The sequence below is a fragment of the Elephas maximus genome, chromosome 2 (genome assembly GCF_024166365.1).
Source record: "Elephas maximus indicus isolate mEleMax1 chromosome 2, mEleMax1 primary haplotype, whole genome shotgun sequence".
In the NCBI taxonomy this organism is placed as follows: domain Eukaryota; kingdom Metazoa; phylum Chordata; class Mammalia; order Proboscidea; family Elephantidae; genus Elephas; species Elephas maximus.
This window is the reverse complement of record NC_064820.1, coordinates 120,527,728-121,104,443: the sequence shown is the minus strand read 5'-3', so window position 1 is coordinate 121,104,443 and position 576,716 is coordinate 120,527,728. Positions and strand designations below refer to the sequence as shown.

The following is a 576,716-nucleotide window of genomic DNA, read 5'->3' as shown; positions in this document are numbered from 1 at the left end:
TTTGGCCGAATAATTTTTTTCTTATGTGACTATGAAGTGTGCTAAGCCACTGCAGATGGTATGATGCTATATCATGCAAGTATCATCCTATAAGGAGTTATACCCCTACCTCACAGGTTAGCCCGTGCTCTGAAACATAAATCAGAAAACTAAAAGAAGGTGCATATTTCTATGGCCTGGCTCTCAAGCCAATGAGGTGCTTCTTGGTAGTAGGGCTTTGTTAGCTGAGCTTTACTGGGGTTTTGACACTGAACTTCTTGACCCATTTACAATCCATTGGTGATATACCAAGTCTGAAATCTCAGGAGGCTATTGTTTCTAAGGTGGAAGGGGAATCAGAATGGAGTAAACCAAAAGCTAAAGTTCTAGTCCTAGTACTCTTCATTGTTGAGCTTTAGTAAAGAAGGACAGTGAAAAGAAAAGCAGTATAAGTTTATTACCTTTCTAACTTCAAATATTTTGATGTACACACACACATACGGCCTATAACGCACACTTATCTTTTCAGTAATTCCTATTCATCCAACAAATGCTAAGCCGCTATGTGCGGGGCATTGTGCTAGATGAAGCAAGAAGGGTAGAGTGATGATCAAGGGTGTGGCCAACCCGAATACTGTGAGCCTATCTCTAAGGTGAACCAAGCTTATTGACTATCCAGAACATTTTTTTCTATACACTTCCTTTACATACCTTTACATACATATTATATGAACATTTTACCTCTCAGAATCTTCCATGAAGAGAGAAGATGAAGCAGAGAAAATTATTAACTGTTAACAATTCAACAAAAATAGTAGATGCCTACTATGTTCAAGGCACCAAGCTTAACACTATAGGAATATAAAGTTAAGTAAAACACTGTTCCTACCCTTGAATACTTTATTCTGTTTTGGGAGACAGGCTCAAGACAGTCCCTGGTAAACACTACAGTATGGATACACAAACGCACAAAGCTATTAGGTAATAGAAATGAAAAACATAAATTATCTATTAGGGGTTATGGTAGTCAAAATAATGAGACCATGAAAATACTCATGTCCTAATCCCTTGAGCCTGTGAATATGCTATCTTTTATGGCAAAAGGAGCTTTGGAGATGTGATTAAGTTAAGAATCTTGAGATGGGAAAATTTATTGGATTATCCAGGTGGAATCACTGTAACCACAAGAGTATTTATAAGAGGGAAGCAGGAATGTCAGATTTAGAGGGAGAGAGAGATTTAAAGATGCTATAGTATTGACTTTCAAGATGGAAGAAGGGAACACAAGGCAAGGAATACAGGTGACCATTAGAAGCTGAAAAAGGTAAGGAAATAGGTGGTCCCCTAGAGCCTCCAAAGGAATGCTGCTTTACCAATATCTTGATTTTAGCCTGTTGAAAACCGCTTTAGACCTCTAACCCCTAGAATCATAAGATAATAAATTTGTGTTTTTTTAAGCCACTAAGTTTGTAGCAATTTGTTAAAGCAGCAATAGGAACCTAACATAGGAGGTTAGAGAAAGTTTATGGAATGTTACTTTTCAGCTGAACCTTTATACGTAGGATTCTAATAGGCAGAGATGAGGACAAATGGAATTCGAAGCAAGAGAACATCAAGGGCAAAGTCACAGAGGTGACAGTACAAGGTCTGTTCAATAGATATTAAAAAGGATGGGTTGTTATTGTTAGCTGCTGTCAAGTCAGCCCACAACTCACAGTGACACCATGTGTTACAGAGTAGAATTGCATGATAGCCTTTAGACAAGGAAAAAAACCTAGAAAACAAGTTTGTCATATGGGAGTGGGCTTTGGCTACACTTGCCTTCAAAGAACTTATATTAGACAGGAAGGAGACAAAAAACAATCTTGTTCAGAGCTTGGAAGTCATCACTCCTGTCCTAACAACAAGAAGAAACTGACAAATCAATGGAACAGAACAGAGAGCACAGAAATAGACCCACACAAATGTACTCAACTGATGTTTGACAAAGTAGCAAAGGCAATTCAGTGAGGAAAAGATAGTCTTTTCAACAAATTGTGCTGGAAAACACATGGACATCTACATGCAAAAAAATTAATCTAGACAAAGATCTTATACCTCTCACAAAAATTAACTAAAAAAGATCATATGCCTAAATGTAAACCATAAGATTCTAGAAAATAACATAGAAGAAAATCTAGGTGACCTTGTGTTTGGTGATGAATTTTTAGATAATACACCAAATCCACAATTCATGAAAGGAAAAAATTGATAAACTGGGCTTCTCTGTGAAAGACACTGTTAAGAGAATGAAAAGTTAAGCCACAGACTGAGAGAAAAATCTTTCCAAAACATACATCTTATAAAAGAATTGGATCCAAAATATACAAAGAACTCTTAAAACTCAACAATAACTCATATATCTATGGTCAACTGATTTTTGACAAGGGTGTTAAGTCCATTCAATGGGGAAAGAATAGTCTCTTTAGTAAATTGTGCTGGGTCTGGGTTCTTAAAAGCCTGTGAGTGGCTGTCTCGGATACTCCACTGGTCTCACCCCTTTGGGAGCAAGGAATAATGAAGAAAACTAAAGATACAAGGGAAAGATTAGTCCAAAGGACTAATGGATCACATCTACCACGGCTTCCACCAGACTGAATCCAGTACAACTAGATGGTGCCTGGCTACTACCACTGACTGCTCTGACAGAGATCACAATAGAGGGTCCCGGAAAGAGCTGGAGAAAAATATAGAATAAAATTCTAACTCAAAAAGAAAGACCAAATTTGCTGACCTGACAGAGACTGGAGAAACCCTGAGAGTATGGCCCCCCAACGCCCTTTCAGCTCAGTAATGAGGTCACTCCTGAGGTTCACCCTTCAGCCAAAGATTGGATAGGCCCATAAAACAAAATGAGACTAAAGGGGCACACCATCCCAGGGGCAAGGACTAGAAGGCAGGAGGGAACAGAAAAGCTGGTAATAGGGAACCCAAGGTTGAGAAGGGAGAGTGTCGATGTGTCGTAGGGTTGTTAACCAATGTCGTAAAACAATATGTGTACTAACTGTTTAATGAGAAACTAGTTTGTTCTGTAAAACTTCATCTAAAGTACAATAAATAAATAAATATAAAAAAGAGAAAAATATGGTGCTGAAAAACTGAACTTCCACATGCAAAAGAATGAAGCTGCATCCATATCTCACACCATATACAAAATAAATTCAAAATGGATCAAGGATGTAAATGTGGGAATTAAACCATGCAAGTCTTAAAAGAAAACAGAGATGTTCTGGGACCTAGTTTTTAACAATGATTTCTTAGATATAATGCCAAAAGCATGCACAGCAAAATGCACAATAGGTAAATTGGACTTCATCAAAATGAAAAACATTTAGGCATCAAAGAACTTTATCAACACAGTGAATAGATACCCTGCAGTTTGGGAGAAAACTTTTGGGAACCACATATCTGATAAGAGTTTAATATTCCAAATATGTAAGAACTCCTGCAACTGAACAACAAAAAGACAGCCCAATCACAAAATAGGCAAAAGACTTGAATATACCTTTCACCTAAAAAGATACATAAATGGCTAACAAGCACATGAGAAGATGCTCAACATCATTAGCTGTTAACCAAACAGAAGACTAAACCCGTTGCCATCAAGTTGATTCTGCCTCGTAGTGACCCTGGAGGGCAGAGTAGATCTGCACCACAGAGTTTCCAAGGAGTTGCTGGTGGATTTCAACTGCCCTCCTTTTTGGTTCACAGCCAAGCTCTTAACCAGTGAGCCACCGTGGCTCCCATTAGCCATTAGGGACCCTATATAACAGAATAGAACTACCCCATAGATTTCCAAGGGTATAATCTTTATGGAAGCAGACTGCCCCATCTTTCTCAACTGGAGCCACTGGGTGGGTTCAAACCGATGACCTTTTGGTTAGCAGCTGAGCACTTAACCACTGCGCCGCCCGGGCTGCTTCATTAGCCATTCCAAAACAAAACAAAAAAAACAAACCTGTTGCCATTGAGCTAAGTCCAACTTATAGCAACTCTATAGGACAGAGTAGAGCTACCCCATAGGGTTTCCAAGGAGTAGCTAATGGATTCAAACTGCCAAGGTTTTGGTTAGCATCCAAGCTCTTAACCACTGTACCACCAGGGCTCCCAATTAAAAAAAAAAAGGGGGAGATACAAATCAAAGCCACAATAAAATACCATTTCATCTACACTAGGATGGGTATGATTTTTTTAAAAAAGGAAAATAACAGGCGTTCTTGAAGATGTGGAGAAATTGGAACCCTCCTCTATTGCTGGCGGGAATGCAAAATGGTACAGTTGCTGTGGAAAACAGTTTGGCTGTTCTCCAAAAATTTAAACATAGAACTACCACTATATGATCCAGCAATCTCAATCCTAGGTATATAGCCAAAAGAATTGAAAGCACAAACACAAACAAAACCCTGTACACCAGTGCTCATTGCAGCACTATTCACAATGGCCAAAAGCTGGAAACAACCTAAACGTCCAACAATAGATGAATGGATAAACAAAATGTGATATGTACATACAATGGAATATTACTCAGCCATAAAGAGAAATTAAGTCCTGATACATGCTGATATGGATAAACCTTAAAAACATTATGCTGAATAAAATAAGTCAGTCACAAAAGGAAAATTTTATATCATCCTGCTTACATGAAATAGGCAAATATATAGAGACTGCCATGGTGTCCACCAAAAATATGTATCAATTTGGGCTAGGCTATGATTTCCAGTATTGTGTGATTGTCCACCATTTTGTCATCTGATATGATTTTCTTATGTGTTATATATCCTACCTCTATGATGTTAATAAGGTGGGATTAGCAGCAGTTATGTTAATGAGGCAGGACTCACTCTACGAGATTAGATTGCATTTTAAGCCAATCTCTTTTAAGATATAAAAGAGAGAAGAAAGCCAAGAGACACGGGGACCCCATACCACCAAGAAAGCAGTGCCAGGAGCAGAGCCTGTCATTTGGACCCAGGGTTCCTGCACAGAGAAACTCCTAGACTAAGGGAAGATTGACGGCAAGGACTTTCCTCCATAGCCAACAGAGAGAGAAAGGCTTCCCTTGGAGGGGGTGCCATTAATTCGGACTTCTAACCTACTGGATTTTGAGATATTAACCTTTTCTTTGTTAAAGCCATCCACTTGTGGTATATCTGTTATAGCAGCACTACATATCTGAGATAGAAACCAACACTTATTAGTGGTTACCAGAGGTGGGAATGAGGGGGAAAGCAAAAATCGTTGCTTAGAGGGCACTGAGATTCTGTGAATGGAGATGGAATAATTTAGAAAAGCATAGTGGTGATGGTTGCACAACTTGATGAACACAACAATGTCACTGAATTGTACATGTAAAAATTGTGGAATTGGCAAAAGTTTTGCTACCTATATTTTTACTACAATAGAAAATTCATTTTTTTTAAAATAGGAGTTGCTAAGGGAAAAAAAACCTTCTATAATAAGAGAACCAAAAACCAAACCCACTGCTGTCGAGTTGATTCACAGCAACACTAGAAGACAGAGTAGAACTGCCCCATAGGGTTTTCAAGGCTGTGATATTTACAGAAGCAAACTGCCACATCTTTCCTCCATGGAGCAGATGGTGGGTTAGAACCATCGACGTTTTGGTTGCAATGGAGCTTTTAACCACTGTACCACAAGGGCTCAAATAAGAAAACAAAGAAACCAAATTTTAAAAATCCTCAAAAGATTTGAGCTGACAATTCACCAAAGAAGATATACAGAAAACAAATACCTACATGAAAAGAAGCTCAACATCATATGTCACTGTGAAATTGCAAATTAAAACAACAATGAGATACCACTACACACCTATTAAAAGACTAAAATACAAAACACTAACAACACCAAATGCTGATAGTATGTGGGGCAAAAAGAAAACCCTCGTTTATTGCTGCCGGGAATGCAAAATGGTACAACCGCTTTGGAAGAGAGTCTGGCAGTCTCTTATCAAGCTAAATATACCCTTACTATATGACCCAGCAGAGCCCTGGCGGCCTAGTGGTTAAGAGCTTGGCTGTTATCAAAATGTTGGCAGTTTGAATTCACTGGCTGCATCTTCGTAACCCTATGGGGTAGTTCTACTCTGTCCTAAAGCGTCGCTAGGAATTGAATCAACTTGATGGCAATGGGAAGGATTTTTATATGACCCAGCAATTACCTTTCTAGGCACTTACCTAAATGAATTGAAAACTTAGGTCCACACAAAACCCTGTACACAAACGTTAATAGCAGCTTTGTTCATAACTGCCAAAACTGGAAGCAACCAAGGTGTCAATAGGTGATATATGGTAATCCATACAGTGGAATATTATTCAGCAATAAATAGAAATAAACTGTCAAGCCATGAAGAGACTTGCAAGAACCTTAAATGAACATTGCTAAGTGAAAGAGAAGCCAGTCTGAGAAGTCTACATACTACATGTTTCCAATTATGTGACAGTCTGGAAAAGGCAAAACTATGGAGACAGTAAATCTATCAGTGATTGCCAGGGAATCAGAAGGAAGAGGCAGGGATGAATAGGTGGAGCAGAGGCATTTTCAGGGTAGTGAAACTATTCAGCATGACACTATAATGATGGCAGTCATCGTTATGCATTTCTCAAAATCCATAGATGGGTACAACAAAAAAGGTGAACCCTAATGTAAACTCTACAAGGATCTCTGGTGGTGCAACGGTTAGGCGCTCGACTGCTAACCCAAAGGTTGATGGTTCAAATCTACCCACCTGCTTTGCGTGAGAAAAGACCTGGCAATCTGTTCCTGTAAATATATACATCCTAGGAAACCCTATGGGGCAGTTCTATTCTGTCATATAAGGACTCTATGAGTCGGAATCAACTCGTCGGAACACAACAACAACACTGTAAACTATGGACTTCAGTTAACAATAATGTACTAACATTGTTTCATCAATTATAACAAGTGTACCACACTAATGCAAGATGTTAATAATAGAGGATACCGTGTGGCGTGGAGACAGGGTATTCTCTGCACTTTCTGGTCAGTTTTTCTATACACTTAAAACTGCTCTAAAAAATAAAGTTGATTGAACACACACAGTGCCTGGCCCTATAGATTCAGTGTTCAGGAAGTACTTGGATGAATTCAGAGCAGGAGAGGAGGGGATCACTCTAGAGATAGGCCAAGGAAAAAGAACTTTGGTCTTGGAGGTTCAATTAGAACTAGGTGAAAAGAGTATGGGGAAGGCACTGTGAGCAAGGACATGGTGAATGCCAGGGGGCAAGAGTACAGCGACAAGAAAGAGCAAGATAAGGAGGCGTGGAGGAGAAGATAGCAAAGGAGGCTAAGAAGTGACTCTGATATGGATCTGAGGAGTTTGACCCACCATGGGAAACACTGAAGGAACTTGAGGAGGCCAACAACATGATTTGTCATTTGTATTCCCTTGTTCTCTGTAGTACAAGCATGTAAAACTGCCATTGTGCCATTTAGCTGCTTCAGGGGCTGGCTGATAAAGGCCATGGACAATTCCTGAAGTGAAGAGAAGGGAGGACCCTTGACCTGTTTTGCTGCATGGCTCATGTGTACTTGGACTTGTTAGTTGGTTTGACATGCAGACAGCTGACTTTTGTGGTTTTGGAGCTAGTGTGGCATTGTGGGATGGATGAGACGGTGAAAAAGCACTCAAGAGCCACCAGTATTAAATAAATAAACACTGGGCTGGAAGTCAGGGACCTAAATTATAGACGCAACTTTGCCAGCAATTAGCTACACAATCTTGGGCAAATCACCTTCTGTCTCTGGAACTTGGATTTTTTTTTTTTTTAACCTATAAAATAAGGATTGGAGCTAGCCTATGTTTGGCAATGGCGAGGGATCCAGTTCAGCCATGGTGATGACTCCTGAAGCATCTCTATTTTGGCTGTATGCCTAGAAACACTGGGTTTCTGGGCTGATGAAGATGCTTTTAATATGCACTGTAGTACAGCCCAAGTCTCTCCTCAGCTACTAACTAGTTGCTGAGTGATCATGTGCCTTGGTTTCTTTGTTTGCAAACAGTAGGTCCCTGAGCAAATCTCACGTGGTATTTGGTCCAACAGCACAAACCTGAAACTCAGAGCCAAGACTGACTGATACCATTGCTAAGCTGCCAGATGGGAGGCAGAGGGCACTGTCGAGTGGATGGCATTCTTGAGAGCAGGGATTTTTGCTGAAGACTGAGTGAAAGAAACCAGATGGCAGACCACAGAAAGAGAGAAACGCAGCAAAGTATAGTCTATCATTCATGTAGAGGCACAGCAAAGTGATAAGCTTGTTGTTGCTGTTAGTTGCCATCAAGTCAACCCGCCAGGTTTCCAACATAAGAAAAACAACTGGGCTTCAAAAAAATTTAAAAAAGCAGAGGCTTCCCCATGGCAATTCACGTTTATGACCAGCATTAACCTCCAAATTTCCAGGGCCTGACTGTATGAGTCATCCATTAAGCAAGAATTTTTGAATCAGCCATAGGCTAAGTGCTGTTCTAGCTGTGGCCGTGACTAATACTGGAAATCCTGATCTGAAGGGTAATCCAGGGTCACTGCCCAGAGTTCAGTTTGTGTGTTTTCTTGGCAGATGGTTGAGTACCAGGCCTTTTCCTGGGACTGGATGTGGGGCAGGGGATTTGGTAAAATCTAGGGTTAATTCAAGTTCAGACACTGGCAGGGGAATGACTTTGACACAGGAATACCTTCATGGCAGCTAAATATGCAGGAAACGCTGCCTTCCTTCCCTGGAAAACTTCGGAGGATTAGCTTCTTTGAATCCTTCCTGGCAGATTTAAGTGAGCAATCTCTTGTGGTCCTGTCTAGCTTCATGATTTAATGAATCAAATAGGTCTACTTAGAATGTCAGCTTCAAACAAGGAAATAAAAAGAGAACCTGAGTCAATGCCAGATAACACTACATTGTAATAACAGGAGCTAAGGGAGATAATAGAAAAGTCCTCATTTTTCAACTTCGGTTATTATTGTCAGAGAATCGGTGAATCAGAGAAACAAACCTGGCTGACCAAGCTTATTACCACGTGGCCATTAGCTGTTACTTGTTGGTAGACAGATTGCTTCTGACCTGAAAATCCAGAGCTTGCTTATCATTTCCAGTAAGAATGACTGCATTGGTGTACTTGATGCTTATGCCAGTAGTATTTTTTTGTTCCACCAAGTAAAATTCTGAACACTCTGAGGAGAAATTGAAGTAAACTGTGGGGCAAGTACCATATCATCATCTGGATACTTTGTGTAAGTTTCTCTGTCACCATTAACAAGAAGAATAAAGCACTGGAAGCCTGCCAGAGAAATGTTCGGCAAGTGTTTGAGTGCTTTGCCTTGAGTACATTTGGATGAAGTATTGAATGCCCCAGAGGTAGCTGGGAAGTCAAGTACAGAAAGCAGCTTTGCCTGCAGCACAACTTGTCATCTCCTAGCCACGCTCTACATGCAGGGCTTAGACAGGAGGCTTCCTTCGTTTCATGTTTTAACCCTGCAGTCCTTTCCATCACACCACTGAGGTGATCTCTAACGGGGGCCTCTCTGTTAAAATCTTCTAGAAGGTTGGTGTCTGGGAGACAGCCAAAGGTTTCCAGAAAGGCAATCAGTTAAAAAACAATGCCATGCTTTGCAGAGGACAAGGAAGAGGATCAGAATAAAGACAGAAAAGTCTTTTACCCTGGCATTGATGTCACCTGCATCTTTGTTATAATTTTTTTCAACTTTAGGGCTTAAATGATATTGCATTGTGATGTCTGTATTAACTCAGATGTCTGAAAACCCTACAGTGTTTTGGAGCGTCACTCTTCTAATTCAAGCAACAACAACAAAAAATCAACCAAACAATAGTCTGGAATCTCATTTCATGCAATGCAGGAAATCTTGTCTTATCAAATTTCTTCTACCCTCCCCCCGCTTACAGTGGGTATTTGAGAATCTCCTTAGAAATGCTTTTATAGTCCACCAGATCTCTTGGTCATCCCTCAGCCAGCTATCTCGCTCATGACTGATATTCCTTTTCTACTAGTCAGTTATCTCTTGCCGTCTCTTAAGTTGCTTCTGCGCTAAGTGTGGACACTGAACCCTCTCTTAATTCCTCCAAGTACCAGCTGATACCACACAGCAATGTTTAACAAAAGGTTGTTGAAATCTTGGGTATAACAGGAAGTAACTATAGTGCAGAAAAGAAAATTAAAAACTAGATTCTAGGTAGAACAACAACGGCACTGGGTTTTTTTTTTTTTTTAGGTAGAACAATAGAACATCTCCTAAAGTCTTTCCTAGGGTTTTCTACAGAGTTCTTCCACACACTGTCTCATTCCTTAGTTCCCTACCTCAAGCCATGAAGGTACCATCTTACTTCTAAGCACAGGAGGATTTTAACCTTGCTCTCCTTTGGCCAGAATCCAGGCCTCCAACTTCCTCTTAGTCCCAGGAAAAGGAAAGAGTTCTCCTTTTTGAAGATATGACCAAGATGTAACTTATTTTCTGCCCTGGATGGATGGCTGCCAGAGGGAAATCCCCTGCCCTTCTGGGGACATCCACACATCCATTCTCAGGTATGGACTCACCTACAGCAAGGATATCCCAGGGTCTTGTAGTTCATTTCTGGCACATAGTTGTGTAACTAAATGGAGTAGTAACACAGGAAAACTCCCTCAGAAGAGCCTGCCCTTTTGACTTGCTGGCCTGACAGAGACTGGAGAAACCCTGAGAGTATGCCCTGGACACCCTTTCAGTGCAGTAATGAAGTCACTCTTGAGGTTCATCCTTCAGCCAAAGATTGGACAGGCCATAAAACAAAACTAGACTAAAGGGACACACCAGCTCCGAGACAAGGACTAGGAAGGCCAGAGGGAACAGAAAAGCTGGTAATAAGAAACCCAAGGTTGAGAAGGGAGACTGTTGAGATGTCGTGGAGTTGTTAACCAATGTTATGTGTACTAACTGTTTAATGAGAAACTGGCTTGTTCTGTAAAAACTTCATCTAAATTACAATTTAAAAATTTTTTAAAGAGTCTGAACTTTTTATAATATACATTATTATTATTATTATCTTTAATCACAAAATGCCTTCCTTTCTGCAAGAGACTCCATACTTTGCTTTAGTAGAGAGCAAAAGAATCATGACTCAGGCAACTGCTTTTCCAAAGATATTCTTAGTAGTGGTTAAAAAATGATAAATTAATAAGAAAAGATGGTTCCCTATGAAAAAAGAACTTTTAGAGATAAAGACGGAAGTTACCACAAGAGCACTAGCCTTTCTCATACTCTTCTTTCACAACTTAACTCTTCCAACAATGCTGGTATAGTGATGACTACCATAAAATAGATTTCCTGATCTAGAGTATACTCTACTACAAAATAACAATTGTTGTTATGCGCCCTAGAGTTGATTCCAACTAATAATGAACCTATGTAACAGAACAAAACACTGCCCAGTCCTGCGCCATCCTCCACAAATGTTGCTATGCTTAAGCCGGTCTTTGTAGCCACTGTGTCAGTCCATCTTGTTGAGGGTTTTCCTCTTTTTCTATGACCCTCTAGTTTACCAAGCATGGTGTCCATCTCCAGGGACTGATCCCTCCTGATAACATGTCCAAAGTACGTGAGAAGTAGTCTCGCCATCCTTGCTTCTAAGGAAAATTCTGGCTGTCCTTCTTCCAAGACAGGCTTGTTTGTTCTTCTAGCAGCCCATGGTATATTCAATATTCTTCATCGATACCATGATTCAAAGGCATCAATCCTTCTTTGATCTTCTTTATTCATTGTTCAGCTTTCACAAGCATATGAGGTTATTGAAAACACCATGGCTTGGGTCAGGCACACCTTAGTCCTTAAACTGACATCTTTGATTTTCAACACTTTAAAGAGGCCTTTTGGAGCAGATTTGCCGAGTGCAATGCGTCATTTGATTTCTGCATTCCTGCTTCCATGGGTGTTGACTGTGGATCCAAGTAAAATGAAATCCTTAACTTCACTCTTTTCTCTGTTTATCATGATGTTGCTTATTGGTCCAATTGTAAGGATTTTTGTTTTCTTTACTTTGAGGTGTAATCCATAATGAAGGTTGTAGTCTTTGATTTTCATCAGTAAGTGCTTCAAGTCCTCTTCACTTTCAGCAAACAACCTCATGTCACCTGCATATCTAAGGTTGTTAATGAATCTTTCTTCAATCCTGGTGCTGAGTTCTTCTTCATATAGTCTTGGATTATTTGCTCAGCATACAGACGGAATAAGCATAGTGAAAGGATACAACCCTGACACACACCTTTCCTGATTTTAAATCATACAGTGTCCCCTTATTCTGTTTGCATGACTGCCTCTTGGTCTATGTACAGGTTCCTCATGAGCACAATTAACTGTTCTGGAATTCCCATTCTTTGCAATGCTATCCATAATTTGTTTTGATCCACGTAGTTAAATGCCTTTGCGTAGTCAATAAAACACAGGTAAATATCTTTCTTGTATTCACTGCTTTCAGCCAGGATCCATCTGACATCAGCAACGATATCCCTTGTTCCATGTTCTCTTCCGTACCTGACTTGAATTTCTGCGAGTTCCCTGTCGATGTACTACTGCAACTGCTTTTGAATGATCTTTAGCAAAATTTTACTTGTGTGTGATATTAATGATATTGTTCAATAATTTCCTAATTCTGTTGGATCACCTTTCTTTGGAATGGGTACAAATATGGATCTCTTCAGTCTTTTGGCCAGGTAGCTGTCTTCTAAATTTCCTGGCATAGACGAGTGAGCACTTCCAGTGCTGCATTCTTTTGTTGAAACATCTTGATTGATATTCTGTCAATTCCTGGAGCCTTATTTTTCTCCAATGCTTTCCGTGCAGCCTTCACTTCTTCCTTTGGTACCATCGGTTCTCAGTCGTGTGCTGCCTCCTGAAATGGTTGAATGTTGACCAATTCTTTTTGGTACAGTGACTGTGTATATTCCTTCTGTCTTCTTTTGATGCTTCATGCTTCGTTTAGTATTTTCCTCATAGAATCCTTCAATGTTGCAACTTAAGTCTTGAATTTTTCTTCAGTTTTTTCTACTTGAGAAATGCAGGTTGTGTTCTCTTTTGGTTTTCTACCTCCAGATATTTGTACATTTCATTGTAATACTTTACTTTTTCTTCTCAAGCTGCCCTTTGAAATCTCCTGTTCAGCTCTTTTACTTCATTATTTCTTTTGCTTTAGCTACTTGATTTTTAAGAGCAACTTTCAGTCTCTTCTGACATCCATTTTTGTCTTTTCTTTCTTTCCTGTCTTTTTAATGGCCTCTTGCTTTCTTCATGTATGATGTCCTTGATGCCATTCCACAGTTTGTCTGGCATTTGGTCATTAGTGTTCAGTGGGTCAAATCTGTTCTTGAGGTGGTCTCTAAATCCAGGTGGGATATACTCAAGGTCATACTTTGGCTCTCATGAACTTGTTCTAATTTTCTTCAGCTTCAACTTAAACTTGCATATAAGCAATTGATAGTCTGTTTCTCAGTCGACCCTGGCCTTGTTCTGACTGATGATATTGAGCTGTTTTCCATCCTCTCTTTCCTCAGATGTGGTCAGTTTGATTCTTGTGTAATATATCTGGCAAGGTCCACGTATATAGTCACCATTTATGTTGTTGAGGAAAGGTATTTGTAATGAAGAAGTCGTCGGTCTTGCAGAATTCTATCATGTGATCTCCAGCGTTGTTTCAGTCACCAAGGCCATATTTTCCAACTACTATTCCTTATTCTCTGTTTCCAACTGTAACATTTCAGTCACCAGTAATTAATAATACATCTTTTTTTAAAATAATTTTTATTGTGCTTTAAGTGAAAGTTTACAAATCAAGTCAGTCTCTCACACAAAAACCCATACACACCTTGCTACACACCCCCAAATACTCTCTCTCCCTCCACTCTCTCTTTTTGTGTCCTTTTCACCAGCTTCTAACCCCCTCCACCCTCTCATCTCCCCTCCAGGCACGAGATGCCAACATAGTCTCAAGTGTCCACCTGATCCAAGAAGCTCACTCCTCACCAGCATCCCTCTCCAACCCATTGTCCAGTCCAATCCATGTCTGAAGAGTTGGTGTCGGGAATGGTTCCTGTCCTGGGGCAACAGAAGGTCTGGAGGCCATGACCACCGGGGTCCTTCCAGTCTCAGTCAGACCATTAAGTCTGGTCTTATGAGAATTTGGGGTTTGCATCCCACTGCTGTCCTGCTTCCTCAAGGGTTCTCTGTTGTGTTCCCTGTCAGGGCAGTCATCGGTTATAGCCAGGCATCATCTAGTTCTTCTGGTCTCAGGATGAAGTAGTCGCTGGTTCATGTGGCCCTTTCTGTCTCTTGGGCTCGTAATCGCTTTGTGTCCTTGGTGTACTTCATTCTCCTTTGATCCAGGTGGGTTAAGACCAACTGATGCATCTTAGATGGCTGCTTGCTAGCATTTAAGACCACAGACGCCACTCTTCAAAGCGGGATGCAGAATGTTTTGTTAATAGATTTTATTATGCCAATTGACTTAGATGTCCCCTGAAACCATGGTCCCCAGACCCCTGCCCCTGCTACACTAGCCTTCGAAGCATTCAGTTTATTCAGGAAACTTCTTTGCTTTTGGTTTAGTCCAATTGTGCCGACCTCCCCTGTATTGTGTACTGTCTTTCCCTTCACCTAAAGTAGTTCTTATCTACTAATTAGTGAATACCCCTCTCCCCCATCTCGTAACCACAAAAGAATGTTTTCTTCTCAGTTTAAACTATTTCTCAAGTTCTTATAATAGTGGTCTTAAACAATATTTGTCCTTTTGCAAATGACTAATTTCACTCAGCATAATGCCTTCCAGGTTCCTCCATTAATAAAACATCTTGATTGCATGCTCGATCAATTAAAAAAATAGCAATAGCAACAACAATAATAGTAGCAACAGTATAGAGACATTTATTCAGGCTTTAAAATGTGTGAGGCAGTGTGTTATTGCTTTACAAATATCATCTTTATTAATTTTCATCACAACCGACTCTGAAGTAGGTAATAACCAAAAAAACAAAAACAAACAAAAAAACCATTGCCGCTGAGTCGATTCATAACTACCCTATGGGACAGAGTAGAACTGTCCCATAGGGTTTCCAAGGAGCAGCTGGTGGATTCGAACGGCTGACATTTCAATTAGCAGCCAATCCCTTAACCACTGCACTAGAAATTGATAATATTAACCCTAATTTATAGATGAAGAAAGTAGATATGTAAAGGTGCAGCAACTTGCCCATTAATCTCACCTCTCAAAAAGCCTCCTTTTTTTAGTCTTTACCCCCTTTACTTTTCTCTCCCTAAGCTGATTGTAGGGATATTCTTTTGTCTAAGAGGAGAACATGATGCTCACTATATTTTATTGAATTGGGTACTGGTATCCATCTTAGCCAGGATCACAAATAATGACTGTTTTCCCCAGGAAAACCTAGTATCCTGAATTGGCTTTGGAACAATAAAATGGTTTTAAGGTCAGTTTCTCTTAGATTGACTTTTAAAACTATTTTATGTTCCCAAACCAGCTTCCCTTAAGTTGAAGAGCCCTGGTGGCACAGCGGTTAAGAGCTGGAGAAAGATGTGGCAGTCTGCCCTTATGGGGCAGTTCTGCTCTGTCCTATAGGGTCACCATGAGCTAGAATCAACTCTAAGGCAACTGATTTCGTTTTGGTTTCTCTTAGGTTGGTAATTTAATTCAATTGGACCACAATGCAATGAGAGGGTTGAAGGCTGCTGTGTACACTATGCCATGGGGATCCCAAGCTGAACAATAGGCTGCCTCTGTTTTGAGGAGTCTGCATTAGTATTGCTAACTAAAGCTTCACCTTTAGGGACAGGGCGCATGGAATATGCTTTCTATAAAATGTTTCAAGTAGGATGCTTTGAGATGCTAAGCTTATTTTTTGCTCTCAGAGAATAGAAATCAAATCCAATCATGCAGGGGCCTATCTGCAGAAAATAGTGCCATGGCAATTGCTGAATGATCTCTCACAGCTAATGGAAACTGCAATGGCCAATAGAACCTGCTCATTATTGCCCTCCTCAAGCGGTGCCCAGGGCACATGTCCTACCTGTCATACCTTAGTTACGCCTCTGCAACCATGTGTATCCTTTTGAAACATCATCTGGAAAGAATTAAGGACCAGCAGTGCTTCCAAATGGCACATAAGTGATGTCTTTGTCAGTTGGTGGCCAAAGCTTTGCAGAAAATAAACACCCACTCTTTTCTAACCACAAATGAAAATACGGTAATCACTAGCCTAATTTTATGGCTGTGGTTCTCAGAGAAGGGCCAAAGTGGCAGGTTGTTGAGGTAGTCAGGTAATTAAAAAGTAGATACCCTGTGCCAGGTCTAAGTAACAATGAGCTTACTGGCAAAGCATTGAGACAATGAATTAGAAGAATGGGCAATAATAAACCATGGGCAGACAAAGACTGATGCTACTAAGATTTCTTGAGTTGTACAATGAAATTTAACATTGCACAACAGGATTATATTTATTAAAAAAAAAAAACAAAACTCTGGTATACCATTCAGAAAAACTTTCTAATAAATACTATTGCATACTTCTACTAGGCAGGAACCATTTGGTGGGCACAATTTTATTATTTTTGTTATTTATTTTATTATTATTTTTTTCATGCTCACAACCTATGAGGTAGCAGAAGTGGTCCTGCTTTCACAGTGAGGGAACAGAGACACTAGAGTGCGAGAGGGGGCTCATTCCAGTCTGTGAGAGCTAGATGTTACATTTTCAGGAATTTTGAGAGCTGATTGTTAAACTTTTAGTAGTGTGAAATCACCCATAGTGGGAGTATTTATACTATGGAAAGAAGCAAATGCTGCAAGTCAAGCCTTTTTTTCTTTTCGAGACCTGTTTACCAGAGAGCTGTTCAGAGATTTTTAGCTATTTCTTCAAAGCCACTCCATTTTATATTTGCTCCAAAACCTGTGCTTCAATTTGCTACACTACATTGGTTTATTTCCATTGTAAGAGGAGAGCTATAGCTTTAGCTATTCAAATGCCTGCTAATAGAAATGAAGACCCTAAAAATACTTACACTCTATCACTAGAGGTCCACATGTATGGTCACTGCTATGTTGTTGAAAAAAGGTATTTACAATGAAGAAGTCTTGGTCTTGCAAAATTCTATCATTCGATCTCCAGCATTGTTTCTATCACCAAGGCCATATTTTCCAGCTACTCATCCTTCTTCTTTGTTTCCAACTTTCACATTTCAATCACCAGTAATTATCAATGCATCTTGATTGAATGTTTGCTCAATTTCAGAGTGCAGAAGTTGGTAAAAATCTTCAATTTCTTCATCTTTGACCTTAGTGATTGGTGCATAAATTTGAATGATCATCGTATTAACTGGTCTTCCTTGTAGGCATATGGATATTATCCTATCACTGACAGTGTTGTACTTCAGGATAGATCTTGAAATGTTCTGTTGGACGATGAATGCAATGTCGTTCCTCTTCAATTTTTCATTCCCGTCATAGTAGACCATATGATTGTCTGATTCAAAATGGCCAATGCCAGTCCATTTCAGCTCACTAATGCCTAGGATATCGATGTTTATGCGTTCTATTTCATTTTTGATGATTTCCGATTTTCCTGGATTCATACTTCACACATTATAGGTTCCGATTATTAATGGATGTTTGCAGCTGTTTCTTCTCATTTTGAATCATGCCACATCAGCAAATGAAGGTCCTGAAAGGATAGAAGGACTCCATCCACTTCATTAAGGTCGACTCTACTGTGAGGAGGCAGCTGTTAACCCATTTGTTTTTTGAGTGCCTGCCAATCTGAGGGGCTCATCTTCCCACACTATATCAGACAGTGTTCTGCTGCTATTCATAAGGTTTTTGCAGGCTAACTTTTTTCAGTAGTTGGCTGCCAGATCCTTCTTCCTAGTCTGTCTTAGTCTGGAAGCTCAGCTGAAACCTGTCCACCATGGGTGACCCTGCTAGTATTTGAATACCAGTGGCTTGGTTCTAGCATCACAGCAACACACAAGGCTCCACAGCATAAATGACAACAGTATACCTGAATCTCACCAGATGGAATATACAGGGAATAAATTGACTACATCTGTGGAAAGAGATAATGGAAAGGCTCAATATCATCACTCAGAACAAGGCTGTGGTGACTGAAGAACAGACCACAAATTGCTTACATGCAAGTTCAAGGTGAAGCTGAACAAAATTAGAACATGTTCACTAGATCAAAGTATGACCTTGAGTATATCCCAGCTGAATTTAGAGACCATCTGAAGAATAGATTTGATGCATTGAACGCTAATGACTGAAGACCAGAGAAGCTATGGAATGACATCAAGGACATCAAACATGAAGAAAGCGAGAGGTCTTTAAAAAGACAGAAAAGACAAAAATGGATGTCAGAAGAGAAACTCTGAAATTTCCTCTTGAATGTCGAGTAGCTAAAGTGAAAGGAAGAAACAATGAAGTAAAAGAGCTGAACAGAAGATTTCAAAAGGCAGCTCAAGAAGAGAAAGTATTATAATGACATGTGCAAAGACCTGGAGATAGAAAACCAAAAAGGAAGAACACACTCAGCATTTCTCAAGCTGAATGAACTGAAGAAAAAATTCAAGCAATATTGTAGAACTCTACAGGGAAAATATTAAACAACACAGGAAGCATCAAAAGAAGATGGAAGGAATACACAGAATCACTGTATCAAAAATAATTGGTTGACACACAACCATTTCAGGAGGCAGCATATGATCAAGAACCGATGGTACTGAAAGAAGAAGTCCAAGCTTCACTGAAGACATTGGCAAAAAACAAGGCTCCAGGAATTGATGGAATACCAATTGAGATGTTTCAACAAATGGATGCAGCATTGAAAGTGCTCACTAGTCTATGCCAAGAAATTTGGAAGACAGCTACCTGGCCAAAGAAATGGAATAAACCCATATTTGTACCCATTCCAAAGAAAGTTGATCTAACAGAATGAGGAAATTATTGAATACTATCATTAATATCATATACAAGAAAATTTTGCTGAAAACCATTCAAAAGCATTTGCAATAGTACATTGACAGGGAATTGCCAGAAATTTAAGCCAGATTCAGAAGAGGGCATGGAAAAAGAGGTATCTTGCTGATATCAGATGGATCATGGCTGAAAGCAGAGAATACCAGAAAGATGTTTATCTGTGTTTGACTATGCAAAGGCATTCGACTGTGTGACTCAAAATTATGGAATCCAGAACACTTAATTGTCCTCATGAGGATCCTGTACATAGATCTAGAGGCAGTCATTCAAACAGAGCAAAGGGATACTGCATGGCTTAAAGTCAGGAAAGGTGTATGTCAAGATTGTATCCTTTCACCATACCTATTCAATCTGTATGCTGAGGAAATAGTCAAAGAAGCTGAACTATATGAAGAAGAATGGGACATCAGGATTAGAGGAAGACTTATTAAGAAACTGCAATATACAGGTGACACAACCTTGCTTGCTGAAAGTGAAGAGGACTTGATGCACTTACTAATGAAGATCAAAGACTGTAGTCTTCATTATGGATTACACCTCAACATAAAGAAAACAAAAATCCTCACAACTGGACCAATAAGCAACATCATGATAAATGGAGAAAAGATTGAAGTTGTCAAGGATTTTATTTTACTTGTATCCACAATCAATACACTTGGAAGCAGCAGTCAAGAAATCAAATGCTGCATAGCTTTGGGAAAATCTGCTGCAAAAGGCCTTTTTAAAATGTTAAAAAGAAAAAATGTCACTTCAAGAACTAAGGTGGGCCTGACACAAGCCATGGCATTTTCAATAGTTTCATAGGCATGCAAAAGCTAGGCAATGAATAAGGAAGATAGGAGAAGAATTGATAACTTTGAACTATGGTGTTGGCAAAGAATATCGAATATACCATAGACTGCCAAAAGAAAGAAAAAATCTGTCTTGGAAGAAGCACAGCCAGAATGCTCCTTAGATGCGAGGATGGCAAGACTTCATCTCACGTACTTTGGACATGTTATCAGGAGGTACCGGTCCCTGGAGAAGAACATCATGGTCAGTGAAAACGAGAGAGACCCTCAATGAGATGGATTGACAAAGTGGCTGCAACAATGGGCTCAAGTGTAACAACTATCATGGGGATGGCACAGGACTGGGTTGTGTTTCATTTGGTTGTGCATAAAAAAAAAAATTTGTGCATGGGGTGGTTATAATTCAGAATCAACTCAACAGCACCCAATCACAGCAACAACATTAGAGGCACCAGGGATTTCCAGGATTTCACATTTTCCAACTTTGCCTTATTTCTCACATGCTTTCTCAGCTTCAAGTTCCAGGTCTTTATCTACCTCTTCTGCATAAATCATGTCTTTAACATGACACAGTAGTAAGGCACTTATGTATTTCTGCTAATGGATTTGAAACAGATTATTTTGGAGGTGTCTGTCTATGTAGTGTCACTAATAGTTGCCTTTCCTCCTGGCTTGCTGTCTTACCTATGACAATGTAGAAATAGGTTCCTGTTGTTTCCCAATGTTTGACCTTCTCAGACACGGTGACGGATTTAATTGTGTCCCCCCAAAATATGTGTCAGCTTGGTTGGGCCAGGATTCCCAGTATTGTATGGCTGTCCTCCGTTTTGTGATTGTAATTTTATGTTAAAGAGGTTTAGGGTGGGATTTTAACACCCTTACCCAGGTCACATCCCTGATACAATGTAAAGGAAGTTTCCCTGGGGTGTGGCCTGCACCACCTTTTATCTTACAAGAGATAAAAAGAAAGGAAAACAGCAGAGAGTGGGGGACCTCATAGCACCAAGAAAGCAGCACTGGAAGCACAACACATTCTTTGGACCCAGGGTCCCTGTGCCTGAGAAGCTCCTCAACCAGGGCCAGACTGATGACAAGGACCTTCCTCCAGAGCCGACACAGAAAGAAAGCCTTCTCCTGGAGCCAATGCCCGTAGCCTACTAGACTGTGAGAGAATAAATTTCTCTTTGTTAAAGCCATCCACTTGTGGGATTTCTGTTACAGCAGCAGTAGATGACTAAGACAGATATCATACTTCTGTATGCTTTTATGCACTACTGTGCCAGCCTTATTATCAAGGAAAGGGTGACTGAGTCCATTGGAGAACCTCCTATTCCAAGAGGAAGAACAGCTTGGATCTTAAATATGTGTCATATGGAAAATATCTGTATAAATCTTTGTATTTTTCTACCATAAAAGTTGGTGTGACAATGGCAGCTCTTCTTTTCCCCTTTTTTGCTAAAAAAAACTTCAAGTTCATCAGTACCTGCATCTAGTCAGTCATTTTAAAAATCGATAATTGTCTTCTTCTTCTTCTATTTCTTTATGCCTTTCTAGAGCTTTCTGGTCTTTTAATATCCTCCCTTTGGGATTTCAGCTCTCTCAAAATTATTAGGAAAACATGGGACCATAGTCACAACTACCCATTGTTGTCAAGTCAATTCCAACTCATAGCAACCATATAGGACAGAGTAGAACTGCTCCATAGGGTTTCCAAGGAGGAGTTGGTGGATCTGAGCTGCTAATCTTTTGGTTAGCAGCTGAGCTCTTAACCAGGGCTCCAGCTAGTTGGAATTAGTGGGGTCAAAACTTTTTTAGAAATCTCACTGAGTACAGGCTCTTTTACCCTGCTGCCATGTAGGTGAGTGTATCTATAACTTACAGTCATTTGAAGAGCAGCTGCCCTTTTAGGCTTCTCAGTGGCGTAACGACTATGTTTTGTCCTCTGGCTCTTTGCTTGTGTGACAGAGCTTCCTTCTTCACCAGTTAATAAGAAGTATAGTCAAATTCATTCAAATAGAATGAATACGAATCTCACATTAAAAAAAAAAGGAGTCTTTAAAAGGAAATGAATTCTCATGGTGTAAAGTGGAGCCCTGGAGGCACAGTGGTTAAGAGCTCAGCTGCTTAACCAAAAGGTCAGCAGTTCAAATCCACCAGAACACTCCTGGGAAACCCTATGGGGAGTTCTACTCTGTCTTGTAGGGTTGCTATGAATTGGAACTGATTTGACGGCACCTAACGACAACAGCAACAAAATGTGTATGGCTTGAAATGTTTTTAAAAAAATGGAGTCAGAACTCAGGGTAGAAATCTCTAATCATCACCCATCCCTCCCCGTAAGACCACAGATGACACCAAGCAAAGGCAGCAGACATGGAACCTGGAGCTCAGCATTCCTGTTAGCCAAATCAGGATTAGTGAGGTGCAGTGTGTTCCTGAGAGTGGAGGTGGTAAAGAACAGAAGGTGGAGAGGGAGATGTTAAAGAGAGAAAAGGTAAAAGGAAAAAATAGAGAGCCCAGAGAGCAGGAAAACTATGTAAACTATGTAAGCCACACCCAAAGACCTAGCAATGAGAACTCACTCCTTGATGACATATGAGCAGGAGAACAGGCACCCAAGCTTTGTGTATACCCAACCCTCCCACTCACACATTTTACTATGGACCATGGAGCAGTGTCAGTGGCCAAAACAGAGAGACTATAATGAGAGGCAAGGTTATGTGTTACAGATCAATGAGTAATTTTTTGTGTGTGTGATTCCAAAGAATATCAATTACGCACTAAGTTTCAGGGTGTTAAAGACATACATGTGGCATAAAGAGTAAAGAGAATAAAAAATAAGGCCTTTTATACATACAAAACTTCTGAGTAAGGGTCCCACACCACATGATTGTTTTATATTTACAGATATCCACGTTAAGGAACGAGATTCAATCACACCACTTTGAGGTAGAAAATGTTAATTGCTTATCCAGTAGCTATTCCCTCTTGATTTTTTAAAACCGCTTTAATGAGATATTATTGACATAAACTGAAGGTACATAAAGTGTACAATTTGGTGGTTGTTAGGTGCCGTCCAGTCTGTTCCGACTCATAGCAACCCTATGCACAACAGAACAAAACACTGCCCCACTGCCCGGTCCTGCGCCATCCTCATGATCATTGTTATGCTTGAGCTCATTGTTGCAGCCACTGCGTCAGTCCACCTCGTTGAGGGTCTTCCTCTTTTCCGCTGACCCTGTACTCTGCCAAGCATGATGTCCTTCTCCAGGGACTCATCCCTCCTGACAACATGTCCAAAGTATGTAAGATGGAGTCTCGCCATCCTTGCCTCTAAGGAGCATTCTGGCCACACTTCTTCCAAGACAGATTTGTTCGTTCTTTTGGCAGACCATGGTATATTCAATATTCTTCGCCAACACCACAATTCAAAGGCATCAACTGTTCTTCGGTCTTCCTTATTCGTTGTCCAGCTTTCGCATGCATATGATGTGATTGAAAATACCATGGCTTGGGTCAGACGCACCTTAGTCTTCAGCGTGACATCTTTGCTCTTCAACACTTTGAAGAGGTCCTTTGCAGCAGATTTGCCCACTGCAATGCGTCTTTTGATTTCTTGACCGCTGCTTCCATGGCTGTTGATTGTCGATCCAAGTAAAATGAAATCCCTGACAACTTCAGTCTTTTCTCTGCTTATCATGATATTGCTCATTGGTCCAGTTGTGAGGGTTTTTGTTTTATTTATGTTGAGGTGTAACCCATACTGAAGGCTGTGGTCTTTGATCTTCATTAGTAAGTGCTTCAAGTCCTCTTCACTTTCAGCAAGGAAGGTTGTGTCATCTGCATAACGAAGGTTGTTAATGAGCCTTCCTCCAATCCTGATGCCCTGTTCTTCATATAGTCCAGCTTCTCGGATTATTTGTTCAGCATACAGATTAAATAGGTATGGTGAAAGAATACAACCTGACGCACACCTTTCCTGACTTTAAACCACTCAGTATTCCCTTGTTCTGTCGGAACAACTGCATCTTGATCTATGTAAAGGTTTCTCATGAGCGCAATTAAATGTTCTGGAATTCCCATTCTTCGCAATGTTATCCATAATTTGTTATGATCCACACAGTCAAATGCCTTTGCACAGTCAATAAAACACAGGTAAACATCTTTCTGGTATTCTCTGCTTTCAGCCAGGATCCATCTGACATCAGCAATGATATCCCTGGTTCCATGTCCTCTTCTGAAACCAGCGTGAATTTCTGGCAGTTCCCCATCGATATACTGCTGCAGCCGTTTTTGAATGATCTTCAGCAAAATTTTGCTTGCTTGTGATATTAACGATATTGTTCTGTAATTTCCACATTCAGTTGGATCGCCTTTCTTGGGAATAGGCATAAATATGGATCTCTTCCAGTCAGTTGGCCAGGAAGCTGTCTTCCATATTTCTTGGCATAGACGAGTGAGCATGTTCAGCGCTGCATCTGTTTGTTGAAACATCTCAATTGCTGTGATGCTGGAAACTATGCCACCGGTATTCTGATACCAGCAGGGTCACCCATGGAGGACAGATTGCAGCTGAGTTTCCAGACTAAGACAGACTAGGAAGAAGGACCCGGCAGTCTACTTCTGAAAAGCATTAGCCAGTGAAAACCTTATGAATAGCAGCGGAACATTGTCTGATATAGTGCTGGAAGATGAGCCCCCCAGGCTGGAAGTCCCTCAAAAGATAACTGGCGAAGAGCTGCCTCCTCAAAGTACAATTTGGTAAGGATTGCCATATGTACGTACCTATAAAACCACTGCCACATCAAGATAGTGAACATATCCTCTATCCCCAAAATTTTCCTCCAGCCTTTCTGTAATCCTTCCTTCCCAGCCTGCCCCTTCCTCTGCAGGCAGCTTCTGATCTCTCACTGTAGATTACCGGTACTTTGCACTTTCTAGCGCTTTATATAAATGTAATCATAGAGAATGTACTCTTTTTTGTTTGCCTTCTTTCATTCAGCATAATTATTTTGAGATTTATCAATGGTTTTGTGTCTATCAATGATTTATTGCTTTTCACTACAGACTTAAATGTTGCATTTCAAGGATATTGCAGTGCAATTAATTACTTTTGTGTGTGGCATTTCTAGCCATGAGCTTGTAACTCCCACTCAGGCAATTGTGTGATAGGGTGATTGTGGCCTACCGATGGGATTGGTCCATTTTGCCTTAAAAAACAGGCAATTCCAGAGCAAAAAGGAGGAGCCCACCACCAAGTAAGGGGAGGAGAGACCAGCTGCCTGGACCAGCAACAAGAGATGGTCTGGTGGGCTTCCTGGCCTATGGAGAGAGAAGGCTGAGTGCCTTTGGGCAGGGCTTGTGAGCACAGCTGGGAAGAGGCTATCCTGATGGAAGAATTGTATCTTCAGTGTTCCTGAGCCTGAATTGTTTAACTGTTATTTCCCTTGTAATAAACCCCATCATTGTATGTCTTTGAGTTCTGTGTGGCAATTGCAATGAATTATCGAGCACAGCTGAGAAGTAGAGAGTGCTGTGTGAGGGACAGTTGGTGCCAGGATTAGTAAAGATGGCAGAGAGAGGAGGCATATCTGACCTCTAACTCATAGGAATCAGCCTTGAGCTGTTGATCATAGTCCTCCTTCCCCCTTGTGAGGTAGGGGGAGGTCAGACACTGCCCCAACACCATTTTTACAGATATGCCACATTTGTTTATCCACTCACCTGTAGGTGGACATTTGAATTGTTTTCAGTTTTGAGCTATTACAAATGAACTTGCTGTGAACGGTCTCCATTTTGACCAACAGAACCCTGACTTTTGTTCTAAATAATGAATATGCCTAAGCTGGGCTGCATTATAACTTTCATAGGCCTTAGGTACTTTTGTCTTTCTGGGATCATACTTCATCATGAAAACAAAAATTTAAATTTTTTACAACTATACTAGTCTAAAGACAAACACAATCCAGGCTAGATAAGTTACTATATGTTCATATTTATTATATATATATATATATTTTTTGGATTTTAAAATAAAATTAAAACATTTCTGTGAACCCCTAAAAGCATCATTGGCCCTAGGCATTGTGCCCCCTGTGTCAAATGAATAAGTTGGCCCTGTGCCCAACTAAAAACTTACTTTACCAGACTCTCATGCAGCTGAAGATAGCCTTGTGACATCAGCTCAGAGCTTCTTGGAAATTCTAGGAGTAATACTTTCTCCTTAGAAATTCTGGAAGGAGTGATACTTTCCTTTTATTTCTTCTGCCAAGGATTAAGGACATGAAAGCCACACATGTAGTAGCCATCTTGCAACCATGAGATGACAGGAATACAAGTAAATGCCTTTAAATTAAGAATGGCTGGGCAGAAAGAAAGAAGGAGCCTTGTTCCTAAGTATATTTTGAGCTGTAGTGTTAGACAAAAGTGTTAAATAACCTAGTGGGAATTTGATTTTCTGGTATTAGTTGCTGATTTCTTTCCTAACTGATAAATTGATGTAGGGCCTCAGCACTATTCTTTGGGTAAGGTGCAATGTCAACACCTCACACAAATTTGTTCTAAACACCAGGAAACAGCCTGAAGATCTAGAAGCTTATGTCGTCGTTACCAGCACAGTGGGTGACTGTTAAGGCAATAATTTTTAAGAATTTTTAAGAATAAATGCACTGTAAAGAACCTTGGCTCTATTTTCCAGGGGTAACTATGAAGGGATTGGACTTCAAGAAACCATTCTTGATGTCATGCACCCAGAGGAGTAGTCATTCCTTCCTGAGAACAGAACTCTGAGGGGAAAGCTTCAGCTGCCTCCCTGCTGCCACTTCAGCTGTGTTTGTAGCTGCTGGGAGGACTAGGATTGAAGACGTCATAGGAAAGAGAATTGACCCAATCTTTTCAGTGATATTTAGCCCCTGGATAGAACTCCTGGGTGATGGAGTGAAAGGTCACACCCTAATGTTGCAGGTGCCATGTGGAGGAAGGATGGAGTCCCCCTCTGGGAGGGTCAGCACACAAGCTCATTTGGCATCCCAGGTGGTGGCCGGCATATTTCTGGTCTAGATTCTTGGGAACTGCTAAGTTCTTTGGGGGAATGAACCTGAAGTGTCAAGTGAAAAACAAGTGCATAAAATTAAAGCTGTATCAGGAAAGTTTCTTTATGGAACTCATCCAGAAAAAGGTAGGGTTGGAAGGTTGGACACATCAAGAGCAGAATTGCCTGCAAGTCTATTCTGCTAGACAAAGCCAAACCAAAAAAGAACCAAACCCGTTGCCATCAAGTCGATTCTGACTCATAGCGACCCTATAGGACAGAAGAGCTGCCCCATAGGCTTTCCAAGGAGCGACTGGTGGATTCAAACTGCTGACCTTTTGATTAGCAGCCATAGCTCTTAACCACTGAAACCAGACAAATTAAAGGGCTTTTTGTAAGACCCCACTCTACTGCGGGCTTGAGGCTTGGGTAATATCTTTTACATACTAATTTTTATTTATTTTTTCATTTATTTATACAACAAACACATATTTCAGCACTAACCCTAATGTAACCCATTACCATCAAGTTGATTCCAACTCAGAGCAACACTATAGGACAGAGTAGAACGGCCTCATATGGTTTCCAAGGGATGGCTGATGGATTCGAAGGCTGCCGGCCTTTTGGTTAGCAGCCTGAATTCTAAACCACTGCACCACCAGGGCTCCTATTCAGCGCTAACCCAGCACCCAGTGTGTATAAAACACCATGAGGAAAACAGAGTTAATGAGCCAGATAAAACCAGTTGCTGTCAAGTGGACTCCGACTTAGGCAACCCCATGTGTGTCAGAGTAGAACTGCACTCGACAGGGTTTTCAGTGGCTGATTTTTCAGAAGTAGATCGCCACATCTTTCTTCAAGGTGCGTTTGGGTGAATTTGAACCTTTAACTTTCTGGTTAGCAGCTGAGTGCTTTATGTTTGTGCCACTCAGGGACTCCAGTAAGCTAGATCCTATAGGACAGAGTAGAAGTGCCCCGTGGGGTTTCCAAGGAGCAGTTGATGGATTTAAACTGCCAAATTTTGGTTATCAGCCGAGATCTTAACCACTGCCCCACCAGGGATCCAGAGATAAGTCACTATGTATGAGTTGGAATTGACTCGACGGCACCTGGTTTTTTGGTTATAAAGAAAATATAGGGAAGACGTTGGAGGTACCATGTGAGTTTAGAGCAGGTTATTCCTAAACTTGTCTGCATATTACAGTCACCTGATGGTCTTTAAAAATTCTAAAGCCCAGAACTAATGGACCACATCTACCACAGCCTCTACCAGACTGAGTCCAGAACACCGAGATGGTACCTAGCTACGACCACTGACCACTCTGACAGGGATTACAATAGAGGGTCCCAGTCAGAGCTGGAGAAAAATGTAGAACAAAATTCTAACTCAAAAAGAAAGACCAGACTTGCTGACCTGACAGGGACTGGAGAAACCCTCAGAATATCGCCCCCTGACACCCTTTCAGCTCAGTAACGAGGTCACTCCTGAGGTTCACTCTTCAGCCAAAGATTAAACAGACCCAGAGAAGAAAGCAAGACTGAAGGGGTGCACCAGCACGGGGGCAGGGAATGAAAGACAGGAGGGAACAGGAAAGCCGGTAATGGGGAACCCAGGATTGAGAGTGGAGAGTGTTGACATGTCTTAGGGTTGTTAACCAATGTTATAGAACAATGTGTGTACTGACTGTTTGATGAGAAACTAGTTTGTTCTGTAAACCTTCATCTAAAGTACAATTGAAAAAAAAAACTAAAGCTCAGGCCACACCTCAGACCTGTTAAATCATCATCTCTGGGGTTGGGGCACAAGTATCAGCATGTTTTGAACTCTCCAGGTGATACCAATGTGCAGACAAGTTCGGGAATCTTTGATTTAGAGGAGGGAGTGAGCCCCTCTCCCTCTAAAAAACCCGAGGCACTTTGAGCTGAGCCTTAAAATTATGCTATGCCAAGTGGGATCTCTAGGAACTTGTTAGAAATGCAGAACTTCAGCACTCCCCCACCTCAACCTACTGAATCAGGCTCTGCATTTTAGCAAGCTCTCCAGATGATCACATACATGGAAAAGCTTGAGAAGAGCTGCAAAGCAGCGGTTCTGTAAGTGTGGTCACCAGATCAGCATCATCTAGCAATATATCAAAAATGTAAATTCACAGCCCTTCTCCAGACCTGCCAAATCAAACTCTAGCAGTGGGGCCCAGCTGCCTGTGTTTGACAAATTCACCAGGTGATTCTGATACACCAATGTTTGAGAGCTTCTGGCTTAAAGTATGAGTATGTTTTCTGCAGTGAGGAGGAATGGCATGGCAAAAGCACGGACTCAGGAAGGCTCAGGCTGGCTGTGTTAGGGAACTGGAGATGACAAGGGTTTACAGTGGGGGGGGGGTGGGGAGAAGGAGGAGGAAAAATAGAAGAGGTACATCCTGATCGACCTATTGAAAGTCCTGGATATCCTTCCAAAAGGTACCTCTAATCGATATGTATATTATAATGATGCTGCTAGAGATGAAAAACCTTTGATCTCCTCTATACATATGGAGGTCCCTGGGTGGTGGGAGCAGTGGTTTGAATCCATTTAGTGGGACTGTAGAAGAATGGCCTGGTGATCTCCTGTAAAAGATTATAGCCAAGCAAACTCTATGGTGTTCAGTTCTATTCTGGAACGTATGGGGCGGCCATGAGTCAAAATCTGCTCGACGACAATGGGTTGTTTTTGTTTTTGAGTTTTTTAATACATATGCTTGACTTCAGAAGCAGAGTATTAACCACAAAAGAACCCCGAAAGGGTTGTCCATATTATCCAACATGGTCGCTGTCTTTCTTCTCTGGATATTTGACTATTTTCAGACATTCAAATTTACTCCTAAAGAATAATGATTTTTACTGCCACTAGAAATGCTCAGACAAATGTATTGAGGGCTCAGTAGACAATCTGGAAAATATATATATATATATATATATATATATATATATATATATATATATATATATATTCCCCATCCCCCAGCATTCTGAAATTTATAGCCTCTCTAGATAACTGCTATGAAGAGGAGAGCATTCATCTATATGAAAAGGCTCTGTATATTAAAAAAAAAAAAAGGTTATAAACAGAAGAAATTGTTCCTTAGACAAGAACAATTTTATTCTGTCACATCCTGATGAAAAGACGTATCGCAGTTCTGTACAGTTAATTGTTCTTAAAGGAAATCGTTTAAGAAGGGCTTCGGCCCGTGTGTGCTATGAAAAGATACAAGTGAGCATGCATGTGTTTGTCTATGTTTACATGTAGGTTAACAGTTGGGGAACATGAAAATGTTAACAGTGGCTATCTCTGGTTGGTAAAACTTTAGACTAGGGATAAGTTTTTAGTTTTCCTCTTATCAGGGCACATCCATGTTTCCTAAAAAAAAGCATTGTAACTTTTATAATAAAATATTTTGTCTTCTTATTTAAAGAAGATAAAAAAGTGGTAAAAAATGAATAGAATAAAATTCTGTTACACATGATGAAAAAGAAACCTCTGGAGGCCCTGAGCAATAATTCGCCAGCTCCGAGAAGGGCCTCCATTCAACCTCATCCTGCTCGGGGCTGCCAGTTTCACCAAAGTTGGTCCCTTTTTCTCCATTTTATTTACTGAAATTCTTTGTAAGCCTTAAAAAAAAAAAAAAAAAATAGAGTTGATAAAAATAATGTTGGGAAACCTCTGACCAGAGGAATGGATAGATGGCTTCCAGAACTACCTTTTTTGAACTGTCAGTTTTCTTAACTGCAGTGATGACAAGACCAGGGAGCCACTGTGGATAAGGTATGCTGTGCTTTTAATAGAGGTAAGAGCCCTTTGCTTTAGCTGTCAGATGCAGAGGTGGTGATGTGGACATCCTTTGAGGACAATTTAAGAAACTGACAGGATTTCTCATCTGGAGAGGCCAGACCACCTTTTACAGGCCCTGAGCCTTTCCTGACTTGCTTTTCGCCCCCAACAAACTTGCCAGGTGCTCCTGGTGGCACCTGTTAACAGGGTCTTAAGTGCTTGAGGCCAGCCTGTAGATACTTCATTGGGGTTCTGAGATGGGATCTGGGCAGTCATAAAGGTGCCTAGGAAGGTAGAATGTTCCTTTCTATCTGGTAGGACCTTGCTGTGATCCACTTCCACACCTGGCCTGCCGCTTTATACTACATGGTCCTGTACAGTGTAGAGGGAAAATGAAAGAGACGGGAAACAGGAGATTTAAACCCCAGTTCTGCTCCTTCTCGGCTTTGTTTCCTTAGACAAGTAACTTTCTTTGCCTCTTTTTCTTCATCTGTGAAACTGGAATACACACAGCCTTTGTACGATTTTGTGAGTCTTAAACTCATACAAACCATTAAGTACTATACAAATGACAATTACTAGTATTATTTTTAAGTGGTAAGAACTAAACGCAAATAGAACAATTTATCATTATTTTTACATTAATAATGACAGTTCGAGACTGAACTGCCAGAGGGCCGAATCATACCACATATTTGCATAGCACCTACACAGGCATCAAGCACAGATATGTGCCTAATGTAAGTTTAAAACCAAAACCAAATCCGTTGCCACTGAGTCGATTCTGACTCATAGCGATCTTATAGGACAGAACAGAACTGCCCCATAGCGTTTCCAAGGAGCAGCTGGTGGATTCAAACTGCCGACCTTTTGGTTAGCAGCCACCATCTTAACCACTGCCCCACCAGGGCTCCAAAATCACATTTAGTTAACATTTAATATGTTAGAAGTTTTAGCAGTGTTATTTCATATACCCATACCCATTGCTGTCGAGTGATTCTGACTCAGAGTAGAACTGCCCCGTAGGGTTTCCAAGGAGCGGCTGGTGGATTCAAACTGCTAGCCTTTTGGTTAGCAGCTGTAGCTCCTAACTACTATGCCAGCAGGGCTCCAAATATAAGTTTAGCTGGTGGTAAAGGAATAGTTTAGTAATCTTTTCCAATTAATTTAAAATTTCCTTATTTGCTACTTACTAAATATATCTTCCAGAAATAGGGTTGCCAGATAAACTACAGAATGCCCAGTTAAATTTGAATTTCAGATAAACAACGAATACTTTTTTTAGGAGTAGGTCCCATGCAAATTATTCGTTGTTTATCTGAAATTCAAATTTAACTGGGTGTTTCATATTTTTATTTCTTAAACCTGGCAGCTCTATTCAGAAAAAGAGTTGACAAAATTTTGTTAAAATTGAATATTACTGTTTTCTTAGGTGATGAAGATTTATAACATAGCATGTGAAAAATATTGTAATTAAGAGTTTCTAATTTTTGAATAGTTTCATATGACGGCTTGGCACTAAAAGATTATTTACTTCAGCTAATGGACCTAAATATGCATCTTAGCCTTCCTAGCTCTATCTGGGGAGCCCTGATAATGCAGTGGTTAAAGCGCTCAGCTGCTAACCTAAGGGCCGGTGGTTTGAACCCACCAGCCATTCTGCAGGAGAAAGACATGGCAGTCAGCTTCTGTAAAGATTACAGCCTTGGAAACTGTATGGGGGCAGTTCTTCTCTTTCCTAGGGTCACTATGAGTCAAAATCGACTCAATGGCAGTGGGTTTAGTTTCATGTGAAAATGAAGATAATAACATTTAATGTACAGGACTGTTGTGAGATAATGTATGAGAAAGTTCTTTGTAAACATACCAAAGAAGAGTCTCAGCGGAGCACAGTTTTGCTCTCTGACATATCTATATTTGAGTTGCAGTCTGCTAGCTGTGTGACCTTTGGAAAGCTACTTAACCTCTCTATGCCTCATTTTCTCATCTATTAATAGAAACCAAACCAAACCCATTGCCGTCGAGTCAATTCTGACTCATTGAAAATCAACTGTTACGGATTGAATTGTGTCCCCCAAAAGATATGTCAAAGTCCTAAACCCTGGTACTTGTGAACTTGATCTTGTTTGGGCCTTTGAAGATGTTATCAGCTAACATAAGGTAATACCAGAGCAGGGTGGATCCTAATCCCATCTGAATGGTGTTTTGTGAAAGAGGACATACACAGAGACGGACATAGAGAAAGAATGGCCATGTGACAGAGAAGGCAGACAAAGAAGGCAAACACAGCTATATGCTAAGGAACACCAAGGATTGCCTGGAGCCACCAGAAGCTGGGAGAGAGGCCTGGGATAGTTTTTCAACATAGCCAATACCTTCATTTGGACTTACAGCCTCCAGAGCTGTGAGACAATAAATTTCTATTCTTTAAGAGCCAACTTTTTTTTTTTTTAAAAGCTCACTTAGAGCCCACTTAGTGGTATTTTGTTACAGAAGCCTTAGGAAACATCAACCACATAGGATTTTTGTGAGGATTAAAGGAGAAAATGCATACATAGGGCCTAATGTATAATAAAGTGCTTAATAAATGCTAGATTTTATTAAATGCCAAGCAATGAAAATTGTTTTATTATATGATCTTTACTCTAAAAATATATAACCTAATGGTTCCATTTCTAGAAAATCAGTAATGTATGGAAATAGGAAACTGTGGGCCAAACTCCAAGTATAACTTCCTCCCCTGCTTGTCTTTATACTCCTAGCACCTAACACAGACCCTGAACTGTTAGGTGCTCAAGCAATATTCTTGAAAGAATGAACTAAAGTAGAAGTAAGGCTTATTATTGGGAATAGTATTCCTAAATAGCAAGAATGGTGACTCTCTTCATACCCTGAAAATGTCATTACAGGCTTTCATGCAAATGCAACAAGCCCCCAGATGTTTGGATCAGTTCAGATCATTCTTGTTTTAACTACATAAAGAACAATAATATCATTATCAGGAAAAATATATTGCAAGTTTTAAAATGGTTGTTTTAATCTTAGAACTCAGTCTATCAGGGACAATAATAGTAGCTATGTAGCCATGCTCCTTGTTAAGACAGCCTTCTGTGTGCTCCTTTTCCACAAAGAAACCTAAAGAAATCAATCAACACAAGAGGCCGAACTGTTATGTCAGGATCTCAGACCAAGAATTTGGGGACTGTAACAGACTTGTTCATCTTTTCAGGGGACTGAAAGGTCAGGCATTACAAAGGTGAAAGGCCACATATCTTTTTTTGTCGGTGAGTCATACCATTGTGATCTATAGGGTTTGCACTGGCTGATTTTCAGAAGTAGATCACCAGGCCTTTCTTCCTAGTCTCTCTTAGTCTGGAAGCACCACTGACATCTGTTCAGCAGTATAGCAACATACAAGCCTCCACCAACAGTTAAGTGGTGGCTGTGCATGAGGTGCCTTGGCTAGGATTCAAACCCAGATCTCCTGCATGGAAGGTGAGAATCCCACCACTAAACAACCCCTGCCTCTCAGCTGAAAGTAATGTTAAAGGCATGGGCAATGCATGTATGTTCTCCTATTTTCCACCTGGGATTATTTCAATCTTCTTGTGCTTCATGAAGAAAGACAAGGAATGATTAGATCACAGCTTACCTATTTTCCTTCCAAGGTTCAAATTTACCTGATTAACTAGGCCACTGGTTGGTATTTGTTCCAGTAATTATGTTGCCCCTTGTTAACCTCGTAATCTCAAATCTCACATTAAAAAGTAAATCTCACTACTCAGGCATAGAGGCATGTTTTACTGGATGACTTGCCAAGTTGTGTTTATGGAGCTTTTTTTTTTTTTTTTTTAAAAGATGAAATTCATAGAGTTAAGAGAGAAAAGGGAATTATACTCTCTAATTCCTTATTCATGGCTAGCTCTGCGACGATGGCATCTTGCCTCCTTCATCCCTGCCATCCCCACCCACTCACATTTCTCTGAACAGCTGTGCCAGGATTTCACAGGGAAGGCTTTATGCCACCAAACCCTTTCAGGCGTCGCACCTAACTCATCTTCATTAGCCTTGAAAACTTGGATCTCTAGTGGGGCCCAGGCATCGCAAACAGCGGAAGGCCTGTGTGAGAGCTTGGGGAACGAAGCCTCAGAGACAACGGCACCCTCTGGTTGGAACACTTTTTCAACAACTCGTGTGTGCCACTGACTTTCTGCTTCTCTACTCCTTTCGGTGAAGGGAAACTTAAAATACTTTGGGCCTATGAGAGTTACAATCCATGTTGAGCAGAGAAAATCATGAATCATTTAGAGACTTTTCCAATGCTTAAGAAGATATATGATGGCCGTGTTTTTTAATAAAAATATCAGAACCCTTGGCTGTATTTGTGGAAGTGAAGGGACAGAATATTTAAAACCAGAATTACCTCAATTATCTCAGAAAATTCTGGATATATGGTGAGCACACCTCTAGAGATACTGAATCAATGATTTCTTCCTTTTTTCTTTAATCAGGTAGGAAGCTAATTCTCTCCAGCCTTTTCCCCAGTATTCTCAGTTTTTATAGTCTCTTATCACTGTTTTTGTTGTTGTTGTTGTTTTTTGTTCATAAAGCTTCCTTTTTTCCTGAATTATTTGCCCACCACATAGGCCACAGGAGGAAACATCAAGATATCGACATTCCTCATGCTCCTGGGAACCTAGCTAGTTGAAAAGCTCAGGTGGTTCCTAAACATCGATGTGACTAATTTGGACAGCATCATAGTCTGTCAGAAGGAGCCCTGGTGGCGCAGTGGTTAAGTGCTCAGCTGCTAACCAAAAGGTCGGTGTTTCAAACTCACCAGCTACTCCATAGGAGAAAGATGTGACAATCTGCTCCGTAAAGATTCAACCTAGGAAACCGTACAGGGAAGTTCTACACTGTCCTTTAGGGTCTCTATGAGTTGGAATCAACTAAACGGCAATGAGTAATGGATATAGTTCATGAGAAGTGCCATCTAACTCCAGAATCAGGTGGCAGCTCCTCGCTCAATGCTGACTTTTTAGTTTTACCCTAAATGTGTTTCTTCTTTAGAACAATAATAATAATGAAAATGATAGTAACTGACATTAAGCTAAGGCCTCCTATGTGCCAAGAACTTACTAACTCATTTAAAAACCCACGTAGCTTCCTTCCAACCAATCCTTCCTGGGAGTTTTGAGAGCTTCCCTAAGGATAACATCTTTAAAAATAAAATCTTTTTATTATTGAAAGCAATGTTTAAGATTATTAGAGAAAAATACCTGAAAATATGGATAACCAAGACAGAAGACAATGTTAAAAGCAACCATAATTCCAAGGATCAAAAGCTGTACGATCTTGGTGTGTTCTCAGAATTTCTGAAATACAATGCTAATAACAGCATTATGATGTGGCATCTCGCTCTCCACTGTGTTCACCAGCAAAGATCCAAAGGGAAGCAGTGTTCCTCTAGCGCAGGAGTTATGAAGAGACATCTTGCATGAGGTATGATTTCAGAGGTACTGATCAAGTCTCTCATTTTCCAGCCTTGCTCACTGAAACCTAAAATCCTATCTCTTTGGTTTAATTCTCCATACTCTGCACTCACCCGCACCCCTGCAAATGCATAAAAAGCAGAGGAAGGGGGCAGGTTCCAAGATGCCTACATAGGAGGGATTTAGGTATGACCGACTGATTGAAATGGGGTTGTGTTGGGTTGCTGGGGGACTAATCTTAAAGCTATATTAGCATAAGCATAGAGACCCTGCTTAAGTAAATGTACATGAATAATGTTGGACACTGACAGAGGCTGCGATGGGGCGAAAATCCTTCTAAGCTAATCTTTGACATTGGCCTGTGGTTGACCCGATCAAAGAGAGGAACTTTCTTTGTAGCAGACTGTGCTCCCATAGAATGCCCCAAGCCCTGGGGTGCAATGATCCTGAGGCGAGAAAGAAAGGGCAGCCCTGTGGGCAGGAAAGGGTAGCAGGGGCAGAGAAAAAGGCCTAAGACAATGGCCCTTACGTCATGCTTTTGCCTGGAGCTTGTTCCCGCAGCTGCAAACTTCACTTGCTTTCTTTGTCCTTATTGAATTAGAAGGAAGCCAAAGGAAGCCTGCGTGATTGTAAGTCAGGGAAATGCAAGAGCGACTTTTAAAAACTTGCAACATCAAACTTTCCCATTGGAATTGAGCCAACTGAGGGCAGATGTGTCAAACGTCTGCTTTGGCTCCCTTGTTTGCCCACTCCAGGAAGGAGTGAAGAAGAATAAAAAGAGGAAAATATAGTTACTAACATTGCGTTCAGTTCTATGATGGGAGAAGTACAAATAAATGGAGGCCCACTTATTGCAGATAAACAGTCTGAGAAAACAAAAGCAAAAACAGAAACAAAATGTAACAGCTGTCTGTGCAGAGGAATGGGAGAAGAGGGAGGAGAACTTAGTGGAAAGTCATGGCTGCCTAGAGGCATAACAAATAACCACAGGCTGGAAAAGTGCAGCGTGAGGGGGAAAATGTGGGTTAGGCAGATTCTTCAGCAGGGCTTAGGGCTATTTTCTTTGGCATCATATCAATTATGCTACTATTGCCTCTTTGAATTTGATCATCTTCTGCTCTAAATAAATACACTGTCCATATTTTTACAATCCTGGGGTGGGGAGAACCTTCTAAACCTAACAGGAGGCTCAGAAACCAAAAAAGAAAAGGTTGACAGATTGGAATAATTTGACAGATTGTCATGGATTGAATTGTGTCCTCCCAAAATATGTTTCAACTTAGCTAGGTTATGATTCCCCATTGTGTGGTTGTCCTCCATTTTGTGATTTGTTGTGAATCCTAGCCTTTATACCTGCAGTTATGGTCCCATTTGGGAGTGAGCGGTCTGTTACATTAACGAGGCAGGATTAAAAACCAAACCAAACCCACTGCCGTCGAGTCTATTCTGACTCATAGCGACCCTATAGGACAGAGTAGAACTGCTCATAGAGTTTCCAAGGAGCACCTGGTGGATTTGAACTGCCGACCTCTTGGTTAGCAGCCATAAGACTATGCTTTTAGGTCATGTTAATGAGGATTAGTGTGAGATGCAATACCCTGATCCAAGTAAGGGGAGTTTCCCTGGAGTATAGCCTACATCACAATTTATCTTACAAGAGATAAAAGGAGAAAGAAGCCAACAGAAAGGGATCTCACTACCACCAAGGAAGAAGAGCCAGGAGCAGAGCATGTCCTTGGACTTGGGGTCCCTGCACTGAGAAACTCCTAGACTCAGAGGCAGATCAATGACAAGGACATTCCCCCAGAGCTGACAGAGAGAGAAATGCTTCCCCACAAGCTGGAATTCTGAATTTGGACTTCTAGCCTTCTAAACTTCCTGTTTGTTAAAGCCATTCTCTTGTGGTATTTCTCTTATAGCAGCACTAGATAACTAAGGCAGAAGTCAAAACTTCTACTTGGTAAAATCAGCTCACAGGAACAAATTTAAAAGTCAAATTAGGACTGTGGAGAAATATTTGCATACATATAAAAGACAAAGAGTTAATATACATAATAGCTAAAATGCCCCTACAAAAAATATAAAAATACAAATAAATAAAAATGGGTGAAAGATAAGAAGAGGCATTTAAGAAAAATTATAAAATGTCAATAAACATTTAAAAAAATGCTCAAACTCACTAACAATTATAGTATTTTAAGTAAAACAAAAAAGGTAATATTTTTAAGTTGACAAAAATTAGTAAGATTTTGATGACATGTAGTGTTTGTAACAGGATGAGAAGGTAAACTCCTTTATATTCTGTTAATGGGAATATAAATTGGTTTGACATTTTTGAAAGACAGTTTGGCAGAGTTTATCAAATTTAAAATAAACACACTCTACAACCTAGAAGTCTGACTTCTAGGATTTTATTTTAGGAAAGCAATGTGTCTAGTAGGAAAGATATGTGCGTATATACACACATAAATATTAATTGCAACATTGTAACGACAAAAAACTGGAGACAACCCAAATAGGGAAATGGACAAATAAATCATAGAACATCTATACAAGGAAATGTTATAGGGCCACCAAAAAGATGAGGTGGATCTAAATGCACTGACACGGTGTACAATAAAGAATTTTGCTGGCCTTTGTCCCCACTTCCTGGTAGATAACTTATAAACCTTTGGAATTTCCCAAATGATTGGAGTGTCTTTGTTATGAACGGTGGACACCTTGGAAAACACCAAATAGTTATGCTAATGAGGTGACTTGTGGTTGGCTCCTAGATAGCTTATAGTAATGACTCTGGATGGGGGCTGGCCTCCAGAAAAACTAACCATATGATTAGATGGTTGGGGCTTTGAGTCATATGATATCTGGAAGGGGGTGGCTGGGGATTGAGTTCAACCACATGGGTAGTGATTCAGTCAATCAAGTCTATGTAATGAAACCCCAGTAAAAACTCTGAACATCAGAACTCAGGTGAGCTTCCTGGGTTGGCAATACTCATACACCTATCATGACACATCAATGTTGAGAGGTTACCACATCCTTGAGGACATGTAAGCTTCATATTTAGAACCCTCCCAGTCCAGATTCTGCTTTATGTGTCTCTTCCTTTGGCTAGTTATAATTTGCATCCTTTTGCTATAATAAAACTGTAATTATAAATATAGCACTTATGAGTTCTTTGAGTTGTTCTACAGAAGCATCCAACCTTAGGGAGTCCATGCAGGCCCCTGAATTTGTAGCAAACTGGTCAGAATTGATGATGGCCCTGGAGACCTCCAAACTTGTGAATGCTACCTGATGTCTCGGGCAGACTTGTCAGTCCAGAGGACTGTGTTCTTAACCTAAAGTTTGGTTAACTCTGGATACATAATAACATGTTAAGATTACTGACTGGTAGTTGGGTAATTTTGGAGACAACTTTAGACTAAGAACAAAAGGAGCCTGACATCCTCTCCCCTCCCCTTCCCGCTCCTCCCTCCTTCAAGAGATTTGCTAAAACCAGGCATTTCACTGAAGTTCCTGGTGGTACAAACCGTTAAACTTACCAACTATTAGCTGAAGTGTTGGTGGTTCGAAGCCACCCAGAGGCACCTCGGAATACAGGCCCGGTGATCTGCTTCTGAAGGGTCACAGCCTTGAAAACCCTATGGAGCAGTTATACTCTGCACATATGGGATCGCCATGAGTCAGAATCGGCTTGATGGCAACTAACAACAACAACAGGCATTTCAGCAGAACCTATGAAGCGACATTCACCACATTCCTACCTCAGTGTCTGTGAAACAAATGAACAAGTCACCTTCTTTACACTACCTACCTCATTAGGGCCCTTGTGGGGGTCAAATGAATTAATATGTAGAGTGTTTGAAAAGTGCCTGGCACACAATAAGTGATATATAAATTTTATTATTATGGAAGCAGTAAGTATATATTTCTCTCTCACCTCCCAATGAGGAACGAGATATAATTCAATTCATTTCTTGACTTCCCAAAGGCAGAGATCTCCCAGGACTTCCTTAGTGAAGATAAGAAGGTGACACAAGGGGAATGCATGCATTTGGTTCCTCCTGGATGGGTGCAGGTGGGGCCTACAGAGCACAGGAAAGGATCTAAGGGAGAGGCAGAGAGGGGTAGTGAATGGCAAATGGACAAACTTAACTTACCTAGTGCTATAGATTGAATTGTGTCCCCCCAAAATATGTGTTGGAATTCTAACCCCTATACCTGTGGAGTGAATAAGTACTTACTTCTTAGAAGTACTCACGTACTTAGTCAATCTCTATGCTGAACAAATAATATGAGAAGCTGGACTATATGAAGAAAAATGCAGAATGTAGCTTCAGAATTGGAGGAAGACTCATTAACAGCCTGCATTATGCAGATGACACAACATTTCTTACTGAAAGTGAAGAGGACTTGAAGTACTTAGACTACAGCCTTCAGTCTGGATTACGCCTCAACATGAAGGACACAAAAACTTTCACAATTGGACCAATAACCAACATCGTGATAAATGGAGAAAAGATTGAAGTTGTCAAGGATTTCATTTTACTTGGATCTACAATCAACGCCCATGGAAGCAGCAGTCAAGAAATGAAAAGATGCATTGAGTTGGGCAAATCTACTGCAAAAGACCTCTTTAAAGTGTTAAAAAGCAAAGATCACTTTGAGGACTAAAGTGTGCCTGACCCAAGCCATGGTATTTTCAATTGCCTCATATGCATGTGAAAGCTGGACAATGAAAAAGGAACATCAAAGAAGAATTGATGCCTTTGAATTATGGTATTGGTGAAGAATATTGAATAACTTCCAAGAGCAAATCTGTCTTGGAAGAAGTACAGCCAGAATGCTCCTTAGAAGTGAGGATGGCGAGGCTTCGTCTCACATACTTTGGACATGTTATCAGGAGGGACCAGTCCCTGGAGAAGGATATCATGCTTGGTAAAGTAGAGGGTCAGCAAAAGAGAGGAAGACCTTCAATGACAGGCTCAAGCATGGCAATGATTGTGAGGATGGCACAGGACCAGGCAGAGTTTTGTTCTGTTGTGCATAGGATTGCTGTAAGTCAGAACTGACTGGATGGCACCTAATAACATACCAGTGGAAAAGATGCCTGGATGGTGCAAATGGTTAAGTTCTCTGATACTAACTGAAAGATTGGCTCAGATCTACTCAGTGGCACCATGGAAGAAAGGTGTATAGATCTGCTGTAAAGATTACAGCCAAGAAAACGCTGTGCAACTCGGTTCTACTCTGTAACACATGGGGTCACCATGAGTCAGAGTCAGCTGGAGGGCAATGAGACACCTGTGGATGTAGTCTTGTTTGGGGATAGGGTATTCTCTGTTGTGTTTATGAAGCCACATTTGTGTAGGGAGTGTCCTAAGCCTAATCACTTCTGAGTGATATAAAGAGCAACATAGGCACAGAGATAAGCAAGAATAAATGGAAAAACACAGATACGATGCAGAGATAGCCAAAGAACCAAGTTCCACTCCTTTTGTGTGTGAGTACAGTACCTAGTAAAGGACTCTGGGCTGGAGCCACAGGCTAAGTTTCTCTAAAGTTTTCCAGAGGATAATGGCTACAGACCACTGACACACCTTAGCAGAGACCAAGGATATTCAAGGATAAGGGCTATTAGGGTTGAGTTCTGTTAGTGGCAACAACAGACAAATCCCTAGTCTCAGGGCTAGAGAAGCTGAGACAAAGATTTTCCTCCAGAGCTGACAGAGAGAGAGATTTCCCCTAGAGTCAGTGCCCTGAACTAAAGCTTCAAGCCTTCTGAAGTGTGAGAAAATAAATTCCTGTTCTTTAAAATCACCCACTTGTGGTATTTCTGTTACAGCGTCAATAAGAAAACAGGGCACTTAGTTTTCCATGGCATCAAGTCTAGGAATGAGGAAAAGATACCTGTTGCAGGCAGATATTGCAGCGTGTATATGTGTGTGATAGGCAGAGGGTTTGAAGAAGAAGGTCAGGGTTTCAGGGCCAAGAAACGTGTATGTAGTTATAAGAATAAAGCAGACATTATGCTTGCACAAATTTCCCTTTTCCCCATCTGCCACACTCTTTCTTGCCCCTCTCTATTCCTGAGAAACATTTTCCCTATCCTTTCCATGGAATCGTAAAGATTGAAAGAGTCCAGAAGAAAGAAATCAGCTCACCTAGGAGGTAAAAAGAATTGGGAGGGTTTTGCTGTTGTTTGTTTATTTTTAAATAGTATAACCTTCTAAACAATGTACTGGAAAGAGCACTGAAAGTGGAATTCAGTGGATCTAAGAAACCTGGGACAAATAACCTCTTTCAAGCTCAGTTTCCTCATCTATAACATCTGGCATTTGGTAGCATTAGATGACCTCTAAGATTTCCTCCAGAGCTTGTATTATGATTTCTGCTCTAATTCATTTCATTGAAAAGGACTTTAACTGCCATTTAGTCAAAACTACCATCCAATATAGGAACATTTTATGTGAGAATCCAAGAGATGTTGAGTTTTATGAAAGAATGTTTGTATGCCTTGGTATAAATTGATAATTTCCTATAAATATGAATTATCTGGACCAAAACAATGGTTTTCCCCAATCATGTTACCTAAAATTCAGTTACATCCCTTTTTTGTGTGTGAGTACAGCATCTAGCAAAGGATTCTGGGCTGGAGTCACAGGCTAAGTTTCTCAAAAGTTTTCCAGAGAGGTGGATAATGGCTACAGACCACTAACACACCTTTGCAGAGACCAAGTACATTCAAGGATAAGTGCTATTAGGGTTATGTTAATGGCAACAACAGACAAACCCCTAATCTCAGGGGCTCAGTACTACAAACATTTATTTCTTGATAATGTGAAGTCATGTAGGTCAGCATGAGTCTCTGTCATCCAGTGTCTCAGGGGTTGAGGCTCTCTCCGTTTGTACTGCCAGCTTCTCAACATGTGACTCCAAGTTCATCCTGGCAGGGAGGGGGATGGATGAAAGAGGCACACCAACAGTCAAGGATAGGACCACAAGTGCCATATCATTTCTGCTCTCATTCCTGTTTGCCAGAACTGAATCACATGACCCCAACTCAACTACAAAAACCAGTTTTGCAGTTGGTAGGGGAGCACATAGACATTCAATGACCACTAATTGTCTCTGGATGAACTAGTAATGCAATCAGGGAAAGAAACTCACCTGTTTCTTTCTCTGCCTAGTGAGGGGCTATTCCCTGCCTAGTGTGTTTCGCAAGGGTGACCAAAGCTTTGGTTTTAAAACTGTGGCTTCCTTAATCTATTTTAGCTCTGGGAAACTGAGGAAAATCTGCTAGGAAGTAGGTCTTCTATTCTTCTTCCACCTTCCTTATTTATTGCCCAGCTTTCACAAGTATATGAGGCAATTGAAAATACCATAACTTGGTATTTTCATCAATTCAAAGAATTGATGCCTTTGAATTATGGTATTGGCAAAGAATATTGAATATATCATGAACTGCCAGAAGAACAAACAAATCTATCTTAGAAAAAAGTACAGCCAGAATGTTCCTTGGAAGCGAGGATGGCGAGACCATCTCACATAATTTGGACATGTTATCAGGAGAGACCAGTCCCTGGAGAGGGACATCATCTTCGGTAAATTAGAGGGTCTGTGAGAAAGAGGAAGACCCTCAATGAGATGGATTGACACAGTGGCTGCAATGATGGGTTCTATTGTACATAGGGTCACTATGAGTGGGAACCAACTCTAAGGCACCTAACAACAACAAGGTCTTCTAAACTCTACTTATCATATCCAGGGATTGGGCTGCCTTTAAGTGACTGAATCACATTGTTGGTTCATAATAAACTTTAAACTAACTGAAATTCTTGTAATTGTTCAGAGTAACTGCTGTGAAAGACCAAGCCTTCACATCCTGTCATTGTGCTGTTCATTTTGCTTTTAAACTAAATGCAAGACTTTATATTTATTCTGTTAAGTATCATCCTGTTATTTTCAACAACTGCTTCAGCCTTCTGAATTTTTAATTCTGTCATCTATTGTAATAGCTATATCTTCAGAGTTTGCATCATACACCAATTTGATTAGTATGTCTTCTGTGTTTACAGCCAAGTTCTTGAAAAAAAAAAAAAGGCCAAGGGCAGAGCCCTCCAGTAGAACATCAGGGACCTCCCTTGAGAGTCATCAGGATTCATTAATAAACACAGTGGGTTCATTTGTTCCACTAGCTTCGAATCTTCCTTACCTTAGTATCTACCAGTTCACATTCTTCCAATTTCTCAATGTGTTCTTAAGATTTCATAACATGCCTGGGTGAAAACTGAACTCATTATCTTCCTCCTTGAACCTACTCCTACTGTTGAGTTGTCTTTCCTAGTTGATGGACCCACCATCCAGCCCATTGTGCTAGAAAGCTGGAAGAAATTTCAGCTCCTCCGACTCATATATAAACTTGGATCCATTCTGCCCCTGCTAACGAGACTTGCTTTCTGATGCTGAAACCATCCCCTCTAATCTTCTCTACATCTCTCTGATCTTATCCCCTCCAATCCACCCTCCTCATCCTCACTGCATCTTTCAAAAAATGCAAGTCAGTGAGCCTTGGAAACATCATGCTGAGTGAAAAAAAGTCAGTGGCAGAAGGACAAGTACTGTATGATCTTGTTTATATGAAGTATATAGAAACCAAAGTGGTTACCAAGAACAGAAGGGAGGGGGAGAGGAGTTTTTGCACAGGGGGCATTGAGTTTGTGTTAATGGTGGTGGGATGATTTGGGAAAGGATAGTGAGAATGGGTGCACAACTTGAAGAATTTACTCAGGATCACTGAATTGTACAGGTAGAAATTGTTGAATTGGAGAATGTTTTGTTATGTATATTTTCACAAAAATTTTTAAAAAGCAAGTCAAATTATATTACTTCCCTGCCTAAAACCCATCAAAACCGCCCAACCTAAGGGTAATATTAAAAATATTTAACAACTAATTCAGCATGGGCATTGACCAAATAGAAAGCCAGAAGTGTTCCTTCAGATGGGAGTCAGCGTCTTCTGTTTCTAGAGGGTTCCAACCAAGAGGTTAGCAGTTCAAATCTGCCAGACGCTCCTTGGAAACTCTATGGCGCAGTTCTACTCTGTCCTATAGGGTCACTATGAGTCAGAATAGACTCAACGCAGTGGGTTTGGTTTTTTTTTTTGGGTTCCCCTTTTTTTTTTTCTCTGGAGCCCTCTCCACCCCCACATCCCGAGGTTGTAGCTTGGCAGTGAAGCTGGTGGCAGACCCCACATTTGCATCTCAACCCCCTAGCTCTACTTTCTCATTTCTTCCCAAGCTTCTTTCCCAGCTCAGAAAGCTTCCTGTCTCTTAGGAGGCAAGAAAGCTGCTTTTACAGCATGAATTCTGCCCCACTCTCTTGTAGAAACTGCGGTCAGTCTTTCAGGCTTTAGTCTATTGAGTCAGAGCCAAGGTTTTAGAATTCAAAAATAAATAAAAAGAAAGCTAACCCCCAATTTCCCACCCCCGCTCCCACCCCACCCCCCTCAAAAAAAAAAAAAAAAAAAACACCAGGCTCTTAGAAATGAAAGCTTTCAAGGCTTTCTTTTTATATTCTCAGCCAGAAATTTGACTGTTCTGGCTGGATTCTTTTGTGACTTTTCTTCTCTAAGGCAACCGGCCTGAGTCTCTTGGTCTGGCTTAATGTTGAAAGGATCACAAGATGAAAAAGAGAAAGAAACTTTTCGAGAAAGAAAAAGACCTCTGATAAAAAGCATATCAAAATATTATCCCAATTGTTGATATGTTCATTTACCCTATTAAATTCACCCTCATGAGGGCAAGGATCAATGTTTGATTTCTGTCTTTCCAGTACCTGGGGCATATTAGATGCTCATTAAATATTTTTTAAAATTAATTTTGTTGAGACTATATGTGTCAAACATATTCAAATTCAACCATTTCCACATGTACAATTCGGTGACATTGATTATATTCAAGTCGTGCAACCACTCTCTCCCTCCTTTTCTGAGTCATTCCTCCCCCTTTAATGCAAACTCACCACCCACTAAGTTTCCTAGCTAATCTTCAAGTTGCTGTTGTCAATTTGATCTCATGTAAATAGTTCTTAAAAGAGCATAATGCTCAAGGCAGGAATTTTTTACTAGTTAAGCTAATCTGTATTTTGGTTTTAAGAAGACTTCAGGGGATATTTTTGGTTTTAGTTTCAAAGACTTTCTCAGGGCAATAGTTTTCAGAGGTTTATCCAGCCTCTATGGCTCCAGAAAGCCTGGAGTCCATAAGAATTTGAAATTCTGTCCTACATTATCTTTGATCAGGATTCTTGTATAGAATCTTGAATCAAAATGTTAGTAATGATAGCCAGACACCATCCAGTTCTTCCGGTCTCATGGCCAAGGAGGTCCTTGTTCATGGAAGCAGTTAGCTACACATTGCATACCCACCTCCTATTCCTGACTTTCCATTATCTGCTGCTCCAGGCAAATAGAGGGCCAATTGCTATACCTTGAATTGCTGATTGCAAGCTTTTAAGACCCCAGGCACTACACAATGAACTAGGAGGTAGAAAAGAAGCACTATACACATTTTTTAGGCCAGTTAACTGGGATGTCCCATGAAAGCATGATGCTGAGCCTCCAAACCAACGAACCAAATCCCATACATAAGCAGCCTCAACAGCTACTCTCTCTCCCATTTTTTTTTTCACACTGTTGTGAATATATCACAAAACTTTTGCCAACTCAGCTTTTTTATAAGTGTACAACTTATTGACATCAATTACAATAATTGGCTGTGCAAACTTACCCTTAATCAATGCAATTTTTCTGTCACCATTAATCTTCCCTTCCCCCTCCCTCCTGCCCCTGGTAACCACTAATAAACTTTGGTCTCTATACATTTGCCTTTTCTTGTCCTTTACATAAGTAAGATCATATAATATTTGTCCTTTTGTGATTGGCTTATATCACTCAGGATAATGTCTTCAAGCTTCATTTATATTGTGACATGTATCAAGACTTTGTTTCTTCTACTGGCTGAATATTACTCCGTTATGTGTATGTGCCACATTTCGTTTATCCATTCATCTGTTGATGGACATTTAGGTTGTTTCCATCTTTTGGCTATTGTGCATAGCGCTGCAATGAACATTGGCATACAAGTCTCTGTCTGAGTCTCTGCTTTCAAGCCTTTTTGGTACATACCTAGGTGGGGAATTGCTGGATTATATGGTAGCTCTACTTTTAGTTTTTTGAGGAGCTGCCACACTGTTTGCCACAACAGCTGTACCATTATGCACCCCCACCAGCAATGGATAAGGGTTCCAATTTCTCCAAATCTTCACCAATGTTTGTTATTTTCTGGGCTTTTTGTTGTTGTTGTTATTTTTTGTTTGTTTTATCTCAGCCATCCTAGTGGGAGTGAAGTGGTACCTCATTGTTATTTTCATTTGCATCTCTCTGATGGCTAATGATGTTGAGCATATTTTCATGTGTTTGGTGGACTCATTAAATATTTATTTGCTGAATGATTAAATGAATGAACAAAGATAGACCATGTCAATAGCATTTTGATAATCTACTAGAATGCTAATTTTACCAAAAAGGAAATGGAATGATTGAGCTTAGTTCCTTTATTGCTACTTGGCTCAAACTGCAGGAATAAGAAAATTTCTTGCTTATTTTAAAACGGATTTCGGAAACCATAGGGATTTTAAGAGCACAGCTGTGGCAATCGGTGTTTGCAGGAAAAAAAATGTGCATAAAGAGAAATTTTAATAACACATATGCAGGAATAATCTGGGTATCCTAGAAATTAGTGGATAAATAATTCCCATGCACTGGGGGCGCATGATTCCTCAAATGGAAAAGATTCCTTTTTGTTTTGTTTTCTTACCTTTGTATCCTCCCGCTCTAATAGTAATCAATGCTGTTTTATAAGTTCAAGTCAGTAGTTTTGTCTGGATTCTTCTTTTCAAAGCCTGTCTAACTTACTGGACTCTGCCCCATTCCAGAAATGGGCCTTAATAATGAGCATATTAACATAATATGAATTAGAATCGTCTTTCCCAGGTACTAAATCTTAAAAAAATCTTAGATCCTCTTAATTATTTAGTTTCAAATAGATTTTTTCTCTTTTATATGATTTCCCCCCCTTGCTTGGTGTGACATTTCAAAATAAATTACCATTGACCTTGTGTGGTCATTAACAGATTTTAATGGCTTAATGCCATTAATCTGCACCTACAGCTGGTGACACCTCTGGAATGTAGCTGAAAGCAATCATTGCTGTGCTCGTGCTGTAGAAACAGTATTGCAGAGAGGAGGCAAAGAAGTGAGTTCTGGATCCAGCCTGGTCTGAATCATGGCTCTGCCACTCTGGACAAATTACTTATCACTCTGAGTATGTAAAGAGGACCTATCATTGTGTACAGTTTTGATGATTAAATAAATTACGTAAAGTGACTAGCGTATTGCTATAACAATGATGAACATTACACCAACCAAATCTATTGATCTATCAAGTGACTCACTACCTGGAATCCCTTTGATCTCACTGGAGACTCGGCTGGGTCAGAAAACGGATGTGAGAATAGCCGAGTCCCGTAGCTATCCAGATGGCTAGGGCTGACTCAACTAACCTGGCCTGTGGGGGCAGTGTCCTCCTCTGTCCCTCCCCTCTGTGTGCTTTCCTCAAGAAGGGGTAGCCTTTGCAGAGGAAAGCTATGCTGCCCCCACCTGGGTAGTTGTGGTTCCCAACAAGATGGGCCCAGAAGTTCTCAAGTTTCAATTATGGGTCAGGAAGCCTTTTGTTCCCCACAGCCTCCAAGTCTTAGATCATCACACAATCAGGCAAGTTATTAAAAGTACAGAAGGAGAAGATTTCCTTAATGCATCACATGGGTACTAAATTAGTTTTGTGCGTGTGTGTATTTGTGTGCTTGTGTGGGAAAAACTAAATATAGTGGGTTTTCTTTATCTCCTGGTTTCATTTTTATATTCAGTTCTTGAAAAGACATTTTACTCATTCTTAGTTCAGAAAAGAAAAAAAAAAAAAAAAAAGAGGCCCACTTTGTAGCTCAGCTGTTTTCAATTATGTTACTCCACCCACTCTCCATGTTTCTGGGCATTCATTTACCCACCGAAGGATTTCTAAGGCAGCCCTCTGCTCTTTCTCAGCCACTGTGGTCACAGTGCTTCCAAACACCTGATCTGTTCCCTAGGGAGCCTAATGGTTCTGAATCAGAGACTGTGCCAAGCAAAATGTGAGAGTTCCTCTTCCTCCCAGTGAATATCAATCTACAAATGATATTTTGGAAGAATCATTATGTTTCTTCATATTTTTAAATCAATTTAAATCTGCTTTGGGTCCCCCTCCCTCCAGTTTGGTGGAAAATGTAATTTCACTATTGCGACACCCCACCTTCAAGGACTGTGTATTGCTAGAATGGACACTCAGTTGATCCCTCTGGTTATGGGCTACGGTTCTCACTGGTTACTGCTGCGATACCTGTTACAGTCCTTTTGACACCATCAGCCCCAGTAGATATGCTATCTCCATGTCACCCTCTGGGCACCGGAATCTCAGGCAAGGCTGAGGCCCTTTGTGCCTAGGATCAGCTTCCCTAAATGCTCTCTGCAGCCGTCCTTGGGAACTCTTCACTCTCTCAGGGTTTTACCAAGGAACAGAGTATAAATCCTAAATATTAGCGGGATTTCTTACTTTCATCTCCTTTCATCATGTGGGGAGATGTCTTCCCTCCTTTTTCCCTGGACTTGAAAGTCACTTCTTTTTTCTCTTTCCTCTCTGGGACATCCAGCATAATTTTTTGAGAGGCTTTATATTTTGAGAAAAAGAAAAGGACTTTGACATCAAGCTTTTAGTCACACAAAATTTCTGAAGCAAGCAAAGTATTAAGATGCAGTAAAAACCAAAAATCTCATTGCCGTTGAGTTGATTCCGACTCATAGTGACCCCACAGGGCAGAGGAGAACTTCCCCACAGTGTTTCCAAGGCTGTAAATCTTTACAGAAGCAGACTGCCACATCTTTCTTCTGCAAAATCACTGGTGAGTTCAAACTGCCAACCTTTCAGTTAGTGCCAAGCACTTAACCACCGTGCCACCAGGGCTCTTTAAGATGTAGTAACCTGCTTGAAATGAGAGGAAGGAAAAAGACAGAATAAGTTACTTGCTCAAAGATTACCCTGTTCGATATACTGGAACCAAGATGGCAGAGTAAGAAGCTCTATCAGCCTGTCTTCTCACAGGAAAAAAAAAACAAACAGAAAATGACAGGATCAACCTTGTCAGAACTCTGGTGACCAGTGTGAGGATCATGGTGAAGGCTTGCAGAGTAGTAGGAAGACTTTGAGACTTTTTTTGATACTGCCTTGAACAACACCCCTGCTCCTCCTTGGCAGCTGGCTCAGTGAGTAACCATGTTTCCTGGTCTCTGGTTCTGGAGTAAGCAGAGTGCACTTCATTACAAAGTATGGTAGTTGAGTGACTATTGAAAGGACTAAAGCAAAATGCTTGCCTTTGTTTTGTCCACCTTGGAGGTCTCTCAGGGCAGAGCAACAGGCAGGCATAGCCTGAGGCTCGGTAAGGTGAACTGAGGAATCCATGACAAAAAAAAAAAAAAGGTGATTGAGACACCAGGGTCAAAATCCCGGGGAGAGAATTACCTTGGGAAATTGGGGCATTTAAAGGCATCTTAGTATGTATAATCTGGAGAACCACATGCATACTCCGGGTGTGATACATGCCCAGAAAGGTCTGAGGTAATCTTACACTTTCTTCACAGGCGCATCTCTGAACTCACTGTAAGTCTGGTTAAGGACTGCCCCAGCATAGAGCCGTTCTGAAAAGACGGCAACAGATTTCCCCTCCTGCAATGGTTTTTGTTCTGTTTGTTTCTGTAAAACTAAACTTAAAAAAAAATTTTTTTTTTCTAAAGTTACTAAGCTAATGGACTGAGGTTCCTGGGTAGCACAAACGGTTAAGTGCTCAACTACTAATCAAAAGGTTGGCAGTTTGAACCCACCCAGAGTTACTCTGGAAGATGGACCTGGCAATCTGCTTCTGAAAGGTCACCACCTTGAAAATGCTATACAGCAGTTCTACTCTGCACACATGGGGTCACCATGAGTTGGAATCGCCTCAGTGGCAACTAACAACAATAAGCTAGTGGACTACCACAGCCTTCAACATTAGGAAGAGAGGAAAGGAGAAAGAGAGAGAGAAATCTAGCAAATCTTGAGAGAGAGGAAGAACCTGAGCTCTAGAACTATCATATTATCTATTCAAATGTACCATTTACACAGTGGTGTCACTAAGGGGGTGCAGGGGGTATGGACTGCACAGGGTGACATAGTCAGAGGGGGCGAAACCAAAATGGCTGTCTAAAATTTTGTGCAGCTTTTCAGCAGAAATTCATTATTTTTTATAAAAATATTCCTGTAGTTAGTTATAACAACAAAAACATTTTTTGGAAAAGCCCCTCTTAAATGTATCAGTATCGACTCCACCGCAACGGGTTTGTTTTTTAATACCTACAAGGCTAAAACTCTATGCTAATTTACTTTTTAAACCTTCTAATAACCTCTGGTCGGAGCTGTCGTTATTACCCAATTACAATGATGCTTCAGATCATGTGGTTTCATTTGCACAAGCTACAAGCACACACTGTTTTAGTCACTGCTGGTGTTTTTAAAGTCACTGAGTTTGCCAAATTTTCTGATATCTTAGCTACAATATTGTGGTAATTAATATTTGTGAACCTATATCAATAACTTTTTTTTGAGAATGAGGTGATAATTAAAGGAAAAGAAAGAGTGATATACGGGAATAATGATTTACGAATAACAGTAAAAAAATATTACTGAGGATTCTGTACGGTCTGGTATGGGAGAAGGTCCATGGGGAGGGTGGCCCTGTGGGTTACTGCACTACGTGACACCAATCCTATTAACACCACTGCGTTTACAACACACAAAAATTACATGACATACAGAGAAAGAGGGAAGGATGATCTATTCAAGGGAACAAAGCAAGCCAACAAAAACCATCCTTGAGAAAGACCAGACGTTGGACCTACTAGGTACAGATTTAAAAAAAAAAAAACTGTTTTAAATATGCTTAGAAAACTAAAGTAATATGTGAACAAAGAAAGAAAATTGAAAAAATGATGTATAAACAGAATATTAACAAAGAAACAAATTAAAAAAGAGACCAAACAGAACATTTGGAGCTGAAAATTGCAATAACCGAAGTTAAAAATTCACTAGTGAGGCTAAGCAGCAGATTTGAGGTGGCAGAATCAAAAATCAGCAAATTTGAAGATAGGGCAATTAGGATGATCCTGTCAGAGGAAGAGAAAGAAAACACACTGGACTTCATCAAAATTAAAAACTTCTGTGCATCAAGGGACATTATCGAGAAAGTGAAAAGACAACCCATACAGTGAGAGGAAATATTTGGAAATCATACATCAAATAAGGATTTAATATCCAGAATTTATTTAAAAAAAAAACTCTTAAAACTCAACAGTAAAAAGGCCAACAATCCAATTACAAAATGGGCACAAGACTTGAGTAGATACTTCTCAAAAAAGATGCTCAATGTCATTAGTCATTAGGGAAATGCCAGTCAAAACCACAATGAGATATGAACTCACATACTAGGAAGGCTATTATAAAAACAAACAAACAAAACACATAAAATAAGTATTGGTTAACATGTGGAGAAATTGGGACACTGGTACATTGCTGGTGGGAACGTAAAATGGTACAGCCACTGTGGAAAACTGTTTGGTAGTTTCTAAAAAAAGTTAAATACAGAATTATCACATGACCCTGCAATTCCACTCCTAGCTATATACTCAAAGGAATTGAAAGCAGTGACTCAGGCGCTTGTATCCCAATGCTCATTTCAGCATTATTCACCATAGCCAAAAAGTGGAAACAACCCAAGTGTCCATCAACAGATGAATGGATAAAATGTGGTATATATGTACAATGAGATATTATTCAGCTATAAAGAGAGGTGAAATTCTGATATATGCCATCACATGGATAAACCTTGAATGCCTGCCAAGTGAAATAAGCCAGACACAAAAGGACAAATATTTTATGACTCACCTTATAGGAAATAACAAGAATAGGCTACTTTACTGAGACAAAACAGGACCTGGCCAACTGACTGGAGGAAATCAATATTTATGCCTATTCCAAAGAAAGGTGATCCAACTGAATGTGGAAATTATTGAACAATATCATTAATATCACATGCAAGCAAAATTTTGCTGATGATCATTCAAAAGCAGCTGCAGCAGTATATCAACAGGGAACTGCCAGGAATTCAAGCTGGATTCGGACGAGGACATAGAATCGGGGATATCATTGCTGATGTCACATGGATCCTGGCTGAAAACCAAAAATATCAGAAAGATGTTTACCTGTGCTTTATTGACTAAGCTAAGGCATTCGAGTGTGTGGATCATGACAAATTATGGATAACATTGCAGAGAATGGGAATTCCAGAACACCTAATTATGCTCATGAGGAATCTGTACACGTATCAAGAGGCAGTGTCGTTTGAACAGAACAAGGGCATATTTCATGGTTTAAAGTCAGGAAAGGCCTGCATCAGGGTTGTATCCTTTCACCATGTCTATTCAATCCGTATGCTGAGCAAATAATCGGAGAAGCTAGACTGTATGAAGAAGAATGAGACATCAGGATTGGAGGAAGACTTATTAACAACCTGCATTATGCAGATGACACAATCTTGCTTGCTGAAAGTGAACAGGGCTTGAAGCACTTATTGATGAAGATAGAAGACCACAGCCTTCAGTATGGATTTTACCTCAACCTAAAGAAAACAAAAATCCTCACAACTGGACCAATGAGCAACATCATGCTTAACAGAGGAAAGATTGAGATTGTCATGGATTTCATTTTACTTGGATCCAAAATCAACAACCAAGGAAGCAGCAGTCAAGAAATTAAAAGATGCCTTATATTGCGTAAATCTGCTGCAAGAGACCTCTTTAAAGTGTTGAAAAGTAAAGATGTCACCTAGAGGACTAAAGTGCCGCCTGATCCAATGTCCTCATATGCATGCGAAAGCTGGGCAATGAATAAGGAAGACCAAAGAAGACTTGACACCTTTAAATAGTGGTGTTGGTGAACAATATTGAATATACCATGGACCGCCAAAAGAAGGAACAAATCTGTTTTGGAAGAAGTACAACCAGAATGCTCCTTAGAAGCAAGGATGGCGAGACTACATCTCACATACTTTGGACACATTATCAGGAGGGATCAGTGCCTGGAGAAGGACATCATGCTTGGTAAAATAGAGGGTCATAGAAAAAGAGGAAGACCCTCAATGAGATGGATTGACACAGCGGCTGCAACAATGAGCTCAAGCATAGGAACAATTGTGAGGATGGTACAGGATTGGGCATTGTTTCATTCTGTTGTGCATAGGGTCGCTATGAGTTGGAACTGACTTGATGGCACTCAGCAACAACAACAGGAGTTGGGGAAAGGGGGGAAAGGGGAGTTTTTTTTTTTTTTTTAAATTATCCTGTGCACTTCTTTTTAACCTAGTAAACTCTGGTTAAAAGAACCATCTGGGAGAGCCCTAAAAGGGAGGAGAAGGCCATTGTGACACAAATGATCTGTGGCAAAGCACGGTGGGGGTGGTTGTAATGGCCCCAGTTGTCTCCAGACCTGTGGAGGATTGAGAGTCCTTGCTACCAGCATGAATGTGATTTCCCACAATTTTCCCAGAGAAATTGCCCCAATCAGGCATTTGGACTCTAACTTCAGTCTTGCTCCACCAACATTTCTTTTCCACCTTTCTATTTGTCAGGTCTCTTTGTACTTAATTGCATTTTTATCTTTTTTTTTTTTTTCTTTCTTCAAAATAATTTCAGGTTGTGTTCATGTAAGAGATGATTACCATAGATTTAGATATTCCTTGACTGTTAAGGTACCAACACACCGTGAAACCCTGTTTGCTGGGTGGTTGGTCACAGGGTCAAATTAATAAGGAAAATAGGCTAGGCCATCCAGTCATTGTAAGACTCAGATGACCAGATCAGATCAAGTGTGATTTGAAGGTTGAGCAATCACACTGCAGGTGACTGAACTGGTTTAATGTAAAACAGTGTCCTTAATTATGGAGTCAGAAGGAACATTAGCTTTTTGCTACAACCTGGGCTTCTAATTTTTTTTTTTTATTGTTCTTCTAATATTTTTGCATAATTATTATCTTCCTGCCTTCTCTCAACTTGTAGCAAATGTGAATTTGGGGGGCACTCTTTTCCATTTTACTTATTTTATGTATTCATGCTTGTGTTTATAAATATTTAAGCTTGTAAAAGCTGTTTATTCTTTTTCTATTATCCACCTTTGTTGCAGATCATCTGTTTTCTTTCATATGTTTGATATAAAAAAGTTTCTGAGCTAAACAAATAAGCCATAAGCTTGTACAGTTTGGTGGTGTTTCATTTGCTGTGCCTTTTTTCCATCAAAAATTGCACTTTGTTTCTTTTCTTCATTTATTTTTATTCTGTAAAACAGATATCAGCAAACTACTGCCTGTGGGGCAACCCTAAGCCCCTGCCTATTTTAGTAAATAACATTTTGTTGGAGCACAGCTATGCCCAGCCTATTAGGTATAGTCCGTGGCTGCTTTTGACAACATCAAAGTTTAGTAGCCATGACAGAACTGTATGACATAAAAAAAAATGCACACCCCAAAATAGTTAGTACCTGGACCTTTACAGAAACAGTTTCTCATCCCTATTATAGAACTATCCAGAAATCCTTTCCATCATAGAATCCTAGAACTTCATGGCTGGAAACAATGTTAGTTTAAGAACTCCATTTTGCAGAAAAGAGAACAGGCCCATACAAGAATCGGCTTTTCTGAATGCTTATTATGTGCCAGTAGGAGCCCTGGTTGTGCCATGGGTAAGTAACTTGGCTGCTAACCAAAGGGTCAGCGGTTCAAACCCACCAGTCACTCCATGGAAGAAAGATGTGGCATAAGGATGCTTCCATAAAGATTACAGCTTTGGAAACCCTATGGAGCAGTTCTACTGTGTACTCTAGGGTCACTATGAGTTGAAATCAAATAGATAACAAGGTTTTTTTTTATTATGTGACAAGTACTGGACCTTGTTCAGCTTCAACTTGAACATGCATATGAGCAATTGATGGTCTGTCTCTCAGTCAGCCCCTAGCCTTGTTCTAACTGATGATATTGAGCTTTTCCATCATCTCTTTCCACAGATGTAGTCAATTTGATTCTATCCAGCGAGGTCCACAAGAATAGTTACCATTTATGTTGTTGAAAAAAGGTATTTCCAATGAATGAATTGTTGGTCTTACAAAATTCTATCATAGGATCTTTGGAGTTGTTTCTATCACCAAGACCATATGTTCCAACTTTCTGATTCCAATCACCAGTAACTATCAATGGATCTTGACTGCAGGTTTGCTCAATTTTGGACTGCAGAAGTTGGTAAAATTCTTCAGTTTCTTTATCTTTTGCATTAGTGGTTTGTGCATAAATTTGAATAATAGTCCTATTAGCTGATTTTCTTAGTAGGTGTATGGATATTATCCTATAACTGATAACATTGTACTTCAGGATAGATCTTAAAATGTTCTTTTTTACAATACATGTGACACCGTTCCTCTTCAATTTGTCATTCCCAATATAGTAGGTCATATGATTATCTCACTTAAATGGCCAATACCAGTCCATTTCAGCTCACTAATGCCTAAGATATCTATCTTCAAGTATTTCATTTCATTTTTGATGACTTCCAATTTTCCTAGATTCATACTTCGTACATTCCATGTTCCAATTATTAATGGGTTTTTGTGCTATTTTTTCTCATTTTGAGTAGCGCCACATCAGCAAATGAAGGTCCTGGAAGCTTTACTGCATCCGCTTCATGAAGGTTGACTTTACTTCGAGGTGGCAGCTCTTCCCAAGTCATATTTTGAGTGCTTTCCAATCTAAGTGGCTAATCTTCCAGCACTATATCAGATAATGTTCCACTGCAATCTGTAAGGTTTTCACTGGCCAATTTTTTCAGAAGTAGATCACGAGGTCCTACTTACCAGTCTTAGTCTTCAAGCTCCACTGAGACCTTCCCACCATGGGTGAGCCTTCTGGTATTTGAAATACAGGTGACAGAGCTTCCAGCATCACAGAAACACGCAAGCCACCACATTATGGCAAACTGATGAGAGCCAAAGTATGACCTTGAGTATATCCCACCTGAATTTAGAGACATCCTTAAGAATAGATTTGATGCCTACAATAATAATGACCAAAGACCAGATGAGTTGTGGGATGACATCAGAACATCATACATTAAGAAAGCAAAAGATCATTAAAAAGACAGGAAAGAAAGAAAAGACCAAAATGGATGTCAGAAGAAACTCTTAAACTTGTTTTCCAAGGTGGAGTAGCTAAAGCAAGTGGAAGAAAAGATGAAGTAAAAGAGCTGAACAGAAGATTTCAAAGAGTGACACAAGAAGAAAAAGTATTGAAATGTGCAAAGACCTGGAGTAAGAAAACCAAAAGGGAAGAACTTATTCAGCAATTGTTGAGCTAAAGACCTGAAGAAATAATTCAAGCTTCAAGCTGCAATATCAAAGGATTCTATGGGCAAAAAATTGAATGACGCAGGAAGCATCAAAAGAAGATGGAAGGAATACATAGCCACTATACCAAAAAGAATTGGTCGACATTCAACTATTTCAGGAGGTAGCATAAGATCAAGAACCAATGGTACTGAAGCACGAAGTCCAAGCTACCCTGAAGGCATTGGTGAAAAACAAGGCTCCAGGAACTGATGGAATACCAACTGAGATGTTTCAATAAACAGATGCAACCCCGGAAGCACTCATTCATCTATTCCAAGAAATTTGGAAGGCAGTAACCTGGCCAGTCAACTGGAAGAGATTCATATTCGTGCTATTTCCAAAGAAAAGTGATCCAATGGAATGTGGAAATTATCGAACAACATCATTAATATCACACACAAGTAAAATTTTGCTGAAGATAATTAAAAAACTGTTGCAGCAGCACATTGACAGGGAAATGCCAGAAATTCAAGCCATGTTCTGAAGAGGATGTGGAATGAGGAGTATCGTTGCAGATGTCAGATGGATCTTGGCTGAAAGCAGAGAATACCAGAAAGATGTTTACCTGTGTTTTATTGACTATGCAAAGGCATTCAACTGTTTGGGACATAACAAATTATGGACAACATGGCAAAGACTGGGAATTCCAGAATGCTTAATTGTGCTCATGTGGAACTTGTACATAGACCAAAAGACAGTCATTCCAACAGAACAAGGGGATACTGCATGTTTTAAAATCAGGAAAGATGTGTGTCAGGGTTGTATCTGTTCACCAAATTTATTCAATCTGTATGCTGAGCAAATAATCTGAAAAACTGCACTATATGAATAAGAATGTGACATCAGGACTGGTAGAAGATGCATGAAAAACCTGTGATACACAGATGACACAATTTTACTTGCTGAAAGTGAAGAGGACTTGAAGCACTTACTGATGAAGATCAAAGACTACAGCCTTCACTGTGGATTACACATCAACATAAAGAAAACAAAAATTCTCATAACTGGACCAATAAGCAGCATCATGATAAAAAGTAAATATTGAAGTTTTCAAATATTTAATTTCGTTGGATCCACACTCAGTTTCCATCAAAGCAGCAATCAAGGAATCAAAGAATGTATTGCACTGGGCAAATCTATTGCAGAAGATCTCAATAAAGTGTTAAAAAGCAAAGATATCACTTTGAGGACTAAAGTGCACCTGACCCAAGACATGATAATTTCAATCACCTCATATGAATGAGAACGCTGGATGGTGAGTAAGGAAGCGAGCAGAAGGATTGATGCCTTTGAACTATGGTGTTAGAGAAGAATATTTAACCAACTACCAGAAGAACAAACAAGTCTGTCTTGGAAGAAGTAAAGCTAGAATACTCCTGGGAAGCGAGGATGACCTATGTAATCTGGACATGTTATCAGGAGGGACCAGTCCCTGGAGAGGGACATCATGCTTGGTAAAGTAGAGTGTCAGTGAGAATGAAGAAGACCATCAATAAGATGGATTGACACAGTGACTGCAACAATGGACTCAAACATAGCAATGATTTTGAGGATGGCATAGGACTGGACAGTGTTTCATTCTGTAGTACATAATGTTTGCTATGAGTTGGAACTGAGTTGAAGGCACCTAACAACAATAATTTTTTAAATTTTTATCTTTTTTCATCATAAAATTCCATTTCAAAATAAAGGATCTATTTTGAGCACTAAATATTGTATAAACTACAAAAACAACAACAAAAAATCCCAAACCAGTTGCCATCAAGACTATTCCAACTCAGGGCAACCCCGTGAGCTGCAGTGAAGCATTTAACGTATTTGGAATTGTGTTACGTTTCAGAGTTTTCTTACTCAAAACTGGTTATTTTAGTTACCTTCTCTAAAAAAAAAAAAAAAAAATTTTTTTTTTCTCTAAGGACGTTAGTTACTTAAGCACATTAATTACAAATTTTATTTAAACGTTTTTTAAATCTTTTTTTCTTGGATTTCACGTTGGCAAAAAGGTTCCTTGCTTTTTTGTAATTCTTGCTTTCTAGCATGATCTTCTAAGTCAAATAACATCTTTTGATAAATTTATTAGATAATAAGACTCTCTTCTGGAAAAAAGTGTTGCTCTCCGTGTCAGTTGGGTTGCAAAGGCAAAGTGTAAAGTGAAAATCATGTGTCCTCAAAATAATTCTTGAGAATCCCTTAAATTGGTCATAGGATATACATACACTTATCTTCCTCAGCAATATGTATGTATTCATGTGTAAAATAAATGGTAATGCAGAGGATATAATAAATAATACACATGTAAAATATAACTGCAGTGTTTTTAATTATGGATATCAAGATACAGAGAATGAAAGCATTAAAAATATAAAAGGAAAATGACAGTGCTGAATACTCATCATATATCCTGAATGTTTTTTCAGGTTCTGATGATAATATGGTGATTCACCATGATGACTGATGCTGACAATAGTGATTAGTTCACTGTTTATATGATGAGGGATGAGATAATGAAGATGGACATTGTACATACTCCAGGGATTAATTTTTCTCCTCCTTCACAACACTACTGTGGGTCATGTGAACAGTCAGGAGACTGGCAGGCAGTATTGCTCATAATATTTATATTGTTTTCTGCTCACACTCACTTTTATTCACACTCCCCCTTTGATGGCTCATATACAATTGATATCATGTAAGTCAAATGCACACGTGATGCTTCCACACTGTATTGGGTTTGAGGATTTCAGCTGATTGCATACAATTGTCAGCTGGCTGATTTCAATGTTAGTGGCATCTCTGGGGTTGTATTGTGCCACGTGACTGATAACATAGACTCACTTGAGACAGAGCAGAGTCAGAGATAAGCTTGCTTGTTTGTCGTTTACTTCATTTGGTTTGAGTTTCCATTCAGTAGGAGGTGGACCAAATTATACTTTATGGTTATATATGAAGATCTGAATGCACTGGTACTGCATTTCTATAATAACATAGTCCAGGGATGTTCTTTCAGCCCTTATGAATTGGCATGCCAGGCTAAGGCTCAGTAACCTGTCCTTTAAACCTGATCTGAAGATGGGAAAACTCTGCATGTTGCCTGAAATGTTGAGATACAGGGTGATGGAGAGAATTCCTGGAGCAACGGCCTTGCATAAGAGGAAGAGTTCCTTGTAATGCACAAGGAGTAAAGCAGGACAAAAGGGGGGATGAGAGTAGGTAGGTATAGAGACCTGGAGAACTCCCATTTGATGAGGTAGGTGAGAGAGTCAGAAGCTTGAGGACAATTTTAAGGGTCTGAAACAATTGGTGTGGAAGTGGGAGTCTGAATTGACCAGAGAAACATAAAAGATTGTCAGGCTATTCCATTTTAAGAGCTGAGCTAAAGATGATGACCATACTTTCATGTAGGCTACACTCTGCCCAGGTGTGGAACTTTCTGTAGCAGTGTTAGCAGCATGGCATAGGCACTGTTATGGATTAAATTGTGTCCCCCCAAAATATGTGTCAACTTGAATAGGCCATGATTCCCAGTATTGTGTGGTTGTCCTCCATTTTGTTATCTGATGCAACTATCCTCTGTGTTGTAAATCCTAACTTCTATGTTATTAATGGGAAACCCTGGTCACGTGGTGGTTAAGTGCTACAGCTGCTAACCGAGAGGTCGGCAGTTCAAATCCGCCAGACGCTCCTTGGAAACTCTATGGGGCAGTTCTACTCTGTCCTATAGGGTCACTATGAGTCAGAATGGACTCGACGGCAGTGGGTTTTATGTTGTTAATGAGGCAGGATTAGAGGCAGTTATGTTAATGAGGCAGAACACAATCTATAAGATAAGTTTGTGTATAAGTCAACCTCTTTTGAGATATAAAAGACAGAAGTGAGCAAAGAGGAGCCTCATTACCACCAAATAAGAAGAGCCAGGAGTGGAGCACATCCTTTGGACCCAGGGTCCCTGTGCTGAGAAGCTCCTAGAGCAGGGAAGATTGATGACAAGGGCCTTCCCCCAGAGCTGACAGAAAGAGCTGGTGCCCTGAATTTGGACTTCGAGTCTCCTAGATTGTGAGAGAATAAATTTCTGTTTGTTAAAGCCATTCACTTGAGGTATTTCTATTACAGCAGCACTAGATAAATAAGCAGGCACAGAGAAGGTTTTCACTATAGGAGAAAATTTTTAAGAAGCACAATATCAAAAACCTGAGGAAAACCTAAATTTTAAAAAAGGCGAGCTAAAACATGAAAGTAAGATTGACCACTAATTGTGAGATATGTATAAGATTCTAAGACAGCAGGGCTAGGCTATAAGTGCTGAGACCAAGGAGGATCCCGACCATGGTCATAAAGCTGCAGGCATTAACATGATCAATAAAAGTGGGATAGTGTAAAAAAGGCAATTTAATTTTGTAATGAGTCAGTAAGTCTTAAAGCATATAGCCCCAGCTTACTCCCATGGGAAATACTACTTATGAAATTTGTGACCCCGAATCATGGTGTCTACTGTACTCTTTGAACACAAAAAAAGAACACAGGGAAGGCTAAACCATAGCAGGTTGACTTGAGGAGAAAGAGTACCATTTCTTCACAGGAACAGAGTAACCTCTAATGGGTGGTCCACTTCCATTTTACATTGGCTTATAAGGGACTAAGTCTATCCTTAAGCAAGTTTCCAGGAAATAAAGTTATAGATATGTGACTCACCCAGGAAAGAACTGGTGCCAGACATGCTGGGACAGATGGCTCAACTCCCAGAGTGTATGGTCAGTCTATCTTTAGTCAAGACTCAGCAAAGGAAGGCCTCTTCTTCCCTTGGTCACAGAACATGGGGGTGAATAACAATATTTGACTTTTAATAAACGGCATAGGAGAACAAGAAACCAGACTCTAGTCTTGGTTCTGATACTTACTTGCAATGGTACTTGTAGAAAATTCTTTATTCTCTCTAAATTCTAAAATTCTAGACTCAGATTTCCTTAGAGGCTAAATGGTACAATGATTCTGTTCTTAGACTCTGGCATCCCTCTTCCTGAGTCAAATGAGTCCATCCTCAGTTATAATAATAGCTATGTGACCATGGGAGAGTTATTCAAGCTCTCGTGTCCTCATTTACTCATCTGTAAAATAGAAATAATATTGGTTGTGGGCACTAAATGAATGACACTTGCTAAGGCACAGTGTTGTTGATAGGTGCCATTGAGTCAGCTGACTTTCGCAACCCATTCTCTCTTCTAAGGAGCATCTTGGCTATACTTCTTCCAAGACAGATTAGTTCATTCTTGTGGCAGTCCATGGTACAGTCAGTATTCCTCAACAACATGATAGACCAAAGGCGTCAATTCTTCTTTGATCTTCCTTATTCATTGTCCAGCTTTCACATGCATTCACGTTTCATTATAATACTTTATATTCTGGAACCGCCCTTTGAAATCTTCTGTTCAGCTCTTTTACTTAATTTCTTCCATTCACTTTAGCTGTTCTACCTTGAAGAACAAGTTTCAGAGTCTCTTCTGACATCCATTTTGGTCTTTTCTTTTTTTCCTGTCTTTTTTATGATCTTTCTCTTTCTTAATGTATTATGTTCATGATTTCATTCCAGAACTTGTCAGTCTTCAGTCATTAATGTTCAGTGCTTCAAACCTATTCTTTAGATAGTCTCTGAATTCAGGTGGGATATACTCAGGGTCGTACTTTGGCTTTTGTGGACTTGTTTTGATTTTCTTCAGCTTCGACTTGAACTTGCATATGAGCAATTGATGGTCTATTCTGCAAGCGGTCTTTGGCCTTGTTCTGACTGGTGGTATTGAGATTTGCCATCATCTCTTTCCACAGATGTAGTCGATTTGACTCCTGTATATTCCATATAGTGAGTTCCATGTGTATAGTAATGGTTTATGTTGTTGAAAAAAAAGTATTGGCAATGAAGAAGTTGTCAGTCTTGCAAAATTCTACCATGCAATTTCCTGCATCGTTTCTATCACCAAAGCCATATTTTCCAACTACTAATCCTTCTTTGTTTCCAACTTTTGTATTCCAATCACCAGTAATTATCAATGCATCCAGATTGCATGTTCTATCAATTTCAGACTGCAGAAGCTGGTAAAAATTTTCAATTTCCTCATCTTTGGCATTAGTAGTTAGTGTGTAAATTTGAATAATATTCATATTAGCTGGTCTTCCTTGTAGGATTATGGATATTATCCTATCACTGACAGCATTGTATGTCAGGATCTTTAAATGTTCTTTTTAATGATGAATGCAATGCCATTCCTCTTCAATTTGTGATTCCCAGCCTAGTAGACCACATGATCATCCATTTCGAACTGGCCAATATCAGTTCATTTGGCTCACTAATGCCTATGATGTTGATCATTATGTGTTCCATTTCATTTTTTACGACTTTCCATTTTCCTAAATTCATACTTTGTACATTCCACATTCCAATTATTAATGGATGTTTGCAGCATTTTTTCTTATTTTGAATTATGTCACATCAGTGAATGAAAGTCTCAAAAGCTTGACTACATCCATGTCATTAAGGTTGACTTTACTTTGAGGAGGCAGCTCTTCCCCACTCGTATTTTGAGTATCTTCCAACCTGAAGGGCTCATCTTCCATTTCTATATCAGACAATGTTGTGCTGCTATTCATAAGGTTTTCACTGGAATTTTTTTTTTCAAAAGTAGATCACCAGGTCCTTCTCACTAATCTGTCTTAGTCTGGAAGCTCCACCGAAATCTGCCCACCATGGGTAACCCTGTTGGAATTTGAAATCCTGTTGGCATAGCTTCCAGCATCACAGCAACACACAAGCCACCACAGTACAACAAACTGACATATAGTTGTGGTTTTTTAAATTAAAGATCAGTATTTCTCATTAAATACATGCTAACCAAATATTTAAAGACTATAATCTTGGGAATTCAAATTATTAGACCATCTCAATTTGGCCCTGCCTCTTTCTTTCACGTATCTTCAGCCATTTATTCTGAGCTACCTATTTCCATCATACTCAATACTTTTCAGTGCTATAAAACAAACCTAAACTAAAAAATAAGCCAAAAAAAACCTCCTTTGAACCCATGTTTTCTCCAGCTAGCACCATAGCATGTTGCCTTCCAAGGCTGACCTCCTAAATTAGCTAAAATGAATTCCCTTGTTTGCATATATGAAACCTGACTTATTTAACCTTCTACATGGTCTCCTTGAATCAGTTCCTACTCCAATCCGTGTTCCATACAGTAAGTAGAATAACTTTTTTAAAATACAGATCTCATCATGGCACTGTCAATCTTAAAATCCTCCAATTGTGTGTCATTCCTCTTAGGGTAAAATCTGATTTCTGCAGCAGATTTTATGAGGTTGTCCACCATCTGGTGCCTATTTATCTCACTACTCTCAGTTCTTGCTGCTCTCTCTTGTTTACATCTTGTATTTTATAAGTGAAGAAAATGAAAATATTTGATGCACACATACAAGAAAGAAATACTTATAAAAATTACAGTCCTCAATTCTGCAACTGGTCACATGGTTATAACTGGTACTTTGAATTGCCTTCTACCACCCATTCTGTATTCCCTTTGCCCTTAGCAAGCACCTCAGCTAGTTGTGGCTCTTTGCCTGGTGAGGTGACCCAAACCTTCATTTCTGGAGAGTCTGGGCCATTAGCAGTCATGTCGGAATTGGTTGCTGTAGTTTTCCATTGACTGTAATCACAGGAGATAGTAGTACTAAACGACATCCTAAGGAGCCTCCTATATTCCAGACATACTCTTCCTTATGTCCATTATATAATACCAACCTGATTTCCCCCTGATAATCAGGGTCAATCACATCAGCTAATACAGTAACTCCCTTTATTGCCTGTTGATCCAGAGACATGAGGAGCTCAAAGTGGCTGGGTGGCATTCTTAACTTCCAGTTCAATAGAATCAGTGTTGTGTCTCCTGGTAAGAGCTTTGTTCCCTTTGAAACTAAGACCTATAGGCTGCAGAGCATAAGGTCGCTGGGACAGGAAGCAAAAAATTGTGAGTGAGTCACTAAGGTCAATAGCAAGTGATGCTACTTCCATGTCCACCCATTGATTCCCAGACTCAGGAATCCTAGCTATGGGAGAAACAGTGCCATATATTGAATGCTAGTTTAGGCCATAATTAGCCTCCTGGAGAACATTGCCCCAACCCTGCAAGGTATTGCTGCCTAGCTGCTGCCATAATTTTGTCTTTAGAAGGTCATTCCATTGTTCTAACAAGCCAGCTGCTTCAGGCTGATGGGGAACATGGTCAGACCAGTGAATCCCATGAGCATGAGCCCATTGCTGCTCTTCATTTGCTGTGAAGTGAGTCCCTTGATCTAGGGCAAGAGATTCTGTATGGGATACAATGATGTTGGAGAAGGCATTCTGTAAGTCCATGGATAGTAGTTTTGGCAGAAGCATTGCATTCAGGAAAGGCAAATCCATATCCAGAGTAAGTGTCTATTCCAGTAAGAACAAAACATTAACCTTTCCATTATGGAAGTGGTCCAATGTAATCAACCTGCCACCAAGTTCCGGATGATCACCTCAAGGAAGGGTGCCATATTAGGTGCTTACTGTTGGTCTTTGCTGCTGGAAGATTCAGTACTCAGCAGTGGCTGTAGCCAAGTCGGCCTTGGTGAATGGAAGCCCATGTTGCTGAGCCTATGCATATCCTCCATCCATGCCACCTCATGCCATGGTTTAACAGTTTAACAGTGGCCTCTTTGCTCCTGGACACAGAGTCATCAACATCTTTAAGACTAATAAGATATGAGGGCCAATTTAGAAAACTCATCCACACAATTTTGTGTCTCAGACCCTGTTCTTGATTCCCAATGTCTTAGGCTAGGTTCTCTAGAGAGGCAAAACAAGTGAAGCTGTGTGTATACACACACACACACACACACACACATAAAGAGAGAGAGAGAGATTTATGTTAAAGAAATGCCTCATGTGGATGCAGAGGCTGGAAAGTCCCAAGTCTGTGGGTCAGGCATCAGGTTGGAGGCTTCTCCTGACTCACATAGCTGCAGAGTCTGACAAACCCATGATCAGTAGGTCAGATAGCAGCTTACTGGCTTGTGGGCTGTGGAGGCTGACGAATCCAAGATTGGCAAGTAAGATGGCAGGCTACTGGCTCAACTTCCAAGAACCAGAGGTCAGATGATGACAAGCTGAATGCAAGATCTATAGCAGAGCAAAAGCCAGCAAGCTCTGCCAGAAAGTCCATATATTTTGGATGTAGGCCACACTCTGAAAGAAACTCCCTTTCAACTGGTAGGTTACTCATAGCAGATCTCATCTTGGAGGTGATTACATCATTATATAACTGCCAAACTACATGCTAACTGCCTAACCACTGAGAATCATGGCCTAGCCAAGCTGACATACAACCTTAACCATCACAAGGAGGTTGTTGAGACTTATGCTTCAGTGCTAGTTTACAAAGATTAACTGTGTTATGTCTTCTTTATCACAGCATGTCAGGTCAAATTCAACTTAAATATTGTTTACATTCTTTACATACTTCACATGCCTCTATGTTTTTAAGTCTCAGTTCAGAATTTTTCTAAATAACTTTCTCATGACCTAGAGGTTTCTAATAGCTTGTAGCTAATGTTAGAGAACCTCACAAAGGTAGACATATTTCTATTTCTAAATTCATATTATGAGAGATTATACAAACATATTTTGAAAGCATAGTACTGACTTATGTCTTATGAGATTTGAGAGCATTGTAAAAACATACCAAACACTCTGTCTAGACTTGCCTCTCTCCTCTTTTTCTTCATGGCTTACTATTCCCTCTCAGCTCTTTGGGGCTAGCCCTAACTCTCACCTCTTGGCTTAAATATTTCTTTCTCTGGAGGTCTTCTGCATCCTGTTCTTTGTTAGATTTCCCTGCCACATACTGTCATTCCATACCCTTCTCATAAAACCGAAAACACTTGCAATAATTGGTTTAGTGTCAGTCCATAAACTCCATGAGAGTGAAGACCATGTCTGCCTATCTCCTTTACCCCATTATCTCCAAGAGTTAGTACAGTGCCTGGCAGATGGAGTGCACTTGATAAATAGCTGTGAAATAAATGATAATTTCATCTAATAATATATGGGTTCCCTTTTGGAATATTATAGGTAAGTATTTCAAATCTTCATCACTCCTTTACTCCAAAATTATTTCAATTGTCTTGTTTGTCCAGAATAAAAAATATTTTCCTTGCCTAGAATGTGGACTGTTTAATAAGACCAGACTTTCCACCATAAAGCTATGTAATTCCCATTCTTCACAATGTTACCCATGATTTGTTATGATTCACATAGTCAAATGCCTTTGCATAGTCAATAAAACACGAGTAAACATCTTCCTGGTATTCTCTGCTTTCAGCCATGATCCATCTGATATCAGCAATGATGTCTCTTGTTCCACATCCTCTTCTGAACCTGGCTTGAGTTTCTTTCAGTTCCCCGTCATCAATGTACTACTGCATATGCTTTTGAATGATCTTCAGTAAAATTTTACTTGTGTGTGATATTAATAATATTGTTTGATAATTTCCACATTCTGTTGGATCACCTTTTTTTGGAATGGGTACAAACATGGATCTCTTCCAGTCGGTTGGCCAGGTAGCTGTCTTCCAAATTTCTTGGCATAGAAGTGTGAGCACTTAGTTCTGCATCTGATGTTGAAACATCTCTGTTGGTATTCTGTCAATTCCTGGAGCCTTGTTTTTCTCCAGTGCCTTCAGTGTAGCTTGGACTTCTTCCTTCAGTTCCATCAGTTCTTGATCATATGCTACCTCCTGAAATGATTAAACACCGACCAATTCTTTTTGGTACAGTGACTCTGTGTATTCCTTCCATCTGCTTTTGATGCTTCCCATGTCATTTAATATTTTCCCAATAGAATTCTTCAATATTGCAACTCAAGGCTTGAATTTTTTCTTTAGTTCTTTCAGCTTGAGAAATGCCTACTGTGTTCTTCCCTTTTGGCTTTCTATCTCCAGGTCTTTGTACATTTCATTATAAACTTTACTTTGTTTTCTTAAGCCACCCTTTGAAATCATCTGTTCAGCTCTTTTGCGTCATCATTTCTTCTTTTGCTTTAGCTACTCTGTGCTCAAGAGCAAGTTTTGGAGTCTCTCCTGATATCTATTTTGGTCTTTTCTTTCTTTCCTGTCTTTTTAATGACCTCCTGCTTTCTTCATGTACGATGTCCTTCCACAACTCATCTGGTCTTCAGTCATTAGTATTCAACACATCAAAACTATTCTTAAGATGGTCTCTAAATTCAGATGGGATATACTGAAGGTCCCACTTTGGCTTCCACGGACTTGTTCTAGTTTTCTTTACCTTCAACTTGAATTTGCATGTGAGCAATTAATGGTCTGTTCCACAATGGGCCCCTAGCCTTGTTCTGACTGATGATATTGAGCTTTTCTATCATCTTTTTCCATAGATGTAGTTGATTTGATTCCTGTGTATTCCATCTGGCATTGTCCATGTGTATAGTCACCGTTTATGTTATTAAAAAAGATATTTGCAATGAAGAAGTCGTTGTTCTTGCAAAATTCTATCATGTGATCTCCAGCATCATGTCTATCACCAAGGCCGTGTTTTCCAACTACCAATCCTTCCTCCTCATTTCCAATTTTCGTGTTCGATAGCCAGTAATTATCCTGGGATCTTGATTGCATGTTTGATCAATTTCAGACTGCAGAATTTGGTAGAAGTCTTCAATTTCTTCATCATTGGTCTGAGTGTTTGGTGCATGAATTTGAATAATATTTATATTAACTGGCCTTCCTTGTAGGTGTATGGATATTATCCTATCACTAATTTTTTTAATAGCATTGTACGTCAGGATAGATCTTGAAATGTTCTTTTTGACAATGAATGGGATGCCATTCCTCTTCAATTTGTCATTCCCAGCATAGTGGACCATATGATTATCTGATTCAAAATGACCAATACCACCAGTCCATTTCAGCTCGCTAATGCCTAGGATATCAATGTTTATTTGTTCCATTTCATTTTTCTTGATTTCCAGTTTTCCCAGATTCATACTTCATACATTCCATGTTCTAATTATTAATGGATGTTTGCAACTGTTTCATCTCATTTTGAGTCATGCCACTTCAGCAAATGAAGGTCCTGAAATCTTGATTCCATCTACATCATTAAGGTTGACTCTACTTTGAGGAGGCAGCTCTTCCCAGTTGTCTTTTGAGTGCCTTCCTACCTGAGGGGCTCATCTTCTGGCACTATATCAGACAATGTTCCACTGCTATTCATAAGGTTTTCACTGGCTAATTTTTTTTTCAGAAGTAGACTGCCAGGTCCGTCTTCCTACTTTGTCTTAGTCTGGAAGCTCAGCTGAAACCTGTCCACCATGAGTGACCCTGCTGGTATTTAAATACTGGTGGCATAGCTTCCAGCATCAAAGCAACACACCAGCCCTACTGTACAACACACTGAGAGATGTGTGGAGGACTGGACCTGTACTTAGACCAAGAGGTAATCATTCAAACAGAACAAGGGGATACTGCGTGTTTTAAAGTCAAGAAAGGTGTGCGTCAGGGTTGTACCATTTCACCATTCTTATTCAATGTGTATCCTGAGCAAACAATCCAAGAAGTTGGACTATAAGAAGAACACAGCATCAGGATTGGAGGAAGTCTTGTTAACAACCTGCAATATGCAGAAGGCACAACTTGCTTGCTGAAAGTGAAGAGGACTTGAAGTACTTACTGATAAAGATCAAAGACCACAGCCTTTGGTATGAACTACACCTCAACTTAAAGAAAACAAAAATCCTCACAACTGGACTAATAAGTAACATCATGATAAATGGAGAAAATATTGAAGTTAAAGGATTTCAGTTTACTTGGATCCACAATCAATGCCCATGGAAGCAGCAGTCAAGAAATCAAACCACATATTGCATTGGACAAATATGCTTCAAAAGATCTCTTTAAAGTGTTAAAAGGCAAAGATGTCATTTTAAGGACTGAGGTGTCCCTTACCAGAGCCATGGTGTTTTCAATCACCTCTTATGCATGTGAAAGCTGGACAAAGAATAGATGTCTTCGAATTATGTTGTTGGCGAATATTGAATATACCACGGACTTCCAGAAGAAAGAACACGTCTTTCTTGGAGGAAGTACAGCCAGAATGCTCCTTAGAAGTGAGGATGGTGAGACTTTGACTCCCATACTTTGGATGTGTTATCAGGAGGGATCAGTCACTGGAGAAGGACATCATGCTTGGTAAAGTACAGGGTCAATGAAAAAGAGGAAGACCCTCAAGGAGATGGATTGCTACGGTCACTGCAACGATGCTCTCAAGCATAATGATGGTTATCAGGATGGCGCAGGACCAGGCAGTGTTTTGCTCTGTTGTATTATGAGTTGGAACTGAATCGATGGTACCTAACAACTCCACCCTGAATGGAGAAGGTATTTCCAAGTTGTATTTAGTAGTCAATTAACAAGCACAGTTTTTGTTATTTTTAAAATAGAGATATAGGTAGAGAATATTTTGAGGTTCACTCTCATATTTTTTTTCCTGAATGAGGTATTGAATATTTAACTCAAAACATAAAATATTGAAACTATTAAACAAATATTTTAAGGGACTTTAGATACTACATAGGTGTTGGAGCTACCCTTACATACGAGGTTTCAAATCTAAAAGCCATGAAAGAAAAGAGATATATTTGATTCTATAAAAAATTTTTTAAAATTCTGAATGGAAAAAGGTGACATAAAGTCAATAAGTGATTGAAAAGCCACTAAAAATATTTATACTCCAGATAAATGCTTATCATATATAATTGTATTAATTATCTAATTCTGCAAAAGAAATTACCCCAAAATTTAGCAGCTGAAAACAACACACATTTGTTATATCACTGTTTCTGTGGGTTAGGAATCCAGGCACAACTTTACTGGGTGCTCAGCTTCAGGGACTTTCTCAAGCTGCAATCAAGATGCTAGTCAGGTCGCAGTCTCATCTGGAAGACCAAAGCCCAGCTGAGGAAGGACGTCTTCTGAGCTCACATGGATGTTGGCAGGATTCATTTCCTCAAGGACTGTTGGAATGAATGTCTCTAGTATCTTGTGGAAACCCTGGTGGTGTAGTCATTAAGTATTACAGCTGCTAACAAAAAGGTCAGCAGTTCAAATCCACAGACACTCCTTGGAAACTCTATCGGACAGTTCTATTCTGTCCTATAGGGTCATTATGAGTTGGAATCAAGTCAATGGCAATGGGCTTGATTTGGTTTTGGTTTCTTAGTATCCTGTGTGTTGTTGGCCAGAGGCCACCCTGAGTTCCTTGCCAGATATCCCTCTCCATTGGGGCAAACATGTGAGAAGAGCCACAGAGAGAACACTGGAAAGATGGAAGTCATAGTCTTTTGTAACCTAATCACAGAGATGAAATCCTACCACTTTTGCCATATTCTGTGGTTTAAAAGCAAGTCACTAGGACCAGCCCACACTCAAAGGGAGGGGAGTACACAAGAGCTATGAATACCAGGATGCAGATGTTGGGACCATTGAAAGCCATTTTAGAACGTTGCCTACCACAGGAATATATAAAGAACTTTTACAAATTGATTAGATAAATAAAGATAGTTCAAGATAAATATGAGCAAAGAATAGGTATAGGCAATTTACATTAGAAAAACCAAAACAGTTGCCATCAAGTCGATTCTAATTTATGGCGACCCCATGTATGTCAGAGTAGAACTGTGCTCCACAGGGTTTTCAATAGCTGATTTTTCAGAAGTAGATAGCCAGGCCTTTCTTCTGAGGCAGTTTGGGGTGCACTCCAACCTCCAACCTTTCAGTTAGCAGCCAAGCATATTAACCCTTTGCACTACTCAGACACAGCAATTCACACAAGAGCTAATCTAAGAAATTACATATAAAAAGGTTCTCGTCCTATCCAGTAGTCATGGAAATGCAAATGACAGTGGCAATGAGATCATTATATTATACTTATCAGATCAATTTAAAAGGTGAGGCAATCATACTCTCACATATGCATTGTTAATAGAAATCTGGATTCTATAGCCTTTTTGAAAAGCAATTTGTCAATATCAACATTAGAAATGTACATCCCCTTTAAGAAATCAAATTCATCACATTAAAATAAAACACACACACACACACACACACACACATGTTCTTACTACAGTACAATTTTCGTGCAAAAAAAAAATAATCTGGAAATAAAACAAATGACCATTAACAGGAAAATAGTAAAATAAACTGTAGAATTAAAGCAAGAGGATACCAGTCCCCTTTCCCCCCTTCCCACATAAAAAGGAATAAATAGAAAGTAAAGAGAGAAAAAGAAACACAAAACCAGATGGCAAAAAAGTATAACTGTGAACACAATTATGCTTTTATATAAAAGTATATTTATTTTTAGCTATGTGAAAAAAGAAAGTAGATAAAATTATTTTTAATGGGTTAGCTCTATATTAAGTGACTTGCAGGAATTTCTATCACATATATATATAAATGGGAGTCCCTGGGTGCTGCAAACAGTTAATGCACTTGGCTGCTAACCGAAAGATTGCAGATATAGTCACCCAGAGGCACCTTGGAAGAAAGGCCTGGCAATCTACGTGTCTGAAAAATCAGTCATTGAAAACTGCATGGAGCATAGTTCTCCGCTGACACACATGGGTCTCCACGAGTTGAAATCAACTCGACAGCAACTGGAAAATACACACATATAGTATGAGCCTCCTTTGAAAATCAATCAATAACAGTGTACACGTATTATTAGCAAAATCCACTGCCTTCGAGTGGACTCCAACTCATAGCGACCCTATAGGACAGAGTAGAACTGCCCCCTAGGATTTCCAAGGCTGTAAATCTCTACAGAAGCAGATTGCCACATCTTTCTCTCGAGGAGTGGCTGGTAGGTTGATCTTTTGGTTAGCAGCCAAGCTCTTTAACCACTGCACCACCAGGGCTCCTTACACATATTATTACAGGTGCATTAAGAATACAGCAAGCTTTAACATTGGTTGCCTGGGGTGAGTTAGAGGGAATGGTGGAAGGACAGAATGAGGAGGAAGTTATGTGATAAATAAAAGAACAACAAAAATTGTATTTCTGTATAAAACTGTTGATGATAAAAAGGCATGTATAATTTGATTGTGTTTATATAACCAGATAAATATATATGTGTTTTTATACATAAAGAAGTACAAAAAAAAGAGAGTCACCAAAATGATCTCAGTGGTTAGCTCAAGGTTGGGAGTCCAAGTAATTTTATTTTCTTCCTTACAGTTTTATATGTTAAGAAAATTCTTAAAAATTGCTTGAATTATTTATGTAATTATAATTAAATGCAAACATATATGTATGTATGTGTACATACATGTGTGTGCATTTGTGTGTGTATGTAATCTACCACAGGCTATGCATGCGGAATGAGCCTGAAATGGCAGACAAGATTTCTATAAGCAAGGAGGAGGAAGAGGGCGTTTCATGTACAAGGCACAGTATGAAAAAAGATGCAGACTCAGAAAAGCAACAAGTCACATGCAGGGAAAACAGGAGGTTTAACTGGACCATAGGGAATGGGGTAGGAGAGCAGTAGTAAGAAGTGGGAGTCTAAATGTAGCTTGGAGCCAGATTGTGAGGGGCTTTAAAGACAGTTCACACTTTATCTGGAAATAGTGGAGAGCCATATTTGAGTCTAAGATGATGTGATGAAAACCTGTTGGAAGATGTATCTGGTCCTGGTGTTCCGGATAGAATGGCCAAGAGAGGCCTGGAGACGGGAAGCATTCCTGTGGTTAATTATATGGAACAGGCATGAGGCTGTCATAGCCTGCAGTGGGTTCAGAGGAGAACAGAGGGACACACTAAGTACTGCAAAGTCTGGCTTAATTATGGGGTAACTGGCATGGAGATGTTGAGGAAAAAAACATTACAAGTACCAGTCATACTGAAACATTGTCCCTGTCTTTATGCTTGCATAATAGTAGTATGTGCTAACATTTGTGAAATAACTAAGAATAATACATGGTTTATACATAGCCCTGTATCATTACAAAAAGAGCCCTAGTGCCACAATGGTTAAGGCTTAGCTGCTAACTGAATGATTAGTAGTTCAAACCCTCTGGCAGCTCTGTGAGGGCAAAGACCTTGTGATCTGTTCCTGTAAAGATTCCCAAACCCATTGCCTTCGTGTCAATTCTGACTCATAGTGACCTTATAGGTCAGGGTAGAACTGCCCCCATAGAGTTTCCAAGGCTGTAAATCTTTACGGAAGCAGATGGCTACAGCTTTCTCCCTCAAGTATAAAGATAGGAAATCCTATGGGGCAGTTCTACTCTGTCCTATAGGGTTGCTATGATTTGAAGACTCCATGGTACATAGAAACAATATCATTATAAAGAAACTGTACATTTTTGTCTCACCCTTATCTTTACAACAATCTAGCAAAAAGTAGGATGAAGAAGTGTTATCCCCCTTCTCAGATGAAGAAGGTAAAGCTTAGAGAGGTTATGCAGAAAGCGCAACCTTAGTGACAGCCTAAGGATTTGACCAAAATCTGCCCTTTGACTTGGACTTCACCCTCAGTCTTTGGAAGGCTGAAGAGCCTTTGTGGTTTTTTGTATTTCTGACCATGTTTACGATCAATGAGCATAGGAACCATTAGCACACAATTAAATTTTATCAGTGCAATGGCAGTAAAATGAACAGAATACACATTTGCATTTATTATTAATAAATTCACTTTGAAATACAGGAAGCATTCCAAACATAAAGTGAAAATCTACTTATGTGCTTTATATGTTGAAATTCTAGAAGTCAGTAAAATTCTGCAATAACTCGTGATGACTGTGAAAACTGTTAATTTTATGTAGAATAATTTTAAGTTGGCTTCTAAAAATATTCGAGAAAGCATTTTCTTAAAGCAGTGCACAAAGCTTCAGTTTGTGGCATTTTTTCAATTAAATTATATCTTCTAGTAAGTGATGCAAGGAGATGATTCCTTATCTGAGTCAATTACTGCTAGAGAGAAAGGGACATTTGATACCTGGGTGTCAGCATCATTATCGGCAGTATCTGAGACTAGCAGAACTGGCCAAAAAGTCTGTTGTCCCTCAGCTAACCTGAATGAAAAATGAGTGACTATTTGGTATTGCAGATTTGAAGTATAATGACCATAGGTGCAAGCTAGTACCTGACAGTATCAAAACATTATTATTCCTGCAACTTAATGTCAAGTACATAAACCTCATCAATTAAAATTTTAATCACAAAATTGTCATTATAATTATTATTGGATTAGAAGTTTGTTTGATGATGAACTGATAATTAGATTGGCCTTAGGTTTGTTGGAATTTGATATGAGCCCTTGGCCATTTAACAATTTGTCCACCAGTAAACTATCTATTGTAATCTAGCTAGGAAATGTCAGAGCCCAGATTCAAACCTGGCCTCTGGCTCCAAGCCTGGTGCCCTTCCCATTCTAACAGTCTTGCCTCCCTCAGCTGGGAAAGGATTTAAAAAAAAACAAACAAACACTGTTTTCATGTCAATTCTGACTCATAGTAACCCTATAGGGCAGAGTAGAACTGCCTCATACAGTTTCCAAGGAACGCCTGGTGGATTTGAACTCCTGACATTTTGGTTTGTAGCCATAGCACCTAACTACTACACTACCAGGGTTTCTGGGAGAGGAATAGACACAGAGAAACTCCCAGCTTTCCAAATTATTTTGATAGTACAGTTTCTCTTACTTTCAGAGTCCCCTCAAGGCCTCAGAATTTAGAAGTGAGGTCATGGGTAATTTCAGTCACCCAGAAACACAGTTTGTGTTTCCTCCTAGAACCTCCAATTGCCTTCATGACCAGAGTAAAAAAAAAAAAAAAAGCCCATGTGTATGTCAGTATTAACTGGCTTTAGTCTGGAAAGGGATTTGATCCTGACTTAGATTCTTATGCAACAATAAACACAGTATTATCCAGAATAAACTCTGACTGACCTAAACTAATTTCTTGGAAAGTGTTCTAGGTATTTTCCAAAAAAGACTAGTGAAGTATAGGAAGTTAGCCAGCTTGGCATTGTTTATCTGAAAAACCTGCCAAAAGCCTGGCCCCATTTGCCAGTGTCAATACTCTAGAGTGCAGACATATTCTTGTGTAAGGGACATTACGTAAGCCAGAAATTAATCTTAATTAGTCACTCTTTGTCCATGGGTGGATGTTACAGAAGAAAGCCCAAGTACTTTCAGAATCAGTGTACTTCATGGTCTCTGGTGAAGCTAGGTTTAATTGCTTTTTTATGCAATAACGAAGTGACGCCCTTAGAGAGCCTGCTTGAAACAGGGCTTAGGACCAGTGGTATGGGGGACTGCTGGTGGAACCAAATGAGGTCCCTTGTCTTCTTTATCTCTTTGTCCAAAGCAATAGAACTAAAGATGTGATGATCAAAAACTTTTTGCTTTCAGCCGTGGTGGGTTTTATTTGTTTTCTCTCTGTTCACTTTTCAGCAACAATGACCAGAGGTCAACTGAAAAGGTCAGTTATATCCCAGACATATTAGGTAAAGCATTTCTTTATCTTTTGTTGTTGTTAGTTGCCATCGAGTTGGCTCTGGCTCATAGGATCCTTAGGAATACCAGAATGAAATGTTGCCTCATCCTGTGCTGTCTTCATGATCATTGGTATGTTTGAGTCCATCGTTGCAGCTATCGTATAGTCCCTTCCAACCTAGGGGGCTAATCTTCCACCACTATATTGGACAATATTCTGTTGTGATTCATAAAGTTTTCTTGGCTAATTTTCAGAAGTAGATTATCAGGCCTTTCTTCCTGGTCTGTCTTAGTCTGAAGGCTCTGCTAAAACCTGTCTATCATGAGTGAACCTGTTGGTATTTGAAATACTGGTGACATAGATTTCAGCATCATCGCGACACACAAGCTGCCACAGTATAACAAATTGACAGACAAGTGGTGGTTTTCATCTTTAGGATTTGAAGGGGTCTGTGGTTGGTATCAAGCAGTAATACGGATAGGAGGAGAATACTAATATTATCAAGTCATTTGAAGACTGACTATCTTAAAGTGCAGCAGAAGGTTTTAGGGATAATAATTCCTCAATGCTGTCAGTTACTAGATGGTAGAATTGAATCTTTCACTTCTCGTGGAATTTTGGGCAAGTCACACTGACTGCACCTCAGCTGACTTACCAAGTTCAAGGGATGGGGTGAGGCTGGTTGCAAACCCTAAAATTTTGTATGAATCACAAACAAGAATTTATCTAGCTTATCTTGCTGGAAAAGGTCCTTCCAGTTCTGGCCAATGCTGCATCTGCCCCTTCCTATCCATGCCTCTCCTTCAGGGATTAGAGTAAAAATAGTCCATCCATCTCTTTATAGCTCGCACTCAGAACTCAGAAAGCAGAGAAGAGAGATGAGGAGAAATGGAAAAAATATCTTCCTTTGGCTATTGCTTTATTTTTCTCTGGCTAAGCTACTTGTCTTTGAGCTCTGGGGGCACTTAAAGGGGCAAATGTTTGTATCTGTGATTGATTTAATAGGAATAAAAAAAAAAAAGGGTCAGATTCCTCTTGTCCGTCCAGAGATCAGTTGCCAACTCTGCTTTTCTACATTCTCCAATGTAATAGGCCTGCCGAAGAGAGAAAACAAAGAAGTTGCATGGGCAATCATGTTCTCTGTTAAGCCAAGGCCACCCAGTGGACTAATGGAATAACAGAGGCCAAACAGGGCTACAGCGTAAGTACTGAAAAGGATATCTACTCAGACACAAGAAATGCAGCTCCCAATACCTCCTCTCTAAATATTCTATCTCTTATATAACCAGAAACCCTTTTTTTCCCTTCTACTTCTGTAGCTACTTCCGAAACTGATCACTTTTTCTTTTCAAGTTTGTATCTTGTTCTGGATCATTTTTCTAACACTAACCCACTGCTGCTGAGTCGATTCTGCCAGAGAGTGATTCATAAATGTCATTAGTATTAAAAATTTAAAACCTCGTGGAATTTGGGCAAAACACAAAATTACCGTTTTCAGGATGCTTGAAATTCTACAAAAATGATGATAAGGACTTTAATTGATAGTATAGTAACTAAAAAAACTAGTCATAATAGTAGCTGTCATTTATTGAATACTTACTATACGCACTTTAAGGCACCAATGACCAAGTTTCACTAGAGCAGCATTTATTGAAAGAGAAAAAGTATTTTTCAAAGCAAAAGGCTGAGCCTTTTCAAGGGGGGATTCTGGAAGTGTAAAGGAAACTCAGAAGGATGTTTTCTTTGTGAGCTCTGACTCTGGCACTAGTGATAGAATCATGGGGCTTTGAGTCTTGACTGAATGACAGTGAACCATGGTAACCAATGGCAAATAGTGGTGTGGAGAGGCTGTCAGGAGAGAGAAGAGTTGGCCCAGTTCTGCCACCACGACCTTGTGGTTTTCATGACCCTAATTCCAAAATGGGAGGCTGGACTAGAGAGTTCAGGGTCAGCTAAGAAAGTCCTATTGGGTAATAACAGACTTGAGTTCCAAGGAGGACTGGCAAGGTGCCTTTTTAAGAGCTGCCAACAACTAAGCGTAATTGCCATTTTTTCCTCTATTCCACTTTTAGAGTAATTTTAATAATTATGTCTAACATTCATTCAGTGCTTGCTTTGTTCCAGACTCTGTTTTAAGTAATTTATATGCATTATTTCACCTATCCAAGTAACAGTTTATGAGATAGTTCATGTTATCTTTATAGATGAGAAAACAGATACTCAGAGAGGTTTAGTAACTTGCCCAAGGTTACTCAACTGGTAGTGAGTGGTGAATCCAAGATGTCTGACTCCCGACCACTATGTACAACCCCCTCTAAAGCAATTCCTATCTCGCTGTGCCATCTTCCATACCATTTTACTTTCCTAGGCTCATCCACTATTTACTGGAAGTTTTCTTCTCTTTCATAAATTATCAAGTAATATTACAATTTCTGGAGATTGTATCCTACTTGGGAAGATCAGACAGATAATGTGAATTTATTGTACTCTAAATGGAGATGCTCCCCTCCCCCATGGTGGGAGCACATAATCCACAATATTTGCAAGAGTTAAAAAAAATCCAAGTTACCCACCTAATTTGTGGTACTTCGTTATGGCAGCCCTAGGAAACTAATACAGTTCCTATTCATCCTTCAGATACCAACTTACACCTCATTACACAACCCAGGGAAACCTTTCCTGAGCTATAGGCTGGGTCAGTACCCTTGTGATAATACTCTATAAAACTTGGTACTTAACTAAATGATTAATTATGAGCTTTTTTGTTCAAAATTTGTTTTCCCCATGAAAATGTAAGATTCCTGATGGTAGGGGCTATATCTGCCTTGTTGATCACTGTATCCTCATTCCTAGTTTAGTGGCCTGGGTTAAGAAAGGCATTGATATATTTTTGCTAAATAAATAACTCACTGAATAAGTGATTATTCATAAACAGCTTGAAGAATCCCACCTGTCTACCTTTTCTGGACCTCTGTGTCTTTTTACTGCGAAGAGAGCTAGAAGAATACACTGCACAGGGCTTCACAGCTAAAAGCATCCCCAATCCCTGGTCTCTTACTGGGACTTGCTCATGGCTCCCACCTGCTCACCAGTGCTCCAAACACAGCACAGTGGGATCTCCAAGAAGAAACAAATGGGCAGGAGTTGTCCTTGGCCAGCCCCATGGAAGAGGCCTAAGAAGGGTGGTAGATCAAGTCTCTTTAATTGCACCTAAAAAAAAAAAAAAAAAAACCAAACCCGTTGCTATTGAGTCGATTCCAACTCATAGTGACCATATAGGACAGAGAAGAACTGCCCCATAGAGTTTCCAAGGAGAGCCTGGTGGATTTGAACTGCCATCCTTTTGGTTAGCAGCTGTAGCACTTAACCACTATGCCACCAGGGTTTCCTAATCCTGTTATGAAAAACCAGTTGACACTGAGTTCATTCTGACTCAAGGAGACCCTATGTGCGTCACAGGGTTTTCAATGAACTCCACAGGGTTTTCAATGGCTGGTTTTTGGGGGAGTAAACCATCAGGCCTTTCTTCCAATGTGCCTCTGGGTAGACTCGAACTTCTAACCTTTGGGCTAGTAGCAAAGTGTAAACCATGTGCACCACCGGGGACTTCAGACCTGTTTTTGGAGTAGGACAAAACCCAGGAACACAGAAACTATATCAGCGGGCTTTTAGAGCCTGGAGGTAGAAGTGAGGGTTCCACTTCCTATAGTAATATACCTGGTCTAATCCCCGAGTACGGTCTCTTTGTTCAACTGGGGATAAAGTGGCTCGGTAGGGCATCAGAGTAACTCAGGTCTGAGGTAAAGCATCACCCATTCGTTCTCACCTGGCTTTCATTCAACCATCTGAGGGGACTTTGGAATTGTAGGCAATGGAACTTTTCTGATTTTTTTCATGATTCCATTTCTTTCCTGAGTAGAAGGCCTACTGAGGACTTTCTCAGGACCACAGCTGCATGAGGTTGTCTCAGGTCAGTGAGAAAGACTGATGCATCCCTTGAAGGGAGACTAAATAAAACTGTAAAGTCAATAAGATTGCACTTTTCACAGGGTTCCTGGGAGGACGGCTGGTCATTCCGGGCCACCAGACAGCAGTTGGCTCCATGTGGTGTGGACCTAACCCGGGATTCCCTTACAGCTGGAGCAGAGAACAAAAGACCCCTAGGGAGGTGCCCTTTCTGTGATCTGCAAGTGGGTGTGTGTGTTTCTGCCCTGCGTTTCCGTTAAAAATCTTACTATTTGGCGTTTATGGGATAACAGATGTGACTCTGATCTTTGCTTTAACTATTTCTGGAGCAATGGGTGGATAAACTGCACATATTCTCTGCTAAACCCTGAGAGATGTTTGAAGCCAGCCCTGTGAGAAGAGAAAGAGTGAGCAGCCTCCCTCAACCAGTAGGAGTATTCCAAGTGGCTTCTTGATGCTATTACTCAACCAAGCCCTCAATACTCTTGCTCCACAGGCTTTTCCTCACTGGTTCTGCCTCTGTGTGCCTTTGCCCTGTGCCTCAGCACTTGTCAACTCAGTTTTCTTTATAGGATTCTGTACAATAGATTTTCACAGACATGTTATTCTAAGTATGTTTTATATGCTTTCTCTTCAGCCAGCTAGGAAATAGAATTTTTTTGGCAAATGAGCAATAGTTTTAGACCAATCTATTTGGTTGTGATAAGGTGGCTGGGTCTCCCCTATGCCCAGAATTACCTTCCCCTTGCATATGAACTTGTCTTTTGCTTGCAGAGGAATTAGGATTTGGTTGTATGTACTAATGTCCATAGTTTCGTGTCATATAAATTCCTCAGAATCATCAGATAGGTGATCTGGGGAGAATAGGAAGTCTAATACCCTGACTTAATTGTCATATATCCTTCACAAGGCCCGCATTATTAATACATGAATTTGACAATATAACCTGCTAACCTGCATGTATTATATTTATTACCCCTAGAAATAGAAAACCCAGAAAACACAAATAGAGCTTCCAGAAAACACAAGTAGGCATTGTTTCATATCTTTTCAATTTCTCTCTACCAGTGACCCCTAAACCTACTGCAATATTCAGCAGAAAATTTAATCTAAAAAGTTTCATTGGTCACTGAGAAAGAGACTTCTAGCTGATTTCGAATACTCACATTCCCCTTCTTGGCCACAGAAAACCAGATTTTTAGCTTGGTACCCATCGCTGCTAAAGACACATTTCTTAGCATTCCTTGTCACCAGGTCTGCCCAGGTTACTAAGTTTAAGCCAATGAGACATAAATGTAAGTGTAATGTGGGATTTTGCGGAGAATCCCTTAAGAGAGACTCTCCTCCATTCTGCTGGCTGGTCCATGGATGTGATTTGGAGGCTTCTTGGGGATTTAAGGACAAGGGGCAAAGCCTAGCAATGATGGAAGAAAGACCTGAAAGGATTCTGGGTTTCTGAAGACACTGTGGAGCCATCTTATCAGCTCTGGACTGCCTACCTTTGTACTGCTTTTGTGTGAGAGAGAAATAAGAGACATCTATCTTGTCAAAGCTACTGTCACTTTGAGTTTTCTGTTATATGCAGCTGATCCTAATCCTAACTCATACAACTACTCATACATACTACTGTGCATGTAATATCACTGATCCTGGGATCCACATATGAGCATGATAAGTATTTTCAACCTATGGCTTTACAGAAAAAGTGACAAAAGTGAATGTGATGACTCCAGCTTGAAGAGTTAAAGTAATTGCTAAAATTCAGGAAAAAAAATAGAGCTCAGCGTCATCGACCTTATTTTCTTTCTTGCCCTTTCTGTCATGTATAAGATTATTAAAGTCATCACCCCAGAAAAATTTCCACTGGTATCTAGAGTCTTTAGCTTCCCATCCCTCACGTCCACCTTTGTACCCTCCTGCCTCTCTTCACAACATACACAAATTGAAATTGTTTGCAAGCTGTCTCTTCTCAACATACACAAATTGAAATTGTTTGCAAGCTGTACTTAGTCAAGATTAGAACACTTTTGCAAACAAAGTTTGGTTCCTGGGCTTGTACTAAAAAATGTATTATGTCTTGTGTTCACTATCTCTGGGTTCTAGGAGGGAGTGTTTGTTGAAATAAGAAATTAAATTAGGAATCAAAATTCTAAAAATGACATTGATTATAGTCATGTCATCAGAACCCTTCATTGTTTTCCAACCAGACACAATAAATCATAAACTTTTCTCAGTGATGGTTGTTTGAATTATGGATACTGAAGTCATCAGGATATCAGAGTGGAAAAGGCAGAGGACAGAGCCTATTTTGCCTAGATGTGACCTTACTTCTTCAGAAAGAGGTGAACAAAGTAAAAGGCATATTTTTCTGTAAGTATGTCCTGCTACTTTTGTATGATTACCTCATTTCTCCTTTTCTTTTTATATGGAGTTCAAATGAGAAACACACCATGGATCAATAGAGCTACTAAAACTAAAAGTATAAAGAGAAGATAGCATATAAGGAATATCTGACTCCCTCTTTGTAACACTGACGGGCATAGAAATATGTTAATTTTCTTGAGTCTATTTGTCCTCAAATGGTGTTCTCTCATTCCAAGCAAATGCTGGTGCCATATAATTGGCAAAGAATATCTTGCTGGAGTTGAAAATCTATAAAGACTTAAGAAAGCATGGAAGGTGCTTGGAATATCCTATTTCTGGAGTAAACTGCACTAGCGAATTGTAATACCGGCCAGTTTAATGATCTTTTGCTTCTAATCCAATTCCCAATACCTCTGAAATAATTGGCATAACACATGTCACCTTTATGCCTCAGGCCACTGACTTGTTCATATCATTACCTAATTGTACTCAGCCAACTCTCCACTGACCTTTCCCATTATGGAGAGGAGGAGGAGGACAAAAATAATTCCCAACTGAAGTTAAAACCTTGGAGCAATCAACTATTGACTAGGTGAGATGATTTACCTGTGGTTAAGGAACAGTTGGACCTTTCTGCTCAACCTTTGATGTTTTCAGTCCAGCCAAAGTCAACAGTCATCATTATCAGCCAGTGCCCAAACATGACCCCTAATCAGGTGTTTGCTGAGGAGGTGAGGTCACACAGTTATTGGCAAAGCCAGACTCAACCTATGTCCCCTGGTTTTCTTTTGGTGATCTTCCCACTTTAATACATTACCTCTCTGGGTGAGTATACAGCCACAGAGAAACCCACTTTTGAAATCTGTTAAGGGATGTTTATGGTGGGATGAAGAATGAGAATATGAAAATCATGTGTTCTGGCTCAGGGATCTCATGTGCAACTTTGAGAAGCTAAGCCAGTCATTTACTGCCATCCTCCCACCTCAACCTGAGCGCACAGGTTATTCCACAAATATAATGTAACAACAGCAGCAATTACCATGGGCAACACTGAACGCTGCTCAGTAGCACTCAATAGGTGCTCATCTAAGCTGTGTGTGTATCAACTCATTTAATCTTTACAACACTGTCTGAGATTCAGTTATAATTCTGTTTTCGAGATAAATTAAGGAGGCAGATTAAATAACTTGCTCAGGGTCACTCAGCTACTAAATGATACATCACAGGTGGTCTGACTTTAGATCCCAGGATCCTAACCACTGTATGCACTAACTCTCCAGTAAAGGAAGTATAATTTAAAATACTAAAAAAGTAATTTTACAAAGCAAAAAGCAAGTTAGAGAACATCTGATAGAACTAAATCTCATCCTACGTGGAGCCTATCACTATCAACCTTCACAGGTGTTAGCATCTAATTAACAGTTGCCCCAGGTGATGGCTCTAAAAAGGATGAGAATAGCCCCTTCAGCCATATAGTCCAGTCACTAACTTTGCTTAACCTATGTCTCCTGGTTTTCTTTTGGTAATCTTCCCACTTCAATATGTTGTCTCTCTGGGCCACAGAGAAAGCTACTTTTGAAATCTGCAAGGGGTGAAAGAAATGTGAGTCATACACTTAGGATTATGTCATCCTTGGATGACTCTCTCTTCTCCTCTCCACCCCAAATTCAGCCTGTTGAAGGCATGTAATCATTTATCTTTCTTTGTAAATGCACCATTTCTCTTCAATATCATTGTGGGGGCATGCTAAACGCATTCACCTGCTCTTTATATGCATTCCTCACACACTGTACACTAATAACTTAAGAAAATATTCTGTCATCTTCCACAAAATGCGGTAAAAAGACTTTGCTTCTGGTGCTTTCAACCCTCTGCTCTTTCTTATTTTGATAGTCTTATAAATTATTAAAATTTGACTTGTCCTTAGTATAGGTAGGAGAAATAAATAAAATTTGGCTCATTTGTTTTTATGTGGGAATAACAATTAGTTAAGGCTAATAAATCACTTGTACAATGAATCGGGACCTGGATACCAGCCTGATTTGAGTGTCATACATTAAACAATCTCTAGGGGCCCCATCTGTGAAGAAGCAAAATGCTTTAGAAACATGTACCTGATTCTCTCCTTTGCATCATAGATTGTCAGAGACCTTCATAGAATCTATGTTAATCTTTTATTTATGAATGAAGAGAGTGATACCCAGGAAGTTCGAGTGACTTGTCTAAGGTCACAAGGTTATTAGCAAAGCCAGACTCAACCTATGTCCCCTGGTTTTCTGTTGATGATCTTCCCACTTCAACATACTGTCTCTCTGTGGAGTACAGGGACACAGAGAAGGCCTCTTTTGAAATCTGCCAGGAGTGTTTATGGTGGGATGAAGACTGAGAAAACATAAATCGTATGTTCTGGCTCAGGTATTTCACACCCAACTTTGAGGAGATAAGGTAGTCATTTACTACCATTCTCCCAAGAGCAGCTGTAGGTCCTAATACTTATATCTTTTCTAGAATCCCCAAGAGGAAGCAAAGCTACAGAGCTTGTTACTGTAGATCCTAATCATGATAGAGACATAATGAGATTTTTGGTTTCCAGCTTTTGGTTCAGCTCAGCTGAAGTTCTTCTCTAAGCACCCTAGCTCCTGACCCTTTAGAATTCTCCAAGTCCCTGGGCCCTTTCTACATCTTGCCCTTGTATATCCCAACCCCTGAGTTTCACCTCCATTCCCTGTCCTTATGAGTCCTCTCATATCAACTTCTGCTTCCAGTGTTTACAGCTACTCTATTCTTAACATCATCCTTCCCATACCAACTGCTAGCTCTCTGATCAAGCCCTAGGAAATCCCTCTCTCCTTCACACCTAACATCCTCCAACTGGCCTCTCAGAACCTTACTGAAATCTGTTTGTGGCTGAACCCCCAATCTCTATAAGAACAGAAAATTAAAAATTTATTTCCCTATAACTCTGTCTCAAACTACCTTTAGCATCTTTCTTTTATACCTCTCTCTCTTTCTTTGATACAGAGGAAAGAACACTGGAATTGGAACAAAAATAACTGCTGGTTTGTGGCACTGGGTTATTGTTCCAGTGCCACAAACCAGCAGCCTGAGTTCTAGGGAAAAGCATTTACTCTTTCTGAGTCCCAATTTTCTCATCTATAAAATGGGGATAGGTGACAACAGCTCTGGCTATTTCATGGGATAATTATAATGATAACTAGAAAGGTGGATTTCTTTGTTCATTCTCCCACAAATTCAACAAATATATCTGGCATTTATTGTCAGGCTACCGCCGTGGTTGTGTATAACCAATAATGATCAAATGGAGTCACTTGTCTTTTTAGGTGTGGTTATAGTTTATAAGCTGTAAAGCACCACACTGTTATTTTTCTATAAATTCTACCTCCTGGGGAAAATTTCTTAGAGGAATTTCCTTGCACCTTTAAGCTTGTTGATTAAAACCCCTGGTTCCAAGGCAGGCTTGACTTAAACACTCACTACACACCGCAGAGCCCCAGGACACCTTCAGGCAGAGGAATGAAGACTCAGGCAGACTGAAGGAGAGTGCTCACATGGATGGTGCCAACGCTCTGAGGAGCCAGAAGGAAACGTCTCAAAAGTCCTTGTGATGGCAATGGGATGGGGTGGGCTGAGATGAAGGAAGAAGCTGCCATCTGGCTTCATATCCCAACCAGCCTAGTCTTGGCTTCATCCTCTGTCCTTCAGATTCCACCTTGCGTAGTGTTTCAGCTAGCACAAATTTGGGGGTGGAGGAAGCAGCCTCAGCCATCCTAACCACCTCATTTTGTTTTCCAGACATGGCCTTTTCCTTTTATTGGTTTATCCTAGAATACATTGAAGAGTCTCTCTGAATTCCCAGTGCTCCCAGAAAGATGGTTATTCGGAAGTGGGAACATAAGAGCAGACCTCTCTGCTACCACATCCCAACTCAGCAAACAAGAAAGAGAAAAACATTTTAGCAGCTGTCTGTCTAGAACTTGAATTCTCCCAGATTTTCTAATCAATGCCAATTTCCTTGCTGCCAACACATTCTCTGTAAATTTAGACGCTATCTGTTAAAGATCACTTGCAAAATATCCCATTATAGATTTTCACTGATTTTCCTAAGTCCCATTTACAGTGAACTGATCTGTGCCAGCAATTTTTGGTACTCACAGCAAAAATTCAGACTTTGACAAACATCTTTTCATGGAACTGGTTATATGTAGGTCCAGAAAATATTAAATTGAGTATTCTTTTCTCATTCTCCCAGCTTTCACCAGTGCCAGGAGATTCTGAAATAAACACTTAGCTTGCAATTGATTTTGAAGAGGAGGCTTCAGCGTAATTCAAGGTTCTGCCATGAGGGAGTCTATATCTTCCCTTATTGTAAATAAATCCAATACTTACATAATCACCTGAGGTCATTCTTAGAGCCCATGTGGATAGTGATGACAAATGCTGATGAAAGAAAGTTATAGCAAAAAAACAAAACCAGTGAAAAGGTGAAAGATAAAGAAAGCATCCTCACATCATAGACTGGGAGTGAGCATTCTGGTGGTGCAAAAGATCAATAAATACAGGGCATTCCACCCATCTAATAAACTAGGACCTTTCAGAGTCTTGAAGAAGAGGGAATGATCACTGCATACCCAAGCAGTGGTCCCCATTGTCTACTACATTGCCTAGCAGAATGCACCAACTGTGCTCAGAGCTAACGTCATCTTGTTGTTGACAGGATGTCAGTAAACGTAATGATGTTTGGCTGGGGACCACCAGGCATGGCAAAGACTCTGGGATGAAACATGAACTATTCTTTCCAAAATGCTGCTGGTCTTTAGCCATGATATCTCGTTAGGAGCCCTAGGGCAAAAAAGTGTAAAACATTTAAAAAACAAAGCCGTATGTTGTCTCCATCCCTCGAGCAATCTCATGGGGACGATGTCATGTAGATAGGATAAGGTAGCAATACCTACACTCTGGCGTGTGTTTTTGCAGCAGGAAAGATTACCCGAATTCCTCATATTCACAGTCAGTAAGATATTTCAGAGCGCGGCCATGAACTCCCACATTGTTTATTGATGTTACTTAAGCATTTCATACCAGCGTGTCTGGCAGCTCTGGGAACTATTATGTAAGTGGGGTTACCCAGTAATGATTGCCAACATTCTGAGAATATTTCAGGATCCAGGATTTGGCAAATTCAGTGTGAATGGCAGTGCCCCTAACTCATTTGTTTTTCTTCGCCAGATTTCAGCTCTGAAACAGACCTTGTATAATTATCCCTTTTGAAAATGTAGCCCTGCTTGGCAATCCAAACAGCGCATGTCAATCTGAGGGCCATTTCTAATCCTCCAATCAGCTCTCCCATTTCCACAGGCTGCCATTTCTCACTGACATCCTTGAGAAGAGTAAATCTGGGTTGATGATGGAATATTCTTCGCATCCAAAGGAAAAATGGCACAATCAACTACCTGTGTGAATGCAGGAAGGCATCACAGATTGAAAATTAGGCTGAAGAATGAATATCATGTATCAAAACCTTTGGGAAAACCCAGACCTAGCCAAGATCCCTTGGCAAGAGCGCACGGCTGAGAGCCTGGGACTTGGCTGCCCAGGCGGCTGACTGATATTTGATTCTCTAAAGAGACAAAGAATTAGAATTCATTCAGCAGACTTGTCTCCAGACAGGTAGACATGGAGAGCAAGTTATGTGTCTAGAAGGGCTGGATGGGCCAGGAATTTTTACCTAAAATGTTGTGACCAAAAGGATCAGAGATGTAACTCAAAGAGTTATGGTGAGGACTAAATGAAGATTGTCAGTTAACCACAGGTAGGGCCTCAGACATGGCAAAGGGTCAAGAAAGTGGAGGCTTAAGTCAAGGAACTTTTAAAATGTCTTCTTAAAGCAGGAAAAATAAGTTCAAGTCCTAGAAACAGCTCCATACATGAACGGAGCAATGGAGATGGGCTTTTTAAATTATATGGGGACAATTGAGTATCCAGATGAGAAAAAAAAGTTGGATTCCTACCTTATCTCATACACAAAATATATTCAGAGTTGGTTAAAAACATAAATGTAAAAGACAAAAGTATAAATCTTTTAGAAAACTATGAGATAATATCTTCCTGAGCTCAAGGGAGGGAGTGTAATTGTAACAAGGGGTGTTGCGCAGGAAACTTCTGAGGTTCTATCAAGTTTTGATTTCTTGACTTAGGAGGTGGTTCCACTGTCTCCTTTATACTTTTTCTTTAAGCTGTGCTTATACGCCCTGTGCACTCTTCTGTGTGTACGATCTCTTGCCTTCCACATTCTTTGTGGTCACCATGCTTCCCATGTGCCTTTGCAGCACATCTCATGGGCAGGCCAGTTAGAGGACAAACACAATTTTTAATGGAAAAAAAGATATAATAAATATTTAATTATAATTAAACACAAATATTTTATTTATATGCTATCATAGGTAGACAAGTCATAAGTAGACAGTGACTTTGACACAGTTCACAGTTGGACATCACTCAGGCATACAATAAGATGTTAGCTTTCTCTCTCTCTCTCTCTTTAAAAAAAAAAAAAATTCATCAGCTACTTAAGCTTATGTTCTGCCTGGCTGATCTGTCAAGTTACAGTCCACCAGGCCTTTATGCTTGCATGGACAATTTCCCCTAAATCACTACTTTCCTCCTGCTTTATGCCTTTCTTAGCCAAGTTGCATCTTCTGGCTGGTGAGTAAATCTTAGCTACTCCTTCCTTTCTGATACAGTGTCTCAAAATGCTTCCTCCTCATTCTTCAAATGTGTCCCTCATTCCAGGTCACCAGTCAAAATATATTGACCCCGTGACTACATTCCCATCATGCGGCCTTACCTTGTCCTCATGTACCTATCAATTTTAAAGCAGCAGATCTAAAATCCGTATTATGTGTTTACGAGAGCACCTTTTGGATCTACATTAAAGGAAAGATTAAAACACAATTCACAGAAAACTTGGTAAAAGAATGGCTTTTTGTATAACCAAAGTTAAACAATTCATATGCTTAATAAACACTTAAAATGAAAAAAAAAATCAAGAAATTCAGGATTGAATGAAGCATATAAAGCAAGTTAATGTTCAGATAGAGAGAGAGAAACAACTTGGACCTAGAAGCACTAAATTGGGTCTGCCTAATACACTCATTGAGTCCCTAGGTGGTACAAGCCGTTAAAGCACTCAGCTACTAACTGAAAGGGTGGAGTATCAAGTCCACCCAGAGGTACCTCAGAGGAAAGGCCAGGTGATCTACTCTGGAAAAATCAGCCATTGAAAATCCTCTGGTGCACAGTTCTACTCTAATACACACAGGGTCACAATGAGTTGGAATCAATTCGATAGCAACTTTTCTTGTGTTTATTGTGGTAAATATACAGGTACCAAAAATATGCCATGCCTACAATCTTCACATGTACAGTTTAGTGGCATCAATTATGTTCATAATGTGGCAACTGGTTTTTAAGACACTTATTGGTAATTAGTGCTTTGTATAGATACCTTAATTTTTATAATTTATTTTCATTTTTCAATAGAATATATGTAAGTATTTGGATAGACATGCCTGTTCTCTTTGTTTAGAGAAGGCCTGATCAGGACTCTGTCCCCCACACCCTAACCATACCGACCACTATCCAGTTTGTAGACAAAATATCTAGAAGAAAACAAGCCATCTCTCAGTGCTGAGGAGGAAGCTAAGAGACAGCAGGTAAAATCTGGGCTCTTAGGATTTCTCCCCTGTGATGTCCAAAGCACACCTTTCTTGGCATTATGCCTCTTACATCGATGTCTGATCTTTTTCTTAATCCTGCCCCTAACCTCAATAAACTTATCTTGGCTACTCTGGGTCAATTTTTTTTAAATTACTCTAGTTCTTGGAAACTCTGGTGGCGTAGTGGATAAGTGATACAGCTGCTAGCCAAAGGGTTGGCAATTCGAATCTGCCACGTGCTCCTTGGAAACTCTATGGGGCGGTTCTACTCTGTCCTATAGGGCTGCCATGAGTTCAGAATCAACTAAATGGCAATGGGTTTTTTTTCAGTCCTTCACCCTTCTTCTGGGGATGTAGGTACTAGATTCATCCCTGAGGGTGGGCAAACACTGCCTCCAAGGTACTTCTGCTTCCTTGACCAACACTGGGCCAGAAAGCAGACCAGGGTGAAAATGTAAGAGACACAATCTACAGTGTCACTAGAAAGTTGAGACATATACAAGACAGCCAGGCAGAAGGAACAAGGTCAAGAATTCAATTACCTTGGAGAGCAACACTGATATTCACAGTTAGGGCAATATGACTTCTCTTGCTGACTTCTCTAATCCCTATAGTTTAGCTACCATGTGTCCTTTTAGAAAAAAGTATAGGGGTAAGACCACTCCACATAGGAGAATAGAGAGCAGATTCATTCATTCATTCAGCATCAACTTAGATTAGAGAGAGAAAAAACATAAATCATAGCCTAAAAAACAAAATGAGGCAGAGTGTCAATAATCTCTCTAGGTATTTAGAAGAGAAGGAAATATTACTTATCAGAGTGGCCCAAAAATGCCTTGTGCAGAAGGTGGTACCTAAATTGGAACTTGCAACCACGGATTATTAAGCAAGTTAGAGAGGAGAGGGCATGGCAGATAGAGGAAAAAGCACAAACAAAGCTGGAATGCAAGCATCTGCCCTGAATTTTTGGGACCAGCAAAGGGACCAAGAGAGTAAAAGATTGTAGAAGAAGAAACAGGAAACAAAGTTGGCTTTTAAGGTTGCCTGTCAAGCTGAGGCACTTGGGACTTTTTTTCTGTGGGTAATGTGGACTCTGGTAAGTTTAGATCTGACCATATAGGGCAGCAAGTTTAAAGAGGGTAGGCAGAGAGACCAGCAAGTCCAAGTCCAAGTGACAGGGGCTATGTGAGGATGAGAGGAAGGGAGGAGGCTTGAGAGGGCTGGAACAACCATTCCTTATCTATAGCATTTTTAAACTTGGCCAATTCAGAAAGAAAATAAGGTTTAAATGGACAATACGAAGGGAGTGCTGAAGAGAGAGGAGTAAACCGTCTCTCTTCAGATCATGCTTAGTGCCCATCTGTGGCATCACTCTCCTTTTGCCCACTGCTGGCTTCCCAGAGACACTGCTTTCCTCAGATGTAAGTTCTGAGATGGGTAACTGCTTCATCTGATATAAATCATGCATAATTTGGCACCACCCTTATCCTCAGAAATATAAGTAAACTTAGTTAAAGCACCCAATTTGCCAGTCTAAAAGAGATTGCTGTCTCCCTTATAATCTATATATTCTTGCACTTATTTCCTTAGGATCTGTCTCTACTCCTTTATGGACACAGGTCTCCTGGTTTGAAATCATGCTTTCATTTAATTGGCTTCCACAAGATATATAATTTTAAAATTTTCTTAAATGAAAATCCACAGACTACTGGGCGGGAGTCGTAGTATATTAGTAGACCATGTTGCTGGCTTATGACGCTCCTCACTGCTCCCAGATTTCTGTGGTGTAAAATCTGCTTCAATTGTTTCTGTCTGAAGAAGCAACCCTACAATGTTGATCTACTTTCTGCAGCATCCCTTAATTGTCACGTCCCTTAAATGCCACAAAATTTTGGTTTGCACTTGCCTTGTTGAGTATGCAGGGTATACCAATTACTTGTAAACTAATCCTCACAAAATGGATAAATGACTTGAAAGGATTCCTAAAAAAAAAAAAAGAAGTTCATATATTCATGATAATTCATTTAACAATAGGCAAAAAACGAATTACAAGAAAATGGCAGAGCTAGCACTCCTCTTTCTTCACCTATAAGGTCTCTCAGCTACATAATGATGTAAAATAGATGATGATCTGATCAGTTCAGTAAAAAAAAAAATCTCACGTTGTTGAGAGCACAACCTATATAATGGCTTCATATCTATTATCACTAATAAAAATTATAGAGAATGTATTTGTTTCCCCACCACTCATTTGTCAGTTTGTCATACCGTGGCAGCTTGTGTGATGTTGTGATGCTGGAAGCTATGTTACTGGTGTTTCAAATACCAGCAGGGTCACCCATGGTGAACAGGTTTCAGCAGAGCTTCCAGACTAAGACAGACTGAAAAAATTGGCCAGTGAAAACCTTATGAATAGCAGCAGAACATTGTCTGATATAGGGCCAGAAGATGAGCCCCTCAGGTTGGGGGGAACTCAAAATACATCTTGGGAAGAGCAGCCTCATCAAAGTAGAGTCGACTTTAATAACATGAATGGAGTAAACCTTTCAGGACATTCATTTGCTAATGTGACACAACTCAAATTGAGGAGAAACAGCTGCAAACATCCATTAATAACTGGAACATGGAATGTATGAAGTATGAAACTAAGAATATTGGTAGCTGTCAAAAATGAAATGTAAGGCTTGAAGATAGATATCCTAGGAATTAGTGAGCTGAAATGGACTGGTACTGACCATTTTGAATCAGAAAATCATATGGTCTATTAGGCCGGGAATGACAGACTGAAGAGGGATGGCATGTTTATTGCCAAAAAGAACATTTCAAGATCTATCCTGAAGTACAACACTGTCAGTGACAGGATAATATCCACAGGCCTACAAGGAAGACCAGTTAATACCATTATTATTCAAATTTACATACAAACCACTAATGCCAAAATGAAGAAATCGAAGATTTTTACCAACTTCTGCAGTCTGAAATTGATCAAACATTCAATTAAGATGCACTGATAATTACTGGTGACTGGAATTTGAAAACTGGAAACAAAGAAGAAGGATCAGGAGTTTCAAAACATGGCCTTGATGATAGAAAAGACGCTAGAGATCACATGATAGAATTTTGCAAAAAATAATGAATCTTTCATCACAAACACTTTTTTCAACAGCATAAAAAGCAACTATGTATATACGTGTTGATTTTGCCGTATGGAATATACGGGAATTGACCATATCCATGGAAAGAGACGATGGAGAAGCTCAATATCATTGGTCAGAATAGACCACCAATGCCATATGTGAGTTCATGTTAAAGCTGAAGAAAATTAGAACAAGTTGACGACAGCCAAAGTATGACCTTGAATATATCCCACCCGAATTTTAGAGACCATCTCAAGAATAAATTTGACATGTTGAACACTAATGACCAAAAACCAGACAAGTTGTGGAATAACAACAAGGACATCAAACATGAAGAAAGCATGAGGTCATTAAAAAGACAGGAAAGAAAGAAAAGACCTAAATGGATCAGATGAGACACTAAAAGTTGCTCTTGAATGTCAAGTAGCTAAAGCAAAAGAAGGAAGTGATGAAGTAAAAGAGCTGAACAGAAGATTTCAACGGGCAGCTCGAGAAGGCAAAGTATTATAATGACATGTCCAAAAGCTGAAGATAGAAAGCCAAAAGTGAGGAACATGCTATGCATTTCTCAAGCTGAAAGAACTGAAGAAAAAAATTAAGTCTCGAGTTGCAATATTTAAGAATCCTACAGGGAAAATATTAAATGATGCAGTAAGCACCAAAAGAAGATTGAAGAAATGCTCAGAGTAACTATACTAAAAATAATTGGTAAACGTTCATCCATTCCAGGAGGTAGCACATGGTCAGGAACCAATGAAGGAAGAAGTCCAAGTTGCACTGAAGGCACTGGTGAAAAACAAGTCTCCAGGAATTGACAGAATACCAACTGAGATGTTTCAACAAATGGATGCAGTACTGGAAGTGCTCACTTGTCTATGCCAAGAAATCTGGAAGACAGCTACCTGGCCAACTGACTGGAAGAGATCCATATTTATGCCTATTCCCAAGAAAGGTGATCCAACTGAATGCAGAAATTATTGAACAATATCATTAATATCACACACAAGTAAAATTTTGCTGAAGATCATTCAAAAGTGACTGCAGCAATATATTGACAGGGAACTGCCAGAAATTCAGAAAATGATGCAGAACAAGGGATATCATTGCTGATGTCAGAAGGATTTTGACTGAAAGCAGAGAACACCAGAAAGACGTTTAACTGTGTTTTATTGACTACGCAAAGGCATTTGACTGTGTGGCTCAAGACAAATTATGGATAACCTTGCGAAGAATGGGAATTCCAGAACACTTTATTGTGCTCATAAGAAACCTGTACATAGATCAAGAGGCAATCTTGTGAACAGAACAAGGGATACTGCATGGTTTAAAGTCAGGAAATGTGCGCATCAGGGTTGTATCCTTTCACCATACCTATTCAATCTGTATGCTGAAGAAATAATTTCAGAAGCTGGACTATATGAAGAAGAACAGGGCATCAGGATTGGAGGAAGACTCATTAACCACCTGCATTATATAGTGACATAATCTTGCTTGCTGAATGTGAAGAACACTTGAAGCAGTTACTGATGAAGATTGAAGATACTTCAACATAAAGAAAACAAAAATCCTCACAACTGGACCAATAAACGGCATCATAATAAATGGAGAAAAGACGGAAGTTGTCGAGGATTTAATTTTACTTTGATCCACAATCAATGCCCATGGAAGCAGCAATCAAGAAATCAAACAACATATTGCATTGGGCAAATATGCTGCAAAGGACCTCTTTAAAGTGTTGAAAAGCAAAGCTGTCACCTTGAAGACTAAGGTGTGCCTGACCGAAATCATGGTATTTTCAATCACCTAATATGCATGTGAAAGCTGGACGATGAATAGGAAGACCAAAGAAGAACTGACGCCTTTGAATTGTGGTTTTGGCAAAGAATATTGCCAAAAGAATGAAGAAATCTGTCTTGAAAGAAGTACAACCAGAATGTCCCCTAGAAGTAAGGATGGCAAGACTATGTCTCACATACTTCGGACATGTTATCAGGAGGGATCAGCCCCTGGAGAAGGACAACATGCTTGCTAAAGCAGAGGGTTAGTGAAAAAGAGGAAGGCCCTCGACAAGATGGATTGACACCTGACACTGTGGCTGCAAAGATGGGCTCAAGCATATCGATGATTGTGAAGTTTGGGCAGGACTGGGCAGTGTTTCGTTCTGTTCTGCATAGGATTGCTATGAGTCGGAATGGACTTGATGGCACCTAACAACAACAACATGCATAAACGTGCTATAAACATTCTCTTTTAAGTGCGTTCATAACTGCAAATTTTCATTTTTCTAAGGTAAATACTTAGGACTGAAATTGCTTACTCTATGGTAAAATGTGTATTTAACATTATAAGAAAATACTAAAGAGTTTTCCAAAGTGGTTGCACCATCTTATACTACTATCAGGGATATATGAAAGTTTTGGTTGCTGCACATCTTCATCAACATTTTGCATTGTCACAGATGTTTTTAATTTTAGCCATTTTAGTATGTATAGAGGTTGTCTCTAAGTCCTTTGATTCAGATCAGTACTCATTTCAGCCCTTCTATTTTTTCACCTTTTAAAAAATTTGGTCAAGGGACTTTCAAACTGCCCCATATTCTAGATTTGGCTGATTATTTTTCCATGGTGTAGTTTAACTTGTCCCTATATCGTTTTTAATTTCTGTAAATATTTCAGGTACTTTTTATTCCTTTGTGTAGGCCCAGGTTTTTATCTGGTAAAATTTTACTTCTGCATGAAAGCCTTATTTTAACATTTCTTACAGTGCAGTTCTACTGGTGATGAATTCTTTCAGCCCTTGTACATATGAAATAGTATTTTGTCTTTGCCTTTGAAGAATATTTTAGGTGGATTAGGAATTCTAAGTTAACTGTTTCTCCTTTCAGTACTTTAAAGATACTGTTCTACTGTCCTCTAGCCTGCTTGGTTTCCTACAAGAAATTGTCAGTTATTCTTATTATTTTTCCTAGGTATGTATGTACGTGCCTTTTTTTTTTTCCCCCCTCTGACAGCATTTAAGATTTTCTCTTTATCAAGTGATTTTAAAAAATTTGATTCTAATTTGCCATGGGGAAGCTTTCTTCGTGTTTCTTGTGCTTGAGTTTTGTTGAGCTTCTTGGATCTGTGGATTATAGGTTTTCATCAATTTGGAAACTTTCAGCCATTATTTCTTCAAATATTTTTTCTGCCTGCCTCCCCATTTTCTATTTCAGAGATTCAATTACACATATATTTTGACTGCTTAAGTTGTCTTCAGTTGTACTGAAGCTTTTTCATTTTTTTCTGTCCTTTTTGTTCTCATTTCCTTTTAGATAATTTCTATTGCTATGTCCTCAACCCCCATGGATCTGTCAGTTTGTCGTTTTGTGGGGGCTTGCATGTTGCTGTGATGCTGGTATCTATGCCAACAGTATTTAAATACCAGCAGGGTCACCCATGGCAGACAAACTTTGCTCAACTGATCAGGACAAATCAGTCCCTAGAGAAGGACATCATGCTTGGAAAAGTAGAGGACCAGCAAAAAAGAGCAAGACCCTCAATGAGATGGATTGACACAGTGGCTTCAGTAATGGGCTCAAGCATAACAATTGTGAGAAGGGTGCAAGACCAGGCAGTGTTCAGTTCTGTTGTGCATAGGGGCACTATGAGTTGGAACCAACTCAACGGCACCTAACAACAATATCTTCAAGTTCACTAATCTTTTCTTCTTCAATGTCTAATATCAATCCCATTCAGTATATTTCTACCTCAGGCATTGTAATTTTCATTTCTAGAATTTTTATTTTTATATCTGCCATGTCTCTACTCAGCATGTCCAGTCTTTAGCTTGTGGAACATATGGAATAGTGTTATAATAACTCTTTTAATGTCCATGATTACTAATTTCATCTTCCGTCTCATTTCTGTTACTTTCAATTCACTTATTTTTCCCTCGTTATAGGTTGTATTTTCCTGCCTTTCAGCATGCCTGGTAACTTTTGATTGGATGCCAGTCATAGTGAATTTTACCTTAGGTAAAGAGTATTTTTGTATTCCTAAAAATATGAGCTTTGTTCTGGGGCACAGTTACATCACTTGGACACAGTTTGACCCTTTCAGGACTAGCTTTTTAGATTTTTTAGGTGGGAGCAGAGCAGCATTCAGTCTAGAGCTGATTATGCCCCCTAATTAAGCAAAATTTTTTTTTTTAGTTCTCTAGCTTATGGCCCATGAATTTTTAGGTTTTCCATTCTGGCTGATGGGAGCTGGCACTATTCCCAGCCCTGTATGAGCTCCATACACTGTTCCTTCTAATCCTTCTGTTTTTTTTTTTTTTTTTTTTGGCCTCAGGTATTTTACTCACATGAAAGTGCAATCAGTACTCAACTTAATGCTAAGGGGAGGCCCTCTGAAGACCTTACAATTTATCTCTGTGAACATTTCTCTCCTTTGGTATTCTGCCCTTTGAATTCTAGCTTCCTTGGCATCCTCGAACACCCAGTTCCATCTCCTCAGCTCAGAACACTTCGAATTACTAATTCATTTAACCCTCATAATCCCACAAAGCAGACTTCACAATTATTATCCTAGTTTTACAGATAAGATAATTAAGGCATTGGAGATGTTCAGAAAATTGTCCAAGGTTGTACAGCTAATAAGTAGCACAATCAAGATTCAAATCCAGAGAGTCTGGACCTAGAGCCGTGGTGTTGTCCACTATCTTATAAGACCTTGTCTGTGCTTCTTTTGTTTCCTCTATTAAATTGTAATTTTTTTCTGCTTTTCTCTCAGGGTGATAGATCAGAGTGGATGTAATTTGGTTCTTACAGATTAATTATACACCATATAATAGCCATGGTAGCTACCATAATATGATGTCAGTAAAAGTCACACTGATTCACTTGGCTCCTCAAGGTCTGTAGATGAAAAATAGTCCCTGAACTCCAGGGAAGTTCCCAAGACATCTGAAGTCTTACACGGCTAAGCCTATATTGGGTCTGCAAGCTTCCAGTAGCTCTCAGAGTTGGCCCTTGGTCCCAGGTGAAAGATGCGTAGTTCATCTGTAACAACTCCCTGTTCAAACAAGTTAGTAGTCTTAGGTGGAAACCATGAGTATAAGTCACAATACTCGCCAGATTATCCTGTTTCTGCTCATTTTCAAAAGACCCAGGCTGTGAGCTACTTGAAGCAAGAGAATATAATACTCATCTTTATCTCTTTCAACCTACACTTTCCAGTGGGAAAAAATAACATAGTAAGTATTCAATAAATATTGATAGAATTAAAAAGAATCTCAATTTCCCTCAGTGATCACAGAAAGATGATTGCAGATGGCTGAAAGATCTAGCTAGAAGCAATGCGTGCAAGGTGACAGCTGAAAACTGGAAGGTTCTGATTCCCAGCATTGATGGATGTAACAACTGTCATCTCTAAGCAAACAAATGCAGACAAAGGGAGTTCTATCAGGAAACATGATTGCTCCCACTTGCAGTGTGTAACATTGTTTGACACCTTGTGAATCATAAATACTGGAGACTAAGGGCCAGATCTTCCCTTGCTTTACTTGGGAAATGATTAAATCTTTTGCTGCTACTTCTTACCAGGCTGTATGTTTATCAGTAAATTGGGGTGGGCGGGTGTGTGTGTGTGTGTGTTGGGAGGTAGGTGGTAGTGGAGAAGGGACCATGCTAGGGAAGGGTGAAAGGATGGAGATTTTTTTTTTTACAGATTTTGTGTTTCTAAGCAGTTTTTTTAATTTCTAAATTTGCTTCTGATTTATACACATTTTATTTTTATACCACCACAATGCTGCCCCTTTAATTTCTTTCCATTCTAGAGGATAAACCTTTTATTTCTTCAGTGTGTGTTTTGGCCTCTTTCTAGTTTTTGCTGTCTCTGTTAATCCTCCATGGCTTTCCCCGAGGTTTTAGAAGGGAAAGAAGTGGTGGTAGAGATAGAGGTTTGTTAGCATGAAGTAAGTGGCTCAATAGCATTAAGTCAACATAAGCAGTGTCTGGTCTGGGGGATGCAAGAAGGCCTACTGCATCCAGCATCTGAGCCAAACATAGACATCAAAAAAGAGCAATTTTTCTAGGCTGCAAAGCTAGAAGCCCTAGGGGGTGACTCTGAGCATGGGCTTCTAATAAGCACATTTTTAAAATTATTATTCCACACAGCAATGAAAAACCCACCTGGTTGTCCCGTCTAAAGGGAGCATAAGCTATCTTATAAAGGCCCAGGAGTACACAGATCATTCACGAGCCCAGCCTCCCTGTAATACATAAGGGTAATATTTGCATTGCTTTCAAAATGGAAAGTTGCTGTTAATCTTGAACTCTGAAGGAAAGGAGAAACAGGAAGCCACTGGGAACATAAAATAACATGCTGAACTTTGAAACTAAAACAGGAAAATTCACTGCCTGACTTGCCCTCTGAAAGTAGCTTCACAGCCCCTTGATGAAAACAAAAGGGATCTGTTTGTAAAAGATTCACCAAGCCATATAAGCTTGCTCACACTGTTTACTGTAACTTAGAAGCCTGACTCGGTAGAAACTCATTCAAGTAAGAGATTCAGATTTTAAAAAGAAGCTTCAAGTACTACTTCTTGCTTTTCCCTCTCTTCTGTGTTTTTTTTTGTGTCTTTTCATTACAAGATCTACAGCAATATCAACTAACATCTCAATATACAAAGTCGTTTTGAAATGGTCTGATCCACAGCTCAAGCTTGTTTATCCTTAAGTTGCATAACCTTCTAGAAGTAGAGTATAAATCACACAGGCAAGGTCTTAGTCTGTTTTGTTCACTACTGTGTCCCCAGCATCTAGAACGGTGCCTGGTGCTCAATAAATGTTTGTTGAGCAAACGGTAAATGAATGAACAAATAGAAAGTGTTGGTTTGTAAGGAGCTGTGTGTGATCCAAACAGAGCAATCGGGTTGAAAGTAGGAGCAGGGAGGATTCAACTTCTCTCATCTCTAAGGGAAGAGCCCAATGGGAGTGAAGAATTTAAGAGAAGTTTCAGTTCAGAGAAAGGGGCTCTTCTCCTAGCCTCAGAAAAATATGTACTGGTGCTATGGAGCCAAAATGGAGAAATTGAGTAAAAGCCTCATTAACAGGTCCAAGGTGGGCAAGAAAGACTCAATTTCAGGGGCCAAATGAACGCCAGACTTAAGCATTGGCTTGCAGGTGATACACATAGAAACAAAAAGACGTATATCCGCCAAGCTTCTGTTGAGGATGACGGAAAAATTTGGAAATGGATAATAGCGATGATTGAACAGCAAAATAAACATAATGTCACCAAACAGTACATGTGAAGAATGTTGAAATTGCAAATGTTTTGTTACATATATATTTACCACATTAAAAAAAAAAGACCTATATGGAAAACACCACAGATAGAAAAGATTAATCCAACTCACACAAATAAGGCAGAAAAACAGCCCGGGGGTTAAAGGGACTGTAGTGTAACTTAAAAACCAGTATGTACTGTTACTATGAATGCAATCGTTTTGTAATTGCTGGCAATGGTCAGATCCTTCTTAGGGTGGTGTACCTTGCTTTATGTCTATATTTTAAGTGAAGAAAGAACCTAAAAAGGAGTAGGATAAAAGGTAAGAAATTATTTAAATGAAATGTACTTTCTTTGGAGAAGGAAAAAAATAAAGGGATGAGGCTTTTAAGATTACAGATAGTGTTTTTTATTTGTTGTGAAGAAAAACTTCCTGGCCTGGGAGATAGCTTAATAAGAAATGAGCAACTAGGGAGCAGGGTGAAATCTTCTGCAGGGTGAATGTGGTATTTTCAAAAGTATACATTCATTTGGAGAACAGGTTGGCAGTTCCTCAAACTGGATGGTATATAGAGTTACCATATAAGCTAACAATTTAACTCCTCAGTATGTACACAAGGGAAGTAAAAAACATGTCCACACAAATACTTGTACAAAAATGTCCATAGCAGCATTATTCATAATAGACAAAATAGAAATAACACAACTGCCCATCAACTGATAAACAGAGAAACAAAATATGGTATATTGATACAATGGAATATTTTTCATTAATATAAAGAAATAAGGTGCTGATATATGCTACAACATGGATCAACCTTGAAAACATTATGCTGAGTGAAAGAAGTCACAAAACGCCATATATTTTATGATTTCATTTTTATACAACATACAGAATAAGCAAATTTGTAGAAACAGAAATTAGGCTACTCTGGAGACTAGGAAGAATTGGGTACAAGATTTCTTTTGGGGGTAATGAAAGTATTCTAAAATTATTTGTGATGATGGTTGCACAGTTCAGTGACTGTACTAAAAACCATTGACTTCCACACTTTAAAGAGTTTAATTTTATGGCATATAAATTATGTCTCAATGAAGCTGTTAAAATTTTTTTAAAGCAGACATTCAATTGGACTGAAAGTTCTCAGTGTAGGCAGGCTGCGACAAGGAACACCCTGTATGACCTCTTAGCAGCTCTCCCTGCTCCTAGTACTCTGACCCAAAAAGGTACCAGACTTAGTTTGACCCAAAGATTAATTAGATTGGGTGTTTAAAAAGGGTCACAAAGACTTCTGCACATAGATCACGAGGGAATATGTCTTACATTGAATGATTCATATAGGTACTACTGGAAACCAGTTAAGACTCATTAATGCCCATAAGTGAAAAGTTATTTTTGTAGAGTCCGAACCACACACTATCCTTCCTAAATAGTTATCCTAGATTCCAATCCAATCTTCCTAATTCTACTCTTGCAATCATCTTCATAGAGAAGAGTGACCTCCTCTGTATAAATCAGTTCACTCTTCTCTATGTAAATCAGAACATGTTACTCCTTTCTGCTTGTTCAAGCCTCAACTTCTCATTACAATGTCAATCCCACAAGAACATACTACTTTATTCCTGGTATCTATTATATAATAGACACTCAATAGTATTTGTCAAAAGAATAGATAACTAAGTTACCGATTTCTTATTCATTTTGAGGAACTATGATGCTTATCTCTTACAACAACCCTAGAGGGTAACCATGGCCTGCATGAAGTTACATAGCACATAGAGGGGGCTAGCAGTTCTCTGTGAGGATAATTTATTGGAAGAGTAATTTAGTGATTCTCCCTGTATTTTCCCCTCTCCCACTCTGCCAAGCACATAGTCAGGCTTGGCATTTCCCTTCTCAGGCATTGCTATGGGGTTGTTTGAGGACAGTGGCTCTTACTGTATTTGTGAAGCTGAAGTCAATTAAACAGTTGATGCTAGTGTACTGAAGAGGAAGGGAAGGAGGGGTATGCCTTTGAAAGGAACCAGTTTGAAAAGGAAAATTCCAGCAGGCTAACGATGAGACCTAGAGCCATGGAGAACAGTGGACAGTAACCCAGTAGAAAACAAGACTTCAAAGATGCTTAGTCCCAGGTATGACTCAGAAGGCCGTGGCTTTCCTGTCCCAGCAAAGCTTTACCTCCCCAGGTCACGGGGCTAGAAAGTTGGATATTAAAGGATTACTTAGGCTTAGGTCATGATGACATCAGTATGATCATGATGTATGGAAATATGAAAGCCATATCCTATAGCACTATGGTATGTCACCTCCCATTACCTAAAAAAAATTAAAAATTGCGATAAATATTTGACCAAGCTAATATGTCCACTTGGAATCTCTTCATACCACCCAGGGTAAAGCAAACACCTGCATCATGCCAAGACAGACAGACAGCTGGGGAGTGAGGTTCCTGCAGGAAAAATCAGAGCTAGTGCCCATCCCTTGGCGTATGTTGAGGGAAGACAGACAGGTGTGTATTTTTAAATGAGAGGGTAATTTGGCTTTCTTAGCTGTTGGTTTGCATGTGCTAGGCTAAAAGCAAACCATTGACATCTTCAAAGTATGCCTGAAGGAAATTGGCATGAGTCAGTCAACAACCTGCGAAGGGTCCATTCTTTGAGCAAAGTTCACCGGGTAATTGATGGGTCTCTGCCTCGATGATTTGTCCTTCCTTGGCAGGAAGTCAGCTTCTTCCACTCAGCCACCACAGCCCCCATAGCAGGGGCCTTGCTGTCCTCACCCAGGAATGTATATGTTTTCTACTCACACTAACAGCTGCATGGACGAGGCAATTAAACCCTTCATCGAGTGTTGGGAAAACAGGGCTCTGCTAATATTTAACTGGTGAAACTGCTTCAGAGAAATCTAACATTAGAGCATTAAGTGTTTAAGCAAGATTTATGAGGTAGAACATTCCTGAGCAGTCAGGGTTGCTAACACAGTTCAGTTAACAGTGGATTTAAAGCTACAGATTGCCTCAATCACTCAGCCCATGAAACAGGAATTTCAACAAAATGACATTGTCCTGTCTTCAGAAATCTAGGTAAATCTCAAACTTTCTCACCAAAAACAAAAAACAAAGTGATAAATATACACAAGCTAGCCCTTCCTTCCTTGGTTTATTCCCTAAACTAAACCCACCCGGGTCTTAGACTATGGTACATGGGAACACACAAGGCTCCTACTCACCCAACAAGCTCGAGTCCTCAGGGTTCTGCAAGGAGCCCTGCAAACAGGCAGATACTAGTCAGGGTCCTTTTAGCTGCAGGGAACAGAAAATACAGCCAAAAAAAAAAAAAAAAAGAAGAAGCTGTAAAACTGTTTCAATAAATTCAAAGTTCTGGGTTAGGTCTAGGAGCCCTGGTGGCATGCTTGGCTGCTGACCAAAAGGTCAGCAGTTCGAACCCACCAACAGCTCAACAGGAGAAAGATGTGGCAGTCTGTTTCTGTAAAGATTTACAGCTTTGGAAACCCTGTGGGGCAGTTCTACTCTGCCCTATAGGGTTGCTATGAGTCAGAACTGATTTGGTGGTAGTGCATTTGGTTTGGTTTGGTTCGGTTCGGTTCGGTTCGGTGTAGCCCTAGATCACTGGAAACCCTGGTAGCATAGTGGTTAAGAGCTACAGCTGCTAACCAATAGGTCTGCAGTTCAAATCCACCAGGTGCTCCTTGGAGATGATATGGGTCAGTTCTACTCTGTCCTATAGGGCCGTGATAAGTCGGAATCAACTCTGCAGCAACGGGTGACGGGTAGCTCAGACACAGTTGAAAATGATTCTCGTGTTGTCAAAAATCCATTTCTCCTCTGTGCTCTGCTCTCTGTTGGCTTCGTTTTCAGAAGAGCTGTTCTTACATGGTGGCAGAAGTTCCTGGATGGCATTTGGCTGCTGAAGAAAAGGTTAGTGGTTCAAGTCCACCCAGAGACATGTTGAAAGGTCTAGTGATCTACTTCTAAAAAATCAACTATTGAAAACCCTGTGGAGCACAGTTACACATGGGGTCACCAAGAGTTGGAATAGACTCATGGCAACTGTTTCTTGTTTTTCTATATGGTGGCAAGATGTCCACTGACAACTCCAGGCATATATTCCATAGGCTTAGCAACCCCAAGAAAAAGAGAGTGCCTTTTCCTCACCTGTAGTGGTTGGTACTCACTGGGTTTATTTGTCTCATCTGCTTGACTCTGAGCCAGTAACAATGCCCAAGGGAGTACATACTATGTTCTCATTGCCAGGCCAGGTCATGTGCCCATCCATGAAATCCAGGAGCAGGGTCAGCACCCAGCTATGTGGATTCAGAATGAAGGAGGGGTCCCTATAACAGCAAAGCAGAGGATAGTTGCTAGCTGCAAGATATCATGGAAATGAATAGACTTTAAAGTTAGACACATTTAGGTTTGAATAACATTTGTCATTTACTGACTGGGTGTCTACCAGCAAATTATATAACCTTTCTGAGCCTCAGTTTCCTCATAAGCAAACATGTGTAATAATGCCTGTTCCATTGAGCAGTTCTTAAACAACAGCATGTGTGAAAGGCTGCCTAGCATAGTGCCTGGTATGGGCAAGGAGCTCAGGAAATGTAGGTTCCCTTGGCTCTTCCCACCTAGTAAAGGCCATGAGTCCTGCAGCCTGGCATGGTCCCACAGAATACCTCCACCCTGACTTCCATTCCCTTGGTCTCCAGAAAATCTTACTTTTCTCCACTTTCTTGAGTCTACCACCTCCTCAGGGGAGTTCTTGGGCAACTTAGAATCCATCATGCTTCTCTAGCCAAAAGGGAATGCTTGGCTCCTCTTCAGTTATGTATTTAGAAACAGCAACTCCCTGTGCTCCCGTAAGAAGTGCCCTGGCTAGTGCCTCAGTCCGTAGTGGAAGGAGTGTGTATGAGAACACAGAGCACAGAGCTGCTTTCCACAACCTCAAGCTTCCTACTGCCCTGGAGGTGGCGGGGGGGGGGGGGGGGGTGCAACTTGTACTTTAAGGTGGTGAAGGAGAGCCAAGAGCACTTCCAGAATTTGTGAAATGCACAGCAAATCATTAGCAAGCTGGGAGTGGATGTTCAGAGCTAAATGGAACCAGACTCGAGTAGTTCTCCAAGTTAACAACAACAACAACAAAAACCTATCTGGCATGGTATGTAGCACTAGCCTGTTCTCTATCTCACCATCCAGTACTAAAACAGAATTGACAGAGCCCTGCACAGAATTCCAAACAACACCAGTTCATTTCTATTAGGACCCAATTCAGAGGTACTACCAGTACCAGTGGAGTCCTGGCGGCACAGTAGTTAAGAGTTCAGGCTGCTAACCAAAAGGTCGGCAGTTTGAATCCATCGGCTGCTCCTTGGAAATCCTGTGTGGAACTTCTACTCTGTCTTACAAGGTCACTATGAGTTGGAATTGACTCGACAGCAATGGGTTTTGTTTTTTTTTAAAAAAAACAGTACCAGTTGCCATAGAATCAATTCTGACTCACAGAAACCCCATGAGTGTTGGAGTAGAACTGTCCTCCATAGCATTTTCAATGGCTGATTTTTCAAAAGTATATGGCCAGACCTTTTTTCCAAGGCACTTCTGGTTGGACTCAAAACTCTGACCTTTCGGTTACCAGCTGTAGACATTAACTCTTTGTACCATCCCCAGTCTCCACAGAGGGACTAGAAAGGCTATGTAAAGTATCTCCAAGTTCTTTAAGACCCACCTTTAGTTCCTTATTTCCTCAGTTCTATTAGATCTGGCCTTACTTTTTATATTCCTGACAGGTAAGCATTTTAATGCCTTCTGAGTTTTGATGGAGTGAGTTTTCCTCATCACTCACATGCAGCAAGAAGATAGAAAAACTTCTAAAAATTCCATTCCACCAGAAACCAAGTGGAAAATCACATTGCAATCCTGTTTCCAAGCCAATAAAGATGAACAATCCAAAAATGGAGAGGAGAGGGGAAGGAGGGGGAGTTTGGGAGAGAATAGGAGGAGAGAAAAGAAAACCTTAAAGCTATCTTTAAATTTCAGGGAACAAAATAAAGTGAAGTTGTCCCGATGCTCACAATGGAAACATCATGTAGTCATTTGCCAAAATTTTTGTATGTAAATAACATCATTAATTCACCCTAAACCTTGTTCCAAATGAAAATGTCAAGTTACTTACCAACTAATAAAAAGATGTTAATAGGAAGATGCAGGTTACAAAATGGGAAGGCTTAGAGTCAATGGCATCCTCAGATCTGCAAAGCTTTAAGGCAAGACTTACAGGGACAGATAGTCTGTACACTGCACCAATCTTCATTTTCTGCATTCTCCTCCTGAGGTAGCAGAAGAATTTGTAATGTCTTATTTTACACACTTAGCTTCACAAGAAGGAAGGCAGTGTGGTATATCAATGGTAGTGGGAGGAGGTTATGATAGCAGTCTAAACATTTAAAACAAAAATCAAGTCAAAATATTGATGTGTTAGATTTATGTTTGGATTGATCAATGATTTGGAGGGAGGGTCACAGTCTGTTTTTCTTCTTTCTGAGCCAGGGAAAATTTAGGACAGCTTTTAACACTGCTGACCCTCCCTCACAGTGGTTAAAAAAAGTGCTTTGCTGTAACTGAAAGGTCAGCAGCTCGAACCCACCAGCTGCTGAACAGGAGAAAGATGGGGCTGCCTGTTTCCATAAAGATTACAGCCTTGGAAACCAAATAGGGCAGTTCTACTCTGTCCTATGGGGTTGCTATGAGTCGGAATAGACTCAGTGACAGTGGGTAGGTGGGTGGGTGACCCTGACCCTCCCTCTTCCTGGAATATTCTTTTCTCTGAGTTTTGTACATATCGCACTCTTATTTTGCCCCCTAAACCTCTCTGGGAATATCTTCTCAATTTTCTACGGTGGTTACTCTTCTTCCCTTCCCAGTGTTCCCCAGGGTTTGGTCTGGACTGTTCCTTTTATGGTGCTTACTCTTTTTGGGTGTTCCTATGACTTCACTTACCATCTATGAGCTCAGGGCTGTCTTCCCTTCTGAGCTCCAGCACTATATAACAACTGCTTTATTCAAAGTCTCCACTCCAGCTCTTCAGTGCAGTGTGTCCTTCAAATTCTTTTGGTTCCCTCCCAAAACTGCTTTGTACGCCTGCCTCAGTGAATGGCCCAACTGAGCTAATAGAAAACTGGGCAGTATCCTCAAAGTCTTCATCTTGCCCACCAGTTAATACTCAAGACTTGTCTATTCTACCTTCTAAATATTTCTCAAATCAATTCATCTCAGCCTACCCACTTGGCCACTGCCTTTGTCAAAACTCTGATATCAGGAGGCAATATAGAGGTTAAAAAAACTGTCCCAGGAGACAGCTCAAATTTCAACGCCATCTCACACTAACCTTGGGCAAGTCATTTAATCTATTGATTATCTCATTTGTAAACAGAGATAATGATGAAACAAACCTCATAGAATAGTCGTAAAAATTAACTGAAAATGCATGTAAAGAACTTAGGAGAGTTCCCAGCACGCAGTTAGGTTAAGAAAATGCTAGCTGTGCTATTATTATCATCGCTATTATAATGATTGCTATTACAACTCCTCTTGATAGTTGAGTATCTCATTTAACTTTCTCTCCTTACATTCACTCATGTTTCTTTGCAGTCTTTTCTGCACATTATAGCAAGAGTGTTGACTCCTAAAGGCAAATCCCATTATGATACAGCCTTGTTTAATCCCACTTTTATTGGGATAAAACACAAATTCTTTAACATAATTTAAGAGGCTCTCAGTACCTGGTTCCTCCCTGCTTTTTTCTGGCAATTAGACATTTCTGACATCTCCTGGCCTTTTCACACGCCTGAAACAGTTTTTGCATTTTTTACAAGATAACTCCTACTATCCCATCAGTGGTTTACTGGTGCCCATTACCTGCGCCAGGGTAGGTTGTAAGCATGCCATGTTTGCCCATGACAATGGTTTCTTCTCCTATATCACACTTGAAGCAACCATTCCATATTTCATTGGTTCAAAATTTAATGAGTGCCTACTATGTGCTGGGTACAGGCTAAACTTTGGTTAACAAAATCACATTGCCTTACCGTAGTGGAGCTTACACTTCGGTGAGGAAGATGGACAAATAAAAACAAAACAAAACCCATTGCCACTGAGTCAATTCCAACTTATAGTGACCCTACAGGACAGAGTAGAATTGCTCCATAGGGTTTCCAAGCTTTACATATTTACAGAGGCAGACTGAGTGGCTGGTAGTTTCAAACCATTGATTTTTTTGGTTAGCAACTAAGAGCATAACCACTGCACCACCAAGGCATCAAGGCTCATAAAAAATTTGTTGTTTTTCTTAGGTGCTGTTGAGTCGGTTCCAACTCATAGCAAGCGTATGTACAACAGAACGAAACACTGCCTGGTCCTGCGCGATCCTCACGATCGTTGCTATGTTTGAGCCCATTGTTGCAGCCATGGTGTCAATCCATCTCATTGAGGTTCTTCCTCTTTTTTTGCTGATCCTCTACTTTATCAAGCATGATGTCCTTCTCAAGGGAATGGTCCCTCCTGATAACACATCCGAGGTATGTGAGATGACATCTTGCCATTCTCCCTTCTAAGGAGCACTCTGACTATACTTCTTCAAAAACAGGCTTGCTTGTTCTTCCTGTAGTCCATGTTATATTCAATATTCTTAACCATCACCATAATGCAAAGACATCAATTCTTCTTCAGTCTTCCTTAGTCATTGTCCAGCTTTTGCATTCATATGAGACAATTAAAAATACCATGGATTGGGTGTGGAGCATGTTAGTCCTCAAAGTGACATCTTCGCTTTTTATCGCTTTCAAGGGGTCTTGTGCAGATTTGGCCAACACATTCTTTGATTTCTTAATTGCTGCTTCTATGTGTGTTGATTGTAGATCCAAGTAAAATGAAATCCTTGTCAAGTTATATGTTTTCTCCGTTTATCATGATGTTGTTTATTGGTCCAGTTGTGAGGATTTTTGTGTTCTTTGTGTTGAAGCGTAATCCATACTGAAGGCTGTGGTCTTTGATCTTCATCAGTATTTCAAGTTCTCTTCACTTTCAGCAAACAAGGTTGTATCATCTGCATATGAAAGGTTGTTAATGAGTCTTCCTCCAATCCTGACACTACATTCTTCTTCATATAGTCCAGGTTTTCAGGTAATTTGCTCAGCATACAGATTGAATAAGCATGGTGAAAGGATACAACTCTGATGCACACCATTCCTGGCTTTAAATTACGCAGGGTCCCCATGTTCTATTCAAACAACTGCCTCTTGGTCTATGTCCAGGTTCCACATGTGCACAATTAAGTGTTCTGGAATTCCCATTCTTTGTAATTTATACATTATTTGTTATGATCCGCACAGTTGAATGCCTTTGCATAGTCAATAAAACACAACTAAACATCTTTCTGGTATTCTCTGCTTTCAGCCAAGATCCATCTGACATCAGCAATAATATCCCTCTTCCACATCCTCTTCTGAGCCCGGCTTGAGTTCGTGGCGGTTCCCTGTTAATGTACTACTGCAACTATTTTTTAATTATCTTCAACAAAATTTTACTTGTGTGTGATATTAATGACGTTATTTGATAGTTTCCACACTCCACTCAATCACTTTTCCTTGGAATGGCCACAAATATGGATCTCTTCCAGTCTGTTGGCCAGTTAGCTGTCTTCCAGATTTTTAGGCATAGACGAGTGAGCACTTCCAGGGCTGCATCTGTTTGTTGAACCACCTCAGCTGGTGTTCTGTCAATTCTTGGAGACTTTTTTTCGCCAATGCCTTCGGTGCAGCTTGGACTTCTTCCTTCAATACCACTGGTTCTTGATCATATGCTGCCTCCCGAAATGGTTGAATGTCAACCAATTATTTTTGGTACAGTGACTCTGTGTATTCCATCTTTTTTTGTTTGTTTAATTTTTATTTTTATTAGGTGAAAGTGTACAGTTAAAATTAATTTCTCACTTAAAAATTTATACACATATTGTCTCGTGACATTAGTTGCAATCCCCACAGTGTGACAGCATACTCCCCCTTTCCACCCCAGGTTCCCTGTGTCTGTTTGACCTGTTTCTGTCCCTTTGTACCTTCTCATCCTGCTTTTGGACAGGAGCTGTACATTTGGTGTTCTGTATTTGAGATAAGAAGCACATTACTCACATGTATTATTTTTTTGTTTTATAGGTCTGCCTAATCTTTATCTTAAGAGTGGGATTTGGGAATGGTTTCAGCTCTGAGTTAACAAAGTGTCTAGGGGCCATGGTTTCGAGGATTCCTCCAGTCTCTGTCAGACCATTAATTCTGGTCTTTTTATATGAATATAAGTCCTGTTCTACATTTTTTTCCTGCTCTATCTGGGACTCTCTGTTGTGTTCCCTCTCAGAGCAGTCATTGGTGGTAGCCAGGCACCATCTAGTTCTTCTGGCTGCAGGCTGGTGGAGTCTCTGGTTCATGTGGTCCTTAGTCCTTTGGGCTAGTATTTTCCTTCTGTCTTTGGTTTTCTTCCTTATCCTTTGCTCTGAGTGAGATGGGACCAATAGACGTATCTTAGATGGCTGTTCTCAAGCTTCTAAGACTCCTGATGCTACTCACCAAAGTGGGATGTAGGAAAATTTTCTTTATAAACTATGTTATGCCAGTTGACCTAAATGTCTCTGGAATCTATGGTCCCCAGACCCCAGCCCCAGCTACTCTGTCCCTCAAAGTGTTTGGATATGTCTAGGAAACTTATTAGCTTTTGCTTTGGTCCAGTTGTGCTGACTTCCACTGTATTTTGTGTTGTTCTTCCCTTCACCAAAGTTGACCCTTGTCTACCATCTAGTTAGTGATTTCCCCTCTCCCCGTAACCCTTGTAACCATCAAATACTTTATTCTGTGTTTAAACCGTTTCTTGAGTTCTTATAATAGTGGTCTCATACGTTATTGGTCATTTTGTGACTGACCTGTTTTGTTGTTGTTGTTAGGTGCTCTCAAATTGGTTCTGTCTCATGCCAACCCCTCTGTGCAACAGAAGGAAACACTACCCAGTCCGGTACCATCCTCACAATTGTTGCTATGCCTAAGCCCACTGTTGCAGCCACTGTGTCAATCCATCTCATTGAGGGTCTTCTTGTTTTTCCCTGGCCCTGTATTTTACCAAGCAAGATGCCCTCCAAGCACTGATCCTTCCTGATAACATGTCTAAAGTATGTGAGAGGTAGTCTCGCCATCCTTGCTTCAAAGGAGCATTCTGGTTGTATTTCTTCCAAGACAGTTTAGTTTGTTCTTTTGGCAGTCCATGGTGTATTCAATATTCTTCCCCAACACCACAATTCAAAGACATCAATTCTTCTTTGGTCTTCCTTATTCATTGTCCAGCTTTCGCATGCATATGAGGCGATTGAAAATGCCATGGCTTGGGTCAGCTGCACCTTACTCCTCAGGATGACATCTTTGCTTTTCAACACTTTAAAGAGGTCTTTTGCAGCTGATTTACCCAATGCAATGCGTTTTTTGATTTCTTGACTGCTGCTTCCACCGGTATTGATTGTGGATCCAAGTAAAATGAAATCCTTGACAGCCTCAATCTTTTCTTCATTAATCATGATGTTGCTTATTGGTCCAGTTGTGGGGATTTTTGTTTTCTGTATGTTGAAGTGTAATCAATACTGAAGGCTGTGGTCTTCTTATATTTTTCTGGATTAGTGCCAGATGGTTGGGGTGAGATGGTATCTCATTGTAGTTTTGATTTGCATTTCTTTAATGGCTAATGATTGTGAGCCTTTCCTCATGTGTCTGTCAGCCATCCGAATGTCTTCTTTGGTGCATGTCCTTTGCCCATTTTTTAATTAGATTATTTCTCTTTTTGTTGTTGAGGTGTTGCAGTATCTTGTAGATTTTAGAGACTAGGCCTTTCTCGGATATGTCATAGCCAAATTATTTTTCCCATTCTGTAGGTTCTCTTTTTATTCTTTGTGGAATCTTTCAACGAGCATAAGTGTTTGATTTTTAGGAGCTCCTCTAGTTTCCCTTCTGGTGTTTGTGCATTGTTAATTATGGTTTGTATACTATTTATGCCACGTATTAGGGTTCCTAGCATTGTCTCTGTTTTTCTATTATCTTTATCGCTTTAGATTTTATGTTTAGGTTTTTGAAGCATTTTGAGGTAGTTTTTGTGCATGGTGTGAGGTATGGGTCCTGTTTCATTTTTTTACAGATGGATATCCACTTATGCCAGCACCATTTGTTAAAGAGACTGTCTTATTCCCTTTTAACAGACTTTGGGCCTTCTTCAAATATCAGTTGCTCATAGGTGGTTGGATTTACATCCGGGTTCTCAATTCTGTTCCATTGGTCTATGTGACATTGCTGTACCAGTACCAGGCTGTTTTGCTTCCTGTGGTGGTACTAAAAAAAAAAGTCCATTGCCATTGAGTCGACTCCAACTCATAGCAACCCTGAAGGACAGAGCAGAACTGTCCCATGTTTCCAAAGAGTGTCTGGTATATTCAAACTGCCAACTTCTTTATAGTTAGCAACCTTAGCTCTTAACCACTAAGCCAACAGGGTTTCCAAAGTAGGTTCTAAAATCAGGTAGTGTGAGGTCTCCTACTTTTTCTTCTTCGGTAATGCTTTACTTATCCGGGGCCTCTTCCCTTTCCATATAAAGTTGATGATTTGTTTCTCCGTCTCATTAAAAAATGCCATTGGAATTTCGATTGGGATTGGATTGCATTACATCTATATATTGCTTTGGGTAGAGAGAACTGACATTTTTGCAATGTTGAGTCTTCCTATCCATGAGCAATGTATGTTTTTCCCCTTATGTAGGCCTCTTTTGGTTTCTTGCAGTAGTGATTTGCAGTTTTCTTCGTATAGGTCTTTTACATCCCTGGTTAGATTTATTCCTAAGTACTTTATGTTCTTGGGGGTTATTTTGAACAGTATTGATTTGGTGATTTCCTTTTCAAAGTTCTCTTTCTGTGGAAGAATCCTATTGATTTTTGTATGTTTATCTTGTATCCTGCTAGTGTGCTGAAATCTTCTATTAGTTCCAGTAGCTTTCTCATGGATTCTTTGGGGTTTTCTGTGTATAAGATCATATCGTCTGTGAGTAGGGATACTTTTACTTCTTCCTTACTAATTTGGATGCCCTTTATTTCCTTTTCTTGCCTTATTGCTCTGGCTAGAACCTCCAACACAATGTTAAATAAGAGTGGTTTTAAAAGGCATCCTTGTCTGTTTCCCATTCTCAAGGGGAATGCTTTGAATCTCCCTTCATTGAGAATAATGTTGGCCATTGGTTTTGTATGAATGCCCTTTTACGTTGAGGAATTTCCTTTCTATTCCTATTTTGCTTAGAGTTTTTATCAGCAATGGGTTTCTTTTCTTTATCAATTGATAAGATCCTGTGGTTCTTTTCTTTGTTTTACTTATTTGTTAGATTACAGGATTGATTTTCTAGTGCTAAAACATCCCACTTGGTCATGATGAATTTTTTTTTTTTTTTTTTTGATATGCTGTTGAATTCTATTGGCTAGAATTTTGTTGAGGATTTTTGCATTTATGTTCATGAGGGATACTGGTCCATAATTTTCTTTTTTTGTGGTGTCTTTACCCGGTTTTTGTGTCAGGGTTTATGCTGGCTTCATAGAATGAGTTCGGGAGTGTCCCTTCCTTTTCTATATTCTGAAATACCTTTAGTAAAACAGTAGTACTGGTGTTAACTGTTCTCTGAAAGTTTGGTAAATTCTCCAGTGAAACTATCTGGGCCAGGCCTTTTTTTGTTGTTGTTGGGAGTTTTTTTTTTTTATTTATTACTTCTTAAGTTTCTTCTTTTGTTATGGGTTTATTTAGTTGTTCTATCTCAGTTTGTGTTAGTTTAGATAGGTAGTGTGTTTCTAGAAATTTGTCCATTTCCTCTAAGTTTTCAAATTTGTTGGAGTACAAGTCTTCATAGTATTCTGTTATGATCCTTTTTATTTCAGTTGGGTCTGTAGTGATATCACCCATCTTGTTTCTTATTTGGGTTATTTGCTTCCTCTCTTGTTTCTCTTTTGTCAGTTTGGTCAACGGTTTGTTGATTTTCTTGACCTTTTCAAAGAACCAACTTTTGGTCTTGCTGACTCAATTGTTTTTCTGTTCTCTGTTTCATTTATTTCTGCTCTAATCTTTATTGTTTCCTTTCTTCTGGTGCCTGAGGTCTTCTTTTGCTGCTCTCTTTCTATTTGTTCAAGTTGTAGGGCTAATGTTTTGATTTGGGCCATTTCTTATTTTTGGATGTGTGCATTTATTGCCATCAATTGACCTCTAAGCACTGCTTTTGCTGTGTCCCAAAGGTAAGATATGTTTTCATTCTCATTTGATTCTATGAATTTCTCTATTTTTCCTTAATTTATTTTATAACCCAGTAGTTTTTAAGCAAGGTGTTATGCAGTTTCCATGAATTTGATTGTTTTTCCTTGCTGCTTGTGATTGATTTCTACTTTTCTGGCCTTATGATCAGAAGTGTTGCTTTGTATTATTTTGATGTTTTGGATTCTGTTAAGGCTTGCTTTGTGGCCTAAAATGTGGTCTATTCTAGAGAATGTTCCATGTGCATTGGAAAACAGTACATACTTTCCTGCTGTTGGGTGGAGTGTTCTGTATATGTCCATAAGGTCAAATTGATTGATTGTGGCATTTAACTCTTCTGTATCTTTTCTGATTTTCTTTCTAGATGATCTGACCTTCACTGAAAGTGGTGTGTTGAAGTCTCTTATTATTGTAAAAAAAAGAGCTGTCTATTTCTCTTTTCAATGCTGTTAAGAATTTTTTTTTTTTTTTATGTGTTTTGGAGCCCTGCCATTGGGTGAAAATATATTTATGGTTATATCCTCCTGTTGTATTGACACTTTAGTCATTATATAGTGTCCTTATCCTTTATGGTGGATTTTGGTTTAAAGTCTATTTTTTTTTTTCAGAGATTAATGTTGCCACTCTTGCTTTTTTTTGGTTGTTGTTTGCTTGATATATTTTTTTCCATCCTTTGAGTTTTAGTTTGTTTATGTCTTTGTGTCTAAGGTTGTCTCCTGTAGACAGCATATAGATGGATTCTGCTTTTTCATCCATTCTGTCACTCTCTGTCTCTTTATTGGTGCATTTAGGCCATTTACGTTCAGTGTAATTATTGATACGTATTTTTTTTTATGAGTTTACTGCTGTCATTTTGATGTATTTTTTGTGTGTGTATGGTATTGACAGTTTCTTTGTTGTGCTTAATTTTCTGTGCTGATTCCTTTTTATTTATGTACTTCTTTTCATCTTTTTCATTATTGTTGATTTTGTGTTTGCTGAGTCTTTACGTTTTTCTTCTTTTTTATTTTGATGGGTAGGTGTGTGTCTTAATTATCTAGTGCCGCTTTAACAGAAATACCACAAGTGGATGGCTTTAACAAAGAGAAATTTATTTCCTTACAGTCTAGTAGGCTAGAAGTCCAAATTCAGGGCATCAGCTCCAGTGGAAGGCTTTCTCTGTCTGTTGGCTCTGAAGGAAAGTCCTTGTCATCAAACTTCCCCTGGCCTAGGAGCTTCTTTGCCCAGAAACCCAGAGTCCAAAGGGCATGCTCTGCTCCCAGCACTGCTTTCTTGGTGGTATGAGGTCCCCACTCTCTGCTTGCTTCTCTTTCCTTTCATCCCTTGTAAGATAAAAGGTGGTGCAGACCATACTCCAGGGAAACTCCCTTTGATCCCACCCTAATCCTCTTTAACATAAAATTACAATCACAAAATGGAGGACAACCACACAATACTGGGAATCATGGCCTAATCAAATTGACACATATTTTGGGGGAATACAATGTAATCCATGACAGTGTGTTAGCTTCCTTTGTGGTTACCTTGAAATTTACCTTTATTTTTCTAAGTTTAAACCATCCTTTTATTTTTTAATATTGGCTTAACTTCCTCTCCATATGTTCTTTGACTACACTGTTTATTCTCTCTTTTTTGTTTTGACTTTGTTGTTGTTTACAAATTGATGCCTCTGGTTCCCTGTTTTCAGTGTTTTAGCTTTGACTGGGGTTTTGTGAATTCTTTTTTCTGGGTTGATAATGGGATGATCTATCCTGTGTCCTAGTCTTGGATTGTTGTCTGATATTGTTGGTTCTCTAGCCAGAGGACTCCTTTTAATATTTCTTGTAATTTTTGTCTGATTTTTACAAATTTCCTTAACTTCTGTTTATCCAGAAATTACATAATTTTGCCATGACATTTGAGAAAAAAATTTGCTGGATATATAATTCTTGGCTGGCAATTTTTTCCTTCAAGTCTTCCCATTGCTTTCTTGTCTGCATGGTGTCGGCTGAGTAATCAGTTTAGTCTTGTTGGTTCTCCTTTGTAGGTGACTTTTCATTTATCCCTAGTAGCTCTCAAGTTTCTGTCTTTGTCTTCGGCAAGTTTGATTATGGCATGATTTGGTGACTTTTTGGGGGGTCTAACCTGTATGGGGTTCATTGAGCTTCTTGGATAGATATCTTCTCATCTTTCATGATATCAGGGATGCTTTCTGCTGACAAATTTTCAACAATTCTCTCTAGGAATTGTTATCCCTCCCTGTTCTGGTACTCTTATCACTAGTAGGTTTTTCCTCTTGATAGTATCCCACATAATTCTTAGACTTTCTTCATTTTTTTTTTTAATTCTTTTTTCTGATTTTTCCTCAGATAAATTGGTGTCAAGGGGCTTATCTTCAATCTCACTAATTCTGACTTCCATTGTCATAATTCTGCTCCTGTGACCTTCTAATGAGGTGTTTAATTCTGAAGTTTTATTGATTATCTTTTGGATTTCTAGTTGCGGTCTCTGTATGGTTTCTAGCAGCCTGTTTATTCTGTCATTTTGTTCTTGTATGCTTTTCCTAAATTCTTCTGTTGTTTTATCTGCATGTTCCTTGGCTTGGTCTGAGGTTTGCCTGGTCTTCTTCCTGATCTATTGGACAGGATCTCTTATATATTAGTCTTTTGAATTCTTTCACAGGTAGTTCCGTTACCTTATCTTCCTCCAGAAGGTTTCTTGGTTCTTTATTTTGGTTGCTTGCTGGAGCCATCTTGACCTGCTTTTTTATGTGATTTGACATTGACTCTTGTCTCTGAGGCATCAGTAAGTTATTATGTCTATTTATTGTATGTTTGTTTACTGTGTCCTGACTTTTTGTCTTGTTTGGATTTACCTAAGTAGGCTGGGCTTGTGAGCTCCTTCAGTTGTTGGCATCTTTGAAGCTCTCACATCCTGTCTCCAGGTGGTCAGAGCTGCTTCTAGGTGTGTGAGCCCAGGAATCTGTTCACTTTTCGTCTGGGAGTGCAGCACATGTGTCCAGGTTGTCTGCTATTGAGTGTGTGGTGCAGACTTTCACCTACAGTCCTAGGTGGGCAGGGCTTTGTGGGGGTGTTCAGAGTTGGCGCAGGTATCTGGCTGCAGTGGGGGCCTATGTGTGGTGCAAGGCAGGGGACTGATGGGTAGAGGGTGTGTCCCTGTCCTCTAAAGTGCATAGTGGGGGGCGGGTATTGCAACCAGCCCTTGGACACCTGATGCTGTTCACTGGAGGGACTGGGAAGCACCAGTAATTCTCAGACCCCAGTTGTGGGTGGCTAGACGGAGTGGGTGGTGCCGTCAGCCTTGAGGAACCCCAGTGTGGGTGAGCGAGAACCTTGCTTAGGCGGCAGGATGGTGTCGAATGTCACAAATCTGCAGCTCCCTCTTGGCTGCTGCAGATAAAAATGAGCTTTAGGTGTATGTCCTGCTGTTTTATGCTAATGAGGGTGTGCAGTGTTGAATCAGCCCATACAGGTCTGGGCAGGGGAGAAGAATGTTGCAAGTCTGTGGACCCCTTATGCCAGTAGTTGGGCAAAGGGGCAGGGCCTCCTGGCCAACATTCCCAGCTTAGGGGGCATGGCATTTTTTAATACTGCGGGACTGGTGTTAGAGTGGAGCAGCGTGGGGGGTGAGTGGGGGGTAGGAAGCACTCCTCCACTGTGAAACTCTACGGGGGAGTGATTATTTTGCCCCCATGCAGTAAGTTACAAGCTTGTGCTTAGCTTTCTCAGGTTTGGTGTCACTACTACTTGGTTCTGGAGGTGCATGTAGATTCTCTGCTGCTTGGCTGCATGTGATGTGGTGGGGTTCTTTGGATGGTGCTGATTGCCTCAGCCCATGTGTGCTGCGCAGACTCAACAAGCAGGGTGCTGGTGATCCCACGATCTGTACTTCTCTGTTGCTTTTGAATTGTCTCCCCTTCCACCTGCTGCTCAGTCTGATTCTTCAGCTTTGTTTTTGATGATTAGGGTGCCCAGATTGTCATATATAGCTGATTCGCTTGTTTTTAAAGGTCTTTGTTATAAAAAGGGACAACAGGAACCATCTGACTATTCTGCCATTTTGTCCCTGCCTCCCTTTCGTCTTCTTTCAATGCTCCCTGGTCATTCACAATTTTGCCCATAGAATCCTTCAAAATTGCAACTTGAAGCTTAAATTTCTTGTTCAGTTCTTTAAGCTTGAGAAATGCTGAGCATGTTCTTCGTTTTGGTTTTCTAACTCCAAAGCTTTGCACATTTCATTATAATACTTTACTTTGTCTTCTGTTCATCTCTTTTATTTCATCATTTCTCTCATTCCTTTTAGCTACTCTACATTCTAGAGCAAGTTTCAGAGTCTCTTGTGACATCCATTTTGGTCTTTTTTTCCTTTCCTGTCTTTTTAGTGACTTCTTGCTTTCTTCATATGTTACGTCCTTGATGTCATCCCACAACTCTTCTGGCCTTCGATCATTAGTGTTCAATGTGTCAAATCTCTTCTTGAGATGGTCTTCAAATTCAGGTGGAATATACTCAAGGTTGTGTTTTGATTCTCCTGGACTTGTTTTAATTTTCTTCAGCTTCAACTTAAACTTGCAAATGAGGGATTGATAGTCTGTTCTGCAATCAGTACCTGGCAGATGATGTTGAGTTTTCTATCATCTCTGTGATCGTTAAGGTTGTGTGTTAACTTGGCTGGACCATGATTCTCAGTGGATTGGTAGTTATGATGTACTTTGGCAGTCATATAATGACGTAGTTACCTCCATGATGAGACCTGATATAATGTGATCACCTCCATAATAGAATTTGCTCTGAGTATCCAATCATTTGAAAGGAAACTTTCTTGGGGGAAGGGGGGCAGAGGGTGTCCTGAACCCAATATAGGTGGACTTTCTGGCAAGGTTCAAGGACTTTTGCTTGTTTTGGATCCTGCAGCTGACTCCTGTTCATCTGACCTCTGGCTCTTGAGACTTGAGTTAGCAGCTTATCTGATGATCTTAGGATTCATCAGCCTCCACAGTCTCTGAGCCAGTAACCTGCCAGCTTACTTGCCAATCTTGGGTTCTCCAGCCCTGCAGCCACATGAGTCAGGAGAAGCCTCCAGCCTGACTCACAGACTTGGGACTTTCCAGCCTCTACAACCCTACAACCATGAACCATTTCCTTGATATAAATCTCTCTGTCTGTCTGTCTGTCTGTCTGTCTCTCTCTCTCTCTATATATATATAAACAGTTCACTTGTTATGCTTCTCTAGAGAATCCAGCCTAAGATAGTCTCTTCCCACAGATGTAGTCAATTTGATTCCTGTGTTTTTCATCCAGTGAGGTCCACGTGTACGGTCACTGTTTATGTTGTTGAAAAATGGTATTTGCAATGAATAAGTCATTGGTCTTGCAAAATTCTGTCGTGTGAAATGTATCATCCTTTCTATCAGCAAGATCCTATTTTCCTACCACTAATCCTTCTTCTTTGTTTCCAGCTTTCAGGTTCCAATCACCAGGAATTATCAATACTTCTTGATTGCATGTTTGATCAATTTCAGACTGCAGAAGTTGGTAAAAATCTTCAATTTCCTCATCTTTGGCATTAGTGATTGGTCCATAAATTTGAATAATAGTCATTGTGATGGTTAAGGTTGTGTGTCAATTTGGCTGTGCCATGATTCTCAGTGGTTTGGCAGTTATAATGTAGTTTGGCAGTCATACGATATTGTGACCCCCTCCATGATGAGATATGCTATAATACGTTCACCTCCATGATGGAATCTGCTGTGAGTAACCAATCAGCTGAAACAGAGTTTCCTTGGGCACATGGCCTACATCAAATATAAGTGGACATTCTGGCAAGGCTCACTCTGGATCCTGCAGCTGGCTCCTGTTCATCTGAACTCCAGTTCTTGGGATTTGAGCTAGAAGCTTATCTGTGGTCTTGCCTGCCAATCTTGGAATTCATTGATCTTCTCAGCATGTGAACAAGAGCCCTGATGTTTGACCTGCTGATGTTGGCTCTGCCAGCCCCTGTGGCTATGTGAATTGGGAAAAGCCTCTATCCTGACCCATGGACATGGGATGTTCCAGCCTTTACAACTGTGTGAGCTATTTCCTTGATCTAAATCTCTTTCTGTATATATTTATACACTTTACTGGCTTTGCTTCTCTAGAGAACCCAGCCTAAGACAATTATATTAGCTGTACTTCCTTGCAGGCATATGGATGCTATCCTATCACTGACAGCAATGTACTTCAGGATAGATTTTGAAATGTTCTTTTTGACAAAGAATGTGACACCCTTCTTCTTCAGTTTGTCATTCCCAGCATAGTAGGACATATGATTGATTCAAAATGACTAATACCAGTCCATTTCAGCTCACTAATGCCTAGGATATTGATCTTTATGCATTCTATTTTCTTTTTAATGACTTTCTAATTTTCCTAGATTCATACTTTGTACATTCCCAGTTCCTGGATGTTTGCAACTGTTTCTTCTCATTTTCAGTCATGCTAAGATAAGAAGTACTGTGGTGGCTTGTGTGTTGCTGTGATGCTGGAAGCTATGCCACTGGTGTTTCAAATCTCAGCAGGGTCATTCATGATAGACAGGTTTCAGAGGAGCTTCCAGACTAAGACAGACTAGGAAGAAGGACCTGGCAGTCTACTTCAGAAAAAACTGGCCAGTAACAACCTTATGAATAGCAACCAAACATTGTCTGATATAGTGCTGGAAGATGAACCCCTCAAGTTCCAAGGCACTCAAGATACAATTGGCAAAGAGCTGCCTCCTCAAAGTAAAATCGACCTTAATGATGTGAATGGAGTAAAGCTTTCAGGGACTTCATTTGCTGATGTAGCATAACTCAAAATAAACAAATAAATAACTATAATTTAAAATGTGATAAGTAGGAAATAAACAGGTTGCTTTCTGATAGAAGTATTTGTTCAAGAATGAGTTAATGATAGAATATATACATTTTCAGAACTATGTAACTTAGGGAGGAGACATTGCTTGGACAAATACCAGGGTAAAAAATAGCATTGGAATTTGTCTCTAGCCCCCATAGGGAGTGATTGTTTTCCACTCTAATGTGGACAGATGGAGTAAGAGTGTACAAATTGGTTAATGTTGCTATTGCTTACCACCTTCTTTGGAAGATATGAGGATAGTGTGAATAAACTACTGGTGAACCTGAAATATCATCAATGCTCGTGCAAGGTCAGGCAGTCAATTGGCATGGCTCTAAAACTTGTGCTCTTTCTATTCCGCAGGAGACTAATTAGGACAAACATTCAATTCTCTGGATGCTGGCTGGCTTGTAACTTTACACCAGACTACATATTTCATTTGAAGTCTTGGAAAAGGTGGAAATCGGAGATACCATAAGAGATAAAGAAAGGCTAATTCCAGTTGGCCTGCTTCCAAGGGCCCTGCCCATGTGAGCGACCGCCATGCCTGATTCTCTCTGCCCATCAGCCAACCAGAAATATATCCTGCTTTTCTTCAAAATAAATCCCATCATTCTATTCTATGCCCTAAAAAACTAAGGGTTTTTCTTTCCTTTTTTTTTTTTTTAACATGTGAACAGATCCAGCTAAGGAGGCTCCCTCCTTGAAACATGTAAGGGTGGCATAAACAACTCCTTTGAAGCTGATTTTCATGGTTTGGGGGAACATCTTTAGAGATAAATAGCCAGGGGTGCAATGCTCTGAAACTACAGTAGTGAATTCTAGTTCCCACTCGATGAGCTTGGAGGGATGAAGTCGGGGACAGGCGGTGGTTTAGTATACAACAGAATCTTCTAGGAAGCTGGGAATTTCTGACTCAGTAGATCTGGGATGGGGCCGGAAAATTCTCATTTCTAACAATTTCCCAAGTGATAGTGCTAGTCTGGGGACTGTAGTTTGAATACCACTGATTTGGGTCAAAGGTTCCCAATCTTGACAGCATATTAGCATAATCTGGAGTGCTTTTCAAAAAAATATTGACATTGGAGTCCAACACCAGACCAATAAAATCAGAATTCCTTGGAATGGGGCCCAGCCGTCTGTATTTTCAAAAGTGCCACAGAGAAACCAGGGTCAAGAATAGCTATTTTAGATAAAGCCCTGGTGAAAGAAAGCAAAGGAATGAAGGAAAGGTGGAAAGGGCTGTGTGTGAACATTAGTGAACAACCCCTCTAAAGACAACAGAGGAATGTGGGAAGGTGTAGCGTGGAGTCAGAGTATGGTAGATTATGACTGTGTGGTGCAAGTCTAGCATGTAAAAGATGCACTAGAGAGGGGAGTGACTTATCCAAGATTTCACAGCAGATTAATAACTGAATTAGATCTGACCCCAAATTCTCATAATTTCCAGTTCAGCAATTTTTTTCCCCACTAGTACACTTGGATTTCAGCTCTGACAGTCCTCACAACACTTATGAGTAATTCATCCTCAGAGAGACGGAAATGAGAGTACAAAGTAATAAATCCCATGCTATGGGAACAGAAATGCTAAGGAGGGTCATTTAGCTCAGTCCAGTAGGAAAGAGAAAGTCTTCAAAGAGACGACACTTGAACTGAGAGCTGAAGGACAAGTCAGCATTAACCAGTGGAGCAGGAAGGACAATTCAGGGAGTGAGGAAAATACAAGTCAAAACATGATGCTGGAATGGCATAGTTTGAGAGAGATCTTCAGAAGAGCTGCAGCAAGAAGCTAAAGGCAGGTAGGGCTCAGATTTTGAAGGACCCAGAGCTCTATAGATAATAGGGAGGCACTGGTGGATTTTAAATAGTGAAGTGTGGAATACCAGGGTTAAGATCTGCATTTTAGATAGGTCACTTTGTCAACGTTGAAAAAGTTTGATTTGAGGAGAGCAGAGAAACAGATGTTATTGAAAGAATTCGGAGGACATATGTTAAGGGTGTGAACTAAGGCAGAAGTATAGTAGTGGAGAAGAAGCAATGGATTTGAGAGGGTTTAGGAATTAAAAATCCAGGACATCATGATTGATTTGAGATAGGATATGAGATAAGGAGTCCCTGGGTGGTGTGAATGGTTAAGTGCTCAACTGCTAATCAAAAGGGTTGAGTTTGAACCCACCCAGAGGCACCTTAGGGGATAGACATGGTGACCTGCTTCTAAAAGGTCACAGCCTTGAAAACCCTCTAGAGCACGGTTCTACCCTGCAACACATGGGGTGGCCATGAGTCAAAATCAACTCGACAGCAATTGATTTGGATTTTTTTGTTTTTTACGAGAGAGGTAGGTTGATCAAGAATGATACCCAGCTTCCTAGACTGAGCAATGGGGAGCAATTGCATTGGGAGCATTGTAGAAAGGCATGCATGCGGTAGATACCGTGTGCCACTTGAAGATCACCGAGTAGTCCGTGGTCTGTCGGATGTCTGCCTGGAGGTGTCTAGCATATGGTGAACCTGAGACTCAGGTGAGAGAGCTGAGCCAGAGAAAAGCTTGTTCAAGAAAGGGAGTTAGAATCACAGGAGTAGCTGAGAAAACCTAGCAAGGGCAGGGCAACCATGGACTCTTTGGAGGATACTGACATTCCAGGGAATGAAGAGCGAATTAAGAGGAATGAGAATGTGATGGAATGAAAGTACTATGTGTGAGCCATAACCCTTCTACTTCCTTTTTCATCCTCTCCTCACCTGTCCTGTAAGAAGAAATCTGTATTTGGGCCCTCATTTTCTTGCTTTTCTCCCTTTCCAAAATAATAAGGAAAGTGGAAGGCAGCAAGAGTAAGTAGATCTATATAACAAGGGATGGATGGAAGAAGAGGGTGGAAGAAAGAAGAAAAAGAGTCTTATATCTGGAGCTGAGAGAGAGAATTTTAGAGATTGGTATATAAGAGGCTCCAGACCAACTTTGAAGTTAAGAAACCATGTGAGTAGTATAGGGGTACTTGATAAGTGTTAATGAGTAGATTTCCTTTAGTATTCTGGGGGAGATATAAGGCTAAATTGTTTCTGGTTGTTAATCTAGACATATTTGAAAAAGTGTCTAGGTAGAGGCTGAGCAACATGACCCTCCAGATGTACCAGAGTTAGAAGAAAGAATCATCAGAAAGGTAGGAAGCAACCCAGAAGAAAGTGATTCCACAGAAACGGATGAAATAAGGGAGAGGTTCACAGCATCAAATGCTGCTGAGAGGTCAAATAACCGAGGGGAAGAGTTGGGAGTTAGAAGCCAGTGGACAAAGGATGAATGGGAAGTAAAGAAGTGGGACAGTGAATACAGTCTGCTCTAATGGGAAGCTGGACTGATAAAGAGAGAATTAGAAGCTAATGAAAATTAAAAGGCTATTTTTAATGTGAGACATCAGTTTATGTGTGTACAAATTAATTGATCACTTTCAGTTCAAACACTTTGATTCTCTCTTGCTTGCTAGTTAAAGGCCAGCTCCTTTCCCCCTGAATACTTGACCTTCGAGCCACTTACCCCATTATTGTCAGTCAACTGTACGTTGCTCTCATGAAATATTGCTAATGATAAAATGGCAAACAAGAAAGAATTTGGCTCTCATCCAAGAATATTCGGTAGCAGCCTTCCCTTGCCTTCCTGTGTGCTTACTATCCTTGTTGTACTGTTTGTTTTCTTTTTTAATTTAGAAAGTTCCTGTACAAAAAATTTTATTCCAGAAAAAAAGTTAAAAATAAAATAACCTGACTTTAATTCTCTTTTAATTGAAAAAAAATCTTTTAAGTGTATGTTCATATATATTTCAACAATAAAAGTGGCACCTGTACACAACCCAGCCCCTGTGCACACTGGGAATGACATGTTTCTACATTACTCTGAACTAGGCAATAGATTCTTTAGAAAGGAAGATTTACTTAGGAATGCCCTGGAGGTTTTTTTAAACCCATTACCATTCTTACTTACAAATTCCAAACTCTTTTCTTTGATTATTTCTAGACAAAGTCAGCTTGCCTTAAAGCAGGCTTGGCAATAAATGTGCTAAGACAGTGACAAAACTGTTTCTTAAACTATTGTAATAGGTTGATACTCCATTCCTCAGGATTTGGTTTTGCCCTGTGGCAAAAAGCCAGACCATCACTACTCAAACGTGATCTGTAGACCAGCAGCAGAGGTAACGGGAAGCATGTTAAAAATGCTCATTTTTGAGCTGCACCCTAGGCCTACTGAGTCAGATCACCTAATGGTGAGATCTAAGAATATGTGTTTTAAGAAGCCCTGCTGGTGATTCTCGTGTGTGCTGAGGTGTGGGAAGCCCTGTTCTCAGTTCCTTGGAAGGAATCATGTCTTACTCATCTGTGTGCTAAATGTCTTCCTTTGCCCCTCCAGATCTACTTACCTCCACTCTTGCACTGCTACATCCTAAGAATCTATTAACAATATCAGCAGTATCCTGTGGGGTTTGGCTGACGAAAGTCACCAGAAGGAGATGGAAGAATACGAGAAGAATAAAGTTGAGATATTTATTTACTTCTCAATTCTTTTCTCGCAAGATTGTCAAGAGCTGGCAGCTTCTCTGACACAGCTTCCTGTCAGCTGGTCCTCTCCACATAGCTCTCTCTCACTCATTTTCCCTCTTCTCACACCTTCTTGTCTAGTGGTGGTAATGAATTCCCACCCTTGCTATTTACAGCGCCGGAAATTGCACTATCCCTTATTGTTTCACCGTAACTTAAAACTCCAACCTGCTTCACCAAAAACCAAACCAAACCCAGTGCTGTGGAGTTGATTCCGACTCATAGCGACCCTATAGGACAGATCTTGCATCTTTGTAAATAGTCACTTTGTGAAATTCTCCTCAAATCACCCAACTTGTATGTGCCATCTTTCTCCTTTCAGGACCCCGACTGACAAAATCCGTATCTTACCAATACCTAGTATAATACTTACTAAGTATTTATGGAAAGAATAAATGAAGGAAAAATATATATGGAAAGGGATAAACTTCTCCATGACTAACACTCATTAATAGCTTAATATAAGTGACTTTTTAAGGTTTTTCAAATACAAGTCAAAAGGCTAATTTGAAAATGAGATTTTGGAAATACGGGATGTGGATTTTTAACAGGTGTGGGGTCCAAGCACTGACTTTGGAAAGCACTGGCCCGAACACAAACCTAGCCCGTCAAATGGAAGGATGAATAATCCTGGTGATGAAGCTCATCTAATCCATCCTTTTCCCAAGGACCAACACAATTCATTGCTCTCGCTTTGTTTAGCTTCAAAAGGAAAACAGGTGATCATGGTCACCAAAGAAGGAAAGAGGTGGTGGACAATTCAAAAACAGTGAATAAAATTTTAAAAATTAGCAAGGCTAGGTGGCAGGAGAAGAGGACTTGCAGCAATAAGTTAAATCCTGGCTGTTATGGATGGTAAAAAGTTATCTAATTATCTAATTGGCTCATGCTTACAGTGTGGCAATACTAAGGACAAAGATCCAGTGCTTGGAGTGGGACCTCGTTTGTGTCATTACTCAGCAGACATCTTGAAGAATGATTATTTTCTTTTATCAAAGAAGAGGTCTACAAATATCAATGTTCCCTATCTTAATCGAATCTTTTCATCCTTCTAATTAACTGAATTGTGGTGCATTCCCTAACCTTTGCCAACACTGGAAACCACCAGTGCTTATGAATCAAGAGGACCTAGAAAACTAATATTTGGGGACCTGGTGTCAACCCCTTTCCACACACATCAGCTTATTTTATTTTCCCCAGTTCAAAGCTCCCAGGGCCATCTGTAAGCACTCGTTGCTATGTAAACAAACACAAATAAATGAACAATGGACACTGTTTGTTTAGAGTAATGATACCCTGGCTGTGTATCCTCTGTATTTTTTACATTCCTTTTTAAATGCTACTAAATTTTCCAATCACTTTATCAAAACAGGCAATCCTGGGAAGTTTTTTTGTTTTGTTTTGCTTTTAAGTTTCCATCTGCAGCATAATGTTGTACATCCAGAGCTGCTTTTTTCACCACTTCTTTCACCCAGAGTTCTCTCAACACATCTTGATTCAGCTCTTCAGATTTCTATTCTGGCTCACCACATGTCAAATCTTGCTAAGCAAATGGAGAAACAACACTCAACGTATCTCTTCCTGTCCACTGCAACATCTGTGTTTGAGTCATTAAAGACTAGAACCTGAATTTCATTCCACTGTTTACTCTGCTATCAAACTCTGCACGGAATGTATACAAGAACGTTCCCTCCGAATCAGTGGTCTCATGTTTAGCATATTGTGCTTTGGTTACTAATTAAAGCAACTAATCTCCAAATAATTCTCAAACACATGATCCATGTCTTCACTGAGAGAATGCAAATTTATCTGCTCTACCAGACACGGTATATCATCTATGAAGATAGAGGAAACTGTAGTCACCAGTACCAAATGCCATCTGGTTAAATCATTTGAACCTCAGAATAGTAGTTTTTGTTATCTGTGCCTAGTTTTTACACTTCAGTCCCTGTGAGGTTTATTTCTGCTTGAGGGCACTGAAAGCTAGTAGATTCTAAGCCCTCAAAGCATAAATAAATTAAAAAAAAAAAAAAAGCCAAACTATTCATTGTGCCTAAGAAATGACACCTAACCCAGGCAGAAATTAAAATGTTTGGGTAGCACATAATTTGCAATATTTTAAAACCCATCTGAGTAAATTGTAAATGAGGGAATCATCCTCTTCACCCAGGAAGTTTAGTGGAATACTTGCTTTATATGCCTTCGAAAGTAAGGAATCTGATTTTAAAAGTTCAGTAAGAAAAAAATATTGGCACTACTTTATTGTATATGCAGGTTGCACCTCTTCCTATCCACATTAGATCAAAAAACCAAAACCAAATTTAGTGCTGTCAAGTCGATTCCGACTCATAGCAACCCTATAGGACAGAGTAGAACTGCCCCATAGAGTTTCGGAGGAGCACCTGGAGGATTCGAACTGCTGAGCCTTTGGTTAGCAGCTGTAGCACTTAACCACTAAGCCACCAGGGTTTCCACATTAGATCAAGTGTCCATCATAGCAGATTATTCTTCATATGTTGTCACTCTTCTGTTGGAAGTCTCACGTTCACTCCAAACTCAGTAAGTAAAAAACTGATCGCTCTTCCCCCTCATTGGTCTCCTTGACTTTGTTATCTCAGTGAATGATCATCTGTTGACCCAGATGCCCAAAGCAAAATCCCCAGTGCCATTTCCATCTCCAACTAGGAACCAAATCCTTTCTTTTTAATTTATGTGATATTTCTCAAATCAACCCCTTTTTCTTCTTCCCAGCTGCCAATGTCTTCATTTTGTTCCTCAAAATTTCTCACCTGAATAAGTGAAACATTCCTGTCATGGGTTATGTCCCCCCAAAAAATGTGTGTATCAACTTGGTTAGGCAGTGATTCCCAGTATTCTGCAGTTGTCTTCCATTTTGTGATTGTAATTTTAAGCTGAGAGGATTAGAGTGAGATTGTAACACCATCCTTACTCAGGTCACCTCCCTGAACCAATGTAAAGGGAGTTTCCCTGGGGTGGGGCCTGTACCACCTTTTATCTCTCAGGAGATAAAAGGAAAGGGAAACAAACAGAGAGTTGGGGACCTCATGCCACGAAGAAAGCAGCACAAGGAGCAGAGCACATCCTTTGGACACGGGGTCCCTGAACCTGAGAAGCTCCTTGACCAGGGGAAGATTGAAGACAGGGACCTTCCTCCAGAGCCAACAGAGAGAGAAAGCCTTCCCCTGGAGCCAATGCCCTGAACTTGGACTTGTAACCTACCGTTGTTGTTGTTAGGTACCATCAAGTCGGTTCCGACTCATAGTGACCCTATGCTCAGCAGAACGAAACACTGCCCGGTCCTGCGCCATCCTAGACTGTGAGAAAATAAGCTTCTCTTTGTTAGAGCCATCCACTTGTGGTATTTCGGTTATAGCAGTACTAGATGACTAAGACAATTCCTCTAATTAGTCTCCCTGACTCCAGCCTGTTCATCTTTCAATTAATTCTCCAAATGTAGCCCAAATATGATCCTTGGCTTAAACATCCTTCAGTGACTACCCATATCTTAAATGATTTAAAAAAAAAAACCCAAATCCCTTATTATGAAACACAAATTGCTTCATAATCTGGCCCCAGCCTATATCTTCAGCCTTATTTCGTGCTACTTTCTATCTCTCATTCTATATTCAAACTGTCTTTCTGGCTTTCACACATTGACATGCATCCCAACGGGGCAATTATGCCCCTCAGGGCACATTTGGCAATCCGTGGTGACATTTTTGATTATCAGGACAAAGAAAGTTGCCCCTGACATGAAGTCCGTTTCAACAAAGAATTATCCAGCCCAAAATGTCAGTAGTGCTAAGGCTAAGAAACCTGGCCCTAATCCCTCTAGGGAACCCCAAGCACAGCAGGTGAATGAACTCTGGTCATGGGAAGTGAACAGAAGTCAATTTCTGTGTGACATACTGCAATGGATAAGGTTGTGTGTCAACTTGACTGGGCCATGATTCTCAATGGTTTGGCAGTTATGTAAAATGTAATTTCCTCCATGACGAGATCTGCTATGCACAGCCAATCAGTTGAAAGGAGTTTCCTTGGGGGTATGGCCTGCATTCAAATTATGTGGACTTTCTTGCTCTGGCACCTGCATTCTGCTCATCATCATCTGAACTCTGGTTCTTGGGACTTGAGCCAGCAGCCTGCTGTCTTACCTGCCGATGTTGGGTTCATCAGCCTCCTCAGCCTCTGAGCCAGCAGCCTGCTGTCTGACCTGCTAATCTTAGGTTGGTCAGCCCCTGAAGTTATATGAATCAGGAAAATCCTCCAGCCTGATGCCTGAACCACAAACTTGGGACTTTGCAGCCTGTACAACCACATGAGCCATTTCCTTGATATAAATCAACCTCTCTCTTTCATATACATATATATATATATATACATACACACACATATACATATACATGGTTCACTGGTTCTGCTTCTCTGGAGAATCCAGCCTAAGACACGTACTTTAAACAGGAAATAGTTTGGCTCTTCTTCCTTTTTTCCCTCTTCTTATATTTTGTGATGTGAATATGTTACTGACCAGACAACTTTAGTCAGATGGAAAAGAAACTTACACTAGAGCAGAGGTTGGCAAACTTTTTCTGTAAAAGGCTGGACAGCTAATTATTTTACTTTGCAGGCCATATGGTCTCTGTCACAACTATTCATCTCTGACATTATAACATTGAAGTGGCCATAGATAATACACAAATGTACATGAATGTACATGACTGTGCTGCAATAAAACTTCATTGACAAAAACAAGATGGGCCAGATTTTGTCTGTGGTCCATTATTTGCCAGTTTTGCCTTAGAGGACAGAGGTGTAGGAGACAATCTTCCATGGATCTCACTTTTCTGTTCATCTTGAAAGAAGAGACACTGACAAAACTTGTTCTAGACTATCTTTTCAAAGATACTGAGATAGTATCTTTTCCAGAGCAAAAGAAAAATTTGTTAACTATCTCTGTATAATAAAAATAATGTCTTTCTCTGGTTCAAATGTCAGACAGGTTCACCATCCATTAGAAAAGACTTGGTTTCCTAAGCTCGGGGTTCTTGTTTGTAATGTAACCCACTAAGAGTGCAGACATCTCCTGGCCCTGTTTGTGTTGCTCTGTAAGATTCGGAGGTCAGTTAACTGGCGCAAATGCTGGTACTCTAGCTACTGCTATTGCTGTGAGTAATACAGGCCCATGTCTTTGACTCAGGAGTCTTGTGTCTGTTTCCATCCATGAAACCAGGGAACACTAAATTGTTAGCTCACAATTAGGATAAAATCTCAGACCCTTCATGGTCCTTGACAGTAGGAACCTGGGTCCTTAAATTACCTAATTGTGTAGAACTTCCAACATCGTGGGAATACCTTCCTGTGTTGGAACTTTTAAATAAGAAAGAAATACCATTGTAACTTGTTTGGGCACTGGAAAGCAGCTTTGTTCATACCTTAACACTCCTTGACTAATTTTTAGTCGTCTGTCAATTCCCATCTTAGCAATCTTTGCATAGGAAGTCTCCTATGATGCCCTCCAAATACCCCTAAATACTATCCATACGCATGAACCCTGGAATAGACCCCTCCTCAGAGTTTCCATTGCACCCTGTGTATATCTCTATCAAAATAAATACTTTTCTGAATTTTTGTCAGTCCTCACCAATAATCTGTAAACTCTTGAGAGTAAGGACTGTTCATCCCCTATATCTTCAACACTTATCACAGTGCCTTGCATGTAGCAGGACTCAAAACCAATTTGTTAATCAAGTAAAATTCCCTTCTTATGCTCTTTACTACATATTACATGGTGTTCTTGGCAGGCAAATGAATAAAGGCAGCAACACTTGTTTAGTCAGAACCCTGTGCTATGGCATTGCCCCAACGTTTTCCCAGCTCTGAACTGCATTTCAAAATGAGACTGCTACCATGTCTTCTAGACCTTACGTAACACTTAATGCAATTAAACAGTATATACACTGAAAGAATATCTATATTTCACTTCTTGGAATCAGCATTTTATAATTTTACCCAGTGACTTTGTGTTTATTTATTACAGGAAAGTGCTTCATCCCCTGTGAAAAGAATAGTACCAGAAATGCCCCCCAATAATTCAGGTGTTGTTACTAGTTTCTAATTTTTCTAACATAGCCAAGGGACAAATGATACCAATAGAACATGTCTGGATTGTGAGGGACAAAGCTGCATACCTTTAGCCAGAATATCTGGCCGCTGTACATACTCCAATTCCTGATCTACTCTACTCAGTCACTGCTCTCTACAATGGAGTTCCAAACAATTTCCCATAAACTTTCCTCTGTTCTTTAGAAACAGTTCCAGTGGGCAAGTTGAAGCAATAGCTTCCTTATTTATGTAATCCTTCTTCCTTTTCCCCACAGCCATGCCTGGGTACTAGTCCTCTAGTGCAACTTATACAACTTAAAAGCTTAATCAAAATTGAGAACAATCAGGTACAGCACAGAACATGTTTGAAGAGTAGGCTGGCCAAGGGCAGAGGTTTAGGCACACTTTCTGCAGGCTGTTAACTTTGTGACTGAGTCATTCCCTGCAGTGCAGATTAAGCACATCATTGCCCACCTAAAGCATTTTCTAGTTCTTAATGGTCACATGGTGCCCATCATGGCTATCTTCCCTTGTGTCAGTCTTTTAATATTGAGGTGGCATGGACTCTTTGTCAGACCCCTTAGGGGATCAACAGCACCAGCCTATCTGGGGACTTGGTATTTCCTGAAGTTGCTGGGTATTCCTCCTCTGGATGTCAATTGTCTTTTTTGTTGTTAGGTGCCTTCGTGTCAGTTCCGACTCATAGCGACCCCATGTTCAACAGAACAAAACGCTGCCCAGTCCTGCTCCATCCTCATAATTGTAGCTATCTTTGAGCACATTGCTGCAGCCACTGTGGCAATCCATCTCATTGAGGGTCTTCCTCTTTTTTGCTGACCCTCTACTTTACCAAGCATTATGTCCCGGTCCCTCCTGTTAATATATCCAAAGTAAGCAAGACACAGTCTCACTATCCTTGTTTTTAAGGAATATTCTGGCTGTACTTCTTCCAAGACAGATTTGTCCATTCTTCTGGAGGTCCATGGTATATTCAATATTCTTCGCCTATACTACACCATAGTTCAAAGGCATCAATTCTTCTTAAACCAAAAACCAAACCCAGTGCCGTCAAGTCAATTCTGACTCACAGCAACCCTACAGGACAGAGTAGAACTGCCCCCATAGAGTTTCCAAGGAGCACCTGGTGGATTTGAACTGCCAACCCTTTGGTTTAACAGCTGTAGCACTTAACCACCACACCACCAGGGTTTCCTCAGTTCTTCTTTGGTCTTATTTACTGTCCAGCTTTCACATGTGTATGAGGCGATTGTCAGTTATTAGCTACTTATTGGCCTTTAATTTGAAATAGAAGAGATAATAGTGGGACACTAAGACCTTTTGAAAGGAGCTCTGGTGGAGCAATGGTTAAGCACTCAGCTGCTAACTGAAAGGTCAGCAGTTCAAACCCACTAGTGGCTCTGTGGGAAAAAAGACCTCACAACCTGCTCCTGTAAAGATTTCAGCTTAGGAAACACTATGAGGCAATTCAGTCCTGTAAGGTTGCTATGAGTCGGAATAGACTACACAGCACAACAACAGCAACAACAAGACCTTCTGAAACCCAAGATGAATGTAAATCAGATATCTGTATATTTATGAAATGGGTCTTACCTGATTAACCATTTACAAGGCAGATGGAGCAAATGTCAGTGGTATATCAGGGACGTGGCAAAGCCAGAGGTGGAAATGGATTTGATCACCAGTAAACAATATCCAGCACAATAACATAAAATTGTTGTTTGACAGAAAATAGTATGACTTTGAATGAGCATACAGCGCTTTAGCCAAAGCTCATGAGAATCAAGAATGTCATTCTGAGACCCAGAGGGCAGAGGTTAATAGAGACTTATAGATTATCTGAATTTGTATCAAACAGGAATCCAACTTTCTTATCTGGTACCATATAAAAAGTTAATACAAGCTGGTGAGGCAACAGAGTTTGAAACTTAATGATTCCCCCATATATTACACAAACTAAAAGCCAGTTTAAACTTGTCCAAGGTGGCCTCTGAGCTGCTGGAGGTGAAGAACCCATGTTTGGCAGCATTAAATCTTTGCTATTGTTGGGCTGATTGACACTTACTAGCTTAATGCTTTGGCCAAGCCAGTCGACTTTTTATTGGAAAATGGCTGAAATCCAAGAAATTTCTATGATTTGAAGAATATCGTCCCCACCTGATCTCAGCTGATAAGAAGAAATGGAGGATGGAACATGCCTGGGGTCCCTGGACTAATCTTGCCTCTGGGTAAGGTTTCTTGGTTATTTGCTTTGTTACAGTTCTTTCTTCAACTGGAATGCACATGATAAACTATCACCAATAGAACATGGTACCATAACATTAGAGCCATCTTGTTCCCAAAAAATCATTTATATGTCTTATTATGACATGGGTGGGGGAAGCGGAAGCATGAGATAGTCTCTAGTCTTTTTTTCTATATGAAGCTAATTTTACATACATGATACTTAAATAATATTGCTGTTAAAGAAGAGAAAACCCCAAATTTCAGAGCCCTAGAAGAGAAAGGAAAAGTTGTAATTAAGTGTCATCTCAATTAATTATTGTAGATCCGGAAGAGACAGGAAGACCATCTCATTCTCAGGAAAGCAGGGACCAGGCTGTAGACATAGATCTTGACCATAAAAACATCTTTTTATCCCTCTGTTTTGAAATTGTGATGGTAGGGGAGGAGTGCCTATATTGTTCTAACTTTTGAAACAATTTAAGAAAAAAACTTACCATCTGAATAATGGAAACCACTGAGGAGGAGATATCTAATAATTCACTTTATCCTGAGAAGAATATAAAAGGACTTTTGCGGAAATATTGTCAGAGTTTTGTACTTTTTTATTTACTATCTTATTTAAAAAAAAATAATTTAGGGCTTCACAAAAAGAAATAGTCCCCCCAGTCAGAGGCCAAAAATGACCCTTAAAACTATATGTACTCCTTTCATTAACATTTCCTAAACACCCACTATGTTCTAGGAATTGTTTTAGGTATTAGGTTCAGGATGGGGAATGTGAAATGACAAAGAAAATTAAGATGAATTTCCTTAGAAAATTTTAAAAATATACTATAATGAGGGTTATATTATAGTAGTTTTCAAATGCTATGGGAATAAATGAGGGAGAATTCATCTGTTCTGGAGCAATTAGAAAATACTTACTGCTGAGAGAGCAGCTGAACTCAGCCTTGAATGATGAGAATGAGTTAATAAGGGGTAATAAGTATAAGAGGGCCGGCACACAGCTCTGCAGATATAATCCGTGGTGCCTTTGAGAAGCGCAAGTTGTACTCTATGGCTGGAACAAAGGGTGAATACTAGGGAGCAGTAGGCAGGGTCAGATTGTGGACACTAGGTAAGGACTTTGGATCTCAAAGGCCAGGGATCACACATTCAAACGTTAAAGGGCAAAGGTCAGCAAACTAGGGCCTGTGAATCAAATCCAGTCCACTGCCCATTTTTTAAATAAAGTCTTACTTAATAAATAAAGTCTTACAGCCATACTCATTTGTTTAAGTATTATTTACAATACAACATAACAGTTGAGTACTTGTGACAGAGCCATAAGGCCTGCAAAACCTAAAATATTTATAACCTAGTTGTTTATTGGGAAAAAAGTTTGCCAATCCCTGCTTTAGGGCGTGTAACTTAAATGATCCGGCTTGGTGGAAATTGTACACCCTTTCTATGCCGTATATGATAATGGCAGGGAAATTTAGATCCACTCAGAGGAATCTGATCCATGGTCTCCCAAGATACCATCCTTGCTCCCAACCACCAAGGCTTGAAAACTGGGAGTCAACTTTGATTCCTTTCTCTCCTCCCCACATACCCAGTCCTGAAGTTTTTTCTTAGATGTCTCATGCGTGTGTCTCTTGCTTTCTGACCCTGGCCCTGTCATCCCTTCTGGACTCATTCTTGGCTGGTCTCCCACTGTCCTCACCTGGGTCCATCCTGCGGACAATTCCAGTTTCGTTTTCCTAAAACGATACATCGGAACTATCATTTTGCTTTTTCAATTTTCTCATGAAATCAGCTGTAAGCACTTTTGTTTGGTTTTCAAGACTTCCCAAGTCTAGGAAATCCTCATTTCCCCAATCTTATTCCTGAGTATACTGAGGAAAATAAACAAAATAAAATAATCCTACACTCGATTGCTGTCTTACGTTTCACTTAGCTCACTATTTCTATTTATCTGACTGAATTTGGATTATTATTTTTTTTTTGCCTAAAAGCCTTCACTATCCATCCACCGTTCAATTTCTACCCATCCTGCAAAAATAGCACAAATCTATTTCTACTAGGAAGCTTCTAAAACTACTATAACTACCATTACTCGCTTTAGATTCTACTTCTACAAAACTTGTCATCTGCCACACAAAATTTAGTGCCTTCCGTTATTTGATGTTCTTTTATATGTATTATTTTCGTCATGTCAACTTGACTACAAGCTTCTTGAGATCAAGGCTCTGCTTCTGTCTTTGCTAAACCGGTTAGATTATCATAGTTGTATTGTAGGTATTCAATAAGTGCTTGATAGGTGGGTTTTTAAACATTGTAAAAATGAAGGGAAACAGGAGTGATGTCATGCTAAATGGTGAAGTGTGAAGTTAGTTCTAGAGGTTTTTTTTTGGCAAAATCCAGCAAAACAGTCCTTCAGAAATCAGGACAAAATTAAGACATTCCCAGGTAAACAAAAGCTGAGAGAATTTGTTATGATCAGAACTGCCTTACAAAAAATGTTAAAGGATGTCCTTCAATTGAAAAGAAAAAGCACTAAACAGTGGCTTGAAATTATACAAAGAAAAAAATAAATAAACAAATGGTAAATATAATTTTATGGGCAAATTATGGTAAATGAAATGTCAGACTCCAAAGGACAAATACTGTATAATTCCACTTACATGATATATCCAGAACACCAAATCCATTTGGACAGAAGTTTATGAGCACTTACTAAGGGATGGGGGTCAGCGGGAGAGGGCGAAGGAGGGAATGGGGAGCTTTGAGGTGATAAAAATTTTTTTGGAAATGGATGGTGCTGAAGGTTGCACAGCAAGGTGAATATGATAAATGTTACTGAATTGTACATTTAACAGTGGTTCAAAGAAAATGTTTTGTGATTACATCTTACCTCAATAAAAAAAAAAATGAAAGAAAACAAAAATAATGAATGCCATGATACAATAGGCATGAACAACGTAGACACTGATTTGTGTGGTCGTTAAGGCCTCCTGAATTGTTTTAATGGTTTAACCACAAGGAGTCCCCAGGATGCCAAGCCTATAGGTGGAGCTCCCAGGGTGGAGCTACCTGGCTATTCCTTTTTCTGAGTTCTGAAGTCCAATATAAAGTTATATTCAAAGGCCTCCAAATTCACTGTCCAGAAAGAAAACCTAAGTTCTTGTTTGATAAATCACTTTAAAGAACAGGCCTCATGTTTCCACAGGTGTCTCAGGAGGCAAGCACAGGATGGAACAAACATTCCACAGAAGTTGTTAGATCCAGCACAAGACCATAGTGGGTGAGTCATGCGGGGCCTGAGAAAACCCAGATGCTTGAGAAAGAAGTATCAGAAGAATATGGAAATACTGTACTGTCTAGACTGCATTCTTCAGTGGTCCTGGGATAAACAAAGTAGGCCAAGGGTGAAACGTGTGAGCTCAGTTAGCTTTACGCAAGAGAGTCCCGGCTCCTATCTTCAGGAAACAGCTAAGGCTCGTTTATGCTACCACAGGCAAACTTGGCATGCTCTTTACTTGCTTTCTTTTAGCCTAATTGGTGTGCTTGATTTTATAGGACAGCACATTCACATCGCAGTATTTTCCCAGATTCCAGGGCTTGATCTTGGGACATATGGAGAGGAACTCTCTACAGGCATTTCCTTCTTGCAGAAGGTTCTAAGCGAGGTACCTTCCGTTGCTCAGGAAGAACAGGTATCTGGGAGCTCTTCTCCAGCTGTTTGCTCTCCTCAGATATAACCTGGGGCAGGTAAGCAATGCTGTTCAGCAGGTTCATCAGGACTAGATTTGGGATGGTTGAGGTAGGACTGGCTAGATCTAGGAGAGGCATGAGCCCAGTGCTTCGGGAGCTATATGAAGATGGTTTCAGAGAATTTATCATTCACACGTACAAGAGAGAGCATCAGTTCACAGCTCTCATCTGATAGACTGGGAAAACAAAGCTCTAAAGCTAATACTTGCAAAATTGTCACCCAATACCATTCCCTTCCTATCAAATTAGATTGATCCAGCTGGTCTCTGGTCCTGTCAAAACAAAGCTCCTGTCCAGCTGGGATCATAAAGCTGTGCATAAAATGATGCCAGAGCATTGTCTCAGCATTCCCAAGTCCATTCCTGAGTTGGCTATTGGCCAGTCATCCTGTTTCTGACCCTTGCTTTGATCCTCTGGCTGCTTTCCCACTCAGCTCCTTCAGCCTGAAGAACTTCTTGATTTATTATTATTTTGACCCTACTTAACTGGACTTTTAATTAACATTCTTCCTCCTGATAGTCCTGTGTAAGTTTCCCCTTGGCACCTTTCCAGGACCCTTCAAAGCCTGCAGACTCTTCTCTAGGACAGCCTGATCGGAGGTGAACCAGCTCCACACCCCACCCTCATCATGACTTTGCCCTGAAAGGTTGTAAGAAATGGCTTCTCAGAGACAGATTCATAATGAAGTTTTATTAGGAAGACAGATCCTTAATACATGAAAGACCAAAATTCTCTGAACTATTTTAACGATTAGTCTAACAGTTGACAAGTCAAATTAATGTTGAAACCATCAAGCCCTTTGAAAATCACAGGTGGCAAGTCTCAAAGAAGGCACCTGTAATTGACCTCGATGGACAAGCAAGCTGTTGATTCCTTGGGAGAAAAAAGAAAAAAAATCCATGTTTGAGATCCCAGGCTTACAAATGGAATTCAAAACTAAACTTGTGATCTATTAACACAGTGACAACATACAGAAGTATTTAGAAAAAGAAAGACAAACAATTAAGTTTAAGTGTACAAAGTCTTCTGAAGAACATCGGGCGAAAGTACATGCACATGAACGTGATTGAAGGAAGCGTGTGAGCACAAAAGCAACGCCCTTCAGATTGTCAGCTTTTCAGGCAATCTTATTCAAATACGTCAGTCTGTGTTCCCAAGATAAATTCAATTTTTCATGCCTCTCAGCCCTAATACGGAAAGTTAGGGACTGTAGGTATTAATTTTTTCCTTTGTTTTGTTTTGTGTTCATATTTATTTATTTATTTATATGGTCTAGGGTTGCCTCTATGATGTTTTAGCCTGCTCAGTGAAGAAGAAAGCATCTTATAATTTCCTGCCTTTGGACTTCTGGTTACACTGTGCCTTCTGTCCAAAAGAACTCCCCCTCTTTTCTCTGTTTTTCTAAATACAACTACCGTTTTTATTTGACTTTGAGAGATCAAGCCCTACGTCCTCCTTGAAGCCTTCTGTGACTGTAGCAGCCAACAATGTTTTATTTTGTCTTTTGAGCTCTTACATTACTCATTGCCCTTATCACTCTTCTGGTGTTACTTGATTATAATGAACCAAATACCCAGGTTTGAAAAAATTTACCTGGACATACAGATTAACGTATGACCTCATCTAGTATTGTTTTCTATCAAAATGCAGTTCCTTAGTTAGCGATGGATTTACTATTTTAATAATACCTTATTTCTAGAATTAAAAATGACTTCCTTTTAAAACGGATTACAAACTGGCAGCTCATGGGCTATATTCAACACTCTGAAGTGAGTTTTTTGTTGGGTTGCCTGATATTTTAAAAACAAATTATTAGATGCTTAATATTTTAAAACTAGGAGATTTCAACAGAACTATGTATATTTCTGACTTTTTTTGAGATATCTTAAGATCTAGCAGCACTAGACCCATCTGATCATAAGTCAGAGAGAGCACTCATTCTCTGGATTGCTGTGGTCCTTGTGTCACTCACGTATCTACAGCACTGACGCTGAGTGTCCATTGCCTTCCATCAACTTCATTATGCTCACTTCATTCTTCTTATCTGTCTTGTTCCCATAGCATCTGAGTTTGCAAGTCCCCTCTTCACCAAGTGGTTATTAACCACAGTTTAATCTCTTTTTTTCTTTATTCAGATATCAGTGGCAATTTTAAATATCCTCTTATCTTCACCACAGGGTCTCCAAGTGGTACAAGTGGTTAATGTGCTTGGCTGCTAACAAATGTTTGAAGGTTCAGATCCACCCAGAGGTGCCTCAGAAGAAAGGCCTAGTAATCTACTTCTGAAAAATCAACCATTGAGAACCCTATGGAGCAGTTCTACTTTAACACACATGGATCACCATGAGTTGGAGTCAACTCGATGACAACTGATTTTTGTTTTCAGTGTAGGAGTCAAAATTCTTCTGCCTCGCTCACTAGCTGCTGAGAGTCTTCAGGCCTTCAAAGCAACTTAATTTCGAAAGCTCTTAACTATTTGCTTGGAAATAATCTGGCTTCTTAACACTCTTAATTCTCAAAGCACTTCTAATTCACTATTCTTACTCTATTCCTTTTTTGAACTGAAACTGACTGCTGATCAGTATTGCCTGGTTTATTTGGTTTGGCTTAAGCTGGAAAGCGCGAGATGGTTAATGTTACTCCTGCCCAGGTCCCAGAGCATGGAAGAGCTGCTGACTTTTTAATTAAAAGTGAGGAAACTCTTCTACAAGTTTGAGGACCATGCTGGTGTTCTACATTATGGTAAATCAGCTCTGGGAAGCAAGGATTGATACAACATGGACCACATAATTGTCATCTCTTTTTTTTGAAGGGGACCCAAGGAGCCATCCTGGCACTCATGGAAGGCTAAGCCTGAGAGACTAGCTGTGCAGCTCAGCACATTCTCTCCCCGATCCAGACTGTAAATATGCAGTCAAATCTCGTGACACTCTGAGCTAATAGAGTTCAGCTACTAGAAGGTCTGTGGAGGGCAATCAGGTGCTATTAGAAATATGCTAATGGCAGCTTGTGATCTAGCAGCAGGACCCCAGGATTTGGGGTTGGCATGGCAACTGCCAGCAGATAGTTCACACGTAACAGGAACAATGGAAAGAATTAGAATGAGCTGCTTAAATGCAAGTGTTAATGAAAAATGTGGAACACAGTTGAGGATCAGAGAGAATTATGGTGCCCTTAGTGGCAAACACCCCTTCAACTCCGCCCCCCCCCCACACACGCACATATGCACAAAACCTAAAAGTGAAGTTAATTCTGCTATGACAATAGAAGGAAAGCCAGGCACTGGGAATAATTTCGTATTTACCCTGATGGTTATATATAGGACCTATGACTGTTGAAATCTGTGTGTTTCGTATGAGAATGACAGAAGTGTCATATGTGTATGTGTCACCTCGCCAAGGCAAAAAGGAGAGGTCTGACAGGGAACAGCTTTTAGCAATCTACTGTATCAATAGCAGTACAGATGGTTGTTTTTGCTTTTAGCTTAACTGAATGTCAGAAATTAAAAAAAAAAAAAAAAAAAACACTCTCACAAGCACATATCCAACATTTATAAAGAGGTTGAAACTAGGGCTTGCAGTTAGGTGTATATCAATTACTGGGTGAACAGAATGCATGTGGTGTATATCTGCCCACAGGTGCATTTTTGTGTTTTAGGCAGGCCTTGCACGCTTCACCCCCTCATGGGAACAGTCTCCGTGGCTATGGACTTGAGACCGTAAAGAACAAGATTCTTTCCTGTTTTCCAATTACAAAGAGTAAACACCATTGTAAATAATTTCTCATTGTAAGGATGGGCAAAAATCATGCTAAGTTCCCTGTATTCATTAGTCTTGCTTGTTGATGTGGCTGAGGGGAGCGACAGAGTAAAACAATGTAGAAAGGAGCTGTTTGAGACAGGCAGCAATGGGAACAACTCCAGGAAAACAGGGGTAATATATCTGCAGTCAGGACAGAGGCTGTCACGTGCCCAAGATGGAAATGAAGCCATTAAAGCAGAGTGGGAAGGCATATCTCTAGGGACTGCAGGGGAAAAGGAAACAGAGGGTCAGACAGACTATGAATTAAGTGAGTTTGGAAATGCAGAGAGGACACTGAGAAAATTCATGGAAGCTCAAGGAACAATCTGTACGCAGAAGAGTAGGAGCAGGATGAAGAAGGAATTCAACCCCTCAAAGATTTGTTTCAACCTACACTGTCCTTCGTCTAGCCTGAAACCCTTGTTTTGGGAAAACAGTTTTGTCATTTGAAAATACACTTTTAAAACGACTTAGGCATAACTTCCTTTTCTTAGTCATTTCCTTCCTTCTCTTTGATACAAAGTTCCCTTAATGAAAAACCAGGGGAGAAAAGCTAGTGGAAATACGTACAGTTTGAAACAATTGCTATTGTCCTAGACATATCCAGTCTAGCAGGAATTGACAGGTGTTCAGCTGCTGAAAGAATGGACCTATATATGGCTTCACGTAAATAACATGTGGGGGACTCAAGGTTTAATGGGGACAGCCTGAAGCTTATATAATTTGGGTAGCCATATATAAGGAGAATAATACGGGATTTTTTTTGTTAGCTGCCATAAAGTCGGTCCACAACTCATGATGACCTCATGCACAATGGAACAAAACACTGCCCAGTCCTGCGTCAGCCCCATGATTAGTTGTAGATCATACCATTGTGGTGCACAGGATTTTCACTGCCTGATTTTCAGAAGAAGATTGCCAGACCTTTCTTTCTAGTCCATCTCAGCCTAGATATCTGTTCAACGTCGTAGCTGACAGACAGTGGCTGCACAAGAGGTGCATCGGCTGGAAATCAAACCCATGGCTCCTGCATGGAAGGCAAGAATTCTACCCCTGACCCACCAATGCCCACTCATAAATACAGGATTGAAGATACAAAATTGCCTAGAGCCCTCACGTTGCTATTATTAGTTGCCCTGGAGTCGATTCCTACTCATGGCAACCCTGTATGTGCAAAGCAGAACTTCTCCATAGGGTTTTCAAGGCTGTGACCTTTTTGAAGCAGATCACCAAGCCTCTTTCTCAAGGCACCTCCGGATGGGTTCAAACCTCCAAGCTTTTGGCTAATAGTCAAGTGTTTAACCCTTTGCTCCACCCAAGGAACTTAGCCCTCTCCAAGCCCTCATAAACCAAAAAAAAAAAAAAAAAAACCCATTGCCTTCGATTTGATTTCAACTTATAGTGACCCTATAGGGCAGAGTAGAACTACCCCATAGGGTTCCCAAGGAGTGCCTGGTGGATTTGAGCTGCCAGCCTCTTGGTTAGCAGCCATACCTCTTAACCACCACACTACCAGGGTTTCCCAAGCCCTCACAGAGCCTTAAAAAGAGCATGGGCAAGTGAGAAGCCCTGAAGCTTATGGCTCTTTAGGTAACTTCATGTCAGATAATATTCATTATTTATTGTATATTACCATGTCAACAGCTCGTAGGTGATAAGGAGAAGGGAGCATCTTTCTAATAAGAGGTCCTTAAGCCACTCCTACAAAAAAAAAAAAAAAAACCTATTGCCATCAAGTTGATTCCGACTTATAGCAACCGTATAGGGTTTCTAAGGAGTAGCTGGTGCATTTGAACTGCTGACCTTTTTGGTTAGCAGCCGAGCTCTTAAGCACTATGCACCAGGGTCCTTCCAAAAAAATTTAAAAAAATAAACCCATTGCCATAGAGTCGATTCCGACTCACAGTGACCCTATAGACAGAATAGAACTGCCTCATAGGGTTTCCAAAGAGCTGTTGGTGGATTTGAGCTGCTGACCTTTTGCTTAGCAGTTGTAGCTCACTGTAGCTCTTAACCACTGCGCCACCAGGGCAGCAAGGGAAAATAAAGGTCTGTTTGTTCTTTTTTGGATCTTAACGGTCATCAAATATATAACGTGGGCCTAAAACACCCACAATTGTTGTCTGCTCATTAGACTAAATTCTATATCCTGCCCTGCTAATAGCCCGTCCTGAGGAAATGGCCTGTAATCCCAAGAAAATATTACCAAGAAACCAAGTGACTTTAAGGTGTCAGGCATATTTCTAGGGATGCCTAAATGACTATAGTGTTTTACCTAAAATAAGGTGCACTGCCTTGGCCTTGTAGCCAATCTGATGGTGATGGATGTGGTGTAAAATAAAAGAAGCCAAAAGGTTCACATCAAATCCCTTTAGAGGGCAAAAGACAGGCAGCTTGTTGATTATATAGATAAGTACAAATTTAATCAGAGCTGTTACAGTCTGAGACTCCTATAAAATGGTATGAGTTACAGGAAAATAAACCAAAAAACCAAACTCGTTGCCGTTGAGTTGATTCTGACTCATAGCGACCCTACAGGACAGAGTAGAACAGTCCCATAGGATTTCTAAGGAGCACCTGGTAGATTTGAACTGCTGACCTTTTGGTTAGCAGCCATAGCTCTTAACCACTAAGCCACCAGGGTTTCCTATAAGGGAGTAGAGAACTAACATTTTAATATGGGTCTTTTGTTTCGATTCACAAGAACATCCATGATTCCGCTCCCAAGGAATTTATGGAGGCTAGTGCCACTGCCATCATCACACTGCCATCATCTCAGGATGCTTTTGTGCTGGGACTTTCTGAGGGCTCTAATTTTCTCTGAGGGAGCTAGTGAATTAGGCACAAAGGATGTGAGTGATGAAGAGAGGACTTTCTTCTGCAAGGGGGCCCTCTTGTGGGAATCTCATTCATTATCTTGAAAGAGCAAAAAAAAAATAAGCACAATGCAATACTATGCAATGATGAAGGACAATGATGAAACATATCACAACATGGATGAATCTGGAAGGCATTATTCCGAGTGAAATAAGTCACAAAAGAACAAATATTGTATGAGACCACTATTACAAGAACTCAAGAAAAGGTTTACACACAGAAAAAACAAACAAACAAACATTCTTTGATGGTTTATGACAGGGAGGGTGGGGAGCAAGAGAGAGGGTAAATCACTAACTGGATAGTAAATAAATGTCAGCTTCTGTGAAGGGAAGGACAATACACAACATAGGGGAATTCAGCACAACTAAACCAAAGCAAAATCATAGAAGTTTTCCAGACACATCCAAACATATTGAGGGACAAAGTAGCTGGGGCTGGGGACTAGAGGCTGGGGACCATAGCCTCTGGGGACATCTAGGTCAACTGGCATAACTTAGTACATAAAGAAAATGTTCTACATCCTACTTTGGTGAGTAGCATCTGGGGTCTTAAAAGCTTGTGAACAGCCATCTAAGTTATATCTATTGGTCCCATCCATTATAGAGCAAAGGAGAATGAAAAAAACCAAAGACACAAGGAAAACATTAGCTCAAAGGACTAAAGGACCACATGAACCAGAGACTCCACCAGCTTGAGACCAGAAGAACTAGATGGTGCCCAGTTATCACCAAGGACCACTCTGACAGGGATCACAACAGAGAGTCCCAAAGTGGGAGAAAAATGTAGAACAGAATTCAAATTCATGAAAAAAGACCAGACTAATCTGACAGAGACTGGAGGAACCCTCGAGACTATGGCCCCAGACACCCTGCTAATCCAGAACTGAAACCATTCCCAATGCCCACTTTTCAGACAAAGATTAGACCATTCCCAAAGCCCACTTTTCAAAGATTAGACAAGCCTATAATAAAAAAAAAAAAAAAATGAGGAGCACATTTCTTAGTTCAATCAAATATTCAAGACCAAATGGGCAACTCCAGTCCAAGAACGAGATGAAACGGCAGGAAGGGACAGGAACTGGACGAATGGACACAGGGAACCTGGGGTGGAAAGGCAGAGCGTGCTGTCACAGTGTGGGGATTGCAACCAAAGTCACAAAATAATATGTGTATAAATTTTTGAATGAGAAATTAACTTGAGCTGTAAACTTTCACCTAAAGCACAATTAAAAAAAAAAACAAAAACATGTTTCTGCTGAGTCAATTCCGACTTATAATGACCCTATAAGGAAGGCACCATATACTCCGTTGCTTACAACGAGGCATAATTGTGAACATCCCAAAGTTTCCTATACGATCCTAATTATCAGGTTTATCCAGAAATCATCTCTTCTCTGTCATCTCACTGTGGTTGAACTGGTGTATTTATTGGTTCTATTACATCCTCCTGTAAGCAAACTGTTTGTACTTTACTTGCGTATCCTCCTGAATTCTCCTAAATTCACGAGACCCTGAATTAATCTGTTCCTTACTTGTCTCTCCTTCATCTCTTCCTTGCCATTGTCTTTTCTTCGTTCAAAATCTACCTTCCAGACGAACTGCTTTCAATTACCTCTAAGTTATTTTCTTCACCAGGACTATCCTTCCTCTTAATCTTCCCTGAATCTTTGTTATCTTTCAGGTTTCAGTTTAATTCCCTTTTTATTTATTAGCATCTCTCATTAGTGCAGGTTTCCCAAGGGCAGAAATTCTGTTTTCACCTGTTTTGTTCCTAGTTTTGACCATAGTACCCAGCATGGTGTCTGTCACATAAGTCTTCAATACATATTGGTTGATGACTGAATGAGTGGCGCACACCCAAACATCACGCTCTGTGTGGTACATGCTCCTCTTAACCACTGATGCGTATACAGTCAGTGCAATTCCTAGGCAGTATTTGATTACCACCAATTTATTTATAGAATAAACATTTCCTCAGCACAAACAGTTAAGCATTGGGCTATTAATCAAAAGGTTGGCAGTTCAAATCTACTTAGACATGCCTTGGGAGAGAGGCCAGGCCATCTACTTCTGAAAAATCAGCTATTGAAAACCCTGCAGAGCACAGTTCTACCCTGAAACACGTGAGGTCGCAATGTGTCAGAATCGACTTGGCAATAACTGGTTTGGTTTGTTTTTTTGGTTTAACTATGTGTCAGATCTACTCTGTCCTGTAGGGTCGCTATGAGTCGGAATCAACTAGACGGCACTGTGTTTTGTGTTTGTGTTTTTGTGATGTGTCAGACGCAGAATCAGCAAAGAAATTAAGAGAGATAAACAGGTAAGTATGGTGTATACAATGCCAGTGGAGGAGAAAGTTTCACACAGGAGATGAATGATCAGCTTTTCACATACTGAGAGAGCAAAATTCTCATCGGATTTACCACTTAGGTGTTTGTTGTTAGAAACATTATCACCTGCTATTTCAGTTGAGTGGTGAAAATGACTGGATCTATAGTCAAATGCATCAGCAATGCTACTTTTAATCACATTTTAAGGTTTCTATAAAGAGTAAGAGGAGCCCAAGTGGCGCAGGTGTAAAGCACTCAACCACGGGAAAGTCAGTGGTTCAAACCCAGCAGCTGCTCTTTGGGAGAAAGATTTGACTATTTGCTTCAGTAAAGATTACAGCCATGGAAAGCCTATGGGGCAGTCCTACTCTGTCCTACCAGGGTGCCGTGAGTCAGAATTGACTCAACTTTAGGTTTTTGTTTTTTTTTTTAATGAAGAGTAAGGAAGGAGTAAGCATTTTTATGTCTATTGCAAAAAGAGCTTAAGCAGGTATTAGTTTTATTAAATATCGGCCTTCCTGTGGCCCAAGTGAAAGGCTTTCATCTGGATGGCACTCAAGTCAGGACCGCAGTAGAGCTTTACATCCCCGGAATCACCCAGCCTCCTTTGATCATGTCTCATTTAGCCTTTTTGACTTTTCATCTGGCTCAAGAAACAATGAATGATTGTGAAAGTACACTTTGGAGAAAGGTAATTTGAAGTGAATGACTAAAGAAGGCCTCCCAGCACTAAAGTGTTACCGGTGAGCTCTAAAACCTGAAAATCATATGATAATTATTCCTGAAGTTCCTTGGCAGCCCTTAAGTATAATTATCATGTAATCTGCAAGGCATGTAATGTTTTCAAAACAAGCATGAACAGAAAAGAGAGCTAATGAGCCCCTCCCTTTTTTATTAGCATAGCCCTGCTCTGAGGTCAAAGGGAATTGAGGTACTGCATAGGTGTAGCAGAAACCCTGGTGGTGTAGTGGTTAAGTGCTATGGCTGCTAACCAAAAGGTCAGCAGTTCGAATCTGCCAGGCACTCCTTGGAAACTCCATGGGGCAGCTCTACTCTGTCCTATCTGTCCTATAGGATTGCTATGAGTTGGAATCAACTTGACAGCTGCGGGTTTGGTTTTGGTTTTTTATAGGTATAGCACCAGGTCATATCCAAAGAGTGCCTTCCTTCTGGTGGGAATGTTCCATCCCTAGTGACTTGCCCTTGTAATCCCATCATTACTGATGTCTTTGCCTATTGGCTCTGAAGAGTGATTCTGTATCTTTGTGCTTCATTTCCTCTCAGACACTGCAGGTGAACCCTGCATTTCCTAGGTGAAACATTCAAATGAGTTGAGGTTTTAAGATTAGCTCAGCACAAATTAAGTTTGTCAGACTTGGTGGATGCGAGGCTTTTTCAGTTTACTTAGACTGCCATATAGAAGGGGGAAATCTGAATACATAGGTCCATAAAGCCTGTCTGTTCTGCTCCTGATCCACCAGGAGGATTTCACCTGCTTTCCTGGAGAACACTATTGTGATTACCTATCTCCTTTGAAGCTACCACTGCCCTGGTGTCAAATGCAGCAGCAATGTTTAAGAAACAAAGCACCACATAATTTGACAACTCAGGTGGGAAGACAAGAAGGCAAATGATGTAGCTATTTTGGGAGATATTATATGAAAAGTAATTTTAAGAACTACAGCCCATCTCCAGCAGACTAAATCTCACTTAACTGCCGTGATGACAAGTGACTTGCCCATTTTGGATGGCAGATAGAATCAGTAGATATGAGGGCCTACAGGATAAAAACTCTACGTTAGTCCTCTTGGCATTACAGGACACAGGCTCTCATACAAGTAGCGTGTCCTTGATAGTGAATGAACGAATGTGATCTCTTCTCAATACAAAAATCTAGGCTGTTCCCAGAACTCCCGACTTCTAGCCTGTTGAGGCAGTGTAAGAAAGGGAGAATTTAGAGTTTATGATTGTGTAGACTACAACCACAGTCCCCATGTATTATCAAACGTGCCCCTGTCATACCCTCCCCACCCTAATTCTAGCCAAAGCAGGAAAACATTTCTCTCCAAACTTCTATCCTCCTGGCCAACTGGTCAAACCACCAGCACAAAGCAGGTAGATTCAGGATACTGTACAGACTAACGCTTGGTGTCACACTACAGACAGAATGTCAAGAGTGGTTTTTTCTTTTTTTGACAAAATTTTGTTTGTATTTTCATTTCTTTCATAAACAATATTTAAATAAAATTTGTGAAATATAGAAAAAAATAGAAATAATTGGAAAAGTTACTCAGAATCACTATAGCCCATCTTTGTTAACACTTTTTATCATATTTCCTTTCATCTATTTTTCTAAACGGAAACCCTGGTGGTGTAGTGGTTAAGTGCTATGGCTGCCCACCAAGAGGCTGGCAGTTCAAATCTACCCAGTGCTCCTTGGTAACCCTATGGGGCAATTCTGCTCTGTCCTATACGGTCATTATGAGTTGAAATTGACTTGACAGCAGTGGGTTTTTGGTTTTATTTTTCTAAGAAGTGTTGCTTTTTGTTTTTTCCCTGTAATTGTGGATGTAGGAAAAAAAAAAAATCCAAACCCACTGCCATCAAGTCGATTCTGACTCATAGCGACCCTATAGGACAGAGTAGAACTGCCCCACAGAGTTTCCAAGGAGCACCTGGTGGATTCAAACTGCCGACCTCTTGGTTAGCAGCCGTAGTACTTAACCACTATGCCACCAGGGTTTCCTGTGGACATAGAACACATATAATTTTTACCTTACTTTTTCATAATTAAGGTATTAACATTAAGTTATAATTGTTTCTCCATGATACTACTACTGTCTTCATAAAAAAAATTTTAATGGGCATAGGATGAAAGGGTCATATTTTATGTACACATTGCATTACAGTAGCAACATGAGATCATTTCCAATTTTTTTCACTATTCACCACTAGTGTCATGAGGAATGTTCTTATGCATATAGCATTTTATTTCTTTAAAGTTATTTTCTTAGAGAAAACTTTTATGATCTAGGGCTAATAAAAAATGTTCTTAGAAATGACACCCAAATCAGAATCTGTAAAGAAAAAAAATTGTAAATTGGACTTCATCAGATTAGAAGCTTTTGCTCTACCTAAAATACTTCCAAGGGAATGAAGAGACAAGCTACAGACTTGTGAAAATATTTGCAAATCATCTAACAAAAGATATGTATTCATAATATATCACCAAACCCTCAGAAGTCAACAACAAGAAAACAAAGAACTCAAAAAAAAAAAAAAAAAAAATAGGCAAAGGGCTTGGATAGACATTTTACCAAAGAGAACATAAGGAGGGCAAATAAGCATGGGAAAAGATGCTCAGCATCACTAGCCATTAGGCAAATGCAAAAAAAAAAAAATCATATGAGATCACTAAATACCTATCAGAATGATTAAAATAAAAAATACTGACAATACCAGGTGCTGGTGAGGAACTGGAGCCCTGGTGGCACAGTGGTTAAGAGCTACAACTGCTAACCAAAAGGTTGGCAGTTCAAATCTACCAGCCACTCCTTGGAAACTCTATGGAGCAGTTCTATCTGTCCTATAGGGTTGCTATAAGTCAGAATTGACTTGCAGCAAGGGGTTTGGTTTGCTTTTTTTTGGTGAGGAACTGGAACTCACATGCATTGCTGGTGGGAATGCAAAATGGTACAACCACTCTGGATAAGAGTTTAGTAGTTTCATATAAAGTTAAACATACCCTTATCATCTGATTGAGCAATCTCGTCCTGGGTATTTACTCTTGAGAAATGAAAACTTACATTCACCCAAAAGCCTGTACACACAATTTCATAGCGGCTTAATTTGTGATAGCCAAAAGCTGGAAATAATCCAATGTCCTTCAATGATTGAAAGAATAAGAAAATTGTAGTATATCCATACAATGAGTAACAGAAGGCAATCTCAAAGAGCTACATATTATGTGATTTTGTTTACTTAACATTCTCAAAAAGATAAAATTATAGTGATAGAAAACAGGTCAGTGGTTGCCAGGGGCCAGGATAGTACAAGGGAGAATTTTGGTGGATGGAGCAATTCTGTATCCTGATTGTGGTGGCGATTACATGAATTTATACATGTCTTAAACGTCATAGAACTGCATCTCCAAAAAAAAAGTCAAGTTTACTGTGTAATTTTTTTAATTAAGTTAAATTTTTAAAATAGTTATTTTTAGGGTAAATCACCAAAAATTGTGTAAGTAGAGAAAACAGACAGTCATAGAATGAAAAAGCCGTGAGGAGTTTCATTAACTATTTAGCTCAACCCTTTCAAGGGGAAACTAAAATGTGATGGGACTTGCCCAAGGTCATTAAGAAGCCTAGAATGAGAAGGAAAAGTTACAGTCTCCTGCTTCAGTGCTGTTTCCACTAAGAGGAAACAAAGTGCAAAATGAAGGACCAACTGAAAAATGTGGTATAGGGAGTTATAGAATGATTTCGATTTTATTCTCGTGAATCCAGGCTAGAGAGGGCATGGTGGGAATACAATAGCAGATGGAAGTTACGTCATCGTACTTTGGAAAATCAGTTTTATTTAGCATAAAATTTTGTTTTAATCAGTCTGTAACCATATGTTCTCCTGACTAGTGAGCAAACAGGTAAAACTATGCAGGGTTTCTGCTCTCAGTGCTATGCCAGAGAAAAAGAAATCCAAAAACTTGGTTCTTGGTTTGCTGATGAAACCTTCCAGATACAGACAAAAAAAGAATTGTAACGAAAGAGTAAAACCTGAAATCTTCATAGAATTTTAGGATCATTCCCAAAATGAAGAGAACAGAACCAATTCAGTCTTTCTTATCACTGAATTATTTATTGGCTATGTAAAAATTTATGCATTCAAAATATGAAGATTCTTAAGGGAAATTTTTTTTTTAACCACTGTTATGCTATTTCATGATGGTTAAATGTTCTATTCAAGGCTGAAAAGAATGTTTAATATATTTTTATGTGTATTTTTTAAGGTGACAATCATAAAAGATATGATAAAAAATAAAAGAATGTTTAATATATTTTTATGTGTATTTTTTAAGGTGACAAAGAATCATAAAAGATATGATAGAAAGTTTTAATTTAACTATTGTGTACATTCACAAACGTTTGTATCACTTTCCCATATTTTCTCTGGCTTTGCTTATAATCTCATAGTTACCGAAAACCACAGGGTAATAAAACAGCATAGATATGCTAATAAGTAAAACAATTGCAATTCTAAATAAATCAACCAAGAAATAAATTTGTAAATATATTACCAACTTCTTATATATTATAATAATGGATCATATACATTGTAAAAATTTGAAAATTTTTAAATTAATTTTTATTGTGCTTTAGGTGAAAGTTTACAAATCAAGTCAGTCTCATACAAAAATTTACGTACACCTTGCTATATACTCCTAATTGCTCTCCCCCTAATGAGACAGCACACTCCTTCCCTCCACTTTCTCTCCTCGTGTTCATTTGGGCAGCTTCTGGCCCCCCTCTGCCCTCTCATCTCCCCTCCAAACAGGAGATGCCAAAACAGTCTCATGTGTCTACTTGATCCAAGAAGACCGTTCTTCACCAGTATCATTTTCCATCCCATATTCCAGTCCAATCTCTGTCTGAAGACTTGGCCCCAGGAATGGTTCCTGTCTTGGGCTAACAGATGGTCTGGGGATCATGACCTCCAGGGTCCTTCTAGTCCCAGTCTGGTCCTTTTATGAGAATTTGGGGTCTGCATCCCACTGCTCTCCTGTTCCCTCAGGGGTTCTCTGTTGTATTCTCTGTCAGGGCAGTCATCAGTTGTAGCCAGGCACCATCTAGCTCTTCTGGTCTCAGGCTGATGTACTCTCTGGTTTATGTGGCCCTTTCTGTCTCTTGGGCTCATAATTACCTTGTGTCTTTGGTGTTCTTCATTCTTCCTTGCTACAGGTGGGTTGAGAACAATTGATGCACCTTAGATGGCTGCTTGCTAGCATTTAAGACCCCAGATGCCACTCTCCAAAGTGGGATGCAGAATGTTTTCTTAATAGATTTTATTATGCCAACTGACTTAGGTGTCCCCTGAAGTCATGGTCCCCAAACCCCCACCCCTGCTTCACTGGCCTTTGAAGTGTTCAGTTTATTCAGGAAACTTCTTTGCTTTTCGTTTAGTCCAGTTGTGTTGATCTCTCCTGTATTGTGTGTTGTCTTTCCCTTCACCTAAAATAAAACATCTATCTGATTAGTGAAAATCTCTCTCCCTCCCTCCCTCCCTCCCACCCTCGCAACCATCAAAGAATATTTTCTTCTCTCTTTTAACTATTTCTCCAGTTCTTATAATAGTGGTCTTATACAATATTTGTCCTTTTGCAAATGACTAATTTCGCTCAACATAATGCCTTCCAGATTTCTGCATGTTATGAAATGTTTCATGGATTCATCATTGTTCTTTATCAATGCGTAGTATTCCATTATGTGAATATACCATAATTTATTTATCCATTCATCTGTTGATGGGCACCTTGGTTGCTTCCATCTTTTTGCTATTGTAAACAGTGCTGCAATGAACATAGGTGTGCATGTATCTGTTCATGTAAAGGCTCTTATTTCTCTAGGATATATTCCAAGGAGTGGGATTGCTGGATCGTATGGTAGTTCTATTTCTAGTTTTTTAAGGAAGTGCAAAATCGATTTCCAAAGTGGTTGTACCATTTGACATTCCCACCAGCAGTGTGTAAGTGTTCCAGTCTCTCCACAACCTCTCCAACATTTATTATTTTGTGTTCTTTGGATTAATGCCAGCCTTGTTGGAGAGAAATGGAATCTCGTTGTAGTTTTGATTTGCACTTCTCTAATGGCTAATGATTGTGAGCATTTCCTCATATATTTGCTAGCAGCCTGAATGTCTTCTTTAGTGAAATGCCTGTTCATATCCTTTGCCTGTTTTTTAATTGGGGTATTTGTCTTTTTGTAGTTGAGTTTTTGGAGTATCATGTAGATTTTAGAGATCAGGCGCTGATCGGAAATGTCATAGCTAAAGACTTTTTCCCAGTCTGTAGGTAGTCTCTTTATTCTTTTGATGAAGTCTTTGGATGAGCATAGGTGTTTGATTTTTAGGAGCTCCCAGTTATCTGGTTTCTCTTCTGCATTTTCAGTAATGTTTTGTATACTGTTCATGCCATGTATTAGGGCTGCTAGCATTGTCCCTATTTTTATTTCCATGATCTTTATCATTTTAGAAAAAATTTGAAATCTTAATAAGAAAAATATGATATGTCTAGTTTGAACGGCAGCAGGAAATTTGTTTTAAGTCACTAATAACCTAAAAAAATCCTTAAAAAGTTTTGCCATATCTTGAAATACTGAAGATCCATTATTTATTTATTTATTTTAATATAAAAAACCCAGTGCCATTGACTCATAGCGACCCTATAGGACAGAGTAGAACTGCCCCGTAGAGTTTCCAAGGAGCGCCTGGTGGATTTGAACTGCCGACCCTTTGGTTAGCAGCCGTAGCACTTAACCACTATGCCACCAGGTTTTCCTTTTTCAATATAGTTGATTTTATTTAAATAGGAGATTTAAAATTATTAACATTTAAAATTGTAAGGCCCTTTAAAGATCACTTATTACACCCTTACAGATGAGAAAATTGAGGCAAAAGGGTCACACAGATAGTGTGTGGCAGCGCTGGTGTCTGCTGCCCCCCGTCACCAGAAGTAAATGCCTTCCTCCTCTTCTCTTTATTCGTGCATGGTTTCCCTCCTCGGTCCACTAAAACTACAGAATTTTTCCTGACTGGTCAGAAGATCTCCTGATTGGCCAGCTGGTCTAGTAATATTGCCTGTAAACAATCGAAATATTTGCTTCCTAAATTTTCAGAGCACTGCGTTTTGGTGATAGGGAAGAAGAAGAATTGTCAAGGTTGTAGAAATTTCTCTGATGTGCACAGCTATGTAAACTATGCCATTGTTTTATAAACCCCAAATATATTACAGCCTAACATGTTAATTCTCTATCCTGATACCATGAATTTCATTTGCATTTTTCAAGCAACATAGAAGTTAGTCATCTCTAAATGCAAAGGTATAAGAAAGATTTTAAGGTAATACAAAGGTATTCAGAAAGGTGTTATGGATTGAATCGTGTCCTCCCAAAATATGTGTCAACTCATTAGGCCATGATTCCCAGTATTGTGTGGTTGTCGTCCATTTTGTGATTGATGTAATTTTTCTATGTGTTGTAAACTCTAATCTCTGCCTGTGGTTAATGAAGAATATTGGATTATGTTAAAGAGGATTAGGGTGAGATATAACACCTTTACTCAGGTCATATCTCTGATCCAATAAAAAGTAGTTTCCCTGGGGTGTGGCCTGCATCACCTTTTATCTTACAAGAGATAAAAAGAAAGAGAAGTGAGCAGACAGGGGGTGGAGTTTGGGGGGACACCTCACACCACCAAGGAAGCAGTGCCGGGAGAAGAGCGCTTCCTTGGACCCAGGCTTCCTGCATGGAGCTCCTAGAACAGGAGAAAATTGATGGCAATGACCTTCCTCCAGAGCCAACAGAGAAAGAAAGTCTTCCCCTGCCATTGGCACCCTGAATTTGGACCTCTAGCCTACTAAACTGTGAGAGAATAAATTGCTCTTTGTTAAAGTCATTCACTTGTGGTATTTCTGTTATAGTAGCACTAGATAACTAAGACAAAAGATATAATTCATTAGACATAAAACTCCTGCAGCTTGTTTCAAAAATTTGCGTTCAGGTTTAAGCTGCAAAGTTAGGAGATGGGAAGAATCAAATGAGGGAGAAAGGAAGAGGTCTCACTGTTTGGACTATGAGCTTTTTGAGGAAAGGGGTAGAGAATGTGTTTTTAGATTCTAAGCTAAAACTCTGAGTGTTTCCTTAGAACTGATACTAGTTAAGGTAAGCTCAGTTCAGTTCAGGTTTGTCTAACTTCGTGTCAATTATTGGCTTAATAGCCCTGGCAGGGATGGCCTAGGAACCCCAATATCATATATGATTGATCTATAGTGAATATATTCTATGCCCAACTACTTACAAACAACCCAGCTATTCTTTAGCTGAAGACTGGCCTGCATTCAAAAGGCAAAATTTTTGTTTGTTTGTTGGGTTTGTTTGGAATGAGTAGCAACCCCTTGAATCACTTAATTTATTAGTCCTACTTACAGATTTCTACCACCTACCTGTCAGTTTGTCATATAGTGGTGGCTTGTGTGTTGCTGTGATGCTAGAAGCTACACCACTAAGTATTTAAAATACCAGCAGGATCACCCATGGTGGACAGGTTTCAGTGAAGCTTTCAGACTAAGACAGACTAGGAAGAAACGCCAGGCAATCTGTTTTCAAAAATTGGCTAATGAAAACCTTATGGATTACAACAAAACATTGTCCAACTTGCTTGCTTTAAACATGTCATCAAGAGGGATCAATCACTGGAGGACGACATCATGTTTGGTGCAGTAGAAGGCCAGCAAAGGTGAGGGAGATTCTCAGTGATAAGGATTGGCGCGATCACTGTAATGATAGACTTGAACATGCTGGCAATTATGAGGATGTTGCAAAACCCAGCAACATTTTCTTCTGTTATATGTAAAGTCACCATGAGTGGGAGTCAACTCCATTCAGATATCTATCCGTCCATCAGTCTGTCCGTCCATCTGTCTGTCTATCTATCTATCATCCATCCAACCACCCATCCAACCATCTACCTTCCCACCCATCCATCCATGCATCCATCCATCCATGCATCCATCCATCCATGCATCCATCCATCCATGCATCCATCCATCCATCCATCCATCCATCCATCCATCCATCCATCCATCCATCCATCCATCCATCCATCCATCCATCCATCCATCCATCCATCCATCCATCCATCCATCCATCCATCCATCCATCCATCCATCCATCCATCCATCCATCCATCTATCTATCATCTATCTCCCCTGTGTTCCTGCTCAAGAAGTACTGTAAGAAGCAAGATATAAGAGCATACCAGTGTTCTGTATCTGTCACTTCTGACTTCAGAGGTCCTGCCAGGTTTCAGGGAACAATTTCCCCCTGCCCTGGGAGCATGAGTTGTTTGGCCTTCCCCACTTTCAGTTTCATGGAGGGGCTGAAAACTAATTTATGTCAAAGGAATGGCATGAGGTTTAGAACCTTAAAAGAGAAAAAGATAATAGAGAGAGAAAGAGATAGACATAGAGGTAGGGATGGAGAAAGGGATGAAGGGAGGGGGGTGGGAATGAGACGTTTCTTTGGTTGATACAAGATATGATTTTGCAGAACTGTGCCAAACCCATCCTTCATTGCCCTCACCCACCTACTTTAAAAAGAGGTAAACTACCACAGTCTCATCCATTTTGCTCTTTATTGTGTTTATGTAGAGCCAGAGAAAGTTTCTAAAAGAAGGGATAAATTTTTGTTTGTTTGTTTTTTTGTTACCCTGCAGCTCTGCCAATACTCTCAATGTTTGGTTTGGGAAAATAACAGAAAAAAATTTGTTAACGACTCATTTCCAAAATCAGCTTTGCAACGTATTTCAGAAGAAACAATCAGATTAATTTTAAGGAAAGAGGTTTCCCTGTGAATTGGAGGTTTGGTATTGGAAGAAGAGAATGCAGTTGAGTTACACGTATCTCAAACTTGACTACAGCTTGGGTTGTGTGTGAGTTCTACCTGTGTGAATGCCAATTTATAACTGGCAACAAATGTTATGATAAATGAATGAATGAATGATGCTCTTGTCCCATAAAAGCCTTGTCTGTGTCTACAAACACTTAAAAGAGTGTTAAGATATTTCAGCTCAACATAGAGAATTTTCCCGAATTAATTCTGTTAAAAAATGGAAGGGAGAAATTATTTTTAAAAAATATGAAATGAGCTACACTGTGACAATATTTACTTTCCAGCTTTGTGTGCAAGGAGAGGCTGAGAAACTACTGATAAACAAGGGCAGATTATCCAGTAAGCAAGGTAAGCATGGGCTCATTTATGCTTACTTACTAATCTGTAGTGAGAAATTTCACATAGGTTTCACCACACCACACCAAAGTGAAACCCATGTGAAATTGCTTACTACAGGCTAGTAAGTAAGCTCAAACAAGCCCGTGTTTACCTTGCTTACTGATTCTGTAGCAAGATGCTGTGGGCTTGGGAGAGAAACAGACATCAGCCATACCTAGCAGCAGAATCTTTGATGTGGTGAAAAAATGTGATATTTTTCAGTGCAGATTAGTAAGTAAGCACAAGTAAGCCTGTGCTTACCTTGCTTTTTGAATAATCCACCTCTGCTAAGATTCTTCCCAGCTCTAAGATTCAATGATTCTGTGGTAAATACGGTGCCCCTTGGGTTTTGGGTTATTAAAGATTAACTACATTTTTTTTCTTTCATCCATATCATGGATAAAAATATTGATTAAAGTTGATGTAATTGTCTGGAGTCTTAAGTGCTAGCAAGCAGCCATCTAAGATGTATCAATTGGTCTCAACCCACCTGAACCAAAGGAGAATGAAGAACACCAAGGACACAAGGTAATTATGAGCCCAAGAGACAGAAAGGGCCACATGAACCAGCGACTACTTCATCCTGAGACCAGAAGAACTAGATGGTGCCTGGCTATAACCGATGACTGCCCTGACAGGGAACACAACACAGAATCCCTGAGGGAGCAGAAGAGCAGTGGAATGCAAACCCCAAATTCTCATAAAAAGACCAGACTTAATGGTCTGACTGAGACTGGATGGACCCCAGTGGTCATGGCCCCCAGACATTCTGTTGGCCCAGGACAGGAACCATTCCCCAAGCCTACTCTTCAGACATGGATTGGACTGGACAATGGGTTGGAGAGGGATGCTGGTGAGGAGTGAGCTTCTTGGATCAGGTGGACATTCGAGACTATGTCAGCATCTCCTGCCTGGAGGGGAGATGAGAGGGTAGAGGGGGTTAGAAGCTGGCACAATGGACATGAAAAGAGAGAGTGGAGGGAGAGAGCAGGCTGTCTTATTAGGGGAAGAGTAATTGGGAGTGTGTAGCAAGGTGTGTATGGGTTTTTGTGTGAGAGACTGACTTGATTTGTAAACTTTCACTTAAAGCACAATAAAAATTATAAAAAAAAACTTGATGCAATTGTTCTAAATATGTGAAATTTGTTTTTAGAAATTTCAAGTCCTCAGTTAAATAATCAACTTATTTGGGTATCAATTTATTTTATATGTAATAAATATGAAGGGTCAAGCAGTGACATCTGGGCATTAAGATCAGCAAAATTATCAACATGAATTTTTCTCTCCCATTTACTGCTGAGCAAGATTGATTATTTGGTGATTCCACCTACAACTCTGTAAACCACTGAATCTATAAACCATTGAATCTGATGCAAATAGACATCTATGAGCCTCAATTGCGAGCCCACATTTGCAAATTTTTTCCACATTAATCTTTTTCTCAAGAAAATAATGGTAATGTGATAAATATATAGATATTAAAGCCATTCCACATACTTATTTGGTGCTTTTTACACCTTTTTGTAGTCTCACAAAGGAGCCCAGGTGGCATAGTGGTTAAAGTACTCTGCTGCTAACCAAAAGGTCAGCAGATCAAACCCACCAGCCCTCCACAGGAGAAAGATGTGGCAATCTGCTTTCATAAAGATCACTGCCTTGGAAACCCTGTGGGGCAGTTCTACTCCATCCTATAGGGTCTCTATGAGTCAGAATCAACTCAATAGCAGTGAGTATAGTCTGACAACCATTCTACTGGTATTACCATTTTACAGATGAGAACACTTACAAGGATCAGAGAAGTTGCACAACTTGCTTAAAATTACTGAAATAGTAAGTGACTGAGCTGATATTGAAAACCGAATTTCTGATTCCCAATTTCACATTTCTTCCCTACTTCACTAGTAGTTGATAAATGTTCTCAGCAGCTTCTTCAAAGAGGTAATTTAGTTAATAATGAGGTCCTTAAATTTTTTTTTGATTGCTATTTGAATGCTCTTCCATATAAAACATAGGAATGTGATACATGTAAATACTATATCAATAGACCCTGTAGAAACAGATTATTTGCTTTAAGGGATTTTTTTTCAAAGTCCCTTATTGATATTATAAATATAACACTGACATATAATAACTTGATAAACATAATTATGAGGCATTTAAATGTTCACAAGATCCCGCTATTACATAATGCAACTGCAATCAAATAAACCTGTGGTACAATCTAAAATAGGAATACAGGCATGATTCTATATGACTCCAAAATAAGTTTTTTAAAAATTTGATATTGCAGAGTCTAATTATATAATTAATGGTGTTGTCAGCTGCCTCATATGCATGTGAAAGCTGGACAATGAATAAGGAAGACTGAAGAAGAATTGATGCCTTTGAATTGTGGTGTTGGCGAAGAATACTGAATATACCATGGACTGCCAAAAGAACAAACAAAGCTGTCTTGGAAGAAGTACAACCAGAATGCTCCTTAGAAGCAAGGATGGCGAGACTGTGTCTTACATACTTTGGACCTCTTATCAGGAGGAATCAGTCCCCGGAGAAGGACATCATGCTTGGTAAAGTACAGCGTCAGTGGAAAAGAGGAAGACCCTCAAGAAGATGGATTGACACAGTGGCTGTAACAATGAGCTTAAGGATAACGACGATTTTGAGTGGGTGCAATCGGGCAGTGTTTCCCTCTGTTGTACATAGGGTTACTATGAGTCAGAACCGACTCGATGGCACCTAACAACAACAAGAATTATTTAATTACCCTTACCATTCTTTGGACACATCTTTTACATAGCAAACATAAGATGTCTATCCAAAGCATAAATGTACAAACAAAAACAGAAGAATTTAGTTTAATATGTCTGAATTTTTCTTACTTGGAGGTCTTTTGGTAGTTATTTTTTATATTTGACCTCAGTGTCTATTCTTAGATCTTAAGCTTCTTGAGCACTAAAACCATATCTTTGTTGGTGTTATTGTTAGTTGCTGTAGAGTTGATTCCGACTCATGGAGATCCCATGTGTTGCAGAAGAGAACTGCTCCAAAGAATTTTCCAGGCTGCGATCTTTTGGAAGCAGATCACCAGGCCTATCTTCCAAGTCATCTCTGGGTGAGTTTGAACTGCCAACTCCTGGCTAGTCGTAGAGAACTTAACTGTTTGCACCACCCAGGGACTCTAAACCCATGTCTAGATTGTGTTTTTCTCCAATACCCTTAGGAACAGAGGAGTGGTGCAATGTGCATTGAATTGAATCAAACATCTAATAAATGTGCTTCTACAATATTCTATTCTATGATCTTTGGTAATTTTTTACATCTGTTTCAGCTTCTCAACAAAATAGAAACCATTATTTTCAATGTGGATGACCACTCTTTTCTTAAAATCACCTTATTCCTTGGATTTAGAACACCACTTTCTGATTTCCAGCTCTCCCTCTTGCTTTGCCTCTGCCTTTCCCTTTAATGTTGATGCTTCCCAGGATTCTCTTCTCTGCCTCCTTCTCTTCCCTTTCCACACTAACTCTAGATAGCTTTCGGATACTAATAATTCCCAAATCTATATCTCCAGCCCATAGCTTTCATTGAGCTCTAGGCCTAGATATCCAGCCTCCCACTGGATAGCTTCATTTGTATTTCATACACACACCTCAAACTGAACTTATTATCTTTCTCCAGAGCTGACTCTCCTGTTAATGTCCATTATTCACTTAGTCTTCTAAGCTAGAAATCCTAGAGTAATCTTTGACTTCCTCTGCCCCTCGTTCCCCACAATCTGTGAGCTGCCATGAGCTACTATGTCCTGGTGAATGTGCCTCCTTAACGTCTCCTCATATTGGTCTTTTTTCTCCATCTCCACTATCACAGCTTTTATAGAGGTTCTTATTATTTCTATTAAAGTATATGGGCTCCCAATCCATGCTCCATGATGCAGCCAGAGTCCTCATTATAAAAGAGAAATATGATCAGATCTCCCTTGGCTTAAGCTGCACTGGCCTACCCGTCCCCTCAAGATAAAATCCAACTTCTCAGCAGATCCTCAAAGACCTTCCATGAATTGACCCCTCCCCCGTCTTATCTTATCCTTATGCCCTAGTACCAGCCTTATTAACCTACTTTTATTTACCTATATATGCCACCCTCTGTTATGCTTATATACCATTGCAAGCATCCCATAAAAACCAAAAACGCCAAACCCACTGCCGTCGAGTCGATTCCGACTCAGAGCGACCCTACAGGACAGAACAGAACTGCCCCATAGAGTTTCCGAGGAGTGCCTGGCGGATTCAAACTGCCAACCTCTTGGTTAGCAGCCATGGCACTTAACCACTACCGCACAAGGGTTTCCAAGCGTCCCATAGTTAGGTTAAAAATGAAGGAAGGAAGTGGGGAGGTCACACCACACTCTAGAAAACTGGAAGAGACAAGACATCCAGGGACAATATGGGTAGTGGCATTTGTCAAGTGGAGATGAAAGTAGGCTAGGTCCCAGAGACTTGTGGCTAATATGAAAATAAGAGCAGGGACTGGAAGTTGGAACTCTCTTGTGGGTTTCTCCAAGAGGAACCTCTTGCCGTTGAGTGGATTCCCACCCATAACAACCATATAGGACAGAATAGAACCACCTCATATAGTTTCCAAGACTATAATCTTTACAGAAGCAGATTGCCACATCTTTGTCCTATGGAGTGGACCCATGGGTTCAAACTGCTGAACTTTTTGGTTACCATCTGAGCTCTTAACCACTGCACCACCAGAGTTTCTAAGAAAAGGAAAGACAAGGAAAATATCAGTAGAAAAAAGAGGAAATGTTGTAACTCACTGCCTTCTGGAGATCTAAAGGAACCGTGAATCCTTCCTTGATTTCCTGATTGCCTCGGTTCTCCAGTAGGTATTAGATAATGACATTTCTCCTATCTTCTTTCATCCTTTTATTCCCATAATTAATAAAAAAATTAATAATGGCTAATATTTAGAATTTACTAAAATTTAATATGCCCTAACCATTTTCCTTAAGTGTTTTATATAATGTCTCATTTAATTCTCATATCACCCTTGCAAGGCAGGTGGCTTTATTTCTGTTTTATAGATGAGGGCACTGATGAACATGGAGGTCAAAAGACAACTTGAGATAACTTTCCAAGATCACGCATCTAGAAAGAGGAGTAATTTGCTCATATATCTTCCTGGAATCAGAGTTATATAAAATTAACAGCTGTTAGCCAGCCTAGTTCTCTGATCTCTGGGTAAGGGCATTGTTTTCATGGAAGAATTTTTATTGTAGACAATTCTTTTATGGCTGGTATTAAATGTGCTATATTTTTGTGCCCTTTATTTAATGATTTTCATGTACATAGCATGAACTTTCTCCTTGAGAAAAACTGAAGCACGCTGCTTAGAATACCTTTGTTAGACTCTTCTGTTCTCCTTTACAGCAGACGTACAGATTGTGAAATGGTTAAGAGTAGCAGTTTGAACTATCTTAACTGAATTGAATTTATTGCAAAGGTAATTTAATCAATTTATTCAATGGCCTTGTAGAGATGTGATTTTTTTTTACAAGGGAAGTAGAGATACAATTTGTAAACGACATATTCCCAACCTCTATGTGTATAAACAAAAATCTTAAACTTGAAGGACACCCAAAGATTTGAGACAGCATGAACCAGATTTAGCAGAATATATTAATGGCAATGCTTTATTGGCATCAGAGTCCAATGTCACACCAAATTAATAAGATGCCAGATACAAAAGAACAGAGGGGTTTTTAACACCTAAATGTGTACCCTTCTTTCTTTCCCTAAAGCAAAAACACTTAGGAGGAAACATTTTTTTAAAAACAGTACAAATAATAAGCCTCTCATGAAGAAGTCTTCAATCAGAGACTCAGACTTAAAAATACTGAAAAAACATCTTCCATATTTTTCCCTTGAGAGTCCATCTTCTCATGTATTTTTCTCATGCAACTGATTTTCATTTTAGCATACCTAGTACATCAATCTCCATGTAAACAAATCAGATTATATTAAAATTGCACAGTAATTAAGAGAAATGAAGCAGAGGAGGAAACTCCATGGGATGCGGGGAAGAGATATTTGCAAAATAGTGGCCCATATTTTAAGCAATATGGTTTATTTCAAAAGACCCCACCTTCTTCATATTTATAAATAATTTTTTTATGTTCTAGCCAGGGCAAAATGAATTTGGATGTGTTGTGTCACTAGACATGTACATGATGTGAATTATTTCCTTGTCATCTGGTGATCTGGACATGATTGAATTTCTGAGAACTGGCAACTAAGAACTTTTAGAAATATACACCTCTTTCATGTGGATGGGAGCTTATATAGTAAGCTACTGATGCTGTGCACAAAACACTGCTCTAGTGACCAGCAGGGATAACTGTTGGTTCACAATTGCCTAAATTAGTCTTAGGAGTAGAATGAAGTACTTGGCTAATGTAAAAAAACAACCACATTGCACTCCACATTTTTTTTGTGAGTGAAATGAAATCCAAAGTAATAGCTAGGCTGTGTCTAGTCAACAACACAATAAGAAAAAGGATGCTGGCATGGTGTTTTCAGCCTTCTGGATGACCAAATAAGATTACTGCTAATAAGCTAACTAGAAATTGGCTGGTAGATTTAATCAAAACAGACACTAGTTCTGGATAATTCAAACTAAAAGATTGATGTTTCCTCCTGCTAGAGAGTCATTTTCAGGAGGCATTTGAAATCAGCACAAAGCATGTCCTCAAGGCTTCCCTTCACTGCATGAAGACAAAGGCTCTGCCAAGGTCACTAATGGAACTCTTTGAGGAGCAGTCAGTAGTTTCAGGTACTGGGAAATTGAGGGCATTTTGTTACTCAAATTTCTTTTCAGGAGTTACCATCGAAGCACCCGGGTAGATTCTTCTTCTTCGGTCTTGCATCCGTGAGAGTGGCTAATAGAGAAAGTTTAAAACTTACTGCCCAAACTGAGAATTTGACCAAAAATTACCTAATTTTTGAATTTGGGTCAAATTGGTAGCATGTCACATTAGAATTCTTGTCATTTGACCTAAGGAAACATGCAAACTATTCAAATGCACAGGTGATAACTAAGTGAAAACAAAACAAGGTGTGTAGGGTGGGTGGGTGGGGGAAAAGAAAGCACATTGGTTGATACAATTAGCCAGTTTGATGAAAAGGCCAAATCAGTGAGAATAGTCTGAAAAGCTTATCTAAGTTGGTAAGATTTAGTTCAATTTAACAAATATTTATTCGTCACTCCCAGTCACGTAATCATCATTGTACTAGGTGATGGAATAAGTCATTGCACGTGCCTTAAACGCAGGGACAAATTATCCAATAAGCAAGTTAAGCAAGTGCTTAGGGTATTAACAAAACAGGGGTACCAATTGTCCAAAATAAAGACCCATAGATGCCAAGCACACTAGACACAGGGAACAGTGAGCGCTGCAGTGGAAGGGAACTGATTCATTTTCTTTGTTGTAGGATATGCGGAATACTCTTTTTGTAGAAAATGTATGTAGTAAAAATCTTAGTTCCTTGCATCTACTAAAAATTTTATAATCCAGTTTATTTTATTCTACTAAAATGGCATATATCACTTCTGAATTCAATTGCTAATATTATAATTACATTTAAAAAGAAGTTTCATCATAGCTAAAACACACACATATACATACGTGTACATATAACTCACATATCCCATTTGAATGCATAAATAAGCAGAATGGGGCACCACAGATTATCGGTGTTTAGGCTCTCACCTGCCTTAATCCAGCCCTGCTCAAATGTCTCAAACATAAAAGTCAATACTTGCAACTCAGCTCCATCCATCAGAGATGGGTGTATAAACAAGAACCAGAATTTCTATAGATGCTGGAGTAAAAAATTGAGGATGAGGAAAATAAAAGAATCATAAAATGTGTTACAGAGGTGGAATTTAAAGATAAAAAGGAAGGGAATAAATAGACAAGCAGGGAGGACCATCACAGGCAGACAGCACAGCAGTGGCCAAGACCTGGAAGCACAACATTCTATGTATTGGAGAACATATGCCCCAAATTTGCTACATCTGTGAGACTGGTTCTCTCCACCACACCCCAGCTTGCTTGCATTTGTGTCTGAAAGACTTTCCACCTCCACCTCATTAGCAGTGCCAAGAGGCAGGTAGGTGCACTTTGTTTTCTTCTGTCTTTCTCTTACCCCAGGGAAATCTTAGCCAAGACCTATATTCCTAATCCCTGCCTATTGCTATTTACTTTTGTCCCCTCTTTGCAATCTCCTAAGTGAGTTGATTTGAATACAAATGACTCTGCCAGAGCTCCCCTCTCAGGAAAGGAGGTAGTGTTGGTGAACTGACTGAATAGGGCCTAAGGAAAGTGGAAAATATAGACAAAACACATAAGTTAATATTTTAACAAAATTTTACAGACTAAGTCCAACCTTCACTTTAAAGCACTTCTTGATGCCTCAAACTGATTCAGAGGCTTCACTTCTGTGATCTCAAAGCCCCACTCCACTCCACCCAGCGTAATGGAGCCTCTGACCTGGCACTCCCAGCACTGAATACAAAAGTGCAGAAAACCCTTCAGCCTGTTTCCTCTTTGGATCTATGGCTAGAACTACCCAGTGCTCATTCAGTTCTTCCCATCTTTTCAATGGAAAAGTCCTAAGAGGTCTTTTAGCATAGTTATTGCCATTTTATAGAAGGAAACTAAGGCCCTGAGAACTACAGGCACAAACCTAAAATACATGAAATTGGTCAATTAAAGTCTCCATTAGAATGGGCAACTCCTACTTCTCTGTTTTGTACTTTGCTCTCTAACTGCATCCTGAGTCTCCACGGACAACTTGCTTGGCCCTTCTGGGTTTCTCATTCCTTAACTGCAAGATGGGACAAGGGTAACTACTTCCTAGGGCTGTTGTGAAGAAAAATAATATAGATAAGCACTTTGTACACTCTGACAATATGTGTTCAATAAACGCTAGGTCTCTCTCCAGTTTTCTCCTTTATCAATGCATTCATCAAATTGAACTGAGATCATTTGCTTAGGTCTCTATCTCAATTAAATGCAAGCTCATTCAGGGAAAAAACCTACATTTATTCGATGGTCCATCCTTAACCTTTCACCCAGTGTAGTTGACTAGTCAGAAGAAATGGTTGCTGATCTATTTCTAAAAAAATCAGCCATTGAAGACCCTATAGAACACAGTTTTACTCTGACACCTTGAGGGTTGCCATTAGAACCTACACAAGGACAACCATTTACTAGTTAGTTCCTAAGTAGTTAGTTCTCTAACTGTTGCCATTGTTGTTCAATGCTGTCAAGTCGGTTCTGACTCGTAGAGAATCTATGTACAATAGAACAAAAAACTGCCGTGTACTGCACCAACCTCACAATCGTTGCTATGTTTGAGCGCATTGTTGCAGCCACTGTGCAATCCATCTTCCTCTTTTTCACTGACCCTCTGCTTTACCAAGCATGAACCAGGTCCTTCTCCAGGGCCTGGTTCCTTCTGATAACATGTCCAAAGTACATGAGACAAAGTCTCACCATTCTCATTTCTAAGGAGCACTCTATTCTAGCTGTATATCTTCCAAGACAGATTTGTTCGTTCTTTTGGCAATCCATGGTATTTTCAGTATTCTTCCTGAACACAATAATTCAAATGAACTAATTACTCTTTGGCCTTCCATATTCACTATCCAGGTTTCACATGCATATAAGGCAACTGAAAATATAATAGCTTGGATCAGGTGCATGTTGGTCCTCAAAGTGATATCTCTGCTTTTCAACACTTTAAAGAGGTCTTTGGCAGCAGATTTGAGGAATGCAATATGTCGTATGATTTCCTGACTGCTGCTCCTATGGGCACTGATTGTGGATCCAAGTAAAATGAAATCCATGATAGCTTCTGTATTTTCTCCATTTACCATGATGTTGCTTATTGGTCCAGCTGTGAGGATTTTTGTTTTCTTTGTGTTAAAGTGTAATCCATACTGAAGGCAGTGGACTTTGATCTTCATTAGTAAGTGCTTCAAGTCCTCTTCACTTTCAGCAAGCAAGCTTGTGTCATCTGCCTATCACAGGTTGTTAATGAGTCTTCCTCCAATCCTGACACCACATTCTTCTTCATATAGTCCGGCCTCTTAAACTACTTACCCAGCATACAGATTAAATAAATGTGGTGAAAGGATACAACGCTGATGCACATCATTCCTGTCCTTAAACCATGCGGGATTCCATTGTTCTGTTCGAACAACTGCCTCTTGGTCTGTGTACAGGTTCTGCAGGAGCACAATTAAGTGTTCTGGAATTCCCATTCTTCAAAATGTTATCTGCAGTTTTTTATGATTCACACAATCAAATGCCTTTGCATAGTCAATAAAACAGAGGTAATCATCTCTCTGGTATTCTCTGCTTTTAGCCAAGATCCATCCCCTGGTTCCAAGTTCTGTTCTGAAACTGGCTTGAATTTCTGGCAGTTCGCTGTCCATGTACTGCTGCAACCACTTTTGAATGATTGTCAGCAAAATATTACCTGCATGTGATATTAATGATATTGTTTGATAATTTCCGCATTCCGTTGAATCACCTTTCTTTAGAATCGGCACAAATATGGATCTCTTCCAGTCAGCTGACCAGGTAGCTGTCTTCCAAATTTCTTGGTATAGACGAATGAGCACCTCCAACACTGCATCTGTTTGTTGAAACATTTCAATCGGTATTCAGTCAATTCCTGGAGCCTTGTTTTTCACCAATGCGTTCAATGCAGCTTGAACTTCCTCCTTCAGTACTATTCATTCTTGATCATATGCTGCCTTCTGAAATGGCTGAATGTCAACCAATTCTTTTTGGTACAGTGACTCTGTATATTTCTTCTGTCTTCTTTTGATGCTTCCTGTGTCGTTTAATATTTTGTCCATGGAATCCTTCAATACTGCAACTCGAAACTTGAATTTTTTCCTCAATTCTTTTAGCTTGAGAAACGCCAAGCATATTCTTCCCTTTTGGTTTTCTAACTCCAGGTCTTTGCACATTTCATTATAATATTTTACTTTGTCTTCTCTAGCTGCCCTTTGAAATCTTACTTTCAGTTTTTTTCCTTCGTCTTTTCTTCCATTCGCTTTACTTACTCAATGTTCAAAAGCAAGTTTCAGAGTCTCTTGTGACATCCATTTTGGTCTTTTCTTTCTTTCCTGACTTTTTAATGACCTCTTGCTTTCTTCATGTATGATGTCCTTGATGTCCCCTCACAACTTGTCTGGTCTTCAGTCATTAGTGTTAAATGCGTCAAATCTATTATTGAGAACGTGTCCAAATTCAGGTGGGATACACTCAAGGTCATATTTTGGCTCTTGTGTACTTGTTTTAATTTTTTTCAGCTTCAACTTGAACTTGCATATGAGCAACTGATGATCTGTTCCACAGTCGGTCTCTGACATTGTTCTGACTGATGATAATGAGCTTCTCCATTGTCTCTTTCCACAGATGTAGTCAATTTGATTCCCGTGTATTCCTTCTGGTGAGTTCCACATGAATACCAAAACCAAACCAAACCCACTGCCATCAAGTCGATTCCAACTCATAGTGATCCTATAGGACAGAGTAGAACTGCCCTGTAGAGTTTCCAAGGAGCGCCTGGTGGATTTGAACTGCTGACCTTTTGGTTAGTAGCCGTAGTATTTAACCAGTACGCCACCAGGGTTTCCTCCACATGAATAGTTACCATTTATGTTGTTGAAAAAAGTTATTTGCAATGAAAAAGTCATTGGTCTAGCAAAATTCTATCATGCAATCTCCATCGTCGTTTCTATTACCAAGGCCATATTTTCAAACTCCTGATTCTCCTTGTTTCCAACTTCCGAACTCCAATCAATGCATCTTGATTGCACATTTGATCAATTTCAGAATGCATTAGTGGTTGGTGGGTACATTTCAATAATAGTCATATTAACTGGTCCTCCTTCTAGGAGTATGGATATTATCCTATCACTGACAGTGCTGTACGTCAGGAGAGATCTTGAAATGTTCTTTTTGACAGTGAATGTGGTGCTGGTCCTCTTCAATTTGTCGTTTCCAGCATAGTAGACCATATGATTGTTAGATTCATAATGGCTGAATACCAGTCCATTCAGCTCACTAATGCCTAGGATATTGATCTTTCTGTGTTCTGTTTCATTTTTGACAACTTCCAATTTTCCTAGATTCATACTTTGTATATTCCACATTCTGATTATTAATGGCTGTTTGCAGCTGTTTGTTCCCATTTTACGTCACGGCACCTTAGCAAATGAAGGTCCTGAAAGATTTAATCCGTCCACATCATTAAGGTTGACTCTATTATGAGGAGGCAGCTCTTCCCCTTGCATTTTGAATGCGTTCCTATCTGAGGGGCTCATCTTCCGCTCCTATATCAGACAATGTTCCACTGCAATTCATAAGATTTTCACTGGCCAGTTTTTTTTTCAGAAGTAGACCACCAGATCAGATCCTTCTTCCTCATCTGTCTTAGTCTGGAAACTCCACTGAAACCTGCCCACCATGGGTGACATATCTGAAATACTGGTGGCATAGCTTCCAGCATCACAGCAACATGCAAGCTACCACAGTACGACAAACTGACAGATGCATGGTGGGTTCCCTAAGCAGCGCTGGTTAAACAGATAGAATTTTAAAGTGCTTAAAAAGAAGTGTACACATAGCCACAGGTTTTGTGAGCACCAAAACTGTTTAAAAGTAGTCGCTTGAGAAGTTGCATCCATAGAGAACATGTTGTAGTGTTACAGGAAGAATAATGGAGTCCATGTTTAGACCAGCTGGAGGCTCGGCCTCAATCTGGAAGTTGCTTTTCCCTTTCCCCACTCCCTACCAAAAGAGGACATCCATGGCTGAGCTGTGGCAAGCAGAGGCAGCAGGAAGAGCCACAGAAACATTCTGTCTGTAGATACAAAGGAAAGCTATTTGTAGGGCAAGAAATAACTGGTGGAAGCTATCTTGGGAATAATTTATTAAAAAAAAAAAATTAGAGCACTTTAAATACAGTAGACAGCCCTGTGTTTCAAATCTGAATGTTCAGAGCCTGCAGAAACAGAGACTAAGAACATTTTGTATTTGCATACTTAAGCCTTCCCTTGAACTTATACAGGCTACTCAGATGAATTGCTGATAATCTGTCAGCATGGAACCACTTTTTAGCATCCACCTTCTTGCTGGCTGCCTGTGTCTGAGGTCACGATCATGTCAGACCGCAGTAAGCCCATCACCCACAGATTAAGTTAGGTGGCAACAAGGTGGAAAACCAAGATTCCCTGTGCTCCAAGGACACGGTCAGGCAAGCACAGCTTCTTGTAGAACATCGCTCTGGCCAAACTTCTCTTCTGGGCATCCAGTTAGGCTTACCAAAAAAAAAAAAAAAAAAAACCGAACAGGTTGCCATAGAGTCAATTCCGACTCATTGTGACCCTAGAAGACAGGGTAAATTGCCCTGTAGGGTTTCCAAGGTTGTAATCTTTAGGGTAGCAGACTGCCACATCTGGTGGGTTCAAGCCACTGACCTTATGGCTAGCAGCAAAGTGCTTTGCATCTGCACGGCCAGGACTCCTTCAGTCAGGCTTGAGGTTCCCAAAATGCTGGCTGCCTCATCTGATCAAGGTCCCTGGACTCTAAGAAGGAGAGTTCTGACTCTTGGTTTTCTCTCTCTCCCTCCACCCTATTAGAAGAGAGAGAAATTACGCAGGTAAATGTGAAACGTTGAACATTATTTTTAAAATGGATGGATTCGTAGGGGATCAAAAATTATAGCTAGTGTTTTATAGCCACCTTGTGGTCAAATCTAAGCTTTGCAACTTGAAGTTTAATTTTTCTCTCAAAGAATCTCCAAAACCAAAAACCTGCTGAGTTCATCCTGAGTCTTAGCGACCCTATAGGACAGAATAGAACTGCCCCACAGGGCTTCCAAGGAGTACCTGGTAGATTCGAATTGCCAACCTTTTGGTTAGCAGGCATAGCTCTTAACCATTATGCCACCAGGTTTTCCCTCAAATGACTTAAGGTATTTAAATGTCTCAAATTTCCCAAAAGCAACTACTTAAAACAAACATTACTTATAAATTCCAAGTGTTTTTGTTGTCTATATACTTCTTAGGAATAAAGTATGAGAAATCTTAGGTTAACTAACTCTCCCCTTCCAGTCCCCCCAAAAAACAAACCCTTTGCCATTCAGTCGATTGCGACTCATAACGACCCTCCAAGGAGTGGTTGATGGATTCAAACTGCTGACTTTTCAGTTAGCAGCTGTATCTCTTAACCACTGTGCCATCAGGGCTCCAGATTATCTAAAGAGACTGTCAAACTGTCAAACATAAGAGTCGTTTCAGAACGTTTCCTAAAAGCCCTTAACTTTTGTGTTTTCCAAAGGGACACATGTGACTAAAATTTGGTTCTGAGGAAGTAATAATGACAATAACAATCGTTATAGTCAGATATCTAACATTTACTGAATGCTATTCAATACTACTCATTTACTCCTTACAACAAATTTATGAGGTATGGATGCTTATCATACTCAATTTTTAAAAGAGAAAACTGAGATACAAAGAAGTGAATCATACAGTATGTGGCTTCTTTCCCTTAGTAATATGCATTTAAGATTCATCCATGTCCTTTTGTAGTTTAATAGCTCATTTCTTTTTATCACTGAATAATACTTCACTGTATAGATGTATGGAAACCCTGTGGTGTAGTGGTTAAGTACTACGGCTGCTAACCCAGAGGCCAGCAGTCCAAATCAGCCAGGCGCTCCTTGGAAACTCTATGGGGCAGTCCTACTCTGTCCTATAGGGTCACTGTGAGTCAGAGTTGACTGGAGAGCAGTGCATCTGGTTTTTGGTTTGATATGGATGTACCACAGTTCATTATCCACTCAGACATTAAAAGATATCTTGATTGTTTAAATGCTTGACTACTGAACCAAAGGTTGGTAGTTCAAACCCACCCAGAGGTGCCTCAGAAGCCAGGCCTGGCCGTCTGCTTCTGGAAGGTCACAGCCTTGAGAATCCTATGAAGCAGTTCTATTCATACACACGAGATCACTGTGAGTAGGAATCAACTCCGCAGCAACAAACAATAACAACAATTGGTTGTTTCTAATTTTTTGACAATTATAAATAAAGCTGCTATAAGCATTTATTGAAGTTTTTGTGTTTGAAATATTTGTGTTCTGATTTTTGTGTAGACATTTCAAGTCATTTGGGTAAATGTGTAGGAGTGTAATTGCTGGATCGTCTGGAAAGCCAGACTATCTTACAAAGTGACTGTACCTTTTTGCATTTCTACCAGCGATGAGGAAACCCTGGTGGCGTAGTGGTTAAGTGCTACGGCTGCTAACCAAAGGGTTGGCAGTTCGAATCTGCCAGGTGCTTCTTGGAAACTCTATGGGGCAGTTCTACTCTGTCCTGTAGGGTCACTATGAGTCAGAATCGACTCGAGGGCACTGGGTTACCACCAATGAATGAGAGTTTCTGTGGCTCCAGCATTTACTGTTGTCAGTGTTTTAGATTCTAGCCATTGTAACAGGTGTGTGCTAGTATCCCATTTTAATTTGCAATTTCCTAATAACGTGATTTGAGCAACTTTTCATATGCTTACTTGCCATCTGTATGTCTTCTTTGATGAGATGTCTGTTCAGATCTTTTGCCCTTTTTGTAACGGGGCTATTTGTTTTCTAATACAGTTTTGTGAGTTCTTTGTATATCCTGGATACAAGTATTTTACCATGTATGTGTTTTGCAAATGTTTTCTCAGAGCAGAAGTTTTCAATTTTAAAGAAGTCCAATTTACAATTTTTTCTTTTATGGATCCTGCTTTTGGTGTTGTACCTAAACCCATAAACCGAAACCCGTTGCCGTCAAATCAATTCCAACTCACGGCGACTCTATAGCACAGAATAGAACTGCTCCATAGGCTTTCCAAGGTTTTAATCTTTCTGAAAGCAGACTGCCACATATTTCTCCTGTGTACCTAAACACTCACTGCCAAAGCCAAAGTAACCTAGATTATCACCTGTGTTTTCTTCTAGAAGTTGCCTAGTTTTGCTTTTAACATTTATGTCTGTGGTCCATTTTGAGTTAATTTTTGTGAAAGGTGAAAGGTCTGTGTCCAGATTCATTTTTTGCATGTAGATGTCCAATTTTAGCACCATTTGTTAAAAAGGCTATAATTTCTCCTTTGAATTGCCCCTACTCCTTTGCAAAAAATCAGGTGACTATGTTTATGGGGTTCAATTTCCGTGCTCTTTAGTCTGTTTCATCAGTCTAGTTGCTAGTTTTTCACCAATGCCACACTGTCTTGATTGCCATAGCTTTGTACTAAGTCTTGAAGATGGGTAGTATCAGTCCTTAGACTTTGTTCTTCATCAGTATTGTGTTGATTATTATGTGACTTTTGCCTTGCCATGTCAACTTTCCTAAATTGACATACAGTATATCGATGGCACTGGGTGTTATATACTATATACTGATAGGAAACCCTGGTAGCATTGTGGTTAAGAGCCATGCTGCTAACCAAAATGTCGGCAACTCAAATCTACCAAGTACTCCTTGGAAGCCCTATGAGGCAGTTCTACTCTGTCCTTTAGGGTTGCTATGAGCCAGAATCAACTTGATGGCAACAGGTTTATATACTGACATTAAGGTTGCTATGAATTGGGATTGACTTGATAACAACAGGTTTGGCTTTTTGTTTTAACTGATATACCCACAAAAATAACTTGCTGGGATTTTGATTGAAATTGCTTTGAATCTATAGATAAAGTAGGGAACAGGTAACATCTTGATAATAGTAACTCTTCCTATCCATGGACAGGGAATATCTCTCCATTTACTTGTATTTCCTTTGATAGCTTTCATTTCTGGTATTAGTAATTTGTGTCTTCTCTCATTTTCTTGGTTAGCCTGGCTAAACCAACAACAAACTTACCGTCATTGAATCAATTCCAACTCTTAGCTACCCTGTAGGCTGGCTACAGGTTTGTTAATTCTGTTGATTTTTCTTTTTTTTCAAAGAAACAGTTTTTGGCTTTTTTCCCCCTCTATTGTTTCCTGCTTTCATTTTCATTGGTTCTGCTCTAAATTTTATTATTTCTTTTCTTTTACTTCCTTTTGACTTAATTTGCTCTTCTTTTTAGAGTTCCCTAAAGAGGAAGCTTAGATTATTGTGTTTAGATCTTCTTCTCTAATATATGCTCAATGCTATAAATTTTTCTCTAAGCACTGCTTTTGCTGTAACCTACAAACTTTGACAAGTTGTATTTTTATTTTCATCTAGTTCAAAATATTTTCTAAACTCTCTTGAGACTGCTTCTTTGACCCATGTATTGTTTAGTAGTATGTTGTTTAATATCCAAATATTTTGGAGTTTTCTAGGTATCTTTCTTAAGCTAGTCAAACCCCTTTTATGTCATATGTATATAATTGTATCTGTAATAGATCTTAATATACTATAAACTTCCCTGCTACTGTCTGAACACTCATTAGCTATGTCCCTGAAGCTAAAGCATTTATACAGTGTTTTGTAAATCTCTGCTTAATGTTGTGCTGGTTGCCAAAAACCCTCCTGGTGAATGTATAAGGGTTTTTTCAGGCAGAAAAAAATATCATTCTATTTTCAATCTTTTTATTAAACACTTACGGGCTTGGTGACCTTCGGAAAGTTGCTTACACTTTGTAAATAGTGGTGTGCTGGAACAAAAACCAACTTGCAAGAGCCGGTTGTTAAATATTCAGGAATTTTTCCTACCAGTTGTTAAACCTTTGGAGACTTGAAATTAACCACGGTGGGAGTATTTACCAAAGATGATGGCAAATGCTACAAATGAGAATTGGTTCCCTAGCACATTACAGTCTTTAAGCCTCAGTTTTCTCTTCCATAAAAAGAGAATAATAATTCCCACCTGTATTGGACACAATCAGTTTCAGGAAATAGAATCACTCTGGTTGTTTAAATAAAAAAGAAATTTGTTAGAGGGTCTTAATTTTTCTGTAGAATTGTAGGAAAGATTGATGAAATAGATTACCAGCTTGAGCTCTCAAGAATAAATCTGTGAATCATACCGTAAAACTGGGCTGCCAAGGTTCCTAGTACCTCTTCTGTGTTCACAAATCTGTCTCTGACTGCCCCTTGCCTTCCAAATCTTTCAGGAGAGAATCTGATTGACAGAACTGTAGCTGCACAGGAGAATCAGAAATGTAGTTTCTATTCTGAGTGGTCTGTGCCCAGATAAAAATCAGGGATTCTATTGCCATAGATTAGAAGAAAGGAGGAGAACAGCTATTGGAATACATCTAGCAGTTGCTGTCACTGTCCACTCATTACCATCACTGATCTCCATCACAGTTCTCTGTATATGCCCTTTTTCCCAAACAAAGAACAACACATACCTACCAAAGAGGTATGACCTTAAAATTCCATCCAGAGGCTGAATCCAGCTCAAAGTCTAGAAGCTCTGAGTGACACAAAGTCCTCTCTATCAGGTCCAGCCTTATGTGGTTACCTGTGGATAGGTGATCTATGAAGTGACAGGTACATTATCCCTCTACACCCAACACACACACACACACAAACATACAATATTCAATGGTGGAGAAGGAACAAGATGGTTCTTGCTATTACTGGAATAAAAAGTTGCCTTCAGAAAAAATATTCTGCTGATTAGAAGTTACAGAGCCCCCTGCCCTGGCAGTAAAGTACTGTGATTTCCTTGATTAGCCCATCGAACAGCCTCTGGTCTTCTCTCATATCCGTTGTCCTCCATAGCCACTGGTTTTGTCATCTTGGAGATCTTTCCTTGTCCATTATCTTCCTTGGCCATGTCTGAATTGAACACTGGAGAGTCTTTCTCAGTGCTACAAAATTTTCACACCCTGCCTCTTGCTGGTGCAGGTTGGAGTGCCTGAGTTTGCCTTATTCTATGACATAGTATTATAACGAAATGTACAAAGACTAGCAATTAGGAGTATATAATCTAGGAAGGTGTATATAAATTTTTGTGTGAGAGACAGACTTGATTTGTAAACTTTCACTTAAAGCACAATAAAAATTAAAAAAAGAAAAAATATGCGAAGACTGGAGTTAGAAAACTGAAAAAGAATAATACACTTGGCATTATCGAGCACACAATCCGGCTTTAGAATGTAGGGTCTGTGGTTTCTTTGGTAAGCAATTTCATCAAAAGCTTAGTAGGCTTTTAATCTACTTTTTTCTGGTCAGGTCCCATGTAAGACTGAGAATTATTCACAAGGAACTCATCTGTACATTATATATATATGTCTCTTTCACTCTATGTAACATGATATATGTATATATAAATATGCTTTTGAGGAGCATTCCATTTCATTTTTGATAGCATCCAATTTTTCCTGATTCATACTTTGTATAGTCCATGTTCTGATTATTAACGGTTGTTTGCAGCTGTTTCTTCTCATTTTAAATCATGCCACATTAGCAAATGAAGGTCATGAATGCATTCCATTTCATTTTTGATAGCATCCAATTTTTCCTGATTCATACTTTGTATAGTCCATGTTCTGATTATTAACGGTTGTTTGCAGCTGTTTCTTCTCATTTTAAATCATGCCACATTAGCAAATGAAGGTCATGAATGCTTTTCTCCATCTACATCATTAAGGTTGACTCTACTTTGAAGACCAACGACATATTCATTGGAAATACATTTTAATTTCAACAAAATAAATAGTGACTGTCCCAGTTATTTAGTGCTGCTGTAACAGAAATATCACAAGCAGATGGCTTTAATAAAGAGAAATTTATTCTCTCAGAGTCTAGGAGGCTAGAAGTCTGAATCCAGGGTGTCAGCTCCAGGGAAAGGCATTCTCTCTCTGCAGACTCTGGAGGAAGGTCCTTGTCATAAATCTTCCCCGGTTGAGGAGCTTCTCAGCTCAGGGACCCCAGGTCCAAAAGATGCACTACTCTCCTGACTCTTGTTTCCTGGTGGTATGATGACCCCCTGCTTCTTTCCTTGCTTCTCTCTTTTATGTCTCAAAAGGAGTTGACTTAAGACACAACCGAATCTTGTAGATTGAGTCCTGCCTCATTAACATAACTGCCTCCAATCCTGCCTCATTAGCATTGTAGAAGTAGAGGAAAATCACATCAGATGACAAAATGGTAGACAGTCACACAATACTGGGAATCATGGCCTAGCCAAGTTGACATACATTTTGGGAGGATACAATTTAATCCATAACAGTGATAAAATTTACAAAATACAATCTATAAGCAGGATACAGTTTAATATGTAACATGTAGACCTCGCTGGGTGGGATACAGAAGGATTACATTGACTACATCTGTGGAAAGAGATGATAAAGAAGCTCAATATCATCAGTCAGAAGAAGACTAGGAACCGACTGTGGAACAAAAAGTCAATTGCTCATGTACAAGTTCAAGTGGAAGGTGACAAAAATTAAAACAACTCCAAGAGAGCCAAAGTATGACCTTGAGCATACCCCACCTGAATTTAGAGACCATCTCAAAAATAGATTTTACACATTGAACACTAAAGAAAGAAGACCAGATGGGTTGTGGGATGATATCAAGGACATCATACATGAAGAAAGCAAAATGTCATTAAAAAGACAGGAAAGAAAGAAAACATCAAAACGGGTGTCAGAAGAGACTCTGAAATTGGACCTTAAATGTCGAGTAGCAAAAAGGAAGGGGAAAAATGATGAGGTAAAAGAGCTGAACAGAAAGTTTCAAAGGGCAGCTTGAGAAGACAAAGTAAAGTATTATAATGAAATGTGCAAAGACCTGGAGTTAGAAAACCAAAAGGGAAAAACACATTTGACATTTCTCAAACTGAAAGAACCAAAGAAAAAATTCAAGCCTCGAATTGCAATTTTGAAGGATTCTATGGGCAGAATATTGAAAGACATAGGAAACATCAAACAAAGATGGAAAGAATACAGAGTCACTGTACCAATAAGAATTGGTCGACATTCAACCGTTAATGGAGGTAGCATATGAACAAAAACTGATGGTACAGAAGAAATAAGTCCAAGCTGCACTGAAGGCGTTGGCAAACACAAGGCTCCAGGAATTGACAGAATACCAACTGAGATGTTTCAACATCTGGATGCAGCACTAGAAGCACTCACTCCTCCATGCCAAGAATTTTGGAAGACAGCTACATAACCAGCTGACTGGAAGACATCCATATACTGTCTGTCTTTTGCTCTCTAGAGGAGCAAAACCAGTAAAGTCTATATATACCCACCCAGTGCCGTAGATTTATTTCAAGGAACTGGCTCACACAGTTTCAGAGGCTGGCAGGTCCCAAATCTGTGGGTCAGGAGTCAGGCTGGAGGCTTCTCCTAACTCATGTGATTGCAGAGGTTGATGAACCCAAAATTGGCAGGTCAGGCAACAGGCTGCTAGCTCACGGGCTTTCAGGAGTTGGTGAGTCCCAAAATTTGCAGGTCAGGCAGTAGGCTGCAGGCTCAGGTCCCAAGAACCAGAGGTCAGAGGATAATAAGTTTGATGCAGTATCAAGAGCGAGGGCTTTGCCAGAAAATCCATGTGTATTGGATGCAGGTCACACTCCCCCCAAAAAATCTCCTTTCAACTGATTTGCTGCTGACATCAGATCACAAAATGGAGGATGTTTACATAATATCTGCCAAACCGCTGAGAATCATGGCCTAGCCAAGTTGACACAAAACCTCAACCATCACAGTCTACCCTTTGTCAACTTGGCAGCTGTACACATCCCCTTAAACCATACAAACCACTGCTGTTGAGATGGTTTTGAGTCATAGTAACCCCATAGGACAGAATAGGGTTTCTATGAGTTGAAATCAATTTGACTGCAATGGGTTTTATAGGGTTCCCATGGCTGTAAATGTTTACGGAAGAAGACTGTCACATCTTTCTCCTGCAGAGCACCTTGTGGGTTCCAACAGGAGACCTTTCAGTTAGCAGCTGAGCACTTAACCACTGCACCACCAGGGCTCCTCTCTTAAACCATATGACTTTATAATCTCTAAATGAAGATGATTATAAAGTCATACCTGCACCTAACCTAATACAGCTAACATGCATACAACCGAAAATACACTAGCCTCATTTACATGTTATATTTTATAATAAGTAATGGAACAAGGGATGGAAGAAAACAAGGATATCTTATATGTATACACACATATACATATATATACACGTATGTCGTGGATTGAATTTTGTCCCCCAATATCTGTATCAATTTGGCTAGGCCAAGATTCCCAGTATGGTGTGATGGTCACAATTTTGTCATCTGATATGATTTTCTTAAGTGGTGTAAATCCTATCTCTATGATGTTAATGAGGTGGGATAGGTGGCAGTATTGTTAACGAGGCAGGACTCAAACTATAAGATTGATTGTGTCTTGAGGCAATCTCTTTTGAGATATAAAAGACAGAAGCAAGCAGAGAGACAGGGGAACTTCATACCACCAAGAAAGCAGCACCAGGAGCAGAGCATGTCCTTTGGACCTGAGGTTCCTGTGCTGAGAAGCTCCTAGTCCAGGGGAAAATTGATGACAAGGACCTTCCTTCGGACCTGACAGAGACAGAAAGCCTTCCCCTGGAGCTAATGGTCTGAATTTGGACTTCTAGCCTACTAGGCTGTGAGATAATAAATTTCTGTTTGTTGAAGCCATTTGCTTGTGGTATTTCTGTTATAGCAGCCCTAGATAACTTAAGACAATGTATAATGAAACAAGGAAGAAATCCTCTTAATAATTACGGTCCTTGTTTCTGAAACTGGTCACTAACTGTGGTCGTAATTGGTATTTAGAATTACATTTTTCCACCACCCATTCCATATTCCCTTTATCCTTAGCAAGCACCTTAGCTAGTCGTGGTCCTTCCCTGCTGGGGTGACCTAGACCTTTATTCCTGGAGGGCCTGGGCCATTAGTAGTCATATCAGAATTCGGTTGCTGTAGTTTTCCATTGACTCTCATCACAGGGCATGGTAGTACTAAGAGATGTACTAAGGGATTTCCTGTATTCCAGGCATACTCTCCTTTACCTCCCTTATGTAATAACAGTGCAATTTCCCCCTTTCTAATCAGGATCAATCACACCAGCCAATACGGTAACTCCCTTCTTTGCTGTTGATCCAGAGGCATGAGGAGCCCAAGGTCGCTGGGTGGCATTCTTAACTTCCAGTTGGATGGAATCAGTGTTGTGTCTCCTAGTGAGAGCACTCTGCCCTTTGGAACTAAGACTTCTAGACCCATAGAGCATAGGGTCACAGGGACAGAAAGCAAAAGTTTTATGAGTGGGTTACTGTGGGTAATAGTGGTGTCACTCCCATTTCCATCCCTTGATGCCTAGACCCATGAATCCTTGCTATGGGAATAACAGCACCATATATTGAATGCTGGTTTACAGCATATACAGCCTCCTGGAGAACATTGTCCCAACCCTGCAAGTTATTGCCACCTAGCTGGTACTGTAATTATGTCTTTAAAAGGCCATTCCATCTTTCTATCAAGCAGCTGCTTCAGGATGATGGGGAACATGGTAAGATGAGTGAATTCCATGAGCATGGGCCCATTGCCACACTTCATTTACTGTGAAATGAGTTCCTTCATCCAATGCAATGCTGTGTGGGATATCATAACATTCAATAAAGCACTCTGTAAAATCCATGGATGATAGTTTTAGCAAAAGCACTGAGCACAGGGAAGGCAAATCTGTATCCAAAGTTAAGTGTTAATCCCAGTGAGAAAAAAATGCTGCTCTTTCCATAATGGAAGTGGTCTAATGTAATCAACCTGCTGCTAGGTTACTGACTGATCACAAAAGGAATCCTGCCGTATCGGAGACTCAGTGTTGGTCTCTGCTGCTGGCAGATTGTGCATTCAGCAGTGGTTGTAGCCAAGCAGACCTTACTGAGTACAAATCCTTGTTGCTAAGCCCGTGCATAACCTCCATCCCTGCCACCATGGCCACCTTGTTCATGAGCCCATTGGCCAATGAAAAGAGTGGCTGAGAATAGACCCTGACGGTTATCCACAGAACTCATCATCATATACAATCCTTTGTTAAAATCCTCCACTGCTGAGGCCACCCTTTGGTGGGTATTCACAGGAGACACAAATACCTTCACTTCTTTGGTCCATTCAGAGATGTCTATCCACATGCCTCTTCCCCACGCATTCTTGTCACCAATTTTCCAGTCATGCTCCTTCCAAGTCCCTGATAATCCAGCCAAACCATTGGCCACAGCCCATGAATCAGTATACGAACCCGCATCTGGCCATCTCTCCTTAAAAGCAAAATGAACAATCAGGTGTACTGCTCAAAGTTCTGTCCCCTGGAAAGAACTTCCCTTCACAACTGTCCTTTAGGTCCCAGAAAGGGGCTACGGTACTGCCGCTGTCCACTTTCCGAGTGGTGCCTGCATTATTATGCAGAGCCATCTGTAAAGCAGGCACAAGTTTTCTCTACCTCATTCAGCTGATCATAAGGAACTCCTCATATCACCATAAGTGCAGAATGGAAGAAGGAAGGTAATGTGACAGGAGTGGAGAACATGGGCATTTGGGCCAGTTCCTCGTGTAACTTACTTGCGCCTTCAGGTCCTGCTCAAGCCCAATCTTATATATACCACTTTCATTTAATGATGAAGTGCCGCTGTGCACATCCACCTTTATGATTCTGTGGGTCAGACAACACCTAGTTCATGATGGACAGCTCAGGTCATATGGTAACTTGGTGGCCCATGGTTAAGCATTCAGTCTCTACTAAGGCCCAGTAACAGCCCAAAAGCTGTTTCTCAAAAGAGCAGTTATCTGCAGAGGATGGCAGAGCTTTGCTCAAAAATCCTAAAAATCTGTGCTATGATTCACCAATAGTAGCCTGTCAAAGACTGCAAAGAGCATCTCTATCTGCCCCTGGCACTTCAAGTACCAGTGGATCAGCCAGATCATATGACCCAAGTGGCAAAGCAACTTGCACAGTAACCTGAACTTCTCTTGCAGAGTCTTCTCTTGTTCTGGGCTGCACGCAAAATCAGCAGCTTTTTGAGTCACTTGATTAATAGGAAAGAGCAGCACATCCAAGTGAGGGATGTGTTACCTCCAAAACCTAAGAGGCCCACCAGGCATTCTGTTGGTTTTTTACTTGTAGGAGGGGCCAGATGTAACAATTTATCAGGCATATCTTGTCAGGAATATCTTAACATGTCCCACACCACCGGACCCCTAGAAATTTCACTGAGGTGGAAAGCACCTGAATTTTTGTTGGATTAATTTTCCACCCTCCAGCATGCAAATGTCTTACCAATAAGTCTAGAGTCATTGATACTTCTTCCTTACTAGGTCCAATCAGCATAAAATCAATGAAATGGACCAGTGTAACATCTTGTAGAAGGGAAAGGAAATCAAGATCCCTGCAGATTAAATTATGACATAGTGCTGGATAATTGATGTACATCTGAGATAGGACAGTGAAGATATATTGCTGGCCTTGCCACCTGAAGGTAAACTTCTTGTGATCCTTTAAAATGGGAATCAAGAAAAAGTCATTGGCCAGCTCAGCAGTTGCATACGAAGTACCAGGAGATGTATTAATTTGCTCAACCAATGAAACCACATCTAGAACAGCAACTGCAATTGGAGTTATCATCTGGTTAAGTTTACAGTAATTCACTGTCATTCTCCAAGATTCATCTGTTTTATGCACAGGTCAAATAGATGAATTGAATGTGGTGAGAATCACTACCCCTGCATCCTTCATGTCCTTAATGGTGGCAGTGAACTTTGCAGTCATTCCATAAATGCAGTATTGCTTTTAGTTTACTGTTTTCCTAGGTACGGGCAGTTCTAAAGGCTTCCACTTAGATTTTTCTGCCATAATAGTCCTTTCTCCATTTGTCTGGCATCTAATTTGGGGGTTCTTCCAGTTTCTAAGTACATCTATTCCAATTATGCATTCTGGAACTGAGGAAATGACTACAGGATGGGCGTGGGGACCACTGGACCCACTGTGAGACGGACATGAGCTAAGACTCCATTAATAGCTTGACCTCCATATGCCCCTACTCTGACTGGTGGGCCACAGTGATGTCTTAGATCTCCTGAAATGTCAGTTCAGAGCCAGTGTCCAGTAATCCCCAAGTCTGATATAATTTCCTTCTCCCCAGTGAACATTCATGCTCATAAAATAATGAAGAATCCTTTGGGAAAGACTAGAAGAAAAATTAAAGGTATAAAAATTTGGCAGTGTAGTGGAGTCCTTCTTCAAGGGGACCCAGCCTCCTCTTCATTCAAGGGGTTATGAGTCTGTAAACTGGCTCAAGTCTTTAAGTTGATTGACTGGATTCGACGGTCTATTCTGGCAGTTCAAGTCAGACTGCCATTCGTTTGATACAGAATTCTGCCCAATGTACAGATCAAGTAACTACTTAGCAAATTTTTCATTTCACTCCTAAGGACACCAGGACTAAGTAGCAGATGCCATAGGTCCATCCAAGTCAGACTATTCTGATTACTGCTTTGACTCTACAGCCCATAGCAGTAACCACACCCACCTTGTCTTTGCTTATGAAGATCTGCAATGGGACCCTATCACCTCGGGGTCCAATCAGCCCCATCGTAGTTAGATGTCTTAATTCAATTTGGGCTGTTCCCACTGTCAAATCTGACTTACATAAAATAGCAATCATAGGGGTCTTCAGGGATACTGGGCCTCCCTTCACAAATTTGTTCCTGTTGTGGTAAAAGATGTATCCTCTGGGCACTCCATGGTTGGGTCTGTGGGCCCATCCTGATAAATCCACTCTAACATGCCAGTTTCCCTAAGCATTTGAATACCTTCTTCTACAGTATACTAAGGCAGGTCTGACATTTCAACTAGATTTAGTGTAGGCCATCACATAATCCATACTTCAGTGAACCAAGCAAATGAACTCTTAGATCCCTCTCTAACCTCTCAAGCTGAAACATTGAATTGACAGTCTGTGCTTAGTGGACCCATATTGATAAACTCAGTCTGATCCAACTTTATGTTCCTTGCACAATTATGTTGTTGTTGTTAGGTGCCATCGAGTCAGTTCTGACTCACAGCGACCCTATGCACAACAGAATGAAACACTGCCCAGTGCTGCGCCATCCTTACAATCGTTGTTATCCTTGAGTTCATTGTTGCAGCCACTGTGTCAATCCACCTCATTGAGGGTCTTCCTCTTTTCCTCTGACCCTGTACTCTGCCAAGCATGATGTCCTTCTCCAGTGACTGATCCCTCCTGACAACATGTCCAAAGTACGTAAGAAGCAGTCTCGCCATCCTTGCCTCTAAGGAGCATTCTGCCTGTACATCTTCTAAGACAGATTCGTTTATTCTTTTGGCACTCCATGGTATATTCAATATTCTTCAGCAACACCACAATTCAAAGGCTTCAATTCTTCTTCGGTCTTCCTTATTCACTGTCCAGCTTTCACATGCATATGATGCAATTGAAAATACCATGGCTTGGGTCAGGTGCACCTTAGCCTTCAGGGTGACATCTTTGCTTTTTAACACTTTGAAGAGGTCCTTTCTTTTTGTAGCAGATTTACCCAATGCAATGCGTCTTTTGATTTCTTGACTGCTGCTTCCATGGCTGTTGATTGTGGATCCAAGTAAAACGAAATCCTGGACAACTTCAGTCTTTTCTCCATTTATCATGATGTTGCTCATTGGTCCAGTTGTAAGGATTTTTGTTTTCTTTATGTTGAGGTGCAATCCATCCTGAAGGCTGTGGTCTTTGATCTTCATCAGTAAGTGCTTCAAGTCCTTTTCACTTTCAGCAAGCACGGTTGTGTCATCTGCATAACGCAGGTTGTTGATGAGTCTTCCTCCAATCCTGATGCCCCATTCTTCTTCATATAGTGCAGCTTCTCATATTATTTGCGCAGCATACAGATTGAATAGGTATGGTGAAAGAATACAACCTGATGCACACCTTTCCTGACTTTAAACCAATCAGTATCCCCTTGTTCTGTCCGAACAACTGCCTCTTGATCTACGTAAAGGTTCCTCATGAGCACAATTAAATGTTCTGGAATTCTCATTCTTCACAATGTTATCCATAGTTTGTTATGATCCACACAGTTGAATGCCTTTGCATAGTCAATAAAACACAGGTAAACATCCTTCTGGTATTCTCTGCTTTCAGCCAGGATCCATCTGACATCAGCAATGATATCCTTGGTTCCACATCCTCTTCTGAAACCGGCCTGAATTTCTGGCAGTTCCCTGTCAATATGCTGCTGAGGCCATTTTTGAATTATCCCACATGCTTTATAGCCATTCTCACATATATTCCCCAGGTTTTTGTTTGTATGTGTTAGAGAAAGCAAGCAGTTCTTTTGGAGTGTAGTATACCTCCTCCTGGGCCACACTTTGTACTTCTCCTCTTGGGGCTTTCTGGGACTTAAGCCTAGTTATAGGTCTAGAAGCAAAATGGGTGGTGGAGATGGGTTCTGAGGACATTCAGCAATCAATGTCTTGTAAGACATCCACCTCAAAGACTTTTCAGACACAGCTGAGTTATTCTCATCAGATGCAGGTGGAAGAGATAATGATATTACTGAGGAGGGTGGCTTAGCTGACGAAGATGGAGTAATCTCTTCAGATGGGAGTAAGAGGATTTGTTCTTTGGCATGAGCGATTCAATGGAATTTAGACCCTCAGTGTCCCCAGCTTCCTGATTATCTGCCCATATGTCCTCATTCCATGTTTTTCAGGATCCCATTTCTTCCCAATCAATGCCCTCCTTTTAACTTCAGACCCTATTCAAGGCTGGTAATTCAGTCACTCTTATGATAATACTCTGGGTTTGGTTTTTGGCAATATCAGCTCTGTTATTAAAGGTGTAAGGCTTTCTTGCAGGGCACAAGTGTATGTGGTGCTCGAGCTGTGGTTCTGAAGCCTTGAGTTCATCCATTTCTTTCGCCATTTTGTCTAGGGAGAGTAGGATCAATCAACCAGCTTCCTATTCTTCTCATTCTCACAAAATTATAGAAAAGTATCAAATATTTAATCACCTAGAGCCTTGTCTCTCACAAATATTTGATCCAGTGGTGGTGATATTTTGCGTATTTATATTGCCATCTTACCCCATAGATTAGCAGTGCCCTCTTTACTACTGGAGGCAGAGTCATCAGTGTCTTTAAGGCTAGTCAGACTTGAGAACCAATTCAGAAAACTCATCCTTACAATTTTGCTCCTCTAGAACCACTCTTGGTACCAAATGTCTTAGGCTGGGTTCTCTAGAGGACCAAAACCAGTGAAGCATATATATAAAAATATATATGTAAAGAAAGAGTTGTATCTGAAAAATAGCTCACACAGTTGTATATGCCTGAGGGTCCCAAATTCACGGGTCAGGCATCAAGCTTGAGGCTTCTCCTGACTCATGTGGTCACAGGGGCTGATGAACCCAAAATCTGCAGTTCATATGGCAGGCTGTTGGCTCATGGGACTGCAGGAGCTGGCAGATTACAAAATCTGCAGGTTAGGCAGCAGGCTGCAGGTTCAGTTCCCAAGTGCCAGAGGTCAGCAATGCCAAGTCAAATGCATGATTGAGAGAGACAGCTTTGGCAGACCCTCCAGATATAGTGGATGCAGTCCACACCCCCAAGGAAACGCCCCTTTCAACTGATTAACTGCTCACATCAGATTACAAAATGGAGGATGATTATATAATATCTGCCAAACCACTGAGAATCATGTTGCAGCCAAGTTGACACATAACCTTAACCATCACACGTGCCCATTTCAAAGAAAGATGATTCAATGGAATGTAGAAATTATCAAACACTGTCATTAACATCACACTCACGTAAGATTTTACTGAAGATAATTTAAAAATGGCTGCAGCAGCAAATCGACAGGAAACTGCCAGAAATTCAAGCTGGATTCAGAAGAGGATGTGGAACAAGGAATATCATTGCTGATGTCAGATGGATCCTGGCTGAAAGCAGAGAATACCAGAAAGATGTTTACCAGTGTTTTATTTACTATGTAAAACCATTCTACTGTGTGGATCCTAACAAATTATGAATAACACTGTGAAGAATGGGACTTTTGGAACACTTCATTGTGCTCATGAGGAGCCTGTACATAGACCAAGAGGCAGTCGTTCAATAGAACAAGGGAATGCTGTGAGGTTTAAAGTCAGGAAATATGTGCATCAGGGTTATGTCTGTATTCAATCTGTATGCTGAACAAATAATCCAAGAAGTTCGGCTATATGAAGAAGAACGTGGCGTCAGTATTGGAGGAGGACTTATTAACAACCTTCGATATGCAAGTGACACAACTTTGATTGCTGAAAGTGAAGAAGATCTGAAGCATCTACTGATGAAAATCAAAGACTTCAGTATGAATACACCTCAATATAAAGAAACCAATAATCCTCACAACTGGACCAATAAGCAACATCGTAATAAATGGAGAAAATTTTTCAAACTCTTCCCAGTGCAGATATACAGGTATTTACTGCCCCATAGAAAGGAATGAGATGCCAAAATCCTAACAATATAAAAAAAAATATGAGTAATGTTAAACACATATACAGTGAAAGGATGGATCTTAATTTCCTAAGTTCTTTAAGAGAAAATATTTCAATACTACCACTTCCCCTCAGAGAACTCTTTTTTTTTGGGGGGGGGGATGGGCAAATCTTTCTAAAAGTTACAAATAAGGAAGCTGAGAGATTCACTATTATTTCCATCTTAATTATTTATTTTAGAAGGAATCAATTCCTCATGTGTTATCAGATATTGTTTTGCTAAATGCCACAGCAAATGAAAAGAGTATTTTCTTGTGTATAATAACTATAAAGAAAATTTACTGTGATTGTTTAGAAAAACCTACTCAGAATCAAAATGTAAAGTTATTTCTGAAAAACTACTCAGACTTACAAGCAAAAAATTGCAAATTAAAACAATATTTGATATACAAAGTGGCAGAAGTTTTAAAATATACTCAATACCCTCTTATATTTATATGGTCAGTAACACCCACAGTGAGTTTTCACAGGTATTAGTCATTTAGATTACTGCAAACTCACACACATGGTACAGTGAGAAAAACAAAAGTCTGGGAGGCAGCAACACTAAGCTTTGAATCTTGGGCTTATTATACATATGACACTAGGCAAACTGCTTTTTCCATTGGTGAGGACCACACATGCGGATATTAGTGGTGAAAGTACAAATTAGTTTAGGCATTCTAGACAGTAAGTTGCCAGAGTTTATCAATTTTTGTACTCATTGATGTGAGAGTACGGTAATTTATTCAGTGTAAAAATATTTGTCTTTTGATTCACTAAATACATGTCTAGGAATCTATCCTAAGAATACAATCAGAAATGTGGACCAATCTGTATTACTTATTGGAGGCACTGCCAGTATCATCTCTACTTTCCTTCTTTTTTAACAGAATATGATTTTCTTCAAGGCTCCAGTGAGCTCTCTTTAAAACGCCCAATCCCCCAGTTTCCCTGGCTGCTAGATGTAAATGTGTTCTAGCTAAATAAATATAGTCTACTTGGGTGAATGCACTGCTTTCTAAATAAAGGATATATTCTTGCAAATAGGAGGCTTTTTTTTTTTTTTTTTTTTTTGGTCTTTCTGCTTGGAACCTGTCTTAGTTATTCAGTGCTGCTGTAACAGAAATACCATGGATGGGTCCTTTAACAAACAGAAATTTATTTTCTCACAGTTTAGGAGGCTAGAAATCTGAATTCAGGGAGCCAGCTCTAGAAGAAGACTTCCTCTCCCCTTGGGCTCTGGAGGAAGGTCCTTGTCTCTGAGCTTCCGCCCCTAAGAGATCTTCATGTGGCTTGGCATCTCTCTTCCCCCATCTCTTCATGCTAGCTTGCTTGTTTAATTTCTTTTATACTTCAAAAGAGATATACCCTACACTAATCCTGTCTCATTAACATAACAAAGACAACCCATTACCAAATGGGATTATAACCACAGGCATAGAGCCCAGAATTTACAGCACATATTTTAGGGGGACTCAATTCAATCCATAACGAAACCTAAGCATGAGATAGGAGGTAGCAGGCATCTTGTGCATGTGAGGTAACAATGAGGACAAAAGTCACATGTTTAGGGTAGCAGACCACAAGGATTGAATGAGCAGGTGCTGTGGCACCATGTATAGGGAATGTACTTCTGAGCTTCTTATGTGGGAAAAACAAATACCCTCTTATATTCATATGGGGCAGTAACACCCACAGTGAGTCTCCACAGGTATTAACCTACCATAGCTGAGTTTCTCCCACACACAACTTAAGAAAATTGCTTATTATTCATTTTCAAAATGGAATTTTGAGACGGGCAGCTGCTGGATGGTTGCCGGGCAGAGCTAAGCCACCATTTTCCCTCTGTCAGGGCCCCAGTGCGACTACGCCAACCTGATGACGTCGGCATCATTACTGGAGCTATCTACCAATCCTGATGGACCATGCCCCTGATCATGCCCTGTGCCTGCTGATTGAGAAGCCATCTTGGTAATGCAGGTCCCGGTGTGCTCCTTTGCTTGGCCAACCAAATAAATTTTTCTTCTTTCGCTTTCACCAGACTTGTATCTCAGTGTCATGCCAAACCAGATCTGGACAACTGGTGAAAATCTAAATATCTAATAAGTTAAGGTAAATCAGATGGAACAGATTAGTATGTGCACTGCGATGGACTTTGTGTGGTCTTACTCAACAAGGTCTTGTAACTCCCACCCAAGTAAGTGGGTGGGGCTGTGCAGATAGGGTAATTGTGACCCATCAAGGGGATTGGTCAGTTTTGCCTTAAAAGACAGCCAGTTCCAGAGCAGAGAGAGGATCCTACTACCACCAAGGAAGAACAGCCAGGAGCAGAGAGCACAGCCTTTGGACACAGGATTCCTGCACTTGAGAAGCTCCTGGGACCAGGGGACACACACAGAGAGAAAGGGAGCTGTAACCCTGAAGACGGCAAGAAGCAATGGCAGGAGAGATTGGCAGAAGACTGCACAATAGGCTCCCCAGCCCATGGAGCGAGAAAGCTGAGAGCCTGGGGTGCCTATGGGGGCTTATTGGCAGGGGCTAAAAGAGCTTTATAACTCTTTGTAAGTCCAATCTTTGTAACTCTGAGCAGGGTAGTGGCCTAGGGCCAGAAAGAGGTGTGCCTGTGAGCACAGCTGAAAAGAGCCTGCCTTGATAGAAGAACTGTATCCTGAGGGTTCCTGAGCCTGAATTGTCACCTATTAGTTCCCCAATAAACCCCATAATTGTGCATATTGTCTGTGAGTTCTGTGTAGTCATTGCAATGAATTATCGAACCCAGCAGATAAGTAGAGAATACCAGGAGAGGGAAGGAAGGTGTCGATATTGGCAAAAATCGCAGAGAAAGGAGACATGTCTGATCTCCACTTCATAGGAATCAGCCTTGGGCTGTTGATCTTCATTATCCTTCCACCTTGTGAAGTTAGAGGAGGTTAGACACTGCCCCCAAACCATTTTTACAGTATGCAACCATCAAAATTTATGCTTCTGAAGGAAATAGGGTTATATAAATATATATATATATAAACCATTTAAGAATGTCATTGAAAGGATGCAGAGCCAACACTGCACTAAAGACAGAAGAACTATGCAGTCCCTCCACAGCAAAGACCCAAAAACTAAGTAAAACAGAGACAAATGTCAATCTTGGAACCCTAAACATCAAATGAAGAGATAAAGAACTCAGTCAAGCACCAAATGAATAAGAAGCTGACAGAGAACAGAGAGTGAGGAGAGATATGGAGTAGAGGTTCCCTATCAGCTAACAGAGTACAGATTCACCATCTTGGACTCCTGCCAGACATCAGCAGAGAGTATGGGAAAGCAGCTCCTAGCAGGTGACAGAGTGCCCAGTAACAGCAATACACACTTTCCCACCCCACAGCCTTCTTCCCCCTGCTCAGTTTCTACTGCTTCCTGGCAAGCCGCTGTTGCTCAGCCAGGAGGTGCCAGCTCCCTGTTGCTTGGATTCACCCCACCCACACTGGCCAGCTCCTTCAGTACCATTTTTTGTTGCCGTTGTTTTTTTTTTGGCTTCTTTTGGTTTCTTCCCTTCCTTTCTCTTGAACACCTGGCTCCATGTGCCATCTCCATTTCTTCTTGACAGGCTGTGAAGCATTGCTCAGCTGGGGAACTGCTTCCCTGATCCACGCCACCATGTTTGTGGGATTTCTGGGACCACTTTTTTTTTTAATTTTTCCTTTTCTTCATTTCTCAGTTTCTTGTCTCTCTCTTCTTTCCTTCTTTTCTTATCTCCTGAATAACTGGCACTGTGTGCCATCTCCACCGCTTCTAGATGGGTTGTGCTCCATGGCCTGGGAGCCACTTCTCTGGTCACTGGTGGAATCCCTGGAGGCATTTCTTTTTTTTTTTTTCCTTTTTGTATTTCTTCATTTCTCAGTTTCTCTTCTCTCTCTCTTTCTTTTCTTGTCTCCTGAATACCTGCAGCTGTATGCCATCTCTGCCTCTTCTAGATGGGCTGTGCAGTGCCTACCAGCTTGGGAGCCACTTCCCTGGTCTGCAGGGCCAAACCAGTGGGCTCCCTTAGGGACTTTTTTTTCTTTTCTCTATTTCCTGTCTCTCTCTACCATCTTTCCCTTCTTTTCTTCTGAACATCTGGCAAAGTGTACCATCTCTGCTCCTTCTAGATGAGCCATGCAGTGCTCCACAGCTGGGGAGCCACTTCCCCAGTCTGTTACCACGTGAGTAGGTTCCCTTGGGGCATCCTTTTTTTTCTTTTTCTTTCTCTCTTCTTTTCTTTTCTTGATTTCTTGTCTCCCTCTACCTTCCTTCCTTACCCTTCTTCTGAACACCTGGTGCTGTGTGCCATCTCCACTCTTTCTTGAAGGACTGTACAGTGCCACTTGGCTGGGGACCCACTTCTGGTGGGCTCCCTTGGGGCATTTTTCTTTTCTGTCTTTCTTCTTTTTTTTTTTTCTTGGTTTCTAGTCTCTGTCTGCCTCCTTTCCTTACCCTTCTCCTTAACACCCAGCACTGTGTGCCATCTCTGCTCCTAGATGGGCTGTGCAGTGCTGCTCAGCTAGGGACCTGCTTCCAGTGGGCTCCCTTGGGGCATTTAGTTCTTTCTTTTTTTTCCTCTCTCCTCTTTTTTCTTTTCTTCTTGGTTTCTTATCTCTATTTCCCTTTCTTTCCTTCCTCCCAACCACCTGGCATCTCTCTCTCTCTCTCTCTCTCAGTTTCTTGTCTCTTTCTACATTCCTTCTGTTCCTTTCCCCCAACCACCTAGTTACATGTGCCTTTCTTGCTCTCCTTTTTTTTTTTTTTTTGATATGGTTTCCTCTCTCTCTCCCTTCCTTCCTTTCCTTTCTCCTGCTTACCTACCAGTGTATGCCATATCTGACCCTTCTTGATGTGCTGTGCCTCAGCACCTTGCTAGAAAGCCTCTGGCACACAACTTCCCTGGTCTGGGCTACTCCAAAGACAAGCTCCCTTAGCACTTCACTTTTTTTGGAGGGGCTCCTGCTTCTCTATCCTCTTTCTATTCTTTCCTATACCTACTTAACTCCACATTTGAAAACTTCCTCCCTACCTCCTGCCTATCCACACCATGCACTGAACATTGCACCACCAAGCAGCACAAGCGTGGTCTTTTGGAACCTGCCCTGAACTCAACACTGGCTCCACCCTGTTGGCCCCAGTATATGCCAAAAACAACCCATCCCAGCCCCTCCCCTACAGCTGGACCTGCCCTGTTGCATAATAGCTGAGTGACGGGTCCTGCCCATTGAACAAGGTGGTAAGAAATTTCAAGCCCACAAACAAGGAAACAGCAAAGAACACCCAGCTCGCTTGCTCAGACATAACCAAATTAAAAAAAAAAGCAAGACAAAACAAAAAAACTACAGTCAATAAACAAAGAAAATAACTACTGAATGTCCTGAAGACAGCAGACAATTCCAAGACATAAAAAACAAGACAGGATGGTTCCAGTAGAAGTCCAAAATAAAATACCAGATGATGTTCCAGTAGAAGAAAAGGCACTAGAACTACCTGATAAGGAATTCAAATCTCTAATATTCAGAGCTATCCAAGAGTTGAAGGAAAAAGCAGACAAAAATGAGGAAAAATGGACAAAATCACAGAAAAGGCAGAAAATCATTGAAAAGACAGACAAAAAATGGAAGAACTCAGGAAAACAATACAGGAACAAAATGTCAAAATAAACTCACAACTAGAAATCATACAGAAGCAGCAATTAGAAATTCAAAAGATAAACAACAAGATTTCAGAAATGGACAGTGTCATAGAAGCTCTGAGAAGCAGGTCTAAAACAATGGAAGACAGATCAGCAAAAGTGAAGACAGGTACTTGGATACCACTTTATTTTAGGAAAAATCAGAGAAAAGAACAAAGAAAAATAAACCCTGAGAATGATGTGGGATACAATAAAAAGTAAAAATTTACAAGTGATTGGCATTCCAGAACAAGGGGGGAAAATTGAAAAGGCAGAGAGGATCATTGAAGAATTGCTGACAGAAACTTCCCTAATATCATGAAAGATGAAAAGCTGACCACCCAGGAAGCTCAATGAACCCCATATAGGATAGACCCCAAAAGAAAATCAGCAAGGCATATCATAATCACACTTGCTAAAACCAAAGACAAAGAATCCTGAGAGTAGCTCAAGAAAAAAGAAAAGTCACATACAGAGAGGAAACAATATGACTAAGCTCTAATTACACAGTAGAAACCATGCCTCCAAGAAGGCAATGGAATGACATATATAAAACCTTGAGAGAAAAAAATTGCCAACAAAGAGTAATATATCCCGCAAAACTCTCGTTCAAATGTTGTTCTTGTTGTTAGGTGTACTCTGAGACCCTATGTACAACAAAACTAAACACTGCCTGGTCCCGCGTTATCCTCACAATCATTGTTATGGTTGAACCCATTGTGACAGCCACCATATCAATCCATCCCATTGAGGGTCTTCCTCTTTTTTGCTGACCCTCCACCAAGCATAATGTCCTTTTCCAGGGACTGATCCCTCCTGATAACACATCCCAAGTGTGTGAGACGTAGTTTTGCTATCCGTGCTTCCAAGGAGCGTCCTGGTTATACTTCTTCCAAAACAGATATTTGTTCATTCTTTTGGTAGTCCATGGTAAATTTAATATTCTTCACCAACACAACAATTCAAATGCATCAATTCTTCTTCGGCCATCCTTATTCATTGTCCAACTTTTGCATGCATATGAAGCAATTGAAAATACAGTGGCATGGATAAGCGCATCTTAGCCTTCAAGGTAACATCTTTGCTTTTCGACACTTTAAAGACGTCTTTTGCAGCAGATTTGCCCAATGCAATATGTCTTTTGATTTCTTGACTGTTGCTTCCATGGCTGTTGATTGTGGATCCAAGTAAAATGAAATCCTGGACAACTTCAATCTTTTCTCCGTTTATCATGATGTGGCTTATTGGTCCAGTTGTGAGGATTTTGTTTTCTTTATATTGAAGTATAATCCATACAGAAAGCTGTGGTCTTTGGTCTTCATCAGTAATTGCTTCAAGTCCTTTTCACTTTTAGCAAGCAAGATTGTGTCATCTGCATAACGCAGGTTATTAATGAGTCTTTGTCCAATCCTGAAGCCCCATTCTTCTTCACATAGTCCAGCTTCTTGGATTATTTTCTCGGCATACAGATTGAATAGGTATAGTGAAAGGACACAACCCTGATACACACCTTTCCTGATTTTAAATCACACAGTATCCCCTTGTTCAGTTGAAACAACTGCCTCTTGATCTACATACAGTTTCCTAATAAGCACAACTCAGTGTTCTGGAATTCCAATTCTTTGCAATGTTATCCATAATTTGTCATGATCCCCACAGTCGAATGCCTTTGCATAGTGAATAAAACACAGGTAAACGTCATTCTGGTATTCTCTGCTTTCAGCCAGGATCCACCTGGCATCAGAGATGATATCCCTGGTTCCACATTCTTTTCTGATCTGCCCGGAATTTCTGAAAGCTCCCTGTCAATATACTGCTGCAGCCATTTTTGAGTGATCTTCAGAAAAATTTTACTTCCATATGATATTAATGATATTGTTCAATAATTTTCACATTCAGTTGGATCAACTTTCTTGGGAATAGACACAAATATGGATCTCTTCCGGTTGGTTAGTCAGGTGACTGTCTTCCAAATATCATGGTGAAATTAGGACATTTCCAGATAAACAGAAATTAAGAGAATATATAAAAAACAAATCAAACTTCTAAGAGTTATTAAAAGCAATCCTTTGGTTTGAGAAGAAACAACATCAGACAACAGCCTGAATCTAGAACACAAGACCATGCCAGCCAGAAACCAATGTAGGAAATTAACTCTCAGAAATTAAACAAAATAAAAAGATATACAACAGAAAAGCAGAGAAGTTGATCTTTAAATGACAATGTCAGAACAATAAAAGAGGGAATAAACGGTATAGGTATAGAACTTTCTAATGGAGAAGAAGGCAAGGTGATACCAAGTAATAAAAGACTAGTTCAAACTTAGGAAGATAAAGATAAATTTCAAGGTAACCACAAAGAAAGTTAACAAACATACTTATCAAAATAAAGAAGAAAAACAAAGTCTCAGTAAACACAAAATCTACCCCCCCAAAATAAATAAATAAATAAAATCCACAGACAAAAGGAATTCAGTACAGGAGAGTAAGAGGAACAAAGAAAATGTAAGCACCACACACACAAAAAAAGAAAAGCTCCAAAAATGATAGCAATAAACTCACACCTATCACTAACCACACTGAATGTAAATGGCCTAAATGCACACATAAAAAGACAGACAGTAACAGAATGGATGAAAAAAAAAAAACAGGATCTATCAATATGCTGTCTACAAGACACACACATGAGAAACAAAGGCTTAAGTCCCTTAAAAATCAAAGGATGCAAAACATATATCAAGCAAACAGCTACCAAAAAAGAGCAGTAGTGGCAATACTAATCTCAGATAAAATAGACTTTAAAACAAAATTTACTATAAAGGACAATGAAGGGCATTATATAACTATTAAAGGGATGATCCACTATGAAGACTTAACTATAATAAACATCTATGCACCCAATAACATGGCTCCAAAATACATAAAACAAACTTTAATGGCACTGGAAAGAGAAACTGACAGTTCCACAATAACAGGAGACTTCAACACACCTCTTAACAAAGATATAGAAGATCTAAAGGCCACAATTGACCAACTTGACTTCATAGATATATATATTGAACACTCCACCCAACAGCTGCAAAGTACACATTCTTTTGCAAGGCACATGGAACATTCTCCAGAATAGACAATATCTTAGGCCACAGAGTAGCCATCAACAAAATCCAAAACATTGAGATAACACAAAGTATCTTCCCTGGTCACAACACCATCAAAGTAGAAATTAACAACAGGAAAAGTAAGGAAAAAAGTCAATTACATGGAAACTGAATAATACCCTGCTTAAAAACCCCTGAGTAATAGAAGAAATCAAAGATGGAATCAAAAAATTCCTAGAATCAAAGAGAATGAAAATACATCATACCAAAACCTTTGGAACAGAGCAAAGGCAGTGCTCAGAGGTCAATTCATAGTAATAGATGCACACATCAAAAAAGAAGGGACAAAGTCAAAACATTAGCTACACAACTCAAACAAATAGAGTGAATGCAAATAAAGCCCATGACCACCAGAAGAAAGGAAATAATAAAGATCAGAACAGATGAAATAGAGAATAGAAAGAATCAATAAAAACAAAAATTTGTTCTTTGAAAGGATCAACAAAATCAACAAACCATTGGCCAAGCTGACAAAAGTAAAACAGGAGAGGTTGCAAATAACCCAAATAAGAAATTAAATGGGGGACATTAAACAGGACATCATAACAGAGTAGTATGAAAAACTATATTCCAACAAATTTAAAAACGTAGAGGAAATGGACAAATTTCTAGAAACACACTATCTACCCAAACTAACATAAAATGATGTTAAAAATCTGAACAGACCCATAACAAGAGAAGAGATGGGAAAGGTTAAAAAAACAAAACAAAACAAAAAAACTCCCAACAGCAACAAAAAAACAAGCCCTGGCTGAGATGGCTTCACTGGAAAATTCTACCAAACATTCAGAGAAGAGCTTATACCAGTACCACTCAAACTATTTCAGAATATAGAAAAGGAAGGGATACTTCCAAATTCATTCTATGAAGCCTGCATAATCCTGACAGGATAATAAAAAAAAAAAAAAAAACAGGCAAAAACACCACAAAAAAGAAAATTCTAGCCAATAGAATTCAGCATCATATCAAAAAAATAGTACACCATGACCAAGTGGGATTCATACCAGGTGTGCAAGGATGGTTCAACATTAGCAAATCAATCAACATAATCCACCACATGAATAAAAGTCACATAGATCATCTTAATTGACACAGAAAAGGCTTTCATTCAACAAAGTCCAGTAGCCATTCCTGATAAAAGCTCTCAATAAAATAGTTATAGAAGGAAAATTCCTCAACATAATAAAGGGCATCTATAGAAAACTAACAGCCAACATCATTCTTAATGGAGAGAGGCTGAAAACATTCCCCTTGAGTATAGGAACAAGACAAGGATGCTCTTTATCACCACTGTTATTTAACATTGTGCCGCAAGTCCTAGCTAAAGCAATAAGGCAAGAAAAAGAAATAAAGGGTATCTAAATTGGTAATGAAGAAGCAAAACTGTCTCTATTTGCGAATGATACGATACTATACATAGAAAACCCAAGAGAATCCATGAGAAAACTACTGGAGGTAATAGAAAGACTCAGCAGAGTAGCAGTATACAAGATAAACATACAAAAATCAGTCGGATTCCTATACACCAATAAAGAGAATGACAAAAAGGAAATTAAGAAAACAATACCATTTAAAATAGCCCCTAAAAAAAATAAAATACTTGGGAATAAACCTAACCAGGAATGTAAAAGACCTATACAAAGAAAACTACAAAACACTACTGCAAGAAACCAAAAGAGATCTACATAAATGGAAAAATATGTCATGCTTATGGATAGGTAGACTCAACATTGTGACAATGACAATTCTACTCAAAATGATTTACAAATACAATGCAATCCCGATCCAATACCAATAGCATTCTTTAAAGAGATTGAAACACTAATCATTAAATTTATATTGAAATGGAAGAGGACCCAGAAAAGTAAAGCACTGTTGAAGAAGAAGAATAAAGTAGGAGGATTCAAACTATCTCAGAATCTGCTATACAGCTACGGTAGTCAAACAGCCTGGTACTAGTACAACGATAGATATATTGACCAATGACATAGAATTGAGAACCCATACCTCACCTGATCTTCAATAAGGGCCCAAAGTCCATCAAATGGGGAAAAATCAGTCTTTTTAACAAATGGTGCTGGCAAAATTGGATGTCCATCTTCAAAAAAAAATGAAACAGGACCCATACCTCATATTATATGCAAAAACTAATTCAAAATGGATCAAAGACCTATGTATAAAACTAAAGACTATAAAGGTTCATAAAAGAAAAAAGCAGGGTCAATGCTAGAGGCCCTAATACATGGCATTAACATGGTACAAACCATAACTAATAACACACAAACTCCAGAAGATAAGCCAGATAATTGGGATCTTCTAAAAATTAAGCAATTTTGCTCATCAAAAAAGACTTTGCCAAAAGAGTAAAAAGAAAATCTACAGACTGGGAAAAAAATCTTTGGCTATTACAAGCCTGACAAAGTTCTAATCTCTAAAACCTACAGGAAAATCTAATACCTCTCCAACAAAAAGACAAATGATCCAATTAAAAAATAGGGAAAGGGAAACGAACAGACTCTTCACCAAAGAAGACATTCAAGCAGCTAACAGACAGATGAGGAAATGCTCATGATCACTAGCCATTAGAGAAATGCAAATCAAAACCACAATGAGATATCCTCTCACCCTGGCATTACTGGCATGAATCAAAAAACAAACAAAACAAAACAGAAAATAACAAATGTTGGAGAAGCTGCAGGAAGATTGGAACTCTTATGCACTGCTGGTGGGAATGCAAAGTGGTACAACCATTTTGGAAAACAATATGGTGCTTCCTTTAGAAAGCTAGAAATAGAAATATCGTATGATCCAGGAATCCCACTCCTTGGAATATATCTTAGAGAAATAAGAGTCGTCACAAAAATAGACATGCACACTCTTGTTCTTTGCAGCATTGTTCACAATAGCAAAAAGATGGAAGAGACCACCTAGATGCCCATCAACAGATGAACAGATAAACAAACTATGGTACATACACACAATGGAGTACTACACAACAATGAAGAACAATGATGAATCTGCGAAGCATCTCACAACATAGACAAATCTCCAGGGCATTATGCTGAGGGAAATAAGTCAATCACAAAAGGACAAATAGTATATGAGATCACTATTATAAAAACTGATAAAAAGGTTTACGCCCAAAAAGAAACAATCTTTGATGGTTATGAGATTAGGGAGGAGAGGAATGGGGATGGAAAAACACTAAATAGTGTATATGTGGTAACTTTGGTGAAGGGTAAGACAGTACACAATACTGGGCAAGCTAGCACAAATTGTACAAGGCAAGGCAAGGTCATAGACACATCTAAACTCCCTGAGGGACTGAATTACTGGGCTGAGGGCTGTGGGAACTATGGTCTCAGGGAACATCTAGTTCAATTGGCATAATATAGTTTATAAAGAAAATGCTCTACATTCTACTTTGGTGAGTAGCATCTGGGGTCTTAAAATCTTGTGAGCAGCCATCTAAGATACTCCACTGGTCTCACCTTGTCGGGAGCAAAGGAGAATGAAGAAAACTAAAGAAACAAAGGAAAGATTAGTCCAAAGGACTAATGGACCACAACTATCACAGCCTCCACCAGCCTGATTCCCTACAATTAAATTGACTGCTCTGACAAGGATCACAATAGAGGGCCCTGGACAGAGCAGAGAAAAATGTAGAACAAAACTCTAAGTCACAAAAAAAGACCAGACTTATTGGCCTGACAGAGACTTGAAAAACCCTGAGAGTATGGCCCCTGGACACCCTTTTAGCTCAGTAATGAAATCTCTCCTGAGGTTCACCCTTCATCCAAAGATTAGACAGGCCCATAAAACAAAAGGGACTAACGGGACACACCAGCCCAGGGGCAAGGGCTAGAAGGCAGGAGGGGACAGGGACATTGGTAATAGGGAACCCAAGTTCTAGAACGGAGAGTGTTGACATGTGTCTTAGTCATCTAGTGCTGCTATAACAGAAATACCACAAGTGGATTGCTTTAACAAAGAGAAATTTATTCTCTCACAGTCTAGTAGGCTACAAGTCCAAACTCAGGACGCTGGCTACCTGGGAAGGCTTTCTCTCTGCTTTAGGAAATAATATTGGAATCTTTATTCCCTGTCCTTGAGCATGGAGAATGTGACCCAGCTGGAGCCAGGCTCACAAGGGCTCACAAAGACTCACAAGGACACATCAGCTAGGCCCTGAGGTATAAAGACAATAGCTAAAATAATCTTGGAAAATATCTTTTAGGGAACTTTTCACATAATGCCAATCAACAGAACACAAAAGACTTTCCACTCTTTTCTTTTTCTATTAACATTTAGTGAATAGAAATTTGTTGGACCAATGAAGAAGCTCCTGACTGTCCTTACTGAAACCTATACCAATGGTTGTTAAGAAAGACAATTCAAAATGTAGGATGACAGTTTCTAGCCAATCTGTGAAAAGGTGACGCTTTCAGTGGTTTTGCTCATTTGTAATGTTAATATATATTGATGACTCTGTAACCTTCCTTGGACTCAGGCAGACATGGCTGCGGCAGCATGCTTGTCCGTTTTCCCATTCTTGCTTACTCTGTAATATTTTCTTAGACTCAGGGAGACATAGCTCTGGCAACATGCTTGTCTGTGTCTCAACTTTTGACTTTTTGAATATATGCCAAATAAAACTTTCTTTTTGCTTTACTATGTTTCTTTCCCCCTACAACATCTCTCTGTTGGCCGTGGAGGAAGGTCCTTGTCATTAGTCTTCCACTGGTCTGGGAGCACCTCAGTGCAGGAACCTCAGGTCCAAAGGACTCACTCTGCCCCCAACACCGCTTTCTTGGTGGTATGAGGTCCCCAAATCTTTCTGCTCACTTCTTTCTTATGTATTTCGGAAGAGATTGGCTTAAGATATTATCTAATCTTTTAGTTCTCGTCAGTATAACTGCTGCTAATCCATTTTATTATATCATAGTGATAGGATTTACAACACAGAGCAATCACATCAGAAGATAAAATGGTAGACAATCATACAATACTGGGAATCATGACCTAGCCAAGTTGACAGATATTTTGGGGGGACACAATTCAATCCCTGACAACATGTCATGGGGTTGGTAACCAGTGTCAGAAAACGATAAATGTGCTAATTGTTTAATGAGAAGCTAGTTTGTTCTGTAAACCTTTATCTAAAGTACAATAATAAATTTTGAAAAAGTGGAAAAAAATTCAGTAAATTTATGATGAAATAAAAAAAGGCTGCCAAAAATCTGGAATCACTTTGCTGGCTGGAAGTTGTTCGTGAAGGTACAAAGGCGCAGACTTTTTCTTGAGGCGAGTTTATAATATCCTGGAAGCTGGCCTTTGCGTTGTTCCTGGCTGGCCCAAACAGTTTGCACTCCACCACTAACGGCTGGCCATTGAAACCCACCCAGTGGCACCAAAAAACAAAATCCTGGTGATCTGCTTCCATAAGATTATAGCCAAGAAAGTCCCATGGAGAAGTTCTACTCTGTGAGGCATGGGGATTGCCCTGAGTGGAATCCAGTAGAGTAATGGATTTGTTTTGGTTTATTTTCTTCCTTATGATGATTTCATCACTTAGGGTGGTGCAAGAGAGGTACCCAGAGCACAAAATTTAGGGAGGCAGAGTTTCAGGTTTCATACATATGTCATAGATTGAATTATGTTGCCCCCCAAAATGCACTGTAAATTCTAATCTCTACACTTGTGGTTATAATCTTATCTGGGAATGGGTTGTCTTTGTTTTGTTAATGAGTCAGAATTAGTGTAGGGTGTATATTGAGACAATCTCTTTTGAAATGTAAAAGAGATTAAAGAAGCAAGCAGAGCAGCCAAAACCAAACCCAATGCTGTCGAGTTGATTCTGACTCAGAGATGGGGTAAAATGGATGCCAAGACACATGGAGCTCTCCAAGGAACCAAGAAGTAGAAGCTGAAAAGACAAGGACCTGCCCCCAAAGCCACAGAAAGAAAGCCTTCCCCTACAGCCGGCGCTCTGAATTTGGACTTCTAGCTTCCTAAACTGTGAGAAAAAAAAAATTTCTGTTTGTTAAAGCCACTAACTTGTATTTCTGTTTTTGCAGCACTAGATAATTAAGACAACATACTAATGCCTCCTATAAATATCTGTTGAATCAATAAATAAATCTCATTTCACAAAGTAGAAAAAAAAGTCAGTGAATATTAACATATACATATAAAAACAGCATAAAATTAATGTTAACATTAAAATTAATAGAACTATATTTGTATGTGTACTTATACATGCATCCACATACACACACACAGACATTCATTTTATTTTTGCTTTAATACTTAGTTTTCTCTTAAGGAAAACGAAAAAGCAAGAAAAATGTATTTTATATTTATCCTACATATTTACTATTTATGATGTTCTTCATCCCTTTGTGCAGATCCTACTTTCTGCCTGGTATCGTTTTCCTTCAGCCTGAAGAACGTTCTTTAACATTTATCATAGTGCATGTCTACTGGTGATGAATTCTCATGTGTGAAAAGAGCTTGATTTCACTTTCAATTTTGAAGCATGTTTTCCCTGACTGCAGAATTCTAGGTTGACAGTTTTTTTGTTTCAGCATTTTCAGAGATGCCATTCCATTGTCTTAAGGTTTACATTGTTTCTAAAGAAAAATCTTCTCTTTCTCTGTACACGACTTGTCTTTTTTTCTCTGGATGCTTTTAAGATTTTCTCTTCATTAGTGATTTTCAGCAATTTAAGTATGAAACTCGATCTAGTTGGAAACCCTGGTGGTGTAGTAGTTAAGAGCTACGGCTGCTAAACAAAAGGTCAGCAGTTTGAATCCACCAGGCACTCCTTGGAAACCCTATGGGGCAGTTCTACTGTGTACTATAGGGTCGCTATGAGTTGGAATCGACTCAGCGGCAAAGGGTTTGGTTTGGTCTAGTTTTCCTTGCATTTATTATGCTTGAGATTTGTTGAAGTTACTGGATCTGTGAGTTTTAAGTTTTTATCAAGCTTAGACAGCTTTAGGCCATTGTTTCTTCAAATATTTTTCTGTTCCTTTTTTTCAAGGCTCCACTTACTCACATGTAGAACCATTTGGCACTGTTCTAAAAACTTTTTTTTTCTCTTTCATTTATATAGAAAATTTCTGCTTCAATTTAGATAATTCCTATTGCTATGCCTTCAGGTTCCCTGATCTTTTCTACTATCTAATCATATATTAAGGCCATCGGTAAATTTTTCATTTTGGATATTATATTTTTCAGCTCTAGAAGATTTAAATCTTTTTTGTATCTTCCATCTCTCTCATTATGCTCATGTTTTACTTTTAAGTTTTTGAATATATTTATGTATTAGTTTCCAGTTGCTGCTATAATAAATTAGCACAAATTTAGTGGCTTAAAACAATACAAGTTTATTCTCTTAAAGTTTTAGAGATTAGAAGCCCAAAATGGATCTTACGGGCTAAAATCAAGGTGTTGGCAGAGCTCTGTTTCTTCTGGAGGCTCTAGGGAAGAATCAATTTCCTTGCCTTTTCCAGCTTCTAGAAGCTACCGGCATTCCTTGGCTCACGACCCCTTCTTCTTACATAAAGCCCATCACTCCAACCTCTGCATCTGTCATCACATTTTCTGTGTTTTTTTTTAAACTCCAATCCTCCTGCCTCCCTCTTATATGGACCATTGTGATTACTCCGGGTCCAGCCAGTAATCCAGGATTATCTGCCTTTCACAAGATTCTTAATTTAGTTACACCTGCAAAATCCCTTTTATCATGTAAAATACATATTCACAGGTTCCAGGGATTAGTACGGGAAGCCTTGGGGGCAGGGGAGGGTGCATTATTCATCCTACCCCAATTTATAAATAGCTGTTTTAAAGCCCTCATCTGCTAATTCCATTATCTTCGTTATTTCTGGTTCTGTCTCTATTGACCGATTTTTATCTAGGTTATGAGTTATATTTTCCTGCTTTTTGGCATGACCAGCAATTTTTTATTGAATATGGTCATTATTGTGTTGTTGAGTGTCAGGATTTTGTTTGTTTGTTTTCTTTTCAAGAAGGCTGAGCTTTCCTCTGGCAGGCAGTTACTTGTGGATCACCTTGATTACTTTGAGGCTTGTTTTTAAGATTTGTTTTGGGATATCTAAAGTAGCCTTATGAGCCCTGGTGGTTTAGTGGTTCAGAGCTCAGCTGCTAACCAAAAGGTCAGTAGTTCAAGTCCACCAGCGGCTCCTTGGCAAGCCTATGGGGCAGTTCTACTGTGTCCTGTAGGGTCAGTATGAGTTGGAGTCGACTTGGCTGCAAAAACAAAAGTGGCCTTCACGCTAGAGCTGCTTTAGCTCCACAGTCAAAGCATAACTACTCAGAGCCTCTACTAAATGCTTTAAGACATTCAATGAGCTCTCTTTACTCTGGGTGACTGGAATGTTTCCTAGACCTGTATAAGCATTAGGAGTTGTTCCATTTACAGCTTCCTAGCAGTTGTTCTTTCCTTAGTAGTTGTGCTTTGGATAGCTTTGTGGTGTCCCATCTTATACATAAGCTGCTTAGTATTCAGCCAAAGACTCAAGGGGACCCATATGCAGCTTTCTGGAATCCTTCCTCTGTGTACAATGAAAGCAGTAGGTAGTAGTGCATACCTTAGAGTCTGTTATCAGAAATAATTGAGTAAACATGTATATAAAAGTTAGCATAGTGCCTGGACCATAGTAAGCCCTCAAAAATAGCTCCAGATGATATTTTCTTTTTTCTGAACCTGAATTTTTGCTTTTACAGGTTTTCCAATTTAATAAAGATGGGGTAGTTCTCAATTACCCCAACTTATTTTTAACCAAGAAAAATACAACAGATGAAGAATGACAGGCAAAGAAATAAAACCTCCCTGAGATGAAAGAAGATAAGAAGTCACATGAGGCATAAGTGTGATGTAACTGAGGCAGGCAGCCTCAGAGCCCAACCCTTCTAATAAACACCTGCTCTGGTTTATCCTCATACACTGAGCAGAATAAACTGCACATTCTTCTGATACTGTCCTTGACAAGATAACCACGGAACGGGCCATAGATGGCCTCAACTCACCTACAGGTGGAGACTTAACATCCTAATGAAAGAAAATCAACCTCTTCCTCCATCCTGGGGTATTGAACCCTTGTCTAAAGCAAATGCATAGTCATCTCCAAGCTCAGAGCACCTGCCTGAAGGTCATTTCTGAATATTCACGATGAATTTCCATTTCTTTGTCTGCTCTCTGTAAAAACCCACCTCCCCAAACTGCCTGCGAGCAGTCTTGGAAGCAATGGCCCTGAGTGCTCCTTTCCTTGTACAACAAGATAAAGGTGTCTTTCTGAACTGCCACCTCGCCCTCTTGTTTATTGGCTGTAAGGAGTCACGCCAAGCAAAACCTAAGGTTTTCATCTGGCAACATAATGACCTTATGCAACACCTTTCCCACAAATAAAGGTCAATGTAAATTTTTTAAAACATGTTTTATAGGATTCTTAGAGAATGTGCAGAGCTTGTGAGCAATGTACCCAAAGCTGAATCATAATGATGAGAAATAATTTCCTACATTTCTGAAATGATTGTGAAGACATGTTCCTCTTCAATGTTAAACTGAGAATCTTCAGGACAGGAATTGGGACTTTCATTCTTGGTCCCCACTGCTGTATGCAGGTGTCTAACAAAAAAGCTCAGTATGAGTTTTGAGGGGTTAGGAGCCCTAGCTTTGGAGTTTAGCAGACTTTGGCCAAAGTCCAGTTTGGCTGCTCAGTAATTAAGTAACCTACCCTGGTGGTGTAGTGGTTAAGTGCTACGGCTGCCAACCAAAAGGTTGGCAGTTCAAATCTACCAGGTGCTCCTTGGAAACTCTCTGGGGCAGTTCTACTCTGTTCTATAGGGTCGCTATGAATCGGAACTGACTCGACGGCAGTGGGTTTGGTTTTTTTTATTAAGATCTATGCCTCAGGCTTCTCGTGTACAACACAACCTATCTTAGAGGACTGTTAAGAGGATTCAAGGAGATGAAGTATGTAGAGCTTTATACAAATACTTTTCCACAGCCATCTCAAATTATTATCTTTTTGTATATAAGCAAACAAGCACCGCAATGATTAGCCAATAATAACTAGCAAGTGAATAGAGATTTACCATACACGAAGAACTTTTCCACTATAATCTCACATGTAATAAAACAAATTATTATTGCTTTTCTATATAAACAATGAATTAAGATAAATACTGGCGTTTGCTTGTTATTTTAGTGAGGCTAATTTAAAAAAATATGGAGTCTTATTTTATGGAGTATTATTTAAGTATTGAAAAAGATTAGTACGTTGTACGCATTCCTTCCTACTCTTGGTCCTCAATCTACATATCTTAGTAAATATGATTTGTAAACAGCCTGCTTTTTAGTATTGCCAGGGATCCCACCAAATGGGTAACTTCGCGGCCCTGGAAGGAATGTTAGAAAACCAGAACACTGCGAGAGGCTCCTAATGCCGCCTGCTACACGCCTCATCTTTCATACTTGTAAGATCTTCCTCTGAACTTTATCTGAAGACAAGAAAACGTTGAACTAAAGAGCAATTCACAATGATTTTGCGTGCGTGTGTTTTACTTCTCAACTCTAAGAAAGGTTAGGCGGGAAGCAGAAGGGCCCTTCCTCCTGGGCCTGGACGCCTTTTCTTATTTAGTTTTTGTCCTGTGAGGGTTAAGGTTACCCTTATTCCTCACTGATATAGGTCACTCAGCCTCTGTGTTTGTATTTCTCCCAACCTGATTTTCAACTGCCCTGAAAAATTCATTCGCAATTAATTGGCCTCAGGGCAACCCAACCAAACCAAACCCACAAGCAACCCCTACACCGCTGGAACGCCGGCTGGGCTCCTGCCAGCCCACAACCACGCAGAATCATTCCATTTCCCGGGGACCAATCACTGCTCTTCACGCTGCAGCGCCAGCCAATCCAAACAAAAACACGTTGCAGCCGCCAACATTTCCCGTAGTCCTGGAGCATCTGGGTGAGCACCCGGAGGGAGGGCGGGACTGGAGGCCCGGCCCGCCGTGCCTGGAAGAGCTTTCTGCTTTCCAATTGGCTGAGGCTGGCAGTGGCTTGGCTCCCATTGGCTACCGCGCCCGCGGCTTCGGCGGGCGGGGAAGCTGAGCCAAGTCCCCCGCAGCGGTGTTGCGCAAAGCGGTGAATGAGGTGTTCCCAAGGCGGTCCAGAGCTGACTCCAGGTACTAGCCTCACTTCAGGAATCCGCGGGTGGAGGCGCGAAGCTACGGCAGGAGTGGGCGGCCCGAGAGGAGGGCGACGGCCGCAACCGAAGCACCCTGTCTCAGTGCGTTTTCCTGGAGTTGGCCCTGGTCGTGAGCTGAGGGAGGCCACCTTGGGGTCGGAGGTGGTGGCCCTGGCGTCCGATCGGGTGTGGACCTCACAGGTGAGAGAGAAAACTGAGGCCCAGGGAGGGGAATGGACTAGCCAGAAGGATCCCAGAACTTGCACGGTTCACCACCTTAAGAACTTTGACGCCGAGTGGGCCTCAGTTTTCTCATCTGTTGAATGGGGGAGGAGAACAACTAAGAACAAGGGCGGTGGTGAAGAGTCACCGATGCCATGTCCTGTGAAGGGCACAGTGCTTTCTGGTTCTTAGTAGATATACAGACAACGCTGAAACCATCCCCTTACATTGAGATGATGTTGAGAAGAGCCAACATTTAAGAATGTATGTATCCTTCCAAATTCAGTACTAAACTGTTGACATGTATTAACTCATGTAATTCCTTAAGAAATTAGTATCACTATTACTACTCCTAATTTATAATCGGGAAAGATACCAGAGATTTTCGGGTTTAAGAACAGGACAAAATTTGGCGAATTGAATGTGGCGTCAGGTTTTATGCCTAAAGCCTCCTCCAGCCTGTGATCAGCGTCCAGCGTTTTACAAAACAGACCTTTTAGACTCTGGAGTCAGGCGCCTTGAATTGGAATTCTGGCTCCAGCACTTATTAGCTGTGTGATCTTCAACAAGTGTTGTAACCTCTTTATTGCTTATATTCCCTTTCTGTGAAATAGGGTTAATAATAGGATTGATTTTTAAGGTTGTTTATGAGGATTAAATTAAATAATACAAGTGGCCAGAAGGACCTAACACATAGTAAATGATCAGTGAACGTTATTTTTAATAAAGGATTAGAACATTAAGGGTTTGAACATTAATTTGGACTCAAAACTGTGATATATTATGGATTTAAATGTTACCTTAAGTGTTGTAATTGAAAAGTTGTGCCTTAAAATAAGCCAGAGGGAGCCCTTGAAACAGGGTGATTAGTCACATTGATGAAGTTGCATTCCTTTAAATACTGCGCTCCTCCTGCCATCATTCTCAAAAATAGGAAACTACTGTGCTTGGGAAACGCTGGTGGTGTAGTGGTTAAGTGCTACAGCTGTGAAGCAGGAAAGTTGGCAGTTTGAATCCACCAGGCTCTCCTTGGAAACTCTGTGGAGGCAGTTCTACTCTGTTCTATAGGTCGCTATGAGTTGGAATCGACTCGACGGCAATGGGTTTGGTTTTTGGTTTACTGTGCTGACTGAGGCAGGAAAGCTAAATTACCAATTCAAGATTGGAAATCAAGCATATGCTGACATTTTTATGTTAGGTAGGAAATATTATTTTCAAAGCCTTGGTATGTACAGCATTTGGAGAAAAATCTGTGGTATGTTGAATTGAAACTTTTCTCATAAATGAAAGCCATATCAGTTGGATAATAGAAGGTTAAGCAGTGCTGATACCTGGGCTTCTTCAACAAGTGAATTCTGACTTAGCTATACTACGCTAGTAATAACAGATTTTCGTGTCATTCACTATTTATTAGAGATTAAGTGTTTATTACAGTCCATATTTAAAGAACCTATGGCGCTCCTTTTCAATTACAAAACTTAAGGTGACATTTAAACTAATCATATCGTGGCTTTGAGTCCAAGTTAATGGCTGTAGGTTCTTTTTGAAATATGGAATGTAATAAACATTTTTAACAAAATAACTAACATTTATTGATTACTTGCTATGTATTAGGAAACCCTGGTGGTGTAGTGGTTAAGTTCTATGGCTGTTGAACCAAAAGGTTGACAATTCAAATCTACTAGGCGCTCCTTGGAAACTCTCTGGGGCAGTTCTACTCCATCCTTCATGGTCGCTATGAGTCAGAATCAGCTTGATGTCAACAGGTTGTTGTTGTTTGTTACTATGTGTTAGGTCTTTCTGGCCACTTGTATTTAATTTAATCCTCATGTATTTGAGAATAATTAGGATTGATTGGTCACGGGTATGTTGCTAATAGATTGCCTTAAGAAATTTTTTTTTAATTTGGGAAACTTGCCCCTTCTCTGATGGCAGCCACTGTCATCACCAGTGATCACTTCAAAAACATGGGCATAAAAAGCATGAACAAAAAGGTCAGAGTTAAAGTAAGGAAAAATGGAGGTAGACATTACAAAGCACTTGTTTATAGGACTGACAAGAGTATAAGGTTTTATATGCAATTGTTAAGATTCCGATAAGGTTAAATAGTGCCTGTTCTCTCTGACGCAGACTTTGGTAGAGTTGGAGAGTTTCCTGATATAAGGACAAAGGAATAAAAAAATTTATTAGTAAGAGGGAGTTCAAAATGGAATTTAAAACATCATCCTGACACTGTCCACGGATGTAAAATTGCAATAGGGCAACTTGTATGCTTTCCTTTAAATTGATGTGGGTGCCCTGCTTTATTAGGAGAGAGCTGAGATCTTGATAACCCTGTGCCCGCCTTGGATCTAGAGTGTAATTTGAGAGGTGTTCAGTCATGCCTGTCCATAACACAGATAGCACTTTGTTGTTGTTAGGTACTGTTGAGTCCATTCCAACTCCTAGTGACTCTATGTACAACAGAACGAAATACTGCTCAGTCCTGCACCAGCCTCACAATCATTGTTATGCTTGAGCCCATTGTTGCAGTCACTGTGTCAGTCCGTCTCATTGAGTGTCGTCCTCTTTTTTGCTGACCCTCTACTTTACGAAGCATGATATCCTTCTCCAGGGACTGATCCCTCCTGATAACGTGTAAAGTATATGAGACATAATCTCACCAACCTTGCTTCTAAGCAGCATTCTGGTTGTACTTCTTCTGAGATAGACTTGTTCATTCTCTTGGCAGTCCATGGCATATTCAATATTCTTCGCCAACACCACAACTCACAGGCATTAATTCTGCTTCAATCTTCCTTATTCATTGTCCCAGCTTTTGCATGCTTATGAGGTGATCGAAAACACCATGGGTTGGGTCAAGCGCACCTCAGTCTTCAAGGTGACATCTTTGCTTTTTAACACTTTAAAGAGGCCTTTCGCAGCAGATTTGCCCAATGCAATGTGTCTTTTGATTTCTTGACTGTTTATTCCTGTTTGGACCCAATCTTGATTTTAAAAATTCATATAAGAATTATCTGCCTAGTTAAATATTTTGTTGGAGTAAAAGTTTTAGATTTATACTTAGTTCTCTTCCTTTCCTACATCCCTTAAAGAGGCTTATTAATAGAGGTTTTTAATGTTTTAGTTGCTGTTCATAGTTTGTTTAAAGGGCGGAAAAGTCAACTTTGAGAGCAAAACTGGGCCACATCCATGTACTAGGTGTTTAGTAAATATTTAACAGTAGTCTTCCATGAGAACTTGTGTTTCATTATGTTATGCTTTCCTTATTATTCAAAAGCTTGAGGGTAATTATATTAATGGGCATGTCTTAGATATCTTGAGGACTTCCACAGTGAGAATAGTAGCTCCATGTCCACACATTTTTCCCTTTTTCATGCAGTGGCTCCTACTGAGTGCTAGACATAAGGAGTACAACATTGAACAAGCCACATTCTCAGCCCCAAAAGGTCTTACAGTTAAATGGGAGAAGATAATAAATAATTACAGTCCAGAGTTGCTATGAGAAAACTTTGGAGGGGGTGACCTGACCTAATCTTTAGGGGAGTCCAGAAGAGATTCCTGGAGGCAATGACATCTCAGTTAAGTGCAGTAGAAATTAGGCAGGGAAGATCTGCCAGATCATAAAAGGGCCCCTAAGTGATACTAAGATCTTTGGACTCGATACAAATCAGTAGGAGTGAGTGATCACTAAGGCCAGCGCCTTAAAGCTTAGGGTACTCATCTTTGTAGATAACTTTTATTGTTTACTTTTTGTGTGCTGAATTTGCATGAGGATTATGTTAACCTGCGATAAGTAGTAGCTTTCTGTTTCATCTTTGATTTTTATCTGAGTTTTAAAAATATGTTCGCAAGAACTTGGCAGCTGATCTCTGGGTTTATAGAACATTGTTTAACCCTAGTAATAGATAAATTAGATTTCCTTTGCAAGCCTTCTCTTAAGAATTTGTGCTTGTTTATAATATACCCTTGAGTAAAGTCATTGTACAGGCTATGAAGTTGGCAGTCTCTTCAGTGGAAATGGAGTATATTTCTGACTGGCAGACTTTTTGAATGAGCTCATCTACTTTCAGTCTGTTTATAATAAGTATAGATTTATACTTATTATACATTTTGTATCACACAGATCCTAAATTCTAGATAATTTAATTTTCTATATATACTTTTCCATATAATTTTAGTATCTATCAAATTTAATGGCTTGCATGCTCTTTTTTTGCACTAAATATTCATTAGAACCTTACTTTTGTCACCTTTAGTTTTTAGATCAATAGTTCTCAACCCTAGCTGGGCAACAGAATCATCAGTGAGGCTTTTTAAAGGACACTGATTCCTGGGGCATATCCCAGACCCACTGAATCAGAATATCTGGTGGTAGGCCCTGAAATCTAACATCTAAAAACAGCAACGACTACTACAAAATATAACCAAATGACTCTGACGTACGTACCCATAGTTGAGAATTGCAGTTTGAGATTTCGCTCAGATCTTTTCTTGATCTCCTTTTTAGTAATATTTTTTTTAAAACTCTTTTCCCCTTTAGACTTTTTTTTTTTTTTTTTTGACTGAAGAATGGGAGGAAAAAGAATAGGAAAAGTATGCTAAGACATTTGTGCCCTGGCATTGAGAGACAAAGCAAATAATTCTTATTTTGACGCAAACGCACTACAACAACTGTGGGGCAGACAGTGTTCTAGGTGATGGGTAGTGAATAAAGCAGACATGGGCCCCTGCTATATTAGCTGAAGGTAGTGTAACCGAATACCACTCGGGTTCTTGTCCTGTCTTATTAGCCGATTGAAATAAGACGGACACTCATTGCAACAGAAACAGAAAGTGGCAAGTTTATTGTCTGTGCATACAAGGAGCGTGGGGTCTAGTGACCTCAAGGCCACATGCTCACTGACTAAGGGGCTGGGGAGCTTTTTGTTTCCAGTGGTGTCAGGGGTTGGGTTTGGTACCTGGAATTTTCTGCCTTTAGCCTTGCCATGCCTATATTTGGGGGTTGGGGTGGGGTCAGTTGAAGGATGTGATTTCAATCTGTGCATGCTTCAAGGTGTAACTAGGGCTGGTCAGTGGACGGAACCACTACCTGCTACCCACTTCCTGCCGTGACTTCCTGCTCAAAACAAGCTTGTGGTTAGCAAGACGAAGGGGGGGAAGGGGTGTGGATTGGGGTTTTCAATATGGCTGAGCAGCCTGTTTCAGTAGGTTGGCCAAAGAGTAGATTAGTAAACCAATAAATAAGGTAATTTGAGATAATGATAAGCACTATGAAGAAGATAAAAAGAAGGACGTAATTGTGACTCGAGTAAGGTCCCCGGGTGACGCAAATGGTTTGCGATGAACCACTAACCTAAATGTTGGCAGTTAGAACCCAATGAGAGGCTCTGAAGGAGACCTGGCAATCTACTTCCGTAAAGATTACAGCCAAGAAAACCCTTTGGAGCAATTCTATTCTGTAACACATATGGTTGTCACGAGTCAATCAACTCAGTGGCAGTAAGTCTGGTTTTTGAGGAGAAGGACATGTTAAGGACAGGATGTTTGAGCTGAAATTGGCATTACAAGTTATTATTGGTCATACTCAGATTTGAGAGCTAGCAGCCCATGCAGAGGAATAACAAGTGCACAGCCCACATGTCAGGGATAATCTTGGCATGTTCGAGGAACAGAAAGAAAACCAGTAGGTAGTGTGATATGGCAGAGTGGGTGAAAGAAAGGAATCAAAGATAAGTTTTAGGCTTTTGGCTTGAGCAAGTAGGCTCAATTACCATCCTAATGGTAAACTGTTAAGATGTGGAAGACTGAGGCAAATTGGGGGCGGGGGGCAAGGGGAGACAGGAGTCCTGGTGGCACAGTGGTTAAGAGCTCGGCTGCTGGCCAAAAGGTCAGCAGTTCAAATTCACCAGCCACTCCTTGGAATCCCTATGGGGCAGTTCTGCTATGCCCTGAAGGGTCACTGTGAGTTGGAATCAACTCAGTGGCAACTGGCTTGGGTTTTTGGATTTTACAGGGAGAGAAGAGATGCCCCTAAGCATGAATCTCTAAGTAGGCTTTTGGATCTGGGACTTTGGAGCTCAGTGGAGAGATGAGGATTGGAGGTAAATATTTGAGAGTTGGCAGCATAGAGATAAGAAATAAGATTGCCTAAGGAAGAAGGCACGTAGTGTAGTGCCTGGGACTAAGCACTGGGGCCTGTCAACATTTAGATATTGAGCACAGGAGTGGGGGCACCAGTAAAAGAGGCTGAGCAGGAAAGGATTAGTAAGTAGGAAGAAAACCAGTTAAGTGGTGTTACAGATGCTAATGAAAGACCACACTTGAGTATTTGTCAACTGTGAAAACTGTTCAGAGGCCAAGTAAGATGAGGATGGAATGTGATCATGGGATTTAATAAAAACGGAGTTATTGATGACCTTCACAAGAACTGTTTGAATAGAGTGGTGGGCTCTAACAGTTTGATTAAAATATGTTACAGGTATTAATTTAACAATATTTGTATAAAGTAAGGCACTGTTTTGGCTTTAATTACTAATTCACCATGCTTTGACTAGGAAGCACCATTACAAAGGTTTTTGTTTTTTGTTGATTTTTAGATTTTAGTAAGTTACAAGCTAAACATACCATCTCAGAATAGTGGCTTAAAATAAGAACAGTCTTTTTTTTTTTTTTTAATGAATCTGAGCTAGACAGGCTTGTGTTTGCAGTCAGGGTAGTGGCTGGAGTTATCTCAAATACTTCTTACAAGGCTCACATTTCTAGCACCTGTAGCAGGAAAAACTAGGGACTGGAAATGGCTAGGGTTCTTCAGACCTTTCTGTTTCTCTCTGGACTCGAGACTTGGATCTTTCCACATGTCAGCCTCAAGTAGCCAGATTTCTTGCATGGTGATCAAAGGCTCCCGGAGAGATTATCCCAGGAGACACCAGCAGAAGTTGAGTGGACACTTGTCTTACCCAGCCTTGAAAGTTGTGCAGAATCACTTCTCACAGTCTGTTTGTTGAGGCAATCACAGTGGTCCACCCAGGTTCAAGTGGAGGGGATGTAGACTTTTTGATGGAAGGTGTGCCAAAGAATTTATAGAAATGTATTAAAATCACTACATTACAGAATCTCTTATTATATTAATTCAGTATCTTTCAAGTTCAGTAATCATTTCCCCTGAAAAATTTTATTGAACTGTAACATATCATTGGAATTATTAATGATGTAATATTTTATCATATTAAAATTATTTTCAAAAATTATAAATATTTATGTTGTACTGGTGGTTCTAAAAGTCTTCATATGACCCCTTACCTTGCACATTAAATTCTGTCACAGTACATAAAATGAAATAATAAACTGTTGAAAACAGTAGAGGTCTTCAAAATTTTGAAATTGTTTAGAGGTCTATACCCTTATACTTAAAGATATGTGGAAAGAGGTTTTCCAGTAGTGGTTATTGCTTGTTTGTTGAAATGACTCTTCAGTTTGTTGGATGATAAAATAAAAATTTTATGTGGCTGAGGTGCTTAGTACTTTTTCAAGAGTTTGTGCCTTGTGTGTTATTTTTGTATTCTGGAAACAACAGTATATATATATTATATATATATATGTATATATATATGTAAAAGATTATATGGATCTTTATAATATTTTCATTTATTGGAATCTGATAAGAAAGGAAACAATTGCATTTTGTTTTTTGTATGAGTGATTTTAATAAGTGCCAAAATGTATGATTCTCATCCCTGCCTCTCTATTTCTCATCTTGGGAGCTTTTAGGACCAAAAAAAAAAAAAAAAACCTATGCCTGAGTCGTACTCTCAGACATTCCAATTAGTTGATTTTTGATGGGGTCCAAGATAGGTAGCTTTTACAGCTCCCCAGGTGATTCTGATATGAGGCCAGTTTTGAGACCCATATAGGTCTACTGCATCAAGCTATGGTACTTACTGATGCTATTTTTGGTCTCTAAAACAGGGCAAAAAATGGAAGGCCTACCTGATGCTTCTGCTTTTTCCACTAAGCTTAAAAACACTCTCATCCAGTACCATAGCATTGAAGATGATAAGTGGAGAGTTGCTAAGAAAACAGTAAGTTAGTTAAATCACTAATGCTTGGGGTCGGTCATCTCTCCAGAGAATTGATTGATGACTAAAAAAATGGTAAGACAATATGGACAAGAGACCATACTTTGGATGGATGTACAGTTGATAGATAATTGTGCTGATAGACTGGGTGTTTTAAACCTCTCACAAAGGAAGAAACGTTGATAGTAACGTTACACTGCTTTCATTAGTTCCTTAAGATATTAGACATGAGAATAGACTCATGGCAATAAGAGTCTAAAGGATATGTTCTTAAGTCAACAAATAAAATGTATAGTTACACATTTAGAGCATGAAGTAATTTATAGTTTGGAGTAGTTCAGATATATCAACAAGCCTGTGAGGTAGCCCGTTAGTATTCTTTTTTACCAGTGTGAATTGTGTAGACTATCACATCGTTGCGGCAACCCTAGAACCCAGGACTCTTCTAATTAAGTGCTCTAGCTATTCTGATTCAAAATTATTTGGAAAATGATCAGGAAAAAAGTATTGGGACTAATTCAAGGTTGCATTGTTATAATAGATGTGAATTGTTTAATTTTAAAAAAGGTACAAGTAAGTTCAGAATGAAATTTTTAGTGTTGCTTAGATGCTAATCAAAAGGTCGGCAGTTTGAATCCACCAGGTTTTCCTTGGAAATTCTATGGGGCAGTTCTACTGTGTCCTGTAGGGTCACCATGAGTCAGAATCAGCTTGACGGCAATGGGTTTTTTTTATTTCATAGTGTGAATGTGTCCGTAATGCTAAATTGGTAAGATTGGAATGAGACAAATAATAGTGGCCAATAAGATAGTGCCATCACTGAGTCTACCAGTGTTTAGGCTTCTTAAATTATTGAAATCTTTTTTGAAAGTCTGTAATTTAGGTAAAATATGAAGAGCTTTGGGATGCAAAAGAATTCAGATATGAATCATTTGATGATATAAATGCCTTTTATGTATCTTTCTGAAAATTCACCTAAATTTTATTTTAATACAAAAACAGATTCTCTTGCCTTACAAAATTGTTAGTTTTATATTCAGGATCCTTCCTGTGTATCCTGCCTGTGTATTTATCATCATGTGCTATTTTTATTTTCCCAGAAAGATGTAACAGTTTGGAGAAAACCTTCAGAAGAATTTAGTGGATATCTGTAAGTTAATTCTTGTAGTTTTACGTAATTCTTAAGACATTACTAAACTTTGTATACATATGTGGTTACTAAATGGTCATTGGTAGTAAATTTTGGCTCTTGCTTTTAAGATTTTAAACTTTCTGAAAAGCAAATTGGCCTTTGAATCGGAGCCTTGAAAATGTCCATGTCCTGTGTGGATTGAGTTGGTGGTGAAGGGATCATAAATAATGATACCTGATATTTCTTAGCATGGTATACAAAACCCTTGTAATTCTACATTTTGTCAGTACCCTAGCATACTTTATTCTAAGAATTTATCTTAAATCACGAGACAGATAATAGTGATTTAAGTACTTGGCTATTCCATCACAGCGTTATTTATAATATTAAATGTTATCAACCATTAACAGTAGAGGTAGTCCTCAACTTACGAAATGGTGCCATTCCACTGACTCGGTGATAAGTCTGTTCTGATGGAAGTCAAATACCTCGTTTTTTTTTCTTTTTTAGTTCTCATTGTTTCTTTTTATTAGTATCTTTATAAATCCAATCTTTATTTGTCTTTGGAGATTGGAAACATTGCATATAAACTTATAGATATATTTTAATAATATGTACGTAAAACATACACAAATCATAAAAATTTACTCTGATGATGACGAAGAGTTGGGTAATGTTGGCATTTTGTCAATTGTTATAGTAACTCCACTTGCGGAAGGTTCTGGATTATCCTTGGGAATGGAGACCGTGTTTCTAGTCAGAAAATTGTGAGAGTTGTCTGTGTGGTCCTTTTCCTTTTTCTTCATATATTTTGCAGTAACATCTCACTGCTTCCAAAATCTGCCTTTATTTTTTAAAATGTTTTTATTTAACACCAAATGTTTACCTCGTATTATGGCTCATTTTTATTTTACTTTTTTGGTGTTTTCTTATGGTGACATGAATTATGCCTATAACCAGGAAAGAATTTTTTTTTTTTTTTAAGCCAGTGAAGACAATTGCCTTGTGTAATTGGAGTAGAGTGTTCACATCCCTGGGTCTAAGCCCTTTTTAATATGAAATCGCTAGCCCCACTTAGTGACTGATTACTCCTGACTGTGGAAAAGAAAGGGAGCTCTGGTGACGTGGTTAAGCACTTTGTTGTTAACCAAGAGGTCGGTGGTTGGAACCCACCAGCTGCTGTGCAGGAGAAAGATGTGACAGTCTGCTTCCATAAAGATTACAGCCTTGGAAACCCTATGGGGCAGCTCTGCTCTGTCCTATAAGGTCTCTATGGCTTGGAATCAACTTGACGGCAGTGGATTTGGTTTTTGGTTATGGGAAAGAACAAGGGTCAAAGTTGAACCTCACATTTCTAATTCATATGATTGGGACTCATTTGTGTTACCCCTCAAGTTAGAGAACACAGGAGGGAAGAGTAGATTTAGGGTGGGGCTAGAGATACTTATAAAATGATTAAACAGCTTCAGGTGCTTTTTTTAAAGAAAGATTATTCATTGATTCAAAACCAATCTAGCTCCCATCTCATTTTCCTTCTTCCTTTCTCAGAGTAACTACTATGTTAAAGTTGTATGTATTAATCCTGTTTCATACTTTGGCCACTTATTTATATATCCATAAATAATAAGCATTATTTTAATGTGTTTTTCATATTCACATGTATGTGTTATGTATACTTATATCTGTCAATCTATCCTTTAGTAATTTGCTTTTAATTTTTTCCACTCAATGTTATGTCTTTAAGATTCAGCCATATTCTTACACGCATATTTATTCTTTCACTTGTGTATGAATATAACAGGGTATTTATCTACATTTGCAAATTTGCCTATTGATAGATTTTTAGGTTGTATTCAGTTCTTCCCTGTAAAGTACAATGCTGTATAGTAAACCTCTTGCTTCCTGCCTCCCTGGGCACTTGTGTGTGATTTTTCTCAAGGCATATACCTGTAAGTCCTAGGTTGTAGAGATATACATCACCCAGCTTTATTAGACGTTGCCAGATTGCTCTCCAGAAGTGGTGGTGATAGTTTGAGAGTCCTTGTTTCCCTCCATTCAGTACTTGTAATTAGTAAGTTTTCAGTCTCGGGCAATCTGAGGTATGGGATCGTACTTTGTTAGTTAGTCACTTGATTGCTAGTGAAGTTGAGCAGCTCCTCTATGCTTACTGATTTTCAGTCTTCCCTTTGAGTGTCTTCACACATTCTTTGCCCATCTTTTCTTTGGATTGTTTGTCTTCTCATTGACTTATAGGAATTATATGTTCTCATAATACTTCCATTTATATGTGTTGTACATATCTTCTCCCAGGCTTTGGCTTGTTTTTAAAAAAGTTTCTTGTTTATGCCGTCATTTGTAGTAGGAAAAATGTTTTTCATTTTAATCAGTCTTTTGTATTATTTGTGTTTTTGTATGTTTTATATACTGAAAAATCCCCTGCACTCTGAGGTCACAAAGATGGTCTCTTGTATTTGGTCCTGAAAGTTTTACATTTTATGTGGAGGTCTTTAATCTATCTGGATTAGCTATTTTAAATGGTGTGAAGTAGGGATCCATTTTTTTTTTTTTTTTCCTGTAAGGATAACCATTGAATCCAAGCACCATTTGTGGAGTAGTACATCCTTTCCCCACTGATTTGTAATGCTACCTCTGAAATATGTTAGGTTCATAGATACCATATTTATGAGCCACTTCCTGGGTATTCTATTCCATTGTCCTATTTTTCTGTTCCTGATGAAAAGCTTTTAAAAGTCAGGGTAAAAATATGCTTATACTAAGAAATAGAATGTTAGAGGGTAACTGAGGAAAGAACACCATGCAAAATAAATGGAAGCGTTATAGTATTCTGTAGACTGCTTTCCACCACATCATATGTGAAAGGATGTCTGTATTCATAAGGACACATACAATGGCCTTCATTCCTCTCATTTGATAATCAGAAAAGAAAAATTGTTAGAACTTAATTAATCAGAAAAGTTTTTGGGATTTACTGCCTTTAAAAAACCTTATTAACTTTTGCTCCTTCTTTCTGAGTTAACTCTGAACTATGAGGGCATGCTGAACTTTTTCATTCTAATAGCACTTGACTTTAATTTTGTTTCTCCAGCTACAAAGCCCAAGGTGTCGTAGATGACACTGTCAATTGTGTAATAGACCACCTACGCCCAGGGCCCTGTCGCTTGTATTGGGACAGCTTAATGACTTCTTTGGATATTTTGGAGCACTTTGAAGAGGTATTTGTTCAGAAACATTGCTTCAGAATGTGTGTGTGTGAGAGAGAGAGCACATGCATGTGAGCATACCTGTATTCATTGCTTTGAGATAAGTAGTCATGGCAAAGTCTCTTGGGAAATTCCGTGCTGCCGCTCAAAATATGCTTGAGTTTCCTCATACTAATTAATGAATCAGAACTGAGTTTCTTTTCCACAGTAGCTCTACTCTTTTGCTTAAGAAAATCTTTAGTGTTTTTAATTATAAAACTTTAGTTGAGGTTCTGAAATACGGAATTCTGGAAATACCACCAGTGCTTCCGCGGATTTTATCTCAAACACTCTAAAACAGTCTACGCACCACCTACTTCCATGTGGGATGTCATGTAGGTTACAAGGCAGCTGTATTGAGTTAGAGATTTGAATACTAAGTAACTTGCCACTCTATTTTGATTATATATCCTCTGCATATCTATTCAGTAGCAGTGAGATTAGAGATCTACACGTGTCAGAATCACTATAAGAGTTGTTATTAATAACAATTATAAAACATTTAAAACGAATGTTAGTTTTTTACTAAAGATAAAGTTCATGTATATGTGTTTCCTGTAGTAACGACAGCCGCCTGACTTCTGTCTTTCAGAATTGTTGTGTGATGCGTTACACTACTGCTGGTCAGCTTTGGAATATAATTTCCCCAAGAGAGTTTGTTGATTTCTCCTACACCGTGGGCTACAAAGAAGGGCTTTTATCCTGTGGTAAAAATCTTAAAACCTTATACTTTCTTGCATTTTGGTTTAAATATTTGAATTTTCTAGGTTCAGTGTTTCTAGGTGAGATATATTTTCAACTCTCATGGTTACTACCTAATCACTACGATTTGTTTGCAAATGCTAAACCCGAGGGAGTAAAATAATAATATCAAGAAGGGTTTTGGTATTTTTCTGATAAGGTTTTGGTCCCAGTACGTGGTATCCTCCAAGTCACTGCTAACAAATTTGGGGTCACGTGACAGCTTCCAAGAAAGGGGTCTGGTAAATAGATTTTCTTCCAAGCCACTCTCAGAAAACAGTTTCTTGGTCATAGTAAAAATAGAGTTTCTGTGTATTAGAATATTTTTCTTGAGCTGTGTAGTATTTATACTGTCACTGGAAAGCTCCTGCTTTGTGAAATATACCTACGTGTAATTTTTTTTTTCTGGCATAGTATATACTTGAGTTGGCAGTTGTAGGTAAATATCTACTTGTTTATTCTTTACTTCTTTTTTTCTTAATTGTACTTTAGATGAAGGTTTACAGAGCAAGCTAACTTCTTAAACAATTAGTACTCATGTTATTTTGTAACATTGGTTACCAACCCCATGACATGTCAACTCTCTCCCCTTCTCAACCTTGGGTTCCCCATTAGCAGCTTTCCTGACCCCTCCTGCCTTCTCATCCTTGCCCCTGGGCTGGTGTGTTGCTTTAGTCTTGTTTTCTTTTATGGGCCTGACTAATCTCTGGCTGAAGGGTAAACCTCAGGAGTGACTTCATTATTGAGCTAAAAGGGTGCCTGGGGGCCACACTCTTGGGGTTTCTCCAGTCTCTTGTTTATTCTTAACCATTCAGTACCAAAGTTGAATATGGTGGTGCCTGCGGTACAACAGGTTCGATTATTGGCACATTGAAGCCTGGCTGCTATAGCCAAGAGTCATAGTTTCCAAAGAGTTACCAAGATGGCATGATGTCATCTACTCTGAAGGGATTAGAACTTTTCCCATTACTTGTCTACCAGCCCTCTGTCAGAATTCTACTTGGTAATTATCTTTTTCATTCTGCCGTAGTCACTCTTGGGGCTTAATTTTCCTCTACATGGATAAGAAGATAAATATTTAACCAACAAATCTAGTAATATTTTTTAATAAGTGCTTTAGACAAGTGTTAATCATTGCTATTAATAGTGTTATTTTTAAATTGCCTTGTAGGGATAAGCCTTGACTGGAGTGAAAAGAGATCAGAATTTGTTCGCGGATATAACCATCCCTGCGGTTGGTTTTGTGTTCCACTTAAAGACAGCCCAAACCAGAGTCTTTTGACAGGCTATATTCAGACAGATCTGCGAGGGATGATTCCTCAGTCTGCAGTAGACACAGCCATGGCAAGCACTTTAACAAACTTCTATGGCGATCTACGAAAAGCCTTACAAAAGGCGTAACACATGGAAACCTTTAGTGCCATGGTCCCCTGAATCAATTCTTCCTCCCAGCTGCATGGCCTGTAAAAATCATCTGCTCTTCTCTTCTGCATAGCCTGTAGACTATCTGGAGGGTTTTTGGTTTAGTAGTATGATATTGCATTTTATTCCTGAAGTAAATAGTATCTAAGAGAGAGCATTTCAGTGTTCTTAAACAGTTATTTGCACATTGGTTATGGCATTATGTTTAGGAGTGGAGTATAAGTACAGAAATCCACAAAGAAGTGGACCCAGATGCTTAGGAAATTGAGTAGTGTCTTAGTATGTGTATTTTGGTTGCTTGGAAATTAGAGAAAGCACAAGCTTCATGCTGTTAATTAAAATCATCTATTTTAGAGCTTTATGAACACTTTATAAAATTTTAACTCTTCTGAGATTAAATATAATGCTTTACTTTTGGTATGCCCTGTAAGTTTGGCAATAGCTTGGACAAAAGAAAAAAACCCTTCTCTGTTTTTTATAAAGATGAACTTCATTGTCAATTCACTGAGCTACTTTCAGCATTGAAAAGACCAGAAATAAGAATAGATGTAGTAACAAGTACAATTTAAGCACAAATTGGTTTTGATATCTAGGTGACATTCTCTTGTACACACCTTTAAAAACATATTTGTGTCTTTATGTGCATTTGTGAATCTTAAAAGCACTGATGCATAAATATGGCAGTACAAAAAACTGCCAAATATGTGCTTGGGGACATCATATTTAATTGGTCGGTAGTGAAAATCTGGGTTGTGTGAAATGGCTGGTAGTATCATATAATCACCAATAGAGAATAATCTCTCTAGAAAGTCAAAGTCAATGTTTTATGCATGTTTTAGTTTTAAAAATGTCACTCATAAAGCATTACAAAGTAGATCATAAATATTCACAGTTGTGATGTAACTTTGGTCTGGAATAATAACAAATACATCTTTAAACTTATCCCAATGTCTCAAGAAGTCATTTTATAATAACTTGAATAGACTTTATAGGTCTGGGATCTGTAGCTGCCTTAAATGAAGATTCCTAAGTGAATTTACCTAATTCTTTGGCTTTCGAACTGTCCACCTAGTTTACTTCTAAAATGAGAACTTGAGGCAACTCAGTGTGTATATGCAAACCTTCATATGTATATGTTTGTGTACATGCACACATCTTAAAGTCCATTTTGGTGTTCAGTGTTAGTTCTTTATGTGTTGTTGTCACTCTTTTCTTTTTGGTTAATATGGGGTAAAGTGAACCCTGAAAATACTTATGTGCTAGACAGGCCACAGAAAGCACAAATACATACTGAAGGCTTAATCTCTGTTAGTTTATTGTATTTCTCTGAGTATAAAGAAAAAATACGTATAGCTTTTCAGACTCGTTTTGACAAAATAGACAAGTTGGAGCTGCTCTTTGTTCTTGTTTTTATTTATTTTTTGCTATTGGAGATGATGAGGTTTAAAAAACAAGATGGCAGCACCGCAGAGTTCATAGTGAATAATCTCACAATTTTTAGGTTGAAAAATAATTTATTTCCGCATCTGACAGAAATGATGTACAAATGATCCTGTGTGCTGAACTTGAACCTTATTAATCCCTAATATCTTTTCTAAACTGACAATAGTTTGAGTTGCTGATAGTTTTTTTTGTTCGGCATTAGAGAAAGAAAACTCAGCAGTTTAGTTTTGTTTCCCCTGGAAATTGTTAAATAGTTGACTTCATCTATTTTCCTTCATTTGCTTTTATTAGTGTAGAGTAAGGAGATCTTATATTCTAGTATTCTGCCTAGGATGCTGAAATACCAGCAGGTGTTCACTTACATAGTGCTCAGCTTGGGTAAGGGGTTTGTGACAAGACTGTGCATCACTCTGAGGGCTATTACTGCCTGAGCTGGGCCCCTAAAGGCACATGAACTGCCTACTCTCAGCCATTCTAGTGTTCCTCTGTCCTTATCAACTCATACCTCCAATAAGTGATTACATAATCTACTGCTGACGGTGGACTCATTGCAGGTAAAATGACCCTCATGGGAACGATTACATTGCAGTATAGAACCATATGATAGAGTGAAAAATTAGAGTTGAGTTACCTGGCATTTACTGTGTAGCTTCTAGATGGCCCTTTAGATCTGCTGGATCTAGCTGTGCACTTTTTTAAAACATGGTTTTATTGAGGTATAATTTGCATACCATAAAATTTACCTGTGTTAAGTGTACAATTCAATGGTTTGCTTTTTAAAATTGTGCACCCATCACCACAATCCAGCTTTGGAACATGTCCGTCACCCCAAAAGATCCCTTTGCCTGTTTGCAGACTCATAGCTGACCGAAGCTTAGCCCAGGTGCTGGTAAAAAGAGGTATTAGACTATTATGATCACAAATATCATATGAATACATGGTTGGCTTTATTTTTAGGAATAGAAGTATTCTTTTTTCTAAGCTTAGGAACCTTGTGATACCATAGTATAAATAGGTTATCTCAAGTCTGTTGCTTCTACAGTAGTGCTAAAGGATAGAAAAATAATGTGAGCCATATATGTAATTTAAAATTTTCCAGCAGCCACATTATGAAAATAAAAAGAAACAGGTGAAGTTAATTTTAATATATTTTATTTAACTCAGTATAACCAAATTATTATTTCATAATGTAATCAATATAAAATCATATTGATTGAGATAGTTTACATTAGTTTCTGTACGAATTCTTTGAAATCTGGTGTATATTTTGCTGGTTGGGGCTAGCCACATTTTAGGTACTCAGCCACATGAGACCAGCAGCTACTATATAGAATAGCACAGTTCTGTAGTATATCTATTAATTTGTCTTGTTATAATATGAAGGAGAAAATTTCATGGAATTACTAGCTTAAATAAAAATCTTTCCTGGTCCCCGGAGTCTTTAAAAAAAATTCTTGCTAAATGGAACCCGTGAATGTTGGAAATAAATCAGTTAGTAGTTGTTAAAAAAAATCAAAATTATAGCCAAGAAATATTTTCCTTTAGAGATAGTTAACTTTTCTTAGGGCATTTGATAAAATGAAGAGAATATAATCTGCCTCGTTATATGGTTGATCATTTCTGAAGCTTATAGCTAACTCGTATTAGAAAATTTATGTAGGAAATAACTTGGTATATAGTACTATTTCCAGTACATTTTTTTTAAAAAGAAAATAGGCTTTATACAAGAAAAAAATTTATTATAAGTGACATTTTTGCATGAAATATTAGTTCTTATTGATTAACCTTTGATTAACTTTTGATTAACCCTTGAAGTTCAGCATAGTATTCAGCAAAAATAATGATGAGAATTTAGTGTTCTTCAGTTATTTATAATATAAACTGCTAGAGTATTAGATTATAATTGTTAAAAATCTCTTCATTTCATTGTTCATTGAGACTGGACATCTTTGAAATTGCAGATGTCTTATGTGTAAAGTTGTCTCCCTGTTAATAAAATTTTCTTTCTTTTTCTCCTTTCCCCTTCTCTGTTTTCTAACTGAAGAGCAGTTTATCAGCACTCAGGTTGAATTAAATTAGCATCACAAGCTAGAAACTCTGTAATTGAGGTTACCTCTGAAGTAGATAGGAAAACATTGCACAATTTAAGCCCCAGTTGTCTGTTCAGTTTTTACGTATGAGTAATTTTCTTTGATAAAAATTTTGCCTGTTTACTCAAGAGCATACTAACCTCCTGAGAATCAGTTCTTAAAATCCAGTTTCTTTCGATTAAATGGACACTGTAGCTGTCCCAGACCTACAGGTAAATTAACTGAATCCAGAGAAGTAAGTGACTTGACCAGGCTTCCGTTAGAATGTGTGTCGTGTGATTATGTGTCTGGTGTGTCTCTCATGCCTCTTACTCAGCTTCTAGAAGCGGGGGATGGTGGGACCTGAGCATAGAAGAACATTAATCCTAGAGCACAGGAAGTTGGAATTATAGTTTTTTAAATTCATTTTGTTGTTTCCAAAGATTTTACATGTATAGTTAAATAAAAATTTATCTCTTGGATTTCAGGAAAAGCTGTAATATAAACAGTTTATTTTAAAAGAAGTTTGTAATTGTTTTATGAGTCATATAAAACTAGAATATTTATTAAACTAATGTGTATTTATTTTGAATTGCTATCAAGTATATCACAATAAAATTTTCTAGACACTCATTGATTGTTGATGTTGTCTGTGTAAATTGCTTTAACCTTAAGTGCTGATTAATAATTAATTTCATATACCTGAATTTAAAGTATGTAATTTAACTTCCTGAACTCCTACAAAAGAAAAATATAAAATGGAAAATAAAGATTAACAAAGCACATGCGAATTTCCTACAAGTGTCTCATATGAGCCATAATTCTGCTATTATGTAGCCAAGACTACAATGACTGTATTGTGTTCTTATTACAGTAGCATACGGACAGAGTTTATTGTACATGTATTTAAATAACCGTGTTAATGTGGTTAGGAATTGTGGTCTTAGTTTAAAGTTGTAAAACGCTGGAAAAATTACTAGGAATCCTTTCATCTATGTTATAAGAAAGCAGTTAGGGAGCCCTGGTGGTGCAGTGATTAAACACTTGGCTGCTAACCTTAGGGTCAACCATTTGAACTCACCAGCCGCTCCGCAGGAGAAAGATGTGACAGTCTGCTTCCATAAAGATGACAGCCTTGGAAACCCTGTGGGATAGGTCTACTCTGTCCTATAGGATAGCTATGAGTCGGAATCAACTCAGTGGCAGCGGGTATAAGAAAGCAGTTAGGGGTGCTGTGGGCTATAATAGAAGATACAACTAATAAGAGGCTTAAACAAATACGGAGTTATTTTTCTCATTTAATGACTAGGTGGATATAGGTAATTGTTAGTGATTGTCAGCTGAGGATGTCAGGGCCAACATTTCCACAGCTCTCTTGATCTTGCCCCCATAGGGAAGAGTGACGGACTAATCCAGGGAATCACATAAGCATTCAAGTCAAGAAGTAGGGGAAGGTATGGCACCACTCATCTGTGTCTTTAATCAGGAAAGAAAAAACTCCCAGAAGCCCTTACTAGCCTTCACGATATTTTGAATCATGTGACTACCACTAGGTGTAAAACCTAAAAACCAAACCCATTGCTGTCAAGTCGATTCCAACTCAGTGACCCTATAGGACAGAGTAGAATTGCCCCATAGGATTTTCAAGGAGCGGCTGGTGGATTTGAACTGCCAACCTTTTGGTTAGCAGGCAAGCTCTTAACTACTGTACAACTAGGCCTCCCTAGATATGAAGGTGGCTGAGGAAGCAAGCCTGAGGATTTCTAGCCTCTTGGGGAAGGTTAGGAGTGACTCTGGATGACCAACCAGCAGCATCTCCCACTGGATCAGCTTTGGGAGGTGTGCTGTAACATCTTTATCCCTTGTGTTTTTGCTTTTGATTTTTTGGGTTTAATCCTACAGGTTTGTGTGTGTGTGTGTGTGTGTACATGTAAAAAGCCTAGGAAAGATAACCTGTTTGGTCAAATTGAAGTCCATCTCCTTTATTACCTAAATAAAATTCAGAAATTATTGGCCAGAAAATAAAGGCTCAGAGGAAGAGAAATGCATGGTTTTCCCAGATGCCAGTGAGACCTCTGATAGAGGCTCTTTCAGCTGTCATATAGTTAAGTGATGGCCTTCCAAAAAAATGAAAATAGCAAAGCAGTCGTTCGGTCTTGTCAAGAACATTTATTGGGCACTTTCTACATGGCAGATACTACATGGCTTACCTTAGTTGAGGTAATGAGATGATGGAGCCTTCCCTTGGGTGTTGTAAATTAATGGTTGGTGTCATGTGGCATCCAACATGAAAATGTATTGCCACTATCCTGTTCCTCTAGAACAAAGGGTCCACTATGGATGAGGGCTTCTGTAGCCAGGCCATGACAGAAAATTGCTGAAAAATGTGAATTGCAAATGTATTCCAGGAGATGAAGTATAAAGCGGGCCCATACTACTTTTATCAGCTGAATAGGTGATTAGTAGATTGCGGTATTCTGATAGAAATAATGGAGAAAGCAGAGTGTGTGAGTACCAAGATAGGCGTTTACTCATTCTTTCTCTATGGATGATGTTCTGTTTCATAAGCTTTAACCTTTCTGCTTAATGTTTTGCTTTGGTGACATCCTTTTAGTAAAGGCTGGGTGATTTTTATTTTAAAAAGTACTTCAGAGACTGTACAACCAGATTGAGATAATAAGACATGCTTTGTAAAGCCAGAAATTGACCTGGAGATGGGAAGCTTTGTTTTTCTCTAGATTTTTCTGTTTCTTCAATAGACAAGCCATTGTCTAGGATAAGCTTTTCTTCTCAACAAAGTGAGGGTTTTAACCTTAATGGCTGTTAACGGCAAGCTGCCTTTCTGATGATAAGCCCAGCGCTCAAATTATCTTCCCCTCAAATACTTCACAAAAATGTTTTCTAATTGATTGAGTGGCCAAGCTCAAGAAAGACTTTCAGATCTCTTTCCGAATCATATTGCCTGCCAACTATCAGCTGCTTCGTAGGAGTGAAAATGCAGAATTTTTCCTCCCAATCTCTTGGAGTGATGACTGAATATCATTTGGCTCAATGATTTCACATTAGAATTATTTCCTTCAGATTGATTTGCCGAAACACAGAGAAAAAAAAAAAAGATTATTACGTAGATACAATAAGTGCTTCTGAAAATTATGCAAACATGCTTGTGCTATAATGTATCATACAAAAAGGTTTCCAACATGATTGCAAATTGGTAAGAAAGAACCATTCTAGAAAAAAGGACTTTATATGTAAAAGGCGTTATGGTAATCTGCTTTTCTGTATTTTCAAATCTTTATAAAGAAAAGTCAGTTTTTATATGAATTATTGAGATTAAATTGTGTCCAGTGAATTGACTTTCCAGGGGTGAGAGCACTGGGCAAGGAGATGGGCAACAAGGGTCTGTTCCTTTCTCAGCCACTGCGACCTCAGGTAAGCTGTAACCTCTCTGGGTGTCAATTTTCTCATCAATAAAATGAGCTAGTTGGACTACAGGATTGCTAAAGCCCGCTTTTAACTAATAATTTTATAATTTTGCGCTATCAGAAATAAATATTTGGGTGCTTCCATATTAAAAAGCGCTGCAGAACACAAGCTATAATTTCATCTGAAAAAGGGAGAAAACCCTCAAGGAATGATCCTATTTCAGGTGTAAGGAAAATCTCCATTGTGTCTCTCTTCAATTATGGTAATATTTCAAGTCACAGAATGCAAAGCTTTGGTGGGCTCTTAGGTGATTTATTATCAAAGTGTATATGCAGATTGCAGATTTCTCAGCTGCAAGTTATAGGTTTCTGCTGACATTTTTTGACACGTCTGAGTGAACTTACTCAAAGTAACGTTTGCCCTCACTAAGGTAGATTTCAACAATTTGTCTACCAACATCCATTTTCCTTTATGTCACATATCCTAAATGTTCCTGGGAAACATCAAAAAATGAGCATCTTTAATCTTTTAGTCAGATTGTTCAACCTGAGTCTGAGGGGAAGCCACAGTGAGCTTTCACGGAGTTGGCGCAGGGCTTTGGACAGGTGATAGAGCCAATGACAGCTGTGCCCACCTCCAGGACATGGCAATGGAGTGGTCAGTCAACACATTGAAGAATATGGTATCTCAACCAAAAGCAAATGGGCATGATTTTGATGAATTCTCTACAAACATTTTCTGTATTTACATTAATGGCCAGGTCAGATTTATGTGTGTACCCCCCAAATACTGTAATATGTCTGTATTAAAAAGTCAATAGCACCATTCTGACAGCTTTTAAAAATGAAGGTTCACAGTTCCTTTTCAAATTGAGAAGTAGCCTCTAATCTTGGATGTGTAAATGAAAATATTTATACTTTTTCTTTGCCCTGCAAATCCTACATGCTCTTGATTTTTTGGCTAATGGTGTACAACCTAAACTACTGGAGATGTAGGTTTTCTGTATGTAATGGTATCATTCATCTAATTCTCCATGCTGCTGTTGAACTCTTCATGTACCTTTAGTCCAGAAAGCTTTAGAAAACCCAGGAATACAAATTTGCCCTCTAGGAAAGACTAGAAAAGAGATACCAGATAATGTCACATAAACCCAGAAAACCTTAGTAGGAAGTTTTCCTTTCTCAGTGCCTGCTAACCTGTATTTTCTGTACTTTCACAGTGTCTGCTTCTCTGCTGCTCTTTCATCACTCAGATGATGGTCAGTCTTTGTTCCATTCTCTCCTTCATCTCATTTACCCTGAGGAATAATGTAGCCATTCAGTTATCATAGATGTGGACTACAAGCAAAGTAGTTTGAAACTAAAATTCCATCTTCTGTAGTCTGATTCTAATTGGTAAATATTTCCAAAAAAATAAGTTTCTTGAAGATGGATGTAAAAATATTGCCTACAATGAGAAATATAAAAAGAATTTCTAAAAGGGTATGTAAAAGGGCAAAGGGGAGAGATGAAGAAGAAGGGACTTGACAGGACCAGTGTGATGCTTGGGGAAGGCAGTTCTGATCATTTGCAATTTCATTGTCTGAGACATAGCTTTGTACAGGTTATCTTTTGAAGCCTAAGCTTTCAGGTATAATTCTATCTCAAATTCTGTGGAGATTGCCCTTTTAGGGCAAATAACTCAAAAGGTTGAAACAGTTATGACAGCAGTAACCTTGACTTGGGCCTCCATTGGCAAAGATGGTTACTTAGGTGATTTTCTGTTGTCAGAGTTATTCAGAAATTGGAGTTTTGCAAAACTTACTCAGGAAAGCATTGTGATCATTTCCTCTGCTTTGTCAGTGGAGACTTGGCCATGCACTTTTTGCTTTTAGTGACAAGCATTGCTTCAACTAATGACTTCCAAAAATGTTTTGATGTGTTGGATGGTTTTCATTCTGCTTACGGATGCTCCAGGTTAGCCAAGTGTGTAGGAGATCACAGAGGGTTAGATGTCCTGAGAAGAAAGGCTGTCCATGTGTCTATCCAGAGCAAGGAGGTCTGTATAATTCAACTTTGCACAAAACCTTGGACTCCTTGCATTCTTGGCAACACTGCCCTGTGGATTTCAGACTTTCACATCTAGTAGTTTCTTCACCACTTTTTCTTGCTTTTCTCCGGTCTGTCTACACACAGGTCATTTCTCAGCCAGACGTGCCCCTCTCTCCTACCTAATTGCAACGATTCTCTCCACCTTTCCAGCCTAGCCTGTGTTTCCATGAAGCTTTCCTTGATCATGCCAGGCAGAAGGAACTTTTCTTTCTCTCTGTCCCTAGCACAGGCTGTGTTTGTGCACCTGCCTATGTTCTCCAATTACAGTGCTGACCCCTAGAAGGCAGCACTGGGTTTAATTCACCCCTGCCTCATCCACGACACATAATAGGTGAAGTTTGCTGAAAAAATGAGTCCACAGAATGGACTCGTCCTGGGAAACTTCAAAATTAGCAAATAATTTCCTTAAACTGTGCTTGCCATGTAGGTCTATTATCTATTACCTATTTAACTTATTGTTCAGGGAGGAAAGTTGATCTAATGACTTTGGTCTATTTATTTAGAATGGATTTCAGTCCACCAATGACTAACTTCAAATTCTGAGCAATCAAGAGAATGGGGCAGGCGGGACTATGGAATCCAAGTCGACATTTTGTCATCTTTTCCCCCTCCCATTCCGGTAGTCTCCCCACTGCACACACAAACCCTAAGGAGCTGACAGGCAGTTCATCTCTTTTTTGCCTGAGTTCTATAATGGATCCAGGTAGCTACATCATATTCACTAATTGCTGCAACAGTTTAAAGAAGACTGCATATTATCTAGAGTCATGATATAATTTTAGGCATTCCTAATAATAAGGTGACAATGGGTTTTCTACTGAATATTTCATTTGTAACCTTTTGGCTAAATGTTCAGAGTCCAACTGAAATACAACGGTCATGAATGTCTATGTTTCTCTCAATATCTGGGTCACCCGCTTCCCTTTAGGCAGATATTTTGGAATGAATATGACAGAAATAAACTAAGAGAAGGGCCGTTCTTGTATTTCTAAGTATGTAAAAAAAAAAAAAAGTACAGGAAAACATTTACTCAAGGCCCCCTCTTGAGTAAAGCATGTAGATTGGAAGGCTTTTTTACATAGAAGAGTTGGCTCTTTTGTTCCCTGAGCTGTTGGTGAGCAAGTCATTGTCACGGAATGCCACATAATAAAGCATGTTATTTTCTAAAAGTGATTAAATGAAAACCTAATTGATATCAATTACTTGAGAATATGCGGAAGGATTCAGAACCTCTGAGTTCTTATTTCTTAGCTTACTAAGTAACAGCTGCAGATAGGTTGACTTAAATGTGAGCAATGAATGACCAGTGTAAGATGTTATTCACATGATTTTAAATATAAGGATCAAATTACTAAAACATGCTCAACATGCTGCAAACCTTTTTAATTCCTCCTTCCTGACCAAGCCGATTCTTGCTCTAAATTTCTTTTTTCAGGAATGATGCAATGTTGAATGTTTAGTTCTGTAGGGAACTTTCAGGGGGCAGTGGTGGTTCAGTGGTAGAACTCTCGTCTCTCATGTGAGAGACCCAGTTTCCATTACTGGCCAATGTACCTCAAGTGCAGCCACCACCCTTTGTCAGTAGTGATTTACACGTTGCTGTGATGCTAAAGGAAACCCCGGTGGCATAGTGGTTAAGTGCTATGGCTGCTAACCAAAGGGACGGCAGTTCGAATCCTCCAGGTGCTCCTTGGAAACTCTAGGGGGCAGTTCTACTCTGTCTTATAGGGTCGCTATGAGTCTGAATCGACGGCACTGGGCTTGGGCTTGATGATACTGAACAGAGCCCTGGTCACAAGTAGTTAAGAGCTCAGGCTGCTAACTAAAAGGTCAGCAGTTCAAATCCACCATCCACTCCCTGGAAACCCTCCATGGCAGTGGGTTTGGTTTGGTTTTGCAAGATGCTAAACAGGTTTCAGCAGAGCTTCCAGACTAAGACAGACTAGGAAGAAAGGCGTGGTGAACTACTTCCAAAAAACCAGCCAGTGAAAACCCTGTCAATCACCATGGTTCAATCCTATTGTGCACGGGGCTTCTATGAGTCAGGGGTGACTATGGCAGCTAACAACAGAGAACTTTCTCTGTTACGTTATGCTTGTAGCACAAGTATCATTGTGAGAGCATGTGCAACATGAAACAAGACTTCCTAACTTCCTAAGAAGTGACTGGAAATAAGAGCCTTAAGATAAGGAGAAGAAACATGGAACATGAGAATCTGTATTCCTAGAGGTCACCAGAAAGGCATGGGGCACTATGTAAAACCAGGACCAAGTTTTTTCTGTAAAGGGCTTGATAAACATTTTGGGCTTTGCAGGCCACATGGTCTCTATAGCAACTATTCAATCTGCTCTGGTAGTGTGAAAGCAGCCACAGACAATATATAAACAAATGAGCGTGGCTGTGTTCCAATAAAACTTTATTTATAAAAACAGGCCTCTAGTTGGATTTGGTCTGTGACCCATAGTCTGCTGGACTCTTGAAAACAATTCTTTAGAGATTTAAATTTAGTTCCATGGGGAATTGTATGGCAAACACTTAAACAGACAAACAAAAAAAGCCAACATAAGTTTTATATGTGTATCTCAATTAAAGACCAGAGATAAAAGAATGATTAGCATTCGGATAAGAGTATAAACATTACCCTAACTCATTTACTAATTAATCCCTTTTGCTTGATAATGCTTAGTTCATTGGGCATAAAGAATTGCTTAAACCCATAAATCTCCTGTTCCAACTCAAAGCCCTCGGTTTTCAAAGAAATGAAACACGTAACACTCAGAAGATTGCCTTGACAATCAAAAAGTGTAAATAAAATCATAAATCATGAATGTGCTATTTGTACACTGTGCTACTGAACACTTGCTGTATTGTAGGCACTGAAAATAGGACAGGTTGAAAAGGGGCAGTTATGAGGTGACAGTTTTCAATTTATAGTCACAGTTGTATCCTTTACAAAAACAGATTAACTACTACACAAATACCAAAGAAAGGATAAAGGACGGACAAACCTAATACACTTTTATCAGCCACCACCGATTGTAAGAATTGTGAAAAACCTTAGGAAAAGCAACAGCTTTCAAAATTTCTAATGAGAAATCAACTGTATTTGAGTAGCCTGAAATAATCTTTCAAAAAATAAAGGTTATTGTTTAATCTGAAGATTAAATACCTGTCATTTTTAACACAATGAGTCACAGCAAAGATTACATGGATATTAGTACTCTATATGGGTTTTCCAGGTCAATCTTCAAAATGCACTGAAAATAACTAGTTAGAAGAATACTGTGATTTTGCAGTCTTAGCATGGCTGTTTAGAGTTTCAGACTGAATTTTCGGTTACTGAGGATCCCACATTTCTCCAGTCTGGGACTTTAGAGGATCTCATAGCCATAGATGGTGAGCAAGATGGCCGAAGGAACAAATAAACATTGATCTGGGACAAGTGGTAGCAAACCAAGAACAAAAGATTGGTGGAATCCCATTTTTGCCATTACCGAACAACAGCATTATGCCAATATTCAAGCAACATCACTTTCAATAAGAGCATGGGAAGAGTTTTTCTCCCATTTGAGCTCCACCAGGTCAACCAGTTCTTCTCTACAGTAGTATCTGATTCCTGGCAAGGAGTCAGATGTTCCCACTTTGATGCCAGGGCTTCCATCTTGCTCTAGGTGGACGTCTGCTCCAGATGACAGGGATATCAGGAAGCGGACTGAGTCTGGCAAGAGAGCTAGATCACGCAATTAAATCCTTCTAGAGTAAATCACAGAGTATTTATGAAAATTGGAATTTTAAACAACCAGACATAAAAAATTTAATCATTTGTTATTGCTCTCCACAAAGAGTATATAAATGGGTGAGGTGATAGCTGCAGGAGTAATAATGACAAAAACTGGTCCTGAACAGATCAAAACATAGAAAGTAGAAATACTGAACTAAGTTACCATGGATGGGTAACTAATATCTCCTAAGAAGTCTCTTGAATTACTTTTCCCTATTTGTCAAGGGGCCAGAATCTCACCTTGGGTTGTTTCAGGGCAATAAAAAGACTTTGGGGAAAAAAATGTTATAGGAAACTATTGGGTACATTTCTGCTTCTCATGTGGCTCTGAATATTATAATACTGATAGAATTTTAATTTTTAAACATTTGTTTAAAAAAAAACACCGAAGACACACATAACATCTAACCATTAAGCAATGTTTAACCAGCAAATGCTCAAAAGTTAGCAATGACCCTGATTAGGAACATTTCAGTGGTGATGTTTAAGGAAACTGGAATATGATCTAAGTAAGAGGCAGTAACTACAAGGATATTACAAATTTTATCATGTAGGTAAATGTCTGGAAACTTTGAACAGTTTAAGGAGGACCTAGACACCAGACTGAATAATTACTCTGAATGACATATAAATTACATACAGGCATTGTAATTATGTAACTGACTGTGCTTAGTACATTTATGTCAATTATCCATGGAGTCAACTTCATCAAGAAAAACCTAGTACTGATTCACTTTGTTGACTTTTATTTTTTCCATTCACTTTGCAAGAATAGTCCTAAAACAGAATAAATTGTTTCCTAATTTTATCCTTGCCTTTACTGGCATTTGCTTCTCATTTTCCAATCTGAAATACAACCAGCTGCTTCTGTTCAATAAAAACTTTGAATTGTGAAACAAAATGGTTCTCCAAATCTTCAACCTGTAGGCAATCCACCGTCAGTTACCTTGCATGTTAATCTGGAAATAGGGAAACATCCTAAATTACCAGATATGTTTAAAAGATTGTGTAATTGAGGTCACAATAAAAGGCAAACTGCTCCTTTCTTTTTAGATCCACCACTAAAAATAACTACAGAATCTTGAGTATTATTCTGAAATAGCAGTAGGTAAGAACATTTTTTTTTTTTTAAGAACATTCCAAAAGTCTGTGTGTAATGGCAGTGTCAATTAAACCCTTCTAAGGAAATGTAAAAAATACTAGCTGACTGTCCTAGTCCCATTTTTGGAGTAACTGGAATGACATCACCATCATCATATAGTCATCATCAGGTAAATTTGGCATGGTTCAGCAGATTTCTAGGACATGTCACCTTCTGACACGTGGGCGGGGTCCAGCTTAGTCCAGGCCTACAAATGCTATTAAGATTCTGTGTGCAGTCTGTCCTGAGGGAACACACAGTACATCCACAGTTGATTGTGATAAGCAACAAATGATTGGCTCCATGGTAGTACTCAGGAGACTCTAGCCTGTAGTCCAGAGTCCAGGGCCCAAAGTGGGATTAGGAGGGACTGTAGCCAATAGGCAATTTAGCAAAGTTCAGAAAATTGTTCTTCAAAAGCCATGCTGGGAAACACACCTCCTCTGAAGCACATGAATTAGCTGAAGTAGCAAATACACTTTTTTTTTTTCTTATTTTAATCTATGACATTTCTGAAACATTTTCTTTTTGGCTTCAACTGAATCATCAATTTGGAAAACTGAGGCAGCTTAAATAGAAGCATAGAAATTCCAGTGTCACATTGATTAAAATAAAAAGTACTCTAGACCAGTGCTGTTCAATACACTAGCCACATGTGGCTATTGAGCACTTGACATACTGAAGATGTAAAGTACACTCCAGATTTTGAAAAATTTGTATAAAAATAATGTAAAATATCATTGACTACGTGTTAATATAATAATTTAGCTATATTGGATTAAAAATATATTACTATAATTAATCTCACCTGTTTTCTACTTTTTCAAATGTAGCTAATAGAAAATTTAAAATTATGGGTGTGGCTTGAATTATATTAGACAGCACTCGTTCTAGACTATAAGTATTACAACCATATTATTCTGATCTACACTCTATTCATGTAGCTGTAGGACAAATGAACTCTTACGGTTTGAGAAAAACCATTGGAATTCCAAATTCAACTTTTTAAATGAAGGAAATTATTCAAGATTTTCCTTCTTCATGGTAAATGAGTCTAGTTTATGTTATGTACCTGACCTTACCTCAAAAGGAAAGCCAATAATGTAGTGTGGTAACTGTCAGCTCTAAAATGCTAACTGTTCTTTATTGTTCTTTGTTGAAACTTCTTTAATTATCTTGCTTTGTGATTATATTGTCACTTGGGGTAACGTTACAAAGCAGTTTGTCAAATTAAGACTTGACCTGCCACAGTAGGTATTGGCCTAAGTAATCTGTGATAGATAGCAGATCCCATTTCAGCAAGCAATAGAAATGTTGGCTGTGCTTTTAAAAATGTTGACATAATTTATCCTGATTTTTTTTTTTAGGTTGTATTTATATGAAATCTAAGGAAATCATTTTTTTGACTGAAATAACTAATTTTTGTGAATCAGTTTGGACTCCCCCCCCCCCAATGAATTGCCTAAGTTACTATTTAGGCATTATCAGGACTTCAAATATGATTTGAAATTCAAATCTCCAATTGATTTTTAGAGAATGCAATTTATGGGTTAAACAAGCCGGAGGGAATTACCCTCACACCCATGAATACTCATCAAAGAATGGGCATGTACAATCACTTAAATGGGTAAATTCTACAACACACCTTGGCTCTGATGTTTGCATTGCTGTTTTTATAATCCAACCAATGCAGTCTTGGAAAGAGATTAACAACCGCCCTTGGAACGAGATTAACAACCGCCCTTGGAACAATCTTGGGGTAGACTGGGAGAGATGATGTGTTCTCATCTTCCACCCAATTGACACTTAATAACAAGGTCCCTTTTGCTCTCTTCTTTCCTCCTTTGATATGGTTAAGAGCTACGCTGCTAACCAAAAGGTCAGCAGTTCAAATCCACCAGCCACTCCTTGGAAGCTGTATGGGGCAGTTCTACTCTGTCCTATAGGGTCACTATGAGTTGGAACCAACTCGATGGCAACGGGTTTTGTTTGGTTTGCACTGAGAGCCAGAATTCAGTGCAACTACCTTGTTTTTTGGGGTATCGCGAGTTACCCCCTTTGATACGGTGCAGTCTTACCATTTTTCTATTACTTTCTATTAAAACAAAAAACCCAGTGCTGTCAAGTCGATTACTCTCTATTAGTGGAAAATATTTGCATTTTCTTTATCTGACAGGTTTCCATCTTATACAGGTCCCAGCTTTCACAGGTTTTACTGTATCTATTAAGTCTCACTGGAAAAAGTACACCAGGAAATAGGTTTTTCAGAAGATACCTATTTTCCTTGATTTTTTAAAGGGGAAATATTAATGCTCAGTGATGAAGGCATTTTTAAAGGTTAAAAATAGCGAACGCTTTTTTAATAGTAAAATTGAGAATTCCTAGAGGGAATAATGAAGGAAAGTAGAAAGGAAGAGAGAAGAGGATAAGTACTCTCTACTAGTTAAGAAAAGATAAAACAAAACAAAAAATGATCCTGTTCTGAGCTTAGATGATGGGCCTCTTCAGGACCCTGACCCTCCATGTCTGTGACCTGGCAGGCCCCTAAAACATGGTAGATAAGTCCTACTGTGTTTTCTTCCCAAAAGGATAGCAGTAAAGGAAGATTTGTGCTTGTAAAGCAAAATGTCTAAAATGTGTACCGAGTTCTCATAGCCAGAAACCAGAGACTGAATTTCATTTCCCAATTTAATAGTTTTGAGGAACAGCCAAAAAATTTTAAGATGTCTTTTTGATGAGGATTTTTATGTGATGGTCATTTTCAATGTCTATCATTTTTTTTATCATTTTAGTCTTTAAAAGCAATCATTTTTTTTTTACATTAAGGAAATTTATAAAAAATGTGATACATAATAAATTTGATAAAATGTCCATTTCAACTCAAACTAGAAATAAATCTGGGACACTTGGGATTGGTGTGATTTTTGTAAGTGAAAAGGGTTGATATTTAAATCAAAGGAAAGTTAGATTTATTCTAAAAAATATTCTAAAAATATTAGGTCTGGTGTTCCAGCTTCTCAAGAGTCTGATTTGAAATCAGTGTTGTTGTTTTTTTACAATAAATAAGAAGTTGCATTGTTCTAAATTTCTTGACATGGAAATTTTAAAAACTATACTGTAAAATATGGGCACTTCTATTTCAAGTATGAATAAAAGATACACTAGCTTTTCAGAAATTATATGTAGTATATCTAGATAACCATCAATCAATATGATAGTTGTGACTATATGAAGAAGAACAGGGCATCAGGATTGGAGGAAGACTCGTTAACAATTTGTGTTATGCAGATGACACAACTATGGTTGCTGAAAGTGAAGAGGACTTGAAGCACTTACTACACCTCAATATAATGAAAAAAATTCTCACAACTGGACCAATAAGCAACATCATAATGAATGAAGGAAAGATTGAGGTTGTCAAGGATTTCATTTTACTTGGATCCACAATCAACACCCAAGAAAGCAGCAGTCAAGAAATCAAAAGACGCATTGCGTTGGCCAAATTGGCTGCGAGAGACCTCTTCAAAGTGTTAAAAAGCAAAGATGTCACCTTGAGGACTAAGGTGCACCTGACCCAACACATGATGTTTTCAGTCACCTCATATGGACATGAAAGCTGGACAATGAATAAGGAAGACCGAAGACAAATAATGCCTTTGAACTGTGGTGTCGGAGAATATTGAATATACCATGGACTGCCAAAAGAATGAACAAATCTGTTTTGAAAGAAGTACAACCAGATTTCTCCTTGGAAGCAAGGATGGCAAGACTGCGTCTCACATACTTTGCACATGTCAGGAGGGATCAATCCCTGGAGAAGGACATCACATTTGGTAGAGTTGAGGGTCAGCGAAAAAGAGGAAAACCCTCAATGAGATGGACTGACACAGTGGCTGCAACAATGGGGTCAAGCATAGCAACAAGTGTGAGGATGGCACAGACTGGGCAGTGTTTTGTTCTGTTGTGCATAGGGTTGCTATGCGTTGGAACTGACTCGATGGCACGTAACAACAACAGTCAAAGGAAGAAAAGGCTTTTGTAAGCAAAAACGTAGTTCTTACTCTAGCAAAGACAATAATTACTGTATAACGGAATGTTATTCCTACTCTATTCAAACATTTTGGCACCAGCCTATGGAACATATCTTTGTAAAATATTTGAAACTTGCTCATTATAGAATTTATCCATAAAAATGTTCCTATTTATAAAGTTGTACAAGCTCATGAATAAATATAAGTTTATCTCAAAAATGATAAGAAGTCAATCTTTCTTCCGTAGACTAAGTCCTAATCTTCTTTTTCTTCCCTCACTGTCTTTCCCCCCACCTAAGTTTTTTTTCATCAGATTAGAGAGAGGTAAAAGGAAGACTATGTTCCTCAACATGAGTTTGTAAATACTTTCTCCAACATTGTAAAATGGCAAAATTTTATGAAAGAACATTTTTGGTTATTATTAATATAAAAAAAAACCCAAACCTATTGCCGTCGAGTTGATTCCGACTCATAGCGACCCCACAGGACTGAGTAGAACTGCCCAATAGGGTTTCCAAGGAGCGGCTGGTGGATTTGGACTGCTGGCCCTTTGGTTAGCAACCGTAGCACTTAACCACTGAGCCAACAGGGCTCCATTTTTTAAACTAATAAGGCATTCTCCACACAAGCTTTAGGGGTATATAGTTTCACAGCCCTTAAAAACATGGTTCAATGTCTTACCTATGCGTGAGATGGTTTTTGCTGCATGGTACAACTATAACCTATAATCATCTCCTTGTAAACGGTTTGGATACAATAATGATGAAAAGGAAAATGTTGAGAATGTCACGGGAACACATCTTGTATGATGTAATACTACCTGGTATTAGCTAAGCAGTAGTCCAAAAGAATTACTGCCTTACTGCCTTGTGAAGAAATCCAGAGGATATAGGATGGCTAGGTTTTCAAAGCAAAAAAATTGGTTGTTATTTAGTTCAAATGTGTGCCACTGGTCTTTGAAAATGTCTCAGTGTTTAAAAGTGGTGATGTGTTTACTTGCAATTCCAAATTTAACTCATCAGTATTAGTTATCCATTACATGCCATAGAAGACACTATTATTTTCATAAAGCAGTCACATGCATTGAAGCTAGGATTACCAACTGATATATATGTATTTTTTTTTTTTTTTTTGCACCTCAAAAACAGAATCACTATAGTGAATATCATGCTTCCACATCTTCCTTGCTGAAGGACAAAGTGCATAAAATGCCAGGGTTTGGCTTACAGATCTGAAGGAAGCTGGATTAGTACTCTGGCAGGTTCACATCATACTGTTGAGCCCCAAGTCCCAGATCAGGGTTTTCTTGCCCTTCTTTAGGGTCTGCTGCTTCCTCCACAGTCTTCAGCTTTTCCTCTATTAGGCCCTCTTCTATTTCTGGCTCAGCCACCTCTATCCCATCATCCGGTGCTTCTGGCACCATCTTGGTGGCCTCGGCAGCATTTATATCTACATCCTTAACTTCCCCTAAGGCCTGCTCCCTCATCAGCTCAGCCTGTGCCCCCTCAAATGACACTTGGGCCCCATCTCCTGAAACTTTCTCTTCTTCTGGAATAGCTTTGATGTCCTGGTTGCCATCTTCGATGGGGGATGGGTCTCGGCTGGCCTTGTGGCCCTCCTGGATGTTGCCATGACTGCTGGCACTTCCCAGCCGGGAAGAGGCCACCACCGCCTTCACTGCTGCCTGATGGAAAAGAGAAAAGTGTCAGGGGTAGCCTCCACTTAAGATTCTCAAATCAGAGCTCAACCCCAACTTTGCTTTTAGGGAGTTTGTTTTAGAGGTCAGTGCGCAATCTTTCAAAATGTATTATTCCAATATTGTTTTTAGAACTAATAATTGTTTGGGGAATAAAAGGAATCCTCTCAAAAAATTAGAAATAGAACTACCCTGTGATCCAGCAATCCCTCCCCTAGAGACCTAAAAATAATGACATGAACAGACATATGCCCACCTATGTTCACTGCTGCCTTATTCACAATAGCAAATAAATGGAAACAACTGAAGTGCCTATCAGTGGATAAATGGATAAGCAAATTGTGGTACATACACGTAATGGAATACTATGCAATCATAACGAAAATCAATGAGTCCGTGAAACATATTACAACATGGATGGACCTGGAGGGCATAATGCTAAGTGAAATAAGTCAAGCATATAAGGATAAATATTGTATCAATCCCTTTTTATAGAAGACAAGAATAGGTAAATACAGAGAAATCAATGTTCATTGGTGGTGACAGAGAAGGAGGGGAACATACACTTTAGATAGTAGAAACTTATTATTATTTTGGTGATAGGAAAAATGGTACTGAATGTGGGTGTAGTGAGCACAGTACAACCAAAGTAAAGATGTGCCTTTGAGCACAGACATATTGGTATATGGGTGGGTACAGGTGTGTACTTAGGTGAGAACAGACTGAAGTATCGATAAACTGAAAACCAAACCTGTGCTGTTGAGTCAATTTTGACTCATAGCGACCCTATAGGGCAAAGTAGAACTGCCCTCATAGAGTTTCTGAGGAGCAGCTGATGGATTCGAACTGCTGACCTTTTGGTTAGCAGCCAAGCTCTTAACCACTGTGCTGCCAGGGGTCCAGAAGTATTTATAGGTATGTGTAAATACAAATATATGGGTCCAAGCACGTATATTTGTTGAAGGCAGAAATACAGAAACTCCACAGACATAATCAAGCACCTTCCAAGATTGGTTTTCTGGGTCTGAAAGCTTAGGGCCACAGTCTAATGGGACAGCTCAGTCAATTGGCATAACATAGTTCACAAAAATCATGATCTGGATCCTAGTTAAGTGAGCAGCATCTGGGGTCTTAAAAGCTTGTGAGTGGCCATCTAACACATAACTACGGGTATCTACTTGCCAGGAGCAAAACAGTAAGAAGATAATCAAAAGCTCAGAGAAGAAACAAGTCTACATGATCTCATCTACCCTGAGACCTGAAGAACTAGATGGTGCCTGGCTACAACCACTGACTGTTCTGAGTGGGGTCACAGTAGATCGTCCCGATAGAATAGGAGAAAAATGTGAAGCAGAACTCAAATTCTTTTTTTTTTTTTCAAAAAAAAAAAAAAAGTCAGACAAACTGGAGCAGTAGAGAACAGAGGATTTCCTGAAACTACTGTCCTGAGACATTCTTTAAACCCAGAACCATGCCTATGCCCTAAAATCACCTTTTATCGAAACAGCGACATACAAAATAAAGGATATTACCCATATGATCGGTGTTTTACCTCAAAACCATCAGTATAAGAACAAAAGATCAACAATTACTCAAAGGTAAAGATAAGAAAATAAGGGGGCAGGGAAACTAGAGTACTGGAAATGGAACAAACAGAACACAATTAAAGAGAATGTTGACACATTGTGATTAATGTAACTAACGTCACTGAACAATTTGTGTGGAATTATCAAATGAGAACCTAACTTGCTGTGCAAACTTTCACCAAAATCTCAATAAAATATTATTTAAAAAAAAAGGAAGAAAGGAGCCCTGGTGGCGCAGTGGTTAAATACTTGGCTGCTAACTGAAAGGTCGGCGGTTCAAACCCACCAGCCACTCTGCAGGAGAAAGGTGTGGCAGTCAACTTCCATAAAGATTTACAGCTTTGGAAACCCTATGGGGCAGTAAACTCTGTTCTATAGGGTGGCTATGAATCGAAACTGCCTTGATAGCAATGGGAATGGATTTTAGAAAATGAACAGAAAACCCTCTTTAAGCTCACATTAGTGTATTTAATTATCTGAACAATGAAGGTCTGAATAAACATGCTTTCCCGTGGATCACAAATTTTCAAAAATTTTAGACTGTATATCCCAGGGTATTAATTTCATGGATTAATTCTATGAATGGTAATAGATATTCTGGGCATATAAGAGTTTCAGGGTCAAATTCTTTTGAGAAATCCTGGGTTAAGTTTATTTAATCCAGGGTACTTGAAGTTAAATTGACCATAGAACCCTCTGAGTTTATTAGTCTGTATCAGTCTGTGAGCAACGGTTGAATAGAAGAACCCTATTTTTGACTCCCCGCTGTTCTCTGAGATCTTGCGCTTATATAGCCCATCCTAAACACTATTAGGTAATAAGCAAGTGCCTAATTTGTATTCCATATGCATTCTATAAAAATAGATACATTTTGGCGAGTAATTTTCTATATCATTTAAATCATTTTAATTTTTACCAAGTAGACTTATTATTTACCTCTGTTACTAAATATAATTTTAAAAATTGTTTTCCAATTTTCACATAATCAGAAAGGAGACAACTTTCTGAATAAATATCAGTTTCCTGAACGAGGCCGTTCAAGCAGGTCAGCCTTAGTTGGACGAGAAGCAGCAATAATCTGTTCATTTGGTCGTGAATAAATCTCAATATACAACATATTTCCCTTTGCTAATAATGGATTTCTTACGAGAGGATAGCAAAGCTGCTAAGTGGCTTTATACCAAGCATTGATAGGCTTTCAAAACAGGTTTTCCTTGGTGTGGTAGGAGATGAATAACCATACTAGATGGTTATTCATGGTGGGACTATTATTGATAGTTCAAGGTAAGAAAGAAAGGTCTTTCTCTCTCCCTTTAAAAACAAAAAATGAAACCTATGCCATCTTACCTTAAGCTTGCGGCGGGCATTGAATTCTTGGAGCTTCTTTTGCGCGGTATCCATGTGTACAAAATTGGCTGCTTTTCCTGTGACCCACGGGTGCTGGAGAGCTTGAAAGGTAGTCAGCCGTTTCTTAGGATCCAAAACAATTAATTTTCTGACCTGAAATAAAAAAGAACCGTAGACCTTTTAGGGAGCTTTTTATTGATTTTTATGGTGACCTGGGTTTCCTCTCAGCTATAAACTTCTAGGTCTCATTCTATTTACCTAGCAGTACCACAGAATGTAGATTTGAAGAAAATAAGTAAATAAATAAATAAATAATGTTTTAAGACCTCAGCAGCCACTGTGGATAGGAATGGCTTCAGGTAACAATAGCTGAGGCAGTCTAGGAAGACGGCGGTGTGCAACACTTGAGACCCCAAACTGGGAGATTGCTTCCCAGCAGAGGTCAAAGAAATCAGTCCTGCTTGCCTGTGGACTAGGAGTTCTTTGAAGGCAGACCCAGCATCTGAATAACTCTGGGCTGTGACTCACAAACACTTAGAATTCAGAACTCAAAATATGTCTCAATGATGATGGAATCATTCATGCACCAACCATTTTTTCTATGTGGATTAAATGGCAAACAAAGGTATAGTATCCAGCCCTTACGGAATACTATCCCATGATTCTTGGTATAATATACAGACTATTTAGACTCAGAGACATGCTTGAGCCTCGGTTATACCTCTTATTACTTTTATGACTCTAGATAAAGACATATAGGAATTGTCTATGATACTCCCCTGGGCTCTTGTATTATTTCCATTTCAATTCCTTTGTAAATGAGTCCTTATATGTATATATATATATATAAAATTAAAAACCTCATGTAATCCTTTCAATAACCTCATCAAAGTGGAATTATTAGCTCCCATTCACAAATGACGGATGAAAGGAAGCTTGGAAAGATCTAGCGGCTTGTCCAAGGTCAGACAACTTGTAATTGGTGAAGGGTGTATTCAAACTCATGTCTATTTTACCCCAAAGTTTATCCTGTGGCTACTAGATCATGGTGCCTCCCAACGTAGTCAAAGTCTTTGGGGTGTGGTCGCTCATGTGCAAAATGAGGGGCTTTGGATGCTTTATGGCCTAATGTCTCTTCTGACTCTAACAACCTAAAAAGAGCTGAAGTCAGGCTAACAAAATGAGGCAGCAAGTCAAAAGAGGAATAAATATCATCTGGTCTTTGTTTCACTTTCTTCCTGTAACAATGTCAAAGGAATGCATGTTTGGGTGGACACACTGGGTTTGTAGAGGACAGAGCTATAAGGCTGCTTAGGCTTAAAATCTGAAAGTAGGTGGAGAAAGGTAAGGATGATTAAGAGAAAGAATGCATGGCACTAAATAAAAATCTGATAATAGTCATAGCTATCATCTGTTCAACATGTGTACTAATAACTTTATATAAATAATACCTAATCCTTACAACATCCTTGTGATGGTTAAGATTGTCTGTCAACTTGGCTGGGCCATGATTCTTAGTGTTCTGGCAGTTGTATAATGTTGTGATCACTTCCCTGTTGAACTTTGATATGTGATCACCCCTATGATGGAATCTGCTGAGTGGTACTGGCAGGGCGGGGCCTTCATCTTTTGGATCTTTTGGTCCTCCACCACCTACTCCCTTCCTGCTCGCCTTGGCAAGGCTTTTGGCTTGTTCTGGATCCAGCAGCTGTCTCTTGTTGCCTGATCTCCAGTTCTTGGGACTTGAGCTAGCGGCTTAGCTGTTGATCTTGGGATTCATGGATCTTCACAGCCTGGGAGCAAGAGTCCTGCTCTCTGACCTGCCGATCTTGAGTTCACCAGCCCCTGCAGCTACCTGAATCAGGAGAAACCTTGTGGTCTTGCCGGCTGATCTTGGCATTCGTTGACCTTTACAGCCTGTGAGTGGGAGCCCTGCTCTCTGACCTGCCGATCTTGGGTCTGCCAGCTTCTGCGGCTGCATAAATTTGGAGACGCCTCTATCCTGATCCAGGGACTTGGGACGTTCCAGTCTCTACAATCGTGTGAGCTGTTTCCTTGATATAAATCTCTATATAAATTTACACGCTTTACTGGTTTTGCTTCTCTAGAGAACCCCGCCTAAGACAATCCATTGACAGTTAGGTATTTTCCTCCCATTTTCCAATCATGATTCTCCCCTTCCTCATCATTATCATCCTCCTTCTCATGAAAATATGAAGTATTTATTGAGAGTCAATATATGCCAAAAACTTACATATGTAATCTTTACATTTGAAGATTTGATGCATTAGATTGTTAAGAAACTTGCTGAAGGTGAGAAAGGTCCAGTGACATTGTTGGGATTCAAACCCAAAGACTTGCCATTATCCTACAGTACCTGACCCGCTCCCCCCCACCCCGCCCCATCAGCACGGTAGCTGCTGCTGAGGACAGATCAAATGCAAGCAAGCCTCCAAGCATTCCTCTAGCTCTGAAGTTTTATAAGTTTATTAACCAACAGGGACTCTAACTGAATGAAGGTACATCACAGTTAACCCTCTTATTTATATGATTTTTATCAGGGATGAAAAGACACAGAAGGACTAACTAAGGAATCTTACTGAGTTGGTTAGCACTAGTTACTTAAGTTGCATAATGTCACTTCATTTTCCCACACAACCTAGAGGCAAGTACTATTATCATTCCAGATGAGAAAATTAAACATTGAGAGTTTAGAAAACAAGCCCAAGGTCCCACTTCTAGGTGGAATAAAAGTGGGACTTGAATCCAGGTGTGTCAGACCCTAAAACTCCACAGCCTTATCACAGATTCATTGTTTCATTTAATAACTATTTATTGAGGCTATATGTCTGTATGGTACTAATTTCTGGGGCTACATGTCTTGTTCGCTCCCAGAGTTTTCAACTCATTAAGGAAGAAAATATTGAAACAAGTAATTATAAATAGCAACTATCATTAAAGGGAAGTCCAGGGAGCAAAGAAGAATGTGGCAGAAGGAACTAACAAACTGTCAAGGGAGGGATTGAGGAAAGCACAGGCTGAATGCCTCCCAGAGGTTGTCAAATGAGAGCTTGGGCTTGAAGACAGAGTTAACCCAGGCAAATAGGAGGCGGGGGAGAGAGAGAGAGAGAGTGTGTGTGTATGCGTGTGTATGTGTTGTAATGGTGGTGGGGAGGAGAGGAGAAAGGAAGGAAGGAAGGAGAACACAACATTACCAAGCAAAGGAATGAGCAATGGACAATATCTAGAGCTGTGCTGATGAGGAACTGAAAGTCTGGTGGGCTGGGCTGGAGTGAAGAGATTTCAAAGGAGAGCGATGCAAAATAAGTGATAGCCTTGGAGGGGCTGTGCTATGTAGATCTGGTTATGGATTTTATTCTAAGAGCCTTACAACAGGAGAGTGGCATGATTTGAGTTATTTATAGTAGCATCTTTCTGGATTCTATGTGGAGAGTGTATCTGAGAAGGGCAGGAAAAGGGGCAAGTAGATCAGACAGGAGGTTGTGGCAGTGGTTCAGGTGGGAACGGATGGTGGCTTGGATTTTGACAGTGGCGATGGAGGTGGAGAGAAGTGATTGAATTCAAGAGATGTTTAGGAGTGAGGGGTCTGACTTGAGGGAGGAGTTGGGATGACATAGCCCCACATCTCACACACTGCCAACTCCTCCCAATCACAGTGGGAGAGTGGGGGACCCTACCAGATATGGTCGACAAAAGAACACAGATGATCAGGAGGAAATGTTTGGAGGGAAAAGAGCAGTGGAAACCTGGATTGTCAGCGTTAACAAAGTTTCTCTGCTGGGAAGCTTAGTAACCTCAGACTGCCATTTCACCTCTCTGGGCTTTGTCGCACTCATCTTTTTAAAACAATGGAAAGACTATATGACTTCTAAAATCGCTTGGAGGTTTTTAAAAAGTCAGCTTCTGATTATTCCTGTGTGAAATGTCTCTAGATGATTAATGTCAAATGTTTCTATCCCATGCAACTGAAAAACCCCACTTGCCGTTGAGTCAATTCCGATTCATGGTGACCCCATTCCTGTCAGAGTAGAACTGTGCTCTGTGAGGTTTTTAATGGCTGTGATCTTTCAAAAGTAGACTGCCAGGCATTTCTTCTGAGGCACCAGTGGGTGGATTCAAACTGCCAACCTTTCAGTTAGTAGCCTAACACTTAACCATTTCTGCCACCCAGGACTCCTAATCCCATGCTAGCTACTAGCATCATCTATTTTATTTTAAAAGAGGTGAGCCACCTCCCACAGTGTATATTTTTCCTGAATGCAAACCAATGTCAACATTGGCTAAAGCAAAAAGCAATGTAATAATAATAAATACAGTATTAGTATCATGGGATTTGTTTATAATGGCAGTGATGCATGATGGGACATGTTATTCATAAGTTGCAGTGATATTTCAGGAAGCAATGCCATTTTGTTAAAAGTATACATGAATTTAACAAGCCATATTAAAATAGAATTCTGTGTAAATTATGTTTGAATTCACCCAGCACTGCTTTCTTCATAAGCAAGGTTCTATATTTACCAAGTAGTAAAAACTCATTAACTAATACCACAGTAATTTGTCATTTCTGATAATTCACTTAGTGCTAAATTAAAACATCTATTTTTCATTATCTATGAAGAAAATGCACTAGTATGTGTTATGAAATATACTTTAAAATTAAAAAGAAATAAGATATCAAGGCAAAAGAGGAAATTAAGAAAAATGGCATTGCCCACTGATTAGTTCAAAGGAATGTGAGGGATTTTATTTCATTTTGTCACACTTACCAAGTCCTTGGCATTTAGAGATACTTCATCCCACCAGGGGGAGATAAAGTAATATTCACAATTCAGAATTCTCCTGAACATGAACTGATCTCCTCTTTCATCATAAAATGGTTCAAATCCACAAAGTCTAGGGGGGCAAAAGACAGGGAATAAAATGTTTTTGAGAGCCTAAATATATTTTGTCAAATTTCTGCAGAAATTCAAGGTCATCCTTGTTCATATGGCAAGTATAATTACCTTGTTACATTTCATTTTTAATTATGTAAAAACACAATCACACCTTCAGGAAGTAAGAATAGATACAAAACCAACTAAGGATTTTTACAGCAAAAAATTGTAATAATTATGACACAAAAAACAATAATAATCACTAACATTATAATAGGCATGGTGCTAAGAACTTTACACGGTTTTTTTTTATGTGGAATTAAGAAGACACAGAAATATTCAATTTATTACAGTATAGAAGAGTTGGAATTTGAGAATGGAGAGATTAAAAAATGGAAAGAAAATCCTTTTCATTCATTTTTATTCAGCCCTGTTTACTGAATTCCTCTGTAGAAATGTGTCAAGTATCATAGTTATTTCCATCCCATTCCAATTTTGATTTCAGAGTGAACAAAGATAATAGCCAAAAACTACTGTCAGGGAATGGCTTCAAAAACGTCTTCAACAGTGAATAGATGCAGCCAGAGATGAGCAGCCTAGAATCACCTCAACTTTGAATGTGACCCTCACTTTGGTACACCGTAGAGGCATTCTACTATGTCCACCTTCTTCTTCTACTACAGGTCAACATAAAAAAGGTGGGCAAACGTGGGAGTAAAGAAACAGGGAACCATTCTTGGAATCCTAAAGAGAGAGAAAACTCGAGTTGCTGGTCTGGTACCACCACAGCTCGGCAGTTTGCAGATAGGTAGAAGACTAGAGACCGAAAAGAAAGTGTTAAAAGAAAAAAAAAAATCCCTTCCAGGGCATGTGCTGAGTGTGTTGCATTCGACAAGAACAGACAGAAAGAAAAAAGAAACAGAATAACCTAAAGGACATCTTCACTCAAACTCTCCCCTCAAGCCGTTCAGGTTCGTGCCCAGTAAGAAAAGCCCAAGTGTATCCCGACATGGCGGGCTTCTAGGAAGAAGTCATCTCTCATTTCCTTCTGCACAGAGACTGTTCCACCGGGAGAGCTCTTTCTCTTCCAAGTGCTCTACAGCCAGGCAGGCCTTGTCAGCAAGGCCTCGGGTGCAGACACTCGAGCCAAAGGGTCCTCCCTTTCCCTACTGTAGCAGTCTGCGCAGAGAACCCTGCTCCTGGCCTACCTGTGGACATGAAGCGTAAGAAGGGAAGTGGGGAGAGCATCTCCACACCTTGACAGGAAGGGGCATAGCCTTGCTTGGCCCTCTCCACCCTGTCCGTTACTAGAAAAGTATGGCCTGTGGTTGGGTGATCATAAAGAAATTAGCCAACTTTTCAAGTTTAGGCGTTTAAGGAGCTCCTCACGTTTCTCCTCCTGAAAATCTAGAGAGAAAGGGACAATTGAGAAAGCACAGAACTTGAATGCTTTCTCTTTGATTTCAGTCATGTCAGTGATTTTGTGCTTTGGTGACAGAGGTAAAAAGTTTATGTCATGTCAGCCAGAAATGCCAAAAATGGAAGAAACGTCACACAGAGCAGCAAACCCACATGCACACGCATGTGCACGCACGTACACACACGCACACACACATACACACACGGTGCAAGCACCCTTCAGAATTGTAATATTTTAATGCTAGCGAAGACAGTTTCGAATATATTGGGATTATACAGGCCTGAAGTGTAATGTATAATACAGGGTAGCTCCAAGCCTTTGGGTAGAACCACAGTGCTGAGAGCTGAAAAGAGAGAGTTTGAATCTCTGAGCCTTCCTGATCCTGATCTGCTTATCACAGTGGTCAGAAGTAACAGAATGAAGAAAGAACAATATTCTTTCCCCAGTGTAAAAGTAATCTCATATGTAAGCAGAAGGGATTCTATGATGTGGCCTTAGGGATTCATTTTAATGAATTAAGCACTTAGTGTGGCAAACAGAATTAATGATCTAACAGGCACAGCCCTGCAGCTTTTGGTGGTGGAGACATAGGATTTAGGATACTTAGAGGGACCAGAATTTCTGGCAGAAACAACAGAATGACCCTCATTCCCAGCCTAATGTCATCTTGAGAAACAACAAGACCATGGCACAAACTAACTTGGTGGTGACAAGCTAGATCTTTTACAAAGGAGAAAGTGAAATGCTAAAATGCCGCAGCAACCGCTGCAACAAGAGGGACAGAGTGAACAGCAGTCTCTACAATGACAGTGAGAATCCAGCTTTTATGGTTTTATTTAAGAGTAAGCTGTAGACTTTATGCACATCCAGACAAATGGACGTGAAACAGGTCCTTCAACATTTGGAGGATAAGAGAAAGGATTTGACTGAGGTTCATAATACAGCCTCAGTGTAACATTTACTTTCCCAGGCAGCATCAGTAAAAAACAGACCCTTGGTCCTAATGGTTCATTCTGTTACTTCTGTACTCTACTCCATTTGGCTCCAAGCCACCTCTAGGGCATAAGTCAGGTGCCTAGAAGTCATGGTCTCAGGTCACCAGTAGGCTACGGGGTACATATCAAAGCTAACCTGGCACAATGAAAAGACATGCAGGTCCACACGCCCCATCTACCCTGAGACGGGAAGAACTAGATGGTGCTCGGCTACCACTACCAACCATTCTAATCAGAGTCACAAGAGATGGGCCCTGATGAAATGGGAGAAAAATGTGGAACAGAATCTCAAATTTCTAAAAAAAAATAAAAATCAAAAAATAATTACAAAAACCAAAGCAGACCTACTGGACTGGTTGAGACTGAGGACTCCCTGAGGCTACTGCCCTGAGATAGTCTTCACACCTAGAACTGAATCTAACCCCTGAGGTCACCTTGTAGCTGAGTGACAAATTGGCTCACAAAATAATGAATATCACCCATAAGCACTGTGCTCTTTTAAAAATCACCTATATGAGATCAAACGGTCAACAATTACTTAAGAACAAAGATGAGAATGTAAGGGGACAGGGAAGCTAGATTAATGGAAATTGAACAACCAGAATGGAAATAAGGAGAACGTTCACTCATTGTGAAGAATGTAACCAATGTCAGCGAACAATGTGTGTAGAAATTGTTGAATGGGAACCTAAACTGCCATGTAAACCTTCCCCCAAAATAAAGTAAAATATGTTTAAAAAAAAAAAAAAAAAAGAGAGAGCTACAGGTCCAATGGCACAGTCCACTGAAGAAAATGTTGCAACAGACTTTTGCCAGGTAGACTTCATTGATTGTTCATTAACTATAGGTTAAATAAAAATTCTCCGGGCTTAGGCACTGACAGAAGTTAGTTTGGAATCAACGAATATTAGTTGTAAGCAACACTGTTATTTTCATTTTTGTGGCTGTTACCGCTAACTTTAAATCAACATCTATTAATTAATGGCCTTAAATGTATAAGGATATAATAAATACTTTGCATGATACGGTGATCAGCTAGGGGAAAGAGTCTTGACAGCTTTTTTTTTTTTTTTAACATTATCTTCAGGGCTATAATAAAATGTTTCTCAAATTATCACAGTTTTTCCTTCATTTTCCCATGCCGGTGATCATATCATAGTTTCATGTATTTCATTTCTAGTTTTTCAAGGTGAATGTAATTTAATTTCCTACCTCCACCTGCCCAGGTTCTTTTATACCTTAAATGCACATTTCAACATGAAATTGTAATGGGGCTCATTTACCTTGGGGACAAACCCGAGCCCTTATTTGTGTAGCTGTTTGTCACTGAATGGCACTAAATATGATGTCACCTACCTAATTTATGAGACAACATTCTTTCCCCGGTGTAAAACTGATCTCATGTACAAGTAGAAGGAATTCTACGATGTGGCCTTAGGGATTTGTTTTAATGAATTATGCACTTGGTGTGGTAAACAGAATTAATGATCTAACAGTTTGTATTTCATAAGAAAAAAAATTCTCTCTAAATTCTTCTTATGTTTAATACATTCTGGAAACATAAGAAATTGAATAGTGAAAATATCTTCTGATAGTTCATATTAGCAGATCGCTATTTTACGGGTTGCTTGTTAAACCTATTTGTCTTGGCTACTGACCAACGTGAGCTTAGAGTTTGCTAACTTGCTTGGAGATGCCGCTCTAATTATCCCATTCCTAGCTCATGCTACCTAGACACTATACTTTCCAAGATTATTACATTTTTTTAAGCTTTTTCTTTCTCACCTCCCAAAATTTCTTTACAAAATTGAATATTATGGGTTCCAACAACTAACTCCACAGTGCCTACTGTCAGCTGAAGGTCTAAAGCAGGATTATTGTCTAATTTGGTTCCTCACTTTCAGTTCTTGTCCTTTAGTGAGCACTTAGCACTGTATCCTCAAGGCTTTGTTCTGGGCCTTTACTCCGAGCCCTAGGCCCTCCATTCTCACAGATTAAAAAAATCATGTAGATAAATAGCAACCCAATCTGCTTGTTCTGAATTAAACTTTTGAACTCACTGATAGCCTGCTTTGTAGTTGTTCTGCAATAATCGCCCTTCCCAGATGCTCTTCTGTCATTTTTGCTTGTTCCTCTCCTTATCATCTGTAATTTCATCATATCTTTGGCAAATTTTCTGAAATGTTCTATTTATTATTAGACAGGAGTTCAGGAATGGAATTGGAGATACCAAGGGATGAAAGATTTAGATCATTTTTTCACAGGGAAATTTGTGTAGAGTATTAAACCCAAAAAAAAAACCCAAGGCCCTGAAAAATCTAACAGAGGTAGGAAACAAAATCATGGCCAAAATGCCTTTAAAATATTTTTAGTTAGAAATGTACCAGTATGGGACTGTTTCAGAAATTAAATAACCGTTTGCCCTTTAAAAGGACTAACACTTTAATTATTTTAGAGACAATGCAAAAGAGTAAAATAAGAGCAAGCTTATCAGGTGGTCTTGAGTTTCACATTCCTCACCATCTTCAAGCACTGAATTGTTCCCTAAATCTGCTGTACACTGTGTGGCAGAATGAGACTCAGAAAATCTCTGTACAGAAGTTCTGGCACCAAGAAAATTACAAATAAAAAACAATTGCTCATTTTCAGAAAATTCTATTACAAAGTACATTTAGTATGGAATGAATAAGTAATCCAATCAATGACAGACTGTCTAAAAGTAATCTTGCTTTTTTATGAAGACTATAGGTACCTAGAAAATGTTACAGGAAAGACAAGTAGTTTGCATGAAAACTTCACTTACAGGATGTAGGTGATTATTCCTACAGACCACATGTCTACCTCAGGTCCATAGGCACAGCCTCTGAGAATTTCGGGAGCTGCAAAAATAGTGAAAAGTGTGTTAAATTGGAGATTAAATTCAACATTCATATTTGAATAACAAGCAATGGGGAAAGAACTAATTCATTAACAAAAACTTCAGAACTGTTTTATAACTAATCATGTACAGGGTCAGCAGAAAAGAGGAAGGCCCTCAATGAGATGGACTGACACACTGGCTGCAACAATGGGGCTCAAGCATAACATCGATTGTGAGCATGGCACAGGACTGAGCAGTGTTTCATTCTGTTGTACACAAGGTTGCTATGAGTTGGAACTGACTCAATAGCTCCTAACAACAACAACAACAACAACATCTCCTAAACCCAAGTATGAGGTTGCAAATTCTTATGTCCGTTTACGTGTTTTGGGGGTACATAAGAATGAAGCTATTGACTTTATATTCTACATTGGAACATTGTGACACTGCTCAAACCAGATAGAGCTACATCTCTGCTAAAAAAGACTCCTTACTTCAAAGGGAGCTTAGTACACAGAAAACAGGAAGAAATGAAAGGAGAAAGTTTAGCACAGTGTCATGGATCAACTTGTGTCCTCGAAAAATGTGTCAACTTGGTTATGTCAATATTGTGTGGTTGTCTTCCATTCTGTGATTGTAATTTTATGTTGAAGAGGATTAGGGTGGAATTTTAACACCCTTACTAAGGTCACATTCCTGATCCAATGTAAAGGGAGTTTTCCAGGGGTGTGGCCTGTATCACCTTTTATCTTACAACAGATAAAAGGAAAAGGAAGTGAGCAGAGAGGGGGGGATCTCATACTACCAAGAAAAAAAGCACCAGGAGCAGAGCACGTCATTTGGACCCGGGGTTCCTGTGCAGAGGAGCTCCTAGTTCAGGGGAAGATTGATGACAAAGACCTTCCTCCAGAGCAGACAGAGAGAAATGCCTTCCCCTGGAGCTGACACCCTGAATTTGGACTTCTAGTGGTAGACTGTGAGAAAATAGATGATTAAGACACACAGTAAGGGACAAAAAGGCACCACGGCGCTCCACTGAGATCTAGAACTACTTGGAGCAGAGGGCATTGATGAGTGTGTATCTTACTCTGCAGGGCAGGGGCCAGGCAGGTGGTGGGAAGAGCTGGGAAATCTCTGGTGCTGGAAGGTTGGAGCAGGAGCTAGGAGGGGCCCTTGCACATTTCCCAGCATTGAGAGCTACATGTGGGTCCCAAAGATTAGCTGACCCTAGTCAGCCTGGGGGTTATGAACTGAGAGAAGGGGCCTTTCTCTGTGCACAATGAGGTAGTTCACATCAGTCCTGTCCTCTGTTGTGAAAAGGCAAGGTCTTCTCAGCCTTGAAATGGCCCTTTGGGAAATACTAACAAAATCTTTCATGTTTTTACTATGTGTCAAGGATTGGGAGTGTTGTTTGTTTGCCTAACAAAGAACGGAAGAAAAGTGCGGGCTCCATTACTGACTGAAAGATACGGCTCAGGGCTATAGCCAAGAGTGGCCTTTTTTATTTTGAACAAATGTGCTGTAGATGCTGGTATGGTCCCTCAAGAAGGAGCTGACTGATGAGGGACCATACCAAAAGGCTGAGGTTTCCCTGAGGGAGGCCTCGAGGACACCACATCCCTCCCATGCTGGGTGAAGAAGAACAAGTGGACTGGATCCCTGGTCCATGCAGGCTGGAAATGCCATATTCAGTGTGGGTTGTCAAAGTGAGCTCCAAAAGGGGACTCTGCAAGTCCAGAAGTCCCTCATGGGGCTCTGGATTTCACGTATGGGAAGGACTACAGTGGATTTTCCACCAAAAGCTTATCATACAATCCCCTACCCCATCCTTTTCCAATCAGGATTTTCTCTTCCCCATGAAAGTTGTGTTACATAAAATATAGATGACAAAGAGCCCGTAGGTGAAATGAGAGTGTGTGTTCTAGCACTCTAACCAGTAAATTTAGCAAGATCCAAGATGCAACCCTTTAAGACACTGATCTGCAGCCAAGAAGTTTTTGCTTACCTGCAGGAAAATTATTCTTAGAAAATCTTCCTTTTAAGATTTAATTAACATAATTAAGGAAAATGCATGTTCAATGCAAATACCGTTCACTTTTGTCAGGTTAACTTTCATTTCCCAGGGCATTCTATGCCCTCCAGAAGGTTCCTTTGAGCCCCAACACTGAACTCCGCTCCCAAATACTTTGCTCATGGTGCAAAGGGAACTCAGGTTAGGTTGCTGCTTTCCACGTGGGCTGTTACTGCCTGTCTTTGTCACTGGGAGCTGTTCCAGTCAGAGAGCTAAATGCATGCATATTTCCTTCCCACTCAGCATCAGTGATTCCTATCTGGTCTGAAGTGCTATCCAGTCCCACACTGACATTCAAAGATAAACACAGAAATATGTCGGGGAAAATCTTTTACCTTTTCTGGGTCTTGGTTTTCACTTCTAAAAAGTCAGTGAGTTGGACTAGCTGATTTCCAAGTTGACTTTATCTTAACCTGCTGCCCAACTGAGATATTAGTAAAGAGATCCACCATCACCACCACCAATTGCAATTGAGTCGATTTCTGGCTCATGACAGGTGATCCCATTTGTGTCAGAGTAGAACTGCACCCCACAGGGTTTGTAATGGATGGTTTTTTGGAAGTGGATCACCAGGCCTTTTTTCCAAAGTACCTTTTGGTTAGCAGCCGAGTGTAGTAATTGTTTGCACCACTCAGTGATGAGATAGTTACTGGTAATTAAAGAAAGAAGAAGAAAGGACAACCATTCTACCTGCAGAGCCTACTGCAATTTCTCATTCCTCCTGCTGAAGCTGTCTGCTGCCCTGCATGCACCTTCTCTGTTGGCTCCAGTGAAATGAACCTTTCTATCTCGTGCTGTCCAAAGACTCATCCCTGTAAAGGTCAGGTCACTTCCATAGCTCCCAGCCCAAGAACCCCACATGAAGTGAATGCCATGGAACCAGTGCTTTGAACTGGTTCATTCTGGTTTGAACCCCTGCTGAGAATTTGCATTTCTACCCTAGACATACTGAATCAGAATCTATATTTTAACAAGGATTCTGAATCAGTATATCTAGTGGGTGGAAATGCAAATTCTCAGCAGCGGTTCTAACCGGAAGGAACTGTTTCCAAGTCCTGCATGGAACACTATTCTTTTTGGATCCACTTTTGGGGCATCTGGGTTTCTTACCTGACATGGCAATATTTGACCAAAAAAAAAAAAATTTTTTTTTCACAGCAATGCATGGGCAGCATGATACCCCAGGGGCAATTTATTTCCTTGCAATGCATGATGTTGCAATGTGAGTAAACTTGTGGTGTGAAAAGCTCAACTTCCTACAATCAGGTCAACTAAGACAAAAGGAATATAGATGCTTTTGGCCTTCAAAATGAATTTCTCTTAAAATTAGATTAAAAAAAATTTACTAATTGTAGTATAAAATTTGGATGAAACAGTATAAAAACCTCAACTCAGTAGTATTAACGATTAGATACTATTCTCAATAACTTTTGTATATTTTTGATTACTAATTAATATAGCCTGGACCGTCTGCAGAAGAAGCAAGAACACACTCGTAACCTATCTCAGTGCTTCCCGATAGCCAAAAGCCTTTCTGGAATAAATCTCAGGCTCTGGCACTCCAAGCGCCTCAAAGTCTCCTAGGTATCAGATGTCCTTGCAGGTGATTCTACTAATTTGTGATCTCCTTTTTTTTTTTTTTTTAAAGTGAGCGATATTTGATTACTTCCAAGTTTGTTCAAGGAGAATAATCAGCTGGTCCACCTTTTAATGCTGTAAGCACTCCCTACAGTCCTTCATATCTTTTTTCATCTCATTACCAAAACAAACCAATAAAAATAAGAAGAGGAGAAAATTATTTCAAAGTGTAATACAGTTTTTTAAATGCAAGTAAAAAGACTGAGGATAGTCTTTGCTGACTATTCAATAATCATTTATTCATTTTCTTGGCTGTTGTCTAAGTGGATCCAAGTTTTCTGCCACATCCTAAAATTACCTTATAATTCATTCTGAATTATTACTGCTTGTTAAATACTAAATACCAAGGCACCTCATACTTCAGTCTTCAATACAGAATAATTTTGGTAAATAATCTTGGAATTGCAAAGAGACCAGACTTAACTTTTAAAAAAATGATTTTGACTGAATTAAAAAATTAAATAAAAAATTCAAACTGTAATGAAAATATTCACCAACGTAACACCTAGACCACAGAGTGCTGTTTTTTTTGATAAAATGATAGCATCATAGAAACATATAGCGATGAGGACGAATTTCACTTTCTCAAATAAAATCTTAATGTGTGGGTCTGGAAATGGTCCTACAATAAAAAGCATCAAGCTATCACCTTTTAGAAACAAGTCACCAGGCTCTTCTCCTGAGGTGTTTCTGGGTGGGTTTGGACCACCAATTTTTGGTTAGTAGTCAAGTGCTTAACCGTTTGCTGTCCAGGGACTCCACCCATGAATGAAATCAATGAGTTCTTTCACTCACTCATTAAATAAATCATCAAGTATTTCTTATGCACTTGCTGTATGATAGGCCACTGCTGGGTGGTGCTAGGGGAATGATAGTGGAAGAGTTAAGGAGAACAAGTCCTTGTCATCATGGAGCTTACAGTTTGGTGGAGGAGGAAGATGTTAAATGAAAAAATGCCAAGTGGTAACTGGATGTGATTGGAAAGAGAGTATCTCTAAGTGCCCTGACCCAGTCAGGGAGGTCAGAAAGGGTGATCCAGGGAAGCAAAGTTTGAGCTGAGATGTGAAGGAGCTGGAGGAGTTAACTAGGCAAAATAGGAAAGGGGGGCGGGTGAAGGAAGGGAGAGAAGTTCCAGGCAGAGAAAACACATATGCAAAGGGCCTGTGGCAGGAAGGAGCAAGAAGCACTCAAGGAACTCAAAGAAGTCAGTGTGTCTGGACCACAGAGTTATGTGCAGCACAGCTCAGGTGTGATGAGTCTATTGAAGCAGGTAGAAGCCAGGCTACAGATTTTGTAGACTGGGGCTTTGTTTGTTTGCTTTTTTTTTTTTTAAATTCTCTCCTATGCATTTGTTTTAGCAATTCAAAACATATGGGAGAAAGGATCCTTTTTTGTATTCTGAAGTCCGAATCTGACTAGGAAACTACCCTCCCTCCCATTGCTGAGGAGAAAACATTGTGGGATTTTTCACCTGTAGATTCTTGTCTTGAACTCAAAAGTTTTCCTTATGTCCTCAACATCCACTGCATCTTTAGCCCAGCATCTAGACATCTCTTCAAACTTTGTCTCTGGGGAGTGAGCAGTGTGGGAGCAGGAGGAAGAAGGTAGGTAGAAAAGTAGAAAAGCAGTGATTGGAACTTCTCTGTCTCTTCCCTGCCCCTAATTTGGCCTAGGGGATAGAGAAGGATGCACTAAGGGGGCAGGTCCTTACAGGTGGCAGCAGTGCACGGCTGGGCTGACTCCAAATTGGGTATGTTTTTCTCTGGGTGGTATGAATGGTTAACATGCTTGGCTGCTAACTGAAAGGTTGGAGGCTCAAGTCTACCCAGAGGCACCTCGGAAGAAAGACTTGGCAACCTACCTCTGAAAAATCAGTCATTGGAAACCCTGTGGAGTTCTACTCTGACACACATAGGGTCACCATGAGTTGGAGTCAACTCAACGGCAACTGGTCACTGGTACCTTGCTTGGTCCTTTGCTAAGATGTCACATCCATGTGTTAAGAATAGGGCAAAACCTCATATTTTGAGGCTCAGAGTGTGCTTTCATTTCAGATGCACAAGAAAAAGCTGACAGGCACAGCTTGTGGGTGGAAGCCCGCAGGATTAGGAGTTAGGAAACTGGACTTTTCTACCAGATCAGCCAGGAATCATCCCTGTGAAGGTGGGTAAATCACAACTCCTTCCAGGGTCTCTTTTTCCTTTTCAAAGATCTCTAGGTCTCTTCTGGCTGATTACATGAATTCAGACCATGGCCAGACCACTGAGTTTTGGTTTACTGTGATGTAAAAATCTCATTGATCAAGGGTAGGATTGCACAGCCAATTAATGTAATTATTGTCAGTAATTTGTACACCTGTGACAAGATGAAGTGGCAAAAGTTGTGTGATAGATATATTTACAAAAAAATGAAAAATAAAAGAGTAGCTGCTGAGTCTGCTTATGTACAACCAAACACTTCATGGAATTTGGTTCCTTGGTTTTGAGATTAAGGGTCATGATTTCATGGGACATCCCAGTTAATAGGCCTAAGAACATGTTTAGTGCTTCTGTTCTACCTCCTAGTTTGCTGTGTAGTGCCTGGGGTCTTAAAAGCTTGCATATGGCCATACAAGGTACAATCCACCAAAACCCACCGCCCTCAGGTTAATTCTGACTCACAGCCATCCTATACGCAGGGGCAGATTATCCGATGAGCAAGGTAAGTGCCTTGCTTACCAGGTATCTGTAGTGAACAATTTCTCAATTTTTTTTTTTTTTTACCACACAGAAGATTCTGCTTCTAAGTATGGCTGGCATCTGTGTCTCTCCCAACACCAAGTACCTTCCTACAGAATCAAAGCATCTTTTCAAATTTACAGTGCCTGACAGGGCCAGATGACCTAGTAAGCAAGGTAAACACGGGCTTACTTGTGCTTACTTACTAATCTCTAGTGCACAGTTTCAACATATCCACCCCTGCCTATAGGACAGGGTAGAACTGCCCCATAGGGCTTCCAAGGCTATAAATCTTTACAGAAGCACATAGTCACATCTTTCTCCCATGGAGTGGCTGGTGGGTTCAAACTGCTGAACTTTCAGTTAGTAACTGAGTGCTTAACCACTGTGCCACCAGGTCTCCTTCCAAGGTACAATTAGTATGTATTTGTCTGGCACAAGAGAAGAAGAAAGAGAGTCAGAAATAAGAGGAGGAAATGGAACGTGTGGCTAATTGCCTCCATGAACAGATGCCTCCTTTACCATGAGACCAGAACTGGATGGTGCCCACCTACCATTACTGAACATTTTGATTAAAAAAAAATTCTATAGAAGAATCCTAATCAAAATAGGGAAAATACAGAACAGAATTGCAAATTCTCATGGACTCCAGACTTTCTGGAGCCACTGAGGTTGGACGAACCTCCAAAACTATTGCCCTAAGATAATCTTTAAACCTTAAGCCAAAAATACCCCCTGAAGACCACGGTCAGACAGTTTAGAGGAGAAGACAAATTAGAAAGGCAATGCCTCCCATTCAGTATGCTAAGTGTTACGACAAAGGTGTGTGTGGGATGGTTTGAGAGTGTGGATCAGATTGGAAATACACTTGAAATGCTTCCAGAGAGAGTGATTCTTTTGATAAGTCTTGCAGGATAAGCAGGAGTTAGCCATGTGAATAAAAGATGGAAGAACATTCCAGGAAGAGGAAACAGCATGTGTGAAAGCAGGGACATGTGAAACAGTATGACCCATTTGGGAAGTGTTAAGTTCCAACTGGCTGGAGAGAAAGTAAGAGGAATGGAAGGAATGTGGAGCAAAGGCAACAGCAGGAGACAGGAGCCAGATCATGAAGGGCTCTGTATCCTAAGCCTGTGAATTTGACCTTTAACTTGAAAGGGGGGATGATATTATAAAAACTCTCCATGGATTCATCATTTGTGTATTGTAACATTACACAGATAAATTCCAAAGAAATAGTTTGCTTTGTGATCACATTTTAAAATTAGACTCATATCGTTCCAAAGAATCATACCCAGACCCAGTGCTGTCGAGTCAATTCCAACTCATAGCGACCCTATAGAAATCATGGGCACCCAGAAATACCTCATACACTCAATCTTCATCCGGCCTTACTGAGAAATGGCCAAAATTCCACACTGTTTGTGCCATGCGCCTGCAGACCAGGTATCCCAGTAGCCTCCAGGAGTCTCTGAAAGCAGGAGAAAGCTGCGCTGCCCTGCAGATTGGTGCTTCTCAGACTTGTTCAGGCAAGGCTGAGCATGAGAGAGACTCCTAGAAGATTTAAAGATTTAAAGACTCCTAGAAGATTAAAATATGCATTTTGCCAACAGTCAGCAATTGGCAGTGAGTGAAATAAGCTGCTGACTATCTTTGAAGATGTAAAAAAGATGGCAAGTGTCTTCTCAGGACACTTTAGAGATAGATGTGGGTAGATGGCCAGCTTGAGGGGAGGCTGTCTAGAAACCAGAGGGTGGGGGCAAAAAGCTGGATTGTTGGTTCCACTGAGTCAGAGCTTCCCAGTCCATGTGTCACCCCCTCATTGGGGTGCCAGAAAAGAGCTACAGGCCTCCTGACATACGAGTCCCCCTCAGTCCTGGGACAGCTGGGAGGAAACTAGGGCAGCAGAGTTCCAGGGTCTGGCAGGAGTCCCTGAGTCTGTGTATTTGAGACGGTTCCCTCTGGCTAGGAGCATCCTCTTCATTTGCAGAAGAGCTCAGAATACCATCAAGTCTATGCACTGAAAATGGTAAGGACTGGGGAGGCATCTGAGGCCTCTGCCACTTTTGTTATCTATGACTTGATAAAATGAGCAAACACAAAAAACTTAAAAGATGTTTTGAGACACAATTCGTAAGCTTTATGTTCTAACACATTCTTTTCATTCTCCAGGGCTCTAGAGTTTTTACATCACAAATATCAATCCAACTGACACATAATATTTTTCAGTTAAACTGTTAAAAAAAAAATTCTTCCTTACCGCAAAAATTGCATGACATTTCTCTTTGTAAACATCTTATAAATGGGTGAAGAAAGACAGCCTGTTTATTTTCCTCACCTTACTTTTTTCTTTAAAATAACCCCTTTAACAGAAAACCAAATATTTGAGAACACCTAGTGCTTTCAGAAAGAGTAAAAATATAAACACAAATTATTTTTATTGCCCTGTGAAAGTTTTAATTTCATGAAATTCACTTTTCTGTGACTCCATCAAGTACCTCCCATCTTGTGGTAATTGCTGTTTTCTACAAATCTGAGTCAGACTGAGTCTCCTGGTTACTTCAAAGTTGTGATGGCTGCTGGGCCAGGAATGGTAAAGGAGAATTAACTGTTGAAAAGGTGCCTTTAAGCATTTCATGGCACGAGGTGGAGTACCAATAAATAAACACAACTTATCCTTATATTAACATTTTATAAATCTTTTCTGTATATGGAGGTACAAATATAAAGTAGTAGACAATTTAAACTCTGTTTCATGTATATGCGTCAGTATGATAAATACTGTGCTTTTCTGTAGAGGAACTTTAAAATTCCTTACTGATAATTATCAATAATAACTCTTTTAAAACTGTATTTTTTTATGCATACACTTTCTTTAATAACATTCTAAAATGGGAACATTTTGTGGGTGTTCACGGCCAAAATAATACATCTTAAGAAGTCTACTTCCCACTTCCCATCAATCACCTCTTCCTTTTGACCTCTTTTCCTCCCATCATCCCACCCTCACATATGTAATAATAGAGCTGAATCCTCCCCGCACTGTGAATTCTCTGGCACAATTGGTTCTGTTCTTGGAGGAGTCTCTTACAGTTACATAGAAGTGGGCACAGAAAATGGTTTATGGTGTGGAGACACAGAAGTTAAGGATTACCATTACACTAAAAGACTGTCTCTAAATTCAAATGGAACATGAGAAGTGAAGGTATGATGTTGGTGACAAACTCTTTAGACTCAAATTATCTGCGGCCAAAACTATAGTTGGCCCACTTTGATTTAATTAAGCTATGCCATAATCCTCAACTTAATTTGCATATATAAACAATTTTTGTGTTAAAAGTATTTAATACCACCTACTACATATCTACCAAGGTCCCTAGGTGGCACAAACAGTTTGTACTTGACTACCAACCTAAAGGTAGGTGGTTCAAATCTACTCAGTGGTGCCTCGAAACAAAGGTCTGGCAATCTGTTTCTGGAAGGATTAAACCAAAAAAAGATAGAAAAAGAAAACCAAATCTGTTGCCATTGAGTCAATTCTGACTCACAGCAACCCTACAGAACAGAGTAGAACTGCCCCATAGGGTTTCCAATGAGCAGCTGGTGTATTCGAACTGCTGAACTTTCGCTTAGCAGCTGAGCTTAAACACCAAGAAAACCCTATGGAACAACTCTACTTGTAACCAGTGGGGTTGCCATGATTCGGAATTGACTCGATGGCAACAGGATACATCTACTGAGTGATACAAACCTCAACAGGATTCAGTTCCTGCCCTCCCCTTGCTAAACACCCTGGATCCTGAGAGGTGAGCCACTTATATTCTAAGATACTTCCCAACCAGGGTGCTCACTACACAAGGAGGCAGCCTCTTCTATTGATGACAGCTTTAGTTGTTTGAATATTTTTGTATACTGAGCCAAAGACCTGTGCCTTGCAACATCTACTCATAATTCCTAATTCTGTCCTCTATAGCTTCCTCTACTCTTTGATAGTTCTTCAAATGATGTGTGGCCCCTTCTCTTATACCTGGACTCCTAATGGTGGTGTGGGCCAGGGATTAGTCTGAGTGGGCTCCTTTTCTACCTTGTTGAGAACAGAAAGTCTTACGACTTTCAATAATACAATTTATATGCCAATAAGCCCTAGAAAGAAGGACCTGGTAGTCTACTTCTGAAAAGACTTAGCCAGTGAAAACCTTACAAATAGCAGTGGAACACTATCTGATATAGTGCTGGAAGATGAGCCCTCCAGGTTGGAAGGCACTCAAAAGATGACTGGGGAAGAGCTGCCTCCTCAAAGTAGGGTCGACTTTAACGATGTGAATGGAGTAAAGCTTTTGGGATCTTCATTTGGTGATGTGGCATGACTCAAAATGAGAAGAAACAGCTGCAAATATCAACTAATAAATGGAATATGGAATGTATGAAGCATGAATCTACAAAAATTGGAAATTGTCAAAAATGAAGTACAACAATGATGTCATTGATATACTAGACATTACTGAGCTGAAATGGACTCAGATTGGCCATTTTGAATCAGACAATCGTATGGTCTACTATGCTGGGAATGACAAATTGAAGAGGAATGGTGTTGCATGCATCATCAAAAAGAACTTTTCAAGATCTATCCTGAAGTACAATGTTGTCAGTGGTGGAATAATATCCATATGCCTATGAGGAAGACCAATTAATATGATTACTATTCAAATTTATGCACCAACCACTAAGGCCAAAGATGAAGAAATTGAAGATTTTTACCAATTTCTGCAGTCTGAAGTTGATCAAACATGAAATCAGGATGCATTGATAATTACTGGTAATTGGAATGTGAGAGTTGGAAACAAAGAAGGATTGGTAGTTGGAAAATATGGCCTTGGTGGTAGAAATGATGCCAGACATCGCATGATAGAATTCTGCAAGACCAATGACTTTTTCACTGCAAATACTTTTTATGAACAACATAAATGGTAACTATACACATGGATGTCACCAGATGGAATACACAGAAGTTAAATCGCCTACATCTGTGGAAAGAGATGATGGAAAAGCTCAATATCATCAGTCAGAATAAGGACAGTGGCTGACTACGGAACAGACCATCAATTTCTCATATGCGAGTTCAAACAGAAGGTGAAGAAAATTAGAATGAGTTCATGAGAGCCAAAGTACAATCTTGAGCATATCCCAGCTGAATTTAGAGACCATCTCCAGAATAGACTTGACGTGTTGAGCATTAATGACTGAAAAACAGACGAGTTGTGGAATGACATAAAACATGAAGAAAGCAAGAGGTCATTAAAAAGACAGGAAAGAAAAGACCAAAATGGATGTAGAAAGACTCTGAAACTGGCTCTGGAACATTCAGTAGCTAAAGCAAAAGGAAGAAATGATGAAGTAAAAGAGCTGAAAAGAAGTTTTCAAAGGACAGCTGGAGAAGACAAAGTACAATCTTGAGTATATCCCATCTGAATTTAGAGACAAACTCCAGAATAGATTTGACATGCTGAACATTAATGACCAAAGATCAGACAAGTTGTGGAATGACATCAAGGATATTGTATATAAAGAAAGCAAGAGGTCATTAAAAAGACAGGAAAGAAAGAAAAGGCCATGTCATGTTATAATGACGTGTACAAAGACCTGGAGACAGAAAACTAAAAGGGAAGAACACACTTTGCATTTCTCAAGCTGAAAGAACTGAAGAAAAATTCAAGCCTCAAATTGTTATAGTGAAGGGTTATATGGGGAAAATACTAGATGACACAGGGAGCATCCAAAGAAGGTGGAAAGAATATATACAGTCACTATACCAAAAAGAATTGTCCGATATTCAACCATTTCAGGTGGTAGCATAAGATCAGAATCCAATGGTACTGAAGGAAGAAGTCCAAGCTGCACTGAAGACATTGGTGGAAAACGAGGCCCCAGGAATTGATGGAATACCAATTGAGATGTTTCAACAAATGGATGAGGCCCTGGAAGTGCTCACTTGTCTATGCCAAGAAATTTGGAAGATAGCTGCCTGGCCAACCAACTGGGAGAGAGCCATATTTATGCCTGTTTTCAAAAAAGGTGATCCAACTGAATGTGGAAATTATTTAACAATATCTTTAATACCACATGGAAGCAAAATTTCGCTGAAGATCATTCAAAAGTGGTTGCAGCAGTACATAGACAGAGAACTGCCAGAAATTCAAGCTGGATTCAGAAGAGGATATGGAACAAGGAATATCATTGCTGATGTGAGATGGATCCTGGCTGAAAGCAGAGAATACCAGAAAGATGTTTACCTGTGTTTTACTGATTATGCAAAGGCATTTGACTGTGTGGATCATAACAAATTATGGACGAAATTGCAAAGAATGGGAATTCCACAACACTTAATAGTGCTCATGAGGAACCTGCACACAGATCAAACAGAACAAAGGGATACTGCGTCATTTAAAGTCAGAAAAGGTGCGTGTCAGGGTTGTATTCTTTCACCATATCTATTCAATCTGTATGCTGAGCAAATAATCGGAGAAGCTGGACTATATGAAGAAGAACGGGGCATCAGGATTGGAAGAATACTCATTAACAATCTGCATTATGCAGATGAAACAACCTTGCTTGCTGATAGTGAAGAGGACTTGAAGCACTTACTGGTGAAGACCAAAGATCACAGCCTTCAGTATGGATTACACCTCAACATACAGAAAACCACTATCCTCAAAACTGGACCAATAAGCAACATCATGATAAATGGAGAAAAGGCTGAAGTTGCCGAGGATTTCATTTTACTCGGATCCTCAATCAACACCCATGGAAGCAGCAGTCAATAAATCAAAGGACACACTGCACTGGGCAAATCTGCTGCAACAGACCTTTTTGAAGTGTTAAAAAGCAAAGATGTCACCTTGAAGACTAAGGTACACCTGACCCAAGCCATGGGTGTTTTCAATCGCCTCATATGCATCCGAAAGGTGGACGATGACTAAGGAAGACCAAAGAAGAGTTGGAGCTTTTGAATTGTGATGTTGGAGAAGAATATTGAATATACCATGGACTGTATGGGGTTGCTATGAGTCAGAATCGACTCGATGGCACTCATTTTGGTTTGGTTTTTGGTACCAATAGAATGAACAAATCTGTCTTGGAATAAGTACAGCCAGAATACTTCCAGAAGCAAGGATGGCAAGACTATGTCTCACATACTTTGGACGTGTTATCAGGAGGGTCCAGTCCCTGGAGAAGGACAGCATGCTTAGTAAAGCAGAGGGTCAGTAAAAAAGAGGAAGATCCTCGAGAAGATGGATTGATACAGTGGCTGTAAGAACGGGCTTAAGCATACAATTGTGAGGATGGTGCTGGACCGAGCAGTGTTTCATCCTGTTGTATACAGGGTTGCTGTGAGTTGGAAGCAACTCGAGGGCATCTAACAACAAGAAGTCCCAAATTTATGTCAATAGGCAAGTAAGTCATTGCCCCTGAATTTCAGACACATACATCCATCTGCCCACTTGTCACATCCACTTGGATGTCTAACAGGTATCTCAAAATTAACAAGCCCCAAACCTGTTGCTCCAAAAGTCATCCCCATCTCAGAAAATGTTAACTCTATTCTTCCAGTTGTTACCTCTGCAATCCCTCCTCCTACCTACTCTTTCCCCTCCCCCTCCCATCACTGCACTCCAATCTACCAACCTCATTGCTGTACCTTAGAGACACACCCAGGTGTCTTCCTGTCTTAGAGTTTGTGTGCTTCTGTTCCCTCCACCTGCTCACTGTTTCCCTAATCTCTTTCAAGTCTTTGCTCATATGTTCCCTTCTCCTGTGAAGCCTTCCTGATCACCTTATGTTAAGACCCAGGCTCCCAGCACTTCCTATCCCCTTTCCCAGCTTTATATTCCTCCATAGCAATTATCATCTCCTTCTGTATAATTAACATATCCATTTTGTTTATTGTCTGTCTTCTTTGCATCTTACATATTTTGGACACGTCAGAAGGGATGAGTCCCTGGAGAAGGACATCATGCTTGGTAAATTACAGGGTCAGAGGAAAAGAGGAAGACCCTCAACAAGATGGACTGACACAGGGGCTGCAACAATGGGCTCAAGCATAACAACGATTGTAAGGATGGCACAGGACTGGGCAGTGTTTTGTTCTGTTGTGCATAGGGTCGCTATGAGTCGGAACTGACTTGACGGCACCTAACAACAACAACAATCTCCCATTAAAATGTATGATCCTTTAGGAAAGCCATTTTGTTTCATTCAATTCTATATCTGTAGCACCTCAAACAGTGCCTGGTACATACTAGAAGCATTTATTGAATGGATATAAAGGACTGAACGTGTACAGAACTAAAATTTGGCAAAACACCCTTTGTTTACGGCAGCACCAGACCCATAAAGGCCCCAAGAGACTCATTTTTCTCTGAATTTCAAACTTCAAAGGAAGCTTAGGATAAGCCCCTGCCCAACCTGCAGAGGCCCTATCCATTCCAATGTCAAGGGCAGGATGAGCTGTCCCCAGCCTCACTTGTCCTTTACCCGGCACCTGCTCATCTGGCTCAGGGACTGTGACAGCTAAGATACGCTGGCCTGGGACACAGCTTGTCTCAGGAAGGGAGGGGCTGTGGTCAGGAAGGGCAACAATCTGGTGCACCTTTACCCACCTGCTTTGTGTTGTCTGCCTCTTCTCCTCTCACCTTCCCTGCTCCTTTTCCCACTGCCAGCAAGACTACAGGAGCCCTGGTGGATACAACCCGCTGGCCAAGGAGAAAACTGCAGGCAGTGCATTTGACATTTTCTGTATATTGAATTCATCTAAGTTTTTTTTTTTTTTTAAGTTCATTGTGGAAAGAAAGTCATGACTGTGGTTATTTAATTAATTCTCCAGTGAGCATATCCTTTACTCAATCAGATTACCAGTGTAATTTGATAGTTTTATTATTTCACTTTATTTACTTATGCCTCTGGAAATGAACACAAACACAATGTCTTTTATGAAGTTATCCTGAAAGCTTGTATTTTAGATAAGTAGACTTCTTTTCTTTCACTTACATTTTCCAATGTTTTTCATATCAGCATGTATTCGTGTTATAGAAAATGTAGCTTTCTGGTTAATTTAACTTTCTGCTTAGCTGACAGTGAACAGAAATCTCTTTTGTTCAAGTTAGGCTGTTGAAAATTTGTCTTACATGTTGGCATAGTAAACCTAGTGTGTTATTTCTTTAAAGAGTAGCAGTGTGGCAATGCCATGGGGTTATCCTTGTAATCATGAACTGGTACTGTGATGCCGTGCAATATTGGAAAAGGGTTCTGTTAACACCATTACAAGAAATATTTGAAATGATAATATTCGTATGACATGTTCAGATATTAAGTCTGATATATTTGAGATTTTAAAGAAATTCTTATTAAGAAGCTTTTAGTCTCTTATTAGTTGCCGTTGAGTCGATTCTCAGTCATGGTGCAGAGTGCAACTGCTCCATAGGGTTTTCAAGGCTGCGACATTTTGGAAGCAGATCACCAGGCCCATCTTTCAAGGTGCCTCTGAGTGGCTTCAAACTGCAAACCTTTCAGTTAATTAAGCATGCAACTACAATTAACTGTTTGTGACACCCAGGGACTCCTTATAGTTCCTGGACCCTTGAAAATGGCTTTGTGTGCTGCGGGTGTGTGTGCGTGTGTGTATGCATGTTTCTGTGCCATTGATGAGGGAGAAAGTGGATTATTCTGCTTATTTTTAATAAAATATTTTTCAATTTACCCTTTAAACCTGATAAAATATTAAATTACAACTTTATCCTTTATTTTTTCTTCTAACTGTAAAAGTTTTAAGGTGCCCTGGTGGTGTAGTGGTTAAGTGCTACGGCTGCTAACCAAAAGGTCAGCAGTTCGAATCCACCAGGCACTCCTTGGAAACTCTATGGAGCAGTCCTACGCTGCCCTGTAGGGTCACTATGAGTCGGAATCGACTCGACGGCAGCGGGTTTGGTTTGGGTTTTGGTGGCACAGTGGTTAAGCACTTGGCTGCTAACTGAAAGGTCAGCAGCTCAAACCTACCAGCTGCTCCAAGGCAGAAAAATATGTCAGGCTGCTTCTATAAAGATTACAGCCTTGGAAACCCTATTTGGCAGCCTACTTGGTTCTATAGGGTCACTATAATCGGAACTGACTCGACAGCAACTGGTTTTGGTTTGGTAAAAATTTTAGAAATCTATAGTCTCAACAGCTTTTCAAGCAAATGAGATTTCCCTTGATAAAGCTTGTCAGAACAGTGTGTCTGATGAGCCAAGGTTGTTGTTAGTTGCCATCGAGTTGACTCTGACTCATAGCTACCCCATGTGTGCACAGTAGAACTGCTCCATAGGGTTTTCAAGGCTGTGACCTTTGGAAGCTGATTGTCACGCCTTTCTTCCGAGACGCCTCTGAGCGGGTTTGAACCGACAACCTTCCTGTTAGCAGTCCAGCACTTCCCCATCTGTACCACCCAGGGACTCTGGTGAGCCAGTAGCCTTCTGTAAACAAATACAATGCAATGAGCGCAAAACACACAGGTGGCACTGACAGATTTAGATGGTGAAACCGACTCAAAGAGCTTCAACACATTTCTTGTTTCATTCACAGTCTGATCACAGGAGACTCTTTTTCGGCAGTCATCAAATTAAGAAACAAATACTGTCTTTCTAAATATTTAAATGTAAAAACCTAGAAAAATGTTATAAAAAAACTTTTTATAAAATTCAGAAAACACTAATATGGGTTAAAATTAGGGAAAATAAATGAATTCTTTATTCTAGAACAAAAAGAATAGTGGCAGAGACACAATTCCCCAAATATTAGGGCTCACTGCTGTGAGAACAAAACAGAAAATCCTAATTCTTGATCAAAAGAACTGATACATTTTTAATAATAATAGTAATAATAATAAAGACAATGATGATAATATAGAGAATTATTGTAAGTGCTTTTTATAATGCCTAATATTTTAGGCATTGTAGTTATACCACCTCCATATATAAACAATACAGTGCTGATAATTATGGAAGACTCTTTCAGTTACCAAGCAGTGTCAGTTTTCCAGACTGAGGCAGCTGCGGTACCTGTGCTAAAACCTTTACAAACATTATCTTATTTATTCCTTATAATAGCCCTATGAAATAGATGTTATTATTCCCATTGTGGAGTCTCTGGGTGGTGCAAATGGTTAACAAATTCTGCAAACAGTTAACACATTGGACTACTAACCAAAAGGTTGGTAGTTCGAGCCTACCAAGAGACACCTCAGAAGAAAGACCTGGTAATCTACTTCCAGAAAAGCAGCCGTTGAAAGTCATACGGTGCACAGTTCTACTCTGACACACTTGGGGTTACCATGAGTGGGAGTCAATTCCATAACAACTGGTTTTATTATCCCCATTGAACAGTTGATGAGACAGATTTAGAGGATTTAACTAACTTGCTCAAGGTGATGCCTGGAGTAGACTCAGACATCTGACTCCATAACCTAATACAGCATGAAGACAACAATGACAACAACATGCGGTAACCTATGCCTGTGTGATGTGGGCAAACGGAGCCAAAATACGGCCAATTCATGTCTCTAGCTACCCTCACACTCTGTGTTGAAGGCAGGACATGGAAGACATCTGAGGCACCACAGTGTGGATGGTGATGTATATGTTTTTTAATATTGAACATCAAGTTAGTGACATTCACATCTATAAGCCCATCACTATTTGCTGGTCCTTTAGGAAGTAACATTCTGGAACACATTTCAGGACTGGAAGGTGAGGCAATCTCCTTTTCACCTGCCATCCTACGCTTTTAACAAGCCCTTCACATCCCAATGGCTGATGCTCCACATTTAACCACCGTTTTAGTTACACCACCTCCATTTACAAACAATACTGATAATTATGGCAGACTCCTTCAGTTACCAAGCAGTGCCAGTTTTGTAGACTGAGGCAGTTGCAGTCTGTTTGCTCTGTATATGGATCAAGTACAGAGATGTCTGCACACAGTGAGAGCCAAAATAATTACCCTCCATTTTAGCTTAAATAGAAGCACAATGTGAACTTGTCAATACTAAAGTCTGTACAACAGCAAAACAGTATTGCAGTAAGGGCCTTATTGTTATTAGCACATGGCACATTTTTATGTGTTAATATTTCATCTGACTTATGCCAATAGGACTGCCTCAGAAAATAATGAGGCCTTGGCAAACACCGAAAGAAAATAAATTCTTAGCAGCTTCTGGACCCTGAAAATAGAATTTGGGTAAACAGAGACTGGAGTAGAAATATGAAATATGAATGTGCATAGTTTAATTAGCTAAGCTTATAGATAAATAATTGGTATTAGACAGAAGTATTCTTTTATCTAACCCATTACATATTGGTTTCTTTTCTACTATAACTGCATGTATTTCTCTTGTGATTGGTGTGGGTGGCTCTGAGTCATTCACAGGCTTTAAGCCTTAGATACCTAAATTCAGACATTTTGGTCGTCAGTACAGTACATTCAACAAATTTATTAGGAGCCATGGCCGGATTAACTTTTTTTTTTTTGGAGACTTTTTTCCCAACAATAAGAAGGTGAGCCTCTCTTCAATGCTGAACTCTTCATGGACTATTTCAGAGTACCAGTCACTGATTTCATTTATCTGGACCACAAATTCTAATTTTCTGGCCTCAAGTTCGGTTTGGACTGGCACATTTCCCAGGCAATGATGACTATTTGCTTAAACATGAAACATCTGTGATTTTTCTTATGAGAATCACTTATGGGATAACCCTCTGTTATTAATACCCTGGGGCAAAGGCTCTATGAATGAGACTCAAAGGGGTGGTTTTCTTTTTTTTTCTTTCTCCCTGAGAAATGACAGACGGTATAACATAAACACTCACTCCCTCAAAAGATGTAAAAGAAAAAGCCTTCCATTAAAGGTAGAAACTAGTCTAAGTAACGATAATTGACCTTGGATGTAACTGCCCTCACAACAAGCTCACACCTTTCCCCTCTGACAGTTAGATGAGTCTCAGAAACTTTCAACGTAAACATAAAGTCTAAGTGAAAAGATATGTATTCTATAGCATGACAGAGATTCCCACCAGTCTTGCTCTTGGGTCTTATTTCCAGCTCATTCTATAAATGGACAGTTTCCTCCCTACCTACTCCTGCTCCATTCTCTGCATTCCATGAACTTGGATCTCCTCTTTGGAACTAAGAAAATCCCATTGTCTCACATTTGCAAAAGAGCAACACATGCCCATTTCCACTACCCCTATATATATATATATATATTTTTTTTTTTTATAGAGAGGAGTGGGGTGGGGGTGGGGAGGGGGTCACTGAGATTACACACACATCAATCCTGAGACCACCAGGTCCATACCTCAAGATTATCAGCATGCTAAATATAAGAATGAGATAAATTTACATATACTAATAAGGAAACACAGACCCCTGGTGGTGCAGTGGTCAAGAGCTGCTAACGAAAAGGTTGGCAGTTCGAATCCACCAGCCTCTCCTTGGAAATCCTAAGGGACAGTTCTGCTCTGTCCTATATGTTTGTTATGAGTCAGAATCAACTTGATGGCAACGAGTTTGGTTTTTTAAAACAAGGAAATGGGGGAGAAAGGTGTGACAGTCTGCTCCCACAAAGATTTAGTCATATAGGGTCGCTATGAGTCAGAATCGATTCGATGGTAATGGGTTTGGTGTAATAAGGAAGTATCTCCAAAAATGTACTGAAGAAAAGACAAATTGCAGAATGATATATTTTATGTTAAAAGCACACATACATATCACTTTAGTCTTTGCATTTTATACTGCATTTCCTTTTCAGGAGCAAGTGAGCAAGTAATCAAGCAAGAAAGGCTATCTTTTGGGTGAACCCTTATGTCTAAGTGTGGAGAACAAGAGAACATAGCCATATAGAAGGGAGGAAAAGCATAGAGAGACAGGACAAAGATTTGTGGGACATTTCCAAAGAGAGAGAAATTTAGGGGAAAGAGAGATATTTAAAGGGCATTTTTAAGGAAGTTTTACTGTTTGGTGTGAATGTAACCACCTACTCTGTGCCCTCAAGAAAACTTAAGTAAAAATCTGCAGTGCTCTTCAAAACTTTTGGAGTAAGATTTATGTTCACTTTGGACACCATAACAAGCTGAGACTGGCCTGAGGCAAGAAAAAGACAGAAGAGGAATACTCACAATAGACCTGATTGTGCCACAAGACTGGTGACCTCAGTGTCTAATTGAATAAGGACATGTGGTCTGATTGGGCTGTCCTAGAAAATCTGAAACCTGGACTCAGCTGCTCCGGTGGAAGTTAGAGTGCAATGGTAGTAGGAAGTGGCAACTTAAAAATTCACATATACAACACTGCTAAGGCTATGCATGTATATGTATGTACCTGTAATACACATACATACTTGCATGCATGTATATACATATACATGTATCAGATCCGGAAAGATACAAAACTCATGACAGTATTCATATCTGGTGACAGGAGAAAGGGCTAGAATTGAGGGTGATTGTCAAAGGAAACTTCAGCCTTACCGTAATAGTCTTATTTTTGCGAGACAGATAAATACAAGCATTTATTATTATATTATTATTTTTTAAATTCAAAGCCCTGGGTCTTTACTTGGCTCTAAGTTGCCCTCTTCCTGTACCCTGATGTTACTGTGACTTTGACTTTTCCAGTGTTTTCTAGTTACGTAGGTGTATCAGTAAACACTCCTCCCTCTTCTATTCCCACCTTGAGGTAATATGTCAGTATACTTCCTGTGGGTCAAGAATACATACATATTTATTTATAGATAATTCTCAACCTTGCTCTTATAAATACATTGAGTTAACTCATTGTGGACTTCCAAGCCTGTCTCAGCCTATTAGTAATTCCACATATATGTTTAGCACATCAGATCAGATTCCACAAAGTACTTTTATTTTTCCTCTTAATACCCAAAATAGCTCTCTGAGGTAAGCAGAGTTCCTTTCTTTTTCCCTGGGGTTCCTTACTGCTTTTTCCTCTTTCTCTTATAACATGGCAAATTACTCCTTCCTGGAGAGCTGCTGTCTATGCTGAGTAGAAAGATTATTTTTATCACTTTCAATAGCTCAACTTCCTCTTCCTCACTACACCACCTCTAGATGATATGAATATCTGGAGGAAAAAAAAAAACCCCAAAACAGAAAACAAGTCTCCATTATAAGATGACACTATCTGTAAAATGGAACTTTTTTAAATCAAGAATGAGGGTCTGAAATATTATTTTTATAATTGGTTACATTTTTGTTTGTTTTTTCAGATTACATTAAAAAAAAAAAAGACTGGATTTAGGGTAGGCTGAATACATTATCCACTGAAAAGCTGCTTGTAGAGGGACAGCAGCCTGTGAGTACATTTCTGATACCAGCGGGTAGGAAAGAGCATTTGCAATAGCTTTCTAATTTGTCTGTTTTCATTCTCTTTCCTCCCTCAAATCCATCTGTCATAATGTCCTAATCATATTTATAAAACACAGACTTGATTAAAAAATATTGCCCTCGTTATAAGCCTTTGCTAGATGACCATTACCTACAAAATAAAGTCTGAATTCCTTCTCCTGACACACAGATCCTTTTAAAATATTGCCCATCCTATCTTTCCAAGTCTATCTGTACCCCCTGTACCAAGGGCTCTACGTTCCAGTTATACAAAGTAACAAACAGCCTCTGAACTTCCAACGCTACCATTCCCTGATGCTTTTTCTTTCTCTTTGCCCTCTGACAAAGGTGGCCTGTGGCCACCTCTTCACTTACTGAACTCCTATTCATTCATCAGTATCTGTCATGGTTTGAATTATGTGTATATCAGTTGGGCTGGGCCGTGATTTCCGGTATTGTGTGATTTTCCTATATGTTGTAAATCCTGCCTCTATGATGTTAATGAGAGAGGATAGGCAGCAGTTGTGTTGGTGAGGTAGGACTCAGTCTACAAGACTGGATTGTGTCTTGAGGCAATCTCTTGAAATATAAAAGAGAGAAGTGAGCAGAAGACAGGGGACCTCATACCACTGAGAAAGCAGTGCTGGGAGCAGAGTGCATCCTTTGGACCCGGGGTCCCTGCACAGAGAAGCTCCTAGTCTGGGGGAAGATTGACAAGAAGGCCCATAGAGAAAGAAAGCCCTTCGCTGGAGTTGATGCCCTGAATTTGGACTTTTAGCCTACTTTACTGTGAAGAAATAAATTTCTCTTTTTTAAAGCCATCCACTTATGATATTTCTGTTATAGCAGCACTAGGTAACTAGGTCAGTATCCAATTCAAATGCCCCTCCTTTGTGAAGATTTTGCCAGGCAAGATTAATCATTTGCTCCTCTCCATACACTGAGCCCTTGGCTCTGATGAATATTACAGAATTTATTTTTTATAGCCCATGAAATCTTTGTATTCATTGTATTCACGTTTGTAACCTCAGTGCTTAACATGGAGTCTATTAGACATTGAATGTTAGTTTTATAAATGAATGAATCACTCATTCATAAAATGACCACTATTACGACTTTTATAAAAGCCCTTGAAAGTGCACTGCTAACTCTTAGTCACAGAAGGGACCTGGAGGGGTCAGTAGTGAAATTTTTTCTGGATACTCCTATTCCAGGGCTGCTCGGCTCTCTTAGAAAATTGTTCCAACACACCTGTAGGGTTGCTATAAGCCTGAATCAACTCGACAGCAACAGGGTTTTTTTTTTTTTTTTTTGTACCTATCTCCTAGTAACACTTAATATTTGGTATCAGATAATAATTATTAAGTTTTCTATCAACTTTCTGCCTGTGGGAAACTCTTAGTTTGTTTTATCTTTCTTTTCTCAATTCTCTTTCAGTCTTCCTAGGAATTGATCACCATTGTTGATCATAAACGGGCAATCCCTTTTGGGACAAATTCAGGGATTTTTTTTTTCTTTCCATATCCTGGGAGACCTAGGGGAATGAAATAAATACAGGAGGAGGACAATAAGGACATATGATTTAGAGGAAGAGAATGTACATATGGCACCATTAGAAGGAAGGGTCACCGACAGGTTGTCAGTGACAGTGCTAAGGAAAATAAAGCAAAATGTAACAAACACCTCTAGGGAATGGGGTATAGTGCACTGGTTGTCACTTTTTTCCCCTCGGTATGGGAATCTCACTACGTAAGCCTGTGGTGGAAACAGTAAGTTTTCTAATCCAACATCCTTCCTTGGTAACAGAACCCTAAATTCATTTGGAGCAGCAACATCCCAGCCAAAAGACAGTAGCCTGCCCCTGTAGTGTGGAGGCTCTAAGTACTGGCCAATAAAATACAAGTGGAAGTGGAATACAGTACTTTAGCAAATCTATTTAAAAGGGAAATTATACCCTTTTTTCCTTCCTGCTGCCTAGAATGCAGATGTCATGGCTGAGCTCAAGCAGCCATCTTGTATTGTGAGGAAACACCACGGAATGGCAGATCAACAAGAAAGAAAAAGCCTAAGTTCCTGACACTGAGATCCACCTCACCTGCAGAGCCATAGTTGTAGAACCCACCAGGGCTACCTAGCTCTAGATTTCTTCAAACATCAAAAAAAGAAGTGCCTGTCTTGTTTAAGTCACAGTTACTTTAAGCTTTCTGAATTTACTCCAAACCAATGTACGACTCTTGGCCTCAAGGAACTTAAAGGACCAGACGAGAATATTTGGCACAAAGTAAAGAAATGGAAACACAGGTGCATCTAATTCTATGCAATTATTGGATGTACAAAAAATCGAGCTGCAAGGAAATCATGTTTAAATTCACCAGGTAAAATACTTAGTAAAAAGCAAAAATTTATAATATTTATATGAATATAGAGACATGGAGAAAGGTATGGAAGGATGACTTGAGGCTACTATTATTGATTATACATCTTTGAATTTTCACTTCTTATAGTGATCAAGCAACACTTTTGATGTTTAAAACATTAAAATTGAAGACATTTAAATATAAAAGCAATAATTGATTGATCTTTTTGTGAAGAAACGCTTGCCTCCAATTTATTTATATTGATCTTTTAAAAAAAGAAACACTACAGTTTTAGACTCTTACATGCCTGGATTCTGGTCCCTGATCCACTAACAATTAGATTTGGAATCTTAGGAAAGTCATTTAAATAAACTCTTTGGACCTCAGTAAAATGAGGATATAAATTAAGTTTGAAGTTCCTAAAATTCTGTACATTCAGTCATTCATTCAATTCCATGAATTCTTACTGCACTTCTCCAACCTAATTTCTTCAAATTTAATAGTGGTTAAAATGAGTTAGTTACGCAGTTCTTATGTATCTCTTTCTGAAACAGGGAGACACCAACATATAAATGTTACAGCAGGACAAGACAGGCATTGTGGGTTGAATTGTGTTCTCCAAAAAGATATGGTGAAGTCCTAACTCCTGGTACCTATGAATGTGACCTTATTTGAAAATAGAATCTTTGCAGATGTAATCAGGTTAAGACGAAGTCTTACTAGATTAGGGTGGACCATAAATTCATTAACTACTGCCCTTAAGAGGGCCATGTGGAAACATGGGGACACAGAGACACACAGGGAGAAAACCAAATAATGAAGGAGGCAGAGATGGAAGCGATACATCTACAAGCCATAGAATGCCAAGGATTTGCCAGTAGCTGCCGGTAACTGCGAACGGGGCATGGAACAGATTCTCCCTCAAAGCCTCCAGAAGGAACCAACATTGCTGACTCCCTGATTTGGGACTTCTGGCCTCTAGAACTCTGAGAAAATAAATTTCTGTTGTTTTAAGCCACCCAGTTTGTAATAATTTGTTACAGCACTCCAACGCAACCAATACAACAGGTAACTCCACGCACCACCCTTCTCCTATGCTTCTGTGATGGCTTTTCTATACACATAACATTGTATTTCTTAAGATGCTACAATTTTTTGGTTTAATTGTCTGTTCCCCTTTTGATTGCTAGACTCTGGGGTGGAGATGGGGATAGGAAATGCGTTTCTCTGGTGCCAAACACTAGCCTGACTCAGGGGCAGATTAACCACTAAGCAAGGAACGCACCAGCTTACATTAAGCAAGGCACGCACATCTTAAGATGTGGTGAAAAACAGGTGAAATTGTTCAATACAGATTAGTAAATACGCACAAGTAAGCCCGTGCCACCTTGCTTGTTGGGTAATCTGGCCTGGCCTAACTACACAGAAAGCAATTAATAAAGGTTTGTTGAAGAGATGAGCGAAAGATTTGGGTAAAAAGATTCTGATCATAAGGATGGCTAATCATATGACTGAGAACTTAAAATCTTAACTCTAAAATTCGGATAAAGATTTTAATTGATTTGTGATATTAGTCACAAAAATTTAAAGAATTCTTGATACTTTTTGCAAACCTTATTGGGTTTTAGGTTGTTGCAAGTTTAATTCACTCATCAAGGAAAAAAAAAAGGTGGGTTTCATGCCTGAAGCACTTGTCTTAGTGAGGCTAGGCCAGCGCCATCGCGGATAACTAGGGACTGGCCCATTCTCCCACCACCCGCCTGCCAGTTTGTAGTCCTGTGGTGGCTTGTGTGTTGCTACGACACTGGAAGTGACGCCATGAGTATTTCAAATACCAGCAGGGTCACCATAGTGGACAGGTTTCAGTGGAGCTTCCAGACTATGACAGATTAGGAAGTGAGGCCTATCAACCTAATTCTGAAAATTAGCCACTCAAAACCCTATGGATCACAGCAAAATGTATTCAATACAGTGCCGGAAGTGAGTTCCCTCAGTTGGAAGACACTCAAAATACACAGCGGCCACAACGATGGATACAAATGCACTAATGATCATGAAGGTGGGTTAAAAAAGGACTGGGCAACATTTCGTTCTGTGGTACATGGGGTCGCCATGAATCAGAAGTGACTCAAAAGGAACTAACAACAACCCCGTTCTCACTGTTGTCTTATATGCATCTGAATTAATGGCACACATTTCCTCCTACACCCTCCCAAGGGAAAGCAAAAAAAGAAAGTGACAAAGCGCTCACAGGTTTAATTCCAAATGCAAACTCTGCTCTTTCTCTGCCCTATTTCCCAGTAGCTGTCTTTCTGCTCCTGAGCGGGTCACAGAATGACTGCTGCCCCAAAGGCAGGAGCAGGAGTACCCAGTCCTTCCTCCTTCTGCTCCCCTCCGCCCTGGCTGTTCTAACAGAGGTGCCCCAACCAAAATCATTTCACCTCTCGTGCAGAACAAGAGGTGGTCTGAATATCATTTATATATGCTTTCTTCACGGCAACACAGCAAATTTTAGGCATTTGTAGCTAGAGGTATTAAGAACTTAAAAACTCATGTGACTAAATCAAAAAAGATTTCAAATAACAATAAATGTAAAGTAACAGTATTAAAGGGCGTACCGCAGTACCCTGGGGTTCCACATACTGTCTTCATGAGCACTTGATGTTCCACAATTTTAGAGAGTCCAAAATCAGCTAACAACAAAAGAAAAAAGTTTAATGAAACAAGTCTTTTCTCAGCTTTTGTAAGAAGACTGAATAAATTTGTTATTTAAAATAAAACTGATTTGTTCATTTTTGTATTTGATGGTGGAGTGGTGTGGGTGGGGATGATTCACCTGTAGAGGAAGCTTAAAAAAAAAAAACAAATCTTGCTTTAAACTGGAGAAAAAAATGACTCCTAAATACATTTTATGCTTTCTTCTCCATAACTGTCAGCTTTTAGTCAATAAGCTATTTTTTACTTGAAGTAATAACTGCAATTAACCTCTCCCTCCCTGTTGCCGTTAAGCCAGTTCTGACTCATAGTGACCCTATAGGACAGAGTAGAACTGCCCCATAGAGCTTCCAAGGAGCGCCTGGTGGTTTCGAACTGCCGACCTTTTTGGTTAGCAGCCATAGCACTAGATCACTATGCCACCAGGGTTTCCAAGTAATTGTAATAGTTATATTTTATCTAACATTATTAATGTAGAGATTTAGGGTATACTATACTTTTTTTATAGAATTAGTTGTATAATTCAGAACCTTAAATCCATTGAAAAAAATCAAAATAAAAAACCAGACTTTTGCAAATGTCAAGGAAATAAACAGAAATACCAAAAGGCTTATTCTGCTTGAAAAGAAATAATGTCATCCCCTAGTGTATTTAACGGATAAGAATTTACTCTCATATGAAGAATAGAAAATACTTTTCTTGCCCAAAATCCTTTTTATTTATTTCTCAGAATATTACCTAGGTAAAATATTACAAAAGTTGCTACCATTGTAAGCTATTTGCTGTGCTACATCTCTCTTACTCAGGAGACATCAGGAAGCCCTTTCAGGCCATTCTTCAGGAGAGGCAGGTGCAGAAGTGATGCCATTTCAGACTTCAAAGGTAAACCCACCTTTCCACTGAGGTGCCTGATTCCTGTCGCAAAAGCATCAGGAAGGCCTTCAGAAAGAAAAGCTCTCCTGCCTAAATTAGTATCTATCCATCCATTGAAAGACATTTCTTTAAGGATAAAATCTTTGAAAGTGATGTCAAAGGAAATGGAAGCCTCCCTGCTGTCTAGCGCCTTTGAGGAGTGATTAGGAGAACACGCTGCTGCCAGCAGGGCTTTCACGACTTTTTTTCTTTAGGTTCTTACATTCATAAAGCACATTATGCTGTCTGTGCTCTTCCATGATATGTACAGCTTAATTTTCAAAGGTGTTAACACTTGTAAATGCAGTGAGTGCATCAGAGGAACATAATAAATGGTGGCACCAGAGGGGCAGTGCTCTTTGGAGAATTTAATACAGATTCTGATAAGGAGACTTCATCTCAAATAAAGGTTTTCTCCTTTGGTAAATGAAGATTTGCTTTGGGAGGGACACGGAGAGTAAAATTTAATGTAATTCTCCTAAAACACTGATTTGAGGTCTCTTTGGGTAGATTAGAATTTCCAAAGTTCACTTTTAGAGCAGCATTTCTTCAAAATGCTTACTGGAGGGTGTGTATGTTTATGCGTGTGTGTGTGTAGGGGGGTGGGGGTTCAGGATCAAATAAAGTTTGGGAAAAGCCTCATACTACACTATCTACTGTGTTACTTTACACATTAGCATTTACAAGGGTTAGGAAGCCATATGGAAACTCTAGTGGTATAGTGGTTAAGAGCTACCACAAGGTTAGCAGTTCAAATGCACCAGGCGCTCCTTGGAAACCCTATGGGGCAGTTCTACTCTGTCCTATAGGGCTCACTATGAGTCGGAATTGACTCAACGGCAACCGGTAGGAAGCCATATAGAAATAAAATTCTTGTTTATTTAAGTTGGCATTTCCTAAACTTATCTGATCAACCATGGCACCTCTGCAAATCACTCCAACCTCCTGCAAGAGAAAAACTTATTCACTCTGCTGAGGAACCAGTTTTCTGTGGGGTGTACTTTGGGAAATACAGATCTCAATTCATCACTCTTCATATAAGCAAATGAACCAGAGCCTAGATTCACTAATATGTACCTAGGCACTCTGTGTAAAAGTTCTTGATTATTTAAAATTAAGCTCCAACTAATTGGTGGAATAAAAGTTAATAACCAAAAAAGAAGTTTTGTTATTTGTGACCTTCCTCTACATAAATGTATGTATAAAGTACAAAGCACTTTCTAGGATCTGTGATTCCTTCATGTGCCCAGCAATCGGCACCAACTTCTAGACACTACTTTCCAAGTTAGTATTCCAGGACAGAGAACACAAACTCCTCAAACCATTCATTGTTCCTTTACAGATGCCAATTATTCAAGAAAATCGAGTAGAAACAAAACTGGATGAAGCAATATTTTAAAATGCCAAAGAATAAATTTCTCCTCTGGGAAAAGGGGTCGTAGGAAATTTTCTCACCAATTTTGAGTGGTGCATCTGGGGCTGGAGTTGCATAGAGGAGATTCTCTGGTTTAAGATCACGATGGACGATCCCATTTTCATGTAGGTACTAAACAGAGAAATAAGAAAGTAACATCTGTGTAATTATATTTATGGTTCCAACATTTATATTTAATCTTTTCATGACTACAACCATCTTTACTAAGTATACATGGGTTAACAACTCACACATATTATGATTTAAAAAAAAATCACAAGGAAAATATATTTTAAACTAAACACCATTAAAGGATAGCTTATAAATAAAAAACCTGTCACCCTCGAGTCAATTCCGACTCACAGTGATCCTATAGGACAGAGTAGAACTACCCCATAGGGTTTCCAAGTTGTGGCTGGTGGATTTGAATTGCTGACTTGGTTAGCAGCTGAACTCTTAGCTACTATGCCACCAGGGCTCCATAAGTAGTCACCTAAAAGTGAAATGAAATTTAAATTGTGTAGAACCAATTTCTAGAAATGAAATATTTACTCCTTAAGAGAATATTAATTGAAGTTCCCCTTATGTATATTACTATATGTGCTGGAATTATTGTTATAATAAAGTCAAGGCACCGTGTATTTAAATTTGTTCAGTTTATTATCTGAAAAGCATGTGTGATCTTAGAAACTTACAACCTTAGGCAAAGGCTTAACAATTACTGTTTGAACAGCCATTAAAATGTGAGCAGTTTTTATAGAGACAATATTCTTAGTATGATAAATATTGTTTGATGATGATGAATACACCAATCTCATAGGCTCTTCTGAGAATTAGTAAATGCAATTATCAATATAGATATAAAGGGTTATATTCAGGATGAATCTTAAGGATCATTTCTAACTACCCCACTCATTTTAAGGTACTTTAAATTATTTTGTAAAATTTTATTTAATCACACATGTAATATTTTCTTGTAAATAATAAAGTCCTATCTTATCTCTTACCCCAGTCCCAGACATCTCTCCAAAGGCACTCATCAGTTTGAAATGATCGAACTTTCTTCTATGCATTTACAAACATAAAAATTTGTATGTCTTTGCTTTTTGCTTTTCTCCATTTTCTTACATAAATGTACCATAAATACAAAATTTTTCTACACTGCTGATTTTTTTTCACTTAGCAATATATCTTTGTAACCTTTCAATGTATTACTTCAGCTTATTCTATTTAACTCTTGCATTCATTTTGTTGGATGCATCACAATTTATTTTGCTATTTTCTTTCTGATGTACTTTCAACTTTTAAAAATTACAAATAATGCAGTAATAGACACTGTTGCAGGGGCAGTGGTCATTTAGTGATAAAATTCTCAACTGCCAGGAGGAAGACCCAGGTTCCATCCCCAGCCAGTGCATCTCGAGCTCAGCCACTACTTGTCTATCAGTGGAGGCTTTCATGTTGCTGTGATGCTAAACTGGCTTCGGCGGAGCTTCCAGACTAAAACAGACTAGGAATAGAGGCCTGGTGATCTACTTCCAAAAATCAGACAATGAAAATCCTGTGGATCACAAAGGTCCAATCCCATTGTACATGGGGTCACCATGGGTCTGGGGCAGGTTCACTGACATCTATCAATAAGAAGCATTGTTGCATTTGCATGTTTGGGCATTTTTGCTGGTATTTTAATAGGATAGATTCTTGGAAGTAGATGGATCTGGTGAGGTATGTTTTAATATATACTGCAAAATCTTCTAAAAGGCTCAATCAATTTTCACTCAAACCAATAGTATATGTGTATATTTTTCCTAATATCTTTTCACCAAAACTGTACTTTCAGCCTTTTGTTGAGCTGGTATGTAAAAACTGTATCTTAAAAAGTTTGGTTTAATTTGTCTTTCCCTGTTTACTAGTTTGTTCTATAGGGTCGCTATGAGTTGGAATCAACTCGACAGCGAGGGGTTTGTTTTTGCTGTTGTTGTTTGTTTGTTTACTAGCATAGCTGAATTTCTCTTCCTATGCTTATTGGTCTGTCATTTCTCCTTGACTATGAATTGTCAATTCATATCCTTTGCCCATTTTTCTGTTAAGAGAAATGGTTGTCAGTGTGCCGTAGTCTTTCTTTCCTTCTACTTCATGGGGGAGGTGAGGGAGTCATTTCTTTCCACTCGAGTCAACTAAGGGAGGGCAAGTGGATTTGAGATCACAATTTTTAGAGTTTGACAGGTTTGGGGACACAGGCACTGATACCTGGATCACTCATGAAAAATCAAAACATGAGAGGCTGGTTGGAGTATGCTAAGTGAGCAGAGAGTGCCTCAGTGGGATTCAGCCGTCCTTAAATGACAGCTAGACAAAGGCGCACTTTTTTAGGGGCCCCATGTGGGCTCTGCAGAAGGGAACAAGACGCAAGTCTCCTTGAAGAGTGGTTCCCTTGAGGAGTGATTTCCCGTGAGGGTGATGCTACCACCTCAGCATGACAGGAGGCAGAAAATGAGGATGGTCAAGCAGGCAGCTGAGAAGCCATCGGCTCCTCAGAGGACCCGGGATGAGAGAACTGCTCTGTGGTGCAATGGTCTCTATAGAAGCCATAAATGTGTTCCACAAAGGAAATAACAGGCATTTGTAACCAGCCAGACCCAGAGAGCACCAACACCAGATTACAACTGTACCAATCTGGTAATACCTTCTTAACCCTCCATCTCCTCTCCTTCCTCTCCACCATCATCCTTACAACTCAACCCTGGAAGGACCACAAATAGCATCTAGCTGGTTGAAAAAGAGCATGAAAGAGATGAGAAACTAACAAGTACCTCCTACTCCATAATTATAAACTATAGATTTTTAAAGTTCAGGTTGCAGGAGGGGAGACGTTTAAAATTGGATTAGAGTCTAACATTTTGGTCTTTTTCTTATCTAAGAATGGCTAGAAAAGCTGTGGGAATGGCCTGAAATTTTACTCCTGGAGGAGAAGCGTAAGATGACACATGCAATTTTATCTGCAGACTACTCAAGAAAGGGAAACAATACATTTCTAAGGATTTCGACAATAAATGTAATGTTCCAGTGCCAAGGGCATAACTTTGCTGAGTTCTGATTTAATCTTATGCCCTTGGTTTTTGGTCAAAGGTCAACAAGTAAGTATATTAAGGTTTTAGGGTATTGTTTTCTTTTTTTTTTTTTTTAAAAAAAACAGCTATTAAAGAACAATTCATGAGAAACCCTTTGGGACAATATATCCCAAGTATACCATTGTTAGCTAAGTGATTTTTATCTCAGTTGTCTCACCTGTGATGCTCACTTTGCTGGCTGTTGTGAGAATTAGAGATGAAGCAAGTAAGCACAACGTACATTAGGGGCATGTTGTAGATGTTCTGCTTCGTGATTACTCTCATTGTTGTTTCACATCTCTTGGAAAATAAATTAACCTTAAAAATCCTTTGAGCTTTGAAAAATTTCCTCTCTCCCAAAGCCATAATATATTTGATCAGAAATACCTGCTTTATAATTTGTCAGATTTCCGTCTTTTGTGCTGGCTGCCAGAAAGCTCAGTGAAAATGAGGTTTCAATTATAAGTAGCCTATTTTGGGTATATTTACTTCTCCCTTCTTCGGCCTGCTTTTTTGTTTCCTTTTCTACCTTAATAGCTTTATTTTATATGCATCTTTTATTTAATTTGCCACAAAGTCTCTTTCTAAGAAAATGCAATATAAATTATAGTAAGATTATGTGGTCTATTAGTCGTTACTTTTTCACCCTTGAAATAGTTCTAAGTGGAATATTTACTGAATTTGCTATATATTATAGTTTACAGTAAGAATGTTTAGGAGTTACAAAAGGAAGAAAGTCTGTTGCATTTTGGATTTGAAATATTTTTACTATAGGTTTGCCAAACGTAAAACCAAGAATCAGTATTGATAAACAGTGTCTACCATTGATGCAAGTCCCTGGATGGTGCAAACAGTGCAAACAGCTCACACGCCTGGCTGCTATCTGAAAGGCTGGAGGTTTGAGTCCATCCCGAGGTACCCTGGGAGAAGGTCCTGGCGATCTACTCCTGAATAATCAGCCACTGAAAATCCTATGGACCACAATTCTACCCTGACGCACATGGGTTCACCATGAGTGGGGATCAGTTCAACAGTAACTGGTATTTTATCACTGATAAATAGATGCATTTCAAAACCTGTTATTTTGTTTACGCTTGGCTCTCCCCAGATCTTCTGTACTTCTACTTGAAGGTTTATCCCCCAGTGCTGCTTTGGACCCTATCCAATGCCCTTCTGCCTTCTCAGAGGTATGGCCGCATCGTTCTTGCCTTCTCTTCCCTCTATTCCATCTTTCTTCCCTTTCATCATACAAATATGCCCAGACTAGCTGCTACCATCATCAAAAACAAAAGCAAACAAAAACCAAGAAAAAATAAACCACCATCACCTCCAGCCTGTCTCAAACCCAGGTATTCTCATCCTGCACTAGAAAACTTCAGCATCGTTCCACAGCTTTGAGCATGAAGGACAACTGTGATGTCTTATTTGACATTGTATCTTGTGAGGATGGCTCACAAATTTCCCAAGGGCCAGGCAGACACCCTAAAAGAATGAATTCTTTCCCATTCTAGTCAGCAAATCTGGAAAATGTAGATTCCCCTCACTGTCTGCATTTTCTCTCCTTTCATTCCTTTTTTAACACACTATAATCTTATTTCTGTCCTTGCCAAACCCAATACACACTTTCTGACCTCATTTTACTTGATCTCTTTGGCATCTAGCCACACTGCCTAGTCCTTGAGACTCAGCTGCCAACTGAAAGGTTGGAGGTTTGAGTCCACTCAGAGGTGCATCAGAAGACAGGCCTGATGATCTGCTTCTGAAGGTTGCAGGCACTGAAAACCCTATGAAGTGCAGTTCTACTCTGATACACATGGGGTCACCATGAGTTGGAATTGACTTAATGGCAACTGTTTTTTTTTTCCCCCTTAAGTACTCTCATAAACAGCTTAACTGCCAGTCTCTCAACCTCCTGCTCCCCTCCAGACCATACCAATTCCACGACAGTCACTTTTTAAAAGTATACATCTAGTCAAATCACTCCCCCGTTTAAAATCATCACCATCTTTCCATAGCTTTTGACATGAAGGGCAGCAGCAGTGTCTTACTTGACTTTGTATCTCCAAAGGCCAGGCAGATGCCTTAAGAGAATGAGGGAAGTTGGCAAGCTATGAAATAAAAGAGAGGCATTCAGAAGTGGTAGGGACTATGTCCACCCCTGGAGAGAGCATGAGCCCTTAAGGGGCAGCAGCTACTCAGATTCTGCCAGTTGTTGCCAGGTAGGAATGCAAGACCCACATTGTTAGCTTTCCTGACTTTTCAAGAAAAGATAGAAATTCAGATTAAAAAAATTTTTTTTAACAGTTTTATTGAGGTATAATTTACATACAACAAACTGCATACATTAAAGAGTACAATTTGACGTTTTAACATACGCACGCACCTGTAAAACATATGCATATCCCTATGAAACCATCACCATAATCAAGATAATGAACATCACCCCAAAAGAATCCAAATTTTTGATGTAAAATATTCCAAATTTTAAATGTTGGCAACTAAATTGAAAAACACGAAACTTTGTGTAGGCCAACCAAAACACTCTGTGTAGTCTGGGATTCTTGCTTTGGAATTTAAAGCAAGTAGATGCTCAATAAATGTTTAAGTGTATGAGTAAATACATGCTTTTGCTTTTTTCTTTTCCCTGACTCAGCGTCTTAAATTAGCTGTTTACTGTGACTGTGTCCCTAGCCTTCTCTTTTGCTGTCGTCTTCTTGAGCACATTTGTCTATTTCCTTGCCTTCAGATATTTCCTACAGGAGAAAAAATATAAAAAATGTGCATGTGTGTAAAAAAAAAAAAGTGTGGTGGGATTATGATTAGTTTCTCTTTTTCGCTTGTATAAAATCTAACTATAAAGTCATGTATTGCTGGAGTAATGATTTTTTTTAAATATAAATTTTACACAAGTGGCAGGCATTTCATACGTTTGCTTATCCTGAGTACCATGCATCTCCTGGAAATGATGAGCTCTGAATATGACAGGTACAGGACCTATCTAGTTGGTAACTAAGCCTGGCCTCATGTTAACTAAACAAACTAAACTAGGTAGCTACATTGCTAGCAGTTTAAGAATGTAATGACCATTTCACAACAATGTCCCAAAAGTATGCTCTGTTCAAAACTGTTTGTTAAGCTCCAGAGCCATTTATCTAACTGCCTGTGTCTCATTTCCAACTGGTTGTCTCACAGGCACCTGAATTTCAGTAAGTCCAAAACTGAACTCTTGGCCTTCTCCCATCTCTGTTCTTCCAGCTTTCTCCACCTCAATATGTGGTATCTCAGTCAACTCAAGTCAGAAACTGGTGTTCTCCTCTCTCTCTCATCCCCCCACCCCAATTCATGGCAAAGTTCTGTCAATTCTAAATCCTAAATGTCTTTAGAATTTCCCTGCCTCTCTCCATGTCACTGCCATGATATCAGCTGGGTCACCACAGTGGTCCCTCAACTGCTCTTTCTGATTTCCAGCATACCCCATTTTAAGTCATCCTTCACAGAGCAGCAAAGTGCATCGGGCCATTTATTCTCCTCGGGAGATGCCTTCTATGGTTTCCCATTGTTTTTCCCTGGATTTCAAGGTCCTCTGTGATCTGGCTCTGGTCCCCTTCCAACCGTGTATTTTGCTATTTTTCCCCTCTCATGCTCTATTCTACCCATACTGACTTTCTTTCAGTTCCTAAAAACCCTAATATTTCCCATCTCTGTCCTTGTCTAGCTGCTCCCTCTGCCTGTAGTGCTGTTTCACCCTTCTTCACCTGGCCGAACCTCTCCACTCCTAGGTCTCAGTTATATTATCTCTTCCTCAGGGAGCCTGTACCTGAACTTCCAAACTAACATAGGTATCTACTCTCATATCTTCTCATCGATGCCTCTAATTTTTCTTTATAGCTGTATGCTTCTTTGCTTAATGTTCAGGATCCCTCCCTTACCTGACTGAAAACTCCATGAACACAACGGTAATTTTTTTCTGGTTCTCCACAGATCAAGTTCCCTGCATGGTGCCTGGCACTAAGTATGCACTCAATAAATACATTTGACTCAGCAGTTTCCTTTTCAGTTGTTGTTGTTGTTGTTGTTAGTTGCCTCGAGTGGATTTCAACTCAAGGCAGCTCCACGTGTACAGAGCAGAACTGTGCTCCATAGATTTTTCAAGGCTGTGATTTTCAGAAGCAGATTGCCAGGCACGTCTGTCTTTGGAGCAACCTCTAGGTGGATTCGAATTGCTAACCTTTCGGTTAGCAGCTAAGTGATTAACAGTTTGTGTCATCTTACAAAGTCTCAATAAATACTTTTGAATGAATTAATAAATTAATAACTCAATTTAGATGTGTATGTTATTCTACTTTTTAATCACTTAGATATTAAAAATGGTGGTAATTCACACCTTTTATTCATTTGCCATTATTAATTTATAATAGAAGTTAAAAATGGTTAAATCAAAAATTTGGGATTTATATTATGGCCATGTATTTTCATAGCAATATCACTGATATATCTAGCTGAAGTGAGGTTCTTAGCTCCTGCTAGCTTACCAAGCACAAAATACACTTTGTTGGATAATAGTACTCAGTCACTTCAAAGGTGCTCTCTGAGGATTAGTTAGATGAATGAGATTTACATTGTTACTTTGAGAAAAACCAAAAACCAATAAGAACACTTTAATTTTAAGATCAAGGAAAAGGGTTTTATCTTCAAAATGATATTTTGAACAATTAGCTACGTGTCTGTCATTGCTTTGGGTTTTGGGTATGTCCTAGAAGTATCTAGATGAAGCAATGTATACAGTCAAGTTTCAGAAAAGGTAAGATTTTAGAAATGGAGGCTATGGGAAGGTTTGACCTATTAAATGGAGATGGTATTCAGAGAACAATGCATAGTTTGGAAAAAGCTCCAAAAATGATGTGTAGTTACAGTGAGAGGAGCAGCAAGCAAGTTTTTGTGAAGGGAAAGAAGAGACAAGCTTGGAGCACAAGAAGACCCAAGGGAGCTTCTGAATCTGCACTCTCTGGCCAAGTAGTCTGGAGATCCTGAGTTTGACCCCATAGAGAGGCTGTACTCTGGGCTGCTCAGCGAAGCTAATGTGTCTGGAGGGTTGAGGGGACCCTGAGTTTGACCCCATAGAGAAGCTGAACTCCATCCTGGTTAGTGAAGCTGTTGTGTCTGGAGGGTTGAGGACAAATGGGGAGGTCACTCCATCCTCAGGGAAAGAGATGAGCTCCTCCACAAGGAGGAAGATGCTGAAAATATGATTACAAAACATAACTGTGGTTTAGACTAAAGTACACACGTTTTGTACATTAAAAAAATTAGATGTCTCAGGGATTCATCATTATTCTTTATCATTTTACAGTATTTCATTGTGTGTACATACTGTAATTTGTTTATCCATTCATCCGTTGATAGGCACTTAGGTTGCTTCCAACTTTTTGCTATTGTGAATAGTGCTGCAGCGACATGGGTGTGCATATGCCTATTTGTGTGATGACTCTTATTTCTCTAGGATATATTTCTATGAGTGGGATTGCTGGATTATGTGGTATTTTTCTTTCTAGCTTTTTAAACAGGTGCCATATCATTTCCATAGTGGTTGTACCATTTTACATTCCCACCAGCAGTGCATAAGAGTTCTAATCTCCCCACAACCTCTACAATATTTGTTATTATTATTTTTTTTTTTGATTACTGCCAGTGATGCTGGAGTGAGATGGTATCTCCTTGTATTTTGATTTGCATTTCTCTAATGGCTAATGATCATGAGCATTTCCTCATGTGTCGTTAGCCACTTGAATGTCTTCTTCAGTAAAGTGTCTCTTCATGTTCTTTGTGCATTTTTTAACTGGATTATTTGTCTCTAAAATCTATAGAATATTTCAACACCTCAACAACCATCAAAGATTATTATTTTCTGTGTATAAACCTTTGCTTGGGTTTTTATAATAGTGGTCTCATGTAATATTTGTCCTTTTGTGATTGATTTATTTCACTCACCATAATGCCCTCCAGATTCATCCATGTTGTGAGATGTTTCATGGATTCACTTACGCTTATCAAAAGACTTCAACAAAGGAGTAAAAAGAGAGGCTACAGACTGGGAAAAAATTTTTGGCTACGACATACCTGATAAGGGTCTAATCTCTAAAATCTATAAGATACTGTAACACCTCAACGAGAAAAAGACCAATAACCCAATGTAGCTGAGTGCTTTAACCACTGCGCCAACAGTAAAATCAAACCAAAACCATTGCCATCAAGTTGATTCTGACCAAGAGTAGACAAGTTAAATTAGGTGAAAGGAAAGACAACACACAATATGCAGGAAAGCAGCACATTTTGACCAAGGTTTTTTTTTTTTCTTTTAAAGTCATAGAAGCTTCCTAGGCACATCCAAACACCTTGAGGGACCAAGTTACTGGGGCAGAGGGCTGGGGACCATGGTCTTGGGGGACATCTAGGTCAACTGACATAACATAGTTCATAAAGAAAATGTTCTATATCCCACTTTAGTGAGTAGCCTCTGGGATCTTAAAAGCTTGTAAGTGGCCATCTAAGACACATCTATTGGTCCCATCCCATCCAGAGCAAAGGAGAATGAAGAAAACCAAAAATACAAGGAAAATAATAATCCAAAGGACTAAAAGACCAGATGAACCACAGCCCCCACAACAAAATTCCATTTCACACACACAAAAAAAAAACAGGCTTATTGGTCTGACAGGTACTGGAGGAATCCCCGAGACTATGGCCCCCAGATACCCTGCTAACTCAGAACTGAAGCCACTCCTGAAGTCTACCTTTCAGTCAAAGATTAGACAGGCCTATAAAACAATAATACACATGAGGAATATGCTTCTTAGTTCAGGTAACTATATAAGACTAAATGGGCAACACTTTCCCAAAAGCAAAGACAAGAAGGCAGGAAAGGACAGGGAACCTGGAGGAATAGACATGGGGAACCCAGGATGGAAAGGGAAATGGGGATAGTGCTGACTTGTTTCAGGAACTGTAACCAATGTCACAATTTGTGTATAAGTTTTTGAATGAAAAACTAATTTGCACTGTAAACTTTCACCTAAAACACAATAAAATTTAAAAAAAATTAAAGTGCATATTTGAGATGCTTTAGAAAGAAAGCAGAGTTTGAGTGCAAGTGAACTATATATACAACATGACAGAGTGAAAATTTGTACAATTTGTACATTTTCCTTGGAAAAAATTTATACTCACAGATATATAAATGGTTCCTAAATCAAACATGCATTAATGTAGACAGTGGAATAAAAAAGGAAAAAGAATTATCTTACCATTTGGTCTTTCAAAAAAATGTAATCACCAAAAGCTCAAATTCTCTTTTAAAGAGGCAAAGATAATGCTGCTACTCTGAATTCAGGGGGTGTCTAGACATGTAATTAAACTCTCTCTATGGTCCTAACAACAACTGTGTCATTGTGTAATGAAAGCTACTGCATAGCAATTTAGTTTAATTACGGCTATGCTGTGTTCGATGGGCTGTGTGTGGTTAATTGATAATGTCTCAGGAGTTGGTAGGAGGAAGTTTGAAACTCTTTAAAAATCTAACAGGACAAAGAACCAGTCATTAAAAAAAGAAAACAGTATTCTGACTACATTTTCTATTGAGAAGAAAAAATTAAACTGCATGAGTTTGCTCTTCTCTAGTCCTCAGAAAGTTTAGAATCCATATACATAAATTTAAATACGAAGTTCAAAGACAATACTCTATTTTTGTGTAATATCTGCTTTGGGGACCTGCCACTAACATTGTGTTTATCCCCAACTTCTACTCTGATGTCTTCAGAATTATCAATAGTATATCAGAACAGCAGTAGGTGACTACTATTTCCTATGACCAGATAAACTAATCTGGTCAGGGTAATCTAGCTGTAGGATCTATGGTAAATCTTGATCTGTAGATCATCACAGGGCTGGAGGAATTCAAGTCAAGTAGCCAAGTTCTGAGGCCTCTTGTAGTCGTTATCGTTGGGTGCCGTCAAGTTGATTTCAACTCATAGTGACTCCAAGTGACAGAGCAGAATTGTCCCATAGGTTTTTCTTGGCTGTAATCTTTATGGAAGCAGATCACCAGGTCTTTCTATTGTGGAGTGGTTGGTTGGGTTCAAACCACCAACCTTTCAGTTAGCGCCTGAGTGCTTAACCTCTGAGGTGTCTTTTTCGAAAACCCATTGCTGTTGAGTCGATTCTGATTCATAGTGAGCCTCTAGGACAGAGTAGAACTGCACCATAAGGTTTCCAAGGAGCAAATGGGGGATTCGAACTGCTGACCTTTTGGTTAGTGCTGTAGCTTTTAATCACTGTGCCACCAGGGCTCCCTGAGGTCTCTTAGGCATTCTTGTTTATTTCAGAGTCATTCTTGATGTCTCTATCTCCCTCACCAGCCTTAGCCAATCAATCATAACTGCATTTCAAATAATCTCAGATCCATTCCCTCTTTCTACTTCCACTGTCATCGCTTAGTGCAGTCCTTCATATTCTCTACTGGCACTACTACATTTGTCTCTTAATCACCCTCAAACAGCCACCACCTAGGATATCATGGAGCAAATATACAATCCATTCCCACTGTGTGGTGTCTGAAGTCCTTACTCAGAGAACATACAAACATAATAAAATAGTTGTTTTAAACTGCTAGGTTTGGGGGTAATTCGTTAATGCAGGAATAATAACTTGAACACTTCATAACCCAGTTTTAATACCACTTCCTTTGTAAAATATTCCTCCAATCTCACAAGCAAAATGAATCTTAACATTTTCTCTGCCCCGCAGATTTTCTTCTTATCCCTAGTATAATAATTGTGTGCTTGCCTATCAAAGTAAAAGATAAATTTCTAAATAATGAGGACAAGGATTGTCTTATTCACCTTTGTATCCACAGACTATAGGCACAGGGCCTGGTATATAGTATGTGTTTGATAAATGTTTGTGAAATTAATACATGAAAAAAGAAGTGGATGAATGAATGATTAGATTATGGGCTGACTAAACCCTTGGCCAGCAGGCTGTGAAGAGAAATACAATGCAAATTGATCAGTTTCTATGATCACTTGGAGAATTAAACAGAAATGACAGAAAAAAAAAATAGAATCGATCAATTTGCATTGCATTCGTCTTCCCAGCCTGCTAGCCAAGGGTGGATATTGATATTGCATTAAACGAAGAGTAGGATGAGTTGGTTTTGCTGAGTTTCTTGAACATAGAGCCATGCAAGGTTATGAACTGGAAAGGACATTGGACATCTATCTGCTCTGGTCCAAAAATGTTAGGAGTGTTTCCTGTTCCAACTGAGGTAGTCCCATCATTTCATTTACTTAATAAGTATTTATTTATTAAGTACCAATATGTACTGTACCCCAGAATTAGATCTAGCTAATCCTCGGGTCTTCGTATCTATTTGTTGATACTAAGGAGCTTCATTCAGCCCATAATCCTGAAGCAAAGCTTTTAAGATTTTAAAGCAAAATGAACACTCACTCCCCCTCAAAAAAATTTCAAAATAAATAAAAGATATAATTATCATAAGGAGCCCTGGTGGTGCAGTGGTTAAAGCACTCGGCTGCTAATCAAAAGGTCAGTGGTTTGAACCCACCAGCTGCTCCAGGGGAGAAAGATGTGGCAGTCTGGTTCCATAAAGATTTACAGCCTTGGAAACCCTATGGGGCAGTTCTACTGTGTCCTATAGGGTCATATGAGTCAGAATTGACTCGATGGCAATGGTTTGGTTTTTGGTTTATAATTATTATATGAATATATCACTAAAGCTATCTCCTTAAACAATTAATACGAGTAATTATATTAAAGGCTACTAAGTTTCACTGGTAAAACACAGGGTCAACGAAAAAAAGGAAGACCCTCAACGAGACACAGTGGCTTCAACAATGGGCTCAAGCATAACGATGATTGTGGGCATGGTGCAGGATGGGGCAATGTTTTGTTCTGTTGTACACAGGGTCGCTATGAGTCGGAATCGACTCAATGGCACCTAACAACAACAACAACAGTAATTTTCTGGTACTAACAGCAACACTATAGGGTCACTCGGTGGCAACAGCAATTAAAAAAAAAATTAAGAGCAATACTAATACCTCACTTAGTAATTAAAATACTTCATAGTGATGCTTCAGAAAATTATAAGAGAAATCAACTTTGCCTGTATACATATCCGTTGTGCAGAAATTCTCTACATTCTACAGCAGTCACATGTCTCTTGCTCCTAACAGAGATTAAAAGATCTATTATGTTCTGTGACATTTTACTGAAAGACGACAGAATAAAATTTTATCAAAACTCTGAAGACTTAAATATGTTGAACTTGAAGTTATTTCAAAGTCTTAAGTGTCTTCAACTCATATACACTTAAAAAGCATCAAGCAGCTATTTTAATTAGAGTGTCAATTCCTATTAAACTAGGCTTATAATAATTCTAGACAATCAATGTTATTTACAGGAAGGGACTATTTTAAGCCCTCTTTGGGGGAGAAATTTAGGAATTCTAGAACCAGTCCAGACTGAGAGGTTATTTAGAGTAAGAATTCCAAACTCAAATGTCTCTAAAGGACAGGCAGGTAACCTAAGAGTGAAGTGGGCAAAACACATATGTAAATGTTTTTATTTAATAACTTTTCTATAGCAATTGCTATGCAACAGGTACTGTTCTAAATGCTTTACCAAATATATTAATCCTTATAACAATTCTGTTATTCCTATTTTATATAGAAACAAGAAAAAAGTTAAATAATGTGCTCAAATCAGTTAGTAGTAGCAGCAGTGCTGGGATTTGAACCTGCATCATTTGGTCTTAGGTCCATGTTCTTTTTTTTAATTTTTATTCTGCTTTAAGTGAAAGTTTACAAATCAAGTCAGTCTCTCATGTAAAAATTTATATGCATGTTGCTAAACACTCCTGGTCACTGTCCCTCCGATAAGACAGCATACTCCTTCCCTCCACTCTCTCTTTTCATGTCCATTTTGTCAGCTTCTGACCCCCTCTGCCCTCTCAGCTCCTCTCCAGAAAGGAGCTGCCCACATAGTCTCATGTGTCTACTTGATCCAAGAAGCTCACTCTTCATCAGTATCATTTTTCTATCCCATAGTCCAGTCTAATCCCTGTCTGAAGAGTTGGCTTTGGGAATGGTTCCTGTCTTGGGCTAACAGAAGGTCTGGGGACCATGACCTCCGGGGTCCTTCTAGTCCCAGTATTTTTAAGAGAATTTGAGGTCTGCATCCCACTGCTCTTCTGCTCCCTCAGGGGTTGTCTGTTGTGTTCCCTGTCAGGGCAGTCATTGGTTGTAGCTGGGCACCATTTAGTTCTTCTGGTCTGAGGCTGATGTAGTCTCTGGTTTATGCAGCATTTTCTGTCTCTTGGGCTCATAATTACCTTGTGTCTTTGGTGTTCTTCATCCTCCTTTGCTCCAGGTGGGTTGAGACCAATTGATGCATCTTAGATGGCCACTTGCTAGCATTTAAGACTCCAGATGTCACTCTCCAAAGTGGGATGCAGCATATTTTCTTAATAGATTTTATTATGCCAGTTGACTTAGATGTCCCCTGAAACCGTGGTCCCCAAACCCCCGCCCGTACTACACTAGCCTACGAAGCATTCAGTTCATTCAGGAAACTTTTTTGCTTTTGGTTTAGTCCAGTTGTGCTGACCTCTCCTGTATTGTATGTTGTCTTTCCCCTCACCTAAAGTAGTTCTTGTTTACTATCTAATTAGTGAAAACCCCTCTCCTTCCCTCCCTCCCCCCTCTTGTAACCATCAAAGAATATTTTCTTCTCTGTTTAAACTATTTTTTGAGTTCTTATAATAGTGGTCTCATACAATATTTGTCCTTTTGCAAATGACTAATTTCACTCAGCATAATGCTTTCCAGATTCCTCCATGTTATGAAATGTTTCATAGATTCAACATTGTTCTTATCGATGTGTAGTATTCCATTGTGTGAATATACCATAATTTATTTATCCATTCATCTGTTGATGGGCAGCTTGATTGCTTTCATCTTTTTGCTATTGTAAACAGTGCTGCAGTGAACATGGGTGTGCATATGTTTGTTCGTGTAAAGGCTCTTATTTCTCTATGATATATTTCAAGGAGCGGGATTGCTGGATCCTATGGTAGTTGTATTTCTAGTCTTTTAAGGAAGCGCCAAATCGATTTCCAAAGTGGTTGTACCATTTTACATTCCCACCAGCAGTATGTAAGTGTTCCAAACTCTGCACAACCTCTCCAACATTTATTATTTTGTATTTTTGGATTAATGCCAGCCTTGTTGGAGTGAGATGGAATCTCATTGTAGTTTTGATCTGAATTTCTCTAATGGCTAATGATCGTGAGCATTTCCTCATGTATCTGTTAGCTACCTGAATGTCTTCTTTAGTGAAGTGCTTTTCATATCCTTTGCCCATTTTTTAATTGGGTTATTTGTCTTCCTGTAGTTGAGTTTTTGCAGGTTCATGTAGATAGATTTTAGAGATCATACGCTGATAGGAAATGTCATAGCTAAAAACTTTTTCCCAGTCCGTTGGTAACCTTTTTACTCTTCTGGTGAAGTCGTTGGATGAGCATAGGTGTTTGATTTTTAGGAGCTCCCAGTTATCTAGTTTCTCTTGTGCACTGTTGGTAATGTTTTGTATACTGTTTATGCCATGTATTAGGGCTCCGAGTGTAGGCCCATGCTCTCAATCACTGAGACGGAGGAGAGTGGATAAGTCTATGGTAAATGGAGAGAGCATATCCCACCCACAGCTTTTCACACTATTTGAGCAATTGCACATAGGCTTTAATTCTTAGTTATTCAACAATTTGCTTTCAAAGTTTTGATGTTAACAGTGAAACAAAATTCTTTAAACTAGTCTGAAACATTTCTGGGCAGAAACTCTAGAATACCAGGCATCTTCCACATGGGAGAAAACCAGATATTGAAGATGCCTTTTTTGAGAAAAAAATAAATGAATAAGGTAAGAGAAAGAACCAAAGAGAAAGAATCTGTCAGTCATCCACTAATTCTGTCTCTTCCACTAAATGAGAACTACAGAGCCTTTTCCTAGTTCTCTGGGCTACTGAGATCCTGCTTCTTTGGGATGCAGAAGACATAGTTTCATATGGCTTGACTTGGACTTATTTTAATAGGCCTGTAGCTCCTACAATTTTCACCTTTAAGGATTGCTTTTGTTAGTCTCCATCCAATGGATGCCATATCTAGAAAGAGCGCCGATAACACAACATTTAGTAGGTAATTATTAACTGGCCTATCTCCTTTTTGTTAACCAGAAACATATAACCTAGTAGTCAAAAGAATGTCTGAGCTCTTTCTGGCTGCCAGTCAAGACCTTATCAATAGTAAGAGACACCAGGATTACCACTCTAAGGTAACAGGCTGTAAGCCAAATCAGATGGGGTTGGGGTTTTAGTTAACTGATGCAGCATCCTCAGAGGCAGATATGTGATTTCCACAAAACATAATGGAACACTGAAAATGTCCTCTAACCAATGCCCTCTTGCAGTCCTAAGATTAGAGAAGCTCAAACTGGGAACCAGAACACTGTAGGCACATATTTTGAAAAGAAGACAGTTTTAATTTTTTCTCTATATCAAAGCTAGGTATCAAATATAATGAATTGTGTATCCTATACTAGGTAAAATTATTTTCACAACATAATTTCTGGATTATGAATATGCGAAGGGCAACTATATTGCTATTGCCCATCAGTGAAGTCTTTTTCACCTTGGGGTATATTTATTCACTTTAACACACCACTTTTTCCTATGAATATTTATGCAATAATATTTTTATATTGACCACAAACACGTCTCAAAATTGTTTTCTTATTGACATGGGTTATGTGAGGTCTTAAAATCTGCCCTTTTCAATACTTCGCATCTGATGAGATCAATACTATATATAACAGAAAAGAAAAAAGGTTAGACAGATCTACTAATAGAAAACTAGGAATACTTCTTAAAAAATAATTTGTTATGGACTTTCAGGTACACAGTATAGGAATATAAGACGTTTCAGTAATTCGGGGATTAAAAATAAAAAGATTCAAAGATTCTATCATTATATTTAACTCTACCTTATTCTTTAAATATTGTTTGGTACTGCCAACTTGGATTAAGTGACATTGTAAATAACGATATATTCTTTTAGAATACATATGATGAAGTGCTATGTTAAAACTCTGATATTAAAACCAAATTCAGGACATTTCAATAATTGCTGATCCTATGGAAATTCCACGCAAATATGAATGTGGTTTATGGTGCTTATGCAGAACAAGATTTTAATTATATGCAAAGCTAATGTTATTTAATAAGCTCTTTATAATGCCAAAGGAGTCCTGGTGGTGCAGTGGTTAAGAGCTACAGTTGCTAACCAAAAGGTCAGCAGTTTGAATTCACCAGCCACTCCTTGGAAACCCTATCGGGCAGTTCTACTCTGTTCTATAGGGTCCTAGGAGTTGGAATCAACTTGATGGCAATGGGTATAATGCCAAAATGATTATACTGAAACTATATTGGTTATACTTGTCATAACAAACCACATTAATCCCTGTTAACCTGTGTCAGAGTTCCCGGTCTTAAAAAGAAGTGAGATGAATGAATGAAGAAAGTCCTGAATTCTGCCAAGCTTAGTGCTCTTAGTCTCTCTATCTTCTGTTAGCATAACTTAAAGGGGAAAAAGGTGCTATTCTGCAAAAAGAGAAACTGGTAAGTGCTTGCATGTTGGAAACCAAGAGAGCTACTATGTCTGAGAGTCTCCCTGGTCATCACCAGGCTCTGGAGCCACGTGGGCAAGGTGAGACCAGTCTAAATACTCAGTCCACAGGTGCTATACCAAATTTTCTGACCCTGTGAAACTGGTATAAAACGGGAAACTACTTGTGAGGAAATACAGTAAGGGAATGGAATTTGGATCTGCAATCTGTCCTTTAACCTCCAAATCAAATAAACCATATTTATTTACATTAAAAAAAAACATACTTGATATATTTACTATTAGGTGAATAACACAACTTATCAAATACATTATAAAAGATTTTATTTATTAATGCCAAATTACATAAAATATATAGTACATGAATTTATTTATATTACCTTTATTGAGGTATAAAATACACAGAGTTTAGTATACAGTTTAGTATACAGTTCCATGCGTTTTTGCATGTCCTCATCCCTGGTCCAGGGGTCATTTTTATCACCATAGATTAATTTTGCCTTCTAAAATCTCATATTAATGGAATCACACAGTATGTACAATTTTGTGTTTGGTTTATTTTGCTTAACACAACATCTTGGAATTTCATTCACGTTGTTGAAAATATCTTCAGCCTGGTTGTATTTATAATTGAGTGGCAATCTGTTGTATGAATACATTATAATTTATTCACTAAGCTGGGCATAGATATTAATTTTGAGGTTTCAGCTATTATTAATAAAGCTGCTATGGCCATTAAAAACAATTGAATAAGTCTCCTACTCAATTTCTTACTATTGACTCAATCAGGGATGTTCAACATTTGATGCTCCCATCATTCAGATGCTGATAAAGTTACAGAGCTAACCAGCACCTGGAAGAGCTATTGTTATTCCCACTTACTTTTGCCCTAAAAAGATGAAATACGTATTTGCGGATATTCTTAATTTATTTGGGACAGATTCAATTTTTTAATTACAGCATGTAAACTGATTTTCTCTCATCTCTCATGATGTCAAATACATAGTTTTCAGGAACTGAACCCAAGAGTAAAAAAGCAGACAAAAATGTAAGCAGGCTCATCTGCTGCAATGCACCTGTGATTTTTATAGTGGCTGTACCTCACTTAGGGGCCCTGGTGGTGCAGTGATAAGAGCTCAGCTGCTAACCAGAAGGTCAGCAGTTCAAATCCACCAGCTGCGCCTTGGAAACCCTATGGGGCAGTTTTATTCTGTCTTATAGGGTTGCTATGAGTCGGAATTGACTCAACAGCAACGGGTGTTTTGGTGAGTGTATCTCACTTGTCTTATTTCCATCCCATCCTGAGTTTCTCCTATTCTAGAACCTCTGTTTGCTCATCTGTGTCTCTGGCTTTTGGTCCAAGATAATCATAGCAGTATATGGTAGTGGGACGCAGACAGCTGAAGGATTAAGAGCATAAGCCCTAGAGTTGTTCTTTATTTTGTCATCTAATCATAAAAAAAAAAAAAAAATTATGGCATAAAATCAGGAAAAGTGTGTATCAGGGTTGTATCCTTTCACCATACTTATTCAATCTGTATGCTGGGCAAATAATTCAACAAGCTGGAGTATATGAAGAAGAACAGGGCATCAGGATTGAAGGAAGCCTCATTAACAACTTTCGATACGCAGATGACACAACCTTCCTTGTTGAAAGTGAAGACGACTTGAAGCACTTACTGATGAAGATCAAAGACTACAGCCTTCAGTATGGATTACACCTCAACATAAAGAAAACAAAAATCCTCACAACCGGACAGATAAGCAACATCATGATAAACGAGAAAAGTTTGAAGTTGTCAGAGATTTTATTTTACTTGGACCCAAAATCAACACCCATGGAAGCAGCAGTCGAGAAATCAAATGACGTATTACATTGGGCAAATCTGCTGCAAAAGACCTATTTAAAGTGTTAAAAAGCAAAGACGTCGTTTTAAGGACTAAGGTAAGCCTGACTCAAGCCATGATGTTTTCAATCATCTCATATGCACGTGAAAGCTGGGGAGTGAACAAGGAAGACCCAAGAAAAATTGATGCATTTGAATTATGGTGTTGGCAAAGAATACTGAATATACCATGGACCACCAAAAGAATGAACAAATTTGTCTTGGAAGAAGTATAGCCAGAATGCTCCTTAGAAGCATGGATGGTGAGACTTCATCTCACCTACTTTGGACATGTTATCAGGAGGGACCAGTCCTTGGAAAAGGACAAAATGCTTGGTAAAGCAGAGAGTCAGTGAAAAAGAGGAAGACTCTCAATATGATGGATTGACACAGCAGCTGCAACAATGGGCTCAAGCATAGCAACAATTGTGAGGATGGCACAGGACCACACAATGTTTTGTTCTGTTGTGCATAGGGTCACTATGAGCTGGAACCAACTTGACGGCACCTAACAACAAATGACAACAACATCTAATCCTGGTTCTGCCACAAGTCAGCTTGGGAAAGTTATTTAAGCTCTCTGAGTCTCAGTTTCCTCACCTGTGAAATGGATGTAATAAGACTGACAGCCTTGTAGGAGTGAAGATAAAGCGAGATGATGCACATAAAGCTTTTAGCTAAAGGTTGGCCTGCAATAGGTGCTTAATGGTAGGGATGGCTGGTATTATTCTTGAGATTGCTCTTGTTAAGTCTAGATCGTATGTGTTCCAATTGTACATTACTTTCAAGATTCTACCTTCTTCCAGTTTTCTAGCAGAATCGAGCATAAGCATTTAATCCTTTTCCAAAATGGCCCATCATATGGAAAACAGAAGGAATGAATGTTATGACTCAGTGTGTAACAAGGTTCTTCTTCAGCAATATTCAACTTGCAATAAGATGGCACTTCTGGAATTCTGCATCACCTAGAGCCATTAAGCCTTGAGTGTGGCTAACAGCAATTTCATAGTCAAAAGTTAGGAAGATGGTTTAAAAGTAAGATGCTCTGGTTCTGGGTAGGTCCCAACATTCAAAAGACCATTTCAAATGATAAATCACAAAGAAGGTCAGACTCTATGGAATGTTCAACAGATTATTAATAGAAATGTCTCAAGATTAAACTTCAAGAAGTAGAAACCAAGACTAGAATGTAAAGTGTATTTATGAAAAGTTATGTTTTTCGATGTAGATTCTTCCCTGTATCTTTCAACACGTCAAGTTCTATGAAATTAGCTATCTTTTCAAAAACATAGGGAAAGGGGGTGGAGCCAGGATGGCAGAGTAGATGGACGCTTCCGTTGAGCCCTCTTTGCGGCAGAGATCTGAAAAAAACATGTGAAGGGAGTACATTTGTGAGGGCTGGGAGCCCTAAGCATCAAAGGCAAGCTTGGACAACGAACTGAAGGGGGGCCGGGAGCAGGGGAGAAGAGGCCGTTTGGGGGTGGAGAGGAGTTGCCAGACCTGAATCACGGGGAGCCCTCAGGCACCATTTCCAGAGCAGCGGTGGCGGTGGTGGGCTGGTACTAGCACTGGGCCACGGTTTCCTCACGGAGAAGCAGCCAGGCCTCGCAGCCTACTCACGCCTCCGGAACCTGAGGAGGGCAGCGCTCTTGGCAAAAGCTGGGTACTTGCATGTATTTTGCCGCCCCCCCCCCACAACCCCCAGGCAGGCTTCGGAGGCTGAATCCCTGGGCCTGGGATGGACCCTGGTGGGTGCCTAGGGCCATCCTCCGGCCTTGGGGAGGGAAAAGGTTTGCAGCTGGGGGAAAGGATAGTTCGCTGGCTCCATTAACTGGGGGAGCTCAGGGCAGGGGCGGCTCCTGTCCAGGCATAAACCCTCCGTGGACCTTGAGCACCTTTCCCTTCTGCATGGACATGTGTGGGCCTATTTTGGGAGAATAGGCCCTCCTTGGCAAACTCCAACCATTTTGGCTGTGCGGTGGGGAGGTGGGTGTTTGACGTTTGACATTGCTTTGCCTATTGGACAGGGTCCTCACCTGCCCACATCAGGGACCTGGGGACTGGTGGCTCCGCTCAGGTCACCCGGCCACCTGAGACAGGTGTCCAGGGATGACTAGTGCCTCCCAGTCCTTACAACCAAAAACTTTGGGTGCCCGTGGTCCCTCTGTGGAGCCCACTCACCAGCACGCTCTAGGGATCAGAGACATGTTTTCCTCGGAGACACTTGGGGGTCGGTTCTCAGCCCCCTGCCTTGTTCAGAGCGAGACCCCCTGCTGCAATCAGATACCGGTGTATACGCCAGTCACCCCTGCCCCTCTGAGGCTGTGGGACAGAGCCTGTACCACACACTTGATATCAGCTACCTGGAAACCTGACCTGAATTCATACAAGAAAACTGAATGGACTCCTAGACTGATACACCTGATAACAGCTCTGGCCAGCTGGGGACAGGACACCAGAGCTCCGGAGGTGAAAATAATCAAGATAGCTCACTCAAGCAACCCATAAGGGTACACCAAAATAGGACAAAGGAAGCAGCTATGACATAGTAAGCAAGCATAAACTAATACAATGGCTTGTAGATGGCTTGGAGACAACAGTCAGTATCAAGTCTCATGGAGAAGCGGACCGTGATCGCCTCAGCAGGCTCTCAGGATGGGGAGCCCAGGGATCTTCTGGATGAAAGTGCATTCCTGGAATTACTAGATGTAGAATACAAGGGTGTGATGTATGGGGCCCTTCGGGACATTGGGAAGGAGATGGGGCAGTGTGTGGAGTGGGCCAGGGAGCACACAGATAAAGCAACTGAAGAAATTGGAAAGATTATTCAGGAACATGGTGAAAGGTTTGGTGGGCTGGAAAAATCCATGGACAGACAGCAGTCAGAAGTCCAGAGGACTGACAATGGGATTACAGAGTTGAATGGCTCAGTGGAGAGTCAGAAGAGCAGAGTTGAGCAGGTGGAGGCTAGAGTTTCTGAACTCGAAGATAAATCACTTGGCACTAATATGTTTGAAGAGGGATCAGACGAAAGAATTAAAAAAGATGAGGAAACCTTGAGAGTCGCGTGGGACTCTATTGAGAGAGATAGCCTACGGGTGGTTGGGGGTCCCGGAGCAGGGAGGGATGGCGGGGAGTGAAGAGAGAATTGTTGCTGATTTCTTGGCAGAGAACTTCCCTGATGTGGTGGAGGGTGGGAGGATGTCTATTTGGGATACTTGTCGAACTCCACAGGGGGCAGATGTTAAAGGAAGGTCACTGGGACATATTGTGATCAGGCTTGCCAGAACCAGGGATAGAGAGAGAATTGTAAGAGCAGCGAGGGATAGACGAGGAGTCACCTACAAGGGAGAGCCAATAGGAGTGGGCTCGGACTGCTCGGCAGAAACCGTGCAGGCAGGAAGGCAATGGGATGACATATTTAAAAAATTGAAGGAGGAAAGTTGCCAGCCAGGAATCACATATCCATCAGGGCTGTCACTTAAATATGAGGGTGAAATTAAGACATTTCCAGGTAAACACAAGTTGAGGGAGTTCATAAAGACCAGACCAGGGCTGTGGGAAATACTAGGGGGAGTTCCTTGGTTGGAAGATCAGTAATGTCGGGTATCAACCCAGGACTGAAGCAGTGGGCAGAGCAACTGGAGGTCAACCCAGACAGGAAAATCCGCCCCCCCCAAAAAAAACAAGATTATGAAAAAGGAAGAAAGGAAAGGCACAAAACAGGGTCATAGCGATGTTACTGTGTGAAAGAGGACAGCATTAAAGTAATGGAGAGGGACTAAGAAATGTAATCATACACCTTTCATATGGAGACGAAGATACAGCGATATAAAGAAATAAAAGTCAGTTTTAAATTTAGAAAAATAGGGGTAAGTAATAAGGTAACCACAAAGGAGACAAACTATCCTACTCATCAAAATAAAATACAAGGGAAAAATACAGACCCAGCAGAAACAAAATCAACAACAACAAATATGAGGAAAGGACAATATGCAAAGAAAATCTACTCAGCACATAAAATCAAGTGGGAAAAAGAAACTGTCAACACACAAAAAAAGACATTAAAATGATAGCACTAAATTCATATCTATCCATAATTACCCTGAATGTAAATGGACTAAATGCACCAATAAGGAGACAGAGTGGCAGAATGGATTAAAAAACAAGATCCGTCTATATGCTGCCTACAAGAGACACACCTTAGACTTAGAGACACAAACAAAAACTCAAAAGATGGAAAACAATATATGAAGCAAACAACAATCAAAAAAAAGGAGGAGTGGCAATATTAATTTCTGACAAAATAGACTTTAAAGTTAAATCCATCAGAAAGGATAAGGAAGGACACTATATAATGACTAAAGGGACAATATACCAAGAAGATATAACCATATTAAATATTTATGCACCCAAGGACCGAGCTGCAAGATACATAAAACAAACTCTATCAGCATTGAAAAATGAGATAGCTACACAATAACAGCAGGAGATTTCAACACGCCACTTTCGGTGAAGGACAGGACATCCAGAAAGGTGCTCAATAAACACACGGAAGATCTAAATGCCACAATCAAACAACTTGACCTCGTAGACATATACAGAACACTCCACCCAACAGCAACCAACTATACTTTCTTTTCTAGGGCACATGGAACATTCTCTAGAATAGACCACATATTAGGTCATAAAGCAAGCCTTAAAAAAAAAAAATTTTTTTTTTTTTCTTAGCAGAATCCAAAACATTGAAATATTACAAAGCATCTTCTCTGACCATAAGGCCATAAAAGTGGAAATCAATAACAGGAAAAGCAGGGGAAAGAAATCAAACACTTGGAAACTGAACAATACCCTGCTCAAAAAAGACTGGATTATAGAAGATATTACGGATGGAATAAAGAAATTCAGAGAATCCAATAAGAATGAAAATACTTCCTATCAGAACCCTTGGGACACAGCAAAAGCGGTGCTCAGAGGCCAATTTAAATCAATACATGCACACATCCAAAAAGAAGAAAGGGCCAAAATCAAAGAATTATCCCTACAACTTGAACAAATAAAGAGAGCAACAAAAGAAACCCACAGGCACCAGAAGAAAACAATAAAAATTAGAGCTGAACTAAATGAAATAGGAAACAGAAAAGCAATTGAAAGAATTAACAAGACCAAAAGCTGGTTTTTTGAAAAAATCAACAAAATTGATAAACTACTGGCCAAACTGACAAAAGAAAAACAGGAGAGGAAGCAAATAACCTGAATAAGAAATGAGATGGGCGATATTACAACAGACCTAACTGAAATTAAAAGAATCATATCAGACTATGAAAAACTATACTCAAAGAAATGGATGAATTCCTAGAAACACACTACCTAGCTAAACTAACACAAATAGAGGTAGAACAGCTAAATAGACCCATAACAAAAGGAGGGATTGAAAAGGTAATCAAAAAACTCCCAACAAAAAAAAAGCCCCAGACAGCTTCACTGCAGAGTTCTACCAAACTTTCAGAGAAGAGTTAACACCACTACTACTAAAGGTATTTCAGAGCATAGAAAAGGACGGAATACTCCCAAACTCATTCTATGAAGCCAGCATATCCCTGATACCAAAACCAGGTAAAGACACCACAAAAGAAAATTATAGACCTATATCCCTCATGAATGTATATGCAAAAATCCTCAACAAAATTCTAGCCAATAGAATTCAACATCATATCAAAAAAATAACTCACCATGACCCAGTGGGATTCATACCAGGTATGCAGGGATGGTTCAACATTAGAAAAACAATTAATGTAATCCACCACATAAATAAAACAAAAGATAAGAATCACATGATTTTATCAATTGATGCAGAAAAGGCATTTGACAAAGTTCAACACTCATTCATGATAAAACCTCTTAGCAAAATAGGAATAGAAGGAAAATTCCTCAACACGATAAAGGGCATTTTTACAAAGCCAACAGCCAACATCACCCTAAATGGAGACAGCCTGAAAACATTCCCATTGAGATCGGGAACCAGACAAGGATGCCCTTTATCACCACTCTTATTCAACATTGTGCTGGAAGTCCTAGCCAGAGCAATTAGGCTAGATAAAGAAATAAAGGGCATCCAGATTGGCAAGGAAGAAGCCAAAGTATCTCTATTTGCAGATGACATGATCTTGTACACAGAAAACCCTAAGGAATCCTCCAGAAAACTACTGAAACTAATAGAAGAGTTCAGCAGAGTATTGGGTAACAAGATAAACATACAAAAATCAGTTGGATTCCTCTACACCAACAAAAAGAACATCGAAGAGGAAATCACCAAATCAATGCCATTTACAGTAGCTCCCAAGGAGATAAAATACTTAGGAATAAATCTTACCAGAGATGTAAAAGACTTACACAAAGAAAACTACAGTACACTTCTGCAAGAAACCAAAAGAGACTTACATAAGTGGAAGAACATACCTTGCTCATGGATAGGAAGACTTAACATTATAAAAATGTCTCTTCTACCAAAAGCGATCTATACATTTAATGCAATTCCGATCCAAATCCCAACGACAGTCTTTAATGAGATGGAGAAACAAATCCCCAACTTCAAGTGGAAGGGAAAGAGGCCCTGGATAAATAAGGCATTACTGAAAAAGAAGAACAAAGTGGGAGGCCTTACTTTACCTGATTTTAGATCCTATTATACCGCCACAGTAGTCAAAACAGCCTGGTACTGATACAACAGATACATGGACCAATGGAACAGAATTGAGAATCCAGACATAAATCCATCCACATATGAACAGCTGATATTTGACAAAGGCCCCAAAACAGTTAAATGAGGAAAAGACAGTCTTTTTAACAAATGGTGCTGGCATAACTGGGTATTCATCTGCAAAAAAAATGAAACAAGACCCATACCTCACACCATGCACAAAAATGAGCTCCAAATGGATCAAAGACCTAAGTATAAAATCTGAAATGATAAAGATCATGGAAGAAGAAATAGGGACAATGTTAGGAGCCCTAATACATTGCATAAACAGTATACAAAAGATTATAAAGAATGTAGAAGAAAAACTAGATAACTGGGGGCTCCTAAAAATCAAACACCTATCCTTATCCAAAGACTTCACCAAAAGAGTAAAAAGACTACCTACAGACTTGGAAAAAGTTTTTAGCAATGACATTTCTGATCAGCGCCTGATCTCTAAAATCTACATGATACTGCAAAAAACTCAACTGCAAAAAGACAAATAACCCAATTAAAAAATGGGCAAAAGATATGAATAGACACTTCACTAAAGAGGAAATTCAGGTAGCTAACAGATATATGAGGAAATATTCATGATCATTAGCCATTAGAGAAATGCGGATCAAAACTACAATGAGATTTCATGTCACTCCAACAAGGCTGGCATTAATCCAAAAAACACAAAAGAATAAATGTTGGAGAGGCTGTGGAGAGGTTGGAACACTTACACTCTGCTGGTGGGAATGTCAAATGGTACAACCACTTTGGAAATTGATTTGGCACTTCCTTTAAAAGCCAGAAATAGAACTACCATATAATCCAGCAATCCCACCCCTTGGAACATATCTGAGAGAAAAAAGAGCCTTTACATGAACAGATATATGCACACCCATGTTCACTGCAGCACTCTTTACAATACCAAAAACATGGAAGCAACCAAGGTGCCCATCAACGGATGAATGGATAAATAAATTATGGTATATTCACACAATGGAATACTATGGATCGATAAAGAGCAGTGATGAATCTGTGAAACATTTCATAACATGGAGGAACCTGGAAGGTATTATGCTGAGTGAAATCAGTCAGTTGCAAAAGGACATTTTATAAGACTGCTATTATAAGAACTTGAGAAATAGTTTAAACTGAGAAGAAAACATTCTTTTGTGGTTACGCGAGGGGGGAGGGAGAGAGGGTGGGAGAGCAGTATTCACTAATTAGATAGTAGATAAGAACTACTTTAGGTGAAGGTAAAGACAGCACACAATACAGGGGAGGTCAGCACAATTGAACTAAACCAAAAGCAAAGAAGTTTCCTGAATAAACTGAATGCTTCGAAGGCTAGCATAGCAGGGGCAGGGGTCTTGGGACCATGGTTTCAGGGGACATCTAAGTCAATTGGCATAATAAAATCTATTAAGAAAACATTGTGCATCCCACCTTGTGGCGTCTAGGGTCTTAAATGCCAGCAAGCAGCCATCCAAGATGCATCAATTGTTCTCAACCCACCTGGATCAAAAGAGAATGAAGAACACCAAGGACACAAGGTGATTAGGAGCCCAAGAGACAGAAAGGGGCACGTGAACCAGAGACTACATCATCCTGAGACCAGAACTAGATGGTGCCTGGCTAGAACCAATGACTGCCCTGCCTGACAGTGAACACAACAGAGAACCCCTGAGGGAGCAGGAGAGCAGTGGGATGCAGACCCCAAATTCTCTAAGACCAGACTTAATGGTCTGACTGAGACTAGAAGGACCCCGGTGGTCATGGCCCCCAGACCTTCTGTTGGCCCAGGACAGGAAACATTCCCAAAGCCAACTCTTCAGACATAGATTGAACTGGACAATGGGTTGGAGAGGGATGCTGGTGAGGAGTGACCTTCTTGGATCAGGTGGACACTTGAGACTATGTTGGCATCTCCTGCCTGGAGGGGAGATGAGAGGGTGGAGGGGGTCAGAAGCTGACGAAATGGGCACGAAAAGAGAGAGTGGAGGGAGAGTGCGGGCTCTCTCATTAGGGGGAGAGTAATTGGGAGTGTGTAGCAAGGTGTATACGGGTTTTTGTGTGAGAGGCTGACTTGATTTGTAAGCTTTCACTTAAAGCACAATAAAAATTATATTAAAAAAACATAGGGAAAGACGCTATGTCTATACTTAAAATTTAAAAGCTATTATATTACCTCAAAAGTGCTCTGCTGCAAATTTTGCTTGGGCATTGTCATTTTTGAAAATAATATGATTGAATAGTTTCTTGGATTATAAAAAAATATTGGGAGTCCTGTTTAGAAACCATGGATTTAGGGCCAGTTCTAAAATCTTCCAGCACTCAAAATGCTGGGATCCTAAACAAGCTTTGGTAATTAATTGGATTTAGTCAGTGACTATGTATTGTGTCTGCTACATGCTTATAATACGAAAGGGTAGATGCGGTGTGTGGTGGATGGAGCGGAAGGCAGAGGAAAGGGGTGATAGATAAAGATGAATAAGTCACTATTCCTAGTGTTGGAGATAGGCTGTCCAGGGACAGGCCCATGTACAGCTAACTATAACACAGTACATGGTAAGTGTTACACACCAGTGGTACAAAATGCCATGGGAGAAGTGTATTAATTAAAATTCTGTACCTGTATTTCTCAGGAAGAGAAAAATAACCAAGACAAAAACATGCATTTAGCTTCTGAATTTATGACAGATGAGGAAAGGAGGGGGGTACGACCTTATATTAGGGGTAGCACTTTTCAGATTGTTCTTGACAAAATGTGCCAGGAAGTCATAGAAAACAAAATAGCCCAAATGTTACATCTGCTTTGATTTAAAGAGATAAATACAGAAAATGATCAGAAGCCCTTAAGACTGCTTAAATTAATGCACTTCTGGACAGGCTGAAACTTAAAAGACCCAGAATCCCAAAGGCTAACAAGGAAGGCTTCTACAGATATATGGCAGGTGGTGGAGCTAGGCAGCAAGTTTGAACAACCTGGATTCCCCTAGTTCTGTGACTTTGCAAAAGCCCATCTTGCTGGGCTTCAGTGTGTTCTCAGTTGTCAGATGGGGGCAATACTATTACTGCTTTCGTCACAGGAAAACAGCTGTGGAAAAGTGGTAAGCACCTGCTCCTGTTATTGAACTTCAAGGATAAAAAAAGGATTCTTAGATCTCTAGCCAGAGAAAGTAGATCATCTCTAGAGAAGAAAATATCAAGTTGGTGTCAGCTTTCTGCAAGGCAACTTTCAATGCAAGGATTGACAGAGTAACACATACAGACTGCTGAGGTTAGGAAAGAACGTCTCACAGAGGTAACCAGACGCCCTTCAGGAATAAAACAACCATTAGCAGTCACGAAAGAGCTTGGGGAACATAATGCTGACCTGGACTTCTAAAAACTCCATCCAAAAACTACTTGATGAATAAATCCAGCCAACTAAGAAGTGAAAATACTGTGATAGAGAACTGGTGGGAGGCATCAAATCCATTTACACGAAGAACAAGAACTAAACATTGGTCAGAAATATGATGCAGAATGTGCATATTATAAACTTTACCAATCTAAGATAGTGATACAATAAGCCAGAATTTGAAGGTGGAAGTCAGTGGAAGGAAGCGCATGTGAGTTAATTTGCTAATTTTTCTTGGTGGGAAGGTAATATATACTGCTTAAGTTTTATGAAACATAAAGTAGAAGTTGAAGGATGTTTTTTAAAGTTATAAAAGGAGTAACCAGAATAACTAAAAAGATGTTTAGATTACACCATATTAAATAAAAATTCCTTGTGGATTAAAAAGCTATCCAACTAACAAAAGCGGATTAAACTAATAAATGTATCAAACTAGTAACTCTTGATTAGAGAGCTATTAAACTGACAAAAAGACAAGGACAAAACAAAAATAGCTAAATATTTTAAGAGAAAACATATGAAGTTTTTAAAGAGTACCAAAAAAGCAAACCAAATCTGTTACTATAGAGTTGATTCCAACTCATAGCAACCCTATAGAACAGAGTAGAACTGCCCCTTAGCGTTTCCAAGGAGCAGCCAGTAGATTCAAACTGCTGACCTTTCGGTTGGCAGTTGAGCTCCTAACCAGTGTGCCACCAGGACGCCTTAAAAAGAAAAAAAAAAAAAAGTACACATATGTAAATACATATACACATATACATAACTGGAATTCATAGAGACTTCCTAAAAACAGGTATTATTATATATAAAATCTTAGAATTCATGAAGAAAGACATATCTGATACCACAGGAGAAAATTAGAAAATTATTTCATTTAAGAGTAGAAAAACTAGGAGAAAACATTTAGTTTGTCTATCTACCATCTATCTATCTATCTATCTATCTGTCTGTCTGTCTGTCTATCTATCTGTCTGTCTATCTGTCTATCTGTCTGTCTGTCTATCTATCTATCTATCTAATCTATCTGTCATCTATCTATCATCTACCTATTATCCATCCGTGTATATGATACAGATTATATATAAAGTTATATATAAATATATGATAAAGGTTAAAATTTGAATAGACAAAAAGCTCCTACATACCAACAAGAAGAAAATGTAAAAATCATTTTAAAAAGGCAAAGAACAGAAAAAAGACAAAGCACATGACAACCAACATACAGGAGATTAAAAATGGCCTATAAACATATGAAGTATTCATAATATCTTTAGTATTATGCTAAGAAACTGCAAATCAAAACATTTAGACCACCCCCCCCCAAAAAAAATGACATTGATACTATCCAGGATTGGTTAAATGCACATACTAGTAAAAAGGCAGACTCATAGACTATTGGTAGGATTATACTTGCAATTTTGTAATATTTGTAATAAATAAATAAATAAATAAATAAATAAATCCAGACTGACTATATCCTTTGGCTCATTAAAAAAAAAAAAAATTTTTTTTTTTTTTTCATAGAGGCCACTTTTTGGAATCTATCTTGAAGAAATATTTCACAGTGTATAAAAATGCCTACCAAAAAAAACCCTTAACTACACATATGTTGTTAGGTGACATTGAATCGGCTCTGTAACACTGTTTGGTCCTGTATCATCCTCACAATCATTGCAATGTTTGAGCCCACTGTTGCTGCTACTGTGTCAATCCATCATGTGGAACGTCTTCCTCTTTTTCACTAACTCTCTACTTTACCAAGCATGATGCCCTTCTCCAGGGATTGGTCCCTCCTGATAACATGTTCAAGGTATGTGAGACAAGGTCTTGCCATTCTTGCTTCTAAGGAGCAGTCTGGCTGTACTTCTTCCAAGACAAATTTTTTCCCTCTTTGGCAGTCCATGGTATGTTCAATATTCTTCACCAGCACCATAACTCAACTGCATCAATTCTTCTTTAGTCCTCCTTATTCATTGTCCAGCTTTCACATGCGTATGAAGCGATTGAAAGTATCATGGCTTGGGTCAGGCTCAATTTAGTTCTTAAAGTGACATCTTTGCTTTTTAACACTTTAAAGAGGTCTTTTTACAGCGGATTTGCCCAATGCAATACGTCATTTGATATCTTGATTTCTGCTTCTATAGGCATTGATTGTGGATCCAAGTAACATAAAATCCTTGACAACATTAATATTTTCTCTGTTTATCATGATGTTGCTTATTGGTCCAGGTGTGAAGATGTTTCTTTTCTTTATGTTGAGGTTTAATCCATACTGAAGGCTGTGGTCTTTGATCTTCATCAGTAAATGCTTCAAGCCCTCTTCACTTTCAGCAAGCAAGGTTGTGTCATCTGCATATCACAGGTCGTTAATGAGTCTTCCTCCAATCCAGATGCCACCTCCTTCTTCATATAGTTCAGCTTCTTGGATTATTTGCTCAGCATATAGACTGAATAAGTATGGTGAAAGAATACAACCTTGAAGCACAACTTTCTTAATTTTAAACCATGCACTATCCCTTTTTTCTGTTTGAACGACCATCTCTTGATCTATGTACAAGTTTCTCATGACCACAATTAAGTGTTCTCAAATTCCCTTTCTTTGCAATGCTACCCATAATTTGTTTTGATCCATCTAGTCCTATGCCTTTGCATAGTCAATAAAACATAGGTAACCATCTTTCTGGTATTCTCTACTTTCAGCCAGGCTCCATCTGACATCAGCAATAACATACCTGGTTCCACGTCCTCTTCTGAATCTGGCTTGAATTTCTGGCAGTTCCCTGTTGCAACCAGTTCTGAATTTTCTTCAGCAAAATTTTACTTGTGTGTGATAGAAATGATATTGTTCAATAATTTCTACATTCTGTTGGATTACCTTTCTTTGGAATAGGCACAAATATGGATCTCTTCCAGTTGGTTGGTCAGGTAGCTGTCTTTCAAATTTCTTGGCATAGATGAGTTAGTGCTTCCAATGCTGCATCTGTTTGTTGAAACATCTCACCTGGTATTCCATCAATTCCTGGAGCCTTGTTTTTTGCTAATGCTTTCAGTGCAGCTTGGACTTCTTCCTTTAATACCATCAGTTCTTGATCATATGCTACCTTCTGAAATGGTTGAATATAGACCAATTCTTTTTGGTACAGTGACTCTGTGTATTCCTTCCATCTTCTTTTGATGCTTTCTGAATCATTCTGTATTTTTCCCATAGAGTCCTTCAAAATTGCAACTCGATGCTTGAATTTTTTTCTTCAGTTCTTTCTGCTTGAGAAATGCCGATTGTGTTCTTCTCTTTTGGTTTTCTAACTCCAGGTCTTTGCACATTTCATTAAATACTTTAGTTTGTCTTCTCGAGCCACACTTACAAATCTTCTATTCAGCTTTTTTACTTCATCGTTTCTTACTTTTGCTTTACGTACTCTACGTTCAAGAGCAAGCTTGAGTCTTTTCTGACATCCATTTTGGTCTTTTCTTTCTTTCCCGTCTTTTTAATGACTTTTTTGCTTTCTTCATGTACGATGTCCTTCATGTCATTCCACAACTTGTCTTCTGCCACTAGTGTTCAATGTGTCAAAGCTGTTTTTGAGATGGTCTCTAAATTCAGGTATGGGATATACTCAAGGTCATAATTTGGCTCTCACAGATTTGTTTTAATTTTCTTCGGTTTTAACTTGAACTTGCAAATGAGCAACTGATGATCTGTTCTGAAGTAGGCCCTGGCCTTGTTTTGACTGATGATATTGAGTTTTTCCGTGGTCTGTTTCTGAAGAAACAGTCGATTTGATTCCTGTGTATTCCATCGGTGAAGTCAATTTGCATAGTCACTGTTTTCATTGTTGAAAAAAGGTATTTGCCATGAAAAAGTCATTGCTCTTAGAGAATTTTATCATGTGATCTCTGGCATGATTTCTATCACCAAGGCCATGCTTTCCAACTACCAATCCTTCTTCTTTGTTTCCAACTTTGTTTCACCAATAATTATCAATGCATCTTGATTGCATGTTTGACCAATTTCAGACTGCAGAAGTTGGTAAAAATCTTCAATTTCTTCATCTTTAGCATTATTGGTTGGTGCATAAATTTGAATAATAGTTGTATTAACTGGTCTTCCTTATAGGCATATGGATATTATCCTATTACTGTGTTCTTGGTGAAAGTTTACACAGCAAATTAGGTTCCCTTTTAACAATTTCTATATATATTGTTCAGTGTTATTAGCTACATCTTTCACAATGTGTCAACTTTCTCATTATTTCCATTCTGGTAGTTTCACTTCCATTGATCTAGCTTCTCTGCTCCCTTTACCTTCTCATTTTTATTTTAGGGTAAATGTTGACTGTTTGGTCTCATATAAACGACATCTTTAAAAAATTCTTGTGTTTTAGGTGAAAGTTTACAGTGCAAATCAGTTTTTCATTAAAAAACTTATACACAAATTGTTTTGTGACAAGGGTTACAACCCCTCTAATGTGTCAGCACTCTCTCCCTTTCCCTTTCCATGCTGGGTTCTCCATGTCCATTCATCCAGTTTTTCTATGCCTTCCTGCCTTCTAGTCTTTGCTTTTAGGAAGATGTTGCCCCTTTAGTCTCAGTATACTTGATTGGACTAAGAAACACATTCCTCACATGTGTTATTGCCTTCTAGTCTTTGCTTTTAGGAAGATGTTGCCCCTTTAGTCTCAGTATACTTGATTGGACTAAGAAACACATTCCTCACATGTGTTATTGTTTTATAGGCCTGTCTAATCTTCAGCTAAAAAGTGGACTTTAGGAGTGGCTTCAGTCCTGAATTAGCAGGGTATCTGGGGGCTACAGTCTTGGGTGTTCCTCTAGTCTCTGTCAGACCAGTAAATCTGGTCTTTTTTTTTTTTTTTTAATTTGAATTTTGTTATACATTTTTCTCTTGCTCTGTCTGGGACACTCTACTGTGATTCCTGTCTGAGTGATCAGTGGTGGTGGCTGGGCACCATCTAGTTCTCAGGGCTCAGGCTGGTGGAGGCAGTGGTTCATGTGATCCTTTAGTCCTTTGGACTAATATTTTCCTTTTGTCTTTGGTTTTCTTCATCCTCTTTTGCTCCAAGCATGAAGGGACCAATAGATGTATTGTTGTTCCATTTCCATTAATGTAGCTTCCCTGACCCCCTTTACCTTCTCATCTTTGTTTTAGGGTAAATGTTGACTGTTCAGTCTCATGTAGATGACTTTTTAAAGAAGCACAGTATTCACAGGTGATTTTGTTTGTTTTATGAACCAATCCGTTATTTTGCTGAAGGGTGACCTCCAGGAGTGGTTTCAGTACAAAGTATGAAGGGTATCTCAGGGCAATATTCTCGGGGGTTCCTCTAGTCTTTACCAGTCCAGTACGTCTGGACTTTTGTAAGAATTTGAGTTTTGTTCTACTTTCTTCTCCCATCCTATCTGGGTCCATCTATTGTGTCCCTGGTCAGAATGGTCAACCCAAAAGACCTTTAATTGGGCCATTTTATTAGCTCTATTCTAAAAATACTATCATTCTTTCAAAATATTTAATTCACATATGCCATACCTACATACAAATTAGTAAGATTTTATTGTGTAAAATGGTACAACCACTTTGGAAATCGATTTGGCGCTTCCTTAAAAAGCCAGAAATAGAACTATCATATGATCCAGGATTCCCACTCCTTAGAATATATCCTAGAGAAATAAGAGCCTTCACATAAATAGATATATGCACATCCATGTTCACTGCAGCACTCTTTACAATACGAAAAACATGGAAACAACCAATGTGCCCATCAATGGATGAATGGATAAACAAATTATGGTGTATTCACAAAACGGAACACTATGCAATGATAAAGAACAACCATGAATCTGTGAATCATCTCATAACATGGAGGAATGGACATGGAGAACCCAGCATGGAAAGGGAAAGGGAGAGAGTGCTGACACATTAGAGGAGTTGTAACCCTTGTCACAAAACAATTTGTGTATAAATTTTTGAATGAAATTAGTCAGTCACAAAAGGACAAATATTGTATAAGACCACTACTGTAAGAGCTCAAGAAAAGGTTTAAACACAGAAGAAAACATTCTTTGATGGTTACGAGGGTGGGGAGGGACGGAGAGGGGTATTCACTAATTAGATAATAGACAAGAATTATTTTAGGTCAACACACAATACAGGTGAAGTCAGCATAACTGGGCTAATCCAAAAGCAAAGAAGTTTCCTGAACACAACCAAACACTTCAAGGGACACAGTAGCAGGGATGGGGGTCTGGGGACCATGGTTTCAGGGGAAATCTAGGTCAACTGGCATAACAAAGTGTATTAAGAAAATGTTCTGCATCCGACCTTGGAGAGTGGCGTTTGGGGTCTTAAAAGCTAGCAAGCGGCCATATAAGATGCATGAACTGGTCTCAACCTACGTGGTGCAAAGGAGAATGAAGAACACCAAAAACATGAGGAAAAGAAAGTGCCATATATACCATGGACTCTATCAGCTTGAGACTGGAAGAACTAGATGGTGCCTGGCTATCACCAATGACTGCCCTGATAGGTAACATGACAGAAAATTCCTGATGGTGCAAGAGAAAAGTGGGATGCAGACCTCAAATTCTAGTAAAAAGACCAGACCTAATGGTCTGAGACTGGGGGACCCCAGAGGTCATGGCCCCTAGACTCTCTGTTAGACTCAAACTAAAACCATTCCCAAAGCCAACATTTCAGACAAAGATTAGACTCGACTTTAGGACATAAATAATACTGGTGAGGAGTGTGATTCTTAGTTCAAGTAGACACATGAGACTATGTGGGCAGCTCGTGTCTGGAGGTGAGATAAGAAGGTCACGGGGGACAGGAGCGGGCTGAATGGACATGGGGAATACAGGATGGAGAGGAGGATTGTGCTATCACATTGCAGGGAGAGCAACTAAGTTCGTTTAACAGTGTGTTTAAGTTTTTGTATGAGAAACTGACTTGAATTGTAAGCTTTCATTTAAAGCACAATAAAAAAATAAAAAAGATCTTACTGTACATTATGTATTAACTTCCCTGCATCATTATTCTCTGCATTTTAATTTCACAAACAGGAAAAAAAAAAAAAAAAAACCTTCTTGTAGAGATTAGGGACAATGTTAAGATTTCCTCTGTAGAGCACAGTGCTACGCTCAAGTATATGAAAATCTTATATTGGTGATGAAATATAGATCCTTCTCCCTGACTAAAAAGAGTGCAGAATGAATCAGATATAGAACAAGTCAAATATATTGCATTTCCGAGGTGATAAATAACCTAAGAGACTGAAGTATAGAAATTTTAAGACAACTAAAACTAGATACAGGGCCTAGAGTTGGCAAACTCATCACTGACTGGTGATAACTGGCTACATCAGAATCACCTGATGCAGCTTTTGAAAAACAGATTCCTGGGGTTCCTTTCCTGATTTTCAAAGTCAGCGTTGTTCAGGGTAAGTCAAGAGTTAGCCCCCAGGTGTTTCCAGCGTGCAACATATTTAAGAACCATGGCCCTAAAGACAACCCCCGTATAAAAGTTAATCAGAAGCACCATAGCACAAACTAATAATATGCATGAGATGAGGCCCCAGTCTAGTAGCCTTTTCATCTTGTCACTGAATTGGTATACTTTACACAAAGACTACACAAATATTTGGAACAGGATGAAAAGTAGGTTACTCATTATAGTAATTGATAACCAAGTCAGTTCTAAATTGAAGCATTATTGACTCTGTTTTCAAACAATTCTGACTCCACACATCAAGGGCTGTGAGGCTGCATACTGCGTCTGTACCACAGTCTCAAGGCTGCAAACATTTGTAACATCCATGGATGTATATAGTACTGAAACAAAAATATCTCGAAGTCAAGATACCTAACTATACGGGATGCACTGTTATTTTCTATTCTACCTTTTCTACCACTAAAGGACGACAATTCACAATCTGAAAACCAGACCTAGGTCAACAACTCACTTGAATTGTGGAAACACAAGTATGTAGGTACTGATTTGGCCAAAGACACAAAATCAGAAGTAGTGATTGCCATGCCATGGCCACCAGGATCTCAATTAATTCTTCTGTGTGAACTTTTACTTACCAAATTCCCACCACAATTACCTTAACAGAAATTTTAACAGCCCTCCACAATCTAACCTCAAACTACTTCAATGTCCAGGCTATGCATTCTCTTACTACAGATTGGCTTCCATCACATACCCTAGAACAAGGCAACCAGAACCTCACATTTTATATATCCATGGCCAAGAGACTTGCCCACACTTTCTCCTACAGAGTTCAAAGTCCAAGGCAAGGGATTTGATTAACATGAATTGAACAGATCACCCATACGTATCCAATTAATTGGGTCTAAAAATCAACAACACATGAATGCCCATTCTAGCCACATGTAACCAGGAATAAAAATAGAGGGGATACTGGTTAGACAAAACAACAGACAGAAACACACACACCAATAAACTATGTTTATAGACATTTCTCTTGACTGTGGCACATAACTTAAAATAGGCTGCTTGTAGATAAGAATCACAGTCAGTAGCATTATAAAACAATTTAATTCCTGAAGCTAGTGGTTTTAGCTAAACACTTGTACCTTAGAACTTTTTAAGAGGCTGCTAGTAAACATTATGCCAAAACATGCAAAGAGTTTTTTAAGTCAGACTTTTGAAAGCCAAGATAAGCAACTCCTACATATAGTTATCACCTCTGACCAAGGCATGAGAATTCACTTAGACAATAGGTTTCATAGCCTAGTAAAAAATAGAATAAAAACTCAAACCAAACCCATTGCTGTCAAGTCAATTTGAAATTGTTCTTCCCTGCTGTCGACAGCCCTTGATCTTTGGCAGTAAAACTTAGCAAAACTTTGGCATTCCTTAATGTTAGTTTTATAATTTACTGAAAACTCCTATAAATTGAGCATCATTTTCCACATCTAGATAGTTTTCTCATTCTAGATGCTTAAACCTAAATGGTCACAAATTGAAATGCCAGTATAAATAAATTCATCTTTAGGCAGATCGTATAACTTAACTATACATGGCAAGAAACTAACATGAAAATTTAAACATTCAGAGCATAAAGTATTTCACAGCATTATAAAACTTGAACTTGTGAACACTTTTCCTAAATTTTACTAGTTCCATCTTGCAAAATTTTTGGAAAACAGGACTGCTGTAAAGATTGAGATGGCAGCCAAGCCAAGCCTGTTGCTGTCAAGTTGATTCCAACTCATAGCAACCCTATATTACAGAGTAGAACTGCCCCATAGGGTTTCCAAGGAGTGGCTGGTGGATTTGAACTGCCAACCTCTTAAGCACTGTTTAGAGAAGTTGTAGCTCTTAACCACTAGGGCTCCTGAGATGACTTAAGCCAACTCTCAAATTGTCTTTATTCCTGACATCAATGCTAGATTTATAATTTCCTTGCAGTAAAAAACAGTTGTCATAGTGAGATCTATACACATATATAGATTAATTCAAATTCATATAGAACAATATTTACATTTTAAGCTACACTTTTGAAATTAGCAGATGAAGTATAGCTTGAGTTTTACAACAAAGAAAAGCATACAAGATAAAAATAGAGTTAACAGTAAAAGTATGACTATCTGTTCTTGATACAACATATGGAAACTTTTTGTCAGAAAGCTACATCCTCTTCATCTGACTGTTCAAATCATTAAATATGGATGATTCAATACCATTTTGCTAGAAATTCATTTGGCAGGATCATGGACTAACATTTTGGAGAGCAAATCCAAGCCATTTTTATACATGTTTTTGACATGGGATGCTAGGCTTCCTGGTTTCCACTTGGGAAATATATTCTTACAGTCCTGTAAATATTCCACTTCTGGTCACACTTCATTACTGGGGGTGCCGAAAGCTCTAAAAATCCTAGAGTTAGCAATTCCCGAATCCCCATGGAAAAGTGGTTCCTTAGTTAAGACCTTGGTTGCTAATCAAAAGGTTGGCAGTTTGAATCCACCAGCTGCTCCTTGGAAACGCTATGGGACAGTTCTACTCTGTCTTATAGAGTCTCTATGAGTTGGAATCGACTCGACGGCAATGGGTTTGGTTTTTTGGCACACTTCAAATGTTAACTAGAGTTGAATAGGGATCTGACCCCAGCAATACTTCTGGAGATCTACGCCAGAGAGTTGGTACCTCATTTGTATATACTCTAATAAATATCCCAAAAGCTCTGAGAAGCCCCAAAACAGCCAGTTTAATTATTCCTTTGTCATCAATCAATAGATTTTGAGGTTTTAGGTCCCTGTGAAGAACTCCTGTTGGTGACGAAACACAATTACTTGCAGGGTTTGGTACAAAGAACCCTAAACAAGAAGAATCCATGAATTGACCCAGAGGAATAGAATCCAAGTATTTCTTGAGATCCACAGAAAGGAATTCTGTGATGAGATATAACTGGAATCCTGCATATGCACATCTTGAAGACTGACTATATTTGGGTGACTAAGTTCTTTTAATAGAGAAATTTGCCAAATTGCAGTACTAGGAACCCCTTCCTCTTCACTTTCTAGTCTGATTTTCTTCATGGCTACAACTTGACCTATAGCTTTGTGTCTATTCTTTTACACAACTCCACAGGTACCTTCCTCAATTTTCTGTTTTGGTATAGTCTTCCATATTTACTCAATATGTATTGTAGATCTGCACTAAAGTGTCTTGGATCCACTAATCGGGTAGCCTGTAGACTTTCAAGGAGCCAATCAGAGCCCAGTTACACTTGGGTTAGCTTTCCTGGGTGGCTAGAGTATACAAATGAAAGCTGTTTTAAGCTTTTAAGTTTGTTACACAGCAATAGAAAACTAATACATAAATGGGAAGATTTCTAAGGCATATTGTTAAAAGGAAAGAGCAAGTCAGAGAGCAATACAGAAACCAAAAGTACATAAATATATTGCCTGTTTATATTTCTATATGCCAAGAAGTCCCATGTAACCTCAGCCACAGCCTTCATTCCTTCCTTTTGACCACTGATCTGCTTTAGCTTGTCCTCTAAGATATGTCATATAGTCTGGAAACCTTTGAAAAATACCTACTGTAGTTAATACTCGGAAGTAGCAGAGCTGACTTCCTAACGTATAAGACAAAGGAAAAAAAAAAAAAAGAGGAGAAGATAAGAGCACGAGAACACAGAATAAGTCTACACATTAAAAACAAACAAACCAAAATACTTGTTAAAAAAGTCTCAAAAAGGCCTGGAAACCAATGGCATTTAAGTTTATTCTTGTTTCTGGATAAAACTTTGGACACCTAATTTATTTTCCCATAGAGGCCAGGCTCTAGACTGTTTAAAATAAACTATGTTATAAAACTAACACATCACACACTGATTATTAAGGGTAGTCTGGTCTGGGTATAACTGGCAGCATTTTAAGAATGACACCCTCCCCTGCCACGACATTTGTCCTTGTATAATTCCCTCCCCCTTGCGTGTGAATACAGACTGTAACTATGATGATATATCACTCCTGTGGTTATAGTGATGCACATAGAAGAAGGGGAATTACCCAGGTGGACTTAATCACATGGACCTTGAAAAGCAGAGAGTTTTCTCTAGCTGGCAGAAGAGGAAGTCAGGGATTGGAAGCATAAGGAGGATTTGAAGTGCAATAGCTGGCTTTGAAGATGGAGGGGGACACATTCCAAGGAATGTGGGCAGCCTGTAGGGGCTGAGAGCAGCCCCTGGCTGACAAACTGCAAGAATATGGGGACCTCAGCCTTACGACTACATGGAAGGGAATCTACCCAACAACCTAGATGAGCTTGGAAGCAGGATATTTTCCAGAGCCTTCAGATGAGAGCCCAGTATGGCTGACACCTTGATTTCCACCTTGTGAGACCCTAAGTAGCGAGCCTAATAGAACCCACTGGGACTTCAGATCTATACAACTATTAAGATAGTAGATGAGTATTGTTTTAGGATGTTAAGTTTGTGGTGATTTGTTAGTCAGCAATAGAAAACAAATATACTGAGTATTTTGCAGTTAGTAAACTCAAGGACATAAATATAAATTTTTGTCACCAAAAGTGCCATGTGTCACTGACTCCACAGCAGTAGTGACTAAATAAATGGTCAATAAATATTTGTTTGGTTGGATAGTTGGATAGATGAATGAATGAATATATGAATGAAGCAATGAACAGTCTTTGTTCAATCAAGTCATCCAAATATTTATGGAGTGCTTAATATGTGTCAAGAATCATTCTGAATGTTGAGTATAGTACATTGAGGTCCAAGAATTCCCTGGTGGCACAGTGGTTAAGAGCTCAGGCTGCTAAGAAAAAGTTAGCAGTCCAAATCCACCAGCTGCTCGTTGGAAACCCTAAGGGAAAGTTCTACTCTGTCCTATAGGATTGCTATGAGTCAGAATCAACTTGATGACAGCAGGTTTGGTTTTTATATTCTAGTGGGGGAAGAAAAACAACAGAAAAAATGTACAAATTATAAAAAAAAAAAAAAAGGGATGTCACATATGACTGTTAGAGAAGAAACCTCATTTGATGCGATAGAACAATGGGGTAAGGTGACTAGGTGCAAATTTGTTTAGGGTGGTTGGGGAAGAATTCTCAGAGAAGAAGATATTTGATAAAGATGAAAAAGAATGGCAAAAGAGGAAAGAAAATTTCATAGAAGTGTATAAAATTCCATGGACTAGAAGTCACATGTTGGAGGTCAGCAAGGGGCCTGATTTTCAGGCAGGACTTTGAGGGACATGGATGGCAGTTGCTTGTGATGGAAAGATACTGAGTGCTGAGAGAAGAAATGCTGTGATATGTTGCATTCTTTCAGCTTATAAATCAACAGTGAAATTCAAACATGCAAGCAAAGTCTTAAATGTTGTTAAATCAATGTGGGGACATCTGATGACTACAGAGATGTCAACGCACTAATCCATACAACCTGCAGGTGTGATGCAACATGTCGAGCTGAAAGTTGTACTTGCAGTTTAATGCATTCTGCTGCATAAACAAATCAAGTCAAACAAATCAGAGCAATTTAAATGTGCCTCATCCTTGTATTTCTACATCCCAAGTTACATATGTAATCTGTGTTCTTGGTGACCATCATTTGCCAATTTAATCACGTAACATATACAGCTTCTAAAACATTTGGAATGTTACATTAATAAAATCCGAGTTTTGACCATTTTCAAGTGCCCAGGGCACAGATATGTAATTCTCTATTTAACCCACAAATTGCTTGCAAGATACCAGGCAGAGCCCTATTCCACAAAAATTTTGTTGATTATTTATATGTAGAGAAGTATTTCCTTGAGAAAAATGAGCAGAGCAGGCTCTGGTAAACCTCATGTAAAATAAAAATCTAGAGAAAACGCAGATCAGGAATTGTGGAAGATTAACATGAACTATACGACATATAAAACGCATTAAAATTACACCACTCTTCTTTCATGAGCTAAAAATAAAGGGGATATGACACAGATTCTTTAGCAGAACTCTTAAAGGATCAATTCCAATTTAGTTAGAATTTAGTGGTTTAACCACTGCACCACCAGGGCCCCTTGATCTATTGTAGTAAATTCAATTTCATATTTTCATTGAATTACACATTTCACATTCATTAGGCAGGTAAAACATTCTGTAAAACTCTCACAGAATTTGTTCCAAAATTATTTAATAATAATAAAATCAAAACCCTATGGTCAAGAAGTGAAGTTAACAACAGCTTTTCTGAAAGCTTTCCTTCTGACCCAGAAATACAAACTGTTTCTACCTGACTGTTGCACAGAACTATTCATCTTTTCAAAACTACTCCTGAATTAGCCATTCCCAAAATAAAATTTCATTTTTTTTGTGGATTAAAGTAGATTCACATTGCTCCATGTGATACAAAATAGAACTTCATTCCCTTAAGAGAGGAATGCTTCAAGCTTTTCCTCAGACAACTATTACTAGAGGGCAAGGAAATAAAGTTCAAAGTCCCATCTCCATCCTCCAGTAAACAATCAACTTAAGAACAACATAGAAGTAGTTGACTAGAGCGTAACTTTAAGAACACTTTACCATCCCTTGGGGAGAAGCAAACATACAAAGATCACTGTTTATCTTCAAGCCCGATACGTTGGTATTTCCCACACATTCTTTCTTAAGCTGATCATTGACAAAGAGATCTTTCCAGCTGAGAGCCCCTCAGTGAGCAGCTGTTGCACACAAACTGTCTATATACGTAAAGAAGAGAGCGAGCCCATTCTGCCTGCTTAGACAGCCCACCCCACACATGGAGGTAGAATTCTTTGCTCAGGATTCCAGATTTTCAGAGCATTTGGTGTCAGAGGAATAGAATACACGTATGTGTAATAAGGTGTCAGAAAATAAGCCAGATTGTCAATTAGGGTAAGTTTTGTTTTTTTTTTAAAGGTATCATGATGATATCCTTCTTCTCATGGTCTATATGTACATAAAGAAAAATAAAAACCTGCTTGAAATTAGCATTTCAAAAAACTGTAATTAAATCTTGTGACCTTACTTAAAACCTTATTCCCTTGTAGCCTGAAGCCACACCTTCTTCCTGTCTCTTTATTCACATTAGTCTTTGTAGATCTTCCACAGGAATAGAAACAATGCTTGCTCAAAGGACTCTCTGAATACAACTCTATTATTATATTTTGTTTCCTTTCTTTGTGGTTTCCTTTCATGCTGGCATCATTTACAAGACAATATTTTCCACCCTTGCTTGAGGTTATCCAATTTTCCTGCTCCAAACTCAATGATTCTGTGAAGCTCATGCCCTAATCAACTAAAACCTGGCAGAATAGCTGTGAATGAACTTCTAAAAGACCATAATCCAAGGATATCTAACAAGAATCGGGTCACATCTACTTAGTAATCTCATGTCCGTGACACTTTAATGGGTTTTTGCAAAAGTGAAGACACACTTCTCAATCTTTCATTTCAAGAAAGATAACGTAGATATGATTTTATCATCCTCTTTTTATCCTTAAGTCCTCTGGGTAGGGCTGTGCCATGTGTTTACTTTCCATGCTGTCCTCGGGCGCTACAGTGCACATGCTGTGTGCAGTGAACACAGAGTCATCCTAGTCTAGAGGCTTTGGCTGGTGTTCTGAAACGTTTCTTATTTTGCTATTTTTGTTTTACAATGAGTACTTAGCTATTGGTGGTGGTGTTCTCGGGTGTCGTTGAATCGATTCTAATAGTGACCCCATGTGACAGAATAGAATTACCCCACAGGGGTTTCTAGGCTGTAATCTTTATGGAGGCAGATGGCCAGGTCTTTCTCTCATGGAAATGCTGGGTGGGTTCAAACTGCCAACCTTTTGGTCAGTAGCTGGGCTCTTACCTATTGTACCACCAAGGCTATTGTTGTTGTTAGGTGCCATCAGGTCGATTTTCGACTCATAGCAATCTCATGTGACACAGTAGGACTGTCCCATAGGGTTTTCTAGCCTCTAATCTTTTCTTTACAGAGCAGATCACCAGGTCTTTCCCCCATGGACCTCTGGGTGGATTTGAGCTGCTAACCTTCTGGTTATTAGTGAGTGATTAACTGTTTGTGCCACCAGGGCTCCTTCCACCAAGTCTAAACCAAAAAAAACCAAGCCCATTGCCATCGAGTCGATTCCAACTCATAGCGACCCTATAGGACAGAGTAGAACTGCCACATAGAGTTTCCAAGGAGAGCCTGGTGGATTCAAATTGATGAAATTTTGCTTAGCAGTCATAGCTCTTAACCACTGTGAAACCAAGGTTTCCACTAGGTCTAGAGGGGAGGGAAAAAAAGAGCATAAAATGAGGGGAAAAAAAATGTATGACACAGGAATGGAAAAGAGGTCATCAGAGAAAGCTTGAGAACAAGTAGATGAGAATGGAATAAAAAAACCTCCCAGAAAAATTAGGCACAGAGGTGAGAAGAGACTGCAGTGTTAAGTGTTAATAAAGGTAAGAAAGTTTGATGAGAGGCTCTTATCGATCCTCTAAATCCTGTTAACTGTGTGTTCTCTCCTTTAGATTATTTTTCATAATCTCCAAGTCTTCACATACCTAACATTCATCAACAATGGCAGAGAAGATCCCAGGGTGTCAGTCATCTAGTGCTGTTATAACAGAAATACCACAAGTGGATGGCTTTAACAAAGAGAAATTTATTTCCTCACAGTAAAGCAGGCTAAAAGTCCAAATTCAAGGCATCAGCTCCAGCGGAAGGCTTTCTCTCTCTGTCGGCTCTGGAAGAAGGTCCTTGTCCTGTATTTTCCCATGGTCAAGGAGCTTTTCAGACACAGGGACCCTGGATCCAAAGGACGTGCTCTGTTCCTGGGGCTGCTTTCTTGGTGGTATGAGGTCCCCAACTCTCTGCTTGCTTCCCTTTCCTTTTTATCTCTTAAGAGATAAAAGGTGGTACAGGCCACACCCCGGGGAAACTCCCTTTACCTTGGATCAGGGAGATGACCTGAGTGAGGGTGGGGTTACAATTCCACCCTAATCCTTTTAACATAAAATTACAGTCACAAAATGGGGGACAACCATACCATACTGGGAATCATGGCCTAACCAAGTTGATGTACACATTTTTGGGGAGGACATAATTCAATCCATGACACAGGGGAATTCTTTGCTTACTTGTATTAGGTTCCTAGAGTTGCCATAACAAAGTATCTTGTCTAGGTGGCTTATAAAATCAGAAATTTATTGTCTTACAGTACTGGAAGCCGGAAGTCTGAATTCAGGGTATCCGCAGGGCCATGCTTTCTCTGAAGCTCCAGGGGAGGGTCCTTTTTTGCCTTTCAGCACTGACGTTCTAGGTGTCCTTGTCTTACAGCTGCAACAATCTCTGCCTCTATCCTCACATGGCTGTCCTCCCTCTGTGTGTCTCTCTGTGTTTCTTCTCTTTTATAAGGACACTACTCTTATTGGATTAGGATCAGTCCTACTCCAGTATTGAGACAGATAGGGTTAATTGTGACGGTGGCTGAACGAGCCAGAACCAAAAAACCAAACCCAGTCCCGTCGAGTCGCTTCCAACTCATAGTGACCCTACAGGACAGAGTAGAACTGCCCCACAGTTTCCAAAGAGCGCCTGGTGGGTTCAAACTACCAACCCTTTGGTCAGAAGGCATAGCACTTAACTGCTGAACAAAAGAGCTTTTAAAAGATTATCATCTAGAGGTTGAGTAAACAGGAACCACACCCTATCATGAGACGAGACAGATAGGGTTAACTGTGCTGGTGGAACAAAAGAGCTTTTAAAAAGATTACCATCTAGAAGTTGGGTAAACAGGAACCCACCCTGTGAACAGGAGATAGGATTGGGGCAGCCCATGAATTACTGTCTCCTTCTTAGTGTCTTTCTAGTCCCCTCCTCCTTTGCAGGCTCTGTATGCATAGAGGAGCAGAGTGTGATTGCTGTTTGACCTTCCTTAGCCCTCCCAAGATGGCGATGTAGTACCGAAGATCAAGTGCGCTTGCGCTATATCCCATAAGTGATGCCAAGGGCTGCCCAGAGGACACCATCTTGAGTATCAGCGTGTTCCATCTTAAGATTCCAGATGCACGGTGCAACCTAGTTAGCATACACCACCATTCTGAGAAGTACCCCCCTTGAAAGAAGCCCACTAAATATTCATTACTCTATTGTCTCCACGGAACACATACAAGCCCTAGCCTTGCTTCCCTTTTCGAGTCACTCTTTTGGAGAGGCTTAGATCCACCCTGACTCCTTTTGCTTGACTCAAGCAAAATAAAGCTTGCTGAAGATAATGTTTGTCTTTCACGTGTATTCTTACTTTGGAAAAGACAAAGACCCTTTGTGTCAGATTGGCATTTGGTAACAGTATGACTCCATGCCAACTGATAACAGATTCAAAGATACTATTTCCAAACAAGGTCACATTCACAGGTACCGGAGGTTAGGACTTCAAAATATCTTTTTGGGACAGATAATTAAATCTATAACAGTTGGTTAATGCATTTAATTCATAGAGTCACAAGCTACTCCCTTTGGATGCATTCTATCTCTTAATTGGGCATTTTAGTATCATCTTAACTGTCCCCACTGCTTCTGGACTTCACACTCCCATCAGAGTGACAGTCTCACAGCAAAACCCCACATGACTTCCTCACCTGCAGAATCACTTGAAGCTCTTTAGCATGTCCTGTAAGCTCCTCAGGACAGGCGCCCTGCCTCTCTCTCAAGGCCCAGTACTTGACATTTTTATTTTACTTCCTAGCAACATGCAAGGACCAACAGTTCTCCTAACACATTATGCTATTTCAATCTGTTGCACCTTTACTCTGTTGTTGTTGTTGTTGTTAGGTGCCATCCAGTCAGTTCCGGCTCGTAGCCTATGTACAACAGAACAAAACACTGTCTGGTCCTGTGCCATCTTCACAACCATTTTTATGTTTGAGCCCATTGTTGCAGCTACTGTGTCAGTCAGTCATAGTGAGGGTCCTCCTTTTTTTTGTTGACCCTGTATTTTACCAAGCATGATGTCCTTCTCCAGGGACTGGTCCCTCCTGATAACATGTCCAAAGTACATGAGATGAAGTCTTGCCATCCTTACTTCTAAGGAGCATTCTCGCTGTACTTGTTCCAATACAGATTTGTTAGTTCTTCTGGCAGTCCATGGTATATTCAATATTCTTCGTTAATACCATAATTCAAAGGCATCAATTCTTCAGTCTTCCTTACTCATTTTCCAGCTTTTGCATGCATATGAAATGATTGAAAATACCGTATCTTGGGTCGGATGCACTTTAGTCCTCAAAGTGGCATCTTTCATTTTCAACACTTTAAAGGGATCTTTTGCAGCAGATTTACCCAATGCAATGTGTCATTTGATTTCTTGATTGCTGCTTCTATGGGTGTTGATTGTGGGTCTAAGTAAAATGAAATCCTTAACAACATTAATCTTTCCTTCATTTATCTGCTTCTTTTTTTTTTTTTTCATTTATCATGATGTTGCTCATTGGTCCAGGTGTGAACATTTTCGCTTTCTTTATGTTGAGGTGTAATCCATACTGAAGGCTGTGGTCTTTGATCTTCATCAGTAAGTGCTTCAAGTCCTCTTCACTTTCAGCAAGCAAGGCTGTGTCATCTGCATATCACAGGTTGTTAATGAGTCTTCCTCCAATCCTGATGCCCCATTCTTCTTCATATAGTCCAGCTTCTGGGATTATTTGTTCAGCACACAGATTGAATAAGTACGGTGAAAGATGCACACCTGATACACACCTTTCCTGATTTTAAGCCATGCAGTATCCCCTTGTTCTGTTCAAACAACTGCCTCTTGATCTATGCACAAGTTCTGCATGAACACAATTAAGTATCCTGGAATTTTCATTCTTTGTAATGTTATCCATAGTTTGTTATGATCCACACAGTTAAATGCCTTTGCATAGTCAATAAACCACAGGTAAACACCTTCTTGGTACTCTCTGCTTTCAGCCAAGATCCATCTGACATCAGCAACGATATCTCTCATTCCACATCCTCTTCTGAAACTGGCTTGAATTTTTGGCAGGTCCCTGTCAATGGACTGCTGCAACTGCTTTGCATGATCTTTCGCAAAATCTTACTTGTGAATGACATTGTTCGATAAGTTCCACATTCCTCTGGATCACCTTTCTTTGGAATGGGTACAAATACATTTAATGAGAAATACGTTTTCTTTATTTTTAGGAATTGTGTTTAGATGATCAATTTCTCAATATTGAGCTATCATTTTCAGAATGTAATTTTTTTTGCTTCAAATTTTTTTCTGGTAAAACATATATACTCTGAGTCATCAGTCTATTTTATTTTCTGGAAACTGATCTTTCAATTCTTGTTAAGAATATATGACCATTTTTATTTTTTTACTGGTAATATCAGTATAGTGTTTCAGTGTGGAGCTTTGCATTAAAATCCACCCTTGAGAGATCAGTATTCAAATTGGAATAACAAGGGACAAACTTCTCAAAAAAAAAAAAAAAAAATGCAAATACCAATAGATATTGACAGATTCAAAACAAAAACGACAACATATTTCTGTTTCAGCCTCTCATTACCTAATTGAACTCTAAGAACTTTTTCATTGACAATAAGTAGACCAAAGCGGAAACAATGTTGCTAGGTGCTGTTGAGTTGATTTTCAATTCATAGTGACCCCTTGTGACAGAGTAGAACGGCCCATTGGGTTTTCTAGGTTGTAATTCTTACCAGGAGCAGATTGCTAGGTCTTTTCTCCCATGTAGCTTTTAGTTAGCAGCCTGGTGCTTAACTGTTGCACCACCAGGGCTTCAAGCAAGAACAGTCACGGTAACAAAGAGCAAGTACCATTCTCATTGCCACTGAGTTGATTTTGACTCATTAGACCCTATAGGACAGAGTAGAACTGCCCCATTGGGTTTCCTAGGCTATAATCTTTTACATGAATTATAGCCTTGGAAACCCTATGGGAGCAATTCTACTTTGTCCTGCAGGGTTGTTATGAATCAGAATTGACTCAACAACAGCAACAGGTTTAATCTTTATGAAAACAGACTTCTACATCTTTCTCCTGTGGAGCCACTGGGTGGGTACAATCTGCCGACCTTTCAATGAGCAGCCAAGTACTTAATCACTTAGTTGTTGTTGCTGCTGCTGTTGTGTGCCGTCAAGTCAATTTCGACTCATAGCGACCTTATAGGACAGGGTAGAACTGCCCTACAGGATTTCTAAGGAGCGGCTGGTGGATTTGAACAGCTGATTTTGGCTAGCAGCCTAAGCTCTTAACCACTTCTCCACCGGGGCTCCTTCAAGCATAGTATTGGTTGCTAAATACTGATAGTAATTTATTTTAGTGATGCCTCACTTGTTCTGATTCCATTGACTGCTAGGACCATTTCAAACACTTCAGTAAGGACTACAAACATTTTATAAAACTTTGTAAATAAAAATAGAAACTTTGAGAATTATTTTACTTTATTTTTGAATAATTTCCTGTACCAGTTATTAAGCTTTTGTCTCTCAATTTTAAACCCACCCTTCTATAGTCCATTGCAATGCTGGGATTTGAATTACACACTATTTTTTTCTTTGGCTGCTGGCTCCCTATTTGGCTCTACCACTGTAGGACACTAAAGAGAAGCTGGAGGAAGATGAAGAGAATTATTCCTTCCTTTTTGCTTTTTGAGCTTTTTTTTTTTTTGCTTGTCATTCCTAATTATGTCACCCTAGAAAGACTTTTTACCCACTCCAATGGCAGGAGATTCCAGTAGCAGCAGCTGATACCAGTTTTTTCAATGTTCATAGCCCACGGCTGGAGTACGATCTTCAGTGGCCTGGGTCCTAGCTTCATGGGGAATTCCTCAGAGCTCAGACACAAGTGCAAACCAAACAGAGAGCCCTCATCAAAGGTTCACAGTGCATATCTTTAAAGCATCGAAGTTTTAATAATTTCAACCACTTCACTTTGTTTCCCCACCTCTAGGAGTAGAAGCTGCTTCCTGAAGTTGTTACCTCCACAATCCCTTAGTTTAGTTTTCCTTTTTTGCCTTTTCAGTTCTTTAATATCTAGTCATCAATTCTTTATATTGAATTCTCTCTGTTAAAATAATGCATGTGATATCTGTCTCCTGACTGGACCTGGACTGATAAATGGGGATAACCTTCCTTAACAAAATAAAATTGATTCTCTAATACGCTAACTCTATTGCTTTTTTAAGGGGGCAAGTTACAGGGTTTTGTTTTGTTTTATCCCCTGCCAAGGGGAGCCTTTACTGTTTCATCTTTTTCTTGTATTCTTATAGTCATGTCCATTTCCTGTTTTTTCCTTTGATACTCAGACACCATATCGATTTCCATACTTTTAAGGGATAGACGCTTCTGTTTGTAACTCTTCACCACAGTTACGGATTGAATTGTACCCCTCAAAAATATGTGTTGTAAATTCTAACCTCTATGCCTATGGTTACAATCCCATTTGGGAATGGGTTATCTTTATTATGTTAATGAGGTAGATTAGTATTAGGTGTATCCAGTCAATCTCTTTTGATACGTAAAAGAGATTAAACACAAGAGCAGAATAGAAATGGGGTCAGATAGACGCCAAGAAACATGGAGATCTCCATGGACTCAGGAAGCAGAAGTTGAAGAGACAAGGACCTTCTCCAGAGCTGACAGAGAAAGCCTTCCCCTAGAGTCAGTGCTCTGAATTTGAACTTCTAGCCATCCTAAACTCTGAGAAAATAAATTTCTGTCTTTTAAAGCCATCTATTTGGGGTATTTGTTATAGCAGCACTAGATAACTAAGATAACCACCATCATCACAACCTTTAACACAATTTTACCCAGAAAGCTACAATTCCCTTGTATTTTAGTAAAAAAATTTTTTTACTAAATGCAATACTAAATTCCACTGTATAAGCTTCCCCAGGCTCAGAAGTCATGGCTTAAAAATAAGGCAGACCAAAGAGAACTGTAGTCAGGAAGAGACGGAAGGCTGAATCAGTGGTGGGAAAAGGAAGGGAGGATGATTTTTTGGAAACAGAAGAACCGCAGGATATAAATGGTGACAAGGAATGTACTGGAGGTGGTGGCAGCAGTAACAGATGTCAGAGGAGATGAACTATTCCCGATTTATCTCTATAAGAAAATGGAATGGGGGCTTTAAGGTTTGGCATTGTGCTTTATGATGGGTAGGGACTAGGTGACCTTCCAGAATGTCCAGATTAACCTGGACCATTTAACTTGAGACTTTCTGGAATTCATTTTAGGAAGACAGAATACTCAAAAAGGTTTATTTAAGAGTCTGCCTTCAAGGCTAGCTGAATGCATTCAAATCCAAAGGGAGAAATATCTTTAGAATTCACTTTAAAAGCTTTCAAAAATGCTATTTAAAGCTGAAAAGCAGAAGGAGCATGGTTACAGTCAGGAAAATACTGTAAAATATGTGGGGCAAGAATTGGGATGGAATGGGGAGGGAGGAAGATATGTTACCTAAGAGGTATAATTATCCCTGTAACATATTTCCCAAGAAGTTTTCAGTCTTTAGGTTTTCTGCTTCCCTGCTTTCAGAAACCAGCTTAGATATAGTCTTATAACTGTGTGATTCTAAGGAAATGTGAGATGTATCATTGATTACTTTGAGTTCCTAACTGCCCTATTTTTATAGCTACCTGTAGCTGTGTGGTTGACAATAAGCTATTTCATAAATGTCAGCCATTTCTCACAAGTTTTAAAATGCTTTGCTTTGTACCTATGAAACACTTAGGGAAATGACTTTAATTTTTTGTCTTAAGTTAACTCGGTTGCAGTAATCAGAGAAAATCTTGTTTTTATGAAGTTTCTTTCAAACAGTGCTTGCCCTGAATGTGTAGCCTCATTCCTAAACTTCAGCTTTCTGAGTAGGTATAACAGTACATTTTTTAAAAATTTAGAATTAGCAGATTATTTAATTCTCTGCAGACCTGGAATAGAATCCTAGAAACTTCAGTCCTTATGTGCCGTGTGGGGCATCTCTAGCTAAAGCATCTGGACTTAGGGCCTTTTATTCTTTAATTGGTATAACTCCAACAGGTGGACAATTCTGATGCTGAAAATATCTGTTTCGTGTTCACTGAATGAGAATAGGCTTCCCCTAGTCAGCTCTCTGAGGTATCACTAAATTGAATCTTGAACCATGCCTGCTGTGAAGAACCAAAAAAAAAAAAACTGATCTAAATGAATGGAATGGAGGCAACCAGAAAGAACATACTTACCGAAGAAGGTGAGTTTTGAATGACAGGAAAAGAATGAAATGGTAGTAAGGAAGCAGAAAATAATTTTATGATGAGAAGTTACATAGTTTGTTTCATGAGTAGAAAATGACAGTAAAGATGTATAGTTAATGTGGCATCACTTTGAAAGACAAAATATAGAAATCATGGTTATTTCTGTTTTGATAAATTTTCATTTGCTCCTTCAGTAAATATTTATTGAATAACTACTATTGTTAGGTACTGTTTGAGGCACTGAGAATATAGCAGCAAACAACACCAAGTCCCTACTCTTATGGAGACAGACAATAAACAACAAACATACAGATAAAATGATGTAAAATTTCAAGTAGTAATAAGTGCTAAAAGATAATACCACTACCTTTCAGTTTGCTGTACTATGGTGGCTTGCATGTGGGTATGATTTTGGAAGCTATGCCACTGATATTTCAAATACCAACAGGGTTACCCATGGTTGACAAGTTTCAGCAGAGCTTCCAGAATAAATCAGACCAAGAAGAAGGTCTGGTGATTTACTTCCCACAATTAGCCAATGAAAACCCCATGTATCACAACACAATATTGCCCTATATAGTGCTGGAAGATGAGCTCCCTAGGTTGGAAGACTCTGCAAATTACAGCAGCCACAACAATGGATTCAAGCATACAAATGATAGTGAAGATGGTACAGGACCAGGCAATGTTTCACTCTGTTGTACATGGGGTCACCATGAATTGGAGCCAACTCAAGGACAACTAACAACAACAACAACAACAAAAAGATAGTAAAACATGGTAATAGAATTCAGAAGAATTTGAAGAGGTAGTGGTGGGCACTATTTTAGGTAGAGTGGCCAGGGATGGCCACTTTAGAGAGGAGACACTTAAGCAGGGATCTGAGTTAGATCAGGGATTGAGCAACAGAAAGCTGTGAGGAAAAAAAAGCTCCAGACCAAGAGACAACAAGGACTCTGACATGCGAATTAACAGATCTTTATGAGGATCAGAAAAAAAGGCCAGTGTAGCTTGAGCACAGTGAAGGAGAGCAAAAACGATATGCAAAGAGAATGGGATGGTATGGGGGAGCCAGAATATGTTGGGCATCCTAGAATATATAAAAGAATTTTTCTTTTATTCTATTTTTAATGGGATTCCATTGGAGGATGTAAGCATAAACATGATATAATTGATTTAAGATTTACAAAATCACTCTGGGTAATGTGAGGACTTTAGGTAGCAGGAGTAGGCTGACAAATTAGAAGAAGCTGTAGTAGTCTGGGTAGGAGACGATGGCTTAAACTAGGTCTGTGGTTTAGTGAAGATGAAAAAAATGGTCAAATCCAGCTTATAATTTAGAGGTAGATTGACAGGACTTGATGGTATCCTTGAGATGTGAAGAAAACAAATTGAGGGTGAACTCTAGGTTTTTAGCAAATAATGGCTTAATGGTGGTCCCATTTATAAAGATGAAGAAGATTGAGGAAGCAATGTCAGAGTTCTATTCTGGTATCAGTGAACGAAAGAATTAGGGAACATAAATCTACTGTAAACCAGAGAGCTTGGATTATACAGATGTGAATGTGGGAATGTGAGGAATGACTAAAGTTGCTCAAAGAAAAAGATACTCAGTAAAGGTAGTTCTTACATGATAAAATTAGTAGGGCATCCACCAAAATGAAATTATATTCAAAATGAAATCATGTTTTCATGGCAAACCCCAGACTGCCATTCAAAACAAATACAAAAGTCCAGAATACAACAAAAATTTCAGGAATGGAGAGGAACATGAAAAGATAATAGCAGAAAAAAAAGTACCAGAACAGATAGTGAAGATATCTTCTGTTGTGGTTGCCTAGCTCACAAGAAACAATTCCCCTCTTCCCTTACCCCAATTCTAGTCTAGCCCTGTCAGCCACATTTATACTGCCCAGCCTGCACCCTGTACATAATAACCGAACTAGGAGAGGACACCTGGCCCAAGAGGAGCCAAATGTAGCTTCTCTCTTGAAATTTGGAATTGAAATTGAGTGATATTTTTATCTGTTCAGAGTCAGGTTTGAATTTTTACTGTAACATGCTATTATGGGTTGAATTATATCCCTCTAAAAAAGATATGCTAAGTCCTAACCCCCGGATGTGACTTATTTGGAAGTAAGATCTATGCGGATGTAATTGGTTAAGTCAACATGAGGCCATATTGGAGTAGCCAAAAAACCAAGCCAAACCCACTGCCGTCGAGACAGAGTAGAACTGCCCCATAGAGTTTCCAAGGAATGCCCGGCAGATTCAAACTGCCGACCTCTTCTTGGTTAGCAGCTGTAGCACTTAACCACTACACCACCAGGGTTTCCTATTGGAGTAGAATGGGCCCTAAGCCACGTGACTGGTATCCTTATACATGGAGGAGTAGAGACACAGAGGGAAGAAGGCCATATGAAGCAGTGGCAGAGATTGGAGCTATGGGGCCACAAGCCAAGGAACACCTCAGACTACCAGAAGCTGGACAAGGAAAAGAAGAATCTTCCCTCAGACCCTTCAGAGAAAGCATAGACCTGCTGATACCCCGATTTTGGACTCCTAGTCTCCAGAATCGACGGCACTGGGTTACTGGGTTAGTCTCCAGAATGGTGAGACAATAAATTTCTGTTGTTTTAGGCCACCCAGTTTGTGGTAATTTGTTACAGGAGCCCTAGGAAATTGATACACATGTCAATGCAGGAAGGCTGGGGCGGCAAAATATCACCTTGTGGACCAGAGAAGTAGATAAAGTTGGTTGGAAGAGAGAAGAGGGAAGCAGGTGATCACAGACAAGAAAGGAGTCCTGACTGTTGTGTGATTGCCTTTAGGTTTCTTCACACATCTCTGTATCCTTACAATAAACACCTCCTGACTTCATGCATTTTGTTACTTGTACAGAAATGAACCCAATGTATACAAAAGGCAAAAAAGAAGCACTCAGAACAACTATTTTGAAGATTATCGCATTTTGAACTAAAGTTTTATTGTCAGTAGATGAGCATAGGAGAGGAGGGTAACAGACTGAGGGACGCATGTACTCCTCCCCTTATTATAAATACCCACCCACTGTCTCTTAAAGCCATTGGCTACTAACCAAGAGGTCGGTGGTTAGAACCCACCAGTCCTAAAGATTTACAAAGCTGGGAACCCTATGGGGCAGTTCTATTCTGTCCTATAGCGTCACTATGATTCAGAATTGACTCGATAGTGGTGAGTTTTGGGACCCACTGTCTCAGCATGGAATCAGAGCATAGTAAGCTTCTATCTGAGAAAGAAAAAAAAAATCTAACTGTATGAAAATTTCAAAATGTAATGGTGTGTGATAAAACTGGACACATAAAAGTACATTAATTCAGTTGGCTAAGTTGCAAACATACATACACAGTATGCTGATTTGAGGATTTACTACCTGTTATAACAATTTTGGAAGCCCTGGTGGTGTAGTGGTTAAGAGCTACGGCTGCTAACCAAAAGGTAAGCAGTTTGAATCCACCAGGCACTCCTTGGAAACCCTATGGGGCAGTTCTACTCTGTCCTTTAGGGTCGCTATGAGTTGGAATCAACTTGACAGGTTTGGTTTTGGTTTTTATAACAATTTTGGACAACTCATCAGGAAAGACTAATCACTAGAAATGGACATCATGTTTGGTAAAGTAGAGGGTCAACGAAAATAAAGGAAACCCTCCATGAGATGGATTGACACAATAGCCACAACAATGGGCCCCAACAAACCAATGATCATGAAGACGGTACAGGGCTAGGTGATGTTTCATTCTGTTATACATAAGGTCACCATGAGTCGGAGCCAACTTGATGGCAACTAACAACAACAGTATTCATACTGAAAAGTATAGCTGATTTTTCACAAATTGAATCTGTCTGTGCAACTGGCATCCAGATCAAGGAACAGAACATCATAGCACAATCATTTTTTATTTTAGTACTTAGCTGGGGAGTAGGTATGTATGCATAAAAACTTTGCCATCAAGTCGATTCCAACTAATAGCAATCCTACAGGACAGAGTAGAACTGCCCCACAGAGTTTCCAAGGAGCATCTGGTAGATTCGAACTGCTGACCTTTTGGTTAGTAGCCATAGCTCTTAACCGCTACGCCATCAGGGTTTCCTATATATATACATGTACCCAAAAACCCCTTGCCATCCAGTCAATTCTTACTCATAGTGACCCTATGGGACAGAGTAGAACTGCCCCATGGGGTTTCCAAAGAGAAGCTGGTGGATTTGAACTGTCGACTTTTTGGTTAGCAGTCGAACATTTAACCACTATGACACCATAGCTCTGTATACATTTACAATATCTAACAAAACTTTGAATGAATATACTGAGTCTGAAGATGCTTATTTCTTTCCTCTCTTTTGAACTTACTGCGTTTTCCATACCTTGTCTAATTTAATCTTTTCCACAACCCTGTTAGGTTGAATGTTATGCCTATTTTACACGAGGAAACTGAGGCTCAGAAGTGTTAAGTGATGTGCCCAAGCTCATATAGCCAGAAACTGAACCCAACTCTGTTTGACTCCAAAAGTCCACTTAATTCCTACACCAACTGCCTGTCTTTTTTGGGTAAAGGGATGGTGGGCCATTGTCCACAAATTTACTTAAATAGCTAATCTATCGTGAACAGTAATGAAAAATGAGGATTTAAAATGGGTATTTAAGAAAGGTACGAAATTGCCATTATTGAACTTGGAGCGATGAAATGAAGACAGTGATTGCAGAAGAGGATTCTAGACTTACATACTGAAGGACAGGGATTGGAAGCAACTAGAAGTAAAAAAAACAAACCAAAATGGCTGGAAACAGTCATAGCATGATGCGGAGCAGGATTAGGTTCAGTCGAAGGAAGAATCAACCAAAGCTGAGAAGGTGGATGTGAACAGAGAAGTAGTTTGAAGAACTAAAAACCTTTTCCAAGTCTGCAAGACTAGGATGCCAGGGATGGTAAATACACTGTGTGTGATAAAAAAGCTGGAATGGACTGGTTATTTTGGGTACAATGAGAAGATAAATTTGATATTCAATAGTCCCACAATCAGCTGTATTATGCATTTAGGGTAAAATTTCATGTCATCCTTTCCAGCTTTTATTCATCCCCATTTCAATTCTTTTTCTCCCTCACCGTAGCAAAAAGACCAGAAAAACTTACAGGAGGGAATAATTTATGCACTATAAAGCTGATGGAATTTGGTGTTGATAACTCAATAAAGGATTTTGTTAGACCACAGATCTGCCGTTTCTAACAGCACTATGCAAAGATTGTGAAGACTGTTTTTTCTTTTTCGTCATTGGTAGATAACCTAATTAGTTATCAGGGCTTTTCCTCCCTACCTCCCTCCCTTCTTTCCTTCCCTTTTTGCTCCCTGCCCCCTCTATCTCTTCTTCCCTTCCTTCATTCCTTCTTTCTCGTCTTTGCTGTGGGTAAAGCTGATAGGAACATGGGCTCCTGTCACTGTGGCTGATTTGTCAAGATATTGAATAAAGATTTTATTTAGATAATTGACTCTGAATAATAGAATACATCTTAATATTAGACGTATTTTATAAATGTGTCTCTTTACCTGATCCTAATAAACAACTCCCCTTGGGCCCTATCCTGTTAGTTCAGGGAACAATTTGTTCTGGCTTTAGAGTCAATAAATGAATCACCAATGTGTCCTAGCACATATTAAGAAAAAAAATTAGACACCATTAAATATACTGGACGGTTTTAAACAGTGGACTCTGTATTATCTAGGCAAATAATTCCTGATTAATTCAATCCAAACAAACTTCCCAAAATTATCTATAGTTTTAAATGTGAGTTTCCTTCTACCATGAACTTATAAAATGCATATTTCAGTTTAAATTAACTTAGATTTTTTTCCTTTAAAATATAAAGTGGCCACATTCAATTTTTTCTTTCTAATTCACTCATTTCTGGTCTTGGAAGAAAAATCAATAATCTCTGTACTCCAAGGTCTGTATTTAATCACACTCAACCCTCCTGCACTTCCCTACCAATTTAAAAAAGTAACAAAAATAGCAAAAAAAAAAAAAAAAAGAAAGAGGAAAGACAAAAGGAACAAATAAGGCACTAGTCTGACTCGGTTTCCTAATAGTAGAATGGAAATCATTTTAGTAGAATCCTGGCATTACATAGGAGGACGGCATCTTTCAGAGTCTGAGTAATCAGTAGAAAACGTGAGTGTATTCAACATACGTTCCACTAAAGATTTCATACTCTTTAACTATAAATTTTATGGCTTATCACAGACACACACTGTTCAAATGATTATTCTGTGAAAGGAAGCGATCACTAAGGGGTTACACCATTGCTATTACTTCGTACTTACAGCAACTGCCTCCAGGATTTGTTTAACAGCATCTGCAGCATCTCGCTCGCTGTAATACCCCTTTTCCACAATCCTGGAAGGAACATGAAACACTTCTCAGACATGTGTATTCAGTTGAATGGGTATTTTTTTTTAAGTTAATGAAACAATGGGCATTTAAGCAATTGCAAGAGTAGATACGAGTCGTAACAACTCAATAGCAACCAGTTTGATTTTTGGTTTATCAAAATACCAAGGAAAAGATTTCCATAGACTAACTACTCTAAAATCTTTGGGTTTATTTAGCCTTAGTTTGGACTGTCCAATCTGTTTGAAAACAAACAAAAACAGTGTATTACACATAATTTTAAACATATATACAAAGTAGACAATATATAGCAAACCAAAACTAAAAAAAAATTAAAAAACCTGTTGCCATTGAGTTGATTCTGACTCACGGGGACCCCATGTATCACAAAGTAGTACTGCTCCTTTCTCCCTCAGTGCCTTGGGGTAGGTTCAAACTGCCAACGTTTAGTAGTTAAGTGCAAAAGGTTTGCACCACTCAGAGACCTTACATAAGCCCCAAACCAAACTCATTGCTGCTGAGTCCATTTGGACTCACAGCAACCCTATGTAGCAAATATAATTTATCACTTCAACAATAATTAATTAATGGTCAATCCTGTTTTATCTATATATCTAATTACTTCCCCTTAACAATTACTCTTTATTATTTTGAAGCAAATACTAGACATCATTTAACATATGAGTAAAGTTATATGATGTCTAGCATTTGCTTCAAAATAATAAAAGGGAGTGGGAGCAATTAGGTATATAGATTAAAAAAATTTTAGAAATACTAAGAAATAAAGACTCATAAATCATAATCACAATGCTATTACCATATCTATAAATTATAATTTCCAATTGTTTTGGACATGGTAAAATAGTTTCCTCTGTTTGGATCTGTATTCAAATAAAGTCCATACAATTTGATTGGTTGATATGGCTTTTATTGTGTTCTCTTTTAATCTGTTGGTTCTTTCTCTTTCCCTCTTCCTTTCCCTCCCTCCTGACCCTCTCCTTCGGTCTCGCTCTCAGTCTTTCTCTCTACTTTGCAATTATTTTGTTGAAAACTGGGTCACTTAATCATGAGTGTCTCCCACACCATGGAAATCTGATTCCATCCTCTTGGTGTCTTTGAATATGTTTCTCTGACCTCCTATTAATGAGCAGTTAGTGCTAGGATCTTGAGGAGATTCAGGCTGATTTTTTAACAAGTATACTGTACAGGCTATATTGTGTGTGTTCACGAGGAGTCATATGTCTAGTTGTTTCCCTTTTTGGTTAACGGCAGTTGATCATCAATACCTAGATTCATTAAAACATTAGAGGTTTCAAATTGGTAATTTCTAAATCTATCATTCCTTCTTCTTTATTAGCTGGAAAATTTCTAATGATACAGTTCCTATAGGAAAGGGAGGATAAACGCTTGATTCTTTTACTTGCCAGCTTTCAAAATAATGATTTGGTTCAACAACATCTTCCAACAGTGACCAATTAGTGTTTTTGTTTGCTTGTTTTTTGTAGGTTTTGAGCTTATGGATTTAAACACAATTGATATGTTTCAATCTTCTCCAGCTCTTTTTCTTATTGATGTGCAAAATGTCCCATTTTGGGCCAGTGGTAGCCTATTCAAGTTGGCTTTTGAAGTATTTGATAGCTCCCTTTTTATTTTGTATAAGATATTCCAGGCTAGTCGTACACGTTTGTTGGCCTCAGACCTGGAATCAGCCGTTTCTCTAAGGGGTGTTTTTCCCAATTAGTGGGAAATAATACAGGGTGCCCAGGGTGCCGATTGCTTCTGAGTCGGTCACTGTTTTAGGCCTTTTTAGGGGAAATAGCAAGGGAACGCATTATGTGTTTATTTTTTAAATACACTACATCATGAGTTCATACTGACTTGCAATACAAAATCAGGATCATGGTTTTTTCTCCCATATATATGTATCTCATTCTATCTGCCATCTCTGTTTCCTTTCTCTCCTACAAAATATCCTAGTTTTCAATGATAGTGTTATCATGTATATTCTTGTTTTCTTTATCACATAATTCCCGTTTTTCCTATTGCTGTTCAGATGATTCTGACTGATAGTGACCCTACAGAACAGAGCAGAACTACCCCCTAGGGTTTCCTACACTGTAATCTTTATGGAAGCAGATTGCCACCTTTCTCCTGCAGAGCAGCTGGTGGGTTCAAACTGATGTCCTTTCAGCCAGCAGGCAAGCACTTTAACCACTGAGCCACCTGGGCTCCCTTTATCTCAGAAGAACAATACCAACACCATCACCACTAATCTGATTGCTGAAAAGATTGCTTTTTTTTCAAAAAAAAATTTTTTTTTTTGTCCTTCCTTAAGGTATATTCCACTATGAATTTGCTGTCAAATTATTGTGATTACAAGTGACTTGGAAGAGCTCCTCTTCATTTTGTTATACCACCAACTAGACATGCATTCAGGTTTATCTATTTTTTTTTTTTTTTTAGTTTTGATTTACAGAGATGACTTCTTAAGTTTGCTTTAAAATTGAAATACTTACATAGTTTCCAAGTAAAATGTATAAAGTATATTCAAATAAACCTAGCTTCTATCTTATTCCTTCCACTCTTCTATAGATAAACTTAAAAAAACAAAAAAAACAAAAACTTATGGTTTAACCCTTAGTAAAAAATATATATATATATATAAGCAGGGCCATATACACATATTCATATCTCCCCATTTCTTAGAAAAAGAACATTATTGTAAATTACAATTTTTATACATTAATGCATTAATCCACCATTTGTCTGTCAGTTTGTCGTACTGTGGTGGCTTGCATGTTGCTGTGATACTAGAAGCTGTGCCACCGGTATTTCAAATACCGATAGGGTAATCCATGGTGGACAGGTTTCAGAGGAGCTTCCATGCTAAGACAGACTAGGAAGAAGGACCTGACAATCTAACAAAAAAACTGGCCAGTGAACACTTTATTCATAGTCATGGAACACTGATGTGTTGCGTTGGGCGAATTTGCTGCAAAAGACATCTTGAAAGTGTTAAAAAGAAAAGATGTTACTTTGAGGACTGTCATGCACCTAAGTCTGACCCAAGCCATGGTATTTTCAGTCACCTCATGTGCATGCAAAGCAGGACAATGAATAAGAAAGACGGAAGAAGAATTGATGCCTTTGAATTGTGGTGTTGGTGAAGAATATTGAATATTCCACGGATGACCAAAAGAATGAACAAATCTGTCTTGGAAGAAGTACAACCAGAGTACTTTGGGCATGTTATTGGTAGGGACCAGTCCCTGGAGAAGGATACATGCTTGGTAAAGTAGAGGGTCATCGAAAGAGAGGAAGACCTTAAACGAGATGGACTGACACAGTGGCTGCAACAATGGGCTCAAACATAGCAATGATTGTGAGGATGGTGCAAGAGTGGGCAGTGTTTCATTCTGTTGTACACAGGGTTGCAATGAGTCAGAGGTGACTTGATGGCACCCAACAACAACAACAATGCATTAATATATCTAATATATTTACATAATTAATATACTTGTATATTATTACAAATATTATTTTAATGTAAGAGAAAGACATTAGCATAAAATAATAATATATATACAATTATATATATAATTTTTAATGTAATCTTTCACTCTGTGGTCCATTTATGTGCTTTTTCTTTTTATTTTTTTGGTATTTAGGAGTGTTTATACTTTTGTTCTAATGTTATTAATATTAACACTGTATAATAATCTTAGTCCCTTGTCTTCTTTTGGTTTGTCGGTTGGTTCTCTAGCAGCCCTGGTGGCTCAGTGGTTAAGTGCTCAGCTAGCTGAAAGATCTGGTTGGAATCCACCAGCCACTCTGATGGAGAAAGATGTGGCAATCAGCTTCTGTAAAGAATTACAGCCTCAGAAACCCTGTGGGGCAATTCTACTCTGCCCTATAGGGTGACTATGAGTCGGAATCAACTCGACAGCAATGGGTTTGGTGTGGTTTTATTGGCTCTCTACTCTTAGCAATATTGATTTTAATTAGCAATCTCACTAGCTAATTTTCCCTCCCCACCTCACTCCTAACTACTGACTTGAAATATTCGTTTACTCCCTGTTAATAACTTTACAGTATTCAAGAAGTTTATCTAAATGTATATATTTAATACCTACCATCAGTTGGATGGTAAGATATTTTCAGTCATTTTGATTGACTGAAAGCTTTTCTTTATACTTCAGGATGGGCTCATGGGACTAATCCCTGAGTTACTACATATTCATAACAGTTTGGCCATGGTCTAGTACTTGATTATCATAAATATATTACTCAATTTTCTCTTAATATAAAATGTGATTGTCAGAAAATCTGATGACAATCTGGTTTTCTTTTCCAAATAAGTTACTTGTTCTTTTTTACGTGAATGTGGGCAAGGGAGTTTTCTTCTAAGTCCTTAAAGGCGTGTTTTACAAGAATACATCTCAGTACTGATCATTCTGGGCTGAGTTATTCAGATTCATGGCATACCCTTTTAATACGATGTTTTTTGTTTTTATTTCAGGAATCTTGTCTTGAATTAATCCTTTGTATTCATTTTCTCCTGTTGCTTTGGTTTTCTTCTTTGGGGATTGCAGTGATAGAAATACAAGAATTTTTCTGCTTTTGATTTAAATTGTTCCTTAATGATTTTATTAATTTTAGTTTATTTTAAATATTAGCTTATAGTTTCACCCACTTTGTGGGTATATATTTCTGACATCCTTTCACTGGCTGAAGAAAACTTATTCTGCTTCTTATTTTCGTCCCTCTTATAGTGGTTCTGTATTGGATTTAGATGAGATACTTTTCTGTTGCTGCTCATTTTAAAGCCACACTGAGTTTTCTTAACCTTTTAGGACAGGAAGGTAGGTCAGGAGATCTTTTCTAGTTTCCTGGTTTTTGACTTTGTGGTTATTTTCATGAAGTGTTAAAAAATACTTTTTGAGCTCTCTTCTCTCTCACTTTTATCTGGAACTTTGTTCCTCTGGCTGTACTGTTTCTATCTGGATCAATTTGGATTCTCTTCCCAGCAGTTTCTTCTCAATATGAGCTTTTTTCTTGGAAGGGAACTTCACATGACTAGTGTCAGGTGTTCACAGGGACTTGACTGTACGTACCTTTTCAGACCTTACAATGGGTGGACCATTGCGCCTCTAACATTTAACAGCAAAAACCCTCCCAATTTCACCTGCTGTTCTTGTATTGGCCCATCCTGCTTCCTAATGATGTGGGGATTTTAAAGATTTTCATGTTGTCCTGTTCTTGGGTCTATCAGATGTCCTCTTGCTTCCTCCTGATCATATGGCTCCTACAACTGTCATTAGGTTGTCCTCATCCACTTGTATTTTAGGCTCCATGGGATACTTTGTCACCTGGCTCTATTATAGACATTGTCTGTGAGTTTTTGGTTTTTCTGTCCTTGTTCTGTATATTATTATGAGAAGATTGTAAAATTACTTTATTGTTGTTTCTATATTCTCAGAATTCCAGGATAAAACACATTTAGGATGGCACTGACTAGTAGCAACTTGTATGTTTTCAGCTGGAAAAAGTTTATTTACAGACATGTCTGAAATGGTCAGTTCAAAACATAAAAGAGACAAAGCCTCAAAAACTTCTGTAATTTTGCACTGGATTTTTTCCCTAGACTGTTAAGTCCCTCATATAGCATAGTTATTTCTCAGAAAGTATCATTTTTTTTTTTTTTTTTTTGCTTTAAATGCTGCAGCAGGAAGTTACAAGTTCTCAAAGTAGCTGGTATTAAAGGTTGAACTCAAAAATCCATAAAATTATTCCAAAATAGGGGATGGAGAGTGAAAAAAAGGAGAATAAAACTGGTATGACAAATATTAAAAGACTCATTACTAGAAAAGATCTCAATGATTACAATTATCAAGAGTCAGAGAAATTACACTGAATGCAAAATTTTATAATACATATAATTAAATTAATTAAAAACTAACTCCAAGTGGATCAAAGATCTAAACATAAAGACTAAAATGATAAAGATCATAGAAGAAAAAATAGGGACGACGTTGGAAACCCTAATACAAGGCATAAACAAGATACAAAATATTACCAAAAGTGACGAAGAGAAACCAGATAACTGGGAGCTCCTAAAACTCAAACACCTATGTTCATCTAAAGACTTCACCAAAAGAGTAAAAAGACCACCTGCAGATTGGGAAAGAATTTTCAGCTATGACATCTCCGACCAGCACCTGATCTTTCAAATCTATATGATTCTGCTAAAACTCAACCACAAAAAGACAAACAACCCAATCAAGAAGTGGGCAAAGGATATGAACACACATTTCACTAAAGAAGATATTCAGGCAGCCAACAGATACATGAGAAAATGCTCTGGATCATTAGCCATTAGAGAAATGCAAATTAAAACTACGATGAGATTCTATCTCACTCCAGCAAGGCTGGCATTAATCCAAAAAACACAAAACAATAAATGTTGGAGAGGCTGCGGAGAGATTGGAACTCTTATACACTGCTGGTGGGAATGTAAAATGGTACAACCACTTTGGAAATCTATCTGGCGTTTTCTTAAAAAGTTAGAAATAGAACTACGATACATCCCAGAAATCCCACTCCTCCGCATATACCCTAGAGAAATAAGAGCCTTCACACAGACATATATGCACACCCATGTTTATTGCAGCTCTGTTTACAATAGCAAAAAGCTGGAAGCAACCAAGGTGTCCATCTACGGATGAATGGGTAAATAAATTGTGGTATATTCACACAATGGAATACTACGCATCGATAAAGAACAGTGACGAATCTGTGAAACATTTCATAACATGGAGGAACCTGGAAGGCATTATGCTGAGCGAAATTAGTCAGAGGCAAAAGGACAAATATTGTATAAGACCACTATTATAAGATCTTGAGAAATAGTATAAACTGAGAAAAACACAGACTTTTGTGGTTACGAGAGGGGGAGGGAGGGAGGGTGGGAGAGGGTTTTTTTACTGATTAGTTAGTAGATAAGAACTGCTTTAGGTGAAGGGAAGGACAATACTCAATACACGGAAGGTCAGCTCAACTTGACTGGACCAAAAGCAAAGAAGTTTCCGGGATAAACTGAGTGCTTCAAAGGTCAGCGGAGCAAGGGCGGGGGTTTGGGGACTATGGTTTAAGGGGACTTCTAAGTCAATTGGCAAAATAATTCTATTACGAAAACACTCTGCATCCCACTTTGAAATGTGACGTCTGGGGTCTTAAATGCTAACAAGTGGCCATCTAAAACATCTAAGATGAATCAATTGGTCTCAACCCACCTGGAGCAAAGGAGAATGAAGAACACCAAGGTCACACGATAACTATGAGCCCAAGAGACAGAAAGGGCCACATGAACCAGAGACTTACATCATCCTGAGACCAGAAGAACTGGATGGTGCCCAGCCACAACCGATGACTGCCCTGACAGGGAACATAACAGAGAACCCCTGAGGGAGCAGGAGATCAGTGGGATGCAGACCCCAGATTCTCATAAAAAGACCAGACTTAATGGTCTGAATGAGACTAGAGGAACCCCGGCGGTCATGGTCCCCAAACCTTCTGTTGACCCAGAACAGGAACCATTCCCGAAGACAACTCATCAGACATGGAAGGGACTGGACAAGGGGTTGGAGAGAGATGCTGATGAAGAGTGAGCTACTTGTATCAGGTGGACACTTGAGACTGTGTTGGCATCTCCTGTCTGGAGGGGAGATTGGAGGGTAGAGAGGGTTAGAAACTGGCAAAATTGTCACGAAAGGAGAGACTGGAGGGGCTGACTCATTAGGGGAAGAGTAAGTGGGAGTATGGAGTAAGGTGTATTATCAGCTTATTTGTAACAGACTGACTTGATTTGTAAATGTTCACTTAAAGCTCAATAAAAATTATTTTAAAAAATTCAATTAATTGATTTTTCCCATTAAATTATTTAGAACATTGGCAAGAAACAGAGACTCATCATCTCTTTCAAAGGGTAAAAGAATATATTTCATCGCCTTTATATTTTTTGGATACTTGTTATACGCTAGGATCAAATAAAATGTAAAATAGATTACAGTATTCAGAGAATGATGATTAATTGGTTTTGAAAATCAATTTTCATATTGTATTTCTTAAAACAGTTTAAATTGTCCCAATTCATGATTAGGTTAGACAGGTTACTTACTAAAAATTTAATTGAAATAATTTCTTGAACTACATTTTCTGAACATTTTAAAATTAAGTATAAGCGAAGGAGAAAGAGTATTGTGCTGGAGTAAGCTGAGTGCTATGCCTTTCATTTCATCAATCATTGCATTTTCCTCTAAATGCGGGCTCTGTGGTACATCCATCAACCAACACACATGTGATCAGTGTCTCCTCTATGCACTGCACTGAGCCTTGAGAGTTTGGCTTTTTCAGGCCTGTTAAAGTTGGGGAGTTGTTACAAAGATGATGGAAGAGCATGACTAATGCTTAACTTTTCTTTTCAACCTTCCACCTTCCCAGAAGTGGATAAAATCAATTACCTTTGGCCTTGCAAAAAATAAAGTCTCTCACCACAGTCTAGTGCTTTACCACAGCTGCTTTTTTTTTTTTTTTTTTTTTTTTTAACCTCTCCCGGAGCTGATACTCAAGGTTTAGTCTGCAAATAGTACTCCTGGGGGTGTGCAGAAACAACTTGCACAACCATGGGTGGCCTGCCTGATGAGAAACCCCAGTTATCTGTTAAAGATGTGAGTTCTCAAGGGCACCAGCCCCCCTTGGAGAGGCAGTGCTTCACCCACTGTAATTTCCCCTCTATAAACTGGCGAATTATGAAGTGGAAAGCTTTGGCCTAGGTGTATGTTTGTATATTTCCATGTGGGTATAATTTAGGGTTAAGTACCTGTGTTTCAGAACATGTCCTTACATGAATGTCTGAGGAATGGCTTGATGAAGGAGTGAATTATTTTGGGAGCCATTTTTAGGTAGGATGGATGTAAGAGTAATAGGTATAAGAATAATAGTGGGAATTTTACTAATTTTCTAAATAAATGTTAAATTAGCAAAATAATACATCTAATTAATATAAAAAAATTAATATAGGATATATATGTCCCTATATATATTCATTCACTTATTCAATAAATAGCATCGAGTGACTATTACATGCTGGGCACACAACAGCGAACCAGACACAGCATTGGCACTCATGGGGTTTCTCTTGGTACAGACAAGTAGACAGACAAGGATCAATGCAGTGTGTTAAATGCTCTGACAGAGGCATCAGAGAAAAGCTCAAGAGCTGTGAGAAAAGGCAGGTAATCAATTCTGGAGGTAGCATAGGTTAGAAGAAAGGCTCCAGAGGAAGTTCTACCTCAGCTCGGACCTGAAAGATGTGCAGAAGTTTTCCAGATGCAGGGAGGGTGGGATTTGGGGGTGGGAACAGACTGGGGAGGCACATCGAGGTGGGTAGGAGGGAAATTATTCTAAGAAAAAGGATCAGGACTAAGGTGAGAGTAAGAGCATAAGGATGGGGTGGTGACAGTCAACAAGTATTTCTGTCCAACATGCGACTGGAGTCCCTGAGTGGTGCCAACAGTTAACATGCTCACCTGCTAACCAAAAGGTTGGAGGTTCAGGTCTACCCAGAGGCACCTAAGAAGAAAGGCCTAGTAATCTACTTCCAAAAAATCAGCTGTTGAAAACCCTATGGAACACAGTTCTACCCTGACACTCATAGTCATCAAGAGTCAGAGTCGACTCAAAGGCACATTATGGTTAATGTGAGCCAGGCACTTGCTGGATATATAAAGAATAACATTTGGTCTCTGCCCTAGATGAGATCACAGATAGCGGGAACCAGAGATTATAAATAAATAACATATAACATCACCATAGACAGAATACATGTTGTACTGGAGGTTTGTACAGCTGAGGGGTTTATTAATTCTGTAGTCAGAAACAACTTCTCGAAAGTAGACATGTGGGCGCAGGAGCTCAAAATGCCAACTCCTTCCTCATCTCCTCTTAGTGGTGAACTCTGCACGCCCTGACTTGGCCAACCACCATCTCTCAACCACTTCTCTCTCAGGCTGCTTCTGCTAAAAGGACTTTTGTTCCCAGAAGATTTGTTAATCAGAGTGTCACAAGTTAGGTTTCTGGAAGTCAGACATGTAACTTTTAATATTTTATAAGTTGAGCCACTACCCAGGCCATCTATGGCTGACTAGAAAGATCAATAGCAGCCAACTTCTGAAGTCACAAATGCATGTTTAAAACTTAGAGCTATGACTGTTCAGTGAAGATATTAGTGACCACGTTAAGGAAAATGAGGTCTTGCCATTCTTTTCTCTCCATTTAGGTTACATGACTACTGTAGGTATGTTTAGCAGGCATTGCAGGAACATTCTTAGATCCCTTGTTAGGTTATTGCTTGAGTCACCCACAGAACCTAGCATCAAATTTTTCTTATAGTAGGTGCTCAATAAATGTTTAATTGATACTAATTGTCAAATGAATGAATGCCAGAAAATTTTCAGGCCATGGATACTTTATCAATTCCTCTGCCTATGTTTCATACTATGGGAACAAATTAAACTGGACTCGGAAGTGACTCTCATCACAAGGACATTGGCCATGGCTCCAGAGGAAGAACAGCCAAAGATGTTTTCCCTCTCAAAATGCACTAAGTGGAAAGATTATTCTTGAATTCAGTTATATGGTTTTTAGATACTATTACAATAATATGAATCATTTTATAAACTTATTTTAAACAAAATCAATTCAAATTCAGTAAAATAAAGTCTTTGTTTTATGACAAGGTATAAAAAAGTTCTTCATAAAATTTAATTGGCATTTCGAAAAGTTTGCCAATGAAATATAACCATGGATAGTCAATGGTTTACAGCTTTATATAAAATATACTAATGACTTCAATTTCTGGAAGCAATGAAGTATTCAATCATTGCAGTGGTTGTAAAGCTGTAAAAATAGAAGCATTAATTTGGTTGATAATTTTATTTTTTATATTTCAATATATTTATGTCTATATATTTCCATTTATAGTCTTTTCATGAACTTTTCAATCACCCCATATGCATGGGAAAACTGGAAAATGAAAAAGGAGGAGAGAAGAAGAATTGATGCTTTCAAATTGTCATGTTGGGGAAGAATACTGAATATACCGTGGACTGCCAGAAGAATGAACAAGTCTTAGAAAAAATACAACCAGAATGCTCCTTAGAAAGTGAGGATGGTGAAACTTCAAGCTGCTTACCTTGAACATATCATCAAGAAAGACCAATTGCTAAAAAAGGACATCATGTTTTGTAAATTAGACCAAAACCCAAACCCACTGCCGTCGAGTCGATTCCGACTCATAGCGACCCTATAGGACAGAGTAGAACTGCCCCGTAGAGTTTCCAAGGAGCAACTGGGGAATACGAACTGCCGGCCCTTTGGTTAGCAGCCGTAGCACTTAATTGGTATGCCACCAGGGTTTCCTGTAAATTAGAGGGTCAGCAAAAATGAAGGAAACCCTTGATGAGATAAATTGACACAACAGCTACAGCAAGGGACCCAAACATAACAACAATTATGAAGAAGGCACAGGACTGGACAACATTTTGTTAGGTTACACATAAGGTCTCCACGAGTCAGAGCTGACTTGACAACAACTAACAACAACAAATTTCTCTTCAGATTTAGTAAACTTATTTCCTTCTTGCATTTTGTAAAATAATAAGAAAGCAATGTTTTTCTAAAGCTACCAGCATCTTGGGATCATTTTCAAAGGCCCAGGGCCATGAAGTTTGCCAGCAGGCCACACCATTTCCCACAGTTCCAAGTGGGCTGGGCTTGAAGGCTCAGTGCTAAAAACAAAATGGTTCCTAAGATTTTAATCACAACTCTGACCCAAAAGGCTGCCCTGGGATCTTAGTTCCTACAGGTTCCTCAGCAGCTAATGGAGCTAGCAGACAACTGGAGATTTGAGAAGGAAGCAAAATAGTGACATGATGGTTCTATAGGCTCTGATGCTGCTATCCTCCGGTCTCAACAGGCCTTCTTACTTCAGGACTGTTCCCTTTACTCCTACCGCTTGCTGTGGTGGCCCATGCTCTTCTCCCCAGTTGGATCTGTTTTCCTTCTCATCATTTTAAAATTGGAGGATGAGAACATATGGGCAATGCCTATTTTTCTCCATTGATCTGCATTAAAATATGGCTCCTGTGCACTTGCTTCTGTCACACTAATTGTCAAAAATTGAATTGAGCGCATCTCCAGCCGGCAGTTAGCACAGCGGTGCAGCTAGAGAGCTCTAATCCAATCATATCCTGAGGCCCTCGGACTTTCTGCACATAGATTAGGAGCCCTGCTGCTCTCCCACCAACAGCAACTTTTTCTCAAATGGAGGAGTTATTAGATGACTGTAGGTTTCTGTGAGAAAAACACTGGTCTGATGAGAACACATACTAAAGCACTGAATGGCATGGGTTAAACATTCAAGTAATGTGCGTTTCAGGAATCAAGATTTAAGGGCTGCCGGTATCTAATCATGCAGTTACATACAAAATTATATGAAAATGAATGACACCAGACCCTGTGTAAATCCACCACTGCTTTATAAGCTTCATTCATTGCTTTCTCTCATTTCATTGATGGCATCTTTTTCTGTATTGGTACTTTTCTGTTAAGAACTTCCTCACAGAGAGCTAAATTCATACTCTTTAAAAAAATAGTTTCAAAGGTACTACTTCTTGTTGTTAGTTGCTGTCAAGTAAGGACTCATGGTAACCCCATGTACAACAAAATGAAATGTTGCCTGGTCCTGTGTCATCTTCATCATCGTTGGTACGCTTGAGTCCATTGTTACGGCCCCTGTGTAATACAACTGAGGTGGCTTATCTTCCTGCCCTATATCAGACTATTTCGTTGTAATCCATAGTTTTCAGTGGCTAATTTTCAGAAGTAGATAGCCAGGCCATTCTTCCTAATCTGTCTTAGTCTAGAAGCTCTGCTGAAACCTGTCCACCATGGATGAACCTGCTGGTATTTGAAATACCAGTGGCAGAGCTTCCAGCATCACAGCAACACACAAGCCACCACAATATGACAAACTGCCTGAGGGGTGGGGAAAGGTAATACTACCTGTTGTCACCGAGTTGACTGTGACTCATGGTGACCCCGTGTGTTAAATTTGAATGCTAGACAGAGTATGAGAGAATCGAGGGTATGAGGAAATAGGTGGCTTCCCAGGGAGGAGGCAGTAAAGGAGAAAGAGAAGGCCAAATACAACACAGACCTGGTCCATGGGATTCCTAGTCTGATTTTCTCATACTATAGTAAAACCTGTGAAAGCTGAGGCTGACAGAGAAGGAAAACTCAAATATTTTCCACTAAAGCTAGTGATAGAAAATGATAGGACTCCACCCTGTCAAAGGCAGAACACTTGTGGGACCCAGAAAAACAAAGCAGTCCCATTGAGTTCCAGCTCTCACAGGTTTCACTGTATAAATAAAACCCCAAGAATAATATGTACTCCAAGAATTACACTGTTCGTTCATTCATTCATTTGACATGCTTGCTTTCTGTCTAGTACAGCCTTTAAGATGGAGATCAGGACACTCACATCTTACCCCAACCAGTGTGCCATGCTTTTCAATATCACTTTGTCCTTGAAGATCCTTCCCTCTACTGTATACCTGCTATTTTCCTATTTAAGGTTCAGCCAAAAAGATTCTGTTCCTTTATAAAGCCATTTCTGACTTAGAAGACCCCTTCTTTCGTGTCCCATGTGCTGTGTTTAAACCCCAATTATAGCACTTACCATCCCCACAAGAATGCGGAGAGCCAAATTTGTGGCTGAACTCTAGCAAATGCAAAGTATCTTATGATATGTCCACTGTATACTGATTCTTATCTTTATATCTTGTGATAATGTGGTTGTCTCTGTAAGTCCCAATATGCTTCTTTGGATGGTGATGGTAGCATTAAAAAATAATATTAGAGTCTATGTCACATTCTTACTTTTCCTCTATTAGACAATGAGTTCCTCAAGGGTGGACTGAATGTACCATGGTCAACATGGTGGTAAAGGAATAAAAAAAAAATGGGTGGTAACCACCAGAGAATGGCAGGGTGAGACCAGATTATAAATGGTTTTGTGTGTCACTTTTAAAAGTATGGACTTGAACCTAAAATCAGTGAGGAGCCTTCTGGGCAGACTTGATCAATCTGTGTTTTAAATATGGAAAGAGGGAAAGTTGTGAAACTAATACCCAGTAAGGAGTCTACTGCAATAGTTCAGGAACGGGAATGTGAGGACTTAAGACAAGCAATGGGATAGAGGAAAAGGAAGTGGATTTGAGAGCTGCTCAGAGGTAGAATTATGAGAAGGAAGCAGGGAAAAGTGAGAGGGAGAGGGAAAAATCAATGCTGATGTGCTTAGTTGGTGATTCAATTAACATAAGTAGGGAGGGGAGGCAAGACTGAGAGTTGAGGGAAGGAAGCTGAGTTCATTTTAGGACACACTGATTTTGAGATGCCTATGGGACTTTTTTATGGGACTTAAAAAAATTTTTTTTATGGGACTTGGTTTTTTGTTTGTTTGTTTTATGGGACTTGTAGGTGAAAATGTCTAGTAGACTGCTGAAAATACAAATTTCATCTCTGCCAAGATTGCAGGTATCAGTGTGGCTAACGCCACAGGTGAACACAGGCAGTCTCTGACTTATGACGTATTGACAAACTGCATTTACAACTGTCGTGTTTTTGTTTGTTTGTTTGTTTTGGTACATCTTATTGTTAGTAATATGTACTACATATGATGTTGCAGCATACAATTTGCTGATGTTGTCATTCTCAGATGTTCACTCACAGATGTTCACTGTTCAAAACCCTGCCATATAGCAGGCTATGAAAACTAGAAACCAAAGAGGTATTCGACTTAACGTCAGAATCGACTATGACCCATCCGTCAGAACAGAAGCCCATTGTAAATAGGGGACTACCTGTATTTAATTCACATGCAGATGCAGGAAGAAGTTTAAGGGAAACGTGGAGTGGACATTTAATTCGTGGAGAGAAGAAGAGGAACCCAGAAAAGAGATCAAGAAAGAGAAAACAGGAAAGTAGGATAAACCAAGGTAGGAGAAGGTGCTGCCAAAACAATACATGAAAAAATTTGGAAGTATTACCAATTATACAACTTGCCACAGCCCAGAGTCTGTAAATACATATGTCCTCTAGCCTCAACAGACCTTCAGTGCTCTTTGAAAATTCTTATTTTTTCCACTACCTCTTCTCACATTCCCACTTTCAACCTTTACCACTTCTTTCCTCAATTGCTCTATTCCATTCTTTCCCAGCCATTACTTGGAGATGAATTTGCCTTCTGCAACAATACTGGAAAAATAGAACCTATCAAGTGTAAACTATCTCAAACTACCCCCCTCGCTTTGCAGTCAATCCCCACTTCCATGCCCAGCCCTAGGCAGCCACTGGGCTGCTTCGTCTCTATAATTTTGTCTGCAAAGTGTATATATCAACGCCTACCTTGTTGCAGTGAGGTTTAAATGACACCATGTTAGTAAAATACCCAACACACTGCCAGGGCCCATAATAGGCTCCCCATATGGCACTCATTATGGTGACCAATTATCTTTTTCATACAAACAAGTTTTAAAGAACTTCACTTCAGACAATTACATAGTGTCTAATTTTTAACACAACAGTCTTCACAAATCCAGGCTTTTCCTGTGTTTGGTGAACCAGGATACCAACCATGACACTACTCCAAGGAGACGGGGTCAAGAAATAGCCCAATTTATATTTTGCAACTCTTTTTCTAATGGCTATGCTCTGAAAATTCTATCTGTTTTCACCAAGAATAAGAGAGCCCAGAAAAGCTGAAGTACAGATGACTACTTATTAAGAATGATATGCTAGGGCTGATTAAAAGGAATTTTGTAGGTAAATTAATTGGTTAAACATATAGCCCCCAAACATAAGCATTACTTCCATTATATAGCCAATTTGTTGCAGTTTACAAAAATAATATTTTCAGGTTTGGAAAAAACAAACAACAAAAAAGCTTTGGAACACACATAAGTTTCAAGCTTGAATTTAAAACCCAAACCAAACTCACTGACATAAATAAAGTGGCCATAGGAATTAACTTCCTCAGTTTATACACTTGAAAAAGTGAGGACGATAATACCTCAAAATATTTTAAGGGCTATTGGAAAGACTAAAAGCATATGTTGTTCACACATAAAGACAAATGATATATCATGAATTCTCAATAAATAAACAATGGCTTATTCTATTGGAAATGATGTGGAACAGACCCCCTGTATTTAATAAGAATGTGAGGCCATATGAGAAGGAAAGGCTTGGGGCAGAAGACAGAGGACCTCGTTTGTAGTCCCAACTGTTTAAATTTTGGGAAGATCACTTACCTTTTACTAATTCTTAGTTTCCACATCTGTAAAGGTTTTAAGGGGGATAAGGAGTCTGGTGGCACAATGGTTAGTTAACTGCTCAGCTCCCAACCAAAAGGTTGGCAGTTCGAACCCACCCAGTGGCTCTAAGGAAGAAAAGACCTGATGATCTGCTTCTCTAAATATTACAGCTTAGGAAACCCTCTGGGGACAATTTTACTCTGTCCTATAGGGTTGCTATGAGTTGGAATCAACTTGGCACCACCCAACAACAACAAAGTGGAGATAATGGTTTTCATTCTGCTTGTACAAAGGGTTGACATAAAAAGGAAAACAGACTAGTGTCTGTGAAAAAAGCTTTTAAAGCCATGAGTATTGGATTTTCACTCCCAGAAATGCTTATTTAGCTTACTAAAGCCTCTAGTCAAGAACAATGAAAACACATGAAATAAAATACTTTTAAAAATCTAGTTGAAGACATAAAAGAGTTAACAAGAAGGCAACAGCTTGAGGAGTCAAGATCCAGGACAGAAGAAAAACCCAGTAAAGCAAACCTGACGTTTGATGCCCCTGCTTTCCCTCTGAAGGCGTTTGCTGATTCTAAAGCAGCAACTGATAGGTTGAGAAGCTGAACGAAGCTTCTGGCCATCTCTCAGGGCTAAAGTAACAGAAATTGGTGTTCAAAGCCTATTAAGGAAGACGGGTCCTGATAAAAACTCCTGGCTTAAAGTTGGGACTCTCAAAGAGCAAAACTTAGGAGTAAAAACTGACAAGAAGAATACTCCAGGAAACTCAGCTTTCAATCAGCCTGAACTGTATTAAAGTGATCTGTTTCTATTTTAATTGCCTGCCAGGGCAAAAGAAAATCTGCTCTTTTGGTAGGTAATGATATCCAAAGCCTCAAATTTTAAAAACTTTTGTATACAATGTTTGGCATTCAAACAAGCATCAGCAGGCAAGGAAAAACAAAAAGAAAACAGAAAAACAAAAGATTCACAAGATATTCAGATACTGGACTTATCAGGCAAAAATCAGGCAAAAATAACTTTTGATTTAATTCAAAGACTGTGTACGGATACTGTCAAATTAGGAGCCTCGGTGGCACAGTGGTTAAGGGCTACGCTGGTCTACGTTGAGCTATGGCTGCTAGCCAAAAGGTCGGCAGTTTGAATCCACTAGCAGCCCCTTGGGGACCCTATGGGGCAGTTCTACTTCGTCCTATAGGGTGGCTGTGAGTCGGAATTAACTTGATGGCAACTGTTAAATTAGATGCCTTAATATATACCCATTTTCTGAAAAAAAAAAAAAATGAAATTTTATGCTTAAAGCAAATGACCTCACCCTTTGCCCAATTAAAAAGCTCAATGAAAATAATGTTGAATTTTTGACAGTTGTGTCTCGATTGAGAAGCATGGAACAGAAAACCTCTGGAACTTTCTTCTTTCCACGATGTCATGATTCTGTAGAGGTATTTTCTTAGAAACGTACACATACACAATCACTGATTTTATTCAATTTTTTTTTTTTTATCAATTGTTCTATGCAACTTCCTATTTAAATTCTTCATGAAATAACAGATACCACTCAGATTTGGGCTATGTTTAATTTTTTATAAGAACATAGATTAGTTCTTTACTGTGATAAAATACAACCATTTTGACTATAATGAACTAACATGATTATCTCTTCATCATTTTGTCCCATTAGTGGGTTCACTAGATGTGATTAGAGTCATCATTAGACCAGGAATGAATTCTTATCATCACAATTAAATAAATTTGTTTTTAATCTAAGTACAGGAAAAAGAGGGGACATATTACGATTTTTGACTCTCAAGGAAGAAAATGCATTGGATAAGAACTCAGGATATAGTTTCAGATTGGCAAAATTTTAAAGATAACTGTAAAATTAAATAACTTAATGGAGAAACAAGGTTCATATCAGCTATGGGAATGATATGGACAAGAACACTCAGGAAAAAAAAATCTATCTTCTAAGACCACTAAGAATTTACTAGGGTAGTTGAGTGTTTTACTGGCTGTCCGCCATCCTTTAGATGTCTTCTGTTAAATCTGAGTATTTCATCCATTTATCTCTGCAAATGAAAGTTACTGACAGCATTTTGCTTTTCATTTTTATCTAGAGCTGAGTTAACTCTATCCCATCAATATCAGCTAGGCCATGAGAGGAGAGAACCAGAATTTTCTCATGGAAGGAAGGTTGGGAAGGAAGGAAAGAGACCTTTGAGGCCTAAAAATCCAAACACAGGTAGATAGGTAAATAGTAAGTGCTATTGGTAATTAAAAAAAAAATTTTTTTTTTTTTTTTTATTGGTAGTTGGTAACTGTATTACGGCACTTTTGTCCTAAAATTATTTGGAATTAAAGAACATAAAATTGCTGTCTTACTGACAGCAATCAGCACTGAATGCATCAGAAGAGACAGATGCCAGGTCTCCTTAAAACACCTCCTGGCCCCAAAGCCAGCAGGGTCTGACTATGAACTGACTATTAATGTATCTAAAGACACTATGTCCATCCAAAGGGGTGAGCCAAAAAGGTGCTGAAGAAGACTGTATTCTTGGCAAATTTTGGCAACAGCCAAATAAGCCACCACTGAAAAGTCTTGCCTAAGAAGATGGGAACATGATGATTTTAGAACAAGACTATTCTCACAGTAGATGACTGTCTCAATTTCCTTATTGTTGTTTGGTGCTGTTGAGTTGATTTTGGCTCATAACAACTTCATGTGACAAAGGAGAGCTGCCCCATAGGCTGTAATCTTTATGGAAGCAGATCATCAGGTCTTTCTTCCATGGAGCTGCTGGGTGGGTTCAAACCACCAACCCTAGCAGCTGAGTGCTTAACTGTTTCAGCCACCAGAGCTCCTTCCTTAGCAGTGTAGAAATGCTTCAAATTTGCTCTGAGGCTCAGAGAAGTTAAGTAAATTATACTAAGTAAGTTAATAATACTAGGTAAGTCAGAGCTCTGGTGGCAAAGTGGTTAAGAGCTACAGCTGCAAACCAAAAGGTCAGCAGTTGGAATCCACCAGGTGCTCCTTGGAAACCCTATGGGGCAGTTTTACTCTGTCCTATATGGTTACTATGGGTTGGAATTGACTCAACAGCAGGCAACGTGTAGTAGCCTGATGGCACAGAACCCTGGTGGCACAGTAGTTAAGTGCTAGCTGCTAACCAAAAGGGTATGGAGAAAAATGTGGCAGTCTGCTTCCATAAAGACTTACAGCCTTGCAAACCCTATGGGGCAGTTCAACTCTGTCCTATAGGGTCACTACGAGTCAGAATTGACTTGACGGCAACAGGTTTGTTTTTTTGTTTTTTTTTTAAGTTGGTATTATTCTTCTCTTAAGTGGTAGTGCCAGGATTCAGAATCTGGGTAGTCTGGCTATACAACAGCCAACTGCCATAAGGAGTATATGTCTTTAGGCTATTGATGTTTGCTTCCTTCAGTTAACTCATTTCTTCCTAAAGTATGAAAGAGTTAAAATGTTACAAATTTTAAAGTCGCTTAATTTGCTTAACCTGTTCTAAGGAAGCTTTAACATATCTAAGAACAAAATTATACACCTATTGAAGATGAACAGGTAGTTCCAATTAAGCTAGGCCATTCCACTCCTTCCCACTTTAAAGATCCAAATCTCTACCTGGCAATGTTAAAAACCAACATAAACTTTGACAAACAATACAAATACTTCCAGGAGCTCTTGAAGAGATAGTTAATTCAACTGGACGGAGTTGGTGTAGGGAGGAAGGGGAGGAGTGTTTCTCTCCCAACACAATCAAAACTGATATCCTTTGATATCTTTCTCCTCAGAGTCCATTCGTTGCAGCAGTTGTTCATCCATTTATTCCTTCAGCAAATATTTACTGAGCATTTACTGTGTTTCAGGTACTCAGGCTATTATCAATAGTTCCCTCAATTTCTCTTCTTACTCCTAAACTGAAGGCCGCTTCTCTCTTACTCTACTCTTTAATTAATAAGCTCTTCATATTAGTGCACAGCTTCTTACTGTTCCTAATATATACCTACTTAGTCTCTTTGTTTTCTTCCAATTCTATTCTTTTTTGATTATCTTCATGAACATAGCAAAGGGCTCTTGAGAGCCCCTCAGGATAAATATGGAATCCTGAGAAAGTGAGGAAGGTGAAAAAGCTATGGAAACAAAGATTTTCCTTTTCTTACAAATAGTTTTGCCCATATGATACCTCGCCATATTTTCAAGCATGTTTCCTATCCTCAAACCTCTGTCTTGAGTGGTCAATACATGAACAGACAACTAAAATTGGCTACACTAGAACATGTATTGCTCTGTAACTTGGAACTCTTTACATGGCCTTATAAAGTAGTCTTAAAAATGTTCATCATATTTTTAGAAGCTCTGTTGTTTTATTTGGAGGTAAATGTTTGCCAAGGTTAATAGATATTACAACATTTCTCTCTTTACTAACCAAGCATCACAGATTTTTGTCTACCTACATCTTACCCACAAATCTGTCTTGGAGGAAGTACAGCCAGAATCCTCCTTAGAAGCAAATATAAAGTTTTGATTACTTTGGACATGTCATCAGGAGGAACCAATCCCTGAGGAAGGACATCATGCTTGGTAAAGTAGAGGGTCAGCAAAAAGGAGGGAGACCCTCAATGAGATGGATTGACACAGTTGCTGCAACAGTGGGCTCAAACATAGCAGTGATTGTAGAGATGGTGCAGGACAGGGCAACATTTTGTTCTGTAGTACATAAAGTCTCTATGAGCAGAACTAACTTGATGGCACCTAACAACAACAACATCTTATCAAAAACCATCTCCTTTTTTCCCATGGAGCCCTGGTGGCACAGGTTAAGAGTTTGGCTGCAAACCAAAAGGTCAGCAGTTTGAACCCACCAGCCACTCCTTGGAAACCCGATGAAGCAGTTCTATTCTGTCCTATAGGGTTTCTACAAGTCAGAATCGACTAAATGGCAATAGGTTGTTTTTTTTTTTTTTCTGTCCTGTACTCCTCTTAATATTTACTCTAGTAGAATTTATCAGCTGGTATGTTCTGTTATTTATGAAAAATTTCAGGAAAAATATTCTTTAGTTTTTTTTTTTTTGAGGCCAGAACCAAAATTTTCTTGATTAGATTTCTAGGACCAACTCACCTGTCAAACAGCTCTCCTCCTGTGACGAGTTCTAGAACCAGACTGATTTCTGTAGGGGTTTCAAATATCTCTTTAAGTTTTATCTGAGGAAAGATTAAAAAAAAAAATCACAAATTCCTTATTTTCATCTTTCTTAGAAAAGGCTAAAACTATGAGAAAAATCTCATTCTATGCAATAGTAATATGTTGGAACATTATTTATAAAGGTCCTTCATTCGAGTATCAGACAGCCGTTTGACATTCTCCTTGTGGTTGCGTTTTTATCAGTTACTTCATTTCTTCAAAGTCCTATTGAATTTTCACATTTTTCCTTTTGTCAGTTGAAAGATATCTGCCTTAGAAACACTTCTTAAAATTTTACCAAAATATTCCAACTCTTGAATTTCTCCAGAATTAAAAACAAACAAACAAAAAGTGAGATTTTCTAAACCATCTAAAGGCATCATGGTTGCTAGTAATGCAAATGTACATTTCTCCTGGGAAGAAGCCTGGAATTAAGGGTCTCAGGCAGGACCAGACACCTGATAAAGTCTGTCTGTATAGAAAGGATATCCATCAACAGCTATAAAATTGTTCCTGGATGAAGGAGTTCTCAGAAAAGTAGTGGTAGCAGTTATTTGATTAACTATAATAGGGTTTTCAACACACTCAGATAATCCAACCAATCTTGAATTATTTAAAAAATATATATGTAAGAATCTAGAGACCCTGGCTGAGCTACATTTAAGGCAAAGTCCAGATTGGCTTCCCTTTGGAAAGAGAAGAGATGGATGGTGTAAAAACAGTAATTAAGTGTGCCAAATTTTGTTAGTTTCTTGCCTAAGGCCCTGTTTCCTTGACTTGGCTGAAAACAGAACCCTGATTTTGTTCAGGGAAGTAAGGTGCTTAGCCCTAAATTACGGAGCATGATTGGTCTAAGCCACTTACAACAGCCCTGCTTCCCAAATTCCTAGCCTCCTTGCAGCTATGGGTGATTCTATGGCTAGCTTTGGCTAATAAAATCTGAAAAGAATTCTGCTGCAGCAGTTTCTGGAAAAGTTTTTAATTTTTCTCACCATACGCCCTGGGGAGGCTCTTTCACCTTCTTTCTGTCTTGAATATAAACCCAATGGTGGGTGAAAACTGTGAAGCAGCTATTTTGGGACGGTGAGGGGAAAGCATGAGGAAGCAAGCCAAAGCATTGGGGACGGTGGGACAAAGGGTGGAGAGTGCTTGGTCCTGGATGGAGTCACTGAGGAGCTCAAACAATGCTAGTGATGGCTTGCCTTCTGATTCCTCATAACATAAGAAAAATATTTATTTAGACCACCATATTCATGTTTCCTGTTATTTATAGCTAGATGCATCCCTAATTAATATGTTAAGTTTTAAGCCTTTGCCTTACATCTTAAGCATCACAGGTCATTATTCTCATAGGCACTACCACTTTCTCAGAGAAATGGGTAAAATATTAAAGTAGATGGCTCAATTTGTAAAAACAAGCCATGAAAATTATTTTGTTCATTTCACTTCTTTGGCTCCAAGAAAGCTTTTTGCCCAACCTTTCCCTCAGTGGCTTTGCCCAAGTATAGCCTAAAGCTGAGCTACTGATGACATTTTACTTTCTCCATTCAAGTTCTTCATTTATTTGAATCCTCACATTGTTCCTGAAGCAGATACTCTCTCAAAGGAGACTGAAATGACTCTGGAAAGCAATGCATTTTCTTCACAGGCTGTTTTCAGCAATGGCATATTAATAAAGTAGGCACACAAAAGAAAGAAGAAGCCAGTGCTTTATTAGAGAGAAACAAAACTGTCCAATTGTTTTGTTATTCTTTTATGCACGAAAATAAAGATGGCATACATATTGCTGATCTGTTCACTTTCTGAACTCTTTCAAGGGGTACTATTTGTAAGATTTATTTAGGCAAAGAGTTGAAAATGTGATTAGATGAGGACAAGAGCTGGGCCACGGTGGCTGCTAGTGGAGAAAGAATCCCCGATTCATTATAAGCACAGACAGTGAAGAACAAAGATTGCATTCTCTAGCTTTGGAAATTATTTGAAACAATAGGTTAAAATCCACTTACAATGTTTGGATGTGAGAGGCGAAGAAGAACTCCTATCTCAGTTCTTACAATTTTTTTGTCCACCTAAAAGGTAAAATAAAAGAGATAACTGAAAGAAATTTCCACTTTAAAAATATCTTCATTGTACCAGTGAAACAGAAAAAGCAATAACTGCCTGGGTGAATCAGGTAACTGGCAGGAGCTAATTCCTAAGCTTTTTTCTCTGTGTCTCTTCCCTCCTTTTCTTTTTCAGCTGCCATGTCTTTCCTCTCTGTTTCAAGTATATAAAGTAGAGCCAGTTACCCATATGGATCACAACTTGTCAGACCCCTTGCATGGCTTCTTGGAAGTCACCACTATCTGTATGAAGCCACAAGTTCATCTCAGCCTATTCCTTCTCCTTTTATTTATGGGAGTCTCTGTTCAAAGCCCAAAAGTGCTGTCAATCACTTCATCTGCCTACCTCACTCAGAGGTGGTGGGCACATAACCCACCTGTGATGGTTAAGGTTATGTGTTGACTTGGCTAGGCCATGATTCTCAGTGGTTTGGGTAGATACTTTGTAATTATCCTCCATTTTGTGAGCTGATGTGAGCACTCAATCAGTCGAAGAGCCAAACACTTGAAAGCCTATCAGTTGACCCAATCAGTTTCCTTGGGGGTGTGGCCTGCATTCAACACACACACACGCACGCACGCACGCACGCACACGCACACGGATGTTTTGGCAACACTTTCTCTGGATCCTGCATCTGACCTGTAATGGTCTAACTTCCAGCTCTTGGGATGTGAGCCTGCAACCTTCCACCTGACCTTCAGACTTTGGGTTCGTCAGCCTCCAGCCTGTTGCCTGACACCGTTAAAAAAAAAAAAAAAAAAAAAAAAAAGTTGCTGTCAAGTTGATTCTCACTCATAGTGACCCATAGGACAGAATAGAACTGCCCCATAGTGTTTCCAAGAAGCAGCTGGTGGATTCAAACTGCCAACTTTTTGGTTAGCAGCCGAACTCTTAACCACTATGTCAGCAGGAGCTGACAAGGGGCAGATTAATCTGTAGTACAAATTAGTAAGTAAGCACAAGTAAGCCCGTGCTTAGTTTGCGTACTGGTGAATCCGTCCCAATCTGGGACTGTAAATTTAAAAAGAGGATTTACTTCTGTAAGAAGGTGCTGTGGGGTTGGGAGACACAGATTTCAGCCATACCTAGAAGCAGATGATCTGGTAAGCAAGGTAAACACCATGCTTACCTTCCATATTGGATAATCCACCCCTGCACCTGACCTATGCATCTGGGCCTTGTCAGCCTCCACAACTGCATGAATTTCTCTCTATATTTATATATATATGCTCATTTATCTTGCTCCTCTAGAGAACCCAGCATAAGGCATCACCCTAACCAATCAGAGGCCATCGCGATAGGGTCAAAGATATTCACTAAACTAAGTTGGTCCAATTAGGGGTCCTCTCCAGAAATTTTGCTTAAATAATCAAAAATAAATATTCTCATTTTCTCTGAAATTATGACAGGAAAAGAGGATAGAAGCTTGCAGCTACCAGTGACTGTATTTGACAGAATATGGAGACTGCTTTATTAAAATAAAACCAACAAAGGAAAATACACTGTTAAGAGACAAAGAACTAGTGTTGTTGACACAAGTTAAGCCCCTGGATTCAGTCATGAATAAGCTAATTTTCCCTTTGAACTTTATAATCATATGACCCACTACATTTCCTTTTCTACTTGTTATCCAGAGTTAGCTTCTGTTGCTAGCCATTAAATAATCCTTGTTGGTTTACAACTTGATCTATGTTCAGGAAAGCGGCCATTTATTTTGGGATATTGCAAAATATCTCCTTTTCTAAGCTAATGATGAACTGTTTTAATAACAATGTGTAAGAAGTTTCAGGGTTCTAAAAATCATACTCTAGACAGAAAGGTTTTAGTATCTTCTACTTCCAACAAAATCCAATGCTAAGCAATATACAGATAACCCCCGCATTCCTTCTGTGGTCTCTGCCATCTGAGCTGCCCAGAACCCTTGGGCTGGCAGAGCTCACATGGTTTTAGATATGAGTATGAAAATATTTATGTGCAGTTCACAGTAAGCTCTGTGTGTATATAATCAAAAGACTGCTTTAAATGAGGGAACAGTTTCCACCCTTAAAGTTACTTCTTCTGAGGAAAAAATGGTGAACCTGAGTAGAAATTCAATCCCAATTTAATGGAAGTAACCAATCACAGCTTTCAAGGTAATGAGGAGCAACATTCATTCACTTAGTTTTTATCCTCTTATGAAAACATTAACCAAGAAGGATACATTCTTAGAAAATAAAGAAGGGGCATTCAAAGGAATTTTATGAACTTTGTGTATTTTTCCCCTTGGTTGCAACATATAAATGTATTTTCTGGCAAATATATTTTGCCAGATCCAAGAATATCTTTCTCAAAGACAGAAGTCACAATTTATAAATGTCTTTCATTTCTATGTGAAGAAAAATGTTTACAAAGAGACAATAAAGATATCTTATCCCAATAAGATTTTTCAAGAGTTCCCTGTCTTACCACCATATGTAATGAAACATTAAATAGTCATATGGCCACGCAAAGGCCTTTTGAAGTACAATAGAAGTTTTGGTCATTCATACCAGCAGTTAGGAAACTCAGTGTGTTTTAACACATTTTTAGAAAAAGAAAATCAAATTATTAAAATCAATTAATAATACTAAAAAACAAAAATGTATTCTACTTATGTTGAATGAATGTAACTCAGCATAATTTTTAAATATCCATAAACATCTCACTTAAAAATACAGCACTGGCCATAAATTTTGACTAAGAAGAGGGAATGAAGACATGATCCCTGCATTTTAATACCTGACAGCTAATATGAAGAAGTTACAAAGAAGGAAAATTCACTGTGAGCAGAGAAAAACAAGTTGGTAAGAAATAACCTAACTCCAGCGACTGTACATCAAAAATTGGTAGGCTCTTGGGCTATCACAGTGAGGAAGTAAAAGAAGGCACATACTGTAATACTTCCAATCCCCTATGACTCAAAAACTTTGGAAATTGCTTCATCAGTCTGCTCCAGACACTATCCACAAATACTTTAAACTGTTCAGGCTCTGCATTGATCAATTTTTTTTTTTCAGTCACAAGTAACAAACACCCAGCTCAAACTCACTTAAGCCAAAAAGGTAATTTATTGGTACATGTAAACTGGAAGTCAGAGTGGATCTACCTCAGATATAGCCAAATCCAGGGGTTCAAACAAAGTAGCTCTCTCTCTCTCTGCCTGCTTCCCAATGTCAGGAAACATGGCTAGTAGAAGCCCCAAACCTATTTTCTTCAGTATCATATTTCAAAGGAAAGAGACTTTTTTTTCTCCACATCTACATATCAAATCTCAATGAAGGATTCTCATTGGCCTTGCTTGTTTCCTATGCCTACTCCTGTATCTAGGAGACATGAAGGCCAAGTATGGCGAGGGACCTGCTTCTTTGAGCTAGCAGACTACCTAGCATTTGTACCTCAATTCCGTTGTTTTTTACTACTTCTGGGCAATAACCTTGCCAATTATTTTGATATTACTAGTAATATAATTTAAAGAAAAGTGAAGAGATCTAAAAAAATGATGGCTCTAGCCAATAACATAAAATTGGAGTAGAACCTTGGGTACAGTGCTTCCTCAGATATGTGTTTTGTGAGGGGGAAGAGGATCCATAGCTTTCATCATATTTGTAAAAGACCTGAGGCAGAAAAAGCTAAAAATCTAATCTATTTAAGAACAAGAAAAAGTGCTTCGTAAAAGTGGGGATTCAATACTCTCCGAACACGTCCTTAGTAGATAGTAAGGTTCTAAGAGTTCAAGTCATTTTTAGGTGCTTTAGCCTCATATTAAACATTGTGGGACAGAAGGGGATAAAGCAAAGCAAAAAATGGTCTTTCACAGAGGAAGATTACAATTTAATTTGGAAGATAAGACTAATCTACATAATGCCATCTGAAGATAATGGAAGACAGTAAAGAATAGTAGTCGCAAACAAGTTTAATTTTAAGTGTCATTGTTCAGTGGAGGATCACTATTCTTAGGCATCTTAATACTACTTTCAAACAATAAGTTTTTTCTAAAAGACTTTTGCAATTACCAGCCACTTAAAAAATCACGCTATGCTACTATATAATTAGCATCTTGAGCAGCATCAACAGATGGCATTAACGAACCAACATGACAATGTTGAAACCATTAAGTCTTACCTTCAGTATCTACAAAATACCTTGAAGAATGGAGTTTTTCCTTACCAGCAATTTACAATTATAAAAATATATTTTACTAAAATTCTAGCTTAAGGGATGTATTTTAGCCCAGAATCCCTAGAAAACAGACCTGAGGCAAGGATCAATATGCTCGTGCTTTATTTGGTGGGTGCAAATCCAAGGTCATGAGAGTGAGAAAAAAGGGAAGTGAGGCGAGGTCGGGTGTGACTCCAGGCAAAGTGAGCTCACTGCTGCAGTGTCACAATGAGCTGTAAAGACATATAGCGGGTCACATGGGCAGTCACATCCACTGGCACAAGGTACTTCTCCAGAAGGGCTGTGGCAGGCAACCGTGCCTCAGAGAAGTTCATGAGAGGAAGAAATGGGGAATTTATTTGCCTCGGGACCTCCTTCTCCTGTTTCCCATTGGTGAAACTTGTCCCTAGGGTGGTGCTCGCTTTTCCACACTTCTGGGTTTGTATAGCCAGTCTCTTTGGCAGTCACGTGTGATGCCAAATCCCTTCTCACTGGGCGTCACGTTTCATTCAAATATGAAAATGACTGGAAGAGTAAGAAATGTCAGGTGTGTGGCTGATGGGCCTTGCTGCATTAAGCGTCCAATGGAGCAACCCAACCCTTCTGGCCTGGGAGGCAGGTAGGCTGAGGGAATCTGAAGAGACCTGTAAGAATTTGTCTAATCACAGTGCACTTTTGAAATGTTTTTTGTTACTATGTAAATAAATCAACAACAGTGTAATCACGGTCCTGCTTTACTACTCAACAGTAAGCGCTTTGTCTCCCGCTTACATTCTTCGTGTCATTGCAAAAAGGGAGACAAATTTTTAATTTTTCAATTATTTTCAGACAAATATTCTTCTCATTGCTCATATAAAATGGATAGTAATCCTGTATGGTTAGGGAACATGGAGTTTTTCTGTAAAACCCTGCTGTAACTTCACTATAAATATAATTTCCTTTCATTCTCATGAAATCCCTTTTTAAACAGCCAACATTAAAGGCTTTTGATATACAGTAAAACCTGTGAGAGCCAGAACCTGTGTAAGGTGGAAATCTGTCAGAGAGGGAAAACTCAAATATTTTCCATTAAAAGGAGCGATAGAAAAGTGGCAAGATGGGCACCCTGTAAAAGGTGAAAAACTTGTGAGATGCAGAAAAACAAGGCAGTCCTGTTGAGTTCCAGCTCTCACAGGTTTCACCGTACTTTCAATATAGAATATACTTTCTGAAGATTATACATAGGAAAAAATTTAATAAATTATACAGATTTTTACAGTTTTAAAACTCCAGGGAATTGAAGGCTCTAATATTAGAAGAAATCCCAATTTTGCTGTCTGCTCCTATAGGGGAAAAAAAAGAAGTGGATAAAAAGGTAGAATCCTAGGATAACACCAGAGGAAACAGCTCCACAACTGGAACAGGGCTGATTGAATATGAACCTTTCATTAAGAGAAGCAGAAAGGACACTCCTGTGCTGGGACTGAGATGGTCAATGAGAAATAGAAGGGAGGAAGGCCTGAAAGATAACTAAAGAGGAAAGCAATGAAAGCTCAAAGAAAAAAAAAAAAAGGAAAGCCAGCTTCTGCATCGTGGGAATGATGCATGGAGATGCGGTGGTGAGTGAAATGAAGAAAATGAGGGGGGATATGAACACCAGATTCCTGTTGGACTTAGCTATCTTAGGTGTGACCTAGAGCCAAATTCTGGCACTTCAGGTAATCTTGGCAAGTTGGGGTTACCTATACAACCAGAGACCACTGCTCTACTTGTTCTGTGATTTCATCAAGTACAGCAGCATTTCCACATAAAATGTTTAGCCTCCTTCCATTTTCCTTGCAGGAATTGAGACCATAAATCTTGTCTGATCTCTCTATTCTTTCTATGGTTTCTTTGGCTCATTTTTGGTTTGAACAAGGACCAGAAAACATAATGTGACGTACAGAACTGTGCTCCTCAAATCCTTCGTGAGAACAGACTATAAATTATTAATGAATAAGTAAACAACCAAATGTCTTTAAGTTTTCACAATTCTTTTCTGCATAGCTTCTGCTTAATTTAGCATCCTATTTTCTGACATATCAACAAGTGCATGCTGGCACCAATATGCTTGATGAAAAGGCTTGACAACTGGAGTTTTGTTAAATTCAAGAATGGTGGTTTTAGCTCACAGGGCTCTGACAACTAAGAACTGCTGTTTAAACATGCAAAATCCAAAAGCGGAACACAGACAAAAATACTAAGGCTTTTCTATATCAGGGTGGTACTTCCCATAAGTATAGAATTTTAACCAGGTCTGATTATTCCCTTTAACTTCTTATTTTAAGGGCAATCTGGGCATCTCATAAACACCTTACTGTTTCCACAGCCCTCTCCAGTGGTTGCTTGTTTCTGTCCCAGCAGAAAATGCATGACAGGGCCTGGAGTAGAATAGGTGTTCTTGCTCCGCGTTGCTACGTCCAGACCATTTCCCCTTCCTTCTCCTTCCAAAATCTTGGGTGCTTTGAAATGTATGGCATTAGCCAGTACAACCTGCAGCCTCTCCTTATAGTCACCTTTCTACCTTCTTGTCACTTGCCCACCCCTAGTACTGAAGATTTTAGCATAAACTGTCTTTATCTCAATCACTGCTCTTACCAGCATTCTAAAAAACCTCAACTTTCTTGTGGATGGTTCATTCAACATCCTTGGCATTCAAGTCCTTTACCCCTTTCTCTTTCTTCATTTCTCCTTAGCAACCAATTCCCATGGCCATATGCTAGGCCTTACCATTACCTTTAATTGTCTTTGTTGTTGTTGTGACTCATAGCGTCCCTACAAGACAGAGTACAACTGCCCCATAGGGTTTCCTACTGCAATACCCTCAACTTCTTTGCCTTTCTCTCCCCTTGCTGTACTTGCCAGGCAAAACTTTTAATGTGGTTAAACTCCATTCTTCTCTTCATATCTGTGCCGGAGAAACTGAAGTGGCTGGAATAAACACACAATCATGCTGAGTAATTTAATTTTTAATTTATGCCATAAACCTCAAAGAGCCCTGAGCTCTTTCACTCTGCAATAGAACATTTTACACCTCTCCTGAAACCTCCAATATCCCTCCTCCCTTCTTACTCTCCTCTCATGGCTTTACTTCTAATCCACTATCTAAATCACTAATCAACAATCCAACTAGAGCACTTTATTTTCCTATCACCCAATCCATCAATCTATCTGCATCTGTACCCAATTAATTCATCCATTTACTCCACAAATATTTTTAAGCACTCACAAAATAGATAAACTTCCTGCCCTAAGAAGCTTATGTTCCAGTGGAGATATAAAATAAACAAATAAAATTTCAAGAGGTGAAAGTACTATGGAGAAAGTCAAAACAACAAAATAAAAAACAGGGTAAGGGAAGATAGGATGATGAAGGGTGCTATTTAGATGAATGGTTAAGGAAGCTCTCTCTGATATGGCAACAGGGGGCAGATCCACATGAATCTAAGGAGATTATCAGGGAGAAAAACATCAAATACAAATGTCCTTGGGTATGAGTAGAGTGATGGAGCAACAGCAAGGAGATCAGTTTAGCCAAAGCAGTAGATGATGACAGAGTGGTAGTCAGGAGCCAGGTCATGAAGGGATATGTTTACTATGGTAACAACCTTGTATTTTAGTAAGAAAGAGTATGAAGATTTTCAAAGAGGAATGACAGGATCTTTATTAAATTTTCAAAGGGTTTTCTGACTCTTGTAGGGGTGAGAACGATGGGAAGTATAAAACCAGGGAGCTCCAATGAGAGATTATGGCAGTTAACCAGGTGAGAAATGATGGAAGTTTGGGCTCAGGTGGTAGTGATGACAGAAGTGAGACGTGGATTGATTTTTAAGAGCCAATAGAATGTGCAAACGGACTGGGTATGTGGTATAAAAGAAAGAGAAGTGTAAAAGATGACTAAGTTTTTTGGCCTGAAAAATGGAAGGGTGAATTTGCTATGTATCATGATGGGAAAGACATCGAGAGGAACAGGTTCAGAAAGATGCTAATAAAGGGTTTGGATTTGGACTTGTAAAGTTTGAAACACCTATTAGGAATCCAAATAGAGATGCTGAATAGGTGGTTGGTTAGATGTAAGATGGAGTTCAGGGGAGAGATACGGGTTGGAGAGATCAATTGAGATGGCATTAAAAGCCATGGGGCTTGATGAGTGAATACTGGATAGAGAATAAAAAGCAGTGTAAGGCTCGAATTCTGAGGAACTATGAAATTAAACATTGAGAAAACTAAAAGATACCCAAAGGAGACAGAGAAGGAGTGACCAGTAAGGCAGAAGAAAAATTAATAAAAAACAAGTAAGGAAATTGTTTCAGGATGGTTAGGATGATCAACTGTGTCAAATGTTACTAACATGGCTTAAAATTCAGTCTGGAAATTGGCCATTGTATGTAGCAAAACAGGGTCACCGGTCACCTTAATAGGAGCTGTTTTAGTGGATTAGTAGGGACAGAAGATTGATAGCAATGGATTCAAGAAAGCACAGGAGGAGATTTCGGAAGTTGAAAAAAAAAAGTGCCTAAAAGCAGAAGTAGAAAAATAGGCAGTCTCTGAAGGAGTCTTCTTCTTTTTCCTCTCAATGCCCACCCCTTTTAAGGTAAGTGACATTACAGCATGTTTCTATACTAACTGGCTATTCCAGTAGAGTGGAATGAACTGATGTAAGAGAGGAAAGGGGCAGTTCCAAGAGCCACGTCCTTGTTTAGTCTGTATCTCCACTTTATCTTACACTCTCTCCTCCATGCAGTCCAGTCAGGCTTTCATCCTCACACTCCACGGAAACCGCTTTGGTCAAGATCATCAGACGGCTATGTCTTGTCAGATCCTTTTTTTTTTTTTTAATTGTCAGCCCTTATCTTACCTATAATCAGTATTTAACAGCTGACCATACTCCCCTCACATTAAATTCAAATCCCTCATTTTGGCCTTGTCCATTATTCCTCTTGTTTCTTTTACTCCAACTCATTGTCATCTTGCTGACCTTTGAAAGAAGCCAAGATCATTCCACTTCTGAGCCTTTCCACTTTGCACTTGATAGTCTTTCGATTTGAATATTTTTTTCCCAGACCTTTCAGTGTGAGTTTTGGCTTAGTGGAGAGAAGAATGGAAGGAACACAGAGGAAGTGATGGTCTAGAGGTGGGGGGATGACAATCAGTGGACACAGTGGGGCGGTACAGGAGGGAGATGTAAATTTTAGGAGAACCAATGTTCTGCTTTTCATTTGACCCTGACTAGCATAAAGTCAATCTTGTTCTGATCAGTAAGTATGTTGATATGAAAGACAGACTCTACTAAGGCTTTTCAATTAAATAAGCTTTGTTTTAAAAATTGTGAAGCTCGACATTTTTTAATAGTTCTATTACTGTATAGAACTGTGGAGAAATACAGTAAAACCTGCGAAAGCCAGAACCTGTGGAAGGCGGAAACTTGTCAGAGAAGGAAAACTCAAGTATTTTCCACTAAAAAGAGCAACACAAAAATGGTAAGTCTGCACCCTGTCAACGGCGGAACACTTTCAAGACCCGTAAAAACAAGGCAGTTCCATCAAGTTCCGGCTCTTACAAGTTTCACTGCATAACTTTGTTTCTTACTGGGCAGTGTTTTGTTCGGTTGTACTTAGGCTAGCTGTGAGTTGGAGCCGACTTGATGGCACCTAACAACAACACAGTTTCACTAAAAATATAAAATTTTATGGATGCCTAATATCCATAAAGGAGCCCTGGTGGTGCAATGGTTAAGTGCTCAGCTGCTAACCAAAAGGTCAGTGGTTCAAACCTACCAGCACCTCCACAGGAGAAAAGACCTGGTGATCTGCTCCCATAAAGACTACAGCCTAGGCAATTCCATGGGCCTTTCTACTTTGTCAAATAGGGTCGTTATGAGTCGTAATCGACTCGGCTTCACACAACAACAATATCCATAAGCAGAATGTAAAACAGCTTCCTAACTGCCCACTGTCACCAATGCCTATCTCTGTTGTTAGACAATTATGATTCATTACAATCTATTACTATCATAAACCATTCAGTAGTGAACATTCTTTGGTGCAGAGCTTTTTTAAAACTCAATTTGAACCATGGCTCTGCCATTTAGCTTCTTTCATCAAGTCACTTCACCTGTATGAGAAGTCCCTCAATATTTCTATGAGTGACACAGGGATGATAATCCCTACTCTGCCATATGATTATCATAGAGATTATATGACAATATGTGTACAATCTTCTGGCCCATGGTAGATACTCAGTAAATGCCAGTACTACTTAAAAATCCTTTTTTAAAAAAGGATTCTTTAAGGTAAGATAAGCATTTCCTAATCTTCTCTTTTCACGTCTTCCCAGAAAGGGTTTCAAAATTGAAACAAACTAAATTCAGAAATATTGGAATTTATGCGACTACTCCATCCCTACTAAGAGAAGAATGTCTAGTAAACATGAAATATGATTTTATTTCTTTTTTTCTATAAGTAGGAAACAACTTCATCAAAATCCTTAAATATAGTCCAATAAAATCTTTCTGCCTGATGGTAACTGAAGAGGGAGAATTAATGCCTTGTTTGCATTTTTTTTTTTTTTTGCATTTAAATAAACATCTTTCCTCACCTTTTTTGAAGACTGGGATAAGCTCTGCCCTGCTCTGATTTCAGCTTCAGGGAGGTTCCTATATTTATTAATTACTATTGATCACCAAGGACACACTTGAGTTGACTAGAGACCTGGGTCTCACCATGCCTTTTATATATTCAGGTTCTAATAGAAATGTAACAAACTACATCATTTCTTTTTAGTGCTGTCTTGTAATTCTCATATGGTCAAGATAGTGCTTTTCAAAATGTTTTAAAAATTATCAGAAAGGTATGCAAAAAGCACTATTTTGTTTTCACTTTATATTTCTTTCATTTGGATAAGAATGATTCAGTCACACAACTCCCAAGCCACCTGAAGTGAGGGGCAGAACACTGTATACTCTCAGGCTCTGAGAAACAATGCTGCCCTCAGAATGCCCCTCTGATCTTTTCCTTGATCCCTAAAACTAAATGCTTAACTATTCATTATAAAACTAAGTAATTAGAAATTCAAAAAGCTTACAACTTAAATAACAAAAATAAAAATACTCCTGGAAGTGTTAGCATTTTAGTCCACATCAATTAAATCTTGGAGTTAAATTCTTTACTGAAAGTAGATTTGCATGGGGAAAACCTAGACTCTTGGGGAGAAAATTTTAGCCCCTTGCTTGTGCTTCCCAGGATAATTATGGCTTTCAAAGATCATAATTAATATATTGCTCAAGGATGCTAAAAGCTTCCTTAAAAAAAAGAGAAGGCTACAGAAAAAAGACTTTAGAATGACTCTTGAAGAGTTATTTATTACTAGAAAAATACAGAAGCAAATAAAGTTGAAACAAAAGGTAATATCGTCATGTTCTGGAGTGGGAATTGAATATCAGAAGGCGATTCCAGAGATCTTAATGATTTAATATTTGAGGGAAACAAACCCATTGTATTGTTGTCCCACAGCAGTATTCTTCCTCAGTGTAGAAGTGTGTGGACATGAGTGAACCCTAGAACTTCACTTAAAGAGACCAGATGCTTCCAGAAATCAAAAACTAAAGTGTGACAACTCAGTCCTTCTCAACCTCTTTTTCCATACAAAGATGTTCAATCCTCAATGCACTTCCCTCAGCATGTCCTTAAGTCTCTTCTGATTTAACAAACTCACAGTTTTAAGGTTTCATTCATGAGTAACTGAGTAGTTATGCATCCATGAAACATTTAATGCCCTATTATTTATCCCCTTTCTGATACATCCCAAGAATGTCAGGGTTCAGAGGAGGCAGTGGTAAAGGGGCCTGTCATCAGGGCACTGGACTCGTCTCAGATTTGGTGCCACTTGGCTGGTTTGGATCCTGAATGTCTGGCTAGCATTTGTTGCTAAAATCCACAGCCGGTGAACTCCATGGTCTGTCCCCAGGCATACATATCCTCACTTAGTTGGGTCTTCAGTGACGTCAGCACCTGGTGGATGGCTGTCTTGTGTGGCCTCTTCACACTCACTGTGGAGACCACCCTGCCACTGGTTACTTAAGCCTCTCTTCAACCCAGAAATCAACTTGGGAAAAACAAAGCGAGGGAGAAATAGCTCTGAGAGAAAAATAGCTCCCAATATTTATCCGACAGCAGCATTTTTACACTAAGTGAGACTCTTAAACTGGAAGAAACAAACATATCTTTGACTGGAAATTTTAAGTATGTTTTCCCACATGCCCAGTGGGATGGAGGCTCAGGAGGAATTTTAATTGTAGAAAATAGAGGTTTTTTGTTTTTAATTTTTGCAGACATAAGTGTGGTAGGTAAATTTTGACACTTGCCCACATTTTCATTTATAAAAATACATCAAAATTTAAATGTTGTAAATGGTAGTCTTGAATCTGCCTTGATTTATCAATAAAAGAAACTGATCATGACCCTCAATGTGTCCTGATGCCTTTCCTACCAAGTTCTCTGAAAAGTTGCTAGTCTCCTTCTTCTACTTGAGCAACATAAACTCTCCTTCTAAGATTTTTCTTTGTTTGTGTATAGTTACACATCTCCTTGCTCTGTTCCATATACCCCATATAAAGGGTAAAGATTACTTTAGAGCCAACCACTCACTACTAAGAAGCTAAGTACTAGGGGCTAAGCATGATATCTTGAATTGACAGCATAACTTCAAAGTGTGCTCATTTTGGGCCACTGCACACAGACACATGCCTGCATGCACGTGCACATTCACGTGCATGTGTATGCCCACTCACACATGGTCTCTTTCTTCTATCAACTTGCCTCTGAATATGGTGTTTTAAAACTTGTCATCAACATACCTACGAGAGGATCAATATAATGAGAAGATGTATATGTAAGCTGAATTGCGACAAATTCCAGCAACATTCCTACCAAAAAAAGAAAGTAAACCAACAATGATTTCTCTAGCAAGAATGTCCAGACTTCCAAGTGCATCCTTGCATGGTTAAACATCCAAATAAGGCCGAGGCTTTAACATTCTGCCTGCCACTTCCCTCTCTTGTAGACATATACTTGTCAGAAACTGAATAGAAATATCCCTGTTTCTATTTGAGGGAATTTGGTTTAAAAGTCCCTATGAAAATCAATAGGTTCCAACTGACAAAATGCTTGAAGAAGTTTCACTTCACTTGACACAGCTTGTTATCTGCAAGCTACTTTCCTTAATGTGTTCTGAGACCTCAACTGGACCAAAAAAGTCTATTTGAGCTAGTGATTTATTATTCTCCTCTCCATCACTGACCAAGGGTGACCTTGCCTGTACTTTCAGAGCACTCATGCGTGGTTAATAGCAGTGTTTCATAGATGCATATCTTTAATCCAGACTGAACCATCCATCTCTTTTACGTGTATCACAGCAGTTGGAAAATGTGTGGTCTGTGATCAGCTTTCCATGTTCCTAAAAGTTAGGCAGAAAGAGACAAGAGCAGGGAATCACCATCATTCACCCCTGAGTCTGTCAATTCAAAGTACAGTGGAAAGTATAGAGGATATCCCAGAAAGGTTGGTGGACCCCACTCACTAAGGTCAAAAATATACGGAGAAAGCCTCCTCTTAGCCCAAAGCAGTCTCATTTAAGTGCTGTTGAAAATATTCCCAGGTATTTTTTCTTGAGGATACTTTTCTTCACTTATTCTTTGACCCTCCCACCATGAGTCTGTAAACTTGTCATACTGTGGGGGCTTGTGTGTTGCTGTGATGCTAGAAGCTATACCACTGGTGTTCAATGCCCACAGGGTCACCCATGGTAGACAGGTTTCAGCTGAACTTCAAGACTAAGACAGACTAGGAAGAAGAACCTGGCAATCTACAGCTGAAAAAAATTAGCCAGTGAAAACCTTATGAATAGCAGCAGAACATTGTCTGATATGGTGCCAGGAAATGAGCCCTTCAGAGTGGAAGGCACTCAAAATGAGGAGAAACAGCTGCAAATATCCATTAATAATCAGAATGTGGAATGTACGAAGTATGAAAATTGGAAAGCATCAAAACTGAAATGGAACACATAAACATTGATATCCTAGGCATTAGTGAGCGGAAATGGACTGGTACTGGCCATTCTGAATCAGACAATCATATGGCCTACTATGCCGGGAATGACAAATTGAAGAGGACCGGCATTGCATTCATCATCAAAAAAGAACATTTCAGGATCTATCCTGAAGTGCAACACTGTCAGTGGTAGGATAATATACATATGCCTACAAGGAAGACCAGTTAATGTGACTACTATTCAAATTTACACAACCACTGAGGCCAAAGAGGAAGAAATTGAAAATTTTTACCAACTTCTGGAGTCTGTAATTGATCGAACGTGCAATCAAGATGCACTGATAATTATTGGCGATTGGAATGCAAAAGTTGGAAATGAAGAAGAAGGATAGGTAGTTGGAAAATATAGCCTTGGTGATAGAAATGATGCCAGAGATTGCATGACAGAATTTTGCAAAACCAATGACTTCTTCATTGCAGATACCTATTTTCAACAGCATGAACGGTGACCATACACATGGACTTTGTCAAATGGAATACACAGGAATCAAATTGACTATATCTGTAGAAAGAGATGATGAAAAAGCTTAACATAGTCAGAAGAAGGCCAGTTCCAACTTCAGTTCCAGCTGAAGTTAACCGGAACAAGTCCACAAGAGCCAAAGCATGACCTTGAGTATACCCAACCGGAAAGCAAAATCATTGTACCAAAAAGAATTGGTTAACATTCAATCATTTCAGGAAGTAGCATATGATCAAGAACCAATGGTACTGAAGGCAGAAGTCCAAGCTGCACTGAAGACACTGGTGACAAACAAGGCTCCAGAAATAGATGGAATACCAATTGAGATGTTTCAAAAACAGATGCAGCACTGGAAGCACTCACTTGTCTATGCCAAGAAATTTAGAAGACAGCTACCTAACCAAATGACTGGAAAAGATTGATATTTATGCCAAAAAAGGTGATCCAACTGAATGCAGAGATTATTGAACGATATTGTTAATATCACACACAAGTAAAATTTTGCTGAAGATGATTAAAAAATGATTGCGGCAGTAGCCGACAGGGAACTGCCAGAAATTCAAGCCGATTCAGAAGAGGACATGGAATGAGGGATATCATTGCTGATGATGGATCCTGGCTGAAAGCAGAGAATACCGGAAAGATGTTTACCTGTGTATTACTGACTATGCAAAGGCATTCCACTGTGTGGATCATAACAAATTACGGAAAACTTTGGGAAGAATGGGAATTCTAGAACCCTTAATTGTGCTCATGAGGAAACTGTACATAGATCAAGGGTCAGTTGTTTGAAAAGAAGGGGATACTGTGTGGTTTAAAGTCAGGAAACATGTGTGTAAGGTTTATATCCTTTCACCATGCTTATTCAATCTGTATGCTGAACAAATAATCCAAGAAGCTGGACTATATAAAGAGGAATGCAGCATCAGGATTGGAGGAAGGCTCATTAGCAACCTGCAATATGATATGCAAATAATACAACCTTGCTTGCTGAAAGTGATGAAGACTTGAAGCACTAACGGATGAAGATCAAAGACCACAGCCTTCAGTATGGATTACACCTCAGCATAAATAAAACAAAAGTCCTCACAACTAGACCAATGAGCAACATCATGATAAACAGAGAAAACATTGAAGTTGTTAAGGATTTAATTTTACTTGGCTCGACAATCAACACCCATGGAAGCAGTAGTCAAGAAATCAAATACAAATTGAATTGGGCAAATCTGCTGCAAAAGACCTCTTTAAAGTGTTAAAAAAGCAAAGATGTCACTTTGAAGACTAAGGTGTGCCTGACCCAAGACACAATGTTTTCAATTGTGTCAAATGCATGCAAAAGCTGGACGATGAATAAGGAAGATGGAAGAAGGATTGACACTTTTGAGTTATGGTGTTGGCAAAGAATAGTGAATGTACCATGGGCTGCCAAAAGAACAAACAAATCTGTCTTGGGAAAAGTACAGCCAGAATGCAGTTTAGAAGGGAGGATGGTGAGTTTGTCTAATATACTTTGGACATGTTATCAGGAGGAATCAGTCCTTGGAGAATGACATCATGTTTCGTAAAGTACAAGGTCAGCAAAAAAAAAAAAAAAGGAAGGCCCTCAACAAAATGAATTGATTGACACAGTGGCTGCAACGATGGGCTCAAGCATAACAAAAATTGTGAGGATGGTGCAGAACTGGGTAGTGTTTCGTTCTGTTGTACATAGGGTCACTGTGAGTTGGAACCAACTCAGTGGCACCTAACACCAACAACAAAGTGAAAATATTTATTAATCATTTTTTATTTCTTCCAAAAACTATCTGTTCTAATATTTTGCAACTTGATAGCTGTATAAACTTGAACAAGTTACTGAGTCTTCATGTTCTCACTTTGAAATTGTAGGCCTTTCACAGTATCTGACACATGGTGTGCTTTCAGTAAGTGGTAGCTGTTATAACCTTTTTTCAGGGCTTTGTTGGCTTCCCTCATTGATTTGTATATGTTTTTATATCAATAAGGCCATCAATGCTGGGTAGGTTGCCTAAGGGTGGCAGTTATAAAGTCTTGTGCAATTTCTTATTCTGAGAGCTGACAGTTGTTTAAAACATATTTCTTAATCAAAGTTAAAGAAAAAATACAGACATAAAAAAATGGTAGCAAACAAATAAAACAAGATCAAAATCATTTTCCTTTATTCTTGTGCAACTGAAATATCTACAGGGTTTTAAACACTGCATTTTGTTAAGAACAGTACTTACATTTTTCTATTAGACTTAAATTATTTTATTAATCATAAGCTCAGTTCAGATTTTAAATACATACCCTCAAAATAAGTAAAAGGTAAGTAGTATATGGTAGTTCTGGTGGCATAGTGGTTAAGAGCCATGGCTGCTAACCAAAAGGTTGGCAGTTTGAATCTACCAGGCTCTCTCTGGAAACTCTACGGAGCAGTTCTATTCTGTCCTTTACGGTCGTTATGAGTCGGAATTGACTCCATGGCAATGAGTTTCATTTTTTGGTTTTAACTAGTATATAAGGAGGCATGGTGGTACAATGGTTAAGTGCTCAGATGCTAACTGAAGGGTCAGCAGTTAGAACCCACCAGCCACTCCATGGGAGAAAGATGTAGCAGTCTGCTCCTGTAAAGATTATAGGCTTGGGAACTCTATGGAGAAGTTCTACTTTGTCCTATAGGGCGGCTGGGAGTAGTAATCAACTCACTGGTAGTGAGTTTTTTTTAAAACTAACATGGAGATTTCTCTAAGACCTTCACGTACTTCTCTGTTAGTAACATACTTTACCATTCGGTTAGATGAAGCTGACAAGGCTGGAAAATCCTAAAGAGTGAAGTCTATCATGAAATTTATGTAATAAGCCAACATACTGAAATTTTAGGACTAATCAGTACGAGGCCTTAACCAAGTTGCCACTGAGTCACCTCCAACTCATGGCAACCCCATGTGTGTCAGAGTAGAACTGTGCTCCCTAAGATTTTCAATGGCTTTTTTTTTGGAAGTAGATTGTGAGGCCTTTCTTAGGAGACATCTTTGGGTAGACTCAAACTTCCAACCTTTCAGTTAGCAGCTGAGCCCATTAATGGTTTGTACCACTCAAGTTCTTAACTACATCTAAATTGGAATAAAATTCCCTCATCAGGATTATTTCAGGATGAGCCAAGGAGGCTGAAATAGCCTCTATAAGGGTGAAAAATTAATAAAATGAAGCATTTTAACTCATTTTGCCAAGACATTAATGTATAAAAGAATATGGTATGACCCTGAAAAATCTGCAGATTGATGCACACCGTTGAGAAAAAAATTTATTGAGGAAAAGATAAGATTTTAAGTGAATCTTTACAATTTTTCTTGATCCAGACAAACCAAAAAACTAAACCAAACCCAGTGCCATGGAGTCGATTCCAACTCATGCTTAAAACATTCCTTTCGTGCTTTGAAGATGCCAGAGTTGTCTGGGTATGGTTAACAATTTATACGAACATTTCCAAAGTGTGTTCAGCCAAGTAGTAGGCCAGGAGATGCTCTGGGAAAACGGTGTTGTATACCCAAATAAGTTTGGGAAACACCGCATACACTCTTCTCCTCCTAAAAAAATCACAACGAAAGACTATGAGAAGTCCTGTAGAAATCAACCTTTTTTATCCTAGTGTTTCCCAAACTTATTGGATTAGGAAACCCTTTCTGTACTAGACTCTAAACTATGAAATGTACTTTGGGAAACCCAGTCTAGGAAATGACTTTTAGTCTTTAAGATTTTCAAAGTCACAAAATATACAATTTTGAAGGATGAAATATTCTATGGGGAATGACCGATGGAGAGATTAGTACTGTAAATAACAACAATAACAATGATGAAAAAAAAAAAACTCTATAAACATTGTATTGGCTTTAGGACTGGGCAGTGGGTAAATGATGGAAGGCTGGCAAAAACATAGTGAAGGGTAGAACAGCAGTAAGGAAACTGCTTTTGGAGAAAGGACAGCCCATGAAAGAGCAGATATTTCATCTGAATTCTGGAATTCAAATACCTGTCTTCAAAATTCCAGAGATACTATAAATTATTGGCAAGCAAAATCTTAAAGCTCAATCAGTTCTTCTTGGAAATGAGCCACACTGATAGGGCTGAAGTGTGATCATTTAGATACAGTGTGAGGTACGTACTTCTAAGGAAGAAAAGTAAAGCATGATTCATGTGAATTGCTTCTGAAATACTGACTTCATAATCACCACGTCATTTTTCAAAAGTTGTGATTCCATTTAATTCTGCAGAATTCAGCATAGGCTGGAGATTCCATCTGCTTACTCTATTCAAATTTTGACACTTTCTTCAATCTATTATTTTTCCTTTTGTGCAGGTTTGAGTTCATCATATTCAAAAGTCTTGTAACGTCTATAAAAAGGTCCAATCTTGTAAATCACTGGTTGTCGCACTAGCTGTATCTGTCAGAATCCTTTAATGTCCCCAAAGTCTTTAACCTTAGGAAGTAGCTCAGTAAATCTTACTACCCTACTTTCTTCTAAATATCACATAAGACGGACATGATTAAGGGCTCATGCAGGAAGAAAAAAAAATTACAATTTTTTTCCTTCATCTTTGATTCATGATTTACAAAGTTCATAGTAATAGTTCCACTGATATATCAAGCTAATTAGTTCTTGAGAGCTAGTAATTAGGTATTTTATATGCAGCAAATATGGAATTTCCTGTGAATTGATAATTATTTCAAAATATAAAGTTCAAAAAAAATGGTCACCTCTCCACCTCTCCATGCCACTCCTAGTGACGTGATGACTTCTTCAGTACAAGGACCACTCATACCAAGTGGAAAAAAAACCAAACAAATAAACAACCAAAAAGCCCTTCAATCTGTTTTCCTCTCTCGTTCACTCTTCCTGCAATCAAAGCTTTATTTCTATTAATGATGCAATGAGATAAATGGACATTTTAACAGAAAATGTCCAGTTTTTTTCAGTACAGTAAAAAGTTGGTTGAATTATCAATTCTATTTACCGGCACTTCAATACATCTATAATAGAGTGTCACTGATGTTTATCATAACATTAAAACACGGCATGATCTTGAAATGCTTTCTAAATAGCCAAAAGCAATGTTAAATTATGTTGAACGTAGTCTCAATGTTGAAGTATGTTTCCCCCAAACTTTCTTTTTTTCTTTTATATTTTATTGTGATTTTGGCGCTCCCTCAAATTTTTTATGAGAATTTTCACACATACTATAATGTTTAATTAACCAGATGAACACTAGTATACTAACCTAAATTCAGTAATTGTTGATTTTGCTATATTTTCATTCTCTTTCTCTATCTTGTCTGTCTCTTTCTGTTTCTTTGTACATGCACACATATACTTATACACATGTTTTTGTTGTTCTTTAACCATTTGAAAGTATATTGCAGACATTATGACCCTCGATGATATGTATTTTAGTATCTTCTAATTCTCTGAAATGTAGTTATCTATACATAAAGCACATGGTATTGTATCTCTACTTAAAATATATGATAACTTTAATATTTCCTTAATATAGTTCCATGTTCATTTTCCACAAGGATATTTTATTAACCAAATACTCAATTTTCTGAACATGAGGATTTACTTTATGTGCGTTCTCAGTATTAACTCCGTCCTGTACCTGACCACCAGTGGGATATGAATTTCTCCATAAGCACTGGTGCATTTTTCTGTTTCCCTATGGATAAGTTAGAGCATTTGTCCATTACCTAGACATTTGAGTGCCTAATGGATTCTCAATAATGATCACAGTGTTTTATGGGGCAATAAGTCTCTTATTTCTAAAGTAAACTAAATACATCCTAAAATATGGAAGAATGAGAAAGGTACTTAATATTGCCACAAAATGAAATTTGGGTAACTCCATCTAATAAAAAAGTATTTAAACAGATTCTGGGAAAGAGGATCATTTTTATCAAGGCATTAATTGTAAAGGAGATAGAAAACTTTTATTGGACTTAAAAATATTTCTATATTAATCAGCTAAAGATTGGGTAGGTTTCCTTATGTTCATTCATTTTCTTGAATATGTGATAAATTTCACTCATCTTGAGATAAAATGTTGAATAGAATATTTTGAAATTCACCTTAGAAATTCTCCCACAGGAAGGTAGATAGATATACTACCTTCCAGATTCTTAGCTTTAGTTAGTCATAAAATGAGGAACTGAGGAACCAGTGAAAGAGTCTAGTGTCCCCAATGTTGTTAGGCTGAACCCCATAAAATTTCCAATTTTGTAGGTCAAAAATAGTTTAACACTGGCAATTTCATGTGGCTCAACACAATAGACTGCATAAATGATTTAAGCTTCCTGAAACCCGATTAAGATTGAATTGTGCCCCCCGCCAAATACTGTGCTATGTTGAAGTCCTAACCTCTGTACTTGTGAATATGACGCCCTTTGGAAACAGCAGTTTTCTTTGGTTATGTTAATGAGGCCATACCAGAGTACAGTGGTTCCTAAATCTAATCACTTCTGAGTAGAACAGACATAGGCACCCACAGGGGGAAGACAAACACCATATGAAGATACATCTACAAGCAGTCAAGTAATGTCAAGAAATTCCTGGGGCTACAGAAGATGAAAGAGACAAGAATCTTCCCCTGGAGTTCAGAGAGAGAGAGGGTCTAGCCCTGCTAACACCCTGAATTCATACTCCTAGCCTCCAGAACCAAGTCCCTGGGTGACACAAATGATTATGCACTCAACTACTAGCTGAAAGGTTGGCAGTTTGAACCTGCCCAGAGGTGCCTTGGAAGACAGTCCCAGCAGTCTGCTTCCAAAAGGTCCAAAAATCCCAAATTCATTGACATCAAGTCAATTCTGATACATAACGACCCTCTAGAAGGACAGAACAGAACTGCCCCATAGGGTTTCCAAGGCTGTAATCTTCATGGAAGCAGGCTGTCATATTTTTCTTCCATGGAGCAGCCAGTGGGTTCAAGCTGCTTTAACCACTGAGCCACTGAGATGCCTCCTCTGAAAGGTCACAGCCTTGAAAATCCTATGGAGCATGTCTGCTCTGCACACACGAGGTCGTCATAAGTTGGAATTTACTCAACGGCAACTAACAACAACAAGCTTCTAGACCTGCAAGACAATAAATTCCTGTTCTTTGAAGCCACCTGCTTGTGGTATTTTTTTTGTGACAGCAGCACTAGGAAACTAAGACTCTTTTTCCCCTCAAAAGCAGACCTTGGTTGAATTCTCTAGGAAAGTGTTTTATTTTCCTGCTTCGCTTACGCTCTATAAATAGATTCTCAGGCTTCCTTGATTTCATTTCAATAAGGCAGTTTCAGTCTACACAACCTATATGGAATTAAACACTGGAGGTAATTGCTCTTCAAGGTTTTGCCTGCTATTTTCTCTCATTTACACGTGTGGTTTATCCTAGGAGACAATGCTGAGGACTCCATCTAATGCATGCTCAAAGCGGAGGTTTCTTCAGGGGATTTTCTCTCATTCCACTTGGCATAGCAGTAACTGTGTTTGACAACATCTGTCTTACAGCAGCACTCTGCAGCTCCATCTGACACTTGGTTCCCGTCCACATTTTTTCCATGCCTGCCTTTTGAGGAAAATGTTTCCACAACACGGGTAGAAAAGAGAAGACAGCAAGGGCAAACCACAGCTTTACTTTCTCGGTGAATACCAGTCATGAATCCACAAATGTCTCCACCTATCTTGAATTCCAATTCACCCAAAGATTTTTGACATAAACCGATATTCTCTAAACCAATTTTTTGCCCTTTGGGGCTCTGAGCATTCACAAGACTCTTCTGAGTGTTTATTTTCCTAGACTTTCATATATCTAGTCCCTTTCAAAGTTTCCTCAACTATGAAAAAAATAACTGTTCACAAATTTTACTGACCATTTTTTTTAACCAGCAAGAAAAGATACAACCAAGACCAAAAACACTTTGAATGTGACTACTGCTGAAGTATGCCAATTTATTTTCATCAAAAGTAGACATTTAATAGGAAATTCTATTTCATAAAAATTTCACTAATCCTTAGTCTAAAACCCTGGTGCCGTAGTGGTTAAGTGCTATGGCTGCTAACCATAAGTTCGGCAATTCAAATCCACCAGGAATTCCTTGGAAACTCTATGGGCAGTTCTACTCTGTCTTACACGGTTGCTATGGGTCGGAATCAACTCAGTGGCAATGGGTTTGGTTTTTGTTTGTTTGTTTAGTCCAAATAAATTTTATGACTACAAGAAATTGATTTAGGAAAAAAAAAATTAGTATTATCAATTCACAAGACTCCTCTACATCCTGAAACAACTTAAATCATTGCCTACATCAAGCAGGAAATCCAGAAAATGGAGTCGCAGTTGCCATTTAAATTATTACCTTCTTCAGTTAAACTGTCTTTACTATTTTGCTATGGCTTTAAATTCCAACAGATGGTTTCAAAATGCCATTCTATTTCTACTCTACTGAAAACTCTGTGACATTATGTTCTTCTTCATTATATGAGGTTCTAAAATTTCCCTGTGCCAGACAATACATAAACACCTGGTGATATTAAGCTCTGTTTAGGAGGGAAAAAAAAAAGTCCATTGGCATAAAAGAGGTATCGTTTGACTTTAAAAGTTATGATACTTCTCTCCTTAGTATGCTTTATAACTAGGTTTTCAGGAAATTAGAATATAATTCAGGTATTTGTTCACATGAAGTTTAGAAAAGAAGAATGCTCCATAAAAGAACATCTCGGCTTTTTTTGTGGTTTTATGAGGGGAGACTACCTAAGCACAGAAGGTGCAAGTAGGGCACTGAAATGACAAAAGACTCATTTTGTCAGCGAGTTTTACACAGGTGTTGGCACTTATATTCTGAACTCTCACTTGGTGCATTTTTTCATTCATTAGAGATGGGATCAAGTAACTTTTGCCTCCTCAGCATACCTAGAAGTATAGAGCAAAGAGACATGCCCCCAAACAAAATCCTTACTTCTTTTTCAAATGCAACTGCTCGATGAGGAGGTTTAGTCTTGGCAGTATTAGCATTTGTCCAGTTGTATTTCACTTTACTGAAGCAAACCCAACATTTGAAAATCTAAGCAAACTGAAAGCTGATGACTCCTTTGGCAAATTCATCTATTAGTGATTCATTTAGGATTCTTTTAAATAGAAAACTCTTCTAGCATATAAAAACATGATTTGATGTATATGTATGTGTGTGTGTATATAAAATATATATATATATATACATGTATATATACACATATTTTTTTTTCCCAAGAACATTGCTTATATCCAAAGCAAGGTTTACTTTACCTGCAAACTCTAAATGTTTTTCCTTTCCACTCTCCTTCTCCTCTCCAAGGAAACCCTGGTGAGGTAGTGGTTCAGAGCTATGGCTGCTAACCAAAAGGTTAGCAGTTTGAATCTACCACCTGCTCCTTGGTAACTCTATGGGGCAGTTCTACTCTGTCTTATAGGGTCACTATGAGTTGGAATTGACTAGACGGCAATGGGTTTGGGTTTTTTTTTTTTTTTTGGTTTCTCCCCTCCAAGGACATCCAATCTGAGATCCAGTTGCTTTTTAAGTGGCATGCAGTTCCCATTAGACAACAAGAAATTTGATTACACTCTCACCATCAAGATTCAAACCAGTCAGTTGTTCATTCTGACTCTCTGGCCCCTTTCTCCTTTGAATCGGGGTTTCTGACTTCTCCAGTTTACCAGGTTCCTTTAAGATGCTATTAAATAATGAAATTAACTTACTGTTTTCTTTAACACTTTGAGAGCATAAGGCTTCTGGGTCCCCTTCTGTTTGCATCTGTACACAATGGATGTAGCACCCCTTGAGGGGGAAAAAAACAAAAAGAAAATGTTATGCTTTGAACACTGAATTAAAGGGGACAGCTTAAAAGCATCTCTTCTAGTTACCTTCATAACTGACAAATGCTTATAAGTTCCAGACCTAGCCGTTCAGAGTAATTTTTTTTCCCTCATAACTGAATATAATTAACTTAGAAAAATTCAAGATTTTCCAGTCTTCGCTTTTCCTCCTGCCCCACCCCTACACAAGTAACATACGAAGGGCTGTTACATTCCGTAGTTTCTAGAATAAACCAGGTCCTCAGCTGAACATAGCTTCTAAAGGATACCCACCTAATTCCAGAATCCCTAAACATTCATAAAGGTATGCGTCTAGACTAAAATAAGTCATAGTGGCAGGGAGAGGGTTTAAGTTCTGCACTTTGCTATAAGGATCATAGCTATAAATGTAAAAGGTCAGAACAGTCTGCAATGCCAATACTTATTACTTACATTCTCAAGGGTCCTCCAGCCGGGACTTATGAGAATTTACAACCACTTCATTTGGTGCCCTGGGACTCACCCAGAGCGAACATTAGCCCCATAGAAATTCTGACTCCTTTATCCTGGTGAATATTACTACTACCTATTTACACATGCTCTGACAAAAATAATTATGTGATACAAAAATCACTTGGATTCCTCTACATCAACAAAAAGAACATCGGAGAGGAAACAACCAAACCAATACCATTCACAGTTGCCCCCAAGAAGATAAAATACTTAGGAATAAATCTTACCAAAGATGGAAAAGACCTATATAAAGAAAACTACAAAGTACTACTACAAGAAACTGAAAAAAAAAAAAAAAAGGACCTACTTAAATGGAAAAACAGACCTTGCTCATGGATAGGAAGATTTAACATAGTAAAAATGTCTATTCTACCAAAAGTCATCTATACATATAATGCACCTCCGATCCAAATTCCAATGACATTTTTTAATGTGGTGGAGAAACAAATCACCAACTTCATATGGAAGGGAAAGAAGCCTCGGATAAGTAAAGCATTACTGAAAAAGAAGAAGAAAGTGGGAGGCCTCACTCTACCTGATTTCAGAACATATTATACAGCCACAGTAGTCAAAACAGCCTGGTACTGGTACAACAATAGGCACATAGACCAATGGAACAGAATTGAGAACCCAGACATAGATCCATCCACGTATGAGCAGCTGATATTTGACAAAGGACCACTGTCAGTTAATTGGGGAAAAGATAGTCTTTTTAACAAATGGTGCTGGCATAACTGGATATCCACTTGCAAAAAAATGAAACAGGACCCATACCTCACACCATGCACAAAAACTAACTCCAAGTGGATCAAAGACCTAAACGTAAAGACTAAAACGATAAAGATCATGGAAGAAAAAATAGGGACAGCGTTAGGAGCCCTAATACAAGGCATACACAGAATACAAAACATTACCAAAAATGACAAAGAAAAACCCGAAAACTGGGAGCTCCTAAAAATCAAACACCTATGCTCATCTAAAGACTTCACCAAAAGAGTAAAAAGACCACCTACAGACTGGGAAAGAATTTTCAGCTATGACATCTCCGACCAGCGCCTGATCTCTAAAATCTACATGATTCTGTCAAAACTCAACCACAAAAAGACAAACAACCCAATCAAGAAGTGGGCAAAGGATATGAACACACACTTCACTAAAGAAGATATTCAGGCAGCCAACAGATACATGAGAAAATGCTCTCGATCATTAGCCATTAGAGAAATGCAAATTAAAACTACGATGAGATTCCATCTCACTCCAACAAGGCTGGCATTAATCCAAAAAACACAAAACAATAAATGTTGGAGAGGCTGCGGAGAGATTGGAACTCTTATACACTGCTGGTGGGAATGTAAAATGGTACAACCACTTTGGAAATCTATCTGGCGTTATCTTAAACAGTTAGAAATAGAACTACCATACAACCCAGAAATCCCACTCCTTGGAATATACCCTAGAGAAACAAGAGCCTTCACAGAAACAGATATATGCACACCCATGTTTATTGCAGCTGTGTTTACAATAGCAAAAAGTTGGAAGCAACCAAGGTGTCCCTCAACGGATGAATGGGTAAATAAATTGTGGTATATTCACACAATGGAATACTACGCATCGATAAAGAACAGTGACGAATCTGTGAAACATTTCATAACATGGAGGAACCTGGAAGGCATTATGCTGAGCGAAATTAGTCAGAGGCAAAAGGACAAATATTGTATAAGACCACTATTATAAGATCTTGAGTAATAGTAAACCTGAGAAGAACACATACTTTTGTGGTTACAAGGGGGGGAGGGAGGGAGGGGGGGGGAGAGGGTTTTCTATTGATCAATCAGTAGATAAGAAATGCTTTAGGTGAAGGGAAAGACAACACTCAATACATGGAAGGTCAGCTCAATTGGACTGGACCAAAACCAAAGAAGTTTCCGGGATAAAATGAATGCTACAAAGGTCAGCGGAGCAAGGGGGTGTCTGGGGAACATGGTTTGCGGGGACTTCTAAGTCAATTGGCAAAATAATTCTATTATGAAATCATTCTGCATCCCACTTTGAAATGTGGCGTCTGGGGTCTTAAATGCTAACAAGCGGCCATCTAAGATGCATCAATTGGTCTCAACCCACCTGGAGCAAAGGAAAATGAAGAACACCAAGGTCACACAACAACTAAGAGCCCAAGAGACAGAAAGGGCCACATGAACCAGAGACCTACATCATCCTGAGACCAGAAGAACTAGTTGGTGCCCAGCCACAATCGATGACTGCCCTGACAGGGAGCACAACCGAGAACTCCTGAGGGAGCAGGAGATCAGTGGGATACAGACCCCAAATTCTCATAAAAAGACCAGACTTAATGGTCTGACTGAGACTAGAGGAATCCCGGCGGCCATGGTCCCCAGACCTTCCGTTGACACAGGACAGGAACCATCCCCGAAGACAACTCATCGGACATGAAAGGGACTGGTCAGTGGGTGGGAGAGAGATGCTGATGAAGAGTGAGCTAATTATATCAGGTGGACACTTGAGATTGTGTTGGCATCTTTTGTCTGGAGGGGGCATGGGAGGATAGAGAGAGAGGGAAGCTGGCAAAATTGTCACGAAAGGAGAGACTGAAAGGGCTGACTCATTAGGGGGAGAGCAAGTGGGAGTACGGAGTAAGATGCATGTAAACTTATATGTGACAGACTGATTGGATTTGTAAACGTTCACTTGAAGCTCAATAAAAGTTAATTAAAAAAAAAATAAAGATCATTAGATTGGATTTAAAAATTAAGTCCAAAATATATGCTGTGTATAAGAAACTTGCTCGAAATATAAAGGCATAAATAGACTAAAAAATGATTTTAAAAAAAGATATGCAAATACTAATCAAAAGTAATAATAATAATTACTGATAATAATGTCAAAGTAGACATCAGAACAAGGATAGAGACCAAACCAAACCCAATGCTGTCGGGTTGATTCCGACTCATAGCGACCCTACAGGACAGAGCAGAACTGCCCCATAGAGTTTCCAAGAAGCGCCTGGCGGATTCAAACTGCCAACCCTCTGGTTAGCAGCTGTAGCAGTTTACCACTATGTCACCAGGGTTTCCAATGACGAAGAGGCCAATTCCGCCAAAAAACATAACACACCTATGTGTGTATGCGCCTAACAACAGAACTTCAAAATGCATGAAGCAAAAACTGATAGAACAGAAAGGAGAAACAGACAAATCCACAAGGATAATTGAGACTTGAACACATCCCTCTCAGCACCTGGCAGAATAAATAGAATATTATCAAGGACGTAGATGACATGAACAGCACTAGTGACCAAACTAACCTAAATGACATGTAGAGAAAACTCCACACAGAAACAGCGGAATACACATTCTCTTCAAAGTTGGAGGATTCATATACTTTATTTCCAGGCTTACTGTAAAGCTACCATAATCAAGGCAGTAGAACTGGAGACAAATGAAATGGAAAAAAGAATCCAGAAATAGTCCTATACCTGTATGGTCAATGGATTTCTGACAAGGGTAAAAAGGCAATTCAGTGAAGAAAGGATATTCTTTCCAACAAATAGGTCTGAAACAACTGGATATCCACATGCCAAAAAAAGAAAACTTTATCCATACTTCACACCCTGTACACAAAATTACCCAAAATGGATCACAGACAAACATAAAACCTAGAACTCTATGACTTTTTTTGTATTTTAGATGAAGGTTTACAGAACAAACTAGTTTCTCATTAAACAAAAACCAAAGCAAACCTGTTGCCACTGAGTCGATTCTGACTCATAGCAACCCCATAGGATGGAGTAAAACTGCCCCATTGTTTTCAAGGAGCGCCTGCCTGGTGGATTTGAATTGCCAACCTTTTGGTTAGCGGTCATAGCACTTAACCACTATGTCACCAGGGTTTCTATGACTTCTAGGGGAAAATGAAAACATTTTGTGACCTTTGGTTAGGGAATGATTTCTTAGATACAAAACCATTCCACAATAAATAAAAGAATGCATAAATAAATTGGACTTTATTTAAATTAAAAATGTCTACTCTTTGAAAGCCACAGCTAGAAGAAAACATTTGCAAATCGCGTATCTAATAAAGGTCTTGAATCTAGAATATATAAAGAACTCTCAAAACTCAACAATAAAATAAACCACCTAATTAAAAATGAGCAAAAAAATCTGAACAGGTATTTCACCAAAGAAAGCACACAAATGAAAAGATGCTCAATATTATTGGTCCATAGGAAAATGCAAATTAAAACCACAATGTGATACCACTATACACTTAGGATGGCTAAAAAATAAAAAAAGACAATAATATGGGCTAGTGAGGATGCAGAGCAACTGGGACTCTCATCCATTCTTGGTGGAAATGAAAAATGGTACAGTCACTTTGAAAAACAGCTTGGAAGTTTTTATAAATTTAAGTATTACTTGCCATATGACCTATCCATTCACTCTTCAATATTTACCCAAGTGAGATGAAAACCTGTGTTCACTCACAAACTTGAATGTGAATGTTTATAGCAGCTTTATTTGCAATCATCAAACACTGGAAACAGTTCAAATGTCCCTAATTGGGGAATGGGTTACAATCTGTGATACCATCATACACTGGAATACTACATAGTAATCAAAAGGAATGAACTAGGGTACACGCAACAACTCGGATGAATCTTGGGTACAATATCCTAAGTAAAAGCTGCCAGATGCAAAAGGCTTAATACCGTATGACTCCATCTATATAATATTCTTGCAAAGACAAAACTATAGGGACAGAAAACAAATCAGTGGTTGCCAGGGGCTCAGCAGTGAGGACAGTAGTTGACAACAAGTACACATAGAAGAATTTTTAGTGTGATGGAGTTGTTCTATATCTTGATAGTGGTGGTGTTTATACAATTATATACATTGGTCAAAACACTAAAATAGGTGAATTTCACTGCATATAAATCATGTCTAAGTAAAAACAGAGACAAAAAAGAATATTTCCAGGAAAACCATATTGTTCAGAGGTAAGATTAAAAGCCACATTACTAAAATGTAGCCTATGGCATTCAATCTATTTTATTTGCATTAAGGGGCTAACTGGTGAAATTAAAAAAAAGAAAGAAAGAAAACAAATATAAAAGAAAATGATTTGCAAACATTAAAGACAACTAAAAATCTAATTTTTATATCAATTAGAAAATTATAATTACTCATAATTACCCAAAAGAAAACATTTCAAATATCATCTATTCCTTAATTTCTTCACCACATTAAATTAACTTGTTAATAGTTTAAATATGTAAATCTTAGCAAAAGCTTTTTTTTTTTTAATTTAACAAAATACATTCTTGATTTATCAACCTCAAGATACAAGTACTGTTTGCTAGAAAAAAAATTTTTTTTTTTTGCTGATGTGGGGAAAGTATTTTTTGTGAATACAATTTTTTTTTTTTTTGGTGCTTTTTTTTTTAGATGAGGGTTTACAGAACAAACTAGTTTCTCATTAAACAGTTAGTACACATATTGTTTTATGACATTGGTTAACAACCCCACAACATGTCAACAATCTCCCTTCTCAACCTTGGGTTCCCTATTACCAGCTTTCCTGTCCCTCCTGCCTTCTAGTCCTTGCCCCTGGGCTGGTGTGCCCCTTTAGTCTCATTTTGTTTTATGGGCCTGTCTAATCTTTGGCTCAGGGGTGAACTTCAGGAGTAAATTCAGTTCTGAGTTAGCAGGGTGTCTGGGGATCATACTCTCGGGGTTTCTTCAGTCTCTGTCAGGCCAGTAAGTCTGATCCTTTTTTTGTGAGTTAGGATTTTGTTCTACATTTTCCTCCAGCGCTCTCTGGGACCCTCTACTGTGATCCCTGTCAGGGAAGTCAGTGGTGGTAGCTGGGCACCATCTAGTTGTACTGGATGCAGTCTGGTGGAGGCCGTGATAGCTGTGGTCCACTAGTTCTTTGGACTAATCTTTCCCTTGTCTTTAGTTTTCTTCATTCTCCCTTGCTCCCAAAGGGGTAAGACTGGTGAAGTATCTTAGATGGTCACTTGCAGGCTTTGAAAAATATTTTTAAAAGACTGGAAATATTAAAAGAATAGAATGATCTAAATAAATTTATGTGAAAATAACATTTCAGTAATTTTTCAAAAATATAATCTATAGTCTTTACTGAAATTAAATGGCTTAAGTGTGTAAATGTAATTTTAGAAAGAAATGATATTTTCAGTCTGTTTATATAAAATCTAAGACTATTTTGACATAAAGCACATGAACAGTTAATTTTTAATACAGACAGAACATTTTGTTATAGTGTTTACTCCCTATTTCAAAATAAATTATATAAATGGAGAATCATCATAAAATTGCCTAAGATCCAAAGGAAGCAAAGAGATAATAGATTAGAGGATATTATTTTTCTGAGGCTATCAAATTAAAAATCTTCACTGCTCATGTCTAATCATTTATAATATATTCTTTAAAGGTCAAGAAATACAGAAATTCGTCCAGTTAGAATTTTTTCTCCTATGATTGTGATGAGAAAGAAAATCAATACTCTTTCAGAGTGTAAGTCTATGACTTCTACTTTCAGATTGATTTTCTTTAACTGAAATGTTGTAAAAATTACTTTTGAGCTCTAGCCTTGTCTAATATGGTTATAAAAACAAACTGCTAAAGGCAAAAAGTTAAAAATGTAGAACACCGTATATTTCATTGTACAGAAAGAAGAAAAAGTAGTCACATCAGTAATGTATCTATAAAATCCTGTACTATATGTATACATGATAACCATTAAAATACACATATATATGTGATAAAAGAAATCAAAACCCACTGCCATCAAGTCGATTCCGACTCATAGTAGAATTGCCCCATACAGTTTCCAAGGAGCAGCTGGTGGATTCAAACTGCTGACCTTTTGGTTAGCAGCCTGAACTCTTAACCACTGAGTCACCACAGCTCCATGTATGCCACAACATACATACATATATGTAGGCTATACCATATACATAATACATATATACACACATATGTATATACATATATATTCATATAAAACCCCTGTATATGTGTGTATATATACATATAACACAAATTGTGACTATCACATGATCAGGAACCGATGCTACTGAAGGAAGAAGTCCAAGCTGCTCTGAAGGCATTGGTGAAAAACAAGGCTCCAGGAATTGATGGAATATCAATTGAGATTTTTCAACAAACGGATGCAGCACTGGAGGTGCTCACTCGTCTGTGTCAAGAAATATGGAGGAGAGCTTCCTGGCCAACTGGCTGGAAGAGATCCATATTTATACCTATTCCCAAGAGAGGTGATCCAACCGAATGTGGAAATTACAGAACAATATCATTAATATGACATGCAAGCAAAATTTTGCTGAAGATCATTCAAAAACGGCTGCAGCAGTATTTTGAAAGGGAACTGCCAGAAACTCAGGCTGGTTTCAGAAGAGGGCATGGAACCAGGGATATCATTGCTGATGTCAGATGGATCCTGGCTGAAAGCAGAGAATACCAGAAGGATGTTTACCTGTGTTTTATTGATTATGCAAAGGCATTCCACTGTGCGGATCATAACAAATTACGGATAACATAGCAAAGGATGGGAATTCAAGAACACTTAACTGTGCTCATGGGGAACCTTTACATAGACCAAGAGGCAGTTGTTCAGACAGAACAAGGGGATACTGACTGGTTTAAAGTCAGGAAAGGTGTGCGTCAGGGCTGTATTTTTTCACCATACCTATTCAATCTGTATGCCGAGCAAATAATCTAAGAAGCTGGACTATATGAAGAAGAATGGGGCATCAGGATTGGAGGAAGGCTCATTAACAACCTGCGTTATGCAGATGACGCAACCTTGCTTGCTGAAGGTGAAGAGGACTTGAAGCACTTACTAATGAAGATCAAAGACTACAGCCTTCAGTATGGATTACACCTCAACATAAAGAAAACAAAAATCCTCACAACTGGACCAATGAGCAACATCATGATAAACGGAGAAAAGATTGAAGTTGTCAAGGATTTCATTTTACTTGGATCCACAATCAACAGCCATGGAAGCAGCAGTCAAGAAATCAAAAGACACATTGCATTGGGTAAATCTGCTGCAAAGGACCTCTTGAAAGTGTTGAAGAAGAAAGATATCACCTTGAAGACTAAGGTGAGCCTGACCCAAGGCCATGGTATTTTCAATCGCATCATATGCATGTGAAAGCTGGATAATGAATAAGGAAGAATGAAGAAGAACTGATGCCTTTGAATTGTGGTGTTGGCGAAGAACATTGAATATACCATCGACTGCCAGAAGAATGAATAAATCTCCCTTAGAAGGAGTACAACCAGAATGCTCCTTAGAAGCAAGGATGGCGAGACTGTGTCTTACATACTTTGGACACATTGTCAGGAGGGATCTGTCTTTGGAGAAGGACATCATGCTTGGCAAAGTACAGGGTCAGTGGAAAAAAGGAAGACCCTCAACGAGGTGGATTGACACAGTGGATGCAACAATGGGCTCAAGCATAACAATGATTTTAAGGATGGCGCAGGACCGGGCAGTGTTTTGTTCTGTTGTTCATAGGGTCACTATGAGTCAGAACCGACTCGACAGCACCTAACAACAACAACATACACTTGGACCTCGCCAGATGGAATACACAAGAATCAAATCGACTACATCTGTGGAAAAAGATGAGGGAAAAGCTCAATATTATAGGCCAGAACAACCCCAGGGGCCAACTGTGGAAGAGACCATCAATTGCTCATATGTAAGTTCACAATGAAGCTGAAGAAGATTAGAACAAGTCCATGAGAGTCAAAGTAGGATCTTGAGTATATACCACCTGAATTTAGAGATCATCTCAAGAATAGATTTGATGTGGTGAACACTAATAACTGAAGAACAGATGAGTTGTGAAATGACATCAAGAACATCATATATGCAGAAAGCAAGAGGTCATTAGAAAGACAAGAAAGAAAGAAAAGACCAAAATGGATGTGCGAAGAGACTCTGAAGCTTGCTCTTGAATGTCAAGTAGCTAAAGCAAATGGAAGAAATGATGAAGTAAAAGAGCTGAACAGAAGATTTCAAAGGGTGGCTGGAGAAGACAGAGTAAAGTATTACAATGACACGTGCAAAGACCTGGAGTTAGAAAACCAAAAGGGGAAAAACATGCTCGGCATTTCTCAAGTTGAAAAAACTGAAGAAAAACTCAAGCCTCTAGTTACAATACTGAAGGATTCCATGGGGAAAATATTAACGACACAGAAGCATAAAAAGATGGAAGGAATACACAAAGTCACTATACCAAAAAGAATTGGCTGATGTTCAACTATTTCAGGAGGTAACTTATGATCAGGAACCAATGGTACTGAAGGAAGAGGTCCAAGCTGCACTGAAGGCACTGGCAAAAAAGAAGGCTCCAGGAATTGATGAAATACCAGTTGAGATGTTTCAACAAATGGATGCAGCAGTGGAGGTACTCACTTGTCCATGCCAAGAAATTTGAAACACAGCTGAACTGGATTCAGAAGAGGATGTGGAACCATTGCTGATGTCAGATGGACCCTGGCTAAAAGCAGAGAATACCAGAAAGATGTTTACCTGTGTTTTATTGACTATGCAAAGACATTCCACTGTGTGGATCATAACAAATTACAGATAACATTACGAAGAATGGGAATTCCAGAACACTTAATTGTGCTCATGAGGAACCTGTACATAGATTAAGAGGCAGTCATTCAAACAGAACAAGGGGTTGCTGCATGGTTTAAGGCCAGGAAAGGTGTGCATCATTGTTGTACCCTTTTACTATACTTATTCAATCTGTATGCTGAGCAAATAATCCAAGAAGCTGGACTGCATGGGGAAGAATGGGTCATCAGGATTGAAGGAAGACATTAATAACCTGCGTTATGAAGATGACGCAACCTTGCTTGCTGAAGGTGAAGAGGACTTGAAGCACTTACCGATGAAGTCCAAGACCATAACCTTCAGTATGGATTACACCTCAACATAAAGAAAACAAAAATCCTCACAACTGGACCAATAAGCAACATCATGGTAAATGGAGAAAAGATTGAGATTGTCAAGGATTTCATTTTACTTGGATCCACAATCGACAGCCATGGAAGCAGCAGTCAAAAAATCAAAAGATGTATTGCATTGGGCAAATCTGCTGCAAAAGACCTCTTTAAGGTGTTGAAAAGCAAAGATGTCACCTTGAGAACTAAGGTGCACCTGACCCAAGCCATGGTGTTTTCAGTCGTCTCGTATCCATGCAAAAGCTGGATGATGACTGAAGAAGAATTAATGCCTTTGAATTGTGTTGGCAAAGAATATTGGGCATACCACGGACTGTCAAAAGAATGAACAGGTCTGTCTGGGAAGAAGTAGTGCAGCCAGGGTGCTCCTTGGAGGCAAGATGGCAAGACTGCATCTCATACACTTTGGAGATGTTATCAGGAGGAATCAGTCCCTGGAGAAGGACATCATGCTTGGTAGAACAGAGGGCCAGTGAAAAAGAGGAAGATGTTCAACAAGACGGTTTGACACAGTGGCTACAACAGTGGGCTCAAGCAGAATGATTGTGAGGATGGTGCAGGACTGGGCACTGTTTTGTTCTGTTGTACATAGGGTCACTATGAGTTGGAACTAACTTGACGGCACCTAACAACAACATATATATATTACACACAAACACACACACACACAATTGCCCCTATAAAGCTCTTACAAAGCACCTGAAGTTTGTACCTGGCACTGGGTGTCAAACTTCGATATAGCAAAGACGCTCCACATATCATAATATTTATTTGCCCAAAGACATTTCAAACATAAAGTCCCTTGCTACCATATTTAGGGCTATTTAGTACAAAAAAGGGGCTCTTTATACTGTAGTCCACCTTTACTTGTGCCTCATGCCCAACACTTAAGGAACAACTATCAAAATTTCCTTGAAATATATAAAACAAAACATTTGCTGTTACATTTGTTCTTTACATGTACAATTCAATGACATGAATTACATTGCCTACGTTGTGCCACCATCGCCACTGTTTCCAATTTTTTTCATTACTCTTAACAAAAAACACAATGCTCCTTAAGCAATACTTCCTTATTTCCCCCTCCCACTAATATGCTTTTGTCTCTACACATTTGCCTATTCTAGATATTCTATATGGTTGTTGTTGTTAATTGCCATTGAGTTGATTCCGACTCATGGCAACCCCATGTGTACAGAGTAGAACTGCTCCATTGGGTTTTCAAGGCTGTGTGTGACCTTTTGGAAGATTTCCAAGCCTGTCTTTCAAGGCGCCTCTGGAGAGTATAAAACCACCACCTTTCAGCTAGGAGTCAAGGGCTTAACTGTTTGCACCACCCAGGGATCATGCAATATTTGTCAGGTTTTCACCTCGCTTTTAACACACTTTTCTCCCAGAGGCTTGCCATTTTCACTCTCCCCTTTTCTCTTCCATTCTTGTTTTGAGAAAGAGATTTTTTTTTTTTTTTTTCCTCCAGAAGAAATCTAGGCACGTTGACATAAACCGTCCATTCACCAGCTCAGGGATAGGTATCCCAATGCACTCAAAGGCCCAAAGATAGATCAAATCTGGTTTGAAATGAAAGCAGAAAGTCAGAAGAGTCTGGATTCACATCCTTGCTTTAGGAAATGATGATGTGATTATTCAATGTTAAAACAATTTAGCATCATGGACATTCTTCCGTTAAAGGGAGTAATAAACCAGAGTTCAGCTTTCTGGGGGAAGATCTAGAGGGGCATTTGTCATTTTTTGGCTGAAGCAACAGAACTTAGCTTCCCTGGTGTGATGCTTAAGGTTATATGTCAGCTTGGCTAGGTGGTGATTCTCAATGATTTGGCAATTCTGATGTAGTTTGTAATGATTTAATCACCTCTATAATGAGATCTGATACAATGTAATCACCTCCACAGTGAGAGCTGCTATAAGCAGCCAATCAGTTTAAAAGAAGTTTCCTTGGGGATGTGGCCTGCATCCAATATATGTGGGCTTTCCGGCAACACTCCCCTGACTTCTGCTCACTCTAGATCCTGCATCTGGCTTGTCATCTGACCTCCAGGACTTGGGAGTTGAGCTAGCAGTTTACCTGCCAATCTTGGGATTTGTCAGCCTCTGCAACCTGTGAGCCAGAGGCCTGCCATCTGACCTGCCGATCTTGGGTTCCTCAGCCCCTGTAGGTATGTGAGTCAGGAGAAGCCTCTAGCCTGACCCATGGACTCGGGACTTTCCAACATCTACAACCGCATGAGCCATTTCCTTGGTCTCTCTCTCTCTTTCCCTCTCTCTTTATATATACACAAATATACATAAATATGCTTCACTGGTTTTGTTTCTGTAGAGAACGCAGCCTAAGACACCTGGCCATTGCATCCGCAGTTTGCTCATTCAAAATGCAGAGAAAACTTCAGATTCAGAACCTCTTACAATGTATAAATCAGAATGTACAGTTGCCTACTGTTTATTGGCTTCAACTGTGTCTCTGCTATGATATGCTTCCCAGTCATGTAAAATTTTCTTAGATAAAGTTATTAGGGCTCATAAGTTATTAGAAAGCTTCCTTTTCCTCATAAAGAGAGATGAAAGAGATGCAAATCAAAACCACAATAAGATACCATTTCACTTCCACTAGGACACTAAGATTAAAAAAAAAAAAAAAAAAGGAAATAGCAAATATTGGAGAAGATGTGGAAAAAAAAATTTCACTTCCACTAGGACACTAAGATTAAAAAAAAAAAAAAACAGGAAATAGCAAATATTAGAGACGACGTGGGGAAACTGGAAATCGAAACACTTGCCTATTGTTGGTGGGAATGTGAAATGGTACAGTCCTCGTAGAAAACACTGTAGCAGTTCCTCAAAAACCTAAAAATAGAATCACCATATGACCCAGCAATTCCATTCGTAGGTAAGACTTGAAAGCAGAGACTAAAACAGAGACTTGTACACAATTGTTCTTTGTAGCACTATTCACAAAAGCCAAAAGGTAGATACAACTTAAACATCCATCAACAGATGAATGGATAAACAAAATGTGGTACATACATACAATGGAATACTACTCAGCCAGTAGAAGAAGTGAAGTCTTGATACATGCTACAATATGGATGGAGTAGGATGACATTATGCTCAGTGAAATAAGTCAATCACAAAAGGATAAATATTGTATGATCTCATTTATATAAAAAGTTTATTACTGGTTACCAGGGGCATGAGAGAAGAGGAAAGGAGAGGGTAAATGGTGATAGAAAAATCATCAATTATTGTAATTGCCGTCAATATGTTGTACACCTATAAAAAGTTGAATAGGCAAAAGTTGTGTGATAGATGTATTTGCAACAAAAAAGAGTAGCTTCTGAGGTTGCTTTTGTAAGTAAAAAATCTCATGAGATTTGATTCCTTGGTTTGGAGGTTTAGGGTTAGGGTTTCATGGGACATCCCAGTTAATTGGCCTAATAACATGTTTAGTGCTTCTGTTCTACCTCCTTGCCTGAGGTCTTGAAAGCTTGTAAGCAGCATCCGAGGCAAGACAATTGGTCTTTATTTGCCTGGAGCAATAAAGGAAGAAGAAGAGTCAGAAATAGGAGGAAATATAGAATGTGTGGCTAACTGCCTCCATGAGCAACTGCCCCCGTTGCCATGAGACCAGAAAAACTGGATGGTGCCCTGCTACCATTGCTGAACATTTCGATCAAAGATTCTATAGAAGAATTCTAATCAAAAGGTGAAAATGCAGAACAGAATTTCAAATTCTCATGGATTCTAGTTTTTCTGTAGCCATGGGGGGTGGATGAGCCCCTGAAGCTATTTCCCTGAGATAATCTTTAAAACGTAAACAAAAAATATTCCCTGAAGTGTTCTTAAAAATCAAAAAATAGCTTAACTAGTAAAAAATGTCTGCCTTAAGAATTATGCTCTTTTAAGAACTATCTGTATGAGATCAAAGTGACAACAGCAGCTCAAAAGATTAGAAAGGAATCTTAGGGGGCAGTGAGTTTTTGTTAATGGGAAGGAACAACTCAGAAAAGGAAGGTGAGAATGGTTGCACAACTTAAGTACATAAACAATGTCACTGAATTGTACATGTTGAAATGGCTGAATTGGTGCATATTTTGCTGTGTATATTCTCAACAACAAAAACAAATAAAAAAAAGAATTCTTTTTTTTTGAGGGGAGGGGTCTTGAAATGGAATCAAAGAATCTTGTTATTTTTTCCTAATATTTTAATTAAAAACTGTGCTTGGTTAAGGAACATAGCTATGTCAAAATGTTTATCATTTTTAAAGTTTTCAATGTATTTATTTTTTGTTGTTTTTATTTTTTTATTTTCAATATGTGTATGTGCTTCCTGCAAAGATCCTTCTAATGCTGGTTCTGAAAAGGACATGCTTTCAACTCATTCTATTTGCATTAAGCAGGTAACTAGTGAATATGAATAAAAGGATTCAAAAGCAAAGCTGTGATTTATAAGAACTGTCAATCATATGTTGAAAACATAATTGTGCAACTCTACATTTCATCACATTTTTCCTACATGATTGACTTTGCTATCATTTAACAAGCCTATTCTTTTCATTGATTTTTTTATTAGATGAATTATCAAAGAAGTTGGTTATAACCTCAGAATTGATTTTTTTTAGGGGTGAAAGTAGAGACTCACAAACAGGAGCATGAAAAAATTCAAAGTCCATAAGTGTTTATTGTCAGCATATACCTTCCCCCATTCTAGCGACAGTTACGTTGTTTCATTTTCCATCTCTGTCAGCCTTCAACTCCTCAATTCCCTTCAATGTTAGAATATTTCTAGATTTTCTCTGTACATGAAAGACAAAATCTTACCTTTAAAACAGCAAAGAATGGGAGGAGAAACTACTGAAATGATTTAATTACTGATTTGGCATTTTCAGTCTATGACTTGAAGAGCAGCTAACCTTTAGAATTTAGAAGGTTGCCATTAGATCTGGAGGTTTTCTGAATCAGTTAAATCTTACAGTCCTAAAGTAAACCTCAAAAATATCATGTCAAGGAATGATATTGAGGCCAGATCTTAAGAAGTGCTCAAATCCATGGTTTTAATAAACCTGGGGTCAGAATCTGTCTACAACTACACTCTTCTTTCTCCGGTCCACTCGCTTACTAAATTCTGCAGGGAGCAAGGATAAACACCCCATTTCAGTATCAGAGTCATCTTATGTCCTACTTGGTGCCTTATAATGACTCTGTGACTGTCTCCCTGACAGATTCTTCATTTGTTGTTTCACCTTGATGTTAGATTTCACTATATCCAGCACTTTATATGTCTAATTCCTGACCTACACTCCGTTCTTCAAGACTACATTGTCAGCTACTTAACTCTCTGATCACCAACTCAAACCAAGAAATTCTGTGTGGCTCCAAATTCTGGAACCCTTGTTTGCCTGGTTAACAATTTCCATAAGTTGTTGCCTGGAAGCACCTATCCTCGACTTTGGTCTTGGTGTCTGGGTTTCTGCAAGGAGGACTGGCTTAACAGGGCTTCCATCGTTTCAAAAATTTAACAAAATCCCTGTCCTAAGATAAAGTGAAAGTTTAAAATGCTTTGGAATCCAAATGCCAAATTTTAACAATCAGAAAGGGAATGAATAGAAGACTCAAATTATCAGGTTGACTTAAGTATTTATCCTCAATCATAAGGTGATATCAATAATAATGACTGTGGAGATAAAGAATCTTAATACTTTTATCACTCCTTCCCTTTGTTTGCTTCAAAATATTTAATGCCTCGTATTGTTGGCCATTGTTAGTATCAATTAATCAAAATTCTGGTGAATACTTTTCTCTGTGAATGGGTGTGCACAAATGTATGCAATGCAAACATAATTGAATTTTCAATCAACCATTAATTGCCACAATACATTACGAATACAGATATGACTTTTCTTTGTTTTGCACCCTTATCTTCCATACCCACTCCCTTTCTCTTCTATTCCATAAGTATCTACTATCATGTATTCAATTTGTATTCATATAATCCATTCCTACACTTTCACTAAAGCTTATGATTATCAGTGCACAATATATTCTTAAAGAAGGATATCGTGCTTGGTAAAGGGTCAGCAAAAAAGAGAAAGACCCTCAATGAGATGGACTGACACAGTGGCTGCAACAGTGGGCTCAAGCCTAGCAATGACTGTGAGGATGATGCAGGACCGGGCAGTGTTTCCTTCTGCTGTATGTAGGGTCGCTATGAGTCGGAATTGACTCAATAGCACCTAAGAACACACAATATCTACCATTGTTTCATTTAGACTATTTGTCAAAAGTTATTGAAGTATTTTAATACTATATATCTTAGCCCTCAGCTTGCACTTTTTCACTCAATATCACATTCAGATATCTATCAATGTAGATTAACATAAAAACCTATACCTAATTAAATCCTCCCAATTGCAACTATGGAAACCATGGTGGTGTAGTGGTTAAGTGCTATGGCTGCTAACCAAAGGGTAGGCAGTTTGAATCTGCCAGGCACTCCTTGGGAACTCTGTGGGGCAGTTCTACTCTGTCCTATAGGGTTGCTATGAGTCGGAATTGACTTGACTGCACTGGGTTTGGGTTTAGGTTTTTTTTTTTAATTGCTGCTATTGAATGAATTGAATGAATACGTCATATTGCATTTGTTCAATTTGCCCTTGATGGACATTTAAGTTGTATTCAGCTTTTAACTATTTCAAATAAAAACTTAATGAAAATCTTGTAACAATTTCTCCACAGTTTAATTCTAACTTTTTAATGGGCTTGTAATTTTTTCTCCTATCTACGGCAAGTCTTCTGATTTAAAAAGTAAAAACACCAGTGTAGTAATTCCCAAAGGCAGGCACAACATGCAAATGCATTAGGCCAGACCAACAAGAATACCTAATATCCCAGGGAAATCTCACCCTATTATCATTAACATTTGCATTTCCAAATAGGCCCAAGGAGAGAAAGTAATTCATTCTGAAGGACTGGGAAAGCGATTTCATTGTTTGTAATTAACCCCGTGGTTAGGGATGAGATTGTTAAGGATTGTGACAAAAGGATGCTTACATTGTGTGGACCTGAACAGTACTAAGTCACATATTCAAAAGCAGATTAAACCACTGTTCATTCTCAAAGTAAAATTAGATTTAATTCAGTAATTTATTGAGCACTGTACCAGGCACTATAGGGAATTATAAAGATGATTATTGCTCTTCATGACTTACAATATAATATGGGACAAGAAAAGAATATATAAATACATAAATTTTTAAAGCAGGCCAAAGAGCAAGAAAGATCAAGCCTATGGAACTTTTACTAGTGTGACTTTATAATTTTTTCAAACCTGAATGTTTTTGAGAGTGGGAAGAGGGGGTCATTAATTGGTTATGCCAAAACCACAGACATGAATTGGGACTGCCCTGGGTAACTGGAGCATATGGCCTGCCACTGAAGAGTAGGAAGGGGCTAAAGAGCTTCGAAGACTTCTCACAGGAAGCCAAATTTAAACTGGTCTTCAAGGTGGAAAGAGGCTGACAAAGCCAAATGAACAGACTGGAGTGTGTTCTAAACATATGACCTGCTGGAGCATAGAAGGGAAAGTGGAACCATGCACAGAGTATTTTGCCCCCAACAGATCTATGTGCCTGTAGGGGAAATATGAAAGGATATGTAGTAAGATGTCTAGCTTGAAAAGTAAGACCCATGTTTTGGAGGATTGTACACATCAGACTAGAAAATTTTAACTTTAGTCTATATATAAAGAGAGAGATTCAAACCTTTCTAAGCATGAGAGTGATATAAATAATTAGAACAGTGCTTTATAAAATAACTTGGTATGCACAATAAAGGATGGATTGGAAGGGGTAGACCAGATGCAAGATTAGATTATGACTCTACTGCAACTAAAAATTTAGTAATATTCCACACATATTTGCAATTTTTTCTTCTTAAATAGAAATAAGATTTGCACAGCACTATTTTATTTCTCATACTTAATACTATTCTTATATAAACATATTGCAGGCTGAGCAATAACCCTTAAAAATATGCATAAAAGACCTATAAAACATAATGTTTTCCAAATACTTATTTGGAAAAATATACTTTGAGCCATACCTTACACCACAAACAAAAAGTAATTTGAGACAAAATATCACAGACAAAAACATTATGATTAAAACTAGAAAGCTGCTAGATGAAAACTAGAATATCTCATGACTTGAGGATAGGTAATGATTTCTTAGAGAGTACACACACATATACACACAAAAACACTAACTATAAAAGAAAAATTGATAGGATTTTTTCAAAATTAAAAAACTTTGATTGTCAAAAGACACCATTAAAATACCTTGCTCAAAAACTATTGGGTTATAGAAGAAATTAAGGACGGAATAAAGAAATTCATAGACTCAAATGAGAATGAAAACACTTCATACCACAACCTTTGGTACACAATAAAAGCAGTGCTCATAGGTCAGTTTATAGCAATAAATGCACACAACAAAAAAGAAGAAAGGGCCAATATCAAAGAATTATCCCTACAACTTGAACAAATAGAAAGAATGCAGCAAAAGAAGCCCTTAGGCACCAGAAGAAAGCAAATAATATAAATAAGAGTAGAATTAAGTGAAATAGAGAAAAGAAAAACAATTGAAAGAGTTAAGACCAAAAGCTGGTTCTTTAAAAGGTCAACAAAATTGGTAAACCACTGGCCAAACTGACAAAAGAAAAACGGGAGAAGAACCAAATAACTCGTGTAAGAAATGAGATGGGCAATATCACAACAGACCCAACGGAAATTAAAAGAATCATAACAAAATACTTTGAAAAATTATACTCTAAGGAATTGGAAAACCTAGAGGAAATGGAAAAATTCCTAGAAATTCCCTACCTAAATAAAGTAATACAAACAGAAGTAGAACAACTAAATAAACCCATAACAAAAAAAGAGATTGAAAAGGTAATTAAAAACCTCCAAACAACAACAAAAAAAGCTCTGGCCCTGACGCCTTCACTAGAGAATTCTACCAAACTTTCAGAGAAAAGTTAACATCACTACTATGAAAGGTATTTCAGAGCATAGAAAACGATGGAATACTCCCAAACTCATTCTATGAAGCCAGCATAACCCTGATACCAAAACCAGGTAAAGACACCACAAAAAAGGAAAATTACAGACCAATATCCCTCATGAACTTAGACACAAAAATCTTCATCAAAATTCTAGCCGATAGAATTCTGCAACATATCAAAAAAATAATTCACCATGACCAAGTGGGATTCATACTAAGAATGCAGGGATGGTTCGACATTAGCAAAACAATCAATGTAATCCATCACACAAATAAAATAAAAAACAAGAACCACACGATCTTACCCACTGATGCAGAAAAGGCATTTGACAAAGTCCAACACCCATTCATGACAAAAACTCTCAGCAAAATAGGAACAGAAAGAAAATTCCTCAACATAATAAAGAGCATTTATACAAAGCCAACAGCCAACATCATCCTAAATGGAGAGAGCCTAGAAGCCTTGAGAACAGGAACCAGACAAGGATGCCCTTTATCACCACTCTTATTCAACATTGTGCTGGAGGTCCTAGCCAGGGCAATTAGGCTAGAAAAAGAAATAAAGGGCATCCAAATTGGTAGGGAAGAAGTAGAAGTATCTCTCTTTGAAGACAAGATCTTATACTCAGAAAACTCTTAAGAATCCACAGGAAAACTACTGGAACTAATAGAATAGGTCAGCAGAGTATCAGAATACACGATTAACATACAAAAATCAGTTGGATTCCTCTACACCAACAAAGAGAACATTGAAGAGAAAATCACCCAATCAATACCATTTACAATAGCCCCCAAGAAGATAAAATACCTAGGAATAAATCTAACCAGAGATGTAAAAGACCTATACAAAGAAAACTACAAGACACTACTGGAAGAAACCAAAACAGACCTACATAAGTGGAAAAACACACCTTGCTCATGGATAGGAAGACTCAACATTGTGAAAATGTCTATTCTACCCAAAGTGATTTATAGATGCAATGCAATCCCAATCCAAATCCCAACATTTTTTAATGAGATGGAGAAACAAATCACCAAACTTCATATGGAAAGGGAAAAGGCCCTGGATAAGTAAAGCATTGCCGAAAAAGAAGAACGAAGTGGGAGGCCTCACACTACCTGATTTTAGAACCTATTATATTTTAGAACCTGCCATGGTAGTTAAAACAGCATGGTACTGGTACAACAACAGATACACAGATCAATGGAAAAGAATTGAGAATCCAGACTTAAATTTATCCACTTATAAGCAGCTGATATTCAGCAAAAGCCCAAAGTCCATTAATTGGGGAAAAGACAGTCTCTTTAACAAATTGTGCTGGCATAACTAGATATCCATCTGCAAAAAAAATGAAACAACTCCCATACCTCACACCATGCACAAAAACTAACTCAAAATGGATCGAAGACCTAAATATAAACTCTAAAACAATAAAGATCATGGTAGAAAAAATAGGGACAATGCTAGGGGCCCTATTACACGGCATAAACAGTATACAAAGCATTACTAACAATGCACAAACATCAGAAGAGAAACTAGATAACTGGGAGCTCCTAAAAATCAAACACTTCTGCTCATCCAAAGACTTCACCAAAAGAATAAAAAGACAACCTACAGCCTGGGAAAAAAATTTTGGCAATGACAAATCCGATCTGCATCTCATCTCTAAAATCTACAAGATGCTTCAAAATCTCAACAACGAAAAGACAACCCAATTAAAAAATGGGCAAAGAATAATTGCCAAAGAAGGCATTCAGCAGCTAGCAGACACATGAAAAAATGCTCACAATCATTAGCTATTAGAGAAATGCAAATCAAAACTACAATGAGATACTATCTCAACCCCAACAAGGCTAGCATTAAGCTAAAAACACAAAACAATAAATGCTGGAGAGGTTGTGGAGTGACTGGAACACTTATACACTGCTGGTGGGAATGTAAAATGGTACAACCACTTTGGAAATTGATTTCGCACTTCCTTAAAAAGCTAGAAGTAGAACTACCATAAGATCCAGCAATCCCACTCCTTGGAATATATCCTAGAGAAATAAGAGCCCTCACAGAAATAGATATGTGCATACCCATGTTCATCGCAGCACTGTTTACAATAGCAAAAACATGGAAACAACCTAGGTGCCTATCATAGGATGAATGGATAAACAAATTATGGTATATTCACACAATGGAATACTGTGCAAAAATAAAGAACAATGATGAATCCGTGAAACATAACATGGATGAATCTGGAAGGCATTATGCTGAGTGAAATTAATCAGTCACATAAGGACAAATATTGTATGAGAGCACTATTACAAGAACTCAAGGAAAGGTTTAAACACAGAAGAAAACATTCGTTGATGGTTACGAGGGTGGGGAGGGACGGAGAGGGGTATTCACTAATTGGATAATAGACAAGAATTATTTTAGGTGAAGGGAAGGTCAACGCACAATACAGGGGAAGTCAGCACAACTGGACTAAACCAAAAGCTACAAAGTTTCCTGAATACAACCAAACACTTTGAGGGACAGAGTAGCAAGAGTAGCAGGGGCGGGGCCCTGGGACCCATGGTTTCAGGGGACACTTAGGTCAATTGGAGTAACAAAGTTTATTAGGAAAATGTTCTGCATCCCACTTTGGCGAGTGGCGTTTGGGGTCTTAAAGCTAGCAACCGGCCATCTAAGATCCATCGATTGGTCTCAACCCACCTGGAGCAACGGAGAATGAAGAACACCAAAGACACAAGGAAAATAAGAGCCCAAGAGACAGAAAGCTTCACATAAACCAGAGACTCCATCAGCCTGAGGCCAGAAGAACTAGTTAGTGCCTGGCTACCACCAATGGCTGCCCTGACAGGGAACATAATAGAGAATCCCCGACGGAGATGGAGAAAGTAGGATGCAGAACTCAAATTCTAGTAAAAAGATCAGACTTATCTGATTGAGACTGGAGGGACCCCAGAGGACATGGCCCCTGGACTATCTGTTAGCCCCAAACTAAAGCTAGTCCCGAAGCCAAATGTTCAGACAAAGATTAGACTGGACTGTAAGACATAAAATGATACTGGTGAGGAGTGTGCTTCTTAGCTCAAGTAGATACATGAGACTATGTGGGCAGCTCCTGTTCAGAGGTGAGATGAGAAGGCAGAGGGAGACAGAAGCTGGCTGAGTGGACATGAGAAATACAGGGTGGAGAGGAGGAGTGTGCTGTCACATTACAGGGAAAGCAACGAGGGTCACATAACAATGTGTGTATTAGCTTTTGTATGAGAAACTGGGTTGAACTGTAAACTTTCACTTAAAGAACAATAATAAAAGAAAAAAGACACCATTGATAGCTCTTTAACTTCATATGAATGGAACCATATATACCCTCTCATCACTTATTGATATTGTTAGGTTCCAAAGACTAGGTCATTATGCAAAAATTAGCATTATGCAAAAATGGAGGATGACCACATCAGATCACAAAACAGAGGATAACTACATCATTACATAACTGCCATATTACATCATTACATAATTGTCAAATCACATCATTACATAACTGCCAAACCACTAAGAATCATGACCCAGCCAAGTTGACACATAACCTTAACCAGCATTACTCTCACCTACCACCTCAGTGTTCGTTACTGCCAGACTTATGTTAATGGGAAAAATAGCCAGATATTAGACTTTTTACTATTGCTGTAAATGTGAAATGTTGGATAATGAGATAGTCCATAAGTGAGGAGTAGGTGTAGTATGTTCTGTTTAGTCTGGCTTCTTTAATTCAACATAATGCTTGAGGTTCACCTATATTGTTGCATGGATTCACTCTTTTATCGTTGAGTAATATTCTATCTGCTTATCCATTCTCCTGTTGATGGACACTGTTGTTTCCAGCTTGGAGCAATTATTGTTTAAGCTGCTGTAACCATTTATGTACAACTATTTTTGTGAGCATATTTTTAATTTATTTTGGGTAAATACTTTAGGAATGGCATGGCTCCATTGTATGGCAGGAATATATTTAACACTTCCAGAAACTGCCAGTTTTTCAAAGTGATTCTACTATTTACATTCCCTTTCACAAAGTATGAGTTCCAGTTGCTTCACACCATCACCAACACTGGGATATCAATAATTTTAATTTTTGCTATTTTAATGTGTATGAAGTGGTATCACACTGTGTTTTTAATTTACATGTCCAAAAGTGTTGAACACTTTTGCATGGATTTCTTGGTAATCCATACATTTTCTTTTGTGAAGAGCCTCTTCAAGTCTTTCACCTATTTTTAAAATAGGATTTGTTGTGTTTTTATTATTGATTTATTAGAACTTTCAAAAAATAGTCCAGACACAAGAACTTAGTCATATATATGTATCGTAAAATTTCTAAGGACCAACCTCTGGCTTTTAAAACTTTCTTCAGCTTTATTGATTTCTATCTTATCTTTATTTTTTTCCCTTCTACCTCCTTTAGGAATAATCATATTTTTTTGCAAATAGTGCACCATGTAAATAAAGCACTCACATATAATGTGCAGAAATGATGAAATTATGTAAAAAGTTCTGGCATAGTGCACCAATCCATATACCCCGCATGTCTTGTGACATTTCCAGACTTGAACTCCAGCTTCATTCACCCTCTTTTCAATAGTTTGAAATATTACTTTTGATCATATTTGTATAATAAAGGTATAAACCATGGTCAAGAAACCATGGATCAAGTTTTGCAGTAACTCGTTATTTCAAAAATAAACAATTGAAACTGTGCATTTACTCTGGGGCAGTTCACTGTTGGACTTGAGAGCCGTGAAATTCCTTGTAGCCAATCTGCACCAAGATACACTGCACCAGAGATCAGCACAGGATCGGGTGGAGGGCTGTGCATGGGGCTGCTACAGCCCAAACATGGGTTGGTCCTACAGCAGGCGGGGGCTATTGTCGGCACATGCCCAGGTCCCATGCTGCTGGCCCATGCGAAGCCGGTGGCAGAATGGTATGGGTGCAGATGCACACTGCTCTGGCCCTGCAAGGCTGCCAGGCAGCCAGTTGGACTTGTCTCATCCAAGTGAAGGACACGTGATCCCTCTGCGCCCATAACTTTTACGTCCACCCTGTCGTGCCCACATGGGCAGGAGATTGAAATGGCCCAAGCACAGCAGCCAACCAGTTGGATGGCAGGGCAAAAATGCATGTGGCTGTGGTGCGCTTGCCTCGCCTGCTCAAGGCATATTCCTGTGCACCTCCTGGGCTGGAGCTGGGTTCCTGGTGAGGGCTGTTTCCAGGTTGGAAAGAAGGATTTCTCCCTGCACTGAAGAGAGCAGTTTGCAGAGCAGGGAAGGAATCCTGCCGGGAGAGGGGCTACTTTAGAAACTGGAAAGTAGGCTGGCGAGGACCTGTGGCTGGGAACCAAACCTCCCATCAACAGGCACCAAAGTAAAGGTTTAACATTAAATCCACTGGACAGAAAAAAGAAAGAAAGAGAAGAGAAGGGGGGGAGAGAGAGAGGGGGGAGAGAGAGAGAGAGAGGGGAGGGAGAGAGAGAGAGAAAGAAAAGAAAGAAGGAAAGAAAGAGAGAGAGAAAGAGACAGAGAGAGAGGGAGGGAGGGAGAGAGAAAGAAAGAAAGAAAGAAAAGAAAGAGAGAGAGAGAGAGAAGGAAAGAGAGAGAAAGAGAGAGAGAGAGAAAGAAAGAAAAAGAAAGAAAGAAAGAAAGAAAGAAAGAAAGAAAGAAAGAAAGAAAGAAAGAAAGAAAGAAAGAAAGAAAGAAAGAAAGAAAGAAAGAAAGAAAGAAAGAAAGAAAGAAAGAAAGAAAGAAAGAAAGAAAGAAAGAAAGAAAGAAAGAAAGAAAGAAAGAAAGAAAGAAAGAAAGAAAGAAAGAAAGAAAGAAAGAAAGAAAGAAAGAAAGAAAGAAAGAAAGAAAGAAAGAAAGAAAAAAGAAAAATTGAAGTCAGCAATGTAAAAAAATATTGGTATAGCACATTTATGAAAATAACACAGGGGGAGTTGCATGGTATGCAAAGAATGTATAACACGTTATTTGTGTAAAAAATATGGTAACTTGCTTCTCTACCTTCTAAAGGCAGAAATTAAGATCATTGATTTTAAACCTGATTTTCTACTATAAATATTCTAAAAATTTCCTTCTAAATAGTATATTAGGTGTGTCCTACAAATTTTGATATGCTGTGCTTTCATTACCACTGAGTTCAAAATATTTACCAATTTTCCTTGAATTTTATTTTCTTTGTCCTATGGTTTATTTAGAAGTCTACTGCTTAATTTACAAATATTTGAGGAATTTTCTAAATGCCTTATTATCAATTTCTAATTTAATTACACTGCAGTCAAAAAAATATGCTGTAATGTTTACAATTTATAGAGACTTATTTTTTTTATGTTATGTTTCAACATACAATTTATTTTGATGAATTTTTTTGTGCTCCTGAAAAGAAATTTATTCTATAATTATTGAATATGATGTTTTATAAGTGTCATTATGTAAAGGTGGTTGACAGTGTTATTCAAATCATGTATAGTCTTTATATTTGTACACTTGTTTTATCAGTTATTGAGAGAGGGGTGTTAAAACTCACAGCTTTGATTATGGATCTGTTTTCATATTTTCTGTCAATTTTTGCTTTATTAGGTAATGACCATTTTAACATTATAAAATGTCCTTTTATCTCTACTAATATTACTTTTCTTGAATTTTACATTATCTGATGCTTTGAGCTCCTTGGAAACTCCATGGGGCAGTTCTACTCTGTCCTATAGGGTCACTATGAGTCGGGATCGACTCGACGGCAGTGGGTTTTTGGTGGGTGGGATGCTAAAATAGCCACACTTGCTTTCTTATGTTTACAATTAGAATGGTATATATTTTCTATCCTTTTACTTTCAACCTATTTGTCTTTATATTTAAAATATATCTCTTGTAAACAGCTTTTATTTGGATCTTCCTTTTTTTAATCCAATCTGATAATCCCTGCCTTTTAATTGGAGTATTTAATTCATTTACATTTAGTGTTATTATTAATATGATTGGATTTAAGTCTACTATATTGTTATTTATTTTCATTTGTTTCATCTGTTCTTGCCATTCTTTGAATTAACAGAGTATTTTTCAGTATTCTATTTTATCATCTCTCTTCCCCTTAAAGGTATACCTCTTTGTTTTATTTTGTTAGCTGTGGCTCTCAGGATTACAGTATGAACCTTTAACTTACTACAGTCTATTCATAATTAATAATACAAAATAAAAGAAACTTAAAACAGTATAATTTAATTTACAACCTTCTCTTCCTTCCCTATCCTTTGGGCTACTATTGTCATATATTTCACTTCTACAATTACTTTATTTTGCTTTAGATGTTCGGTTATTTTTTAAGATATTAAGAGAAAAATTAACAAATTCATTTATATTTATCTTCTGTTTCCAATGATCTTCATTCCTTTCTATTTCTATTTCTCATGTTTCAGAGGTATTTTCACAAGACACAGAATTCTGGGCTGACTTTTTTTTTTCTTTCAGAAATTTAAAAGTATTGTTGCACTGATGTCTGCCCTCCATTTTTTAAATTTTTTTTCTCTGATGACACTTCAGCCGTCATTCATATCGTTGCTTCCTTGTATATACTATATTATCTTTCTTTGGCTGCTTTTGAGATTTTCCCTTTATTTTTGTTTTCTGGCTGTAGGACTATATGCCTGCATTTAGTTTCCTGTGTATTTATTATGTTTGCTGCTTAATGAGCTTCTTGAATGAACCTGTAATATTCTTTACCAAATTTGGAAAATTTTGCCTATTTGTCTTCTTTTCTTTCTTTCTTTCTTTTTGTGCCATCATTTCTCTCCTTCTGGGGCACTTATTACTTCTTGATATTTTCCCACAAGTTACTGACGCTCCGTTCCTTCTTACTACTTGCTTTTCTCTTTATTGTTCAGAATGGATAATGTCTATTGATTTGTCTTTTTTTTTTTTAGCTTTTTTTCAAATTTGTCTTTATGTATGCTGACGCTTTCTCCTATAGCCTCCAATCTGCTCTTAAATTTATGAATTTTCAATTTCATATAATGTACTTTTCAATTCTAAAATTTCCATTTATGAGCTACCCTATGTTTGCTCATTATGTCCATATTTTCCTTCATGTTGTTGAATAGATTTACAATAGCTATTTCACAATCCTTATTTGCTAATTCCAACATCTAGGTCAAGGTCAAGTATACTTTATTGACTACCTTTTTTTCTTGGTTACAGGCCACATTTTCCTGCCACTTTGCATGTCTAACCCAAAACATAGTCCATTACAGTCGAGTTAATTCTGTGGCCTAGTGACCCTATAGAATAGAGTAGAACCATCCCACGGGGTTTATGAAGTGTAATCTTTACAGAAGCAGACTGCCGCATCTTTCTCCCATGGAGTGGCTGGTGGGTTCAAACCACTGACCTTTTGGTTAGCTGCTGAACACTTAACCCACTGAACTACCAGGGCTCCTTTCTGGACGTCTACTATTTTTAAATTGTGTCATGGACATTTTTAAATGATATACACTAGGGAGTCAGGATTACGTTATCTTCTCTTTAAGTGAGCTTACTTATTTTTACGGCAGACTGTTAAACTGATGGTAAATCTTTTTGATACTATCGAGCTTGGTTTTATCCTTTGTCAGGCAAGATCTTTTTTTGTTTGTTTCTTTTTATAGTATTATGGCATGGCCCTTGCTCTAGAATGTGGTCCTTACTCCTAAGATGTAATTTTTATTACCCTATTAGAATTTGAATCAGGCATAGTTGTTGCAAGAGAGGAAAACAATATGTTTAGTCTTTATGCATTTATTAAGAGTTCATTAAAAATGTCAACAAAGCTAGTGACTGAAGGAGCTTGGGAAATGATAAATCTATCAGGGCAGGATTAAGAAATTCCCCTTTGGCATTCCAGGCAGCTTTTTAAACATCAACAGCATCTGTTACTGTTTCTGGAGAAGGAAGGAATTTTGAGGCAGGAGATGTAATTACACTATGTCAAAATACTGTGCCCAGGAATTTTTTCTGTTGAATAGCTGATCAAATAGACATATTTTAAGACAAAAAAAAAAAAAAAAACTAACCCATTTTAGATCACAGGCCTTGAGACTACCCCCACTGCTGCTTGTAAAGGATTCACGTTTACCAGATGGCTGATACAGACAAGGAAGAGATTTCATCTCTCCCAGCTGTGGCTTAGGCTTATTACTGGCATTCAGTAACATCTAGCATTTAATATTTTGAAACTGTAAGGATTAGAAATCAGTAAGATCACTCCTTCAACAAGAGGCTTAGCAGAGGCAAGGCTGGTGGCTTTATTTAGCACACAGATGTGTTTTGTTTGGCCTGCAAAAGGTTTTTTAAAATGTTGAATGTCTTGCCAACATTTAAAAATTGGGAGGTTTCACCAAAAATCCACATTTCCAGGTTCTTTTGAATCTGGCAACAGTAATTCCTCATTTGTGCCCAGAGCTGAGCAGCAACTGTGTGCTTTAGAGAGGCCCTTGATCCCCTGACCAGCTTCTCTCATGTTCACTCCCTCTCAGCTCCTGTTGGCATATACCTGTGCCTCCCCTGCTCGGCTGAACACCCAGGAAACGAGAGTAGATGAAAACCAAAGCAGAGAAAAGTCTAAAGGCTCCTTTCCAGAGACTTAAGTGTGATTATTAGTTCCTAGAACATATTCCATTACCTTGCTTAAAAATTCAGTTTAGTGGTTAGGAATCTACAATGGTTATTCAATTTAATGAATCAAAGACACTATGGATTTTAAGAGGCATCACTATGCTACAACCACTTAAAAAAAAAAAAAGCTGATACCAGTTTAACTATGACATCCTGTGCACTGACGTATCCATCCTGACTGCAGAGATGTTAAAATAAGAAAGACTGCACATTTTAATACCAATTAAAAATGGTAATAAATATGAGTAGAATGCTTCTAGGTTAAAAATCCATTTCAATTTCTTTATCATTTCCATTCTTACTGCTTCAGCCTCTTAACTAGGCTCCAGCCCTCTAGTCTCACTCACTCCCCTTCAGTTCTCATTCACTCTACTATGAGAGTAACCTCTCTAGAATAGGAATCTGACCACATCTCTCCCCTATGCTCACTATCGCCATAACAATGACAATGATCCAATTCCTTTAGCATGGCATGTGAGACCATACCATCTGTCCCTTCTCTTTTTGGTTTCAACTCCTCTTGCCTTCCCTTTTGCTCCTAGAAATACCAGTTTTAGAGGATGTTGCCTCCCCTTTGTTCAAATCTTATTAATAAGTTTTAAAAAAGCTTTAGTCACTATTTAATTCAGCATAAATATCACTTACGGAATACTTTCCTTCTATGGCACATCTATCCCATTCTGTCCTCAACTCATTTGAACCATCCTGGTCCACCTCTTCACCTAAGATCTGCCTTGCTATTTCTTCACATATGGGCCCACCTAGACCAGAGCTTATAAATGGCCATCTCATAGGTTGAGTCTACCTTTGACCGATATTTTTCTCTACACAATGTTTAGGGAGCCTTGGGGCACAAAGGTTAAGCACTTGGCTGATAACTGAAAGGTTGGTAGTTTGAACCCACCCAGCAGCTCTACAGGAGAAAGACCTGACAATCTGCTCCCATAAAGATTACAACCTAGAAAACCCTATGGGACAGTTCTACTGTGTTACATTGGGTCGTTATGAGTCAAAATCGACTGGACAACAACGAAAAACAATACAAAGTTTAGGCAGCTTTTTTTTTTTTTTATTAGATGTCAACATTAAAAACAGAGACATTTAATATTTTAAGAAAACTAAGCCTAGAAATATGGGACTAGCATTCCTGGATGACTGCAATCACCTGAAGCTCACAGAGGCTGCCCCATTGAGATGAGATATGCTTTCTTCAGTTTGTCAGGGAACTTACAAGTTCTTATGGTTTTTAATATCTCATTTTACTCATTTACAATACAGGCCTGACCCTCTGTAAGCATCCAAGTTTGTAACTCCTGGTGTAGACTGTGAATTCCTTGAAGTCAGAGAATATCTTACTGATCTATGCCCCCTGGTGCCTACCACCAAAAAAAAAAAAAAAAAAAACACTGCCATCAAGTCGATTCCAACTCATAGCAACCTTATAGATCAGAGTAGAACTGCCCCATATGGTTTCCAACAAGTGGCTGGTAGATTCAAACTATCAAACTTTTGGTTAGCAGCTGAGCTCCTAACCACTGTGCCATCAGGGCTCCTGTGCCTACCACTGAGACCACAGAGCCTGGCATATAAAGCTGGAGTTCAAGAACTATTTTTTTTTTCTTTTATTAAGCTTCAAGTGAACGTTTACAAATCCAATCAGTCTGTCACATATAAGTTTACATACATCTCACTCCCTACTCCCACTTGCTCTCCCCCTCTTGAGTCAGCCCTTTCAGTCTCTCCTTTCGTGACAATTTTGCCAGCTTCCCTCTCTCTCTATCCTCCCATCCCCCCACCAGACTAGAGTTGCCAACACAATCTCAAGTGTCCACCTGATATAATTAGCTCACTCTTCATCAGCGTCAAGAACTATTTTATGAGACCAGAACATGATGGTGTCCAGCTACCACAACTGAGCATTCTGACCAGGGATACAATAGATGGTCCCAGATAGATGGGGAAAAAATGAGAACAAAATCTTTAAAAAAGGCCAGACTACTGGACTGATTGAGACTAGCAGAACCCCCAAGGTGAAACTTTGAATTGAAACTACTCCCGGGGGTCATCTTTCAGCTAAATAATAGACTGGCGCATAAAATAAACAATATCACCAGTGAGTACTGTGCTCCTTTAAAAAAAAATCATCTATGTGAGACCAGAGAGTCAACAGTTACACTAAAGCAAGGATGAGGAGGTAAGGGAGGACAGGGAAACTAGATTAATGGAAACAGGACAATCGGAACGGAAATAATGAGAATGGTGACATATTGTGAACAACGTAACCAATGTCACTGAACGATATGTACAGAAATTGTTAAAGGGAACCTAATTTACTATGTAAATTTTCACCAAAAACACAATAAAATATTATTTTTAAAAAAGCAATATTTTATGATTGAATTCAATGATCTGATATAATAACCACAATAATCCAGCAAAGAGGCATGATAGGTATTTTGATTCACATTTGAGAAACTATAGTTTGGGAAGTTAATGACTTGCTCACACAAGTACAGTTGATAAGAGGCAGAGCCGACATTGAACCAAAGTCTGTGCTGTGTCTCAGAATTTTTCACCGAGACACACAGTCTTTCCTGGGCATTTATCCAGATAGGTTATAAAATGTCAATACTTTTTCAACTGATAAATTAATCACTACATCTCCCATATCCCCACCATTACAGAAGTTATTGCACATAGCCTTGCGTTACAGTTAATCGTATGCCAGTTTCTCCCCCAGGCGACTTGAGGAAAAACACCTGTGACGAGTCAGTGCCTTTCAAAAAGGCCCACAACACAGGCTTGGAGAGTTAAAATAAATTGAATTAATAACTCTCTATTCTTTATCACTTCTATTATCGTAATACCTTAAATTCTATATGAAAAAAAGAAGGAAGAAATAAAAGGAGGGAGGAAGGGAGGTAGGGATAGAGAAAGAAAAGGAGGGAGGGAAGAGGAAAGGAGGGGGGAAGGAAAGATGGAAGGAAGGAAGGAAAGAGATTTTTATCATAAAAGAACAAAAATAAAAATGCAACCAAGAAAATGAAAAAAATCAATCCTCAACATGATATGGAATGGCAAGAGGTCCTGAATAACCAAAGCAATGTTGAAAGGGAAGAACAAAGTAGAGTGACTCACACTTCCTGATTTTAACAACACGTTATACAGCTACAGTAATCAAAACAGCCTTGTATTGGTATAACAATAGACACACAGGCCAATGGAATAGAAGTGAGAATCCAGACATGAAACCACACATCTAAGGTCAAGTGATTTTTGACAAGGGTGCTAAGTCAATTCAATGGGAAGAGTGTCTTCAATAAATGGTGTTGGGAAAATTGAATTTCCAAGTGCAGAAAAATGAAACAGGGTTCATGCCTCACGCCATATATAAAAACAAATTCAAAATGGATTAAAGACCTAAATGTGAAGACTGTTGTAGTTAGGTGCCGTCAAGTTGGTTCTGACTCATAGCAACCCTGTGTACAACAGAGCAAAACAGCGCCTGGTCCTACACCGTCCTCACAATCGTTGCTATATTTGAGCCCATTGCTGCAGCCACTGTGTCAGTCCATCTCACTGAGGGTCTTCCTCTTTTTCACTTATCCTGTACTGTACCAAGCATGATGTCCTTACCCAGGAACTTATCCTCCTGATAAGGTGTCTGGCTGTACTTCTTTCCATGACAGATTTATTCATTCTTTTGGCAGTCTGCGGTATATTCAATGTTCTTCACCATAATTCAAAGGCATCAATTCTTCAGTGTTGCTTATACACTGTCTAGTTTTCGCATGCATATGAGACAATTAAAAACACCACAGCTTGGATCAGACGCACTATAGTCCTCAAGGTGACATCTTTACTTTTTAACTCTTTAAGAGGTCTTTTACTGCAGATTTGCCCAATGCAATATGTCATTTCATTTCTTGAATTTTTTTCCATGGGTGTTGGTTGTGGATCCAAGTAAAACAAAATCCTTGACAACTTCAATCTTTTCTCTATTTATTGTGATGTTGCTTATTGGTCCAGATATGAGGGTTTTTGTCTTCTTTACGCTGAGGTGTAATTCACCCTGAAGGCTGTAGTCTTCGATCTTCATCAGTAAGTGCTTCAAGTCATCCTCACTTTCAGCAAGCAAGGTTGTGTCATCTGCATAATGCAGGTTGTTAACAAGTCTTCCTCCAATGCCAATGCCTTGTTCTTCTTCATATAGTCCAGCTTCTCAGATTATTTGCTCAGCATACAGATTGAATAGGTATAGTGAAAGGATACAACCCTAGTGCACACCTTTCCTGATTTCAAACCAACGTGAGAACTAAAACTATAAAATTCTTAGAAGAAAATGCAGGAGCAAGGCTGTTGGGCTTAACTTTTAACAATGGATTATTTAATAAAATAACAAAAGCACAAACAACAAAAGAAAAATAAATAAATGGGGCCTCATAAAAATTAAAATTTTTATACATATAAAGACTTTACCAAACAAGTGAGAAGAAAAGCCACCAGTTGGGAGAATCTCTTCAAAACCATATACCCAATAAGAACCTAATAACCAAAATACATATAAAACTTCAAAACTGAACAACAAAATAACAACCTAATAAAAAAATGGGCAAATGAATAGACATTTCACCAAACAGGATATTCAAGTCATCACCAAACCCATGATAAGATGCTCAACATCATTAACCATCAGAGACATGCAAATCAACCACAATGAGACACCATTTCACTTCCACTTTTTTTTATGATGACTAAGATTAAAAAAAAAAAAAACAGAAAATAATAAGTGTTGGCAAGGATATGGGGAAATTGGAATCCTTTCCATTGCTGGTGGGAATGAAAAATGGTACAAGCTTTGTGGAAAACAGAGTGGTGGTTCCTCAAAAAACTAAAAATAGAATTACCATATAACCCAACAATTCCACTCCTAGGTATATACCCAAAAGATTTGAAAGCAGAAACTTACACAGAGACATGTACACAATTGTTCATTGCAGCACTATTCACAAAAGCCAAAAGGTGGATACAACTTAAATATCCATCAACAGATGAATGGATGAACAAAATATGGTACATACATACAATGGAATACTATTCAGCCAGTAGAAGAAATGAAGACTCAATGCATATCACAATACTGAGTGAAATAAGTCAAGCACCAAAAGCCAAATATTGTATAATCTCACTTATATAAAAGATAAGAACAGGCAAATGTACAGAGATCAAAGTTTGTTAGTGGCTACCAAGGGTGGGAAGGAGGGGAAAATGAGGAGTTAGTTCTTATGCGAAGGGGCCCTGTTCACGCAGAAGTTAAGTGCTCAGCTTGAAACCAAGTTTGGTGGTTTGAATCCACCAACCACTCCATGGGAGAAAGTCTGCTTCTGTAAAGATTTACAGTCTTGCAAACGCTATGGGGAGATTCTACTCTGTCAATATGAGTCAGAATCAACTTGAGGGCAATGGGTTTGGTTTGTGTGGGTTTTATTGCTTATGGAGAACTGAATTTTGGTTTACAGTGATGGAAAAATCACATTGACTAAGGGTAGGGTTGCAGGGCAGATTAATGTAATTACTGTCAATAAGTTGTATACCTGTAAAAAGATGAATAAGCAAAAGATGAGTGATAGATATATTTACAAAAATAATGAAAAAAAAAAAAAGAATAGCTTCTGAGATTGCTTACATACAACCAATGAAACATCTCATGGGATTTTGTTCCTTGGTTTGGAAGTTTAGGGTCATGGTTTCATGTAACATTCCTCTTAATTGGCTTAATATCATGTTTAGTGCTTCTGTTCTACCTTTTAGTTCATTGAGTAATACCTGAGGTCTTAAAAGCTTGCAACAATTGGCCTAAGGTACTACAATTGGTCTCTATTTGCCTGGAGCATCACAGGAAGAAGGAGACTCAGGAATAGGAGAAGGATAAGAAATTTGTGGCTAATTGCCTCCACAAACAACTACCACCTTTGCCATGAGACTAGAACTGGATAGTGCCCAGCAACCATTACTGAACATTTTGATAGAAGAATCCTGATCAAAAGGGGGAAAATGTAGTACATAATTTTAAATTTCATGGAATCTAGACTTTCTGGAATTGTGAAGGTTGGAAAAGCCCCTGAAACTATTTCCCTGATACAATATTTAAACCTTAAGCCAAAAATACACCCTAAAGTCTTCTTAAAACCAAACAGCTTAACTAGTAAAGAACATTTGCCTTGAGCATTGTGCTCTTTTAAGATCTATCTATACAGGATCAAATTAACAACAACAACTTGAAAGGTCAGCTAGGAAGTTTAGGGGGCACTGAGTTTATGTTAATAGGGGAGGAACAACTTAGAAAGGAAGGGTGAGAATGGTTGCACAACTCAAAGAATGTAATTAATGTCACTGATGTGTACACATAAAATTTTTTGAATTGGCCTATGTTCTGCTGTGCATACTCTCAACAACAACAGCAAAAATAAAATAAAAATTTTTAATGCAGCCAAGAGCCTACCTACACACAGTTTCCCATCTTTATCAACAGTATTTGACATGATAAAACTGAGAAAATCATGTTGCATCTTATCTATTTAGTATTTAAGTGGTTACCTACATTATCGTCACATTTACTCTTCTGTATATTTGTATTCGCTTCCACCAGATCACAGGCAACCACCTCTTTGTTAATGGTATCATCTGCTTCTCTCATTAACTCCAGATGATTTATTCCATTAGTGATATTTCATCACTATTTAAGAGTCAATACTACAATCAGAATTGACACTGCTCTTCTGTACAATGTTATCCAAGTTCAACTGTCTCTGACTGACAGCAGAGCTTAGCATTTCCAGGTAACTATTCCCCCTTCCCCCCTAAAATATATTGTCTTCTTTTCCCCTCTTAGGTAACAATGTTCATATGGGAATAAAAGAACTACTCTGCACGGATAGGTTAAGGCAGTCGGCCCTAACAAAGACTTAACACTGTATAAACAGCATTCAACGAGACTTACTTCACCTATCTTAGACAACAGGAGCCATATTTGGGATTTTATTATCTGACAACTTCAGAGCCTGGCACAGGGATACTCTACAGCCTTGTGGACCATAAGGAATTCTAAATTCATTTAGTGATACACTTTACCAACTTTAAATCCAAATATGAAAAGCCCGATCGCTTTTGGGGAATTATTTCTTAGTGGGCCATTTTAGTCATAGATAAAGTACTTCCTCCTAATGCCTTTATTAAATAAGTAATATACTTACATAAAACAGCCACTGGTATCATAATTATCTTCTCGCCATAAATGAAAAGAGGGGATAAAGGGATCCAAGTCACTCATGCAAATGGCATCAAGTGCTTCAGTTCCCTGTGCATGTTGTACAAACCAGCCGTTCTCCCTTAGTAGCCTATCTTCATAAACTCTACTAAAAGAAATTCTTTCCGTACTTTTTATAGTTTTTCACACGTTATTCCACTAGTTTTAGTATTCCAGGTTCTGTACTCACTTGCAAAGAAAATGTAGTATTTGCATTCAGGCAATATAGGGCCCCTTTTTCGAAACTTTTAAGAATTTTAAAATGGCGACAGCAGAACATTAAACCAAGCCCAGAGCCCTCTGACCACAGAACTGGAGTGATTGCGCAGGTCACAAATCCCACAAGCTGGCCTTGACCAGAGGAAAATCATTTGGCCTCCTTGACCCTCAGATTGCTCATCTCAAAAATGCCTTACCCGCCTCATACAGTCATTCCAAGGATCAGATGAGATAAGTTAAAATGATTTGTGAGCTCTAAAACACTTTACAAATACAGATTGGCTTTACAATTATTGGCTAACACACATGATTTTGTCTCTATTTATTTAACAATTATTATGAAACACTTTATATAGGCCAAGCTAGAAACACATTGGCATTGCATATTCCCCCATGAAAACTCAAATTCTCTCTTAAAACAACAGGCTTTACCATGATTTCATACCAGTTGTCTACCTAGGAAAGTAACAACAGCATACCCTTAGAAACAAAGCTGAAGAAATCTATCTACCTGAGCAAAGCTGGATACCTTAAAACCAACCTGTTGTTAGTTGTAGTAGATTTCGACTCATAGCAACCCCGTGTGACAGAGTAGCACTGCCCCACAGGGTTTTCTTGGCTATAACCTCTATAGAGCAGATCCTCACATTTTTCTCTCATGGAACCACGGGGTGAGTTTGAACTGCCGACCTTTTTGTTAGCAGCCTAGCACTTAACCATTTGCACCACACCAGGGCTCCTTTCTGCTTCAGATCACTATGTAAGGTAGCTCTGAAATCTTACATTCATTTCTTGGTACAGCCAGTTCCTGCCACGGCACCCCTAGATTCAAGTAGAAATTCCTCTAGCACTTTATCTTATCAAATGCAGAAGTAGGCACTATTTATTTCCTGTTGCTGATAGCAGAGTCTATGAAGAGGGAGCCTGAGGTCTCCTTAACTCTGAGCTCTTGTGTCTTTTCAATGGGATTTCTTGGCCTGTGGGAAGAGGTTTGTTAATGCTTCTTTAGCAACATTCCTGATTTTCTGAGTCAAAAGCAAAAAAGAAAAAGCTTAAACCAGCTAGGCATTTCAAAATGAATCCCTGTATCTTCTTAATCCTCAAAATCAGTCAGGATCCAATTAAGAAAACGACTAAATTTTCAGTAGGGAGGTAAAATATCTTCACTTTTTGTTCTGACCCAGCCTTCCAGGGAACATTTAAATAGCTATGAAACAGGTTAGAGTATTTCTATTCCTAGCCCTGAAAATGCAATATTAATTAAAATTAGAGATTCCCTATTCCCAGTGATTTATCAATGCGGATAAAGCTCTGAGACACCACAGGCTCTTATTCCTTTTTCCTAATATATATAGAAAAAAAAACCATAATATACCATAAGAAAGCCTTTTTTTTTTTTTTTTTTTAAATAATAGAGTTGTCATGTCCAATATGGCCTTATATCTAGAATGTGGAGAAGCCTGCTCGGTGCGTATTCACACTCTCACCTCAGCATACATTTAAAGTTAGCGGCCTGGTCCTCAGAACTGGAGACAAGTCAATCACTCAACATCTGTCAGATGTGGGGAGGTAAAAGAAAATACCACCTCAGTGTCCTAATCTTCAAAGAAAAAGGAGCTTACAGCTCAAAGTATGTTTCCAAATGTCAGATTGGGCCTTCTGGGCAAAAGTCTGTGGGGTGGGACTAAAAGGACAGTTAAGTGGGACAGCCTTGATCACGAAGTAGCCTGAACTGAAACCCCTGAGGCTGGTCACAGAAAAATACTGAACTGATCCTCTTATCTTCCCTGTGGGACTGAAGATGGAGTGGCAAGAGCCTAGGGAGGTTGGAAAAAGTGGATTAAAGCATTAGGCCACATGCCCGGTAGTTGATGTCATTAGAAGTGATTGGAAATCCTATGGGAAAATGTCAATTTCCTTGTTATTATTGATAATGTTTGCTAAGGGTTGTGAAGTCATCTGAGCTGGCCTAAGATGCAATCTTTAATGGCTCAAATGTAGTGGTCTATTCCGCTTCCTGTATTTATTACGAATGGCATCTAATTATTACCTAATGAGTCAAACAAAATGATAAGCACTTTTGAGCCCTCTTTAACTTTAATCCTAGACAGCTGACCTGCTTCCTTAAGAAAACAGTAAAACATGAGGTACTGAAACAGACAAGAGGACTCTGGCTATGGCCTTGCAGCCCATGGCCATCCTTCAGGTGCTGTCAGGATTATCCAGCAGGAGAAACTGCCACTGGCTGCAGACAGTGAAAACGTGGGAGAATTTGTCTAAACATTGCCAAACAGAAAATCTCATTTTTTTTTTTTTTAGGTGAAGAGTTATTTTAGTTATTTTGTTTCTTCTACATGTCTTGGAATGCAAAATGCAGAAATTATTGAACAATATCATCAATCACACATGCAAGTAAAATATCGTTAAAGATCATTCAAAAGTGGTTACAGCAGTACATTGACAGGGAACTTCCAGAAATTCAAGCTGGATTCAGAAGAGGATGTGGAATGAGGGATATCATTGCTAATGTCAGATGGAGCCTGGCTGAAGCAGATAATACCAGAAAGATGTTTACCTGTGTTTTATTGACTATGCTAAGACATTTGACTGTGTGGATCATAATAAATCATGGATAATGCTGCGAAGAATGGGAATTCTAGAACACTTAACTGCGCTCATGAGGAAACTGTACATAAACCAAGAGGTAGTCATTTGAACAGAACAAGGGAATACCGCGTGGCTTAAATTCAGGAAAGGTGTGTGTCAGGGTTGTATCATTTCACCATACCTATTCAATCTGTATGCTGAGCAAATAATCCAAGAAGCTGGGCTATATGAAGAACGGGGCATCAGAATTGAAGGAAGAATCCTTAACAACCTGCATTATACAAATGACACAACCTTGCTTGCTGAAAGTGAAGAGGACTTGAAGCACTTACTGATGAAGATCAAAGACTACAGCCTTCAGTATGGGTAACACCTCGACATAAAGAAAACTAAAATCCTCACAACTGGACCAATAAGCAACATCATGATAAATGGAGAAAAAGTGAAGATGTCAAGGATTTCAATTTACTTGGATCCACAATCAACACCCATGAAAGCAGCAGCCAAGAAATGAAAAGATGCACAGCATTGGGCAAATTTGCTGCAAAAGACCTCTTAAAGTGCTAAAAAGCAAAGATGTCACTTTAAGGACTATGGAGCACCTGACCCAAGCCATGGTATTTTCAATTGCCTCATATGCATGTGAAAGCTAGACGATGAATAAGGAAGGCTGAAGAACTAACACCTTCAAATTGCGGTTTTGGTGAAGAATATTGTATGTACCATGGACTGCCAAAAGAATGAACAAATCTGTCTTGGAGGAAGCAACCACAATCCTCCTTAGGAGCAAGAATGGTGAGACTATGTCTCACATACTTTGGACATGTTATCAGGAGGGATCAGTCCCTGGAGAAGGACATCATGCTTGCTAAAGTAGATGGTCAGCAAAAAAGGGGAAGATCCCCCATGAGATGGACTGACACAGTGGCTGCAACAATGAGCTCAAGCATAACAATGATTGTGAGGCTGGCGCAGGACCTGGCAGTGTTTTGCTCTGTTGTCCCCAGGGTTGCAATGAGTCTGAACTGACTTGACAGCACCTGACAACAACAACGTGCCTTGGAAGGAAATGATTAGAGAATTTAAAAATTAGAGGAAAAGATATAAGAAGGGGGTTCAGTTTCTTTACATGAAAAAAATTGGAGATCTTAACCCTCAACTTGTCATAATGGTTAAATTAGACATTTGGGGTGAAAGGCTCTGGCACAGGGCCAGGCACATAAATGGAGCTAAATGAAATTTAGTTTCTTTCATTCTTTCTTCCTTCCTTCTTTCTTTCTTCTTGTCCCCGATTTTATAATCTAAGTTGAAGACTAACCTGTTCAGACACTGATCATTACTAAATGAGCTCCTCCTATTTTGTTCACCACCTACAATGTGAATATTTTAAATTACTTTGAATCAATATTCATTAAATTGTACCAGCCAAGTAGCACATAAAGTTAAAATATTTAAAAAATATTTCTCTCTCTAATCAATTGAAAAAATTACGCTAGCAAAAGTTTCTAATTATCCATGCAAACTGTAACGTTTCTTTTTCCTACCAATTTTGGGGAAGAAATAAAATCTCTCTATTAACAGTTTTCTTCTCAAAGAGCTCTGGCCCAAAGACTATCCAAATGCGTATTCATTTCAAGGAAAGTATGGAATAATTTCCCAGCTGATCCAGCAAGAAACAAGGTTAAAAAAAAAAAAATTATCAAGAAACCAAAATGTGTTAATAACAGCAGCAAATATAGTTGCTGGTGCCATGCATGTTATCTTTTTGTCATATCATTCTGCTATTTCATTCCCTTACCTTTAATAAAATATTTTTATATTAAACCCATCTATTTCAGAAATGACATTTGATCATGGAAATTGCTATCATCTCCTCATCAAAATGTTAAAACTGGGAACACTCTCAGTTGTTTTTAGTTGCCTCTGGCTCATTTTAAACACATAATACAATCTCCCATATTGATAAATGTCAGCCTTCCACAATTGTATATCAGTCTTTATGAGGATGAAAACAGAAACTTCAACATCTTAACAAGACCTTTATTTGATGATCTTAAGAATGGTTCTCAATTATATTCAAAAACAGAAACGAAACACAAAATTAGAGCAAGACATATCACACTGATAAGAACTAATTGATTGATTCATGAGCTTCTGTAGATTTTTAACTACCAGCTTTTTAAAGTTTTCAAAATACCAAGAAAATATTCTGAAAAGATACGGAGCGTGCTTATTCCCTTTTTGAATTAAAGGCACTATTAAATTTGTTGATTAATTAAAGAACAAACTTTTCAAAAGTAAAATGTAGATTATGCAGCAAATGAAGAGCAATTATTTACATTCACCAGTAGGCTTCACTCTTATAAACTGAGTCATGATATACTATTTACCAACAAATTTATTTGCAGATTCACAATTGCAAAAGCTTTAGAACCTTTTTAAAATATGACTTTCCATTACATGGATTTTGATGTGCTGTTAGTTAAATCTTATCTAGATTTGGACCACGATGGAGGAGTGTGAGACTTCACAAGTAGTTTCAAGAGCACGCAGGAGTGTCACTAACTCTCCCTCAAAATTGTTGTTGTTGTTGTTAGGTACCACTGAGTCAGTTCTGATGCAAGCAACCCTTTGGGACAGAGGAGAACTGCCCCATAGGGTTTCCAAAGATTAGAATTTGTGAACTTGTACTGCTGACTTCTTGGTTAGCAGCAGAGCTCTTAACCACTATGCCACCAGGGCTACTAACTAAATCCTATATTTAAAATAAATTCCATTTTAAGTATTAACCATGCCTTATATATTAAACAGATGCATTCTGAAAATGTCACAGCTGTTGTTTAATACTGGATTTAGTTTTTCCATTAGTTTCTATAAGCTTTTGATGAATAACTTTTATAGAAAAACAAAATTGTTATAATGGAGGAAAAAAGACACACACTTAAAAATTTTAATATTCATTATAAGGAATAATCTGCTCCTATCATTTCATACGCCCATATAATTACTGCAAGACATTACTTAGAAGGACAATCAATTCAGATGACTTCACCCATCATTTAAAAGAGCATATATTAAAGTTAGGTCTTATTTCATTGACCTCTCCTCTGACTCCACAATACTAAAATATTAAAAAACAAACAACAACAACAAAAAAAACCACAGGGCTACATCCATATTCTGGATATTTTGTAGAATTCCTTATAGAAGAAATTGACTTAAAGAGAATTTTTTGGGTAGTTCAGATGATGAAGTACTAACCAAAAACCAAATCAAACCCATTGCCAACGAGTCAATTCCAAGTCATAGAGGCCTTATAGGGCAGAGTAGAACTGCCCCATCAGCTTCCCAAGGTATGGCGGGTAGATTCGAACTGTCAACCGTTTGGTTAACGGCCAAGTTCTCAAGCACAGTGGCAAACAGCCAACATATATTAAGTCCTATATGCCAGGCACTGTATTAAATACTTCACACACATCATTTTATAACAGCAACTTATGTGAGGAGATGAAAAAAATGTGGCTCAAAGGGGTAAAGTAATGTGCCCAAGGTCACAAAGCTAATATGTAGTGAGGAAGAAGGATTGGAATCCAGGTCTAATGTGACTGTATCCAGTGTTCAATGATTGCCCCACGGAAGGTACCAAAATGAGTGGTAGGTGCTTCCCTCCACATTGACAAATCATATCAACCAATGGGCAGCAGCTGGCCTCATTTCTATGCTGTTGTAAACCCTGAGACATCTGTGAGAGTTAGGGGGCAACGGTGGCTCAGTGGTAGAATTCTCACCTTCGGTTCAGGACAGTTAGGTTCAATTCCCAGCCGATGTACCTTAAACGCAGCCACCACTAGACTATCAGTGGAGGCTTGTGTGTTGCTGTGAAGCTGAACAGGTTTCAGCAGAGCTTCCAGACTAAGACAGACTAGGCAGAAAGGCCTGGTGATCTACCTCTGAAAATCAACCAGTCAAAATTCTATGTATCACAATCGTCTGATCCCACTGTGCATGGGGTCACCATGAGTTGGGGGCCGACTCTGATCCCATTGTGCATGGGGTCACCATGAGTTGGGGGCCGACTCTGATCCCATTGTGCATGGGGTCACCATGAGTTGGGGGCCAACTCAACAGCAGTTAGCAATAGCAAAAATAGGTAGTTACTCTAGACTAGGCATTGTGCTATGCTCTTTACATGCATTATTTCCTTTAATTCTCAGATGATTCTATGAATGATATTTATGCCCATTTTACAGATGAAAAGAGTGAACTGCAGAGAAGTTACTTACTTGCTCAAGGTCATACAATTAGTAAGAGGTAAATCTGGAACTTGAACCAGTTTTCTCTAATGTTAGAGCCTATGCCCATAACCACCCTGATACCTGGCCTATTGGGCGATCCCTCAAACCCAGATCTGCTGGCTGTGTAAATCCTCTGGTCTTAAGGTCCTGACACCTGGTTCACCAGAGACCATTGTGCCATGTTGCAAGATCCATCACCCTCCAAAACATGGAAGTATTTCCTGGAATGAACAGGGTCTATGTACCAAAACTCATGAAATCAAGGAATTTGTTTTGCCTTACAGAGAAATTGACTAATATTTCTAGAACAGAAACCCATCTCATATTTTTAGTTCTTCGGCTTTTCTAAGAAATGGCATAACTTTTAAATCTGGCTTTCTACATACACCAAGAGAATGAGCAAAGAAAAAAATAGCAAAGAAACCAAAAAAAACAAAAACACAACAACAACACACCTCAATGCTACTGAAAATGCAGAAGTCGGACAAATTAACCAGATTGACTTTCTACCGGAATGAGACAAAGGGCAACAGTAAAAGCAGTTGCTTTTATATAATAATGACAAGGTTGTCAGGTTTTGAGAAACACCGTCCCCCCAAAAGTCAGGGGATCCCTCAACTTTGCTTAAAATGACAGCTCTGCCACGCATGCAAAGGGTGGGATGCTACTTTCGGCCAGCCTGGAGATTTCCCTATACGTCCCAGGCAGATCCAAACAGGCCAGAACAAATTGGCATGCTGTCCGTGAGGTAGTCTTTGCAGCCTCTGTCCCAGCCCTTTTCCTTCTAGAGAACAGGGCCCATTAATACATCACCTATTTAGAGTTTTTCCAAAGCTCAATTATTCTTCAAGCAAGGACACAAGGCAAGCTGTACAGTGTGCTACCAACAAGGGCCTCACTGGCAGCAAGCACTCTCTCTCAGCAAGTCTTCTCTGAAGCCAGAAGCTATGCAGGTGGAGGCTGCCACATGGCAGCAGGCAGCCCCTTTATAGGCCAATTTTAGAAAATCTGAGGAACTAGAAGACAAAAAAATTTTTGCCTTGGACACAATTACAACCTTATACCAGCTAAACTGATGCTTACTTACCCTCTTGAAACAGAAGAGGGATGAGGGGAGGGAGTGTGTTATGGGTTAAATTGTGTCCCCCACAAAATATACCTGGGAATCCTAGTCCCTGCATCTGTAGATGGACCCCTATTTGGAAACAGGGCTTTCTTTGTTATGTTAATTAAATCAGAATCCATCAGCAATCCTAATTTGAACTTTTTGCCTCCAGAACTGTGTGAAAGTATATTGCTATTCTTTAAAGCCACCCACTTATATTTCCCTTAGCAGCAACTAGGAAACCAAGACAGAGTGGCAGGGGGGTACTTGACGTTTTTCACATTCACCCGTGCAGTGCTTTGATTCTAGAAAGATTGATGACAGTCACATTCTTTAATCACATTCTACTAGCACATAAACTCCATGATTTAAATTAAACCGCATTATCAAGGAACTATGGCTGTTAACCAAAAGGTGGACAGTTCAAATCCACGAGCTGCTTCTTGGAAACCCTATGGGGCAGTTCTATTCTGTCCTTATAAGGTTGCTATGAGTCAGAATTGACTCCATGGCAACGGGTTTGGTTTTTTGGTTTACAATGGCGTTCTTAGGGTGGATGTGTGAAATCTCTCATATGCCTGGGAGAATGATGGTCACCACCGGTCAGATGAACACAACCAAGGAGCCTCATCATACCCACACCCCGGAAAACTAGACAAGGCTTCCCAAATGAACCCAAATACATGTTTTATCTTCTAGAAAAGGAAGCATGCTTACAATGATTTATTTGTAATATAACTAATATAAAAAAGATTAATATACTCTTTATAGTTCCATAGCATTTTTCTTTAAGGGAACATGTCAGAACATATTCTTAATCTTACATCATCTATATTGTGTTCAGTAGGACAGGGATTACCGAAACATGAAAAATAATACTTGCTATGATTTTTGGAGTTCCTACGTACTGTCAGGCTTCACATTTACATAAACTCCCCTCCAAGCCATCTTCTACACTGCAGTCAAAGTAACCTTCAGTTTCAAAGTTGATTTTGTCATCCCCCTGTTTAAAACCTTTCAATAACCTCCTATCACTTATGGATGAATGCAAATTCCTTAGCATGACATATAAGGCTATCTATCCATCAACTGGCTCCCGCCAAACTCTTTTGCAATTAGTGCCTTTAATAGCTTCAAGCCTTAGTGAAACTTCCTTGATTATTACCCACTGTGTAGCACAATACTATTTATATATAATGAGAGCATATTTACACAGAAAGCATTATATTTTATAATGATACATTTATATCTAAACACATTGGTGGAGATGGAGGGGTGGGATGATGGATGGTAAAGTAGGAATAAAACCAGAGAGAACTTGTACAGCCTGGGATACAGGATGTCTTGACTGAAGAGTCTGGTTAACTCCACTTTCCGCACCAAACAATGCTATTGAATATGCTCAGATATTCCTTGTTAGAGTAAGCAGTGTGCATGCACCAGGAATGGTTACTGAAGAAAGGATGTCAGTAAACTCTCCTCAGGTTGTGGAGAGGAAGAACCCACAAGTCTGAACTCTATCTATCCTGTACTCACAGCCTTAATCCAAGAAATTATTTGTCTGTTTACACCTGAGTATGTGCAAGCTTGCTCATTTATTTTCCTGTAAACCAATGTACCAGCCCAGTAAATGTCCCTTAATCAGCTTCTGCTCCCTAGGGATGGAAATAGTCCAAAGTCTGGAGTCTTATACTCGATTCACGTTTATTTCAGCTTGAATTTTACAAATAAGCAAAGTTATATAGAAGAGGCATTGTAATGAGATGATGGACGTGAAATGAGAGTGATGGAGGGACACCATTTCCATAATCCAGAGCTGGAAAACTCAACATGCGAGCAGTTGGAATGGAAAAAAACAACTTATGTGTAGCAGAGATCCAGGAGGCCACAACCCACTCAGGGGAAGGAACTACCACAACTAAGCAGACAAGAAAAGGCTCAGAACCATAGTCAACACAGAAGGAGCCAAATGTCAAAACTTATTTATTTGGCTTTAGCTAGAGAAGTTCTGCTACAGCTTCAAAGAGTCTTTATGAGGATGATAGTTGCAGCAAAAAAATGTCACATGTTTCCCTAAGAGTGCCCAGGGCCTCCAGGAGGGAGTGGGTTGTTAATCCCAAAGAATTCCACTATAAATATATGTCTTTGATCACACTGCCCTCTGCCTTCTACCCCACCTACACCACCTCACACCCAGTTCAAGATCCCTGTCTTTTTGAAAGCTTTCCTTACCTACTATCACCAGCCCTAGACAGAACTGATATGATTATTTAGCTGGCATTTGATTGGGTATGGATGCTTATTAACAGTAGAATAGTCTTAAGTTGTAAGGGCTTGGAATCGTTAACTGCTGTGCCCTTCACGATTCCCTGAATTGCAGTACTATTTTGTGTGTGCTTGTTTGCCTGAACCCACAAAACTCGAAGATCCTCACTTTCAGGGTTCAAGTGTTATTCATTTATATCTCCAGCATGGATCATACCTGGCACCCAGTAAGGATTTAAGACTTGTCTGTTGGATAAATCAGTAAATGTAGTTAAACAAATATAAGCCACAGAACAAATAAACCCGATATGGCAAATAGAGGGTTAACTATATACAGATTAATATTTTCATCTACAACTAAACAAATGTTATTTTCAAATTACTAAGTATTTAATTTTCCTTTCAAATAAATAATGGCATTTCATTTTGAGCTGATAAAAGGCATTTTTAATGAGTTCAATATCTAGGGCTAAACCCCAGATAATTAGCTATTATTTCCCACTGCATAAATGATTCCAGGGGCATTTTACACAATTAATTTATTTCTAAAATCTAAGTCAACAAAATAAACATCCCATAATACATCACATTTTCCAGTTGCACTAAACTTCAATTTCAGAGAGACTTTACAGTCATCTTGGATTGATGTTCAAAGAAGGTTGCTCCCAAAATTAAGTTTTAAGTTTTATCTGCAAATTTTGTGGTGTGTAGATAAAGATCTGTAAACAAATAATGGTAAATACAATACAGGAAATTATACTTTAAAAGGAAACAATTATTTCATAAGGCAAAATATTCATCTGTAATTCTTGTTATCATCTTATATGTTCCATTTGTTTGGATTTTTAAACCCTACTTTTTAAAAAATAAGATACTCCTGTATTTTGTTAGTAAATAAGGTATATTTTAAAAATAATAACTAGTATTGAGATATATATTTATATATAGTGACTTCGAATTCCCAAGAACTTAGGGAGTTTCCAAAAATGCTTAATTCACAACCAAGTAATATCTTAAACATGGAGAGAATATGGCCTATAAATATAAAATTCTTTAAAAAGATTTCCTTTCAGTTCAAAGCTAATTTTAGTTTAAAAGTTTCCAGGGCTTTACAATTTAATAATATCCACCCCTCAATAAGCATTCTCACCTAATTCAAATACCAGTTGAATAAGCCTATCAAAAGCTCATCAGAATAAATGATCCTTAACTGAATAAAAAGACTTCTCTCTTTCTCATATGAAAACCAACTGAATTTAATCATTTTGCAAGTGAGTGCAGAGAGAATAAGTAAGAGACAGATGAATGAGTATGCACAGAACGACATTGGCTGATGTTTCAGTCCAATCCAAAAAACAAGGCTAAATCTACGAATGCAACCAAGCTTACGTAAATTCAAGCTTTGCAATCTAGCTAAAACAGGGGTCCTCAAAATAGTGATGGGGAGGGGCATAAATTGTTTGGCCAGAATAAAGCTAATCTATTTTATGCTCTCCCAAGACCCAGGTATTCCTATGAGAGCTACATTTATCAAGAAAAATTCACCTTCCTACCTTGGTTCTTTCCTATACCCCTTCAAAAGATGACATTTCATGTACTGAAGGAGCCCTCCTAGAATATGCCAATCCTAGGCATGGTTTTAGAGTAGGACTCTTAGTTCCTTTAGTCACTCTAGTCTAAGAGTTTTACCAATACCCACGTAGGAACAGGTCAGTAGTTATCACCAAAACCATTCTTTAGTTGTGGGTTCATATCATCTGAAGTTAGTTAAATGTATACACTTATGTCCATTGAGGCTGTTTAGCTAACTGCATGTAATTCATCCTGTAGACTGAGTTGAGTTATTCTCAAAAAAGCCTTTTGTTGCCATTCTCCACTAAAAATCTTTTCAGTTATTGCTAGGAAGACATACTGCCTGAGAGATGTAGAAGCAAATCACATTTGTAGTCAGGATGTCCAGACACAGTGGGCGAAGTTGGTGAGCAGCATCTCTTACGAATGGCACCTGAAGAGGGCTCATTAAATAAAAAATAATAACAATAAAAAAAGCTATGGAGCTGCTAAATCCTTTTCCAGTGTGTGAATTTTCAATTATGGGTCAGTCCAAATTGCAAATTTGCCTAATGGTAAATAAAATCCCATATATAAGATTATGGTCACTGAGTTTGTGAACACAAGGACAGAGATGTTTTTAATCCACTTTGGTTCTCGAGGTTTCTTTTTCCTCAAAATTAACTGTTAATTTTTTTATATACACTCATTCAACTAAACTTAATCTAAATATGAATTCAAGTTCTTCACAGGAGATTCTTAAGGCATGTTAAAAATAAAAAGTGATGTTTAAAAAAACCTCATTTGCTTCTAACACTTATTCTTCTATAATTTTTATAACATCTTTATCAAGCTAAATTAAAATAGGTTGCAAAATTTAAGTGGGTCAATTCCTTCAAGTGCTTGTTGTAGTTTGGCAGTTTCTATGAAGGGGGGACTTCATTTTATTCAGTGAAGTACAGAAGTCAGTTATATTATTTTCTTCAGTTATTTATCTATGACATTTACCACTATAGTCTCAATGACCAAGAAGCAACCATTAAATTAAATTTTTAACAAATAAAAGGAAAATGAAACATTTATTTTAAAATTTTTTTCCTTTTAGAAGAAAGCTTGGACAAAAGACTATTGCTGCAAAAATTATCTACACTTTTCATCAGTGACTTCATTTTTAGCAAAATAATACATATCACTAGGAGCTTTCTTTAAAAAGATGATTTTAGAATTTCAAAATAATTTGAACAACTAGAGAAAGAGGCCAGTCAAGGCAAAGTTTCAGATTATTGTGAAGGAAAAATGTCAGCATCTTAACCTGTAGCCATTCCAAATGTGCTCTCTCACTCTCTTATTCCTCACTTTTATTAATGGGAGCAATTCTATCTTGTTTCACAAATCTATGAACAAAGCAGCCCCATGATTCAGACATTAGCATACAATTGGCCTATCATTTCTATGATGGCAGCTAACTTCATCGTCTCTTGCTTTGTCTCATTTCTCATTTACTTTAGCCTCAAGGTGAAGTACAGAAATGACAAGGAGGACAGAGTGCCCACAGAGACTACCTAAGGAAAAGCCCAGCTGTAGCTGTCACTGGGAGGCAGCAGAGAGGGGACTGCTTGCAGACCAGTGGGTGGTCCCCATGACACTGCACTGGTGCAATTTCAAAATACCATGTAACAAGAAAGCTTGGTAACTAAAAAGAAAAACCTGCACTGTATCAAATAACCAGGCATATGACTAGGAGTTACAAAGGCTTTAAAAAAATACATAAATAGGAGGAAACCACCTTCCAGAAGTCACTTCCCAGTTTCCACTTCCCTGTTTTATAGCATCTAGAATAGCACTGCCCAACAGAAGCAAAATGCTAGCTATGACTGTTGATACGTAAATTTAAAATTTCTAGAGAAACAGGTAAAATTAATTTAAATCATGTATTTAATAGAATCAACACCTCCAAAAATATGTTCAAAATATAACAAATATATGTTGAATATATCCAAATATTATCATGTCAACATGTAATCAATATAAAATTATTAATGAGATACTTCACACTCTTTTTTCTTTGAACTACCTATTTGAAATTTGGCATGTATTTTACACCTACAGCACATCTCGATTTGGGCCAGCCACATTTCAACTGCTTCATAACCATGTGTGGCTGGTAGCTACCATATTGGACAGCACACAGGTCTAGACAATTAGGAGGAACTCACACTCAACTATTGCCACTAGTATTTTTCCCCTTTATAATTATCCTTTGATTTATTTCAGGGAATTATAAAACTAAGTGTCGCCACTGGAAGATGTGCTTGTTACTAAATTCACGTCTTATACTGTTGTCTAGAACACCTCATATCCTCTCACCTTTTCATGCAAAAAACGGCTTCAAGGTCACCCCTGAAGACTCCCCCTCCTCACAGCTTCCCACAGGAACTCCAGCTCCAGTTGTTTCCCCTTCTCTGAAGGCACTTTCTTCCTATGCTCCCCTAGCCCTCAATACAAACTTCTCACCATGTAGCACAATGCCAGTCATACACTAGGTGCTCAATGCCTGCATATCAAATAAATTGAAAATGCTACCTGCACAGTTTGTTTTGGCACTTAACTGTGGAGCACCTTGCATTGTAAACATCATCAGGCATTTCCCACTCCAAAAGAAAATGTAATTTCCCAGAAAGTAAGGTCTCTATCTAAATTTTTTATAATTATTGTAATCTTCTGCCCTCTTCCAGGGGATGTATGCGACATTTTATAAAATCTTAGAGAAATTCAGTAACCCCTATGCAGCATCTGACTGATAACCAAAAGATCAGCAGTTTGAATCCACCAGCTGCTCCTTGGAAACCCTATGGGGCAGTTCTACTCTGTCCTATAGGGTCGCTCTGAGTCAGAGCTGACTCAAATGCAACAGGTTTAAGCAAGATAGAGCCATAGTTCAACCTCCTCTTAGAGCTGGCAATGTATTTCTCCGAACATCCACCAAGTATACCTTTGTCCCTTGTCCCATTCATTTTCTTCTCCTCAAGTTTAAAAAAAAAAAAAAAAAAAAACCCATTGCCATGGAGTCAATTCTGACTTACAGCGACCGTATATTCAATGCCTTCTTTTTATTCTCCTCTGCACTTCTACTCAAGTCTGAAGCTTCCTTGGTTCTATGTTAAAATATTGCTGTTAGACACACAGAGGCTGCACAAGATGAGTAACAGCAGCAAAACATGGAGCCTTTTCTTCTACAGTCCGAACTGAGTATTATTAGTGGGAACGGTGAAAGTAGGCTCAGTCCTGGCCCTCCTCACAATCAAAAATACTATTGTATCTTTTCTCTCTTCTTCCCAAACAGCAGTATAATTGCACGCACATTTGATATTAAAGGTCACTTATAAGGAGGGAGGGTCAATAATGCCAAATGCCATGGACTAAAAATTGCTCAATGGACCCATTTAGAAAGTCACTGCTAATTTTAGTAAGAGCAGTTTCAAATTTATGCACCAACCACTAAGGCCAAAGATGAAGAAATTGAAGACTTTTACCAACTTTCACATTCTGAAATTGATCAAAAGTGCAATCAGGGTGCATTGATGATTACTAGTAATTGGAATGTGAAAGTGGGAGACAAAGAAGAAGGATTGGTAGTTGGAAAATACGGCCTTGGTGATAGAAACAATGCCAGAGATCGCGTGACAGAATTTTGTAAGACCAAAGACTTCATTGCAAATAGCTTTTCACCAACATAAATGGCGACTCTACACATGAACCTCACCGAATGGAATATATATGAATCAAATCAACTGCACCTGTGGAAAGAGACAATGGAAAAGCTCAATATCATCAGTTAGAACAAGGCCAAGGCCAAATGTGGAACAGACCATCAATTGCTCATATGTAAGTTCAAGTTGAAATGGAAGAAAATTAGAACAAGTCTACAAGAGCCAAAGTATGACCTTGAGCATATCCCACCTGAATTTAGAGACCATGTAAAAAACAGATTTGATGAGTTCAAAACTAATGACTGAAAGACCAGACAAATTGTGGAATGACATCAAGGACATCAAACATGAAGAAAGCAAGAACTCATTAAAAGACAGGAAAGAAAGAAAAGACCAAAATAGATGTCAGAAGACACTCTGAAACTTGCTCTTGAAAAGAAGATTTCAAAGGGTGGCTTGAGAAGACAAAGTATTATAATGGCATGTGCAAAGACCTAGAGGTAGAAAACCAAAAGAGAAGAACATGCTTGGCATTTCTCAAGCTGAAAGAACTTAAAAAATTCAAGTCTTGAGCCGCAATAGTGAAGGATTCTATGGGGACAATATTAAACAATGCAGGAAGCATCAAAAGAAGATGAAAGAAATACACAGAGTCATTATACCAAAAAGAATTAGTTGACGTTCAACTATTTTGAGAGGTACCATATGATCAGGAACCAATGGTACTGAAGGAAATTATCGAACAATGTCATTAACATCACACACAAGCAAAATTTTGCTGAAGATCATTCAAAATTGACTGCAACAGTATATCGACAGGGAACTGCCAGAAATTCAATCTGGATTTAGATGATGATGTATAACCATGGATATCATTGCTGATGTCAGATGGATCCTGGCTGAAAGCAGAGAATACCAGAAAGATGTTTACTAGTGTTTTATTGACTATGTAAAGGCATTCGACTGTGTGGATCTTAATAAATTATGGGTAACATTGGGAAGAAAGAGAATTTTCGAACACTTAATTGTGCTCAGGAGGAATGTGTACATAGATCAAGAGGCAGTGGTTTGAACACGACAAGGAAATATTGCATGGTTTAAAGTAAGGAAAGGTGTGTGTCAGGGTTGTATCTTTTCACCATACTTTCTCGATCTGTACATTCAGCAAATAATCCTAGAAGCTGTACTATATGAAGAAGAACAGGGCATCAGGAGTGGAAGAAGACTCATTAAAAACCTGAGATATGAGGATGATAAAACTTTGCTTGCTGAAAGTGAAGAAGACTTGAAGCACTTATTGATGAAGATCAAAAACTACAGCCTTCAGGATGTATTACACCTCAACATAAAGAAAACAAATATCCTCAATGACTGGACCAATAAGCAACATCATGATAAATGGAGAGAAGATTGAAGTTGTCAAGGATTTTATTTTACTTGGATCTACAATCAACACCCATGGAAGCAGCTTAAAGACCTCTTTAAGGCATTGAACAGCAAAGATGTCACCTTGAAGACTAAGGTGCACCTAACCCAAGCCATGGTGTTTTTAATTACCTCATATTCATGGAAACCTGGGCAATTAAAAAGGAAGACTGAAGAGGAATTGACATCTTTGAATTGTGGCTTTGGCGAAGAATTTTGAAGACACCATGAACTGCCAAAAGAACAAATGTCTGTCTTTAAAGAAGTACAACCAGAATGCTCCTCAGAGGCAAGGATGGCTAGACTATGTCTCACATACTTTAGACATGTCATCAGGAGGGATCAGTCCCTGGAGAAGGACATCACGTCTGGTAAAGTAGACGGCCAGTAAAAGAGAGGGGAAGACCCTCAACAAGATGGATTGACATAATGGCTGCTACAATGGGCTGAAACACAGCAAGGATTGTAAGGATGGTGCAGGGCCAGGCGGTGCTTTGTTCTGCTATACATAGGGTTGCTTTGTGTCAGAACCAACTTGATGTCACCTAATGACAACACTGCTAATTCATAGAGTTATGTTATTTATGTGTATGTTTGATAAATTGTTTTCATTGGAAAACACTTATGTGATAAAACAATCACAATGCAAACACAAATTTAATTAAGCTAAAAAAAGGCAATTAAGAACAAAGATTAAAGTTAATTATCTGCCTCTTTTAAGGATATCTGCTGAACTGGAATTCTTGATTTGGGTTTCCATATAGAAGGGCCATCTATGGAAAGTTTCCTGACTTTGCCTGAGGGATGCAATGTAGAGGCAGTATTGACAGAACTGTCTCCACTAGGCTCAAATACTCCTCTGTATTTCCTGAAGAGAAGCTTGACTTTTTTCAGAGGAAGCTTATGCTCAGCTGCCAGATGACTCTCCAACACAGTCAATGAACACACACTGATACTTGCCAGATCCACAGGGATGGAGGCGTGATGCTGAGAGATCAGCAAAAAAAAAAAAAAAAAAAAAAAAAAAAAAAAACTGCTGATTTTCTAAAGGAAGACACGTGGGCTGTTGTTTTTATTTTTAGCAGGTGAATTTTCTAAAAGAATATGTAAGTTTTATCTTTTGAAATAAAAGCAGCTTTGAGGCCATGCCATTATCTAGAATCATTATAGTATTAATCTGGTTAAAAAAAAAAAAAAAAAACCTCCAATCTAAAAGAAGTCACTAGGGTAAACCACATAGGAAAGAAAGACTGATGACAGAATCAGAACTCACAGATAATCCAAAACCCTAACTTAAGTTGTACGCTTCAACAACCTCATTTTTTAAAAACCGTATAACAAAAACAAATAAGCAAAGAAACAAAAAAATGGTTTGAGTTGTCCTTGGTCCTCTTCCATTTCCTGCACCTCCTGTTCCCCTACCAACCGGACGATAGCTGGGAGAAGAAGGAGGGGCTCAGCATCCGAAGATTTTAGAATAGTGTAACTCTCCCCCAGCAAGGAATTGCGAAGATATGCTTTGGGATTAAGTGAGCATATAAAGACAACATCATCCTTTCCTACATGTTCACTGAGCCACGATTCTGTGATAGCTTTAATACGTCCCTAAACTGCATTTGCCTTATTATGGGGAGACTTTTCCCAGATGCAGATCTGGGTTGATCTCATCCTGTGCTCTACCATTATGGTTTTTAATTCACAGCAAGCTCAAGAAGGGCAGGTGATAAACTGTTCAAATTCTTAGGAATCATTTTAGGTCGAGAACTTAACTTGCTCTAAAATTCTCATATGCTCCGCTCTCGGTTTTACAGTAATAAAGTATTGGAAATTAATTGCAGATTGGGAGTGGGCATGGTGGTGCATCTAAATGAGAAATCTACTGAATATGGAGGGACATGGAAAATGGTCTTTTAAAGACTTCTATTGTCAGCCTCCTACTGCAACCATTGTCTCCCTTTCACACAATTCTACTCATCTGCAGACATTGTGGCCTCTTTCTATTTTAAACTGTCAAATAGGAGATAAAGGGGGATGCCAGTTTGGCAGAATGATCACGAAGAGTTACATTTCAAAGTCAGAACGACTTCAAGTAAGGCCTATTAAACCACAGACGCAGACAAGATATTTGAAATTTAAATCTGCAGTATTAGTTGGTGTGGTGAATGCAGGCTCAGTTCCAGTTCTTGTCGCAATCGAAAATACTATTGCATCTTTTCTTTCCTCTTCCCAAACAGCAGTACAATTACACACACATTTGATCTTAAAGGTCACTGATAAGGAGGGAGGGCCAATGATGCCAAATGCCATGGACTAAAAATTGCTCATTGGACCACAAATTTCTAAAATAAATGTTGCCTCAATGTTGTACGTGAAGCATTACTTTCCTGTACAGATATCAGAGCCCTAAGCCCTCAGCTGCTAACTGAAAGGTCAGCAGTTTGAACCTACCCGCCACTCCAGGAGAGAAAGCTGTGGCAGTCGGCTACCATAATGATTATAACCTAGAAAACCCAGTGGGGAGTTCTGCGTTGTCCTATAGGGTTGATATGAGTTGGAATCAACTCAACAGCAATGGGTATAGATATCAAAGCGCAGTGACAATCAGCTTTTTATCACTTTGTATTTAAAGTGGAAAATATAACCATACCAGGTACTGAGTAGAGCTCAGGGGCACCTACAGCAATTTCATAATTAGTTGTAATAATTATAGTTTGACTTTTTATAATTTTCTTTATGAAGAATGCAACCTGTTAAAATAAAAAGGAGGCTGGGGACTAGTTTGGGGACATTAAACTCAAGCATAAGGGACTCTGCCACAGAGCTTACGATGCATGCTCTTTTGAGCCACTGGAGTCTCTCCAAAACACTTAAGCTGTTCTTTCTAATTTAATATCTCACATTAATGTTAAGTGAAAAAGCAGAATACAAAAAACGTATATTCCCTAATGTAGCCATTTAAAATTATGCATGTATGTATGGGTGAAATAATTAGGAGATATTGTGCAAAATTAAATGTGATGAAATTAGGGGTAAGTTTTCCCCAAATTTACCAATACAAATAAAATGCCTAACATCATGCGGATTTATTGTTTTATAAGCCCATACAATATTATTGCCTTAAATCATAATCATCTGTGCATTTTTTAACTTTCCTATTAGAATGTAACAAGCTAACTATTTCTATTTCATTCATGGCATCAAGCCAACTGGAATGTTCTGTATATATTTGTTTTGAATACATGAGTGCATAAGTGAGACAGTGAGTGAATAAATGGATAAGTACATACCAATGAACAAACTTTCCATGATTATAGAAAGAAAATCATCTTTAGAAATCAGAACAACAATACTACAAAGGCATAGAATATAATCTAATCTTCCATAAGCATAGTGTTTTCCTTTAGGAATTTAAATTATATATAAGCTCAAGGTAAAAGGTCTAAACACCTTGAAACTAATTTCTTCCAGAGAAATCCACTCGAGGATTAACTGAAGGTGTTCTGTCAATCGACAAAAATGGTATCTTATTCCTCTGGGCACCAAGGCAGCCAGAAGACTGTGTGGGACAATATACCCCCCCCTTCATACGTGGCTGTCTTAGGCTGGGTTCTCTAGAGAAGCAAAACCAGTAAAGCATATAAATACATATATAGAGAGATTTATATCAAGGAAAAGGCTCACTCAATTGTAGAGGCTGGAATATCCCAAGTCTGTGGATCAGGACAGAGGCTCCTTCTGATTCACATTGCTGCAGTGGCTGGTAAACCCAAGACTGGCAGATCAGAGAGCAGAGCTCTTGTTCACAGGCTGTGAAGATCTATGAATCCCAAGATTGCCAGTTAAGCTGCTAGCTCAAGTTCCAAGAACCAGAGATTAGGCGAACAGGAGGCAGCTGCAGGATTCAGCGAGGGCAAAAGCCAGAACGTCCCCTTTATATTTGGATGCAGCCCATATACCCAAAGAAACTCCCACTCAGCTGACTGGCTATTCACAGCAGATTCCATCATGGAGGTGGTCACATATAAACACTGAGAATCATGGCCCAGCCAAGCTGACACACAACCCTAACCATCACAGTGGTTGTGGTATGAAGAAATAAATGTGGGTGTAAGTGACGTCTCTTTTACTGCCTTTCTGAGAAATCACCGGTTATATTACTGTACCTATCGGTTATATTGACTTTAATAAAATCAAACCCCTGATCTGTCAGCTCTTCCAATATAAATTTATTTCAAATAGATGAGGTCTGTGGATCATTATGACACCCTGGTGGCGTAGTGGTTAAGAGCTATAGCTACTAACCAAAAGGTCTGCAGTTCAAATCCACCAGGCACTCCTTGGAAACCCTATGAGGCAGTTCTACTCTGTCCTATGAGGTCACTATGAGTTGGAATAGACTCGATGGCAATGGGCTTGGTTTTTTGGTTTGGTGGATCAATAATGCTCAGTTTTAAGGGCAGACACATTGCTTTACCCAAGAATTAAATTCTCCCAAGGAAGCAATAGAAAAGATACTTCAAATATATTTTAATGATCCAAATTCATAGTAATCAAAGGGTTAAAGAAGAACACAGAATTTTCACACTCTGTCATTAAGGAGAAGAAAAAAAAAAGCTTTTTTTCTGAATTTACAGTTTTGTTTGAACCATTAAAATAATAAGGTAGGATCTTGCTACACAAGTCCTCATATATACACATCATATGTACAGACCTTACACAGCAGTATTTTCTTTCTTTAATAATCAGTTGCTGGAATTGTATAATTTGAAAACATTAATTTTAAAGAAGCTTAGAAAAAGTCAAACATGATAGGCAGAAGATGGTTACTAAAAATCAACCTCTTTCAGACATACTGTAACCTTTGAGGGTGACATCATGGAGAACATTACGAGGAGACACTGTCCCTGGTGCTACTGTCAGACTGAAGGAATGCTCAGACCCAGTGTTAGCATGACCTACCTTGTGCATTTACATCTTGGTGGAAATAAAGTGAAGAATTTGTTCACTACAAATGTGCATGCTTCTTTATTCCCTTGCCTATCATGGTTTTTGATGTAGAATGTTAGAAATATAAATATATACCCACTGCGGTTTTTGTATTTTCTTTCCTTAAGCACCTTTAAGTTATTGTAAAACATGTTTTGTGCAATGTTTAAACATTTTTCCTTATAAAACAGCATGTTTTCAAGTGGCACCTAAGATTTCAAACCATTAAAAAGATTAACTTCAAAGATAGATAAGGAAAAGAAAACTGAAAGAGAGCAAAACCTCCAGATGCAGGTTTCAAAATATAGATTACTATCTGAGTAGACTTCAGATACTGTAAGTCATCAAGAATATAGGCAACGTGAAGGGATGAGAATGAGTGAACGTTTCGTCCTACCCTGGTTAACATTAAAGAAAAGTGACACAGCATATCTACAGATACCAAGAAATTTTATTTGGGAAAACAAAATTGCAAGCCATCCCTCACTCTTCTGCCATTATTTTATTTTTAAAAAGAATATTTATTGTATCTTTTTTCTGATCACAAATTTAATATGTTTCTGGTTGAATATTTAGAGAATACACAAAAGCATAAAGAAGAAAGTAATATAAACACTGGAGATAAGCACTGTTAACACTTTCAAACTTTGTCTATTTTTTCAACATATAATGAATACATTTTTCACATTTAATAACTAAATCCCATATATACCTATACCTTGATACCGTAATATAAAGATGAGTGGTTCTTCTAAAGTTCTGAGCTTAATTCATTCATGATTTTTAATTCTGCGTATGCATTTTTGTTGTTGGCTGCCATTGAGTTGGCCCCCTGCTCATGGTGACCCCCTGTATTACAAAGCAGAACTGCTCCATAGGACTTTCTTGGCTGTAATCTTTATGAAAGCAGTTCACCAAGCACTTCTGTGGAGCTTCTGGGTGGGTTCAAATTGCCAACCTTTGGGTTAGCAGCTGACTGCAAATCACTTGAGCCACCTCAGCTCCTTATATATGCATAAACCATAGGAACACTGACTCTGGGATTCTTTCCTTAGAATTCCCCCTGATAAGATAAGGAATCCTGTGGCTTTCTTAAATGATATCTGGGCTATAAGCCCTAGTTTGATGATAGAATCCAAGTCTGCATATGTAATTTCCTCAAGTTTTAGCTATTCATTTGTACATAAATCTCTGAAAAAAGTGTTATTTTACACCCTGAGAATGATAGCAGAGGACTCTTGACACCTTGCCTTATGCATGCACAGCACGTATCTCATTTCTTACCAAGAGGCTTCCCTGATGATATTACTATTGGAGTCCACTTGAACCCACAAAAAAAAAAAGAAGTCCACTTAGCACCCACAAAAGTGTGGCAAAATTAACTCCCCTTAAAGCTTAACTGTGGCCTATTCAAGCAGGATCCAGGGGACAAATTCTTCACTTTTGATCAGTCCCCATCCCTGCATACTATGGATAGTCCTGAGAAAAAGGGCTTATCAGTGGACAGTCTCACGGAATTAAGCAATCAGTTATACTTAGTGCTAACTAACCAGCACAATAACACATCTTCATATTGGCTCTTCTTCATTTCTAGTTCATTTCTCTTCCCCCTCACCCCTAGTGCCTCAGCTTTAACTCCCTAGTTAGGGAATAGTCCCTAAGAATTTTCCCTTAGGCTTTGCTTTCTGTTTAGGAGCCCATTTTATGGCAAGAAGGAGAAAAGAAATGTTTGCAGGATCATGGGAATCATGAATCTAACTGTTAAGACTAGAAGCAGGTGGCCTAACAAAACAATGAAATGGCCAGTTGTAGAATCATCTTAGGTACCAGCTCATGCACAACCCTGGAGAGTACAATAATGCAGGTTGTTACTTGTTTCACTCACCCTCTTGCCCAGTAGCATCACTAGGGGATGTGGGGGGTACAGACCATACCAGGTGACACCATCGGAGGGGGTGAGTAAAACAAGACACTATCAGGCACCAAAATGACTGTCTATAAAATATTGGTCCACCACTCATCTGTCAGTTTCTTGTACTGTGCAAACTTGTGTGTTGCTGTGATAACGGAAGCTAGGCCACCAGTATTTCAAATACCAGCAGAGTCACCTATGGTATAGACATGTTACAGCAAAGCTTCCAAACCAAGACAGACTAGGAAGAAGGACCTGGCAACCTAATTCTAAAACATTGCTTAGTGAAAACTTTATGAACAGCAGCAGAACATTGTCTGCTAATGTGCCAGAAGACAAGCCCATCAGGTTGGAATCCACTCAAAATACGACCAGAGAAGGGCTGCCTCCTCAAAGCAGAGTAGACTTTAGTGATGTAGATAGAGTAAAGATTTCGGCACCTTCATTTGCCGATGCAGCACAACTCAAAATGAGAAGAAATAGCTGTAAACATCCATTAATAATCAGAATGTGCAACGTACAAAGTATGACTCTAGGAAAATTGGAAGTTGTCAAAAATGAAATGGAATGCATACAGATTGATATCCTAGGCATTAGTGAGCTGAAATGGACTAGTGTTGGCCATTTGTGATTGGACAATAATATGGTCTACTATGCCAGAAATGATGAAGAGGATATAGCATTGCATTCACTGTCAAAAACATTTCAAGATCTATCGTGGATTACAACGCTGTCAGGAATAGGATAATACCCATACGCATACAAGGAAGACCAGTTAATATGACTATTTTTCAAATTTATGCACCAACCACTAAGGCCAAAGATGAAGAAATTGAAGATTTTTACCAACATCTGCAGTCTGAAGTTGATCAAACATGCAATCAAGATGCATTGATAATTACTGGTGATTGGAATGTGAAAGTGGGAAATAAGAAGGATCTGTAGTTGGAAAATACAGCCTTGGTGATAGAAACAATGCCAGAGATCACGTGATAGCATTTGCAAGACCAACGACTTCTTCACTGCAAATACCTTTTTTCACCAACGTGAACTGACTATACACGAGGACCTCACCAGATGGAATAAATCAACTACTTCTGTGGAAAGAGATGATGGAAAGGCTCAATATCATCAGTCAGAACAAGGCCAGGGGCCATCTGAGGAAGAGGTCATCAATTGCTCATATGCAAGTTCAAGGTGAAGCTGGAGAAACAAGTCAGCAAAAGCCAAAGTACAAACGAGTGTATCACACCTGAATTTAGAGACCGCCTCAAGAATAGATTTGATGCACTGAACACTTATGATCGAAGGCCAGACAACTTGTGAGATCACAGCAAGGACATCACACAGGAAGAACACAAAGGTCAATAAAAAGATGGGAAAGAAAAGACCAAAATGGATGTCAGACAAGAGTCTGAAACTTCCTCTTAAACATAGAGTAGCTAAAGCAAATGAAAGAAATGATGAAGTAAAAGAGCTGAACAGAAGATTTCAAAGGGTGGCTCGAGAAGACAAGGAAAAAAAAAAGTATTATAATGAAATGTGCAAAGACCCAGAGTTAGAAAACCAAAAGATAAGAACACGATGGGCATCTCTCAAGCTGCAAGAAGTGAAGGAAAAATTGAAGCCTCAAGCAGCAAATCTGAATGATTCTATGGACAAAATATTAAAGGACACAGGCAGCATCAAAAGAACATGGAAGGAATACACAGTCACTGTATCAAAAAGAACTGGTCAACCTTCAACCATTTCAAGAGGTACCATATGATTAAGAATCGACGGCAGGGAAGGAAGAAGTTCAAGCTGCGCTGAAGGCAGCAGCAAAAACAAGGCTCCAGGAACTGACAGAATACCAATTGAGATGTTTCAACAAAAGGATATAATGCTGGGAGTGCTCATTTGTGTATGCCAAGAAATTTGGAAGGCAAATACCTGGCCAATCAACTGGAAGATATCTATATTTGTGCCCATTCCAAAGAAAGGTGATCCAACAGAATGAAGAAATAATTGAACAATATTATTAATATCACAGCCAAATAAATTTTGCTAAAGATAATTCAAAAATGGTTGTAGCGGTACATCGACAGGGAACTGCCAGAAACTCAAGCCAGATTCAGAAGAGGATGTGGAAGGAGGGGTATCATTGCTGATGTCAGGTAGAGCCTGGCTGAAACCAGAGAATACCAGAAATGTTAACCTGTGTTTTATTTGACTATGCAAAGGCATTCCATTGTGTGTATCATCACAAATTACAAATAATATTTCAATGAATGGGAATTCCAGAACATTTAATTGTGCTCATGTGGACCCTGTACATAGAACAGGAGGCAGTGGTTCGAACAGAACAAGAGGATACTGCATATTTTAAAATCAAGAAAGGTGTGCGTCAGGGGATGTGTCCTTTCACCATACGTATTCAATCTGTATGCTGAATAAATAATCCAATAAAATGGACTACATGAAGAAGAATACAGCATCAGGACTGAAGGAAGACTCATTAACAACCTGTGATATGCAGATGACACAACTTTGCTTGCCGAAGGCAAAGAGGGTTTGAAGTACTCACTGATGAAGATCAAAGACCACAGCCTTCAGTATGGACTACACCTCAACATAAAGAAAACAAAAGTCCTCACAACTGGACCAAAAAGCAACATCATGATAAATGGAGAAAATGCTGAAGTAGTCAAGGATTTCATTTCACTTGGATCCACAATCAATGCCCACAAAAGCAGGAGTCAAGAAATCAAACACTGTATTGCATTGGGCAAATCTGCTGCAAAAGACCTCTTTAAAGTGTTGAAAAGCAAAGATGTCACTTTGAAGATTAAGCTGCACCTGATTCAAGCCATGGTATTTTCACGTCATATGCATACAAAAATTGGATAATGAATAAGGAAGACCAAAGAAGAACTGATGCATTTGAATTGCAGTGTTGGCAAAGAATGTGGAATACACCATGGACTGCCAGAAGAACCAACAAATCTGTCTTGGAAGAAGTACAGCTAGGATGCTCCTTAGAAGGGAAGATGGGGAAACTCTGTCCTATGTACTTTGGGCAAGTTATCAGGAGGGACCAATCCCTAGAGAAGGACATCACCCTTGGTAATGTAGAGAGTAAGTGAATAAGAGAAAGACCCTCAATGAGATGGACTGACACAGTGGATGTAATGGGCTCGAACATAGCAACGATTGTGAGGACGGTGCAGGACCCGGCAGTGTTTCCTTCTGTTTCACACAGGATCGCTAGGAGTCATAACCAACTCAATGGCACCTAACAACAATAACAGCCAAATTTTTGTGCAGTGTTTCTGCCAAAGTTTATTATTCTTTATTAAAATATCTCTGTAGTTAGTTATAACAACAAAAACACTTTTCATAAGTCCAGATTACATGTATCGTTTTACCTACAAGGTTAAAATGCTATGCCAATTTACTTTTTGAACATTTAATGTGCTCCAGTCAGAGCTGCCATTATTACTCAATTCCAGTGATGCTTCCAACCGCAGAGTTTTGTCTGCACATGCTACAAGCACATGAAGCTGTTTTCATTGCTGCTAGTGTTTTTACAGCAGCTGATTTTGTCAAATTTTCTGGTGTTTAGCTATAATATCATGTTAATTAGTATTTGTGAGCCTATATCAATAACTTTTTTGAGAATGAAGTAGTAATTAAAGGAAAAGGAGAAAAATAAAAAAGGCTCAGTAATGTAACTAATAATGTTGCAATTCAATGTAGACTTTACGAAACAATTTTATTAGTATTCATATAATCTAAGAAATATTACATTTACAACTTACAACTATATTTATTACATATTATTCTATGATTAAAATTGATAATAAACATACTAAGGATCCTGTACGGTCTGGTACAGGAGGAGGTCTATGGGGAGGGGGTTGACACCATGAGTTACTGCGCTGCGTGACACCAATCCTAGTGATGCCACTGCTCTTGCCTTAAGTCTTTTAGAGACAGGCACTATATTGACAGGACTCCTGTGACTGATTAGAAGTGATATTTTGCACTCACAGCTCTATGGGATTGGAGGGTCTATGCTCTACAATAAGGTTAGTGCACTAAACCGCAGCATGTATATGGTTCTTAACAGGTCTGAAATGCACAGGTTTGAAAATCTAGGGGTAGAAAAAGGATGCATTCTTTTTTACCAACACTCCCAATGATCCATTTGTAAAATTGTTACTTCCTATTCCCACACTTTATACTCTGCCAGGGTAAAACACTGGGTCCCAGGGAGGTACTACTTCCACCAGGAGACATAGAAAAGTTCCTACGAAACTTTGGGCTCCTAATGATTGTAAACCAAAAGGCTAAAAACAAGTTACTACACTGCCAAGGGTAATCAATCCCGATCATCAAAAGGAGCTGGTGTTTCTGCTACACAACAGAGCAGTGAGGGATGTGACTCTGGGGTGGTTCAGTGCATTTCACCATGCATCTGGGTCTGGTGATGGGGAAGAATGGGCACTTGCAGCATACATAGGCTAACAAAAACATCTAAAGGTTCAAATTGCTCAGGAATGAGGGTAGGGAACTTACCACCTGGCAAGCAACTAAGATAGCTGGCTGAATTACTACCTAAGAGTAAGGGAAATCTAGACTTGATGGTGGGGAAATTTTACAGTATCAATTACAGCCTTGGGATTACCTGCAGCAATAGAGACCACGACTTGTTTCACTTACCCTTTTCCTTAGAGACAGGCCACTATACTGACAGGGCTTCTGTGTCTGATTAGAAGTAAGGAGATTTTGTATTCACAAAGATAGAGGTCCCACATGAAAACTGGATGTAATAAAGCAGGAGTACATCTGAGCGAAATAAGGAGCAGATTGTATTAGATACTTCTTAGCATCACATCGGATTCACTTGGCTGCACCTGTCTCTTGTTTAAATTGTGCCTGTGGCAACCAGGTCTACATTGTTCCCAGACAACTTCACACAGACTCAATCTGATAGCACCTTACCTCACACCTGTGTTTCAGCCTCTTTTCTCCCATCCCGGGCTTTCCTGTTGACACCAGACCATCAGACGCACCCAGCACCCACACGTGTGCAACCCAGTAGTGTGGGGCAGTTAACACCCTGTGGGAGGACATTTGAACAACTGGAGGCAGGGGCTGGCAGGTAAATATTTTCCCCTTTCTTATCTGCAACAGACAGCCCTGACAGGCAGTTTATTGTTCTTGCGGGACAATCCTCTGACAGTGAGCAATCAGTTTTACTAGTGGCAGCCTGCTCAATAATGCTTCTTATTGGCTCTCCCTTCTTTTTCTGCTTCACCCCCTCTTCTCCCCACTCCCCCCATTGTTACTCATTCCTGCTCCTTGGGATTGCACTCTCTAGGAACAGCATATAAACCTTCTGCCCTATACTCTAATATTGGGGGAAAGAAGCCTAAGATAGCTCGTAACCAAAATACATAAAGTACCCTCAAAAATCAGCATAAAAACAGAGAGAAACTAATAGAAAAATGGGTAAAAGATCTGAATAACCAAATCCGTTGCCTTCAAGTCGATTCTGACTCGTAGCAATGCTATAGGACAGAGTAGAACTGCCCCATAGAGTTTCCAAGGAGCAGCTGGTGGATTCAAACTGCTGACTTTTTGGTTAGCAGCGAAGCTCTTAACTACTGCACTGCCAGGGCTCCGAAAGAGCTGAATAGACACTTTATAAAAAAGATAATTTAAATAGCCAATAAGCATATGAAAATGCATTAGATTTCACTAGTAATTAGGAAAATGTAAATTAAAATAAATGATGAAAAGTCTCAAAATGTAATGTTTTGGCAAAGATGTGAAGCAATGAAAATTCTAATATTCTATAGGTGAGAATATAATTGTGAAAATATTGCAATTATCTAATTAGGTTAAAATATACATCCCTAATGAGCACCAATTCCACCTCTGGTTACCTATTCTAGAGAAACTCTTGCCATGTTTATGAGTTTACTTATACAAGATGTTCATAGCATCATTATGTCTAATAACCAAAACCTGGAAACAACCCAAATGTCTATCAACAGATAGAACAAATACTTAAATTGTGATATATTTTTACAATAGAATACAATACAGCAATGAAAATAAATAGCTACAACTATACTCAAAACATGAATAAATCTTTTTTAAAAGTTTGAGCAAAAGAAACAGACCAAAATATTATATACTTTCTTTCTTGGGTGTTGATTTTCCTCATAATATTTTATTAGGGTGGACTTTTATATTTTATTCACTTTTCTATATCTGTATGTGTGTGTGTGTTTTTTTTTAACAATAAAAATGTCGAAATGAGATTATCAATTTGCTTTTTATATGAGATGGTCACATTTGAGTATTAGATCATCTGTATGTCATAATTTTTTTATGTCATAATTATAAATGCTATAGACGTTTTAAAGACAAACTATTATATAAGTATCTAATCCCTTCCAACACTTTAAAAATACTAAAATGCAATCAGAATATAATAATATTTTGACATTTTGACAAAAAAAGTCCAAACAATATGACTGTCACATTAGTAAATATTATAAATGTTTGAAAAGTAAAGCTTTATCTTAACATCAAATAATTTTTCTATCACTGATGGCATTATTAAAATTTAAAATACATGAAATCTAAATTATTCAAGATTTCATATAAACTTTAATATAAAAGTTGCATTTTCTATTTAAGCATTAACCAAAACTTTTTTTTGTTGAGCTCTCTTCTAACCCCTCACCATATTCACTACCATAACAACTCAATCCCATAATACCAACTTTCTATGGGACTTTATTCGAATCCCCTCTTCTCTGGCGTGGTCCCTGTTCCCTCCTCACCTCTCCCTTTCGCATGCTCCCTCCACTCTGAGCAGTAGTCAGCATTTTCCTAGTGTCCTGTTTATACTTTTAGAAGGAGATAGGGAAAGTATGGTGGTTTACAGTCCCTAAAGGCTCTGGTTATCTACGGACTCAAGGAAAAAGTTTAAAAGTTAAAGAAGATTCAGTGAGGCCTTTCTTACCAAGTGAACTAGTAAACTCTACCAATCAGCAGTCTTTTAAAAAAAAGAGGTTATGCAAATTAATTTAGTTGTGACTTCCAAAAAAACTCTCAGGAACACACAAAAAGCAAAATGCCTTTGCTGAGGGAAAAGACAAAGGGACAAAGATATACTAACAAGCCTACAAAAATAATTAAAATCAAGAGGGAATGAACTTGTCTAAAGACACTGGAAATCTAATTTCATAGAGGTTCACCCATTAAGGAAAAGGAATCAAAAAGTGGGTTTCGATAGCAGTTGTCTTAGATTTTTCTTTCAAATGTGCAGCAATTCACAAGCTCCTCAGAGGATTAGATTCAATAATTAGTGTTTTATATTTTGGCACAACACTTAATTGTGCTCATGAGGAACCTGTTTATAGACCAAGAGGCAGTCATTCGAACAGGACAAGGGGATACTGCATGGTTTAAAATCAGTAAAGATGTGTGTCAGGGCTGTATCCTTTCACCATACTTATTCAACCTGTATGCTGAGCAAATAATCAGAGAAACTGGACTATATGGAGAAGAACGTGGCAACAGGATTGGAGGAAGACTCATTAACAACCTGTGATATGCAGACAAAACAACCTTGCTTGCTGAAAGTGAAGAGGACTTGAAGCACTTGCTGATGAAGATCAAAGCGTACAGCCTTCAGTATGGATTACAGTGCAACATAAAGAAAACAAAAGTCCTCACAACTGGACCAATAAGCCACATCATGATGCACGGAGAAGAGACTGAAGTTGTCAAGGATTTCATTTTACTTGGAGCCACAATCAATGCCCATGGAAGCAGAAGTCAAGAACTCAAATGATATATTGCGTTGAGCAAATCTGGTGCAAAACACCTCTTTAAAGTGTTCAAAAGCAAAGACGTCACCCAAGCTATGATATGCATGCAAAAGCTGGACAATGAATAAGGAAGGCAGAAGAAGAATTGATGCCTTTGAATTACGGTGTTGGCAAAGATTATTGAATACCCTGCACTGTCAGAAGAATAAACAAACCTGTCCTTTAAGAAGTACGGTCAGAATGCTCCTTAGAAGGGAGGATGGTGAGACTTCGTCTTAAGTACTTTGGACATGTTATCAGGAGGGCCCAGCCCCTGGAGAAGGACATCATGCTTGGTAAAGTAGAGGGTCGGTGAAAAAGAGGAAGATCCTCAAGGAGATGGATTGACACGGTGGCTGCAACAACGGGCTCAAGCATAACAGTGATTGTGAGGATGGTGCAGGACAGGGCAGTGCTTTGTACTGTTGTACACAGGGTCACTATGAGTCAGAATCAACCCGACATCACCTAACAACAGCAATAATATTTGGGCAGGAGCCCATTGGTACAGTAGTTAAGCGTTCAGCTGCTAACCAAAAGGTTGGTAGTTCAAATCCACCAGCCACTCCGTGGAAAAAAGATGTGGCAGTATGATTTTGTAAAGATTACAGCCTCAGAAACCCTATGGGGCAGTCCTACTCTGTCTTACAGGATCACTATGAGTCAGAATTGACTCCATGGCAATGAGTTGTTTTTTTTTGGGGGGGGGGGGTTTATTTGGTACCTGACTGTTAGAAATACTACTAAAGATGACATTTATAATATTAGTGGCTTAATGAAGTCTTTATAGAAGCAAAATTTCCATAAATGAACTCTTAGGACACTGCTAGATGCACAGCAAACAGCATGCAATTTGAGGCCTGAAAAACTAGGGTTTAATCCTGGCTTTGAAACTTAATAAACACGTGACCTTGAGGAAGCTTCTTGAGCTCTTTAAACATCAGTTGTAATATGGCCGACAGTGTTGTTTAATGGAATAAGGTATGTGAAATCTGACACATAACTTATAGAAGCACTCTATCAGTGTTTGCTATTATTATGCTAGTTTATTTTATATTTAGTATTAATATATTATGGACACATAAGCAAAAATCAGTCTTAGCCATTGTTACATATTAAATTGTGTTCTTCAAAAAATGTGTATCAATTTGGCTAGGCCGTGATTCCCAGTATGGTGTGACTGTTCACGATTTTGTGATCTGATGTGATTATCCTCCTAGGTGCTGTAAATCCCAACCTCTATGATGTTAATGAAGCAGGATTAGAGATTGTTATGTTAATGAGGCAGGACTCAATCTACAGGATTAGGTTGTATCTTGAGTCAATCTCTTTTGTGATATAAAAGAGAAAAGTGAGCAGAGAGGAGTGAGCCTCACGCCACCAAGAAAGAAGTGTCAGGAGCTGAGCTCATCCTTTGGACCAGGGTCCCTGTGCTGAGAAGCTCCCTAGACCAGGGAAAGATTGATGACAAGGACTTTTCCCTAGAACCAAGAGAGAAAGAAAGCCTCCCGCAGGAGCTGGTACCCTGAATTCAAATTTCTAGCCTCCTAGACTGTGAGCGAATAAATTTCTGTTTGTTAAAGCCATCCAATTGTAGTATTTCTGTTACAGCAGCACTAGATAACTAAGAGAGTATTGTGAAACTCCAAATGGTACAGTTATATGATACTGGACAAAGATTTTGCTCTCTCTGGAGTTTCTTTATTTTAAGAAGCAAAGGTGAAGAATTACATTGAAAGGGCTGTTATGATGATTAAATGAAATGACATATGCAAGCTGCTCTGTACAGAACCTAGAACCCTCTAAATCTTAGCTGTTGCTATAGTTACTGGAACATAGGTTTCATAGCATTCTACATACCACCAATTATTTTACAGAAGTGAGTCCCCAGCTTCACTTTGTATTTTGGTCACATACCAACACAGGCTATGACAGATTCTTGTTAATGTTCCATTTACCCCATGCTTGGCCAATGGCAACACTACTAATAGCAAGTCTGTGAGACATGCAGGGTTCTCCTCAGCAGACTGTTGCAACTCTGGGTTTACTTTATCAGAAAGATGGATGAGCTCATGCAAATGGCAATGGCAATTCCCCAAAGATGGCCATGCCATCATGGGATGGGGGACCTACACAGTGATAGAACTGTGATTTACCTGCTGATGAAAAACACTAATTTAATTATTTGATAATAAGACCATTGAGAAGGAGCAAAAGGAACCTACCATTAAGAGGACCACCGTAACAACAATACAATACGACAGTTTAGTCTAAGAGCATGGCGGAGTTGGAATTGCAGTCATGAAAGACAGAGAAAAGACATGAGGAATCATTTATATGAAAAAGCCTGAAGTCTGAATGAATTAAAAAACTGTATCTGCTAGAGCCTTGCTTACAGCGCAGTAGGTGACATCAGCATGCACAGAAACCTCAATTTTGGCAGCACTTTTAAATGTGTTTATAAAAGAAATTTTTAAAAAGCTAATAGATGTCTTCTTGCTAACAGCACATGATACATAATATTATCGAACAATGAAGCTATACAATACCAGGGCATTCTGATTTTAATGAGAATCACACTGGCAACCTATGAATTTCATAAACACACCAGAGACTGTGCAAAGTATAAATTTAGTAGGGTTCATTATAATGCACACAGAGATACATGGATATCTCAGGAGACGTGTACGTGTGTGTGTGGGTCTGTGTGTGAGCGTGTGTTTTATTCCCCAAATAGTATAAAACTGTTCATTTGTACATTTTTTGCTGCATATTCTTCAAGTATAGTGTTTTTCCCCTTCTGCTGTACTTGATCATTTTCAGATGATTTTAATTTGTCTCAATTCCTTGGAGTAAGGTTTTATGTTTATGCCCCTGCCAAAAGAACAGTATGTGGTATAGCTCTTCTACTGACAGACAGGCCATATGTACCATGCATGAAATGTTAAAAAAATTAAAAACCATCCAATATTTCCAGCCTGTGTAACATATGACTCAGTAATAACGTCTATTTATATACAGTTAGCTTCCCTATGCAATTTTGTACAAAAGAGAGTTTGCCATGTTTTTTTAATGTGATAAAGATCTCTTTTTCATGACTTAAAAAAAAAGTAATCAGGAATAAAAGAAAAATCTAAGCTAGGTGGGTCACAAAAATCTGGCTATGCTCTGATTTCTCATAATGATCAGAAATACTGGAAACTAGTCCATCTAACTGTCAAATTTGCAAAAATGGCATCAGAAAAAAAGGATTAATTATTTCTTTAAATGCCTCTCCCTTCTTTGTGACCCTTCTGCCTTCTACAGCCTGTTATAGACCTTTAACCCTCAACAGTACTTCTCCGACAGTGCTCCAGGGAGGCTCTTGCAGCTCTAAACATCCTGATGGAAGAGGGGTGAGAAGGTTGGTGCTTTTCCTGGGTCTACGGAGAGTTCCTGGTGGTGCTTGGGACACAGTCTGCACAAGCAGGCCTTAAGTAAGGTTCAACCAGTCGCCATCGAGTCATTTCCGACTTACGGCAACCTCATGTGTGTCAGAATAGAACTGTGTTCCACAGGGTTTTCAGCGAGTGGTTTTTCAGAAGTAGATTTCCATACCTTTCTTCCAAGGTGGCTCCAGAAGAATTTGAACCCCCAACTTTTTGGCTATTGGTTGAGCGCACCACCCAGGGACTTCTGTATAAACTTAACCAAACTGAAAACCAAAACCAGTGCTGTCGAGTGGATTCCGGCTCATAGCAACCCTATAGGACAGAGTAGAACTGCCACATAGAGTTTCCAAGGAGTGCCTGGCGGATTCGAGCTGCTCACCCTTTGGTTCGCAGCCATAGCACTTAACCACTACGCCACCAGGGTTTCCTTGTATAAGCTTAAATAAAAGAAAAAAATTTTTTTAGGAGACTCCAAATCTGAATTGACAAGTGAGAAGGAATGATGTTGAGCAACTGCCATGATGAGGCAATGAGACAACGTTTTCGTTTCTCTTTAGTCAGAGCTTCATCTTTAGACTTCTCATGTTACACAGTACAGTGCCTTGCAGTATCAGATTAACAGTAAAGGTCTCCTGAATAAATATATGGATTAATGTCTATTTGACAAACACACATTTATATATAAGTTACAAAAACATGTGAAAGCCAAATGCGACATGTTTTTTGGAGTGCCCACCATCATCAAAGTAGATACTGAAAATCTTCAGGATGTCAGAGTTACAATGTTATTAACTTAGTGATGTATTTTAATAGTATATTAAGTTTTAACCATAATTTTAATTGTCACACCTTCTTTATGTAAGGCTAACAAATAATCTGTTTTAAAGTTCATGACACAATTTACAGAAAATAACGTTTTTTAAGTGAAATTGAATAGCAAAAACAAAAAAGAAAAAAACAACTTAAATGCTCATGAGTATAGAAATAGGTCATTAAAATGTGTTCTTTTTTTTTTAAAAAAAGGAACTATTATATAACAGATAAAAACAATGAGCTACTGTATTTCACCAACTTCAAGATGAATTTCTTTTTTTCACATTTTATTAAATGGGGTACTTGCTAGAGTCGATTGCATCATATAATCAATCACTGTTGTCTGGGCAGTAAGTATGCTTCTGTTGCCATTCAGGAAAAATATTGATTATTATTCCTGGTGGGACAACCACAGGCCTTCAAAGTCAACAAACAATATAAGAACCATTTGAGGAATAAATATGAATCCTGTCTGAAAACCTTCCATTCACACCTCTGGACAGCTCGAGAAAGTGCCAGTATCAAAATTCATAGAATGGGTATCAGCAGCTTGGAAGAAAACGGTGGAAATAACAGCAGCACATTCTGTGAAGAAATGCTCTATTCCCAACATTTTCAGTGGCACAAAGAATGGAAAAACTCGAGCATCAGTAAGTGAGTCAGACAGCGATTCAGAACAGTTTAACGGAATGTGAAGAAATTTTGGCAATATCTTAATTAATTTTTCTTAAGTTTCCCTTTCTATATGCAGAGTAGTAAGTGATAAAAATCCACATCTAAGTACTGCTTAAAGTTCTCTTTCAATAAGTATAAAATAAAAATTCTAAGTAATTAGAAAGTATTGTGTCAGTTGAATTGGTAATATTTTTTTCTTAGTGATACAAAAAAAATTGATAACTCAGATACGGTAGGTATACATGCAAAGACAAGGACAGGCCTCAAAGGCATTTTTTTTTCCAAAGGAAAAGAAGTAGGTTGCAAAATAATACACATCATATGAGCCTATTCATACAGAATGAACTCCCATAAAACAATAACCTATATACTTTATGGAAACCCTGGTGGTGTAATGGTTAAGTGCTACGGCTGCTGACCAAAGGGTCGGCAGTTCGAATCTGCCAGGCACCCCTTGGCAACTCTATGGTGCAGTTCTACTCTGTCCTGTAGGGTCGCTATCAGTCGGAATTGACTCGACGGCACTGGGTTTTTTTTGGTTATATATTTTATGGCTACATATACATGGATGTCAAAATATAAAAAAAATGAACTGGAAGGAAACACATAAAGCTAATTATAGAAGTTAATTTGGGGCAGGTGGAGATGAGAGAATAGGAACTTAGGGTGATTTAGCTTAATCATAAAGTTCTATTTTTAATGGGAAATGTATTCTTACAGTACTTACATATATATTTTCAAGTACTGTATACATAGAAAAATTGACCAACAGCAAATATACGAAACATATTAACCAGTGGGTAAGGCGACTCTCAAGGATCTCTGGAAGTGCAATGGTTTAAGCACTCAGCAGAACCCAAAAGGTCAGCAGTTCAAACCCACCAGTTGTTCTATGGGAGAAAGATGTGGCAGTCTGCTTCTGTAAAAATTATAGGCTTGGAAATCCTATGGCGCAGTTTGACTCTGTCCTACCGGGTCACTATGAGTTTGAATCAACTTGATGGTAACGGGTCTTTTGTTTGTTTTAAGATAACTATCAGTGTTTTTTTATTTTCCACATTTACCCCTCAATTTAAAAAAAATAAAATAAAATAGCATTAGGATATTGCAGAGAGAGTTGTATTTTAAATGTCGGATAAAATAATCAAGCACAGACTTGATTATGCATCTTTCTGTCATAGTAATCCAGCGGTATTAGCTAAACAGCCCTGTGTTTGCCCGGTCCTTTGATTCTCCCTTTGGAGAAAGAATACAATAAAGAAAAAAATGCAACGGATTCAGATTGTATTGACCTAATTCCAGGAAATTTCTCGTCAATTTTAGATAACAGCTCTTTTTTAAGAAGCAACCATTCTCTCATTTTCTATCTTAATAAATGTAAGTTATAAACATGAACTTGACTTCTCAAACCAAGTGTTTTATCCCCAACTCCCTTAATAATCTTCTCATTTTTCAAAATGGTGTCTTCGAGTTATTTAATGAAGAGGCTTAACCCTTTGCTCCTGCTCTTCTCTTCCTTCTCGAAAACGATGAATGAGGTAAAGATGTGTGCTTACCACAGATGCAGGAGTGGGGCAGCAGGAAACAGCTGTATTTTATAACATGCACTGTATCAGTCAGGGTTGAGATGCAAGAAAGATGAAAATGATTGCTATTCAAGCTAAAAACTTAACACAGGAAATTAGGAGTCTGAAAAATTCCTGGCAAGACTGGAGTAGCAGGCTTTAGACTATACCTCCAGGAGTGGGTCCCAAAACAAGGCCTTAGAACTGTCCCACATGTCACCATCAGGAAATTTTGGATTTCCAGATCCATGGAACAGGAAGCCACTAACACGATTGCTTTAGTTGTTTCTTGACATTTGCCAAACGAATGCCTTGGCCGCGTAAGGCTGCTATAGAAAAACAAAAACTTTTCCACATATTTACTTGCCAATATCAACAACCAACACTGTAGAAACTATGCCCCCACCTTACTTTCTCCTTCCAGACTCTATTTGAGTATAAATAAATGGTGTGACCAAATTCAGATCCAGAAATTTAGCAAAGTCTAAAGAAGATTCCAAAAATCTCCCCAGCCCTCCTCACTGTATCATAGCAATAATACAACCAATACCTATATTCAATTAATATTCTGAAGAAATATATCCAAGGATTCTGAATTTTGTTCTGTGTTTTAATTAAAATTCTCAGAGGTTCACAGTGAGATTATTTTTCCTCTCTAGCCCGCTTCCTTCCTGGTCCTGGTCTCTGCCAATTTGCATGTAGAGCTCACTGTGCCACGGTTACCATCTGTTTCAATAACCCACATCTCAGAGATTTACATGGCTGCACGTGTCTCCGCAAGCTTTCTGTTTGGAGATCTAGGTCAGTCTGCCTAGATTTTTAACAGAACAGTTGGCTTTCCTATAGAAATTACTGTATTTAGAATTTTGGAGTGTTTGTTTTCTTTGCCAAGTTCTTGATCACCTGAATATATTTTAATTATAATAAGACAGTAAGAAAGAGGGAAAGATATATGTATGTTAAAGACACGACTTTTGGTAGGTCACTTAAATCTTGAGTAATAACTAGATTATGTAATTTGCAGACTTATTTTGAGTCTCAAAAACCAGTAATAGAATTTGAACTATTGCGTTTTTTTCTACCTTTTAAGGTACAATAACACTTATTCAGTGGCTCCAGAATGTTTCTTCATATCAAGCCTGTAATTTCCTAGAGCTGACTTTAAAAACTGAAATGACATCAATATTATGTGGTAAACCACCAGAAGAATCATTTAAAAGCTTGCTTGCTCTGTTTCAAAATAGGTTCTCTTACTGTGATGTCCAAGAAATGTTCTTATTCCATTAGTAAACCATAAGCTGCTATATGAAAACACACATTTTGGGCAACATTCTCACGCTCTTTATGAAACTATCTTCTAATATTGTTGCTTACACACGGCACACATCCAGTTGACAGTTGTGTTTCATCAATACCTTATGACCTCAATATCGTTCTGAATACTTGTTCCATACCACTCCCTTCTTCCTCATAAGCCCCCCACCCTCACCCTCCCCACTCCTTAATTAAATCTAGACAGGAGTGGTTCTATCATTAAACTAAGTCATTTACAGCTTCCTTCAACACTTCAAATATCTAAATTTACAGGGTGCCTAACTGACCACTACTTAGAAACCCTGTGGGGCGGTTCTACTCTGTCTCATAGGGTTTCTATGAGTCGGAATTGACTTGATGGCAACAGGTTTGGTGGTTTTGGTAACTAAGTATCAAAGAATCCTGGTGGTGCAAGAGTTAAGCGCTCAGCTGCTAACCGAAAGGTTGGTGGTTCAAAACCACCCAGAGCCTCCACAGGAGAAAGAAATTGCAATTTGCTCCCATAAAGATTGTTGTTGTTGTTAGGTGCCTTCATGTCAATTCCGACTCATAGTGAGCCTATATACAACAGAACAAAACACCGTCCAATCCTGCACTATCCTCACAATCATTGTTCTGTTTAAGTCCATTGTTGCAGCCACTGTCAATCCACCTTGTTGAGGGTCTTCCTTTTAGTCACTGACCTTCTACTTTACCAAGCATGATTTCGTTCTCCAGGGATTGGTCCCTGCTGATAACACGTCCAAAGTATGAGAGACGAAGTCTTGTCATCTTTGCTTCCAAGTAGCACTTTGGCTGTATTTCTTGCAAGACAGAATTGTTCATTCTTTTGACAGTCCATGGTGTATTCAATATTCTTCATTAACACCATAATTCAAAAGCATCAATTCTTCTTTGGTCTTCCTTATTCACTGTCCAGCTTTCACATGCATATGAGACGATTGAAAATACCCTGGCTTGGGTCAGGCATACCTTAGCCCTCAAAGTGACGTCCTTATAAAATGGGACATCAAAAAAGCAAAGATGTTCCATAAAGATTAAAGATTACAGCCTGGGAAATCCTATGGGACAGTTGTACTCAGTCACATGGGGTCATTATGAGTCAGAATCAACTTGATGGCACCTAACAAAAATGACTAAGTATCAGACACAGAGTTAGGCACAGAGATAAGCACCTCACAATTCCTGGTCTCAGAACACAAAAATCTCCTGGAGAACACATACACATGCACTGTAAACAAAACTGCAATATAACAAGTGGCATACTTGCAGAGTAAAAAATAAAGTTCTTCAGGAGCTTTTAAAGGCAAGTAATTACTTTTTTTTTTTTTTTAATTAGTATGGAGTGTTAGGATATGCTGAATTAACTGCATTGTAACACATGGCAGTCTAGTTGTGTTTTATAAACGTTAATTATTTCCATCACGTCAAAGAGGAAAAAAAAATCACTCCCAGAGAAAATTTTATTCCCTTTCTTTTGTTCATCTGTGCTTAGTTTGTGCATCCTTGAGTATGTAGCATCTGGCTTTATAGTAAATGGATTTGATGGCTCAGGGTCGGAGCTGATTGGCAGAAATAGCTAAGATCTGCAGAAGTGGTCCCAGTGTTGCTATGGTGACAGAGCTCATTCTTCCAAGTGGCTCTGTCAGAGCTTCTTATATTGAACTATAGCCTTAGGGGCCAGGGACTCAGGTCCCTCTGAACACTACTCTGGCCATGCTCATTTTATCTAGTAGTACCCGTTATTCTATCCTGACTTCTCAGGTCAATACACACAATCAATTCAAGTCTATAACCAAATTTGCTCCAGATAAATGGAATTTTAGGGTGTAAACTAGATTCATTTCAGGTAAATGACACAAGTTCACCTCCCTCATTGCAGGTCCTTGTGCTTGCTGCAAAGCTCCAAAGGGCTGTGCTCATTCTGGGGCTGAGCTCCAGGGGGCGTCATTCACTAGAATACTCCCTGATCGTTGTCTCCAGGGGCTGTATTGTGGCATCCTACCGCCATTTTTTTTTTTTTTTACCTGCCATAGCAGAAACCCTGGTGGTGTAGTGGTTAAGAGTTCAGCTGCTAACCAAAAGGGTGGCAGTTCTAATCTACCAGGTGCTCCTTGGAAACCCTATGGAGCAGTTCTACCCTGTCCTATAGGGTTGCTATGAATCACAGAGTTAGTGTCACCCAATTTTAAGGCACTTTGCAATCCTTTTTAGCACTCTCTGGGGTCACTTCTTTCCTATGAAAAAGAAATATGTTATATATGTCTTTATAAGTTTCCTGTAATCACTTTGGAGCCCTGGTGGTGCAGTGGTTAAGTGCTTGGCTGTTAACCAAAAGGTCAACAGTTCGAACCCACCTTCCGTTCCATGGAAGAAAGATGTGGCAGTCTGCTTCCTTAAAGATTACAGCCTTGGAAAACCCTATCAGGCAGTTCCACTCTGTCCTATAGGGTGACAATGAGTCGGAATCCACTCAGTGGCAACAGGTTTGGCTTTTTGGTAATCACTTTTTTAAGTGATTTTTTAACCATCCTTTTTTCCTCTCTCTCTATTCTTTGGAAAGGAAAGAGTTAGTGGTATCTTGCAAGAGGCAAAGATCCAGTTTAATATGCCTGGTAAGCCTTGCTAAGAAAATAAAACTATTATAAAATCCATTTAGAGTCACTGTAACAAAACTCAATTACTACATAGCAATTACCTGATTACTCTGTTAGACTATGAGCTCATTGAAATCAGGGATTTCTTCTCATTTGTCCAGCATTTTTGTACTGCACACACAGACTGCCTGGTGCGTAGTATTTCCCAAAAAAGATTTGTGTATTTTCTCCTTTTAACTATTCATTTACATAGACCTAACAGAATTTCTGTTTATAATATTACCATGCAATGCAATATATAAGTTGTATATGTATTTGAAAGTTAGAAAAGCATATTTTTTAAACTTTTCATTAATTTAAATGTTTCCATAATTTTGAGTGGCCTTTCTCAAATTATTCTGAGCTGTTTAAGCTTCTCTGTAAAAAGAAAAACGAAGCAAATAAATAAGTCTGATTCTCCATATTTCATATTAAAATTCATTATTGTGTAAATCTGTGAAGCACAATAATTACTTAGGTTTGAGCTGATTCCTGTTTCCAACACAAAGGTAGGCATTCCTAAGTGTCCAGGATGTGCAATCAGCTCTAATGCTACTAAGCATTACCTTTATTGAACACTGTAAAATACAATCATACAGGAGGGAAACAAAAGGAAAACTCCTACCCTCATGGACATTACTATCTCAGTTGGAAGAAATAAAGCATACAGATGAATGACCTAAAAATATTACTGCCACTACTAAAACATAAAGTAACAGTAAGTTGATTCTTTAACTTTTAAGAGGACAGAATTTCACCAGAGATTAGTTTTTCCTCTTTCTCCAAGCTACTGTGCACCCTATGATTATTAACTAATTAATACTCATGCCTGAAAAATGATCAAACATTTCCTCTAACATAATTGAATATAAAAATTTCCTGGGTTCACCATTTTTATATCAATCTGATCAATTTATCCTCGTATCACATTCTAAAATCTCACCACTAAGAAGCAATGTATAATCATTCGGTCTTCTAAGCATCAATAAACGTAGTGTAAGGTATGAACTGGTGCACGCAGTATAAAAGCTGGAGTTGAGATACACAAAAAGTTGGATAACATGAACTTTCAGAGCAAAAATGGTCAAAATTTAAAAATTAACAAAGTTTTTAACATCTAAAAATTGTATCAATTGCAACTTAATGATACCTTCGCCCCTTTGGGGAAACCCTGGTGGCGTAGTGGTTAAGTGCTATGGCTGCTAACCAAAAGGTTGGCAGTTCAAATCCACCAGGGGCTCCTTGGAAACTCTATGGGGAAGCTCTACTCTGTCCTATAGGGTCGCTATGAGTCAGAATCGACATGACAGCGCTGGGTTTTTTTTGCGGGGGGTCACCCCTTTGGAGCCATTGAAATTTATGATCCTTTACCAAAATTGAAGTTACTGTAAATCTTACTATGGAAAACTTTGAGAGGGAGGCAAAAAGGGAAATGAAAATAAAATGGCTTCGAGTCTGCAGAAATTGTTACAAGCAATTGGCTGAGTGAAACATTACTTTTAATCCCAGGAAATCAGTTGCAGGGACTCTCTGTGATGCATTATGCTCCTAACACTTCATGACAGAGCATAGCCACATGCCGCTGTTTAATTCGATGGATATTTTTCAGCCACTGCTACAAAAACAAGCCAAGGACTTATTTCAGCTCCCACTAGACTGGTTTGAGTGGTTAACAGCCTGCAGCCTCTAAAACCACAGCCAACATTTCTAGATTTCAAACACCTCCATTACTCATGGAGCTTCACGTAATGTGTCTGTAAAGTCTAGTTGCTCAAAATCATCATTCATGCATTGAAATTGTAATGAAAATTAAATGCGTAAGAGGTAACTTTTCCAATAGTATATTTTGGGCTATGTGCACACGTCTCCTGGGAAATAGAAATTCAGTCAAGTGTAGGTTTTCATTTAAACAACTAATTTCAAGTTAGTAAAATACTGTCTATGCCAAGGGATAGCAATATACGTGTTTATTTTTAAGATCAAATTAATTATATCCTTTGAAGGTTAAAAGAAGCCAAACTCTTATGATAGGGAGGGACCACAGGTAAATAATAACAAAAAGATGGGTAAGATTCATACTTTAAAAAAAACTTCAGTAAGGATTCTCTAGTCTTATTATCTCTAATGTTTATATTTGATCAAGACACGATTGCTAGTATCTAACCCAAAGAGGAAAGAATGGGATCGAGATGACAGAATAAGAACTCAATGAGACCACCCCATTCCACCCCAAATCTCTATATTGACAGAAACATATCTGAAAAATGGTGGAAAACAAGGTATAACTTCAGTAAATAAGAAATTACAAGAAATATTTAAATGACAAAATGCAGACTGCAGAAGAAAGGAAGGAAGGTAGTGAGACAGGGAGGGAGGTAAGATGAGAGATAAATAGATTAAATACATAGGTAGGTAGGTAGATAGATATGTGATTGATAGATAGACAGATACATAGATACATGGGGGGAGGAAGCTCCAAAAGAGCTACAAGCTTGGGAGGGGCACTGCCAACTAGAGGAATAAGGGGCAGGCAAGAGCTAAGGAAGGTTGATTGCATCACCAGTCACGTGCCTCCCCATAGCCAAATCTGCCTCTCCGTAACTCCCAAGCTTCTTCACTGTTGCCAAGAAGGAGAAATCACTGTTACTTGATGCCAGGGAGACTCGAACATGAGAGTCCAGGCAGAATTCCCAAAGCTGCACCCCCCCGCCCCCTGCCCAGCCCAGAAACAGGCACTATTCATCCCTAAGCATCTCCTACCACTTCTTCACAGTCATTGCTGGGGAACCACAAGATACTGTAAATGGGTCCAACATTCACAGACAAAGACGGACACACAACAGGGAACCATCATATGAAAGAGAGGTTCAAATGCAACACACAGGAGAAATAACAAAAAATAGAACATGAAGTAACACAGTAAAAGAGTAAATCACTCTCATGTGACTTAGAAATATACTGTAGCACAAAAAAATATCAACTATAGCATAAAAAAATCAAAAGAGATCTTAGAAGTGAAATAAAAAACTGATTTAAAACTAAAAACTGGATAGTCTAAGGAACAAAAGAGATGCACCTGAAGAGCAAATTAATTTCAAGAGAAATAAGTGCATATGTCCACATAATATTTGTACAAGAATATTCCTAGTAGCTCTATTCATAATAGCCCTATCCAGAAATAACGCACATGAACATCAACAAAGATTAAACAGACTGTGTTATACTTATGTAATGGCATACTTCTCAGAAATAAAAAGTAACAAACTATCAAGACAAACATCATCATGAAAAAATCTTATAGACAGGTTGAGTGAAAGAAACCAGGCACAAAAGATTACATGCTACATAATTTCCTGTATATGAAGCTCAGAAATAGGCAGAACTATTTTGTGTTGATAGAACCAACAGAACAGCGGTTGTTTCTGGTGGAGGGATAGGGATTGACTGGATCCAAAAGGTGTTTCTGGAGTCATGAAATTATTCTAAATTTCTACTGGGGTGTTAAACACTTAACTACGCATTTGAAAGTATTTAAATTATATCTCAATTAAAAAAAAAAAAAAGAACTAGCGAGCTGAGAGACTGACCAAAGAAAGTATACCAGAATGTGGCATAAAGAGAAAATGACAGCTAGAAAAAAAAAAAAAAATAGAGACCAAAAGGATAGATTTAGGTGTTTAAATATTTACGTAATACCAAACCAAAAACCCACTGCTGTCGAGTCAATTTCAACTCATAGCTACTCTAGAGGACAGAGTAGAACTGTCGCATAGGGTTTCCAAGGAGTGCCTGGTGGATTCAAACTGCTGACTTCTTGGTTAACAGCCACACTCTCAACCACTACACCACCAGGGTTTCCATTTTAGTAGTCCTTAAAGAATGGAAACAGTAGACTGAAGGAAACACTCAAATAAATTATAACAGAACACTTCTCAAATTTAAATTAAGGCATAAGTCCTCACAATCAGAGGGAAGTGGGAGTACAGAGGAGGACAAAATAGACACGGATTACAGTCAAATCTGGGAACACTAAGATGAACGAAAAAAATATTAAACTTTCAACATAAGTAATGAAAGAAACTAAACAATATTAGACTAAAATAGAATTCTCAACATTTGATACAAAAGGACAATGAAACTACATCTTTAAAATTATGAGATCAACTTTGAACTTAAAATTCTATATTCCCAAAATAGAATAAAGACACTTTCAAGTATGTAAGACTCAGAGGTTATCACCGTCAGACAGTACCCTGAAAGAATTACTACAGAATGCACCAAAGTCAGGTGAAAAATTAATACAAAAGGAAGAACAAACATGAAACTAGTGGTGAACAAAAAAACTGTAAGACGTATGGCTAAGCACAAATAAATGTTTATTGTAGTTTTTTAAAATTGTAATGACAATTTGGAATTTAAATCCTGGGTGCTATCAATATGAGAAGTGGCAAGAAGAGGAAGGAAGAAGGAAATTGAAGTGCCCTAACATTATGGACTCTTTTTAGGGAGAATATAGCTACTATAGGGTCGCTATGAGTCGGAATCGACTCGACGGCCGTGGGTTATAGCTACTATATAACTCTAGTCATTGAAAGTGAAATATAAGTGTAAGCGTGTCCTAAAGATGAAGGTTTTCCATTAAAATAACAAAAAGACAGAGTACAATTTTTGATCATTATCATTTCAATTTTGGCCAGTACCACTGTTTTGCCTGGCCAATTCAATTTTTTTTTTTAAATCAAATTAGATGCCAACTCTTAAAAATAGGCCTATTTATATAAAAATCCAGATGGTTTGGCAAATCTAAAAAGGAAGAAATCACAAATAAGGATGAAAAAAGGGGTATTATTAAAAAATAGGGGAAAGATTTATAAGAAATATATAAGAAAACTATGAGATGCTTTATACATCTGAATATACGAATTTGAAAATCTGGGCAAATAATTACTTTAAGAAAAACATGTATTGCAAAAATTGGCACAAAATGGCAGAAACATTAAACAGTTCAAAAAATTGAAGAAACAGAAAATATCTATACCAAAAATGTTACCTGTAAAAATAGTTTATAAGTGAATTTCTATACCCCTTCAAGGAGATAATCCCCAGATTATATAAACTATTTCGTGGTATGAAAAGCTATCGGAAATGATAAAATAACTCAAATACCAATGCCAGAAAAGGAGATAAGAAAAACAAATGTCAATCTTACTTACAAACATAAACATTCTAAATAAAAATATTAGCAAATTGACTCTACTATGACAAAGTACATTTATTACAGGACTATACCAATACAATTCACTACAATAATAATCAACAGAAAGGAGGGGGGGAACTATAAGAGTATCCAAGCAATAAAATTCAACATGCAATTTCTGATTTTAAAAAACTCAAAGCAAACTACATCTCAAACTAAGAATGTTCTTGACTCAATAAATGGGAGCTACATGAAATTCAGAGGAATCAACATATTTGCAGATGAAAACTGAAGTCAAGAATAAAATAATATGCCCCTATCTCCTCTATTATTCAACAATGTATTGGACTTTTACTCCAAGAAATCCATATTCTTGGAGAACAACAACAAAATGACATAACATTTAAAAGAAAATGAACAAATTTTAAGACAGAAACTGATAGTTGCCAATTCAATCTATGCTTTCTCCTTCTTCCTTAGTGACAAATTCCTGTTTAGCCCAAAAGATAGGCAAACATTAAAAAGCCAGATCACATATAGCACTGGCAAGGACATGAGGAAACAGGTACCCCCATTGTGGAGGGGTGCAAACTGGTATAGCATTTTTGGAGGACTTCCATATTAAAATTTGAAATGTACATACACTTTGACACAACAGTTGTTCTTATCCGAATCCACCCTAGAGATGTTCTTACTTACGTGCGTAGAGACATGTAAGAGGACATTCACTGCAACATAGTTTGTTATAGTGTAACCTTGGAAACCACCTAAATGTCCATTAGTAGCAGAATGGTTAAATAAACTAAAACTTCCATACAAGTCTCTCATTCATTCATTCACAAAATATTTATTGAACGCCAATTACATGCCAGCTGTTGTGGGCCCTGGGAATGTAACAGTGGACAAAATTCTGAAAGTTAAGTTCTACATTCTAGTGGAGGGAGACAGACAATGAAGAAATATGTAAGTGTTACGTTTTCAAGTTAAGTTGAGAGAGGTAGAGATGAAGACAGAAAGATAGAGAGGGAGAGAAAGAAAGGATACAGGTGATGGAGAGGAACAGCAGGGGGCTTCTGATGAAACCATATTTGAGTATAGACCAGAATGAAGTAAAGGAATGAGGCAAGCAAATATCCAGGGGTGGGGTTTTTCAGACAGGAGAAACAGGTGGGACTGTGTTCAGTGTGTTCTAGGAATAGCAAGGAACTGCCAGTGCGGCTGGAAAGAGTGAACAAGGAGGAGAATGATAAATAAGGTGGCCATACTCCATGGATCCCATCAGGAAAGTACTTCTGAGTTTATTATAAGTTCACTGAATACCATGCAACAATCAAAATGAATGATATAAGTATATATGCCCTGGTATAGAAAGTCTCTATGAGTCAGAATCGACTCGACGGCACTGGGTTTATAGAAAGTCTGAAGGACATGCAGACTAAGGTTGCAGAACAATAAATACCTGTAACACATTTTAAAGGAGACTTCGCAGAGCAGTGCTTAAAGCACTTGGCTAGTAATCGAAAGATCGGTGGTTCAAACCTATCAGCGGCTCCAAGGAAGAAAAATGTGGCAATCTGCTTCCATAATGATTACAGTCTTGGAAACCCTATGGAGCAGTTCTACTCTGTTCTATAGGGTTGCCGTGAGTTGGCATCTACTCAACGGCAATGGGTTTGGTTTTGGTTAACACCTTTCATATGGAAACACACACACACACACATACGTAGGACAAGAAATGAAAGCGTCCTGTGTACAAATGCATACAAACACATTTTTTAAGAAGTGAGAAGCATATACTCCAAACAGGAAATGGTGATTTCTCTGATATGGGCTCAAGAATGGGGAAGAGTAGTCAAGACGATTTTGCTAAATCTATCTATATTTTTTAAATTTCTTTATGGTGAGAATGAGCACGTGTATTGTTTTTTAAATTAGATAAAGAAAACAAAAGATCATCTTTAACATCCTCCAGGTGAACTCTTAAATCTTAAGAATAAACTTCTACATAAACAGTATGTGAGTATGATAATTATCCATAAAGACTGCCTTTTTCTGAACAATTTTATCTGCCATTTTATATCTATGCTTGTGTGCATGTGTGTAATACATGTTAAGAATCACATGTAAGACACGTGGCATATATAACATACATCACGTGTGTGTGTGCATATGTATGTATACTACCAAAGATATTTGTGATTGGGCCATCAGCAAGAAGATGGTAAGAGATAGTAGTGACGAATGAGAGATCATACTAAAATCTCCAGTGACTATTAGTGCAGAGTAAGAATCACACAATTTATTTACACAACAGCATGGCCAACATGGCAAGAGCTTCTAGGCTTGTAGAAAGGTGAGTCAGAGTGAGGCGGCCCTTTAGAAATAGGTATAGTACTATGTGCCTTCCTGGAAAGATATTCCTTTAGATGGATACTGTCTTAATCATCTAGCGCTGCCATAAGAGAAATACCACAAGTAGACGGCTTTAACAAAGAGAAATTTATTCTCTCACAGTCTAGTGGGTTACAAGTCCAAATTCAGGGCATTGGCTCCAGGGGAAGGCTTTCTCTCTCTCTTGGCTCCGGAGGAAGGTCTTGTCCTCAATCTTCCCCTGGTTGAGGTGCTTCTCAGGTGCAGGGACCCCGTGTCCAAAGGACATGCTCTGTTCCTGGTGCTGCTTTCTTGGTGGTATGAGGTCCCCAACTCTCTGCTTGCTTCCCTTTCCTTTTATCTCTTGAGAGATAAAAGGTGGTGCAGGCCATACCCCAGGGAAACTCCCTTTACCTTGGATCAAGGAGGTGACCTGAGTGAGGGTGGTGTTATAATCCCATCCAGATCCTCTCAACATAAAATTACAATCACAAAGTGGAGGGCAACCATACGATACTGGGAATCATGGCCTAACCAAGTTGATACTCACCTTTTTGGGGGGACAGAATTCAATCCATGACAGATACTTATGATTAAGTTAAAATCAGTCCCCTATGTAATACATGAGTGTGTCAGAGTGTAGAAAGGTGAGGGACATAATCTCATGATTGAGCGCAGATAGCCTTAGCAGTGTTTATGAACACCAATTATTGTCATGTATTTCATAAACACTGTGTATAGAAACAAGGATTATACAAAGAAGTGACTTAGAACCTTTTAAAAATCATGGTCCCTTTCAAAGTTTTCTAGCCTGTAAAAATGCCGGGGACTTAGCTTTTCTAACAAAGCCACCTTTGCCAATAGGGGAATTGGCTTTAATTTCTTCAAACTGCCATTTAGAATTTGCAACTTTGGTGAAATGCTTGAATAATTTTATTTACAGTGATTTCCAAATAATTAATTATCTTAATTATAAAAAGTCAAATGTGTAACACTACCGAATTTCTAATTTGCAACCACTGGCATAGTACATGACATGAATATGTCAAATAAAGTGTAAGTTTTATATGAATTTATGTAAGTTTCTCAAGATTATGGCCCCCAAATATATTGTTCATTGTCTGTTCAGGTAGATTTGGATTCAAATTTAGGTCCCTACCATTTTATACTTGTATGTCCTTGGGAAATTTATTTAACCTCTTTGCAGTTCTGTTTTCTCACCCATAAATTGAGGAGTTAAAATATACTTCTTGGGTTATTATTGTGGTAATAAAACGACTCAATTTATATGAAAGTGCTTAACACACAGATTAAAGACAGGAAGAAAGGAAGGAAGAGGAGAATGGAAGAAAAAAAGTAATAACACTGGTCTATAAAATACTTTCAAAATATCCAGGGAAGACTTTTTGGCAGAATTAAAACAAAGAAATCCAGAAATTAAAAGTTGGAATAAAATTTCTACCTCATCTCTCTGGATCGCTGATCTTTGTGACAAATTAGCCATTTTTTAAAGTTCATTCAATAACAACACACACAGATACACACAAGGCTTACATCTGTGGGGCTGGGACCATGCTTGGGATCAGGACAACAGGAAACAAAGGACATAGTTTAATTCCCTTTAAGGACTTACGGGTTGGGAGATACTAAAAGAAGACTCTCAGGGTATCTAAAAAGGGTACTGAAGAACAGTGAGGAGAGAGATGACATTCTATTGGATAGACAGAGATATCAAGACACATGGATGATGGTGCCCATTTTGTTCTCTATCTTCGCTGAAACCCTGAAGGCAGAGCATAAAAGATCTTTTTGGCACATTTACAGGAACAGTATCCTGGGAAAGAAAACTTGGAGCCTAAATAAAACAGGGAAGAATGGTGATTAAAATGTGAAAAAATTAAGCAAATCCATGCAGAATATAGCATGCTACCTTTTTTAAAAAAAAATTAGGATAATTCTATTATTTTCTATGAATGCTTTCATATAGTAGCAATAAGAATTCACATATAAAAAATAGTCACTGAGTAAGAAATAATGTCACTGAAATACTGCGATCATTTTGTTAACCTCTGAGAGATGTTCCTATCTACTGATTGCTTGAATCTCACACCCATCTAACTTCCACTCCTTCACTCCCAACTCCCACCTGCCAATCCAGCTACTGAATCAACCTCAGAGAGGATCTCAAATAAACCACAGTAAAAATTTAGGTGTCTGGTCCATTCTGGCAGTTCTGCTTCTACAACAACTACATGTTACCTAATAAGCCTTGAAGGACACTATGCCAGCACCTCACCAAGTGGTTTACCCACTCATGACTTTATACCCTCAGACAAGGTAGGGACGATTATTATCTTTAGGTTAACAGTGAAGGAACTGAAATTCAGAGAGGTTTATGAACTTGCCCAAGGTCCCGCAGTTTATAATGTGGTATATATGTCTTATGCAAATGCCATGAACTTAAACGCTATTCTATCTTTATTCCACAGACTTTTATTCATTCAGAAAATATTAGGTAATTACTAAATGGAAACCCTGGTAGCATAGTGGTTAAGAGCTACAGCTGCTAACCAAAAGGTCGACATTTCGAATCCACCAGGCACTCCTTGGAACCCTGTGGGGCAGTTCTATTCTGTCTGATAGGGTCGCTATGAGTTGGAATTGACTTGATGGCAACAGGTCATTGTGTTTGGCACTCAGAAGTCTAGGCTGCAAGGTGGAGAAAATGCACAACTAGACTAACCCAAACTGACGTTTTTCCAGACTGAAGAAATGAAGAATGATGGGGAATTGAGGGTATTTTCAAGGGTTTGGAAGGTATAGTTCATGGAATTTAAAAGGAATGAGAAAGGAAGGGCGAAAAGGAAAGCTGATAGACAGGAAGGGAATAGAGGAGTCATGTACTGAAGGAGAATAAGCATTTTGACAGTAATCATTTGAGAAAGTGGAAAGGAGAGGTTTTGGTCCAAGATTGGGAGGCAGGATTTAATGGTTTCAGGTTGTCGCCATTCTGTAATTATGTAAAAGTCATTGCCAACGAGGAAGTTGAGGAATCGGAATCCAGAAGCAACTGGTGAGGGAGAAAAAATATGATTTAAGCTCAATATGTAAAGGGAAGCAACCGTGAAGTAAGAAATGGACAGGAGAGTGGAGGGGTCGAGGGCGGGATAGTGAGGGTCTTACACAAGCAAGTGGCTTTATACAAGCTTCTACACCAGAACCTACATCCAATGACTTTTACACGTTATGGGGTTAACCTTTTCAAAAATTTGAATAGATGTGTTTCCACTTCTCTCCTCAGCAAATTATTTTTCCAGCAGATATTCTGACATTATAGCATCACAGAAGAGGAGAGAGAAAACTCCCCTCTTGGGATAGAGAAGTCCATGACACACAGAAGCGCCTGTAAGATTGGAGGAAGAAATGAAAAGCCACCATGTCTGTCCCTGGTGGACTGTGTGAGTAGAGGAGATACAGACAGGATTGAAAGGTCAGAAGCACAGTAAAGGTCCTTTACTTTTCCATCCTGGCAAGGAGCAAGGCATTACAGAGACATCCACGTACATATAGTGGAGCCCTAGAACACTGGGGAGGCTGGTTAGCGGCACACTTCCCTGTGTGTTGTCTGAGGAAGCACTTCACATATAAAAACATGGGCACTAAATAAGAAATAATGTCAATGAACTACTGCCACAATTTCATTAACCTCTGAGAGACGGTCCCACCTACTGACTGCTGGAATCTCACACCAGCATTTTACAACATACAGCAGAAACTCCCATTCAGAATTTTACAACATAGAGCAGAAGTACGAACAGAAGAAGACGGCTGAGTTAGAACCGCCGTTAGAGCTCACTGGCTTCTCATGTTCTCTTTTTGGATATGCAGAGAATCCAGAGGTTTCCATATGCTCAGGGAGAAGGAGAAGAGGTGCTAAGGGGGGCTGGAGATGAAACAACAACAACAAGTATGCAGGTACTTGATGAGCAAACACAAATAGTTCGGACCAGGGGCATCAGCTGTAAGTGCTTGCATGGCACACAAACAGCAGGTGGTGGCCAGGTAGACCTCAGCAGTCAGCAGCCTTGAAAGCAAACCAGACCAGTGACGGCACAGCAAGAACTTAGAAAGGTTCAGGGGGTATGGATTGGTTACGAGACCTCCACTTGCTCCTCTAGGAGATCACATAAGCACCATCCACCATAGAGCCAGATGCCACTTTGGAGAGGAGAACGGAGAGGGGATGAAACTGAGAAAGCTGAATATTCACTTGAAAAAGACAGCTATCCAAAATAGATTGCTTAAATCAGAAGAGAATATGATACTATAAATTACCAAGTTATAGTTTGTCTCCTCTATTCTCCTCATTCAAATCCCTCACAAACCCCACAACTCAAGCGGCAGACTATCAGTGCAAAAGACAGACCACATATAGAACATTTTGTTGTTGTTAGCTGCCACTGAGTTGGCTCCGACTCATGGTGACCCCATCCACACCAGAGCGAAACTCTGCCTGGTCCTGCACCAAAGCACTGCTGCCTTCCAACCTAAGGGACTCATCTTTCAGCACGATACCGGACAATATTCTGTGGTTATCCATAAGGGTTTCATTGGCTAATTTTCAGAAGCAGATCACCAGGCCTTTCTTCCCAGCCTGACTTAATCTGGAAGGTCCTCTGAAACCTGTCCACCATGGGTGACCCTACTGGTATTTGAAATACTGGGGGCATAGCTTCCAGCATCATAGCAACACGCAAGTCACCACAGTGCAACAAACTGATAGATGGGTGGTGGTATAGAAGGTTAGATACCTCCATTTTCTTGGCAGATACACATGCAGAGTGCAAATTTACAGTTCCACAGCACACAACTATAAAAAAGCATTACTTTCAAGTTATCACCATCAGTACTAAAATATTTTTAAACTAAATTCCCCATACCTTGATTTGATTTGATTCCTCCTAGTCATATACGTTTTATCCAATAAATATTCCCGGCTTTAGGGGTGTGTGTGTACTTTTTTTTTTCTCCCTGCCTTTCATTATTTGTGGGTTACATCCTTTCTTGAACTGATGTAACTGAAGTTGTATGTATGTAGCTTCCATAGTCTTTCCCTTTAAGTAAATCCCTATGTTCCCTTCATCTTATTGTTCCCTGTTCTACATGTTAATTTTTTTTATTTTTAATGCCTTTCAGGTATACAAGTGGCTAGAAAGGAATGCCCAGATTCATGATGCCTCACTAAAAGAGAGAAAAATGGGAGTATTCTTGACATGTCACACACCACACACTGGCCTTCCCAGCTATTAAATCACATCACTGACATACGCAACATGAATCCCACTATCATTTCTCTCTTCTTCCACTTCAGTGTTTTCAGAATTAGATTTGAGTTTAGCTGCCCCAAAACCCACTGTACAAAAGCTCAACAGACCTTATATTTAACAGTTTACACATTAAAACTGTGTGGGGATCACTCTTGGGCAGGAAAGTTAAGGCATCCAGCCTTCTCATTATTCTTGTTGCAGTCTGTTTCAGCTTCACTTTTCCTCAAAAAAGACATTTTATTCTAAAATGAATCCATTAAATCTCTCTTCTATCATAGTTCTGTCACAAACACACCGCCACCTTTGTCTGAATAATTATGATCTGCTCAAAGTGGATTTCAAGGGATTAGCTCATAAAATACCTTTTAGCAGGAAACAAAATCAATATTATATTCATGGGAAGTAAACATATAAATGAAAATTGCTGATCCCCAATGGATCTAAAGTTTTCACTGGTCTAAAAGTTTCTTTTACCACAGGAGGAGTAGAAATAATGAATGGTAAAGGGGCTCCACCAGGCATCTCCTCACAGTGAAATACACTGGGCTTAATTATACCGATCTACCTTTTTTTTTTTCCCTGTTGAGTATGGAATTCCCACTAGGCTTCTCATGGAACCCACTGACAACCCCAAGTACAGAGAAAGACATACTGAGAAAAAATCATTTCTATCCATCAGTGCCATTTGCTACAAATAAATGTCTAACTTTTCAAATGATTTAGAATATGCATAAAATGTGTTCATTGGCATTCTCACTAATATATCCTAAATAACAAACAGTATGTAAATCTTACTGGTGGTGATAGAATTATTATTCTGAGGCTGCTGTGTTTGTAATGTGGGATATTCTAATTCTATCATCCCCTGAGTCCTTGAAAACCAAGATCCTCAAAGTGGAAGAAAGGAAACGCAGATGTAATATACAAGAGATTAAGTAAAAACCACATAGTCCTGAATTTTAGTTAGAACTATTACTGTTAATTTATGTATATAATGGAAAAGCCTAAAATTTTGGTCTTGAAATACCAATTCCCACTAAAAGAAAGCAGGACTTCTTGGGAAAATGGCTGAATCTAGGTCTTGGCCAGGAAATGTACAAGGTAAGTCCAGAATATCTTAACAAATAAGATAAAAAGGAAGCTTTCAAAGACTACTAGGGTCATGTCAAAAGTATTCAGGAGTGGGCTTGAAGAGCTTCTTATTGTCCAAAGATGTTGGAATGAAGGCAATCGTTGGAAAAGCATGTAGAATGAGGGAAGAGAGCCTAGGCTTTGGGAAATTTCAGTATTTAATAGCTGAGTAGGGAATATACCAGCAGAGAAAAAAAGAAACAGAAGGGCAAGGGGAAAAGAAAACAGAGGGCGTTTTGTCATGGAAAAGAGTGTTTCAAAGAGGGAGTGGTTATCAACATCAAATACTGTTGAGAATTCAAATAAGGTGAGAGTTGAAACACATCCAGTGGATTTAACACTTCGGCAATCTTAGCTGGAGATATGGCAAATGGCTCAGCCAACATACATGAGTGAGCTATCCAAACAGAATGTCATAGGCTGCACCTCTGATAACAAGACATCTCTGAAACAAATAGGATTCAACCTGGTGTGTGTGTGTATTTGTGTGAGGATATGTGTTTGGTGGAGACGGGAAGAGGTGAAAGAACTGACAGGGAAAATTTGGTCAGCTGTGCTAATTTGTTGAGAAAGCCTAATAAACAACAAGACAGTACTCCATAAGAACAGAGAGGCCATTGGTGGCCAAACTCGTCTGAATATTTCAACACTGTTGGAAATACGAAATTGTGAGGATTTTCAGAGATCTTAAAAAATGTTTTTAAATACCTGAAAATAGACCCAAAAAGTATTCCTAGGAAGGTAACCCAAAAAAAGAGATAGTTCATAAGTGTGAAAGTGAAGACAAGGTGGATTTGAAGACTGGAGTAATTCCAGTTCAGGGAAAATGTAGTAAGGGACAAGGTCATTGTGGGTACACACCTGTGCCTCACTCCTTACTGATGAGGCTATACACCTGTATGTATGTATATGCTTGAATATATTTCTTTTTTAAATCTACTATTCTACTTGTCATATCCATATTCTGTCATCTCTAAGCTGTGGTATCATAAAATATTGCTAATCAGTTGTCCTCTCTGTATCCAGTTTGTCTTTACTCCAACCCATTCTGGCGAAAGATGTCTAATTTGTTCTGGCTAAAGCACTACTATGCTAAAGTCAGTCTTGTTAGCGAGCCTCCAGTGGCTCCCACCACCCGCCAAAGAAATTTCAAATCCCCCATAATAGAGGCTTATTCCAAAATCTTATGATTATGCACCTTAGATGCGTAACTCTTTAGTCTTCCCATGACAATTCCTTTATCTGTGCCATTTACTTCATCTGTCAAAATCTTAGAGATTATTAAAGCCCAAGGTAAAGGTAATCTCTTAATGAAGTATTTACTGTTCACCTAACCTCTGTGTGATCTCTCCTCCTCCTGGATTCTAGAACACTTTCTGCCTCGTGTATGGAATTTACAAGATACAGCCTTATTATCGTTTATCAGATACAGAGTTTATCGCTCCCTACTAAATTTCACATTCCTGGAAGACAGGGCAAACATCTTATCCTTCTGTGTATATCTCATAATACACAGTAAGCCTGGAGTCTGGTACCTGCTAGATTAAGCCTTATTAAAGTGAATATACAATATGTGTATAATGAGAGAAGCTAAATATTGAGAGGAACCTAGGAAGTACGCACAGACTAGTGAACATCTCCAGCACTGCATCCTTTTGTTGAAACATCTAAAACGCAAGCAAAATTTTGCTGAAGATGATTTAAAAATGGCTGCAGCAGTATATCGACAGGCAACTGCCGGAAATTCAGGCTGGTTTCAGAAGAGGATGTGGAACCGGGGATATCATTGCTGATGTCAGATGGATCCTAGCTGAAGGCAGAGAATACCAGAAGGATGTTTACCTGTGTTTTATTGACTATGCAAAGGCATTCAACTGTGTGGATCATAACAAATTATGGATAACATTGCGAAGAATGGGAAATCCAGAACACTTAATTGTGCTCATGAGGAACCTTTACATAGATCAAGGGGCTGTTGTTTGGACAGAACAAGGGGATACTGATTGGTTTAAAGTCAGGAAAGGTGTGTGTCAGGGTTGTATCCTTTCACCATACCTATTCAATTCGTATGCTGGGCAAATAATATGAGAAGCTGGACTATATGAAGAAGAAATGGACATCAGGATTGGAGGAAGGCTCATTACAACCTGCGTTATGCAGATGACACAACTTTGCTTGCTGAAAGTGAAGAGGACTTGAAGCACTTACTAATGAAGATCAGAGACCACAGCCTTCAGTATGGATTGCACCTCAACATAAAGAAAACGAAAATCCTCACAACTGGGCCAATAAGCCATATCATGATAAACGGAGAAAAGACTGAAGTTATCAGGGATTTCATTTTACTTGGATCCACAATCAACAAGCATGGAAGCAGCAGTCAAGAAATCAAATGATGCATTGCACTGGGTAAATCTGCTGCAAAGGACCTCTTTAAAGTGTTGAAAATGAAAGATGTCACCTTGAAGACTAAGGTGCGCCTGACCCAAGCCATGGTATTTTCAATCACATCATACGCATGTGAAAGCTGGACAATGAATAAGGAAGACTGAAGAAGAATTGACACCTTTGAATTGTGGTGTTGGGGAAGAATACCGAATATACCATGGACTGCCAAAAGAACAAACAAATCTATCTTGGAAGAAGTGCAACCAGAATACTCCTTAGAAGCAAGGATGGCAAGACTGTGTCTTACATACTTTGGACATGGTGTCAGGAGGGATCAGTCCTGGAGAAGGATATCATGCTTGGCAAAGTACAGGGTCAGTGGAAAAGAGAAAGACCCTCAATGAGATGGATCAACACACTGGCTGCAACAATAAGCTCAGGCATAACAAAGGTTGCAGTGTTTCTTTCTGTTGTGCATAGGGTTGCTATGATTTGGAACCGACTCGACAGCACCTAACAACAACCATCTGCCACATCCAATGCAATGTTCCCTTGGGAGACAAAGATGAATAGAGCATGGCTCTGCCTGTCATATAGCTTTCTGGCTGGCAATTTTCTTTATTTAGACTTCTGGCTACTAAACCATATTCTAGGATTCATATTTAATCTTTGGGGAGTCAAGATTAATTGACATTTTACCATATATATGGATAGTCATATACTTTGGCTTCTCTAAATATGCGTACTTCCTTTGTTGTTGTTTTTGGTATAATGACTCTGTGTATTCCTTCCATCTTCTTTTGATGCTTCCTGCATTGTTTAATATTTTCCCCATAGAATCCTTCACTATTGCAACTCGAGGCTTGAATTTTTTCCTCAGTTCTTTCAGTTTGAGAAACGCTGAGCGTGTTCTTCCCTTTTGGTTGTCTATCTCCAGCTCTTTGCACTTATCATTATAATAATTTACTTTGTCTTCTCGAGCCCCCCTTTGAGATCTTCTGTTCAGTTCTTTTACTTCATCATTTCTTCCTTTTGCTTTAGCTGCTCGACATTCAAGAGCAAGTTTCAGAGTATCCTCTGACATCCATCTTAGTCTTTTCTTTCTTTCCTGTCTTTTTCAATGACCTCTTGCTGTCTTCATGTATGATGTCCTTGATGTCATTCCACAACTCGTCGGTCTTTGGTCACTAGTGTTCAATGCATCAAATCTATTCTTGAGATGGTCTCTAAATTCAGGTGGGATATACTCAAGGTGATATTTTGGCTCTCGTGGACTTACTATGATTTTCTTCAGTTTCGGCTTGAACTCACATAGGAGCAATTGATGGCCTGTTCCACAGTCGGCCCCTGGCCTTGTTCTGACTGATGATATTGAGCTTTTCCATCGTCTCTTTCCACAGATCTAGTCAATTTGAGTCCTGTGTGTTCCATCTGCCAAGGTCCATGTGTGTAGTTGCCATTTATGTTGGTGAAGGAAGGTATTTGCAATGAAGAAGTTGTTGGTCTTGCAAAATTCTATCATTTGATCTCTGGCATTGTTTCTATCACCAAGGCCATATTTCCCAACTACTGATCCTTTTTCTTTGTTTCCAGCTTTCATATTGCAATCACTAGTAATTATCAATGCATCCTGAATGCATGTTTGGTCAATTTCAGACTGCAGTAGCTGATAGTAGGACATCAATAAATGATATTTATTCAATTAACTCATTAATTCATTCATTTGAATATTATTTATTGAGCATACCAATGTTCCTGGGATTGTTTTTGGTGCTTAAGTTATAAGAGATATGTCATCAGCAAGATCCTTGCCCTCATAGGGCTTATATGCTTATGGCAATGACAAGCAAAACAAATAAACAAATGAGATAATTTCAGGTAACTTTAAGTTTTACAATGAAAATAACACTGGGATATGGTGATAGATAGAGGGTGATTGGAGGGAAGGGAACTAATATAAATTTAGTGGTCAAAGAATCCTTACTGATGAGAGAACGTCTGTATTGAAAGCTGAATCACAAGAAAGCCAGTCACAGGAAAATATGGTGGCAATGCTGTCCAGTGAAAGGGAAGAGTAAAAGCAAAGTCCCCAAAGCAGAAATAAGCTTGGTAGGTTCTAGGAACAGAAAGACTAGTGTGCCTGGGAGACTGTGAACCAGAAGAGAATGATAAGAGATGAGACCAGTGATGCAGGCAGAGTCTAGAGGCTACTGGGTTCTGAGAGCCACAGTTAGGCATTTGGATTTATTCTGGATAAACTACGAAGCTACAGAAGGATTTTACAGGTATTAAGCAGAATGATTTGGTCTAGTTTTCTTTTCTTTTTTTTAAATAATATTTTATTGTGTTTTAGGTGAAAGTTTACACAGTAAATTAGATTCCCCTTTAACAATTTTTATACATATTGTTCCATGCCATTGGTTTATGATTTATTACAATGTGTCAGCATTCACCTTAACTCCATTCTGTTTGCTCTGTTTCCATTGATCTAGCTTCCCTTCTCCTCCTTGCCTCCTTATCTTTGCTTTTGGGTAAACGTTGACCATTTGTTTAAGGGAGCACGTGGTTTTCATTTTTTTTAAAACTAACACTGTATGAAGAATGAATTGTAGACAGGCAATAACAAAACAGGAGGACCAGTGAAGACTGTTGTAGCAGACCAGTTGAAAGCTGATGCTGGATGCTGGCTTGGATTAGGGTGGAGATGGAATGGTGATGGTGATGGTGATGAAGTTTGGGAGAAGCACACTAGTGTAGAAACAATGAAACAGGAAAGAAATGGAGTCGGGAACATATGAAGCAGTAAAAATTAAGATAAAAAGTGAAGGATTAAATAATAGTATTTCCCAAAGAGCCCAAGTTATTTATTGGCCCCTAAAAGCCTTCCCTGATGACTATTCACAGCCCTGACCCAACTCCTATCTTTCCTTTATTTTCTCCATTCCACACAGCTTTATCTAAAAAGTCAGGTCACAATGATAATTACAATGTTTGTAATATAATAAAAAATCAGTACTGCCTTGGGATCACTAGGTTGATTTATGAAATCTATTTCACATAACAAGCATGAGAAACTAAGATAAACACTTTTTGCACAAAGTGAAAAAAGAAAAATCATCCGATGTAGTTCAGATCTATAGTGAAGGCATTTCCTTTAGAAAGCTGGTGACATTGAACTATGCACTCTTTTTGCTGTCTTACTACTTCCCTTTCTCTGTAACTTATCTGTCCTCTGGCTTAGTATGATTCACTTACATGAGAAGAAACTCAGCTAGAGTGTTGAACTCTTATTTTCTATGTTGCTGGATGACTCACCCTAATGGATGCTTTTACGATAAAGAAAAAGTAACAATACAATCAAACCACAAGAATTTGCCTATGTGATAAATACATTCACCATTAATAAATGGCGAGTCATAAGGGAGAAAACAGTAATAATTGCAAAGCATTTATTTTGAACTGTTTCTTCATTTGTGCTCAAAAGGTTATAACCTAAGAGGGAAATTATTCACAATTGTAGCATCTTATTAAAACCTAAGTCTCTATAAATTTCATTAATAATGGCATCAGCATTACTGCATAACCCATTTCACTGTTATTGATGGAATATGAAATGCCCCCTGAAAGCAAGTCAAGTGGGTCATTCTTTACTTTTTAGTTTATGCTTATGCATCAAAAGTTGCAGAAGGAGGATCTAAACTGGGTCTTCACTGCCTATAGAGGTATGTCAGTGGAGTGAGGGGAGGAACCCACAGAGGGTGCTAGTGTACAAACACAAGGATGGGTCTGTAGATCTGAGTCTCCTAAACTGGAAAACGCTGTGGGATAAGGGCTTGTTCTTAGGTTAAGAGCTATGGCTGCTAACCAAAAAGTCAGCAGTTTGAATCCACCGGGCACTCCTTGGAAACCTATGGGGAAGTTCTACTCTGTCCTATACGGTCGCTATGAGTCAGAATCAACTTGAGGGCAACAGCTTTAGGTTCCTTAATACCCCAGGCTATATACCTTGAAAAAAAGGAAGAGGTATGGTATATAAGTTTTGCCTTGGGACGACGGTTAAGCACATGGAGGGAAGAAACACTTTTAAGGAGAGTACAGCACTGATGGCTCGGATTGGCACCTATTCCAATCCCAAGGAGTCTAAGCTGGTTTCCAGGAGGAGGGAGGCTATAAGGAACAGTAAGTCAGGGAATAGGGCCCTATTCCCGAAGTCATAAGGCACAAGTTCTGCTTGTGAAACACTGGGAGAGAATTCAACAGAAATGGGGGTGGAGGGCGTTGCCTCCAACTTTTATATAGTAAATATGGTGACCAAATAGAAAAACGACTTCCAATGTTGGAAGCAAAATAAAGACCTCACTGTGGCCACCTGAAAGGCAATTGTTAGAGGCAGAGGAGGTAATCCCAAGAATGAAGAGGTAGGGAAGGTGAGGACAATTACCGCTATAACTGTGTGTTGCTACACAAGACTATTCCTGAAACCTCAAAGATACAGAATGGAGACACTCTTCTGGAGACAGCTGATGAACCGAATTACTGTAGTGTAATAGATGCACTCCAGATGGATGTGGCCGGGTACTGTGAGTTACACGTACCAGACAATAACTGAGTACTTATTATATAACAGATATAGTGTTAAGTGTTCAAGCTACTGAAATGTAAGAAGATAGGATCTCAGCATTCAGGTAGGGTCCACTATTAATGTAGATAAATACTGTAATGTTATCAATGGTACTGGGAGTATTTGGGAATGATCAGTGATGATGGTTGAACAACGCGATAAACGTAATGTTACTGAACTGTACACGTGAACGTTGTAGAAATGGCAAATATTTTATTACCTACGTACCTATACCTATATCATTTTGGGGACAAAGGTCATCTGACCCAAACCATGATATTTCCAATTGCCTCATATGCATGTGAAAGCTGGTCAATGAATAAGGAAGATCGAAGAAGAATTGATGCATTCGAATTACAGTGTTGTCAAAGAATGCTGAACATACCATGGACTGCCAGAAGAATGAACAAATCTGTCTTGGAAGAAGTACAGCCAGAGTGCTCCTTAGAAGAAATGATACAAATCAATCAAACCACAAGAATTTGCCTGTGTGATGGATGCATTCACCGTTAATAAATGGTGAGTCATAAGGGAGAAAACAGTAATGATTGCAAAGCATTCATTTTGAACTGTTTCTTCATTTTTCCTCAAGAGGTCATAACCTATGCGAGACTTCATCTCACTTACTTCAGATGTGTTTTCAGGAGGGACAGTCCCTGGAGAAGGACATCATGCTTGATAAAGTAGAGTGTCAGTGGAAAAGAGGAAGACCCTCAACGAGATGGATTAACACAGTGGCTACAACAATGGGTTCAAGCATAACAATTGTGGGGATGGCGCAGGGCCAGGCCGCGGTGTTTCATTCTGTTGTACATAGGGTCACTATGAATCAGAACTGACTCAACAGCACCTAAAAACAACAATATACAGTTTTCACAATAAAAGTAAATAAACAAAACACTCTGGACACAACAGTACAGAAGCAGTGATTGCGTTTTGGAAGGCTCAGGGAAAGCTTCACCATGGATGACATTTACACTGTATCTTAAGGCTGAACATGAGAATAAAATCCATTTTAGGTGAGTGTTAGAAATGGCGGCTGATTTATGTGTCCAGGAAGGTAGGGAGGGTGGGAGAAAGAGTGAGGATTTCAACAAACATAATAGCAGCAGGGATGCAAAGCAAGTTATGGGTTTGAGGGGTCTCTTAGGGTTGGGGAATAAGGGAGTTAATTGGGAAACGAGAGTGAACAGGGCCAAGGAAGAGATTGAGGCTACCCACCTGGGGGACTGGTGATGTAAGATTAAGTATATGGGAAGAGAAGTAGGCTTTTTGAAGAAGATAAAATATTCAGATTGGGGTATAAAACATTTTGGTGTTTGCGTTATATCTTATATTACGATTTTGGTGCTTGAAGTTATACATGTAACTTCTAGACAATGACATCCAGCAAAATCAAAAACAAAACCCATTGCATTTGAGTCAATTCTGACTTGTGGCAACTCCATGAGTTGCAGAGTAGAACTACTCCATAAGGATTTCTTGGCTGTAATCTTTATGGAAGCAGGCTGTCAGGCCTTTCTTCCGTGGTGCTGCAGTGGGAATTCAAACCACCAACCTTTATGTTAGTTGTTGAGCACAAACCATTCCAGGGATAGCAGGCAGCTGGAAAATCAAGCCTACAGTAAAGAGAGCTAGGGGCTATAGATACATATGTAGGGCAAGAATGTTGTCGTTTGCTGTCAAGTTTATTCTGGCTCATAGCAACCCTACAAGACAGGGTAGAACTTTCCCATAGGGTTTCCTAGGCTGTAAATCTCTACCTGAGCAGATCACCACATCTTTATCCCATGGAGCAACTAGTGGGTTCAAACTGCTGATCTTTCCATTAGCAGCCAAGCACTTAACCATTGCCACCAAGACTCCTTTGGGGCAAGAATACTGGGTTATAACTAAAAATATTGGAGCTTACAGGATAACCCAGCAAGGGCTGTAAATTAAAACAGTAAGGCTGAAGGTGGAACCTTTGGTGAAGCCCCCACTGAGGGAGGAGATGGAAAAAAAAAAAAAAAAGCCCTGTGGCTAAAGCAGCGAAGAAGCAATGAAGGATGAAGGAGGTTTTACCAGCAGACAAAGCATAGATGAAGTCAAAGGAAAAAGTTTCAGCAAGTTTTGTGTGATTAAGAGTGTCAGGCACCAGAAAGAAGTCAACCAACAGAAGGACTGAAAAATATTTACAGTGAAATTGGTAAATAAAAGACTTTAGCGTTAGCGGCTTTAGTGACCTGGTGGGACAGAATCAAGAAGACCTGGGTAAAGAAGAGAATGGGAGGTCAAGATGAGGAGAAAGCACGTGGATTGACTCCTTCAAGAATACTAGTTGTAAAGGGAAGAAGGGATATATTTGTTTGTCTTTTGAAATTCTTTTCAGCTATTATATTAAAAGAATTTATAGACACTGTACAAGTATGTATAATTGATATGCTCTTGCAAAATGGCTTATAAATTGAATTGTTTTCCACTTAATTCATCTAAAGCTTTCAAGAATACTTTGCATTGCTGAAAAAGAAGAGCAAAGTGGGAGGCCTTACTCTACCTGATTTTAGAACCTATTATACCGCCACAGTAGACAAAACAGCCTGGTACTGGTACAACAACAGATACATAGACCAATGGAACAGAATTGAGAATTCAGACATAAATCCATTCACATATGAGCAGCTGGTATTTGACAAAGGTCCAAAGTCAGTTAAATGGGGAAAAGACAGTCTCTTTAACAAATGGTGCTGGTATAACTGGATATCCATCTGCAAAAAAAAATGAAACAAGACCCATACCTCACACCATGCACAAAAACTAACTCAAAATGTATCAAAGACCTAAATATAAAATCTAAAACAATAAAGATCATGGAAGAAAAAATAGGGACAATGCTAGGAGCCCTAATACATGGCATAAACAGTATACAAAACATTACCAACAATGCACAAGAGAAACTAGATAACCGGGAGCTCCTAAAAATCAAACACCTATCCTCATCCAAAGACTTCAACAAAAGAGTAAAAAGGTCACCTACAGACTGGGAAAAAGTTTTTAGTTATGACATTTCTGATCAGCACCTGATCTCTAAAATCTACATGATACTGCAAAAACTCAACTACAAAAAGACAACCCAGTTAAGAAATGGGCAAAAGATATCAACAGGCACTTCACCAAAGACATTCAGGCAGCTAACAGATACATGAGGAAATGCTCATGATCATTAGCCATTACAGAAATGCAAATCAAAACTACAGTGAGATTTCATCTCACTCCAACAAGGCTGGCATTAATCCAAAAAACACAAAATCATAAATGTTGGAGAGGTTGTGAAGAGACTGGAACACTTACACACTGCTGGTGGGAATATAAAATGGTACAACCACTTTGGAAATTGTTTTGGCTTTAGAAAGCTAGAAATAGAACTACTATACAATCCAGCAATCTCACTCCTTGGAATATATCCTAGCGAATTAAGAGCCTTTACAGGAAGAGATATATGCACACCCATGTTCACTGCAGCACTGTTTACAATAGCAAAAATACGGAAGCAAACAAGGTGCCTATCAACAGATGAATGGATAAATAAATTATGGTATATTCACACAATGGAATACTAGGCATCGATGAAGAACAATGATGAATCCCTGAAATATTTCGTAACATGGAGGAATCTGGAAGGCATTATGCTGAGTGAAATTAGCCAGTTGCAAAATGACAAATGTTGTATAAGACCACTATTATAAGAACTTGAGAAATAGTTTAAACAGAGAAGAAAATTTGCTTTGATGGTTACAAGAGGGGGGAGGGAGGGAGCGAGGGAAGGAAGGAGATGGGTTTTCACTAATTAGGTAGTAGATAAGAACTATTTTAGGTGAAGGGAAAGACAACACACAATACAGGAAAGGTCAGCACAACTGGGACTAAACTAAAAGCAAAGAAGTCTCCTGAATAAACCGTACGCTTTGAAGGCCAGTGTAGCAGGGGCCATGGTTTCAGGGGACATCTAAGTCAATTGGCATAATAAAATCTATAAGAAAACACTCTGCATCCCACATTGGAGAGTGGCATATGGAGTCTTAAACGCTAGCAAGCAGCCATCTAAGATGCATCAATTGGTCTCAACCCACCTGGAGCAAAGGAGGATGAGGAACACCAAAGACACAAGGTAATTATGACCCCAAAAGACAGAAAGGGCCACATAGACCAAAGACTACATCAGCCTGAGACCAGAAGAACTAGATGGTGCCTGGATACAACCGATGATCTGACAGGGAACAGAGAACTCCTGAGGGAGCAGGACAGCAGTGGGATGTAGGTCCAAAATTCTCCTAAAAAGACCAGACTTAATGGTCTGCCTGAGACTAGAAGCACCCCGGTGGTCATGGTCTCCAGACGTTCTGTTAGCCCAAGACAGGAACCATTCCCAAAGCCAACTCTTCAGACAGGGATTGGGCTGGACAATGGGATAGAAAACGATACTGGTGAAGAGTGAGTTTCTTGGATCAAGTAGACACATGAGACTATGTTGGCATCTTCTGTCCAGAAGGGAGACAGGAGGGCAGAGGGGGTCAGAAGCTGGCCGAATGGACACAAAAAGAGAGAGCAGAAGGAAGGAGTGTGCTGTCTCATTAGGGGGAGAGCGATTAGGAGTACATAGCAATGTGTGTATAAATTTTTGTGTGAGAAACTGACTTGACTTGTAAACTTTCACTTAAAGCAAAAATCAAAATAAAAAAAAAGAATACTTCATCAGTTTTGATTGATCTTCAATTGGCATTGGTTCTGAACACATTGGCTTTATATCTTTCTGCTCCCAGAAACTGTCAGGTGTTAACGATCTATAAAAACCCACATTCACACTCTAAAAGAGTTCACTTTCAAGTAAATGTTACAGGAAATTCTTTGTTGATGTGCAATCTTTTTGTAATACTTGTAACTAGTTTTATACTGTGGAATTTTTATAAAATCACATTTTCTTTATTCAAACCTATTCTGCCACCTATGAAAAAACAGGAGATCATGCATATAGCTATGATATTAAAAGAATTTTATACCATCTGGAGGAATCTGGAGGAATCCATGTGGGTCACCTTCACAGCCTGGTGAAGAGAGTTCAGGATGGTGAACTTTTACCTATATCCCATCTCCAGAGACACCAGATCCCTGTCTTTTCAAATAGGTTATTAGAAACTTGCCTGACTCTTCCACTTCAATATTCTTTCTATAGGTATCATGAGTTCAGTAACAAAATCCTTTAAGGCACTTGGTTTAAACTGACTGTTTCAACTACCATGTTTTCAAGGTTCATCCATGTTGTGGCATGTATCAGAACTTCATTTCTCCTTAAGACCTGGATCCAAAATCAACGCCCATGGAAGCAGCAGTCAAGAAATCAAACAACATATTGCCTTGGGCAAATCTACTACAAAAGTCCTTTTTAAAGTGTTAAAAAGCAAAGACGTCATCTTGAAGACTAAGGTGCACCTGACCCAAGCCATGGTATTTTCAATCTCTTCACATGCATGTGAAAGCTGGACAATGAATAAGGAAGACCAAAGAGGAATTGATGCTTTTGAATTATGGTGTTGGTGGTGAATACTGAATATACCATGGACTGCCAGAAAAATGAACAAGTCTGTGTTGGAAGAAGTACAGAATGCTCCTTAGAAGAGAGGATAGTGAGACTTGGTTTCAAGTACTTTGGACATGTTATCAGAAGGGACCAGTTCATGGAGAAGGACATCATGCTTGGTAGAGGGTCAGCAACAAAAAAGAAGACCCTAAACAAGATGAACTGACACAATGGCTGCAACAATGGGCTCAAACATAGCAACAACTGTGAGGATGGCACAAGACCAGGCATTGTGTATCAGGCCTATTTGAGTTGGAACCAACTGAACAGCACCTAACAACAATAGGAACAACATTCCATTGTATGTATATATCACATTTTGTTTATCCATTCATCTGTTGATGGACATTTTGGTTGTTTTCACTGCTTGGATATTATGAAAAGTGCTTCAGTGAACATTGATGTACCTGTGTCTGTTCACATTGCTGCTTTCAAGCCTCTTGGGTATATACCTAAGAGCGGAAGGGCTTGGTCACATGGTAGTCTTATGTTTAATTTTTGAAGAACTGCCAAATTGTTTTCACAAAAAAAAATTTTTCTTATTTATATCATTTTACATTTCCACCAGCAATGAAAAAGGTTTCCTGTTTCTCCACAACCTCACCAATGCCTACTGTTTTTTGTTTATTTGATCACTGCCATTGTGATGGGGGTGAGATGGTATCTCATTGCAGTGGTATAGTGGCTAAGAGCTCAGGCTGCTAACCAAAATGTCGACAGGTAGAATCCACCAGCCACTCCTTGGAAACCCTAATGGGAAGTTCTACTCTGTCCCACAGGGTCGCTATGAGTAGGAATCAACTCTGAGGCAATGGGTTTGGTTTGTTTTTTTGGTAATGAGATGGCTGGAGCCCTGGTGGCACAGTGGTTAAGAGCTCGGCTGCTAATGAAAAGGTTGGCAGTTCAAATCCATCAGCCACTCCTTGAAAGTCCTACAGGGTCACTGTCAGAATCCACTTGATGGCAGTGAGTTTGGTTTTGGGGTTTTTTTGGAATGGGATGGCTAATAAGGAGCCTTTGTGGCAAAAATGGTTAAGTGTTCGACTACTAACCTAAAGGTTGATGGTTCAAACCCACCCAGTGGCTAAGCACTCAGCTGCTAACCAAAAGTTTGGCAACGATTAATGTGTTCTCTGTCTTTATAATTTTGTAATTTTGAAAATGTTATATAAATGGACTCATACAATATTTAATCTTCTGATGTTGGGATATTTCACTTAGCATAATTCCCTTGAGGTTCCATCCAAGTGGTTTCCTGTATCAATAGTTCAATCTTTTTTATCAGTAAGTAGTATTTTTTAGTATTCCTTGATACAGATGTAAGACATTCAGTTACATTCTGTGATCAATTAATCAATATCAGAACTTATACAGCTGTATTATGTGTGTGAGTGTGTTCTAAAGATGAGGGAACTTACCTTGGGGACATGTTTTAATCTTCATACCATCAGGCTAATTTCCTACAGCACTGCTGATTCCCACCCATTACCCATATCTCCAAAAATGCCCTGGCAGAGGTTGGCATTTTAAGGAGTGTAAGGCACTGCTGTGGTAACTAGGAAAGGTGCATTTAATTAGAACACCATCAGAGACTCCAAATGATCACAGGATGATGATACAATTAATCTATATACGCAAAGCTTCTGAGACTACAAATAATGGAGAATTTACAAGTGCAATTTGGGGCTTTGGAAATGCAAACACACGATTCAGCTCTTGTTTCCATTCCCAAGACAGGCTAAACTAAGGTGCTGCAGAAATAGTTACTCTAAAAGTCAGCGATAAAGATCTCAGGGCACTTTAAGTAATGCCTTTGTAAAGGCTCCACTGCCTTTACTCATATCCTGACCTAGTTGAAGTTGTCAGCAAAGATAAACAGTCTGGTAAACTCTATAAAGAAACGTACAGAAAATTAGAAAATCAGCCTACTCTACACGAAAATAAACTTGCTGGGCACGAATCCAAGAAAACCCACTCAGATTACAATAAAGACGGCAGCAAACATTTTCTGTTTGTAAGGAGAAACATAATTGCTTGGTACTTGGAAAGCAACTTTTCCACTCACAGCCCACCAAACGGATTAGATTCAATCGGGGTGATGAGGCACGTGATGGGCTAACCAAAGTTATTTATAAGACACTGGATTCAAGGCTTGATTGCCATCAGTAGCGGAGCAGACAGAGGTATTCAACTGCAATATTAGGCCTCAAATAAAGTCAAAGGAAGATGGACTTTAATCAAACCAGGGAATTCCAGTAATGACTCTCAGTTTAGAAGCCACATAAAACCACTCTGTTTACTCCAAAAAAAGTTGTTAAGTAAAGGCTGGACAAAGTTAGCTTCAGGAACACTGGGATTTTGTTGAGTTCTTTTGGGGTCACTGGGCTCACGTCAATGCCATTGCCACAGGTGCGTCACGTTTCCCCAGTGTCTGAAGTGGGTCTCACCAAAGTCGACACAAGTAATTACATGGGGTGTGGAAGTAGCCTCCAAAAACCACAGCAACCCTCAGGGAACACCCAGGAACACAAATGCAGTACCCTCATTACCCAGTGAACTACATACTTGGCAAGATGTACCATCACCCAGAGAAATGTGGGCTCTGTATAAGATGCAGTGCTTAGGCATTAGCAGATTCAAGCCCTTGCCCTGTAGGTGCTGGTAATTGTAGGTGAAAAGCTGTGCACTAATGAGCACCTGAGATGAGCAGAGTGGATTTTTATGAGTGGATTTCCGTGAATCCTGAGATACTCTGATTTCTTGGTTCTTCCATTTCTCAATATGTTAATGTCTCCACACCTTACATGAATATCATCTTTGTCACCCTTTTAGATTTGTATTTTCATATTAACATCAGTCCACATCATCACAGAACAGGAAGAAGTTAAAATTAACAGGTTTGTTTCCCATGCTTTATCAATAGCATCAACCCCACTCACAATCTAGGAAAGGATTCTATGCAGAGAATGAGAGTCATTTTACAACTCACACTGCAATCGCCACATTGAAACCATCTTTGCCATTTTTCTGGAGTCTGCCCACCATGACCACCTTTGGGGCTCACATGCCCCACCCTAACCCACCTTATTTCCTATCATTCTCTCCTTGTCATCAAACCCATGGACACTAACAAAGCAGCAACATAGCTACTTATATCCTAGTAGGCAGAACTAAGGCCCTTGCCCTCAACTTCTAAAACAGGTCTTCACTGCGTTTAAGAACAAAATTTGAGATACTACCAGCACCACATGCAGCAATAATCTAGAAGAAAATAATTTATTCTGGGCAGCTATTTTTAATAAGCCAGATTCTATGCTCAGATCTTAAATTATGGCAGTTTTACCAGACTTACAAGATTTTTTGTAAATGCTTTTAAGGTGAAAAGAAGCTGTTTATATATAAAATAACAAGCAATTAATAATGTAATTGCTAAAACTTAATGGAAAATTATTTAAATAATGAGTTGACCTGCCATTATGTAACAAAATAGAGCTGATAATGGCAACAGTTTTGTTTGAAATGAAGAAATATTTATGTGCATATGTCAATATCAAATCAGAAAATTAAAATAGAAATTCCTGTCACATTGAATACTGGAAACTGAAAAAAAAAAAAGGCAAGTATATTATCTACGCAGTGGCCTCTCAGTAGTTATGTTTTCTCTTCCATACAATAGGATAAACAGGAACAAGACCATTGAGTTGTAGATAAGCATTTTAGCAAATGTGTCATGTTTCTTTTCTTTTTTAAAAACTTCAACGTATTTTTATTTTATGTTTTGCTTTTTTAGCATGTCAACATTGAACTTGTTGACCATTTTGATATGGCATTGTGTTTTCCTTTCTGCTTCTTTCTAAAATGAAAAGCAAATGACAGAAGGTAAAGCAGTATTGGAATCCACCAGGTAACAGGACTGAGAAAAACAAATGTGGACCATCTGTTGTGGCAGAACAGCCTAACCCTGTCCGGAACTGGAACTGTCTCCCCTCCCGGGCTCTAGGGGCAGGTGGGCGGCTGGCACCTGCTGTTGGTTTGAGAGGTCTGCCCAGGAGAGCAGCATCAGCATGTGGCTCCCAGGCTTCTCCGTATACAGCTGCCAGAAACCAAAGGTGCTTTGGGAGCAAGACGAAAGGCAGGCATAGCAGGGGAGACACACTGAAGTATCACCTGCGCAGGGATAGTATCCTCCTCCACATCAGAGACTAAGACATTACCAAGGTGAATGTGAATCAGTGTGCGCACCTGTCTGTGCTGCCCTAACCTATTTCATCAGCAGAAGCCAAATGAACTAAGAGAAATAAGTCTCTGTAGACAAAAAACCAGGCTTGACAAAAATAGGAAAGCTGACACAAATGCAAATACTATTTACAGCATGAGTCTTATACCTCTTTATGCGATGTCCACACGGAGCTCTTACCAACAGAAGCAGCATCATTCACTATTGCTAAGTAATTGTCAGGCTGACAAAAAGTCACGGACTAATGGAATTTTTCTATCCCACGTAATGTTGCATCAATAACTATGATTACATTAGGGAAGAATTCCTCGTGCAGCCCTTATTTTGAAGATTAATGGCATCAGAGATAAAAGAATTTCTCAAACTATGTAGTGAATTACAAATAATTTAGTTGAAATTTTTCCCACAGATTATTTTTCCTAAGATCGCATTAGTATTAACTTCTGTAGCATTTATCAGGACCCATGATGGTTTGCTCAGTGGTAAAGAGTTTGGCTGCTAACCAAAAGCTGGGCAAGGCAGTTTGAATCCACCAGCCACTCCTTGGAAACCTTATCGGGCAGTTCTATTTTGTCCTCAAGGGTCGCTATGAGTTGAAGTGAACGCGACAGCAACAGGCTTGGGTTTTTTTTTTTTTTGGCTCGGTAGCATTATCATTACTTCATTAGTTATTACCCTATTGCTAAGAATGACAGAGATTTTTTAAAAATCAAGTATTACATTTGGGTCCTTGTTGGGACCTATAAGTAAGGTTCAAAGACTTTGTTACATTATCTCAACTAGTATAAACAAGTGCTCCAAAAGTATTTTTCAATTTAAAGTTGGTTAAATGGAGAGGTCCAGAGAAAAAAATATAATACCGGTGTAGAACACATCATGAAGGCCAAATAAGGAAGCAGTCATATTTGTGTCCTTCCATACTTCTCTTTGCTAAACAAAAATCTGTAAGAAGGCACTCACTCCTTCATGGTTTATGCCATATTGTTTACAGCATTAGCCCTACATCTCCACGCACAGATTGTACTTGAGCAGCCAATGATCAGAGTCCCCACATAAATCGGCTGAAGAAGCCAAGACAAATGACTGTGACAACGCTTAAAATGCCTCTCCAAATAGATCCATTCTTGGAAAGCGTATAGCTACAGACTTGGGGGGTACATCCTAGAGCTGCTATGAATATTATGGTTCCTTGGCATCCTATAACTACGACTATGCTTTGGCATCCCATAACTGTGCCCCAGCCCAGATGCCTTCTGTTATGCTAACAAGACTGAAGAAGTAATACAAGCAAAAAGAAAAAGAAGATGTACACAGATGCGTGAACTTGAGCCCATAATTATCCCCTACCCTCTCCCATGAAATCTGAGTTCATTAAGTGGCAATAAGACACGAGCGCTGAAGACTTGCTAAGGACCAAGTCAGTGAACCCTAAACTCAATAATACCACAAGGTCAATACTTACATGACACAATTTGAGCAGGAAAAGTATGGGCATCTTCAATGTACTTATGTGCCAAAAAAATCTTCACTGGTGAATACATACTTAATTTTTCTTCCATCATAGCTATATAGCACATTCTTACATATGTAGATAGGAAGTCACCCATTAGAAGACCTGGATGGGGAGCCTCGAGGCAGAGAGAGCAACAAGTGCAAAGGTCCTAAGATAAATGAACCTACGAAACTTGGGGGATCAAAAGGAGGTTGATGTACCTGGAGCAGAGAGGTGGCTGAGAGAGTGGTTAGGCATGAGATGGGGTCAGATGCAATGGAACCATTTAGGAACCAACACAATGAGAAATCTGTAGAAGGTTTTAGGCAAAAAGTTACCAAGGTCTGATTTGAGTTTTTAAAAATTATTCTGGCCACTCTGAGGATAAAGGCTTATAAGAGCAAGAGTGAAAACTGAGCAGCAAATGGCCTATAAAGAATATCTCAGGTTCTTTTTAAAGTCCATGGAACACCTCTGACCCAAACGAGGGACTTCTGAGAAGACATTCATGACTCTGTGGACAGATCACAAGGCTGGCCAACAGTCTGGGTCCATTTCCCATCCTGAGATATTAACCATGACCTATTTAAAGCCTGATGGTAATACTGTCAATAACAAAAATATATTCCCACAGCATTAAGGAAGAGATATTCTATACACCAACCTTTTATTTCATTTAAAAAAAAAATGTTTTAGAGTGAGAAGTTAGCCTAAATTTTAAGTTAACAAGATGCTTGGTCTGGGAATTGTGCTTTAATTAAATATTTTCAAGAATAAAGTTAATAACTGAAGCATAATATCCTAGTTCCAAACCAGAAAAAAACCAAACCCAGTGCCATCGAGCCGATTCCGACTCATAGCGACCCTATAAGACAGAGTAGAACTGCCCTATAGGGCTTCCAAGGAGCGCCTGGTGGATTTGAACTGCCGACCCTTTGATTACCAGCCATAGCACTTAACCACTATGCCACCAGGCACCCACAAATACCACTTATGATATTTATGCCCGTTTTTACACCCTAAATTACATGAAATGTATGCTGAAGATATTATAGACTTTTAACGAGTCAGGGTATGCTACATAACATAAAAAAATAAAAATTATTATTATTATGTTAAGCAATATTGAAAATAAAAACTACTTGCACTATGAAAGCTTGAATGGGCTTGATGGCTTACAAAAACAATAACCATGATGACTGCAAAGTTTATATTGACCAAAAAAAAAAAACACCAATTGCCATCAAGTCAATTCCAACTCATGGAGACCACATGTGTTACAGAGTAGAACTGCCCTATAGGGTGTTCTTGTCTGTGGCTTTAAGAAAGCAGATTGTCAAGTCTTTCTTCTGCAGCACCACTGAGTGGGTACGAACTGCCAACCTTTAGGTTGGTAGTTAAGCACAAGCCTCTTGCGCCACCCAGGGGGCTTATATTGACTAATACATAATATAATCTCTGAACTACTCATTCAATGAGCTTTACATGCAGTTGGTGAAAATACATTATTTCACAATATTGCTTCCCAAAAATAAAAATTAAATCAAAGAAATAATCGAGATTATAACTTGCAGGATATCTTGTGCTGAATTAAAAATTTCGTTGCTCTTAAGCCTAAATCATTGATACTAACTTTTTATAGTGGCAAAAATTTGACATGGGCATATATTAGACTTTATATATATTTGAAACTAAATGCTCACTAACCTGAGAGAAAGCATAGGGTTGGAACTGAAAGCACACACCCTAAAGCCAGGCTGAAAAACCAGCTCCCATGAGGTCAATTCCAGCTCATGGCAACCCATGTACGTCACAGAAGAACTGTGCTCCATACGGTTTTGTATGGCTTATTTTTTGGACGTAGATCACCAGGCCCTTCTTCTGAGGCTCGTCTGGGTGGACTCTACCCTCCACCTTTTGGTTAGCAGCCAAGCACATTAACCATTTCCAGGGACTCCCTAAGCCAGGATAACTGATTTCAAGCCCTAGCTCTGCAATGACTGTCTGTGACTCTTCCTGGAAGAACTATCCTGAGGAATAAATTATTTGCATTATGTAGTAACAGCCCCTGTGGGGAATGTTAGCCTTCGCTCTCAGTAACCCTCTTATGACTGAATAACAAATGCATTTTCCTGTGGGTCACATTTTGGATTTTAATTCATGAATAAGTAGAGAGTCATTTTAAAGAAAAATAACCTACAAAATCTAACCAGAGAATTTAAGTGTATAAAAAGTAGGAAAGTGAAGGTCTGGATTCTTTCCATAATTAAGCTTTCTTGCAGCTAAAATGCAGACCTCACCTTCACACATAGAGGATAACCAATTTATTTAATTGGCAGAGGACATTAACCTTCTGCCCTCACAAAGTTGTGCTATCAAGTGTTAATTATTGAAACACTTGATGGACAAGCCACGATTTCGAATCTAGTGCCTTTCATGTGTTCAAATTCACATGTTCAAATTTCTGTGATAGCAAAAATCAGAGTAAATATAAATATATATATTTAATAATGTGATGCTAAATCAAACCATGTCATATTTGAATTTTTTTCATGTATATACTGTAAATAATAAAACCAATAAAGTTTGCATATACAGACTCAGGCACTCAAAAAAATATAATATAATACAAAACTAAAATACTTTATTTCTTTTTTGTCCCATAAAGAATTACCTCATACATAATGGGTTCTTATGTGCTCAACATCACCAATTTTTTTAAAGCCAGAAATCCAACTTAACTATCTTATTGCCTGTTTCCCCAAGACTCTTTAGAAAACCTGATACCTCTGTCTCTTTTGCCACTGTGCTAGGCAGAATAAAACCTCTCAAGTGTGTCCTAATTCCTAGAATTTGTGAATATGTTACAAGGGAAAGGGGAATTAAGGTAGCAGATGGAATGTAGGTTGCTAACCAGTTGACCTTAAAATTGAGAGACTGTTCTGGGTTATCCAGTGGATCCGACTTAGATGTGGAAGAGGGGAGCAGAAATCGCAGTGTCAGAAGGATGCTATCTGAGAAAGACTCAACCAGCCACTACTGGCTTTGAAGATGGAAAGGAGCTATAAGCCAAAGAACACAGGCAGCATCTAGAAGCTGGAAAAGACAATGAAAGGAATTCAACTCTAGAGCCTCCCAAAGGAATACAGCCTTGTTGACATCTTGGTTTTAGCCCAGTGACATCTGTGTCAGACTTCTGATGTCCAGAACTATAATAAATGTTTATTGTTTTAAGGCAATAAGTTTGTGGTAATTTGTTCCAGCAACCAGAGGAAACTAATACAGCTACTTTCTCATAACTTTCTTTCACTTTGAGGCAGCAAGAGTGCTTCCACCCAAATGGGCTATGCCTACACATAACAACTGGCTTTTAAATAATTTGGTTTAATTCAGTCGAAAAGGTTATTTTAAGACAATATTCTTTTCAAGTTCAACATGGTCCTTTTTAACTAAATCAAACTTTACATTTTGATTTGTTTCACATAAACACTTTTACCTGTTCACAACATCCTTGCAGACAGATTAGGATGGCCCCTGTGATGGTTAAGATTGTGTGTCAACTTGACTGTTGTAAAATGTTTTGGCAGTTGTAAAATGTTGTGATCACTTCCCTGTTGAGATCTGATATGTGATCACCCCCATGATGGGATCTGCTGTGAGTAGTCAATGAGAGGAAAGGGAATTTCCTTGGGAGTGTGGCCTGCATCAAATATAAGTGGACATTTTGGCAAGGCTTGGGGGCTTTTGCTCATTCCAGATCCTGCAGCTGGCTTCTGTTCATCTGACCTCCAGTTATTGGGACTTGAGCCAGCAGCTTACCTGTGGTCTTGCCTGCCAGTCTTGCGATTCATTGATCTTCACAGCCTGTGAGCAAGAGCCCTGCACTCCAACCTGCGGCTACATGAATCAGGAGAAGCCTTTATCCTGTTCCGTGAACTTGGGACTTCCAGCCTCTACAAGCACATGAGCCATTTCCTTGTATAAATCTCTTTATATATTTATATGCTTTACTGGTTTTGCTTCTTTAGAAAACCCAGCCTAAGACGGCCCCTGTGTAGGAAGCATGTCAGAGGAATCAGCAGGGATCTGAGAAAGAATGCATATGCTCAAGGGACATGCAGGTGACAATCACATCTGTCTTGTATCTTCCACTCCCTTCCAGGCAAATGGACTTACCTACAACATGATTAATGGCCACAGTCTTTGGTCAGGACTATAGATCACATCTAGACTCTAAGCCACCTCTAGACCATCTCTAAACTGCAGTAGTACTGATAGGTTACAGGAAAGCAAAACTCAGCTCTCTTATGTTACCACAATGAGAAGCCAAGAGGAAATATTTATTTCTTCTAAAAATCAGGTACAACATATATTAAGCAAAGCACTATTGAGAGGAAAACAATGTACTGGATATTGTGAGAAGACAATAAAACAAAACAAAGCCAGACTCACTTTGAGGAACTTCATCTATCCTGTTCTTATTGTTTACTTGTTTTTGGGGGTTTAAATAATTTCTTAAGTGGAACAAAGTTATAGCCTGTCACGTTAAAAAGCAAAAATAATAATGTGTAGCTTATTATGTCCAGGACATAGAATCTGCTCATAGTGAGAAAATCTCCAAAGAGCAGCAAATATTTTTAAGCTATTACAATTAAATGTCTGCCTAGAGAGACTAATGGTTCTGAGCAAATATGGAGATCGTTAACCTAAGACTTAATAACTATTTCTTTATCTAAAAATATTTCTCAGTCAACAGTCTCAGTCAACATTTATTGAATTTCCACTTTGCAAAGCTACAAAATGTGATCTCAAAGGGATTTATAATTTGCTAGAGGAAGAGAGATACATATAAATGTATTTGAGAACACAAACAACAGAAACACACAACTAAAATAGCACATAATTATATTAAAGCCCTCTTCTAAGTCATAGTTTAAACTAGTGTTCTCCGAAATGTATTTTGTGAAATACTAGTCCAATGAGATATTCTCCAAATGAAGAAGAAAGTTTCCTTGATCAAATAAGCTTGAGAAATCATTAAAAAATCACAATGTACTTAAGTACATTAAAGAATTTGAAAAGCCCTAGAGCGTGCTTAATCTAACATTTCTCAAATTTATTTAGCCACAGAACCAGTTTTTGGCCTTACAATTATTAACATCCCAGAAGCTAATGTTTCATGTAACCTTCTTTAGGGAATACAGTAAATTCTCGTTTTCCACAGCAGTAAAATCTTGTCCTCCACAGCGTAACTATAATCAGTTACTAGGAGGTGTTCGTTGGAATCTCACTAATTTAAGAAATTAAAGAATATAACAGATACTGTGAAATCAAAAATAAATCAAAAGATGCTTTGCATTGGGCAAATCTGCCACAAAAGAACTTCTAAAGTGTTGAAAAGCAAGGACCTCACCTTGAAGACTAAGGGGTGCCTGACCCACGCCATGGTATTTTCAATCACCTCATATGCATGTGAAAGCTGGATAGTGAATAATGACGACCGAAGAAGTGACTCCTTTGAATTGTGGTGTTGGCAAAGACTATCGAACATACCATGGACTGGCAAAAGAATGAACAAATCTGTCTTGGAAGAAGTACAACCAGAATGCTCCTTAAGCAAGGATGGCGAGGCTGCATCTCACATACTTTGGACACGTTGTCAGGAGGGATCAGTCCCTGGAGAAGGTCATCATGCTTGGTAAAGTAGATGCTCAGCGAAAAGGAGGAAGACCCTCGATGAGATGGATTGACACAGTGGCTGCAACAATGGGCTCAGGCATAACAACGATTGTGAGGATGGCACAGGACTGGGCAGTGTTTTCTTTCTGTTGTACGTAGGGTCACTATGAGTTTGAACCGACTCGACAGCACCTAACAACGACAGATACTGTTAGTTGCTGCTCAGCATCCTTTCTACCAGCACTCCCACCCCTCAAAGTTAGGGTGGGATTGCCTCCATCCAAAGCCCTAGGAAGAGCCCTGATTGACATAAACCAAACACTGTAATCTCATATCCTTTGCCTTCCTGATTTGTTCAGGTGTGGTGGTAATTCAGCCCTCAGTCAATTAGTGCACAGACATGCCCCTAGCCATGCTGATTGGCTCTGGTTTATTAGACGACAGAAGAAAGTAGAGCTCTCTCTCAGTACGGATGATGATGGTTGGTTGTCAATACTAGGACTCAAACTGCCTGCATTTTGCTACCTGAGAAAAGGTGGTATGAGGACAAAGCCAACAAACTTAGGAGGGCAAAGTTGAAAAAGATGCAGAGAAAGATATCTGTAGACAAAGTCAAACCACATGTGAAACCTGAACGACCTCTGACCTTTGGTTACTCGAGCGAATTAAGTCCTTCCATTGTTTAAGACCATCTCAGTTGGGCTTCTGTTGGTGCTTCAATATATACTTGTTGAATTGCACTTGCACATAAAAGCATTCTAATTGATTTAAAGAAACACAGAAGAAGTAAAAACTGGGTATGTAAGAATATAGAAAGCACTGCTTGTGGAGAGAGAGAATGGGCAGGGCAGCAGACAAGGGAAAAAGAACTTTGCTAAATGGGTAGACCAAACACAAGCCTAGTGATCCCCAATAGTCTGAGTATGTGTAAGCACATGTCTGTGTGGATGTACCTCAAAAACATCAGTGCTCCTTAAACATCTTTAAGAATCTGGTGAAAGCTATGGATGCTCTCCTCAGAAAAAATCCTTCCACATGTAAAATTTAGCTTTCGACCTCAGGAGTTTCATGTAGCCCTAAAACCCAGGCACAGCGGTCTTTAGATTAAAGTTAGGAATCCCTGCGCTACCCGAGGGCAGGAAAATCTGTCAACATCAATGCTTTTTATAAATACATGCAGAAGAATAAAACTCAACCCATGCTTTGTCTAAGCACAGGTTAAACAAAACACAGTCATTTGTGAGAATCACTTACCCCTAAGGCTGACAACCTTGTCCACATGATTATGATACACATACTCGACGGAGTTTTCGGTAAGCTTTATTTGCAACAATAAATTCTGTCCATGAACGCTCAGCATTTCATGGCACACATACCATGATCATCTTCTCACTTTACAGGTACATTTTTTATCAACACATTTACAGGCAGTTGAGGAGCTTTAAAAAATGAGATCAGAGAATCAATCTGGGAGGTGGAACTCAACTGTCCCTTTTTAATGGAATTATAAGGATAAAAACCAGACCGAAAGGTTCAAAGTGAAAGCTGATTAAGAGAAATATGGAAATGGCAGTGTTGGCTGATGTCCGAGAAAGTAGAACAAGAAAAGAAGAAAAGACATGGGCATTAACTGTTATCACTCTATGTATTCTTCAGCACAGGCTTAGATATAGACATGTGAATAAAAGAAATATCACAGTTACAAATTTCACTGATATTGATAATGCAAACTTTTACCATTTCTGTCAACAATAAAAATAATTTTTCTTATCAGTTAAAGGAATTTAAAACCTTAAATACCAACCTATTACCATAGCCAGCAAATTACTGAGAAAAAGAAAAGATAAAAGTATGTGTTCAATGCAAATAAGCATTAACTAAAATTAAGAATATATATCTGGTATATTTCATTTATAAATAATTTATCAAATCAATAGTGTCCCCAACTATTAGTAAATAACCTTGGTCTACCCGACATATACAAGTACCATGAAAACATCTCCACTTGATTTTTCCATATCCTAAGTTTTTCTAAATATTGGAATAATATAGTAGCTAGTCTATCTGCTCAAACATGCAATGAACTTGAAGTCAGGAAGAATAAATGAAAGGGGGTTTATTTTGAGTTACAGGTAGGCTGTTCAAAGTAGGTAGGATGCTTGCATATTTAACTAGTTCTTCAGTGAGATGTATGAGAAAAGAGTCTCAGCCCCAAAGGATTCAACCAGTAAGAGAATACACTCTCAAACGCAGGCTAGGATTCTTAATTGGGAATTCAACACATCTGGGGACAAAAGTTTTTACAAGGTGAAAGAACACTGTGATGATTAAGATCATGTGTCAACTTGGCTGGGCCATGATTCTCAGTGTTTTGGCAGTTGTATAATGTTGTGATCACTTCCCTATTAAAATTTGATACGTGATCACCCCCATGATGGAATCTGCCGAGTAGTACCAGTGGGGGCGGGGCCTGTGGCCTGTGCCCCCTCAGCCTTCATCTCTCCACCCTCTGCTGCCTACTTCCTTCCTACTCGCCTTGCCAAGGCTTTTGGCTTGTTCTGGATCCTGCAGCTGCCTCTTGACATCTGACCTCCGGTTCTTGGGACCTGAGCTGGCAGCCCACCTGCTGATCTTGGAACTCGTGATCTTCAAAGCCTGTAAGCAAGAGTCCCGCTCTCCGACCTGCCCGTCTTGGGTTCACCAGCTCCTGCAGCTACGTGAATCAGGAGAAGCCTTGCGGTCTTGCCTGCCAATCTTGGGATTCATCGACCTTCACAGCCTAGGCGTGGGAGTCCTGCTCTCCCACCCAGAGATCGTCAGTTCGCCAGCCCCTGCAGATGCGTGAACTGGGAGAGACCTCTATCCTGATCCATGGACTTGGGATGTTCCAGCCTCTACAACTCCATGAGCTGTTTCCTTGATATAAATCTCTCTCTCTCTGTATATATATATGTTTATATGCTTAACTGGTTTTGCTTCTCTAGAGGACCCAGACTAAGACACTGTCCAAAATGCAAAAGACGCCAAGTATAAAATATTATCCAATGTTTACTAATTTTTGTTGTATTTTAATTTTTAAGATTGTACCTTCTGCATGCAAAAAAAGAAGAAAAAAGTTAAAAGTAAACACAACGTACAAGATAGAAAATAGTGCAAATTTTAAAATCAGAATCTTGAGGATAAGAAACGTTATGTGTGGAAATAGCTCAAGAAAGCTTTAGGAGGAAAACGTAAGAACAGTTTAAGCCCGAGTTTCAGAGCATAGTTCTACTCTGACAAACATGCGGTCACCATAAGTCCGGGTCAACTCAATAGCAATTAGGCTTCCCTGGGTGGCACAATGTGCACTCAAAGACTGAAGAATTGATGCATTTGAATTACCGTGTTGGCAAAGAATATTGAATATACCATGGCCTGCCAGAAGAATGAACAAATCTGTCTTGGAAGAAGTACGACCAGAATGCTCCTCAGAAAAGAGAATGGCGAGACTTCATCTTACGTAGTTTGGACATGTTATCAGAAGGGACCAGTCCCTGGAGAAGGACAACATGCTTGGTAAAGGAGAGGGTCAGCGAAAAAGAGGAAGATCCTCAAGGAGATGGACTAACACAGTGGCTGCAACAATGGGCTCAAACATAGTGAGGATGGTGCAGGAACAGGCAGTGTTTTGTTCCGTTGAACTCATAGGGTTGCTATCAGTCAGAGCTGACTTAACGGCACCTGACAACAGCCACGACAACTAACCGAAAGTTTGATGGCTCGAATCCAGCCAGCAGTACCACAGAAGAAAGGCCTAGCATTCTAGTCTCATACAGTTATAGTCGTTGAAAACCCTATGGAGCACAGTTCCACTCTGAAACACACGGGGCCACTACGAGTCAGAAACAATTCTACAGCAATAGGTTTTTTCTGCAAATGGCAGTGGTGAGGCAAAGAAGTGCATGGAGTCTAAGTGCAGGAGACAAAAGATGTAGTCCCAATTCCACCCTTAACTAGCTCTGTAGTGCTGAGAAAGACAATGTCACCTCTCTGTGCTTCAGTTGTGTCACCTGTATGATAAAGACTCTGGACTAATTGATTTCTAAGGTTCCTGCTGCCCAGCTCTAAGTCCCTGCAAATCTAAGTCACAATCTTAAGAATAATACAGATGTATACACACATTAGTCATGTAGATACAGGCATAAGATCCAGTCACAGTATCTTCAGTGTTTTTACAACCTGAGTCTTGGCATACCCCACACTGCCCCTTTTTGAACAAAGAAGAGAAACAGTGTCGTCTATGCATCTCTCCCAGATATTTGCCTGAATCCAGCCTTATTCTTTATGAGGCTTCAAATGTGAAAAAAAAAAAAAAAAGTTGACAGCGATGGATAGAGGACAGAGAAATACAGGGACCACCAGCGGGCTAGTAAGATCTCCAGTCGGGCTAATTCAATCATGATACCTAGAAAGCAGTCCTTCCTTCCACAAACATTTAAAAAACCTAGTCCCTGCCAGCAACTGTGGAGGCACATGGAAAATCAAAATATCTTAGAAAAGTCCCGTTCTAGAGGGTGAAGCAGGCTAGCCCTAATAGCAGTACAGAACAGCAGAGGCAGAGTACAAGATTCCCTGCCTCTGAGTTAGGCAGGACTTCCTTGAGATTACACCTGTGCTGTCTTGGAGAATGAAATGGCATTTATGAGGGAGAAAATGGGGGCATGGAGGAAGGAGGTGTGGTTTGGCGAGCGGGCAGTGAAGGTCCTGCATGTGCAAAGGCACACCGACATGGACCACATGGCACACCCTGGGTGAGGACAAGTCACCTGGAGCCCAAGGTGAGAATGCAGGCATGCTGGGAGTGAGGCAGGAAAGAGCAATGGGAGCTGTTCAAAAAAGGCTTGGGACAGATGATTTTAAAGGAGCTTAAGTGGGAGACTGACATAATTGGACTTGGCCTTAGAAAACTCACCCTCCAAGCAGAGTAGGAAGTGGATAGAAGGAGTGAAGACAAGATATTAAGACACCAGTACAATAATCCAGGAAAGAGTTCCTAATGGCCAGTGGCCATGCAGAGGAGCGGGCTGACTTAAAATACACTTAAGAGGCTGAAATCACATCCAATAATCTTCACTGGATGTGTACAACGTATTAGGCACTATGCCAAGAATTTATAACGTATGATCGTTCTGAGTCTTCATAATAAACTTATGAGATTATTTCATCTCTTCCGAGACTCAGAAAGGATAAGTGACTTGCCCAGGGTCATACACTTATTAAGTGCTAGAGTATGACCTATTAGTGGAGTTGAAGGAGGAGTCTAGAATGCCTCTGATGATTCAGGGTAGGGAGCTGGGGTAAACAGAAGTAACATTTACTGAGATCAGTACACAAGCAGAAGAGCCAATTTTGTTGTGATTGTCGTTTGGGGGTGAGAAGAAGGTGGGTTCAGTTTTGAATAGTCTGCATCAAAGATGCCTACGTGGTCTTCCAGTGGAGAGCTCCAGCAGGCCTGAAACAAGGGCTGTTCCTATTATGAATTATGCACCTATGAGACACACTGAGGCCAGTTATTGCCTAGAGCTGACGTGCCTCTGTCAAGACAGAAGAGAGTTTCTGAGCTCATACTCTCCCCCTTAAACTCGTATTCCCAATTATCTCCCTTTGTCTAAGTACAAGATTCCAGAAGCAGTATCTCCTACAAGATTCAAAGCTTCCCACTGTTTAGTACATTGACAATTACATGGTTTATGGTGGTAGTATATTTTTATTATATTTTTGGAAAATAGATTAAGACATTCAATCCTTTTGTATAATATGAAAAAATATCAGTGATTATTAATAATACCTCAGGAATCTTCCTACAGAAGAACCAGAGAAGGTAGAGCTTAACACCTTCCCCCTCCCTTTTCCAAGGTGGGCTACACCCCTACTCAGTTCCAAAAGCCTAGACAGAGTAGGGAAAAGGGAAAGTAGTAACTTTACGGTAGGGAAACCTGGCAAACACTACCTTAACTAAATGATGAAGTTTGACATCACCAGTGATGCTATGTAGAAATCATGTAACCCCTGCTACATAGCAAGAAAGGTACTCCCATCTCTGTCTTCCTTTCCAAAATCTCATTATCCCAGTTTAATCATGAGAAAAATCATCAGACACAACCAGATCGGGGGACATTCTACCGAATGCCTGGCCAGTACTTCTCAAGACCGTCAAGGCCATGAAAAACAAGGTTGAGAAGCAGTCACAGAGCAGAGAAGATGGGGAAGATAGGACAACTAAATGCAATCGGGGCCCTGTAACAGAAAGACATTAATGGAAAAACTGGTGAAATCCAAATAAAGTCTAGAGTTTACTTAACAGTAATAAATAAATAGACAATTACCTCACGCCCTATGTGCAGTTATTTTGCTTAATAAATACAGCCACATTATCTTTTTTTAATATTTGCAATAATACCGTAAGAAAAGCACTAGTAGTCTCATTCTATAGATGAGTAAAATGAGGCTCATTGTAGCTAAAAAAAAATTTCATTAACAATAGACAACTAATAGGTACTGGAGTTAAAGTGTATTTTTACATCACCTGTCATGGATTGAATTGTGTCTTCCAAAAATGTGTGTATCAATTTGGCTAGACCATGATTCCCACTATTTTCTGATTGTCCACCATTTTGTCATCTGATGTGATTTTTCTGTGTGTTGTAAATTCTGCCTCTATGATGTTAATGAGAAAGGATGGGCGGCAGTTGTGTTGAAGAGGCAAGATTGAATCTACAGGGCTGGATTGTATCTTGAGCGGGTTTCTTTTGGGTTACAAAAGAGAGAAGCAAGCAGAGAGACAGGGGGATCTCATACCACCAAGAAAGCAGTGCCAGGAGCAGAGTGCATCCTTTGGACCTGGGCTTCCTGTGCAGAGAAGCTCCTAGTCCAGGGGACAACTGATGAGAAGGACCTTCCGTCAGAGCCAAGAAAGAGTGAAAGCCTTCGCCTGGAGCTGACACCCTGAATCTGGACTTTTAGCCTACTTTACTGTGAAGAAATAAATTTCTCTTTGTTAAAGCCAACCACTTGGGGTATTTCTGTTATAGCAGCACTAGATAACTAAGACACCACCATAGTGGTTAAGCATTTGGCTGCTAACTAAAAGGCCTGATGTTCGAATCTACCAGCTGCTCCTTGGAAACCTTACGGGGCAGTTCTACTCTGTCCTACAGGGTTGCTATGAGTAGGAATCAACTAGATGGCAATGGTTTTGGCTGGTTTATAGTTACCACTGGGGGTTCTGTTAATATCTATTTGAGACATAGGTTCATTTTACATGGCTGCAGCCCTGCTCTTTATTCTCGGTATTGGCCTATAGTCACCACATTTCCAGAATCTTGGAATCGGATGACATCTTGATAGGTTGTGATATCCAAACACCTACAATTCCTCCTCCTTTGCAGAGTGCCGTTCCAAAATTAAATAAATGTTTGATGAAGCCAGAAATCAAACTCCAATTTACCATTTAAGTATTAAGTCAGGAAATGAATTTTTTAGGTATTGCCAGTAGATAGTGACATCACATAAACAGCTCAAATCTTTTCTATTTGATTGTTTTTTTAAAACCAGAGCACATATAAAAGACTGCTCTAAAATATTCCTTACTATCTATGGCACTAGTTTTTTTTTTTATCTACGGGGTTTTTTATACCCTAAAATGATTCTCAGGAGTCTATTAATCTCTATTTCTGGATCACAGTCAGGTTGCAGTGATTCTGAGCATGCTATGGGTTTGGGTATTTAACTTCCTGCGAAGAATGCATTACTCTAAATAAAAAATTAATGAATCTATGACAAAGAGATAAAGTTAGCACAAATTAGACCTCAAAGCAACAAAAAGATTAATATTTTCTAATTTTAACACCCTTCCTGTAAGCAAAGCAAAACTGTGAAAACTACATAGCAGTTATTTTAAACTCCTCCAACTGTCCTTTTGTCTGCAGATGTGGAAACCCTTAAGGTTATATCATGAATTCTTTTCAGCATGAGAAATATGAACAACTGTAGTCAAATATTTACAAATATTGCACAGTGTACTTTCCCTGGGTCCTTGCCCAGAAGCTGCAAGCAACAGCAGAATATTACTAAAGCCTACAGCCAAAACATTTCCAGAATCTTGAAAGAAGATGACATCTTGAGAGGGTAGTGACATCCAATCACCTACAATTTGTCCACCTTTGCAAAAAGCCATTCCAGAATCAATACCAATAATACCAAATGTTCACTGGGCACATACTATACACAATGAATTCACTGATCTCATTTAATTATTATTATCTTCATTTCAGATGAAGAAGCTGAGGTTTACTGAAGTTACATGCCCGTTGCCGTTGAGTCGATTCTGACTCATGACAATTCTACAGAACAGAGTCGAACTGCACCATAGCATGTCCAAGGCTATAAATCTTTATGGAAACGGACAGCCACATCTTTTGCTCCAAATCACTCACCTTTCAGTTAGCAGCCGAGCGCTTAACCACTGCACCACCAGAGCTCTGAGGTTATATAATGCGCCTAAAATGACACAGTTCATACGTGGCTGAGTGGGGACTCTATTGTGGGTCTTTTCTGGCTCCAAAGCCTGTTCTTTTATTTTACTATTTCACAGTCCCCACAACTAAGATCTCTTTTGTTGAATCGCCTCTCAATTATGCAAAACTATTAAGTAAACACCCATGTGTCAGTTGTGTGTTAGCTATTTATTAACCTGAGAAGGATGAGCCTAATTCCTGAGAATTTACAGTTTAAGATAGAAAACTGACACCAAGAGCCAGAGAAGAAAACCTATTGCTCAAGAAGCACTAAATTGAATTTAATAATAAATAAGTTATTAATAAATTCAATAAGACAAAGCAAATTTTTAGCAAACTGATTCACAACTAGCCATAAGCATCACAGATTTTTCAAGGCTGAAAATTGCATTTTGAATAAGCAGGCGAAAGCGTGGTGTGAGACCCAGGGGAACAATGAGTTCCTGGTCCCAAAAGAGGTGCCCAAAGCGATCATGTGCGGGCTGCCAGAATGCAGATTCAAGTCCTGATGGAAACATACGATACTCAGGATGGGCCAAGTTTCATTTTTTAATAGCTGAGCTAGCTGGCAACAAGAAAATTCCATGCCAGCTGCTGAGGAAATAACATGCTGGGATCTGGCAGACACTGGCAGTTGGAAAGCCAACAGGTATGAATGCCCAGTGGGATATCAAGGTGCTAGTGCCTGGAAGGCAGAGGAGAGGGAGAGCAGGGGTTACCACAGAGGAAGCGTCCTGGTCCAAGGTGCAGCAAGGTAACAGTGAGCCAGGAAGCCCTCTTAAAAATTTTTAAAAAGAGCACCTCAGAGTCAGCTCCAGGTATCTTACATAAAGCAAATGAGAGGGCTGTAGTTCCTGTCAAATGGGTCTCTGAACTAAATCCTCCAACATCTGGGACAAGAACAACAATAGGAATCTTGGAAGGAAGAGCAGATCACTTTCCTCAAACTCAACTTGCCATATTACGCACTACACCCCATGCCATATTAGCTTAGATTAACTCAGGTTAGCTTTGGAGACATAGAAAGCAGAATGCCAGTCAGACAGATGCCAAAATGGGGAAATAAGGGCTCAGGGGAGAAACAAGAAAAAAAGAAGGGATCTCGGCTCTGGTGGGGAAAGGGAAGCAGAAAGAAATCAGGACCAGGGCTGAGGCGTAACTGGGCTCAGAGAAAAAGTCAATCTAGGAAAAGGAGGGTTTTCCTTCTGCGCCGCAGCCCTGTCTCTGCCCCTCTTCTTCCCACACGGCCTTCCTTTCACCACACTCCACCGGACCCTGATTGTCAAAACAGAAATGGGGGCATATAAATTCTCTAATGTTTTTGACAATGCATAAAAATCAAGAACATAAAACTAAGCAACCCTACTTGGAAGTTATTTCAAGAAGTGATTTGTTCTTTCTTTCTGTTTTTTTTTTTTTTTTTTTGGCGGGGGGGGGGAGTGTTTCGTTTTGTTTTGTTTGATCAAAGAATCAAATATCTCGTTAGATAGTTTTTTACATAATAACCCCAAACCCAGTGCTGTCGAGTCGAGTCGAGTCCGACTTATAGTGACCCTATAGGACAGAGTAGAACTGCCCCCATAGAGTTTCCAAGGAGCGCCCAGCGGATTTGAACTGCGGACCCTTTGGTTAGCAGCTGAAGCATTTAACCACTATGCCACAAGGGTTTCCTTTTTTCAATAATATACACCAAATAAAGACAGACATAGAACAGTCCATTTATGTTCTTATCTCCTTCATGATACTCTCCTTAGCTCTTCCTTCCCCTTCTGTGGTCAAGACAAGGGATGTGTTACAGAAACAGGCTACGGGGCATTGCTAATCCATTACACAGCCACAAATAGGTCTTAAGATAAGCTTTTTTTTTTTTTTTTAAAGGAATGATTCCTTTTAGAAATAAAACTAGAAGGTGCAGAAGGTTGCTAAATCCTGTCCTAGACATACACAATCATCGCCAGCATTATGTCCACTGAAGGCAGTAAGGAGCTCTGGTGGGGCAAATGGTTAAGCACTGGGCTGCTAACCAAAAGGTTATAATTCAAAACCACCCAGTGGCTCAGTGGGAAAAAGACCTGGCAATCTGCTTCTGTAAAGATTACAGCCAACCAGGACAGGAACCATTCCCGAAGCCAACTCTTCAGACATGGATTGGACTGGACAATGGCTTGGAGAGGGATGCTGGTGAAGAGTGAGCTTCTTGGATCAGGTGGACACTTGAGACTATGTTGGCATCTCTTGCCTGGAGGGGAGGTGAGAGGGCAGAGGGGGTTAGAAGCTTGCGAAAAGGACATGAAAAGAGAGAGTGGAGGGAGAGAGCAGGCTGTCTCATTAGGGGGAGAGTAATTGGGCGTGTGTAGCAAGATGTATGGGTTTTTGTGTGAGAGACTGACTTGATTTGTAAACTCTCACTTAAAGCACAATAAAAATTATATATATATATAAAATATATAAATATAAAGATTACAGCCGAGAAAATCCTATAGGGCAGTTCTACTCTGTCACATGGGCTATGAGTCAAAATCTATTTGACAACACCCAGTAACAACAAAGGAAGTAAAGGGGTCCCTTATCCAACTGCTAACTGAAAGGCTGGCATTCTGAGTCTACCTGGAAGAAAATCCCGATGAATTCCTTCCCCCAAAAATCAGCCATTGAAAGCCCTGTAGAGCACAGTTCTACTCTGACACACAGGGCGTCGCCATGACTCAGAGTTGACTCAATGGCAACTGGTAAAGAAAATAAAAGGAGTGACTATATTTCTAAAATGAGGTGAAGCATTTAAAAAGCACAAAGTAAGAATGAAAATTATGAAAGGAGCCTCCAATATTTACAAAGCCTTTGGAACTTGGGGCCCTACTCCCTCCAGAAGTTGCTCTGTCTCCTAAACACATAGTAAAGAACTAAGGCAATCACCCAGAGAATTCAACTAGGGAAAGGAAAAAAAAAAAAAAAAAACACAGATGCTCAGATGCTTGTGGCTAGAACTGACCTCAGAGGTAGATGACCTAATCACAGAAGGCCGAACTACTCCTGATTATTTAGAGAAAGGGCTCTTTAAAACAGAGTAGGCTGATAAAAGACCAGAGTCCCTTGGCTGCAGAAACCGTGCTGGTACAATCTGATTCGCCTACTCAACAAATACTGACTGAGCACTCACTACACGCTAGGTATTGCACTAGATGCCAGAGACACAGCAGTGAACAAGGTGACAGAGGCCCGGCCCTCAACACCTGACATGCAAATGAGAGAGACACAGCACAGCACAAGCCTTTCTAGAGTGTGCTGATTTAGCAGAGGTTGCAGTAGGGAAAACATCCTGAAAAAAAAAAACAAAAACAAGAAATTTTAAGTCCTGCTTGTTTTCTGCAGCTATTTGTCTAACTCCTCTGACATGTTTTTGTTCACTGGCTACACCACAACATTTATTAAGCATTTATGGTGGTCAGTATTATGTTGGGGAACAGGCTTAATGGTGGGGATAAGAGATGAATAGGATCGAGATGGGGAAGACCACAAAGCATTTACCTACAAGACAATAAGCTTTAGAGACAGGTATGTATGAGATGTCTGACCCAAGCCATAACCTTTTTAACTGTCTCGTATGCATGCAAAAGTTGAATGATAAAAAAGGAATGCGGAAGAATTAATGCATTTGAACTGTGGTATTGGCGAAGAATACTAAATATAAAGTGAACTGTCAAAAGAACAAATCAGACTTAGAAGAAACACAACCAAAACGTTCTTTATAAATGAGGATGACAAGACTTCAACTCTCTTATTTTGGATACATCATCAGGAAGGGCCAATCACTAGAAAGGGACATGATGTTTGGTAAAGTAGAGGCCAACAAAAACAAGGGAAACCCTCAATGAGATGGACTGGCACAACAGCCACAACAGTGGACTCAAACACACCAATGATCATGAAGATGGTGCAGGACCAGACAATGTTTTGTTCTATTACACTTAGGTAGCTATGAGTTCCAGTAACTCAACAGCAACTAACAATAACATTTATGAAATGATAGGCAAGCAGGAAGGTGGGAGAAACGTCTTTCTCCCCAAGGAGTGGAGGAAGGGATCCCAGAGAAGGTGACATCTCAAAAGGCCTTTCAGGATGACTGCGCTGGAAGGATTAGAAGGGGCAGGACATTTCAAGCCAAGAGAGTTTCATGAGCAACACCACAGGCATGAGGATCAGTGAGGAGCACAGTGTGACCAAGGCGGGTATAAGGGAAAGAACATGCTCCCCCACCATTCTCCCAGCTGTGGGAGCTTGGACAAGGTGCTTCACTATCCCAAGCCTCAAGTTCCTCATCTGTAAAATGGTGCCAGTGATTACCACCTGTGATATTACTGACATAATATGCAATGCACTTAAAGACAGCAGAATTATTTATTGATAAGCACTCCATGATGGTAATTAGGAGAAGAAGTGGTGGGGAATGAGGCTGGAAGGCAATTCAGCTAAACTAAGGCATTTATCCTTTAGGTACCCAATTCAGACCGCTGGCAACCTGCTTGCTTAAACCCAAACCAGCAACCCCTCCCACCCACCCGTGTCTTGTCTGGTGAATGATTTCAAGCTTGTGTGCCAGGTACTGAGCTAAGTGTTTTACATGCATGATCTCATTTAATCTTCATAGCAACTCTGTGGGGTACACACTATACCACTCTTCATTTTGCAGATGAGGCTGAATGAGGCTCAGTTTTATGCCCAAAGGGACACAGCTATCAAGCAGCAGTGTGATTGTACTTGTTTTCCTGCCCTGCATCCTGCACCTTCTTCCTCTGTTCCCTCAGCTCCTGTTTTAGCCCCTGCTTTGCTCAGCAGTTCTCCTTCACCCCTAGCAATCACCTGTCCAGAAAAGTTTGCTGGCTGCCCCACCTATGCTGAGTAATTGCCTAGCCCATCTCTGTTTTGGGCGGCAGCTCCCTCAGAACCCCTCCACACCTGCCAGTTCAAATAGGAACCAGCGCTCTGCTGCCCCCGCCTGGCCTGGGCCAGAACTTTAAGCCAACTGCTCCCCTGGCCCTCAGCTCAGTCCTGAGGTTCCTTACTACCTCAGTATGTTAAAGAAAGGGAATGATTTGCTGTGGATTCTCCCAATTATTTCCTCAGGAGTCCACCTCACTAATGTGGCATACATACAGATGGCATCCTCTGTTTCCCTTTCAATTATTTTTAGTTCGTTTCTAGTTACAGGTTACACTCAGGAGAGCTTCTCATGAGTTACTCACTGAATGCTTTTATTAGCTTACGTGCTCACACTGAGGGAAAAGGAAAAAAAGGGAGGACCCAGAGTCCCACAGGAGCCACTGAAAATGTTTCCACTCACCAAAGAAATCTTAAGAGGCTTATTATGACTGAACACTCTAGGCCAGGCTGATTTACTGAATTATATATTTTGAATTCGATCATATTTAACAGCATAGTCTTATTTTCTCAGTGGTTGTCCCGGCAGGGAGTTTTGAAAAAATATGTAAGATTCACTTGAATGAATAGGTAGCAGTATATTTACATCCTACTAAAGACTAAACTTGGATCGATTGTCACAACTAAAAAATACCTTTGTTCAAATGCCAAAAGTCCAAAATGAAAGAAGGTTAGGTCACTTACTAAGTTAAAGTAGTCACTAACTAATTGTCCCCTCAAGACAGCGCCATGTGTAAGGAGGTTCCCAGATAACAAGTGCAAGATTCTGTGCAATGAAGGGTAAAATGCAAAGATCCCTATTGAGTAGTCCATAGGGACTTGAATATGGAGAAATCATTCAAAACTGCATTATAGGTAACAACAGATGTGTAAACATAATAACTACGGATTAGCCCCCCTATTCTTCCGTGCTGTGGTTTGTAAAATTAGTCAAGTTCTGTCTATAGTCATGACACAAATGAAAGAGTATCATTTAATAAAGTATGCCTTCACAAACTAGTATAGAAAACAGATATCAAAACCAAAACCCGCTGCCGTCAATTCCAACACACAGAGGCCCTGTAGTACAGAGTAGAACTGACTCATAGGGTTTCCAAGGAGCAGTTGGTGGATTTGAACTGCCAACCTTTTGGTTAGCAGCCATGGCTCTTAACCATTGTACCACCAGGGTTCCAGGGACACATCAAATCTGGACCTTTGGGGGAAATTATTTCTTTACCATACCGTTACAATCAGAGAATCGTCTCAAATCTAGTCTTTTTGTTGTTATTGTTGTTAAGAAACATTTTCCTACCTGGTGAATTTTTCAAACGTATCACCCTGAAGCATGATGTAATAAATAAGTGGTTACAATGCATTTGTTAACAGAGTTAATATCCTGGCACTAAATTGCCGACAACTCTTCAAGCACTGTGCACAAAATACTTCAGGCAAAAGCAATCAGCTGCCTAAGCCAGCAATTGGAGAAATTTGTGATAAAGTAAGTTAGGTATTGTAAAACTGAGGCTCTTGTAAACAAACAAAACAACCACCTTAATCTCCTCCTTTCATCTCCAAATTCCATGATCATCCCATCTTTGTTGCTGAATCCAAAATTCTTCTAAGTCTGTATTATATGGAAGCTGTATTCTTTTATTCTCTTTCTGTTTTCTTCTGTGTGAGGTTTTGGTTATAATGGCAGTGAATTCTTATCAAAACCTTTCATCAGATAGTTTTGAAATGCATAACAAGTATATGCATGTACCCACTTCCCCTTTCCGCACAAAGGCACACCTTGCATTATGATTTCTTTTTTGTTTGCATTTTGACCTATATATTTGCTTTAGAATCATTTTCACAAAGTAGAATGTCCTTTAAATATAAGTAAAGAAGTTTATTCAGCACCCACTTATAACTATTGTTCTTTGATTCAGTAATCATCTAATAAAATGTTCCTAAACACATGACCTCAAATTATATATATTTCCAAAAATAAGCCAATGAATACCCTATAAATCACAAGGGTCTAATCCATAACAAAGCATGGGGATGGCACAGGACCAGGCCATTCCGTTGTGCATAAGGTCACCATGAGTCAGGGGCTGACTTGACTGTGGCTAACAACAATAACAAATGTACTTATAAATGTTATACATATGCCACTTTAAAGTATATATAATTTATAAAACATTCAAAATTAAAATTAGGAGCAAAAATCAGAAAAACAAATAAAAGCAGTTTCTCAGAAATCTTTTCCAGCACTCCATTATATTATACATCCCCTGGATATGGACATTCCATTTTGGAGACCACTTAGTCAAAATATGAGAGTTTACTTTACTTTAGCTCTAAAGTCCATCCAAAATAAAAAAAAATTTTTTTTTTTTGAGATTGCTTATTTAAGATAAGTGGTAACTTTGGTGAAGAGTAAGACAGTATACACGATACTGGGGCAGCCAGCGCAGTTTGTCCAAGGCAAGGTCATGGAAGCTCCATAGACACGTCCAAACTCTCTGAGGGACTGAACTACTGGGCCAAGGGCTATGGGGACCATGGTCTCAGGGAATATCTAATTCAATCAGCAGAACACAGTTTATAAAGAAAATGTTCTACATTCTACTTTGGTGAGTAGCATCTGGGGTCTTAAAAGCTTGTGAGCAGCCATCTAAGATACTCCACTGGTCTCACCCTATCTGGAGCAATGGAGAATGAAGAAAACCAAAGACACAGGAGAAAGATTAGTTCAAATGACTGATGGACTACAACTAGTACAGCTTTTACCAGGCTGAGTCCAGCACTACTAGATGGTACCCAGCTACCACCACCAACTGCTCTGACAGGGATCACAACGGAGGGTCCCAGACAGAGCTGGAGAAAAACGTAGAACAAAATTCTAACTCACACAAAAAAAGACCAGACTTACTGGTCTGACAGAGGCTGGAGAAACCCCAAGAGTGTGGCTCCTGGACACCCTTTTAGCTCAGTAATGAAGTCACTCCTGAGGTTCACCCTTCAGCCAAAGGTTAGGCAGGCCCATAAAACAAAATGAGACTAAAGGGGCACACCAGCCCAGGGGCAAGCATTAGAAGGCAAGAGGGGACAGGCAACTGGTAATAGGGAGCCCAAGGTCGAGAAGGGGAGAGTGTTGACATGTCGTGGGGTTGGTAACCAATGTCACAAAACAATATGTGTGCTAACTGTTTAATGAGAAGCTAGTTTGTTCTGTAAATCTCATCTAAAGTACAATAATAATAAAGAAATTAAAAAAAAAAAAAAAACCCCACTGCCCTTGAGTCAATTCCAACTCATAGTGACCATTTAGGACAGAGTAGAACTGCCCTGTAGGTCTTCCAAGGCTATAATCTTTACAGAAGCAGACTACCACATCTTTCTCCCAAGGAGAGGCTGGTAGGTTTGAACAGCTGACCTTTCAGGTAGCAACCAAGCACTTAATCACAGTGCCACCAGGGCTCCCTTGCTTATTTAAACAGCGTCCTGATTTAAAGTACCCTAGAAGTCCCTGGGTGGTGCAAATGGTTAAGGGCTCAAATACTAGCTGAAAGGTTGGCAGTTCAAACCCATGCAAAGCCACCTCAGAAGACAAGCTGAAAGTCCACAGCCTTGAAAGCCCTATACAGTAGTTCTACTCTATACGCTTGTAGTCTCAATGAATCGAAATCAACTCAATGGCAACTAACAACAACAATAATTAGTTCATTGTAGATATATGCATGCCATATCCAAAACCAAACCTGTTGCCATATAGTCAATCCTGACTCATAGCAACCCTACAGGACAGAGTAGAACTGCCCTATAGAATTTCCAAGGAGCAGCTGGTGAGTCCAAACTGCCGACCTTTTGGTTAGTAATCACTGCACCACCAGGGCTCTGCATGGCATATAGAAGTATTATTTAACACGCTTATAATATATTAATGAACAGAAAAAGTAAACTCTACCACTTAGAGGTAAACCTTTTATAGATGTTTTATTTAGCAAAATATTTAGTATTTAGTTGTCACCTCTCATATAATGGTAGAGTAATCAACTTGAAACCTACTTACTTATAAGATACAAAATAAATTACCTTCCGATAGTCTGGAAACCCTGGTGGCATAGTTGTTAAGTGCTACGGCCACTAACCAAAGGGTCAGCAGTTCGAATCTGCCAGGCGCTCCTTGGAAACTCTATCGGGTAGTTCTACCCTATCCTATAGGGTCGCTATGAGTTGGAATCGACTCGATGGCACTGGGTTTGGTTTTTGGTTTGGATAAACGGTCTTTAGATGCAAAAGCTGATTACAGCATAGAAATCTAATATATCTACACTTCAAGTAAATCCAGTTCATTTAAAAAAAAATTATATCAGGTAAATATCAACCAAGCAATCAATATCAGATAAAAGAAATAGGGAACAGAAAATCCAATGAATGGAACTAGCCAACATGCTAAATAGGTAAAAACTGTAACTGTAAAGGTTTCAATTAAAAAAAGCTTTCAATTAAAAAAAAAAACAAACACACTGCCGTCGATTCCATTCTGACACATAGTGACCCTATAAAACAGAGCAGAACTGTCCTGTAGGGTTTTCAAGGCTATAAACTTTACAGAAGCAGACTGCTACATCTTTCTCCCAATGAGTGGCTGGTGGGTTCGAATCACCAACCTTTGTGTTAGCAGCCAAGTGCTTACTTGTACAGCCAAGTGCTTACCTGTGCCTCCAGGCTTCTTCCAATAGATACGGGACTTAGAAAATGGATGAGTATTAAAAAGCTCATGCCCACCAGAAAAACTAACATCATGATCACATTCTCAAAATGAAAGGAAGATTAAAAGCAATTCCTTGAGTAAATGAAATTTTGATACATTTTAACCTGAAATTCTCACATAACTAAGGAGGAGTAGAATTGTAGCTTGACTAATCTAGGTTAGGGGTGAGCAATCCACCAGCCACAGGCCAAACCCAGCAGCCATTTTTTTTTTTACAACCTGTAAGTTAAGAATGATTTCTATAGTTTTGACTGATTGAAAAATAATAATAATAATATTTTGAGACACATGAAAATTATATGAAATTCAAATTTCAGTGTTTATAAATAAAGTTTTATTGGAACACAACCAGTACATTCATTGACATATCATCTATAGCTGCTTTCATGGACCATAGCAGATTTGACTAACTGCCACAGAACCATGTGCTCTACAAAGGCTATATACTGTCTGACCCTTCACAGGCTCTGTACCTGGTCTAGACCATTGATGTCACTCCCATACTTCCCCTTGCTTATCTACTCACAGGTTGTGGGAGGTGTGAGCTTTTTGTTTTTGTCTTGTTTTTTGTTTTTTTTTTACTGACATGATAAATTCTCTTTTACCCACCCCACAGTTTATCTACATTATGTTAGTAGCAAGTCTGAGTCCCACAGCCCAGCCCCAGTTTCCCCTAAGACACCTTTTGCTCTCACAATGGTTACTTTATCTACAACTTCAGTTTTTGACTGACACAGACTCAGTCTTTTTTTTTTTTTACAGGTGCTCTTTGATCTGACGTCAACTTACCCTCTCAATCTTTACTCCCATTACAATGTTCATGCTTTGCAAATTTTGCAATATATATAGATATATATACATGTGTGTATGTGTGCTATATATATATGTAGCCCCGGTGGCACAGTAGTTAAAATCTCGGCTACTAACCAAAAGGTCGGCAGTTTGAATCCACTGGCAGTTCTCTGGAAACCCTATGGGGCAGTTCTACTCTGTCCTATAAAATAGGGTCGCTATAAGTCAGAATAGACACGACAGCAACAGGTACATATATATGTGTATACACACATACACACATCCTCAATCTTTCTGCCATGTTTCTGCCTTTCCTTAAAACTGTTCTTTCCACTTGGCATGCCCTTCGCCAAAGCTGTATCTGTTAAAAATGCAGACCAATTTCAAGGTCTCCGGCTCATGTGAAGACATTCCAATCTTCCCAGTCAGAATTATCACTCCATGGTATAGACTGCTAAGGCTGTTGTATCTCTATTGTGTCTCAGTTTTATTTATCTCATGTTAGATTTATTGCTGATGCCTTATTATCAGTAACTATACACTTGGAGGCCAGCAAGGTATTTTAATCATATTCATTCATACCATATCCCATTGCCCTACATACACACAATATACATTGCCTAAGTCATAGTTATTCCACAGGCTAGACCTGTAACAGAGAGAACTTTAGGTGACACAAGGACATGGAATTAAGTAACAAGGAATCAAATAATGACAACATTATTCTCTTCTCAATTATGTTTCAATCTCTGATTACATGCAGAAAAATACCTCAATTTGTGGTACGATACTTTTAAACCTGCTATTTGGTAATATCCCTTTTTAACAAAGAGAGAATTCTTAGGCTTGGAGCCTTCTGCAGCAAATGTTCAGCTATAATTTAATAAAAATGCTTTGTTTTATTGCAATTTATTTTCACACTTTGCTTCCATTTATGGTAGGAATACTGTTTTTCTATTTAGTGAAAATGAGTATTCTTTGTAAAATAATTTAGGTTGACAAAAGCAAAGTGATTTAAGAAAACTATTCAGCAAATTATAGCATAGGTGGTATGCACATCTGACAGAAATCGTGAGGCTATTACATGGAAATGGGAAAAACATTTGGCTAAAGCAGATACTCAGTAAAGCTAAAGGAATTTAATCCATCACCCCCTGCTATTCACCATTACCACCTACATAAGTAAAAGAAAATCATGTAAAAGACAAGCTTCACGCTTCTAAGACAGCGCTTCTCAAAGGGGAGGAAGAAGATGCTGGCATTTTGTCCCCCAAAGATATTTGGCAAGGTCTAGTGTTGGGAAAGAACGTTGCATATACATACCATGGACTGCCAAAAGAACAAACAAATCTGTATTGGAAGAAGTCCGGCCAGAATACTCCTTAGAAGTAAGGATGGCGAGACTTGGCCTCACATACTTTGGACATGTTACCAGGAGGGACCAGTCCCAGGAGAAGGACATCATGCTGGGCAAAGTAGAGGGTCATGGAAAAAGAGAAAGACCCTCAACAAGGTAGATAGACACAGTAGCTGCAACAATGGGCTCAAGCATAACAACGATCATGAGGATGGTGCAGAACTGAGCAGTGATTCGTTCTGTTGTACAAACGGCCACTATGAGTCAGAATCAACTGGATGGCACCTAACAAGTGATACAAATGGTTAAGTGCTTGGCTGCTAGCCCAAAGGCTGGTAGCTCCAGTTTGAGCCACCCATGGGTACCTCAGAAGAAACGCCTGGCAATCTACTTCCCAAAAAAATCATCCATTGAAATCCTATGGAGCACAGTTCTAACTCTGACACACATGGGGTCACCATGAGTTGGAATCAACTGGACAGCAACTTTTTTTTAGACATTCTTGGTTGTCACAACTTGGAGGGGGGGGCAATACTGGTATCTAGTGGGTAGAGGCCACGGATGCTAAACATCCTACCATCACAGAACAGTCGTTCACAACAAAGAAATTTATCTGGTCCAGAATGTCTATAGTGGCGAGATCGAGAAACCCTACTCTAAAAAGAGAAACGCCTCCATGTACTACCCTTTACCCATCTTTATAAATCACCTTCTCTCGATACACTACACCTTTCCTTATTTGATCTTTGCCACTGATAAAATTATGTCTGAGAAAAATCTCCCGTCCAAACCTTTTACTATTTTATATCACCCACAAAACCACTGCTCTCTGTCAGCAATTGAAGAAAATGGCTGTATTGAAGGCTGCACATTCTTTATGTGCTAATAGCATGCCATCCATATTTAGATCTAACTTAACTAATTAAACTATTAGAGTTATGAACTCTTCATATGATCCTGCATTATCAAAAGATGAAAAATAATTAAGGGAAAGAACAATGTAATTTGAGTCAAACCTTGATTCCAGCTGCTATTTATTTGATGTAAAGCTCTTCTTTGGGCTGAATTAATATAGCTCATTGACTCAATTCAACACCATATTCTTTTTATTAGATACGTTAGCTTTCCCAAAAAGGAGTCTAAAAAGAACTACTTTTTAAGCCAGCAAATAATAACTCCAGTTAAAACTGTTCATCTGACTATAGTTCACTCAGTACTTTGTTCTAAAACATATTACTTCAAACACATAACCCAATATGCATTTCTGGGGGTGAAGTGTTTATAAGAAAGCCCTTTGAAGCTTTTTTGTGGTTAGTGTTTTCTTTCTTTTTCTTTTTTTTTAAAGTAAGCTCTCCAGAACAGTTTAGAAGCAGACAACACCTGTGTGTGTATGTGTGTGGGTGTGTGTGCATCAAATTAGGAGTTACTTTTAATTTTGTAACTGCATTTAAATATGGAAAAATAGTGTGTTCTTACAGCAATGATCCTATCATAGTCTTCACTTGACTTTTGAGGCCTTTTACACTGAGTGTATTTCCAAATTTAGCATTTACTACGCAGTTCATTTTAGCGGTTGACATAGCTTGGAGACATTTCATGCCTTTGAGCTAAACTTGATTTCACTCCTAATTGTGACTCGCCTGTGGTAAAATGATAGCAAAGGTGAAACTGAATCCCTTTCATTTCACAGCCACAAAGGACTCTGCCAACAGAAAAGCAGCATTATTTTTCACACCTCTGAGCTACTGAGGTGGCAATTATCAATGCTCCCACTGTGGAGAAAGGAAACCAAAGCTGAGTGAGATCAGGGTCATGACCATACAAGTTTTAGGGAGAAGATGAACAGGCCACAGGTTGCCCTTTCCCTGGAGTCACTAGACACAAGATCAACACAATGTCAGGTCCAAGGGGACCAAGAACTCCAAGAAGAGAGAACCCTGCTGTGCCTGGCCCAGTTGGCCTGGAGGATATTTTTTAAGATGACTCAGCCCCAAGAAGTACTGCTTTAATCCGGACTACAGAGGTCTATGGCCTCAAATAGCACCTTTCAAACTGAGTTACTACCCAACAGTGCAATGTGAAACCACAAGGGGTCAGACAATATTTTTTTAGTGAATGGAGCTCACAGTGTAGAAAATATTGAGAGTATATTGACAGTAATAAGAATAAACAGTTTTATGAAACTTGTTTCAGTTTTATACACATACATACACACATAGTACTATCGGTTTATGTGTATCTATTTTTTATGTATACACACACGCACATGCTTCACTATCTAAATCTATTTGCCTCTTAAGCAAGAACACAAAGAGCAAGGGATTCTATATAATTATGTTTTAATTGAGTAGCCATACAAATGTATTTTTTTATTATAAACCAAGTTAACAGAAAGAGGTGAGGAGGGAGAAAGAGAAAAATTAAAAGTCATTGGCCTAAAGAAACATAGTAATAGAATGAATGGAAATTTAAAAATTGATTCCAAAAGAATTTAACACACTCTTCTTCTGTCCTAATATCATTCATTTGGTCTCCCTGAACTTGTGTGTTTAGGAATACATCTGGTTTTATTACAACTGGTACAACAGGCAGAAATAAAAAGTGGCACATAACTGAAAAACAGGACATGAGTTTGCATGGACAGTGCCAAATCCCCACCACAGAGCAAGTCAGACCAAATCCCGCTACTCCATCTGCCAAACCACTGAACAGAATATGGATCAATGGCAGACTCCCTTCTCCCTTGAAAAGGGCTTTAAAATGCAGATTTCTCAAATCACTGGGCAAGGATCCAACCACTCTCAAGGGATATGGAACCCTGAACAGGATCATGGCCAATTTATATTTTTCAGTAGAATTGAATTTGTTGGCATATCATGATTTTTCAAAACTTTGTGACAAACTCTATAAACCATGCACTATTTTCAAATGTGATTTTAGAAAAATTAGTTTGCCTGGTACTCTTAAATAACTCCTCACCCACCTCCACCCCTACACATCCTCCATCCCCTAAATTCTACCACTTCTGCCCCAGTCTATATGTGGACCAATTCTGCTAGTTAGCACAAACCTTTGCAAGCACCAGCCAGGGACTTCAGGTGGTTTTATCTTTGGGAATTTCACCCCTTTTAAGTTCCCAAAGGAGTCCTGGTGGCACAGTGGTGCTAACCAAAAGGTCGGCAGTTCGAATCCACCAGCCGCTCCTTGGTAACCCTATGGGGCAATTTCTACTCTGTCCTAGATGGTCGCTATGAGTTGGAATTGACTCGATGGCAAGGGACTTTTAAGTTCCCAAACAGGAGCCCTGGTGGTGGAGTGGCTAAGCACTAGGCTGCTAACTGGAAGGTTGGCAGTTCAGACCCACCAGCAGTTCCATGGGAAAAAGATGTGGCAGTCTGCTTTCATAAAGATTTACAGCCTTGGAAACCCTATGGGGAAGTTCTACTCTGTCCTGTAGGATCACTCTAAGTCTGAGTCGGAATGGCCTCAGTGAGGTTCGGTTTAGTTGGAAGTTCCCAAACACTTCCTCAGGGTATGTTGTCCCAATGGTAACATGCCCCAAAGGTCTCGAATTTAGGAGTCATTAGCTTACAAATACATCATTGTAATAAAGGAACGAACTATTCATAAATTAATTTAATCTAGTGGGCACTTTCTATACCCTAGAACTACCCACAATGGTACTCCACAACCCCAAAGGCGATGTTCTCTTAGCATCTTCATGACAAATCAGTTATTACTGAGTTAATTGTTTTGCCCTTGCAGTAACCACCAAAAGCCAAAAATCAAACTGGTTGCCGTGGACCCTCTAGGATGGAGTAAAACTGCCCCATAGGGTTTCCAAGGAGCGGCTGGTGGATTCAAACAGCCCACCTTTTGGTTAGCAACTGGCTCTTAACCAGTCACCACAGGCAGGCAGATTTAGTCCAAGGCTGAGAACAGACTTGAAATCAAATGACCTAGTATCAACTTTCTCAATAGTGCATTAGGAAGAGGACTTTTGTTATTCAGCCAATACTTACATACTTGCATGCTCTGGCTTTAAAAATTCTTAATAATTATATCTGGAACTCTGACTTTATTTTTTCAGAAAAAAATAACTTTGATCATGAAGTGATAATATTTCCCAAAGTTTTAATTAAATGCCATCTACAGAGAACTTACCTAACAATAGACATTACTGCTGAAAACCATAGCAGAAGTAGTAAGAACTTTCATATTTTTCTCAAAATATTTTAATTCTTTGGTATTTTTAAGGTAGTCAAAAAACTAGGTTACAAAGCAAAAGTCTTAGCAATATATAATTGATTCATCATTACCCTCCAAAAACAATTGTAAAAGGCTAACACCAAGTTTAAAAAAAAAACTAACTCAAATGCCTTAGGTTTTCCTTATAAGGTCTACCATCCCATAAAAGTGTACATTTGGCAATTTATTAATTTTTGTTCTAACCACTTTCGCTCCTCAAGCTGAAGAAAATTTCTTGAGGCAAAACTTATTGTTCAAAAGACAAAGTGTGCTGATGGTAAGTCAGAGCCTATTAGAGCATCCGGAGTAAAAGTTACCCAGAAAGCAGTGAGATTTGCTGCTGGGACAGTCCCTGCAGCACCACCAGGCACTTCCTCTACTAGGTGGCAGTTTCTAAAACACTAAGTAAACCATTTTAAGTTGATTATCTCCTTAATTAGAAGTTTACACTGCTCCACTGTAGGACATCATATAATGAAGGTAGGTTGCAAGCTTTACAGAAAGAGGCATTTCATTTTCAAACCTCCTTGTAAAGGGATGCAACGGCAGGTCTTCAGGTGAAAATTGAAAATTTTGATAAAAAACAGGATGCTTACGTACACATTACTAATGTTCAAATATTTCCAAACATTTTTAAGTGACAAATTGCTAATATTTCATTCAGAAATTTTGCCTTTTTTATACAACTTTTTGACTCAATGAGACCTTAATAGTAGCAAAAGGTTTGGGGGGGAGGTAGTGATGCTTAAAACTTCCCACTAAGAACCAACATCCAGAATCCTGCTCTGCGGTGCCAATGGTAGCACAAAGAACACCGCTATTACCTGAACTATTTCCAGCAAAAAGAGAATGAAAAATGAAATTGCGAGGAAGTATTAAAGACAAATGCTGGAACTCCTCAACAGTTGAAATTACAGCTTCAGATTCCCTGTAATAAAGGACCTGGATCTAAAACGAGTATTAAAAAGAAGTCTCCTGACCTATGGATACAGAAAGGACAACATGAAAAAGAAGGGGAAGAAATACAATTTCCCATGGATAAAAAGTATGAGAATGTATTACCATATCATTTACAAGCCAAACCTGCTACCTGTTTGACTCTTCAGAGGAGGGATGATGGACATTTCTGCAGCCCAGGGGAGATGGCCTTTTGCATACATAATTTAAATAAATCACTCCAGCACATGAAAGAAGAGTAGCAAAATTATTCTCACTAATTACCACTGCCTGGACCCCATGTGCTGCTTCCTCTTTAAAGCCTCACTAGTTCATTATTCTGCCTTCAACTCTCTTAAATGATTCATTCCCCCATTCACTCCTGAGCAGACTCGGCAGGGAAGCTAGTATTTAAGTTTAATTTCTAGTGCCACTTGGTTTCGAGAGCTTGGTGAGGGGAAGGAGGAGGAATCTAATTTAATAATTCTGTCATGATTTGGAGGGGCACCCTTTGTTCCCACCCCCACTCCGCTCCCCCTACCCCCAAAAAAGCCCAGAAAAACAGGACCCTCTGGCAAGCTATAATCGTCAGCAAAGACACCAACTGAGAAAGCAGGGCCCACGTGCGGTGGGAGCTGTCACCCAAGGGAAGTGGCAGCCGGCGAGGAGGTGGGAGCGTGGCAGAGAGTCGGGCTGCTCCTCGCAGCTGCACCGGCCTGGGCGCCCAGGTCTCTTCGGGGAAGACCCGAGGCGTACCGGAATGGTGCTTAGCTTCCTCCCAGACACTTAGCGGGGAGAAATCGAAGGGCAGGGAGGCCAGCTCCCTTATCCTCTGGGGCTGTCACTGCGAGAGGGTAAGTCCTCGGCGCACGCCTCCGGCTTCCCTAGAACCCAGAGCCACTCGGAGGTCGCCCGGCCCGACCCGGTCCGGGGCGCCTCCCGCCCCCCGCGCGCCGCCGAGCCTAGGACGGAGCCCGGGCGCCCCAGCCCGCCGCCCCCTGCGCCGCCCCGCGCCTTACCGTCCCAGCTCCGACTCCACCTCGAAGAAATCGCTCAGAGCGTCCCTGTTGGAGCCGTCGATCCAGTAATCTGGGACGAGGCTTCCCGACCCTGGGGCCGCGCTGGCGGTGACCGAGGAGCAGGACGAGGCGGAGCAGGAGGGCACCGTGACTTTGAGCATCTTCGCGGCGGGACTCTGGAAGAAGCCGCCGCCGCCGCTGCCAGTGCCGCTGCCGCCGCCGCTGCCGGAGCAAGAAGCCCCGCGGCCCGCCGCCGCCTGCGAACGCAGGAGCAAGAGGTGGCGTCCTTCACACACCGCACACGCCCACCGCCGCCACCGCCCCCCGGCGCCCGCGGCCGCGCTCCAGAGGGAGGTGGGCGGAGAAGGGCGCGAGGAACCCGGAGACCGTGTGGAGGGGAATCCGGAGTCACCGCCAGCGGGAGCGAGAAGAGGCGGAGGCTCTGCAAAGGAAAGAGACTCCCTCCCCTTTCTCTCCTCCCTCCCCACCTCTCCACCACCTCCTCGCTGAGCCTTTCTAGCCCCCCTCCCTTTTTCCCTTTCTCCCTCCCCGGCAGCGGCTGCAGCCGTGCCGCCTAAGGCGGCTCCGGATGCTGGAGCTTGGGGAAGGCACAGGGACCAGAGCATCATCCCACGCGCCCTCCTGCGGGAGCCGGGAGCCTGAAAGGAGACCGCACGCAGTGGGACGCTCGTTCCGGGAGTGGCGGGCGTCCAGCGCGCTCTGGGAGCGCAGGAGTCGGGGCGGCCCAGCCGGAGGGTGAAAAAGGGACCATGCTGTTGTTAGTGCAACTCATCCCTTCTTGAGCGCGTCCCAGCGGCGGCTTCTTCCCACCTAGTAACAGCCAACCAGCCAGTCCTTGTTTGCCTCCGTGCCAAAGCTTAAATCGGAGGTGGGGAGAGTGTCCTGTGGTCGCCAGTCCCCCAGGGCTCCTGTGCCCGTATCCAGTGAAAGTTACCGGAAAGGGAGGCGCGGTGGTCCACGCTGACCTGACTCACCTTTGAGTAAAGTCTTCAGTTAGAATAGATGCTGCTGTTGCTGATGGTGGTACTGCCTCCTCCGGCGCTGCTGGAGCGCCTGAAAGGGCAGATACTTGGCTGTGTCTAGTTCCCTCCCAGCAGCTGAAAGCCAGAAAGAGAAGTGGCTCAGAGAATTACAGGTCTGCAGGCGCCCTGTGAAAGCCGACCAGTCCAACCGTCTGCTTTAAGAAAGGACCTATCATCCTTTGTGACAGAGAAGATTGCTACCTTTAAAGCTCTTTCCTCTCCTCAAGAGATGTGTCCCATCACAAGTATTCTAAAGTCCGTCCACCAACCATCGTGGCTATTCTAAGTATTGGTTCGTAGATACCGCTTATTTCAACACTTAAACTTTTTTCTTCTCAGATTTCAGCAAAGGTGAAGAACAATTAGTCATTATATTCCATAGTAAAGCTTTGGAAATATAAAGACAGTAATTACATCATATCTCATTTCTGCCTAAATAACTCTAGGCCCTTTCATCTTACTTTAGAGATGCAACTTTTAATCTTTTTTTTTTTTTCCTGGCTTTTCTCCAGCATGCACTAAACTCTTCCCATGCACTAAACTTTTGACATCAGTCAAAAACATGGTCCAATATTTCTCCTAATTTATTGATTTATTTCTTACTTGTAAGAGTTTTGAGGCTATTTTGGTGAACTACAAAATAATAACCAAGTAGATACAGCAATGTGACCCTTAGTTGATTGGAAATAAAAAATAAATACAAAAATTATTCCTCATTTTTTTTTAGTAATTTCATGAGGCTGAATGCATAGTGAATTTACAAGCACTCTAGAAAATAACAAGTATATGTGGATTAACACAAATTCAGTTATATACTGGATTCTTTGGTAAGAGTAAAAATTGAAAATGCTCACAAGACTTGTTACTTTTCAGATAAAATTAAGCTCATAAGCAAAGTGAGATAGTAAAGCTCTTTATAGTAAACTCTAGTTCACACTAAGTTCCCCTTGGCTTGCTCTGACTGGTGGAGTGATGAGCATGAAATAGTTGCTAGGCCATTTTTATTCACACTTCTTTGAGACAAGTTCTGAAGTGGCACAAGTAGATACTTGTCTGTTGTGAGAGTTCTTTTACAACATGAGTCCAAGGCAAGCATATTATATTGAAGGAGATTGTAAGCCTTTTTTTTTCCCCCTACACTTTTTTAGGGTACGGTAGCTGGAGAAATAGCCATTTCATGGTGCAGAAGTGCTTGTAGAATTGATATACATATTCACCATAAGTTTAGTCATTTGACACCTATATTTTTTATAACTGACTTGTAAAAGTGCTATTAACAGAAATTTAAAGGGTATGTTTTGTTTGAAATATGCAGTTTATTTTTATTCAAAAACATATCAAATAAATCAATACTATTTTAAAAGAGACAAAACATGCATGCAATTTCCCTTCACTCCCTACCAAACCTTGAAAAAAAAAAAAAAACCGGTTGCCATCAAGTCAATTTCAACTCATGGTGACCCCATGTGTGTCATAGAAGAACCGTGCTCCACACGGTTTTCAGTGGCAGATTTTTCAGAAGTAGATTTTGAGGACTTTTTTCTGAGACACCGCTAGATGTGTTCAAACTTCCAGCCTTCTGGTTAGCAGTTGAACACTTAAACTTCAGCTAAAGTGACCATAAGAGGAATAAAAGCGTAAACTCATAGAAGATAAATGGAGAAGCAATGTCAATTAAATCCTAGAAGCTAAAAATACATGGACAACTGGTAGCTGACTTAGGAAACTGGATAGACTTGGAACCTAGATTTGCAATGAGGGAGGTCAACGAGAAAAAATCTAATGCTTGACACAGAATTCCAGAAATTCTCAGGAGTTTGACTATTAGATACTTCTAAAGGTAGAACTGAGAACAAGACATTGATGAAAGTTTTATAGTAAGCTCTTAGGTCCCTAGATTACATCTTTTAACATTCACAGCCAAAAAAAAAAAAAATACCCCTCCAAAACCCTGGAAGAAGATTGCAGATTTAATCTGTGAAAATGCTGAGCAAGGAATGATGTCTATTTTAGGTCACAAGGTAGAGCCGAGGCCATATTGAAAACAGAGAGATTGAGTGAAACTCTGTGTAATAAACATTGAAACTCCTCGCCCTCTAGGCTCGCAGAATGCTGGCAAACAGGCTTATTTCTATCTCATTCCCAGCCATACAGGAATTCCCCACTAAGGGGGAATTCCCCACTAAGGAGATTCATCAACCCAAGAAAAAACACCAATGGATACTGACAGTTGGGATACCTCCAGTGGGAGATGTCTTGATACCTGTCATTCACATTAGAGTGAAGTCTACCATTCAACAGGCTTGAGAATCCAAAGCTTCTAATGAGCTATACAGTGTCTCACTCTTCAGCACAAATGAACAGCATTCCATTCTGGGAACAGCAGAGTAGCTGGCAGTACTAACTCTCCTGCATATTACAATTATGATATCTGGACTAAATATAAAAACAATTTTTTGAAGGTGCAGAAGATCAACCAAAATCAGAAAATTGTAAATGGTTTGAACCATGAAACAAAGGTGCTCTTCTAAACAAGATGCACATTTATTCAGCTCTTCCCATGAACACACTCTACAGTTCAGGTAACATAGGAAACCTATGACTCAAGCAGAACACTTCATCCTTATTGGCTTGATATGTCATAAAAAAATTCAGGCTAGTAGAGAGGCTAGAAGTTGGGGAGGAAATTCTAGAAAGAAGGGCCCAAATGGGAGACTTCAAAAATCTACATAGAAAACGTTTTCAATTACTAAGCCAATCGCTGGACTATGCATGTTTGTGGGAAACTCCTAAGAACCCATTAGAAGGTAAGAATCAATAACTGGAATGACCTAAGAATGAGTGTGGAGCAGATGTAGGGAAAGACCCTCAACAAACCAGCCCCTGCCCTGAACAAAATATATTGGTAGAGAAATTTGAAATGTGTGATGCAGTGAGGATAAGCATAGCAACAATCAACTGCAAATACAACCAAACTCCTCCTTAGATTAACTCAAACCCCTACACTAAAGGCCTAGCAGAAAGGAAAGCATGCCCACTTACAGTTAAAAATCTATCTCAGTTTCTATCATCCAACACAAGATACACAGTTTTCAACAAAAAATTACAAGGCATACAAAATGGCAAGAAATAAAGAACGCACTGGTAAGAAACAAAGCTACCTACTAGACCAAACTCAGATATGACAGAGATGTAAGAATTACTGAACAGGTTTTAAAAATAACTATGATTATTATGTTAACAACTCTAATGGAAATTGTGAACGACGTGTAACGTGGACGGAATAGTTCAGCAAAGAGACGGAAACTAAAAGAATCAGATGGAATTTTAAAAAATAATTTAAAAACACAGGAACATAAATGAAGAATGTCTTCAAGACTAGTAGAATGTCTACTCATCAGTAGAGGCAACACAGCCAAGGAAAGAATTGGTGAACTAGAAGATGGGTCAATAGAAATACAAATTGAAACACAGAACAGAACATCCAAGAGCTGTGGAACAATCGTAAACAGTCTAACACATGCCTAAATGGAATCCCAGGAAGAGGAGAAGAGAGAGAATAGGGCAGAAAAAAATTTGAAGAAATAATGACTAAAAAAATTTAGGAATTAGTAACAGACACAAAACGACAGATCCAAGAAACTTAGAGAACAGCAAAGAGAATAAATATCAAATATACACACACACAATATGTAGTATTGTGTGTGTGTTTGTGTGTGTGTGTTTTCCTGTTATTTTTATAATGGTATGTTTTACTGAAGTATATTGGACAGAAAATAAAATGCATATATTTAATCTGTATCATTTGATATGTTTTGATATATGTTAACACCCATGAAACCATCACCACAATCGAGATAGTGAATGTATCGTCACCTCTAATCCTCGTGCTTCTTAGTAATCTCTCTTTCATGCCTCTTGCCTCGCCTCACCATTCCCCAGCCCAAGAAACCATTAATCTCTTCTCTGTCACTACTGATAAGTTTGCATCTTCTAGAGTTTTATATAAATGGAATTTTAGTATGTATTCTTTTTTATCCAGCTTTGTTTTTTAAATAAATTAATAGAGATACATTTTTAAAGATTAAATAATATTGTCCAAGGTTTACTACTTGGCCTTGCTTCTTTCTACTTCTTATTTCCACTTCTCAGAGTATAACCTGTACCCTAAGTTTTCTAAATTACTGTGTAAATTTCCCATATTTCCAGATAATTGCAGAGCTCTTTTCTTTAGCTGGACAATCTGGCTCTTGTTCATCTTTTCTAACATTTTCTCTTTTTTTGCTTGGTTTTTTTTTTTTTTTTAATTTAGATGAAGATTTACAGAACAAACTAGTTTCTTATTAAACAGTTAGTACACATATTTTTTTATGACACTGGTTAACAACCCCACAACATGTCAATACTCTCCCTTCTAGATCCTGGGTTCCCTATTACCAGATTTCCTGTTCTCTCCTGCCTTCTAGTCCTTGCCCTTAAGCTGATGTGTCCCTTTAGTCTCGTTTAGTTTTATGGGCCTGTCCAATCTTTGGCTGAAGGGTGAACCTCAGGAGTGACCTCATTACTGAGCTGAAAGTGTGTCCAGGGGCCATACTCTCAGGGTTTCTCCAGTCTCTGTCAGGCTAGCGAGTCTGGTCTTTCTTTTCGAGTTAGAATTTTGTTCTATTTTTTTTTTTTCCAGCTCTGTCCTGGACCCTCTATTGTGATCCCTGTCAGAGCAGTCAGTGTGGGTAGCCGGGCACCATATAGTTGTACTGAACTCAGTCTGGTGGAGGCTGCGGTAGATGTGGTCCATTATATTTCCTAACATTTTCTGGCTTTGAAATGCATCACACACACAAACATACACGCGCTCACACACAAAACTCCAGACCCAGATGGCTTCACTGGTAAATTACACACTTCAATGAAGAAAGAACATCAATCCTACACAAACTTTTCTGGAAGAAAATAAAAGACAGTAATTCTTAACTTGCCTTTTGTACCCAGGATAAGCTGGCTTATAATAAAGACATTAAGAGGGAGAAAATTTTCAGGCCCGTATTGATCACAGACTAAAGGGGGAAAAAAAATTAAGTAATATATAAAAAATATGCTATATCATGATCCTGTGGGTTTATTCCAGGAATTCAGGGTTGGTTTAACATTCTGAAGTCAGCCATATAATTCACTTAACAGAAAGAGGGGAAAAAGATCATATAATCCTTTTGATGGTTGCAGAAAAAAATGAACATTAATAACTTCATTAATAATTGAAAAAAAGACACTAGACACACTAGGAACAGAGTCTGCAACAAAAATCACACTTTATGGTGAAATGTTGAAAATTTTCTTCTGAGATTAAAAATGATACAAGTATGTTCTCTATCACCACTTCTATTTTTATTCAATCTTGTGCAGGAGGTCTTATCCAAGGCAATAAAAAACCAAAAAACCAAACCCATTACCGTCGAGTCAATTCTGACTCACGGCGACCCTAAAGGACAGGGTAGAACTGCCCCATAGTGTTTCTAAGGAGCACCTGGTGGATTTGAACTGCCAACCTTCTGTTTAGCAGCTGTAGCTCTTAACTACTACGCCACCAGGGTTTCCAAGGCAATAAAGCAAGATTTAAAAAAAAAAGAAAGAAATATTGGAAAGAAAAAATAAATCTGACATTATTCACAGAACTACAACAAAGCTTTCAGTATGTGTAAGAACATGAGGGACATAGAATACATGAAAGAATTTTAAGTGAAGAAAAAAAGTTTACATGATTATGATTACATAATATAAGAAAGTGGATTTATATAACATACTCAGCCTGGAAGCCTGAGAGGTGACAGAGAGGAGGAATCAGGAGCAGAAAACATATACAGTGAAAATTGCAAGAGCCGGAACTTGACAGGACTGGCTTGTTTTTCCGGGTCTCACTAGTTTTTCACCTTCAACAGGGAGCAGTCTTACCACTTTCCTATTAGTGGAAAATATTTCAGCTTTCCTTCTCTGACAGGTTCCTGCTTTACACAGATTTCTGCCTGCACAGGTTTTACTGTACACGTAGGCTACAAGTTTCATCCCTTTCAGGTAGAAAAGAGATATTCTGATTAAATACAGACAATGACAGTAAGATATGAGGTTAAATATACATTTGAACAATGTAAAAGGTACAAGTGAGAAGAATAGAAACAGTGTTTACAGCTTTCAGACAAAGTGAGAGGGGAAGAACTAGAACAAAGAAAGTTTAATGGACAAAAGGCAGAAGAGGTAGAAAAAGAAACAAAACATGATGGATACAATCAATGTCTCTGTATGGTACATATAAAAATGCTGAAGCAGCGAATCTTTTGTTTTATGTATATATATACATATATTTAGCACAATAAAAAAGCGTTATAAAATATTTTAAATGGCAATGTATTGGACTCTATGGTGCACTTTGAATATCACTCAAAGTTAGGCCCCCTGCCTGGGGACAGCTTGTTTTCAATGACTGATCCCAGTCCTCTTGACTCAGTTGAGGACAATTCTGAAGACCAATCCCTTCTCCAGATCTCCCTATGGGATTGACTGAGGCCTCAGGGACAAATGCACAGCAGTTCAACTTCTCTCTCTGCCCAGTGTTCCCTTGCTCACTCACAAGCGTTGTTCAGAAAGCTCACCAACAAACTTTTTGCCTGCATCTCTCTGTCTCCTCTTTCTAAACAAATATTTCTCAGGGAATCTGACCTCAGAGAGTTGGTATCAGAAGTGGTCCAAGGAAGCAGATTCTAAGGATGGAATTTTGGAGCAGGATCACCCACAAGTTGACTGATAAAGATTGCATCGTTGGTATTGAATGGAGTATGACAGCTCCTGTCTTGCTGTGGCAATATGTTCTGATTATACATTGCTGCACAGCAAATAATTCCAAAGCTTATGGCTTAGAATAACAACTGCTTTATTATATCTCATAATTCAGTGATTCTGTGGGTTGACGTAACTCAGTTGTGCAGGTCTCAGCCTCAGTGATGTTGGCTGGGGCTGTAATTATCTAGGAGCTCAGTCGGGCTCACTCACATGGCTGGCAGCTGATGCTGTCTTCAGTTGAGAGATCATCTGGGTCTGGTGACCAGGCTGCGTACAAGTGGGCTTTTCACAGCATGCAGCTGAGTTCCAAGAGGGACTATCCCAAGAACACGTGTTCCAAGAGAGAGGAAGTAGGAACTGCCAGTTCATTTAAAGACCTGGTCAAGACCTTGTGCAATATCACTTCTACCATATTCTACTGATCAAAGCAATCACAACACGAGGACAGATTCAAGGTGAGAAGAAATAGGAGGCATGACATGTACATGTAGTGACGGGAGGAATTGTTTGGGGCCATTTAGGAGACCACACAGTGTAATTGCTAAAATTTCCCTGGTGGCAAACTTCAAGATGGGTAGTGATAAAAGAAAAGGCCATGATGGGTACAATATCGCAAATATTTGAAAGGTTTGGGGAAAGTAGTAATTATATCGAACCTGGAATCAGATGGATTTTGCTGAGTATGACCAAGGCATTGAAGAAAGAAAATGAAAGGCAGGGGCTAATTAACCCCAACTTATTTATTTATTTATTTATTTAAGGCAGTGAGAAAGCCAGAAGATCTCCTTGGCAGCTCTTTAAGAGACTCACCTCTTGCAGCCGGAGGGCAGAAAAAGTTGAGGATCAGGTACAAGACTTAATTACAAAGATAGCTGAGTTCCAGAAAAAGCCAAATTCTCAATTCTGGCCATACCAAGGCCAGGGCCTTTGTTGGAAAGAGTGGGGCCCTGAGTCTTGGGATGGGAACATCTTGGTAGAAGCACTTGAGAAGCTTGAAACTCCAGATTTCCCTGAGCCATCTGGGCCTGCAGAAGTGGCCCCCTCCTATTAAAGGCTGCTGCGTTTTTCTTTGCTTGGAGATGACGCAGAGGCCTCTGAAGGAGCTACAGGACCTAGGCAACATGTGCTGGCAGAAGCCAAGGTAGGATGTATGCATCTGGATCCTGAGGTGTCTGCATCAGAGGATCAGGACATAAAATTGCAGGAGGGAGACTTTACAAACCTGAGAGCTTATTTCATGAGACTGGGCGTAAGCCCCCATGTGTTTGGCCACAAAGAAATTCTTCATTATTCAAAAAATGGAAATCATTCAGGGAAAGTTTTCTGACCAACATGCAGTATAATTAGAAATAGACAATCAAAAAATAACAGAAGTCATCCACTTGAAAATTGAAATTACAAACTATAAATTGCATGAAAATGAAAACTCTAACGATAATAATCTGTGGAATGTAGTCAAAATAGTACTCAGAGAAAAATTCATAATTTTAAATGCATGTGTTAGTAAAGGAATGAAAATAAATGAGTTAAGATAATGTAATGGGTATGCCGAACTAGCCGAAATCGATAGGATGATAAAGTAACACAAGATTATTTATCTTTCACCCTCTTTTTAAATACAATCTACAGTCTCATTCCTCCCTACTCCTTGTATGAAATATTGAAAAAAGGTCACAGTTTTACCGTTCATCCTTAACCAAACAAACAAACAAAAAAAATCCTCCAGTCATTTCTCGTAACAATTATGATCTTATTTAAACCAAAAACCAAACCTGTTGCCCTCAATTCCGACTCATGGTGACCCCACGTGCTACAGAGTAGAACTGCTCCATAGGGTTTTCTTGTCTGTAAACTTCACAGAAGCAGATTGCCAGAGCTTTCTTCCACAGTGCCACTGGGTAGGTTCAAACCACCAACCTTTAGGTGTAAACAGTTTGCACTACTATGGCCTTATTTAGGTAATTAAAATGGTCTTTTTAGTGAAATAGCCAATAGTCACTGGAATTTCATCTAATGTTTTACTTCTTCCCTCCCCAGTTCAAATCCAGTTCATGCTGGGACACCTGCAGTAGGGGTGGGGTGGGGTGGGGTGGGTTGGGGTGGGGTGGGGCAGGGTGGGGTGGGGGGAGACCTCCTCTGCCCTTACTTTGTCAGCTCCTCACCTCCATTTGCACTTTTAGCTATGACTTTGGAACCCTCTAAAGTTGGAGTTTGGAAACACTGGTGGCATACTGGTTAAGTGCTATGGCTGCTAACCAAATGGGTGGCAGTTTGAATCCGCCAGGCACTCCTTGGAAACTCTATGGGGCAGTTCTACTATGCCCTATAGGGTCACTATGAGTCAGAATCGACTTGACGGCACTGGGTTTGGTTTGATCTGGTTTAGAGTTGGAGTTGGGCAGGGTCGGGGACAGGGTAGAGAGATAAAGAATAAGAACGCCTAACTTGATGGGAGGTGTTGTAATGTGGTGATAATGCTCTCTGGGCTTTCTGAATCATTGCTCACCTCATGGAGTATTTTTGTGGATTTCTTAGAGTTTTCTTTATTAGGAACATCCAACTGCAGCTCCCTTGATATGGATAGAGCTCTGTCTCTGGTCCAACCACTTATGATTCCTCCCTCAGTTTCAGTAGTTGATGGTTACCTCCAGCCTCTTTTCGGTCCCTTTAAAGCCAGGTGGCTCTACTTTTAATGACCTACAGCTGGTCCAGGGAACACATGCCCCTGCCCATCCCTCAGTGGAAGCAGGCACCTTGCTTTGCTCTTTTCCCAGGCAGTCAACTCCAACCTCATGCTTTGTGTCTTTCATTTTCTGAAGAGCAGATCAAAAACCACCTTTGTTACATAACTTGCAGGGGAAGGGGGATTGGGGTAAGACAGTGAGAGAGATATGACATCTACAAGAGGGACCCTTAGATTGACTGTAATGTGGCCTGAAGTCAAGGAGAACCCCCCACCACCACCCACGCACCCTTTAGTCCCCTCACACCACGTATGGAGGGAAAATGCCACCAAACTCCAACAACCTCCTCAAAAAAAAAAAAACTTCTTTTTCCTGGCTTTTCAACTTCAATCATTTCATTCCCTCAAGTTGGGTGTGGGGCCCAGGGTCACAGGTTCAGCAACCTTTTCTGTCAGTGTGCATGGATGAACTAGCCCTGCCTTTTGAAATGTAGGTCTACTTGTCACCTATTATTTTGCCCTTGGCCTTTGGGATTCAGCCAAAATTGAGACAGTAAATATGTAATTTACACATCCTGTTACACATCCAACTTAAGAAACCAGGAAATGATGACAAAGTAGATTGAAAGAAAGTTGAAGAAAAGAATTAAGAAGAGCAACACTTGATTAAGTAAAACTATAATATCAATATGTTTCTATTAGTTTTTGTACTATGGGGGCTTGTGTGTTGCTGAGCTTCCAGACTAAGACAGACTAGGAAGAAGGATCAAGCAATCTACTTCTGAAAAGAATTAGCCAGTGAAAATCTTATGAATAGCAGCAGGCCATTGTCTGATATAGTGCAGGAAGACGAGCCCCTCAGGTTGGAAGGCACGCAAAATGTGACTGGGGAAGAGCTGCCTCCTCAAAGTAAAGTGAACCTTAATGATGTGGATGGAGTCAAGCTTTCAGGACCTTCCTTTGCTGATGTGGCACGACTCAGAATGAGAAGAAACAGCTGCAAATATCCATTAATAATCAGAAACTGGAACGTACGAAGTATGAATCTAGGAAAATCAGAAATCATCAAAGATGAGATAGAATACATAAACATTGATATCCTAGGCATTAGTGAGCTGAAGTGGACTGGTATTGATCTTTTTGAATTGGATAATCATATGGTCTACTATGCCAGGAATGACAACTTGAAGAGGAATAGCCTTGCATTCATTATCAAAAAGAACATTTCAAGATCTATCCTGAAGTACAATGTTGTCAGTGATAGCATAATATCCATACATCTACAGGGAAGACCAGTTAATATGACTATTCAAATTTATGCACCAACCACTAAGGCCAAAGATGAAGAAATTGAAGATTTTTACCAACTTCTGCCATCTGAAATTGATCAAACATGCAATCAGGATGCATTGATAATTACTAATGATTGGAATGCTCAAGTTAGAAACAAAGAAGGATCAAGGATCAGTAGTTGGAAGATATGGGCTTAGTGACAGAAACATGCCAGAGATCTCATGATAGAATTTTGCAAGACCAACGACTTGTTCATTGCAAATACCTTTTTTCACCAATATAAACAGCAACACTACACATGGACCTCACCAGATGGAATACACGGGAATCAAATCAACTATGTCTGTGGAAAGAGATGATGGAAAAGGTCAATATCATCAGTCAGAATAAGGCCAGGGGCTGACTGCAGATCAGACCATCAATTGCTCATATGCAAGTTCAAGTTGCACTGAAGAAAATTTGAACAAGTCTATGAGAGCCAAAGTGCAACCTTGAATATTTCTCACCTAAATCTAGAGACCATCTCAAGAATAGATTTGATACGTTGAACACTAATGACCAAAGACCAGAGGAGTTGTGAAATAACATCAAGGATATCATACTTGAAGAAAGCAAGAGGTCGTTAAAAAGACAGGAGAGAAAGAAAAGACCTAAATGGATGTCAGATGAAACTCCAGAACTTGCTCTTAAATGTCAAGTAGCTAAAGCAAAAGGAAAAAAGGATGACATAAAAGAGCTGAACAGAAGATTTCAAAGGACAGCTCAAGAAGACAAAGTAAAGTATTATGATGATGTCTGCAAAGACATGGAGATAGAAAACTAAAGGGGAAGAAACTGCTCAGCATTTCTCAGGCTAAAAGAACTGAAGAAAAAATCCAAGCCTTGAGTTGCAATACTGAAGGAGTCTACGAGGAAAATATTAAATGATGAAGGAAGCATCAAAAGAAGATGGAAGGAATACACAGTCACTGTATCAAAAATAATCAGTCAAAGTTCAACCCTTTCAGGAGGTAACATATAATCAGGAACCGATGGTACTGAAGGAAGAAGTCCAAGCTGTACTGAAGGCATTGGTGAAAAACAAGGCTCTGGAAATTGAGGGAATACCAACTGAGACGTTTCAACAATCAGATGCAGTGCTGGAAGTGCTCACTCATCTGTGCCAAGAAATTTGGAATACAGCTACCTGGCCAACCAACTAAGAGATTCACATTTATGCCTATTCCCAAGAAATGTGATCCAAACAAATGCAGAAATCATTGAACAATATCATTAATATCACACGCAAGCAAAATTTTGCTGAAGATCATTCAAAAGAGACTGCAGCAGTATATCAACAGGGAACTGCCAGAAATTCAAGGCAGATTTAGAAGAGGACATGGAACCAGGGATATCAACGCTGATGCCAGATGGATCTTGGTTCAAGACAGGGAGTAACAGAAAGATGTTTACCTGTGTTTTATCACCCATGCTAAGGCTTCGAGTATGCGGACCATAACAAATGATGGATTACATTTCGGAGAATGGGAATTCTGGAACACTTAATTGTGCTCTTGAGGAATCTGTACATGGATCAAGAAGCAACTTCAACAGAACAAGGGGATTCCTCATGGTTTAAAGTCAGGAAAGGTGTGCGTCAATGTTGTATCCTTTCATCATACCTATTCAACCTGTATGCTGAGAAAATAATCCAAGAAGCTGGACTATATGAGGAAACTCTGGTGGCGTAGTGGTTAAGTGCTATGGCTGCTAACCAAGAGGTCAGCAGTTCAAATCCACCAGGCACTCCTTGGAAACTCTATGGGGCAGTTCTACTCTGTCCTATGGGGTCGCTATGAGTCGGAATCGACTCGACAGCAGTGGGTTTTGGGACTATATGAAGAGTGTGGCATCAGAATTGGTGGAAGGCTCATTAACAACCTGGAAAATACAAATGTTACAACATTGCCTGTTGAAAGCAAAGAGGACTTGAAGTACTTATTGATGAAAATCAAAGACCACAGCCTTCAGGATGAATTACACCTCAACATAAAGAAAACAAAAATCCTCACAACTGGACCAATAAGCAATATTATGGTAAATAGAGAAAAGATTGAACTTGTCAAGGATTTCATTTTACTTGGAAACACAATGCCCATGGAAGCAGCAGTCAGGAAATCAAAGGACATATTGCATCAGGCAAATCTTCTGCAAAAGACCTTTTTAAAGTGATAAAAAGCAAAGATGCTGCTTTGAGATCTAAGGTGTGCCTGATCCAATCCATGATATTTTCAACTGCATGATACGTATAGGAAAGCTGGACAATGAATAAGGAAGACCAAAGAAGAATTGATGCCTCTGAATTATAGTGTTGGTGAAGAATATGGAATATATCATGGACTGCCAGAATAATAAAAAGTCTGTCTTGGAAGAAATACAGCCAGAGTGCTCCTTGAAAGCAAGGATGGTGAGACTTTATCTCAAATACTTTGGACATGTTATCAGGAGGGGCCAGTCCCTACAGAAGGTCCTCATCACACTTGGTAAAGTAGAGGGTCAGTGAAAAAGAGGAAGAGCCTCAAGGAGATGGATTGATAACAATTGTGCAACAATGGGCTCAAACATAACAAAGATTGTGAGGACGGCACAGGACCAGGCAGTATTTTGTTCTGTTGTACATAGTTTCACTACGAGTTGGAACCAACCTGACGGCACCTAACAACAACAACATAAAAACTGGTTCACAGCAGAGAAAATATGAAAAGCTTTGCTAATAGTTCTATGAGAATAGCAAAACCTTGCCATCAAAAACAAAAAGTATACAAAACAGTTTTTTTTAATCCAATCTCTCTCATGAACATAAATATTAAAATGCTCAAGTAAGTGCTAACATGCTAAACCCAACAGAAAATTACAGACTACATCATGACCAAGCAAAAGTTATTTCTGGCGTAAATATGTGCAAAATTCAGATAAGATTTCCTTCTCTGGGTATATATATGTTAAAAAAAAAATAGACGTAGGAATTTCAGGACATTGATAGACTTAGAAAATAGAGTGTTACTCTGCTGCTCACTTATCTATATCTAATACTATACTACACAAAACTTAGATATTTACACATTGTTTACAGCCTTTTGCTTATGAGAATTTTTTTCTTTTTTTTTTAAATATTTTTGAAATGATATGGATCCCTTCTCTCCCATTTTATGGGAGGTAGACAGATCTTTGTCTAACCTTTCCCATCATAACTGTGATTTGTCAAGGTCATGCTGGTTAAGTTGTCAAGCTCCTCTCTTCTCTTTGGTGGGAAAAAGAGAGGAAAGATCTTGAAACATACATTTACAAAAAAGAGTCTAACCAAGGGTCTCCACAAACACTTAAGAATTCAAGGATGGTTGAACACTAGAAAATAAATGTATCTATCATCATTAGCTGATTAAAGAGATAATTCATTTGATTGTATTGAACGTTCTTTAATTTTTTTTTTTTAATTAGCAAACAGAAACTAAAGGAAAACACCTTCAATCAAATAAAGGGTACTTATATGAAACCTAAGGAGCCCTGGGGGCACAATGGTTAAGCAAACAAAAAGTTCAGATGTTCAAACCCACCTGCCACCCTTCAGGAGATAAGAACTGTCAACCTGTTCCCATAAAGATCTCAGCCTAGAAAACCCTATGGGACAGTTCTACTCTGTTTACAGGGTTGCTATGAGTCAGAATTGACTCAATGGCATACAACAGCATATGAAACCTACAGAAATTTGAGAACTGAGAAGTTTTCTGAATAAAGATAAAAAACAAACAAACAAACAAAGGATATGTGCTATAGCTACCACTACTACTCAACGGTGTATTGAAGGCTTAGGAAAAAGAAATGAGGCATTAGTAGGGAAACAGAGAGACAAAGCTAACATTTCTCCTTTTACCAGCAATATCCAGTAAGCAAATTGTAAGGCAGAAATAACCAGTTGCCATCAAATCAATTCTGACTTATGGTGACCCAAAAAATGTGTGTCAGAGTAGAACTGTGCTCCATATGGTTTTTGATGGCTGATTTTTCAAAAGTAGCCCACTATGCCTTTCTTCCAAGGTTCAACCTCCAACCTTTTGGTTAGAAGCCAAGTGTGTTAGCCGTTCATATCACCCAGGGGCAAGGCAAAAATAGATCTCATAAAAAAAAAAAAAACTGGAAAGTAAATATCAAAAGACCATATTTATATCTATCCATTGACCAAGTAATCAATCAATCTATCCATCTATCCATCCATCCTCCATCCACTCTCCACCCTGCCCATCTATCTGTCTAGTGGTCTGTCTGCCTGTTTAGCTAATCTCCTCTTTAATATGAAAGAGAAGATGCTCAAAAGAGCCAAAAACACCTGAAAAAGAATATCGAGATATCGAGAGAACACTTCTTACTAGATATGAATAGGTGTTACAAGGCCTATACTAATTAAGCCTGGAGGGTCTAGGACTAGGGAAATAAGTCAATAAAATGGAATTTGGTACCTAAGCAGATCTATGTATATTTTGTTGTTGTTAGCTATTGTCGAGTTGATTCCAACTCATGGTGACCCTATGTGTTATAGAGTAGAACTGTTTCATAGGGTTTTCAAGGCTGTGGCCTTTTAGAAGCAGATCACCAGGCCTGTCTTTTGGGGAACCTCTGGATGGGTTAGAACAGCCAACCTTTTGGATAGAAGTCAAGCACTTAACCATTCGTGCCACCCGGGGGTCCCTGTACATTAGGATTTTAATTTATGATTAATGTGGCCTTTGAATCAGTGAAATGGGATGTTCATTAAATTTTGTTAAGAAACTAGCTATCCTATGAAAAAATAAAGCAAGACACCATGCCTCACATTATGTACTAAAGCAAATTCCAGATAGCTTAAAGCATTAAACTTTAATCAAAAACATGTATGTGTTAGAGGAAAATACAGAATATTTTTAAAACCTTGGGGTAGGGAAGGTCTTCTTAAGTGAGACCTCAGCTTAGAAACCATAAAATATAAATTGCAGATTTCTCCTAAAAAACTTAAAAACTTCTGAAAGTTAAACAAAAAAGAAGATAAAATACAAGAGACAGAGATAAATCACTGCAACACATTGAGCAGACAAGGTATTAATAACCAGAATGTATAGAGTTTCTATAAATAATTTAAGAAAAGGCAAACAACTCAACACTAAAATGGATAAAGGATGTCAAATGGTAATCCTCAGAAAAGAAACAAAATGAACACAAAAATACTAAGGATATTCAACCTCGCTGGCAATTGTGTGTGTGTGTCTGTGTGTGTGTGCCATTTTTCACTTATCAGATGGCATAAATTGTCAAATTTGGGAAAAATGTGGGGAAAGTGGCACATTCATACACAGCTGGAAGAAGTGTAAATTGGTGAAGTCTTTTCGAGAGGTAATTAGAAAGTATATATTTTAAATCTTAAATGTGAATTTTTTTTGGCCTAGCAATTGTTTCTAGCAATACATTTTCAAGTGCCCAAAGATGTATGTTCCAGGCCATTCATAACTTCTTATATGTATTAATGAAAAAAATGGAAATGACTGAAATGTCCATCAATAGGGAAGTTGTAGATGGAATACTATGTATGGCATGCTAAAAAAAATGAGTTGTAATTACATATACTACATTAAGGTTTCCAAACTTATTATTTTTATAAGTTCAAGTAGTAGAATATGATCTTTTTATGTTAAAATTAAAAATATATATGTATGTAAATGTAAGGTATATCCAAGTCCTGAGCCCCAGAAACTGTAAAGGTGACCTTCCTTGGAAAAAGGGCCTTTGAGAATGTAATGAAGTCAAGGATCTTGAGAGAAGGCCATCCTGGATTTAAACACAATGACAAGTGTCCTTATAAGGGGAGAGGGCACAGAGACACAGAGAAAAAGTCAACGTGAAGATGGAGTCAGAGACCAAAGAGATGCACCTACAAACCAATGAGTTCCAAGTATTACCGACAACCACCAGAAGTTAAGAAGTGTGGAACAGATTTCCCCCTTAGAGCCTTCAGAAGGAACCAACCTTACTGACACCTTGATTTCAGACTTCTGGCCCTCTGAACAATGAGAAAATATATTTCTATGGTTTTAAATCACCCAGTAATTTGTTATGGCAGACCTGGGAAACTAATACACACAGGAAGAAGAGGGAGGATGTACACCGGACCCCTGACGAAGGTAATCTTCTGGGGAGGGAAGGTAGAGGAGGCACAACAAACAGGTCATTTCAAGTTTTTCTCTTAATAGTTCTGTATTTTAAAATCTTCTACAATGAGAATGCATTAGTGGAGTGATTAAAAAGCCAAAACACAATTACAGTAATGATGTAGCAAAAATTTTCCTTTTTGGCCCATGGCCACATCTGTTTGTGATGAACAAACTGGCTCCTAGTTTGTCCACTCTGTTCATTTTGGCCATTTATTTGTCATAATTTGAAACAGGGCCAAGTTTTCAATGGATGCAGGGAAGAAAAAGCAGCATACTTATCAAAGCAAGTTATTCACCACAACGATCACTTCAAAAGCCTTCAGTTTAGATATGTATTTACCTACCTTCCACATTTTCCCCCACTGGAACTGAGAATTTTCCTTCCTGAAACTTCTAGTTGCTAAGCAACGTTTCCTTTTTCTCCTCTTTAGAGCTTGGTTGCCATACAGTGGCATCACCAGGGAGGTGTAGGGGGTGCGGACCGAACCAGGTGATACTGTCAGAGGGGGTGGCACCAAAACGACTGTCTATAAAATTCTTGTGCAATGTTTCAGCAGAAATTTATTATTTTTTATATATTAAAAAAATCCCTATAGTTAGTTATGGAGCCCTGGTGGCACAGCGGTTAGTAGCTTGGCTGCTAACCAAAAAGTTCGGCAGTTTGAATCCACCAGTTACTCTTTGGTTGTAACAACAAAAACATTTTTCTTAAGCCCAGCTTACATATATCTACATACCTACAAGTCTAAAACTCTATGCTAACTTACTTTTTGAACTTTCTAATACGGTCTGGTCAGAGCTGTCATTATTCAATCACAGTGATGCTTTGAATCATGCGGTCTCATCTTCACATGCTATAAGCATACTCTGTTGTTTTAGTTGCACCCATGTTTTTATCGTTGCTGATTTTGTCTAAATTTTCAGGTGTTTTAGCCACAATATTGTAGTATTTAGTATTTGTGAACCTATACCGGAAACTTTTTTGAGAATAAAGTAGCAATTGAAAGAAAACAAGGAGAAAAATAAAAAAACATTAGTGCAAAAACCCATTACTATGAATTCGGTATGGTCTGTTATGGGAGCAGGTCCATAGGGAGGGGAGTGACACCATGAGTTACTACACTGGATGACACCAACCCTAGTTGCCACTGTTGCCATACTAACTTTCCACCAGCTCTATCTTTCTCTTCTTTCCCTCCTAATCAACACACATACACACACACACACAGGGTTTTCTAAATTTCCTCCATACATATAGTGTTTATTCATTCATTTGCTGTGTATGAAATTAAAGCAATGTCTTTTATTGTTGTAAATTCATAACCAAAAGAATGAAGAGAGGTTTCCCTTCACTGTCCTAAGAGGATAGCCACTTCACAAGTAGCTTTCTAAAAACTGAGAAGAGGATTGGCATGGGGGTTAGAAGATAGAGCCCTAGATGTCACACATTACCTTAGAGAGCTGATTAGAACAGAATCTAGAACATAATATACTATAAAATGTTGACATTCTACCCCATCAGAAACTGAGAAATGCAAATCAGAACTACAATGAGATTCCATCTCACCCCGACATTACTGGCACAAATCAAAAAAACAGAAAATAACAAATGTTGGAGAGACTGCAGGGAGAATGGAACTCTTATGCATTCCTGGTGGGAATGTAAAATGGTACAACCATTTTGGAAAACAATATGGTGCTTCCTTAAAAAGCTGGAAATAGAAATACCATACCATCCAGCAATCCCACTCCTAGGAATATGTGCTAGAGAAATAAGAGCCATCACACGAATAGATATATGCACACCCATGTTCATTGCAGCATTATTCACAATAGCAAAAGATGGAAACAACCTAAGTGCCTGTCAAAAGATGAATGGATAAACAAACTATGGCAGATACACACAATGAAATACTACGCAATGATAAAGAACAGTGGTGAATCTTTTAAACATCTGATAACATGGATGAATCTGAACGGCATTATGCTGAGTGAAATAAGTCAATCACAAAAGAACAAATACTGTACGAGACCACTATTATAAAAACGCGTGAAAATGTTTCCACAGAGAAAGAAACAACCTTTGGTGGCTATGAGGGAGGGGAGGGATGAGGACAGAAAAATGAAAAAAAAAAAAAAAAGGAAACTAAGAAAACAGTACCTTTGGCACTGAGAATGGAAAAGGGAAAGGCTTCCTCAAGACGGAGCCATTGTTATCTATTACGCACTCACGAGAGCATTGAATGCCATGTTTTCCACCATTTTTTGGTTATGTTGCTTTTCATAGTACCCAAGTAGGTCATCCTGAGCCCCAAAGGCAATAAAAGCCAGTGCCAAAAGGGACCCATCATCAGATGGAGGAAGAACAAGCAGAGCTGTGGCTCCTGGTGAAAACGTAGCTTCTAGTGATAAAGAACTGATGGACACAGGCCACAAATTTAATATCATCAATAATAAAATAATAAAAGCACTTAAGGACATTCAGTTACAGCATTAAAATATACTGTCTAGAAATAAAAGGCATGATTTCTTTAATTAAAAAAATGCAATTCATTAGCTGAAACAAAGAAGAGAATGAGTACTGCAGAGAATTGAATTATTGTCATGAAAAACCAAAGTACAGAAATGTTTCAAAACAGAGCAAAAATAAAAAGAGAGAGAAATTCTGAAGAAAGAGAAACTTGATCTGGAAACACATTTCAGAGTCTAAATAAGCAAATGATAGGAGTCCAGGAATAGGCAAAGGAAGAAACAAGGAAAGAGCGCAATGATTGAATAACGGAAAAAAGCTCTGGCTTCAAGAAAGATTTGATCCTGCAGATTAGAAGCGCTCACTGAATTTGAGCAGGACTGGCTTGTAACAGGCAACACCTATGCATATTCTGACAAAATTCTTGAATCTTTAATATAGAATAAAACCCATTATTTAAGCTTCTAGACAGAAAGAATTAGTTACAAAAGAAAATGAAACAGACTGACACCTGATTTCTCATCTGTGATCTTGAAAGCTAGAAGACATTAAAATAACACCCTCAGGCTGGTGGGAGAAAAAGGCTGTGACCCAAGAAGCAAGAATCCACAGATGGTATCAGCATACATCCCATCTGAGGAAAATATTCAAAAAAGAACTTTAGCTAAACAAATTAACCAGAACAAAAATCTCAACATAGGCAAAAAGAAAGGAAATGTTTTATATATCGAAGTTTTGTATATGTATATAGGTTTGTATGGAAACCCTGGTGGCGTAGTGGTTAAGTGCTACAGCTGCTAACCAAAGGGCCCGCAGTTCGATTTGGCCAGGTGCTCCTTGGAAACTTTGTGGGGCAGTTCTACTCTGTCCTACAGGGTTGCTATGAGCCGGAATCGACTCGACAGCACTGGGTTTGGTTTTTTTGGTTTTATATGTGTTTGTGTGTGTATATATCTATTTATACACACAACTATATATATATAGCTAAATATGAATGCGTAATGGGAGAGTAATGTGAAGAAATAAGAGTTTTGAAATAAAATGATATACTCTAAAATAACATTATAGTTTAGAATTACAGCACCAAATAATTTCTTCAAAACTTTTGTGTTGTGAATGGGGACAAGGGGGAGAAGTGAAAGCATTCTAGCTTGGGGACAGTTGGTGAGGGTACCCATCTAATTAATTTAGTGGTGGGGGAGCAGCTGGGGATTAGCTTTGCCTTGGTGTAGAGACTGCATCCATTAGGATTGCATTCAGCTGCACAAAACAAGGAATCTGAGGAAACAGGGGCTGTGTTCCTCACATAACAGGAAGTTGGGAAGCAGGTAGTCCGGCGCAGCTTCACAGTGCCAACAAGGGCCCAACTACTACATTCCCACTCAGTCCTCTTTCTGGTAGCTTCTGTCATGGAGATGGCTGCTCACCTCCAAGCATGATGTCTGCATTTTAGGCAGGAAGAAAAGGAAGGACAAAGGGCAAAAAGTGCACCCGAGCTGAGTATATATGTGTGTAGATATATATATATAGCTTTTGCTGTCGTTGCTGTCAAGTCATCTCTGACTCATGGCGACCTTATGTATAAACAGAATGCAACATGTAGATAAAATATCATTTTCCCTAGAGCTCCACCCAACAGATTTCTGCTTGCATACCATTAGCCACAGAGGGGTCCCCTGGCCACGCTTAGTCAAAAGAAGCCTTGGACAATCAAGTTTGCAACACCCCTCAAACAAATCTGCATTCTCCCCTTCAGTGTCCATAATGGAAACAGTTAATATTTTGCTTTTATAGCACAAACAATAATTTGTGTTTGAAACAGGAAGATAATGCCAGTCCATTGGGAACACGAAGTTGAACTTCCAAATTAACCAGAGTAAAAAATGAGAATAAAGAGTGACTTTATCACACCAAGGAAAGCAAGGGAAAGTAAAGAAGAAAATAATAAAAAAATAATAATTGGTAAATATTAAGTAATATGGCAGGAGGTATGTAAATTCTTACAGTGAATAAGATATGGCTGAATGCTCCAATGTTGCTTAAAAAAAAAAGTCAAACTATGTCATTTATAAGCCCTGGTGGCTCAGTGTTTAAGTGTTCGACTGCTAACCAAAAGGTTGGCAGTTTGAATCCACCAGCCGCTCCTTGGAAACCCTACGGGGCAGTTCCACTCTGTCCTATAGGGTTGCTATGAGTCGGAATCAACTTGATGGCAATGAGTTTGGTTGTTTTGTTTTTTAAATAACTAAAAAAAGATATTAAAATGATTATGAAATAATAACCAGACAAATATAAACAGACTCAGAATTTACATATATATGTATATACGCATGTACATATCAGACAAAATACAATCTAAAAAATAGTCACTAGTCAAAGAAAACAGGCCATTACATAATGCCAAAGCGCACAATTTTGGAAGAAGATGTGATAGGCATATACTTAAATGCATCAAACAGGTACATATGTGTATGCATCAAACAGCACAGTGGAACACATATAGCGGTAACTGTTGTAACTACAAAAATAACTTGAAAAAATATTAGAGGGAGATGTTAATACATCACTATAAGAATTAAGCCAATCCAGTAGAAAAGAAGCTTATTTTCTAGTAGAGCTGTTGAGAATGAGGGAATGGAACAGACAAGTTGACAGGCAGTTATATACCACAGGGACATAACCACTACAACAGAGATGAATATAGGGTGTCCCTAACCCAATTTTTATTCTAGTAGATGCCACATACACAAAGTAGGTTAAACGGAAATAGTTCCTACCTTCTAGGAGCTCATGATGAAGGGAGATAATCCTGTTCTGGGACACACTTTATGGTCAAGTGTTTCTGTTTCTAAAGCTTTTCCTTGTTTATAAATAACCTGCAATTAACATAAAAGACTTTAGTAAACAGAAAAGTTTTTCAAAAAAGAAAATGTGATTTCTTTTTTAGATCACTGATACCATTCCTTAAATATTTTTAATGAAGTAAATGGAGAAAAGCACGCAGCTATTTAACCATTTTTTCTCATTACGAGAGTTTCTTAAATATGTTTTCACTGGTCCTTAAAAAAAAAAAAAAAATTGGTGTTTCAGGACAACACTGTTATAGTTACCACTGCTGCTGTACTGATATGTTTCAACTCCTGAGACATCCGAGGGGCACCCACATTGGGATTTGATTACTTAGGTCACTGCTCCTTTATCTTCTAAGGAAAGTTGCCAACTTCCCTACCAGGTGCATTCTAAGCTCCTTTCCTCCTCCATATTGTCATACTCTTAGATTTTTCCTGAACTTATTCTTATATGTTTGTTATTAAATCTTATAGAAGACCTTAAATCTTACAGAAAACATATCTATGAGTTACATAATCCAGTTTTTTTAAATAGTGCTTAGCTAAAATGCCAACATAGATGCATATGAAATATATACACATATTACTTACAAAAACCTATGAGTACAGTAACTGGATATAAACTCTTTCAAATATGATATGTTAGATTACATGAGAATATAATTTGCATCTCTGAATTTCAGATTTTGTGCTATTCCCTCCTGATTGCCTTACTTCTTGCGGTTTAGTGAATGGTGAACATGAACTATCATTTAGTTATCTTTCAGTCCATTGCTGAAAGTGCTCATGCTTCAAGCCTGACCCTGGCAAGCTGATAATTAAGATCTGCAACAGTGATTTTCAGTGGGGGTTGTACCACATCCTAGGGAGAATTTTGGACACCTGGAGGGCCATTTGGAGTCATTACAGAGATCATAGAGTGCTAATTGTGTTTAGTAGATGGGGTGAGAGATGTTAGGGCCCCTGCAATGCAAAGAACAGACAGACACATTGAAAAGCTGCCTGGCGTGTGCACAACGTTCCAATATCCCACCAGCTCTTTATGCAATCGAAAGACCAGTTTATAATTCTCTGAGCTTAAAACTCTTGACACACAAATACACAAAATCTCTGTGATATAATCACAAAGTATTTTCTCATGGCTTTAATATTTTTCAAGAATGCAACTCTGATGTTGACCATCATTTCAGAAAATCACTTTGTAGAGATCACAGCTTTTTATGGTTTTCGAGTTGACTGTTCCATATTCCTTCATTGGCTAGCATTCTTAGCTCACATGTGCATATGTAGCAGGGGAGATTTAAGACTCCTCACAAAGTTAGAACCAAGTATTTTTAAATTAGAAATATACGATGTGTAAAAATCATACTAAATTAATGAATATGTGTTTAAATTTTTCATATTATTAGCCTTGTATATCATTTTAAATTATAGAATAGGATAAAGCAAGGTTGTGAAATTAAAAAAACTAATTCTCTTGGAGTGACCCGTTACTCTTTCATTCTGTCCCCAGGATCTACCACACCAACTTCTCTGTGGCCCCTGGAGTCTCTGTTTCAGTCCTTCCCCCTACTGCCTGAGACAGAGGCCTGTTTTTACTTGTGATAGGATTTTATGAAAGAAGACATGTTTTTTTGTGATATTGTGTCACTACTTTGTCCCACGTTAAAATAAAGGGAATTATATTCACAATATGTCTACAAATAAGGCCCGTCTCACATGAATATTGTATTTCCTCATTTTTTTTCCCACTCTGATGGTTTTTAATTGTCTGATGTGCTGACTGAGGTTATTTTGCTTTTATTGTATACAAGTAATCCTTGCCTGTAATTGTTTATCCCAATGTTAGGTTTTATTTTTATATCCTCTATACTTTTGCTTAAATATTGCCTTGTATTCTTGTCCTGAAATTCTCAGATCAACTGTCTTTAAACACAGTTAACTTGTCATGAAAAAAATGTAAATATCTAATTTCCTCATTGTTTTCTGTTGTAGTCTTATTCAACATTTATATATTGAAATATATGTATATACATAATTTTATGACTTATTTTAGAGTTAGGGCATTATGTTGATTTTTCAAAAGTGTGCTATTTTTAGGTTTTAATGTATCTAACACAGGAAAAGGATGTGTCAATCTGCTTCCCTAAAGATTACAGCCTTGGAAACCCTATGGGGCAGTTCTACTCTGCCTATAGGGTCACTATGAATCAGAATCGACTCAAAGGCAGTGGGTTTGGTTTGTTTGTTTGTTTCACTATATCTAAATTTAATTAAAGGGTAGTAAATGGGGCATCCAGTTTGGAGTTGAGAACCATAAATCTAAGTGATTTCCCAAAGATTTAGTGGTTATGGGTATGGGTATGTTTATGTTTAATACCTCTGATAACAGTTATGATTACCTTAGTGTTACATGATTACCAAAACTAAACCAGAATGGCAGAGAAGTAGTGTTACATAACCCTTAGCAAAACACTTTTATCAATTTACCATTCATTCCCCTTTCTTAATCCTCTTTCTTCAACCTTCAATACCAATATATTTTCTCCCTTGTTCCATTTGAAATGCTCACACTTTTGGTTCTCATCCCATGCCTTTACTGAAGTATTATTCACCCTGCTTAGATTGTGCTTCCTCACATATTCAGTTTTCTAGGATCAAGTCAAACACCACACAAACAGAAAGCCTCCTTTCCTCAACTTTACTGGAAGTAATTTTCCTTAGATTCTGTGTTTCCATAGCACCCTTTTCAAGCAGATACGTTTCTTTTATGTCATATCTTTTTGTACTTTTTCCTTTGGACTCAGTTTTCCATATAATATTATCAAGTAAATATATTTTTCTTTGTCATAATCTTTCTATTTTGCATTATGGTTATTTATATACATGATCTAATTTATCTTAGGAGCTCATAGGCTCCTTGAGGGCAGAATTTGTGATTGCTGTAGTTTAGTATCTCCCACCATGTGCTTTGCTTCACCAAATGAATAAGCAGTAACTCATCAGAAACCTAAATTCCTGAAATTTTGGACATTTAATAATTGTTATTTTCAATATTACTATTTGCCACCTAGTTAAAAAAAAAAAATTAAGCTTAAAAAAAAAAATGAAAAAGAGGAAGACCTTCAATGAGATGGACTGACACAGTGGCTGCAACAATGGACTCGAGCATAACAATTTGAGGCTGATGCAGGGCCAGGCAGTGTTCTGTTGTATGTAGGGTCACCATGAGTCAAAACCAACTTGATGGCACCTAACAACAAAAACAACAGCAGTTTTGAAATTAATTGGACTTGAACATGACAAACATAACTAATACACATGCTATATAAAATAAATCTCCAATGTAAAAACATTTAAGTGAAATCGAGAAGAACAAACTATTAGTGCTTCATGTACAAACATATAGTCTTCTGGTAACATTTCTACTGAATTGAACTATGGCCCAAATTTCTGAAACATGTTTTCAATAACAAAAAGGGGAATGATCCTATTAATATCACTGTGGAGAGATCTCACGATTTAACAGAAAGAATGGATACTCCACAAAGGAAGATGTAATTTGGCTTAGTGGGTAGGTGGAAACATCTAGTCTAGTTCTTTCTTTAGCAAAACGCTGTAACAAATTGTACTTGAATGCAGAGGCAGCTATTAAAGCAAATCTTTGCAGAATGTCAGTGATTTTTTTGTACTCTTAATTCCTGTCTTGAACTTCTGAGCCATATAAAATAAAAATTACTTATGAGGAAATGAAATGAATTAATGCCAGGTTACTGAGTTATCTGTCATGGGTTTACAGCAGACCAGCCTTGGGAAAGCTTTCAGTATGACCAGAGAGATAGCGAATGGGAAACTTCCTCCAGGAACTGTTGGTACAGTGACAGCAGGGGCCTTGCAAAGCCCACCCTGAAAGAGCGAAACAGAGGTTCTGTAAGGTGAAGCATGTTGTTGTTGTTAGGTGCCATGGAGCTGATTCTGACTCCTAGTGACTCCATGTGACAGAGTAGAACCACTCCATAGGGTTTTCTAGGCTGTAATCTTTACAGGAGCAGATCTCCAGGTCTTTCTCCTGCAGAGCCACTGGGTGAGTTCGAGCTGTCAACCATTTGGTTACGAGTTGAGCATTTGAATGTTGTGCCAACAGGGCTCCTTATGTGAAGCAGAACCAGTTCTAAAACTGGAGAGGATTTTCTAGAACTTCTAATGGATGGTAAAATTAGTTGGAATGAAAGAGAATGATGACACATTGTGGAAAATGTAACCAAAATCACTGAATAACTTGTGTAGAAATTGTTAAATGAGAACCTAATTTGCAGTGTAAACTTTATCTTAAACACAATAAAATATTATTTAAAAAAAAAACTTTTAATGGAGAATGTTCATAACTTTCCAAAAAAGAGCGAAAACAAAAAGCTTTAGTCATCAGGCCTCCTTGTCTTAATGTAAATTCATATTTTAAAAAATTTAGACATTGCATAATTTAATTTTTTATCATGCCTATGTTCTATTTGAAATGCAAATTTATCCCCCAGTCCCAACAAATTAGGATAGCAATTCAAATTTTAATTTTCTATTTTGGATATTTTATTGTCATTGCATTGATAAACATAAAATTTGTGCACTTTTTCTTTGGAGACCTGGTGGTGCAGTGAGGTAAGAGCTCAGCTGTTAACCAACAGGTTGGCAGTTTGAATCCACCAGCCACTTCTTGGAAACCCTATGGAGTAGTTCTACTCTGTCCTATGAGTCAGAATCAACTCGTCGGCAACAGGTTTGAGTTTTTTTTTGGTTTCTAGCCTCAAAAGAATAATGAATAGATCCATCAGAATTCAGCCTTGAAAACAGAAACCACATTTATTTTTAACAGGGGGAAATTGATTTAAGGAATTGGTTAATAAGTGATGAAAGGATTGGGAAGACAAAAGGAAACACTGAGGCAACAGAAATAGGAACTGCAGAATGCAGCTTCTAGCTCCAGGGCTGGAGGAACAAAGAGAAAGGTTGAGGGTATTAAAAATGACCAGCTGGTGCTGGTATCTCAGGAGAGCAGAAGAGGGGCCCTGCAGAGCTGGAACTCAGGTGTCTAAAGAGGGACCATCAAAGGGTCACCTGCAAGCTGGTGCTGGTATCTGAGAGGAAACATTAAACTGGGTGAGGGAGTGTAGGGAAATAGCTACAGATGGGAGTGAGTGGCTACTTCCAGGCTGACAAATCATTGCTGGAGAGACACTGACAGGAGCAGGAAGGAAAGATGGAAGGAGCAAGTCCTTTCTTTTGCCCCCAGCTTTGTATTTTGCCTCTCATACCCCATTTTGGAGGGAATCAACTGGCAAAAAAAGAAATGCGATCTGCAAAATTCTGCCCGCACGATCATAAAGAAGAGTAGAGGTGGATGGGTTTGAAGCTGAGAGATAAAAGCTAATAAACAAAGGGTCAGCAATTATGCTGTTACATCTTAATGGGCATGCATATTTCAAATGTTTAATTACTTAACGTTTTAATTTGTATTTCTACTTTTTCTTAAATGTTGTTGCCATTGAGCCAAGTCAGCCCTGACTCATGGTGATCCCATGTGTATCAAAGTAGAACTGTGCTCCATAGGATTTTCAATGACTGATTTTTGGACATAGATTAACAGACTCTTCTTCTGAGACACCCCTGGGTGGACTTGAATCTCCAAACTTTTGGAAAGCAACTGAGCACGTTAACTGTCTGCAGCACCCAGGAATTCCCGTATCAAATGTAGTGCCCACAAAATATTAAGGTTGCAATTCAATTTTTTTTTGTTAATATCACATTGATGAATTTATAAAATGTTTATGCTTTCTACTTCATTATAAAAAATAATGGATTGCTAATGTCATAATTCTATCACGTTACCAAAAATATTTCATACTTTTGGTTTCTGACACCATTTTATAATTCTTTGACTAAATTATAGCTTTGAAATCAGTCATTACTTATCAATTAATCTCTATGTGATTTTTCTTCAAATATGATTTTTTTCAAATATTAGTATGAGTTATAAATAGAATATTATAAAAATTAAAGCATGGAATAACAGGATTTTGGGCCAATTAGAAAACAGCCTTCATAAATGGAATATTTAAGTGTTTCATTTCAACTTTGGCTCTAAAATATATGCACAGATTTTTTTCTGTCAAGCTTCAAACTTTAGAATAAATAATAATAACTAATTATGGACTACCTACTTTGTGCCAGTTGCTGAATCGTGCTTGTTACACAGATAACCCTCATTACAAATTTCTGAGGGCAGTGTTACTATATCACTTTATCGACATAGTTATGTTCCAAAGACTAGGTTGTTATACGAAAATTGTTATACTAAAGTTTGAAGCTTGACAGAAAAAATCTGTGCATATATTTTAGAGCCAAAGTTGAAATGAAACACTTAAATATTCCATTTATGAAGGCTGTTTTCTAATTGGCCCAAAATCATGTTATTCCATGCTTTAATTTTTATAATATTCTATTTATAACTCATACTAATATTTGAAAAAAATCATATTTGAAGAAAAATCACATAGAGATTAATTGATAAGTAATGACTGATTTCAAAGCTATAATTTAGTCAAATGAAATGGAGGATGACCATATCAGATCAGAAAATGAGGATGACTTCATCATACAACTGCCAGGTTACATCATTATGTAACTGTCAAACCACTGAGAAGCATGTCCCAGCCATGCTGACACATAACCTTAACCATCATAGCCAGTGTTATTCTCGCCTCACACCTTGGTGTTCATTACTGTGCAAAATAGTCAGACAGTATATTTTTTGCTATTGACATAAATGCAAAATGTTGGATAATGAAATAGTCAGTAAGTGAGGAATAAATGTTAAAGTAATTTGACTAAAATCACATGATTAATTGATGGCATAACAATAATTAAGCACCCTTATAGTGCCATTAATATCAATTACATTGCAACTGATATATGCTATTATTGGTAGGATTAAAACTTGATTTCTTCTCTAGAATATCAGAATGCTTCTTTTGAGGGAGAGTGTGATCTATCATCCTCACAACACTACTCTGTCTACACACACAACCATGTCTTAGTTTTGGTTCATGGTGTATACGTCTGGGATGTATAATTTGAAAAGAGCATAGCCTAATCCACAAATTATGGAATAACAGAGTCTCGACATTAGAAGGGAACTTAATGACTAACATCCAATCTAATTAACGAATCTCTTCTCATAGTTAACTAAAATTTATGGAGCACTTCCTCTCATTAGGCTTGGTGCTATGTGGTTTATAGGCACTAGTTCATTTAATCCTCACCACAACCATAAAACTAGAAATTAATAACAGAAAAAGCAGGGAAAAGAAATCCAACACTTGGAAACTGAACAATACCCTGGTCAAAAAAGACTGGATTATAGAAGACATTAAAGATAAAATAAAGAAATTCATAGAATCCAATGAGCATGAAAACACTTCCTATCAGAACCTTCGAGACACAGCAAAAGCAGTGCTCAGAGGCCCATTTATATCAACAAAGACACACATACAAAAAGAAGAAAGGGCCAAAATCAAAGAATTATCCCAACAACTTGAACAAATAGAAAGAGAGCAACAAAAGAAACCTTCAGGTACTAGAAGAAATCAAGTAGTAAAAATTAGAGCAGAACTAAATGGAAAAGAAAACAGAAAAACAATTGAAAGAGTTAACAAGAGCAAAAGCTGGTTCTTTGAAAAAAATTAACAAAATTGATAAACCATTGGCCAAACTGACAAAAGAAAAACAGGAAAGGAAGCAAATAACCTGAATAAGAAATGAGATGGGCAATAACTACAACAAAACCAACCAAAATTAAAAGAATCATACCAGATTAGTATGAAAAATTGTACTCTAACCTAGAAGAAACGGTTGAATTCCTAGAAACACACTACCTACCTAAACTAACACAAACAGAGGTAGAACAACTAAATGGGCCCACAACGAAAGAAGAGAAAGAACAGGTGATCCAAAAACTCCCAACAAAAAAAAAAGTGCTGGCCCGGATAGCTTCACCGCAGAGTTCTACCAAACTTTCAGAGAAGAGTTAACACCATTACTACTAAAGGTATTTCAGAGCATAGGAAAGGATGGAATATTCCCAGACTCATTCTATGAAGCCAGTATATTCCTGATACCAAAACCAGGTAAAGACACCACAAAAAAAGAAAATTATAGACCTATATCCCTCATGAACTTAGATGCAAAAATCTTCAACAAAATTCTAGCCAATAGAATTCAACAACACATCAAAAAAATAATTCACCATGACCAAGTTGTATTCACACCAGGTATGTAGGGATGGTTCAACATTAGAAAAACAATTAATGTAATCCACCATATAAATAAAAGACAAGAATCACATGATTTTATCAATTGATGCAGAAAAGACATTTGACAAAGTTCAACACCCATTCGTGATAAAAAAAAAAAAAAAACTCTCAGCAAAATAGGAATAGAAGGAAAATTCCTCAGCATAATAAAGAGCATTTATACAAAGGAAAAGCCAACATCATCCTAAATGGAGAGAATCTGAAAACTTTCCCCTTGACATTGGGAACCAGACAAGGATGCCCTTTATCACCACTCTTATTCAACATTGTGCTGAAGGTCCCAGCCAGAGCAATTAGGCTAGATAAAGAAATAAAGGGCATCCAGATTGGCAAGGAAGAAGTAAAAGTATCTCTATTTGCAGATGACATGATCTTATACACAGAAAACCCTAAAGAATCCTCAAGAAAACTACTGAAACTGATAGAAGAGTTCAGCAGAGTATCAGGTTACACAATAAACATACAAAAATGAGTTGGATTCCTCTACACCAACAAAAAGAACATCAAAGAGGAAATGACCAAATCAATACTGTTTACAGTAGCCCCCAAGATGATAAAATACTTAGGAACAAACATTACCAGATATTTAAAAGACCTATACTAAGAAAACTACAAGACACTACTTCAAGAAACCAAAAGAGACCTACGTAAGTGGAAAAACATACCTTGCTCATGGATAGGAAGACTTAACACTGTAAAAATGTTTATTCACCAAAAGCAATCTATAGATACAATGCAATTCCAATCCAAATTCCAATGACATTTTTAATGAAATGGAGAAAAAAATCGCCAACTTCATATGGAAGGGAAAGAGGCTCTGGATAAGTAAGGCATTACTGAAAAGAAGAACAAACTGGGAGGCCTCACTCTACCTGATTTTAGAGCCTATTATACCGCCACAGCAGTCCAAACAGCCTGGTACTGGTACAACAGATACACAGACCAATGGAACAGAATTGAGAATCCAGACATAAATTCATCCACTTATGAGCAGTCGCTATTTGACAAAGGCCCAAAGTCAGTTAAATGGGGAAAAGGCAGCCTTTTTAACAAATGGTGCTGACATAACTGGGTATCTATCTGCAAAAGAATGAAACAAGACCCATACCTCACTCCATGCACAAAAACTAACTCAAAATGGATCAAAGACCTAAATATAAAATCTAAAATGATAAAGATCATGGAAGAAAAAATAGGGACAATGCCAGGAGCCCTAATACATGGCATAAACAGCATACAAAACATTACCAAAAATGCAGAAGAGAAACTAAATAACTGGGAGCTTCTAAAAATCAAACATCTATGCTCATCCAAAGACTTCACCAAAACAGTAAAAAGATTACCTACAGCCTGGGAAAAAGTTTTTAGCTCTGACATTCCCAATCAGCACCTGATCTCTAAAGTCTAATGATACTGCAAAAACTCAACTACAAAAAGACAAATAACCCAGTTAAAAAATGGGCAAAAGATACGAACAGGTACTTCACTAAAGAAGACATTCAGGTGGAGAACAGATACATGAGGAAATGCTCACAGTCATTAGCCATTAGAGAAAAGCAAATCAAAACTACAATGAGATTTCATCTCACTCCAACAAGGCTGGCATTAATCCAAAAAACACAAAATAATAAATGTCAGAGAAGTTGTGGAGAAACTGGAACACTTATACACTGCTGGTAGGAATGTCAAATGGTAAAACCACTTTGGAAATCGATTCGTCGTTTCCTTAAAAAACTAGAGATAGAACTACCATATCAACCAGCAATCCCACTCCTTGGAATATATCCTAGAGAAATAACAGCCTTTATACAAACAGATATATGCACACCCATGTTTACTGCAGCACTGTTTACAGAAGCAAAAAGATGGCGGCAACCAAGGTGCCCATCCACGAACGAATGGGTAAACAATTATGGTATATTCACGCAATGGAATACTATGCATTGATGAAGAACAATGACGAACCCATGAAACATTTCATAACATGGAGGAATCTGGAAGGCATTATGCTAAGTGAAATTAGTCAGTTGCAAAATGACAAATATTGTATAAGACCACTATTATAAGAACTTGAGAAATAGTTTAAATAGAGAAGAAAATATTCTTTGATGGTTACAAGAGGGGGGAGGGAGGGAGGGAGAGGGGCTTCCACTAGTTAGGTAGTAGATAAGAACTATTTTAGGTGAAGGGAAAGACAACACACAATACAGGAGAGGTCAGCACAACTGGACTAAACCAAAAGAAAAGCAGTCTCTCGAATAAACTGAACACTTCGAAGGCCAGCATAGCAGGGGCAGGGGTTTGGGGACCATGGTTTCAGGGGACATCTAAGTCAATTGGTGTAATAAAATCTATTAAGAAAACATTCTGCATCCCACCTTGAGAATGGCGTCTGAGGTCTTAAACACTAGCAAGCGGCCATCTAAGATACATCAATTGGTCTCAACCCATCTGGAGCAAAGGAGAATGAAGAACACCAAAGACACAAGGTAATTATGAGCCCAAAAGACAGAAAGGGCCACATAGACCAGAGACTACCTCAGCCTGAGACCAGAAGAACGAGATGGTGCCTGGCTACAACCGATGACAGCCCTGAGAGGGAACACAACAAAGAACCTCTGAGGGAGCAGAAAAGCAGTGGGATGTAGACCCTAAATTCTCATAAAAAGACCAGACTTAATGGTTTGACTGAGACTAGAAGGACCTCAGTGGTCATGGCCCCCAGACCTTCTGTTAGCCCAGCACAGGAACCAGTCCCAAAGCCAACTCTTCAGACAGGGATTGGACAGGACAATGGGATAGAAAATGATACTGCTGAAGAGTGAGCTTCTTGGATCAAGTAGACACATGAGACTATGCTGGCATCTCCTGTATGGAGGGGAGATGTGAGGGCGGAGGGGGTCGGAAGCTGGCTGAATGGACACAAAAAGAGATAGTGGAGGGAAGGAGTTTGCTGTTTCATTGGGGGAGAACAAGTTGTAGTATACAGCAAGTGTGTATAAATTTTAGTACGAGAGACTGACTTGATTTGTAAACTTTCACTTAAAGCACAATAAAAATTTTAAAAAAAAAAAGGTTTAAAAGGATGGCCTTTTCAATGAATAACACTAATTCAATTGGGTATCCACATACCAAAAAAAAAGTTGCCGTCAAGTTGATTCCAACTCATAGCGACCGTGTAGGGTAGAGCAGAGCTGCCCAATAGGGTTTCCAAGGAGCTGCTGGTTGATTTGAACTGCCAACTACTAAGCCACCAGGGTTTTCATATATCCACACTGGGGGGGATGGTGTATTTGACCCCTACCTTATACAATATATAAGAATCAATTTCAGGTGAAATGCACACCACCTAAAAACAAAAAGTAACAAAACAAGTCTTTTAGATAAAAAGATAGGACAACCTCTTATGGCTGTGGAATAGGCAAATATTTCTTAAACTGACACAAAAATCCAGAGGAAAAAAATTAATACATTGGACTATATTAAAATGTATGTATTCTGTGCATCAAGACAACAGTAAGACGCTAAAAAAGCAAGCCATAGTGGAAATAGTTATTCACATTTATATATATATATATATATAAATAATACATATCTTCTGAAGTCTTCTTAAAACCAAACAATAGTTAAGCTTGTTGTTTTTGTTAGATGTGGTCGAGTTGGTTCTGACTCATAGCGACCCTATGTAGAACAGAACAAAATACTGCACAGTCCTGCATCATCCTCCCAATTGTTGCTAGGTTTGAGCCCATCATTAGCAGCCACTGTGTCAATCCATCTCCTTGATGGTTCCTCTTTTTCACTGACCTTCTACCTTACCAAACATGATGTCCTTCTCCAGGGACTGGTCCCTCTGGATGACATGTCCAAAGTACATGCCATCCTCAATTATAAGGAGTATTCAGGCTGCTCTTCTTCCAAGACAAACTTACAAAATGTAAGGAATGTCTGCCTTGAGCATTGTGCTCATTTAAGAGCTAACTCAGTGGTATCAAACTGATAACGACTTGAAAGATTGGGTAGGAAACTTAGGGGGCAATGAATTTATGTTAGTGAGGGAGAAACACTTTGGAAAAGGGGGGTGAAAATGCATGTACAATTTGAAGAATGTAATCAATGTCCCTGAATTGTACATGTAGAAATTGTTGAATTGGTGTATGTCTATTCTCAACAACAAAATAAGATAAGTTATAAAATTACATTATAAAATAATGTATATACAGAAGAACATACATAAGAGCTCTTAACCATGTAAGTGTGTGTATGTATATATATATACAACAACAACAACAACATGGTTATATATATATGTATATATGTACACACACACCCCTACATGGTTAACTGCTCTTATGTATGTTCTTCTGTATATACATCGTTTTATATATGTATGTATTCTTTTTTTAATTTATAAAATATATTTCTATATACATAGGAACCTTGGTATCGTAGTGGTTAAGAGTTTGAATGCTAACCAAAAGGTTGGCAGGTCAAATCTTCCAGCCTCTCTTTGGACACCCTATGGGGCAGTTCTACTCTCTCCTATAGCGTCACTATGAGTCGGAACCAACTCGGGGACACCTAAAAGCAACAACAACTATATATATATACACACACACACGCACATTAAAAGAAAAACTCGTTGCCGTCGAGTGGATTGCAACTCATAGCGACCCTACAGGACAGAGTAGAGCTGTCCCATAGAGTTTCCAAGGAGTGCCTAGTGGGCCTTTTGGTTAGCAACTGTAGCTCTTAACCACTATGCCACCAGGGTTCATGTATATATATATATATATATATATATACATGTGAACTTATATATAGGAATATAAATAACTCCTATAAATCAGTAAGAATAAATGCAGTTGACCAAATAGAAATATGGACAAAAACAAACAGGCACTTCCTAGACAGGGATATCCAAGTGACCATTAAACATATAAAAATGGGCTGAACTTCATTAATAATCAGAGGAATGCCATTTTAAATTTAAACCACAATGCAACACTACTGTACATCCACCAGATTGACTAAACTGAAAAAGACAGAAAATAGCAAATGTTAGTGAAAACCAAAAACATGTTGCTGTCCAGTTGATTCCGACTCATAGTGACCCTATAGGACAGAGCAGAACTTCCCCATAGGGTTTCCAAGGAGCAGCAGGTGGATTCAAAGTGCTGACCTTTTGGTTAGCCGCCGAGCTCTAGGAAATCAGACCACTCAAACATTGCAGGTGAGAGTGAAAAATGGCACAATCACTTTGGAAGTGTGTAACTGTGTCTATTAAAGCAGAACATATGCTAACTCTGTATGACCTGCCATTTCCTCTTCAATACATACAAAATAGAAATGCATACACAGCTTCATCAAAAGACTTGTAAAAGAATGTTACAGAAGCTCTGG

At 39.0% G+C, this 576,716-nt stretch overlaps 2 protein-coding genes and 1 pseudogene across 4 annotated transcripts; 1 reads left to right on the top strand and 2 right to left on the bottom strand.

Moving 5' to 3' along the window:
* The first annotated feature begins 210,473 nt into the window (after positions 1–210,473).
* On the top strand, positions 210,474–229,555 carry STARD4 (StAR related lipid transfer domain containing 4). Of its 2 annotated transcripts, XM_049872111.1 has the most exons (6): positions 210,700–210,788; positions 218,778–218,890; positions 219,988–220,037; positions 223,126–223,252; positions 223,872–223,986; positions 225,192–229,553. In XM_049872111.1, exons 2-6 carry the CDS (start codon positions 218,786–218,788, stop codon positions 225,419–225,421), a joined length of 627 nt encoding a protein of 208 aa, XP_049728068.1. In that variant the 5' UTR covers positions 210,700–210,788; positions 218,778–218,785; the 3' UTR covers positions 225,422–229,553. The 2 variants fall into 2 exon arrangements, with proteins under 2 accessions (XP_049728060.1, XP_049728068.1); XM_049872103.1 differs by lacking the exon at positions 218,778–218,890 and having other exon boundaries at positions 210,474–210,788; positions 225,192–229,555.
* A 13,283-nt stretch (positions 229,556–242,838) lies between these two features.
* Positions 242,839–540,643, bottom strand: CAMK4 (calcium/calmodulin dependent protein kinase IV). 2 transcript variants are annotated; one of them, XM_049872082.1, is made up of 12 exons: positions 540,565–540,643; positions 539,570–539,826; positions 395,811–395,889; positions 371,184–371,246; positions 369,115–369,197; positions 347,472–347,544; positions 287,519–287,609; positions 285,055–285,129; positions 258,169–258,244; positions 252,843–252,969; positions 248,053–248,205; positions 242,839–245,107 (listed from the first exon to the last, which is right to left on the bottom strand). In XM_049872082.1, the coding sequence occupies exons 2-12, from the start codon at positions 539,728–539,730 to the stop codon at positions 244,670–244,672; spliced, it is 1,419 nt and encodes a 472-aa protein (XP_049728039.1). In that variant the 5' UTR covers positions 539,731–539,826; positions 540,565–540,643; the 3' UTR covers positions 242,839–244,669. The 2 variants fall into 2 exon arrangements, with proteins under 2 accessions (XP_049728039.1, XP_049728029.1); XM_049872072.1 differs by lacking the exon at positions 540,565–540,643 and having other exon boundaries at positions 539,570–539,999.
* On the bottom strand, positions 327,247–328,025 carry LOC126069111 (cyclin-dependent kinase 1-like; annotated as a pseudogene).
* Positions 540,644–576,716: the final 36,073 nt, after the last annotated feature.

Bases quoted from the DNA above. Each gene is read 5' to 3' on its own strand.
- STARD4 (XM_049872103.1), top strand. From the start codon at position 210,549: ATGAGGTGTTCCCAAGGCGGTCCAGAGCTGACTCCAGGTACTAGCCTC. The intron at 210,789-219,987 runs GTGAGAGAGAAA...TTATTTTCCCAG, and splicing joins ATCGGGTGTGGACCTCACAG to AAAGATGTAACAGTTTGGAG. The intron at 223,987-225,191 runs GTAAAAATCTTA...ATTGCCTTGTAG, and splicing joins AGAAGGGCTTTTATCCTGTG to GGATAAGCCTTGACTGGAGT.
- CAMK4 (XM_049872082.1), bottom strand. From the start codon at position 539,730: ATGCTCAAAGTCACGGTGCCCTCCTGCTCCGCCTCGTCCTGCTCCTCG. The intron at 369,198-371,183 runs GTAAGTGGATTT...ATCTTTCCTCAG, and splicing joins GCCTCTCACATCCAAACATT to ATAAAACTTAAAGAGATATT. The intron at 287,610-347,471 runs GTAAGTACGAAG...TTCTCTGTTTAG, and splicing joins AAATCCTGGAGGCAGTTGCT to TACCTACATGAAAATGGGAT.